Below are 576716 nucleotides of genomic sequence, written 5' to 3'. Positions count from 1 at the left end.
TACCTTCTCTCTGTGATTATCTAATTTAATAGATTGATAGATGTAGATGTAAATGTTCATATGTATAAAATAAATATAAAAATGTATAAAAAGCAAACTCCACACACATATATTTACATACACATACATATATATGTATGTTTGTGTATATATGCATACATATACATACATATCTTGTTGGTACAGAATTGTATGTCATTTCTCCCCCGCCCCCTCCCCCCCATTAGATTGTGAATTCCTTAAAAGCACGGACTTTTTTTTTTTTGTCCTTCCTTTGTATCATCAAGACTTAGCACAGTGCCTGGCATATAATAGATGCTTAATAAGTGTCTGTTGTTGACTTTTACCAGCAACTAGACAGGATAAAGTCCTAGTAGGGATTCAATCTAGTTCAACAAAGACAGTCATTAGAAAACAGAAGGGAGACACTGAATCCAAACACTGTTTTTGTAATAGCAGAAAAAGATTTGCCCTAACCTGTTGCTCCTGCTATGTAGGCAAGATTTTCATGAAGAGCTAAAAGTCAAAGGTAAGAAGGTTCAGATTCAAGGTTCTGCTTCCATCTAGCAGAGCCACTGAGAAATGAAAGGGGAATATAAAAGCAGGGCCAGGGAACTTGAAATGTGGGCAGGAAAATGGGTGCAGAGCCAGGAGACTGTCCTTCATTGGTGCAGCTCCAATATGTTTCCTTTCCATCACCTGGCAACAGACTTGGGTTTTGGAGGTGGCAGTTCATTTCATGACTGCAAGCTTCCTATCAGCTGCAGTTGCTGCTCTGAGAAGTCACATTTACAGGTGTTCATGTTTCCTGGTTCTGGGACTGAGATGTAACGCTTTTTTAAAATTTCAATTCATTTTTATTTATTTTTAGCTCTTTTCTTTTAAAATTTTTATTTTCCCTATTCTCTCCCTCCCTCCCACCCACTCCCCAACCAAGTAAACAATATGATATCAATTATACATATGAAATCATGCAAAATGAATTTCCACATTAGCCATATTTCAAAAAAATAATAAAAGTAGGCGAAATAAAGTAAGAAAATTATACTTCAATTTGCATTCAGAGTTTATCAGTTCTCTTTCTGGAAGTGGATAGCATTTTTTTTATCACTAGTCCTTTGGAATTGTCTTGGATCATTGTATTGATCAGAGTAGCCAAGTCTTTCACAATTAATCATCATTTCAATATTGCTGTTACTATGCACTATGATCTCCTGTCTCTCCTCATTTCACTTTGCATCGGTTCATGTAGGTCTTTCCATGTTTTTCTAAAGCCACCCTCCTCATCATTTTTCATAGCATAATAGTACTCTATCACCATCATGCCAAAACATGTTCAACCATTCCCAAATCAATTAGCATTCCATCAATTTCCAATTCTTTGCCACTAAAAAAAAGCTGCTATAAAAATTTTTGTACATATAGGTCCTTTTCCTTTTTCATTGATCTCTCTAGGATACAGATCTAGTATTGCTGGGTCAAAGGATATGCACACTTTGATAATCCTTCGGGCATAGTTCCACATTGTTCTCCAGGATAGTCAGACCAGTTCATTATTCCACCAGTAATTCATTAGTGTACTTATTTTCCTTTCACCCCCTCCAACATTTGTCATTTCTGTAGGTGTGAAGTAGCACCTCAGAGTTGATTTAATTTTCTTTTCTCTATTCAATAGTGATTTAGAACATTGTTTCATGCGTATAGATAGCTATGATTTCTTCTGGAAACTGCTTACTCACATTCTTTGACCTTTATAAATTGAGGAAGGGATCTTATTTTTATAAATTTGACTCAGTTTTATACTCAATATATATTTGAGAAATGAAAAAAATGTTTGATATTACTTTATTGTCTATAGTTCCTTTCTACATAATGTAGTTTCCCCCTGATTATCTTGCAATGCCTTTTTTTAAAAGTAAGGCAATTGGGGTTAAGTGACTTGCCCAGGGTCACACAGCTAGTAAGTATTAAGTGTCTGAGGCCAGATTTGAACTCAGGTATTCTTAACTCCAGGGCCAGTACTCTAACCACTGTACCACCTAGCTGCCTCTTTGCAATGCCTTTTATACACCAAAGGTATATCATCTGTCCAACTTTGAGGTTCCATAGTCACAAAGGTGGTAAGGATCAGAGGTAGGATTTGAGCCCAGGTGACTATAAAACCAATACTCTTTCTACTATGCCATGCCTTCATGGTACCCTTTGGACCAGGGCCAGAGGTAGGGGGTGGAATGGGAAGGAGAGATGGGAAGGGGCAGGATCTGTGCCATTTTTCTTGTTAATTATTTCCTATTTATCCTGCATATAATTTGCTTTGTATATATTTGTTTACATGTTGTCTCCTCCATTAGATTATAAGCTCCTTGAGGTCAAGGACTGTCTTTTGACTCTTTTTGTATCTTTAGTGCTTAGTCCAGTGCCTGGCACATAATAGACACATTTTTGGGGGCCGGGGCAATGAGGGTTAAGTGACTTGCCCAGGATGACACAGCTAGTAAGTGTCAAGTATCTGAGGCCAGATTTGAACTCAAGTCCTCCTTAATCCAGGGCCAGTGATCTATCCCCTGTAGACACTTAATAAATGTTTATTGATGCTCATAATAGTATTTAAAAGCAAATTTTGTTTGGACACGAGGGAAAACTCCCCCTCCCCAAGAATGCAGTATATAAGGAAATAAGCACCTCTGCCAAAGGGTTTCCATATGCAAAAGGTCCTCTTGGCTCTACCACAGCTCCCACAAAGGATACCAAACAAGTACCATCAACCCAGGAAGGCACCATCCCCCTCCCCAGGTGCCAAGGGAAATTTCTGTGGGTGGATAGGCAGCATTCTTCCTCAGTCCCTTTAGTCACATACACCAAAAATACAAGTAACCATAATGAAAATAGCTGTTGTTATTTATCCTTTGTTCTCAAAGAGGACCATGACATTGGGACATGATATCATGACTTGCAGTGAATTGGATTTAAGTGAGGGAGGGCTGTGCAAGGTCACCAACCTCACTCTTTCATCCAGAGCCAGCTGGGTCCAGTAGCAAGATATACAACAGGATGACTGGAGATGGCCCCGGATGTTTGAGGCAATTGGGATTAAGTGACTTAACCAGGTCACACAGATGGTAAGTGCCTGAGATGAGATTTGAACTTAGGTCCTTCCAACTTTAGGGCCAGTGCTCTATCTACTGAGCCACCTGGCACCCCCAAGGAAAAAAGCAGCTTACTTATATAGTAACAACATTTTAAAAAACACTTTTGTTCACATTAGCTAATCTGATCTAGGAACACCTGGTTTCAATTCTCTTCTCTGACATATTCTCAGTATATGACCTTGGGCAAATTACTTAATCTTTCAATGCTCTAGGAAATTCTCAAAGACTATGCAATCACAGAGAAGGTGCAGACCCACATTCTTAGAAGTTCTAGTCAGAGCTCCCTGAATCAATGAAATCACAGATCCAGTTTCTATCCCTATACTAACATGTCATTAAGGTTATTAGGACAATTATTATTACCATTTTACAGATGAGAAAACTGACCCCATGACCTCAGACACAGGCATATCAGAGAATAAATAGGGAAGGGTTCAGAAGATACTAGTGAGAACATAGCTGTTACTAAGCTTATGACAGTCATTTCCACCATGTCTTTGGGGAGCTTGGTGTCCAAGATCTCAGGCAATTTCTAGAATAGCCTGCTACACAAGACTTTTCCAAGGACTCTTCCAATAGAGGGGAACAAAAACACAAAGGGGAGGCTAGAGCGAGCGAGCGAGAGAGAGAGAGAGAGAGAGAGAGAGAGAGAGAGAGAGAGAGAGAGAGAGAGAGAGAGATTGTTTCTGTCAGGAGATGGAAAATTTGCTTCATCATAGTTCCTCTGGAGACATGATTGGCCAGTGCTTTTATCAGAGTTATTAAGTCTTTCAAAGGTTCTTTTTTCTTTTCTATGGTTTTATATTTATACAAATTTTTCTTCTGGTTCTGCTTACTTCATGCAACATCAATTCATACTACCTAAAATTCTCAGAAATCATCTCTTGTTATTTCTTGTGGCCCAATAGTATTCTATTACAATCATATACCACAATTTGGTCAATTATTCTCCAGTTGTCTGTTACTAGTCCTTTTAATTGCTCAAATAAATATATCTATCTAGGCTTCTCTGGATTCATTTGTTTGTATCTAAAAGTTCTTATTCACCTCTGATCTTTCCATCAGAATTAGTACAAAATCCTCTATTTCATCAAAGATCTGTCTTTTTCCCTGTAGGATTATACTCAATTTTGCTGGGTAAGTTATTCTTGGTAGAAATCTACATTTTTTGCCTTTGGGAGTATGATTCCTCTAAATCTCTGAACCTATAAAATTAGTAAAAGAGCTGATGGACAAAATTAAATATATATATATATCAGGTGACACAATTTTGAGGGCATTGAGGAAACATTTTTCAAATTGTCTGAACCAGGAGATACAATACCTAAGCTTGGAAGCAGAGGGGAATCACAGGAAGTAAGTTTTATTATGAAAAAAGACCTAACTATATTGACCAGACAAAATAGATCTATTTAAAATGCCTAATCTAGACCACTGGTGTACTTATAGTAGTTGACAACCTGAGCAGATCATTTTCTTTAACATCTACCTCCTTTATGTTGTTTTTCAGTCATCTTTTAGTCATGTCTGACTCTGTGACCCCATTTGGGGGTTTCTTGGTGAAGATGCTGGAGTAGTTTGCCATTTCCTTCTCCAGCTCATTTTACAGATGAAGAATTTGGCCAAGATCACACAGCCAATAAGTGTCTCAGGCCAGAATTAAATTCAGATCTTCCTAACTCCAGGTCTGACTTCTATCCACTGTGCTATCTAGCTGCCCATTCATTTATACCAGAAAATTATTTTGAGTGATAATCATGATGTGAAACAAATAATGGCAGATAAGAAATGCAAACAACAAAAATTTTATTTTATTGAACTTCTAATAATTATACCAGTAAACAAAAATAAATATTACTGTCCAAAGGGGAAAAGGTAATAGATTAATATTTTTCAATTATGTTAATGTATTTTTAAACTTATACCTACATGTTGTTCTCTTAGTAATACATAACACTATAGTTTCTGGTTTTGAGTTTTAAGTTTTAAGTTTGGAAAATCTGTCAATTACTTCATCAAAATCAAGCTTTTATTCATATTCATATTCAATAGATAATATAGCCATATTTATTTATCTCTCTTTGCTCATAGTTGGTCCAAGAATACTTTTTATTAATTTTCATTTCAAAAAGTTTCTTTCACATGAAGCAACATGTTTCAAGTTAGGAAAAGTCTTAAACATAAGGATAGGTTTGGCAGAAATTCATAAAAATTACATTTCACAAGCGAATTTTTATGAAATCAAAAACATCTGCAAAAGGTACAACTTTAGCAGTTGCAAAAAGCAACTATTCCATCATACCACTGATGTAATGTTTTATTTTCTTGATTTGTTCCTTGGTTTTAAAACAAGTTAACAATTTTTTAAAAAAATCCATTTCAACTTTAAGGCTATTCAAAGTCTGTAAAATAGTTCATTTATGAACTAAAATTTGCACTTACCAAACCAAAATATCACACCTCACAGTTCACAGTTTCACTGTTTTAAATTTTAAACCCAAATAAAAACGCCAAGTGATGACAGAGAAAGACAGAATCAAAGTCACTCTAGTTCTTTGTCTTTGCAATGACTGGGCTTCCAGTGATTATTCTGAATCTGCTGTTTAAATGCAGGAATATGTAGTGCCATCCAGGGTGGAGAGATGCACTGCCGTGCCCAAAGTAAGTTCAAGTGAATGTAAGCTGTAACAAACTTACTCTCCAAAGGAATTAGTGCAACCAGGTTGGCCAGTGTCATGGGCTGATTTCTAAGTGGGAGCCCTCCAAACTAACTTCGATGTAGAATACAATGTAAATTTTTTTTGGTGTGGGGGGGATGTTGGACAATGAGGGTTAAGTGACTTGCCCAGGGTCACACAGCTAGTAAGTGTAAAGTGTCTGAGGCTGGATTTGAACTCAGGTCCTCCTGAATCCAGGTCCAGTGCTTTATCCACTGTGCCACCCAACAGTCCCATACCATGTTAATTAAAAAAAATAATTCTCTAAGGACACCATCTTAGAACCCCATGGGAGTGTTAAAATTGTAACACACCCTGCATTTAGGCAGTCACTGTCACATGTGTGTATGTGTGTATATACATGTTTGTGTATATATGCAAACATATATACATATATGTATATATACATGATGTTCAGTTGTGTCCAACTCTTTGTGACCTGTGTATCATACTTCCCATGGGGTTTTCATGGCAAAGATACTGGAGTGATTTGCCATTTCCTTCTCCAGGGGATTAAGGCAAATAGAAATGTGACCTGCCCAGGGTCACACAGCTAGTAAATGTCTGAGGCTGGATTTAAACTCAGATCTTCCTGGTTTCATATGCAGTGCTCTATCCACTGAGCCACCTAGCTGCCACCTATATACGCACACATGTATGTATTTATGTTCACATAATACACATGTATACACAGGTACAAATATATATATTGAATGCAATACATTCACACAACTATACAATGTATTGTGTACATGTTGTACATGTGTGCATGTGTATATATGTGTTTATAAAGTTATGTGTATGTTCCTGTATTCATTCATTCATTCGTTTGTTTGCTTGTTTAACCTAAACAGATGCTACATCCAGATAAGGAACTGGGCTCAGTATTTCATAGAAGAAAGGAAGTCTTTTGCAGCACTTTTAATGAACACAAGTTTCTCCCCAAAACAAAGGCTCACCTTTTTAACATCAGTAGTCTTCCAACGATTCTATATGACAGCAAGTCACAGAAGAACACTGTCACAAAAGAATTAACGTTATGGCTTCCTCCAAAAGAAATGGGAAGATACAAAGTAGACTATAGTAAGCTGCAACTTGTTGACAAGAAAAAAATCATGAAGAAATAACATACCATGTCAGCTATGTGATGCAGTGGATAGAGTGTTGGGCATTCAGGTCAGGAAGACCTGTACAAATCCAATCTCAGAACAGTTACTAGCTGTGTGACCTTGGACAAATCATTTAACCCTATTTGCCTCTGTTTCCTTATCTTCAGAAATGGGGACAATAATAGCATCTACCTCCCAGGGCTTTGTGAGGATCAAATGAGATAATAATTGTAAAGTGCCTGGCCCATAGTAGGTGGGCTATTGTTATTATCAATCAACTTAGCACTTGCTATTAAACCAGGCACTGTGCTAGGTTCTGAGGATACAAAGAAAGGCAAAAACAATTCTTGCCTTCAGGGAGCTTACATTCTAGAGATTAGGGTTGGAAATGTTAACATACATGTTGCAGAGGACTCTAAGTATATAAGACGCAGCTTCATCAGAGAAATAATGATAATAATACATTTTAAAATTGAGTTTAATGTGAATGACAACTGTTCTCAACAATACAATGATCCAAGATAATCCCAAAGAACTCATGATGATGCATACTCTCCACCTCCAAAAAAAGAACTGGTATTGACTGAACACAGACTTAAGTAGGCTATCTTTCACTTTCTTTCATTTTTTTATTCAAGTTTTCTTATACAAAATGACTAATATGATAATGTTTTACACAATTAATTGCACATGTATTACCCATATCTGATTGCTTACCACCTCAGAGAGTAGGGAGGGGAGGGAGGGAAGGAGGGGAAAATTTGAAACTAAAAACTTCAAATAAAACTGTTTATTATATTTTTTAATTGAGTTTAAAATTTAAATATAACAACATTTAGTTTAAATTTTTTATAAACATACCTGTGATTGGTCAGAATTATCTCAGCCAAAGATGAATAACCAACGTAAAGCTATAGTTGGAGACTAAGAAATTAAGGGTAGAAGGTAATTCTACCATAATAGAAACATAGAATGTTAGAGCTAGAAGGAATCACAGAATCATGGAATTTGAGAACTGGAAGGACACTTAATAGCCATCTACTCCCAATCTATACATACAATCAAAGAAATCATAGAATATATGTGAAAAGTAGTCATCTAGTGTCTGCCAAAAGACCTCCAAGGAAATATAATCCACTACCTCTCAAGACAACTCAGTCCTCTCTCAGGCAGCTCTAATTTTTTTTTGGGGGGGGGGGCAATGAAGGTCAAGTGACTTGCCCAGGGTCACACAGCTAGTAAGTGTCAAGCGTCTGAGGTCATATTTGAACTCAGGTCCCTGCCTCCCTGCCCTCCCCCCAAGTACTTTCTCTTCTTTCTTCCCTTTCCAGCTCCCTTTCATGTATTGTCTTCTGTTAGATTGTAAGCTTCTGGAGGACAGGAATAATCTTTTTGCTTGTTTTTGTACCCTCAGCTCTTAGCACAATGGCTGGCACATAGTAAACATTTAATCAATGCTTACTGATTTACTAATTTTTAGGAAGATTTTCCTGATATTAGGTATGAATTAGCTGTTTTCGCACCTTCCAAACTTAGAAATCATCTTGTTCAACCCTCTCATTTTATAGCTGAATAACAATAACAATGATAATAACTAATACAGTGCTTTGAAATTCACGACATGCTTAATATAATATCTCAATTGATCCTCAAAACAACCCTGTGAAGTAGGTGCTACTATCCCCATTTTATACATAAGGGAGTCTTCCCCATTATATTATAAACTCCTTGAGAGCGAAGTATGTCTTTTGCTCTTCTTTTTTTATCTTCAGAGCTTAGTGCAATGTCTGACACATATTAGGTGCTTAATAAATGTTAGTTGACTGATTGGTCAAGTGATTTGTCCAGGGTCACAGCAGCTGGTAAGTATCTGAGTCAGGATTTGAACAAGATTCCTGACTCTGTGTCCAAACCCTAACCCCTAGGCTACCTAACTTACTAGCTGAAAAAAAACTAAAGCCCAGGAAGAGGATATGAAAGTTATCTAAAGCAACATGGTTAGTTACAGAGTTGGAATGAGATCCCAGGTCATTTGACAATCAACCCTCCACTACTCCACTTCAATATAAAATGGAAGGCAAATAAATGCAATGAGACATTTCCACGAATCTGGAGAAAGAAAAATATAGATATTGATAGCACCTCTAGAAGCAATCAAACGGTATTCCCTTTTCACTGGAGATCAATGCTGTCATTGAAATATACTCCAAAAAGGGAAACTATAAGGACAAGACTTCTATCAGAATCCTTTTCTTTCATTATTTTAAGAAAAAACAATTCTCCTGTTAATGTCTGAGCTTTGGTGAATGACAATTATGTGTCCCTACAGACTACCCCACCCCTGCACTCCCCACCTCCTTATTGCTATCCTTGTATAACCAACTCCTACCCATACTTCAAAACCAAGATCAATTCCCACTTCCTCTGTGAAGGAAGAACATTTCTGGACCATTCCAAATCACAGGGCCTTTGCTGTACTCTGTAGGCATGGCAATGAGTGTCTAGATAATTTCTTGGGATCTTAACTTCAGATATATATATATATATATATATATATATATATATATATATATATATATGGAGAGAGAGATACATACCTATACATATAATTCACATATACATATATATGAAATCACTAACATTTATATAGTACTGGCTATGTGCTAGACATATGCTAAGCACTTTATAATTATTATCTCATTTCATCCTCAGAACAACCCTGGGGAATAGGTGCTATCATTGTCCCCATTTTACATATGAGAAAACAGAGGCAAACAGTGGTTAAGTGACTTGCCCAGGGTCACGTAGCCAGTAAGTGTCTGAGGCTGCATTTGAACTCAGGTCTTCCTGACACCAGGCATAGTGTTCTATCCCTTGCATCTACCCAGGGGCCCAACATACAGGCATACACATATTCAAATGCATAGATATAGATATACACACATTAACATATAAATACACACATATATATGTTTTATGTGTAACTATAATTAATTTTGTATACACATATTCTTTTAAAACATCTTTTTAAAAAAACCTTTTTTTAGTATATATCTCCTTGGCTACCTTGTAAGCAACCAGAGGACAAAATCTATGCCTAATTTTTCTGTGTACCCTCTACAATATTTAAGTCAGTGGTAATGCTAAAAGTATAATATAGTATGTGCTCAACCAGTATTTAATGAATGCATGAATGAACAAATGTTAAGGACATGTGCTGCTGTGGGACCTGTGGCTGTGAGACAGTCCACAGTGACTCTGAGCCAAAACCAGAAAGACCAGAGGTTTTTCATAGGTGAGCATGTGGTTAGTTACTTTTGGGTCATGATGATGAATGGGGTTCTGTAGACTCATTCGTTTGTATGGTACCAAGGCCATGTTCATTTCTTTCTTTTTCCAACTCTTTCTAGATGCTGCCTGTGCTAAAAAAATTAAAATTTTTTTAAAAAGTAACTCTGAGGAGGCAGGTGACATCCATGTAGCACAGCATTAGGCACCTGGTGAGCAGTAAGTAAATGCTTGTTGCTTGAACATTCCCCCTACTTGGCAAAGAAAGAATTGCCTTCCCACCAACTGTGGTTAAACAAGTGTCTGCACACTGGTAAGCAAAGCCTTCTTGCTATTTTATGGAAATCGCATTCAAGAGAACGCCTTTACTAGCTGCTCCCCTAGAGTTTGGACTGTGAGGATGACTTTTTTTTTAAATACATAAAATCAGCTAAAATAATGTTTTAAAAAGTGAAGTTTCTAAAAGGATCAGCGGCTCCACAGGTTACTCAGGCTTTCTTCCCATCTGCTGTGACAGCAGGTGTGATTTCACAAGCCTACTCCTATCAATCATCCCTCTCCAACCTGTCTCTGGTGCCTGACAAGGTGTTTATGTGTATTACATGGAAACCATTGCTAGCTTGGGCAGGCCAAATAAGGCTGCCTTTGAGCAGGGTTTGGAAGGAAAGACCTCAAGGGAAAACCCAAACACTGTGCTCGTGGGGACAATTCACTCTGTAGGTGGCTCTCTCTCCTTCTAGTCTGTATTCTCCTAACAAAGACCACTGAGGATTATGTTTGGTGTGGCAGTTTCATTTCACATTAGCAATAAAAAGGGCTCCTTACCATGTTAACTCAATTTATTTTATTTTATTTTTTATTTTTTGCAGGGAAATGAAGGTTAAGTGACTTGCCCAGGGTCACACAACTAGAAAGTGTCAAGTGTCTGAGGTCAAATTTGAACTCAGGTCCCCCTGAATCCAGGGCTGGTGCTTTATCCACTGCGCCACCTAGCTGCCCTAACTCAAGTTGATTGTAATGAGAGGAGAACTGACCAGTGAGGGCCCCGTCTTCCAAAAGTGAGCAATATCAACCTATGTGGAGACTTCAGGAGCCTCCTTCTGAAAATGCTTCATGATGTATATCGAGGGTCCTACTTCCCACTTCCAAGCTTGTCCAAGCATTTCATGACCCTTTCCATTAAGATTATATTGTGGTAGGAGAAAAGGCTTTTAATTGTCTGCTGAGCCAGAAATGATTGTGCATAATGTGTAGCCCAGATGGGGACCTAAGGCAGCTTGTTGTAGAGAGCTACCCCTCTCCTTATCTGGAGGTCATAGCTTTCATCTGTTCCTGCTTTCTATATATATACAATCACCTCTGGCTCAGCAGCCAATTAAAAGCCTTTTCTCCCACCACAAAATAAGCTTACTGGAAAAAGTCACAGACTACTTGTGCAAGTTTGAAAGTAGGAAATAGGACCTTCAATATACATCATGAAGCATTTTAAGAAGGAGGCTCCTGAAGATTCCACATGGGTTAGTAACAAATAGAGCATAATGCGCATGCTCAAAGAATTGGTTACATGTTGGCCAATCTCCCAACTCTCTCCCCATCTTTAATGGAATTGCAGGGGCAGCTAGGTGATGCAGTGGATGGAGCACCGGCCCTGGAGTCAGGAGGACCTGAGTTCAAATCCGACCTCAGACACTTAACACTTACTAGCTGTGTGACCCTGGGCAAGTCACTTAACCCCAATTGCCTCACCAAAAAAAAATGTATTTAATGGAATTGCAGGTCGGGGTGAGGGCTTGAAGAAAAAGTATTAGATTCCCAGCCACAACACTAACCCTGATTCTATAATCTATGTATCAGAAAGATAGCTTAGGTAACGACTTTGTGTAGCAAGGAAAACATATTGCAACCTTTGATTTTTGTCTCTCATCTCCCAGTTCACATAGGCAAAGGGAGCAGTGTCATTTTTCACAGGTCCTTCCTTCAGGGAATGGCCCAATATTAATCTAAGGAAGACTCAACCTACTCCTTATACCTGACATTCTCCTGGATGATGGCGAGCCAAGAAGGTCTTCAGAGTCCATTTGTCCACCCCCCTAATTCTCCAAATGAGGAAATCGAGGCAAGGGAGCTTAAGTAATTTTCCCAAGATGTCACAGCTAATAAAACATTTGGGCAGGGGGGAAAGGGGGGGAGTTAGGTAGCATAGTGGATAAAGCATTGACCCTGGATTCAGGAGGACCTGAGTTCAAATCTAGTCTCAGACACTTGACACTTACTAGCTGTGTGACCCTGGGCAAGTCACTTAACCCCAATTGCCTCACCAAAAAAAAAAAAAAGCATCTAAGGCAAGATGTGAACCCAGGTCTTCTATCTCCACAGCCAGTACTCTTTTTTCACTACACTTGAGTTCAGGTCATATGACAATTGTGGATGTTTAACCTGGAGAAGAAAGCTGTCTTCAGTTACGTGAAGTAGACCACGTGGAAGAGAAGTTAGATTTGTTCTATTTTATCCCTGAGGGAAGTTGCAAAAAGGGAAATCTAGGCTTGATATATAGACAAAACTTCCAACAACTTAAGCTATACAAAAGTGGATTAGTCTATGGGGAGATCATGCATTCCTCTCCACTGGAGTTCCTCAAAGAAAAGGCTGGATGTCCACCTGTCATGTTTGTTGCAGAGGCATTCCTTTTTTTGAGTCTGCATCAGACTAGACGTGTACTGAGGTTCCTTCCAATTCTTAGATTCTGAGATATTGTAATTCTGCCTTAGAGGACAGGAGCAGAACAGCTTCTCCTGACCCAGGACAATGAGGGTTAAATGACTTACCCAGGGTCACACAGCTAGTAAGTGTCAAATGTCTGAGGCTAGATTTGAACTCAGATCCTCCTGACTCCCAGGGCCAGTGCTTTGTCCACTGTGCCATCTAGCTGTCTGAGAACAGCTTTAATTGGCTCTGGAACCCAAAACAGGTTCTCCCTGTCCATTCATATTCTTCCATATGTCCAATACTATTACCACATTAATTCTGACCCTTGATCACATCTCCCCTCTTTCTTAGGACATGTTAGAAACAAAGAAAATATAAATATGAAACTACTGGTCATAATGTACAATATATAAAATTTATTTCAAAATCAAGTGATACTATATGCAAATGTAAGCTACAAGATTAAAATAAAGACAATAAAGCATTAAAAGCATAGTTACCACCAATTAAAATCAGATATAGAGTTGAATACTATACTCTTTGACCACTAGTTTTGGTCAAATCCATATAACTGAACTAGGTGATTTTTCTGATCCCTTCTAGCTTTATGAATCTAAAAGAGTAAAACCATTATCTATCCCAGGGGGTTCTACTTTTGTTTGTTTCCTTATAATAGAGAGCTGAGTGGATTAAAAAATCTCTATGTGTGTGGGCTGTATGAATATTTTATTGATAAGAATGGTGCTATATATATAAGCTGTTGGCTATTTAAAAATATGGAATTTAAAAAGCAGTAATACAAAGCCAATCTTCAAATCAGCCTTCACAACTTTATTCATACAAAAGTGCATTCACTGTCATAGATCAATTTTGATCAATTCAGTAGAAATACTGATATTTAACACAACTATGGGGTACATCAGGGAATATCTCAATTCTGACTCCAGGTTTACACCCCAGATGGTGGATCTCAGCTTCATCTGCAGCAGTTTCAAGAAAAAAGAATGTATTTTCACAGATACAGGAGGAACCAAATATTCCACATTGTGGCTACATAGAAAATCCAGGTGGTTTGACCCCATTGGCTTACTAGTTCATGGATGCCGCTAGGTTAAAAGAGACAAATGGGAAAAAAAAGAATGTTGACAGGAATCTTGGGCAGGCATCACCTCTAAGTCAGGAAAGAGGCATTTGGTCAACAGACCACTTGTTGGATGCTAGAGATCAAATCCTTCACTGCCCACTACCCTCTTAAAGTGTTTTGTGGGGAGGAAGAAATCAGTAGATTAAGGAAAAGAGAGGAATGGGGAAAGGAGAAAAAATAAGATTAAAAAGTAAAAAAGGGAAAATGAAGGAGAAAAGAGTGGTATAGATAGACAAGACAGATGGGGACAGAGAGAGCAGAAAGAGGAAGAGAGAGAAATAGACAGAGAGAAAGAGAGAGAGACTGATGAAGTACTTAATATGTGCCAGTGACAATACTAAATTCTAGGGATATAAATACAAGCAAATAAGATAGTCCCTGAGCTCAAAAAACTGACATTCACTTGTGATGGAAGCTAATACATAAAAAGGAACAGGGAAAGGAGAGGGGGGAGAGAGGAAGAGTAAGGCTCCCCTTAAAGGGGGCAAGAATGCTAGTGAGGAGTTAGAGAAGCCCATAGAATGAGTTGAGCTGGAAGTGAAGTGAGCATGGCTGGGATTCCTCATAAATTGGGAGACCAGGCTGGAGACTCACCAATCCACAATGAGCCTTCAGGGTGGGAAAATTGCTGGCAGGGAAATGAATCTGTATTGAAATGAGCATGTCTGTTGCATGAACTGATGATGAGTGAGACGAGCAGAACCAGGAGAACATTGTACACAGTATCAACAACATTGTGTGTTGATCAACTGTGATAGAATCGATTCTCCTCAGCAATGCAATGGTCCAAGATAGTACCAAAGGACTCATGATGGAAAATGCTCTCCAAATCCAGAAAAAAAAAGCACTGTTGAATCTGGATACAGATCAAACCATACTATTTCTATTGTTTTTGTTGTTGTTGTTTTTCTTTTTTGAGGTTTTTCCTTTTTGCTCTGATTCTTCTCTCATTACATGACTAATGCAGAAATATATTTGATGTGATTGTACATATATAACCTATATCAGATTACTTGCTGTCTTGGGGAGGGGTTAGGGAGTGGAGGGATGGAGAAAAAAATTTTTTGTTTGTTTTTTGTTTTTATTTTTGTTTTTGTGGGGCAATGGGGGTTAAGTGACATGCCCAGGGTCACACAGCTAGTAAGTGTCAAGTGTCTGAGGCTGGATTTGAACTCAGGTACTCCTGAATCCAGGGCCAGTGCTCTATCCAATGCGCCACCTAGCTGCCCCGATGGAGAAAAATTTGAAACTAGAAATCTTATAAAAACAAATGTTGGGGCAGCGAGGTGGCACAGTGGATAGAGCACTGGCCCTGGATTCAGGAGGACCTGAGTTCAAATCCAGGCTCGGACACTTAACAATTACTAGCTGTGTGACCTTAGGCAAGTAATTTATCCCCAATTGCCTCACCAAAAAAAATGTTGAAAATTATCTCTAAATGTACCTGAAAAACAATAAAACATTTATATGGGGGGAAAAAGGTCAGATAAAAATTGCAGGCAGAGAAGTTGCTAGAGATGAGAACAAAATGGAAACCATGGCAACAAAAACAAATACAACACATGTCTATGTCACCAAGCACCTATCATTTTTCATCTTGGAAAATAGCTTCAAATGACTACTAGTTATAACATATGAGTCCATGACACATAAGACTGTTTGATCTCCAAAGTAAAACACCAGGTTTGTTTAAGAATTACTTCAGTTGTGAAATAAAACATTTACTTCATAGTAAACAAAATAAAACCTTAAAAAAGAAAAAAAAAGGAAAAAAAAAGAAATGAGCATGTCTGGGATCCTTCATGAAATGGTGGTCTGGGTTAGAGAGTCATAGGAGAGCAGACCTCAGAGGTATCTCCAGGGAGGGAAGACTGCTGATGAGAAGTTTGGAGAGGGAGTTGATCCATGAGTGGGAGGTCAGGCTAGTAAGTAAAAGAGTAAGAGAAAATGTTCTAGCTTTAGCCCTAATAAATCTAACTTCTTTTCTCTCTCCTGATCCTCCAATTACTTTGTCTTCTTGTCTTCTTTAGAAAAAACAGGTCAGGACGAGCCTGAGGAGGGACTAGAGCTGGGACTAGAGAGTATTGGGTTGATTGATTGAACCACTCTCTCCAGCCCTGCCTGGTGTTGGCTTCCACCCTTCTCACATATAAAAGTACTTGCCCAGAGTGTGCTACAAGCAGCTTGTACTGGTTGGAGAGAAAGGCCCATTATCAGGCCTTGATTTATTGTTTTGTTGATTGTCTAGACTTAAAAAAGTAATGGAGAAAATGTTAATAATGCAAATTAAACTTAAAAGTTTCCCTGCTTTGAGGAGAGTTGGTAGTTAAATATTTACCAGCACACTCCTGGGCACTATATAACAAATGAAACAGCAATCAGCTCTAGTTTGCAAGACCAAAAGGTTGCCTGCCAGGAGGGGAAGGTTAGAAAGCAGCAAACAACTCTGTCTTTTTGAGCCACAGCCTATATTTTTCATTGGGTGAGTTGCCTTGAGGGGTCTGGATTACAGCATGATGCACTGCAAACCTGAGCCTCTGACAAGACAGGAAGCCATATAATCAAGGATAATAATGATCATCACGTTTCCTGGACCACAATGTAGGAAACAGTGATTTTTGACAGAGGCTGAGGAAAAGATAACCTTGCTCTGTAGAGTACTATGAATTGGTCCAGACACACAGTCAGGTTAGTATAGGTTCTGCAGAGCTGTAAGAAGTCCATTTTGTCTGTGATGGTTACTGTTTGTTATTATAGTATTGGGGCCATGGATCCTGCTGAGCACAGAAGGGATTTTCAATAGCCAGTGTATCAAACAAAGGCAATAGATAAACAGCATATACTAACTGTGAATTTCATATTTGTTGGTGAGCTAAATCTTTAATTCACTTAAGGAGGGTAAAGTACATTATAAAAAGTAGTACAGAGGGCAGCTAGGTGGTGCAATGATTAAAGCACCAGCCTTGGATTCAGGAGGACCTGAGTTCAAATCCAGCCTCAGACACTTGACACTTAATAGCTGGGTGACCCTGGGCAAGTCACTTAACCCTCATTGCCCTGCAAACAAAATAAAATGAAATGAAATGAAAAAGTAGTACACTGATTAATTGCAAATTGAAATGTGATAATAGAATTTCATCCTAACAACCCTATAGGAAGAACTGGATCTGGCCAAGGACTACTGAGACAAGGACAGGACAGAAGAAAGGATTAGGTAATGCTTGCATATGTTTATGGTTAGTGTTTAATATCATATAGGTGTTTGCAAGTGGAGGACTAGTCAATGAGGGTCTTTTCCTTTGAAATGTACAATAATGCTCTGCCTACTCCCAATCTGCATGGTGACTTGGTGAGCCTGCTTTTATTTATTTATTGTTTGTTTGTTTGTTTTTTCTTTTAAAATTTTCTTTTATTATTTTCCAGTTACATGTTACATATAAGGATTGTTTTCAACATTTGTTTACACTGGATTTTTAGTTCCAAATTTTTCTTTTCTCCCCCCACCCTTTCCTCCTTCCTCCCCAAGATGGAAAGCAGTCTGATATAGGTTGTATATGTACAGTAACATCAAACATATTTCTACATTAGTCATCTTGTGAAAGAAGAATCAGAGCACAAAGGAAAAACTTTAAACAAGAAGGAAAAAAAACAGTTCAAAAGCAGAAACAGTATGATTCAATCTGCATTCATAATTCACAGTTCTTTTTTCTGGATGTTGAGAATATTTTCTATCACGAGTTCTTTGAAACTGTTTTGGATTGTTGCACTGCTGAGAAGAACCAAGTCTATCTCCATTGTTCATCACACAATGTTGCTGTTACTGTGTACAATGTTCTCCTGGTTCTGCTCCTCTCAATTAGCATTAGTTCATGTAAGTCCTTCCAGGTTTCTCTAAACTCCTCCTGGGTGAGCCTGCTTTTAGAAATGCATGGTGGGGCAGCTAGGCGGCACAACGGATAAAGCACTGGCCCTGGATTCAGGCGTATCAGAGTTCAAATCTGACCTTAGACATTTGACACTTAACTAGCTGTGACCCTGGGCAAATCACTTAATCCTCATTGCCCTGCAAAAAAGAAAAGAAAGGAAGGAAGGAAGAAAAAATAAAGAAAGAATTGCATGATAGAGGAGCCATTTTCCTATCTGATTTAGAGCATGTGTAGGTATCCTGACTGTTTCTTGTTGGGTTACTCAATTGTAACAAAAACCTTTATATTTGGGGGCTGATACCAAAACGAATATGCATATTAAGGGCTCAAAGGAATAGAAAAACTCTCTCTTCCCTGGCAGCTTTTGAGTGAGGAGGAAAAGGAAATGTTTTGGGCCTTAAAGTGGAAAGGGAACTTAGACCCTCTCTCTCATCCAGCTACCATGTAGCAAGAATTGATGTTGTTCTCTTGTCTTTGTTGTTTTTATTTTTTTTTCTACTTGTAGGTGACTTTGAATATCAGAGTCAGAATGGACCAAATTATAACCTTGTGAGCTTTTAGAGGTATGAAGAGTCACCAGATCTACAAACACTTGCATCTATAAAAGAGTCTACGGATAACCACAGTAGCCAAGCCTGGTGAGGAGAAAGTTCTGAAGAGTCACCTACTTGTCCCAGCCCAGCAGTGAAGCAACTCAGCAACTGAGACAAAATGTCCTATAAGGAAGGAAACATTTAGCTATGTCATGCCCAGAAGTGAATTTGGGGTGGGAAGATGTTTGATAGTCACCAGTTTAAGTTTGAGTCTTCTTTCTCAAAGGAGGAATTAAATATATAGAGAGGAATGTGAACCCTGCTTGGGTGAAGGGGATGGGTTTTAGTCCTTGTTATACCTTTTCTGTAAATATTCTTTTATAAAAACTAATTGATGTTAACTGTTCAATTAATATTGAGGAGCAACTATTTGGTGATTGACATTAGAAAGCTAATTGATATTTACCTTTTAAGTATTATTGGGGAAGTAATATTTGGTGATTGACATTAGACACACTAGATGGGGGTGCATAAGTAACTGGAAAATCATCCCCATTCGCTCAAGGTTACCCCTTGAACCTCAAGGAGAAATATAATCAGTCAAGTTCTGGACACCCAACTCATCCGTTTAAGTATGGGTCAAGAAAGCAAATCCCAGAGCCTATATGTTACACAAGGGTCAAGAAAACTGAATTGAACTTGCTATGCCTGTTCACTCCCTTAGTGATTGCACACCAAATGGTGAATGAAGTTGTTCCAAATGCTTACAACATAAAGCATTCAAATTATTCTGTGTCCCAGAGAACATTACTTCAAGAGACAAGAGCTATTATCTGGAAGTAATATGTCTCTGAAAATATAACTACACTGCTCTAGCATTTCAGACACCAATTGGAAGTGATCCAGTACAAAACTTCATTAGAGAGCTTCATAGGGTCCTAAGATTTAGAACCATCAAGGAATTTAGAAATCATCTGACCCAGCCTTCTCATTTTATTGATGAAACTGAGGCTTAAAAAGGTCAAGTGACTTTCTCAAGGTCACAGAGGAAGTTGCAGCAGAGGCAGTATTCAAACTGAAAGCCCTTTATGTCAAATCTAGTGCTTTTTCCACTACATTTTGTTCCTAAGGAAAAAAAACAAGGATGCTTTTCCCCTCCCTTGCTCTTGGTTTCTCACCACAGACTCAAGAGGTATAGACTTTCCTAGTGAAGTTTTGTTGACTGGCACATGAGACATTACCAGTGGTGCCATTGGAATTGGTTCCTGGATGGAACAGGGTAGAAAAACAATCTGTATTTCTCTTCTTTATTTCTGCCAAGGCATTTCTGTTCTGTACATATCCTGGACTTCTTCCCAGGGAGCAGATCTCTCAATATTCCATACTAGTCGTAAATAAGGTTCTCATTCCACTAAGAGAGGAAAACTTCCTTAGGGCAATTAGTGTGGATGGTTAAGAGCCAGGTAAGGTGAAAGAATTGATGATCTTCACCTAGAGAGAGAGAGAGAGAGAGAGAGAGAGAGAGAGAGAGAGAGAGAGAGAGAGAGAGGAGAGAGAGAGAGCACTTTCTTACTCACCTTCTTACTTAACCCACCCACATATCCACAATAGGAGTCAGTGTAGTCTACTATAGTCAGTCTGTACGGAAACTCAGAAAGCCTGAGTTTGAGGTTCTGCACTACCATTGCCTAATTATATCAGCCTGAGCAAGTTACTTATTTTCCCTTGGTTTTCCATCCATAAAATGAGAGGAACAGTCCTTAATCATCTCTAGCTTTCTAGTATGCCTTCAGAAGAATAGTATTGGAAAGTCATGGCAAAAACTATGATAATAAAAGCTAAAACCCCTAACCTAAAGAAAGGTACAATATGATTTCATCCTGAAGAGAACTCTTAGTTTCCTGCCAGCCATATTCAGGTGCATGGATAAGTTACCATCAGACACAATATAAAACAAAGAAAGATGACTGTTGTATAATCAGTGTTTAAACAATTTTATAAGGCCTATGATCGGAGGGAAGAGGCACCCTTTTCTCACTGAAGGGTATGAGCTCTGAGCTGATTTCACATCTTGGAAAAGCCTGATCCCTTACGAGTGGGATTATAAATTTTTTTCATATTTTCTGGTTCATTACATTTCTCCCCATACCTGAGTAGAACTCTGGGAAAATCTCTAAAGCAATGCTTACAAACAACTAATGTCTAGGGTATCCCACAAAGGGATTAACAGAGCCCTTTCTAGAAATCTATACAATGTACAAAATAGACCAGATATAGGCTAGTTGTTTACTTCTTCTACGACCAGAGAAATATTTAACACACAAAAGACTCATATGTTGCCATTGACAAATATTTAAAAGCTGATACAGTAGCCCATCACTTCTGTTTTACTTTCCTGTCTGGACTGCTAAACAGCTAATTCACTTTCATTTCTGATCTGTGCCTTTAGTCCAACTCATAAATCCCAATCTCCTCAAAAGTTAGGAATTTTTTGGGCTTTCTCACTCTCTCCATCTGCATTATCTCTTTGGAAATGATCATTTTCTCCTCTGAGGAATTGTGGGGCTCATCTCCTGCAGGCCAATGAACCAACTGGACCCAGGAATTCCTAACCTCTCAAACTCACCAAGTTGGCACCACAGATAGAAACACTCAGCCCTGGATTGCCTGTTCTTAAGGAAAGAATCACAAAGCAGAAGAGAAGAGGCATCCAGGGATTTGAGGATCGATTTCAGGCTCATCTACACAAACACATATTTGGGGCAGCTAGGTGGCGCAGTGGTAAAGCACCGGCCCTGGACTCAGGAGTACCTGAGTTCAAATCCAGCCTCAGACACTTGACACTTACTAGCTGTGTGACCCTGGGCAAGTCACTTAATCCCCATTGCCCCCCCCCAAAAAAACAAAAACAAACCAAACACATGTTTTTACTGATATGTGTGTCCAGTCACCATTGCTGTTAGGTTGGGAGAAAAGGAGGAGAGAGATCTATTCACTCACTGGAAGTCTGAGGGTGTCCCAAGGCCCGAGTAACATGCTTCAAAGAGAGAAAGAGATTGAGAGTAGAATTTTATTTTTTAAGTCTGCCGGATGGAAGGTTTCTTCTGACTTAGTTGCCAATCCTTGTTGTCACAGCCTATCCCTACTATCCTCCCACCATCCCAGGTTCCAAGGGACCAACCAGGAGCCTCTTGTCCCATACACCTTTCATCAAGGAGTCCAGAGCCCATGTGTCATTGGTGGTGGCCAAAGTACATGCTCATTCCCATCACTTCTTATTACAAAAAAGTGAAAATAAAAAATTGGGCCTGATGCTACACACACCACTTCATTCTTTTCACCCATCATCCTATAGTAACTCTGTTTTCACATATTAGAAATTTCATCTATCGCAAGGGACTTAATTCCCCTTTCTCCTCTCCCTAAGGAAGGGGGAGGGTGTCTTTCAGTTAGCATCAAGGCAGGCAATGATAGTCCTGGTGCATGTAAAAAAGCTCATTTTTGCCTGAATACTAATCTACTAAACTCTTTCTCAACTCCTCTTAACCTACTAACAGTATCTCTGGGGAATCTAAATAGTTCTCTCCCTTTGGACCATGCTCGTGCTGCCCCTTTACTAACCAGCAGAGGTCTCCATTATAGAGCCATTCCAGGACCACCTCCCCATCAGAATCTGTACTGTAGCTCAGAAATACATCTAATACTGGCTAAGGGGGGGGAAAGGAAAGACTCACTATCATCTCTAAAAAGAGAGAAAATGGATAACCTTGATTCCATTTTAATGGGCAATCAAGGAAAGGAACTCTTCAGTTCCAACACTAATTCTGAAATGGATTTTCTCTGTCATGATACGAAAGCTGTATCTCACCTTGACTATTTCTAAAGAAAGGCTGATAATACTACTCTTATATGTCACAGGGGATCTATAAGGATCAATTGGCAAATAGCCGTAAAGTTCTCTAAAAATGAACAGTGCTGCTAAATAAACATTAATATTTTCTCACATTATTAAGCTTATTTTATCTTTATTTCCAATTGTACTGTCTGTCTTGGTTTCCCATCTTAATTTTTATATATTTTTAACTTTCCTTCCTCAGGTGTTTTCCCTTTAACTTCCATTTTCATCTAATCCTTTTTTAAACCACTTAATTACCTTAATTTAACTTGGCTTCCTATAGTATCAATTCACCAATCTTGTCCTTCTAAGTCAATGTTACAGAACCTTACCCCAAAATTGGTAAAGCAAATTAAACTGCATAAAGAGGGAGTTATTAAAGAGAAAATAAAGTTGGAGTATAGAGAAAATCTGAATACAAAGAAATGAACAAAAATATTGTAGGGGAATAACTAACAAGGGGAAAAAAAGAAGAGAGGGAGGGAGAAAACAGCAAACCTGCTTCTGCCTTCTCTACCTCTTTTCAGCACCAAGGACAGAGACACAGATCAGTTGGCCCATTTGGTTTAGGGTCCCTCTCTAAGCCACCAGGGGAAACTCATGGATCTGAAAGCAGCTCTGAGATATGCAGTAAGGTCTGATGGGGAAGCTGGAGCAGCAGCACACTACTGATTTCACCTTAGAGACAAAAAAATGGGTGATTTTCCTTTCTTTTCACTTCTACAGTTTCAGTGTCCTAGGAAAGGCAAACTTTGGCATTTGGGAGCTCGTATTCCACTAGTGAATGGTTGCAGGCGCTGAGGTGTTAAACTCCATAGTCTACAGAAATCAGAAAGGATTTTCAGGGTAAGTAATTATTTCTTTTTGTTTCCTAAATTTGCACATGACGTTTTCCTGAAAGGCTGTATTACCGATTTGAGGTTTCTGTGGTTCTCTGAAAATATGCATCAAAACTACTTACATACTATTACTTAAAAACCTGAAATCTTGAGGAAAGATATCTTCCTTTTCTTTCCTAAGTGGTTTAGATGGCATAAATCTTTCCTTGTTCCTTTTTTCTTTTCCCTAAAATTGGATCCTCACAAGCTCTGAAAGTTATATTAATGTAGAATTAAAAGATGGAAAAGAGAAAGGTGTTATTATTCCAAGGATTTATGAGGGAATTGATTGTATTTCTCTTGAGTGTCTCATTTAATTATGAGAATCTGTTACTTTAGATTCCCTAATTCAGTGTCCCAGTAATCCAGGTTTGAGGGTTTAGAGAGAGAGAGAGACACTGTTTTCTCTGGTCTATTTAAAGTCAGGCTGTTTCCAATTCAAAATCAAATTATTCCCAGCAGAGATGTATAGTACTTGAGATGATGATTGTGTGTGTTTTCTTTAATGATGGCATATGATTTTGAGGGTTATTGTTGTTGTTTTTCTCATGTGTGGAACTGCCATTATTTACCGTAGCATATTGGATCAATGAAACTCATTGCAATTAAGCATTAGTTCCAGTTCATGCATTTGGCTTAATCGAATACCATCAAAAAGCACACATACAAATAATAGGGTAGCAATAGCAGTTACAGAAGAACATGGATTCTGACCACATTCTGGGTGCCTATCATTGGCCAAGATTTTGCTTCTATATCCCATAATCAAGAGGTCAGTAAGCAATCTCTGCCTTTGGTTCCCAGTAGAAAATTTTTGCCCCAGACTACACTAGTGGGGTTTTCTAAAGCAAAACAGATAGAGTGAATAGAAGAGAGAGATCCTAAATGTCATTTTTGCCTCTTTAAGTTAGAACATTTTCTAGGGTCAAAATGGATAGCATAGAGTGGGAGTTTTGAGCAGGGGAAGGGTAATATAAACTCTTCTAATTTACAGTACCTAGAAACCAAGTAATAATACAATAAGCAACACAAATGGGATCTACACAAGAGTAAACCAAAAATCAATTAGACCAAATGGGGCGGGGGGTGGGGGTGGGGAACAGCATTATGTACTCATACCTAGCATGGTACCTGACATGTTGTCAGTGCTCAACAAATATAGATAGATCAATTGATTGACTGATTGATTGTCCTAGATTCTCTGTTTCTGGATAATGCTGGAATGGCTGTTTCTCCAAGGATAGTAGAAGAGCATGCTTATTGAGGTTTAGTTGTAAAAACATTTCTGACCCTAGTAACCAGCTGGAATTGCTGCATCTGTTTTTGCTCTATACTGTATATGTAAATATAGGATGTATTTCTATTCACTTAGGAATTGCTGATTTTTAAAGCTGTTGTTCAGCCCTTTGAGAGCATACAGTGCCATAGAAATGCTAAACATTACTACTAATAACAACAATATAACGCCCACTGGCTCAGAAGAGTCGCACACCTGCATTGTAGACGTTCAGTCAGGTGATGGGTATAAGAGGCTTTTGAGAGACAAAGGTCATGGTTATTTTAAATTACCTCCTAAATCATATCTTTCCACATCATGACACTAGGCAGGACTATACTGGAAAAGCAGCAGGAGAAATCAGCAACCAGGATGAACATACATTGACAGAAGTAGCTGGCAAGAGGGGTCTGGAATTATGGAGAGAGGGAAGAGGGCAATATTTCAGACCAAGAGCCGGGTATCCATCTATTATGTTGTTCTGTGCTGGTGGGAGGGGAAGCTACCATGTGATTTATAAAAGAGTCAGCTATTTTCATGCTGGGGGAAGGGATTACTCTCTCATATAGACTTTATGCCCACTCATGAGCCTGTAATCCTTGGTTACCAAAGCCCATGTGGCGAATCCTTAAAGAAAGGTACCAAAGAATCATTGGATCCCAGACTTGGAGCTAGAAAGGACCTCAGAGGCAATTTAGTCCAACCCTCTAGTTTCAGAGATGAGGAAGCTGAAACCCAGAGAAGTTACATGATTTGTATAAGGTCACACAGGCAGTAAGTGACAGAGATGGGATTTGAACCTAGAACCTCTGACTCCAAATCCCTTGATCTTTCCACTATTCAATTTTCAATTTTAACAATGATGTTTCCTAACTAGCTAAACAGTGACCTAGATCTGGGGTAGGAAAGCCTGGTTTTCTCATCTGTAAAATACATGGGTTAGATTAGCTGATTTTGATGAAATTCCTTCCAGTTCTAAGGCTCTGTGGAATAAATGGAGCCCAATAGGCATTTTATAAATGGTGGTGAATGATACCTCATCAATCAGCATGGAGAGACATTGGCAACCTACTGAATCTTTTCTTGAGGTTGGGGAACAGGTCAGGAGAGTGAAGTTTCAATTGAGCTGAGTGTGGGAGGCTCCTGGTGCACCTGCTGTATTATCCTTGGTTATTGCTGCTGGGGCTCTGACTTTTTCAAGCACCTACCAACCCCACCTCCTCTTTTAAAATAGCTAACTATTCATGTTGCTATCTACAGACAGGCAAGAAAATGAAAATGAGATATGTGTGACCTTGAACAAGTCACTCCTCACCAATCCTCAATTTCCTAATTTACAAAATGAGAGGTTTAATGTTCTTTTTAGTTCCACAGTCTATGACGCTGTGACTCTAAAATCAGACACTTGGTAAAGGCCCACTTAAAAGCAAAACAAAGTATTGAGTGGGGTTCTATGGATTAAAATTTAAAATATGATTCAATCCAACAACACACTTAACAAGCACTTTCTATGTGTAAGGCAAGAGTCATGGATGTAGTAGATCACGCCATCCTCTGAGCCAGGAAGACCCGAGCTGGAGACCTGTCTTTGACACCTACTGGCTTTGGGACCTTGGGTCAGTCGCTTAACCTCTAAATGACTTAAGCAACATTTTAAGACTATAAATTGCAGAGCAAATGCCAACCTGCACAAGGGAATCATCAGTATAGGTGACTCCCAATAATGAAATTTCTTCTGCCTTTCTCCTTTCTACTCCTCTTCTCAGAGTTGTATAGAGGCACTGAGGTGTGAAGTAACTTGCCCACGGTCACACAGTCATTATGTGTCAGAAGAACACTAGCCCAGGTTTTCCTGACTCAGAAACTGTTCAAGACAAAACAAAAAATATATCTTGGTCTCAAAGAATTTACATTCCACAGGGATGGGGCATACAACATCTGCACAGGTAAGTATGATACAAGATAATCCAGTGAAGGGAGGGGCATGAACAACTAGCAGAATAGGACAGTAGAAATGTGGATAACTTTCTATTCCTAAAATTGGTGTTGTTTTTGTTGCTATTCAGTCATTCAATATTGTTTGACTCTCTGTGACCGTATTTGGGAGTTCTCTTGGCAAAAACATTCTTTCTTCAGATTTTTACAGATGAGGGAACTGAGGCAAATAGGGTTAAGTGATTTGCTCAGAGTCACACAGCTATTGTTTGAGGCTGGATTTGAGCTCAGGGCCTCCTCACTCCACGCACAGAGCTCTATCCATTGTGCCACCTCACTGCCCTTCCTAAAATTGACACCAAGTGCTAAAATTATCAACAATGCCATCCCAACCTGTTCAGTAGAGAAATACAACCATACTACTTCTCATGCAAAGTTTAAAATGTTTCTCATGCAGTTCCCAGTATACTCATGTATTTAGGTTCAGTTTGGGGAAGCAAGTTGTTCTGGTGAGAGTTTATTTCTCTAAATCTTGCAGACTCTGGTAGTTCATATGCATATCATGTCTTCTTTTTTTTTAATAAATGAAAATTTAAAGGAATCTTGGAGGCCAGAGCTTCTTAATCTTTTGTGTTTCGTGGAATTCTCTGGCAGTCTGGTGCAACCTATGGCCTCCTCAGAATGTTTCTAAGTGCATAAAGTAAGATACATAGTATTATGAAGAAAATCAATTATATTGAAATAGTCACTAAAATATATATATATATTTTTTTTTTAATTCACAGACTTACTGTTTAAGAACCTCTGATTTAACCCCTGAACTCTATTAGATTGTAAGCTCCTTGAGGGTAGGTACTGTCTTCCAGTTCTTTTTGTATTTCTGGTGCTTAGCACAGAGCCTGGCACATAGTAGGCAATTAATAAAACTTTATTGATTGATCAATTTAAGCCCCCCAAAGGAGGGAGAACCCTTTTTTTATTTACCCACCTGACCTTTGAAAGAACCTATATGGGAGACTCCTTGTGAGGAACTTTCTTTACCCACAGAGACCTGCCCCTTCTCGGCTAAGAGTGTTACTTGCAGAAGTCCTTTGAGGTTAAATGACTTTAACAGGATCTTACAGCCAGTATGTATGTGTCAGAATCAGGATTATTTCAGGGGAAACACAAGATTCTAAATCATTACCCCAGTTTTCCAGCTGATGGCCAGGCTACTAGAAGATGAATGTTTTCACCAAGCAAACTCTGCTCTTCATAGATCCCTACAGCCTCAGACACCCTGTCTGCCCAAATTCTTAGGGCTGGGTCCAAGGATTTTTGCATTCAATAGATTTAAATGAAACTTATTCCTTTACTCTGGTAGCCTCACACCTAGGTTCTCCAGGGTGCCTAACCTTTGGCACCATCCACATCTGACACCATTTCTCAGAGGGAAGAACCGTTGACTCCATGACTAAGGCGGGGGTCAGCTGAGATTCACTCAGCGGTAGCCAGACCCCCATTGTTCTTTCACAGAGGACTCTTAGAACTGTGGCTTAAAAGGATTTCTCCATTTGTATCACAGAAACATTTTGGAGTTACCCCAGAATTCCCTGTGCCACCATTCTCCTGTCATCATCCATCTGCTTATCTGTAGTAGCCGGTAAGGAGGTCCCAGTGGCATATCATGAAGAAGTTCTCTAATCCACTGTTATGAAAACTGAGAATTGGGAGTGATAATAATCCTCTGCAAAGGGGTCCCTCATCGGCACAGCACTCTCATTTGTTACTGGAGACAGTTTGGTTGGAAAGAATAATGGATGAGGAGACCTATATTCTAGTTCCATTTCTATAACTAACAAACTGTGTGGCATTGGTCATGTCATCCAATCTTATTGTGGGTCAATTTCTTTATCCATAAAATGGGGACAATAATAGGGTGCTCTACCTACTATGTAGGCTGATGGTGAAGATCATATACCCTGCATGTTGAGTGAGGAGACAGAGTAATTCATTGATGATGGCTCATCAATAATAATCTTGCTTTGCTGCTATCCATCCAGGGTCTTCCCTGACATTTGAATTTGGCTCATGTCTAGCTCTTTTCTTGTTGTTATTTAGTCATTTCAGTTGTGTCCGACTCTGCATGACCCATCTGGGGTTTTCTTGGTAGAAATACTGGCATGGTTTGCCATTTCTTTCTCTAGCTCATTTTACAGATGAGGAACTGAAACAAACAGGGTTAAGTGACTTGACCAGGTTCAAATAGCTAGTAAGTGTCTGAGGCCCAATTTGAACTCAGGTCTTCTTGAGTCTAGGCCTGGTGCTCTATCCACTGCAACATCTAGATGTCTATATTTTTCTTTAAAAACTCAAGACTAACAAGACATGAAACAGAGAATTAATTTATTACATACCACAAAGAATACAGAGGGGACATACCTGAGTCTATAGACATTCAAGAATACCTTCCCCTCCTTATGAGCCCCACTTTTTCACAGGGACCTTTGTAGTTGCTCCAGTCTTATAGTACTACCTTGGGATTGAGGCCTCCATAAACAGAGAAAACACACATACACACACACACACACACACACACACACAAATATAATTTTGGTAGCACTACAAAATTAACTCCCCTCCCTGAGACCTACATAATTCATATGACTCACAGTACCAGGAAAGGACAAGGTACAATTCTCCTCCTGATGGATGCGTCCCTATGCTTTGTTACTCCTTTGTTCCAGCTCCAACAGTTTGAAGCATGTGCTTGGCTTGATCTAAGAACATCTCATTTATTTCATTAATGCTGTTCTTCTGATACTAATTTATACTCTGAGAGAGACCAGATTAACAATTGAGGTTGAATACCGAAGTTTAGTAGCCATAAAGTCTAGGAACTTAGAGATACATAGTTGTGAAAATTAAACCAAAAAGCACAAAAGCAACTTTAGGAAATGTGTGTCTCAGATAGATAGATCAATAGATAGACGTAGATGTAGATATATAGATATAGATGTAGATGCAGATGTAGATACGTATGTATATATATATATGAGACAGTATTCAAACTTTTAAATTTTTCCACACTGCTTCTATTCCCCAAGACCACCAATGACAATATATATGTATATTATGAATGTGTATGTGTGTATGTATGGGTATCTGTATGTGCATATATATGCATATATATACAAACATATATACTTAATATATGCATACTTATTATACTGAAATGCCATATTAGTTCAAAATATAGACTTCCAAAAATAAAGATCTCCCCCCAAATACAGTATGCAACTCTAAAATGCACCTTTGAAAAGAAAAAGTAGATACATATGCTCTGAAAAATAACATCAAATATAGGTCACGATCAGATTTTATACAATTCAGATTTGGGGGAAGAGTATAGTCTATAAACAAATTAATATGGTATTAATTGTTTTGAATTGCTTAACCATCAGTTGCTCAGTTGGTGGATTCTCTCAGTACTTTGTTTCTTCTTTCTGCTCCATATTTACTTGTTAATAGTATCTTAGAGGGGAAACTGGGGAGAAGGAAAACTCAGATCTATGAATCTTTTAAAGTACTCTGGATTTTTTTATCATAAAAGTATTTTATTATTTTCTAGTTACATGTAGAGATAGTTTTCCACATTTGTTTTTATTAGATTTCTAGTTTCAAATTTTTCTCCCTCCTTCCCCTCCCTACCCCCTCCCCAAGACAGCAAGCAATCTGATATAGGTTATATATGTACAATCACATTAAACATATGTCTGCATTAGTCATGCTGTGAAAGAAGATTCAGAGCAAAAGGGGAAAACTTCAAAAAACAAAAACAAAAAATAGAAATAGTATGGTTCAATCTGCATCTAGATGTCACATTTCTTTTTTTTTCTGGTGGGCCAATGAGGGTTAAGTGACTTGCCCAGGGTCACACAGCTAGTAAATGTCAAGTGTCTTAGGCTGGATTTGAACTCAGGTCCTCCTGAATCCAGGGCCAGTGCTTTATCCACTGCACCATCTAGCTGCCCCCACATTTCTTTTTTTTCTGGATTTGGAGAGCATTTTCCATCATGAGTCCTTTGGAACTATCTTGGACCATTATATTGCTAAGAAGAGTCAAATCTATCACAGTTTGGTCATAAACTGTTTTCCTTTCCAAAGATCTGATAGGTATACTATTCCTTTCTCTCCTAATTTACCTATGGTATCACCTCTTATGTCTAAATCATGTATCCATTTTTACCTTATTTTAGTATAAGGTGTAAGATGTTAGTCTATGCCTAATTTCTGCCATACTATCTTCCAGTTTTCCCAGCAGTTTTTGTCAAATACTGAGTTCCTATCCCAGAAGCTGGAGTCCTTGGGTTTATCAAACACTACATTACTAGTGTCATTTACTAATGCGTTATCACAGTTGATCAACACACAATGTTGTTGATACTGTGTACAATGTTCTCCTGGTTCTGCTCATCTCACCCAGCATCAGTTCATGTAAGTCCTTCCAGGTTTCTCTGAAATCTGCCTGCTCATCGTTTCTTACAGCACAATAGTATTCCATTACATTCACATACCACAACTTGTTCAGCCACTCCCCAATTGATGGGCATCCCCTGAATTTCCAATTCCTTGCCACCACAAAAAGAGCAGCTATAAATATTTTTGTACATGTGGGTCCTTTTCCCTTTTTTATGATCTCTTTGGGGAAAAAAGACCTAATAGTGGTATTGCTGGGTCAAAGGGTATGCACAGCTTTATAGCCCTTTGGGCATAGTTCCAAACTGCTCTCCAGAATGGTTGGATCAGATCACAGCTCCACCAACAATGCATCAGTGTTCCAATTTTTCCACAACTTCTCCAACATTTATTATTTACCTTTTTTTGTCATATTAGGCAATCTGATAGGTGTGAAGTGGTACCTCAGAGTTGTTTTCATTTCCATTTCTCTAATCAGTAGTGATTTAGAGCATTTTTTCATATGGCAATAGATAGCTTTGATTTCTTCATCAGAAAACTGTTCATATCCTTTGACCATTTTTCAATTGGGGAACGACTTAGATTCTTATAAATTTGATTTAGTTCCTGATATATTTTTGAAATGAGGCCTTTATCAGAAATACTGGCTATAAAAATTGTTTCCCAGCTTTCTGTCTCCCTTCTAATTTTGCAAGCATTGCTAAAGTACTCAAGATTTTTAAAAAGTATATAAGGTGGAAATCAGAAACAATAAGCTGCAGTGTGTATTGGAGCCTTTTGATTTCTTTTAATATTTTATTCACTCCTTCTTACATTAAATTCATTTCCATATACACCTCTTCCTCCAAAATGAAAAATCAGGTGGCATAGCATTTGTACCTAATAGTGTATGCCAGTCCTATATCTATACTCCCCCATCTTTCCACCAAAAAGAAAGAGATGCTTCCTCCTCTGTTCTCCAGAGTAAAAATTGTCACTGCAGTTATTCAGCATTCAAACTTTTTAATTTTTCCACACTGTCTATATTCCCCAAGACCACCAATGACCAGGAGCAAACCAAAGAATAAGTTTCTTCAACTGCTATTAGAAATGTAAGCAACTAGAGATCAGAGACAGAGTAATGGGGGAAAAAATTGATCTGAAGTTAAAACCATCTGGCAGATGATATAGAGTTGGGCTTCAGTTTGTTTTTGTTGTGTTTTATTTTGCTTTTTAAAATGTAATTCACTATTGACATTCAGCTGTACTATTTTTAAATAGCTGTCAAAACTCTCGGTGGTCAGACAATACAATAATAAGCATCCCAAAGTTCTGGGCTTCATTTCTGTTTGACAAGTGAGATGGGTGTAAGCCATCATTACCCTCATAGAACCATGCTGTTTGGAGAAGTGGTCAAACTGTCCCCCTAACTAATAGCCTGAATCATGTCAAGTCCTCTGGACTTGTGCCTTTCTCAAAGATGGAAATATTCATATCCAGAAAATAATCAGGAAGACATTGTGTTTTTCCAAAAGTTCTTGGCAATGGTAGTACCATCACCAGGGCAGCAGCTACCCCTCTTGGAATAATGTGCAAATGATTATTATTAGCAACTTATTATTACATTCTAAAATACAGTGAGTACAAATAGTTGACAGGATGAAGTTGGAAGGATCAAAAAACAAAAACCAAAACCAACCAGTCCTAAATTTATTCCAAACCTGTGGTCCATTCTCAATTGTCCATCTTAACCCTTTCATTTCCCAAGTTGAGAGGCCTTCATTCTAATCAAATGTGGCATAAGAACCAGAGACAACATGCACAATGAGTACTGACAATTTAATCAAAACAGTAGTGAGAGGAGGTCTCTGGTTAATTGTAATGGGGTCCAACTTTGGCCCCAGAAAACAGATGATAAAACACATTTTTCTCCCTAGTAGAGAAGTGGGGGGCCTACAGATGTGAAATTGTGCTATGTTGTCAGATGTCATTACCATCTTGGTTAGTTTTGATTGTTTTTTTCTTGGCTACAAGAGAGGGATCATTGGGTAATAAGGTATATCTGAAAAGAAATATAATGTAAAACAAAAGCATCCATAAAACAATTTTGAAAAGTAAAAGCCATCAAGAATTTAGAAATAATAAAAATAAATGTTGTCCTGATACAGCACGTTAGGTAAGTCAACCCCCTAAAAATTCAGTGAGAACCTGTAGTATCAAGGACAATACTGATCATAAAGCAAAAGCATCACTTTCTTTTGCTAACATTTGAATTTAGAAGAACCTCAGATCCAGTCAAAGGGTTTTTTTTCTATCTGCAATTGAAGGAAATAATGAATCCTACCCATCTTTAAAGATCCTATCAAATGTCACTTCCTCTAGGATCCCTTTCTTTGTTGTTCTTCAGTGGTTTCAGTCATGCCCAACTCTTCATGACCCTATTTGGGGTTTTCTTGGCAAAGATACTGGAGTGGTTTGCCATTTCCTTCTCCAGCTCATTTTGCACATGAGGAAACTAAGGCAAACAGGGTTAAGTGACTTGCCCAGGGTCACATAGCTAGTAAGTGTCTGAGGCTGGATTTGAACTCAGGTCTTCTTGACTCTAGGTCCAGCACTCTATCTACTGTGCCACCTAGCTGATCTATGATCTCTACCTCCCAGCAAATACATACATACATACATACACACACATATAAAAAAAAACCCAACCAACCAGAAGTTATCTCTTCTACTTCCATAGTTCTTTTTTTATACCCTTCTCATGCCATGTATCATATTCTACCTTACATGATTAGTCTATTACCTGTCATTTATACTGGTAGATTTGGGATCCTCAAGAGTAGCAACTGAATCTCATATATTTTACCATACATCAAAGGAGCTAGCACTATGCTAGCAGTAAGTGCTCAGTCAATGCTTATTAAAATAAATTGGATTAGAGATCATAAAAAAGGGAAAAGGACCCACATGTACAAAAATATTTGTAGCTGTTCTTTTTGTGGTGGCAAAGAATTGGAAATTGGCGGGGGGGAGGGACACCCATCAACTGGGGAATGGCTGAACAAGTTGTGGTATATGAATGTAATGGAATACTATCATGATATAAGAAATGATGAGCAGGCAGGTTTCAGAAAAACCTGGAAAGACTTAAACTGATGCTGAGTGAAGTGAGCAGAACCAAGAGAACATTGTACACAGGAATAGCATTGTTGTGTGACAATCAAGTATGATAGATTTAGCTCTTCTTAGCAATATAATGATCCAAGACAATTTCAAAAGACTCATGATGGAAAATGCTCTTCACATCCAGAAAAAGAACTATGAAAAGGGAGGTCACCACAGTCTGATAGTCACAGCAATGACTTTTCCAGAAGGACAGTTGCCTCAGTCTGCCTGTAGGTATTAAGCACCCATAGACAAATGATGCCATCCAGGCTATGTCATTCACTGCAGTTGATCATCATGGCAACATACTGTATTTCACCTCTGGGGTCCCCCAGTATTTCCCAGCATCTTTGGAACTAATTTCTAGGCTGGAATCTCCAAGCTTACATCTTCTTATAAGGGATCCATGAGAGGATTTTTTTAAAGGAGGAGAAAAGAAAGAGTGACAAAGAAAAGAGGCACATAGGCATATGAAGACAGAGTTTAATCCCACCTGCAGCTATTTTAGCTACATCTAGGTGGTGCAATGGACAGAGTGCTAGAATTCAGTCAGAAATACCTGAGTTCAAATCCTGCCTCAAAAGCTAACTGACTGTATGATTCTGAGCAAATCACTTAACCTATCTGCCTCAATTTGCTCATCAGTAAAAATGGAGATAATATTATCACCTACCTCCTAAGGTTGTTATGGGAATCAGATGAGATAATATATGTAAAAGTACTTTGCAAACTTTAAAGAGCTATATAAATGCTAGCCATTATTAGAGAGAGAGAGAGAGAGAGAGAGAGAGAGAGAATACAAGATGTACTAAACTGATTAATGTTGTTTTTTTCCATCTTGTTCTAGGGAACACCATCAGGATAATGACTTCCCTTCTTACAATGGCTCTTCTCAGTCCACTCAACAGCTCTATCAACTCTACTTGCAGGAAGGAGAACACAACTGGACCAGGACTGCCCCACCGCCATGCCTACTATGCCCTCTCCTACTGTGCTCTCATTCTGGCCATTGTCTTTGGCAATGTCCTGGTCTGTCTGGCTGTGTTGAAAGAACGATCCCTGCAGACCACCACCAACTACCTGGTGGTGAGCCTGGCTGTGGCTGACCTGCTTGTGGCCACCTTAGTGATGCCCTGGGTGGTGTACCTGGAGGTGAGTGTACCTGCCTGCCACAGGGCCAGCCTGGGGAGTTTTGTTCATGTCTACTGCTGTTCAAAACTGTGTGCATAATTACATTCAGCCAACTAGTTTGCTTCCAAGGAGTTCAAAACATTCCACTTCACAATACACCCTAGTAAGTAAGGAGGACAGAGATAGTGTCATGCTCATTTTAATGAGGAAACTGAGGTTCCCTGAGATGCAGTGACTGTCTAATGTCACTCAGAAAAATCAGAAGCAGAGAATGAGGAATGATTCCATTCCCAAGTCCCCAGCATGATGACTAGACTGAAGAAATGCTGTCAGAGGTTTCACTAACCAAAGGTGTCCCAGGTTTGTGTGAATCATGCATGAGACCCATGACAGTCACTTCCTCAGCTGCCTTGTCAGTGGGAGAAATGAGAAAGAATGGGAAATGTACCTGCCTCAGCCCAATCACTTTCTAAGGGAGAAAGATGGCAGGAAACCAGAGAGACAGAGGTCAAGTAGAGAGAGGAGGAATTGGGGAACATTAGAGATGTGAGAAAGGAAGAACAAAGGAATGGGAAAGGGAAAGGGAAAAGAAGAAACAGACAAGAGAGGGTGAGAAGAGACCAGGAATTAATATGCAGCCTGACCAGGGCACTTCTCAGTGACTTGTTGTTTGTCCTTCATTCTCTGATCTCTTTTTTTTTGTGAGGCAACTGGGGTTAAGTGACTTGACCAGGGTCATACAGTTAGTAAGTGTTAAGTGTCTGAGGCTGGATTTGAACTCAGGTACTCCTGACTCCAGGGCCGGTGCTCTATCCACTGCACCACCTAGCTGCCTCTGTCCATTCTCAAAGAGGACCATGACATTGAGGTGATGTCATGACTTGCAGTGAATTGGATTTAATTGAGGGAGGGCTATGCAAGGTCACCAACCTAACTCTCTCCTCCAGAGCCATCTCCAGTTGTCCAGTGGCAATATATATATCAGGATGACTGGAGATAGCCCTGGATGCTTAAGGCAGTTGGGGTTAAATGACTTGCCCAGAGTCCCACAGCTAGTAAGTGTCTAGGGTCAGATTTAATCAGTGACTTAGTTTCTTCTGTATCAGTACTCTATAACTGGCCTAGGCAGAGCCTGACAGACCAAGATTTTAAAGGAACACAAGTTACTTAGGTTAACAGTGAGAGAGGCAGGAAGGTGGAAAAGGGTATAGCTCAAGAATAACTTCTTAACATGAAGCCTTTCTAGGTCTCCCTCCCCAACTTGCTTGTGTCTTCCCTTCTAAGGCTCCCTTCCCTCTAGTCTGTGTGTGTGTCCATAGGTATATATATATATATATATATATATATATATATATATATATATATATATGTTATCTTCCATTAGAATAGAAGGTCTTTGAGGGCAAGAACTGGTTTTGCTTTTTATTTTTGTGAGGTTAGGGTTAGGGATCAGAGTAAATCAGTCAAAACTCCTCATCCCCTTGTAAAGTGTAAGGATGTTAAACACTGAGAAGGAGGGGGAAGGGAGAGGAAGAGATGGGGAGAGAGGGGAAAAGAAATAGAGAGAGAGAAAGAGAGAGAGAGAGAGAGAGAGAGAGAGAGAGAGAGAGAGAGAGAGAGGTAGATTATTCCTATGTATATGGTAACAACACATTTCAACTGTTCATTTGTATTGTTTCAGTCATGCCCAATTCTCCATGATACTATTTGGGTTGGTTTGTTTTTGTTTTTGTTTTTTGGCAAAAATACTGGAGTAGTTTACCATTCCCTTTCCAAGATAATTTCATAGATGAGGAAACTAAGACAAATAGGGTTAAGTGACATGCTCAGGGTCACACAGTTAGTAAGTGCTCAAGACTGGATTTGAACTCATGAAGGTAGGTCTTCCTGATTCCAAGCCCAGTGTATCACCTATCCACTGCGCCACCTAGTAGCCCTAGGTGTGAACAATGCTTGCTAATCAATCAGTAAACATTTATTAAGCACCTGCTATGTGCCAGCCTTTGTGCCAAGCAATGGAAATACAAAAAATAGGCAAAAGACAGTCCCTGCCCTAAAGGAGTTTACAATCTAGTAGGGAAGTCAGTTAGGACTGCATGAGGAAGTCAGTTCAGATGGGGTGAAAGGCTTGGCCCTGAGGACCTTTATGAAAGCAAGAGCTAGTTCACAACCAAGAAGGGAGAGATTTCAGGGGTCTGGCACCTGAGATGAAGGAACAGGAACCTCAGGAGATGAGCCAGGATTGGCAGTCAGTAACAAGAAAAAGAGAAAGTAAGACTGAGCTCATGTGGAGGAGGGAGAGACAAAGGCGGGCCACCAGCATTATAGGCATCTCTGAGTAAAAGATACAGGTTGACACCACCCGCTTTGTACCCACATTATCAACCACTGAGGAAAGTTCCAAGAAAACTTCTCTTTCCCCAACTTCCCCAGCCAGTGTCTGAACGTTTCTGGTAACCTGAATTTTGCTTCAACCACAAAGGGCCCAGGGTTAGCTAGAGGTAAATGTAAATGTAAATGAAGGCAGAGAGCCAAACAGGGCTGCCTAAAGCTGTAGAAGGAAGAAGAGAACTGCGTGGACCTCTGGGGCGTTATATATGGCCTCGAGGCTTAAAATGGGCTAATTATTGTAATGGAGTGTTACATTTGTATTCCTAGCTCTCAGCACTTTGCCTGGCATGGAGTAATAGAGTAAGAACTTAATAAATACTTGTTGATTCCCTTGCATTTGTGGAGGGAGCCCCCAACTGGGGAGTTCCCTAAGCCCATGGAATCACAGGCACAGACCTCCTCCCCCACCCCAACCCCAATCACAAAATGGCGCAGGCACCAGGGAATATTTCTCGGTAGAAATATTTGTTTATTTTCTAAAGCATTTTCCCTTCAGTGTGTGAAATGAAATAAGTCCAAAGGTTATCAAGACAAAACATCCATTCTGTAACAGAGAAATAAGGGTGCAGTCACCCATTCAAGGAACAGATACTCTTCCTGGCAAAACATATAATTACTAGAGATATTTTTTTCCCCAAAAACCCCCCTAACATACTATTATTATTTCCTCTTGGCAGTTTGTGTCATTCTTATCAAGAAATGTCCAATGGAAGATCACAATGATGCTATGATTAAGAGAAATTAAGATTCATCAAATTAATATCTCAGCCGATATTAATAGTGAAGGTGACAGTTAATTATGTATGACATATCACAGGAGAGCAAAAGCCTCAAACATAAAGACTACCTTATGTTAGTACTAATATTAAAGAGTGGCTGAGAACTAAAATTAGGCGTTTGATCTCAAGGGGGCAAAGACAAAGGGAAGAAAAGGAAATGGAAAGAAATAGCAGAAAAGAAAATTAAATAGGCTGGACAAGAGTAGATCTTGTGGTTCCTGGAAGGTACTCATTTGCCTAAATTTAATTTCATTTTACCACATTATTTTCAGAAGATATGCATTCAGAGTAAAAGCCTGTTGGGGGATGGCTCTTTGGACCTTCTCAGAAATATATGTAGCAGGTGATCAGTTACACATTAATAGATTTAGAGCTGAGGGGCAGCTAGGTGGCGCAGTGGATAGAGCACCGGCCCTGGAGTCAGGAGTACCTGAGTTCAAATCCGGCCTCAGACACTTAACACTTACTAGCTGTGTGACCCTGGGCAAGTCACTTAACCCCACTTGCCTCACTAAAAAAAAAAAATAGATTTAGAGCTGGAACCTTGGAGATCATCTAGCTCCTTCATTTTATAGATGAGGTTCAGAGACGTTGAGTGATTTGTCCAAGGACACACAAGTGGTAAGTGACAAAGTCAGTATTTGAATCCAAGTCCTGTGGCTCTAAATCGATTATTTTTTTTTCCTGTTGTGCAATTTGAGGCCCCTACTCTTCATTGTCAATGTTCTATTTATTTCCTGAATCCAGCAATTGTGAGGCAGTATCACATAGTGGGCAGAGAGACAGCCTTAAAGTTGGGAGGACCTGGGTTCCAATCTGCCTCAAATACATAGTGGCTATGTGACCCAGAGCACATCACTTAACCTCTCTCTTAGTGCTTTGGGCCACTCTGGGAGACTAGAAATTATAGAAAAGTTACTCAATCTATTGCTTGAGGTTTCCTTACCAGGGAGTTCCCTATACCAATGAAATCTCAAGTCCAGACCCTCCCAATAAGAAGCTTGACTAAAAGCTGAAATTAGGTAAATATATTAAAATGTCTATATGAGATTAAAGGAGACTTGAGACTCTATAAATTAATCAAGATAAGTTAACAATTCCAACCATTCACATTCAACAAACTGTTTTTAGTTATCCTTGAAGATGGCAAACATCCCCAAGCAGGGGTTCTTAACCATTTTTTCTGTGATGGACCTTTGATGAACTCTATAGATCTTTTCTCAGAATAACTTTTTAATTCCTAATTAGAGAAAATGTTCAATTTCAGTTAGAAGTTACTGAAAATTAAAATGTAACTTTTGGGGCAGCTAGGTGGCGCAGTGGATAAAGCACTGGCCATGGAGTCAGGAGTACCTGAGTTCAAATCTGGCCTCAGACACTTAACACTTACTAGCTGTGCGACCCTGGGCCCCTGGACCCTGTGACCCCAATTGCCTCACTAAAAAAAAAAAAAAAGCAACTTTTTCTTATTCAAGTTCATAGACACTTAGCAACCTATCCATCATACCTTGAACCCCCCAAATTAAGGACTCCTATTCCCAAGGCTGAGTATGGTAGAAAGGTGGGCAGAAAAACCAGCTTCATCACAGAATGCATTTCATTCCCCTTGAAAGGAAATCAGGGTTTTGTTTCCTTGGGGGCAAGACATTTAGGCACACCCCTGGCTTCACCTCCTTCTGACTTTCTTTGGACTTCTGTTTATTGATGTTACAGCCTTCCATGAACCTCTCATAGGTTGCAAAGCCTTCACATATAGGGTTGAGGTTGGTCTGGGGACTACCCCACACTAAGAACCTATGGTTTCACTTTAGAACATATATTATATCTCCTTTCCTCTTCTTTCCATAGAGTATGAGCCCAAGCTTATAGATAATTGCTTCTTTTGAAAGAATGTGAAATGTATTATATTTTTTTAAAAAGAAAGTTTTCAGTTATAATCACTGACATGGTCTAGTGGAAGGAGTGGTAGTTGTGAAATTAGAAGCCCTATATATGAATCTTTCTCTGTCCCTATCTATGATCCTAGTATCATAGAGTTGTTGTTGAGTCATTTCAGTCATATTCTACTCTCTGTGACCCCATTGGGGGATTTTCTTGGCAAAGAAACTGGAGTGGTTTGCTATTTCCTTCTCCAGCTCATTTTACAAATGAGGAAACTGAGGCAAATAGGGTTAAGTGACTTGCCCAGGGTCACATAGCTAGTATCTGAGGCTGGATTTGAATGCACAAAGATGGGTCTTCCTGACTATTTCTGGCATTCTATACATTGTACCTGTGATAAAATAATGGGATTTGGCAGATACCCAGGGGCCCCCACCTGAAGATTGATTTGGAATTGATTGAATTGGGTGAGACAGAGACTGACTGAGAACTTACTTAAGATGATTAAATTGAGACCACACTTGGCTAGCCCTGAGTGTTCTCAGAGGCTGTGGACTATGACATCAACAGGAGACTACCCTCAACCAATCAGCTTGAAGGACCTCTCCTTTTGGGGAGGGAGACAGGAAGTAAGAAGGTGAGGCTTGTTCGCCGGATCTTCCTCTCTTTTCATCTAGGACTTCGGTGTGGTGGCAGAAAGGGAGGTTTTCTCTCTGGCTATCTCATATAGATCTAAGCTAGGGTTTTCCATTCTATAAAAGATCTGTTCTCACCCTCTATCTCTTCACTAACTTCTTCTTTTTTTTTAATTTAGTGAGGCAATTGGGGTTAAGTGACTTGCCCAGGGTCACACAGCTAGTAAATGTTAAGTGTCTGAGGCCGGATTTGAACTCTGGTATTCATGACTCCAGGGCCCGTGCTCTATCCACTGTGCCACCTAGCTGCCCCTCTTCACTAACTTCTTTATAACTTTTTTTTGTTTTGTTTTGTTTTTGTTTTTGTGGGGCAGTGGGGGTTAAGTGACTTGCTCAAGGTCACACAGCTAGTAAGTGTCAAGTGTCAAGTGTCTGAGGCCGGATTTGAACTCAGGAACTCCTGAATCCAGGGCCAGTGCTTTATCCACTGCGCCACCTAGCCGCCCCTCTTCACTAACTTCTAATACACTTTAATAAATACTTAAAAGCCTAAACTCTTGCTGTATTTATTAGTAATCTTAGCCAGTTCCCCCCCAAAACTGGGAAGGGGGGGCACGTAAGGACACACATTAGATTTTAAACATCACATACCATCACCAGAGTCACACAGTTAGTGTAGGTAGGACCTGATCCCAAATCTTCTTGATTCTAAGTCCAATGCACTGGTTACTGTATCATTCTTGGGCAAGTCATTTTCTGGGTCTTAGTTTCCTCAAGTGGTTTTCTGGTTTTTCTGCCCACCTTTCTACCCTACTCAGCCTTGGGAACAGTGGGTACAAGACACCGATGAATGGGTTTAAAGGGGCCCCTTAAACAAGTTCAAGGGAAAGTTACTCTTTAATTTTAAGTAACTTCTAAAATAGATTGTTTGAACTATATGATCTATAAGGTCTAAATCTATGATCCTGTGTTCCCATGATCCATTTTCTACATTACTTTTTATCCCCCAGAAGACTCTGAATACATTAGTGAACTATGCTTTCTCCATATGGAAAACATGTCATGTGCTCTTAAATGTTCAGCAGCTATCACTATGAATATCGAAGCAAATCTATGATGGATGAAGTACACTGTAGGTAGAAGTCTGATAACTGGTATGTGGACTCCTGGGTCTTTAGTTAAGGATATGTAATGTCTACCCTTATCACAGGGTCTGAGGCTGAGAAACCAGCATGGACTCATGCCAAAGTGCTGAGTTAGAAATCAAGAAGTTCTCAGCTCCACTATTAATGGAGGTGACTTTGACCCTCTCTCCTAGCCTTACTTTCCATGGTAGATTATACATCTTAATGAGATAGGAGAGAAGTTTGTAGAGTTCTTAGGAAAAGAGGATCACAGGCCACCAAAAACAGTGTTTCTGAGAGAACTGCAAAGTATTGCTATCATTTGTGCTCCCTGATAACGAAATTATTTAAATAATTGGCAAGAAGAAGCAACAAATCTCTGCAGAAAAGGAGACCAAATGGAATGATGACAATGAAGTAATGTTGATTGTGGAAATAGTCTAACCCAGATGTGACTGCACCCATAAGAAAAGTGCTCCTCTGGGCCAAAATAACCACAATAAGTTCAAAGATTTGTGAAATTTGCTTGGGAAGAAATATAGTTCAAAAAGGGTGTGTTTTCATTTAGAGATATCCATTTTCTCTCTTCCTTTTTACCCAAACTTCCTCACATGGAAGACTGGTTCATATTTTGCCAAATTAAGGGTAATATGGGCATCTTAGTTCTTTGGGGATTTTCCAGAAACCCATTTTATTTGCATTAAAATTATTTCAGAGTTCAGAGAAAGGCTAAGTAGAATCCTGTGGTCTAAAAATTCTTCAGCCCGGGGAATCTTAGGTGGTACAGTGGATAAAGCACTGGCCCTGGAGGACCTGAGTTCAAATCCAGCCTCAGGCACTTGACACTTACTAGCTGTGTAACCCTGGACAAGTCACTTAACCCTCGTTGCCCCAGAAAGAAAGAAAGAAAGAAAGAAGGAAGGAAGGAAGGAAGGAAGGAAGGAAGGAAGGAAGGAAGGAAGGAAGGAAGGAAGGAAGGAAGGAAGGAAGGAAGGAAGGAAGGAAAGAAAGAAAGAAAGAAAGAAAGAAAGAAAGAAAGAAAGAAAGAAAGAAAGAAAGAAAGAAAGAAAGAAAGGAAGAAAGAAAGAAAGAAAAGAAAAGAAAAGAAAAGACATGGAAAATGTCTGAGGATGAATACAAAAAAGTGTCAGGATTACTAAAGCTTAGAATGAGCTGAAGCTAGTATTTGATATTAATGTCAAAGGGGCGATTCTTAATGCTAAGGAAAAGAAAAAAATCAATAAAGGGACAGGGTCATTATTCATAGTAGATGGAATGATGATAATAATGAATGAAAGAAAGAAGATAGAAACACTCAACTCTTATTCTGTTCCTGTTTTCTATATCATAAAGGAGAATGATCATTGTAATGGTAAGGATAGAGCAAACATATTAAAAAGGAAAGTAACAGCTCAAGATAAATGGGGAGATGGTAAAAGAGCACTTACCTGCCCTCAATGAAGTTCAACTTGCTACTGGGCAAACTACATCTCAAGATGCTGAGTTAGTACATGTGATTACCATGATGTTGTGAGTGATCTTTGAAAAGAATGCATAGACTGGGAGAGGTGTTACAGAACTGAGGATAGAAAAATAGAAAAATGTCCCAATTTTTTTAAAAAAAGCAAACATGGGAGTCTTCAAACTTCAAAAGTTGATGAGCTTGACCTTGATCCCTGACAAAATTATACAATTCATTGTTAATGAAAGGATTATGCGTGATTAATAAAGGAAGTGGTGATTGCTAAGAGCACTTGTAGGTTCGACCAAAGCACAACATTTCAGATTAGCTTAATTTCCTTGTTTGAGAGGGTTATTAGATGGGTAGAACAAGGTATACACATTGTATACCTGGATTTCAGCAAGACACATGACAAAGTTTCTCATGGTATCCTTGTGCACAAGATAAAGATAGTTAGCTGGATTTGGAATAAGTTGGATGACCTGAGCTGAAAAGTGATTAGTGGATTAATGTCATCTCAGAAAGTGATCTTTAGTGGACTGTGCCAGATTTGGGGGCTACTATTTCAATGGATATTAATAGTGTGACATGATAGGGAAGAGGTAATAAAAGGAAGAGAGGAGAGAGAGAGAGAGAAGAAGAAGAAGAAGAAGAAGAAGAAGAAGAAGAAGAAGAAGAAGAAGAAGAAGAAGAAGAAGAAGAAGAAGAAGAAGAAGGAGGAGGAGGAGGAGGAGGAGGAGAAAAGGAGGAAGAGGAGGAGGAGAAGAACAAGAAGAACAAGAACAAGAAGAAACCCAAATACAATCTTGTGTTAACAGAAGCATAGGATCCAACACAAGGGAACTCATTGTGCATTCTGCCTTGGTCAGACTCCATCTGAAGTATTGTGTTCATTTCTGTGCATCTCAAGTTCAAAGGGACATTGACAAGCCAGAGTGTGTCCCAGAGGTAACCAGCAGGGTGAGGGGACAGGGGAGCTCTGTCATAAGCAGATCAACTAAACTAGGACTAGGAATATAACCCTAGAGAAGAAAAGACCTGGAGGCATATAACAGCTGCTTCAAGTAATTGAAGGACTTTCTCACAGAAGAGGGATTGTATGTGCTTATTTTTGCTTTGCCATGACCCAGAAGGAAGAACAAAGTATAATGGAGGGAAGCTGCAGAGGCAGGTATTTCGTTGAAAGAAGAAAACACTCCCTAACAATTTGAGCAGTCCAAAAGCAGAATGTGCTGCATTAAAGGTAGTGAGTTCCCCATCATTAGAAGTATGTATGCAGAGATTAGATGCTCTCTTGCCAGTTATGGTACAGATCAGCTTGTCCAATCCCCACATTCTATAGATGAGAAAACAGAGGCCCACAGACTTTTAAGTGGATTGTCACGAAGTTATAAGTACGTATAATACTTATTAATATATTTATATAGCACCTCCAAGGTTGCAAAATTCTTTACAAATATTGTCTTGTTTGATTCTTACAACAAACCTGTGAAGTAGCTTCTATTATTCTGTTTTATAGACAAGAAAACTGAGGTCATGAGTGGTTAAATGACTTGCCCATCTACTAAGCATCTAAGGCCAGATTTGAACTCAGATCTTCCAGACTCCAGGTCCTGTGCACTATCCATTGTACCACCAGCTGCCTTAACAGAAGTATGATTCAAACTCTGGTCTTCTGGGTACAAATCTTGTTCCCTTTTAACTGCACCAGACTGCTAGTTTGCGGGATACTACTTAAGACCTCTTTCCCAATAGTCTCTTATAAAAATGCAAATACTCCATGAAAGAGAAACATGCTAAATCTTTATTAATATCTAAGTACACTAATTTAATCAGATTACCTAGCAAATACCTAAGGGATTTGAATTCTTAAGGGACATAGGATACGTTTCATTTTGAAGAAGGGAAGGGAAGGGAAGGGAAGGGAAGAAGGAAGGAAAGAAGGAAGGAAAGAAGGAAGGAGGGAGGGGAAGGAAGGAAGGAAGGAAGGAAGGAAGGAAGGAAGGAAGGAAGGAAGGAAGGAAGGAAGGAAGGAAGGAAGGAAGGAAGGAAGGAAGGAAGGAAGGAAGGAAGGAAGGAAGGAAGGAAGGAAGGAAGGAAGGAAGGAAGGATTCCCTCCCTCCCTAGGAAAGGGAGGGAGGAAGGAAAGGAAGAAAGGAGGGAGAGAGGAGAAGGAAGAAGGTGAGGGCCCGAGCAGGGGATAATGTCCAATATACTTTGGGGAAGCATCCTGGAATGGGGGCAAGAGGGTCAACTAGAGAAAGCAGAGAAATACAGATAGAACGGCCTAAATAGACTTGCTGAGCTCACAATTTGACCTAGGGCTTTCCCTGTACTACAGTATCCAGCCGCTTCATCAAGATAAGCAGATTGCACAGGGGATTTCAACACGAGGCCTCCCACAGGCTACATCACCATGAGGGCTATACTTTGGAAGGCCGTTGCCTTGGGTGTCCCTTTAATTCAGTTGCAGCATTTTCTCAAGTGCACTCCTCTGTGCCACACCAAAGAATTCTGTCTCAAATTCTCTCTCCCAAGCTTTTAATTTCCTGCTTTACAGACTGCAGGCTGTTTGGGGCTCTTTCTCCAAGCACAAACATCCAATTTTGTTCCACTCTGTTAAGCTCCTTTTGTGATGCCTAATGCACTCATATTAAGACAGAAAGGGAGAGTAAGCAGCCAGGAGAACACTAAGAATGCTAAACTTAGAGGGGCTGGGAGTTCTGAAAAGGATGAGGCAAAGATTAGAAGGAATAGTCGATAGAGCACTGATACCTGATCAAGGCAGGACACCTGGGTTCAAATCCTCCTCAGTCACTCGCTAGTTGTATGACCGACCATTAAAGCTCAGTGCCTCCATTTCCTCAGCTGTAAAATACAGAAAACAGTAGCTGTATTTTCTGTCTCAGAGGGGATATTGTGGGGAAAAGTGCTTTAGAAACCTTAAAGTGCTTTAGAAATGAGAATGTTGGTCTGCTTGAAAGTGAAACAGAAACGTAGATGAGACAAAGCTGAACCGAGATGGGGGATAGAGCCGGAAAGAATGGAGTCAATCTGCCCCTAAGAAAATAATCAGGATCTGAGAGTAAGGAAGGGAAGGAAGGATTTGGAGAGCCAGAAAAGACACCTGGGGCTTGGTGATGATGCTGATAACAGAGGCAATAAACGTGCCCTCTTGCCTTAGATCTCCCAGGTTTGTTTACCTCTGCCTAAACCAAGAAAACAGCCCAGCTGGAGTAAAGGCAATTTAAAACCTCCCGTAAGATAAAGAAAATGGGAGCTCCTCACAATGGTCTTAAGAAACTGTGAATAAATATGTACTCAGAGAAGGTTAGAGCGAGAAAGGAATTTGGAGATAATCTAATTCTATGCCCCAATTTTGGAAATGAGGAAACCGAGACTTAAGAGAATTTAGGTGATTTGTCATTTGTTTTAAAACTACTGTCTGGTAAGATGAGAATACTGAATTTAGAGGCAAGGAGATGGGTTAGAATTCCAGCTCTTTCAATCACTCTTTGTGTCAACCTGGGCAAATCCCTTCTCTGGGTCTCAGTATCTTCATCTGTAAAGGGAGGACTAGAAGACTTATGAGGACCCTTCCAGCTCTAAATCTATAATCAATTTATTCTCCAGACTCCCCCCCCCACACACACACCCCCAAAGATTTAATGTGACATTTTTAAAATACAGAGAGGAATTTATGTGAGATGCTCCAATGGGAGGTCTGGGAGAACTGGCTCCCTCCTAGGAGTTCCAGCTCTGGACTCTTGCAGATCCAGATTTAGTCCTCAAAGAGTCTCACCTCTAAAGAGAAGAACAAGGGTCTTCTCACAGACTCTGGCTCATTATGCCCTCGTCTAACTGGAGGAAAAGCTCTTAAAGCGAGGTATGTCTAGGATATTCCCAAAAGGGATAAACAAGGTCCCCTCTAGAAAGGCACTTAATGTATAAAGTATATCAGCTATAGGACAGCTATTTATTTTCTGCGCCATTAAAGAAATGCACAAAACACAAAAGAGTCAGCAGCATTCGTCGGCAAGGACTCAAAAGATGACGAAGCAGCCCATCATGCGTCATACTCTGGGTAGAAGGAAGAAGTTGATGTTTAACACATTACAACATGCTATACCTCTGTGGATCTGCAATGCCTAAATAATCCATTTAACAAGAAACATATGTATCATCCTTCTATCAGTTTGATTTTCTCCTCTGAGAAATAATTGTCATAGCATAAAGTACTTCTTGCTCATGTTCATCATCTAAGAATCTCAGACTTCTCCACCTCATGGAATCCTCCAAGACTAATGACATCTTTCTCAAAATTGCTGTTCTGTCAACCACGCCCAGGGAAAGAAATGCAGATCAGAAGATGAAGCTATGGACTTGAAACCCAGTTTTAGGCTCACCAAGGCAAGTATGCACACTTGCAGCCATGTTTAAGCAGGCACCATTGCTGCTGGGAAGAGGAGAAATAGCCCCTCCCCTCCTCAATGGAGGTCTAATGAAGATACTTGAAGAGTCTTGACATCCTTGATAAATGGAAAGAGGGGAAAAAAGTGGTGATAGAATTGTTTCTCCTTTTCTCTTCAAGTAGGTAGCTCTTCCTGTCTCACTGGCCAAGTCTCTTTGGGCATAGCCACTCTCTCACTGCCACAGGGGACCAAGGGACCAACCAGGATTTGCTTTGTTATCTCAAAGTCCTTCATCACTAAACCAGAGTGCATCAGAAAGGTTCTTCATCCCTATTACCTTTAAACTAGAAGCTATGGAATGCCAAGAGAGACACCACAGGGATGGATTTGTAGACAGAAACCCTGAACTTGAATATCATTGTCCTATTTAACTAATTTGTGACCTTGGCCAACCTGGCTCTCTGGTCATGAACTTTCCAGAGCATTAAGATGAAGGGAAATGGGCTAAATAATAATCCCTAAGGCCTCTTCTACTTCTCAGTCCTATGAATTGATTCTACCTCCTGGAGATCTCCAGGAATAGAAAAAATACTTCTCAATTTTAGATCATTTAGGCTCATCCTTCCTGAAGCTTTTGGCTAAGAGAGCCAACCCCCCTTCAGCTGTGTGTATTGTAGACCAAAAATTTACTTCTGGGTCCCCGAAGATATTAATCTGCTTCTGCCTTCTGTATAGCCAAAGGGAGTTAGTTACTCATTAGCAAGTGAGAATAACACCTGAATAATACCACCTGGCTATGTTTGTCTATGCTTCCAAAGTGAGTTGTTCATTAGCGTTTTTTGAGACACTCCTGAACGTACCTCAAAGAGACTTATACCAATCAAATTTGCTGTTTCCTTTAACACAATTCTAAGAGTCATGGATTCATAAAGACATCATTTCTCTAATACAATCATAATAATTGCTCATATTTACAAAGCTTTGAATTTTATAAAATTATTTCCTCACAACTACCCTCCTGTAAGAATGGCTAGGTGGCACAGTACATAGAGCGCCAGGCCTGAAATCAGGAAGACTCATCTTCTTAAGTTCAAATCTGGCCTCAGACATTTTCTGGCTGTGTGATCCTGGGGAAGTCACTTAACCCTATTTGCCTCAGTTTCCTCATCTGTCAAATAAGATGGAGAAGAAAATGACAAACCACTCCAGTATCTTTGCCAAGAAACCCCTGAAAGGGATCATGAAGAGTCAAACACAACTGAAACGACTGAACAATAACAACAAACTCTGTAGGATTGGTATGTGGTTCTAACAGGGAGCAGGGGTACCAATATTTCAAGTGCCAAGAGGCACTATTCTTCTGGTGAGTGAGGAAGATCCCTTCCCACTCAAAAATACTCCCCCAACTTTTGAACAGTTTAGATTATTAACATTAAAAATTTCTCTTTAAAATGCAAATACCCCCAGAGAAGACTAAACTAAACATACTTCCATGTCAATTACTTTAATCAAATTGTTTTTCTTTCACTGCCTACTCATAGTTCCTAAGAGAATGAGCATTTCTGAGTAGGGTAAACTGTGCCAGGACAGCCAGAGAATAAGAGATGAAGGCTCTGGAAATCTGACATGGAGTAGGGGTCAGGAGCAGAGAGCAAGGGAAGGCTGGCAAAGGAGGATGGAAAAGCCTCAAAGACAAACTCCACCCACCAGCCTAGTGGAGGAGAGTCCTTGACCTAGGTTCTAATCCTGACTCTGAACTCATACTACCTGTGTCACCTTGGGCACTGCTTTGAGCCTCAGTTTCCTCATCTGTAAAAATGGAAATGATAAAACCTATAGCCACTGCCTACCTCACAGGGTTGCTATGAAGATCAAATGAGATCCTGTTTGTGAAGTGCTTTGCAAACATTAAATCTCTGCATAAATATCAGTGATGATCATTATTATTATTCTGTTGCCATTTTATCTGCCTGGTGGCCACCACTGATACCACTTAAAATAATTTCCCATGTTTGGTGTCTTTGCCATAAATTGTAATCCCCACATTTAAAAATGGTCAGTGAAAGCACATCTCTTTCCCCAATATGGAAATTATAGTTTCTCCCCACCCCCCACCAGCTCCCCTCCTGGAACACCTGTTATCTCTGTCATATACTTCCCCCCTACTTCCCTTGCTTTTTCTCAATCTTCTTTCTTTGTCACATACTTCTGAGCTGTGTCATCCCCAAGCAAATTAAGAAATGGACTTTTAATCTTCTCCATACAGTTTGCTCTCATTTCAAGTAAATTCAACATGCAAGATCTTGAGCTTATAGAACCAATAAAGTAAAGAACAAGTTTTTTAAATTTAGAACAAATTCATTATACATTATCAGGAGTTTCAAAGTTAGAGTAGTTCCAAGACATGGCATATGAGACAGTGACATCTACTGGTCAAGTGCAATACTGTATTTCATTTTTATCAGCACAGAGTAAAACAAAAAGAAATTCCTACACGGTGATAGGTGAGGGAGAAGGGAAGTGGATAATGGCCAAAGGGAGGGATCTTTCAATGAAGAAAATGCTACAAAGGAAAAATGCAGCTAAATGGAAACTGATTTTCTTTGTGTGACTGATGGATAAGATCAACCTCAAAGTGTGGTATAGCAGTAATAATAGAGTCAAAAGATGAGAGTTCAAATCCTGCCTCAGATGATCCCCACCTTTCGCCCATGTCATTTAACCGCTGATCATCTAACCTCCCTAGGACTGCAGTTTCTTCATCTGTACGATGAGACGATAGGACTAGATGGCACCCAAGATCTCTTTTAGTGCTCTGATCAATACTTCAGGGTTAGAACTCATAGCTACACTAGGAACTTGTTGGTTGATGTCTAGAATTATCTTTGCTTTTCCTCCTACCTCAATTCTCCTGGGGAAATATTCCACAACTTCCTAACTCAATTGTCAACTCTCCAGGTCAATTCTTTTGTATCCTCACTTCAACACTGATCACTCTCTCCCAAGCCACGCAGTGGGTCAGTCCTGTAACTTAGAGGTTAGAAATCATGAAATCCAACCCCTCGTTATGCAAATGCAGAAGCTGAGATAGAGGGTTTTCCTTCCATAATAATGCTAACTCCTGTTTACATAAATGTTTTAAGGGTTGTAAAGTGTTTTTGTTCACAGGTCTTTTAGGTAGGTGATATGTAATTATTCCCATTTTACAGAGTAAAGAACTGAGTCTCTGAGAGATTGAGTGATTTGTCCACGATCATTCAGCATCTTGAACAGTATTTAAACATGGATCTGAACACATATTTCTACCCAAGGGGCAGCACAGTGAAGTGACTTAGCACAGTGCCTGGCACATAGTGGGACTTCATAAATGTTTATTGACCAACTGGATATAGCGTTGGACTTGGAGAAAGGAAGACTTGGGTTTGAATCCTGTCTCAGACATTTACTAGCTGTGTGGCCTTGAGAAAGTCACTTGAACCCATTGGGCTTCAGTTTCCTCATCTCTAAAATAAGAGTGTTGGACTCTATGATAAGATCCCTTACAGCTCCCAATCTATGATCCCATGATCTGTGACTTATGATTCTGTGATTTAATGACCCTTTGTCCAAAGTCCTAGCCACTACACCAAGCTGCTCTAAGTTCTAAGAATGCTTGTTGAATGAATGAATGAGTGTACGTAGTCCTGAGCATTCCTTTTCCTTCACCTTAACCTTTTCTTCTCCCTAAAAAAAAAAAAAATCAGTTCAACAGTAGAGTAAGTCTTTTCACAGAAAAATAATTCCAACTCAATTTGATTCAATAAACATGTATTAAGAGTGAAGCATTGGGGGTGGCTAGGTGGCGCAGTGGATAAAACACCGGCCCTGGATTCAGGAGTTCCTGAGTTCAAATCTGGCCTCAGACACTTGACACTTACTAGCTATGTGACCCTGGGCAAGTCACTTAACCCCAATTGCCCCACCAAAAAAAAAAAAAAAAAAGAGTGAAGCATTGGGGATAAAAAGGCAAAGCCAAAATGTTCCCTGCCCTCAAGGAGTTTAAATTCTGTTTTCGTGATAGAGACCATGGGGGAATTCAAATCAAGTCAACAGGCACCAGTAAAACATCTACTATTAATCAATTAACAAGCATTTATTGAGCACTTACTAGGTACCAGGCACTGTGCTCAGCTAAGGATACCAGTTCTTGCTTTCCCAGGAACTCTTCCTTTTAAATATTCCCCTGAGTGCTGGAGGAATTGGATTAGATAACCTCTAAGGGAGGTCCCTTCCAACTCTAGGATTCTCTAATTCTCTGGTAACAGGAGCTCACAGCTGCAGCTAATGACTAATGAGAATGAAAAGGGAGAGGGGGGAGAGTCGCAGACCACTCACTGAGGGCAAGTCTCCCCAAAGTGGTGTAGCTGGCTATCCAGGGCATGAGAACCAAAGAACCAAAGAATATGACTTAAGGGTAAACTATAAGAGAAACTCCCCTGCCCAGATTTTTGGGTTTATCTAAATGCAGTACAGAGAAAATAAATAACCAAACGTCAGTGGAGGAATGCAAATTCAATTGCTTAAATTCTTGCCATTTTAATAAGGGTTATGAGGGGCCATCTGACAGGGATGGGAACACTTGTATAAATAGATGAAGTCCATCTCCTCCTCAGTAGGTCCATGGGAATTCAATCCCGTGACCTAGAGAGGTGAAGGAGTTGTATTCATTACCAATTCCCTGAACCAGCCAGTCTCCCAGGCTGCTTTTAGAGAAGCTGTATGGAAGCCCCAAAGACCGGCCTGGGTTCAAATCCTACATCTGAACACTCATTATGTGACTCTGGGTAAGCCACTCAAGGCCTTTTTGAGTCTCTGGTTTCACATTTATAAAATGAGGGATTTGGACTAGGCAACCATTAAGATTCTTTCTAGCTACGATCCTCTGATCCCAGCCATTTGGCATTTAGAACCGTAGGTGTACTGTGCAGGGGAATGGCTACCAACTCATGAGGCAATTGTGTTGGATTAGTCTTCATGATACAGCTTTAAAATCACAAGCTAGAGATAGTTACAGTGAGAACTGAAATCACATATTGGATGTAATCCTAATCTCATTCCCCAGGCCCATAGAGCACATACTATTTTATGGTTATAAACTCATTGAGAGCCTCATTAAAAACCTACTTACTTACCAGGATATATGTTGTACATTGGACTTACTCCCAACTTCTGTCCCAAATAGCCCTGGTTTCATTTCCTATTTTTTGTATCTCCAGGGATACAATGTCAGAGAATTTGTATTGAAAAGAAACCTTATAAATATAAGCTTTGGCTTATCATGTAGTAAGCATTTAATAATTAAAAAAAAAACTTGTGGGATTGTACTAGATTAGAAGGCTTTGCCACATACAGAGTCCTGACATGTTCTACTGGGTCTCATGGGAAATCTAGCTTATTTCACTAGATTGTTGCTCTCTAACTGGAAGTAAGCACTGACGTCCTTTGTTGCTGATGCCTAGGTGACTGGAGGAGTATGGAATTTCAGCCGAATTTGCTGTGACATTTTTGTCACCTTGGATGTCATGATGTGTACTGCCAGCATTTTAAACCTCTGTGCCATAAGCATCGACAGGTAGGACTGGGGATCCCCTTGGTATAGAAAAGGGACCCTGAAATGAGGGGAAGGAAGCTCAGTGGGGAGAGCTGGGGGGAAACTGATCTAGAGCTTTTGCCTTACTAGTAGTAGGCATCCTCTGGCACTGGTGCCACTGAGTAGCACCCAAGGCCATAATTGTTTCACTGAGCCCCTCTCTGTTTTGTATATCTCTTTCTTTTTGTGACTACTCTCTTCCTCCTCCTCCTTCTCTTCCTTCTCCTTCTCTTCCTTCTCCTTTTTCTTCTCCTTCTTTTTCTCCTTCCTCCTCCTCTGCTTCTTCCTCCTTCTCTTCCCCTTCTTTTTTCTTCTCTCCTCTCTCTGTCTCTTTCCCTCTCTCCATCCCTGTCTCTATCTCTGTGTTTCTTTCTCCCTCCCATTCTTTTTGTCCCTGTCTCTGTGCTCCTCCTCCTCCTCCTAGTTCTCTCTGCTCTCTTCTGTCTTGTTATTGTACTAAAATGGGCAGAGTATATCATTCTCCACATGTTCTGTGTGCTAGTTGTTCCTACTGCTTCTACTCCGGTTTCTCTTCTCTTCTCTCTCTCTTTCTGTGTGTGTGTGTGTGTGTGTGTGTGTGTGTGTGTGTGTGTGTGTCTCCCTCCCTGTCTCTTCTCCTACTCGTTTTCATTTTTTTTCCTCCTGCACGTGCCCTAGTCTCATGAGTCCCATTCCTTTTCCCTGTCCCCCTCCCTTTGCCCAACACACCCACTGTGTAGCTCTAATGGTAGTTCTCAAAACCCTGGCATTATCCTGGAGCCAACTCTGCATCATGGCTATAGCCAGAGTGAGATAGACACTGCTTAGATGACAGTTCTCTACAGAAGGGCTATAAAAAAAGGAAAGAAAGCAGACACAGTCCTGAGATGAAGAAGAGTTCTGTCCCTTGGAGAGAGGTTTCCAGAGGCAGAGAAAAAGGTACAAAATGAGTCCTGTCAGTTCGTCTACTCCCAACCCTTTCTTCACCAATTCCCCATACCTACTTCTGATGTGGGATGGAATTTAGGGTCAAATTAATAGTGAGTCATCCCAAAAGAATTACAAGACTCAGTGACTCAGTTTACCAAGTTTTATTGCAGTACTGTGATGACCACAGGGATAGAACCAGAATATCGGAAAGGTATCTCTTGAATAGTGAAAGGAAAGACAGTTATATTTACAGTATGGATAAATTGATTATCAGTTTCATTATAATAATCTCCACCTTGGGGAGGTACAAGGGAGGGCTTGTCCTTCTTATTATAATATTCTCCACCTAGGTGTGTTTCAAGGGAGGGCTTATCCTAATTAGGAGTTCCTGGGGTCCTAAACCAACCTCTGAGGTGGGTACCTTTTTCAGTGGAGGTGTGTTTTTGGAGTTTACACGTCATAAGGTAAATCTGGGGACAAATCTGGCCTTTTCTGCGCATGTCTCTTTCTGATTCCCATGGCTAGTTTCAAAATATAATCATTTTTCACTCGAATTTCTATAGGTTGTCTTTTTCCTTTATTGTTATTTTGACCTGACCCGTTCTGGCCTGTTATGAATGTTGATCACTATGGGTACGAGAACCTAACATAAGTTATCCATTAACTGGGATCTGGCTCCCTTTTAGAGCTAATATCTGTATTAGAGCTTGAGTTTGGGGTTTTTCTATTAACCCTTTTATGCCTCCTACATCACTTCTCCCTTCTTCACTGAGGACACTGCCAGCCTAGAACTCTGAAATGAAGGGCTTGGATTAGGTGGCCTCTAAGGTCCCTTCTAGCCTTAGAGCCATGATCTCTTTAACTTTCATAGATGCAGAGTTGGGAGGGACCTAGTAGACCACCCAGTCTAACACTCTCATTTTACTGTTGTGGAAACTGAAGCCCAGGGAGGGAGTCACTTGCCTAAGGTCACCCAGGTAGTAAGTGACAGGTCCCCGTAAAGCATGCAGCAACCTCCCACAATGCCCTACGTTAGGACTGATTCAATGGGCTGTGCATGTATGTGTCAGAAAGGGCTGGCAATTTTCAGTGTAAGGAAAAATAAAAAAGGCCTTCGGGGAGCTGTGGAAAGAATGCAGCTGAATTCATTCAACAGGGATTTCTCTCCCCACCCCAACCTCTAAAATGGCACCCATCACACATGCAAACCTTGAAAGTCTTTGACAAAAGGCACAAAAGAGACCAGATGAGTCACAGGCCCCTGGAATTTTTACTTTGCATCTAAATAGCACATTATATTTGCAGAGGGCTTTCCAGTCTTTGGGGGGTGGGGAGGTTTCTCTCCCAACAACTCTATGAGGTAAGTTCATGGAACTAAAGATTTATTAAGTCCCCTGTTTGACAAAGCAAAACTTAGTGAAAGAAAAGCAGCTCATTCTGTGCTCAGGGGGTTCATTAAATCCAAACCGTGAGTGGAAAGCAGGCCCTTTCCTAGTTGGCAAGAATGAATTTGATTTTAACTGGCTCTGTACTTCCTGCTTCATATGCTGCTCCAGACCTTCTGTCTACCTCGGTTACCCACTCTCCAGATATTCAGGTAGTGGAATCCCACAGGGATGTTGAGATCAGGGGTACTATTTGGGAGATTAAGAAGGAAGCCAGGAAAAGGCCCATAAGTATGAATAGAGTATAGGTGAGCTGTGCCCACATATGCCCACACTCCCTGGGGAAAGCCTTACCAATGACCCCTTGCCCTCAGGGGAAGATCCCATGGTGATACTCTATATCTATGACCACCTCCAAGGGAAGAAGCGACTACAATGCTCACCCCACAGTGTGGACCACAACTGCTCTATACATTTATTTACCTATAGCAAGGGATACATTATTAGGATACTCTAGTGAGAATTTTGCCACTGGCCACAAAGTTCTACTCTTATGCTTCATCATGGTGGGACTCAAAGTAGACATGAATTCCTCAAGGTAACAGCAGTGGATTGCAAACTCTCACAGGTTCTACCATGCTGGAAAGACCTGAATATAATTCAGGAAATAGACTGTGTCTGCTTTTATAGGATCAGCCTAGCTAATAACTCTGTCATGAGTAGACTATCCACTCGGTAATGAATTATTTGGTCACGGTAACCCCATTGCCACAGACCACGTTCCCTGGATGATCCATCTTCTTGAGGTAGAGTGGACCTAGGGAAGACAATGGTTTGCTGGAAGTCGTGGCTACATATCTCCAATGCCTCAACCACTCATGCTGCTGCTGCCACCCATATCCTGATGGATAGATAGATGGCATACTGGGACTTGGAGTCAGATAGACCTGCATTCAAATCTTGCCTCAGATATTTATTAGCTGTCTGACCTACGGCAATTCACTTAACCCCTCTCAGGCTCTTCTCCCTCATCTGCAAATCGGAGATGATAATAATAAAGGCTACTTCATAAGGTTGTTGTAAGGATAAAATGACATCAAGTATAAAGTATGTTGCAAGTGTTGAAAACGTTGGAGCATTATGTAAATGTTGTTATTATTATTATTATTATTATAGCCACCCTATTCCCTAAGCTGGACATTGAGGCCAGACATAGTGGTATCCATATATGATCCCTGCTCTGAGGAAGGTTCTGAGGTTGGTGGATGGCCTCAGCACAGGAATTCTTACCTGCGGTAGGTTAAACTGATGGGGTATCCACACATCAATATGGTAGCATCCCAGAGGAAGGTGCCACTAGGCTGCTGGCCTAGGAGGAAAACTGAACAGCTCCTGTGTGGATCAACAATGGAATCAGACCACAAGTGGACACTATACTTCTGGCCTGAGGAGACATAGGGAGAATCAGCTTTAAAAAAAAAAAAAAAGATGTTGACATTGAGCTGGTAGCAGGGATGATAACATTTACATATGCATGTGTGCACTTGCATATACACACACACACAGAACCGTTCTCCCACCCCAAACTAGGCTTTTAGCACACTGTTAATCAGATCGAAATGAGGCCTATGACCATTTTTTCACATTAACACAAATCAGTCCCAGTACCTTGCTTCAACTTGCAGAAAAAGTTTCTAAACCTAGTGAGAAATTTTACCCTTTAAATAAGCCTCTGCAGCAGGATAATTGGAACTATCCTGGTCCTAGCAGTACTAATCCTATGGTTGGGGAGAATATGGATGTGTATAAAAACATAAACTACAGATCTCTCCTGTCTAGAGCCCACTGCACAGTGGGCCATGCTTAGGGCAGCACTGTATCAGTCAGTCAGCAAGCATTTATAAGTACCTACTATGTGCCAAGCACTAAGCTAAGTGCTGGATATACAAATGCAGAAAATAGGCCTATCAAAGATCTCACAGTCTAATGGGGAAGAAAACAGACAAACCACTATGTATAAACAAGATTATATACAGGATAATTGGATATCATCTCTGAGGCATGGGGGCAGAGGGGGAGAGAAAGAGGTCAGGAAAGGCTTCTGGTGAAAGGTGAAATTTTAAGTAGACTTTAAAGGAAACCAAGGAAGTCAGGGAAGCCAAGAGACAGAGATAGGAGGGAGGGAATTCCAGGCATGAGCGAGAGCCAGTGAAAATGACCGGAATCTGAAGATGGATTGTCTTGTTTGAGTAACAGCAAGGATGCCAGAGCCACTAGGTCATATAGTACGGGAGTGAGTGGGGTGTAAGAAGACTGTAAAGGTAGGGGAGGGACAAGTTATAAAGGACTTCTAATGCCATAAGATTTATATTTGATAATGGAGGTGACAAGGGACCAATGGAGTATTGAATAGGAGAATGCACTTTAGAAAGCTCAGTTTGAGTAGGGAGGGACTCGAGGAAGAGAGACCAACTAGAAAGCCATTTATTGCAACAATCCTTGAGAGAGGTGATGAATGCCTGAACCAGGGTGCTGTCAGTAAAATGATCCTGGGATAAGGAGAATAGACAATAGACTGTGCTTTTGGTCAGAGCCAGAATGCTCAGAGGCCCCTAGGTCTCTTTCCTTTGTCCCTTTCATTTATAGTCAAAAGTGTCCTACTTAGCAGGTGATCTTGACTTTGGCCTGTGATTATTATCTCAAGAGGAGGCAAGGTTTGAAAAGTAGGCTACAGGAACAGGTTGGGTGTCAGAAGCTCCTCTTGGCCTGAGACCTTATAGCCAGGTAAGACTCTTCCCAAAAGATGGATGGCCTCAGTTTTTCTTATATAGAGACTATGCTGACCCTACCTCCCCACTGGACAGAATTAAGTCCCAGGGTCTGTACTGAACTTCTCAACCTGGGCAGAGGTGGTAAAATTCTTGTAGCATTATGGTGCCCTCCAATGGCCAATTCTGGAATAGACACTGCATACTCACAAGGTTTCCAGGAAGAAAAATCTTAGACGGTCTCTCTTTTCATTCTTTCTTAATATTTAACCATGATAAATTTGTTGCCCGCTCACCTGATCCAATCACAACAAGAATCTTCAGCACATGCAAGTATTGGGACAGAGCCAGATTTGGACCAAGGGGATCTGAGTTCAAATCCTTATTTGGCTATTTAATACCTGTGTAACCTTGGACGAGTCACTAAGCCCATGTGGGCCTCATTTTCCTCCTCTGTAAAAAAAAAAAAAAATGTAAAAGGTGGTATCATACCAAATAACGTCTAAGGTCGTTTGAAGCTCTAAATCCACGATGCTATTAAGCTTCCCCTTACAATCAAGGATGCAGCCACCAAAGGAGCTATCTACGACAGATGTGACTTCACCAAAGGCTAGAAAGCAGCAGAGCCTGAGTTTGATCTCAGTCTCTCCAACTCCAGATTCAAAGCTCTTTGATTATCCCGACATGCCAAGAGCCAAAAGTGTCAGAAATTAAGTGCATGCTGAGAGACAGGAGAGGGGGCATTATTTCTGCACCAGAGATTCAGGAAGAAGCATCATGCAACCAACATTTGAGATAGTTTAGTCCCCCCCTCGAGGTCAACAGGAGGAAACCAACAGATTTGTTTCTTCCCCAAAGCAGTGCCCTCCCCCTCCTCCAATGTTTGCTCCCATGCTCCTCCTCTGTGCCATGGTAAACATTGCTATCCCATGGGGAAGGGCTCAAGGGAGGGTGCCAAGATGATACTAGTGGCTGGCATCTCTTCATGTTTCCTTGGGCAGCTGCCATTATCCTAAAGCAACTGAACTTAATCGTGTGTGTGTGTGTGTGTGTGTGTGTGTGTGTATGTGAGTGTGAGAGAAAGAGAGAGAGAGAGAGAGAGAGAGAGAGAGAGAGAGAGAGAGAGAGAGAGAGAGAGAGAGAGAGAGATGCACCCCTTTGACAGTTTTGGTGAAACCTGAAGACTCCTTTTCAGAGTCTTGCTTTAAAATGATTGTAGGAAATGCTAAATTTCAGTTAGTTGTTAGTGAAAATAAAAACATAGTTGTTGTTGGTTTTTTTACTGTCCAAGAACATGGACATCCCTGAAATCCAGCCATAAACCCCAGGTAAATCTCTGGACTAGAACCTGTGTCAAGGGTCAGTATCAGGGATAGCAAAACTATGACCCCCTCACAGATATGCTTCTGTAGTGACATTGGGGCCCACAGGTAATATCAGAATCCTACAGAATCAAAGCTGTTCTCTACCTTAACCCAGGAGACGTTTGGCCATTTTAAGTGTGTTTTACCTTAACTTAGCTTAATGAAACCCCTTTTCTCTTGCTTTTGAGGGAAGGACCAATTCCACCACAACTCTGGAGCTGGGACTTTGGCCTTCCGATGTCTTCTTTTTCATTTTAGCACTTGCAGCTTCATGCCTTGCCTGAAAATGAGATTTGCACGGGCACTGATGCTCTTAGGAAGGACTTGCACCTCAGAAAGCACTGGATCCAATGAGTGAGAAGCTAGAAGCCCAAGTCAATACTGCCTCCCTCCCTTTGTTCCAGAGCCTGGTCCAATCTGAATCCCAGCTGCAGGGCCGCGATTGTGCACAGGCAGACCTCAGGCAGAGGTGCTTCATCTGGGTCATGCTACCAGTGCCTCTACAGCAGTGTTCCTCAAAGTGTGGTCTGTGGACATCTGGGGGTCCCCAGACCCTTTCAGGGGATCTGCAAAGTCAGTATTTTTTCATAATACAGTTATCCCTTCCATATTGTGGTTTTGATACAATGAAGGTTGGCATAAGAAATTAAATGGAAACTTTTGAGGAATTTTGCAGAAGCTTCAGATGATGCCCAAAGACCAGGAGATAAAACAGAAAAAAGTTTAGAAACTCAGAAATGCATAAAATATATGTGTAGTATTGTATAATATAAACATATTTTATCTTTTAATATAATAATTCAGACTTCTTCTTTGGTACTAAGGGAGGGGCAAAAACTTTTACACAGATTTTCTAGATTGTGGGGGCACTGTACCCCTAACCTTCACAATGTGAAAGGGATAACTGTATTAAGAAGACAGTATTTGTCTATTAAAATAGTCCTCCTTTTCCAAAGGCATGATTTTCTTCATACACTTCAACTAAAGCAACATTTCACAAGAGATTAAGTTAAGAAGCAAATGTGGAAAGTTCATCTCTCTTTAATACCAGACATTAAAGAGAATTTCAAAAATATGTAAAACAAATGCCACTTTTTTTCATTACTTTTTATTGTGTAAAATATAGTTATTTTTCTTAAAATATGTTGTTCATGTTAATACATAAAGATGTTTATTATTAAGTGAATTAATAAATAAATATTACAATTCATCAGTTTTAATTTCTAATCTAGTAAATATCAATAGATATAACCCACACAAGCAAAAACATTTTGGAGTCCTTAGTAATTTTTAAGAGTATAAAGGGGTCCTGAAACCAAAAAGTTTGAGAACTGTTGCTCTAGAGAATATGAGGACTCTAAAAAAACCCAGGCTACACTATTTGAACTTGCTGTATAATCAAGATTTATATTCCTGAGTCTTGGCCAGAGCTAAAAGGATCTTCTTACAGGGAAAGAGGCATGCACATAAATAGACTCTTCAGCCTGTGCTTTGGCCTATATAGATAAGGGGGGGGGGAGCTGCTAAAGAAATGGGAGAGCCAAGAAATGTCTTGAGAGGAACCTGAGGCAATTCAATCAACCAATATGTTGCTAAGTATTTATTGGTTGCCATAAACTATTCTTATTTACTGTATGTTCGTATACACAGATAGATAGATATAAATATAGATCATATAGGTAGATATAGATATAGGTATAGATATAGATATAGATAGATACACATCTATGTGGTATGGTATCAGATGACCTCCCACCTCTCATGATGACAGCCTGTACAATCTTGGATAAGTCACTTAATATTCTTGGACCTCAATTTCCTTAAAATGAGAGGATGGAACAGATTGCCTCCAACATCCCTTCCAGTTCTAAGTCCATTATGATTCTATGTCTGTGTGTGTCATTAGTTACATATGCATTAGTATTAGTTATATATGCATATGTATTAGTTATGGATATAGTTGTATAATATATATATGTTATTTGTAGATTAGACTTATAATAAATATGTAATAACATATGTATGTGTGTATATATATATATTAGAGTCAGCTAGATGACAAAGTAGAGAGAGAACTGGGCCTGGATTCAGGAAAACCTGAATTCAAATTCTACCTCAGACACTTTCTAGTTACTTCTCAGTTTTCTCAACTGTAAAATGGGAATAATAATAATATCTATTTCACAGTTTTGTTTTGAGCATCAAATGAGATAATATTTGTAAAGCACTGAGCAAAGTAATACCTGGATTAGTGTAGGTGGCTATATAAAGAATTAGTCTTTCTCTCCTCCTCTTAACTGTATGTTTGCTTAAGGGGAAAGTGGGAAGGGAATGGGTTTATGATTAAATTGAATTGAATTCTTCATCTTCCTCGAAACAGAGAGAAACAAACTACTAGGGAGAGTCATTGATTATTTATTGGCTCCAGAGTATGTCTGTGATAAAGAGACAGACGGGGAGAGTGAGAGAGAAAGGGAGACAGAGATAGAAAGATGGAGAGAAAATGAGAGCAAATACCATCAAAACTAGTCTAACATCCAAGGGAGGAATCTTTGAAGGCCAGAGAGGGAAGGACCTTTCTTGTGCAAGGAACCGATCAGAAAAGGTCAATACTTCCAGACATCCATGACCAGCAAGGATAGTCCCAAAGCTCATGGGAAAGGTTGAGAGGAAGCTGGGCAAAGAGGTCATGGAAGGCAACAATTTTCTTTTGCTTCTTGTATCCTCAGCACTTAACACACTTCCTGGCACATATTAGATGCATAATAAATGTTTATTGTATTATATTATATTGCCACTGTCCTAAGCTTCCTACCCAGGGTCAAATAAAGAAAATCAGATTCTAGGAGGAATGAGATACCTAATCTACCTTTTGAATTGAAACCATAAGCTAGAAAATTCAATTTGATTTAGCATTAAACAGACAGAATTGAGCCAGGTGGTTCTATAGAAAAAACATAAAAGAAGGGGGTCAACCGGAAAAGAAAAAAAAAAGAACTAAGAGAAATGAAAGCCTAATTCTCCATATCTTTGCCTGTAGGAACAGGAGTCATTGTTAAGGCATCTATAATTTTGTGACCTTTCTCTTCATTTTAAATTTTAATCTCATAGGCCACCTAGTCCAATAGTTTCATTTTGCAGATGAGGAAGATGTAGGGAGGTTAAGTGAATTGATTTGTCCAAGGACACACAGCTAGTAAGTATCAGAGTCTAGATTTGAACACAGGTCCTCTGACTTCAAACCCATTGCTTTACTATGATGCTAAAATCTACATCTTTTATAAAGCAGTGGCCCTGGATTCAGGAGGACCTGAGTTCAAATCTGACCCCAGACACTTGACACTTACTAGCTATATGACTCTGGGCAAGTCACTTAACCCTCATTTCCCTGCCCCCCCCCAAAAAAACTATATCTGTTTCTATAGGCAGAACTGATGGAGGAAACCCAAAAAGAAGAAGAGGAATAGCAGCAAATACGGGACACTAGTGTGCCAAGTCTTGGGTTTACAGAGAGGAATGAACACTAGGTGCCTCTTGTACATAAGATACTGCTAGGTCCATGAGTGATATGAAGTGTGAGGCTTGGTCCACACCCTCAAGTAGCTTAGCTTCCTGTTGGAGAAATAAGACTCAAATAATGGTTCAGTACAATAAGATTGTTGTTGTTCATCCTTCATTTTCTCTTTTTTTTTTCTTTTTTTTTTTTGGTGAGGCAATTGGGGTGAAGTGACTTGCCCAGGGTCACACAGCCAGTAAGGCAGGGCAAAAGTTAAGAGAACCGGCCATGGCCCAGGATGCAGTGGATGACCATGTCATTCTCTATGCCTGACCAAGCTCTAAGCGCTCCACGGCACCTTCTTTTAGCCACCCTTAGGGCCCTTGGAACAAACTGTTCTCATCCACCCATTCCAGCAGGCAGAGTCTTCACATGCTTGGGGAAGACATTCCCCTAATTCAATGACAGGTTTAAGGCCTGTTGGTTACTTCAACATGGTTTAGCCTGTCTGCCAAGATGGCTTACTGGGCTGTGGCTGCTATGCATGCTACAGCGTCTTGGAGCCACGATGAGAGATGAGTGACAGGTGGACACCAAAGGTGGATGAGCAACCCTGAAGCCTTCACACCAAAGGTGCTAGTCCTTCCTGCACATCCCATACAAGCCATATATAATAAGGTAAAGCACACCACAAGGCAGTACATGATTAAGTGACAAAATGATAAAGACAAGTGCTATGAGTTCAGAGGCAGAAAGTACAATCCGCTTCCCAGAGGAGAGAAGTAAAAACACAGTGTTAGGGGCAGCTAGATGGCGCAGTGGATAAAGCACCGGCCCTGGATTCAGGAGTACCTGAGTTCAAATCTGGCCTCAGACACTTGATACTTGCTAGCTGTGTGACCCTGGGCAAGTCACTTAACCCCCATTGCCCTGCAAAACAACAACAACAACAACAACAAAACACAGTGTTAGAAAAATACAAGGAATAGTGAAAGTAGCATTCACAGAAATTAGAGACAGGAATACAGCTGGGGGTTGGGGCATAGGGAATGACATGATTGGCTTTAAAACTTTCAAGTTTGAAATGATAGTAGAACTTCCAAACAGATTATATCCAATAGACAATTAGACATATAAATAATTGTCTATAAAGAGACTATATTGGGGGCAGCTAGATGGTACAGTGGATAAAGCACTGGCCCTGGATTCAGGAGGACCTGAGTTCAAACCCGACCTCAGACACTTGACACTTACTAGCTGTGTGATCCTGGACAAGTCACTTAACCCTCATAGCCCCACAAAACAAAACAAAAAACAAATAAAGAGACTGTATTTCAGCTGAATCAAAGCATATCAAATGTTGTGGTTAGAAAATGCCCATCATATTTCCATAGGAAAATAGGATCATAGATTGTTAGAGTGGGAAGAGACCTTAGAAACTCTCTAGATCAATCCCTTCACAAAAGCTCCTTTGGATTTCTCTATAATATCCAAAACTAAAATTAGAATTTGATTAGTATTTGAATATTTGCTATGGGCACAATATTGGAAGAACGAAATATCTTTCACTCAGTCAACAAACATTTATGAAAGGTTTTATAAATGCCAGGCTCTTTGCTAAATGCTGTAGATATAAAGAAATGGGGAGAAACATTCTCCACCTCTCAAGAGGCTCACATTCTATTGGCATCCCTTTCTCTGTCAGAGTACATCTGAAATGGAAATAGGATCCACAGCTCACTACCATGTATACCCACTGTTGTCAAAAATGAGGGTATGACATTCCTCAGTTGGGCTAGGGGTGGAAGAAACAGCTAATCAGACTAAGGGAATTCAAGTTGGTGAGCATATATTAAATGCCAACTGTGTGCCAGACATAGTGTTAAGTATGCAAAGTGTTATGGAAACAAAGAAAGGCAAAAACAGGTTCCCTGCCCTCAAAGAATTTAAAATCCAAAGAGAGGAACAACACGCAAGCAACTATGTACAAACAAGATAGAAACAGGGTAGATTGTAAGCAATCTCAGAGGGGGTGAGGGATGGAGCAAAGAAGTTCTCCAGCACTCTAGTGGTTAGATTAACAGTTTCTCTTTTATTATTTAATGTTCTTTGTCCTATGCAATGTATCCTCACACTTCCCTGTGTTTCTTTGCTGTCGCTTAATCGCCTTTTTCCCTCTAACTTTCTCAAAATCACTTCTTCTGCCTCTGTTGACCATCTTCCTCTAATTATTCTCCTTACTCTCTTGTCTCTTTCATCTTTGTTCCCATTCTGAGCCTTGTCTTTGGGGAAACAGTCATGAGGAAGAGGAAAATGGCTAGTTCATCTTGAAGGCAGAACTAGGGGCAATGGGGATGGGGGAGTAAAAAGGAGGGGAGGGGGGGCAGCTAGATGGCGCAGTGGATAGAGCACCAGCCCTGGATTCAGGAGGACCTGAGTTCAAATCTGGCCTCAGACACTTAACACTTACTAGCTGTGTGACCCTGGGCAAGTCACTTAACCCCAATTGCCTCACTAAAAAAATTTTAAAAAAATTTTAAAAAGGAGGGGAGGAAGCTACGGGAAGCCAACAGGCTTGAGGTAAGGAAACACTTCCTCCCATTGAGAGCTGTCCAAAAATGGAATGTGCTGCCTTCATGGGTTTCCTCTCCCTGGAGGCCTCAAAGCAAAAGTTAGGGGGAGGGCACTTTTCTGTTACGTTTGGAGGAGAATTCTTGTCCAGGTATGGATTGGATGCCAAGGTCCCTTCCAACTCTACGAGTCTGTGGTTCTGCAATGGTCTGTTCTTCCCCCAGTCTCTGGAGTTGATTCCTTTTTCAGGTACACAGCTGTGGTCATGCCAGTCCGTTACCAGTACAGCTCTGGCCAGAGCTCCTGCCGGCGGGTCTCTTTCATGATCACCGTGGTGTGGGTGCTGGCATTCGCCGTCTCTTGTCCTCTTCTCTTTGGCCTCAACACAACAGGTAACGATAAGTCAGCTTTCAGAGCTTCTGAGATTCTAATTGCACAAAAAGTCATGGTGGTACTGCTTTACAATAAAGGCTTTCCATATATAAAGGTATAGCTCTAAACAAAGCATGTATAAATGTGTCTATATACATGTGCTTTGGTGCCAAAAAAAGGAATAATAGGCTGGGGCAGTCAACAAATTCTGCCTCTTACTGACAATGTGACCTCGAGCAATGCACTTAATTTGTTTTGTTTTGTTTTAGTGAGGCAATTAGGGTTAAGTGACTTGCCCAGGGTCACACAGCTAGTAAGTGTTAAATGTCTGAGGCCGAATTTGAACTCAGGTACTCCTGACTCCAGGGTCGGTGCTCTATCCACTGCGCCACCTAGCTGCCCCACACTTAATTTGAACCTTAGTTTCTAGGGTGTGTTCAAGCCAGCTCAAACTGATTGTTAAATCTTCAGTGTCATTTACACCTTGGAAATCAGCAAAGGCTACAAATGATTTATTAATCATCTTTATTATCCAGACTTATAAAAGTGATCGAGAAGATCCTAATAATGCAGGTTAAATTTAGAAGTGGGTCTTGTATACATTTTTTGGGTGGGGAGAGCTGGTTGTTACACACTTAGCATACCCCTATTCAGTTTTCTCATCAGTAAATGGAGACAATAATACTTGTACTCCTTACCTCACAGGGAAGTTTTGAGGAAAGCATTTTGTAAATAATAATAACAATAATAATAGCTAGATTTATATAGTGCTTTAAAGTTTATTTGCACATGTTTTCTCATTTTGATTCTCACAATAGTGCTTTTATTTAAAAATAGTTATTTTTCCCTATTTTACAAATAAGGAAATTGAGGCTGAAGATATTAAATTACTTACTTGGGGTCAGGTAAAATTTGAGCTCAGCCCTTCCTGATCCCAAATCTATCACTTTATCTACTGCAACAATCCTAAAGCATTATATAAATGCAAAGTTACAAATAGATGACTTATGCTATGATTGACATTAATTGTTACTCAAATTTGAAGAAGTTTCTGGTCTCTGGTTCAACTAACCAATCAATAAGCAGTTATTACATTTTCCACTCTGTTTCCAAGAACTTTGCCATTAGAAGAAGATGTCGTATTCAACAAAAATCTAGCAGAACCTCTAGAAATTTCTAGAAATCATGGAAGGGGAGAAGTGGGAGAAACACTGCCCCATTTAGTTCCTGACTCACAGAATGTTTAAAACATAAACATCATAGATTAACACAGATTTAGAACTGAAAGGGGCCGTAGACATTGGAACTCTCCTTTTACAGATGGGGAAACTAAAGCCTAGAACCAGTGAAATGACTTGTCTAAGGTCAAATAGCTAGTAGGATACAGAGCTGAAATGCAAACTTCTTTCAGTTTTCATTTGTTAGATGAATTGTATACATTAAAGCTAAGTTACAAATGGATAGTAATTAGCAAGACAAAGTTGGTTTTGTTGGGAAAATGGAGAATTTCCAATAAACTTACAAAGAATTGTATCACGAAAGTAAAAATCCTCAGTGATATCATTTTTTAGGTTTCAATAGCTACAATCAACTCCTTGGGGCTGAGCAATGTGTGGATTTTGGATGTGATCACCTGTCAGTCAATATGCATTTTTTTAAGCACCTATTCTGTGCCTGGCACTGTGCTAAGCAATGGAGATAGAAATGTAAAAGAGGCTCTTGCTTTCAAGCAGCTCATAGTTTTATGGGGGAGACAACATGAAAACAACTATGTACAAGCAAGCTATAAAGAGAATCTATTAGAGATAATCATCAGAGGGAAGGCACTAGCATTAAGAGGGATTGGAAAAGTAGATAGAGCACTGGCCCTGGATTCAGGAGGACCTGAGTTCAAATCCGACCTCAGACGCTTGACACTTACTAGCTGTGTGACCCTGGGCAAGTCACTTAACCCTCATTGCCCCGCAAAAAAAAGAAAGAGGGATTGGAAAAGAGGTGGGATTTGAATTGGGATTTGAAGTCAGTAGACCAAGATGAGAAGAGAGAATTCCAGGCATGGGGGACATCCAGGGAAACTTCACAAATTTTTCCCTTGAACATCTAAGATGAAAAGCAGATGAATCCTCCTTAGGGAAATCCTGCTTTGTTATACTAATTGTGATGGTGTCTCTTCTAAGGTGATGATCTTCTCTCCCCAAAAGCCCTTGGTTAAAAGGGAGGAATTCAGCTGTGAGAAAGCAGGAATGGGTGTCTTCCTGACTTCCTCTCTCTGCCTAAGAAAAAACAGGGGGACATGGAGGGAAAAGGATAAATTTGAGAGTCAGGGGGAATTGGGAAGTGGGCTTTTGAGAAAGGGGAGATGAGAGGAAGAAGACATTTCATTTTAGAGAGATAGGAATTTCTCCTCTTTTGGGTGTGTTTGCTGGGGGAGGGGGAAGGTATCTCCCCGGTCTTTCTCCATTTATTTGTATATTTATCTGTCTCTCCCCCATCTGTATGTCTTTCTCTCTCTCTCTCTGTATATATATATATATAATATGTGTGTATGTTTATGTATATAAATACACAACACACAATATAATATGTGTGTATGCTTATGTATATAAATACACAACACACAATATAATATATGTGTGTATGTTAGATATATTATATATATATATATATATAATATGCATGATTTTTGCATGTCATCTCCATTAGAATGTGAGCCCCTTGAAAGCAGGTAGGATGTTTTTGCCTTTCTTTATATCCCTAGAACTAGCACAGTATGGAGCATATGGTAAGTGCTTAATAATTACCTTTTTTTTTTTGGTGAGGCAATTGAGGTTAAGTGACTTGCCCAGGGTCACACACCTAGTAAGTGTTGAGTATCTGAGGCTAGATTTGAACTCAGGTCCTCCTGAATCCAGGGCCAGTGCTTATGCACTGCACCACCTAGCTGCCCCATTAATAATTACATATTAATTGATTGATTGATGCATACTATTTCACTCAGAAAAGCAGAGCCTCAGACAATTTCATCCAAGTTAACAGGGTGACAAATTGTCCTAAATTTTGGGATCCACCGTATCCCAGAAAAAGAAAATGAAATTACTCATAGACCTGAGAGAGGTATAGATTGGGGAAAACACCAAGTTAAGAAACCTCCCCTCAATCAACAAGCATTTATTAAATGCCTACTAAGTGCCAGGCTCTGGGATAAACTCTAAGGATACAAAGAAATGCAAAAACAGTCTCTGGTCTCAAGGAACTCATAGCCCTCAGCCCCTTCTTCCCACCTGTCTTCCCAACAGTAGGTAGGAAGAGGAAAAAGTCCCTCCTGTGATACAGGCTTTTAGTCCACTAAGATGCACACACAGATAGGTGAGAAAGCTGAGTCAGGTTACTGTAGTTTTTAGAAGAGATCTTTCTGGCCTTGGGCTGTGTATGCAGCATCTCCCCTAATCTGTACTGTTTCCTTTCTCATCTGCCCTTGACCTCATCCTGGAAAAAAATAATCCCTAGAAAGAAACATGCCCTACAAATTTTCAGGCACAAAAATCCACATGGCTGCAATTGGTTGTGAGAGGGTCAGGTTATGTATGTCTTTAAGTGAGAAAGCCAGTTTAAACTGGTGTAGTGGAACTGTTGTTGTTGTTGTTGTTATAGCAGTAATAATAATATTATTGTTATTACCTAAGTGTATATAATCTTTTAAGGTTTACTCAGGACTTTCCTCACCAAAATGACATTCAACAAGCATTTCTTAATCAACCATTATGTGCAAGGCACTGCTAGGCACTGGAAATACAAAGACAAAATTTGAAAAGCCCCTAAGCTCAGGGCATTTACATCTTACTGGGGAGATGCCACATGTGTGCAAATATGTAAATATAGGGTAATTTGAGGAAGGAGAAAGCCCTAACAATTAGGGAGACTGGGGAAAGGTTTCCAATAGCAGGTGGCTCTATTATCCCCAATTTACAGAAGAGGAAGATGAGGCACAGAGAGGCTCAGCAACTTGCCGATGGTCATTCAGCTAATTAGTGTCAGATACTAGAGGCAGGGAACTGGCTTACAGAATAAAATTTTGATTTTCCCTTTATATAGTCCTGCAATGACAATGACTCCCCATGGAAAGTCTCATTTTCCTAGTGTTCCCACAAATGGAGTCACTTGAGCCCTTGCCCTCAATCAAATTAGTTCTGCCCCAGATTAGAATCCAGTGTCTTATGTCATCATCCTTACTGATAACAATATTAATAGAGATGTAGTAGTAGTAGGCCTCCACCAGTCAAGGATGACCATGGATCAGTGCCTTGAAGAGCCACAGGCCACAGTGTGGCTGTGCAGTCCGATATGGGAGCCTCAGCTCCTGAGTGACTTATAACCAGTGACTGCCGCATCCCATGTTGTATCTACCCCATGAGGAGTAGCTGGAGTGTCCTCTCCAGGGCGCTGGCCTGGGCCGGATCAAAATGGAAAACAAGCTGTTGCCCATGCAGCAGGTTTTCCCTCTCCGTGACATTGGTGGATCCAAAGGAGAGGCAGAGCCAGTACAGTTTGGCACCAGTGCCGCTGCAGGAGTTGCCGGAGGGATGTGATGTCCAACATCCAACTGCCTAAGGGACTCCAACCCCTGATTTTTCCTCAGGGTTAACTCCTAAAGCCTTTTCCATATATGAGTATGGCCACAAGGCAGTGGAGGTTTAAAATCAGGGTTCCTTCCCCTAGGTGGGTTGCCTGACAAGGCTAACGAGCCCCACCTGCCCGAAGTGACTGGTTTTAAGGCGCCAGTGACTAATAAATATAATAATAATAATAACAGTTAACATTTATATGGTAACTACCATATACCAGGCATTGTACCAAGTACTTTGTACAAATAATCTTATTTGATTCTCACAATAACCCTATGAGGTAGGTGCTATTATTACCCCAATTTTAGAGAGGAAGAAAGTGAGGCAAACAGAGGTTAACTTGACTTGCCCAGGGTCACACAGCTAGTGAGCATCTTAGGCCAGATATGATCCTGCATTGATCTTGTACCTCAATTGCTTTGTCCCTTATAGCTAAGTCAATCAATCAATCAGCCAGTTAACAAGTATTTTATTAAGCATATACTTTTTTGCCAGGCACTGTGCTGTGCTGGAGATACACAAAAAAGAACAATCCCTTGCCCATGAGGAATGTACATTCTAATAAGAAAGATAACATTGTAATAATACACATATGTATGTATTACAGTGTTACCTTTTGCGATGTTGTATATATAGAAATATACAGAGTAGATGGGAGGAAGTTTCCACAGACTGGAGGGATGGGGATGCTTCTGAAGAAGATGGCACTTGAGCTTAGTCTTGACAGGATGATAGGAGGTAGAAGTGAGGAGAGAGAGCATTCCAGTTATGGAGAACAGCCAGTACGAAAGCATGGAGACAGGAGATGGAGTGTTTTGTGTGGGGAGCAGCAAATAGACCAGCAGAACTAGACTGGAGAATTTGTAGAAGGGAGTGATATGATATATAAGAAGACTGAACAGAGAGGAAGGGGCCAGATTGTGAAGAAGCTTAAATACCCAACAGAAGACTCAGAAGCCATACTCTTTCATCACTATTATTAGAGGGATCTCAAAACTCCTTGCAGACCACATCAGTCAGTCAGTCAGTCAGTAAACATTTATAAAACACCTACTATGTGCCAGGCTTGGTGCCAAAAGTGGGGATACAAAAAAAGGTAAAAGATAGTCCCTGCCTTCAAGGAGCTCACAGTCTAATAGGGGAGACAACATGCCAACAATTAGGTACAAAAGAGAGCTATACAAGATAAATTGGAGATAATCAGCAAAGAGAAATAACTAGAATTAAGAGGGAGTCAGAAAAGGTTTCCTATGGAAGTTGGGGTTTTAAATGGGACTTTAAGGAAGGCAGAGAAGCCAGAAACAGAGCTTAAGAGAGAGAACCTTCCAAGCATGAGGGGACAGCCAGAGGTAAATGCCCTGAGTTGCTGAGTTGGGATACGGAAGGACCAACAGGATTTGGCTTCTCTGGTGAGCATCCCAGAAGTCCATGAAGAATCCTTGTCATGCTTGGCCAAATCATTCAGGGATTTTAATAGGATTGGTTTAAATGGAAAACAATTGGACTGAAGCACATGAGTCCCCAACTTGGATTTGCTCTTGGCTTTGTGATTCGCATCTCTGCCCACACAGAAGCTTCCTGTGCAGAGCTGCCTGCTCAGCCTGGTCAGGATAAGCAGAGACACATCCACACAGTAGCCACTTCAGAGACTCTCACCGAGTGTGACTCACCTTGTCCTTAAGCCAGACAGGGTTGTAGAGGGAGGCACTGCTGACAAAGCAGATGTCAGGTCAGTAAGCAGGTCAGGTGATAGGTAATAGAGGGAAGACTGCTCCTCTCCTCATTGGGAGTGTTGTTTCCTCCAGGGTCACTTTACCTGGTGGCAGACATAATAGAAGTGTGTCACGTGGGGAACTTAATCATCTTGCCGAATCCTAAGCAGGGGACTTTGCTTAGATGGGGAGAAAAGGGACCGAAAATTGAGCTCTTCTTTGACAGAATATCTTATATTTAACGAGGGGTTTTCATAACAGCCATTGGAGGTAGAACATGACCCAGCTGAGGTCAGAGCCAGGATTCAAACAGATTTCTTAGAGTGGCCTCGTAGAAAGAGAATACTGAATTTGAAAGACTCAGCTTGGACTCAGAGGGCCAGAGTCTGAATTCTAGAGATGTCATTTACTATCCTTATGACCTTGGGCAAATCATTTAATCATTTGGGGCTTCAATTTTCCCACCTGTAAAATGGAGGGATTTGTATTAATCACCAATTTGTAGTTCCTTGAATATGATGCTTTATCTCTCATCTCCAGATCTTTGCCCTGGCTGACCCTCATGTCCCCTTTACCTCTGCTTATTAGTGTCTCTGACTTCCTTAAGACTTATCTCTTGAGAGGGAAGCCTTTCTGAGCCCCATCCTCACCGCCCCCCCCCCATGTACTAATACCTTCCAGTTGTGGTATGTTGGAGCTGAGAGCTGATTGTTAAATTTTCAGTGTGAGCCTTAACACCTCAGAAATCTACAAACACTACAAATCAGGAACTGATTTATTGTTTTATTGATTGTCTAGACTTACCAAAGTAATGGAGAAGATGTTAATAATACAGATTAAATGTTAAAGTGGTACGTACATTTTCCACCAAGAGAGATGGTTATTAAACATTTACCAACACACTCCTGCCTTCCTATCTCAGAGTGTCTTCCTTCTATTCTGCATATATCTTGTATCTACTTGATTGTGTTATTTCCCCCATTAGAATGTAAGTTCTTGGAGGGCAGAGACTGTCTTTTTGCCTTTCTTTGTATCCCTAGGATTAGAAGTGTACCTGGTATATAGTACATGCCTAATAAATGCCTTTTTTCTAATTAGTGCCTTTTGATGATTAATGAGGGCAACTAGGTGGTGCAGTGGATAGAGTGCCAAGCTGGAACCGCAAATGGGATCGCAAAGAGTTGGAAACAACTAAAAATAATGGAACAACAACAAAACTGCAGTCTTTAAAATATGCAGTAGTTTTTGTTGCTTTGTTCAGTAATAGTGTTATGTCTAAAAAATACATACCTTAAGTAAAAAAACACTTTATTCCTAAAAAATGCTAACCATCATCTGAGCCTTCAGCTAGTCTTAATCTTTTTGCTGGTATAGAGGTTCTTGCATTGATGTTGATGGCTGCTGACTGATCAGGGTGGTGGTTGCTGAAGACTGGGGTGGCTGTGACAATTTCTTAAAATAAAATAATGAGATTGGCCGAATATATTGACTCTTCCTTTCACTTGAACAATTAGAGGCCATAGTAGAGTTATTCATTGACCTAATTTCAATATTACTGTGTCTCAAGGAGTAAGGGGGAGACCCGAGGAGAGGGAGATAGATGTGGAACAGGCCCTCAGTGGAGCAATCAGATCACATACATTTATCAATTAAGTTCACCTCCTTCTATGGGTACAGTTCATGGCAACCCAAAACAATTATAATAGTAATGTCAAAGATCATTGATCACAGATCACCATAACATATAATAATAATGAAAAAGTTTAAAATATTGTGAGAATTATCAAAATGTGACACAGAGATACTGTGTGAGCACATACTGTTGGGAAAATGGTGCCAGCAGACTTTCTTGTCTCTGGGTTGCCACAAATCTCCAGTTTGTAAAAACAAAACAAAGGCAAAGTACAATAAAACAAGGTATGCCTGTATCCCAAGGATCTGCTAGTGTAGGGTGGAGTTAGGTCCTTCTACCTGGTCTGCAAAAGGTAAAAGGAGATCATGTGCTACCAGATATCAAGTGCAATTTATAATCAGGGTCAAATATGGTACCACCACCATTCTCTACCCCTACCTAGTAAAAAATAGGGCAGAACGCTGAGATAAAGGGCAATCCCATATGTTCATGGAATGTGGGTATCCTTGCCATAAATGTCTTGATTATAGGGGAAAGTAGTGTATAATTGGAGGCTAAGAGGGGGCTAAGCAAACATTGTGGCCAGAAGAAACAGACGTATTTGAGGGGTAGATTGATGTGATGGCCCCAAGAACAGGAGAGTAAGTGGAGTTCTACAGGATGGAGACAAAAAGATGAGGTCCCACTACCATTCATTTTCTTTTTCTACTCTACCAGTGCCCTTGGCCAACTGCTGTCACCCAGAATGGTGTCAACCCATTCTACCCTTTGGTCCATTCTGTGAATCGCGCCAAAACTATGTCCAATGATGAGACTCCACTTCCCTGAAATCTCTCACTATGAACAGAAGCCTGCCCCCTTTGCTAACCATCATTCAGATCCAGATGGCGGGGCTGCTAGGTGGCACAGTGGATAGAGCACCGGCCCTGGATTCAAGAGGACCTGAGTTCAAATCCGACCTCAGACATTTAACACTTAATAGCTGTGTGACCTTGGGCAAGTCACTTAACCCCCCATTGCCCCACAAAATTAAAAACAAAAAACAAAAAAACCCAGATCCAGATGGACAGATGCCTGTTGGGACTTGTAGTCTCTGCCACTCCCAACTCTACTTATGGCTTTGACCATTCCCCTATCAATAATGACATCCCCACTAGGGTCTGCAAATGGTTCTCCCTTTTTTCCTTTCTCTCTCCTCACAGGGGATCCCAGTGTCTGTTCCATCTCCAACCCAGACTTTGTCCTCTACTCCTCAGTGGTTTCCTTCTACCTGCCCTTTGTGGTGACTCTCCTTGTCTATGCTCGGATCTATGTGGTGCTGAGACGAAGGAGGAAGAAAAGGATTCTCACTCGGCAGAACAGTCAATGCATCAGTATCAAACCTGGCTACCCCCCACAAGTAAGAACCTTATTGGATCCCAGAAAAGCCATAGGGGTGTTAAGGGCTAAAATTCTAGCTAGTCTGTCTAAAATATCTAATGAGTGGTCGCCAATAAATTATAAGCTTTAGCAAGAGTTAGACTTTTAAGCATTTATTAAGGAGAATAAGAATTTGGTAAAGAGAGAGAGAAAGTCCTAGATTCCTATCTATTAAAGGGAGAGCACATTTCTAGCTCCGCTCTCCACCAGAGTCCAAAGGCAAGAGCGTGAGACCGAGTGCCAGTCTCTTCCTTCCTCCTCCCACTAGCCCGTGTCACTTCCTGACGCCAAAGAAAAGACTCCTGGTCTTGCCCTCAAAGACCTTCGCTTCATGGGCGGAACTCTTCTACAGTAAGTCTCCAGCAGGTGGCGTCATTCCAATCGTTACAGTTGGAACCACCTGACCCTATAAACCTGCCTGTCTTAGTGGTGCATCAGTCAGCATTCTGACCTGCCGTCTTGCAAACCCAAGTCTAGATCCTATCCTCTCATCTAATAGGTGATAACTGCACTTCAGAAGCAGAACAGGCATTCCCCTCCGAAGAGCAGAAGAAATCACTAGAATCCAATGATAGATCTAGTGAACCTACCTTAGTGGGCATCATATTAGGCAAGGACTGGCTGTTCCACTTTTCCCTCACTGAGGAATGGAAATCAGGAAGAGATACTAGCTTTGGAATAAAAGGACCTGAGTGCAAGTCTCAGTTCTGCCCTTTACCCAATGCATGTCCATTAATAAATCACTTCACCTAAAACTGCTTCCCATTTTACAGAAGAACTCATGTTACCTGTTTCACAGAGATGTTGTAAGGAAAATATTTTGTAACTCTTATGGAAGATTTCTTATTTTTATTGTAAGAAATAATTTGCTGGCACAAATAGGATTCAATCTCAGGGCACCTTTTAAAAGTTGCTGGGGCTGGTGGCAAATTCTCTCCTGGTAAAACCCGCCACTATTGGGGGCAGCTAGATGGCACAGTGGATAAAGCACCAGCCCTGGATTCAGGAAGACCTGAATTCAAATCCAGCCTCAGACACTTGACACTTACTAGCTGTGTGACCCTGGGCAAGTCACTTAACCCTCACTGCCCTGCAAACAAACAAAAAAACAAAAAAAAACCTCTGCCACTGTAAGAAGCTAGTGTCTACTGGATGAGAAAGAGTGCTAAATGTGCTGGGAAAAGGTTGCTTCTGGGCTCTGAAAAGGAAATATCTTTACCTTAAGGGTATACTTCTAATTGCTCCTGAAATTAGGCAGAGAGGAATTGTTACTACACAACTATAGACAACTAGGCAATACTGTGGATAAAAAGCTGGACCCGGAGTCAGGAAGACCTGAGTTTAAATCCATCCTCAGCCACTTACTAGCTGTGTGACCCTGAGCAAGTCACTTAAATTCTGTTTAGGGGCAGCTAAGTGGTAGAGTGGATAAAGCACTGGCCCTAGATTTAGGAGGACCTGAGTTCAAATTTGACCTCAGACACTAGACAGTAGCTGTATGACCCTGAGCAAGTCACTTAACCCTCATTGCCTCACCCCCCCCAAAAAAAAAATTCTGTTTGCCTTAGTTTCCTCATCTATATGTGGATAGGATTTTTAAAAATAGGTTTCAATTTTTACTAACCTCAAGCTGAAATTTAGCATTTCCTTCCATTATGAATGTAGGCAGTCAACATTATTCTGGGAAGGGGAACCATGGGCATCACCAGAACTGCCAGAAGAACCCACAACATACAAAAAGTTAAGATCCCCTTGCCCTAGGTCAGGAGAGGGCACGGCACATTTGTTCATGGTGTTCTGTGTAGCACTCACACTCAGATCTGGATTGGTAACAGCTTAGACAATTGATCCTCTTTGGGATCAATGGGAAAAAACACCAGATTTGGAATCAGACCTGGGTTTGAATCTTGACTTTGCCTCTTGTTACCAATAGAAGCTTGGGCAAATCACTTCATCTTTCCAGGGCTCAATTTTCTCATGTAGTTTTTAGTCTGGTGGTTGGATTACATAGTCTCTCAAATCTTCTCCAGTTCTACATCCTTTTATCCTAATGCCCATGGTGTAAAAGTTCCTGTGCTAGATTCTCTGGTGTATAATGGGATAGCAGACATCATCTGGCCTGGAAGATGGCATCCCTCCCTGCCCCTTTTCTGCCCTGTTCCAATGAGCTTTATACTGGTATAGATAGAGGGATGCAAGGAGTGGCCACCGGGCTATTTGCCGGGTAGTCAGTCTGGGATTTAAAGAGCAAGGCTAGCCACCTGTGTTCTGCATACACGTGTGTGTGCACACACCTCTCCCCCCTCACACACACACACTGAACATTGCAGGATTCCTTTGTTGTGTCCATGGCCTCCTGGTTTCTTTCTTTCTCTCTGTTGCATATTTATTTGTGGTTTTTAGCACCAGTTTAAGGTGTAATTCTGTGTTTTTGAAGAGAAAACAGCCGGCTAGGGAGTCTCTTTGGGGCTGTCTGCCTTATTTTGTTATTTAATGTCGGATGTGGAGAAAAATGAATGTGTTTTCCCACTCCCCTATCCCTGTGTTGATAGTAAGTTGTTAGAAACTGCAGAGATTAAACATAGAGCCTTATAAGGGGAAAAAAATACAATCTAATTAAGGAGGTAAGACACAGTACGTTAAGGAGAAAAGCTCTTTTTTAGAAGTCATAAGACTTCCACAAATTCTAGTTCTGGTTTTGTCACTAACTCATTGTATGACTTAGAGAAAGGCTTCTCATTTCTTTAGACCTTACTTTCCTTAGCTGTAAAGAGATCTCTAAGACAATAGTGTCAAACTCAAATTGAGGGGGGCAGCTAGGTGGCGCAGTGGATAGAGCACCGGTCCTGGAGTCAGGAGGACCTGAGTTCAAATCCGACCTCGGACACTTAACACTTATTAGCTGTGTGACCCTGGGCAAGTCACTTAACCCCAATTGCCTCACTAAAAAAAATAATAATAATAAAATAAAAAAAAAAACAACCTCAAATTGAAAGGAAATCCTGCAGGCTGATACTTATTTAGACAAACCACAAATTGATATTATCCATGTTGTACTGTAGTTTTTTTAATTGATTTTGGTGCTTCCCCATTGACTGTTGAATTATCAACCAACAAGCCCTTTAACAACAGCTAGGTGCCAAGTACTGTGCTAGGTACTGGGGATAGAAATACAAAAGTGAGGTAGTGCCTGGCCTCAAAAAGGTTACATTCTATTATCTAGGGGGATACAACATGTTCCAGATTTAAAATACACTGATTAATGGGGTTGTTATTGACTGGGAGAATCAGAAAAGGCTTCTTGAAAAAAGTGGGACTTAAGCTGAATTCTGAGGAGAGCTATGGATTCCAAGAGGTGGAGATGAAAAGAAAGAGCATTCTTGGGATAGGAGATACCCTGTATAAAGGGGACGGAAGCAGAAAAGAAAATGGCACCCATACAGAACAACAAAAAGGCTGGTTTGGGTAGCATATGTAAGGGTGATGCGTAAACATCCTAGAAAGGTAGCCAGCCTGGATCCAGGTTGTGCAGGGCTTTAAATACCCAACAGAGAGATGTAGATTTTATTCAAAAGGCAGTGGGGTTGGGGAGGGGTCACTGAAGCTTCTGGGATAGTGGAATGAAATGGTCAGACCAGCAATTAAAAAATATTCATTTAATGGTGATGGGGTAGGGTGGGGAAGTGGAGAGTAGATGTGGGGATTTAGACTAGAAGGAAACAGACCAATGAGGAAATGACAGCATTAGTCTAGGCAAGAAAAGAGCTCAGGAGAGATAATAGGAAGACATGTAGATATGGCAGGATATATACATACATAAACACATACACACACATATATACACATGTGTGTATTGTGTGTGTGTGTGTATATACAGTGTGTTACCTGTATAGAGATGCATAAAAAGAGGGGAGGAGAAGTGAACAAGCATTTATTAAGTACCTACTATGTGGCATTATCTCATTTGATCCTTACAACAGTCCTGGGAGATAAATGCTATTATTATCCCCAGTTGAGGAAACTGAGTCAAATTGCCTAGAGGCACATAGCTAGTAAATGTCTAAGGCACAATTTTGAATTCAAGTCTTCCTGACTTCAAGCCCAGAGTTCTATTCCCCTGTGCCACCTGCCTGCCTGAGTCAAGAGAGTTAGGGCTAGGGAGAGTGTAAAAAAGGTGGCACAGTAGATAGAGTGCTGGACCTAGAGTCAAGAAGACCTGAGTTCAATTCTGACCTCAGACACTTACTAGCTTGGTGACCCTGGGCAAGTCACTTAACTCTGTTTGCCTCACTTTCCTCCTCTGTAAAATGAGCTGGAAAAGGAAATGGCAAACCACTCCAGCATCTTTGCCAAGAAAACCCCAAATGGGGTCATGAAGAGTCAGGTATGACTAAAATGACTGAAAAACAACAAAAAAGCATTAGAATTGAAGGGTTGGGAAAGGCTTCCTGTAGAGGATGAGATTTTGATGGGACTTACAGGAAGCCAGGAAAGCTAATAGGCAGAGATGGAGAAAAGAAAGCATTTGAAGCATTGGAGACACCAAAGAAAATGCCAAGAACAGAGAGACAAGTGTCAAAAGGACAATCCTAGATGAAGTCACGCTGAGCTTGGTTAAATGGTGCAGTAGAGGACTGGGCCTGGAGTCAGAAAGGTGTTGTTGTCATTTCAGTAGCATTCAATTCTTCATGACCCCATCTAGGGTTTTCTTGGCAAAATAATGGAGCGGTTTGCCATTTCCTTCTCCGATTCATTTTACAGATGAGGAAACTGAGGCAAGCAGGGTTAAGTGACATACCGAAGGTCACCCAGCTAGTAAGTGTCTGAGGCCAGATTTGAACTCAGGAAGATGAGTCTTCCTGACTGCAGACCCAGCACTCTCTATTGCACAGTACCATCTAGCTGCCAGGAATCAGGCCTGAGCTCAAATCCAGCCTCAGACACTTACTAGCTGGGTGACCCTCGGTGAGTCACTTAACCTCTGTCTGCCGCTATATCCTCAACTGTAAGATGGCACCTAGTTCCCGAGGTTGTTCAGATCAAATGAGATACTGTAAAGCACTTGTCAGAGTGCCTGGCACACTTAATAAATGCTTGTTTCCTTCCTTCCCGATGGAACTATCCTCAAATATCACAGACAGTTTTTTAACAAATACAAATACTCAGTACTTACATGAAAAGATGCACAATTCACCAATAATCAAAAAATTACAAATCAAAACAACTGTGACAACCTTACACCCACCAGAATGGTAACAATAGTAAAGAATAATAAAAATCAAATGTTATCAAAGCTGTGGTGGGGAAACACACTCTAATACATTTTTGATTGAACCATAGTCTAGTGCAAACATTGTAGATAACAACGTGGCAATATTCATTAAGAGTAACCAAACTAATCACACCTTTTGGTCCAAGGATTCCATTGCTAGAATTCCTTTTTTTCCCTAAAAACATCCTAAAAAGAAAAAAAAAGTACCTGTCTGTACAAGAATATTTATAACTGTTCTACTTGCAATGGGAAAAAATACAACCAACCTATATGTCCATCAACTGGTGACTAGATGAATAAATTACAGTATGATAATATAACAGAATATTCCAGTGTCATAAAAAGTGATAAATATAGATAGATATAGATATATGTTTCTATAAAGATACATACAGAGAGAGCTATATAGATACATATGTGTGTATCCATTTATAGATACATATGTTTGTGTTTATGTATATGAATCTTATAAGGAAACAACCATAACAAGGGTAAAGCAAGTGAGGCATTTCTCTCAGGTGTATAAAATGAAATGTGCAGAAAGGTGTAAAAAATACGTATCCACAATGCCAAGGATGTGAGTGCCATGCCAATAAGATATGAGAACAGTTTAATATTCTTCCCTAGAGCTCTAATTCAGCTAGTTTTAATGCTGCAAGGAAATGGGGAAGGAGCTCTGTGCAGTGGCAACAAATAATATCTATCAACTAGAACTGTGTATACATTGAGTAGTTGGTCATTGTCCTTAACTCTCCTCTGCCATCTTGGCTCCACCCACTTGTTGTCAAAATAGACTTGGGGGGGGCAGGGCAATGAAGGTTAAGTGACTTGCCCAGGGTCACACAGCTAGTTAGTAAGTGTCAAGTGTCTGAGGTCAAATTTGAACTCAGGTCCTCCTGACTCCAGGGCTGGTGCTTTATCTACTGTGCCACCTAGCTGCCCCATTGTCCTTCGCTCTCAAAGAGGACTGGAATGACATCACTGTGGTAGGGTCAAGTTATAGGGTGTCCAGCTATGGTTGGGCAAAAAAAAAAATCCATTTGAGCATTTGGAGTGAGATGTCTTTAAATCTGTGCCTCTCCCATTTCTTTTGAGCTACTATGTTTCCTCTTTGCTCACAGAGCACAGAGCCTTCTTGGATGCAGGCACATTATACTCGGTGCTCCTATGCCAGGGTCTCCCATGTCTCACAACTGATCCCAAAGTTCTTGTGAAGGAGTTTGAGAGTGTCCTTGTATCACTTCTTCTGGCTTCCATGTGAGTGCTTCCCTTGTGTGAGTTCTCTGTAAAATAGTCTTTTAGGCAAATGAACTTTTGATATTCGAACAATGTGGCCAGTCCCTAGGAGTTGCACTCTCTGCGGTAGAGTTTGGATGCTTGGCAGTTCAGCTCAAGAAAAGACCTCAGTATCTGGTGCTTTGCCTTGCCAGGTGATCTTCAGAATCTTCCTAAGACAATTCAAATGGAAGCGATTCCATTTGCTGGCATGGCTCTGATAGACTGTCCAGGTTTCACAGGCATACAACAATGAGGTCAGCAGGACAGCTCTACTTTAGACCTTCAGTTTGGTAGGCAGTCTGAAATCTTTTCTCTCCCACACTTTCAGAAAATGAAAGCGGGGAAGGGGACAGAGAAGGAAGAGGAGGAGGCAGAAGAGAAGGGAGTGAACAGGAGGGGACAAGAGGGAAAAGAAAAGTGTACCAGAACTACGGGCAGAAAAGGATGCAGCAGAAATAGGGGTTTTGTTCCTTGGTCGGTTTTGTTTTTGTTTTTTTAATTCACTGGGTTCTACTTTGCTAATTAAAAAAAAAGAGAAAATTTGTAAAAGGATTCATTTGGGTATTTGTTAGGCAGTACCTATCCTGTCAAAATAAAATATGTCGATAAGTTTCTTTTTTTAATTGCTTATCACAATGCAAATGCCTGAGGGATTCCTCTGAAGATGGGGAAGAGGTTATCTCCAAGTCCAGCCCCCTCCATTATCTCAAAAGAGAAGGAAAAAAAAAAACCTAGATAAAGTAAAACAACAAACATCTGGCCCTAGAGTCAGGAGGACCTGAGTTCAAATCTAGCCTCAGGCACTTAATACTTACTAGCTGTGTGACTCTGGGCGAGTCACTTAACCCCAACTGCCTCACCAAAAACCAACAACAACAACAAACAACAAAGAATGGATGGAGATGGGGAGAGGGATTATAGGCCTTCCAGGATGCATTCCCCACTTGACCTAGGAAAGAAAAAAGAGGGGAATATTGTTTTTTCTCTCTCATATTTCCTGAAGTTGAAAAGCATTTCAAGACAGGACCTTGGCAGGGGAACAGGGGGAAAGAGGAAGAGAGTTCCACTGGTGGAAAGGGGTTGCACTGAGGGCTTTGTAGCATGTGACCCCTAGGTATGCTTCAGGGACCTCAAAACAGGTTCCTTCCAGGAAGAATGAGCCCGTTAGGAGACTCTTTAAACAAAGGATGAGCTTCTTAGGCTGAGCCTCACCACCACCACCACCACCACCCCACCCAGGAGGATGTTATGTCTTTATGGACTTCCAGTTCAAGGATAAGAAGACTGAGATCTAGAGAGAAGATATGGTTGATTTCAGGATGTGCAGGTAAAATGAAAACTGTTCCTTTTGAAAAAGGTGATCTAGGTAATGAATTGAAGACCTTGGACTGAGTCCAGATGCTGTAATTTTTTTTTTAATGACAGAAGACTAAGAATTTCCCCAATGTAATGAGCATTCACCTTATTCAAGTTAATTCTATGTCACTCCCACGCTGTACAGCTAGCAGGAACTTATTTTATACCTGATTTTCTCTTCTTTCTCTACCCCATACTAGTCTATCTTTCTACGGCGGCATGCAATTCGGCATTTCTCAATGAGGTCCAGATTTTCTTCATCAGAAACTGCGGGGAAAACAGTAAGTAGGCCATTCTTTGAACATAAGAGAAAGATGTTTCCTTGAAATCATTCATTGAAAGATGAATCAACAGAGACAACTTTGTTTGACAACCCCTCTGATAACTAATTTCAGGAGATGGATGAAACAGGGAGATGTCTGCTTTCCAAAGGGGAAAGATGAGAAGGGAAGGAAGGAAATAAGCATTCACACAGCGCCTATAATACCCTAAGAGCTTTCTACAAATATATCATCTCATTTCATCCTCACACTAATACTGGGTTGTAGGTGCTATTATTATCCCCATTTTACAGTTGAGGAAATTGAGGCAAACATAAGCTAAATGACCTGCCCAGGATCACCCAGCTGGATTTGAATTCAGGTCTTCCTAATTCCAGACTCAGTCCTCCATCCTGTGCCACCAGCTGTCTGTAGGTATTTGCCACCATAGTAGAAAATGTCTAGGATGATGGAGAGTTCTTTATCTATTGTAATAACTTTGAAATATTTCCCCTAGGAGCATGATTTATGCCTATAACCATTCCATATACTTATCCTAGGGTAACTAGGCGCCCTCTCCTATACCTACACTTCTATACAAAGACATACATCTTATATATATATATGTGTGTGTGTGTGTGTGTGTGTGTGTATATACATATACACATACTCATACACATATACATGCACCTACACATGCATATGTATACATACACATACATATACATATACTAGCTCTGAAATCCTTTCTGATTTTTTTTGTACTGTAGTAGGAAACATCAAATTATTATATTTTAATATCCCTTAGATGAGTTTTGGGGGTGAAGGACTGGGTCAGAATGGGGCTGTGAGAGTGAGGTCATCCATAAATGTTAGAAAAAATGGAACTAGAAGCCAAGATTGTCTGAGGGGAACAGAAAGACAGAGCAAGAGAACAGGGAAACATTCTCCTCAGGTACAATTTAAAGTTAATTAATTCTGAAAGAGAAGACAAATTTGCAGCTTTGTGACTGAAGTATTCTATTTATTCACTGAACCACAGAATAGCATAAAACCATCTCACAGGCTCCTGAGAACCTCACTCTCCCAAAGAAACATCGCACCACCACTGAAACATAAAGTGCTCTAAGGGGACCTGGGCTCCAAGAGAAGCAAGGGTTTTCTGTCTCCTCCAACTTCCACAACCAAGACTGGTTCATTATAAATGGAGCTTTGAAACTCTAGCAATGGTGAAGGGCTGAACCTTTGAGTCTTTGTCATATCTGTGTCTAGCTAATTAACTGCTTTTCACAAGGGTCTGAGCAGCAAGTAGACCTGTCAAAGATAGGAAGCTATCCAAGGCAGATAACTCAGGAATTCCTCATCCAGATCAATTCTGAGGAGAGAGAATTGGGAAGGAGAAACAAAAAAAGATAGTGATACTGGCAGGATTCTCTCAAGGGTCAAGGCTGGTGCTAATAACTGCAGTGAAAACTCAGTTATACCATGCTTATGTGGGTGACAGACTTGGTGTGTCACATAGAGTAGCTGTGGTTTTTCCTTATGCCAGTCTTAGAGATTATGATGACGTGGCAGAGATGGCTGAAGGAATCAAGTAAAAAAAGATCCTGCAGGAAGGGGAACTCTCGGGTTACTTTGTGCCCTTACTGAAACCATCCTAAGTTTGTACTTCGTGCTTGCTGTGCACTCTCTCTCTTACAAAAGAGGAAAGAACTGAAAGAGAGGTAGGTTGAAATCTGGCAGATACAGTGTCACTGTGCTTAGGCCTTTAGCATGATGATTAGAGTTGTATTCCCCAGCTGATATGGTTGGACTGATTTTTTTTTTTTGCAGGGCAATGAGGGTTAAGTGACTTGCCCAGGGTCACACCGCGCTAGTAAGTGTCGAGTGTCTGAGGCCAGATTTGAACTCAGATTCTCCTGAATCCAGGGCCAGTGCTTTATCCACTGCACCACATAGCTGCCCCCTGGACTGATTTTTGAAAAGACCATCCCCTTTGCCCCCAAATCCTGCCAGGTCATCTACGGTTTCAAGGAGATAATGGAAGCATTTTCTTATTCAGACAATAAGGGGTGAGGAAGGGCATCAAAAGGAATTTTTCCTCTTCTCTGAAGTTTATTAGTTAGAAATCTCATCCTTAAACATGAAGAAGAAAATGCATTAGAACCCTCTCAAAAATTCCTCCAACACCTAGGAGTACTGTGGAACCCCATATTTCAATATTTCAAGGGATTCATGATTTCATTGATATGGGTACACATTCCAGTGGGACACAATGCAACCCATCATCTCATTCTGAGACTCTCGTCCATATCCTGCTACAGCAGGATGTACAACACAGAAACTCCACTTAACTTACTGGGGGCTTTCTTTCAGATCTCCTGACATTGTGTAGATTCCAAAAGAACACATGGGATTTCTCTCAATTATCTCTTGATTTTGCTACGTGATTGATCCTTCAGTTTTTCCCCCAAAATGCCATAATCTCTGGCGATGTTTCCAAGGTCCTTTCTGGCAGCATGCATGTAAATCACTAGAATTGGGCAGTAGTCATTTATTTCAGCAAGTCTTGGAAAGTTCTCTCTGATGTATTGGATACATCCTTCAAGAAGACAACAGATCTTTTCATTATTGCTATCAGGTTGACAAATAGCTGCCCCAGTAACGCTTAGCAAAGAGTTACCAACCACCACTAATGATAACAGCAGACATATACATATACATATACATATACATATACATATATATATATATATATATATATATATATACACACACATATATACATACATACACACACATATATGTATGGTGGTCTACAGGTTGTTTTTCACATATTATTTCATCTGACCTACTATTATTTTCTTCTTTATTATAACTCTTCTCTTCTTCGGATTTGCATTTACCACCACCTGTGGAATTATTTTATAATTTCTGGGAGGAAAAGCAGATGTCTCCTTCTCAGAGCATTCAGTTCTCTCCTCTTGAGGAAGAACCTTAAATTTGTTGGGGGCGGGGTTTAGCTCCCAGTGTACAGTGGTCCCTCTTCCCTTCATCCTTTGTGTGACGTGCTTTTATTCTGCAAAGCCTTAAAAGTGGTCTGAGTTCCCCTCCGCCTCTTTAAATCCGTTTCTATTTTTTTCTCACCATGAAGCACCTATTCTGGATTTTTTGGTTTATTTGTTCTTACTAACATTTAATTGTCTCTGGTAACCTGGAGTGTGAAAGGGCATTGCTTGATCCTTTTCACTTCTCTTCTAGGAGAGAGACAGGCCTGAACTTTGTTTTGGGGTTTTTTTTAATTGTTTTTACTCTCAACTTAAACACTAAATCAAACGAGCATTTCCATGTACACATTAGAGCAGAAAAAGAGGGCTGCCCATGAAACTGAATTTCTGTGATACACAGCTTGCTTTTCTTTTAAAAATATGTAATCTATTCAATATGTGACTTTCAAAGCTGTTCTGCTTGTCTGGTTCTGTTCTAGGCTTCTTCCCATTCTCTTCTATGCGTTGTTTTAAAAAAAAATGTCATGATGACCCTCTTTTCTTTTTCCTACCTTTTTAGTGACCCCATCCATGGCCTTTTCTCCCTGCCATCTCTGTCCCTCCTTGAAAAAAATTCATTCACAGGGCAGCTGGGTGGCACAGTGGATAAAGCAGCGGCACTGGATTCAGGAAAACCTGAGTTCAAATCTGGCCTCAGACACTTGACACTTACTAGCTGTGTGACCCTGGGAAAGTCACTTAACCTTCATTGCCCCTCAAAAAAAGAAAAGAAAAGAAAAGAAAAAATTAATTCATTAGCCTTGTAACAAATATGTATAAAATTTGTGAGTAACATATAAGATATGTATGTCCACATGGGTTATCTAAATGTATAAATGTGTAATTCACAGGTGGCATAGATTGGAATCTGGCCATCCCTCTCCAAGAGAGATTACAATTTTTTCTTTGAAGGAAGGAAGAAAAGGGCTATAGCTAAGTATTTATTCTTCTCCAAGAGAGGTGTCAGACTAGACATATCTATCTCAAATACTGCTGATCTGAGAGTATGAATCTGATTCGGTACAAAAGCATTTCCCTGGTCACTCTGAAGGGGAAAGGTTGCTCTCAGCTTACATTTACCTAATCTAGCTCATTCCTTTCATACGCTGGATACACAAAAGACCATCAGAAATAGCAAAGGGTATTGAACTCATTTATCCAAGCATACAGCAAACAGAAATCAGCCAAGTTATACAGATTAAAATATACCAGAAAATATATAGGAATGAATGAGCTCTTAAGATGGGAGTGATATGAGATCTCAGCTCAAATAATGAGAATTCTTTCTCCCAAGCCTCTTGGGAAACAAGCTGGAAATCAGGAGCATGTTGAGGAACCCTCTTCTCTTGAATGACTACAGCTTCTAAGGTCTGTCTTTCTCTCCTCTCTGAAGAGTCCCTTGTGCAGATGTCTCTTCTGAAGGAGCTCAGGCACTACGTGTGTCTCTTCAGAACTGGCACCAACTCTTCCCCTTACTGGAATACATAGCATCACCACAGCATTTTCTCCACCAGATAGAAATCAAGCCTCCTTCTGCAAATACAGCAGCACACAAAATGCCCCAGCCTTGGTCGGAAGCCTAGTTACAGATGCACAGTGAAGCACAACAAATTCCCACACTGTGGGACTGCATTTGAACATAGATGCTGGGCAGAAACAGAAATGTAAACATCACACCCTCAATACAATCACTGCAAAGTGAGATCCTTAGTCCTTTTCTTTCAGACTGCTTGTAGATTATTATAATTCACCTTGTTCATACCTTGGTAGCTTTTCCTCATCTCCTAGCAACTTAACTGGTTTTTCTTGAGCATCAGAGGGCAGAACTAACAGTTAGAATCATCTAAAAGTAAAAATGAGACTCTTGACTTCCACTCACTGGATGATCCCTTATGAGTGATAGCATGGAAAGGAATCTTTTTCAGGAAAATGTTTGAATATGTGATCTTTAAAATCTCTTCCAACTTTGGTATTCAACCATCTTATGATTTTATGGGATGGAAAGGTTGGAACTTCACATATTGGGGAGGGGCAGTTATCCCAGGGTACAAGACAGGGGTATTCAGACCCTTCAGACTTCTCATGTATGTAGGCTTTTTTCTTTTTTTGGTGGGGCAATGAGGGTTAAGTGACTTGCCCAGGGTCACACAGCTAGTAAGTGTCAAGTGTCTGAGGCCGGATTTGAACTCAGGTCCTACTAAATCCAGGGCCAGTGTTTTATCCACTGTGCCACCTAGCTGCCCCAGACTTCTTATAAGGTTCACCAGGACTTTCCAATTCTGAAGGTGCTGGCAACATTAATTATTGAGAAGGTTCTCAGTAACAAAGCTTTTTTGTTTCCCAGTTGTGACTAGAAGACAGTGGTGAGTCTTCAATGCCTTTATAATCCTATGGCCTCTTTTCCAGGCCTTTCCAGTCCCTAGGCTCTTCCCACGATAATTTTCACACTGAGATGATTTCTTCTTCCCTATTTGTACAATGTAACAGAAAAGCATTGGACTTGGAGGCAAGAAGATTTGAGTTCAAATCCTACCTCAGACATTGACTAGCTTTATAACTCTGGGTAAGTCATTCTACCCAGGTTTCAGTTTCTTTATTTGTAAAACGGTGATAATAATAGCACAGGGTTGTTGGAAAGCTCCAATGAGGTAACATATATAAAGTGTTTTCTAAACCTTAATAGGCTATATAAGTGTGAATTATTATTATTTTCATCATCATTATTATTTCAACATCCTCGTGCATATTATTTATGCATTCGATTGTTGATTTTCCTTCCTTGCAGGAGCCGACTGAAGAAAAAGAATACCCTCCTGGTTGTCAAGATTCCCTTTTATCCCATCTTCAGGCCACCTCTCCAGGAAGGGCCCACTCATCTGAGAAACTGCTGGCAGCATTGGAATTGAAACGCTACTATAGCTTCTGCCAGGATTCTCCTTTGCCCAAGCCAGGACACCCAGAAGAGGAAGGAGAGTTGAAAGGGGATGGGAGGACTCTGGGAGGGCTCAGCCCCACCATGGCTCCCAAACTGGGTCTAGAGGTTCGGAAACTCAGCAACGGCAGAATGATGACTTCACTGAGGCTTTCCCAGCAGGCCCGCAGTGTTCCACTTCGAGAAAAGAAAGCAACCCAGATGCTGGCTATCGTTTTAGGTGAGTTGTATGGGAATTTGCCAGAAGGTAGAAAATCCTGCATCATAAAGATATAGATGCTGGGTACTACCTAGGGTGAACGAAAACTATCCTCACTTCAGTTATTCACTACCAGGCCAAAAAGCACTGAATCTGGACTGACAGGATGTGAATTCAAGTCCTGATTCTTCCAATATTTCCTGTGTGGCTTTATCCTCCTAACCACTTATCCTATGAATGTCAGTTTCCTTACCTTTTTTTTTTTTTGTAAATGGAGGATAATACTTGTACTACCCATCTCCCAGTCATTTGATTCAAATAAAATAAGGCATGCTTTGCAAACAACAAAGTTATATTCAAGTGAAATGATGAGAATAACTCAATGAATATACCTTTTAAAAATCTGTAAACCGGGGCAGCTAGGTGGCGCAGTGGATAGAGCACCGGCCCTGGAGTCAGGAGGACCTGAGTTCAAATCCGGCCTCAGACACTTAACACTTACTAGCTGTGTGACCCTGGGCAAGTCACTTAACCCCAATTGCCTCACTTAAAAAAAAATTCAAAAAAAATTTGTAAACCACTTTATATATTTATATTCTATAAATTTTAAAGACTTTATATATTCATTTGAATGGATTAATGGAGGCAGTGTGGTACAGTAGAAAGAACCCTGGCTCTTTGGGTTCAAATCCTGCCTCTGACACCTACTACCCATGTGACAATGAGAGAGTCACTTAACTTTCCTGGGCCTCAGTTTTTCTCATCTGTACAATGAGAGGACTTGATATGATGGCATTTAAGGTCTCTTACAGCAATAGATCTATGTATCTATGGGAATGATGATGCTTCAGAGAGATGCTAAGAATCATTAAAGAGATACCTAGAACCAAAAAGTTGGGGAGGAATGGAAAACTGAAAAGATTCAAGGGTTTCGGTCTCCTATACCAGTTTGATATATGTTGAGGCAAAGTGTGAAATGAAACCTCTAACTTGTTTGCTTCCCCCATTTGAAATCTAGGGGCTTTCATCATCTGCTGGCTGCCTTTCTTCTTGACCCACATCCTCAATACTCACTGCCAGGCCTGCCATGTGCCCCCAGAGCTCTACAGTGCCACCACGTGGCTGGGTTATGTGAACAGCGCCCTCAACCCTGTGATCTACACCACCTTCAACGTAGAGTTCCGCAGGGCTTTCCTTAAAATCCTGTCCTGCTAAAGGCGGAAGAGAAGAGTGGCCACCTTCACTGACTTCCCCTGGCCTCTCCAGGAGATGGGGGAGGGAGAAGCCTTTAGCTACATTCTAGGCTTCCATCAGCCAGGTTATTTGACATCCTTGTATCATAATTGGTCTTCCCAACTTCAGTAGTTCACATCTTCAATCCATCCTTCACAGAAAAGCCCAAGTAATCTTAACTTGATACTGATTACATGACTCCCATATTCAAATCTTCAGATCTCCCCATTGCTTATGGAATAAAACAATTTGGCTCCAGACTGCCTTTCCAGTCTTATCTGACATTATTCTGCTTCACATGTTGTAAGTGTTAGTCAAATGGGACTACTTGTCATCCCTTCTTCTTATCTTGCTCTAGTCTAGCCCCATTTCCTTGCCCATACCTTCCCTGTATTTCTGGGATGGACTACTCTCTTTCCCATCTCTGCCTGTTAAAATATTTCTCTTCCTTGGAGACACAACTCAAATGGTATTTCCTACATGAACTTTTGTCAGATCTCCCTTTCCTCAAATTTTCTCAAAGCACTTTGGTCTAGTTCTCTTCATTGCTCTTACCACATTGTACAATGTATTATATTTATTGGTCTATATGTCAGATAGTCTTGTAATCTTGTAATGAGATAATATATTTATAAAGCACTTAGCACAGCACCTAACACATAGTAGGTCTTAATAAATACTTGTACCTTTCCCTTCCCCCCCCATTATATTATAAACTCCCTGAAGCTAGGGATTCTTGTCCTATCATATTTATAGGTCTATATATCTGATATTCTTCTAATGTCTTCATAAATTGTAAATTCCCTGAAACTTAAGATTCCTATCCTATTTGCTTAAGTGTTTGCCATTCCCCTCCCATGAGGTTGTAATTCTCCATTAGATTGTAAAATCCCTGAAGCTAGGGATTGTGTTGTTGTTTCTCATTTCTGAATCTTCAGAGCTTGGCACAGAGTAAGTGTTTAATAAATGTTTGTCAAATTGAAGATTTGGGGTCTCTAAAAAATGGCAGGACGTAGCAAATCACGTAAATTGCTCCATAAAAGACGAACTGCCCCATGTTTCCAGGTGAAATCTAAGGACACCTAAGCTATTTTTTTTTAATGACTAGAGAGGACACGAGAGTGATAAACAATAATTCTCAAAGAAGAGGCTTATGTCAAACGCTAAACAAAAAGCAGTCTGAGGCATAACTGGACAGAGAGTGAACAGATGTCATTATTCAAATTGAACCATCTCTCCTTGAAACCTCAGCCAGGTCAATGTTAGACAATATATTCAGCACTAACTCCTTGGAGGAAATTTTCTTTACTCATCACTTAGTAATAAAAATAGGGAAGCCTTCCTGTCCAAGAACATATGATCCCCATAGGAGAGTGACAGCATGAATAATGGTCACTTTACGGACACAGAGACCCAGGAAACCATAGATTTAGACTTGCATGGAACCCTATACACTATGTAGTTCAACTTTTTCATTATACAAATGAGAAAACAGACCCTGGGAAGTTAAATGGGTTGTCCAAGGTCACAGAAGTAGTAAGTGATGGAGGCAAAATTTGTACCCAGGTTTTCTGACTCCAAAACCAGTGATTTTTATATTCTACCACAAGAGAACTCATGTTTCTCCAGGGAAGCAAGAGCTACCATAGCATTTAACTCTAAATCTATGACCTGGATAACTCCAATACCATAGCTGACACCTACTGATGTCCAACCATGCCAACCCTCCTAAGGGAGTAAAGCAGTTTGGGGGCTGCCCTGTTGGTAGCTTACTCCCTTAACCATTAGGGCAGACAAGTGTCACTAAGTGCCAACGAGATGAATGTTACACAATGTACTCTGCACTAACACCTTGGTGAGAATTTTTCCTCATTCATCACTTGGGTGGCTACTAGCCCCAGTGACACTTAAATGTCAACTGGTGCCCAAGCTTTTCCCTAACCCAAGTCTATGTATGTAGTTCTCTAAATATAAATATGGGAAGGCTAGGTGGCATAATGGATAGAGTGCTAGACCTGCAGTCAGGAAGACTCATCTTCAAATCCAGCCTCAGACACTTACCTAGCAATGTGACCCTAGGCAAGTCAATTAACCCTGTTTGCCTCAGTTCCTCATCTGTAAAATGAGCTAGAAAAGGAAATGTGAACCACTCCAGTATCTTCACCAAGAAAACCCCAAGTAGGATCACAAAGAGTAGAACACAACTAAAATGCCCAAACGACAACAACAAAATATAAAGATAAAACAGTGATAGTACATAGTTGGCTCATATAACTTTATTAAAGCTATAAGTAAGCATGGCCCATCCATGGCCCATCAAAAGCAAGTGATCTCGTGACCCATATATGGATTATGTGCCATCCCCAGGAGAGGAAAACTGGCTGCCAATAGACCTCCAGAATTCCCATGTTCTACTGGACAATTTAGCAGAGGGTCTCCTTTTCTAGGTCAAGATGAACTATCGCTGGGCTATCTCTTCATCCAGTTCTTATAGAATCCCCAAAGGGCCTGGTTTTTACTTCTCAAGGTTCCCCAGAAGAATGCCAGATGTAAGGAGGAAGAAGAACAGCAGTGTGCTGGTAAATGTTTAACAACCAACTGTCCAAAAAAGCATGCAGGACATTCTTTAAAGTCTATTCTGCATTATTAATATTTTCTCTAATACTTTAAAAAGTCTAAACAAGCAACAATATAACAAATCAATGCCTGATTTGTAGCATTTGTTGATTCCTAAGGTATAAATGCTTCCATTGAAAATTTAACAATCAAAAATCTTTTTTTTTAAAGAAAATTTAACAATCAGCTTAAGCTGGCATGAGATAGCTCCAACACTTCCTAGAGAGGAAGGATTTGAAGGCTTGCCCAAAGTTGCCCATGGCCTTTCATTGGCAACTGAGAAAGAACTCAACATATATAGATTAGCCAGCCAGACAGATAATAGATAGAAAGAGTGAGTGAGTGAGTGAGCGAGCGAGCAATGATTATATGTTAGGTATTGTGTTAAGTGCTGAGAATATAAAAATAAGCCAAAAAAAGACAGCGCCTACCCATGAGAAGCTTACATTGTAATAGGGAAGACAACACATAAAGGGGATCTGCAAAGTGGGGTGGGATGGGGTGGAAAGAGAAGGATACTTATATGGGAGCAAGGCTGCTGGTGAGAAAGTGGAAAAGTATGGAGGGTCAGGAATGGAGCAGGGAGAGAAGAAAGCATGGATGGCCTAATCATTTGATGAAATGGTGATTCCAACCAAAGATTCACCAATATGAGGAGAGGGATCAGAAACAAAGATATCGGGGCAGTTAGGTGGCACAGTGGATAGAGCACCAGTCCTGGATTCAGGAGGACCTGAGTTCAAATCTGGCCTCAGACACTTAACACTTGCTAGCTGTGTGACCCTGGGCAAGTCACTTAACCCCAATTGCCTCACCAAAAAAAAAAAAAAGAAAAGAAACAAAGGTAGGATAAGAAGAAACCTGGACTTGAGGTCAGGTTAACATGGCTTCAAATCCTGCCTCTGATATTTCCTATTTGTGTGTCCCTGGGCAAGTCATTTGATGTTTTAGTGCCCCAGGCAACCCTCTAAAAATAGAAGTTGATCAAGTGTTGTTTGTCTACATTGCTAGAAGGAATTTTCCTACTGGGAGTCCCTTGCATCAATGAAATCATGGGTACAGACCCTTTCCTCCTCAAAAAAAAAAAAAGCAGCATCTTACTCACAGGGATGTGAGGTTCAAATGAGAAAATATATGTAAAGTGCTCTGAAAACTTTAAAAGGCCACATGAGTATCAGTTATTAGTATATGTCCTCCAGCTTTCCAAGTCAGCTGACTTCAGTGACAGATTTTCTTACTTCTTGAGGTCTTTTTTGGATTATTCAAGGTAGCCTCCCAAGGTAGAAGGGTCCATTTTCTCATGGATCTCCATTCCCTCATAGAACACAGTACCCTGCATGGGTTGTCTCTTCACAAGGATCTTATTCTTCATTGAGTCACTGTTTCCATTCTCTTCTTTGGGGTCTATTCCATCCCATTCCCATGCATCTTGTACTCTAGAGTTTGCCCAAAAGAGATTTCTCGGAGAGCTGTACAGTTTTCCCAGAGCTCCTTGTTTTCAGCCTTGACAGTGGTCCCCAAGACCTGATAACTTTCCTTACTGTTTTAGAGTTATCATATAGAAGGTCTTTGTGCCATTTTAAAACTTGTAATTCTTGAATTCTAATAACTCGGAACACATTAGAATCAATCTGTAGCTGTCCCTTCAAACAACATTTTAAGGGCGTTTTCTCCTTGCCATTTATTTTCTTGCCTACTGTAGTCATTTTGTGTCTGCAACAGTATTTGAAATAAAAATGCATTTTGTCGAATTGTGTAATGCAATTGTGTCAGATTTTAATAAATTTGCTTTTAAATGGCATCTGTAAATTGTTTCTATCTGGCCTTTAGGCCTTCAACTGAGCTTAACAAGCATTTATTAAGTACCAACTTTGGGCAATGTAGGCCCCAGGGTTATAAAGATGAAAACAATGCCATCCCTTCTTTCAATCTGATGGCATTTAATATGAACACAAACAAATCTGATACCAGTAGTATGTAATGGGACAAAAGAAAGCCTTAACATACTCTAAGAAAATTTGAGGACAGACAGTTTTGGAGGGAGAGGATTAAGGAAAGGTAAATAGAGGTAATGTCACTTAGAACTGTGACTAGGTAGGTATTCCTGTGTTAAAAAACAAACAAACAAACCAAAAAACAACCAGTTTAAGGACTGAGGGATTCAATACCAAGGACAGTTCAATGTTGTACTGGGAGAAAAGGTAGCCTATTCCCATGGAGAACTTGCACATTGATTAGGTAGAAGGTGTTCCCTGGAAAAGTTACCCTTGCAATGGAACCTTGGGAGTGCTAGTCCTGAAGGTGGTGGCCCTAGGGGTTACAGAGTGGCACAGGCTGCAGAAGATGGCAAGGCTGGGTACAGTGAAGGCAAATGATACAAGAATGAAGTGCCCTGCTAAATGTCATTGCCCTAGGCTAAAAGCTTCATTAACTCCATAATAGTTATGGCTCTGGGAGGAACTGATCTGGGTCTTTAATGGAAAGTATCTCAAATAATTGTGAGTATGGAGTAAGTATATGTCAAAAATGAGAAACCTTCTGTGGAACGTATGAGGATGTAAAAAGATAGGATAAGACTGGGAACAGCTAGCATTGTAGTCTAGTTTGACAGGAATATAGAATGTGTAATAAGCTGGAAAAGTAGGCTACAATCATATCATGAGAGGTTTTAAACACCAGGCTACAGGATTTATTTTATTCTATTGGCAAAAGGGAGTATCTTCAGTGGATTTTGAGCAGGGAAGTAACAAGACCTTATCTGTGTATTAGGAAAATTATTTTGGATGTTGTTTAGGATGATCCAGAGAGCAGAAAGCCTAGAGACAGGGAGACCAGTTAGGAGTCCATTATGATAGTTTAAGGACAGGCAATAAGGATATAAACCAAGGTAATATCAGTGAGAGTAGAGATGAGCGAAGGGATTTAGAGAAATTATAGAGGTAGAAGAGTCAATACTTGGCAACTATTGTATGTTGAAGATGAAAGAGAGAGAAACCAAGTATAACTCTAATGACTCTAAGGGACTAAAAGGATAATGGTGCCATGAACAAATATAAGGAAATTCAAAGAAGGGGCTGGTTTGGGGGAGGAGAAGGAAGGAAAAGTGCATGACTCCAGAATCACAAAATTGGAAAAGTGGAAAGGCCTCAGTAGTCATCTAGTCCAACTCATGCCCAAAAGGAAACTTTTAAAATAATATACTTGGTGTGGACAAACAGCCTCTGCCTGAAGACTTGCAAGGAAAGAAAACTCACCACTATTCAAGGTAGCCCATTATGCTTTTGGACAACTCTTATAGGAATATTAGGAAGATTTTTCTCACACCATTTTGGACATGCAGAGTTTAAAACACCAAAGGGAAATCCAGGTGGGAATATCAAACAGAATAAAACCACATAAATCATCAGCATTCATGTCTATTGTCAATAAAACTCAACAGGAAGAGATAGAGAAATCCCATTGAAAATAGCTACTATAATCCCCAATCAAACACCAAATTGGAAATCCTAAAAATTAAAGGTGAGTAACCACTGAATTCATAAATACAACTAGGAGTTGGTTTTATGAGAAAAAGACAATGAAATAGATAAACCATTGGTTAAAATGATTTAAAAAGAGAGAGCAAAGCAAAATATTGTATCAAGAATGAAAACAGTGAATATAAAAAAAAGAAAAAAGAAAAGGGTGAATATACCACCAATTAAAATGAAATTAAAGCAATTACTAGTAATTTAACATTTCAAGTGACGTAGAGGAATATTTACAAAAATATAAACTACGTAGATTAACAGCAGAGGAAAGAGAATATCTAAATAAATCTATTTTAGGAAAAAATATTAAACAGGCCATAAATAAGCTTGCTTTTTTAAAAAAATCATCAGGACCAGATGGATTTACAAGTGAATTTTACCAAACATTTAAAAATCAACTAATTCTAATATTTTTTTTTAGTGAGGCAATTGGGGTTAAGTGACTTGCCCAGGGTCACACAGCTAGTAAGTGTCAAGTGTCTGAGGCCAGATTTGAACTCAGATACTCCTGACTCCAGGGCCGGTGCTCTATCCACTGCGCCATCTAGCTGCCCCAACTAATTCTAATATTAAAACAAATTATTTTAATAGGCGAAAGTGTCCTACTAAACTCTATTTTAAAACAAATATGGTACTGAAACCAGGAAGAGCCAAAACAGAGAAAGAAAATTATAGACAAATTTCACTAATGAATATGGATGCAGAAATCCTAAATAAAATACTAACTGGGAGACTACAACAATATATTGCAAAGATTATACATTGTGACCAAGTGGGATTTATTCCAGGAATGCAGGGATGATTTAACATGAGGAAAACTATTAACATAATTGATTGTGTCAATAACAAAAGTAACAATCATATGATTATATCAATAGATGCAGAAAAAACTTTTGAGAAAACACAACACTCATTCCCATTAAAAAAACAAACTTGAAAGCATAGGTATAAATGAATTTTTCCTTAAAATGATAAAAAAAAAATCTACCTAAAAACTTCAGCAAGCATTATTTGTAATGGGCATGAGCTAGAAGTCTTCCCAATAAGACCAGGAGTGAAACAAGGATGCCCATTATCACCAATATTATTCAACAGCAATACTAGAAGAAAAAATTTAAGAAATCAGAACAGGTAATTGGATAATAAAACTTTCTCTTTTTGCTTATCTTTTTGATTATATACTTGGAAAATCCTAAAGATTCAACTAAAAAGCCAGTTGGAACAATAATTTTAGAAAAGTAGATGGATATAAAATAAACCCACATAAATTATCAATATTTATATGTGTCACCAACAAAACCCTGCAAAATCATAAAATACCAATACTAGGCAATAATTATCAAAAGTATCTGGTACTGTCTAAGAAATAGAAAGGTAGATCAGTGGAATGAAGTAGACATGCAACACACATTAATAAATGATTATAGTAACCTTGTGTTTGACAAATTTAAAGATTTAAGCTCTGTGGATAAGAATTAGCTATTTGGTGAAAATTGTTGGGAAAACTGGAAAGCAGTCTGTCAGAAACTGAGTAGAGACCAGTATCTTACACCATTTACCAAGCTCAAAATGGATACATGACCTAGATATAAAAGAAGATATTATAAGTAAATTAGAAGAACATGAAACATATCTATCAAACTTATGAAGAGGAGGGAGAATAAGCAAGAAATAGGGGGCATTTTGAGATGTAAAATGTATAATTTTGATTACATTAAATTAAAAAGGTTTGTATAAATAAAATAATGTAGCCAAGATTAGAAGGAAAGCAGAAAATGGGGTGGGGAGGATTTTATAGACAGTTTCTCAGGTAAAGGTCTTGCATCTCAAATATATGAAGAACTCTGTCAAATTTATAAGAATGTGAGTCATTCCCCAACTGGTAAATGGTCAAAGGATATGAGCAGGCAGTTTTAGGAAGAAGAAATCAAAACTATATATACTCAAATGAAAAAATGTTCTAAATAATTATCCATTTGAAAAATGCAAATAAAAACATTTTTGAGATAATATTTCATACCTATCAGATTGGCTAAAATTATAGAAGGAGGAAATGACAAATGTTGGAGAGGATGTGAAAAAATTGGGACAGCAATGTCCCAATTTGGTGGAACTGTGAACTGATCCAACTACCTTAGAGAACAATCTGGAATTATTATGCTCCAAGAGTTATAAAACTGTGCATACCCTTTGACCTAGCAATATCACTATTAGATCTGTTTCCCAAGATGATCAGGGGAAAAGGAAAAGAACCTATATGTTCTAAAATGCTTTTAGCAGCTTTCTTTGTGATGGCAAAGAACTGGGAATTGAGGGAATGCCCATCAATTGGGGAATGTCTAAACAAGTTGTGGTACATGATTGTGATGGAATATTACTGTGCTATAAGAAATGAGCAGGTTGATTTTAGAAAACCATGGAAAGATTTGCATGACATAAAGAAGAGTGAAATAAGCAGAACCAAGAGAACATTACACAGTAGAAATAGCAGTAATATTGAAGAATAACTGTGGATGACAAAACTATTCTGAGTATTACAAATACTCAAATCTTCTACAAAGGACCTATGAAGGAAAATGCTATACACCTCCAGATAAAGAACTAATAAATAGAAGTATGCATAGTATGGTTTTACACGCGCACACACACACACACACACACACACACACACACACACACACACACACATACACCTCTGTCAGATGGTGCCTTCTCTCGCACAGGTTGGGGAGAGGAGGGAGACAGTTCAGAACTTAAATATAACAAAAAAATTAAATTTTAAAAATTATTCTGAAAAAAGTACCAAATTTACAAAATATTTGGAAAACTATCTACCAAGACACACCCAGTAATTATAAGAATGCAACTACAAGATACTCTTTATAGAAAGACAGACCTAAATATGGAGAAAAATTAATTCCTTATAGGTAGGTCATGTTAATGTAATAAAAATGAAAATGCTAGCTAAATTAATTTAAATATTTGGGGCCATGCCAATCAAATTATCAAGGGATTCTTTTATAGAGCTAGAAAAATAATAGCAAAAATCATCTGAAGGAATAAAAGAATCTGAAGGGAAATAATGAAAATAATGGAGCTCACAGCCCTTCCACCTCTACCCATTCTGTGTGATTCTTATCTATATGCTCCCATAAGGTCACCACAGAGGATTCACTTGATGCACCAGGTGCCTTCCTCTAGCTCCTTTTGACATTATACAAATATAGTAGGCTTCCACCAGTCGAGGACGACCATGGATCGGCACCTTGAAGAGCCACAGGCCACAGTGTGCCTGTGCAGTCCAATACAGGAGCCGCAGCTCCTGCCGCAACGAGGACATCGGAAAATTGCACTCTCTGTTGCCCATCAGTTCCTGCGTCTCATTCGTTTTTCTTCCTTCCGAGCTTGAAGGCCCATCTCAGCTGCACACAAGCTGCTCCTGAGTACTGAACTCCATCGCGTGGTCCTTGGCCATCTCCTCCCAGCTGCTGATGTCTATTCCCAGAGCCCTCAAGTCTCACTTACATACATCTCTGTAGGGAAGCTGGGGGCATCCAGCAGGCCTTTGGCCTGAGGCTAACTCACCATAGAGTAGGTCTTTAGGAATGCGCCCATCTTGCATGTGGTGCACATGACCAAGCCAGCGCAGCCATCTTTGTTTCAGTAGCTTGTAGATGCTCGGAAGTTGCACGCGTTGGAACACTTCTGTGTATCCAATACAGATACAAATATAAGAGATTATTTTAATGACCAACACTATGTACCCTTCCCTGGGCAGCTACTACTGCCTCCCATCCCTGTATTTCTTCCTCACCCAAGAAATGTCTTCCAATTTAAAATAATCCTTCCTAGTGACACAGCTAGGTGTTGCAGTGGAGAGTTGAGCCGCTAGTCAGAAAGACCTGCATTCAAATCCAGATTCAGATTTGCTAGCTGTGTGACCCTGGGCACATCACTTAACCTGTCTGTCTTAGTTTCCTCAACTGTAAAATGGAGATAATAATAGCTCCTACCTCTCAGAGTTGTTATTAGGATCAAACAAGATATTTGTAAGGTGCTTAGCACAGTGCCTGGCACCTAGAAAAACAGTAAATAATTGTTTGCCTCCCTCCCTCCTTCCTTCCTTCGTTTCTCTTCTTCTTTCCTCCTTCCCTCCTTCCTTTTTCTTCTTTCCTTCCTTCCTTCCCAGTGAAACAATACAAAACAATCAGAAAAAGTAACAGATTTCAGATCAAAGATTTAGAGTCACTTGGATTCAAATCTTAACTCTATCACTTATTACAAAGGCAAATCACTCAACCTCTCCGAGCCTTACCCCTTTGCCTGTAAATTGAGGGAGTTGACCTGGATAGTCTCTGAAGTACCTTCCAGCTCTAAATCCTGCGATCTCTACCAGTACTTCCCCCTTACTCTCTAAAACAAATACTAATTCCTGAGACCCTCAACACTGTCTGGTGTTTAAGAGACCTGCTCCTAGGATCGCCACTTTGAACATACATTACAATACCTCCTCTCCCTATGGCAGCTTGCCAGAGATGTTGTCCTAGATTATGTCCTGGGTATAAAGCTGCTCTGGGAATTTTAGGAAGCCTCATGATTCCCCACATCATAAGGATGAAATGTGAATGGATAGTAGACAGTGTTTACTTCTGGACTCTTTAAAAAAGTTTTGCAAAGAAGTCCTACCATCCATGTGACCATTCTCAGAAATGCTATGCACTTTTTTATGGGGAAAAGGCAAAAACAAGGAGCTCCTTTCTTGGTACTCAAGGGATTTTTGAATAGTAGCAGTATGCATGATATCAATTGTATCAAAAGGTTATCCAGTGCATGACTAAAAAAGCTCCTGATATATCTGACCTGTCTTCTGTTTGGGACATATACTCCCCAAGGCATTCTCTCTCCTCCTAAAATTTCACCAAGTTGCAGAAATTCAAACCAGATGTGTTCCTTGTCTTTCCATCCCAGGAGGAAGGATGGGTTGAATGGATTTAGAGTTGAGATTGATTTACACTTGTAACTTTATAGGATTTTTGCATCAGGAATCTTAGAAGGCTTAAGGCAGAGAAATGTGTTCTCCTGAATACTTGGCATTAGCACTGAACAAAAAGTCAGGGATGTGAATAGATGGATGTATGGATGTATGCATGCATGGATGAATGGATGGATGGATGGATGGATGGATGGATGGATGGATGGATGGATGGATGGATGGATGGGATGAATTCAAAACTGATTCTTCCTGGAGTCTCTGACTCCCAATCCTGCACACTGATTACTAGATATAGGCTGACAACAGAAAATGAAAAAAGCTTAATTTGAATCAACATACAGAGAGCACAGAGGGGGTGACAGGCAATTAACCTGATTCCTCCTTCCTGCTGATGCTCTCCCCATCATTTCGGGAAGGGAATGAGTTACCATGGCTACCTCCTACCACAGTGTTGTAGTGAGAATAATGCTACCATCAGTTAAACACTGGTAGAGCCCACTGGAAGAGGCATAACTAGGAAATTTTGTGTAAGATACTAATGGCTCTTGTATCCATTTTCCCCACTCCTTTCTTTGACACTAACCCCAAATCACAGATCTAAAACATGGGGAAATGTCCCTCAACCCCATCCAACTCAAGACTACTAAGAAAGTGATAAACTATAGTCATTCAATAATAAATATAGAGCCCCCATTGGACAGAGATGGTATAGTAGAGGGATGTGGGAATTAGAAGACATGGTACTTGTCCTTCAGGAGGAATATGACCACAGTGAGGGTCAGGGGAAAAAAGAAAGAAAGAAGGAAGGAAGGAAGGAAACAAAATTAAGTTCCTACTGTGTATCAAGCACTTTGATAAGTGCTTTACAAATATGGTCTCATTTGATTGTCACAACAACCCTGGGAGGTAAAGTACTATTATTATCACTCCAATGTACAACTGAGAAAATGGAGGCAAACAGAGGTAAGGTGATTTGCCCAATGTCACACAGCTAGTAAGTGTATGAAGCTGGATTTGAACTCAAGTCTTCTTCACTCTAGGCTCAGCACTCTCTATCCACTTTACTACCTGGCTGAGCCCAGAATGATTCTTCACCTAGCATTGCCCCTTTGGCAGCTATACTTCTCATATCTCTCTAATCACACCACTGCCCACCCTGAACCTAACTTGTTGGAAACTTTCTTCTTTCTCTTTCTTTGTCTGGGAGAGCTACACTGGGCAGATATGTAAAAATATTCATAGCAGCATTTTTTTGTTGTAGCAAAGAAATGGAAACAGAGTGGGTCCTTATCAATCAGGGAATGACTGACCAAATGATGGAATATGAATGCAATGGAATATTGGTATGGCATAAGAAATGACAAAAGGAGAAACCTGAGAAAATTTGTATGAATTGATTTAGAGTGAAGTGAGCAAAACTAGGAGAACAATTCATATACTAACTACAACATTACAACTTTAAGACTTAAGAATTCTGACTAATACAATGACTAATCTTGACTCCAGAAGACTGATAAACTTCATTCCCATCTTTTGGCAGAAAAGAGGTGTGTGGTATATACATATTTCATATATATCTAACTGTGAATTTTTTTTCTTGGTTATATTTATTTTAAGAGAAGAAGGGCTTTTTTCAGGAGGAAAGTTGTGGAGAGTAGTAGAAGTAGTAATAGTGATACAAAAGAAAAGAAAAAAGAGCATATATGAATATTTTTAAATATACTAAAATTTTTAAATACACAGAAGAGAGCAGAAAGAAGTTCAGAAGTGGACAAAGATAAGCTTGTCATTGTTGGTACTGCCATGTTAAAGTTAATGAATGCACTAAAACAGACTGTACCTGTACCTGATAGATTGATGGTTTCACATACAATTCTCACCTTTTGGGTTTTGTTCATAGAAATGCTCACATGTTTGTTTATAACAATCAAGTTTATAATCACACACAAAAGAATTAAGTGACCTGAGGCCACCAAAGTAATTAGAAGCCTTCCTTCTCTCTTCTCAATTATCTTGGGTTTCAATTCCCCTCTATGTTTGTTCCACCCCTTTCCATTTGAAGGCCATCCTCTGTCTTGTAGAAAATGGAAGAAAATGGGAATTTACCTGGGAAAGCTATTTGGAATGAGGCACTGATCCTGACCCTGACCCTAGACTCTTTTTTTTTGTTTTTGGTGAGGCAATTGGGGTTGTGACTTGCCTAGGGTCACACAGCTAGTAAGTGTTAAGTGTCTGGGGCCGGATTTGAACTCAGGTCCTCCTGACTTCAGGGCCCGTGCTCTATCCACTGTTCCACCTAGCTGCCCCTGAAGTGATAGAGTCAGGAATGGGAACTCTTATCCTATGACACCATCCTGCCTTCTTCTTCTTTTTTTTTTTTTTTGGTGAGGCAATTGGGGTTAAGTGACTTGTCCAGGGTCACACAGCCAGTAAGTGTTAAGTGTCTGAGGCCGGATTTGAACTCAGGTCCTCCTGACTCCAGGGCCGGTACTCTATCCACTACACCACCTAGCTGCCCCCCCCCAGACTCTTTTTAAGAGCATATATATATAAATGTCGATTTAGATGTGAATGTGAAAATATTGGGAGTGTTTGTATTTTAACAATGGCCAAAACCTTAAGCTAACTCTCTATTGGTAGAACTCTGGACCTTCTCCAACATGGCTCCTGCCCAACCATTCCTTGAGAAACTATATTCATTGAAATATCTAAAGGGCTTTGCACAGCCAAGAATTCTGGGAGTCCAAGGAGAAGTTTCAGACAGTATCTTTTGAAGTTTTGAAAGACTCTAATGGTACTCTATTATTAAAATAGTAAGGGAAACACCTTAATATGGGATCACCTGTCAATAATTTGATTAACCAAACTCAGCTGCCCTGGAAAGACAATGAGAGAAAGGAGCACTCTCCTAAACTCTGAGAACCCAGCAGGAAGTACTGACATGAATGGGAAGTGAACCTTTGGGATATTGAGGAAGAGACAAGGCAAATGATAATGACTCCACCATAAACTTGCTTGGAATTGAAGCTTACATGGTACAAGAAAGAGTTCCTACAGATTCCCAGAAGTCGCTTGAAGGCTTGGAATTATACAGACCATATTCCAAATTTATGGGAAAATGGTAATTTGATTTTTGTTGTTGTTGCAAACCCCATATATGCCTAAAAGTAGAATGCTGATTCCATGAGACAAATAATTGAGTGACATCTTTTTTGGGTTTTTGTTGTTGTTGTTGTTGTTGTTTTGTGGGGCAATTAGGGTTAAATGACTTTCCCAGGGTCACACAGCTAGTAAGTTTCAAGTGTCTGAGGCTGGATTTGAACTCAGGTCCTCCTGAATCCAGGGCCGGTGTTTTATCCACTACACCACCTAGCTGCCCCAGTTTTTTTGTTTTTGTTTTTTAAATGATTTGGGGGGGGGTTGTGTTTTGTTTTTGTTTTTTTGTGGGGTAATGAGGGTTAAGTGACTTGTCCGGGTCCCATCAGCTAGTAAGTGTCAAGTGTCTGAGGTCGGATTTGAAGTCAGGTCCTTCTGAATCCAGGGCTGGTTCTTTTATCCACTGTGCCACCTAGTTGCCCCTAGGTGCAAGCTCCATATGCTAGAGAAGAGCAGAATTGCCATACTATATAACCTCAGAGGTTATCTTGTCCAACCACTTTATTTTACAGATAAGCAAACTAAGGTTCAGGGGAGCTAAATGACTTGCCAAGGGTCACATGGTCACCATCAGAGGCAGGATCTGAATCCGAATCCTCTGACTCCAGAATCAGTGCTCTTTCCACTATACTTTCTTTTAGGAGGATTTCAATGAAGCTATGGATGAGAGCAGCAACTAGCAACACAAGCTGAAGCAAATCAAGTTTTCTCTTTCTGAACTCATGTATTGATCCCAGGATGAGTATTCATTGCTTGCTATTGGTTGCCTTTAATATTTTAATCCAATTTGCATTTCACTATACCTGTGCCCTAGGGTTGTTAAAGAAGGGGGAAAAAAGCATAATTTTGAAAGCCAGAAGATGAAGAATAAATAATAGCTAAGAAAAATAACATCTATATATTCATAAAGCAAATCTCATAATGCTGACACTAAAAGGATATTAATAGGGGTAACTATTTGGACATCTGTGGGCCTCCTGCTGAGAGGAGAAAAGCACTGCTTTGGGAATCAGAAAATCTGTATGTGAATCCTGGTTTCCATTACTAATTACCTGTGTGACTTTGGAGAAGTAATTTTATCCCTCTTGGCTTTAGTTTCCTCATCTGTAAAGTAAGGGTATCAAAGGACATGATCTCTAAGACCTCTTACAACTCTAGATCCTAAGATCCTAAGAAGCAAAACCTATTTTTTCTCACATCTACATAAGGCACTTTAGACAGGGTTCCCTAACTTAGCAATGCAATGAACTTAAGGCAAAATAAGGGTTAGACACTAAGATGCTGTTCCTCTATTTTAGTGAAATAGGAAGCTTGTGCTCTTGTGAAACAAGACAAGTCATAGCAAAGATGACAATTTGGTCAACAACATTTACTAAGGACCTACTATGTGAAAATTTAGGCACTAAAGACAAAAAGACAAAACTTAATACTTCCTGTTCTCAAGAGTGCTTTCTATTCTGGGCACACAACATATAAATACTTATTTAAGGAGGGTGCTAACAACAGGAGGGAATCAGGGAAGACTTTGTGGAGAAAGTATCCCTGGATCTGAACCTCAAAAGATTCTGAGAAGAGAGAAGAGGAAGAATGTTACTTGGAGAACACCCACGCTGAGGAATGGGAAACAGATAATGATTCAGGTGATGGATGGAGTAGATAGGTAGGAGACCAAGTAAAGAGCAGTGTCATAGAAGAGTATGGAGAAGAGGCAATAAGGATGTACATAAGTAAATAGAGGATAAATATAAAGAAAATAAACACAAAATAGTTAACTATGAGGGAGTTTGAGAGGGAAAGCTCCAGCTCTTGAGGAATCAGGAAATGCTTCGTGTAGAGGGTGGTACTTGAAGGAAGAGAGAGTTTCTATGAGCCAGAGGGAAGAAGAGAATACAACCTAGACATGGAGGACTTGGATTGTCCTGTGTGTGAGAAGTTGTACCACAGAATGTGAGGGAGGAGCATTGTTCAATGAGACTGAAAAGACAGGTTGTGAAGGACTTCAAAAGCTAAAGACAAGAGTTTATATATGATCCTGTAGGTAATAGTGAACAACTAGAGCTGACTAAGTAAAGGAGTGAATGACACGGCCACATCTTCCCTGGAGGAAGATCACTCTAGCAGCAGTGTGGAGGGTAGACTAAAGAGAAGACACACTTGAGGCAGAGACCAAATCAGAGGCTGTTCAAATAATGTAGAATACAGGTGAAGAGGATTAGAACTAAGATGTTAACTGTGTGAGTAGAGAGAAGACAACAGAAACCAGAGATATGGAGGTGGCAATATTTGGCAACTGATTCTGTAAAGGACTAAGAGAGACTGAGAAGTACAGGATAACATCAAGGTTACAAATCTGAGAGAATGGGAGTACTTTTAACAGAAATAGGGAAGTTTAGAAGAGGGCTGGTTATTTGTTGGAGAAAGATAATTAGTTTTGTTTTAAAGCCCTGGTGTATCCAGTTAGAAATATCCAGTAGGAAATTGGTGATGTGGCATTATCAGTCAATGAGCCTATATTAAAACTTACTATGTGCCAGGCAATGTGTCTGTTATTCTTTGAGGTGGATTTCATTAATCTTACTGCAAAAATCTTCAATATCCTTTCTTTTTAGAAATTATTATGGTACTTTGAAACAAGATAGCCACAAATTTCATTCAAAAAAACCATAATAGCCACAAATAACATTTTAAGTAGTTGTGGTAACATTTAATTGTGACCATACCAAGATTAAAAGCAAAGAGTTCCTGCTAAGACAAATACTTTCAAAATCATAGTTACATCATGTGAATAATTTTTTACAACTTGTGTTTTGTTTTAATAATTTTTTCTTTTTCATTCTGAACTTGGCAAACACCAAATAAAATGAATCTGTCCATATAGTATAAAGAAGAGGACTGTACATGAAACTAGGGGGTCTCTGTTAGGCAGTTTGCTTTTCTTTTAAAGGTATAATGAATTCAACAGGTAACTTTCAAGGCTCGCCTATTTGTCTATGATTCTTGTTGTTGCTATGATCAGTCACGCTGATAGTTTTCCTAATATCGAACCAGCCCTGCATTACTGGTATAAATCCAACCTGATCATAGTGTAATCTTTGTAATAGATTGCTGTAATGTCCTTCCTAGTTTTTTATTTTAAAATTTTGTGTCAATATCCATTTAGAAAATTGGTCAATAGTTTTCTTTCTCTGTTTTTGCTCTCCCTGGTTTAGGTATCAGCACCTAAATATTTGTGTCATTAAAGGATTTTGGTACAACTCCTTTTTTACCTTTCCCTCCCAAAGTTTACATAACATTGTAAACAATTGTTCTTTCAGTGTTTGGTATAATTTTCTTCTAAATCCATCTGGTCCTGCCTAGATTTTTTTAGGGAGCTTTTTTATGGCCTGTTCAATTTATTTTTCTAAGATAGGGTTATTTAAATATTATATTTCCTTTTCTGTTAATCTGGGCAATTTCTATTTTTGTAAATATTCATCCATTTCATTTAGACTGTCAGTTTTATTGGCATAGAGTTGAGCAAAATAACTCCTAATATTTACTTTGATTTCATCTTCACTGGTTGTGCATTCACCTTTTTCATTTTTGCTACTTGTCTGGGATTCTTTCTGGCCTTCCTCCTGTTCTTTTCTGAGCATTTTCTTTTAAAAGATGCTTCAATGACCTTCCAAGAGTTTCTTTTTACAAACAAGGAAATGGAATTTTTAAAAGGTTATCTTTTTTTTTTATGGAAACATTTATAGACTAGTGGCAGTTTGTTAAAAGAAAACAAAGAATAAACTATATATTGAACTTCTGGAATGCTTAGAACACAGAGGGAAATATAGCTCATCTGCATCATTACAAGCACACCCAGATCGACGTATGAGTTCTTGTTGGGCTAAACTGGGAAGCAGGCAAAACTTATCTTTACTACTCCCCCTTCCAACTTACCCAGTTTTACCAAAGACCTCCCACCCACTCTGTCCCTCAGTGTCTCCTACTTCAATTTGTCTGCACAGAGGCCCCCATTAGAACCTACCCTTTCTGTTCTTTTTTTCTCTTCTGACCTTAAATACAAATGAAAAGAACATTTCCATGTTCAGCTAAACAAAGAAAATGTTTTCTATATGAAACCATGACTGTACTTCATAACACTTACTTTATAAAATAATTCTACCAGTTACTTTCAAAACTGTCCTGTTTATCTGTGCTTCCTTTTTAACTTCTGTTCTCTTCTATACATTATTTTTAAATGTTATAATGGTCTGGTTTGCCCTTGTCAAGTAGTCAGGGGAAAGTCTGACCTTCTTCCCTTTTAACAGTATTTACCCTTCCCCTTATTCTCTTAGGACTTCAGCTTTTTCTTAGGGTATTATTGAGTACAATGAATTAATGTCCCCTCTGAATTTCATATTTGTATTTTAAAGGAGCCTTTAAGACATAAGGTCTTAGCCCAAATGATATTTTCTTCCTCTGATGTTTCCTTCCTTCCACTACAGCTGAAGATGACAACCCCACTGATGTCCTCTCAATCCTACAATCCTTGTCCATATCCTCCCATAGATCCTCAATAGGAAGTCTAAAGAAATGAATTTTTGATGATGGGAAGTTCAGGTCAGTGGGGAGGTCTTTTAAAGTCAGTATTATGTGAGCAGCTAGGTGGCACAGTGGTTAAAGCACCGACCCTGGATTTAGGAGAACCTGAGTTCAAATCCAGCCTCAGACACTTGACACTTACTCACTGTGTGACCCTGGGCAAGTCCCTTAATCCTCATTGCCCTGCAAAAACCAAACAAGCAAACAAATAAATGGATGAATGAGTAAATAAATAAATAGATGGATAGATAGATAAATAGATAAATGAATGAACAAATGAATGAATGAATAGATGATAGATAGATAGACATAGAGCCAGTATTATGTATAACCAATATCTGATAACTTACTGCCTCATGGAGGACAGGAAGGGGCAAGGATTGGGAGGAAAAGAGGGATAGAATTTGGAATTAAAAACTTTAAATTTAAATGTTTATTATTTTTTTTAAAAGAGTAATAAATAGAACAGAAATCAAACTTCAAAAAAAATAGTCAGTATTAACTTTTGGCCACTCATCTCATGCCACAAAGGCACCTTTAACCACCAGGTGGTATTAAGAAACACTGACTCAAACCTGTTTATAAAAATATATGCTCCTGGGAGGTCGCACCCTCACCTTGGTGTTTGTATATGCCCCACTGGGCAGAATACTAAGTAAGTGCTCTGCTCACTGTGGTTCGCAGAGGCTTCCAACGATCTTTCACTCCATGCCCCAACCCCATACATACACAGAACATTATTGTTTCATTGTCAAGGGATGTGACAACTTGTGTACTTAACCAGTCAGAAATCAGCTTTTAAGCCCTCTCTCCCTGTCAAAACCAACCTTCTCCCTGACATTATTGTTTTCTGTGACCCCAAATCTTCATAACTTTGGCACAATGAAGTTGATGCTCTACAGAAGCATAAAATGTGTTTGAGTATTGTATAGTTAGTTGTCTTTATCCTTAGTATAAAAGTAATAAGCAACTAAACAGTACAGGATTTTTTAAAACACAGACTAAAATATCCAACAAGTGACTTTAAGGTGATACCTCCTCCACCCTTTACGTCCCACCAGAAGGTATAGAAGTTTCTTTGGGAACTCAAGAATTCTAGGAAATGCAGTTTGATTTTGATTAGTTTCCCATCACTGCATGCTCTGCAAGCAGGACAATGAGTGCCCTTTTGATGTTTGACCCTTGCTTTCAGCAGAGCTAAAGATTTGGAAACTCTGGAAGATGAAGGAATTAAGGACTCAGGGTCTAGGGTGGAGCTTCAGAATTGGTAAAGCCCATTCGATTTTTATAGGGTTGGTTTTTTTGTTGTTGTTGTTGTTTGTTTGTTTGTTTGAATCTGGTAAGATTAGGACCAGGCACTGGGGGGAATGATTAGGAAGTCTGGACCAGGTATAGAAGTTAAGGTTTAGGGAGTGGGGTTAATTGGTCAAATAGTTGATATTAAAATGGAGAGGGGACAGTGGTATGATGGTAAAGGATGAACAATCACTTCTGCAAGGAAAAAAAATGTACTGAGGAATCATTTTTATGTTTAATCTGAATTTTTAACATTTTCCCCATCATTTTTTAAGTCTATACAACCAACAAGATAATAAATCAAGCCTTGATTTGTAGCCTTTGCCAATTTTTGCCCTTATTCTTCCTGTCATAGGGTGGGAAGGCTACTTACACTCTCTTCATTCCAAAGACTTCTCTTCCCCATAGTAAAACATCTCATGTTCCTCTAATCAACTCTCATATGGCATGATCTGTTACCATCTTGGTTTCTTTCCACTGGATTCCAATACATATAATGGAATAACTGGAATTCTAACACACCAAATCATGTTAAAATCTTTTCTGGTTTTGAAAAAAAAAAAAGGTATCTCCCTAAAACATCACTAAATACATCTGTGAATACAAAACTCTAGCTTCATGACTTTGGGTAAATTACTTAATCCCTCTAGTCCTCAGTTTCCTCATTGTGAAATGAAGATAATAGTAGCACCAACTTCTCAGGATTATTATGATCATCAAAGGAGATAATACATATAAAGTTCTTTGCCAACATAAAGCACTATATAAATGCTAGCTATTATTACCATTATCGTTGTAAAAATTAAGTGTCTAGATGGTGGAATTATTTTGTTTTCTCTCCTTATATCCCTTAGAGTTTTTGTTCTTGTATCCTAGAGTATCTTGCACATAGTAGGCACTTAAACAATTAATTGGATTGAATGCTAAGGAAGAGCTGTGAGCCAGACAAACTGTCTTCTTACATCAAAATAGTCTCCATCAGAGGTTGGAAGAGAGAAGGATGGATTAATCACACTCTCACTTGGTTAGGTAGACCAAAAAGAGGTCAGGGGTGACTGCAGAAAAGGAGAGACAGAAGGAGAGTGAATATTTAGTGGAGACAGATGATTTCTGTGGAGAGAAGAGAGAAATGAGAAAGCCAGAACCTGCAAGGCTTTGGGGAATTAAGAAGGGAGGGGATTGGGATAAAGGGCACAAATTCTTCAGTAAAATGAATTATTTTGTGGTAGTAGATAGTGGTCCAATTTCTGAGTAGTGAGAAATTATGGGGGGCGGGGTTGACTTTGGTATCAGGAAGAATAATTACTTCATTTAGATGAGGTTGTAGGGCTTGAGTTATAATTCAATTTTAGGAGAAAAGAGATGTAACTGTAAAATAACTGTTAGGGTAAAAAGGGGAGGATGAAGCAGTCAGTTCACTTCATTTCAACAAACATCTTTTAAGCACCTACCAAGTGCCTATAGAGCATTCACTAGGGCATGGCAGAGATACCAAGCCTGGATAGGACTTGAGTTTTAACTATATCCTTTGAGAAACTTACAAATTATTAATGGATGGAAAAGAGACATTTCCTTTTTTTTTTTTAAGAATAAAGGAAGAGGAAAAATAGTTGACTCCCCTTTTGTTCCCATCCTGCTCTCCAGTAGGATTCCAAAATTCTACACTATTCATCTTAGAGTCATATGACAGTCAGGAATGTGGGAGGGATTGGGTCATAGACAAGGGAGTGGAAAAAGATCAGAGAAGAAACAAATTTTTTTAAAGGGAGACCAAGAAATGATTGTCTGTATTTATGGTTACTCTGAGGTCACTTCAGGAGAGAAATCAGGAACCCAAGGAGTAGCAGAAGTATGGTGTGCATCTGACAGGAACACTTAGAACACTAAGAGGAGAAATCCATAACAATGAAAATGTTAGTATCCTCCTAGGGAATTTTAATGCCTATTTTAATGTGGTCTTCTAAGAGGCTGCTTATTTTAAGCAATTTTCTGAATATTTTCCTTGAGAAATAAGCCAGAGAAAATAGCTTTCTATTCTGCTCCCAAACAAAATGAGACTCATTTGTTATATCCCCTCATAAGATATGCCTGTAATCCTTCTTTATTATAACCAATTACTTTCAAATTCTAAAGGTGATAGTTCAGCATGAAAATTTATACAATACTAAAATCATTACCTTTTAATTAAGAAAAATTAAAGAAAATAAAAACATAAATTAAAATTCCTGTCACAATTTCCTAAGGTTATAACCTTTAAATAGCAAGCCTGCAGCAGAATGGTGGGGAATGCTCTATCATATCAAATATCTGGCAAAGTTTTGGAGGACTTTTATTTATTTTTTGCTTGTTTTTAGATTAAAAAAAAAAAACCTTCTGCATTTAACAGACACCAAATAAAATGAACATTTCTCTAAACATAAAATAGAGGATTGTACATTAAAGCACAAATCTCTATTATGTTCAGCTTGCTTTTCTTTTTAAATATACTTGACCCTAGCCTCAATATGTGCCTTTCAAAGCCTCCCTGCCTGTCTGTGATTCTTTCTGGCCTTTTTTCTATTCTTTTATGAACATTTTTTTATGGGGGCAGGTAGATGTTACAGTGGACATAGCACCAGCCCCAGGGTAAGAAGGACCTGAGTTCAAATCAGGCTTCAGATACTTACTAGCTGTGTGACCCTGGGCAAGTTATTTATCCCTGATTGCCTCCAAAAAATGCTTAAATTACCTGCTTTTCTTCCATTTAATTTTCCTTTTTGCTTATTCAGTTTCTATCCTTTCTTTCCTTCCCACCACCATTACTACACTGGGGGAAAATGAACAAGAAAACCCTCATAACAAGGAAACAAAAGAAATTCCCACTTTTGCCCATGCTGGAAAATGTATGTATTATTTTGTAAGTTGAGTCCATCCACCTTTCTGTCAAGAAGTGAGCAGCCTACTTTATTACTGGTCCTCTAGAACCTGGTTGGTCATCCCATTGATCAGAGTTCTTAAGTCTTTTCAAGTTGTTTTCCTGTACTATGTTGTTATTTTTGTGTAAGTTGCTCTCCTAGTTCTGTTCACTTCATTCTGTATCAGTTCACACAAATCTTTGCAGGTTTCTTAAATATAATTTTGGGGGATTTTGTTGTTTTTTATTAGAATAAATCAATAACTATTTTGCTCTCCAAATAAAATTTTTTTAAGATTTTTTTTTAAATGAAAGGCTGTCTTCTCAATTTTAAGTTTTTCTTATTTCTGTCAGAGTAACAGTAGGGGTAAGAAACAGAATTTCTGTCATTATGAAGCCAAGAAAACAGTGTAGACATTCTTGTCAGGAGGTGGGATAGAGAACTTATTGAGGGATTTCTGGGCCTGAATAGGCACTAAAAGGTTCTGGGGTCAGCAAGAGGAAAAAGGATCTGGTGTTATTTTGTGGTACAACTCCATTTTAACTAAAATCATGGCAAAAGTTCTTTGGAATTAAGAAAAACTGAAAAGAATTAAAGTGTAATAAATATGAAAAATATGGCAGAACTAAGCATTAATATCCTTACACATCAATTACATTCAAAAAACATTTAATAAGAACCTACTCAGTGCTGAACACAGTGGTAAGTGTTGGGAATGCAAAATAAGAAAAGGACAGTCCCTGCCCTCAAGGAATTTACAATCTAATGGGGGGAGATAGCACACAAAAGGAGGCAGGAAGGTGGTGGGGGGAGGGGGAAGGACATCAGGGGTTACTTGGCAGAGAGGCATTTTTGTGCTGTGGAGCTAAAACCAAGAAGAGGACCAGATGAAAAGTGAACTGATCTCAAAGTCCACTTTCTGTCTTCTGTAAAGGAAAACACTGGGAGGAGTTTAGTATGCCCCCTTCCAAGCAGAGGGAGGAAAAGGCTGAAGGAGGTACTATCAATCAAGGCTTGAGTTAGCAGCATGGTTGTTGCTTGTCCCTCCTTCTTGAAGAGCACCATGACATTGGCACTGATTTGGATTTAAGTGAGGGAGGGCTGTGCAAGTTCATCAACCTCATTCTCTCCTCCAGAGCCATCTGGGCCCAGACCAGGATGACTGGAGATGGCCCAATATTTAATTGGGGTTAAGTGACTTGCCCAGGGTCACAAGCTAGTAAGTCTCTGGGATGACATTTGAATTCAGGTCTTCCCAACTTCAGGGCCAGTGCACTATCCACTGAGCCACCTAGCTGCCCTAGCAAACATGGTGGTGTTTAGAAGGGATGAGCTTATCCTGGGAGGGGCATCTTATTCATGGATTCCACACCAGGCAGAGCCACAGATGCAAAATGGAGTGTCAAGGGCACTGCTACTCTATTATGTTCAGTTCTTAGGCTGGGATGAAATGAAGCCCTTGTAGGTCATTGAACAGTTAACAAAATGAGGTTCACTTACCCCTAACAGAGCAAGGAGATGTAACCAGGATACACTAGTACCTAGCTTCTAAAGATGCAGGGCGCCTCCTTGTCTCCACATGGAAACAAGGTGTTGAGCAAGGAAGGATGTGAGATCCAGCAAGTCTAACCCCCATATGGATGTGATCTTTTATGCCCTTAAGGGACCAGGAAGTCATATTCACACTACCAGAAGACGAGGGAAGCTGTGTGAAGGGAGGCACAATTTGAGTCTTGCCACACCCCTAATCCAATCAAGTCCTGGCTTTGTTGGTTTTCAGAGAAAATCTAGCCTAACTCCTGTTGGGTGTAGGGATGGGCCAAGAAGGAAAACCCATTTACATATTGGTCTTAGCACATCCAACCAGCAGTAGAAACCCAAATGAAGGGAAGAAAAGAAACACCTCCAATTCTAGGCAAAAAAAAAAAAAAAGTAACTCCAGGAACAATTGGCAGTAGGGGCAACTTCCTAGCCCTCCCCTTTCTTCTCTCTCACTCTTGTTTCTGTCCAGGCTGAGTTAGGACTTCTCCATCATGTCCCAGAAACCTCTTCATCTTCTGCTCCTGGACCCCACCTCTGATTGGAGAAGGGAGTCCAGGACGACCTTCTCTTCATTTCCCATCATAAGATCATAGGGCCATAGATTTAGAGTTGGAAGGAAGGGATCTAAGAGATCATCTAATCCATTCACACCTCTCATCTTCAGAGGCAGAAACTGAGGCCCAAGGAAGTTAACTGACTCGTCCAAGGGCAAACAATTGGTAAGCAGCAGAAGCAGGGTTAAAATTCAGTGTTGTTTGTTTTTTCCCTAATCTTCCTTGGATCTTAATTTTTTAAAAGATGTTGTTGATTTTTAGTGAAAGCCTTTTGAAAACTAGTTGTTAGCTCTAAAAAATGTAGGATATTGGGATGAAAATACAGCTATTCCTAAGTATAAATGAACTGAACCAATGGAACATCACCTGAAAGGGTTATAATAATGATTATACATATAGATATAGATATAGATATGGATATAGATATAGATATAGATATACACACATACATATATAGTTTCTAAGCACTTTGCATAACATTACCTTATTTGATCCATATAACATTAAATATGAGGTACTTTGGGGGGGGGGGTTGTTGTTGTTTAGTTAGTTCAGTTGTGTCTGATCTTCATGACCTCATTTTGGGTTTCTTAACAAAGATACTGGAGTCATTGTTTTTGTTGTTGTTGTTGTTTTCTTCAGCTCATTTTACAGATGAGGAAACAGAGGTAAACAGGGTTAAGTGACTTGCCCAGGTTCACACAGCTAGTCAGTGTCTGAAGCCAGATTTGAACTCAGGAAGATGAGTCTTCCTAACTTCAGACTTGGCACTCTATCTACCGTGCCACCTAGCTGATCCACTTACAGGTCTTACCCCATTTTATAGAGAAGAAAACCGAGGCTGAGAGAGATAGTGAATTGTCCATGATCACATAGGTCGTATCCAAGGTGGAATTCAAGCTCTGACTCTGTTCCTTTTTCCACCATACCACATTGCCTCCAAGTCTTAGGATGGATCTTAGGAGGTTGAAGGAGTCTTTGAAATCATCTAGTGGAACATTATCATTTTATAGATGATGAAAGCAGCCTCAAGAAGCCAAATAACTTGTCCAAAGTCACACAGGTGGTAAGTAGTAGAACTGGAATGCAAGTTCAAGTTTTCTGCTTCCAAACCTGCTGTTCTTCCCCGCCCACCCCCCCAACTACACTGTCAAATACTTGGCTGGTAACTGATTGATTAGTGTGGTGCCTGACACAGAGTAATACTTAATCAATGTTTATTGATTTATTGATAGTACAATACACCTTTAGTTCCTCTTCTCTTCCTCCCAAATTCCCAGCGTGATTATTGACTATGCCTGGGCAGCAAATTTTGGGGAATGAGAAATCCAGGAAGGAGCAGACACTACAGGATCAACCATTCTCCAGGAGTATCTTCTTTTCTACTTGCCATCTTGCAAATGGGGAAGAAAGAGGCAATTTTGGAAGATGCCATGTAACTAGTGGACCACTTATCTCCAGATTCACATAAGTCATCAATCAACCAATCAACATTTATTAAGCAACTGTGTGACTTCAGGTCAAGTTGCTTGAAGTTAATGACTCTCTGCAATGGGAGATTGCATTTGACATTTCATTCTTCATTTAAGGCCCAATTAGATATTTTTTTATTTCAATGTTCTTTTTTTTTTTCCAGGGCAATGGGGGTTAAGTGACTTGCCCAGGGTCACACAGCTAGTAAGTGTCAAGTGTCCGAGGCCGGATTTGAACTCAGGTACTCCTGAATCCAGGGCTGGTGCTTTATCCACTGCACCACCTAGCTGCCCTCAATGTTCTTTTTTATTGGATTCTGTTAGCACTATGACTAATTATGGAGATAAGTTCATTTAGAAGTTTCTAGTTTCACGATGAGTGAGGGAAAACCAACCAGATAAAGTGTTGTTCATCCTCTGTTTTCAAAGAGGACCAATGACATCAAGGATGATGTCCTGACGTGCATGAATTGGATTTAAGTGAGGCAGAGTTGTACAAAGTAGTCAGACTCTCTCCCAGAGTCATAGAAATCCAGTGGCAAGATAAAAGTCAAGACAACTGGCAATGGCTCAGGTTGCCTTGATGACCTTGGTGTCTTCAATGTCTGGCCAAGCTCCATAGTGCCTGTTTCAGTCACCTTCATGGCCACTAGAACAAATGATTCTCATCCACCCTTTCTGCCGTGAGAAGTCTTCATGCTTGGGTAGACATTCCCCTAATCCATTCCCTCAACCTGGTTTAGCCCATCTGCAAAGATAGTTTACCTACGTGTGGCTGGTACACATGCCACAGATTCTTTGAGCCACAGGTGAGATTTGGGTGAAGGTGGAAAACAAGGTGGATGAGCAGCCGTGACAAGGGCTCAGCAAACCCTCACACCAGATATGCTAGTCCTCCCTGAACACCCCCTACCAGATAAAGTGAATTATCATCCAAAATACATTCACAATTTGGAATCTAATACAGGAAGACTTCCCCAACCCCTCAATTCTTAGAGACTTCCTTCTGTCAGTTATTTCCTATTAATCCTTGCTTGGCATATATTGTTTACATGTTGGCTCCTCCGTTAGACTGTACGCTCCTGGAAAGCAGGGACTATCTTTTGCCTCTTTTTGTATCCTCAGTGCTTAGTATAGTGTCTGGTATATAGTAGGCGCTTAATAAATGTTTATTTATTGATTACTATGGAAGGAGGGAACAAGAAAAGCTAAGAGCCATCTTTATCTTTTTTGCACATAGCATATACTTGTTCTGTGTAAGGGCAAAGTAAAGCTTTTGTCAAATGCTAAACATTAAGTGTGCCTCATTTCATTCCAATATCAAACCTGAATCAAGAGGATACTGTCAAAAGAGCCAGTAAGGATCAGTAAAAAGACCAATTTGACCATATCATAGAGAAAAAGAAGGGGAATAATGAATAAGCAGGCTTTATAAACAGATTAGAGCAAGGTTTGAAGGGCTTTAAGTGTCAAACAGAATATATATTTATCTGATGTTAGGAGTGGAGTTTACTAAGTAGGGGTGATGGAGAGGGAAGTGAGTGAAGAGAAAGGGACAAACGTGAGAGATGTGCAGGAAGAAATGACAGGATTTGGTCAGTGAGTGAACACGCAGGGGATGTAAAAGTGAAGACTCAGGGATGACATCAAGGTTGTAAGCCTAGGTAATACTCTTTAAAAACAGGAAAGTCTGGAAGAGAAGTGAATTTGGGGGAAAAGATGAGTTCTGTTTGGAACATTCTGAGTTTGAGATACCTATTGGGATATTCACTTTAAAATGTTCCATATTAAAAATTATTTTAAAATAAAATAAAATGTTCCATAAGCAATTGGTGACGTGGGATTAGAGTTCAGAGAGAAGTTCAGGCTAAACACACAAAATACATAAACAACATTAACAGTATCTTCTTCTTTTTTTTTTTTGTGGGGCAATAAGGGTTAAGTGACTTGCCCAGGGTCACACAGCTAGTAAGTGTCAAGTGTCTGAGACTGGATTTGAACTCAGGTCCTCCTGAATCCAGGGCCAGTGCTTTATCCACTGTGCCACCAAGCTGCCCCCAATAGTATCTTCTTAATATACATGACTACTCTCACTCCTTAAGGTATTTTATACCTATTGATTAAGGCATACCCACTGAGAACTTGATTCAAGTATTAATCTCTTCCCCACTAATCAAATTTATTTCTTTGTGTTAGGATTTCTAGTTTGTCTGGCTTATTTCAGAGAGAAAGAGAGAGAGAGATAGAAAGAAAGAGAGAGAGAGAATGAGAATGAGAATGTGTATGTTTGTGTGTAAAACCAGATAGAGGAATAACTTACTACCAGAAAGATGATGGATTCAGGGTAGAGATTGATACATATTTTTGGATACTGTATATAGTTTTACAAGGGTTATCTTCTTTGTTTTTTTCAGTGGGGGAGTAAAGTGAGAGAAAGAAAATATATTTTTGTTAATTAAAAAATTAATTTAAAAAAAGAAATAAAATAATTTACATGAGAGATGTCCTCCCACTAATCTCAATGAGATGTAGAACAAATTTGCCCCCTTGTGTTAGAATGTCTGGTTTGCCTTATTTCTTACACTCAGAATGTTTGTGTTTGAATATTTTGTGTGAATAAAAACCATATATTGTATATATGTATATGTAGGTGTATATATATGTGTATGTAGATGTATTCAGTCATTTTTCAGTCATATCCAACTTTTTATGACCCCATTTGGGCTTTTCTTGGTGAAGACACTGTAGTGGTTTGCCATTTTCTTCTCCAGCTCATTTTACAGAGGAGGAACTGAGGCAAACAGGGGTAAGTGACCTGCCCAGGGTCATACAACTAGTGTCTGAGGCTGGATTTTAACTCATATATATATATATATATATATATATATATATATATATATATATATATATATATATATATATACACATATATATGTGCATATATGTATAAATATGTGTGTATGTTTATATACAGAGAGAGACAACTTCTTACCAGAAAGGTGACATTCAGGATAGATAGATAGATAGATAGATAGGTTAGATAGATAGGCAGGCAAGCAGGTATAGACATAGACATAGATATATTTAAATATGGCCAATGGTGGAATTTGTTTTGCCCACTATATGGTTTTTTTACAAGGGTTTTTGACTTTGTGTTTTCAATGGAAAAAGGTAAAAGAGAAGAAAAAAGATTTGTATAAATTTAAATAATTTTAAAAAGAAAGTAAAGAATTAACATGAGTAATCTTGAACAGAAAGCATTTTTTCCACCCATTTCCTAAAACTGTTTCCTCCTGCACCCCGTGCCCTGAGATGCTGAGAGATGGCATGTCCTTGTTCTGTGGCTAGGAGATTAGCGTAGCAGGTAAGATATCAGGATAGCATTCACAGCAGCAGCATTGAGAGCACTGAATTTCTTGGCACAGGAACCAAATGATTATCCAACCCTGGTCCATGCTCTCACCAATGTCAGTGAGATTTGAATAGGATCATGGAAACTCCAGCTCTAGAGATAGTTGTTTCTTAGAAACTGGAGACTTGGGACTCTCGGCTCAGTTTTCTCTCCATCTCACCTTTCTGTCATTCTCCATTTCTCCCTGACCCTCTGTTTTCTTCCTTCTCTTGTGGCTCCGGGATCAGTCATCACCCAGGATCTGGTGATTTCTCACAACTTTGAACAGGGTACACACATACCGGCCCCTTCAGCAGGAAGGGGCTAATCTCCCCTCATGCTGGGTCCTTATTTTCTGTTCCACAGAATTTATTGTGTAGTTTTTAGCTGGGCTAAGAAGGAATGTAGTATAGTGTGGTCTATGAGCTCCAGTAAAATGGAAGTTCCTTGAGGATAAGGACTGTTTTTAATTTTGATCTTTTTATCCCAAGCACCAAGTAAGCACTTAAAAGCTGGCTAAATTCAATCTGGTGAGAGGCTGGGGGAGGAGGAGGGGAATACCAATGAACTTGGAATTAGGCAACATGGGTCCTATCCCAGTCCTTGGTACTAACCTTGGAAATGACAACCTCTCAGTCCTCCTCAGTTTCCTCATCTGTAAAAATCAGAAAAATAGCAAAAATGACCTCTACAATCCTTTCCAGCTTAACATCCTATATTTTGTGTCCTTAAAGAATCTTTTCTTTGACAAGGAGAGAAGTTAAAGCTAAAATTTCCACCTTCCTCCAATTTGAATGTCTTCTTGCTTTTCATTTATATTTAAATGCATCAGAACACTTTGGAGTTTGGCCAAAACATAATTACTATCTCAGGACAGTTCCTCATTCTTCTCTGTATAGCAATGCAAACTGCAGACAGGAAGGGGATCAAGGAAAATCCCATCAGCAGGACTCACTCACCAAATAGCGATGTACTCAGGAACTGGGAAGGAGGAAGGGAATATAGCTGACAAACTATTTATTGTGACCAAATTACATACATTACCTCATTTGAACCTCTTATCAGCCCTATAAGATGCCTACTATGGATCCGATCATTCCTATTTTAGATATTAGGAAACTGAGGCATAGAACAATTGATCACCCCGTGACTATATACAGGATGTGGCATTCAAATTCAAAGCTCTCCTGACCCCAAGTCGGGCCATCTTTCCAAGACGGCAACCAGGAGAGGTCAAAGAAGAGAAGAAAGGGAGAAGGCACAATGGATTTCTGTAGAAGACATACTTGGTTTAGCACAGAGACTTTTACCCTCTTGATTTTTTCTGCTTCTGCCTACCGATGGGCTTTGTTAGAGAGCAGGTGTGCTTGGTAACAATAGGTGAGTGATTTATTTTTACATTCAGTACTTTCAGTAACTGAATTGAGCGATGTGATAAGCTGCAGGTGGAGGGGTGGAAGAACAGGAAGTGAGGTATAGGCCCCTGTTCTTTTACAATACAAAGAACCTACAGTGGAAGAATAAACTGACCATCACTGTCCCTTCATGCTGTAAAAAGCTACAGTCAGGATTCCTTGCCTGAAGGAACTTGCCATCCAAGATGAAATCAACACACTTGGAAAAATGAGCAAATAATGTGAGAAAGTGCATAATTACTTCATGAAAATTATAGGTATTTACTGTAGATATTCTTTCCATCAGTACAGGTATCCCCACCTTCTCATCCTGTGACATTCTGGTGAGATTCTCCCATAGATCCTCCATAGAGGCTCTACCAACCATGCTGGAAGCCTTTCTCTAGGACTTTCTACATTTTGTGGGTATCAGTGCAGCCCTTGGGTTGTCTATTTATCACCAACTCTGGATACATGGTAGACTCACCTGTTCTGATCATATATTTGCCCAGTGATATCCTCTTTACCCACTCCCTACACAAAAGCCATCACTGGATATATAAAGCATTCCCAAAAGTCTTGGTGCAAATCTAAGCTGGTTAGGGTTGAAATTAAATAAATTAATAAGCTTTAATAAGCTTCGACTAGGGGGCAGCTAGGTGGCACAGTGGATAGAGCACTGGCCCTGGAGTCAGGAGTACCTGAGTTCAAATCCAGCCTCAGACACTTAACACTTACTAGCTGTGTGACCCTGGGGAAGTCACTTAACCCCAATTGCCTCACTAAAAAAAAAAAAAAAAAAAAGCTTCGACTACACTGAGATTTTTGGGACATGCTGTAAACTGCAACCAGCCATGAGCCACTGTGTGCTCATGCACCCCCTCCCTCAAAAATATTCACTACTTGTAATGGAGGTTGTCCTGTCTAGGGTTCAAATGGAAGCTCTGAGTGAGTATAGTGTTTTAAAGGACTGATTAGGGAAACAATCCATCAACAAGTATCTCTTCAGTACTGTGTGCCCGGCATTTTGCTAAGCTCTGGGGATAGAGAGAAAAAGCAAAATCAGTCTCTTTGACTTACATTCTAACAGGAGGGATAACTACATACATCAGAAAACACAAGATAAACATGACAGAAGGTAACTTTAGAAGGCATGACATTATCAGCTGTGGCCAGTAAGGGGACAAGGCCCTCCCAAGCCTTCTGTGCCCACTTCTTCTTGGACACATGGTCACACATCAGGCAATCTACTCTGTATTTAGCTACCTTATCTCTATACATCTTCATTCACCATGTTGCAAGGAAAAGATAGGGCTTTAAGACAGAAGAATTCACCAAGAAATTTGAAGCTAATTCCTGTGCAGTTATACCAATGCTTTTGAAAAGTATAGTCACCCTGATGATCACTTAGCAATGTGAGTTTTGACCTTCCTGGCCTCCTGCCCTATGCACCACTGTTAGTTTTAATAAGCCTGCATTCCCATGGCTAAAAGCGAGACTAATCAAAATGTAAAAAGCAGCTTGTTCCTAATCAGGAAGAAGCAGACTCATCATTTAATTTGGTGGCTTTCTCAGCCAGTTCCAAGCTGCTTTTTGTGGAAAAGAATTCCTGGACTAATAACTCCTTGGTCTTGCCAGTCATGAATGTTCCCTAATCTTTGCTCACACCACATAAAAGTAAAGAGACGGGAGGAAAATGTTCTACCAAAATATTTTATTTTTTCAAAACCAAAAATGACACCCACACAAACACACATTCACCCCCAAAGGAAGCCCCTTTAAGAAAGAGACTCTCATGATCATAGCTTTAACAAAGCTCTGGCTGCAATATCAATGCAATTCAACAAATATGTATTATGTGCCTTTTTGCACAGCTCTGTGCAAAAAGCTGGGAAAATAAAGATAAAAATGAAAAATGAGGCCAACTCAAAGACAGAAGGAAAGGTATATATAAGCATACTTATGGCAGCAAAGGAGAATGGTTTAAATTAATCATGGCATGTAAATATTATGGCACCACAAGAAACATTTTAAAAATGAAGAATTCAGAGAAACTTGGGAAGACTTTTATGAAGTAATGCAGAAGTGGGCAGAACCAGGAAAACAATTTATACAGTCTTCCTCCAAAAACCCTGAAAGGCCTCAGAACTCTGATCAACCCAGTGATCAGTCAGAGAGATGGTAGACAGTAGGTATAGAATGAGCATATGTCTCCACACAGTCAGTGTGTTGATCTGTTTTGCTTAACTGAATTTTATGACAAGTGAGTTCCTTAAACCAGGCTCCTCATGACAAGGTTGATATAAATGACCGCTGAGGATATCGGTCATAGGGATGAAGGACGGCATGCTGAATTCCACAAGGAGGCCGGTTTGGTTGGAAAGCAGAGTATATAAAATAAGGTAGAAAAAGGGTAGGTTGGAGTTGATTGTGAAAGGCTTTAAATGCTAGACTGAGGGATTTGTATTTTATTCTAGAGAAAAAAGGGAGCCAATGAGGACTGTTGAGCAGAGGCATGATAAGGTCAAAATTGCCCTCTAGAAAAATTGTTTTAGCTGCTATGCAGGAAACGGATTGGTAAGTAGAGAGCCTGGAAGCAGGCAAACCCCTCAGAAAGCTATTATAATAGTCCAGGTCAGAGGTCATGGCAGCCTGAACAAGGGTGGTGATGATTGTGTAAGTAGAGAAAAGAGGACAGGTGGGAGAGATGCTGCAGAAGTAGAATTGACAAAACTTGGCAACTGAACAGATAAGGCAGGTGAGGCAAGGACAAATTCTAAGGCTGCAAATCTGAGTAACTGGAAATATGGTAGTGAACTTAATAGAAATTAGAAAGCTCAGAAGTATAGTTTTAGGAAGAAAGTGAATTTCATTTTTGGATGTGTCTTTGAAACCCCTACAGAGCATCTAAATGGCATGTCCGGCAAGGAGTTGCCAATGTGGAATTAAGAGTTCAGAGAGGAAATGTTGTTGTTGTTTAGTTGCTTAGTTTTGTCTGACTCTTCATGACCCCATTTAGGGTTTTCTTGAAAAAAATACTCCAGTGGTTTGCCATTTCCTTTTCCAACTCATTTTATAGATGAGGAAACTGAGGCAAACACAGTTAAATGACTTGCCCAGGGTCACACAGCTAGTAAGTATCTGAGACCGGATTTGAATTCAAGTTATCCAAATCCCAGGCCTGGTGCTCTATCCACTGTGCCACCTAGATACCCAAATAAGAAATTAGGGCTGGAAATGCAAATATGGTAGTCAATCATGTAATATAAGTGAATCTATAAGAGCAGAAGAGATCACCAACAAAGAGAGAGAAGAGGGACAAAGACAGAGTCTTTGAGACACCCCAGATTAGAAGACTGGAAATATATGATAAACTAGCAAAGGATTCTGCAAACAGGGAAACAACCAGGTATCAACAACAAAAGTGAAGGCAACTTGTTATTAACATCAGATGGAATAACATATAAAAAACAAACTGAAAACGGTACAATGCTATGCAAATCTATGGTAGGAAAATAAGATGGAAGGGAAATATACAACTAGTAATTATAACTTTGAATGTGAATGGGATGAATTCAGCCATAAAATGGAAAAAGACAGCAGAATGGATAAAAAAACATAATCTGACAATATGTTGTTTACAAGAAAGACATTTAAAAATGAGACACACACATGGAGTAAAAATAAAGGGCTGGAGTAGAATTTATTTTGCTTCAGCCAATGTTAAAAAAAAAGCAGAAGTAGCAATCATGATCTCAAACACAGTTAAAGCTAAAATATAATTAATTTTAAAAGATAACCAGAAAAACTACATTATGTTCAAAGGTACCATACATAATGAAGTAATATCAGTACTAAACAAAAATACACAAAATGCTGATACCTAAATCAGGAAAAGCAAAAACATAAAGAAAATTACAGATCAATTTCACTAATCTATTGACATAAAAATCCTAAATAAACACTATCTAGGAGACTACACCAACATATCGCAAAGATTATACATTTTGACCAAGTGGCACTTATACCAGCAATTCAGGACTTGTTCAATGTAATGAAATATTATATCAATAACAAAATCAACAACAATTATATGATGTCAATAGATGCAGAAGAAAACTTTTGACAAAATACAATACTTATTCCTATAAAAAAGATACTTGAAAGGACAGGTATAAATGGATTTTTCCTTAAGATGATAAGTATCTACCTAAAACCATCAGCAGGCATTATCTGTAACAAGAATAAACTCGAATACAACCCAATAAGATCAGGAGTGAAACAAGGATGCCCATTATAACCACTATTATTCAATACTGTATGAGAAATGCTAGCAATAGCAATAAGAGTGGGAAAAAAGAAATCAGAATGGATGAGGAAATAATACTATCTCTTTTTACAGAAGATATGGTGATATACTTGGAACATCCTAGAGATGCAACTAAAAATTAGTTGAAATAATTTCAGTAAAGGAGTGTGATATAAAATAAATTCATATAAATCATCAGCATTTCTACATATTACCAACAAAGTCCTGCAAGAAGAGAAAGTAAGATATATTTCATTTAAAATAACCATAAACAACATAAAATACCTCGGAGTATACTTGATAAGACAAACCTAGGAATCAAATGAACATAATATAAAACATGTTTATACAAATAAAGTCAGATTAAATAACTGGAGAGAGAGTAATTGGGTCATGGATAGACAGAGCCAATATAATAAAAATGACAATTCTATGTAAACAAATTTATGTATTCAGTGCCATTCAAACTAAACTACCAAAAATTATTTTATTGAGCTAGAAAATATAATAACAAAATTCATCTGGAAGAACAAAAGAGCAAGAATATCAAAGGAATCAACACAAAAACAAATAAATAAATAAAGGAAGGAAGGAAGGTTTAGCAGTTCCAGATCTTCTATGATAGTAATTATCAAAACTTTCTACTGGCCAAGAAATAGAATGGTTGATCAGTGGACTACAGTAGGTATACAATACATAGCAGTAAAAAACTATAACAATCTCATGTTTGATAAAGATCTAAGCTTTTGAGATAAGAACTCATTATTTGCTAAAAATTGCTGGGAAAACTGGAAAGAAGTCTGGCAGAAACTAGGTATTGAAAATTATCTTACACCATTTACCAAGATAAGGGAGATATCATAAGTAAATTAGAGGAGCATGAAATGTATTACCTATCAGATTTATGAATAAGAGAAGAAATTATGAATAAAGGAGAGAGAATACTGTGGGATACAAAATAGATAATTTTGATTACATTAAATTAAAAAGGAGTTGTACAAAGAAAACCATACAGCCAAGATTAGAAGGATAGCAAAAAGTTGGAAAAAATGTTTTAAAGTGAGTTCCTCAGATAAAGGCTTCATATCTCGCAAATTTATAAAGAACTGAGTCAATTATAAGAATAAGAGCCATTGATCAATTGATAAATGGCCAAAGGATATGAACAGGCAGTTTTTGGAAGAAGAAATCAAGGTTATATAGTCATATGAAAAAAAAATACTCTCAATCATTGTTGATTAGAGAAATGCAAATGAAATGAGATACCACCTCACCTATCAGATTGGTTAAAATGACAGAAGAGGAAAATGACAAATGCTGGAGGGAATATGGAAAAACTAAGACATTAATACACTTTTGGTGAAACTGTGAACAGATCCAACCATTTTGGAGAGAAATCTGGAATTATGTCCAGAGTTATAAAACGGTGCACCCTTTGATCTAGCAATACCACTACTAGGTCTGTTTCCCAAGGTAATGAAGAAAAAAGGAAAAGAACCTATATGTTCTAAAATATTTATAGCAGCTTTATTTGTGGCAACAAAGAATTGGAAACTGAGGGGATGTCAATCAATTGGGGAATGGCTGAATAAGTTACGGTATATGATTATGATGGAATAGTACTGTGTTGTAAGAAATGACAAGCAGGTTGGTTTTATAAAAACATGTAAAGACTTGCAGGAAATAATGAAAAATGAAGTGAGCAGAACCAAGAGAATGCTATATATAGTAACAGCAATATTATCTGAGGAATAACTGAATGACTGAATTATTCTGAATATGATCATTCACATCAACTATGAAGGACTTATGAGGGAAGATGTTCACCTCCATATATATATAAAATGTGTGTGTGTGTATGTATGGGTATATATGTGTATACACACACACACACATACATACATATAGCTATATCAAATGTTGGCCTTCTCTAATGTAGGGTAGGGAAGGACAGAAGGAGACAACATGAAATTTAGAATGTAACCAAAATAATAATAAGGCTGATGACAAACATTAAAAAAAGAAAAGAAAAAGGAAAGCCCTTTACAAATCTTAAAACATTTTTAAAATGTTAAACATTTCTATTATTATTGGTCCCAAAGTCCAGCAATCAAAGCTGGGTCTGTTATCTATAACGAGTTTCTTCATTTGTTCCACTGAGACACAAGTTTGGTGTTGTCTTCTATTTCCTGGGTCTCAGGATGTTTGCCTGCAGATGAACTCCTTCAGCTCTCCCAGTTTATCCTTTCTCAGAGCTTCTCTGATAGCATGGAAAAAGCCAAAATAGTGCTGAAAATTGTGCATCATGAGGAGAACCCCAGCTAGCAGTTCATTAGTCACCAGGAGGTGGTGGACATAAGCCCGACTATGATTCTTACAGCAATAACAGGAACAGCCCCCAACAAGAGGACCAAAATCATCATAGTACCTGAGAAAGAAAGTAGTGACAAGATTTCAGTAGGGGAAAAAACCCACAAATCACAAATCACAATCACAGATGAAACTGATGAAACTGAAATCCAAAGCAGGTGTTGCCAAGTAAACTCTAATAATATTTGAGACACTTGTTGTCTCAAATAAATATACACACAAAACACACTACAGGCTCTCTTATGATATTATTTGTTGTTATTAATGATATTGTTTTATAATAATAAAACAACAAAATTAAAGATACTCTAATGATATTTAAAAGTATTATTGTTGTTGATAATGTGTCATGATCAATGTTATTGATCATAGCAAAATACCATTAAAGATCTTCTTTAATGATGTTATTGTTATCAATAATGCTATTATTGATATTATTAATAACATTGCTATTAATGATAATAAAATAACATTAAAGAGGATCTTTAATGTCATTGTTAATGTTATTGATAATGTTATTATTAGTAATGATGTTATTGATAATATTGTTATCCTCAGTAATGTTGTTGATAACAATAAAAACAACATGATTAAAGATGATCTTTAATGATGTTATTATTGTTTGTTGTTATTAATAATGATGAGGCAGCTGGGTGGCACAGTAGATAGAGTGATAGTCCTGGAGTCAAGAAGACCCATATTTGGGGGCAGCTAGGGGGTGCAGTGGATAAAGCACCAGTCTTGAATTCAGGAGGACCTGAGTTCAATTCCAGCCTCAGACACTTGACACTTATTAGCTGTGTGACCCTGGGCAAGTCACTTAACCCTCACTGCCGAAGGAGGAGGAGGAGGAGGAGAAGAAGGAGGAGAAGGAGGAGAAGGAGAAGAAGAAGAAGGAGAAGGAGGAGAAGGAGAAGGAGAAGGAGAAGGAGAAGGAGAAGGAGAAGGAGAAGAAGGAGAAGAAGACCCATATTCAAATCTGGCCTTAGACACTTACTGTGTGACCCTGGGCAAGTCATCTAACCCAATTTGCCTCAGTTTCCCCATCTGTAAAATGACCTATAGAAGAAAATGGCAAACTACTCCAGTATCTCTGCCAAGAAACCCTAAATGGGGTCAAAAAGAGTTGGACATGACTGAAACAAATGAACAAAAAAAATTAATAGTGATGCTATTTATAATATTGTATTATTATTAATAATGCTATAATTGATAATAAAATAACATAAAGATGTTCTTTGATGACATTATTATTATTATTAATGATGTTATGGATAATGTTATGTTAATAATAATATCAACAATAATGCATTATTAATAAAATTGTTGTTGATCATAACCATAAAATATCATCGAGGAGCCAGTAGTGTGCCTTGTATGTATGTATGATGATGATGGTGATGAAAATAATAATAACAATAGCTAGCATTTACATACTGCTTTAAGATTTGCACAGCAAAGGGGCAGCTAGGTGGCACAGTGGATAAAGCACCTGCCCTGGATTCAGGAGTACCTGAGTTCAAATCCAGCCTCAGACACTTGACACTTACTAGCTGTGTGACCCTGGGCAAATCACTTAACCCTCACTGCCCTTCAAAAACAAAAAAGATTTGCATAGCATTTTATATATCTCATTTAATTCTCACTATAATCCTGTGCCTCTATAAAGTATATCCTAAGAAGTCTTCTTAGCTTCTTATTTGTCAGAGTTAAAACATATGATTCAAGATTCACACAACTAAGAGGACTTCAGACAATTTACAGGTTAAAACACACTTGAAAAATAAAATATATTAAGGTAAAACAAAGACCATTTAAGGCTGGGGTTCTAAACCTTGACTCTATAAACTCACTTTTTGATTTTAATGTTTTAGTAACTAAATTTCAATATAACTGGTTTCCTTTGTAATCTTACATACTTTATTTTGCGCATCTAAAAATGTTTATTCTGAGAAGGGGTCCATAAGGGTCTGTAACACAAAATAAATATTAAGACCCCTGATCTAAGGAAATAGGCACTTGATGTGGACAGATTACCACAACTGGGCAATAAATTTGACCCTGAAATTTACGGCAACTTTTCTAAAGCAAAAAGGGAAAGATCTGCGGTTACATAATATGTTCTTTCTGAAATGAAAACATATACAAATGAATCAAAGAAACATGCGCAAACAAAATTTTTAGTTAGAATTAATTCAGAAAAATGGTTGACACCTAAAGAGGTGACATTAGTTCTAAAAACATTTTTAAAAACTGGAACAAAAAGCATACACTGAAAAGGAAATCTCAACTATCAACAACAAAAGATCACTCACTTTTTTTCTTTCAGATTTATTACAAAAGATGTTTCTGGAATGCGTTTGGTTTTTGTAACTTTCTCTATATGATCCCCGTTTTCTCCTTCTTCCTTTGTCCCATTTTGTTGTAACACTATGGGATAAAACAGTAACAAAAGATCAGCGATGACAGTGCAGGGAATATTTGTGTGCTCCAGTATCTTGCCACCCTTTCTTTGGTTATTCCTCAAGACAAAGGTCTTAAGGTCAGCATTTAAAACCAATTAAGCAGGGACAGCTAGGTGGCACAGTGGATAAAGCACCAGCTCTGGATTCAGGCAGACCTGAGTTCAAATCCGACCTCAAACACTTGACACTAGCTGTGTGACCCTGGGCAAGTCACTTAACCCTCATTGTCCCACCCCCCAAAAATCAATTAAACTTTAATTATAATTTTTTTAACACTCAGCATCCTACTAACATCTATATGCTTATATACATCTACATATATTCAAAGAGAAAAACAGGAACAAAAGTAATAATATACATGAATCATTAACCTTCCATTATTTGCTTTAAAAGTGTGTGTATATTAACCTTAACAAGGTAGTGACAAAATTTTCTATTTACTGTTTATCCAGGTCTTTGTTACTGTTGTTTTTATTAATACACAGTTGTTGGTTTGGCTGTTGGTTCTACTTTCTTCATTTTATATCTTTTTTTTTTTTAATGAATCTTCCCATATTTAAAATAAATATAGGGGGCAGCTAGGTGGCGCAGTGGATAAAGCACCAGCCCTGGATTCAGGAGGACCTGAGTTCAAATCCAGCCTCAAACACTTGACACTTACTAGCTGTGTGACCCTAGGCAAGTTACTTTACCTTCATTGCCCCACAAAAACAAACAAACAAACAAACAAACAAATAAAATAAAATAAATATAATACAATAAACATTTATTAGGCATTCACTATGTGCCAGGCACTGTGCTAAGTGCTAGGAATGCAAAGAAAGGTTACAAAATCCCAGCTCTCATGAAGTTTATAATCTAATGGGAAAAGACAGCACACAAAAGGAAGCTGAAAAGGGATGGGTTGGGAAGGGATGATGGTAGAGACCAAACCAAGCAGTGCACTTGGTGGGAAATGAGGAGATAGCTGGGCTTCTCAGCCCTCTTTAAAGGGAGGTTTTGGGAGGGGCTCTTTGCTCTGTCCTCTAAACCTCCAATTGGAGGGACTTAGACAACTGAGGGTATCGATGAGGTATGAGTTCCAAAGATGAAGCAATGAGGTTCCTGGTGATGAACTTTTTTGGGGGGGGTTGGAAGGATGGTAAAGTCGGGGAGAGGATGATGATAGCAGTGCAGCTGCAGTATTACTATCGGTCACTTTATGGTATTTTTTAAAAGCCATTTCCCAACTGCAGGACACTGCTTGTTTCCAATTTTGCTTTTTGGCTAACATGAATAGTGCTGCTAGGAAAATGTTTATACTCATAGGTCTTCTGGTCAATAACATTGTTGAGGTTGATGTGAAGTGGTGAAGATCACTGTGTGAGAGGGAACAAACAGATCTGTAGTTTTTCCTCAATAATTCCATAGCACTTTCCAAAATGACCATCCTATTTCACAGTCCCATTAGCAATGCAGTTGTCTGTCTATTTTTCAATAGCTTCCAGATGAATACTTCAACAGTGCCAGTGCTCAATATTATCATTTTAAATTTTGTGTAGCTTGGGATCTCAGATTTTTTTCTTAATGTATGCTTTGATTTATAACGTTTCCACTAGGAAAGGCAGCTCTAAGCAGAGTGGACAGAAACAGCTCTGGGTTCAATTCCCATCTCAGACACTTACTGGTTGTGTCATGTTGGCAAGTCACTTAATCTCTTGTATACCAGGCCACTCTCTAGACTCTAAATTGAAGGGATCTGAATCAATCTCTGATCTGGATCAATAGAACCCTTCCTCAATGGGAGTTTTCTAGACCAAAGAATTCATAGGTCTAATCCAATGTTTTGTTTTAATTAAGATTTTAACACTGACCATTAATGCAAACAACTAACCTAGCAATGTGAATGCTTTTTCATGTGCTTATTGAGAACATATGCTTCTTTGCAGAAAGGATTGTTCTTTTCCTTTGAATACTTATCTATTAGGGAATTGGTCTTACTCAGAAATGTGTAAATGTTCTTCACAGATTTTGGATGCAAGCCTTAAAAATGTATCTTGCGGGGCAGCTAGGTGGTGCAGTGGATAGAGCACCAGCCCTGGAGTCAGGAGGACCTGAGTTCAAATCTGGCCTCAGACATTTAACACTTACTAGCTGTGTGACCCTGAGCAAGTCACTTAACCCCAGTTGCCTCACTTAAAAAAAAAAATGTATCTTGCGAGGAATCTTCCCTTGTTTCTCTGCTTCTTATTCAGATGGCTTGTTTTTGATTGTATAAAAATTTCTTTTTGTATACTCAAATATGTGTATTTTGTCCTTTGTAACTTCTCTATTCAATGAACAGTGAAGCATTTTTCACTTCTCTACAACTGCAAGAGACATCATTTCATTATTCTCTCATTTAAAAACCTTTAAATATTTAGATAGTAGATTCATTTAGACATTATTGTGATACTGAGTTTGAGTGTGGGTCTGAAGTTTGGACTCAACCCATTTTTCACAAAATTGCTATACAATATTCCCAATAAGTTTTACTGAATAATGATTTCCTTCCCCAGTATTGTGTAATTTTAGATTTATTGAATGCTAACCTGCCCTATTCATCAAGTTCAGTTATCTAATTTGTTCTACAGATCTTTTTTTTTTCTACAGATCTTTTTTAAAAAAAAACTATTAAGCCCTAGATAATTTTGATAATTACTGCTTCATTGTACAATTTAAGATCTGGCAGAGAAAGTCCACTTTCCTTTTAATTGTTTTATAACTTTCTTAGTTAGCAATGAACTTTTCCCCCCATCTAATTCCACAAAGAATTGCACTGGAATTTGGATTAGTATTGAATTCAATCTACATTTAATTTGAGTAGTATTACCTTTTTTTATTATAATAGCTCAACCCACTCACATAGCACTGTATCTCTACAATTATTTAATTTTCCTTCTATTTCTGTAAAGAAATGTTATTATTTTTTAATATGAAGATAATAATAAAGATTATTCTAAGGTAGTTTAAAAGTTATTTTATAGAGCTCTTCTATATATGTGTCTATGTATGTCTTGGTAGGTCACTGTTTTAAGCAGAACCTTAGGAAGTCCACTATTACATTCCACTATTTTCCAGTGCTAAGTAGCAGGGCAAAGCACTTCCTGACTCCTGGTCCTGGAGTCAGGAAGACCAGGTTCAAGTACTATCCTGGACCCCTACTTGCTTTTCCAGCTTTATTAACAAATTACTCTCCTCCACATACCCATAGCACAGCCAAACTAGCCTTCTTGCTGTCCTCCATTCATGCCTCCCATCTTTTGTGACATTACTCTTACCACCCACCATGCTTGGAACACTCTCCTCCTTATCTCTAACTCTTGAAACTCCTAGTTTCCTTCAAAATCCACATGTCAAACACCACCTTCTGCATGAAGCCTTTCTTTTTTTTTTTTTTAATTTTTTTTCTTTTCAGTGAGGCAATTGGGGTTAAGTGACTTGCCCAGGGTCACACAGCTGGTAAGTGTTAAGTGTCTGAGGCCGGATTTGAATTCAGGTCCTCCTGACTCCAAAGCCCGTGCTCTATCCACGGTGCCACCTAGCTGCCCCCATGAAGCCTTTCTTAACCCCCAAGCTACTAATGACTTCCCTCCCCAACCCCTTTACCTTCAATCTGCTTTATATGTTTCTTTGTGTGTGTGCGCACTTGTGCATGCACATACATGCACATCCCACATTCAATGTCTTTTTTGTTCCAATGTGAAGTTCCTTGAGAGCAGAGAGTGTTTTGTTTTTGTCTCCCAGTATTAACACACGGCATACAGTAGGCACTTAATAAATGCATACAGACTGATAATCAACTGATTATGCAGTATTCCTGTAGCTCCACTTTCAAGAATGACTGGTGACCATGCATGCACACACATACGTACACAAAGAGTTTGCTGTAGAAATACACTAAATTCAATAACATCTGAAACATTGTGCTCGGTCTGAATACTACATTTTAGGAGGAACAAGGAGGAATGAAAAGGATTATGTTCAGAGAAGAGTGACCAGGATTATGAGGGGTCTGGACACCATATCATATAATAAGCAGGTCAGAAAGACTCCTCTTCAAGAGTTCAAATCTTGCCTCAGACACTTAGTAGCTATGGACAAGTCCCTTAACCCCATTTGCCTCGGTTTCCTCATCTTTGAAATGAGCGGAAGAAGGAAATGGCAAACCACTCCAATATCTTTGCTAAGAAAACCCTAAATGGGGTCCCAAAGAGTAGGACATAACTTAAGTAACTGAACACTATTGGGAGGGGGGGTTCAAATTACCCACTATGACTACTTTTCTGATTTTTTTTTAACAATTTAAGTTAGTTTTTCCTATAAATATTGTTGTCATTCTGGTAGCAATTAAATATTGATAGTCTTTCATTTTTTGATGTTACCTTTGGGAATTTAAATGAGTTCACTAGTTTTTTTTTCTTCTATTTACATGGTGTTCCAAAGTGTGCTGGTAGTTTTAAACTTTACTAACTTAAACTCACACACACACACATACACACACATATATACACATGTGTACACCTATGTATATTTCTCTATTATATTATTTTTGACTAAGAAATATGACATATCTTATTTCATTAGAACTAACCCTATAGGGGCAGCTAGGTGGTGCAGTGAATAAAGCACCAGCCCTGGATTCAGGAGGACCAGAGTTCAAACCCAGCCTCAGACACATGACACTTACTAGCTATGTGACCCTGGGCAAGTCACTCTTAACCCCAATTGCCTCACCAAAAAACAAAATTTAAAATTAAAAACAAAAAACCAAAAACCAAACTAACCCTATCCCAGTGCTAGCCTAAGGAAAACAGTAAACATAATCCCTAAATATTTAAAGTCTTTTTTTTAATCAAAATGAACTAAATGGAAATGAATGATTCTAGGAGACAACAAGAAATCCCTAAATCAAAATTTCCAGGTATATCACTGTCAAAATCCGGAACTTCCAGAAAAAAGAAAAAAAAATCTTGGGCAATCCTGATTGTGAGTCTTCAGTATTTGAATGCTGTCTTTCTAGCTACTTGTGGTATTTTTTTTTTGGTCTGGAAGTTCTGGATTTCTTTCAGGAGGTGATTTTAATATAGCTGGGCAATTTTGTTTAATGATTTCTTGAAATATAATATCCAGGTTCTTTTTTACTTTTTTTAGTCATAGAATTCAGATAACCTTATGATTCCTAAGTTATCTCTCCTTGAACTGTTTTCCAAGTCAGTTTTTTTTTTTAATATGTCTTACATTCTCCTCCATTTTCTTATCCTTTTGATGTTGTCTTAAGAATCCTTGTTGTCTTCTAGAATCATTAATTTCCATTTAGTTCATTTTGATTTTTAGGAAGTTGGTTACTCAAAGTTTTATATCATTTCTGTTACGCTGCCAATCCTTTTTATAATCCTCTTCTCCACAGCTCTCATTTCTTTGATAACCTTTTAAAAACTCTTGTATCATTTCTTTGAATAATTCTAATTGTCCCGGTGTTTTGATTATAGGTATCTCTTTTTCTTTTTAAAAATTTTTTGGGGCAGCTAGGTGGCACAGTGGATAGAGCACTGGCCCTGGATTCAGGAGGACCTGAGTTCAAATCTGGCCTCAGACACTTGACACTTACTAGCTGTGTGACCCTGGGCAAGTCACTTAACCCCAATTGCCTCACCCCCCCCCCAAATTTTAACCTTAGAGCTCCTCCTCAGTCCCTCAGGATTTCAAATGTCAGGTAAGGCCTACAGTGTTTCACTTTCATCCCTAAAGGAATCTGGATAATATTTACTGTTTGTCTTAAGGGTGAGCTGTCTATTAATCAGATTAATTGTTGAGCAGAGCTGATCTCCACTGTTTCTTCTACTTAGTGATCTTAGTCCAGAACAGCCTCACCAACCCTCCCCCCCACCCCCACTACACAGAGGCAGTTTCTAAAAGTGGAAAAATTAATGTTTTCACAGAAACTATTAGAGTATTCTAACTGTAATAGTAGAACCTTGAGAATGGAAAAGGATCCATAATTTAAAAAGAACCAGGGCATGCAAAGAGAAAAGGATTCTCAAAGAAAAAATGAATTAACTTTTATCAAAGAGTTCAAAGGTTCCCTTTCCCTTGTTTGTAATTATGGTCACTCGGTTCAGAATGTTTCTTTTCTAAGATGTGAATAGAATGTTTAATGTTTAAAAATTCTGCTCACTGTAAAAATGGTCTTAGGCTTCAAGATTCACTATCTCAGAAGACAATTCTTTGTGAGTTATTGTGGTCAAAACAATCCATCTGAAATGGTCCTTCGTATGATGAACCTCTCCAAACTTAGCAAGGCCAACAGTCCTTGGACAACAGATAGACAGACAGTTCCATCAGAGTCCATATTAAAACCTTTCAAGCTGGTAGGGATAGTCAAACCTTCAATTCTTCTGGGATACCTTTCCACAAACCCATTGTCACCTCTGCCCCACAATGAGGCATAAGGATAGGAATCCAGGGGGGAGAAAATTATTTCACGGTACTAATACTATGGATATTAATACCAGATAGTACTAATATAATAGGCAAAATGAAGTAATTTATTCTGTGAACAGTGTTTGCTAATACACCGGTGCTTAAAGAAACAGCACGAAAGAGATAGAACAAGACTGATTTCAAATAACATTCAGGATGTTCTTCTTTTGTTAATCAAGGCATCTCTACAAGGCCTCAATATAATGGGGAAGTGTCCCTGGATCTCAAAAATTATTATGCCAGCAGACCATAAGCTCCGGAAGATTCTACATTGTTGGAAAAGTTGTTAACTAAAGAAGGAATGGAAGCATCATAACACCACCTCATTACCCCTTTAGGTTAACTTTATAAAACAGAATTGGGACAGTCTGAAGTCATTGGTCTAACCTGAATGAGAAACCCTTATCAAGTCTTTTACTCTCAATTCCCAAAGTCCTGTAGTGACATCATTTTACATCATCCTTAAGAAAGATCTATCCCAGAGGTTCTTGAATTTCTTAGTGCCTATGCCCAAAGGGCTATAAAACTGTTCATACACTTTGATCTAGCAATATTACTGCTAGGTTTATATCCCAAAGACATCCCCCCAAAAGAGAAAAAAACCTATTTGTACAAAAATATTTATAGCAACTTTTGTTGTTGTTGTTTTTTTTTTTGTGGGGCAATGGGGATTAAGTGACTTGCCCAGGGTCACACAGCTAGTAAGTGTGAAGTGTCTGAGGCCGGATTTGAACTCAGGTCCTCCTAAATCCAGGGCCAGTGCTTTATCCACTGTGCCACCTAGCTGCCCCTATAGCAACTTTTTGTGGTGGCTAAGAATTGGAGATCAAAGGAATGCCCATCAGTTGGGGAAGGGCTAACAAACTGGTATATGATTGTGATGGAATATTATTGTGCTCTAAGAAATGACAAGAAGGATGATTTCAGAAAGACCTGGAAAGACATATATGAACTGATATGTAGTGAAGTGAGCAGAACCAGGAGAATGTTGTACACAGTGACAGAAAAACTGTTCGATAAAGAACTGTGAATGCTGTAACTATTCTCAGCAATACAATGATCCAAGATAATCCCAAAGGACTAATGATGAAGCATACTATCCACTTCCAAAAAAAGAACTGATATTGACTAAACACAGACTGAAGCATGCTATTTTTCACTTTCAGTTTTTTCTTTTATTCAAGTTTTCTTATAAAAAATGACTAATATGGTAATGTTTTACATAGATAACCTATATCTGATTGCTAACCACTTGAGGGAGGGGGGGAGGGGAAGGAGGGCTAGACTTTGGAACTCAAAACTTTAAATAAAAATGTTTCTTAAAATTTTTTTTTAAATAAATTTTTTTTAAAAAACCACCTTCTTAGTGACATGGGTCTTTTGATCATCTGGTGAAGCCTGGGTACCCTTTCTTAGAATAATGTTCTTAAATGCACAAAATAAAAACCCCAGGATTACAAAAGGAGACCAACTATAGTGAAATATGGTTATCCAAATGTCTCTTTATTTCTCACCAGGCTATATTCTAGACCATGCCACAGAAATCTCTCCATCCTGGAAGACCAGTTCTGCTCTGGAATTCACACATCAGAAGTATCCTTGGTCCCTATGACCCCAACCTCTGATGGGCTGCCTCTTCTTAGAACCTCCATTTAAAAAAGGTAACCTGACCATCCTTCTCTTCATTTCTCACCAGATCCCATGCCCATTTTAGCTTCTTCTCAGCACTTAGCACTTGTCCTGGCACACAGTAAGTGCTTAATAAATGGTTTTTGACTGACTGATCAAAGTATTTAAAAAAAAAAAAGTTCACAGACGCCAGGCCAGGAGAAGTCACCCTGCTCTAGACTGATGAAAGCACTTCAGTATTCACTATTTAGAGGTTCTGGGTCACTGAAGCAGATATGATTCTACTTAACTGCACTATCATTTAAACACTGTTAAGGGCTAAAATTCTAGCTAGTCTGTCTAAAATATCCAATGAATGGTCGCCAATAAATTATAAGCTTTAGCAAGAGTTAGACTTTTAAGCATTTATTAAGGAGAATAAGAATTTGGTAAAGAGAGAGAAAAAGGCCTAGATTCCTATCTATTAAAGGAAGAGCACATTTCTAGCTCCGCTCTCCACCAGAGTCCAGAGGAAAGAGAGCAAGATAGAGCGCTAGTCCCTTCCTTCTTCCTCCCACTACCCAACGTCACTTCCTGATGCCAAAGAAAAGACTCCTGGTCTTGCCCTCAAAGACCTTCGCTTCATGGGTGGAACTCTTCTACAGTAAGTCTCCAGCAGGTGGCGTCATTCCAATCGTTACAACACAAAACTAACTCTCCACCATATCTGATTAAAGCAAAGCCAAAGCAAACCAAGGCAACAAAAACATTTCATGGGGTACTTGGCCAACTCATCTTGTGGTATCCATAATATGTATTTGCAAAAAAAAACCTTTTGATGACTCTGGTTCCCAATATCAAGCAAGTTACAAAAGAGAGAAATGCTTGCCAAAAAGTGTTTGCCACTGTCATGAAGTGTTTTAGAAACAGTCCAAATAGAACAGGAATTTCCTATGGATGATATCCTCCAGATACTCCTTGTACAAGTAATACCATGCTGATTGTATCAAGCCTTGGAACGCTGCAGATTCCTCTAAACTCGATCTATGGTCACTCAAAAGAATTCAACCTATGGAGGTGAGTCATCAGTATATATACATCTTGAACAGATTTGGGAGATGGACAAGCCCTGAGCCTTAAAATGAATAATCAGACAAGAACAAGCTGCACTGTTTGGCTTTGGGAAACTGCCTGCTGGTCTTAACAACCCAGCCCCGCTCCCTGAAAAAAAGGCACATCCTTTTAGTACCAATTTCTTTCAGTGATGCTGTGTCACTGTCAGTCAAAGAATACCACAGTGTTCAAAACTGTGGATTATGCAAAGAGCAATGGAGAGATCATAGCATGAGGAGGCTCCAGCCCCTGACCAATAAAGGATTGCCTTCTATAAGCAAGGGAAAAGTGATCAGGGAAACATCTGAGGAGAAAAGAAGTTGGGCTATTTACACAACAAGGTATAACTGACAGATGGACCTGAGTATCTATACAATGGCAAGAAAATTAGAGCAGGGCTTCCTAAACTTTTTCCACTCGTGACCCAAGAAATTTTTACATGATCCTAGGTATATAGGTATATAAAATAGACATACATACCTTTTACTGTTGCCAAATTTTTTGCAACCCCCACATTCAGTTATACAACCCCATATGGGGTTGTATTATGTGTGGGGTTGCAACCCACAGTTTAAGAAGCTGTGAACTAGAGAAAGGCCCTTACAGCCTAACTGGTGGACCCTCTTTGAGGATGTATGGGAGGACAAAGGTAAATGTTGCTCTGGATAAATCCAGCCATGTGGGTAGCTGCGATTTACACAACTGGAAGAAGTGCCCACATCAAGGAAATTAGAGGCTCATTAGACCAAACTGTCAAATACTGAAATAATTAAGCCAAGAATCAATAAGAGGAGAAGGGGACACCACAGGCTGTGAACTTAACTGCAAAGTTCCTATGATGTATCTGCAGCATCTTTAAGAGACTCACCTGTATCTTCAGGGTTAGGCTGGTAATCAAAGCTGAAAGACAGAGCACAGCCCCGTTCTGTCACTTGGTAAGGGAAAAAACTCTCAAATAGGTCCACACCTGCCTCAATACACTCCAGGACTTCATCTGGCTGGCCAATACCACAGATAAGCCTGCAAAGCAAAACACAAAAACAATGACTCAAGAGCAATGTAAGAAACAAAAGCACTCAACTGAAATGTCTTTTTTCAGAACCAATAATGATGATGGTGGTGGTAGTAGTGGTGATGATAATAATGATAACTAATAATTATATAGTACTTTAAAGTTTGTAAAGCATTTATATCTCCTATGATCCCCCAACCACTCCTATTAAGCAGAGGTGTGATTTGTATCCCCATTTTTCAATGAAGACACTGAGGTGGAGAAATGTACAATGACTTGCCCACGGTCATGCACAGGTAGTAAATGGCATGATTTGAACTCTGGTTTTCTTGATTCTAAGAAGTCTTAGTATTATTGTGTGCCATCCACTATGCCATCTAACTGTCCATGTACATTAGGTTTGATACCACTGAAAATACCTAGAAAAGAGCTGATCATTCATTGTGGTAAATGAATAGCAAAAATGGGAAAACCCTACACAGTACAGAAGCTTGGGGTGAACTTTTCATCTCTTCTATCTGTCCAAAGCACTACAGATGTGTGCCTTTCCTGCTGACTAAATCACAACACATATCCTGACTTCTTAGCCTGTAATGTTTAGTGCACTGGTGCAGGAACAAAATTTTATCAACTGTATTTCAGGTGTACTCAGCTGATGGGTTGAAAACTCATAAATCTGCAAAATCGATTCTAGCAATCAGAACCACAGCGCTGCTTTGGGAACTAAGAATCCAATTGGCTTTATTTTCCCTGCACCATAACTTCTGTCTGCAAACTGATCAGCAACAGTGAGTGCCTTGATGATTCATAAAGTGCCCTCACATGGTTAATGATCTGTCAGTAAAACTAATCAAAAGGATGAGAAAGATGTGTGCTGGTTGCCATTTTTACAGTTTGTTGTTGTGTTGATTTTTTAGTTTTTGGTTTTTTTTTAACACTATGCTCAGCTACCTTTTTCATGTCTTGTCAGGGGAAAGATTACAAGATTCCCTAGTTTTTGATCCAAGTTCAGGAAAAGGCTGATTGTTTAACATTCTATCAGAACACAAAGACACAACTTGTTTTTTTTCTCTGACTGCAATTTCTTTCAAGTGACATAATGGATATTTGATGCAACAAATCCAAAAATCCAAACAAGACTCAAGACTTGCAGCACATGCTGCCTTCCCCATATTGAGAGACAGCATATAAATGGAAACAAAGAACAAAGCATTCCATCTCAAAATTGCACAAGGTTTTAAAAACCAGAACATGACCACATCAGCTAAATTTTAACCAGATTTCCTGTGGACTGAACCTTTGTCAAATATATAGACCCATCCATCATAACAATTCATCAGGTCTTTGGAACCAGAAAAACAGAAGCAAATGAAGTATGCAGTCGGAGACTAGATCAATGAAAAGCACACGGGATGACAAGTGAAAAATCATGGCTCAAACAGCACCATTCAGCAGTTCAAGAATCATTACCTAGGAATCTTACAGATGATCTGTGTTCACCAGTCCCTAACAATAGCCCTTGTCATCTGTAAAAATAAAGGGGCCAATTTCTCTAATCAGTTAGGTCCTTTTGTTTTAATAAACGACAAAGTTGAATATTTGCTTAAATTTTCAGACAGCTAAGTGGTTCTTAACTAATTCTATTCCCATGACTCAACCAGTTCTTCAAAGAAATCTCTTTATGGGCCATCAACTTAACTCTGAACTCTATATAACTGAATCTATGCCAATGACTCTTTTGGCATGGTGTTAGGAAGAAAAGAAATATAAGAAGTGGGAAAAAGGTAAAGAAAAGAAGAATCAAGTATATTTCCCACCCATTTTCCCATTTGGTGCTCTCTGGCCTCAAATTATCTCATATTTACTTATCTAGGCAATTCTGCGTTGCCTAGTAGAAGGCAAACTCAATGGAGGCAGGAACTGCTTCTGTTTCCATCATGAAGGCCCAGCACCTAGAACAATGCTTGGACATCACAATGGCTTTTTAAATGTCTAAGTTGAATTAAACTGATTCATTAGATTGCAATGAAGCTCAAATGTGAAAGCAGTTCAAAATAAATATGATACAATACATACATACAGTAATATATTTGGCAATCTAGAACATATGTGTTTTGGGGGAAAGGACTATTAAAAATTTACATTATGTTTTTTGAAGTTTAAAAAAATATTATTTATTTTAAACATTCTTTTCTTTTGAAAATTTTAGTTCCAAATTCTTCCCTTCCCTCCCTCCCTCACCCACCCACTGAGAAAGCAAGCAATATGATATCAATTATACATGGAAATCATGCAAAACATATTTCCATATTAGCTATATTTTTTTAAAAAGCAAGAGAAATAAAGGAAAATGGGAAAAGCATACTTCAAATTGCACTCAGAGTTTACCAGTTCTCTTTCTGAGGGTAGAAAGCATTTTTTCATCATGAATCCTTTGGACTTCTCTTGAATCACTGTATTGATTAGGTATTCAAGTCTTTCACAGTTATCTTCATTACACCATTGCGCACCATTGTGCACAGTGATCTCCCAGTGCGTCAAACTTTACTTTGCATCAGTTCACTTAGGTCTTGCCATGTTTTTTTCTGAAACCACTCTCCTCGATATTTGTTATAGCATATAGTACTCCATCACAATCATATGCCACAACTGGTTCAGCCATTCCCCAATTGATGAACATCCTTTCAATTTCCAATTCTTTGCCACCACAAAAGAGGTGCTATAAATATTTTTGTATATATAAGTCCTTTTCCTTTTTCTTTGATCTCTTTGGGATACAGACCTAGTAGAGGTATTGCTGGGTCAAAGGGCAGGCAGTTTTATAGCCCTTTGGGCATAGCTCCAAACCAGATTGATTGGACCAGTTCACTACTCTACCAATAATTCATTAGTGTTGTGGTAAAAAGTTTTTTAACAGTCAGTTAGTGAATACGGAAAGACGCCAGTTTTTTAAAGGACCACCCTTTCGGGGAGGAGACCGACGGCCGTGTATGGGTTACGCACGTCAGTCCGGCTGCTAAGCACTCCACTTCTGGGGTGTGAGCTTAAAAGGCAAGGAGAGAACGGAAGTGGGATCTCTGAACTGCTCTCCTGGTCCGATGACTGGCGCGACACACAGATAGACACGGACTGGAGTTGGACACAGCCCAGCTGGCTGTTAGCAGCACGTGCTTGACTCGGTATCTCTCTCTCTCTCTCTCCCCAAAGGTGGCCTTGGGGTTTTGGTGAGTTTTATACGGAATATAGACTAAGCTTAGACTTAAGATTATTTGTTTGTATTTCTATTTTCCTATCCCTCTAATCAACATCACCTGGTAACTACCACACACTAAAAGCTCTAACTAGAGACCATAAGTTTCTTCCATTTACTAGTCTGTGAGATAAATGTAAGGGAAAGGTTAAAGAGGGGAGGTTAATGCTCAGTATCCAATTTTAAATCTCACAGTGTCCCTTTTTTTCCATCCTTCCTTCCAGCATTTGTCATTTTTGATAGGAGTGAGCTGGCACCTCAGGGTTGTTTTAATTTGCATTTCTCTAATCAACAGTGATCTGAGCATTTTTTCATATGGCTACAGAAGAGTTTGACCATTTATCAATTGGGGGATGCCTCTTATTTTTATAAATTTGACTCAGTGCTATGCTCAGCATATATTTGAGAAATGAGGACTTTATCAGAGAAACTTGATGTATTACTTCATTGTTTATAGTACCTTTTAGCATAATATAGTTTTCCCTGATTTCTCTTGGAATTAGGTCTATTTTTGCTTTTGCTTTGTCCTTTTTAACTTCAGTTGAAGCATATTAGATTCTGCTCCAGCTCCGTATTTTTAACTTTGTGTGTGTCTTTCTGTTTTAAGTGTCTCTTATAAATGACATATTGTTAGATTACGGTTTCTAAACCATTCTGCTATCTGCTTCAACTTTATGGGTGAAGTCATCCCATTCACACTCATAGATATGATTACTAACTGTAACTCCATCCCATTTTCTTCTGTTCCTTCTCTCTTTTTGTTCTTTCCCTCCTCAAAGGTCTATTTTGCTTCTAATCACTGTCTGACTTAATCTACCCTACCTTTTATTATCACCCCCCTCATCTCTTATCCCCTTCCCCTCCTATTTTCCTATTAGACAAGTTAGATTTCTATACACAACTGAGTGTGTGTATATATATTCTTCTCTCTTTTAACCAATTCTGATGAGTGAGGTTCAAGCATTGCCTGCCACCTCCCTCTTCCTTGAGACCAATTTTATATGAGAAAATTTTCCCCATTCTACTTCTCCCTTTCCCTTTCTCCCAGTGCATTCATCTTTTTCCTCCCTTCTTTTTTTTTTTTTTGAGATCATTCCAACATAATCAACTCACATCCATGACCCCAGTCTTTGTAAACTCTTTTTAACTGCCCTAGTAAGGATAAAGTTCTTAGGAGTTACCTGTATCATCTTCCCAAATAGAAATATAAACATTTTAACTTTAAGTCCTTTATTGATTACTTTCATATCTACCTCTTTATGCTTTGCTGGAGTATTTGATATGAATATCAACTTTTCTAATCAGCTCTAATCATTTCACAAGGAATGCTTAAAATTCTTCTGTTTCATTGAATATCCATTTTTTTCTCCTAAAGGATTATACTGTTTGCTGGGTAGTTTTTGTTTTGTTTTTTGGTTGTAAAACTAACTTCTTTGCCTTCCAGAATATCAGCTCCTTTCATGTGGAAGCCAGTAAATCTTGTGTGATCCTGACTGTGGCTCCATAATATTTGAATTTTTTCTTTCTGGCTTCTTGAAATATTTTTTCTTTGACCTAGAAACTCTGGAATTTGGCTATAATATTCCTAGGAATGTTCATTTTGGTATCTCAGAAGGTGATTAGTAGATACTTTTTATTTTTATTTTATCCGTTGGATAAAAAATATTGGGACAGTTTTCCTTGATAATTTCTTGAAATATGATGTCTAGGCTCCTTCTTTCATGATGGGTTTATGGTAGTCCAAAAATTCTTAAATTATCCCTCCTTGATCTTTTTTCTAGTTGTTTGTTTTTTGTTTTTTTAGTGAGGCAATTGGGGTTAAGTGACTTGCCCAGGGTCACACAGCTAGTAAGTGATAAGTGTCTGAGGCCGGATTTGAACTCAGGTACTCCTGACTACAGGGCCGGTGCTCTATCCACTGCGCCACCTAGCTGCCCCATCTAGTTGTTTTTCTGATGAGATATTTCATGTTTTCTATTTTTTCTCATTCTTTTGAGTTTGCTTTTTGTTTCTTGATGTCTCACAAAGTCATTAGCTGCCATTTGCTCAATTCTAATTTTTAAAGAATTATTTTTCTTCAGGGAGATTTCATACTTCATCATATCCCAACTCCTCTTCTTCCTTCTGCTCCACTTTTTCCATCTGGCCAATTGTGCTAATTAAGGAGTTCTTTTCTTCGGTGAATTTTTGTACCTGCTTTTCCATTTGGCCTATTCTACTTTTTAAGAAATTCTTTCTTCAGTGAATTTTTGTGCCTCTTTTATCAAGCTATTAATTTTTTTCATAATTTTTCTTGTATCACTCTCATTTCTTTTCCCAATTTTTCCTCTACCACTTATCTCTTTCTTTAACTCTTCCAAGAATTCTTGTTGAGGTTGGGTCCAATTAGCATTTTTCTTTGAGGCTTTGTTTGCAGATGTTTTCACATTATTGTTTTCTTCTGAGCTTATGTCTTTCCTGCAACTGTAGTAGCTTTTTATGGTCTTCTTGTTGTTGTTTGCTCATTTTTCTAGCCTATTTCTTGACTCTGAACTTTATCTTAAGTTGGGCTCTGCTCACCTGGGGATGGGGAGGCACTGTCCCAAGCTTCAGACTTTTTCATGCTGCTATTTTCAGAGCTAGTTCTGGAGGTTTGTAAGTTTTTAGTGCTTCCATGGTGATGTGATCCTGGGAGATAGATGGTCACTGCTCTCCAGGTCTGTGTTCTTATCTAGGAAGGGTCTCTGGTCCTTCCTGCAGCTGCAAGCACTCTGCCTTAGAACTGAGACCATGGTCCCTGTTCCCTTGTGACCAACCACTAGCACTCCACTCTGTTTTGAAACTGTACCCCAGAATTGTGTATGAGCAATAGGCTGCCAATCAGTGCCAGCTGTACCCAGTGCCAGCAAATGGTCCCTTGTAATCTTTTTTTTTTTTTTAAGTGAGGCAATTGGGGTTAAGTGACTTGCCCAGGGTCACGCAGCTAGTAAGTGTTAAGTGTCTGAGGCCGGATTTGAACTCAGGTACTCCTGACTCCAGGGCCAGTGCTTTATCCACTGTGCCACCTAGCTGCCCCCTTGTAATCTCTTTTCAACCAGGTGTCTGACCCCCTTACTGTCTCTGGACCGAGAGCTTCCAAAGCTGCTCCTGCCACTGCTGCCACTGTCATGGCCACTGTGGTATTCTCTCTGATGTGCCCACCCAAATGTTACAAAGCTCTCCTGCTGACCTCCAAAATTTTCTTAGTCTGGGAAAGATATCTCACCCTGATCTTTTTGTTGGCTCTTCCACTCCAAAATTCAATTTGAGGTGTTATTTTAAGGTTATTTGGAGGGGAATGTTGAAAGAGTTCATCTGGGTTGCTGTCTCTAACCTGTCATCTTGGCTTCCCATACATTGTGATTTTATATTATCATAATTCACATTATGAGGGTTGAAGACCCATGATGCCAGAAATCATCACATAAATCTATCTGCATTCTGTATAAGACTTCATCACAATGACTAGTCTGGATTCCAGATTTTGCCTCCAACAGCCAAGTGAGCCAAAAAGGGAAGAAAACACAACACCCAAGTAACAAGCCTTTTGGCTAGGCCCAGTGATACATAATATGCAAATATATATATATCTGCTCCATCCCATTCCCAACCTGACCCTTAACTTAATACTAGCCTCGGTTTGTCCTCTGGAAGTTCAGCTGTGACAGATGACATCAGCTTCAATCTTGTCTCCTTTGTCATGGCATCTCCATGAAAACCATCCAGGAGGAAGCCACCCACAGGCCGTTTTGCTGTCTCCCTTGCTGACCTCAGCCTTTCCTCTAGTACATCACCACCTTCAATGACTCCAATCATCACACAACTCCGAAGAACCTAAGTTGAGAAAGGAGGGTTGGAGCAATAGAAGGTCATAGAGAAAAAGAAAGAATGAACAACAGATAACACATACATGCCCCTCCGTTTCTGCTGAGATATCAATATTCAACCTTAGACCCTGGAGGGAATAGAGAGGCATTTAAGCTTCTATTCTGGCTTGGTTAAAAGTTATTAAAAACCAGCCTAAAGATTTAGGAGTTGATTAATAGCTGTGATGCCTAATCTATAGAGGTCCAAAACATTTACACTGGCCTGCTCACTGAATGTGCCTGGTACTCCCCATAGATAAATGTCACGGATAGGGATGAGGGATAGGCCAAGGAACAGATCTAGGATGATGTATGGAAGGAAAAACATGGATAACTGGGGACTAGGGTCAGGGATACAGGAAAAAAGGCCTGAAGCTATGTTCATCCTGACATCCATATCTTTGGTCCTATTCATCTCTCCACCTGAAAGGCCCTCCTTCCTTCCTTCTGCACTGTCTGAATTCATCATCCAACAGAAACATGATCTAGATCTCATTTCACAGATGAAGAAACTGAGGCCAAGAAGAGTTAAGTAGACTTGCCCAAGGTCACACAGCTAGCAAGGGGAAGAGTTAGAATTTCAATGGAGTTTTTCTCACTTCCAAATGCAGTGTTTTCCCACTATACTGCCCTACAAGTATTTGTTGATTTATTAGCTGATTATGCAGACTGGAGGTAGCCTTACCTCTAAGAATGATTGCTGATAATTTGCTGTAGAAGTAGTCAATGATTACAAAGTAGCCAATCTCCTGTGGGGTCTTTTTTTTTTTTTTTCCCATAAGGGGCAATATAAGTTTAATGCCTAAACTCTTCCACACAAGGAGTTGGTAAGCAACTCAACCCCCTCACCCCAGAGGGGTTCTAAGTCTGGATTTAGCCTTACCTCAGACTGTTCCTGGATCTTTAGACACTCATCAAGGAAATCCAGGGACCGATCCACAGACTTCCTGGCTCTTTTAGCAGAGAAGACTTCCCCACACAAAGCCTCCCCATCTGACAGGCACTGAAACCAGTCTGGCTGAAGGGCCTGCTGAATTGTCATGAACTTGGCTGCAGTCATTTCTAGGCGTCCTCCAACTCCCCACACAGACACAGACTGTCAGGAAGAAAGCACAGAGACATCACTGAGCACAGCTGACGGCTAAAAAGCAAATGCCATAAGCACAAATCTCATTATGTTATAAAGTAATACTGAACTCAAATCTCCTTCATGTTTGAGATGGAACTGACAATACAATCTCCTGAATGGATGGGGTACAAGAGCTGCCTCCTATACTTTTACTTCCTTCTCAAATTAGAAACTGGTGACCTAGCAGATAGAACACTGCACCTGGAGTCAAGAAGGCCTGAGTTCAAATCCAGACTCAGGCACTTACTAGCTGTGTGACCTTGGGCGAGTCACTTCACCACTGTCTGCCTCAGTTTCCTCAACTAAAAATTGGGATGCTAATAGCACCTATATCCCTGGGTTGCTGTGAGGATCAGAGGAGATAATAATTGTAAGAGCACTTAACACAGTGCCTGGCACATAGTAGGCACTTAATAATGTTTGCTTATTTCCCTTTCTTTGCAACCAGAAAAAGAGAAAAGTTGGTTAAGTTAAGTAGAACAAAGAAGACATAAGAGATACACAAATAGCCCAAGGGACATACTACTACCTCCAAGATAATAATAGGAATTACTATAGCACATTGGGTGCATTCCATAGGCAGGATTTACAGCAAAACACATACAAAAATAGGACAAGGATCAACAAGAACAAGGTGAGGAATTTATGATTTACATTGGTGGAAGAGGGAGCAACGAAATCCTAGATCCATCAAACAAACAAAAAAAATGCTTTGGTTTTAGTTAATCTTAGGTAATATTAAATACAACATGCTTTTAGAAGATGCTATTCACTTAACCCCCATTGCCTCACTAAAAAAAAAAAAAAAGAAGATGCTATTATCAGCACTGAGAATGTGTGGCTATAAGAAAAGTCAATTTGTTTTCAATATGACTAACGTGGAAATATGTTCAACATGATTGTACTGTATAACCTATATCAGATTGCTTGCTGTGATGGGGAGAGGGGAAGGGAGAGGGAGAAAAATTTGGAATACAAAATATTTCAAAAATGAATGTCGAAGGGGCAGCTAGGTGGCACAGTGAATAAAGCGCCAGCCCTGGATTCAGGAGGTCCTGAGTTCAAATCTGGCCTCAAACACTTGACACTTACTAGCTATGTGACCCTGGGCAAGTCACTGAACCTTCAATGCCCCATTTATAAAAAACAAAAAACAAGGAGCAGCTAGGTGGTGTAGTGGATAGAGCACCAGCCCTGGATTCAGGAGGACCTGAGTTCAAATCTAGTCTCAGACACTTGACACTTACTAGCTGTGTGACCCTGGGCAAGTCACTTAATCCCAATTGCCTCAACAAAATAAAAAACAAACAAACAAACAAACAAACAAAAATGAATTCTGAAAACTATCTTTACATGTAATTGGAAAAAATAAAATAAATACTATTTTTAAAAAGTCAATGTGTTTTTATATGGAACACTTCACTACATTGCCAATGTAAGGCTCCATTTCAAAAGGTGACAACTCCTTTGTCTGAAATACTTTTCATATTTCCACAATGGCCGAGAGACACCAAATACAAAAAATGCAATTCTATGTATGGTTGTATGAGGCATAATCCACTTTTGGGGTGGGGGGCAATGGGGGTTAAGTGACTTGCCCAGGGTCACACAGCTAGTAAGCATAATCCACTTTTTTACTGACTATTTTTGAGATTATTAAATCCATAGACAAGTAACTGTGTAAGTTCAAGAAAAAAAAGAGAGATTTCTCTGGAGCAGCTAACCTTACACTTGGCCACCTCAAAGAATCTTCCAGTTGCCACAGAAGCCAGTTTCCCAGCTACCCAGATAAAGCCGCCTTTCACAGGCAGATTTTGTGTGCCCATTCGATAGATCTCCCATGAAGGATTTATTGGGAAAACATGGACAAAAAAAGCACAGGATGAAAAGGGTATGGGGGGGGGGGGGGTTATCACCACTGGAGAGAGGAAAAATCAAAGATTATATAGTCTTTATCAAGAAAAGATTTCGGGCAGCTAGGTGGCGCAGTGGATAATGCACTGGTCCTGGATTCAGGAGGACCTGAATTCAAATCTGGCCTCAGACACTTAACACTTACTAGCTGTGTGTGTGACCCTGGGCAAGTCACTTAACCCTCATTGCCCCACAAAAAAAAAAAAAAAGAAAAAAGAAAAAAAAGAAAAGATTTCTTACAATGCAAAAGTTTAAGATGTATTCATGACCCAAAGTCAAGGAACTTCAACCAATCCTATTCTCTTCACCCAATACACATATAGCATTACCATATCATACTATAAACTACCCTATCTTACTATATTAATAGTAATAAAGCAGGGGGCTCTAAAAGGTAGAAGAGAGAGATCAGAGCTTCTCAAAATCTAATCCTTTATTGATTTTTTTGGGGGGACATCTAATCCTTTCGTATCTAAGGACTAGAATAGTCTAGATTTCCTTATGGAAAGCAGGAACCACAGAGCCCTTATGAGAACATACCTTATTAGTTACATAGCCAGCTGGGCAGGGATTGACGGGATCATGGAGGGAACAATAGAATATTGATTCTGGCATTCCTGTCCAAAAAAAAAAAAAGAAAGAAAGATTTTAGGTCAATGATTTTACCATGTTGCAAAAAAAAAGTATTTTCTACTAATGTATGATGCAAGGTAAAGGAGAAAAAGAAAGAATTCACATGTGGAAATAATCTCATCAATTAGAAATAAATCTCAATGTGGTGAAATTCAGGCACACACCTAGAATTTTCAATTAAATAATCTGCAAGTGTTTATTAGCCCCTGTGGACCAGGCACTGTAGTAAGTTCTAGGGATATAATGAATGAAACAATCCCTTCTTCAAGGAGTTTACATTCTAACACTGGAGACAACAAATAAATATTTAAAAATAATACAAATAAGTACAAAGTAGTTAGATACAAGGAAGATTGAAAGAGGGGGAGTGGCAGTTGAGGGGGACAGGAAAGGCTTCATGTAGAAGGTGGTGTCTGAGCTGAATCTTAAAAGAACTTAAAACTAATTGTTTAATTAATTAGAAAGATGTCACAATTTTATTAACTAATGAAGAAATAACAAAACATGCATGTTAATTATAAATGAACCCAGGATGAAAATGAGTAAGAAAAATTATCTAGTAACTGGAAGGTGGTTCACCCCACCTAGGCTACACATGTAATTTAATATATAGGTACACTCATTTCTTCAAGGAAAAAAGGATTCATAGGGATCCTTGTAATCTTTCCATTACAGCAGGGCTTCTTACAATAGGGTCTGTGATCTTAGTGGGTTTTTTGTTTATTTGTTTTACTATTTTGATAAGTAGTATTTCTTTTTCTTTTTTTTTTAGTTTTTTTGTTTATATCATAAAAGTATTTTATTATTTTCTAGTTACATGTAAAGATAGTTTTTAACATTTGTTTTCATAAGATTTTTAGTTCCAAACTCCCTCCCCTCCCCCCTTCCCCCTCCCCAAGACAGAAAGAAATCTGATATAGGTTGTATATGTACAATCACATTAAACATATTTCTGCATTGATAACTAGTATTTCAATAAAATTTGTTTCTTCTGTAATCCTATGTATTTTTTTTGGATATGTTTTTTTTTTTTTAACGAATTTAAAAACATCCTTCTGAGAAGTTCATGGACTTCCATCATACTGCCAAAGGGGTACAGCACACACAAAAAGTTAAGAATCCTTGAGTTAGAGGGATAAAACAGTTTTAGGTCACCAAACCTTATGATATTCCTATTTTAAGATACTTTAAATAATCTAAAATTAGGGTGAAAAATTTTCTAAGGTAGCCAATAAAACTTGAGCAAAATTGTTTCGACAAAACATTAAAAGAAGTTTTACAGTTTTCCCATCTTCCTTTCAATGCTGAGTCATTAAAGTCAACTCTAGACATCTCGTTTTCGATGACTTATTAACTTTATTGACATAAATAAGATCTTTGTTGACTCTAAACTGAGAGGAGCTGGATGAGAAGGCCCTTTAAGCCAGAGTATTTCATTACTTTCCTGAGAAAGGCAGGAATCAACAATCTCGTATCTGGTCAGTGATTTTAAGCTCCAACTGTGCATCAGCTTGAAAGGTTATATTTGTCGATTCCCAGCATTGAGTTTCAGGAGAGAAGCAGGCAGGTGAAAGTAGATGCTCAGCCTTTTAGCTCCACCTGAGTCAGGTCTTCATAGTGTAGCTTCACTATTTTGTTTGCAATGATTTTCCCAGAAATTGGAAACACCCATGTTCAAATATAAGGACAAAAAAAAAAAAGCCCAAACTTAGAGCAGAACACAGAGGAAAAATGCTATAAAGAACATTTGACTTGAGAGTAAGGAAACTCAACTATGTCTCTGCATTAAAGATCTGTGCAAATCTGACCTGCATCTATAAAGTGAAAGGGTTGTACTAGATAACCACTAAGGTCCCTTTTAACTAGAAACTCCTCTAGTTTCTGGATTATCCAGACTACTATTTTCCTACAGTCACATGACTAGATCTGAGAGAGGAGTATATATATACATATGCATTTCCCTTTACCACTAAGCAAACTTCTGGGCCTCCTTCCTATTCTTTCATTTAGTTACATGTTTAAGGAAAACAAACTCATTTTAAAATTAGCCTAAGCAAAATGTAAGTAGGAAGAAATCTCTCTCACACACACATACATACACAAATGTGTACAGTGTCTTCAAAAGTCAGATATATTATTTTTTGCTTTATTAATGGTTTTAGATTATCCTTACCATTCCTCCTTTCCTTATGCATGAATAATTAGGAAAAGAAACATTAGCAAAAGACTCTAGAAAGTAACCTTCCATTCTGTGCTTATATGTAAATTATACAAATGTGGAATCTTCAAAAGTCTGTTTCAAAAGTGTTACTGTATCTTTAAAAGGAAATGGAATCTTGGAGTGACAGCTTAACCGTCAGTCTAAAAGGAGTCTGTGAAGAGACTGAGAGCTGATCTGTCATTTTGGAGAGACTATTTCTAAGATGGCTAAAGAGAAGACATAGAGAAAAAAAGACTAAGATAACTTATTTCTAGAAAGAACCGAATTTAACCCTTATCTCGCAAAGGAACGGGGAGAATTTTTGAGAAAAGACTCCAATTTGTACACTGAGAAAACTGAATGGTAGGACTATGTTGACAGAATTCAGGAGGAGAAAACAGCGGAAATGATGATTAAAGGTGACTTTGGCTGTGATCTTTCTCACATTTGATATACTGTATGTGATTATTTAAGTCTTTATGTTATTGTTTTTAACACAGTTAATAAGCAATAATATAAATATTTAAATAATTACCTATAATTTATCACTAACTTTGATATTTACCGAAACCTAAGAAATTAAAGGTTTGATATAGAGGGATAAGCAAATGCTTATGGGGAAAGAGGTTTCTCCAGTTTACTAAGTATTGCTCACTTAATAAATTTTAATAAAAATTACTTATTTAATTTGTTGTTGTTCAGCTGGTTTCGGTTGTATCCAACTCTCTGTGTCCCCATCTGGGGTTTTCTTGGCAAAGATACTGGAGTGGTTTGCCCTTTCTGTCTCATTTTACAGATGAGGAAACTGAAGTAAACCGGGTTAAGTGACTTGTATAAGGTCACATAGCTAGTAAGTGTCTGAGGCAAGATTGGAACTCGGGAAGATAAGTCTTCCTGACTTCAAGCCCAGCACTTTATAAACTATGTCACCTAACTGCCCTATTTAAAAAACATTACTTATTAAACGACTAAACAACAACTTCTTAAACTGGGGACTTAAAACTAATTGTTTAATTAATTAGAAAGATAATATAATTTTATTAACTACTTAAGAAATAACAGAACATGCATGTTGATTAACTATGAACCCAGAATGAGAATAAATAAGAAAAATGATCTGATAGCAGGGAGGTGGATCACTTGACTTAAGCTACACAGGGGAAGTGTCAACTCTAAAATTCTGCCATTCTGCCACATTTTTTTCAACTTGACTTTTAATAAAACAAAAAAAGAAAGAAAAAATAATTGTTCTGAGAATGCGGAAAATTAGAAGGAAAAGCCTGAAGCTAAGAAATTCACATTTTAAGTGTTCTCTTTTTTGAAGACAGTTGCAGAATACAGCAGTTTGATGGTCTCATGTATTAAAAATGACAAAAATTGGTGTTGGTTCATAAGTTGGGTTGGGATTCAAAAACACCATACTGTACAAAGTCTTTCACTGAAATACAAGGCCTATCAGTTGCCAATAAGTTCTCAGTCCAAGAAGAAACCTGACTGAACAATAAACAGCAACACATGAGTGTTTGTACCTCAAACACCTTTCACATAAGTGGTCCCTTGCTGTCACAGCAGAGATCTTTAATGCAAGGAGAGACCTATAGAAGGTAAGCTAGGACAATAATTGTCCCCTTTATGGTTTTTTCTGGAAGGAAGAGGACATATTCACAACTAGAAATCTCGATAAGTACAAAATTTCTGCAATGGAGGAAAAAAGATTTAAGATACCACAACACATTTGGAAATGAATAGTTGCCCCTGTATTACCAAACTCTAAAATTAGGATATCAACAAGACACACACTAACTATACAATTTTTACCTATAAATTTTCCAATTCCTTGCTTATATTCCTCCAAGACTTCATAATGTTCTGCCCTGTGACCAAAAGAAAAACACAGGTGACATAATTGCTAGAGAAAAATCAGCTCAAGTTCTTGATGAGGCAGAGAAGGCATGCTTAAACACCAACATAAACACAAAATTACGTTACAGCAAAACTGGTCTTTCAACAACAAAATTCAGCACCACTTAAAGCCTTAGTTTTGCTATAGCCAGAGAAATAAAACCTCTGAAACAACACGTTCAATGAAGACCTGAGTAATGGGAAAAGACGCTTTGATTTAGGACAGTTGGGTTTCCTTCTCTCTCTTCTCTCACCCTTAAAAAAATCATAGTTATTTCATAGAAGATTAGAGAATTATTTGATCATTCATCAAGTACTTTAATGAGTATAAAAGTGCTAGGATGAAAACGACACAGAACCGGTTGAAAACCATAGGTGAGACACAGAGGATCTATGACATAATTTTCAGTTTCATGACAAATAATTGGCAGAAAAGAACTTCAAGCAGTGAGTGCTGGCAGCTACTCTGCTGGTTTTCAACTTCCCTAGGGCACCATCTCTGAGCTATGGTTTGAAGCATCTCAAAAACTAGTCAGGGACCTGGCATTTGGAGGCTGGCTCTTCAGCTCTCTACTGGGCCAGCATGTACAGGAACAGAGAGCACAATATAGCTTAGGCCTTGGCCCTTATTATCTTTCTCTTGGTGCTACAGACCTATCCTAAAACAAGAATCTAGAATGGGGTCAATACGGAAGAGTCAGATTTAGTTCCTATGACTTAAACTTGGTACTAGTGGAGTTTTCCCTGACCCAGGAACAGTGGAATATGACCTTATAGCATGTCAAGGGACTTTGGATAAGCTCCAAATTGGCCTGTGCTTGCTGGCCTGGGAAGAGGTCTATTGCTTGCCTTGGGCTTAGAATTCTTCCTCACTCTTACCTTGAATCATCAAGGAATAAGGCTGTTGCATCTTGTTAGATCACTTTTAATATCTTGAAACTACTTTTGTACTCCAGAGGCAAAAATGTTATAACATTTTAATTAGTGTTAATATTCGGTGCCTTTCTATTTGCCTATAGGCTAAAATGCAAACTCCCTGGCCCAGTACTTAAAACTCTTCCCAATTTGGCTCTAGCCTACCTTTCCAGAGATCTCATATCACCATAATGCTCAGCATAGTGCCTGGCACACAGTAAGTGCTATATAAATGTTAGCTACTATTTTTATAATTGTTGTTGTCATTATTATGCGTATCATATATGTAATATTACCTATATTGTGTATAGTAGGATGTGTCATTCTAATATCTTTTATATTATAATATATTGCATATATTGATTTGTATACAATATTATATTATTATAATATATATAATAATGATAACATTTATATCATGCCTAATATTTGCCAGGCACTGTACTAAATGCTTTACAAATATCATCTCACTGGATCCTCACAACAAACCCTGAGGGTAGGTACTCTCTCCATTTTACAGATGAGAAAACCAAGGCAATCAGAGGTTCAGTGATTTGGCCCATGGTCACATGGCTGTGGGAGGATGCATGTGAGCCTCAGTCTTCCTGACTCCAGGCACAGCACTCTATCCACCGTGCCACCTAACTGTCATCCTTTCCACTACGTTCTAGCCCAGTGGTGTCAAACTCAAACAGAAGTGGATTCCAGTGGCAGCCTACTTACTTAAACAATCCCAAATTGATATTATCTGTATAATATATTGGCACTGGTGGATAGAGCACCTGCCCTGGAGTCAGGAAGACCTCACTTCAAATTTGTCCTCAGACACTCACTAGCTGTGTGACTCTGGGCAAGTCACTTCTTAATTCTGTTTGCCTCAGTTTCCTCATCTGTAAAAGGAGTTGGAGAAGGAAATGGCAAATCCCTCCAGTATCCTTGCCAAGAAAACACCAAATGGGGTCACAAAGAGTTGGACACAACTGAAACTACTGAACAACAAACTGTATATTTATTTTGTTAAACCTTTCCCAATTATACTGGTTGAACTAGGGGAATTTTCCCATCACCTCAGTTCTAGCCGACTCTCACTCATACCTATACTTTGTACTCTATCTCCCACCTCTTACCTTGGCACAGGTTGCCCATTACTTCTAGAATACATTCCCTCCAAATTTCTACCCTTCAGGATCTTTACCTATCAAAGTTCAATTTTGGTGCCACATCCTCTGCAAAGTTTTTCCAAATCTTTAATTATTAGTGCTCTTTCTTCAACTCATATACGTAATATGCCAGATTTAGAGGTAAGAAGACCTAGGTTTGAGTCCTGTCTCCAATGTTCCCCAGCTGTGTAAGCCTCAGCAAGTCACTTAAATTCTCTGAGACTGAGTTTTCTCGTTTGTAAAATGAGGCCAATAATAGCACCTAATAATAATCACAGGGCAGTTGTGAAGATCAAATAAAACAGTATCTGTAAATAACTTCTGCAAACCTTAAAGCACTATATAAATAGGGGCTATTATTATCATGTCATCTATAGGACAGATCCCTCTAATAGAAGGTAATCTCTTTGATCTCTCTGCAGCATTTAACATTGTTGAGTCCTCCCTCCTCCTAGACATCCTCTCCTTCTTGGGTTTTCATGATTGTAGCACCTCTTTTTTCTTGTCCCACATGTCCTACATATAACGACAGGGGTTGTCGCATACCCAGCACCTAGCTCAGATCACACAGAGCAGACCCTTCATAAATGTCTGCTGCACTGAAACAAATCTCATGTGTACATGTCTGCATAAAATATACCAAACAGCCTGCAATGATTACTCTAAGCTTGTTGTTTATAATAACAGATGCAATGAGGACCAATATTTACAGTGATGCCAGGGTGAGATGAGTCATGACGGGAACGCCGCTGATGACCTGCAATGTCTCATGAGTCAGGTGTGGAGCTGACCCTGTTCTGGTGTACAGCAAGCAACCCGGAAACTCCATGGTGTGGCCCCCTTTCTTTCCAAGGTTATTTAATGTTCCAAGGCGACAGCCCTGAACCACCCTGGAGAGACTCAATTTCATCTTGAAGTTATTCTCTGATTCCTGATAGGGGGGAAAAAGAAAAAAAAAAAGACACTTGTTAAAAGAAATTCTATGACAAATGAAAGCCAAACATTTTGCAATCAATATACACCATATTACCACTGGTTCTAGGTGTTAATACTTTTATACCCATCCTCCTTCAACTAGGTGACATAAAGCAGTGGACTTGGAATCAGGAAAAACTGAGTTTGAATCCTAACCCAGACACAATGCAAGAACCCTGGACAAAGGTTCTATCAACCTCAATTTCTGCATCTGTAAAAAGAGGAAGAATAATAGTACTTCCCTCACAGAGTCATTGTAAGGAAGAAATGAGATGCTGTATGTCAATCACTTTGCAAACCCTCAAGACTGAATGCGATGATGGAAAATGCTCTCCAAATACAGAAAAAAAAAAAAAACCCCCAAAAAACCTGTTGAATCTGGATGCAGATCAAACCATACTATTTCTATTGTTTTTGTTGTTATTGTTTTTCTTTTTTGAGGTTTTTCCTTTTTGCTCTGATTCTTCTCTCATTACATGACTAATGCACAAATATGTTTAATGTGATTGTATATATATAACCTATATCAGATTATTTGCTGTCTTGGTGTGATGAAATAATGAGATTTAGCAGATACTCAAAGACCCACCTGGAGATTAATCTAGACTGATTGAATCAAGTGAGAGTGATTAACTGCTGATTAGCCTACTTCAAGTTAACTGGATTGTAATCACACCTTGAGAACACCTTCAGAACCAATGGATTTGGATGATGCCAACCAATCAGCTTGAAGCAGTGTGTAAGGACCGCCTCTGTTCCAGACCTATAAAAAGCTTCCACAATGAGTTTGCTGGAGAGAGTTCCTGATTAAAGCAGGCTCGTGGAGGACGACTTTAGGAAGAACCCAAGCAGGCTGGAACTCTAGGCTAGGTAGGACTTTTTTTTTTCTGAACTCCTTGTGAATACCTCTATGCTTTAATAAATGTTTAATGCCCAAGGACTGGTGCTAAAGCTTCTAATTTAAGGCGACCACAATTTAGATTTTAAACATCACATTGGGGAGGGGGGAGGGAGAGGAGGGATGGAGAAAAATTTGAAACTAAAAATCTTATGAAAACAAATGTTGAAAATTCTCTCTAAATGTAACTGGAAAATAATAAAATATATGGGAAAAAAAAGACTGAATGTGAGTTCTTATCATTAGAAGAAACTAGAAAGGAATTGGACTTAAAATGTCTTCCCTCAAGGTCACAATGAACTCAATGGCAAATCCAGAACTCAAGTCCACGGTCTCTGAGTTTTCAGACCTTCCTTAAATCACATAATGACTACACTGGCATTTCTTGGTACAAATTAATATAAAACAAACAAAAAAGTAGGAAATTTTTGAAAAATCACGTGCATCTATTGAAATATTCTTAGGATAACACAAAATCTCTGAAAACTAATAGCTAATGGGAAAAGGAGGTAGTGTTCCTGTTGTTTGACAACACTGTTAAGAGGTCAATTTTTTTTCTTCCATTGGTAATTCAAGTTCACATTCAGGACTTCAAGGGGATAGTTTCCATCTTCTACTAGTAAATTCCAGTGATTCCCAACATAGTTCAGTCATTTATTTGCTATGTTTCTGGCCTATACTAGCTTGTAGGTCAAGAGTAGAAACAAACCATATTCCTATTTTAACCAGTTCCTCCAGTGTCAAATGAGATACAATTTTAAATGTAGCATGAGATTTTCTACAAAGGTATGGTAAATTATTTCCACATGTAGTCAGTTCTTCAAATAATCCCTGATGTTATGGATTTAAGTACCACATTCTTTGCAGTTTTTTCCAACAAAATCCTCATCTATAAAATGAAGAGAATGGACCAGATTACTCTGATGGTCCCTTCTAGTTCAAAAACTTTTACTTCTGATTCTATAAAATCTTAAGTTTAATAATGTTCACCTTGTTAGTGGAGAAACTAACTCAGAAAATTGGGAGGCCCCAACTGAGTCCCTTTTTTTCTTTTAATTCTCACAAAGAAAATTCCCCAGGAAAGTGAACCTTATTCCCTTAAAGGATTAAGAGCATTTACATTTAAATATAATGCCCAATATGCTCTTTGAAATTTTAAAAATTAAGCTTTCTCTTTTTGGCTCAATAAGAGAATTTATGTAGGTCATTCTGTGTAATCAATATGCACAGTATAAAGTAACTGAGAATGCAAGACGCCTGTTCACTTTCTTCCAACTGAAACTAGAAGCCTCGTTTCAAGTCACCAAAGAGAAGCAGCCATAAATATTAGAGCCAATGAAATATACAGAAATGGGGAAGAGTTAGGTATGTTATTGCTTAATTAATAATAGCAACTATAAAATAAAAGTAAATTAAAATTGAAACTTCATTAAAATTAAAATCAGTTAAGATAAAGCAAGGATGTTTATGCCCCCTAAAAGTTGTAAATACATATATATAAAATCAAAGAAAAAAAATATGATGTTCTGATGAAACATACACTATATTACATGAGGCAAGACAGAAGAATCAGTCAGCTCCTTTTGGGCAGAAGTTATTTTTTGGTTTTGTCTTCAGATCTTTAGCATTCAGGACAGTCCCTTGCATATATCAAGTGATTAATAAATGCTTACTGAATTGAACAAAAATGCTCGAATTTTTCTAACAACACATTGTCACAGTATGCTTTCTTAGAGGATTTTAAAAAAATTAATTGGCCTAGTACAGTCAATTATTAATCACAAGTAATAAAAATTGTGCTCACAAAGGTCTGAGCCCATTTGTGGCAAAACCTGTGGCAAGACCTGTGCTCTAGAATACTAAAAGGTAGCAAGAAGGGGGAAGTGCTATTTGGACCTAGATTCTGGTCAATCACAATCATTGACAGAGATGTCGGCAAAATACTCGACCAAAGCTTTTTTTGTTACCCTCATGGGTAAGATGGCAAGTTGTGGACTAGGGGACAAGTGGATTCAGAATTGGAAAATCAGAACAAAAGAAGAATCATCAATAGCTCTACATCAACTTGAAGGAAGGTTGCCAGTGGAGTGTCCTAAGGAACCTGTCCTTGATCCTGTGTGATCTGATATTTTTATGTAGCATAAGATGACCTCTGAAGGTGCCTTCCAGTTCAATATCTCTGATCTCTGAATCTAAAAAGAATTAAGCTTAATACTATCTACCTTGTTAGTGGAGAAACTAACTTAGAAAATTGGGATACCCCAACTCCCAGTCCTTTTTTTTTCTTTTTAATTCTCACAAAAGAAAACTCCCCAGGAAAGTGAACCTGGACAAAAAGAATACATGTAATACTTATCATAATTGCATATGACATGCAATTGAATATGTCAGATAACAGAATTTGAATCATAAAAAATTTTGGCTAGATTAATGGGTTGAACCTAATATGATGAAATTTAATAGAGAGAAATTTCTTAGTATAGGAAAATGTTTCTTTACTTTAGGAATTTCCCCAAATGAGGTTTCACTGAAGTTTTCAGGAAACAATGACAACAGCAAAAATAATAATGTTGGCTTCATTTATCACTTAGTCTCATTTCTAGAGGTAGAAATTCATTCTTTAGTAGCACCTCATGTTTTGCATAACTGTGCTAATGTGATATGATTTTCTGTACTTCTGTATTTTTTTTTTCTTTTTAGGTGGGTGGAAGGAGGTAGGAGGGAGAAAAAAATGAATGTTTGATAATTGAAAGATTTTTTTTCAGTTAGTACTTCAGACCACAAAGTAGATCAGCGCACTCAAAATAATGAAAAAAAGGTACCTCGAACAGCCCATTCTCAGTCATATTTGAGAATGGAAGGCTATGTTTTGCATGACTTCACATGTATAATGGGTATTGTATTGCTAGCCTTCTCAATGGGTGGGAGAAGGGCCCGAGGGAGGGAGAGAATCTGGAACTGAACATAAAAAAGTAAATAAGAGAATGGAAGGATACTCTGAGAATCAACATATTGTTGGTAACAACTTTTAGACAATCTAGGTCAGAGTCAAAAAGCCCTTTTTCCCTTATGGCAGAGTGTAAAAATGCTGCCTCGTCTTGTAAAATAGTTGTAAAGCAATTTTAACATTGCTTAACCTAAATACACATATTTTATCTTTTACTTCAGACTATGAGCTGCTGTAATAGGAGATGCCTGTTCTTAATGAAATTCATATAAAAATAATAAGAAGGACCAGCCCAGGGGATTGCTAGTACATTTCAAAAAATAAATGTAGGTTATTAGGGAGAAAAGGGGGCAGGCAATAAGAAAGTAACTGAACATGTTCCAAAGGTATCCTTTCACATTCTAATGGTGTTTACTTATATTATTTTCTTGCAGTACACCTCAACTACTCAATTAAATGAAAAAGATGATTTTCCAGAATTCAATGTCAATTCACTTAAACACCTCTGTTTCTTGGAGGAACACATTACAATGGGAAACAGTCCTTGGTAATAAGAAGATATTGTATAAAGAAACTGAACAGAAAAATAGATTGTGCATTTTATATAGAGAGATGCTGGGGTCAATGTCTCAGAAGCAGAGACTGAACTGCTTAGAAAAAAAAAGTGAATTTGACTAGACTTCACTTATTATATAAGTATCTGATTTTTCTTGCTGGCAAGGCAAAACCATTTTGACCAAAGTGCAAAAAAGTAAATGTGCAAATGGTAGGGCAATTAAAAAAAGTAGTCAGAAATATGAAAGTGTTCTAAGAAACCAAGTACAGGTATTGGGACTCCTGATACATTATTTCTTGATGCATATTTTAGTGACATAACAAAAATCCTCAAAGTTTAGTGGAAATTCTTATTTTGTAAACAAATATCACAGTGCCTTTCAAAACATCAAGTGTATGTCTGGAAAGGATTTACAAAAGCCCCCAAAATAACATGCATCCATATAGCATTTTTTTTTGTTATAACATGACCTTTTTTAAAAACAAAATTGATCGGGGCAGCTAGGTGGTACAGTGGATAAAGCACTGGCCTTGGATTCAGGACGACCTGAGTTCAAATCCAACCTCAGACACTTGACACGTACCAGCTGTGTGACCTTGAGCAAGTCATTTAACCCTCATTGCCCCACAAAAATGGGGGAAAAAAATTGATTTTGCAAATATTTTGAAACTGCATTCAAGGAACAAGCTTAAGTAACAGAGAACCATCCTCTAGAGGGGTCACTTAGAGGACTGAGCACTGGGCCTAAAATCAGGAAGACCTGAATTCAAATGTGACCTCAGATACTTATCTGTTTGACACAATCTGTTTGCCTTAGTTTCATCAACTGTAAAATGAGGAATGTAATAACAGCTAACTCATAGGGTTGTTATGAGACTCCAATGAAAGAATAACATGTGCGGGGCAGCTAGGTGGCACAGTGGATAGAGCACCAGCCCTGAAGTCAGGAGGACCTAAGTTCAAATGCAGCCTCAGACACTTGACAAGTTAACTAGCTGTGTGACCCTGGGCAAGTCACTTAACCCCAACTGACTCACCAAAACAACAACAAAAAGAAAAACAAAAAAAAAGAAAGAATAATATGTGCAAAGCATAGGGCCTGGCATATAACAGGTGTTTAATAAATGCTTCTTCCCTTACCCCTTTCCACCAAAGAAATATTCATTTGGCCCAGTACTATTAATCATAAAATGAGAGCCAGAGAGGCCCTAAAAATCATCTAAACTAACCCCTTCACTATATTAAGTACTAGAAAAGAATTAAAAGATCCTACTCTCAAGTAATTTATGAAATCCAGTGCAATCATGAGAAATAGGAAACATATCCAAATTTGTATACTGTAAAGGAGAAAATCAGACAAAGTGTTGTAGGAAATACAAAGAAAGATTTTTGGGGAGTTTTGTCATAGAGATGGAAAGGGTGAAGACAAACAGTCTGGGAAGGTTTCATGGAGAAGGTACCCATGAAGCTAAGTCTTGAAGGATTTCAAGGCAGAAGTGAGAACAAAGCATATTCTAGGAATGAAGGACAGCCTGTATGAATAAATACAGATAATGGAGAAGAGAACACAATATATGAAGGAGAACAATGTAAAATAAAATTGAAGAAACTAGCGCTAGATTGTAAAAGACTAAGTTAAGGGATTGTCTTATTTGCAATAAGAAATTACTAAGGGGACAGCTAGGTGGCTCAGTGGATAAAACACTGGCCTTGAATTCAGGAGAACCTGAGTTCAAATCCGGCCTCAGACACCTGACACTTACTAGCTATGTGACCCTGGGCAAGTCACTTAACCCTCACTGCCCTGCAAAAAAAAAAAAAAAAGAAATTACTAAAGGTTTCTGAGTAAAATTGTTACTTGTTCAGATTTGTGAAGAATATACTGGAGACTGGGAGAAAGAAGGAGGTTATTACAATAGTCCAAGTAAGTAATGCTAAGGGCCTTGCTGAAGGTGGTGGCATTTTAAGTGGAGAGTAGAGAACAAATCAAAGAGATACTATCCAAGCAAAATTGACAAGATTGGGCAAACCAACCAGATACAAGGCACTAGGGAAGAGGAAATAATAAAGGCAAATTATAGCCAAAAGATGATGAAATCAGTTTTGGACACGTTTAGTTTGGGGAGGCCAGCTGGACACTGAGGTGGAAGACTGGTATCCAGCCAGTTTAAGGAAATTGGACTGGTGCTAGATATAGAAATTTCACAGAAGTATGCAATCTACGCATTGGCAGGAAGCTTAGAAACCACCTAGTCCAATCCATCTAGTCTTAGTGCTTCTCTTGTGGATAATGCTCCAGTTTTGCAATGCCCTTCCTAAAATGTGGTAGGAAGAATGAAATACAATATTACCAACACAGTCCCACAAGGGCAGAAAATACAAAAAGGACATTATCTCCCTTGTCCTAAACATACTCACTTTTTATGGCTGCCATGTTACATTGTCGCCTCACACTGAACTCAAGTCCAACTAAAACCTTCAGATTCTTTTAATTATTTTTTTTTTAGGCAATGAGGGTTAAGTGACTTGCCCAGGGTCACACAGCTAGTAAGTGTCTTAGGCCACATTTAAACTCAGGTCCTTCTAACTCCAGGCCCAGTGCTCTATCCACTGCACACCACCAAGCTGTCTTAACCTGCATATTTTTTAAAGACAAATTGCTATCTAGCCATACTTAACCATCTTTTACTTGTGAAGTTGACTTTTTGAACTCAAGTTCAAACTTGAACTCAAGTATGAAACTTCACATTTATCCCTATTAAATTTCATATATTAGAGTCAGCTCAGTATTCTTGTCCATCAAGATTTTTGGAATCCTTACTTTGTTATCCAATGTATTAGCTATCCCTATTTTGTGTCATCTGCAAATGTGATAAGCACATCCAAGTCATTGATAAAAATGCTAAACAGCACACATCCTTGGAGTTGACCTCAAATTATTAATGACTATGTTTTGGGTTTGGCCATTCAAACAGTAGCAAATTAACCTAACTATACTAATCTCAAGCCAGCAGATCTCTCTCTTTTGTCCACAAGAACAGCATAAAAAACTTGATGAAATGTTCTGGGAAACCTAGGTAAATACACACACACATACTTACATATATATTCTCCTCATTAATTAATCTAATATAGCCTCCTGGTTTTAGAGGTGAGGAAATTGAGGCCCAGTTGTTATCAGAATTCAAAGTCATGGGGCAGCTAGGTGGCACAGTGGTTAGAGCACCAGCCCTGGATTCAGGAGGACCTGAGTTCAAATCCGGCCTCAGACACTTAACACTTACTAGCTGTGTGACCCTGGGCAAGTCACTTAACCCCAAATGCCTCACCAAAAATATAAACAAATAAAAAACAAATACATCATAAAGAAAAAATAACTTTGAAAGGTTTTAGAATTCTGATCAATGCAATGATAAACCATGATTCCAGAAAACTAAAGATAAAGCACATTCTCTATCTCTTGCTAGAAAGATGGACTTAAAATACAGAATGAGACCTATTTTGGGGGGATGTGGCCAATATGGAAATTTATTATATACGACTATGTATAATTGTTATTAGGGTCTTCTGTATCAGTGTTTTTAATTGTTCGATGGGGGAAATAGGAGGGAGAGGAAAAAATGCTTGTTAATTGGCAAAAATAATAAATTTATATTTGGAAGAATAAAAAAATCATGGAGAAAAGGGGAGGTGCTACAAAACCAGAGAAGGGCAAATGTCCTGATTTTTTAAAAACTGGAAATGAATAGAGATTGCAAACATTAGGCTAGGTAGCCTGTAAGGTTTCTTCCACCTCTAGAACTATGATCTCTCCTAGGTTGACTTCCTTTGTATGATTCTAGTCCATAGGAGCTTTTCTCTGGCAGTTGATGGTACAAGGGATAATGCTTTGGGCCTGGAATCAGGAAAACCTGAGTTCAAATTCAGACTCAGACACTTACCAGGTGTGTGACCCTGGCCAAGTCATTTAACCTACTTCCTCAACTGTAAAATGGAGATGATAATAGCACCTTCCTTTGTAGGGTTGTTATAATCAGCTTAACACAGTGCCTGGCACACAGCAGCATAATATGAACACTTCTTTCTTCCCTTCCCTAAACACCCTGAGATCTGCTTTCTCCAAATCTAGGGTATATCAGAAAAAGTCTAGCTTTCCTTCTCTCTCTCTCTAATTACAAAGTGAACATTTTCAGGTGGAATAGTCACTTCTCTCTATGGAAAGTAAAAGTGAAATGGATATAGCCAAGGACAAGGCCTTGAGAGACACCACAACTATTGGACAGGAAGTGAAGGAAATGAACAAGGATAGGTCAGGGTCAGATAAATAGTTAGAATTCAGGAAAGATAACTCAGAAAGAGAGGAGTAGTCAAATTCTGTGGAAAAGTCAGGAAAGAATATTGAAGAGGACAGTTTCAGTTCCTTAGTGAGAATTGAAATGTCAGAATGAAGGGTTAAGGAGACAATGGTTGGTAAAGAATTGGCAGTAGTAACTGCAGACATCTGCTCCTACAAGTTTAACAGAGAAAGAGAAATACAAGATTATATAGCTAGAGGGGGTGGTCAATAGGTTTCTTATGGACAATGTGATCCAAGCACATCGCTGAAGAGTAGAAACTTTTTAAAAATGGTAACAATTAAGGAGAAAAACCAGGAAATAATGAATTTTGCTAAGAGTTGGGAAGTAATGAAGTAGACAAACTACTGTTTGATGATTTCGGTTTTTGCTGTAATGTTAATAAATCCATCACTAAGAACACTAAATAAATAAATCATTAAAACATATTATGACAACAGAAATAAAATTTTTCAGAAAACATACAGCACTTTGTCTTATTCAGCAACAAGAATCATATTCTCCTTACTTACTGATCAACTGACAATAGTGATTTTTTTAAAGTATTCTTTGCTGTTCTTTTTTTAAGAACATAATTAAAATGTATGTTCAGGAGGCAGCTAGGTGGCACAGTGAATAGAGCACTGGCCCTGGAGTCAGGAGGACCTGAGTTCAAATCCAGCCTCAGATACTTAACACTTACTAGCTGTGTGACCCTGGCCAAGTCACTTGACCCCAATTGCCTCACTAAAAAATAAATAAATAAATAAAGTGTATGTTCATTGAAAATGAAACACATGAAGACATCAAGAAATTAAATGTATTCCTCAAAATGGAACTTGGCAAAGATTTCTAATATACTTCAATCCTCCTAATAATAATAGCTTATTTATAAAGCACTTTTTTAAAACTAACTCTGCCTCCCCATTTTTTAAACTCTGCCCTTCTAATTTACATTGCTGACTAGATTACCACTAGTGAAAAGAGATAAAATGACAACATTCGGGGTAGCACCAAAAAGAAAACTTGAAAAGTATAAGAAGTCATTGTTTATCATGTACATATTATTAAAATGTCCATGCCAATTTTCATCTATGTGGATGAAAAAAATACAGATTAAATATTATTACATGTATTATTTATTATTAAAAATCACTAGGAATTTAAAGGCAAGTTGATTCCATGTCTGATTCTATGGACATGTATCAGGGCTGTCTGGATATTCCAGTGCATGTGCCAGAATTGTCCCATATTTACATAGTGACATGGTGGGGGATGGAGGGATGCTATATTTACATTGTTAAGTGGAGGTCTCTGGTCTACTCAGCTTCCACTCACAACAGATAAACTACATTCTCAATTCCTTACCAAGGAGGTACTTCCATAAAGGCCCCAGCATCGGGTGTAACCTCCTACTTAATCCAGGGTCACACTGTCAACATACCTCTTCTACATGAGTTCCAAATTCTCTCAATGACATTCTTCTTATCCTACCCCTGACTTTCCTTTCCTTTCCCTCCCTCCCTCCCTCCCCCCCTCCCTTCCTTCCTTCCTTCCTTCCTTTCTTTTTATTGAGGCAATTGGGGTTAAGTGACTTGCCCAGGGTTACACAGCTAGTAAGTGTTAAGTGTCTGAGGCCGGATTTGAACCCAGGTACTCCTGACTCCAGGGCCAGTGCTCTATCCACTGCACCACCTAGCTGCCCCGGACTTTACTTTTCAGCGAAGCCAGGGCCCTAGGAGCAATCTGTCTCCAAACCCCAGACAATGCCATCAGGATGAAAGGCACACAATGAAACACCCCTCCCCAGCCCTTGATACAATAAACTATACTGGGCTGGATCTGGAAACACCACTGAGGGTGGCTCAGATGGGGGGATCGGGGGAGGGGTAGAAAGAGGCAAAAATCTGGAATCGGAAACTGGGGGGGGGGTCAAATCCCAGGCTCTAGCAATGCCCTGAAATTCACTCACCCGTAGGTTTCCTCATCTGCAAAACTACTACATTGATTGTACACTGTGCAATCGTGACTGTAGCCATGTGCAATTCTACAATGTAGCTCAACGATCGTCGCTAAAATCCCCAAAATCCCCACCAGCGCAGCTCTGAAGCCAAGCTCTCAGGGACGAACACTGCCCGTCGCCCCCCCCCCCCCCCCCGCCCCAGGACAAGAAGGTCTATCTACTGAGTGGCCAGTCACCTGCTCATAGAAACACCGTGGGGCTGGGAAAGATGACCTGAGCAGAGGTCTAGAAAGAAGAAAGCCGTATAAGGGCACAAAAGAGGGGCGGCCATAGCTCCTGCAGCACTGGCACCGAGAGAGCCCGACGGGAGTATGCCCAAACCAAACCGGGAAAAGTTCTCCCTTTTTGAAGCTACCAAACCCCTCTCCCGCCAGTCCCCACGTTTACCGACTCGCTCACACGTGTTCCGGGTCGCAGGACACTTGCTCATAGCCCCACCTCCGAGTCCAGCCAATTGGAATGAAATTCGTCATCATCCTGCGCGACGGAAGGTCAACGCAAGTTCCCGGTCCAGGGAGCCGAGTAGAGAATAATGAAAACAGAGCTTTGGACGTTGCTATAGGCAACAGTGCGGACGCGTTCTCCTTGTGCGCAGAACCTCCCGGGAATTGTGGTTCAGCCGCGCTTGAGAAGCCGCCTTCTTGCTTAAGAGAAGGACTACATTTCCCAGTGTGCATCGGAGCAGCTTCGTTTGAAAACTCACGCAGCCGCTGCAGATGCGGGTACAGACCGCATCCCCAAACTGAGGTTTTAGAAATAAATTTTCCTGTGGGGACCAGGCAGAAAGATGCCGGTAGGAACCCGGGAATTGGCTTCTTCGGGGAAAAGGACAGACCTTTATCGCTGGAAACGGTTCACCAAAAAGCCGAATCCCAAGGTGATTGCAAAAGACAACCCTGGGGTCTCGGGGGCCCGATTCAAGGTGGAGGTTGACCCTAGAACTGGCAGTTCCCCGAACCAACCCCCCGCCCGGCCCCCACTCCCTGGCCCACCTTCAGCTCCAGCCCCAGGCCTACACCCATGCCTGGATCATCTCCCTCCTATGATCACTGCCTCCGTCCCCCCCCCCCCCCCGCCCCCAACCCCGCTCCGACTTTCTTTCAGCCCCTACTAAAATCCCACCTCCTCCAGGAAGCTTTCCGCAACCCCTTTTCATTCCCATGCTTTCCCTCTCTTTACTATCGCCCATTTATCCTGTATATAGCTTGCTTTATCTACAGTTGCATGTGGTTTCCCCCATTAGATTGTAAACTCTTTGAGGGCATGGGAGGCGCTTAATAAATGTTTATTGAAATGAATTGAAGATGGCACAAGGGCCAAAGGGGACCCAGCTGTGACAGCCCCAGAGTCAGCCTCACCCAGGCTTGAAACAGTTTCCCTCCCGTCCCCAAGACCAGGAGCTCAGGCTCCTCAGTGTTCTTTCGTGGCATGAAAAAGCTTGTTCCAAAAGTCTTGCTCCATTCTGAGAACCCTTCACAATTGCCCTTCCAGAAAATGGGCATATAAAGGAGACTTGCTGTTACAGACTCCAGCCTCAACATGGCCCGTTTTTTTTTGTTTTTTTTTCTTTTATACATGTTTCATAGGGGTCTGGTTTTTTTTTTTAATTTTAATATTTCGTTAAATATTTCCCAATTATATGTAAAAGGAGTCATGTTTTTTTAATGAAGTATCAGAATAGTTGTTTTCAAGAAAATTCTCTACCTTCCAACTCATCTTTACGATTTTCTTCTCCCTAATAAGGAGACCACTTCCTGGTGCATCTCAGTGTTCTTGGGAGAAATTCCCAGCTTACTAGAGTTTAGAGGTAGACAGGACCATAGAAATTATCTAGTCCATCTTCTTATTTTACAAATGAGGTGGCTGGGGTCCAGAAGTGTGAACCGACTTGTTCTTTTATTCCCAGCTGATCCTGACTTTTCAAACATTGGGAAACCATCAAAGGGAAATGATCTTTTTAATAATGCTTACTCAACTTTTGTTTATGGTATTGACATAAAATGAATATCCTAACCCATTTCCATGAATTACCTAAAACATGTTAAGGAATTCTAAGTCAATAAAGCAGATGACACTTTATTGACATTTGATTCAAACATTGAACCAAGTCAACAAATTAAGCAATACTAAATCATATAGTACTTTTACATCTAATAGTTCATTTGATTCTCCGAATGTGCACAGAAAGATGAAAAATGTTAATATCATCTACATCTTAGATCAAGAGACAAAAATGCACAGTTAGAATGCTATGTACAAAACCACCTATTATCAATGCATTTTTTTAACCCACCAGACTTTGAGCAATTATAAAAGCAGCAAGTCAAAGTAAAAAGAAAGTGAGTCTTAACATTCAACTTGAGAACCCATATAATAATTTCTCCAACTTTTTTCAACGAAAGTCATAATGTTTTGTTTTGGTTTTTTGCAGGGCAATGAGGGTTAAGTGACTTGCCCAGGGCCACACAGCTAGTGTCAAGTGTCTGAGGCTGAATTTGAACTCAGGTCCTCCTGAATCCAGGGCCAGAGCCTTATCCACTGCACCACCTAGCTGCCCCCAAGTCATAATGTTTTAATATTAATCTCTAAGACATCTAGCCATGTTGTAGTACACAGACAATAATTCTTATATATTATTAAATCACCCATCTGGACAATGCAGTGGGCATGTTAATAATATTTTAAAGGATCAGGGTAAAATGCCCTTCTGCTAGTTTAAAGTATTTCCCCAAGAATTAGAAAATGAATATTTAAACATGGAAGAGGAAGGTATAAAAAAGGAGTCAGTTCTCACTGGGTTACAAGAATAGCCTGTCTATGTGCAAAGGCAAATAGAAGCCTTTGCTTTGCACAGTGTAAGATGAGGACCATACTAGTCTTTCTTGACCTGATATGAGCTCAGTCTGCAATAGGACACAGGCACGGAAACATTGATTAAAGAGTAAATAGTTTGGGGAAAAGCTTCTAAGTCTCCAGGATGGGTTTCGATCTAGCTCATTGCTTTCTCCATAGAGAATGAAAAGATAGTTGAAGAACAAGAATACCTTGCAATGTAATTTGATTGTAATAAGATTATCTATTTCTTTGAATATAGTGAAACATTATTGAGTAGTACAGCTGCATTACTTGGTATTTTTCAGATGCTTTGAAGGTAAAATATTATATAATTGAAAAAAGTCCTACTCTTTTTCATATTCATGTGTCAATGATATTGCTTGCTTAAGTAGTCTCATCTTATTAACTTACCAATCCACCTTTATCACAAGCAAAACCAATGCTTCTTTTTGTTAACCATGAGACATGATTCTACATTTCTCACAATGGTGAAGGGAGTTATAAAGGAAAGGGCTTGTTCTGGCAGCGTCAGTTGTAGTTTCAGCTTAATGGATGCTCAACTTTAGTTGCTTGATGTCTGCCTTAGTTTTCTTTTTCTTGCAAAAAGAAAACAAAAACTCAATTGGTCCAGTTCTCCACTCTTAGTTCTCAGGAAACAAAATACAGACGAGCACAAAGAAGTTACTTTTGTTCAGCATCTTGAAGTCCAGTGTAGCAGTATTGAAATGAGAAAACTGATCTTTCTGTTTGCTATCCCAGCAAATTCTATCCTTTAGATTTTGTGTACTACTGTTTGCAGCCTTTAATTTGATTCTCTGGGGAGACCAGATTTATTCTTCATTGTTATTGATAATAGCTTTCTTTCTTTCTTTCTTTCTTCCTTTCTTCCTTTCTTCCTTCCTTTCTTTCTTTCTTTCTTTCTTTCTTTCTTTCTTTCTTTCTTTCTTTCTTTCTTTCTTTCTTTCTTTCTTTCTTTCAATTAGTGAGGCAATGAGGGTTAAGTGACTTGCCCAGGGTCACACATCTAGTAAGTATTAAGTGTCTGAGGCCAGATTTGAACTCAGGTACTCCTGACTCCAGGGCTGGTGCTCTATCCACTGCGCCACCTAGCTGCCCCCTGATACAGCTTTCTACTTCCCTCAATCCCACATTTGGTATGGCAGAATCAAGAATTGGAAGAGACTGAAGATAACAAACAGATGAAATTTTATTGTTTGCTTTTTTTTTTTTAGAGGCAATTAGGGGTTAAGTGACTTGCCCAGGGTCACACAACCAGTAAGTGTTAAGTGTCTAAAGCTGGCTTTGAACTCAGGTCCTCCTGAATCCAGGGCTGGTGCTTTATCCACTGCGCCACCTAGCTGCCCCAACAGATGAAATTTTAAAAGAGAATGTCATTCTAAAGTGAAGTTTCCTCATAATATTTGTATATCATCTTTCAATCAACAAACATTGTTTAAATGCCCACCTACTACATACCAGGCTACAGTACTAGGTGCTAGAAGGCCCAAATTAATTTCTAACCTCAATCCATTACTTGCTGTTATTATAAAAATAATCTTTTATTGATCTTTTTGATGCTCTATGATTTGGGGAAGAAAACGATGGAGCTTTTACAATACTCACTTTGGGAGGATAATTTTAAATTGTAAAGTGAATTTAAAATGACATCCGTATATTAATGTTCTGAATATATTATTTGCAGCATGGTTTTGACTCTGAGAATTTGGAGTACTGGACAAAGGTAAGGACTTTTCAGAATTGGGATTGAAAAAGAAATAAGATAAGTTCAAGGTAGAGTTCCACTAGTGAGTCCCTAGGTTACATGTTATTCTTATTCCTTAGTGTCTAGATATGATGACTTATGTTGCCTCTTTAGTAAAGTATGCTTTCTTATTATTCTCTGTCTTCTAATGAAAGATGTGAGGTAGGCACTTCCAGTTAGAATGGTAACATAGCTTCCTACATATACCTCAGCAAATATCGTTAAAGAGTACTAGACAAAGCAATGATCAGGGAAACTGAAGAAAAACAGCAGTTATCACCTTTATGCTGTCCAGGAATGGACAACATGATGGGTACTGGCAGAGAGGTTGCTCTAGGGAAGCCAGTTTGAGCACTAGTAAAAGATCTGAAACCTGCAAGCACTATGAATGATGACACCTTGGATGGGGTTGGGGAGGGGGGAATCTGAGTGAGGAAAAGGCAAATGAAAGCCATTGTGAGTTCTGGTAACCTTCCTTACACTCTATATTTATCTTGTATGTACTTATTTATTTACGTGTTGTCTCCCTCATTCATATGTAAGCTCCTTTAAGGACCTTCTTAATCATTTTTCCTATTTTTGTTATCTCTAGCTCTTAGTGCAGGGCTTGGCACACAATGTTAATAAATGCTTGTTAATTGACTGAAACCAGGAGAATCTTAGTCCTGTCCTGTCAGAGCAGAGTCAGCCCTAATAGGTAATTGCACAGGAAAACAATACTCAGGTTTGCTCTCTTCAGAGCACCAAGAACCACAGTAGAAGACAAGACCAACTAAGTACCCAGGACAAGTTGGGGGTAAGGGGGCTTGCAGAGGCTTTGAACGAGCACAATATCCATCTGACTAGGGCCTGTCAGGTCCACAGTATGGGATAGAAGCAGCTCCTGATTGAGAGTGTGCAAGGAGAAGGAGCTAGATAGACAACATCTACAGTGGACCACCAGGAGACTGAGACAGAAGCTAGAGACCGAGGCAGAGTCTGATGTATAGTACCAGCCACTCCATTCAGGATGGTATCAACAGTGGTATCCAAACTACAGAAGGGATAAGATCAAAAAGGTACCAACTAACTCATCCAGAATTTGAGAGGGGGCACATCCAGAGCTTGGCACAAAGTCCCTATTTGGGAATTACTGTTAGAAATATGAATAAACAGAAGATAACCCCAAACATAATGAAGGAATAGTGTTAAGAGAAGCCCAAGAGGTAAACCCAGAAGAAGAGAATAACTTGGGGGCAGCTAGGTGGCACAGTGGATAAAGCACCGGCCCTGGATTCAGGAGGACCTGAGTTCAAATTTGGCCTCAGACATTTGACACTAGCTGTGTGACTCTGGGCAAGTCACTTAACCCTCATTGCCCTGCCCCTCCCCGCACAAAAAGAGAGAATAACTCTACAGAAAGTATAACTAAAGCTGCAGAGAAAAAATGGCCACAAGAACTATAAAAGTAACTAGAAAAAAATGAAAAATTAAGTTAGGATTGAAATAAGAGCTCTGGAGGCGGGGGAAATAGAAAGAAAATATACAGCTTAGAATAATTTAAAAGGTGGAAAAGTAACCCATATGTTAGACAGCCTGAAAAATAATGAGGCAGCAAGAAATATTAAAACAAAATCAAAAGATTGAAAAAAATAGTAGAAAATATGCCATATATCTGCTATCAAAAACTACTGATGTGGAAAATAGAGATCATTTAGTAATCATCAAACTCCCTGAGAACAATGACCAAACAAAAAATCTGGACATTATATTTCAAGAAATCACAACTGGCCAGATCTTTCTAGAGGGCAAAATGAAAAAAGTCTGCTAATTGTTTCTGGAAAGAAACCCTAAATTGAAAATACCCAAGAAGTTCAGAGCCAGAGCCCAGAGCTTCCATGATCCAAAAAAAAAAAATGTAATGCAAGCAGCAACTGCATTCAGGGACAGAAAATAATGGAATGATATAGATTCCTAAAAACACAAAAAAGATAAAGGCTTAAACCAAGAATAACTTACCCTAAAAAACTGAGCATAAAATGTTCCTTAGTGGAATAGAGGACTTCCAAGCATTCCTGATTAAAATATCAACAATTAGTAGAAACTTTGAAATGCAAGAGAGAGACAGAGACTGACTGACTGACTTATAAAGGCAAATATGAATAGTTGGAAGGAATTAAGGAATGAAGACGTTTTCATTTAGTAGGGAGAGAAGAAACAATACTCCCTTCAGTATCCCACTTTTTCCAAGAAATTAAGAAAGACTATCACAAGATCTAGGTGTGGTTCGTTTTGTTAGTTTTAAGAGAAGAAAGCAATATAGTAGAGAACAGATGAAAAGGGAGGACAAGCTTACTATTTCTCCTAACTGATGTCCATGAGAAGTGCAAGCTGATGTGTAGGAAAGGATGTGGAGAGAGCATGCCATGAATCTTACTCTTATCATAGAAACAATATGTTTTTGTCAAAAAGAAAATGGTAGGGGCAGCTAGGTGGTGCAGTGGATAAAGCACTGGCCCTGGCTTCAGGAGGACCTGAGTTCAAATCCGGCCTCAGACACTTGACAAGTACTAGCTGTGTGACCCTGGGCAAGTCACTTAACCCCAATTGCCTCACAAAAACAAACAAAAAAAGAAAGAAAATGGTAACAATAGGACAAAAGCATACCAAAACTTTTGGGATGAAGGAAGACAAAATAGTCATTAGAGGAAAATTTATGTTTCTAAACCCTTAAATCAACAAAAGATAGACCAGATTAATGAGATAAGAATGGAACTTTAAAGCACTAGAAAGAAAAACAAATAAAAAATTGAAATTCTAAAAATCAAAAAAGATATAATCAAAATTGAAATGAAAAAAATTGAAGGACAAATTGCCAGTACAAAAAAAAAAATAGGAGAATTCAATACAAATAACAAAGAAATTAAATAATTTTGCCCAGTTACATGCCCACAAAACCAAAAACTTAAGTGGAATGGTTAGATAATTTTAAAAGTATAAAATACCCAGATTAACAGAACAAGAAATAGAAAACTTAACCCCATCTCAAAAAACAACAACAAATTGAACCAGCCATAAAAACTTTCAAAGAAAAAAATTTCAGAACCAGACTCTAAAGTGAGCTTTATTAAACATTCAAAGACCAGTCAACTCCAATATTACACAAATTGTTTGCAAAAATAGGGATAGGTGAGATCCTTCCAAACTCCTCCTATCAGATAAATATACCCCTGATACCTAAATCATTGAAAAATAAAGCAGGGTGGGGCAGCTAGGTGGCGCAGTAGATAGAACACCGGCCCTGTGTGACCCTGGGCAAGTCACTTAACCCCAATTGCCTCACCAAAAAATAAAATAAAATAAAAATAAAGCAGGAAAAGAAAATTATAGACCAATATCACTAATGACTATTGATGCAGAAATATATTGAATAAAATAGTAGCAAAGAGGCTACAACTACATATTTTAAATTATACATTATAACCTTGTTATATTTATAGCAGAAATATTGGGTTGGTTTAATTTTAGGAAAACTATACACATAATAAGTCATATTAATAACAAAATACAAATTTTAAAAGCTTCTAGAAAAATACACCATCACTTAATGTTAAAAAGTAGTGGAATAAATGGCCTTTTCAGTATGATAAATAGTATCTAAAACCAAGAACTGGTATTATCTAGAAATAATAGAAGGATCTTTCCAATAAGATCAGGAGTAAAGCAAAGATGTCCCTTGTCAACACTATTATTTGATAGTTCTTGAAATAGTTCTAGGATATCTGAAATATAGTGAAGTTGTAAGTCCTCTAGGGCAGGGCTTCTTAAACTTTTTCCACTTACATCCCCTTTTTGCCTGAGAAATTTTTTTTATTTTTGGCAGGGCAATGGGGGTTAAGTGACTTGCCCAGGGTCACACAGCTAGTAAGTGTCAAGTGTCTGAGGCCGGATTTGAACTCAGGAACTCCCGAATCCAGGGCCGGTGCTTTATCCACTGCGCCACCTAGCCGCCCCCTTGAGAAATTTTTTATGATCCCATGTATAGATTGTATATAATTGAAATAGTTTCACATTATATGAAAAAAAGGTCTACAAATCAAACATTTGCTGGCAAATTTTTTGTGATCCCCACATTTAGTTACGAGACCCCATATGGGATCATGATGCACAGTTTAAGAAGCTTTGATTTTTAGGGCATAGTTTCACTTCAGATACTTTTCACATGGAAAGGGGAAGCATTATTGTCTGAACAAGGAATAGAGAGGACCACAGAGATAAAATGAATGATTTTGATTGTATAGATTTTGAAGTGTTTTGTACAAAAAAAAAAAGAAAAAAAACCCAATGCCTTTATAGGGAAACAGTTGGGGGCAGGGGGAATCTCTTCAGCAGATATTTCTGATAAAGTTCCTACATCTAAACCTTTGTTGGGAACTTGAAATTCAGAACGAGACCTGTATTTTTGGACCTGGTCAGTGTGTGGCTTTTTTTGGCTTGATGATGATCATAAGGGTGGGCTTTGGGTCAGGGGGCAGTTACCAAGAATAAAATGGTAGCAATAACAATTACAACAACAAAAAAAGGAAAATGGGAAGGAAGAAAGGAAAGAAACAATAAAACATTTTTATGAAGGAAATCACTAAAACATTTTTAAACAATTTTTTCATATGAGGCTAATGATTTCATAGGCATTCCTCTTTTTCTGTTCATCTTTGTATATAGAAACACTAATGTTTTTCAAGTTCATGACAATAAAATATTTTTTTAAAGTTGAAAATTAGAATGAACTGAAAGTAGCCTTAAGTAGCAAATATCCTAAGTAGTCAGAAGAGAAGTTTTTGAGTCAGATTATGTTGTAGCTTAAAGTTTTCATGGATCTTCAAAGGAATCTCCCTAAATGTTTTATTGGCATCTTAACATCCACAATTCAATTATGCCCTATGTTTTGTTTTTTAAATTGCCCATTTTCCTGGGATTTTTTTCCTTTTCTTTAAATTTAAAGGAATTTACTACATATTATTGTCACCACCAGCTAGAACTTAGCAACTGATTTGTAAAGTTTTAACCAGTATCATAATTGAGGCTACTGAGGCTACCTTCAAAATCAATTCCAAGATGGTTCTCCTCTAAGGTATCTACTACCATACTCATGCTTCTCCAGGTAATAAGTTAATTAAGTTGAGGTTAGTGGCAGACTACAGTAGTGGCTAGTGGTACCTTCACAAAATTTGTCATCTAGTGGGAGAGACGTGATATTAAACTCAGCACTGTGATCTAATGTTAATGTCCCTTCCAATGATGCATGGATTAGAGACCATTTCTATTTGACTTTGACATGACTGCTTTATTTCACCTCTTTGTATTTCCTTATTTGTTATTTTGTTATGTTATATCTTTGTTATATTTCCTCCTGAGCAATACTAATTTCTAGTTGTTTGAAGACTGTCATATTTCATGACTAGTAGCAAGCAACCTTACTAGAGTATTTGTATTCTTAAAATAGGCCTTTGTTCCTAGGAGAAATTTGTTGAATTTCATCTAGCAAAGTTATCTGCTATTTTATATTTCAACGCATATTGAGTGATTTTGATGTATGAATGGAGAACACCTTGTTGGAAAAAAGCCTTTCAAGGCATTGTTTTTCTCCTACATATCAAATGCTTTCTTGTAATCTGACAGTAAGCACAGTGGAACCTATTCTCCATATTTTGTAGTCAGTTGTGTGATGATAAAGATGTGGTTTACTGTGAAATATCATGTGTAAAAGCCTACCCGTTCTTTACTAATACCTTCATCAAGGAGGTACTCAATGCACATGCACATGATTTTCATAGAAATTTTATGTAGAAGAAAGAATCAGTAATTGTTAATATTTTCTTGGTTATTATTTTTTGATATTAATAAGGACCAAGGTTTTCCCCCCCCCCATAACTTTGGTATCATCTTATTCAGCTACCTTGTGAATCAGTTATGAGGTGCCCTCATAAATGTATTACCTCTCCTTTATGTGCACTTAGTATAATCTAGCTGTGTTTTGTGTCTATTGTCTCTTTATCTCTTTTAACATTTCCCCTTTTATAAACACACCTGGGACCATGATGCTAGAGTCCGAGTGTGGTGAATTCTCACATCCTTGATAGTAAAAAGAGTTTGCAGAAACCATTTTTCTTTTCTTTGTTGTCTTCCTGTTTTCATCCTTAATTGTCCATAAGACAGCTTCTCTTAGTTGTCTCTCACCAAGCTTTCCGTAAAATGGTTTTATTCTTCACTCTCCTCACAGTTTTGAGTTAATACTACTCATAATCTTCCATCATTCTTCTCTGTTTGATTTTACAAATTAACTTATGTTCTAAACCAGTGCTATCTTTGGGTGCCATATCTGTACACTTGGTAAGTAAATTGTATTTTTACTAGGGCACTTGTCATGCTTTTGTGGTGGTCTTGTCATGACAACTGATTTAAATTGGTTAATCTTTTTGAAATTATTGTAGCCTGTTTCTATGTAATTTCTTCTGTCTTTATCCCATTTTATCTAGCATGATAACTTCTTTAGATAAAAAAAAGTATAAAAATGTGAAAAAGATATAGTGTAGGGGCAGCTAGGTGGCACAGTGGATAAAGCACCAGCCCTGGATTCAGGAGGACCTGAGTTCAAATCCAGCCTCAAACACTTGACACTAAGCTGTGTGACCTCAGGCAAGTCACTTAACCCTCATTGCCCTGCCCCCCCAAAAGAAATATATATATATATATATATATATATATATATATATACACATGTATGTGTGTGTATATATATATATAGTGTGTGTGCAATTAAAGACATGTCACTCGGTTAATAAACATTTATTGAGGACCTGCTGTGTGCCAGGAACTGTTCTAAGGACTGGAAATACAAAGAAGGGCAAAAAAGATGGTTCCTGCTCTCAAGGAGCTCGCAGTCTAATGGGGAAGACGACATGCAAATGAATACATACATACAGACAAACTATAGGCAGGATACATTGGAAATAGCAGCAGAAGGAAGGCACTGGCATTAAGGGAGATCAGAAAAGGCTGCCTGGAGAAATTGAGATTTTAGTTGGAGGAAGCCAGGGAATCCATGAGGCAGAAATGAGAAGGGAGAATATTTCAGGCACGAGGGACGGCCAGTGTAAATGTCCAGAGTCAGGAAATGGAGTATCTTGTTAAAGGAATACAGAGGAGGCCAGCGTCACCAGATCTCAGAGTATGTGTCTAGGGATGGGGCAGGATCAAGGACTTTGAATGTCATTATATTTGATCCTGCAGGTAATCACTGAAAACCATCAGAGTTTGTTGAATGTTGGGGTGGCATGTGATACCTTTTGAATTATACCTCAGATACTTACTAGCTATGTGACCCTGAGAAAGTCACTTTACCCTGTTTGCCTCAGTTTCCTGAGCTGGAGAAGGAAATGACAAACCACTCCAGTATCTTTGCCAAGAAAACCCCAAATGGGGTCACAGAGTCAGATTTAGACTGAAAATGATGGAGCAGCTATGTGATGCAGTAGATAGAGCACTGGACTTGGAATAAGAAAGACTCATTTTGGGGGCAGCTAGGTGGCGCAGTGGATAGAGCACCGGCCCTGGAATCAGGAGTACCTGAGTTCAAATCCGGCTTCAGACACTTAGCACTTACTCGCTGTGTGACCTTGGGCAAGTCACTTAACCCCAATTGCCTCACTAAAAAAAAAAAAAGAAAAAGAAAGACTCATCTTCCTGAGTTCCAGTCTGGCCTCAGACACTTACTAGCTGTGTGCCCCTGGGCAAGTCACTTCACCCTGTTTGCCTCAGTTACCTCATCTGTAAAATGAGCTGGAGAAGGAAATGGCAAACCACTCTGGTATCTTTGCTCCCAAAAAACAAAAAAAGGGTCATGAAGAGTTGGACATGACTGAAACAACTCAACAACAGTATGACATACTTTTTTTTTTTTTTTTAGTGAGGCAATGGGGGTTAAGTGACTTGCCCAGGGTTATACAGCTAGTAAGTGTCAAGTGTCTGAGGCCGGATTTGAACTCAGGTACTCCTGAATCCAGGGCCGGTGCTCTATCCACTGCGCCACCTAGCCGCCCCCTATGACATACTTTTGATATAGGAAGACCACTTTGACAGCTGAGCAGAGTTGGACCAGTTAAGAGAGACCTGAGTCAGGGAGACCAGCCAGAGGGCTATTACAGTAGTCCACACATGAGGTGATGAGGGTCTGTCCCAAGGTGATGACAGTGTCAAAAGAAAGAAGGGGGCATGTGAGAGATATTACAAAGGTAAAATTGACATGCCTTGAACTAATCGTATATGGGGGATGAGAGAGAGCAGTCAAGGATGATGCCTGGGTCATGATCCCAAGGCTATAAACATAATTATAATACCCTCTAGATGTATTACAGAATATTTGTGAGAGGCATCAAGTGCTAACTTTGTACTTCCTCTGAATGAAACCTCGAAAGCTAAGTCCTTTTGTTTTCTTGAAGTATAATGGGAAGAGGGAAATGTAAACTATGAATTTGTCCACCTGCCTCATTCTAGAATGACAGATTCCTAGGATTCCTAGGTCGCATATCCAGAGGCCATTTTCTCTAACCCCCTTATTTTTATATTTGGGGAAATTAAAACCTAGTCAAATAAAGTGACTAGCTCAAAATGGCAGGTTGTACAACTCCTCTGACACCAGAATTAGTGTCATCAAGCATATCCGTTTAGTGGAAAGAGCACTAACCAAGGAAGAAAGATGCCTTGATGTACATGCCAGTTCTGCCTAAGTTTCTTCATTTGTAAAATGAGGATAGTAAACTCTGAGGTCACTTCAAGCTCTAAAATGATATATGTTAATGTATGTTGGTTGCTATTCACAAGTAGCTACCCAGATTATAATTCTCTTTTTTCCCTCCTAAGGAAATATTTCTATGTAAATCTTAATGTTAAGGAATTGTTAGCAGTATTTAAGTCCAGGTTTCATTAGTTCTACTGATAGTACTTAAGTGAGCACTACCACAATTTTTAAAAATCTCACTATACATAGATATTGGACAAAATTAGGTGAAATATCAGAATTTGTTTATAATGTTTTCCAAAAATTACCGAAGTTTCTCCCCCCCCCCCAGGGTAATCCTTTAAACTCCAGGAGTTTAAATTTTCATAAACTAGAAATTCTCAGAAACTAAATGTGAAAGTATTTTAGCCATCAGTGGAGAATCAGATTCTTATATAGAATAGGAATTCGATGATACTTACTGAAATATTTGATATCTTAATTTTTTTTTAAATTTTCATTTGAAGAAAGTCAAGAAGGCCTCAGAATTTGCAGTCTCTGAAGTATTTTCTCCAAGAAATACAAATGTTCCCAGAAGACCATCGGGCAAAATCATAGATTTAGAAACAGCAGAGCAACTTGCGGACCATGATGAAGCTCATGAAGAAGGTGAGACATCAAAGGCATTAAGGCTACTTTGGGGCTACATTGAAAAGGCCTAATTCATTGACCCATTTAAAAGTTTATAATGGGGGCAGCTAGGTAGCACAGTGGATAAAGCACTGGCCCTGGATTCCGAAGGACCTGAGTTCAAATCCAGCCTTAGGCACTTGACACTTACTAGCTATGTGACCCTGGGCAAGTCACTTAACCCTCATTGCTCTACCCCACCCCCAAAAAAGTTTATAATGGAAGCTTTTATTTCTTTTGTACTTAATTTTGATTTGTTAGATTCTCTTATTTATCTAAGCTTTCTCTAAGCTAATTAAAGGATGATACAACATAAGTTCATTATACTGTATGGATTTTGAATTTTGACAGGTCAGTTTACATACCTTAAAAATAAAACTAAATTCTGATACAACAGAACTAACCTCTAAGTGTTATAGCATGCTAATTCTAAAACATAGGTTTTGGCATCAACACTTACCCTAATTACTAGTGCTATAAGACTAATCCTTAGTACTATAAAGGAGTTTCTGTAAAAGAAGTGTAAAGCCAAGATTGCATGTTTTCGAAAACTAAATTCCCTTTTGGACTTCTTTATTTTCATCAGGGTCACCATGTCTCAGAACATTGGAGCTATTCTTGATCCCTCCCCTATACACAGGAAAGTTTCCCAATTCTGTCCTTTTCCAATTCCACCACCCTAGTCCAGGACCCAGTCATCTCATACATGGACTGGAAATATTCTAACTGAGCACCCTGCTCTCAGGCTATCTCTAATGCAGCCTATAGGAAAAAATCCAAAGGCTTTGGGGCAGCTAGGTGGCACAGTAGATAAAGCACTGGCCCTGGATTCAGGAGGACCTGAGTTCAAATCCGACCTCAGACACTTGACACCAGCTGTGTGACCCTGGGCAAGTCACTTAACCCCCATTGCCCTGCAAAAAAAAACAAAAAACAAAAAACAAAAACAAAACAAACAAAAATAACTTCATTAAAAAAAAAATCCAAAGGCTTTAACCTGCCGTGTACATCCCTTCCCAATCTGTTCCCTACCTAATTTTCTAACTTTATCTTGTGAAAGTCCCTTATAGGAACTCCTTCTTTCCATCCAAACTAATGGGCATTCTCATTATCTTTTAAAAATGACCTGTTGATGGGATGGCTAGGTGGCACAGTGGATAAAGCACTGGCCCTGGATTCAGGAGTACCTGAGTTCAAATCCAGCCTCAGACACTTGACACTTACCAGCTGTGTGACCCTGGGCAAGTCACTTAACCCCCATTGCCCTGCAAAACAAAAAAACAAAAATGACCTGTTGGGGCAGCTAGGTGGCACAGTGGATAAAACACTGGCCCTGAATTCAGGAGGAGTTCAAATCCAGCCTCAGACACTTGACACTTACTAGCTGTGTGACCCTGGACAAGTCATTTAACTCTCATTGCCCCGCAAAAAAAGAAAAAGAAAAAGAAAGAAAAAAAATGACCTGTTTATATTCCTGCCATTATACATGCTGTTTCACTGTCTTCTTAGTTTATCTAAATTGTAATGTTCCTTCATAGTCTGGCTTTAAGTACCACCTTCTCCATTGTCAGTGAGCCTCTTGTTCCTGAGGAGTCTTGGATCTTTGACCTTTCTCACTTGTGCATTTTAGCAGAATGTATCCAACAACTTATTCTCAAACAGAACCTTCTTTGAAAACAAGAGTGAAAACATATTAAACATAGAATAAACTATAGATAGATAGATGATAGATGGATGGACAGATGATGATGATGATGATAGATAGATAGATAGATAGATAGATAGATAGATAGATAGATAGATAGATAGAGGGCAGCTAGGTGGTACAGTGGATAGAGCATCAGCCTTGAATTCAAGAGGACCTGAGTTCAAATCTGGCATCAGACACTTGACACTTACTAGCTGTGTGATCCTGGGCAAGTCACTTAACCCTCATTGCCCCGCAAAAAAAAATAAAAGAATATGCACAGGACTTCTGAGCCCATCTGAAAACATACTTTCAAGAAGAGAAAGAGAACAAGTGCTCTCTGAACCCTTTCCAGATTGGGGAGGGAGGGGTGTGTCTAAAATGAACACATACTCCTTTACTCCTGTTTTATATATTTTTCCAAACTGAAATAAGCACTAATGTCGCTGGTACTCCCTACTTTCCCATCATAGGAATAGATGAACAGCATTCTTTGTGTTATCCTACCTCTTTCTGCTCCATCTTGGCTCTGCATACATTTGGCTCAACTTAGCCAGCTACACAAAATATCGTGATTGAGCAGTTGGAGATGAGAGAGGGACTTTCTTTTTTGGTTTCCTGTCAGATGCTTATCTGGGAACCACAGGCTGACCTTGCATAGCTTATCTAGGTCTAGTTCCTGTTAAAGTTTTGTCTTGGATTTAATTTAGATCCAGAACTGTCTATGCAGCATATTATCTTATTGCTACTGAAAAGGATTTAACAGTCAGGGCTGTGGTTAATCAGATAGGAGTTGCCACTCCTTAAGGATAAAAAACATGAAGTCTTAGAAAAATCCTGCTACCACCCTCCCGAATCCCCTTCTCTGGTTCTTCCTTCTGCTCTTGTCAGCCTGAGGCCAATTCGCTAGGCAGATGAACTACTAAGGACTGTGATCCTTCATTGTGTCTTTCCTGAAGATTTAAGGAATCAGCATGTCAGTTCAGGGGCAGCTGGGTGGTACAGTGGACAGAGCACTCATCCTGGAATCAAGAGGACCTGAGTTCAAATCCAGCCTCAGATTCTTACTAGCTGTATGACCCTGGGCAAGTCAATTAACCCCAATTATCTCCAAAAAAAAAAAAAAAGGAAACATGTCAGTGAAGACCTTCTCTGACTCCCTCTCCAGACAATTGGACTCCCTCCTGTGAACTCTTGGCGCACTTGCTTTACCGTTCACTTAGCAGTTATCATATGGCATCTTATATTTTTCTTTACTTTGCAGTTGCTTGCATTCCACTGGCATAGCACAGCCTTTTAGAATTGTTCTGAGAGGCTATCCCAGCAGTTTTCTATCTTATTGGAATTCAATAAGCATTTATTAAGTGCTCAGTATCTGCCAGGGATTGTATTAGGTATTGGAGATCAAAATAATTCCTGTCCTCAAAGAGCCTATAGATCAGTAAATGCAAAATACATACACAATAAAGTATTTTAATCTGAATGAATGTATGAAAAAAAACACCTTTTAAGTGCATCCTATGTTCAAGGCACTGAAGTGAGCACTGGAGATACAAAAGAAAGATAGAACATTCATCTAGGAGGTGGCTCATGAGCTGAGCCTTGAAGAGAGAGAGTGTTTGCAAGATGTAGAGGTGAAGAGGGAGAACTTCCAGGACTATAGACAGCCTATTCAGAAGCCAGACATGGAATACTGTGTATGGGGCATAGCAAGGAAGCCAGTTTGGCTGCAACATAGAGTGAGGAGCTGGGAACAATAGGGATGAATAATGGGAAACTTTTCCATCGGGAAAGATTGGTTGGAGCCAGATTATCATAGACTTTAAATGCCAAACAGGGGAGTTTGTACTTTATCCTAAAAAGACAGAAAGGAGCCATTGAAGTTTATTGAACAAGAGGAGTGAATGGAGCCAAATCTGTGCTTTAAGAATATCAATTTGGTGGCGCTGTAGATTGGAGAAGGGAAAACGGGAGAGATTGGAGGCAATGAGTCCAATTAGGAAGTCATTATGATAATCCAGGCCAGAGGTTTTAAGGACCCAAACTAGTGTGGTTGCCATATAAAGGGGATGAATGTGAAAGCTATATTGGAAGTAGAATTAATAAACCTCAGCACCGGATTGTATTGGGGGTTGAAGGAGAAGAGTAGAGTCAAGAATGACTGACTCCAAGTTTGCAAACCTAGGTGGCTGGAAGGATGGTGGTACTTTTTTTTTTCAGGGCAATGAGGGTTAAGTGACTTGCCCAGGGTCACACAGCTAGTAAGTGTCAAGTGTCTGAGGCCGGATTTGAACTCAGGTACTCCTGAATCCAGGGCCGGTGCTTTATCCACTGCGCCACCTAGCCGCCCCCTAGGATGGTGGTACTTTTGACAGAAATAGGGAATTAGGAAGAGGAGAGAGTTTTAAGGGAGAGATAATGAGTTCTGTTTTGGATGTGCTGAGTTTAAGATGCCTATGGGACATCCAAATGGGAATGTTCAGTTGGCAGTTGGTGATGAAAGACTGGAGCTCAGGAAAGAGACGAAAGATGAATATGTAGATTTGGAAATCTATCTGCACAGAGATGATAATTAAAGCCATGGAAGATGATGATGTCACTGAGAGTGTATAGAGAGGAAAAGAGAGCCCAAACCTCCTCCCCTTTTAAAAATTGCTATCACTCAGAAAGCCCTAATTCCATATGCTATATGAATGGCCCTAATGTAGTCACGTAGGTATTATCTCCTTACTCTCCCTCTTTGCTCCAGTTTCAGGAGAGGTGTCCCTTCTTCTTGCTGGTGTCAGCCCATCAGGGTGTGCCTTGTTCCCATTCTCTATAGACTCCAAGTCTTAGCTCTTTCTAGTACAACATACTCTCTGCCAAGTACCATTGCCTCCATTTTACACAAAAGGAAACTGCCTCAGAGATGTTAGGTGACTCATCTAAAGTAATATCGAAAGAGCATCCTGACACACACTCCCACGTAGGAAGTAGGACATGGGTGAAAATTCTTCAAAGGTGGCCAAGAAGCAGTGGTCAGATGGGTAAAAAGAGGACTACAACCGCGTGCTGTTGCGAAAATCCAGAGTAAAGAGAGCATCTAAGAAGGAGGGGTAGTAGGGGCAGCTAGGTGGCACAGTGGACAGAGCACCGGCCCTGGAGTCAGGAGGACCTGAGTTCAAATATTTCCTCAGACACTTAACACTTACTGGCTGTGTGACCCTGGGCAGGTCACTTAACCCCAATTGCCTCACCAAAAAAAAAAAAAAAAGAAGGAGGGGTAGTCAACAGTGTCACACACTGCAGAGAGGTCAAGAAGAAGGAGATCTATGAAAAAGGATACTGGATCTGAGAGGGCACTGCTAACCTTGGACAGCAATTGTTTTTAGTAGAAGAGTGGCATCAAAAGCAAGGGCTTGAGTGGGAGAAGGGAAGGGAGGTGAGGAAGTATAGGCAACAAGTGTAGATAGCTTCTCCCAGGAATTTGGCAATGAAAAGGAGAGAGGACAATAGCTTGAGGTTCAAGTGAAGGTTTTTTAAAGATGAGGAAAGTCTGGGGTATGGTTATAGGCAACAAAGGAAGAAGCAGTAGATAAAGAGAGAGGGGAGATGAGAAAGAGATAAGGGATATTTCACATTCCAGGCAGCCCTCCACTAGGAAACCAGGGCATACCTAGTTTGGATGTCTTACCATCTGCTCTGCTGTGACCCCTCTTCTCTCCAAAGAGAGGCAATGGGGGTTAAGTGACTTGCCCAGGGTCACACAGCTAGTAAGTGTCAAGTGTCTGAGGCCGGATTTGAACTCAGGTACTCCTGAATCCAGGGCCAGTGCTTCATCCACTGCGCCACCTTGCCGCCCCCCCAGGAGGTAGGCCAGTCATGTAATAAGAGTGGGAGAGAACTCGTGGAGAGCCTCCATGTTTTATTGTTATTCCTACAATGCCAAGAGATCTAGAGGAAGACCCCCCAGCACATTGGATTGACTCCCTGTGGTGGATTTATAGGAGCACATAGATGAATTGAAGGAGCACACACTTCAGTGGTCTCACAGATAACATTAAAATATCAATATAACCTTCTTAATAATAGTCTATATTGGGGGGGCGGCAAGGTGGTGCAGTGGATGAAGCACTGGCCCTGGATTCAGGAGTACCTGAGTTCAAATCCGGCCTCAGACACTTGACACTTACTAGCTGTGTGACCCTGGGCAAGTCACTTAACCCCCATTGCCCCCACACACACACAAAAAAATTAGTCTATATTTATATAGTACTTTGTGGTTACAAACCTTGTGATGGAGGTAGCTTCAATAATTATTTGTAGATCTTAGGTGCACAAGGTTTATGACCCTATGAGATAGATATTTGTGGCAAAACCAACAAATATTTAACAAGCCTTCTCCCCTTTTAAAAATTCTTCTCATTCAGGGGAAGTTAGGTGACTCACCTACAGTAATAAAGTCAGTGACATGACCAGGATTTGAACACAAGTTTCCTGATTCTAAGTCCAATGAGATTCTAAGTGGTGTAATTATAGTTGCTGTTCCCCCAGCACAACTATGCTGACTCTCCTATCCTGTATCCTCAATTTCATTAGAAGCCCTTTGGGATGGACTGTTTCTCATGCCTGTTTATATCTTCATTGTCTATCGTAGCATTTTTTTCACAGTAGGTATATGATAGATATATATATTTGTATGTGTATATATGGAAAATAATTTCAGTTTTTTATTACCTACCATCAACTATATATGTGGATACATGCACACGTATATAGTTAATGGTAATAAAAAATTGATACCCACATCTGAAAAATTATAGTTAAAAATTTAGGGAGGTATTTAGATGACTAAAAACATAATATAAATGGAAATTGATATAGAGCTATATCCCAAAGAAATTAAAGAAGAAAAGGACCCATCTGTATAGAAATATTGATAGCAGCACTTTTTGTCATAGCAAAAAATTGGAAACTAAAGGGTGCCCATCGATTGGGAAATGGTTGGTTGTTGCGCTTTATTCTTGAAGAGGGCCAAAATGACATCACTATGTTATAGTCAAGTTACAGTGTGTCCTACTGTGGCTTGGAACCAAGTTCTACCACAGGTCAGGCACAAATAGTCCATGTGAACATTTGGGATGTATTCTCTAAATTTGCACATCTTGCATTTCTTTTGAGACATATAGTATATGAATTGAATGGAATATTATTGTATTGTAAGAAATGGCAAAAGGGACATATTCAGAAAAGCCTGGAAAGACTTGTATGAATTGATGAAGAATGAAGTGAGCAGAACCAAGAGAGCAATGTATGCAATAGCAACATTATGAAGAAAAACAAATTTGAAAGACTTAAGAACTCTAATCAATGCAATAACGGATAATAACTACAGAGGCATAAGCTACTCAGGCCTGACAGAGAGGTGAAGAGCCCAAGGAGCAAATTGAGACATATATTTTCAGATATAGCCAATGAGTGGATTTGTTTTCCTTGACTATGCTTATTTGTTGAAAGAGGGGTTTTTTTTCCTTCCTTCTTAAATTGAGAGAGGAATATGGGAGTGAAAAGGGCAACAGAAGTAATACCAAAAGAAAAAAAAAGGGTCATTGAAAGATTTTTTTTTTTAAATACACAGCACAGTAGGTTCAGGAGACATGGACAAGCAGGACAATCTTGAAACTAAAGTTTCAATTACCATTTTGAAATTATTGGATACATTTTTAAAAATGTATACTGTACATAAAAGTTTTGTTGTTTCATATAATAATAATAATAGCTAACATTTATATAGTGCTTCGTAGGTGACGGGTGTTGGACTAGATGGTTTACAATTAGTATTATATTTGATCCTCACAAAGACCCTGGGATGTAATGGCTATTATTATCCCCATTTACAGACACTATTGTGATCTCTATTTTATAGATGAGGGAACTGAAGCAGAGGTTAAGTGACTTGCCCAGGAAGTAACTGAGATCAGATTTGAATTCAGGTCTTCAATCCTTTTTCTCTTCTGTTTGATCTAGAAATGCTCAAGTTTGTTGATGTTAAGTCCAAATAAGCCAAAAAAAATTTTTTTTTAATGTAAATGGTTTGCTATCCTTCTCTAACATAACTTCTAATACTAACAAGAAAGTATTTTTTGTTTTCTTATTAGCCCAGAAACTGCTTAATGACTGGATGAACTCAAAACTTAAAATGGAATTAACAAGTGATAAGGAAGATGATGGGGATGCTGTGCCCGATGTTACTTCTTCACCAGGAGAGAATGGTGCTGCTGATCTTATGAAGTATGAAAAATTTGATGGTGAGAACACACCTGCAAAGTCCTAAGCTTTAAGCTCTAAAATGAGTTCTCTGAATAATCTCTGAATTATTTGAGATTTTTTTGAAGTACAATTTGCCATCCTACTTAGTTTTCTTTCTAGTTTTAACAGTCATATTTATCCTGGTTCTATTTAAATTCCTTGTGCTATGAACTGAACACATTAATGTTCTTTGTGAGACAAAAGATCATATTTTTTCAGTTCCAACTATAATTAAAATTATATTGTTAAAAAAATCTCCTTTTAGTCATAATAATTAAAGTTATTCTGTAAACTATCTTCTCATGTTTTATTAATCATTGCTTATAATAATTCCTTTTTTTTAAAAAATGCAGGGCAGTGAGGGTTAAGTAACTTGCCCAGGGTCACACAGCTAGTGTCAAGTGTTTGAGATCAGATTTGAACTCAGGTCCTCCTGAATTCAGGGCCAATGCTTTATCCACTGATCCACCCAGCTGCCACCCCCCCCCCCAATAATTCTTAAAGGAAAGTCTTTTTCCCTCTTTTCCATAAGAAGAGAGTGATGCTGAGCATGTCAAATGAATCATTACCAAACAGCATTTAATTGCTGGTTTTAGTGCCATGCTAGGTATCATAAAAAACAAGTTAAAGGATTAGACTGACTATTGAGTATCTCCCTCAAAGATCTTTTTTTTTTTCCTTTCAGCGAGTGATGATGATGACCACTGCTGGGCATTCCCTGTGGTATAGTACTGCACTACAGAGTTTAAAAGAACCCCCTGACCCACAATCCTATGAGATGCAGGTCTAAGGCCTAGACTTTATAGGGGCCAGAGAACCTTAGAGTTCATCTGGACCAAACTTTTTTTCTTATTTGGGAGTACTTTTTACAATATAATATCCCTAACGAGTAATCTTCCAGGTACTGATTGAATAAATCCAGTGATGACAAAACTCATTGCTTTTCAGAGCAACTGGTGGGGCAGCTAGATGGTGCAGTGGATAGAGCACTGGCCCTGGACCAGGAGTACCTGAGTTCAAATCTGGCCTCAGACACTTAACACTTACTAGCTGTGTGACCCTGGGCAAGTCACTTAACCCCAGTTGCCTCACTAAAAAAAACAAAACAAAACAAAAAAAACAACAGAGCAACTGGTTCCATTGTTAAATATCTGTAAAAGGCAAAAAGTTCCACCCAAATGCATATTGACCCAAAAGCTGCCTTCTTATAAGTTCTACCCATTCGTTTCTAGTTCAAACCTCTAAAGCAAATCAGAATATCTTTCCCATCATAGCCATTCAGGCATTTAAAAGCACTCACCAAATACCTCCTAAATCTTCTCTTCTCCAGGCTAAGTGTTCCCACTTGTTCTTGGTTTCTGAACACATTGTGATCTCCTTCTTCTCAGTACCTTCCAGTTTGTAGTTCATCTTAAACCATGGCATCTTGTGTTGGAAGCGGCACTCCAGGTGTAGTTCAGAGAGTACAGTGAGACCAGGAGTTCCCTTGATTTCAGTGCCATGCTTCTCTTAATGTGCAGCTCAAGATTGAGAGAGACATATGCACAAATGTATCTCTATATCTATATATACACAGCTGAGTCATATTATTAGATTAAGCTCCTGAGCAAAGATCTTGGGTCTTTTTAGAAGAAACTGTTGTCAGGATGGTTTTCCTCCTCTTCTTGTGTGACTGATTCTTGAACATAAGTATGAGAGTTACATTTAGGCCTCTGCCAAATTTTTCTGTTAATTCCATCCTCTTATTCTAACTTGGAGATATCTTTTAAAATCATAATTCTGTCATCAGATGTATATTAGCTATCCCTTCAGCTACCAACTGAAAATTTAAGAAGGATGCCTTTTTTCCTTCAAAGATATCACTATTTAAAATATTTTAAATGGGGGCAGCCAGGTGGCGCAGTGGATAAAGCACCAGCCCTGGATTCAGGAGGGCCTGAGTTCAAATTTGGTCTCAGACACTTGACCTGTACTAGCTGTGTAACCCTGGGCAAGTCACTTAACCCCCATTGTCCTGCCAAAAAAAAAAAAATTTAAATGACTCCAAACTTCCTTTCAAGCTTAACATTGATCCATTACTTAATCACCGGTTTCTTGGGCATGGTAGTCCAATGAACTAACTCTGAAGCCATCTGATGACTACACTGTCATCCAGCCTGCATTCCTTTGGTTTGCCCATAAGGATGTGCTTGTCAGGTTACCTGCTTCATTCATGAGATGGCTTCTACTCCAAGTAAGCCCGCAGGGGACAGAGACTCTAAACCACTTTAGAAATTCTCTTTGGAATCTGCTTTGATTTATAGACTCCAGAACCACTCAAAGATAGTTGGAACTTTCAGGGTGTATAGGACTATGCCATATGATGTACCCCCTCCACCACCTGCCAAAGGTCACCCCGGACAAAAGAAAATCACACCAAAACAAACAAAAGTCCCGGTTCTTGTTACCCATAGGGGACTGTAGCAGACACTAAGTCTACTACTATGATCTCTCACACTCAGGGAGGCAACAAACAAACCAAGAGTCCAGATGCAAAACTAGAAGCCAATATTAGAAAAAAAATGATGGTCCCCAGGGTTAAAAGGAATGGAGATTTCAAGAAAGATTAGAACAACTTGTTGCCATTAGTAAGTGCAATTTCTCATGAATAAAGATTAATCTATTTCATTGTAGTTGTAGGTAACAAAACATGAACTGTACTAAAAACTTACAGGTATGCATTTATTTTTTTACTAGGAACTATATTTGTATATGTAGATAAATAAAGGATTTGGTCAGTGCTTATTATGGCCAGGCACTACACTTAAGTGCTAGGGTTGAAGATCTTGTATTGACAAAAAAAAAAAACCCAAGGTGGTCCCTATTCTTTTTTTTTTTTTTTTTGCAGGGCAATGGGGGTTAAATGACTTGCCCAGGGTCACACAGCTAGTAAGTGTCAAGTGTCTGAGGTCGGATTTGAACTCAGGAACTCCTGAATCCAGGGCCGGTGTTTTATCCACTGCGCCACCTAGCTGCCCCCGGTCCCTATTCTTAAAGAGCCTACATTCTAAAAAAAAAAAAAAGAGCCTACATTCTAATAGGAGAAGCAAAGCATAGAGGAAAACTGGAAAGTGATGAAGGAGGAAGGAGGAAAGTGTCTTTGTGAGGCAAGGCTGTTGGTGAGGAGGTGGTGTAACCTGGAAAGTGAGTTGAACCATCTGTGAAGTGAGCTTGTCTGGGGCCCCTTGAGAAGTGATGCTCTTGGCCAGGATTCACTCATCAGGAGAACAGGCCTCAGGGCAGAGGCATGCTGAGATGATCAAGGATGCTGGGAGGAACTGGAGCTATCCAGTGAGTTGAGCTGGGAGTAAAGAATGTCAGAATTATCACATCTCTGTGTTTCTTTCAGATTTGTGTGGTCATTTGGAAGAGGAAGAGGAAAGTTCCACCGTTAAACAGTTTTTAGACCATCTTCTCCATAAAGATATAGTGAATTCTGGGATATTGGAAGATCTTGGAATGAAAGAAAACCAAGAAAAGAAAAAGCAGAAGGATCCCCGTCTTACCATGGAGATGAGACATAAGCAGGTGGGAGGGAAAAAAACAACAAAATTGAAATGGATAACAGGAAATGTTCTTTGTGTAACACATTTAATAAGCTTCAATAAAGATTTAGACTTTGTTATGAATAAGGGAACCATCTGTGATTGTGTTAGAATGAAAGCCAAATTAAGAACTAAGGAGAAGGATGGGCTGAAGGCAGGGAGTAGTTCAACCCCAACAGTATAAGAATAACAGAAAGAAAGAACAAATGATCCTGATTTCTCTGAGAGGTGGGAAAACAGACTGGATAGACGGATTCATTTAGGCGGTTAGAATTAACTTGGATGTGTGGTATTTCTTATTATAAATATACATTCTAGGCTTTTATTTCAAGTGATCTTTGGGTTATGATGGTTATCCCAGAAAACCACAAAGACTCTTATGAGTCTTTTCTAAGTCTACTCAATTTAATAGTTGTGTGATTCTTATTTGAAAAGGTAGGAAGTTCACATTACACTCTAAGCGTATTCAGTCATGGTCAATGAAAATGAACCCAAGACCTCCTCTCCTCAAACAGCAGTTATCACAAGTACTTTGCTCACGTGGTCTTCCATGTCTGGAATGATAAGGCATCTCTCTTCTCTTCTCCTCCCCTCTACTACCAAGGCAATTTAAAATGACTAAAGTAGGTTTACCTGAATTCAGACCAGCTTTAGTATTGTCCTTGCAAGGATTAAGTTAGCCCACTAATCCCACCCACCCCACCCCAATTACTTACCTGTTATCTGTTGCCTGAATTTTCTTTAGCTAAAAATAATTTCTCATTCTACAGTTAGTGTCCAAAGGCTTAAGAGTGCCAAAACCTGGCAGTTAATAAATTGGTATGTATTAGAGTTTGGATGAGATGACCTCTCAGGTCCTTTACAACAGTAGTGCCAAAACTGAATAGAAACAGATTAGAAAACCACAAATTAATATGGTATAGTATATTGTATTTTTATATCTTTTGTTTCTCCATTTACATTTTAATCTGGTTGAGCTGCTGGAGGTGGGTTTAACACTTCTGCTTAAGGACATTGAGATTCTGTGATTCTGTGGGAAGAATGCATTTGAGTCAATTAGTAGATAATATCAGACCCCTCCTACTTTTGTTGTGGGTAACAAAGCATGAAATGGGCTAGGTGTCAGAAGAAACTGAGGACTTTGCAGTTTTGTCTAAAGGAAGTCTGTTTTGTCTTTCTTTGTACCTGGAGGGAGCTATACACTAAGTACTTCCATAATCATAAAAGGATAGTAAGATAAATCACTTTGCAAACCTTAAAGCACTACGTAAATGTTAGCTGTTATTTGTTAGTATTGTTGTTGCTATAATAGCTAGCTTTCATATAGTTAATAACAGTTGGCTTATATACAACTTTAAGATTTCCAAAGTACTTTACATCAGTCATTTATCTGATCTTCACATCCTTCATGACTGCCAGTTCATTCCCATGCTTCTATGGGTTCAGCTAGGGTCAATTCTTATAGATTGGTAAGCTCTTAGAATTGGAAGGGACCATAAAGATCATCTAGCTCCATGCCTTCATTTTATAGATGAGAGAAACAAGGAATCAGAAAGGGAATTAATAACAACAATAATAACCACAGCTAACATTGATTTAGCACTTTAAGGTTTACAAAGCACTATTACATATGTTCTCTCATTTGAACCACACAGTGACCCTGGGAGGCAGGTGCTATTATTCCCCTATTTTATAGGTGGAGAAATAGAGACTGAAAGGGGTTAAGTGATTTCTCCAGGTACTGATCGAGCAACAGAGACAGAATTCCAAAACCAGGTCTCCTGACTCCAAGTTCAGTATTCATTCCATTGGACTAGAAAGATATCCATAATCACCCTGGTCTTTTATTCTTCTGAAGGACAATAACACTTGCAGCATACCACTCTTAGGAAAGTTATATATTGTTGCCTTTTGTCCTGTGTTTCAGTTCAATGTAAAAAGCATTTATTATTTATTATTAGCATTTATTAGGCACCTACTAGATGCTAGGGCTAAAAAGAAGACAAAAACAATCTCTAGCTCCAAATTTGCATTGCACTGGGGCTTGCCACATGTAAACCAAAGTCTGTACCTGATCATTTGAAGAGGGAGCAAGCACTAGCAAATGAGATCAGAAAAGTCTTTCCTTACAACATGGCACATGGGCTGAACCTTGAAAGAAGCTAGGGGCTCTAAGAGATGAAAGGGGGGTGCATTGTAGACATGGGAGACAATGTGTACAAATGGTCAGGGGTAAGAGGACCAAATTTGGAGAATTGCAAATAGGCAATTTGGCTGGAGCATAGAATGTGTGAAGGCCTGATGTGTAATAAGCGTGGAAATGTAGACTGAAGCCACGTTATGAAGGACTTAAAAATGATGTTCAAAGCAAAGCTGAGAAGTTTGGTTTTTATCACAGAGGCAAGAGACAAGGTTCTTGAGTAAGAGAGGAACATGGTCAGGCTTGAGCACTATTGAAATTATTTTGGCATCCGTGGAAGATGGAGTGGAGAGGAGAAACCACAAACAGGAGGACCGATTAGAAATTGATTGTAGCAATTGAGAGGATGCCCATAAATTGGGGAATGGATGAACAAGTTATGGCATATGAATGTAATGCAATACTATTGTGCTATAAGAAATGATAAGCAGGATGCTCTCAGAAAAACCTGGGAAGACTTACATGACCTGATGAAAAGTGAAGTGAGTAGAACCAAGAAAACATTCTATACAGTAACAACAATATTGTATGATGATCAACTGGGAATGGCATAGCTATTCTCATCTATACAAAAATCCAAGACAATTCCAAAATATTCATGATGGAAAATGCTATCACATCCAAAGAAAGAACTGATGGAGTCTGAATGCAGATCAAAGCATACTATTCTCACTTTTTTCATGTTCTTTTCCCTTTTTTTCCTGTTTCTTCTTTTACAACATGACTAATGTGGAAATATGTTTTACATTATTGCACATGTATAAACTATAAAAGATTGCCATCTTGGAGAAGGAGGGAAAGAGGGAGAAAAATTTGGAATTCAAAATCTCTCAAAAATGATTGCTGAAAATTGTCTTTACATGTAAATTGGAAAAAGTAAAATACTATCAAAATGCCAAAAAAAAAAAAAAAGGAGTTGATTGTAGTCCAGGTGAGAGATGATGAAGTCCTGAACTTAATCTTATTTTTCTTCTTCAAAATCTTTGGAAAGAAGTGATAGGCCTAGAAAATAGAAGGAAAAATGCAATAGTTAGGAGTTATATGAGTGGAAAGAAAAGTACAGAAGCAAAAAAAAAAAGTCATTTAGTTGGAATCAACAAGGATTGGCAACTGATTGGTTATAGGAATGGGAAAGAAGAAGGAAGAATCAAGGATAATGAAGGTTGTGAACTAAATGACAACAATGCACTCAATAGCATGAGGAAAGTTTAGAAGACAGGTGGATTTAGGAGGGAAGTCAGAATTCAAATACTCCCTCAGATATTTACTAGCTGTGTGACACTGGACAAATCACTTAGCCTCTAAGCTTCTGTTTTCCTCTTCTACAGAAGGGAAATTAATAATAATAATAATAATAACAGCACCTTCCTCACAGTTGTTAGGGGGATCAAATAAAAAAACCTGTAAAGTACTTTGCAAACTTCAAAACACTTTATAATGTTAGCTATTGTCATTATTATAATAAATGTCATTTTGGACATGTTGAGTTTGAGATTCATATTAGATATTGTACTATATTATAGTTTTTATCTTTGTCTTATTGGCCTTTCTAAATCATAAACCACCTGACAGTAACATGTCTTAAAATTATTATTTTTCTTTGTGTTCCCAAGAGTCCTTAGTGAGCATTGTGCCTTACATGCAAAGGGTACTTAATATGTCAGTCATTAAACCTTTATTAAGTGCCTACTATGTGCCAGGCACTGTGCTAAGTGTCGGGGATACCAAAAATGCATATTTTGGGTGATGAATTAAAATTCCCTCTTTCCCCCTCAAATATTTTACTGTGAAAATGAAAGAGGGGATGCCAGGGAGAGAGAATTGTGCAAGCATGAATTGCCCAGCTGGACGAACCTTCAAAGTATTGCTGCCCATAGCATGATTTCCATTGTGTCTTCTTGTAACTAACAGCAGCAGAAGCAGCAGCAATTCCCTTCAGAGCTTCTGAAAGTTTGATAAGAGCAGCTAAAGATTATTAACAAACTCTCCCATTTCATTTCTGGGAACAGGACTTAATTAAACACAGTCCACAGATCTTCTATTGCTTTTACTGAGCCTTGGAGGTTTAAGACTGTTGCTTCTGCCAAAAGGGAAATGATGCAGCAGAAGTGGGATGGGAATCTTATTTTTCTTCTTCATAATCTTGGAAAGGAAGAGATAGACCCAGAAAGTAGAGGAAATGCATTAAGAGGGAATAGGTTTATACTTTTATCAGTTAGCACTAATCATATGTTTGAACTAAGGGCCAGTTATTTCGTTACTGTTATTAGAGCCTGTGAATAATGAAATAAAATGTGCTGGAAATATGAATTTCATGCCTTTGGCTTCTTAGTAACACCCAGATTCAGAGGCATCTTCACAAAATGACAGCATGTATAATATAACTACTTAGAATTGTAAAGAGAACATAGAACACAATTTAAACTAACGAACGCATATCTTTTATAATGTAATATAGCTACGAACTGGAATCTTGTTATAAATGCTTGTCAAGGAAGAAGGTAGGGGGAGAGAGAGAGAGAGAGAGAGAGAGAGAGAGAGAGAGAGAGAGAGAGAGAGAGGCATTCCTCAAAATATTTGGAAAGGATCTATATATCTAATGAAAATATCAAAAATATGAATTCCAAATGCTTCTCTCTCTCTCCCCCAAATATTTTGAGGTCCCTCTATAAAACTCCCTGATGTCTCAAGTGGAAAGAGTATTGGACTAATTCAGAAGTTATGAGATTTCAGATGAAGCTGCCTCAGACCCTAATAAACAAAATCCTTCTTCCATTCTCCAAGTGTTCTCTCTCTAGAATACCACTGTTAACTTTTCCAGTGGCATCTTAAGCCAGAATTTATCGAATTCAATACGTTGTTTATTAGTCCCACATTTTTTCCATTTACATGTCATAATCCCTACTCTGTCGTACCTGTCTTTCTTTTTTTTTGTTTTGTTTTGTTTTGTTTTTGCAGGGTAATGAGGGTTAAGTGACTTGCCCAGGGTCACACAGCTAGTTAAGTGTCAAGTGTCTGAGGCTGGATTTGAACTCAGGTCCTCCTGAATCCAAGGCCAGTGCTTTATCCACTGCGCCACCTAGCTGCCCTTTGTTTTTTTTGTTTGTTTGTTTCGTACCTGTCTTTCAAAGGGTAAATGAAGGGTTGTCCCTGTTCACTTCCACTTGTCTAAAATGACCCTAAAATATGCCTCACCAAATGCTTCCACTCCCGTTACATTCTTCCCTTCCAGGTAAAGGAAAACCGCTTAAGACGACAGAAGGAATTAGAGCGTCAGAGGGCGGCGAAAGCCCTAAAAAAATCCGCCTTCTTGGAAGCTCAGTATCTAGTACAAGAAGAGAAGAAAAGAAAGGCTCTGAAGGTCAAGAAAGAGGAAGAAGAAATTCAAAAGGAGATGGTAAAGTTGCGGAAACAAATGGTTGAAAGAAGGCGCACCATTCAGGAAGCATGGAAAATGTAAGATCTTAGTGGTGGGAAAGTCTGGAATTGGTCTCAGTTTAAGCTTTTCCTTTTACAGTTAATTGCTCTAACGCTTTGGGCATCTTAGTTTCTAATATCCAGTGAAATGCTTCATCCTGGTGTGGTGGTGATCCAGATTACTTGAGGCTACAGTGTACAAAATCTTGGCAGGTCTCATGGAAAGATTTGAGTATGGGTCAAGTAAACAAGGCCTTGTGTTTTTATTATCAGAGTCCCAGCATAGCTCTTAGCAGATTTTTTTTTTTTTGGTGGGGCAGTGAGGGTTAAGTAACTTGCCCAGGGTCACACAGCTGGTAAGTGTCAAGTGTCTGAGGCTGGATTTGAACTCGGGTCTTCCTGAATCCAGGGCCAGTGTTTTATCCACTGTGCCACCTAGCTGCCCCCTCTTACCAGTATTTTCATCACTAGTCAATGAATTTTTTCAGCCCTAGTCATGTGTGAAGACTACCTACTAAGGTCTGGAAGGGTTGGGATCTGCTTTGATGGCGGGATCACTCATGTATCACACTTATGAAATTACAGATCCTTGAGGTATCAGAATAAGTACGAATGTGGAGCATTCATTGTTCTCTTCCAATCATTGAAGATCTCTAGTATACAAAGAAGACAAATCAAGAATTTTTGTAAGAGTTAAGTAGAATTCATTATCCAAGCACTGACTAGTTATATAACCTTGGGCGGAAGACACTTGGCCTCTCTGTTTCTTTTTCTTCATCCGTGATATGTTGGGATTGGATTTGATGATCTCTAATATACCTTTTTAAAAGTTGCTGATCTCCAAAAGGGAAAGAGTACCAAACTGGGAGTCAGACTTCAGTTCCCTGTTGTGTGATAGTGGGAAAGTCACTTCACCTGTGTTAACCTCAGTTTTCCTATCTACAAAATGGGAGTAATAATACTGGGGGTTTTTTTGGCGAGGCAATCAGGGTTAAATGACTTGCCCAGGGTGACACACCTAGTGTTAAGTGTCTGAGGCCTGATTTGAACTCAGTTTCTCCTGACTCCAGGGCTGGTACTTTCTTAGTTACCATACAGTGTCCTTGTGAGTAGAGTGCTTTGTAAATTGTAAAGGCCTAGAATTATGAGCTATTATTAATGTTCCATGATCCTTCATGAAAAATGAGTACAATATGAGAGAGGTGATACATTTTGTCAAAACATCTAGACTAGCTAAAGGAATTGCAAATGCTTCAGACCAGTGTGATAGAAGTACAGAAATCTGGGAAGTAGAGTTAAAAAAAAAAAACAGTTTAATCATCTTTTCTATCCTAATTAGCCTTTGTGGTATCATTGTGGTCAGTTAATTTTTTATCTGCTCTAGCCTATCCAGCATAATAACTTAGGTGGACTTAGAGGAAGTTACTGCTAAGTTATTAGTTGTGTAAGGTCTAAAATTCTAGCTGGGATGTCTAAAATCTAATGAGTGGTCACCTTAAATTAGAAAAGTATAGCACCAATCTTTGGGCATTGAGTATTTATCAAAGTATATTAGGGGTTAGTAAAAAGAAACAAGTGGATAAAGAATGAGATTTGCCTGCTCTCCCTATCCTGCCTCTACCTGCCACCAAGCCGCCATCCAGAAACAAAAATGCCTTGCTCCCCTGAGGCTTCTTCTAGAAGCCTCCTATGAAACAGGCAACAGGGCCGTCCACACACACAACTCCAAGCTAATTGTCTGGTAACACTGATTGACAGGACCCACGGGTGGCAGGCATCACTTCCAGATGCCAAAGTCACATGGTTTCTTTTCAGGCCAGAGCTCACAATGTCCCTCCCAGCAGGGGGTGTCATTCCAATTCTCACAGTCCCCCCTGTGCTTTATTGTTTCCTCACTTGAAGCAATAATTTTATGGATGCCTATGACTAACAAAGTAAAGGGAATGAAAAGAGAGAAAAAGAAATTGAGTGACACATTGACAAAGGCTAAAGGGGACACTCCCCTATTAGCAGGTGGACATTACAAACAGAAAAACTAAAGAGGGCACTACCCTTTAATAAGTGGACATTATAAACAGTGTATACAATGTGGAAAAGGAAAACAGGAAAATGTCCATTTAAGTCTTTGGAAGTCTTTTCTCAAATGATTCTTGGGATGTCCCCTGGGTGTAGTTGTGGGATGGAAGTCTTTCAGGTGTTTCAGATGCTGGTAATCAGCTGGGAAAATTTCCTACAAAATTGAGCTTAACACAACTTTAAATAGCTTTGCCAATAAACAAATCAAACAATGAAAGTTCTAAAAAAAAAACCTTGTCTAAGGAAATTCAGACTCTTAGTTGTTACACATGAAACATAATAAAAACAAAAAATTGACACATTCTCTAAAACTTAATATTACTACACTCCTCTAAAACTTAATATTACTACACTCCCCCCTGTGGAGGATAAATTGAGAAGACAATTGTGATATTAATTTAGAAAATAATTTTTCATCTTTGTTTCATCACTTTTTGTATCATCTGCCTAATTATCCTCATGCCATTATAAGAAATTTTAAAATCTAATATAATTAATAGCAAATGTCAAGGCCAAATCCAACATTGTATTTATCATGACACCTGAGATAATTATGGGGGTTACCATAAAAGAACAGAGAAATAACTGAGTCAGGCTTAATCAGATGCATGGGATTGAGATGTCCATGGCATCAGACATATAGGAGGGGGAATTGAAGTCAGGTGTCAAATGAGATGGTATAACCCAGCTACCTGGTGCCATGTGGAGGAAAATTAAACCAAGAAAATCCAACTTCAATGTTTGCCAATAGCCGTTTTCTCAGCCTTTCCCAAAGCAGTGTGGTACCTGGACTTCAAGCATGTGTCCCTTCATGTGACAGTTCAATGCCTGCTCTTGTATGTATCCCTCATGTGATTGGCTGACATCTTGGCCAACTGGCATATAATAACTCAGAATGAAGGCAATTAATGTCAAAATGATAAGTTCCCATAATCCATGTTTCATATGGATTTAAAAATTGAGGATAATAATGATCGCAAGAAATGTGAATGTACCTTGACTAAGAATATAATATACAATTATGCAATAATTCCAATAATAACCTCTTTTTACTAAGTATACAATTACTTTTGTGAAAAATCAGAACATATTTAATACAAGTTAAAACACAACACAATCTTAAAAGAATAAGAAGCTCTACAAAAATAAGCCCATACTATTGAGTTCACAATGTAGTTGCAATAGCATAATAAAGAAACCCTTATGTAGTATTTGAACTGACTTTTTTAATTCAATTTTTTTAAAGTCTAAAACATTTTTTGCAATATCTAAAATCCCCAAATCACATATTGTTATATTATACAATATGTCCCTATTTATGGCAATAATAAATTTGATTCCATGAATATGAAAAAACTTTTGCAAATGTTCCCCTTTTTTTATACTTATTAAAAATAATACTTCTAGAATTAATTTACACTTGCCATGGCAACCAATTTGCCAGGGAAATGCTTTATGGAATTTGATCAAATAATCAATTAAAAAAACAAACAATTTAGAATATGGGAAAACAGTACTCCCAGAGTTAACATTATAATATGAAATCAAAACCATCTTGCTTTGGTTCAAAATTGGAGAGATAGGTGAATAAAACAAAATACACATGGAAGAATAAGAGACAATGAAATTCTATGGTCTACATGGGCTGGTACCAGTTTTATATAGGAGCAATGTATCCATGAGTCCTTCTCTCAGATGTTGATGGCTGTCAGAGTTGTTAGCAATACTTGGAAAGGACCTTCCTAAGCTGGCTGGGTCCCACTAGTCTGCTGAAAAATTTAAGATATACACTGTCTCCTGGTTTCAAATCATGTAAGGAGAAATCCAAGGGGCCAGCCTATACTGCTGCTCCTGCCTCGTGGAGTTCATGTAGTCTGGCTTGTAATTCCTGTATATAGGAAGCAACAGAGGTATCTCCCCCCACCAATGATGTATATACTGGGGAAAAAGTTTTAGCTTGGATAGGGGGATGGCCAAAAAGCATCTCATAAGGTGATATATGTGGTTCTCCTCTTGGCCTGCTGCACAAATAGAACAGTGCCAAGGATAGAATATCAGGCCACTTCAAATGAGTTTCAGTGCACAATTTGCCAATCATGCTCTTAAGCTCTTTATTCATACATTCCACCTGGCCTGAGCTTTGTGGGTGGTAGGGTATATGGAATTTCAGAGTGACTCCCAAGAAAGAGTAAATTTGGGATAAAACAGAATCAGTTAAATGTGTGCCTTTGTCAGAATCAATGTGGACCGGTGGGCCAAAGCAAGGGACTATTTCTTTAAGGAGGGTTTTGGCAACAAAGGCAGCTGTGGCTCAAGAACATGGAAAAGCTTCTACCCACCAAGTGAGTTGATCAACTATAACAAGACAAAACTTGTAACTTCCTGCCTTAGGCATTGTGATATAATCAATTTGTAGATGCTCAAAAAGTGTATATACTAGAGGCTGTCCTCCATAAGCTTTAGCCCAGAAGGCATGTTGAATATAAGTCTGACAAACTGAACAAGAGGCACAAACCCCAGAGGCCACATTAGTGACTCCAGGGGCAATCCAAACCCTTTTTACTGAGTCCACAATTCCTTGTGTGCCAAAATGGCCTTTTCTGTGAATAGATAGACATACCTGACGATAGAAGCTCCGGGGGAGAAGTGCCTTCCCCTCCAGAGTCACCCATACCCCACTGACTTCTTTAGCCTTGAATTTCTTTTTCCACTTCTCTACTTCAGACTTATCATAAGTAAGAGAAATAGAAACATCATCAGAAGAAGAAAGATTAAATACATGTTCAGAGGCTTCCAAAGCAGCAAGCTTAGCAGCAGTATCAGCTTGTTCCTTCCCTTTTCCAGTCCCCTTCACTTTTTCCAGTATGAGCAGGACACTGAACAATAGCTAAGGCAGATGGGAGTTTTAAGGCTGATAGGAGATCTTTAATAAATTCTCCATTAGCAATAGCTTTTCCAGCAGAGGTTAAAAATCCCCTTTGCATCCAAAGCATGCCTATAGCATGGCACACACTAAATGCATATCTGGAATCAGTGTAAAGAGTAGCACTTTTTCCTCTGGCTAGAGAACAGGCTTGTATAAGAGCCACAAGTTCAGCAGCCTGTGCACTAAGATGTGAAGGCAGAGAAACTGCCCAGATAGTATCATAATCAGAAACTACAGCAGCCCCAGTATAACAGGTACCCTCACGCATAAACAAGGAGCCATCAGTATAGAAAATAAAATCGGGGGCAGCTAGGTGGCTCGGTGGATAGAGCAATGGCCTTGGATTCAGGAGGACCTGAGTTCAAATCTGGCCTCAGACACTTGACATTTACTAGCTGTGTGACCCTGGGCAAGTCACTTAACCCCAATTGCCTCACAAAAATAAAAGAAAAAAAAGAAAAAAGAAAATAAAATCAGGGTTCTCTATGGGTGTGTCAAAAAGATAATCATGAGGTTTCTCAGCTATGTCAACTAGGGAGGTGCAGTCATGCAATGGCTCCCCTGAGAGTGGCAGGTCAGGGAGCAGTGTTGCTGGGTTAAGGACTGTGTAATGCTTTGAAGTGATTCTTTCATTTCCTAGTAGGGTTACTACACATCTAGTGAGTCTTTGATCTGAAAAAGCCTGTGTCCTATGACGTAGTAAGAGAGCCTCAACTTCATGAGGGCACTGCATGATTAGAGGGTTACCTAAGACTAGATCAGAGGCTTTTTCTACCAAAAGGGCTGTAGCCGCCACTGCCCTAAGGCAAGGTGGCACCCCAGCAACTACAGAATCAAGTTGGCTGGAATAATAAGCTTTTGGGTGCTGGACAGGTCCTAATTTTTGAGTCAGGATCTCAGGAGCCACTCCCTTCTGTTCATGTACAAAAAGAGTAAAAGACTTACTGTAGTCTGGGAGTCCTAGTGCAGATGCTGATAACAAGGAAGATGCTGGGAATCCAGCTGTAAAGGTTCTGGTACAGAATTTCTTGTTAGAGATGTAAGAGGCTTAGTAATTTCACCAAAAGAGGGTATCCATTGTCTGCAATATCCAGCTGCTCCCAGAATGGTCCTTAGCTGCTTCTTAGTAGAGGGAGCAGAGAGTTGTTGAATAGTCTGGACACACTTAGGAGAGATGGATCAAGTGCCAGAAGCCAAAACAAAACCCAAATATTCCACCTGAGGTAGACACCATTGTACTTTAGACTTAGAGACCTTATGGCCTCGTTTGTGCAACTCTAATAACAGGTGTCGGCTGTCTTCCTGGCAAATCTCAGCATTAGGTGCAGCCAGGAGTAAATCATCTACATATTGGACTAAGGTAGAACCTTTAAAGGTTAATTACGGAGGCTAAATCCTGATGCAAAATTTGAGAGAATAGTGTGAGACTGTCAACAAACCCCTGTGGGAGTCTGGTCCAAGTCTACTGTCTATTCTTCCAGGTAAAAGCAAACAAATATTGGGAGTCCCAATGTACTGGTATAGAAAAGAAAGCAGAGCAGAGATCTACCACTGTGAAGTATGTTACTTCACATGGGATTGAGGAAATAATAATAGCAGGGTTTGGTAATATCGGATGTCTAAGTATAACATAGGAATTAATTACTCACAGATCTTGTACAAAACAGTAAACAGGCTTGCCATCTGGCCCAGGCTTGGGCTTTTTAACTGGCAAAATAGGGCTATTGCATGGGGAATGATGGCATGGGACAATTATGCCTTGGTTTGTCAAAGCCTCAATTATAGGAGAAATTCCCTCAATGGCTTCTTTAGATAAGGGATATTGTGGAATGGATGGTGCTGGGCCACCTTTGGTCTTAATGATAACAGGCACAGCACATTTAAGGAGACCTACATCAGTAGAGGAGGAAGCCCATAGGGACTCAGGAATATCAGAAGGGATTTCAAATGTATTCTCCACTGTTTCTTGAGTGTCTGAGATCAAAATTGGCAGTAAGTGGACAGTATCCTCTGGCACTTCCAGGGAAATGCCACCATCTGGAGAACAAGATATGGTTGCTCTAAGTTTACAAAAGAGGTCATGGCCTAATAGGTTTGCAGGAGAGTCAGGCATAAGTAGGAATGAATTATTTTACTGCTAATGGGCTCAGATTCACTATGCAAGGGGTTAATTTTGCAATGGATCGGGCTTTTCCTGAAACACCCACCACATTTAGGTGGTACATTCAGGGTCAGGTTTGCTCACTAGGACTGATCTTGAGGTTCCTGTATCTAATAAACAATCATAATAAGTATCTCCAACCCCAAGGGTTACATGGGGTTCATTACTTTGGGGAGGGGAATGGACTGGCACAAGAAGGCTAAACGTTTCAGGGTCTGGAAAGGTAAAATCTTTAGATTCCACTGTCCTTCACCCCCCCCCATACACCATCAATCTTCTGTATCTCTCTCATCTGTACACATTTGAGAGAACCTGTGACTGTTTTCATTCTGCTCACCTATATCTCTCTGAAAGGGTCTGTTTTGCCTCTGTCTGTCTGTACCCCCCTGAAAAGATCTATCTCTATTTTGGTTCTGCCTCTCCGTATTCCTCTGAGAGAAACTATATCTGTTTTAATTTTGATCTCTTTTCATAATTCTACAAAATCATATGAAGTGTCCTTGTTTATGGCTGTAATGGCAAAATTTAGGGGTTTGATAGTGATACTGGGGTTGATAGTGATTTCTGACTGCCCAGCCCCGCTGCCTCGTCATTTCCTGTACTGGAGCTAAAATGCCTTGTCTGTTCCTTTCCTTCCTCTCATTTCCTTCATAAATATATGTTGCTATTTCTTTAAGTCTGTCAGGACTCAAACTATTCCAGCCTGGACACTGCCTTTCAAAATATTTCCGAATTTCTAGTAAGGACTGATGTATAAAATAAGAACAGATAACATGGGCATCTCTAGCATCTAATGGGTCTAGTCTAGCATATTGACTGGCATACTTACACAACCTGTCATAGAATCTATTAGGTCTTTCATCAGGTCCCTGAACTGTATCTATAAATTTTTGCCAGTTATCAGTCTTTCTAGCATAGGATTCCATTGTTTTCAACAATGTTTCCCTTGCATCCTTCAACATATCAAAATGCCCAGGGATGTTGGGGTCCCAGTCAGGGTCTTCCACGGGCCACCTAATATCAACTTTTCCTATTGTTGCTTCCAGGGTGTTTGCTGCAGTTATTATATCAGCTCTTTCCCCTAGGGATAATATCATTTCCATGACATCATTAACATCATTCCAAGTGGGCTGATATCCTCTGAAAATTTCCCTAAACTGGCTGATAACTGCTGTGGGATCCTCATCAAATTTAGGAATTTCTCATTTCCATAAACTTAAATATTTGGGGCCAAAGGGTATATATCGCTTAAGCTTTACTACAACACCCCTTTTATCTTGGGTGGGGGTCTCTTGAAGGGGAAGGATTTTTATCCTCTCTGTCTCCTCTACACATGAATTTTCTCTTTTTTCCTTTTTTATTTCCTTGGTTGATTTTTCAGCCTGAGAGACAGGCTTGCATTCAAGTTCAGGCTCAGAGTCCCTCTCTTTTTCTCCCTTTTTGGTCAATTCCTTACTTGCTATATTCTAGAGGTTCCAATAAGTTAATTTTTTTTTTTATTTTTAGTGAGACAATTGGGGTTAAGTGACTTGCCCAGGGTCACACAGCTAGTAAGTGTGAAGTGTGTGAGGCCGGATTTGAACTCAGGTACTCCTGACTCCAGGGCTGGTGCTCTATCCACTGTGCCACCTAGCTGCCCCTAAGTTAAATCTTTAGGGGACTCAAAGTGAAGGGTCATTTGTAGAGTTTTCAGTGTTAAGTCATCAAAAGATCCATTCTCTAACCATTTGTTTTCCAGTAATCTAGAATATTTTTTATGCCACATAAAACACAGTTTGATAAGCCTTGCTTTTGTCATGCCTGGCTGAATCAGGAGTTTATAAGAGTCCCATGCTACGATTATTTTCTCAAGAGGGGACCCCTGTATGATATAATATATGCATTATCATCAGTCCCCCTCCTGTAATTCAAAAATTTCCTCACTATAACACAAAGAAAAGCAAGAATAAAAACAAAAATAGGAATATAACATTTGAATTCATAAGGACCAAGCATAAACACAAGGTCAATCTTGGCCTGTGTTATTAACCACAAAAGGAAGCTTACAAGGCTAAAATTTAGAAGGCATTTATTTATTTATTCATTCATTCATTCATTCATTCATTCATTCATTTTTATTTATTTAGCTGTCTTTCTATCTATCTATTTATTTATTTTGCAGGACAATGAAGGTTAAGTGACTTGACCAGGGTCACACAGCTAGTAAGTGTCAAGTGTCTCAGGCCCGACTTGAACTCAGGTCCTCCTGAATCCAGGGCCGGTGCTTTATCCACTGTGCCACCTAGCTGCCCCTAGAAGGCTTTTTTGATTCATTGAAAATAGTAGGCTAAAATTAGAAAACGGGTACTTAAGAGGTAAAGTATATTCTTAGAGGCTAATTTTTGGGGGGGCGGGGCAATGGGGGTTAAGTGACTTGTCCAGGGTCACACAGCTAGTAAGTGTCAAGTGTCTGAGGCTGGATTTGAACTCCTGAATCCAGGGCCAGCGCTTTAACCACTGCGCCATCTAGCTGCCCCTTAGAGGCTAATTTAAAACTTAAAGAGACAGCACAGGGGAAATAGGGAAAAATCCTTACCCAACTGGAAAATCAGAAGATCACAGGATTCAGCATTCTCCTAACTGGCTCGCCAAACTGTAAGGCCTAAAATTCTAGCTGTGATGTCTAAAATCTAGTGAGTGGTTGTCTTAAATTAGAAAAGTATGGCACCAATCTTTGGGCATTAAGTATTTATTAAAGTATATTAGGGGTTAGTAAAAAAGAAACACATAGATAAAGAATGAGATTTGCCTGCTCTCCCTATCCTGCCTCTACCTGCCACCAAGCCGCCATCCAGAAACAAAAAGGCCTCACTCCCCTGCGGCTTCTCCCAGAAGCCTCCTGTGAAACAGGAAATAGGGCCATCCACACACACAACTCCAAGCCAATTGGCTGGTAACATTCATTGACACGACCCACGGGCAACAGACATCACTTCCAGATGTCAAAGTCACATGGTTTCTTTTCAGGCCAGATCTCACAATGTCCCTCCCAGCAGAGGGTATCATTCCAATTCTCACAGTTGTTTGTATATGTAAGTATATTCTCCATACTCACCAGGTTTTTTTGATATAAAGTTAGGTTCAGCATAATAATTTTTAAAAAATAAAATAGCTTATACATTAGACTTGCTCTTCTCTCAGACTCCATGGCATCTCCTAGATTATTTTCCTTTGTGTCTGGTTCTATCTGAGCTTCAAAAAATATTTACTGGTTGCTGATTTCTATTTAATATCCTCAATCCAGATATTTAAATTAGATTATAGCTCTGAAAGAAGTTGTGCTGGACCTAAAATAAATCATGAATTGAATAATAAATATGACCCATGGGACCAGAACCATATGATACACATTCCTGTATGAGATAGCATTAATTTCCATGGCATTAGTAAGGGTGAGAAGAGCTGTCAAAGCTGTTGCAGATCACGGGCTTCTGTTTTTAACCTGTTTGCAACCTGCTTTCTGTCTAATTCATAGAGTGTTATAAGAGTTAATGAGATAATGTCTCTAAAGCACTCCAGTTTCCCTGAAAGAAGAGTTTCATTTATAGGATCTGAGATTTGTGGAACTGCAGTGGGCCCTTAAAGATTACCCAGAGACTAGGCCAGTTAACCAGAGGCAAAGTGACTTGCTCAAGGTCACAGGTCAAAATCAACATTAGAAGAAAGGCTAAAGGGGGCAGCTAGATGGCGCAGTGGTTAAAGCACCGGCCCTGGATTCAGAAGTACCTGAGTTCAAATCCAGCCTCAGACACCTAACACTTACTAGCTGTGTGACCCTGGGCAAGTCACTTAACCCCCATTGCCCCACAAAAAAAAAAAAAAAAAAGAAAGAAAGAAAGGCTAAAGGTGAGAAGACCCTGCAAACAACTTCAACACTTAAACTGACCTATTCACATAAACAATTGATTCCAAAATGATGGGAAAGGACAAAGATAATCACTTTGATTATTGCCATTTTTAATAAAAGTTTAATCAATGTAAAACAATTCCCACAAGGACACCAAAAGAGCCCATAGGCTACATTGTTGTTGTTCAGTCTTTCAGCCACATCCTATTCTTTGTGATCCAATATGGGTTTTTGGGAGAGTATTTGGCAGAGATGCAGCAGTGGTATGTCATTTCTTCCAGCTCATTTTACAGATGAGGAAACTGAGGCAAATAGGGTTAAATGAGTTGCCCAGAATCACACAGCTAGTGAGTGTCTGAAGTCACATTTGAATTCAGGTCTTCCTGACACCAGGTCTGGCTCTCTATCTACTGCATCACCTAGCTGCCCTAAGCTACATTAGCCAGCAAAACTGTTATCCTTTCCTGTTGGAGAGAGATAGCACCAAGAACAATACTGAATTAAAAGAATCCAGAGTGGAGAAAGACAAAAGAATATAAGCCAAATCACTTCATAAAACAGTGAATCCAATGGGATAAAAACAAAGGAAGAAAGAGATTGGCATGAGAACTGAGCCAAGTCATCCATCTCTTAGCTGCCAAATCTAATAGCATTTTCTCAGTCTTCTTAACCTCTTCAGCTTTGGATCACTTTGGATCACCTTTTTTTCCCCCCAAATACTGTCTTTTCTGTAGGTTTTTGTGACCCTGCTCTTTGCTGGTTCTCCTCCAGTCTGTCTGTCTGCTCCTTTGCTTGGTTCCATCCAGATCACTCACCTAAAGCTCTCTCCTGAGCTCTCTTCTCTTCTGTCTTCTCTCCAGCCTCTACCATCTCCCTTGGTGAGCCTATCTATCAGCTCTCTTCGGTTCAGTTACCTATACAAGTGCTTACCAGAGCTTTATGTTCAGCCCTAATATCTCTCCTGAACACTAGGCTCACATCACCAACTGCCTTTTGGAAATCTCAAAACAGATATTCTGCAAGCAACTCAAACATATTGAAAAACAGAGCTCATCGTCATTTTCCCCAAACCCTCCCCTCTTCTCAACTTACCTTTTACTGTCAAGAGCACCACCATACTCCCAGCCATACAAGTTTTCCACCTCAATATCATCCTCAATCTTCATTTATCCTCAACCCATATATCCAAACTGTCACCAAGGCATGTCATTTCTACCGTAACATATCTCACATATGTCTGTAGAATGGGGATAATAATAGAACTACTTCCCAGGGTTGTTGTGAAGATCCACTGAGGTAATAGTTATGAAGCACTTATCTTTATATGAGGTGTCCCCAAAGTATTATTGTACTTTTTTTCTTTCTTTTGTTTTGTTTTGTTTGTTGGTGGGGCAATGAGGGTTAAGTGACTTGCCCAGGGTCACACAGCTAATGTCAAGTGTCTGAGGCTGGATTTGAACTCAGGTTTTCCTGAATCCAGGGCCAGTGTTTTATCCACTGTGCCACCTATCTGCCTCATTATGAAGCACTTATCATTGTACCTGGCACACAGTAGGGACTATGTAAATGTTAGCTATCAATAATAATATTATGATGATCCCCTTTTCTCCAGTCTGAAAAAACTATAGCTCAGGCTATTTATCTGCCTCATCTGTAACTTTCTGTAGCTAGCTCATAAGTCCCTTCATGGTCACCATCTGAAAGCTTTCTATAGCTCAAATTAGCTGACTTGGCATCTGAAAGCTGCTAGCTTTCTGCCTATCTGTAGGCTATTAACTGCTTAAGCCAGTCTGTAAGGGGGGGGGGGTTTAAAAAATCCCCCAGGTTTGTTAAGTCCTGTATAGGAACCCAATCTGCAAGGGCCTGCCCCCTTCTCAACTGCTTCTCCCAAATGAACAAGAAACAAGATTAAAAAGCCTCCTTTGAATTTAACAACAAAAACAGGGTTTATTTATAAGAATAAGCTTAGAGATAAGAATACAGGAAAGTAAGATATATGACCTGAAACCTCAGCCAACGAACTCTGCTGCTTCCTATCTCCCTGTGCATCTTTCGCCTGCCACCTTAAAATCTCAGTCGATCCCTCCTTTCCTTGTACTGACCGACCCTCCTCTTTACTACCTCCTTCTTCTCACTACTCCCACTGCTTTTTTTTTCTTTTTTTTTTTTAGTGAGGCAATTGGGGTTAAGTGACTTGCCTAAGGTCATAGCTAGTAAGTGTTAAGTGTCTGAGTCCGGATTTGAACTCAGGTCCTCCTGACTCCAGGGCTAGTGCTCTATCCACTGCGCTACCTAGCTGCCCCTCCTGCTGCTTTTTAAAAAACCCTTCTCTCTCAAAAGAACCTTGGGCTGGCCGTGCCCACGAACCCCAAGCTAATTCGCTGGCACCCCCAGGGACCGTGACTAAGGCCGGCTGGTGCACAGAGCTTCCGTGCTGGGCACGCCCAGAGCCAGGGGAGGGACCCAGGGTGTGCTGGGGTTTTCTGTGCTTATCCCCACTGGGCAGAGGAAGCCCTGCATATCCCAGCTGAGCAGGGCATGGCACACATCTTGCATGCCTTTGAGGGGGGGGAGGGGGGCAGGGAGCTGTGGGAAATGCCCCTGAGGCTGAGGTCTCCAAATCAATTCTTTTTTTTTTTAATTAATAAAGTATTTTATTTTTTTTCCGTTACATGTAAAGATAGTTCTCAACCTTTGTTTATACAAGCTTTACAATTTCAGATTTTCTCCCTCCCTCCCCTCCCTCCCCCCTCCCCTAGACAGCAGGTAATCTGATTATATATATACTCACACACATAATAACATTAATCCTATTTCTACATTAGTCATGTTATAAGAGAAAAAAATCAGAGCAATGATGGAAGACCTCAAAATAGAAAAAAAACAACAGCATCAAAAACAAAAGAAATAGTATGGTTCATTTAGCATCTATACTCCGCAGTTCTTTTTTTTTTCCTGGATTTGGAGATCCTCTTCCATCACGAGTTCCCTGGAACTCTTCTGTGCCATTGCATTGGTGAGAAGAATATCACAGTAGATCAACACTCAATGTTGATGTTACTGTGTACAATGTTCTTCTGGTTCTGCTCATCTCACTCATCATCAGCTCACGAAAGACCCTCCAAGTTTCTCTGAACTCCTCCTGCTTGTCGTCGTTTCCTATAGCACAATAGTATTCCATTGTATACATATACCACAACTTGTCCAGCCATTCCCCAATTGATGGGCCCCCCCTCAACTTCCAATTCTTTGCCACCACGTAAAGAGCAGCTATAAATATTTTTGTACATGTGGGTCCCTTTCCCCTTTCCATGATCTCTTTGGGAAAAAGCCCCAAAAGTGGTATTGCTAGGTCAAAGGGTATGCACAGCTTTATCACCCTTTGGGCATAATTCCAAATTGCTCTCCAGAATGGTTGGATAAGTTCACAGCTCCACCAACAATGGATTAGTGTTCCAATTGTCCCACAGCTTCTCCAACATTTATTATTTTCCTTTTTTGTCATTTTATCCAAATCAATTCTTACAAGTCACATAGCCTTGGGGGCAGCTAGGTGGCAGTGGATAAAGCACTGGCCTTGGATTCAGAAGTACCCAATTACTAGCTGTGTGACCCTGGGCAAGTCACTTAACCCCAATTGCCTCACTAAAAAAAAAAAATTAAATAAATAAATAAATAAAAAGAAGTACCCGGGTTCAAATCCAGCCTCAGACACTTGACACTTACTAGCTGTGTGACCCTGGGCAAGTCACTTAACCCCTATTGCCCTGCAAAAAAACCAAAATAACACAAAAAAACCCAAGTCACATAGCCTGCTCTGGTGCAGGCCCTCATCACCCTAGAGCTGGGACTATTGCAATAATAGCCTCATGGTTGGTCTCCCTTTCTTAAGTCCTTCTCCATTCTAGTCCATCTTCCACTCAGCTGCCAAAGTGGTCACAGATCTGATCAGGTCATTCCCCCTACTCAGCAAATTTCACTGGCTCCCTACTATCTCCAGGATGAAATATAAAATCCTCTGTTTGTCTTTTAAAGGCCTTTCCCAACCTGGTGCCTTCCTTCCTTTCTGGTCTTCTTACACTTGACTTCCCACCACATACTCTGTGATCCAGCAGTGTTGGCTTTTTTTATATTTTTTGCATGTGGCACTCAATCTCCTGGCTCCATGCATTTTCACATGCTATCCGCCATGCCTGAAATGCTGTCTCTCCTCTGCCTCCTAGCTTCAAGACACAGCTCAAATCCTATCTGCAAGGGGGCAGTTATGTGGCGCAGTGGATAAAGCACCAGTCCTAGATTCATGAGGACCTGAGTTCAAATTCAACCCTCAGACACTTGACACTTATTAGCTGTGTGACTCTGGGCAAGTCACTTAACCCTCACTGCCCTGCCAAAAAAAAACCAACAACAACAAAAAATCCTTTCTGCGAGAAGCCTTTCCCTAATTCGCTCCCCCTTATGCTAGCGACTTCCATCTGAGAATACCTTACATTTACGCTGTGTATAGATACACACTCTCACATATATGTACATACATACACACAGAGACATATGAAGAAGTAGAAATGGCATTGTAGAAGACAAAGTTGGGAAGAGCAGCTGGACCAGACCAAGAGTACACTGGGAAAATGCAAATTGAGGCTACCTAATCTTAGAAGCATCAAGAGGTTATTTCATAAGATCTCAGCAAGAAAATTCCAAAAGAAGGGGAAAAATCATAAATAATGTTTATACCCTCAAAAGGCAACCCAGACAACATCAGTGACCCATATCCCTGTTATTTCTATAAGATCTGAGACTGATTTACAGGCACATCAAAAGTCTCTTCCATGGAAATATGAGAAGGAAACAGACGGCCTTTCAAAAATGATAAAGCTCTCCTTCAACAAGTAGAAAATACGGCTAATGTTTAAATTATTCATAGTTCCTTGATAAATATAACCACAGCAACAACTGATAGATTATTCTCTAATTATTCATGTCAAATGAGACATAAGGCAATGCATAGTCAACAAAGGTGTTCACTTCTATCTAGCACAGAGGATGTCTTGTGCAGCATTCAGATGAAAAGGGGATTCCCAATGGTGAGGTTTTTCTGGTGCATCATTTGTAGAATATATGCTAATTGCATCAAGCCCCATAACATTGCAGGGTCTCCTCAATGAGATCTATGAATACTCAAACAGAGATCAGCCTAATATGCTATATGGGAAAAACTAAATGGATGAATAAATTACTATCAATAGGTAGGTAGATAGATAGATAAATAGACAGATGATAGATAGATGATAGATAATCGACAGACAGACAGACAGACATAGATAGATAGATAGATAGATAGATAGATAGATAGATAGATAGATAGATAGATAGATAGATAGATTAATCGATCTTAAGCATGCACTAAGACTTTTGGGTTACCCTGCACTGCAGATAGACACTGAGTTGAACCCAGAATTAAACTGAAGGAAGACAGAGGGCTGCCTTACATTTGGGAAATTACATAGGGCTTTTAATGATCCCAAACTTCTTCCCATTACAAATACTAGACATTTTTAACACAAACGTTTTCCTTGTAATGCCATAAGATGGCAGATCTTAAAATATGCCAATACTATGGGTCTTAAAGTTGCCAGTGATCCAAAGGACCATGGGGAGAGGCTCATAACAAACAGATACGTTGCAGCATATCCCCAGTCATAACCTTCACAGAAGTCATGGCATAAGGAATATTTTATTTAAAAAATAATGTTTATTGATATCTTTTTTCCCCACATTTCCTAATTCTGCCCTCCCCTCCACTTCCCTCCCTATCATTAAAGGAATTATGAAAAGGAGATGGAGCCACGCTGTGGCCAGAGCCAAGGCTACCTGTTCACGGGTAGCACTGGTAGCCACAAAATATAAAAAGGTGTAGAGGAAGGCTTCCCTCATTGGGCAAGTCCTCTGTGTGGGATCTATGGAAGAATATGGACAAGAATCACAAAGGAGGAGAAGGCATGGACGGGCTGTAATCTGTCCCAAAGGAGGGAGTGTCCATACTTATGATATCATAGATCCACTGAAGTTTTTATTATATTTTTTATAGCAGGAATTTAAAGGCACATAGGTGCACAGTGGATAGAGCAAAGGACCTAGAGTCAGGAAGACCTGAGTTCAAATCCAGCCATAGATACTTACTGTAACCTGTGCAACCCTGGGCAAGTCTCTTAACCTTTCGGTTCCTCAGTTTCCTCATCTATAATATGAAGCCAGTAATAGCATCTACCTCCCAGAGTTGTCGTGAGGATAAAATGAAATATTTGTAAAGCACTTTGCAAATCTTAAAACAGCATAATATTTTTTTAATTATTTGGTTAGGGACCAGAATTTATAGCTAATCAATCAATCTTATCTCCCCTGTCCACTATTCTATAATCTCCATTTACAAACTAATGAGTTAAAGTATATACTTTGTCCCATACACATGTATGTGTATATATATGTGTGTGTGTGCATACCCTCTCTCATCCATAAATACTACAAAAGTTATACCCATGCACACACACAGCACTTACTCATATATTTGTGCCTCCCATCACAAACACACCTAAATAGAATGATGCCATCATAAATTTATAACTAAAAGGGACCTTAAGGGGTCATCTAACCCAATACCCTCATTACATGCCCACCAAAATAACCCCTTTCCCCTTCTAAGTGAAAAATGCAGATAATTAGAGATGTTGAAAAGTAAAGATGATTGTGGGGGACTTTCGGGGGTTGGAGGGGGGGGGATCCTTGTTCCTGGTAAATAGGAGAGCCGGTGATAATGGTTAGGCAGGAAGGATGTAAAAGAATAATTTGAGAGGGCATAGGTAGGAGGAATGAGTAGGCAGCAAATCAACCACAGCATGCTAGTCACTTCTTGAGATTGCCTAGGAGGCTTTTCTGAATTCCTATTAAGATCTAATTTTTCTTTTTGTGTAGTTCAGTAGCTTGGCTGTTTCAGAGCATTCCTGGATTCTATCTTTTCCTCACTTATTAACACCTTGCTTTCTTTCTATTATTTCTCTCTACCTGATAACCTTGCAAAATTCCTTTGATAAATATTTTATTCCCTCCTTACCGAGGAAATCTATTCTTCTTGCTGAAAGCTATAGAGCTTATTTTAGAGTAAAAATAAATATGTAGTGATTTATTTTAAACACTTGATGGCCAGTATCTATCAATGAAAGACTCACATCAATAATTTAATACATTAGATTTAAGTGACGTTTTATACTTTTCAAAACACTTGTATATCTATGATACTAACTGATCATCACAACAAACCTGGGAAGTAGGTAAGGTGGGTATTATCCTAATCTCATCAATGAGAGAGCTGAGCTGAAATGACCTGCCCAAGATAACTCAGTCAGTGAAGGAGTCGGATCTAAAAACCTTCATTTATCTTATTGCAAGGTTCAGTGATGTTTCCACTACATGATGCTATAATAATCCTCAGTTAATGGTGTTGGTTATTGTTGTTTTTTCATTTCCAGTGAGAAGAAGAAGCAAGAAGAGAAATCTCAGAAACTTCTAGAAAAAGTCACCTTCCAAAACGCTCAAGTTTTACTGAATGAAGAAAAAGTAGCAAAGGAAAAAAAGAAAAAACAGCAGGAGCTATTAGTCAGGATTAACACTGAAAACCATCAGGTGAGCAGACTCCTTAATAAACATGCTAAAAGGGGCAGCTACATGGCACAGTGGATAGAGCACTGGCCCTGGAGTCAGGAGTACCTGAGTTCAAGACACTTAACACTTACTAGCTGTGTGACCCTGGGCAAGTCACTTAACCCCAATTGCCTCACTAAAAAAATAAATAAATAAACAAACATGCTAAAATGTAAAGGAAAGTTTGTGCTTTTGGGGTTAATAGCAAGTTCCAGAAGAATGGGATGATGTGAAGGATGTGGAAGTTGCTAGCTCATGTTGCTAGAGTTTAGAAGAGTCAGGAAAATGAGGGAGCTGATAAGTGTGGGGACAGACTCATCATAGTGTCATAGCTTTAGAGCCAGAGAGGACCTCAGAGGCCATCTTGTCCAACCCCTTCCCTTTACAGATGATGACACTGAAGGGCAGGGAGGTTAAGGCAAAAGCCCATCAACTAAGGAATAGCTGAAAAGACTACTGTATATTAATGTAATGGAATATTGTTATATATTAAGAAATGATGAATTTGAAGAATTCAGAAAAACATGGAAAGATACGCTAACATAGAGCAAAATAAGCAGAACCAAAAGAACAGCATAATGACTACAATAATGTAAATGAAAAGATCAGTCAGTCAGTAAGCAAGCATTTATCAAGAGCCACTGTATGCCAGGCCCATGATGCAAAGAAAGGCAAAAAACATGGTCCCTGCTCTCAAAGAGCTAGCATTCCAATGGAGAAAATAATATGCAAATAAATATGTACATAAGGATATATAATAAGAAACACAGTCATTTTACATCTGGAAATTTGTAACCACTGGCCAAGGATTCCAAAATACCTTCCTTGTGGTTTTGCCTACTTTATTTTTCTTTCCTTAGCAGAATCAAGCTCTGCTATAAATGGTGGCAGATATCAATGGAGATGAGGAAATTAGCTCACTCTGTTTCAGAGACTTTATAAAAACAAATATGTCTACAAAATGAGTGGCTGATCCATAAGAGACAACTGTTGTGTAAAGCAGCCACTTGGTGTATGTATGTTTTGAAAGGAAGTATGATCATAAGATTTAAGAGCTAAAAGGAGACTTCAGCATCATCTAGTCTAACCCTTCATTCCGAACTAGGATATGAACTCAGGTCTTTTTTTTTTTCTGATAAAAGTTTTTTTTTTTTTTTTTTTTGCAGTTACATGTAAAGATAGTTCTCAACCTTTGTTTATACAAGTTTTCCAATTTCAGATTTTTCTCCCTCCCTCCCCTCCCTCCCCCCCCCAGACAACAGGTAATCTGATATAGGTTTATTTATATATATATATATATATATATATATATATATATATATACATATATATATATACACAACACACACATACATATATACATATATATATAACACATTAAACATATTTCTGCATTAGTCATGTTATAAGAGAAGAATCAGAGCAATGAGGAAAAACCTCAAAATAGAAAAACAACAGCACCAAAAACAAAAGAACTAGTATGGTTCATTCAACATCTATACTCCACAGTTCTTTTTTTTTTTTCCTGGATTTGGAGATTCCTTCCATCATGAGTCCCCTGGAACTCTTCTGTACCATTGCATTGGTGAGAAGAATCTAATCCATCACAGTAGATCAACACACAATGTTGATGATACTGTGTACAGTGTTCTTCTGGTTCTGCTCATCTCACTCATCATCAGTTCATGCAAGTCCTTCCAGGTTTCTCTGAACTCCTCCTGCTCATTGTTTCTTACAGCACAATAGTATTCCATTACATTCATATACCACAACTTGTTCAGCCATTCCCCAATTGATGGGCAACCCCTCAATTTCCAATTCCTTGCCACCACAAAAAGAGCAGCTATAAATATTTTTGTACATGTGGGTCCTTTTCCCTTTTTTAATGATCTCTTTGGGGAAAAGACCCCAAAGTGGTATTGCTGGGTCAAAGAGTATGATGCACAGCTTTATCGCCCTTTAGGCATAATTCCAGATTGCTCTCCAGAATGGCTGGATTTGATTCTAAATCCCAGGTTCTTTCTATGTCCATATACTCTCTCTACCACAATGCTGCCTCTACAATTTGCAGGGAATCTAGTTTGGTTCAAATTCCTTTATGTCCATAGGCTCTTAGGTCACATAGTCATAGATTTAGAACGGGAAAGTATCTTGGAGGTCACCGAGTTCAACCCCTCAGTTAACAGATGAAGAACCTGAGGCCTAGAGACATTTAATGACCTGTCTAGGGTCATAGAGCTAGACAACATCTGAGGCAGGATTGGAATCCAAGTTCCTGTGACTCCAAGTGCAGCTCTCTATCCCCTCCAACATGCTTCTGTTCCCAAGAATGGCCTAGAACTTCCCAGCATAGTTCTCAAATATTCATATATCCCTCAACTAGATTACTCTCATTCTCACAACAGTCCCGAGTCAAAAGCTGATGCTCTGGAGCAGCTGCCAGGATGATTAGGACACCTGTGTTAATTTTGCTTCAGCTTATACCTTTAGAATGACCTTGGACACCCCCAGTCCTAGAGCATAGGTGGTAGATTATAGATTTACAACAGCCTTGATTTTAGTATGGTTAGATGCCAGACATCATACATACTAGGTACTAAATACTATACAAAATGCCCAGACAGCTTGCAGGTAGGATGGCCAAAAATTATCATCAACTCAAGTAAACTGGCTTTCTAACTTAAATCCAAAAACCAATAGCATTTTCAGGAAGACTTAAAAGAAGGGGGCAGCTAGGTGGCACAGTGGATAGAGCACCGGCCCTGGAGTCAGAAGTACCTGAGTTCAAATTTGGCCTCAGACACTTAACACTTACTAGCTGTGTGACCCTGGGCAAGTCACTTAACCCCAATTGCCTCACTTAAAAAAAAAAAAAGACTTAAAAGAAGTTGTTTCTAGGAGGCACTGGGGCTACAGATCTGTAGTTTTATTTATTTATTTTTACAAATTTGTTTATGGCCTAGACTTCTTTCTTTCCATTGGTCCCCAAACAGTCTCTCATCTGGGCCAGGTTGTTAAATGCGACTCTCTCTCTCTGAGGGAGACAATGCAAGATATCTTATTGAAACACAGATCCAGGTGCAATACTATTTATGCATCTCTCCCACACACTTATTTGTAAAGATTTTTTTTTCATTAGAAATGTCTGTTAAGAAGCATTCTACTTTGAGCCTATCTCATCTTTCTTTGATCATGCAGTGAAATCTCCCTGGGAGATCCAGAAATCCACATAGAAGTGCCATTGCTAATTAGCAAAACAACAAGGGACTGTGGATGAAAAGTCTTAAGCTATTCAAAATGTGGCCTTCTTAATTCTCACCCAGCTCCGGAATGGGGCTTTTATGTTTTCTTAAAAATTTCTAAAAGCCTGTGATCCTACTTCTGAAATCTGAAGAGAATAATGAAAGATAGGGGAGCCATTTACAGAAGTCAAGGGGGCCTGTTTTACTTTTTTTTTTTTTTTGTCAGGGGTAAGGCAATAATTGCCCCCAAAGCATCATTGTTAATGTTGTATAGAGCTTACCTAATGGACATTGAGCTGAACCTTGGGAACACAAGGGCATGCTGAAAGAAAACCTGGATTGTTTTTCTTTCTGGTGAGACCATGATAACCATAGTTATATTCTCCCTCCCTCATGCATATGGCAGATTTCATTCCCAAAGATTTCAGTTACCAGAGTCAGCTTCCTACCATTGAAACAAGATCATTTCTGAGCAAGAACTTGACAGTAATCCTCTAGTGAGTGATATTATCTCACGCTTAGCAAGAAAATGCAGGAAATGCTCCTTTGCAAATCAAACTGCAGAAGAATGTCAAATAGACCGTGTGGCAGAGGCCAGAGCCTCTGTAGCTGTAGGGATTTCCTATAGTTAACATATATTAGGAGATTTCGAATGGTATTGTAGAACCTCTTGTTCTTAGGCAAATATCAAGTTTCTTATTGTTATTAGGAGTGTTCTTTGTCTCTTTATTTCTATATATTCTCACTCACTGACAATCTTTGGCTACACTTGATAGAAAAGAAAGAGAGAGAGAGAGAGAGCGCTTCCCTAGAATCGGTGCTGAGCTCCAGCTTAGTAAACATTAGTCTCCTGGATATGTGAGTTACTTTGCTTCAGAATATCATGTGGGCTTTTATGATCACACGTCCCCAGATATTTTTCTCCTTGTCATCGGCTTCTGAAATTGTCCTGATGAGATTCTGCATTTCAAAAATGATCACAAATAGAATCTGTTCTCTAAAACTTTACAGAAAAGAATAGTATTCCTCTTCTTCCTACAAATCAGATCCCTCCCCCTTGGCTCAAATCTCACCAAGCAACTACAACAAAAAAGTTAAATTCCCCCCAATAGGTATTGGGCAGATGCCATATTAGCCTCTGTGATAGCATCATCTGACCATGCTAGTCAGGCTGGCGTGTGATGTCACTGTGGTTCCTCATACACATGATTCTCAAGGACCACACAGATATTCAGATAAATCTCCTGGAGGGCAGGGCCTGCTTCACCTTTGTGTTTGTATCCCTAGAACCTAGCACAGTTCCTGGCACAAAATAAGTTCTGTGTTGTTTGATTGATGCGTGATTTACTTTGTGTAGAAAGCTCTTGGTGAGGAAACTTCCTCTGTCTGATGCTGGTCGGCCACTTTTCTGCAGTTTTAGAGAGTTTACCAGGGCCGTGAGGAGCTAAATAACTTTGGGGGTTTTTTTGTTGTTGTTTTGTTTTTTTAAGTGAGGCAATTGGGGTTAAGTGACTTGCCCAGAGTCACACAGCTAGTAAGTGTTAAGTGTCTGAGGCCGGATTTGAACTCAGGTACTCCTGACTCCAGGGCTGGTGCTCTATCCACTGCGCCACCTAGCTGCCCCACTAAATGACTTTGCCTCAAAAAGATGACATTCTACTAGGACTGAGGGGAATACAACATATACATGTAAATGTAGACACAAACTATATAGGAGGTAATTATGAGGGAAAGGCTTTAAGCTGGATTCATGCAGGCAGGCTTCATGCAGAAGATGATGCTTGAGTTGGGTAATAAAGGAGACTAGTGATTCTAAGTGGTGGAAGTAAGGGGGAGGAGTGATTGTAGGCATGGGGGCAACCAGGACAAAAGCATAGAGATGGAAAACGATGTCATATGTGAGGAGTTGTAAAAGCTCTCTGTCTATACTATACTATACTATACTATACTATACTATACTATACTATACTATACTATACTATACTATACTATACTATACTATACAATATATAATATGGCTGGAAAGGTACCTTAGGGCCAAGGTGGGGATGGTTTCTAAATTGCCCCCAAAAAAAGGAGTTTGGGATTTATTTGTAGAGATCCTATGAAGCCTGTGGAATTTGTTGAGTAATAGAGCGTCAGTCAGAACTGTCCTTTAGGAAAATTACTTGAGCCGCTTTGAGGATAGACTGGAGTGGGACAGGGAGACCAGTTGGGAGACTCTGGCAACAGTCCAAGTGAGAGGTTATAAGGGTTCAGAGTAGGGTGTATATCTATAGGCTGTGTGAGTTGAAGAGAAGGGAACAGATACAAGTGATGTTGGGCAGTTAGAAACAAAAAGATTTGGCAAATGATTCCATATGTAGGGTGAGGGAAAGTGAGGAATCGCGGATGACTTGGAGATGGCGAATCTAAGTGACAGGGAAGATGACCGCTATAGGAATAAGGAAATTTGGAAGAGGAGTGAGGTAATGAATTCTATTTTGGACACCGAAGAGTTTGAGATGCCCAGAGGGCATCTAATTTGAAATATCCGGTAGATTGGTGGTGAAGTGTGAAATTGGAGCTCAAGGGCAGGATTAGGATTGGATATGTAGATCTCTGAGTCATCTGCATGGAGTTGTTAGTTAGACCCACTGGCATTGATGAAGTTGCCAAAGAAGAGTGTGGAGAGAGGGTCCAGGCCAGATCCTTGGATAACACCCAGTTAGTGGGCAGAACGATCCAGCAAAAAATAAGTAATCAGACAGGTAGAATGACCAAGTGAGAGCAGAGTCACAAAGGCCCAAAGAGGAAAGAGATGCCAAGACTGTGATCACCAGCGTCAAATGTAGCAGAAACATCGAGAAGAAAGAGAATTGAGAAAAGGCCATTCAGTTTGGGAACTGATACCACTGGTCACTTTGGAGAACTCAGTTTCAGCTACAGTGGAGTCTAAAGCTATATTGCAAAAGGTTGAGAAGTTTTGTTTTGTTTTGGTTTTTTTGTGGGGCAATGGGGGTTAAGTGACTTGCCCAGGGTCACACAGCTAGTAAGTGTCAAGTGTCTGAGGCCGGATTTGAACTCAGGTACTCCTGAATCCAGGGCCGGTGCTTTATCCACTGTGCCACCTAGCTGCCCCATAAAAGGTTGAGAAGTAAAGATGAGAGAAATGTTGGTCAGCTGCCAGCTTTTTCTAGGATTTTTGTTGAGAAAGGAAGGATAGGTATAACATGATAGCCAGAAAGGGCACCTTAAGGATAGGGAAGATATGTGCATATTTATAGGCATTAGGGAAGGTCCAGACTACAAAAAAAAAAAAGAAAGAAAAAGGAAAAGGAAAAAAAGGCCTTAACCAACCTTATAAGACCACCAGTTGCACCACAGATAGTTCTGTTTGGCAAAAATACATTGTAAACTTGTTGACATTTTTGTCCTCTTTACAATTCATTGTTTATCTTTCCATGACTGAGAATTTTGATGCAATTACTACTGAGCTTTGAGACAAAAGGGAAATAGCTGAGGAATTCTGATGAGTTCCCCACTTCATTAATCAGACGAAGCATCTCTAGTGACAGGGTTAGAATTACCACACAGATTAGATGGTAAATTGCTGTTCTATTTCACGTCAATCATTTCCAGTGACAGCAGTGTGATTACACTTCAGGAAAGAGCTTCTCTTGCCAACAAAATGAGGACAACTCCAGTGCATGTAATACATTTAGCAGGGTAAGCTGTCATATGTTCTCTTGAGTGGAATCTCTGAAAGACCAAATGATGTCTCATGGAAGATCTCAAAAGGGGGGGAAACATCCCACTTAGAAATCATTCTCCATCTGAACAGTCCTCTTTTCCCTGTTTCTTTTCTTCCTTTTAAATACTGTGGTCATAAACTTAGAAACATTTCTTCCCACAAGTTTGCCTGCTCTTTATTCACGCATATCAAACCATAATCATTTGCACAGCTGTGATGTTACAGAGATGAGGGCTGCTGGGAATTTTTTTTTTTTTAAGCTTGTTTAAAAGCCAAGAGAATCAAAGAACTGAGTGAAAGAGCAGACATAACTAACTCTGTGGTGTTTTACAAATGAGGTTTTTGGTCTTTGCTCTTGGGTCACGCAGGGCTCACCGTAGCGAAGGAGAGCCCTTGTTCCAAAAAAAGACACAAGGTAGGTACCTAAGTGAGTCAAGGCAAACAAACATACAGCATAAAGCATCGTCTACTGCAAATTCTGGAAAGGAAGCCGAAGGAAGAAAAACAAATAGGAAAGTGTCTCATAAGCTAATCTTTGGGGGAAGAACAAGAAAGTGGCTGTGAGAGTCTGTCAGTTCCTCTCCCTTTCCTCTTTTCTCACTAGAACATAGGATTAAGGGAGGGAGCCCTTTCTAATTCCTTCCATTTTCTTTTCTTCTTAAGGCATATAAATTCAGCCTGAAAAAATATTTATTCAAAAACAATTTAATGGCTTTAGGAAATCAAGAAAATACTTTTGTTTTATTTTTGGCAAATTTTGCTTACAGAAAAATAATAAGAAACCACAACAATAATAACAATAATAATTGGCTTATATTCTAGAAACCTGAGTTCAGATCTAGTTCCTATACTTACCATGGACAAATTATATAACCTAGTTGAGCCTCAGTTTCCTCATCCGTAAAATGAGGATAATACTTGTGCAACACTGATCACCCTGGCCCCCTGCAGCCTGAAAGCCATTTAGGTGGGATTTCCCCCAGGTTGGAGCTCCCCCAGGGTTCTCTAGTACCTTTAAGGGGTTGGGAGTATACTCTATACAAATGGTTCTAGTCCCTGCTGATGATATTCCCTCAGTTATAGGAGGTGGTGTCCTGTATCCCAGTTCCATCTCACCACTAACAGATTAGCTTTTACACAGAAACATTTACGTCAAAAAGCATAATCACAAATACACAAACTTATTCCCCCCCTACCACAGGGGAGGCATAATCCCCTTCCCCTAATGCTTCCTCAGTCTCTAAAGAAAGGATGGTACTTAGATTCATAGCTTAGCTTGTTTCCTGTAGAGCATAGTCCCAGTTCCAAGTCCAAAACCCACCTTGGACTCAAGTCCAGGCACCCGAGATTCTCAGAGGATTTTTGCTGGGTTGACTGACTGCACCATTCTGCCTGCAATTCTGGCTCCAAGGTCATTGTCATGAATCAAACTCCCCAGTCCCTTGAGGATCACCTCTAGTGCCTAAAATGGAGAAGGATAAGCCACACAGAACAAAAGTAAATGGCTCTAGACCCATTTCTCAGAGCTGGGGTGAAAGAAGGAGACCAGGGGAAGGAAGTCCTTCCCTTCTCACCAGTTCAATTCATATTGCCCACACTGTGAACGCAGCAGGAAGGAGAAGTCCAAACGAGGGACTAAAAAGGACGGGAACTAGCTTGGTTTCACTCAGTTTAAAGATGCAAGCAGCCAATCAAAGGAGGCTACCCCCACATGGTAGGTCACCATGTTAGGCAAACAGCATGTTCAGACAAGCCCAACTTAGACTTGTAGTAACTTACCCAAACTTCCCCAAATCACAAAGTCACAGAATATGAGTACTCACAATTTCTGAGTCCAAATTGCAGACTCTTTTTGCTATATCACACTAGGTTATAGTATTTATACGGCTTTATAATTCATAAAGCTTTTCCCCCACAGCCCCATAAGTACATTATTATCTTTTTTTTGCAGAAGAATAAACTGAGGTTCACCGTGGTTAAGCGATTTATTCAAGATCACATGGCTAGTATATGGAAAAGCCAAGACCAGAACTTAGGCTGTCCAATTCTAAATCTCTCCACGTTATAAATATAGTAATAGGAATCTTAAACCTTAAAGCTGGTTCATAAGGAAAATAGTTTATGAGAGGTACTTTTTAGTGCCCCTGAGAACATTCCATAAGCAGCTGTCTACCTCTCCATCTCAGTGAGAATGAAAAATTACAGTGTAATTCATGAGAGAAACTATCTTAATTGTAGGATGTTATAATATATGATTGTTCTTTCTCCGCCTTCTAGCAAGGAGGTGTTCCCTGAAAATGATTAGGAAAAAAAGTCTAGAGAGAAAATTGAATGGGTACAGATCGAGTGTTGTATGTTTGTGTATGTATATATACATACATATATAATATATGTGTGTATACACATACGGATTTTTAAAAAATTCTCCTTAACCCTGAAATGTAGTTGTTTTCTCAATGTTTTTAACACAGTGCCTACAAAAGTATTTCTCTGCCTGGAAGAAGGTGCTTTTTGAACACAAATTTAAGATGAAGAAAGCTGAGGCCCTAGCAGATTGGAAATGTCAGATGAAGTTCCTACAATCCTGGAGGGACTACACAAGAATTCATAAGTTGGCACGGGAGACTCAAGCCATGGAGGCTGCTATTAAGGAACAAGTCAGGTACGAACATTCTGACTTTTTCTGGAAAATCATATATTTTGAAATGGAAGGGCCCTCTAAGGCCTTCTCATCCAGTCTCCTTATTTTACAAATGAAGACCAAAAACCCATAGAGGTACAGTGACTTCACCAAAATCACCAAGGTAGTAAATGGCAGTCAGGATTAGAACCCAGTTCTTCCTAACTCCTGGTGTGGTGGGCAGGTTCATCAGTTCAATTTCACAAACATTTCTGAAAACCCTTCCCATTGTGGTAGGTGCTGGGTTACAAAGGCAAAAATGGAAAATGGTCTCTTCCTTCAGGTACCTTGCCCTTTATAGGGAGAATGCCTGATGAATACAAATTAAGAAGAAAATCATCTTAAGCAAGGCTATAGTGGGCACTAGTCACTAGGGATTTCAGAGAAAGCTTCCCATAGGTGGCACTTCATTTGACCACTGAAGGAAAAAAAGGATTCTGAAAGGTGGAATTGAGGAGGAAATGCCTTTTCAGGTGTTGTGAGAGTTAACAATGAAAGCCTTCCAAAAGCAGGAATTGCCTCAAGCACCCACTACTAGTGGAGATTGAGAGACTCTAGAGTATTGGCATACTCTAGAGAATATTTGTGTTTAGATGATCTCCCTACCATCTCTACATTTCCATGATCCTGAACCTGGCATTTAAAGCTTTTCACAATCTGGCTCCCTCCCATCTTTTTGGCCCTATTTCCCTCTATTCACCTTTGGAAGTTCTACTTGGAAAGAAGACTCTACTACTTACTCTTCCCTTATTTTGTCATGTCCTCACCTGACTCCATGAAGCTACAAAATGAGAAGAAAGGTTTTATGAGGGATGTAGGGTTGGAAACCTCCAAGGATGGTGTAGGATTTCATTAGGTGGAGGTGGGGAGATCATTTCAAAATGGCAGACGGGAGGGAATGGCAAGAGCACAGAAATAGAAAAGAGCAAAGGGTTCTATTGAGGCCCCTATTATTTGCAAGAACTCCCTCCTTCTTTTCCTTCAAGGACCTGTTCAGGTACCATGTCCTCCATGGATCCTTCCTTGACCCTGCCCACCACCAGGCTAAGAGTGATCCTTCCTTCCTTGAATGCCAACATGACCTCTCCATTTAATCATTCTAAGTTGTATCATTATCATCATTATCATTGTCACCTTCCCCCATGGTGATTGTAAATTTGTATTGTAAACTCTTAGAAGCACATACTCTCTTCTTTTAAATCTCTGTATACCTAATATTCATGTCCTTGAATAGTAACTTAAACTTAGAGACACTTTTTAAGTGAATTGAATCAAACTTTTTGTTCTAAGAGTATTCATGGCAATGAGACTGGTGAAGTAAAACTTTCTATTTTTAACAAAAAGGCTATGGCAAGCAGTGCTCAAACAAACAAATACTAGTACAACCAAACAATTAGAATTGTCCCTTGAAGCTGGTGATAATATTCTATTTGGGGATCCCCTAGGACCTCTATTAAAATGTTTCAGATTGCCCTCTCCCATCCTAGTATGGTGGCCAATCATAGCCATAATTATGAAAAAACAAAACTTGTCTTTAATATTATTCATCATCTCTTTGCATAGCCTACTTTCCCAATTTAGTGGTCCTGGGTCTTTGTGGTCATTTCTCCCTCATTTACTATTTCACCAACCCCTGACCCCAGATGGATGCTCTCGACTTCTAAACTTGGACCACTCCTTCATTTATGATCAGTGTTCCCAACCTTCCCTACTGCTCCCATCAAAGTTAACCTGTCTTGAGTCCTTTATGGTTTGGTGCTCTGCTAACATAATAATTGTGGTTGATGTGTTGCCCCCTCCCCAGTAACATATTTGCAGTTTAATAACGTTTTTCTGGAGATAGTGCCTTAATGAAGGTTAAAGCATGGAATTTCAGATATTGACAGCCTAAGGAAAATGTTTGGGGTCAAGTAGGACTTTTGGCATCCTTCAAATCCTATCATTCACTCATTCATTTGCTCAACAAATATCAGTTAAGCATCTACTGCATGCAAGGCATTATGTTAGGCTCTCAGGAAGAAAGAGAAAGGAGAAGAAAATACTTTCCTGTCCTTCAGGAACTCGTGATCTACTTGATTACAAGTATACAAGGCCTTATGGTATATGTAGCCTCCCAACCTCAAGTCTCTCCCCTCTCCTGTCCTGTCCTCTGGGTGGTTTCTGATTTCCTCTAGGTAGCTCCCTCCGGCCTCTAGGAACAAATACAGACTCCTCTGCTCAACATTTAAATCCCTTCACAACCCAGTTCCAACCTACTTATCTAGGTTTATTATAGATTATTCCCCTTCATCCACTTCAGACTATTTCCCATCTTTGCACTTTTATCCCAACTGTCCCCCATGCTTCTCATACAACCCATGCTCATAGGAAGGCCTAGTTTCCTTAAAAGCTTAGCCCAAGAGTTACCTGCTATGAGAGCCTTATCTGGATTCTTCTAGCTACTGAGGCCTTCTCCAGAGTCTCTTGTAATTATTCATTTAATATATGCTCATATATACATGCAGTGTCTCCTCTCCTACAATGTAAGTTTTCTGAGGGAAAGGACTATTTCATTCTTGTCTCTGCATCCTCAGCTCCTGGAACATTGCCTGGCACATAATACTTGATTGATTGATCAGTACCATATGAAACAGGGCAGCTAGGTGGTGTGGTTCATAGAGTTCCAGGCTTGAGGTCAGGAAGACTCATCTCCCTAGCTAGGTTCAAATCCAGCCTCAGACACTTAATAGCTGTGTGACCCTAGACAAGTCACTCAACCCTGTTTGCCTCAGTTTCCTCATCTGTAAAGTGAGCTGGAGAAGGAAAAACCACAAATGGGGTCATGAAGAGTCAGACACAACTGAAAAATGCCTGAACAACATGTCCAACCATATGAATAATAGAAGTTAAAGGAATTATAGGAGGATAGAGGAAAGGGAATCATTTCATCAGTGAAAGACTTCCTGAGGGAGGTGGGCTTGGAGAAAGACCTTCCAGAATGAGGTAGGAGTTCATTAGGTGGAAATGGCAAAATCATTTAAAATTGGTGTGTGGGGGGGGGGGTGGAGTAACAAAAGCAAAAATACAGAAGCAGAAAAAGAGGAAGGGATTTGGGGGGCGGGGTAGACAAAGATAGGCCAGTCAGGCTAGAGCCCAGGGCTTACACAGGGAAGAAATGATGCCAGAAAGGTTGGTTACCATACAATGTCAAGCTTTGAAATTTAGATTTTATCCCACATACAGCTGAGTGCTATTGAAAGAATTTGCGGCAGGAAGGCCATATAAATGTTATGGGGGAAAATGGCGTATGGGTTGGGTTAGGGATTGGGGTTCTTAGGAATGCCTCTTTAAAGAATTACACCCTCTTGCACACAAAAGCAGTTAGAATAAGATGGTAGTTTGTTTAGGGGCAAGGGAAGGGAAGGGAAGGGAAACCACGAAAGAAATCCTTGGACTTCTCATGGGGAGATAGGTATGGAACAAAGCATGTGGCTGTGAGGTACCAATCTCCTTGAGCAGGAGAACGGCAGGTACTTTTATAGGGGACTGATGGAGGTGTGACCATCTGCCTGTGGAAAGTTCCTTTAGTGAGGGAGGACCATCCCCCACTGGTGGTGGCTAGAGGAATTGGGTGAGGGGTGGCTACGGATCTCTCAAGCCATCTCTCTCTTCAGGACACAAAGGCCACAGCCACACCCTAATTTATCTCCCCAGGGGTAAGGGAGATCAGAATGATGGGTGGAGGTCCTGAAGCTAGCTCGGTCGGATTTGGTTCCACTTATCTCTCTAGGTGTATTTGTCCTCTGGTTTAGTTTCTCCAGGAGAAGATTCCTCAATGTGCCCCAGAGAACCTCTGGGGTGCTCTGTGCCCTCAACATAACCAAAGTGCTACTTTAGGACAATTACTGTGGAGCAGAGTAGAGGAGAGCCTGCCAGGAGAAAAAGACTGGAAGCAGGAAAAATAGTAAGGAGGCTCTTATAATGGTTCGGGTATGAGGTAGAGTGGTAAATATCTAGATATCAGGAGTGGCTGTGAGAATGCAAGAGATGGGCTGGGGGCAGCTAGGTGGCGCAGTGAATAGAGCACCGGCCCTGGAGTCAGGAGGACCTGAGTTCAAATCCGGCCTCAGACACTTAACACTTACTAGCTGTGTGACCCTGGGCAAGTCACCTAACCCCAAATTGCCTCACTAAAAAAAAAAAAGAGAGAGAGATGGGCTGGATCTGAGCCACATTGTGAAGGAATAATCTATAGAGCTTGGTGGTTTCTTGGATGTGGGGAGCCTGGAAGTGGAAAGAAGGGAAGATGACTCAAGGTGCCAAGAAAGACTTCACATAGAAGGTGGCACTTGAGCTATGTATTGAGGGAAGATTCCAAGAGGTGGCCATGAGGAGGGACTGAGAAGATGGAGAGCAGCTGCTCACGGAGGGATAAAGGGCCAGCCTGTGCCAATACATGGAGGTGTTCCTGTGGTCAGCAGGACAGTTTGGCTAGAATTCAGAGTGCTGAGTGGGAGTGATGCGATGTCAGTCTGTGGAGATGTCAGGGCCCCCATTGTAAAGAAAAAGCAGTTTGTATTTTTTTCCTAGAGACAAAAGGGAGCTACTAAAATGACTTGAGCAGACCAGCACTTAAGAATGTCACTATGATCTCTGTGTGGAAGATGGCTTGGAGAGGCAAGAGACTGGAAACAGAGAGACTTAGGGAGCTACTGAGAGGGTAAACGGAATCAAATACTAGAGAAAAGTGGAGGGAAATGAAGACTGAGAAAAACCTTTAAAGTAGGTGATTAGAACATTGTTGACTTTTGAAAGACAAGCCTTAGTAGAGCAAGGGGGGAAATGGGGAGGGGGGAGAAGGCAGATTGTAGGGGATGACTGAAGGGGTAGCTAGGTAGCCTACTAGATAGAGGGCTGGGCTTTGGTTAGGAAGACTCATCTTCCTAAATTCAAATCTAGCCTCAGAAACAGGTGATGTTCAGAATGTCACATAACCCGATTTGCCTCAGTTTCCTCTAAAATGAGCTGGAAAAAGAAATGACAAACCACTCCAGTATCTTTGCCAAGAAAACCCCAAATTGGGGGGGGGGGGCATCTAGGCGGCGCAGTAGATAGAGCACTGGCCCTGGATTCAGGAGGACCTGAGTTCAAATCGGGCCTCAAACACTTGACACTTACTAACTGTGTGACCCTGGGCAAGTCACTTAACCCTCATTGTCCCACAAAAAAAAAACCACAACAACAAATGGGGATCACAAAGAGTTGGACATGATTTAAATGACTGAACAACAAAAGGGGATGAGAGTAAGGAAGGAAGCAGAAACATCAGGTATAGACCCCTCCGTTGAGAATATTGACTGCAAAAGTAATACAAAGCTGCTGCAGGCTTGAGTGGAGGGTTCATTTTTTTTTTTCTTTTTAAGATAGAAAAGATCTATGCCTGTTTTGGAGGCTGAAGGGTAAAAATCTAGCGGGGAGAGAGAGATGGAAGATGCTGGAGAGAGTGAAGATAATTATGGGGAATAAGGCCCATAGTAGCTGCCTAGACATAAGGGCCAATTTGCCTAGACAAAAGGGAACAACAGGAAGCCAGGTCTCCCAGATGCTCATTATTTCCACCTGCTGGCTTCCTTTATTAGAGAGAAAAACAAATCAGCAGCACAGGCTTTATTTTTTAACTAGTTTTTAATAAATTCTAGTAAATGGTTGTAGGCTAGTTGAATGAATGAATTAATGAGGTGGTTTTTAATCGACATTTGCCCTTAAAAGATTTTTATTTTTTAATCAGTGAGCTCAAATGACCTTCAGTCTCAGTTCACTATTTTTTGTTGCCTATTTTTGGATGAGAACCAGGTGTTATCTTGGGAACATTTGGATTCTGCCAATCAGAAGATATTGATCATCTTCTATGTGTAAAGTCTTGTGCTCACTGCTGTGGAGGGCACTGGAAGTTTAAGACAAGCTGCCTCCCCTTGAGGAGTTTACAATCTGGTAGCAGAGATAAGACCAGAACACAAGAAAAGTTAACTAACAATAGGAGGCTTGATGTGCTAAGTGCCAAAAGAGAGGCAGAGACAGAAAAGAGCTGGGGGAGTTCAGAGCTGGAGGGCTAATTATGGATTGTAATGGTACTGCAATTTTTTGTGAGTCTTGAACTAGGCCCTGAAAGATAGGTAAAATTTGCATAGATATTCTTATCCAGAGTACCGGAGAGGGAAGGGCACCAGCCAACGCATGGAGCTAAAGTTTGAAGTCAGAAATGGACAAGATGAGTTTGGGGGACAGTGAGGAAACCGGTCTGACTGGAGAGAAGCTTAAAAGTTGCTTTTGTTCTTGTATCCCTGTCCCTAGCTGGGTGACCTTGCACATGATAGGCACTTGAACAAATGTCAAGTTGAATCTAAAGGTAGGTTGGGTTTGAATTGTTACTGAAACCATTTATAGTCATAGACATACATCACTTATTCCTTCCACAAATATTTATTGGGAACCTACTATGTGTAAAATGCTGTGCTCTACTCTCTATTTCGGCATTTCCATTTGGATACCTACAGCTTTCTTTGATCTCCAGTCATTTAGACCCCTACAAATGGATGTGCATGTCTTATAATTCCACGGTGAGTCCACAGTTACATACAGGAGGCAGGAAAAGCATGGTTTCTATATCTAGATATGCTTTAAAACATTAATCTTTAAAAATACTGAATCTTAATACTTGACACTTTCTCATTATGGATTACCTGTGTATTATTGTATTTCCATCAGTTTTCATAAGCTTATCTATTACCTCCAAATCTATTTGTTCAAAGTCTAGTGGTTAGTATTTACTGTTCTGTTATGTAAACAGACCTGCCTTCAGATTTCCGTCAGGCATTACATCAAATCATTATCCTTGCCCTTTTTGCCCAAGGTCACACAGCTAGTAAGTGTCAAGTGTCTGAGGCCAAATTTGAATTCAGGTCCTCTTGAATCCAGGGCCAGTGCTTTACCCACTGTGCCACTTAGTTGCCCCCAAGACCATTCCTTTATTTTTGTTTGTTTTTGTGAGGCAGTTGGGGTTAAGTGACTTGCCCAGGGTCACACAGCTAGTAAGTGTTAAGTGTCTGAGGCCAGACCTGAACTCAGGTACTCCTGACTCCCAGGCCCGTGCTCTATCCACTGTGCCACCAAGCTGCCCCTAGACCATTCCTTTTTAGACCACTGGCTTTGAAAAAATTGTTTCTACAGCAGTCTTTTCCCATGTGGCTAACCAGGAGGGCTGTTGCTTTGCAGATGGGAAATGTTAAGTTGAGAAGGCATTCCACAGAGCCTAGAAATGGTTAGGGAATGGGACATAGCTTTATTCTGGGTTTCCAGCCTCCATATTTCTTCTTCTACCTAAGGGACAAATATGGATAGATTTAGATGTCCCAATACCATAGATAACCATCACTAAATGAGCTACAATCCCTTTTAGTGAGTGGACCTTCTACTCATTTCCCTTGCTGTTTAATTTAGTCTTTTTTTATTTACAGAAATATTTTTTGCTTTTCATACAGTCTACATGATCTCTTTTCTGATGGCCAAGATTGCTTTCTGCAATTCCTACTGTAAAAATATGAAATTAACACATCAGGTGAATTTCACACTCCCCCTTCCCAAGCCAGATTGATGTAAATTAAATTTCACATTAATCAGGCAGAGAAACTTACAGCTACTATACTGTGGAAATTGATGATTTTCCCTCACTAGGGTAAGATAAGTGATCTTTGTGACACTCTGTATTTATAATGCTTCTCTCCACAAAAGCCCTACTCTGATGCCTCACTGTGGCCTGGGGGTAGTAGGCTTGAATTCTTGAAGGCTTTGGGAGCAGAACATAAGCTCTAGGAAATTCTACCTTTCAGGAAAGCTTTGAGTGCAATCCTGACAACAGACTGCCTACTGCGTGGAGACCATCCTGAGTCCAGAGTGGCTCATCACCATTAGGCTGGCCACTGAGTGATGAATTATTTGGTCATGGCAACCCACGAAACAAAAAAATCTAAATTTCCCTTTAGCCCTACGCAGCCCCCTTCTGTTTTTACAATCATGGTGGCAGTGTAGGGTGCAGAAGATGATACAAATTACACAATTTTTAGCCCTCCTATAAACATTAACTATTAGCAATCTAAATGTGATATCCTTGTCCAATGGCTCAATATATTTCTGAAGGAACTGAATCATATAAAAGTGACAGTATCATGCACATAACTATCAACCAATACTGATTGACAGTATCACTATATATGAAACCAGAAGTCATACAGAAGGTGCTGCTAAATGGAAGGATGTTTTGTAGATGCCCCTTGGAGAGTCAGATGACAGAGTTGGTGGAATTGGTTTAATCATGCTCCCAAAGGCAATAAGGTATCGCTTTGTGGAATTATAAGGCACTATATTACTTTATAGTGTTGATGATGAGCCTGTGTTTGAAAATGACCATAAAAATAATTGTAACTTATTCATCAACATCTGTTGCCAAGGATGAAGAGGGAAAGAAAGTCTATGGAGAACCTGACAGTACTCTCCAAAGTAGTTCAGCACACACACACTGATGAACAGTCATTGATTTCACTGTGAAAGGGAACATAGAGAGGGTCAGCTAGGTGGCTCAGTGGATAAAGCACCAGCCCTGGATTCAGGAGGACCTGAGTTCAAATCCAGCCTCAGACACTTGACACTTACTAGCTGTGTTAATTTGGGCAAGTCACTTAACCCTCAATGCCCCACCAAAAAAGGGGGGGAACATAGAGAGGAAGGTAAAAAATACATTGGAAAATAGGGTTCAACATTAAGAAAAGAAAAAGAAGTCAAGGGCTAGTAGACTCCTCAGAAGTCTCACATAGGTATATCATAAATACTGTCTTCTAGAAGGAGTTAGAAGGCTCTGGGCAGGCTGAGCTCCAGATATCATCACTAAAAAACCCAAAACTGACTCTATCTTAACAGACAACAAATTATTGGTTATAGATGGGGAAGCTATTTTCAAATCAGTTGTCTGTGTGCAGTCATACCCCTGACTGGTTAAAGCATAGTCAAGAGCAATAAATACCAAACTCAAGGAAAAGGTAAAAGTAAGAAGATTCTGAAGGCAGTGAAGGTAGTTCCAACCTTTCCTATTCAAACAAGAGACTGGCACTGAGAAATGAGTAAAATAAAGGACACTGGGAAGGATTATCATCATTTTCTATAGAAGTTTAACTCATAAAAGCAAATCATCCATCACAAGGATGCCAGAGAAGCCAGAAACCACTTCAGCAGGTAAATACTTGATCTCCTTACCAAATTGGGAGCCAAGAAAGCCAAGTATGGTACCAGTGTAAAATATAAACTTATTTTCAAAATGTTATGGAAGAGAGATGGCAGAAGATTATAAACACTCTCTACTCATCAGATAGTGAATCATTATTACAAAAGGCAGTGGAGGTGTAGCTAGGTGGCGCAGTGGATAATCAGGCACTGTCCCTGGATTCAGGAGGACCTGAGTTCAAATCTGGCCTCAGACACTTGACACTTACTAGCTGTGTGACTCTGGGCAAGTCACTTAACCCTTATTACCCTGCAAAAAAAAAAAAAAATTTTTTAAAGAAAAAAAAGGCAATGGAGGGGCAGCCAGATGGCACAGTGGATAAGGTACTGTCCCTGGATTCAGGAGGACCTGAATTCAGGTCTGGCCTTAGACACTTGACACTTACAAGCTATGTGACCCTGGGCAGGTCACTCAACCCTCATTGCCCCACAAAAAAAAGGGCAGCGTTGGGGCAAATGAGTCTCTAGAAGGCTTGGCAAGACTTTCTCCAATGGATAAATTTCAGTCAAAGGATAATCTGAATGAAAAGTCCTCAAAAGAGGAATTTCAAACTTAACAATGATATTAAAGATTGCTCCAAATCACTAGTGAGATAAATGCAAATCAAAACAACTCTGAGGTTTGACTGCACAGGAAGCAAATTGGCAAAGATGAATACTCAGTGTTAGAGGGGTTGTGGAAATAACAGATTCATTAATACACTGTTGGCAGAGCTGTGAATTCTAGAAAGCAATTTGTAATTTTGCTAAGAGAGTGATTAAAATGTCTTTATGCTTTGACCCAGAGATCCCATGTATTTATATACACCAAGGAGGTCAAAGATAAAAAGAAAGGTCCTGTATACATCAAAATAATTATATGTAATACCACTTTTTGTAGTAGCAAAGAAACTATAAACAAAGGATATGATGAATGACTAAATTGTGATACATGATCATAATGGAATCTTACTGTGCTTTAAGAAACAATGAAGACTATAGAGAAACACGAGAAGTGTTGAATTAATGCAAAGTAAAGTGAGCAAAACCAAGAAAACCATAAATACAACTACAACATTACAAACGGAAAAAAGAAAAAATAAAAGTAAATATTTTGTAATAATTATAATAGTAAGGTAGCTAGGTGGTGCATTGAATAGAGTACTGGGCCTGAAGTCAAGATTTATCTTCATGAGTTCATATCTGGCCTAAGACACTTACTAGCTGTATGACCCTGGGCAAGTCACTTAATTAACCCTGTTCACTTCAGTTTTCTCATCTGTGAAATGAGCTGGAGAAGGACATGGCAAACCCTTCCAGTATCTTTGCCAAGAAAACCCCAAATGGGGTCATGGAGAGTTGGACACAACTGAAATGTCTGAACAATAACAATTGTAATGTCCAAACTTGGTGCCAAAGAAGTAATATGTTTGTGGGGTTTTGTTTGTTTTTTTTTAGTGAGGCAATTGGGGTTAAATGACTTGCCCAGGGTCACACAGCTGGTAAGTGTTAAGTGTCTGAGGCCAGATTTGAACTCAGGTACTCCTGAATCCAGGGCCGGTGCTCTATCCACTGAGCCACCTAGCTGCCCCAAAGAAGTAATATGAAAATGCAACTCTTTCCTTTCTTTGCTAAAGTGGGGGACTGTGGCTATAGAACACTGTATATATGATGTTAGATCTAGTTGGTTTGTTAGTTTTGATGAATTACTTCCCTCTTTATTCTTTGTTATAAGAACTGTTTCTTAGGAAGAGAGGAAGGATATAGTGTGAAATGAAGCTAATGTAAAAATTAAAGATATTCAAAATGTCTTTTATAATAACCCAACTAAGCCAGATCATCCTAAATGCATTTACAGATGAAACTTGGAATAGAACAAGAAATATACAGAAATCGGAAAACATCTCTCATTGTTTTTACAGTGACTTATCTTTATCATTCATGACAATGAAACCACATTTTGTGATTATAACACCCCATTTTGAGGATGTGGAAACCTAACAGAAAGAAGACTGGAAAAACAGCCGGATCAGACACACAGAAGAGAGCCATGTTGCAGGCAGTATAATTTTAAAAGTACCAAGGGTGGGGCAGCTAGGTGGCATAGTGAATAAAGCACTGGTCCTGGATTTAGGAGGACCTGAGTTCAGGTTTGGCCTCAGACACTTGACACTTAACTAGCTGTGTGATCCTAGGCAAGTTACTTAACCCTCATTTCTCCTCAAAAAAGGGGAGGAAAAGTACCAAGGGATCGATTTTTAAGATGTTTAAAGGATTCAAATAACTGCTAACCCATATGCTTACTTTCTCATCTCTGTAAAATCTTTATAAGAATGAGCTACAAATATATTGAAGGTATCCTTCATGAAAATGTAAGAAGGAACTGAACAGGCTGTAGCAAACACATTTCTACCAAAGATGTCTTCATGATCCCACAGCTGAAAGATTGAGAGCATACAAGATTCCAAAATGCTTTAATTTTTAAAATGTTAATTTTTAAAATTCAGTTTGGTAAAGAAAAGAATTCAACCTAAAAGGCTGTTCTCCCAACAAAATACCTTTCATGTCAAGATCATGTAGGATTCTTTGATAAAAGTCTCCAGCCACAGAGATAATTTTGTTCAGTGTTTCTCTTACTGTTGATATCAAGTAAGTCATTGAACAGGGCAATGTATGCTGACTCTTTAGTCATCATTCTCATTGAGAATATCCACAGTACAGTCCAAATGAAAAGGTTTCCTTAGATAGGCAGTGAAATCCTCCAGGTGTTTTTGTTTGTGAATGAAATCATGTTGATTGCATTGAGTCTGAATACTCACAGACCTTTTCAATAAAATTCATGAGCTTTTTCAAAAGAGAATGGCCTAGGGGGGAGCTTGGTGATGCAGTGGATGAAGCACCAGCCCTGAGTTCAAATTAGGCCTCGGACACTTGACACTAGCTGTGTGACCCTGGGCAAGTCACTTAACCTTCATTGCCCCACCAAAAAAGAGAGAGAGAATGGCCTAACTGTCCACATAGGTAAAAACACACAAATGGATAAGAATGCCAGTTGCCAAGATATGCAGTTGGATGGGCAGTCCATTAAATTGGTTTATCAGTATTTCTTGGAAGAGCAATGTAAAAAGAAAATTGCCTGGACCCAGAATTGAATAAGAAGAGGAGAGCAAGGTAGGGTTGCCTTTGGAAAACTTCACAGAGCTTTCTTTTTTTCAACAAACAAGCATTGACCCTCTCTCCTCCCCACTTCTCCTCCCTCATTGGAAAAACAAAACAAAATCTCTGCAACACATGCACAGTCAAACAGAACAAATTCTCACATTGACTAAGTCCATACATTCATATCCCACTCACAAATCTAGTCCATTACCTTTCTGTCAGGAAGTGGTCAGCATTCTAAATCTTAGATCTTTAATTGTAGTTGACCTTAACTGTGTTGATCAGAGATCTTACATGTTTTCAAAATTGGTCATTTTTATACTGTTATGATAAGTTATCCTGGTTCTTGCTTCCTTCGCTCTAAATCAGTTCAAAGTATGGTTTGAGTGACTTCTGTTTCCCCTACCCCTTCCCCATTTTTATAGACTTCTGCTTATACCCCAAATTAAGTGAAATGTTTTTCCCATTACTCCCCCCCTTTTTTTTTGTGGGGCAATGGAGGTTAAATGACTTGCCCAGGGTCACACAGCTAGTAAGTGTCAAGTGTCTGAGGCTGGATTTGAACTCAGGAACTCCTGAATCCAGGACCGGTGCTTTATCCACTGCGCCACCTAGCTGCCCCACCCTTTTCTTCCCTAAGGTATCCTTTCCTTCTGCTTTCCTTTCTTCTTTTGAATTAATAAAAAGATAAGAAAAACCATTAACCCCTCCCCCCATCTTATTTGACTACCTCTCTGACCCCTGCTATCATTATGGCTGTACTGATAAATGTTTAACAAGTGGCTTCCTGAGGGGCAAGGGGAGAAGTATACATGACCGAGTTTAAGTTTAATCTGCATTAATAACATTTTCTCTATCACCCTTCTTAGCCTAGGCAGTCAATAAGCAAATAAACCAAGCTCTGATTTGTAAGCATTTGCAAATTTTCAAGGTTACACTATTTACAATGAAAATTTCACAATCCCTTGAAACCCTGCTTGAGCTGCCTCCAGCATACCACTTTCTCTACCCTTTCCCATTAGAATGCAAACATTTCATCCTTCTAAAGTCTTTTTCAATTGCTTAGTTACATTTAGCTTCTTTATGCTTCTCTTTACTCACATGTTTGTATTTCATATTTTCTACTCAGCTCTAGCCTCTTTATCAGGAATACTTCTGTGGAAGTTATTCTTGGTTGCAAACCTCTATCTTTTGCCTTTTAGACTATTGTATGCCATGCTTTTCCCTCCTTAATAGTGGTAGCTGCTAAATCATATGTGATCTCAACTGTCTTCTTGGTACCTGGATTCGTTTTTCCTGAGTGCTTGCAGTATTTTTTCTTTGACCTAGAAGCCCTAGGTTTTGACTGTGACATTCCTGAGTGTTTCCATTTTAGAGTTTCTTTCTGGAGATAGATGATCAGTGGATTCTTTCTAGTTTCATTTGGCCCCTCTGGCTCTAAAAGTTCTGAGTAAGTTTCCTTAATGATTTCTTGAAGTATGATGTCCAGTCCCTTTTTTTGGTTGTAGCTTTCAGGTAGTCCAGTCCAGTGATTCTTAAATTATTTCTCTTTAATCTCTTTTCCAGGTCCATTGGTTTTTTTTATATGGTATAGCTTACATTTTCTTTTATTTTTCAGTCTTTTTACTTTGTTTTAACATCTCTTGTTTCATGGAATCACTGAGTTCAATTTACTTCATTCTAATTTTCAGAGAATCTGTTACTCAGGTAAGGTTTTATCCCTCTTATGCTAGATTGTTAATTCTTTTTCCATGCATCTCCTCTGTAGTTCTCATTTCTTTCTTTCTTTCTTTTTTTTTTTTATTGGTGAGGCAATTGGGGTTACGTGACTTGCCCAGGGTCACACAGCTAGTAACTGTTAAGTGCCTGAAGCTGGATTTGAACTCAGGTCCTCCTGACTCCAGGGCTGGTGCTCTATCCACTGTGCCACCAAGCTGCCCCTCATTTCTTTTTTAATCCTTTACTTTGTCACTCTCATTCATAAGATCATTTTTAAACTCTTAAATCATTTCTTCTAGGAATTCTAATTGAACTTGTGGACAAACTGTGTTTTTCTTTGAGGCTTTTCTTGTAGGTGTTTGGAGTTAATCTCTACTTCTGCATTTGGGTCTTGGGCATCTCTGCCCTCATAGTAACTCTTTATCTTTTTCTCATTTGGTCATTCTTCTGATGTCTTTCTTTGGGCAACATTGGTGTTTCTGGACTACCTGGGAGCTCTGAGGGCTGACTCTGAGATCTTGCCCTCTCTGGCAAACCCCATGCTGCTAGCCTAGGGAGAAGCAAGTCTGAGTCCTAGATCAGTTCTGGAAATCTCCACACTGCTAGCTTATGTGTGTCCAGTGTGCTTTGGGATATTTTAATTATTTGCCTAGTTGGAGGGAGGGAGCTGCTCTGGGTGCTGAGTTTATGTTCCAATACCCTCTGGGAGATCCCATCGCTTCTGGCTTAAGATGACGGTTGATTCCCTGATCAGCTCTGACATCTTTGTACTTCTGGATACCTCCAAACTCTGGGCACTGAATCCACAGTTCTAGCCTACTCCTATTCCATAGTTCTTGTCCTGGTCACTTGCCTGTAGGTCAAACTTGTGATCTTGGTCTGAAAAGATGGATCACCCCTTTGATTTGATTGCTTCTCCTTTGATTTCTTTATCAATATCCAGTCTAGCATTCATCTTGGTTCATTATTACTGTAGCTGTTGGGGGAGCTAGGCTGTACTATTTTCCCTTTCTCTTCCATATTGGCTGGTCTTCAAGCCTTCACAGTGCTTTTAATGATCCCAAGCTGTTATTTGACACACAATCCCAAATTTTTTAACCACCATATTCTTTTCCTGTATATCAATAAGATGCAGAATACTAGAATCTCAAAATAATCAAAACCATAGATTTCCCAGAGGAAAATAGTGAATTGTATGGTAAATGTAAGGATATAGCATGGTATTAATGACACTGGCTTTTAAGAAATGGCATCACAGATTTTTTTTTTTAACTAAACCAGTGATTTCATCAGCATAAGAGTTCTTGGGGTAGAACTCCCTCTACCAAAGCAGATTGGCACCTCCTCTGCAACTTATTGTTCTAGAGAGCTGTCTGGGGCAGTGAGAAGTTGTCAGTCAATAAACAGACATTAAGCACCAACAGTTCAGGTTCTTTGCTAAGGGATGAGGATTCAAAGAAAAAAGACACTACCTGTTCTCTACCAGCTCACGGTATAATGAGAAAGACAACATGTAAACAACTATTTACAAACAGGCCATACACAGGATAAATTGGGAATAATTATAAGAGAGGAGATATTAGAATTAAATGGGATTGGGAAAGGGTTCCTGTAGAAAGTGGGATTTCAGTTGGGACTTGAAAGAAGCCAGGGGAGCCTGGAGATGGCGATGAGGAGAGAGAGTATGCCATATGTGGGGGACGACCAGGGGAGATGTCCAAAATGGGAATTCTGTGTCTTGCTTGACAACTAGCAAGGAAGCCAGTGTTATTGGATCATAGAGTACATGGGAGGAAGTAAGGTATAAGAAGACTGGAAAGGGGGCAGCTAGGTGGCACAGTGGATAAAGCACCAGCCTTGGATTCCAGGAGGACTTGAGTTCAAATCCAGCCTCAGACACTTGACACTTAACTAGCTGTGTGACCCTGGGCAAGTCACTTAACTCTCATTGCCCTGAAAAAACAACAACAACAACAACAAAGACTGGAAAGGTAGGATGGGCCAGGTTATGAAGGACTTTGAACACCAGAGAGAGAATTTTCTATTTGATACTGAGGGTGTTAAGGAGCCACTGGAATTTGTTGAGTGGCAGATGAAGGGTTGCCACATGGTCAGACTTGCAGTCTAGGGAGTTCACTTTGATGCTTCAGTGGGGGATGGACGGGAATGGGGAGAGACTTGTGACAAGGAGATCAACTAGCATGCTATTGCTGAGAGTTGTATCAGAGGAAAAAAGGAGTGTATGCAAGAGTTATATTGAAAGTAAAATCAACAGGCTTTGGCAACAGATTGGATATGGGGGTTAAGGGAGAATGAGAAGTCAATGATGACACCTAGGTCATGAACTTCGGGGACTGGGAAGGTGGTGGCATCCTCAACAATAACAGGGAATTTAGGAAGACGGTAGGGCTTGGGGGGAAAGATAATGAGTTCAGTTTTGGACAGATGGAGTTCAAGATGACTATGGAGCATCCATCCAATTGACAGTTGGAGTTGGGAGTCTGAAAGTCAACAGAGAGGTTAGGGCTTGATAAATAGATTTGAGAACCATCATCATGGAGATGATAATAGAATTCATTGAAGCTGATGAAATCACTAAGTGAAATAGTACAGAAAGAGAAGAGAAGAGGACCCAATATAGAGCTCTGTGGAATATGCCATTGGTGGATGTGACCTGGATGAAGATCCAACAAAGGAGACTGAGAAGGAAAAGTCAGATAAGTAGAAGAAGAACCAGGAGAGTATTGTCACAAAAAAACCTACTGAGAAGAGAGTATCAAGGAGAAGGGGGTGATTGACAACGCCAAAGGCTGGGGGGAGGTATAAAAGAATGAGAACTAAGAAAAGACAGGCAGTTTTGGCAATTAACATCTTTAGAGAAAACAGTTTTGGTTTAACAATAAAATCAGAAGCCAAACTGTATAGAGTTAAGAAGAGAGTGAGAAGAAAGAAAATGGAGGCCCCTATTGCAGACAGCCTTTGCAAGGAGTTTAGCTGCCAAAGGGAGGAGAGATAAGCAGTAATAACTGGTGAGGAAGAGTCGATCAAGTGAGGATTTTTTTAGGGATAGGGGAGAAACGTGTATGTTCATAAGCAATAGTAGACAGGGAGAGATTGAAGATAAGTGAGAGAGTGGGGGTGACAGACGGTGCAGTTTGCAGAAGAAGATGGGAAGAGGATTACTTGTGCAGGTAGACGCATTTGCCTTGGCAAGAAAAAGGACCAAGTCTTCCTGTGAGACAGAGAGAAAGAAGGAGATAGGGGCAGATGGCTATCTGGGTGATGTGAGATCAGAAGATAGGGAGGATGGAGGATGGCCTAAATTTTTTTCAAGAAAATATGAGGCAAGATTCCCTGAGAGGACAGAGGGAGGGAGAGACAAAGGGTAGAACTGAAGAGAGATGAAAAGGTTTGGAAGAATCACAGTGGTGAATGGAATGGTGGGTTAATTAGAGAGGTATAGGATTGTGTTGGATCCCAGGGAAAGCTCAGGGGAGAAAGTTCCCCCATAAGCCAAGATAAAAGAGATACTGAAGAATGATGCCAGAATATCCAGTATTGCAAATAATAAAGATTTATAATAAGCATGAGTAGCAGACGTCCATGATAGCAGGCAGACAACAAATGGATCTTTCCTGATCCCCCGTGCTATCCCACCTGAAGGGGGCTCCTCTTAAAGGGAGGGGCAAACAAAGCATGCAGGAGAGAGGCCAGGTGTATACATACACTTCCCCGGGAAACTATTGATAAGAAAGTCCCCAATACTGTCAAGGACAGGCTAATGATATAAGTATGCCTGAAAGATGCACATGCACACATACGTCCCCTTATGTAACAGGGTGAATAGGAGGTCAGATTTCCTTGTGTGACCTGGCCATAGAGCTAAAGCCATGGTACTCCACGGATTGCCTTCCAGCAATGAGGGCCCATTTGAGGTTATGGAACATAATGTGTAGTGGACCAGTCAGCATGCTTTTGTGATTTTATTCAGCTTAGTTCAACAACACATATATAGAGATAGGCAACATCAGTCGTGGAAGTCAACCAAGGCTGAGGCTTGACAGGGCAAGAAAAGGAAAGTATAAAGTTGAGCTGGTTCCCCCAGGTCAAGATGTACTCTTTTTTGTGTGTGTGTGAGGCAATTGGGGTTAAGTGACTTGCCCAGGATCACACAGCTAGTAAGCATCAAGTGTCTGAGGCCAAGTCCTCCTGAATCCAGGGTCAGTGCTCTATCCACTGCACCACCTAGCTGCCCCCCAGGAGTCAAGATGTAGAAGAGAGTAGAGCATAGCCGGTGTAGGGGTGATGGCCTGGGAAAGAACTGAGGGGTTGAAGGATTGAGGGTCACAGTGTGGATGAAGAACAGGGTTTGGGGTAGCCAGGCAGATGGAGTGAAGGAATGATGATAGATTGTGTTCAGACAAGGGAATTTCAGAGTTCAAGAACACCAAGGTGTTGCATTTGTGGATGATTGCAAAATCAAGGGCATAAAACCATGTGTCTGAAAGTAGGTTATGGGAAGTGAATAAGCTGAAGAAAGGTGATACTAGGGTGCTTGAGGGGGAGTATGTAGATATATTGAAGTCTCTTCATTTGAAGTCAGGAGTTATAAGGAGAGAAAAACTGTGAGCCAGGAGTTAAATTCATTGAGGAAAGAAGGGGAGTGGCCTGGAGATCTGTAGACAGACAGCTACCAGGATTTTCGCTGGGTGAAAGATATGGATTAGCTCTCTATTGACTCGAATCAAATGCTATTTAATCTTTATTTCATCCTTTAAAAATTTTTTGCATAAATTTTATGGTAAAAAGAATTATTGGTATAGCAGTATATATGACTTATGTACATATTTAATTTTGCATATGCATAAGTATGCAGTATTAAAATATACCAGGCCTGGAGTTAGGAAGACTTATTTATCTTCCTGAGATCAAATTTGGCCTCAGACACTTACTATACCTGTGTGACTCTGGGCAATTCACTTCTTAATTGTGTTTGCCTCAATTTCCTCATATGTAAAATGACCTGAAGAAGGAAATGGCAAACAGACCACTCCAGTATCTTTGCCAAGAAAATCCCAAATGAGGTCACAAAGAATTTGCCACAACTGAAAAACAACTGAACAGCAACAAATTTAAATATGGAGTTTTCTCAAAAATGCCGTAATGATAGGGGTGCATGAGCAAAACGTTTGGAGACCACTTGGTCCACTGTATTGTATAGGGCTGTTCTATTAGACTCTACTTAGCTTTAGAAACACTTTATCTGGCAAAGCTCAAGGAAACTGTAATGTAATATAACAAGTGTTTATTAAGTGTAACTCTATTGGAGGCAGCTAGGTGGCACAGTGGATAAAGCACCGGCCCTGGTTTCAGGAGGACCTGAGTTCAAATCCGGCTTCAGACACTTACACTTACTAGCTGTGTAACCCTGGGCAAGTCACTTAACCCTCATGGCCTGGCCAAAAAAAAAAAAAAAAGTGTAACTATCCTAGAAAATGGAAGATATAAAATTTATGTAAGAAATGGTCCTGGTCCCTAAGGAGTTTTGTTACCAATTAGAAGACTCAGGGAAGGCTTCATAAAGGAGTTGGGCTTTGTAGGAATTCAATAAACAAAGAGAAAGCCTTATTCCAAGGAAAACAAGTAAACTGAACAAATGTGCCAAGCTGTGAAGGGACAGAGATCTATTTTCTTTGTCAAGCTTTGGCCAAATTACTCTTGTCCTTTATTATTATTTGTTTTAAAAGTATATTTATAATAAGTAGTCAGTATAATTGGTTTTCATTTTCTCTAAGCATTTGTACTCAATTTTCTTACTATATCTGAACATCTCTTTCCTTATTTTTTAAAAATATTAGAAGAGAAATTGACCATAGAACTCTACCTATTCCTATCCCCAAAAGGCCATAACTAAGATAGGGCAATTAGAGCTTTGCTTAAGGATTTTGAAATGTAGAGGGTGCTGACAGCATCTGTACTCTTTCATCAGACAGAAATAACTGAGTTTAGCACCTAACTAGTGAAAATAATTGGCAAAATAAGAAGTTGGCATATGGTATACTTCCTGCCCCTGCTGCTACACCAAAGGCCAGTAGTCTTGCCTTACACTATTCCCTTCCCTTCATTGAACTCCCATTAGCCTGTTGATGACCCAGATTTCTGGCTCTGCCATAAACACCATTATGGGGTCTGTATGCTAGGCTGCTTCTTTCTTTCCAGCCTTGTGGTAAAGACAGCTCTCTCCACCCAGCACCCACCTCCACTCTTGAATTTACCTTCAAAAGTTGATTTGAGTATGCTTTTTATCCTGCTTCCTTAGGGTATATTTTGGAGGGCACTAAAATTTCAGTTTACTATTCTGCCTACCCCTCTTCTATTACAAGTTATTCCACAGTAATCACAAACTACTTTTAAATATGTTTTTATGACTTGTTCCAATAAAACAATCCTCCTTTTCACAGAGTTAATACCTTAATGGCCATATACATCCAGCAAGAAAATTAAGCTGAGGGAATATATAAGATGATCCGGGATAGCACAGTCTGAAAGAAGGGGTTGTGACTAGGATGGACATGTGCTTCATATGATCCCTTTATGAATAAAAACTGACTTTTGGTACCTTTATGCTTTATTATCTAGAAAACAACAATTGGCGACAGAGTTCAACCGGAGGAGAATTCTAAGACACTACTTTACACAATGGCAACACTTGTATAGACAAGAAACTGGAAGGAAACAGCTAGAATTGAAAAAAGAAGAAACTCGGAAGAAAATGGATGAGTTGCTAAAGGCAGCATCCCTGGGGAAACTTAGTTCAAATGGATCTGATGACATAAAAAATGGGGAGAAAAGGAAGTCCCAAAATTCATCTACAAAAAAAGAAGAGGTATTTTTTTTGCTTATTTATTCTATTTTTTTGTATATAAATTCTGCCTTTATGTGGAAGGTATGGTACATGGAAATACAGGTCAGTTACCAAAGGAAATCCTTTCGACATTTAACAAAAGATTCCATATTGCTTTGCCTAGTTCTCTTAAAAATGAAAGCAGTCTTGTTTAAGATATTAAAATTGTTTAAGGTAGTTTAATTCACTGAAAACATTGTTAAAATGTTAATTTCTTAGACTGAAACATTTCCAAAAAACTAAAACCAAGAAAATTTCATCAAGAAAAATACAATGTTGTTAAAAAAAAAATAAGGCAAATAGGGGGCAGGTAGGTGGAGCAGTGGAGAAAGCACCGGCCCTGGATTCAGGAGTACCTGAGTTCAAATCCGACCTCAGACACTTGACAATTACTAGCTGGGCAAGTCACTTAACCCCCATTGCCCCGCAAAAACAAACAAAAAACCAAACAAACAAAAATAAGGCAAATGAAAATAAAAGGTTACAGTATTCTTCATAGGTAACCAAAGAAACCATAATATTCTTCCAGATGAAGAATATAACTCACACCAGTGAGAATGTGGAATCTTTAGATGTCCATTAATTATGTAATTATAGGAACTGATTTACTAAGAACACTTAAGTATACTAGGAATATTGTGCATTGAAAATTTTCAAAATTATCAGTTGGATGACGGGCGATTTACTCTAATTAAGCCAGATTGCTTGGCCTTGTATTATTAAGAACAATCTGTACCATTATGTGTGTGTGCTTTTTAAAAAATTCTTAGCTTTACAACAAAAAACTCACCGTAATCCAAAAGAAATCTTGTGGCTGTACTTCAGACTTTTACTCAATCTTGCTGAGTTAATAATATATCATTACCACATAGTTTAAAAGAACCCTAAAACACAAGCTCAGCTTATTGCTAAATTATGTGAACAGGTGTCACTATTGCTAAGAATAACTGTCCTCTGACATTTCTGAAATGAAAAGTTACATGGGATGGTCTGAATCACATGGTAAACGTCCACACAGCACATCTTTTTAACTCATTTGGGTCTTTAGAAAAGACCTCATCAAAAGCATTTTTGAGAACGATGCATGGCACCGTTCTAGCAGCAGAATGAGTTAGAAACTCACTTGGAACCTAATTCGGAACCTAAGGCAGTTGACTTGTCTCCTGCCTCTCCCACTAGTGCAGATGGCTGACACAAAAGCTGGTCAGACCTTGGACTATGTGGAATCAAAGCATTTCAGAAGGACAGCTTTAATTACAAGATTATTTTGGCAGGAGATAAGTTCACCAGGGAGATTTTCTTTCCTTCCCTTCCAGCCTCTTCCTGGAACTAAATCTGGAAGCCCTAAGCTTTTGAGTGAGATAATGTGTGTAAAGGTGTTTGACACACATAAAACACCGTGAAAGCATACTATTAAATACCATGGTTATATAATAGACATGCCGAGTTAGCCACCTCTGGCTGGAAAATGGATGATTCAAGAGAATGGGGAGGTGGTGCCATAGAGTGAAAAAGAATTCTAGATTTGGGGTTAGAGGAGCTGGGTTTAAATTTTGGCTTGGTTGCACATGTATAACCTATAACTGTTCACCACCTCAGGGAGGGAGGGAATGAGAGAGGGATAGAATTTGTAACTCAAAACTTTAAATAAATATAAAATAAATTTTGGCTTGGTCACTGGCCACCTCTGTGACCTTGGGCAAGACACTCAACCTGTCTGGGCCTCATTTTCTCAGTTTATAGAATGAAGGCCTTACACATAAACTACCTCTAAGGTTCCTTCCATTTCTCAATCCGAAATCTTAAGTCTGCAGACCCCAGTGGCCCCAAGCTTTACACACACATTTTATTCCTGAGGACTCTCACTCCAAGTCACTTAACCCCAATTGGAGAGAGAGAGAGAGAGAGAGAGAGAGAGAGAGAGAGAGAGAGAGAGAGAGAGAGAGAGAGAGAGAGAGAGAGAGAGAGAGGAGTGAGAGAGAGAGTTTTGGAGAGGTAGCCACCATCATATCCCCTGTTTCTCCTGCCTGGTCTCTCCAGCCTTCTGTGGGAAAGGGAAAAGCACCATTCCATCTTACCAGTCACCCATTGTAGAGGTATGAGGAAAGGGTACCATTCCATCAAATTTTTAGCTTGGGTTCCTGATTTGACGAAGGAGATCATCACCATCCCTTCTGTTCCAAGTTCTTGCTTTCTCACCTGAACTGCCCAAGACTCTGAAAGTTTTCCACCCTTACTTTGAAAATCTCTCTAAATTTTTCATTTATTAGCAAACTCCCAAACCCTCCATATGCCAGTGATTCTGAACCCCTACAGGTCATCATCCAAACCACATTCCCCATCCCCCACTGTCCAATTCTTGTGTGTGTGTGTGTGTGTGTGTGTGTGTGTGTGTGTGGCAATTGGGGTTAAGTGACTTGCCCAGGGTCATACAGCTAGTGTTAAGTGTCTGAGGCCAGATTTGAACTCAGGTCCTCCTGAATCCAGGGCCAGTGCTCTATCCACTGTGCCACCTAGCTGCCCCCACTGTCCAATTCTTAATTCCCATTTGCCTGCAATAATTCAACATATGAATTATGATCTATCTTTTAAAGCATAACTCAAATATCCCTTCTATGAAGGTTTCCCTCTTCTCCTGGGTCAATAATAGCCTTCCCCTCTAGCCCAACATAGCTGTTTGTTTTGTAATTCCCTAATGTATTTATGTTATACAGGTATTAGGTAATAATTATCTGTATTATTCTTATTGTTCTTATTTCCCCCTCCTAGACTGCAAGGTCCTTAAAGGTAGGGACAGTGTTTTAGCTAAGCATTTTAATTCTACAACACACATAAGAGGTATTTAGCAAATGTGTGCTGAATGAATGAATGTTAGAACCAAAAAGCAAAGTGATATTTGATTTCCTATGTGTTAGCTTTAAAATATTATAGAGGAAAAACCATTAAATTACCAATTTACTGCCAAATATCAGTAACTATGCTACATCTTCAGACTTGGCACGATGATGACAACGAGATAATGGGCATATTAAACCTCTGGGACTTTGTATCTGGAGTTAACCCCTCTCATTCCCTTGTGTCCTGTAGAAATATTTTTGATGACTAGCCTAATTTGGGGACTGAAGCTGACTGGAGGACTAATCTGGGGACTGTTGACTATTTGGCTATCTGACTTCATTAATTGAATGTGGGCCATCTACAAAGTTCCACCACACTGCTCCCAAACTGATAGACTAAAGATTAAGAAGCCTCTAACTAAATAATCAAAGCAGAGTTTATTTATGAGATACTATTTCAAATTAGGAATACAGGGAAATAAAGTGTACAACCTGACTGCTTTCCTGTGGTCTCTTTCGCACTACAATAAGGGCCTTAGCCACCTCCAGCCTCAGGGCACGATACACTTTCCCTGGTCAGCTATTTTTTTCTAACTCCTCTTAATCTTTACTTTCTCCAACCTGTACCCTATGCTGACCTGCTTCTGTACTCTCCGCTGCCTCCTGGTCAGGCTGTCTTCTGCTCCGTCCTCTAGTCCGTCTCCCTGCTCCTTCCTTAGTCCATCCCCCCCTAGTCAGCTTCCCTTGCTCTAGTCAGCCTTCCTCTCCTTAATCTTGTCTCTCTATCTAGTCTGTCCTCACTCCTTCTTTTTCTAGTCCGTCTCCCTCTAGTCTCCTTCCTTGCTCTAGTCAGCCGATTCTCTCCTACTCTCACTCCCAGGTCTATATATACACCTTTTCTTCTCTCCACTCAAATCTTGGGGCTTCCTTCGCCCCCACAGACCAAGCTAATCCTCCAGCCAGGGCTGCGGCTGATGGTGGGGGCGGGGTGCGCTCCAAGTTTCACGTGCCTCAGCACCGGCTATCCAGGATCTGCTCAGGTCAGAGGGAGCTGGGGGCTTTTTTTCCCCCCCAGCTGTCTGACCTAGCGTCTCGTACAGCCCACGGGGCTTTTTCTCCTCAGCTGAAGCTGAGGAGGAGGGGGAGAGACGCTGAGGGCCTAAGGCTTTCTAATCTCAGCCTAAAGGTAGGGCCCCCAAATCAAAATAAATTTCCACAGTCCCATGCCAAAACAAATAATTACAAGTGTCGGTTTTGAATGAAAATGTCCTCTTTCATATGTCAAGGTGACATTATAACTGACCTGGGGACGGATTTGCACTGATTTATCCACATTCTCCAGTATCCCTTTTGTTATTTTTAACTACAAAACTGTTATTTTAGCTGTGGCCTGCCCAGGATTAGGGAGATAGAGAAAGCTGACTGGGGTCAGTGGTACAACATGGGACCTGGTGGAATGGAGTTCAAGGCACACACATGCTCTGTGGCTCCTGAACAAAGCCTACTGGCTGAAATGTATCATTTCATTAGCATCAAATGAACTGTAATGAGTTCTTCCCTTTCAGGTGCCTGGAGTGACGTTTTCCCAGGAGAAGCCTTCTGAGAGTGATGGTTGCATCACCAGTCCTTCTTTATGCAAAAATCCCAAGTCTGTCTTCCAACTCCCCATGCAGCAAGCCCCTCAGAGCTCCCCAGAGCTTCCTCTGTCCAAGACCCCAAGCTGTGAGTCCTTGCATCAGGTTTGCAGCCGCCAGCAATTCAAAACTCCCAGCCAGAAGCCTGTGCCCCCTTACATGGGCCATTTCCACAACCGCTACATCTTCCAGCAACAAGTGATTGAAGAGCAAAAGAAGAAACTCCAGGAACAGCAAAAAATGATCCTTGAGCTGCAGGAAAACCAGAGGCTAAGGGAGGCCAGAGAAGAGGCGGAGCAGGCTACAGCAGTGACTGCAGCACTCACACGGCTCATGTCAAACCCCAGAGAGGAGAAGTTGAAGAAGGGGCGCCAGGTCATTTCCAAGTATGTCAGACAACCAGGGTGTGACCTAATCTGGCCACTCAAATTTTGACATTTGTGATGTTTCTTTATGCAAAATCTCCTCTTTCTTTGGAGCTTTCAGAAGAAACAGATGCCCCCATCTTCTCCCAGAACCTCAGAATTCGTGCTCCCGTCTCTGTTTTTTTTTTTTTAACCTTTCTCCCTCTTTCTTCTTTCCTCCCTTCTTCTTGGACTGGCATCCACTTTGAGAAGCCCCGTTAGACCAAATAACATAAGGATATTCCAAGTGGGCACAAGTGTATAGTTTACAAAGGTGTCTCTTGGTAATGAATCTGTTCTCTGGTTAGCTTCCATGACATGCCTATTTATGATGGATTTTCTCAGTTAATATTCTGTGAAAGAGAAAACTCATAACTTGCTCTAATTGTTTCTATTTATGTTTAAAGAACTAAAAAAAAAAACAGACTATATTCTAAATGGTATACATTACCTGCCTCAGCCTGAGGACTGAAATCCAGAAACTAGTCTCTAATAACTGTACAGATTTCTTATCCATTTGAACTATATGGTGACACCAAAGTCACTCTAACAATCACTGAAGACTGGAGGCCTGTACATTTATTCAGATTTGTATTTATACTTGAGACATTTAGAAGATGGTGATGCCCAGGGGGTGGCTAGGTGGCGCAGTGGATAAAGCACTGGCCCTGGATTCAGGAGTTCCTGAGTTCAAATCTGGCCTCAGACACTTGACACTTACTGACTGTGTGACCCTGAGCAAGTCACTTAACCCCCATTGCCCCGCAAAAAACCAAAACAAAACAAAGAAGATGGTGATGCCCAGAGTTCTGAAGTATCAGGTGGGAAATGAGAACTCTGGATAACCTCAGCATCAACACCCCTTATTACATCCGTTTCCAGAATGGGCCTCAAAATAGTTGTGTCACTCTTTAGCATGAAGTTTAACTGAAGTTTACCAAATGCTTTGGGATCATCAGCCAAAGGGTTTTAGAAGGGCTAATGATTCAATCTGAATGTGTGTTTTTTCTTTGCAGTTCACCCAGCCCATCCTCTGGTTTTGACAGCCCTAAGACAGATTCTCAGAGCTCCCCTTATGCATCCAGAAAGAAGTCAAAGCAGTTGACAACGCCTCACCCCATTCTAAAAGGCAGGATTCTTTTTTTTTATTATTATTATTGTCATAGAACATATTGACCTAGAATGCTGCTAACTTTCAGGACTTTTCTTGGCTTTTTCAAGTTGACTTATAATTATTGTGATATATTGCTCTCTCGACTCCATATTCTTTGCTCTGTATCACATCACACAAGTCTTCCCATGTTTTACTAAATTCTCTGTATTCATTTTAGCTGCTCTCTCCCTGACTGCTCCCTAACTACCCTCTTAGAAGAGCCCACGGGCCGAGGTCTAAGACTTCAAGAGGCATGATGGTAGATTGGGAAGAGCATTCACTGCATGTGGGGTTAGAGGTCTTGAGTGGGCATTCCAGCTCTGCTCCTGTACTAACTGTGTGACCTTCAGCAAGTATCTTAACCCATCTAGTGTCAGTTTCCTCATCCGTAAAATGATAGGATTGAACTATAGATGGCCCTTAAGGTTGCTTCCAACTCTAGATCTATGAGAATTTAATTTTAACTTGCCTGGCTCTCTTGCTCCCTTCCACCACACTGAAGGCCCTTAAGATCTCAAACCTTCTTCTCCATGGGGAAGGGACAGAGGTCAGGATCTTTAAGATGGAAAGGGACAGTTCTGTAAGATGACACAAAGCTGAGAATCATATTGTAGAAAAACTTCTATACCTGTCATCAAAACACCTGGATTTGACAAGCCTCACCTCTTTCACTTATTAGCTGTGTGATTCTCCACAGGTCACTTAACCTCTCCCCAAAGTTCAGAAGTTTGTAGGCTCTCTCTCATCAGATTAGCTCTAATAACCCTTGATCCCCTGAGAAATCACTGCTGAATTTGATATATCATTTTTTTGGCCAAAAACTACATTTCTATAATAAGTTTATGACTGTGCAAAAATGGAACATTTATTTGTTTATTCATTCATTCATCTACTTACTTATTTATTTAATTATTCTGCAGGCCAGTGAGGATTAAGTGACTTGCCCTAGGTCACACAGCTAGTAAGTGTCACATGTCTGAGGTTGGATTTGAACTCAGGTCCTCCTGAATCCAGGGCTGGTGCTTTATCCAAAAATGATACATTTATACAAATGAGATGTAAGAAACAGATTAACTGAAACAGGACCCCTGGTCTGATGCAAAGCAAGAAGGCCATTTATTCTCAACCTTGCAAGGACGGGTAAATACCTTCTTTGGGTACTGCAGTTTGTTCCAGTGAAGTCCCCTTCTTTTTATCCTAGATCTAACGCAGGGACCCTCCCCCATCTGGGTTCACACTCTTCACTGACACTTCTAAACATATAGACCACCTCCCCCAGATGTGGTGCCACTGCTGCCCCCACCCCATGGGACAGCCAGACCCTGAGAATTTACAATCCTTTGTTCTCTAACTTTAGAAAGCCCCTGTTGACTCAGCAGGGAAAAGGAAGGAATGGTGGAGATGGGGGAGAAGGCCCCAGGACTTGAATAATGTATCCTGCCAACTGAGGCAGATACACCATTTCTATCAGTCCCTTCTCTTTTTATTTCTTCATTTGTGTCTCTCCTCATCCGTTGTTCTCCTCCCATGCCAAGTAAATCTTATCCTCCATTTCTTTCATCTCCTGATCTAGACTTTGTTTAATCCCTCATTGAAGGATCATCATTTGATACCCTTCTTTAACTCTTTTCCGTACGGTTACTACCTGAATTCCCTCCACCACTCTAATAATTAAGTGAATAAAGCAGGGAACTAGGTGGCATATGACTAATAGAGCTGCCAGGGCACATAGGAGAAAGAACCCCAATTGCTTCTACCAGCTTCCATTCAGCCATGAAAACCATCCACCCTCAAATCAAGAATTCCATTTCTGAACAGGGACATGAGCCACCTTCCTAATTTCTGTGGCTATAGCTTTAACTGCTTCATACAACTGAATACCTAATCCTGTCCCAGAGGTATCTTTCAGGAGGAAAATTGGGGTCTAATTATCCCAATATACCATATACTTGTCCAATTCTTGGGAAGACATGTGTAAGCAGTTCTTGGTCACAAATCCAATAGTGTCCTCTCAAGACTGATTTTGTGGGGCAGCTAGGTGGTGCAGTGGATAAAGCACCGGCCCTGGATTCAGGAAGACCTGAGTTCAAATCCAGCCTCAGACACTTCATACTTATTAGCTGTGTGACTCTGGGCAAGTTACTTAACCCCAATTGCCTCACACACACACAAAAAAAGGACTGGTTTAGTTCCTTGAGAAATTCTATCTTCATCATATTTTTTTTGTAACAACCCCCAGATATAACACAAAGAACCAATGTCAATAACTACCAAGATTATAACAATAATCATGGCTAATAGCATTAGCTAATATAAAGTCTCTTTGTAATTTTGGTGATGTGCTCCCAGTGTCCATTCAATTAGCAATTTCATCTTGGATCTCAGATGTCCCATGTAGTTATCTGGTCTCTGTAAGTCTTTTTTCCTGAGGGCAGTCTAGAAGATGTCTTGTCTCCAGAGCACCTTCTAGCAACTCCTCAGATGTCCCTATTAAAACCTCTTACAAAACAAATTTTAATAGCAAATACAACTGTTTCCCAACTCTTTTCTAAGGAAAGAATAATCTCTAACTGACCCCTTCTGGGCCAGAGCATCCCCAACTGGACTCAGGCCCACCAGGCTACCACTACATTTCCCCACCCCTTCTTCCAATAGCTAAGGGAAAAGAGGGCAAAGATCTCTTCTTCTGTAACTGCTTCATGCTGAATATGGTTGTAGAGTTGGCCCTAGGTCTTAGTGAAAGGAACAGAAATCTTTGCAGGCCTGGTCCAGAAGGTGAAGAGGTATATAGGCTGGAATTGCTACCATAAGGTTGAAAGCCTTGAGCCTAGATAAAACAAATTATCGAGAGGTTAAAGAGACAAAGGCCAAAAATTAAAAGGACAAGAACTGGTATTACTGTAGGGAAAACGGGGCAAACCAAGAGAGAGAATCCAGGAACCCCAGGATCCTGCATCAGGAGTGAAAAGCTGTTCACAAATGTCCTTTATCCAGTGAGAGATGTCATGAATGCCCCATGCTGCTCAAAGATTTATCTAAGTCTGTATCTGACAGACATTATTAACAACAGACCAAAGGGTTACCACTACCTTGATACATGCAAGCCATATAACCTAAATGTTTCAAAATGCCACAGAAGGCAGAACCCTTAAATCTTTCCAAATTACATATATATCCATTTCCCCTTATTTCTCCAAAAGTTTTCACTCAATTGTTTAAGATCTAATCCTCACATAAAACTTAGGTTACAGAATACCTTTGTAAGAAGATGACCAAAAATGGACTTACATAAAAGTTCCCAAGTTAACTTCAATTCTAATAAAAGACTTAGGATGACACTTGAGCAATTAATTTCAAAACAGTGCATGTCAAATAAGTTGTCCATAATAAACCATGTTTGTATTACAGGACATGATCCACAGACAGATGTTATTTCCACATTACATAATAAACTTATTGTTGACCTTTCCATAGGTGTAACAAAACATTCTATAAGTTACCCTCCCTCTACTTTTCTTTTTTTTTTTAATTTTAATTTATTATTTTTTTTAGTGAGGCAATTGGGGTTAAGTGACTTGCCCAGGGTCACACAGCTAGTAAGTGTCAAGGGCCTGAGGCCAGATTTGAACTCAGGTACTCCTCACTCCAGGGCCAGTGTTCTATCCACTGTGCCACCTAGCTGCCCCTCTACTTTTCTTGAAACAAACTCGAGATGTTTTTGGTTCAGTTTTGAAATGTATAACTAATAACAGACAGATGATCCCTACCCTTACCCAAACCCTTACCCCATTTTTCCCCATAACACTTGTACTTAAATAGGTTTTTTATCCCTAAGTTAGCACTACACAAATGAATCTGCCTTGAGATGCTCAATAACAAGCAATGGTTGAAATGAGTGTAAACAATCCCAAATTGCATACTGGGAACAAACTAGAAAATGTCCCACACAATAGCACATAGTAAAACAGATTTAGGTATTAAACATAGGATACTGCCCTCAGAATTCCCCTAAACAATGGGAACATCTTTAAAGTGACAACTAGTTTGCATGTGTTTCTACACATGTTCTAATTCCAATTAATTAACAACATGAGTAAACTCAGATTCCCCATTAAGGTGATATAAGATAGCTCATAAGTTACTATTGTCCACTAACATGTCATACATGACAAGTTCAAGCACCAATTTAACTATTGCTTAATACCAATAAATTCAGATCAAAACAGCAAGTTTTTCCTCATAGCTTACTAGTTATTTAGAGGATCTGGTTAGAACTTAAAGCCTGGGGCAGCTAGGTGGCAGTGAATAGAGCACCGGCTCTGGAGTCAGGAGTACCTGAGTTCAAATCTGGCCTCAGACACTTAACACTTACAAGCTGTGTGACCCTGGGCAAGTCACTTAACCCTAATTGCCTCACTAAAAAAAAAAAAAGTTAAAAAAAAAAAGAACTTAAAGCCTTAATATACAGCTGAGAATATTCTTACTATGCCCACTTCACAGAAATTCATAACCCAAAAGAATTTAGAGAATCCAAATCTGATAATATCTCTAATACAATGAACTATTAAACTGTTGGGCACTTTTCCTTTACATATTACAAATCACCTTGAGGTAACCAGCTTAAAACTATACAAATAGAGCATCACAGGAATATATTTCACTTAGAATTAAATCAGAATTAATTCAATTACACCTGAATTTGTTTCCTGAATATCATATAGAACCTCATTAATAATTTCATTTTAGTATTAATTTACCCCATAACCACTTAATCTAACCACTTCCTATTTTCCTGTTTTTTTTTAAACTGTTCCACTACAAAAGAGTTGTTTAAAGTCGCAGTATATAGTTTGTGTGATTCCCAAAGTTTCTTACATAGATAGCCCAGTCAAATCCAATTACCCTTCTTGATTCCCTGATAACACAAACTTTTCTTTTGCTGGTTTGAATTAATATTTTAATGCCACATTCAATCCTCTAATCAGTCTGCAAGACAATGCCAGAGCAGCAAGGTTCCTCCTGCCCCTCCCCCACTTCCTTAACCTAGCCAGGTTTTGGGGTAGCTTTATCAAACAAACAAAACTTTTCCTTCTAGATTCCAAGCACAAACTTAGACACACATAACTTCTTTTTAGCCCTTTTTTAAAAACTTAATTTAGACTGGTTAAAGGCATTCCAATAGGCCAATTTACTTTATTATTTTTAGTCAATTCTAATAATTTTTAAACAACCTTTGTGAACATCAAAAGCATATTTCCTGGGGGCAGCCAGGTGGTGCAGTGGATAAAGCACCAGCCCTGGATTCAGGAGTACCTGAGTTCAAATCCGGCTTCAGACACTTACACTTACTAGCTGTGTGACCCTGGGCAAGTCACTTAACCCCCATTGCCCCGCCCCCCCCCAAAAGCATATTTCCTAACCACTTGCAATGCAACAGATCTCAAAGAGGGCTCCACTAAATTAGATATGCCCCAACCTTTTACCCTGAGACATTCCTAGCCCCTAGAAATAGTTTGATGGTCATCCTGTATTTCAAAGCCAAAAACTGGACTTAGGCAGTGTGGTTCAATGATTAGAGACTAAAAAAATATATTTTTCCTTGAAACTTTTACACATTACAAATAATTCCTGATTTTAAGCTACTCCACTACAAAAAGATTTTAAGACAAATCAGTTGGCTCTCTCCTCCTCCACAGCAGAAACTGCCATGGGGGGAAGGAGCTTTTCTTTCTTTTTTCTAATTCCCAACTATTTACTCTCATATTCCTGTTCACACTGTCAATGCAAACAGGGCACACCTTTCTTTTACCAATCATAAATACTTGGTGGGGTTTTTTGTTTGTTTGTGGGGTTTTTTTGGTGAGGCAATTGGGGTTAAGTGACTTGCCCAAGGTCACACAGCTAGTTAAGTGTCAAGTGTCTGAGAGTGGATTTGAACTCAGGTCTCTAGCTGCCCCTCAATCATAAATACTTGATTAAAACAATAAGTCTTAATCACAGTACTTCAGACCATGTTAGTCAGCAAACAGCTCCTATCCATTCGTTCCTCCTTCTTACTTAAAACAAAATCAAACTTCCTCATACTTTCTCAACATGCTTGAAAATAGCAAAGTGGCAGTTTAGCCAATATTTCACCAAAAACCCTATATATTTTTTAAAGAAAGACCCAGGGGATTCTCTTCATTAATCTGCCTATTAAAAAAAATCAGGTGTTCCCTAAGAACTCCTTGAACAAACTTGAAATTAATGAATCATACTTACCCCTTCTCTTGTGGTCTGCAGCTCAGTGCTAACCCAGGCTCCATTCAAATTCTGAGTAATTTACAATCCTGCTATCTTCCCCCTTGAATTTCAGTGACTCCTCTTTTAGTCTCCAAAGAAGGCTGATGGGGTTTCATCTTTATCCTGTTGGACCTCGAAAGCTTTTGAGCCTTTTGAGCCTTTGGGGTTGCCTTCTTTATTCCCTCCAGAATCATTCTCCTAAACTCTAGCATATGGCCCCTATCTTCCTGATCTTTATTATCCCACCTGGGGTCCTGATTAGGGAATTTCTTTAAAAAATTAAAAAAATTTTTTTTTGGCTTGTACTACCCCTGGCCCAGGAGGGTTGTCATCCTCCCATTGTTTTATGGCAGCCCTCCTTATCATTCCTCTTTCCTCTCCCGAAAATAAGATATTCATAATAGACATTAGCTCAGACGAAGTATATATTTTTGGTTTAAGAAACTGATCTAATTGTTCTGCTAACCCCACCGGGTCTTCCACCCGTGACCTCATCTCTTTCTTAAAGGATCTCACTTCTGAGCTGGAAAGTGGGGCATTAACGAAACCGATTTCTCCCCTGCCTAGGGAAACTTCTCTAAGAAGGAATAATTCCTGTTGGGGGACCTCTTTTCCTATGCCCTTGGAGTAAGAGGAGGGCTCAGGTTTCTCTGTGACTCCCTTCCCTGGAAGGGGGAAATTTTGAATATCCTTCTGGCATTGTTCTAACTCCTTCAAGAAGTTTAGCATGGGGGCCTTGGGCTTCTCCCAGATCTTCCCTAGTAATTCCCAGAACATAAGGAGGGGGAAGAGCTGAAAGGGTGTTCCTTGCCTTCACTTTCTCCCTCATTCCCGACTGCTTGGGAAGCCTTAAGGGGAAGCATTATTACTGGTCTCCCCTTTAACCAGCAAAGGGCATAATCTAGTTCCTCTTGACTGAATGGTTTCTTGCTGTTCATATAGATATTAAAGTTCTGGCACAACCAGTCCTCTTCTGATCCATGTCTGGGCCAGAAGTCCACGGAAGGACTGGTAAGGCTTTCCCTTGTCCATATAAAACAGCAATACCTTATCATTTCCTTTTTACTCTTTTTCTGGAGGAATTTTATCCTATTCTCCTAATTTTTTTCCAGGTACCTTAGATCCTTGACCCCCCTCCTACTGGTACCTTTCAATATACTCTTGCTTTGTCCCTCTCCCGACCGTAATCTTCGAGGATTATCAGAACTGCGAATTGGGACTCCTACTCACTTCACACTCAAAGTGTGTCTCACATTCACACAACAGACAACCAGTCTTTTCCTGTAGAACTCTCTGGAGCGACAAAGCATTCTTACCCGTTCTGCTTGCTCCCATTGGCCAGGTCAGTTAGCTAGCTCTTTTCCCCTGACTCCACATCCTACCCCTGTCTCCAAGTAGGACCCCTGGAACAACAAGGCCTTATTTTGTGTCCCAGTGATGACACGTTTCAGACCTTGATCTATGCATAGATTTTTCTGCTCCCCTGGCTGAGTCAGTTAGCTAGCTTTCCCCCACATTCTGTGTTTTGCATCAGATCCCATTCAAGTCTCCAGCTGGTGATGCTGGTCAGAGGGGAAGCCACCAGGGCCCACGGGCCACCAAACACTAGTGGGGCACGCCTCCGGTCGTCACTGGTGGAAACTCCTCTTACCTGACCACCTCCAAATCCCGGATGGACCCCAATTGTAAGAAACAGATAAACTGAAACAGGACCCCCAGTCTGATGCAAAGCAAGAAGGCCATTTATTCTCTACCTTGCAAGGACAGGCAAATACCCTCTTTGGGTACTGCAGTTTGTTCCAGTGAAGTCTCCTTTTTATCCTAGATCTAATGCAAGGTCCCTCCCCGATCTGGGTTCACATTCTTCACTGACACTTCTAAACATATAGACCACCTCCCCCAGATGTGCCACTGCTGCCCCTACCCCATGGGACAGCCAGACCCTGAGAATTTACAATCCTTTGTTCTCTAACTTTAGAAAACCTCTGTTGACTCAGCAGGGAAAAGGAAGGAATGGTGGAGATGGGGGAGAAGGCCCCAGGACTTGAATAATGTATCCTGCCAACTGAGGCAGACACACCATTTCTATCATGAGATTACCCTCAGTACCTATACAGATAAATTGATCAAGATTGGCATCACACCGGAATCAACCTATCAATCAGGTTATTAGAATTATCTAAATTAGAGCCTTACTGGATTTTATATTCTGCAAAATTCTGGGGCTTCAGATGGGCATTATGTGATTATGTTGTTCTTGGGCTGATCACTTGGTGGCTCAGTGGCCAGGCCTGGAATCAGGAAGACCAGAGTTCAAATCTGGCCTCAGACACTTACTGTGTGACCCTGGGCAAGTCACTTAACCCTCTTTGACTCAGTTTCCTCATCTGTAATATGGGCTGGAGAAGGAAATGACAAACTACTCCAGTATCTTTGCCAAGAAAACCCCAAGTGGGGTCATGAAGAATCAGACATGACTGAAATGACCAAAGAAGGTTCATATAGGATTTTATACTCTGCAAAATCCTAGGGCTTCAGATGGGCATTCTGTGACTATGTAGTGATTGGGCAACTGATTTTTAAACATCATTGCAGAGTGAAAGCTATAACAGGGCCGTCTTTCCAATGTGATTCCTTGACTTCCTGCCACTCTCTGCCCATTTTACTCTGAGTAATTAGGAAGCATCTGGTTGAGCACTTTGGGAATATGGAAACTCTCACTATGGATTTTTTAAAAAGTATTGTTTCAAGAGTTAGCATCTTTTTAGTATTCTGGGACCAGAGCAGCTCTTTAATAGTAGCCCTCTATTTTTAGCTCAAGATAGAAGGAAGAGAGAGCACATTATTAGAGACTTAATGCTTTTTAATGGTTCACTTTTGCCAAGTCATGTATTTGCTTACTCAAAAAAAAGTTATTCTTTCCCTCAGTCTGCAGCAACATCCCCATCCCTTCTTTAGAAAAATAGGTACTCAGTCTGCATTTATTTCTCTGTGTCTATACCAATGTGTTATTGGCCTGTAACTCTTCACACCATGTAGTAAAGATTTGAATTTTTGATCACCCTTAAAGGCAGAACCAGAAATATTCTGTGTACCAGATGAGGGGTTTTTGTTGTTGTTTTTTTTTTTTTTTGCTTATTTTTAACTGGTACTGGGATTTATTCCACCAAACTTATGGCAGAACCTCATTTCTAATACTCTTCTGTTGGTGGCACGGCCAAAAAAAACTGACATCTGCTATCAACTGGCAGAGGTGAAGAGTATCTGGAACTCCCCCCTCTCACCATGAAAGCCTAATTGATGACAGATTTCTGTTAGCAGAGCATCTTACACGTTTTACTTTTTTGGCTAGATATTTAGTAGACTGGCAAGAAGATGAGACCAACAGTCAACATCTCTCAGATGCCAGTTTTCTAAATGTCTGGTACAGTTCCATTCCCTGAACCCATCTGGGTAATCTGAAATGGAAAGTTGGATTAAAATATAATTGCCATGACCCTAGAGTTTATGCTCTTTAATATGTATGTATGTATGTATGTAGGATCTCATCAGACAAGTTCTTGTAACCCTTAATCCTTCCAGAAATCACTGATAAATTAGATATATCAATTTTTGCTCTACACATGGGCATAGTCACTAAAATTATATACATATTGAGAACAATTAGCAAACTAGTTGAGGAATGAGGTGAGATATAGGTTTCTAATTATTTCTATGTGCTATGGTAATTTTGTTTAATTGTTTAATCCCTCTTGATCAGAGGTATTACCACCTGAAAAGATCAGGCCTAGTGTGAGAAAGTCAGGAAAAGGCAAAGGCATATGTGAAAACACAAATAGACTTTATTTATGAAGGACCTTATAATCAAGTTGCAGACTCATACTTAAAACATTAATGAAATTTAAACATAAAAACAATACATTTTTCTAATTGTTCTTCCCTAGCACAGAGGTATATAGAAATGTATATGAATGTATGTTTGTAATACATGTACATATATATTATCTATACACATATTTAACACCTAAGAAATCTCAATAGAGAAATATCTCTTATACCATAAAGTAGAGGCCTTTATTTTGCATTATCCTTTAGGTATAAAGTATTGAAATTCTTTGTTACTATTTTCCAGCCATGGAGGAGAGAGCTGTTCAGCGGAGTGAACGTAAGAAAGTCTTAGCAGAGATCAAGAAAAAACAAGAGGAAGAGAAACTGGTAATTAAAATGGAACACCGCTTGAGAAAAGGAAAGAAGTTTATAGAGGTTTTTTATGAAAAACAGCTTTATTTGCTTATTAAGCTTTTTGGGACAATAATATTTAGGCTTACTTTGGAAATAAAACCTTGCTTAGACAAGGTGACAACACACTGGCCAAGTAGAAAAGACGATTAATTTCACTAGTTTTGTTAATAGTAAAATGTACTTTGGGTAGGTAAAAGAATTGTTATGAAATTTGAGGAATATAATTTATAAGATTGCATTAGTTAGCATGTTATAGATAAGAATACCAAGGTTAAGAACCCCTGATATAAGGGATTTCCTTTACCACAATCCTGGTAAAAGTGTGATTAGTAGTCATATCTTGGTCCTGTGAGCCAAGGAAGGACTGTAATAAGAAAGCCTAAGTGTGTGCCAAGAAAAAAGAAAAGAACAAGAATTACAGACAAGTTTCTTGGTGAAATGAAATAGTAATGATAGGCTGACAAATTTAGAATTAGTAATGACTACACATCATTGAAAACCACAGTCTCCAAAAAATTAAAGTTGTCAGTCACCAGAAGGGCAATGGACAGGGGTATGAAGGGCGTGAATAGGTGATAGCACATCATGAAGAACTGTGGAATTGAAGAGCTGTAGAGGACATCATCAGAGGAATAAGTAACCAAAAAGGATCATTTACTGAGAGCCAAAAGAATAACAGAGAGAGATGATGCATGTACAGTTGGCCTCCATGCAGTATTAATGATCTATGGCCCCCAGCACTATAGATGGACACCTTGTTGAAGATTTGTGATGGAAGAATTGCCTTATGAATGACACAATAGACCTGGCTTAAATAAAAGAAAACATTTTTTACACAGTATATAAGTCAGATTCGGAAACTCACAGGTGAAAGTCGGTTTTAAAAGTGTATAGTTAATGACCAAAAATTAATTGTACATCCATGTTCACTTTCACATATCAAGAGCACAAATTGATCCTTTCTGAAATAAATCCACTCCCATCATGACATTAAACATATCACTTTTTTGCTCCCTTTGTATCAAGTAGGTCTCTTAGGTCTCTACTGGTTCTAAATCTTATTAAAATTCTGTTAAGTATGGGCCTTTCTCAGAGATGTTTGATATCTTTGTGGGGAGGAAGCAGGGAAAGGAGTTTTCCAGTCTAATAAATCCAGTTTCTCTGAAAAGGTCACAGGTGAAAAATCAGGGAATCTGGTTCCTTCTATATATTTTCCCCTTAAATAGGCTCAATTGAAGGCTCAAGAGGAGGCACGTCAGAGAAAAGAAGCAGAAGAAAAGGAGATCCAACTTGAAAAGAGGCGAGAAGAAAAGAGACTGAAGAACATGGTGAGTAGATCATATCCATCAATCAGTAAGTATTTATTGAGGACTCCTATGTCCTCATTTTTTTTTTAATTTTTTTTTTTGGCAGGGCAATGAGGGTTAAGTGACTTGCTCAGGGTCACACAGCTAGTTAAGTGTCAAGTGTCTGAGGCTGGATTTGAACTCAGGTCCTCCTGAATCCAAGGCCAGTGCTTTATCCACTGCGCCACCTAGCTGCCCCTATGTCCTCATTTAACCAATATAACATATAAGCAGTGAGAAACTTCAAAGAAGAACAGGAATAAAAGATGTCATCAAGGAAACATATGATAGGAAAAGAAGAGGGCAGTTTCTGTGGCAAGAGTGAGGGTTAGGGGGCAGCTAGGTGGCGCAGTGGATAAAGCACCAGCCCTGAATTCAGGAGGACCTGAGTTCAAATCTGGCCTCAGACACTTGACACTTACTGGCTGTGTGACCCTGGGCAAGTCACTTAACCCTCATTGCCCCCCCCAAAAGAGTGAGGGTTAACAGGCACATATCCAGAGTACTCCGCTGCTACTCTCAAAATGTTGGGAGGAAATGTGGAAGGCCTTAAGCAAGGAAAAGTGCTTAAAGAAATGTGTGACCAAAAAAAGGAAGGAAGGAAGGAAGAAAGAGCTCTTCACATAGCAACAGTGAAGGCATAAACCATAGAGAGCCTACAACCTCCACTGGTTTCCACACAATGTCAAAAAATATAGGGGAAGGCTGCCAGCACCTGAGGGGAGCCCCTGTGGCAGATTTTTGGGGGGACGTGAACAAGAGTAAAACAGGCTGGGCAGGCATGATTGGATTACCATTTGAATCAGTGGAGTGACCACAGCATCAATGAAATCAAGCCACTGAAGTATCAGGAGTACATTTTGTATTTGCTTACTTGTATACATGTTGTAACCCCAACACCCACCACCCCTCCAGCGTAGTATAAGCTGCTTGAGAACAGAGACTTCATTTTTGTCTTTATATTTGTGGTGCCTAGCAACAATGCCCTGGAACACAGTAGCCACTTAATAAATAGCTGAATTAAATTGGATTGGGAAGTCCATATTATTATTCTTATAGAGAAGTATCAGTTCTATAGAGATTTTTTTAAATCAGACTTGTTGTAGCTGATATATTTCCTGCAAATCTTTTTTTTCAAAGCCTGGGTTTTTGTGTGTGTTTTTTTGAAATTTAGCCTTTTGTCTAGCTCTTTTTTACAGATATCACTTTAAATGAAACCAACCCAACTTTAACCTTTTTTCCCTTTCTTATTCTGTTTTATTTTTCTCAATTACATGTAAAATAAATTTTTCATATTCATTTTTAAAAATTTTAAGTTCCAAATTCACTATTTCCCTCGTTTCTCTCCTCCTTGAGAAGGCAAGCAAGTTGATATAGATAACATATGTGAAGTCCTGCAAAACATATTTCCATATTAGCTATGTTGCAAAAGAAAAACAGACCAAAAAAAAGAAAAAGAAAAATTAAATGTAAAAAGTATGCTTTATCTACATTCAGACATTTTTTCTCTGGAGGTGCATAGCATTTTTCATCATAAATCCTTCAGAATTGTCTTAGATTATTGTATAGCTCAGAATAGCTAAGTCACTCAGTTGATCATGGTACAACATTGCTGTTACTGTGTACAATGTTCTCCTGGTTCTATTTATCTCATTTTGTATTATATAAATCTTCCCAGGTTTTTCTGAAACCATCTTATTGTCATTTCTTATATCACAATAGTATTCCATCACAATCTTATACCACAATTTATTCAGCCATTTCCCAATTGATGGACATCCCCCTCAATTTCCAATTCTTTGCCACCACAAAAAGAGCTGCTATAAATATTTTTGTACATGTAGGTTCTTTTCCATTTTCTTCTGTCTTTTTGGGATACAGCCCTAGTAGTGGTATTGCTAGGTTAAAGAATATGAACAGTTTTAAAGCCCTTTGAGCATAGTTCCAAATTGCTCCCAATAATGATTAGATCAGTTCACAACTCCACCAACAGTACATTAGTGTCCCAATTTTTCCACATCTCCTCCAACATTTGTCATTTTCCTTTTCTGTCATATTAGCCAATCAGATAGGTGTGAAGTGGTACTTCAGAGTTATTTTAATTTGCATTTCTCTAATCAATAATGATTTAGAGCATTTTTCATATGATGATAATAAATAGCTTTTTTTCTTCTTCTAAAAACTGTGTGTTAATATCCTTTGATCATTTATTATGTGGGAAATTACTCATTTTTATAAATTTGACTCAGTTCTCTAAATATTTGAGAAATGAGGTCTTTATCAAAGAAACTTGCTATAAAAACTTTTTCCCCCTAGTTTCCTGCTTTCCTCCTTCTCCTCCTTCTCCTCCTCCTTTTGTGAGGTAATTGGAGTTAAGTAACTTGCCCAAGGTCACACAGCTAGCATGTGTCAAGTGTCTGAGGCTAGATTTGAACTCAGGTCCTCCTGAACCCAGGGCTGGTACTTTATCCACTGCACCACCTAGCTGCCCCTCCTGCTTTCCTTCTAATCTTGGCTGCTCTGGTTTTGTTTGTGCAAAAACTTTTAAATTTAATGTAATCAGAATTATCCATTTTATATCCCGTACTGCTGTCTCTTGGTTGATCATAAATTATTCCTTTATCCATAGACCTAACAGGTAAAATTTTCCACTCTCTCCTAATTTACTTATGATATCATCCTTTATGTCTAAATCATGTACCCATTTTGACCTTACCTTAGTATTGGTGTGAGATGTTGGTCTGTACCTAGTTTCTCCCAAATTATTTTCCAGTTTTGCTAGCAATTTTTGTCACATAGTGAGTTCTTGTCCCAAAATCATGGATCTTTGGGTTTATCAAATTATCAATTATTACTGTGTATTGTGCACCTAAACTATTCCACTGAACCACCACTCTATTTTTTAGCTAATACCAGTTTGTTTTCATGATCACTACTTTTTAGTAGCTTGAGATCTGGTACTGGCCACCTTCTTTCACATTTTTTTCATTGATTTCCTTGATATTCTTGACCTTCTGTTCTTCCAGTTGAATTCTGTTATTGTTTTTTCTAGTTCTATAAAATAATTTTGGTAGTTTGATATAGCACTGAATAAGTAAACTAATTTAGTTTAGTTTAAAATTGTCATTTTCATTATATTGGCTCAGCCTACCCATGAGTAATGAAATATTTCTCCAATTGTCTACATCTGATTGTGTAAAAAGTGTTTTGTAATTGTATTCTTATAGTTCCTGGGTTTGTCTTGGCAGGTAGACTTCTATATTGTCTACATTTATTTTAAGTGAAATTTCTCTTTCTATATTTTCCTGCTGGACTTTGTTGGTAATATATAGAATACTAATGATTTATGTGGGTTTATTTTATATCCTGCATCTTTTGCTGAACCAACTTTAACTTTATAATGATAAGACATTAAATACCTTGCTACTGAATCTGTTGTAGAGAAACTTCCTTTGATTAATGGATTATTGATAGATGAAGTGGTTGCAAAGCAAACGGGTTTTATCACATTGCTCCTGGCCCAGTGCTTCTGTTTTCCCAAACACCACTATGGCACAACAAAATTTCATGCCCCAGATTAATTAATTCTTTGTAATTTTTCCCCAAAAAAATATTAGGGTCTGTCAAAGATAAATATGCAAAAAAAGTCTTCATTTGCTTATGATGTTTGCTGAATAATTGAGGCCAGAGAAAAGCCTATATAGCTTTTTGGCCAAACTGATTTATGTTCTGTGAATATTACTTAGATATACCACCTTAGTGCAGAAAACCTTTTTACCTTCCTATAGTGGCACAATATTGCTTCCTGCTGGAACATATGAAGTTCATTTTGACAGATCAGAATCAGTTGTAATTTGGGAGATATCAAGTGAACAAATTCAGGTTTTAGTGCCTAAATGCAGAAAAAATATTATTTTTTCTATAATCCCTGATGACTTTTAGAATGAAATGAATGTTATAAAGAGGAAGAAAGAGCCTCAAAATGCTTCTGTCCTGCCCAGGTGAAAATCATTGTCCTTGGCTACTTTTCTAGTTCAAGCCTTCATCCTCTTGTGCCCCACACAGCTGCTGTATCTGCTCAAGAGTCAGCCTCTGTTGTTAATCTTCATCCTAGAACTCTTCTGTCATGCTCTCTCCATCTCCTGGTGACAGAAGGTGACAGAAGGTCATCCTTAATCCCTGTCTCCAGTGCCGGATGCTCTTTCTCTTGTGGCGTCCCCAGAAGGAGGAGTCAGCATACTCTTTACTCCACTTGGCCATCTCTAGATCTTCCCTTTTGCTTTCTGTCACCCAGCAACTTCTCATTTGCAGTTCACACCATCTTTCTATGTAATGTTCAGATCAGGGCAGGTAATCCCTGTTGCTGCCTCCAGGCCACCTTTCTTTTTCAAAGAGTTCAATACCTTAGGGCACAGTCTTGCTCTCTACACCAACACGTCGCCTAAAACATCCTGACCTTCATATACTTGTTTGGTTGCAGTTTTATGAACTGCATCTGGGATGTGCCAGAGGCAACTCAAAGGGTTCTGCTAGTTAAACTTTCAGTGTGAGCATTTATGCCTCAGAAATCAGCAAATACTATAGATCATTCTTAGATTTATTGTTTTGTTGATTATCTAGATTTAAGATAGTGATGGAAAATGTTAATAATGGAGATTAAACTTACAAGTATGTTGGTCACACTTTGGGGTGTGGGGAGAAAACCACTTGTTAAACATTTGCCAGCACTCTCCCCCTACATTTTTGGGGGGGGGGCAGGGCAATGAGGGTTAAGTGACTTGCCCAGGGTTACACAGCTAGTTAAGTCAAGTGTCTGAGGCTGGATTTGAACTCAGGTCCTCCTGAATACAAGACCAGCGATTTATCCACTGCGACACCTAGCTGCCCCCCCCCTACATCTTAACTCCACCTCAGCCACCCACAAGAAAAATTACACTTGATCTCACCATTAGCCATAACTCATAATTCTAGGATTTTAAACTATAAAGATATTCCTCTCTATTCTGTTTTCCTGTCCTTCTGTCTTTCTCCCTACCTTGTTTATTCTTCTTCTCACTGTGACCTCTGCTCCCTCCATCCCCCCCTGTTCTTCCAGTCTGTCACCTCTGCTTTGGTCTCATTTTCTTTCCTCACTTTCTCATAATGCTGTCTCTTAGTTCTCATACCTGTTTGAATACTTCCTCTTAAATCTCCTTTGCTGGTTCATCATTCAACTCTATCCCCTCAAACATAAGTATACCAGAAAACTCTGTTTTGGACCCTCTTCTCTTTCCATCTTGTCTCCCTTGAAGAGGTCATCCAGTTTTATGGATTAGATGACCCCCAGATCTTATATATCCAGCCCTAATCTCATTTCTGAACTCTAGTACCCCATCACCTTCACCATCCACATGCTAGACATGATTATCTGGATATCCAAGGGCATTCCAAACTCAACCTGTGTAAACCAGAGCTACTTATCTCCCCCTTCCCTACTAAACTCACCTTGTCTCCAAACTTACCTATTTATTTTAAGGGCATTGCAATCATCTCAATAACCCCGGTTTGTAACCTCAGAATCATCTCTGCCACTTCTCTTCTCCTCACCCTCTGTCTCCAGCCAGGTGCTCCGTTCTAGGGATTCGCCTTTTGCGACATCTCTCACATTTGCCCACCTCCTCCCCATTCACACAGCCATTTCTCCTCATTCATAACCTCATCATTCCTTATCTTGATTACTGTGACCGCCTCTGAACTGTTCTCTCCCCTCTTCCTAAAGCACAGATCAGACCATTCAGCCTCCCAGTTCAGAAGCATTGAGGAGCTTGACCACAAGACCTCTAGGATAAAATGCAAACTCCTCCACTGGGCACTTCAGGGCCACTACAACCTGGCACCATCCATCCCACCTTTGAACCTTATTCCATGTTATTCCTCTTCATGTACTTTATACTCTAATCCAGCTGTGCTACTGGCTTCTCAGACTTATCGTTCCGCCTTTCACTCCCATGCATTTACACACGTCATCTCCCATGTTTGCAATAGATTCCCTCATCTCTGAGTTTGAGAATCCTTGTCTTCCTCCAAGTCTCAGCTGCAATGCCACCTCTTATGTGAATTTTCCCCTGATTCTCCTAACACACACACACCTTCCCGTATTTCTCCTTCCAAATACTTTTTCTTTACAAATGTGTGTGTGTGTGTGTGTGTGTGCGCACCTGTGTGTAAAATAAAATAGTCCTTGAAGGACTATTTTTGTCCTTGATACTCAGCATTTAATCTAGTATCTCGTTCACAGTAATAAAGCTTTGTTGAATTAAATTGGAAACATAAACCAAGGAGCAAAATAAAATGGCATTTCTTCTTAACCTTTAGCTAATCAGAAAATTTAATTGACCTTCAGGTAATGATAAAACATAGTCAGAACATCCCATTCTCCAAGCAATCCAGCTAAGTAAAGTTTTGGGCTAAAATGCTGTCAGCTTTTCTGTCATATACACCATATAAATAAATATACAGCATTGTTACAGCTGCTAACCTTCTCTCACGGGATTCTAGTCAACAGCTTGCACCAGATGGACAGGTTAAAAGCCTCAAGTCATAATTAATTAAACTCTGAGACTTAAAATCCACATCAGTGATGATTCTTTTGGTAGATTTTACTTTCATACCAGGAATCTACATAGAATTTTTCACACACCTTTCCCACCCTAACCTCCGCCCCCCCCCCCGCGGCCCCCCCCCCCCAAATCATTAGGTACAAGTACTTCTGTGTACCATACTTACTTCAGAAACCTTTCTATATAGAATGACATATTTAAATATAGGTAGCTAGGTGGTACAATAGATGGTGTTCTGGTCTTCCTGAGTTCAGGAATCCTGACTCAGTCACTAATTAGCTTTGAACCGGGGCAAGTCACTTAAATTCTGTCTGCCTGAGTTTCCTCACCTGTAAATTGAGTGTAATAATAACACCTGCTTCCCAGGCAGGGGTGTGCCAGAGCCATCTCCCACCAGTTAGCAAGCTGATTATTACATATTCAGTGTGAGCATTTACACCTCAGAGATCAGCAAACACTACAAATTAGGGCTTGATTTATTGTTTTGTTGACTGTCTAGACCCAAGAAGGTGACAGAGAAAACGTTAATAATGCATATTAAAATTAAAAGTGTGTCAAGGGTATATTTCCCTTCCCCCTGCCAAAACCAGTTCAACATTTACCAGCACACCCCTGCTCCCAGGGTTGTTGTGAGAGTGAAATTATATAATGTATTTAAAGCATCTGGCAAACTTTTAAAGTGCTATGTCGGTGCGAGCTATTTTTTATTACTACTGCTACTACTATTATTATTATTGTTCTTACTTATTATGCCTAACAAGTGATGCCTCCTGTCAGAGTCTGAGTCCTGTCTGGGCTCAGTTTATTTCATCTTAGAGCCTCACAGAATGCAGATACACACACACCCACCCCTCCCCCCCACTGTTTTCAGAGCTTGGCCGGAGTGGTTCTGATGGGAGACCGGGCTGACCAGGGCTTTTTGTTCTCCTGTCCCCTATAGGGAGCCATGCTCCTCGTGTTCCTTTTATCGCTCCGATGCAGAGGAGAGGACTTAGGAGCATCCCAAGCTACCAGCCCTCTCTAACTAAAGGCCAAGTGTGAGAAGCAAGATAGTGGGAACCAGAATTCCCCCGATTGTGGCTCTTCTGCCACGGGGTCATCACCACCATGGAGGCTTTTGTCTTTGTCCTCACTGGCACCATATGGGGGGCCTCCCAGGGGCTCAGGACACCGGCTGGCTCGTGTCATTCACTGTGGACACTTTTTGTCTTTAAGATTTTTTTAGAGGCTGTTTTCAGCAAGGAAAAATAGAAAGGAAGGGCTGGTGTCTCGGCAGGGCCTGGTGGTGGCATTTGATTGTGTGCCTGTGGGCCCTTTACCAGGAATGATCAGACACTGCGCTTGCTGCGCGTTATTCAGAGCATCCCCATGGGCCCGGGCAGGCCTGCTGTGCCCCATGCCCTGCATGCATGTGTGTGTGAGTGTGTGTGTGTGTGTGTGTGAGTGTGTGTGTGTGCGTGCACGCACGCACATGTGCATGCTCCCTCTCCCCCCAGGAGCACAAGGTCTGTGCCTCTGCTCAGGAGAGGTCGGGGCCTATGCAAATGCTCACCCTGCCCCCGCAGCCTTCCTGTTCCTGGCTCTGAGGAAGCCACTGCAGGGTGAGAGGGCATGTGCTGAGGGGCAGAGGGCAGAGAGGGAAGGAGGCCTTTCCATCCAGAGCTGCCCAGCCTGCCTCCCAGGTGACTGGGGACCCCTCCCCACCATCCCTGGTGTGGCCAGACAGGTCAAGGGTGGACCCTCTTCCTTTTCAAGGCCGGGAGTGGGTGGGCTCACCACCGGGCCACGCTGCTCGATGGGAATGAAATAAAGTCAGGGGTCTGCTGGGGGCCAGCCCCCTAGCCCCAACCAGCCACACTAAAGCCTTGGGGGTCCTTTCTTTCCCCAGAGAAAGCTAGAGAAGCAGAAGAGGGTGGAGAGGAACCAGCAGCTCCAGGCCAAGGCCAAGGACCATTACGAGCAGGCCCTGCTGCGGAGGAAGGGCCTGGAGCCCTGGAAGAGACTCCTGAGTCAAAGCAAGCATAACATGGAGGTGAGAGGACCCCTCCCCCGCACAGCACCCAGCCCAGCCCACCCTCTGCCCCCACAACCTGCAGCCTGAGAGAAGCTTCCTAACACCCCCCAAAGCTCCCATCCAAGACAGGGGTCCTCACAGGAGCTGGGAACTTGGATGGGGAAAAACAATAGATCAATAGATAGTCAGATAGATAGATAGATGTCAGACAGGTGATACAGATAGAAAGTCAGACAGATAGGTGAGATAGATAGATGATAGGTAGATAGAAAGATGATAGGTAGATAGATAAATAGATGATAGAAAGAGAGAAGTCAGACAGATAGGTGATAGAGACAGATAGATAGATGATAGAAAGAAAGAAAGAAAGAGAAGTCAGATAGGTGATAGAGACAGACAGGCAGGCAGGCAGGCAGGCAGGCAGGCAGATAGATAGATAGATAGATAGATAGATAGATAGATAGATAGATAGATAGATAGATAGATAGATAGATAGATGTCAGGTGATACAGATAGGCAGATAGAAAGTCAGATAGATAGATAAATAGATGATAGAAAGAAAGAGAGAAGTTAGATAGGTGATAGAGACAGACAGACAGATAGATGTCAGACAGGCGATACAGACAGAGATAGATTAGATAGATTGATGGAGGTGATAGAGACAGATAGATAATTGGTAGGCAAATAGATGATACATAAAGCCAATAGATATACCCACAGATAGTTAGACAAATGATAGATTTCTAGAGACAGATAGGTAGATAGATATAGGCAGATACATGATAGAAACAGATAGATACAGATAGAGACAGAAAGATACAGACAAATTGATACAAATACATAAATGATAGAAAGAGATAGATGAAAGATATAGATTATGTGAGGTTTGTATATGTAATTTTATATGTATACATGTGTGTATATGTGCATATATATGTGTGTGTGTATAAAAATAATTTTCCCCCTCACCTCAGTTCCTATCCATGACACATACAAAAGCATTAAGGACTGCTTAATCTAGAATCTCTTTCTACACAGATCCATGTAAACTCTCGATCAGAAGAACTTATCCTTTTTTTGTGTCATGGACTCCTTTGGCAGTCTGGTGAAGCATATGGAGCCCTTCTTAGAATAATATTTTTAAAATTCAGAATTGAAGAAAATGCTAAATTTCTTTAGGTTAGTGAAAATAAAGATATATCTGTGTGTATGAGCATGTGCTATACACAAATGAAGATATAACTGTGTGTATAGATTTATGACATGTTTTATGTATCTGCATACAGCTATAACTTTATTGATATATTTATGTATCTTTATTTGATATATACATATTTATTTGTTAACCTCTAAATGAAATTTATATATAAATATAGTTTTATTTTTACCAACCTCTAACTGAAATTCATATATATGTACATACACATATATACATGTATAGACAGATAATCTGTGTATATATAAGGACATCTTTTTGTGTATATATATTTGCATTATAGAGAATTTCAGTTATATATATATACACACGCACATATTACATACACACAGAGATATATCTTTATTTTCACTAACCACTTACTGAGATTTAGCATTTCCTTCTATTATGAATTTCTTTTAAAAAATATTATTCTGAGGGCTCCATATGCTTCACCAGACTGCGAAAGGAGATCATGACGCAAAAAAGGATACGTTCTCCTGATCGAGAGTATCTTTTTTGCAAGGTAAAGAAAAGACATAATAGACACACATGAGCTCATCTAAAATACAGGCTGCTGGCAGTCTTCTGATTCTGGTATTGAGTTATAGTAGAGCAACATGACATTCAAGTAAAAAAATCAAAATTGATTTTAAAAATTAATTGTGTTGGGGCAGCTAGGTAGCGCAGTGGATAGAGCACCAGCCCTGGATTCAGGAGGACCTGAGTTCAAATCCAACCTCAGACACTTAACACTTACTAGCTGTGTGACCCTGGGCAAGTCACTTAACCCCAATTGCCTCACCAAAAAAAAAAGAAAGGAAGGAAGGAAGGAAGGAAGAAAGAAAGAGTTTTAAAAAGAGCTAAAAAAAATTATATAAAAAAATTAATTGTGTGGATAGAGCACCGGCTCTGGATTCAGGAGGACCTAAGTTCAAATCCGGTTTCAGACACTTGACACTTACTAGCTGTGTGACCCTGGGCAAGTCACTTAATCCTCATTGCCCTGCCCAAAAAAAAAAAAAGAAAGACTGAGGCAGTTGGCAGTGTAAGACTAGAGGTCAGCTGAAAGGTAAATTTGAGAATCATGGGCATAGAGATAATTGAATCCATGGGAACTGATGAGATCAGCAAAAGAAATAGTATAGAGAAAGAGGCCTAGGATAGAATCCTGTTGGGATACTCTACATTAGCAGGCTTGAACTGGATGAAGATCCAGCAATGGAAAGACTTTAGGAGGTGATGTCAGATAAACAGAAGAACCAGGAGAGATTAATGTCACAAGAGAAGAGAGGATCAAGGAGAGGGGGGTGATTGAGAGTGTCAAAGACTGCATAGAGGTCAAAAAGGATGAGAACTGAGAAAAGTCCACTGGCTTTGGCACTGAAGAGATCACTGGTAACTTTGAAGACAGCAGTTTTGGTTGAGTGATGAGGTCAGAAGTCAGAGATTAATAAGAGAGTAGAGGAAGTAGAGGTACCTATTGTAGGTGGCCTACTTGAGGAGTTTTACCACAAAAGAGAGGAGAAATCTGGGATAATGGCTAGCTGGGCTGGACATGTTTGCAAGTGTGTGGTGCAGTAGATAGATAGTAAGTATACTGGACTTGGCATCAGTAAGACCTGAGTTCAAATGCTGCCTAGACACTTACTGGGCAAATTAATTAAATTCTGTTTGCTTCAGTTTCCTTATCTGTAAAATTGGGGTGATAATAATAGCACCTGCCTTCCTGGGTTTTGTGAGGATCAGATGAGATAATAATTGTAATATGTTTTGCAAACCTTAATGTGCTATACAGCTGCTGGCTACGATATCGAAGGTGATGATGATGATAGTTTTGTCATATGGTGTGAGATCCAGCACTGGGAGCACCAGTCTTTCCCACTTTTTTCCATTACTTTGAGATTTTTGACCTTTTATTTCTCCAGGGGGATTTTGTTATTATTCTTCCTAGTTCTGTAAAGTAACTTGGTAGTTTGATTGGTGTAGCATTGGATCTCTAAACTAAATTAGGTACTGTTGCCATTTTTATTACACTGGCATAACCCAACCATGAGCAATTAATATTTTTCCAATTATTTAAATCTTTCTTTTTTCTGTAAAGAAGGTATTGTTATATTTGTAGAATTATGCTGTATACCTTGAAAGATATTTAATATATTCAGAAGTTATCATGAATAGAATTTCCATTTCCTTCTCTTTCTAGTGGATTTTATTATATTTAATGTGCAGAAAAGCTGGCTATCATTGACTTTTGTGGGGGGAGGCAATGAGGGTTAAGTGACTTGCCCAGACTCACACAGCTAGTAAGTGTCAAGTGTCTGAGGCTGGATTTGAACTCAGGTCCTCCTGAATCCAGGGCTGGTGCTTTATCCACTGTGCCACCTAGCTGCCCCCGTAATTCTTTTTTAAATAGTATTTTATTTTATTTTTCTCCAATTACATGTAAAGATCGTTTTTAACATTCATTTTTGTAAGATTTTAAGTTTCAAATTTTTCTCCCTCTCTCCCTTCCCCCGCCCCAAGCCAGCAAGCAATTTAATATAGGTTATATATTACAATCATGTTAAACATATTTCACATTAGTCATGTTGTGAGAGAAGAATCAGAACAAAAGGGAAAAAACACAAGGAGGAAGAAACAACAACAAAAGTGAAAATAGTATGCTTCAATCTGCATTCAGACTCCACAGTTCTTTTTCTGGATACAGAGAGCATTTTCCATCATGAGTCTTTTGGCACTGTCTTTGATCATTGTATTGCTGAGAAGAGCTAAGTCGTCTATCATGTTGTTGTTACTGTGTACATTGTTCTTTTGGTTCTGCTCACTTCACCCATTTCACAGTTCATGTCATGATGTAATTCTTAACTGCTTGAAAAATCGGGCCAAGGAAGCTCTTTGATTACCACATGAATTAATCTTAAAATTAATCTCACTAGCATCTCTATATACACAATGGAGTTGTGGAGGGTTTTGCAAAGACAGTATATGTTTATAAAAACAACTTCCTTTTCTTTTTTCCCAAAATTGTCCAGGTGGCAGAAAGTCATTATTGCTCCACAATTCAGAGGAAATACCTACTGACCTGGTTCCATTATAACCAAGAAAGCCTGGCTGAGAAGAAGGCCCAGGCAGATAAACTTTACTCCCAGATATTACTTAAGAGAGCCTTTAGGAACTGGTTAGAGGTAAGGCCTAAAGGAAAAGGGACTTGACGTACATCGGATGGCTTGATGGCTGTTTAATGAAATGAAAAGCAAATAGAATCTAGATTGTCTCTAGTTCAACATGTTCTTCTGGGAATTTTTCAAAGACAGAACTGATCCAGACGATTCAGGCAGACAACATCCAGTCCAAATATTACTTTTATATAACCAACTTGAGCATAATATTCTTTTTGCATAAAAAAATGGAAATCCTTCCAACTAACTAAAGTTGCCTTAAAAGTCTTATCAGTTTAGGCCTCATTCTTAAGATCATTTCTGTTTCTCATTCCACATTTCTGAAAACATCCTTTTAGTAATCTGTTCCTGTTATCTTTGTATGTAGCTGTTCTATCATTCTGGCTTCTAAGGCTTTATGTGTTCTCCTACCCTCTAGACTTCCTTAGCTTTTGTTCCTAGGACACCAACTCTTATTTTCTCTGATTCTTTATCTGTTGCATTTAGTTTCCTCACTACTATTCCTAGCACCTCTCTCTAGTACAAGGATTGCATTGGTAGAGAGAGTTCCCTCATGCAAGACTTCCCTATACTGGTGGTCCTCAAACTTTTCAGTCTCAGGATCCCTATATACTCTTTTTTTTTTTTTCGGGGCAATGGGGGTTAAGTGACTTGCCCAGGGTCACACAGCCAGTAAGTGTCAAGTGTCTGAGGCCGGATTTGAACTCAGGAACTCCTGAATCCAGGGCCGGTGCTCTATCCACTGTGCCACCTAGCCGCCCCTTCCCTATATACTCTTTTTCTTTTCTTTTTTTTTTTTTAGTGAGGCAATTGGGGTTAAGTGACTTGCCCAGGGTCACACAGCTAGTAAGTGTGTTAAGTGTCTGAGACCGGATTTGAACTCAGGTACTCCTGACTCCAGGGCCGGTGCTCTATCCACTGTGCCACCTAGCTGCCCCCTCTATATACTCTTAAATTGTTAAGGCCTCTCCCCCCCCACACACAGGGAGTTTTTGTATATGTGGTTTAGTGTTGACATTTACCGTGTTAGAGGTAATTAGATGGTGCAGTGGAAAGAGTGGCAGGCCTGGAGTCACGAAGTCTCCTTGTTCTGGAGTTCAAAGCTGGTGTCAGATACTTCCTGTGTGACCCTGGGCAAGTCACTTAACCCTGTTTGCCTCAGTTTCCCCATCTGTCAAATAAGCTGGAGAAGGAAATGGCAAACCACTCCAGTATCTTTGCCAAGAAAAATCCAAATGGGGACATGAAGGGTTGGACATGACTGAAAATGACTGAACAGCAGTTTACCACAGTAAAAATTCAAATGTCTTAGTATTGTTATAAAAACAATCTTAACCTTGTGACCCTCTGAGTCCCCAGACCATTCTTTGAGAACTACTATCCTGTACAGATGAAGGGTTGACATCTTCTCTCAGATCTATAGTTGTAGAGAGTTGCCTAAAACAAGAGGTTAGGTCACGTTTCTCAATGCTATTCTTCTCTCCTCTCTCCAGTACAAGGATTCTCTAACTATTGCAGAAGAAAAAGCAAAAAAACTTAGTGCTGTATTTCTTCAGAAGAACATTTTTATGTCGTGGCTCAACATGGTCCATGAAGAGAAGATTGCTGCTCAGAAAAAGCTTCAGATCGCTATCAAGCACAGTGACAGGTAAGCCTGTCCAGCATTCCAGAACTAGCCAATAACCTTGCACCTTGCTGTACAGGTTGGAATGTGTGCCATTGATTGGGAGAGCCGAAGGAGGAAATAGAGAAGCAGGGAGAGTAGGTGTTAGGAGACTTGAATGTTTTGGGCCCATTTGTCATTATATTACTATTTATTATAAAGAAACACTTTTATTCTACATCATCAGATAATGAGAGGAAATGTGGCACAGTGGATCAACAGCTGGCCTTGGAGCCAGAAAGACCCAAGCTCAGGGGGAAGCTAGGCGGCACAATGGATAAAGCACTGACCCTAGATTCAGGAATACCTGTGTTCAAATCCAATCTCAGACACTTGACACTTACTAGCTGTGTGACCCTGGGCAAGTCACTTAAACCCTGCCAAAACAAAAACAAAAACAGAAAGACCCAAGCTTAAGCCCTGCCTGTTAATACCTCGTGGCTTTGTGACCCTGGACAAGCCACCTAACCTCCTAGTGCTCTCCATCAATCAGTAAACATTTATTAAGCACCTGCTATGTTCCAGGTAGAGAAAGCACCAACCTGCATTGGTAAAGGGAGTTTCCTTACCTTGGAGTTCCTTATACCAATGAAATCACAGGTCCTGTCCCTATCCCATCATGGAGGAAGTGAATTCTTTAGAACTGAAACCTACTCTTTTAAGTGTCAGAACTTTTCTTTGAACCATCTTTGATGAAAATCTTTTTATTTTTGTTTTTTATTTAAGCAAGGCAATGAGTGACTTGTCTAGGGTCACACAGCTAGTAAATGTCAAGTGTCTGAGGCCGGATTTGAACTCAGGCCCTCCTGAATCCAGGGCCAGTGCTTTATCCAGAAAATCTTTTTTTAAATGGAGTAAATTTGAAATGGAATAAATTTCCTGGCCTTCTGTTATACAGAAAATTCTGAACATAATTTTAACTTTCCTAGATAGCTTAGGATCATCATTATCAACATTAATTATATGACTGTCCTTTAACACCTGTTTCTGGACAAAAGCTCACCTATCAGAGCCAGGGAGCCCCAGGCTAAGTCCAGCATGGCTTTGGGGGGGTGGGGGAAGGAAGAAATGAAGATGATGGCTGAAGTGCAGGCAGCATGAGGAGGGGGATAGCCTCTTCACCTTTGTAGTTTCTAATCTGCTTTGGGCTGGGAAACCAAGTAACCAGCTATAGCTCAAGAAAGACTAAAATGGACTTAAAAAAAAAAAATAGACTTTTGGACGCCTGTGTCAGCTGTTCAGAAACCTTTTTTTTTTTTTTTGGGTTGGGGGAGAGCTCCCTTCTAGATGAGATTACCGGATAAATGTTCTCTGAGATTTTCTCTATAGTGATCACATGGTTCTGTGTAATTTTAGATTCTAAATGTGGATTCTAATCTGTTCCCTCAGTTTTGGGGGAAACTGACTAAAATCACTGCTAAAACGAGTTTAGGTTTTTAAGGGTTTATTGGAAAATAGAAAGAAAAAGATTGAGAACAGAATTCCAACAGCCTGGCATTCCTTTCTTTCCTCAAATTTCCTGTGAAGTCCTCTGCCGCCACCACCACCAAGTCAGGAACCCAAAAAACACAAGAGCTCTCCGCGCAGGCTCCCTCTCCTCCTTCCTGTCTCCTCCCAGAAAATAGGAGGCTCCTCAAGTTGATTGGCTGGTAGCCTTGATAGACAGCACCCATGAGCAAACATCATTTCCTGACGCCAAAGAAAAGCCACAATGCCTCTGAGGCATTTTCCTCATGGCGGAGCTTTCCCACAGCAAGTCTCCAGTAGGTGGCATCATTCCAATTATTACAGTTCATTATAGCACACTTTGTCTAAACACCATGGGACCATTTTTCTGGGAAAAATGTTTGCCCACACCAGATTGGAGAGTTGATGGAAAGTATCCCTTTCATACATCACCAAAGTCTCCATCTCTCCTTACACTCCCAACTCCATCATACCAGAGTGAAAAATGCCCTGGATTAGGATTTAGGAAGCCTAGACTATAGTCCTGTGGCTTTGGTTGGGAAGACCCTTAATCTTTCTCTTTCACTTCCCTCTCACCTGTCAAATGATGGGGTTGGTTGCTATAATCTCCAACATTTTGTGATTCTTTCTCGGGGGTCCCATCCACACTCCTGTGCACCGTCACAACTAGGGGATACTGCAGCGTAGCACTCTTAGTGTTTCAGAGCTGCCTTCTAGGTCTTCAGCATATGGTGGGGATGGGTTCATCAGGGACATCCATTTGGTCTTCAGGGGGAGCAGTGTGAAGGCACTAACTCAGGGTGGTCTACTAGCATGGGCAGGCAGCGTGTACTTTCAGAAGTTGTGTCATTTGCAATGGCACATCTTTAATACTTGTGTAGGTTTATTACACTTAAAAGAGGATTTTAAATTAACAAAATAATAATATTGACATTCTGTGGTGCTTCGTTGCTCTATTCTATAGAAACAGTTGACAACCTTAATCCCCCCAGTCTCATTTCAATAGAACAATATGGAATAGTACCACATATTGGATGTACTAAGAATTGAGGGGAAAGCCTTGTCCATGGGCTTGGTCTTTAATTTGCAAGATTGTGCGGAAAAACAGTTTGATAACACTATGGAGTTGCATGTTATTTAATCTATATCTCTTCCAGATCATTCTATAAGTCTTCTATTTTTACATGCTGGAACGAAAGGCCAGTAGAATGTTTCTCTCCCATGATATCAACACCATTATTTTGAAGTTCTGTAATCGGAACTCGGGCTCCAGTCCAACTCTGTTCAGCTGTACTGATTCCACATTAACTTGGCTAGTAAAATAAAACATAGAAATTAACATAGGGTAATTTTTATAACACTGCTTTTCTAACCAAAAACACATTATCTAATACAAATAAATATATTTTACTTAATGTAAGAAACAGTTTTAGGCATTTCGGAGGGAATAAAAGACATCTAAGACATGGTCCAAACCCTTCAGGAGCTCAAAGTTTCATTAGAGAAGGAGATGTATAGTACAACTGTACACATGTACAGGTATATAGCAGTCCACAGCTAAATGTCAGATGAGTATTATCAAGAGTAAGTGCAGGGTGTGACGGACTAGATTCTTCTCACCAATGCAATGGCACAGAAGAGTTCCAGGGAACTCATGATAGAAGAGGATCTCCAAATCCAAGAAAAAAAAAAAAAAAGAACTGCGGAGTATAGATGCTGAATGAACCATACTATTTCTTTTGGTTTTGGTGCTGTTGTTTTTTTCTATTTTGAGGTTTTTCATCATTGCTGATTTTTTTCTCTTATAACAGGACTAATGCAGAAATAGGATTAATGTTATTATGTGTATATATATATGTGTGTGTGTGTGTATATATGTATATATGTATATATATGTATATGTATATAGATATATAGATATAACCTATATCAGATTACCTGCTGTCTAGGGGAGGGGGAAGGGAGGGGAGGGAGGGAGAAAAATCTGAAATTGTAAAGCTTGTATAAACAAAAGTTGAGAACTATCTTTACATGTAACGGAAAAAATAAAATACCTTATATGGGGAAAAAAAAAAAAAAAGAGTAAGTGCAGGGGCAGCTAGGTGGTGCAGTGGATAAAACACCGGCCCTGGAGTCAGGAGGACCTGAGTTCAAATCTGGCCTCAGACACTTAACACTTACTAGCTGTGTGACCCTGGGCAAGTCACTTAACCCCAATTGCCTCACTAAAAAAAAAAAAAAAAGAGTAAGTGCATCATGGGTTCAGAGAAGGAAAAAATCACTTCCATCTAAAGTAGTCAAGGTAGGCTTAATGGAGATGCTATTAAAGAATGAGTAGAATTCCCATAAGTAGAGAGAAGAAAGGAGGGTTTATTCCTGGCAGGGGGAAATAGTGTCAACACATATATGTGAAGGCGGCCAAGCACTGAGCTTGTTTGAGGCTCAGTGAGGATGCTCCTTTGCTGGAATGAAGGAATTATATGGGGGAGCAATGCAAGATAAGGTGGGGAAAGAGCATCTTGTGGAAGATCTTATAAATGCCCACGAAGGAGGTTTGGACTTTATCCTATAACCATTAGGCAACCAGGAAAAGTTTGGAGGAGTTTATCAGGTGGTGGTAGTGAGTAGGAGGTGTTCAGGGGGACCACTTTAAGTTATTGCAACAATCTGGATGGAAAATGCAAAGAGGTTATATAGCAGTGTTTTCTCTGGCAGAAACAGAGGAGAGATATAAAAGATTTGACAGTGAATATGGCAGGATTAGGGAGATGGAATCAGAAATTCTGACTGAGATTAAATGTTTAATTAAATGATTACTTGGGGGCAGCTAGGTGGCGCAGTGGATAAAGCACTGGCCTTGGATTCAGGAGGACCTGAGTTCAAATCCAGCCTCAGACACTTGACACTTAACTAGCTGTGTGACCCTGGGCAAGTCACTTAACCCTCATTGCCCTGCAAAAACAAAACCAAAAACAAATGATTACTTAAATCATGGTACCATTAACAGAAACAAAGAAGTCAGGAAGGTAAGCATTTTGAGGAGAAGATGCATTCAGTTTTGTACCTGACCCAGAGTAGGAACTATGTACACAGGCCTCATCCTCTGTCCTAGATTTTAAGCTCCTAGAGGTAGGAGACCGTCATTTAAAATTTTTATATCCCTAGTACCTTCCATATTTGTTCTTTTGGATTGGTGCTGTGATTTCATTAGCTAAGAAATATCCTTGAGGGAAGCTCCCTTTACCAGAGCACTTGCTCTTGCTCAACAATTTATACCAAGAGACTTAGAGAATTGCTTGGTCAGTAAAATTGGGGGTCAGTAAAAAAAAAAAAAACAACCAAAACCTTTACTAAGCACCAGGCACAGTGCTAAGCAGATAGCATTACAAAAATAGGCAAAAGACCTTTAATGCAGGAGACAACAAGTGAATGATTACTGCTATGTAGTGTGGTCTGAGCTTTGGTGCTTTCTGATAGGTTCCCTTCTTTCATCATTTCCCATTTCTCTAGAGACTCTTGACCTTTTGTTCTTCCAGAAGAATTTTCTATTTTTTTTAACTAGTTCTATAAAGTAATCCTTTGATAGTGTGATTGGTGTGACACCAAACCTGTAAGCTAATTTAAGAAGTATTGTCATTCTTATTATATAGGCACGGATCAAACATGAAGTTTCTAACTCTACAATTATTTAGGTCCTTACTTCTACAAAGTGTTTTGTATTTATACTCATGTAATTCTTCTCTATCTTGATAGCGGAACTCCTTGATACTTTGCAGTATACAGGATCCAGCTGTTTTGAATGGAATTTATTTTTGATCTTTTGGATAGATTTTGTAGGAAATAGGAAAAAAAGGTCAATTATTTTATGGGTTTATTTTATATCCTGCTATTTAAGTTACTGTTTCAATGAATTCTCAATTGATTCTTCAATGAATTCTCTAGCGTTCTCTAAGTAAACCATCCATCTTTTTTTTTTTTGTCCATGGCTATTTCCTCGAATTTTATTTTTCTTGTCTTATTGCTATAGTTAGCATTTGTAGAACTCTGTCAAATAATAATGGTGACAGTAGATAATTCTCACTTGACCCCTTATCTTATTGGAAAGGCCTCTGATGTTTCTCCCCTTCAGATAATGCCAGCTCTTGGTTTTAGATAATTATTTACAATATTAATAAAAGGTACATTCATTCCTGTGCCCTTTAATTTTCTTTTAACAAAAATTGGTATTATACTGTTGGGGAAAAATGGCTTTGCAATATGTAAAATGTCATCTATTTCTTCCTCCATAAAACCATCCCTGATGTTCCTTCCACCTTAATCACCACCATCACCCCCCAACCAAGATAGAAGCAATGGCTATTTCTTTTTTTTTATTTTTTATTTTTTGTGAGGCAATGGGGGTTAAGTGACTTGCCCAGGGTCACACAGCTAGTAAGTGTGTGTTAAGTGGCTGAGGCCGGATTTGAACTCAGGTACTCCTGACTCCAGGGCCGGTGCTCTATCCACTGCACCACCTAGCTGCCCCAGCAATGGCTACTTCTACAAATCTCAGAGCATTTTGTCTACGCATCTTCTATATGCAGAATATCAGACCTGAGAAATCATATAGTCCAAAGCACTTCATCTGACATAAGAGAAATGAAATGGAAACTTGAAACCAGGTTATCCCATTCTAATCTGTCAGTCATTTCCCTATAATAGATGGGAAGTCCTCCTGAGGGCAGGAGCAAGGATATCATTCATCTTTGTATCCTGACAACCCAGTCCAGGGTCTTGTCCGTGCATATATGGTAAATGCTTGAGAGGTGAATTCAACAAATGTTGATTCATGTGTGATGAAATGAAAATGAATACATGTTTACTTTGTAGTCGTGGTAGAAATGCCTGTGGCAGACCTGGAATGTAGACCTTGAGAGTGTGCTAATATAATGGAAATGACAATACCACCTAAATTTAACTTTCAGATTTAGTGCCATGCCAGATGATGAGAGGGTTACTTTATACACTAGACAACATAACATCATTCATCTGGAGAAATAAAAAGTCAGGAATCACAAGGGAAATAATGAAAAAAGGGAAGAGAGGATCTAGCAATACCAGATCTCAGCCTATACACAAAAGAAGGGAATAAACATTTATATGGTGCCTATTATGTGCCAGGCACTGTGCTAAGAGCTTTGCAAATATTCTCTCATTTGATTATCACAATCTTGCAAGGTAGGTGCTGTTTATTCTCCCCATTTTACAGTTGAGGAAACTGAGGCAGACAGAGTTTATGTGACTTGCCCAGTCATGCCTTCCTCTCCCTGTATCTGAGAGTTAGATTTGAACTCAGGTCTTCCAGACTTAACTACTGCCCCACCTAACTGCTTACCAAGGAGCAGTCATCAAAACTATTAAAAAACCAAAAAGTTGATCAATGGAACAAAGTAAGTACAGAAGACCCGGAAGGAATAGTATATAGTAGGATAATATTCAATAAACCCAAAGGGTAAAAGACTCACTAATCAACAAAAATGCTAGGAAAACTGGAAAGCAGTCTGGCAGAAATTAGGTTTAGATCATCATCTCATATACAGTAAGCTCCAAATGGATACATTACCTAAGTCTAAAAGGTCTTATCACAAACAAATGTGAAAAAGGAGATATAACCTTTCACAACTATGGATAGGGGAAAATTCTTCAGCAAACAAGGGATAAAGATTATCATAAGAGAGAAAAATGGATAATTTTGATTATATAAATTGAAATTTTTGTGCAGTCAATGCAATTAGAATTAAAAAAAAAAAAAGACAACTAGTTGGGGGCAGCTAAGTGGTGCAGTGGATAAAGCACCGGCCCTGGACTCAGGAGGACCCGAGTTCAAATCCAGCCTCAGACACTTGACACTAACTAGCTGTGTGACCCTGGGCAAGTCACTTAACCCTCATTGCCCTGCAAAACCAAAACAAAACAAACAAAAAAACCACTCTGTACACTATCAAAAAAAAAAAAAGACAACTAGTTAATTGGAGAAAATGATGGGAGAATTGTAAAGATTTTGGTGTCAAGAGGTATTGTAAATGAATATAAGGTCTTAAGGGGACTGACTTTTCATTTCCTTTTTACACATTCCATAAAGTCTTTTAAATGAGTAATGTCTCAGTTAACAAAGTAACCATGTCCTACCATAGCACATCTTCATCAGAGGCCTCTTTATTAAAGATAGAATTAATTTAGGAGATATGGTAGGTCTTCAGGGGTATCATTCAAATTCCCTGTACCCCTGTCTGTGAAAAATGAAACATTGTGATAATGGAATATAGCAGAGGTATCCTAAAAGCCTATATGATAGAAATGCTTATTCTCATGGAAAGTGTTTATTCTCATCTGCAAAGTGAGATAGTTCACACTTCCATATTTCCAGATCAGAGAGTTGTCTGTTATTTTTTTCTCTTTGGAAAAAGAGAAAGAGACAGCAAGATTGCTGAATTGACTTCCTTGCTTGAGATTAGATTTTAGAATCCCAGTTGTCTGCCAGCTCCCCCAATAGAACCCATTGATAACTGTGATTGCATATCAAAGATTTCTTGCTCCTTGGGTCTTAGGGAACAATCCTCTTCTGCAGTACCCATTGCCAGAGGCTGCTATAAGACAGAAGCAAAGAACTTTTATGATCTTACTTAGAGCTAAGCAGAATCCAGGGCTGACCTTATCGAGCACTTTGTTTTGTAGTCTTTTTTTGCCCACATGTACTATTTTGAGCCATGTTTGCCTGTGTTGTTGTTTTCTGCCCCATCAGGCTACAAGCTTCAAGAGGGGCGAAACAGTGTTTTGCCTAAACTCCGTACCTTCCACACCCCAAAGGGCAGTGCCTTGCACAAAGCAGGTACTACATAATTGGAAGGGGATGTTCTATCTAAGGAGTTCGTTATAAAAGAGTCTCACTCACAGAGGTGGTGGTGTATTTTTAAAGTTTGCAAAGCACTCCTTCACTACAAATAGAAAATAACCTTTTCCTTTGTATTTTTCTTTCTGTTTCTTAAAGGAGAATTCTTTCAACCGTGTTTCAGACATGGAAAAAACTTCCAAAACTTATGAAAGAGGAAAAATTAAAGGAAGAAAGGAGGGAGGAACTCCGCAAGAAAGTAGCTGAAATCCTTCCAGACTTCAGAACTGTGAGCTCCTTGTGAAGATGAACTGAAGCAGGAACATTAGGCTCAGTCATCTTAAGGATGAACAACTTCTCAGTGCCAGGGAAAAAACATCAATAAGTGTGGGGCCTTTGGGAGAATTATCATTGGCCCCTAAGGCCTGTTTAGATGTTATTACTTAATTTGTTTGCCAGAAATTATTTGGAACAAAGGACAACTTGGAAACATTCTGGGATCTTAAATTTTCCTCCTTGATTTCTGCTACATTGCTAATCAAAGGAGCTTGCCAGAAACTTTACCACAAAGGGGGGGGGGGTCACTCCATAGCAACAGAATTTCATAATCTCTAGGTCATATAAATTCACTTCCCATGATCACTTGGAACCATTCTTTACACGCAGACTGCCTAATTTTATAACGTCAGTCTGAGCACATGGGGGAGAAAAGTGAGCCTTGCTAATCTGACAAAGTATGTTGTAATACAACCCTACCTATAAATAAAGTATTTCTGGAATGGTAATACTGAGTACTGTCTTGAAAGGTTGACAATTACACTTATAGCGGGTAAGATCAAAAGAGGGGGGAATAATACTTGCCCACATCCTTTAAGGATGCCTGATAGCAGGCGATCATGGCATACATCAAAAGGTGTTCTTCGTAGCAGGGGAAAAATAGTTTCCACCAAGGGTTCTCTCTCTTTTTCCCTCATAGTGAAAAAGGAAGCAACTTGGTAAGAGTACTTAATACTCTGAAGACTGATGACAGAGTAATAGAATCACTCTAATTTAAATGTCCTATCTTTCCTTCTCACATAACGCCTTCCGTCCTTAGCTGGCTTCCAGAGGCTGGATGACCACTTAATGGAGATGTAAAGATTTTTGTTGTAGGCAGGATTGGGGCTAGATTACCTTTAAGATCTCTCCCCTAGGGGCAGCTAGGTGGTGCAGTGGATAGAGCATCAGCCCTACATTCAGGAGGACCTGAGTTCAGTTACTAGCTGTGTGACCCTGGGCAAGTCACTTAACCCCAAGTGCTTCACCAAAAAAAAAAAAAAAAGATCTCTCCCCTAGCTATAAAACAGAAATGCCTCTCCTATGTAGCTGGCCAAATGCTAACTCTTGAATTAAAAAAAAAATTAAATGAAGAGCCATTGTACCTAGAGGTACATTTGATTTTGCTTCTACTATCCCCGCATCCTCTAGATCAGGGTTCTTAACCTGGGGTTCTAGATTTCAAATGGGTCCATAAACCTGGATAAAAAAAAATCTTTTTCACTAACCTCTCCCTGAAATTTAGCATTTTCTTTTATCTGAAAAATAAAAATTCATGACATTTTCAAAGGTTTCACCAGATTACACAAAGAAAGGTGTGACCAAGGAAACCAGGTGGTGGCACATTGGATAGCTCCGGAGTCAGGAAGACCCGAGTTCAAAAATGGCTTCAGGGGTAGCTAGGTGGCACAGTGGATAGAGCACCGGCCCTGGATTCAGGAGTACCTGAGTTCAAATCCCGCCTGAGACGCTTAACACTTACTAGCTGTGTGACCCTGGGCAAGTCACTTAACCCCAATTGCCTCACTATAAAAATTAAAACAAACAAACAAAACAAACAAAACTGGCTTCAGACACTTACTAGCTATGTGGCCTGAGGCGAGTCACCTAACCTTTGTTTGCCTGTTTCCTCAACTTTGTAAAATAGGGGTGATTTTGGCACATGCCTCCCAGAGTTGCTTTGAGGATAAAATGAGAGAAAATTTGTAAAGCTCTCTGTAAACCTAGAAGTATTATATAAATGCTAGATATCACAGTTATTGTGTACAAAAGCTTGGAGATGGGCAAAGGAAGTATTCATTTTTCCCAAAGTGATTTGCCCTGGCCACCTGGAAAATAAGTGTCAGGGCAGGGATTCAAATGCAGGTCTGGCAGAGGGCTAAACAACATAAGGCACAAATTTATGGATGTTTTTTTCCCCTCATCTCAATCATCACCTGGATGGTCGCTGGTCCTTATTAAGGGGGTGAAATCTATTTTGCTCAGGCTTACTTGCCAATTTATTGAACCTGACAAAAGGACCTTGGGAAAGAACTTCAGTGCTGCAGAAAAGCAAGATAAGGTGGGGCGGGGCTTCAGAAACCTAATTTTTACTGGGAAGACAGGTGGTGGATAGTTTAGATTCCAGAGAGAATATTGGTAATATCCACATACTGGTAATAGCTTTGGAATGGGAGGTTGAGTGTGGTACAATGGAGAGAGTGCTGAAATGGAACTCCCTTGGCCTCAGTTTCCTCATATGTAAAATGAAGGGAGGAGATCACCACTAAGGTTAAGTCCTTTCCAGCTCTAGAGCTTTAGGCCTATGATCTATTGATACAGCATTATATCCATTTTCTTTTTTTTCTTTTTCTTTTTTTTTTTTTAAGTGAGGCAATTGGGGTTAAGTGACTTGCCCAGGGTCACACAGCTAGTAAGTGTTAAGTGTCTGAGGCCGGATTTGAACTCAGGTACTCCTGACTCCAGGGCCGGTGCTCTATCCACTGCGCCACCTAGCTGCCCCATTTTCTTAAGAGTATAATGGCACAAAACACACACAGAAGAAAAAAATTCGAAATAGTTATAATAGGCTTTTAAAATACAAATCACAAATACAGCTCTTTTCCTTTTAAGAAAACTTTATTTCCAACTTAAAACAATTTGGTCACGACACAATTTTTTGGTCACGACACATTATTTTACATAAATGGCAGTTATTTTGAAATCTTCATTTAAAGGCTCTGTATCTGAGGTGATAAAATCATATCAATACAATATTTAAAAAAAAAACAAAACAAAAACAGTGCAAATTGTACAAAGAACACAGCTTCCACCGCATGAGTGAGCAAGGCTTAATTCTCCATATGTTCACCTCTGTCAGGGCTGCTGGGCCCTGCTGTTAAAATGGAAAATTCCTGGCCTTCCTTCAGTCTGAAATCAGCAATCAGAACAAGGAAGAGCCACATCAACTACAACAGTCCATCATCCAGTTTACTAGATCACAACTGATGGTATTTGCAAGCTATATGATATTACATCTTTCAGTGGCTTCAAAGGATGATCAGAGGTGTTTTTCTTTGAAGACCATATAGTTTTTCTGGACACAATAGGCTCTATCTCTGGTTGTAAAGCTTTTTTTTTTCTTTACAACATGAAATGGTTATAGGTGAAAGGTACCATGGTACAGGTTTAGGATATGCAAGGCGGGGGGGGGGGGGGGGGGGGGGCTTGCACAGAGTAGGCGCTTAATAAATGCTTGTTAGACTACAAAAAACATTTTGCACAATATGTCTCAAGCCTGACTTGTAGGCACCACCCCTGAAAGAGAGCTACCTCCATTAACCATTTAGTCCTTGGCTTCTTGTGGATACTACAGCAGGGTTTAGCAGTGCTGGGCACATTGTGAGTGTTTAAAAAATGTCTGTTGACTAAATACTGCTAAAACTCACAGTAGCCACTAAAATGTGGATAGTTGTCCATTAGGAACAGGGATGCAATTGTGCTAACTATCCATTAGGAACAAAGATGAATCCAGCAGTTCATTTCACATCAGTCACAGCAAACATCTACAATATAGGAGTGCATTTCATTCAGCAATAAGCTAGGCATGGCTATCTTCCTTTCTTCCTACTCCCTTTGTGGTTGGTTTGGTTTTTTTTAAACTAAAATGGCACACTTGTCACCTGCTTCTACTCTACAGGGATAGGTATTATACAGAAATACATAAAAAGGCAAATTGGATTTCAAACAGTAACCTGAAGTGAAAGGCTTTTTATCATCCATTGCTTGTCTTGTGAAATTACCCAGTTCTCTGATTCTAAAAAGTAGTAACTTATGGCTAAAAGTGAATTAAGACCATATAAACCTATTTTATTTGTCTAGACTCAAGAAGCCTGGAAACCTCACAGAAGAAGAAGAAAAACATCCTATTAGAAAATGTACTTCTAGATCACGTTTTCTGCTCTTAATAGTTGCACACACACGCACACACAAAATGTGAACTCCCGGACTCCCCAGAGGGGTCTATTAGCAGATCACTGGCTTTACATTATCTGGCGTTAGAAGACCCCTTCCCTCTCCACCCCTCCCCACTCCCAGTGGAATTTTCTCCCCTGCTAGCAATGTTAATGTCCTTGGGACTACTGAAGAAAAAGACACTTAGTTGTTTTTTGTTTTGTTTTGTTTTTTTTGCAGTTGGTCCAAGGGACCATAATCAGCTCGGACTGAGAAAGCACCACTGTTACATACAGTATGGCAGGAAAAATCAAATGGCATTCATGAAGTTCACCAAATTATTGGGGATGGGATCCAGATTTATAAAACATTGAATTTTCTACCAAAAAAAAAATACAAATACACAGTGAAGGAAACACAACCGGCATAGCTAAAGACAAAATAACCCAACAAGTATACCCATGGTTATACTTTCCCATCAAGGGCACCCAGAAAACTGAAATTATGTTGGAAATAGTGCATATTAAAGTAGGCCCTTAATAAAGCACAAAGTGCTTTCTGTGTATCACATTTCCTCTATTTAATCGGGCATTACTCTCTTCTAAAATTTACTAAATTCTTCCTTTGACTCTCTCCAGTGGAGTCCATTTTCCCCTCCTAGGACGGCAGCATGACTAAATGAGACTTGTAAGGGCACATTTAGATGCCATTAGTTTTCCTTAAGAGTAAAAGAAGGAAGGAAGGAATTTATTATGCTTCATACCTATTGCTTATAACCACTGGATCATGAAAATACCACTGGTTGTGGGTCTGGACCAAAGTAAGACAATGTGACTTCTTTGACCACATGGGAGGTCCAAGGCCAGGATGGCTCAGTCTATAGTGCCCTGGAGTAAGTGGATTTCCCCCCTAGGACTTACACAATGCGATCTTGATAAGATCCAAAGCTCATTTTTGTACCCTGTGATCTTCTTTTTGGTGAGGCAATTGGGGTTAAGTGACTTGCCCAGGGTCACATAGCTAGTAAGCGTTAAGTGTCTGAGGCTGGATTTGAACTCGGGTCCTCCTGAATCCAGGGCTGGTGCTCTATCCACTGCGCAACCTAGCTGCCCCGCTGTGATCTCAATTTCTGGAATTCACCATAGAGCATCATGGTGGTGAGAGGCAGTGTTGTATAGTAGAAAGGGCACTGCATGTTGAAAGATGTCGTCTCAAATCCTAGCTCCATCACAGACTTGTTCCAGTTTCAGCTGAGGGCTGAAGACAAGTCATAACCTCAAAGAGTCCCAGTAGCCTCATCTATAAAATGGGGTTACACAACTACTTGGCTCACAGGGTTACTGAGAAGAATATACTTAGGAAACTGCTATAAAAGAACTTCTCATCTAAACCCAGCACAGAAAATTCCTTATATACAGCTCCAGATCAAAAAGGGGCCCTTAGATGTGAAGGCCCTGATCTACAAATTAATGTAAATACTATCATTATTGGACATCCTCCTGAATGGCTGATTAATTGGGATATACTGTCAACATGCTGGTATTTTACCCATTCTAACTCAACCTCTCATTTTGATATTTTTTGCTTCTCTTGGAAATTGCTGAGCCAAAACTCCCAAAGGCTCTAACACCAATAAATGATGATGTAATGGGAGAGGGGGATATACCACACATAGACTTCTTGAATGCCAATAAGAGCGACATCAAGAACCAGTTTTTTCTCAAGTGGAAGCTGGAAGGTTGCTCAGTTATAACCAAGGAGTTGCAACCATATTTTTAAATATTTGGATGCTGGTTATCCAGTCCTGTGGATCGATGCATAACTCTTGAATCAAACCTGCCTTTGGCTATTTTGCAGTTCATTTTCACCTTCACAAGAGTATGATGAGAGTAATAAGGATGAGGGAAAACTCGCCCATTATTCTGCTTGTAGTGAATAGTTCCAATAAGATAACTAGTAAAAAATAAAATAAAATAAAATTTGTGGCCTAAAGTAAGGTCCTACACAATATACCTGGCATTCAAGAGAAGTGGTAAATAACAAAATTCATTTTTCTTTATAAAAAAAAATCTCACAGACAAAATAAATGGCCTCAAATCTTACAAGTTTCTAAGATGTATAAAATATCTTTTTTCTCCCTGGCACACTTGACCAAGGAAGAGACTACGTACTGGGGAATTACAGCTCTAGCTAAGTTCCCCAATGTTCCCTTCCTGTACTTATCCCAACGGGATTCCTGTTTTACCACTGTTAAATAAACAACTACAGTCAGTTGCCACAGGAAGCAATTTCTCACTGGGAGTCAAGTTACAGGCCTGTGTGAAATCTGGTGGCTCTAATGAGCTAAAAACTGTCAGCTAACATGGAGAGACCAGGGATAGAAATAGTTGTAGATGAAAGTTATAGGAAGTACTGACATTTCTGAATTATATACAGTTTATGGAAATATAATAAAAACTCTCTAAAGTAACATTCATAGAAAGACTAAAAATGGCAGTATTTTCCCTTCACTGGCTGTAAACAAAGTCAACTTTAAGGAGTTACTGGTTATCTTTGGGCTTACAAAAGGTTGTATCCATTTTCCTGAAGGTGTTATCCCCTCCCCCAAATTGAATCATCATCTTATTTCTACATCCTATTGCTAAGACTGAATAATCCCCCTGTGCAGAAATGCTATTTCTTTGAACCATCTTAATTTTCTGAAGTGCAAGTAAGAACATACAATTTAGTGGCATTTTGGGGAACAACCAGGAAAAAGGAGTAATTCATTAATTAGAGGAAATAGTATATACCCTGTTTTCTTCTCTAGAAACTGAGAAGATATGAAAATGGTAAATGGAAAACAGCATGTAAGTGGAATGGGAAGATACCAACTAACTTCCCAGAAGGAGAGCTCATGCTGGAAAGACAGCCGGAGTATTGAAACATGGGTTCTGCAACGTAGTGCTAGAAACTGTTAACCTTTTAAATACTTATATGGAAAAAAAATTAAGCCCTTGGTATTAATCACCCCCACAAGGGAGAAGCAAGTGCTTCTCCTCTTGTAGAAATCATACTCTTATGCTAACACCTTACCAGGTGAACCATGGAAAAGCTGAATTCTTATTGTGTTATTTATATTAACCAGATAAAGCCTTAGCTAGAAAAATACACACACTCACTCACTCTCTCTCTCTCTCTCTCTCTCTCTCTCTCACACACACACACACACACACACACACACACACACACACACACACACACACACACACGGTTTTGCATCTAGACTTAAAAATTACTGCTATAAACGTTAACTGGTAACAATCATCTTTATAATTATATTTGATTGTCCTTCCTTCACGATTAGATGAGGTCCCTGGTTTGTCTAAGTTTCTACCCTGCTTCTTAAATGCCTAATACTTTATAAAAGTGACAATTACCATATAATTATCCCTGGAAAACTGTGCTATCTGGAATACCAGGAGATAAATTTACAATCACTTTCCACCCAGAAAAGTGAAAACAGTGGTCACTTCTTAACTTCATTGTCTCTATGCAAATAAATACTCATGGTATAATCATTATATGCAAAGCATTCTCCACCTACCCTTCATTTGGGATTTTTCAAATCCATCACCCCGGATTGTGAAGCAGTTTTCATTTTATTAGGTGAAAAATTACTTCTCTTGTCAGTCTGTATGTACTCCTCAGTCTCTATTTTTTTCCAACTCCTGGTGATGGAGAATTCATTAGGGAGGTGTTCAAATATGAATGGCTCTACTTTCACTATCTGAATATAAAAAAATCTCTAAATTGTGAGGTCAAGAAGATATTTTAACTTCTTTCTGTTACAGTCTCAAAAACCTGAGCGTGGCCTTGTAGTGCCTTTTAAGAAATTGGTGTTAGAATGAGAAGCCTGCAAAGGACACCAAAGGGTTAACTGGAAGTACGATCCCAGAGGCACCATCCCCTCCCGAGATCAGCACAGAAGGCATTTCAGACAATGTCCTCGGCAGGGGGGTGGAGTGTGCGTGTGCCCAGGGTAGAAAACTGATGCCAGTTCCGTAGGAAGCCTCGATTATACTGGCCCGGGTCCACAATCAGCCCACATAGGAGCCGGCGCCCAGTCTTCTCTCGAAGGGCCTGCTGAACCTCCCTCTCAGTCACATTGTAACTGATGTTTATCAGTTGGATCAGGAAAATATAGGCCATGCCTGCTGTGATGATCACAGAGTACCATACGCAGGTAAAGGAGAGAGCCGAGCTGGTCAGAAGAAAAAGAAGAACATTGAGCACTGTTGTTTTCCACAAATTATGATAATCCTTACCATTCTAATACAGTGGATTTGGTATTTGGTATTCTTCACTGGGGAAGTTAAGCAAGAAACATTTTGATAACCCCCTTTCATAGAGAAGAAAGCTAAAACACCTACTGGCTAGAATGCCCTCCCTCCACATTTCCCCCTCCAGGTATCCCTGGCTAAGTCCCAGCTAAAATTTCATCTTCTACACTTTCTATCTTTCCCTGGCCCCCTTAAAGCTAGTTGTCTTCCCTCTGGGATTATCTCCAATGTATCATAAACCCATATTTTGTTTGTTCATAATTGTTTGCATGCTCTCTCTCCCATTAGACTCTGAGTTCCTTGGAGGCAACAAGTACTATTTATTGTCTTTTTTTTTGGAGGGGGGTGGGTCAATGAGGGTTAAGTGACTTGCCCAAGGTCACATAGCTAGTATATGTCAAGTGTTTGAGGCAGGATTTGAACTCAGGTTCTCCTGAATCCAGGGCTGGTGCTTTAATCTACTGTGCCACGTAGCTGCCCCCTATTTGTTGTCTTCTGCCATAATTTGCAACACCAGTGATTATCAAAAGGCCCAGCACATTACAGGTGCTTAATAAATGCTTGGTGACTTAACTGTGGCACTGCTGTATACTCAAGTACAGTCTGGAAAGGAAACCTGGGAATAAATCCATTCTGCCAATAACATTAATTAAATGTCTATTTTCTTATTTCTGTTTAGTATAACACTAATGAATATCCATAGGTAAGACAGAGAAGCCCTATATTCAACTATAAGACACGCAAGAACTTTGAAAGGACTGCTCTTTCCAACATTTTTTTTTTTGGTGAGGCAGTTGGGGTTAAGTGACTTGCCCAGGGTCACACAGCTAGTAAGTGTCAAGGGTCTAAGGCCAGATTTGAACTCAGGCTGAATCCAAGGCCAGTGCTCTTTCCACTGCACCACCTAGCTGCCTCTTTCCAACATTTTTATCGTGATTTGTTTGGAGACAGGGATGGCCCGCTGACCAAATTTGTGGACATCCTATGGTTATGAGGAATGCCTCATATGATGAATGACAGAATCAAGATCCAAAGTCTAAAATAATAGACTAAAATAATGGGCCACATCTAATATGATGAAATTTAAATCACGATAAATGTTAAGTCATAAAGTTGAGTTTAAAAAAGCAAACAACTGTACTAATATGGGATAGCAGAGATGGAGCTAGGTAAGATCTGTACTGAAAGATCAATATGAATCGATAGCATAACCTCAAAATGTGGTCCTCTTTGTTGTTCTTGTTGAGTCATTTCAGTCACGTCCAACTCTTCATGACCCTATTTGGGGTTTTCTTGGCAAAGATATTGGAGTGGTTTGCCATTTCCTTCTCTAGCTCATTTTTTACAGATGAAGAAACTGAGGCAAACAGGGGTAAGTGACTTGCTCAGGGTCTCACAGATAGTATGTGTCTAAGTCTGGATTTGAACTCATTGAAAACAAGCCTTCTGGATTCCAAGCCCAGTTCTCTGTCCACTGTGCCACCCAGCTACCCTGTATTCCAATTAGGATTCATTAATAGAATGAAGGTGTATAGAACAAGGATAATTAGTTGGATCAGTCAAAGGGTTTAGAAAAGGAAAGACCTGGGGACACCATAACCATCTTGAAATTTTTGTACTGTTTTTGTACTGAAAAGGGACTGGGCTTGTTTTACTTGTTCCTTTAAGGCAGAATGGGGGAAGAGAGGGGAATAAGTAGAAACAAAAGGGATTTACTTTGGTTAAGTATTAAATAAAAAAACCTTAAGAATGAGAGATATCCAAAAAGGGAATGGACTACCTTAGGAAAACCTAAGTTCCCAATAACTGGAGGTCTTCCAACACAGTCTGGATAACAACTGGTCAAGGAAGGTACATTTGCCCACATATGAGTTGGAAAGCTAACCTCAGATCAAATCCCTGCTAACTGAAGAGGCTGTGGTGGTGGTTGTTTTTATTTCCAAATATGAGCACCCTAAAAAGAATGAAGTAATCACATGGACAAGAGAAGAAGGAGGTTTGATCTCTACATGATTCAGTCTCTTCAGGAGTACTGCTAGTAGGGATTCATGCAGACACCATCTATTGAAGAGTTAAAAATAAGTTCATGTACAATCATGGAATAGTAGAACTAAAAACACCCAGAGAGATCCCTCTTGTCCATTTTCTCATTTTACAGAGGAGGGAGTTCAAGTGAGCTGTCCAAGGCAGAAATGGGACTAGAACCCAGATTTTCTGATTCAAAGTCACTGCCTCTTTTTTTTTTTTTTGCAAGCAATCAGGGTTAAGTGACTTTCCAAATTTGAACTCAGGTCCTCCTGACTTCAGAGCTGTGCTCTACCAAGTGCACCACCTAGCTGCTCCTTGCCTCTTCTGACAATACTGTAGTCCTCTTCTTCCCCTACAATGCTTCACTACATAGGTTACCATTAGCTACAAAAATAGCAAAGCTCAGCAACCTCCACTAATCTGGGCCAGATTCTACAAAATTCAAGTTACTAGGGACACACAGACATTTACTTGAACCATCATCACTTTGGTGTAACTTGATACCCACGTTGCTGGATAATTACACACACCAAAAAAAAAAAAAGTAGGTAAGAACTTTATCCAAACTATGAACTGGGGGCAGATTGCTTGTAATAAATCTAGTTCCCAAACCTTTTTCATTATGTGATCCCCTTGAAGATGACCAAATTTGTCATGCAGCATACCAAATAACGGCTTCACCAGAGTACTGTGCTGATGTGGTAGGAGAAGGAACAAAGAAAATTAAGACCAATAATGATTTTGGGAGGAGAGGAGGAAGGAAAAGGGGATGATGTCAGGAAGCCACTGAACACACCTCAAAAATGCCTCAAGAAGGTGCGGTGTAGAACACAAAGAAAGTGGGTAGGAGCAGCCCCTAGCAGTCTGTGTAGGGAAAGAGCCAAATCCAAAGATCTGAGAGTACCTCAGCTTGCCATGACATTTAATCAAGTCCTCACTAAACACTGGGATTGGAAAAGATGGACTTCATTATCACAAGAAATGTCAGGAGAGCAAAGGGAAGAAGGAAAAGCCACGGAGGCTATTAATCAATCAACGAGCATTTATTAAGGGCCTTCTGCATGCCAACCTCTGTACCAGGAGATGCAAGAGAAAGGCAACAATCTTCCCTCTCAAGAAATGTATATTCTATCAAGGGAAATGACATGTAGGCATAAGAAAATACAAAATAGTCATTGCCTCATAGGATTGTTGTGAGGATCTCACACATACACACACACACACACATACACATATGTACACATAAATGTATATACACACATTATGTATGTGTGTATACATATGGATGTATATATATGAGAGAAGAGAGAGGAAGAGAGGGACAGAAAGAGAAGGGAGGAAAGGGAGAGAAGAATGAGAGGGAGAAAGACAGAAACTGTGAAAAACTTTTAGAGCAGTGTATCCATTATTATTATTACCGTTCCTAGTCATTCCACATGTCAGATGACCAAATCAGATGGCTTTCTGACTGAATGAAAGAGATGCTAACTCCAAAGGCATTCTTATGTCTCCATAAAGGACAAAACCCATTCCCCCTTCCCACAGCCGTCGAACACATTTCTTACCTGTAGTTTGCATAAACTCCTGGGCAGTAGAAAAGAGCTGTGAAGACGCTCCTGTCTCTACAGATGGTGTCCAAGGCCAAGGTGATCCCATACACAGAGGTGAGTAAGAAGAGTGACAGTGCAAGGATGAATGCTTGATGATTGGATTCTCCAACACAGCTATTTATCCTCAAAAGAGGTAGGGGGGAAAAACATATTTTTAAAAAACTATACAGACAACCTATTTATCACAAACAAGCAAGGCAGATTGTATAACCTAAGGGGACCATCTGGGTCGCAAGGGCAAAACTTGCCAGAAATAAGGATGTCAACATCACAGACTAACAAAAATACTTAGAGACTTGGGAATATGGCTCCCAAACCTGTCTATTAATTTTAACATTATTAACATCATAAGGAAGGGAAAATAAATATCACTTTAATGAAAATGTGCAAACACTAAATTAAGAGGTGCTTTTAACACCAGTAAAAGAAAGAAATATAACAGATCCAGAAAGGTTCAGAAACAAAGACAAGGACAGAAAATGGGACTTGAAACTCAGAAATAAGCAAACTACACAATCTGAGAAGGATACTCTTGAAAAATATTTAGATGTCATTTATGGTAAAGCCTATTTGTGCTGGTCACTTTTGTCCATTTGTAAATAGGAAACTCAAGAATGAAAAAAAGTTTCTTTCAATGTATATGCAGGGCATATGTCCATCTGCAAATGGGCACTTGTCCAAAATAGACTATGTATATAATTACATCTATTTTGTGCATATATGAACACCTGCTATACATTGCTATATCTGTATGTAATCAATGAGAGAGTAGGCCATAAAATATAAGCATCAACAGAGAAAAACCTGAAAACTCTTTGGGGGAAAACATGCTCCCTGAAAGTAAGGACACACCTGAAGGTAAATGCCAGAAACACAAGAGCTTTTGCTCCTTTTACATATCCCCCATTGCAACCCTGGAAGAAAGAAACACAGCTACTTCTCAGACCCGACCTCATGCAGATTCCCCTGAGTGATTAATTGATCGATTAATCAATCAACTAACACTTATTAAGTGCCAATTATGTGCCAGACACCATGCTATACAATGGAGAGATAAAATAACCAAAATAAAACTGCCCTATTTCCAATGGAGAACAACCTATTCGGGTGACTTCTAGAATTAGTAAGTAATAATTCATTTATGCTGACAGTCTTATTTCTTTCCTATTTCCTTTTTTTTTTTTTGGCATATGTAAGTTTATTTCGCAATGGAGAATAAAAACCAACACCAATAAAATATTCAGGTTTAATTCATTCTTTCATACAAAGTATCACCTTTTAAGCAGTCTGATGGTAAGCAAGTAGTGCCTGTAACATTCATAGAGCTAGATTTATATGTTTGCCTTTTAGCATTCATATGTATCCAGAAAAGGCAGCAAATCTGTCCTCCAAAGGTTGCTCAAGAAGCATCAATCATTTATAAAAGACTGAAAAGTTGCACGTGCCTTCCTTCTTGTTTAATAAGTGGTGACTTATGTAGTACAAAAGGGGACCATTTCTCCAAATCAGTGTTAAATCTAAAGAGCTTTAGCTGGAAGCTATCAGATACTGTTGAAATCAGCATGGAGCAGCCAAAGTGATTAAGGAAGCTTGGGGTGAAGAAAATGGACAGTAAAGTGTTTTAATGCACAGTTGATATTAAAAGGCCCTATTAAAATGCAAAAAAAGAGAAGAGAGGGAGAGAGAGGAAGAGAGAAGTGAGAAGAGAAGAGAAGAGAAGAGGAGAGGAGAGGAGAGGAGAGGAGAGGAGAGGAGAGGAGAGGAGAGGAGAGGAGAGGAGAGGAGAGGAGAGGAGAGGAGAGGAGAGGAGAGGAGAGAGAGAGAGAGAGAGAGAGAGAGAGAGAGAGAGAGAGAGAGAGAGAAAGAAGGGAAGCTACCTTGGGCTACATACTGAGAAGACATCACACTCCATCTTGAAAGTGGATTTACCTGTGGGTTTCCTCAGAAAGCTGCTGACAAATTGGGGGCAGGTTCAGGGAGAGTCACTAAAACAATGATCAGAGGAATGAGAGGACTGACTTAAGGAGAATGACTGAAGAGCTAAATCTGTACAACTCAGTGATGACTAAGTGGGAGCATGATAACAGTCTACAAATATCTGAGAGGTGTAAAAGGCAGGAAGCTAAAGACTAAGGAAGGGAGAGAACAAATGTGGTTCACGTCTTACAACCCATTTTAGTTTAAAGCAGGGGTTCTTAACCCTTTTTTGTTCCATAGACCCCTTTGGTAATCTGATGAATGAGCCCATGGACCCCTACTCAGAATAATGTTTTTAAATGCATAAAATAAAACATAGGATTAAGAACAGAAACCAATGGCAGTGCTATAAAAACAGGTTTTTTAAGTTCATAAACCCTAGGTTAAAGCTTAATTTAACTTTAATTAAATTAATTTAATCTTAATTCAATTTCATGAGGTTTAATTTAAAGCCTCCTTCCAAGCTCCCAGAACTTACCAGATGCAATGATGATCCATTCTCCTCACACACACTCCACATATCCGACAATGCCACGCCCGGGCTGGCCTCACCAACTGGCACTTGGCACACCAGTCTTCCTTCACCTTGTTGGGATTCTCAACCAATGTCCTCGAATAGCTCTTCGGGTCATCCTTTACTATTCTATTGTTGACACTGCCCAGTGACTCTCCAGGAAAGCTTTTTACTTTCTCCTGTGCTTTTCTGTTTGATAAATCAACTGGGTTGTTGCTTGGAAGGCTGCCATTTTGTATTGGACTTTTGAGGTAGCCAGGATTCTTCTTGGCTTGACGAAGGGCTATGAGTATCAGAAATAATCCACAAGTGAGAGTAACCAGCTGCCCATGTCCCACCCGTCCTTTGGGGGCCACTTCTTTAAGGAACACATAGTACATGTAAGCCAAGGAGAACAGCCCCAAGCTCAGAAAAAACAGGGTCCGGTCTTTCCTCCTGTGAGTGAGGTAGTAATACCCCAGTGCCAGGGCAGGAAGGGAAGTCAAGATGATAACGCCCAACAGAAGATGCCAAGAAGCTACATGGAGAAAAATTGGCAGAAGAATAAGTGGTGGAATAATGCTAATGTTGACCTTTTTGGCCCCCCTAAGCCAGGGAATTCGGAATCGATCCGAGATTGTGTCCATGATCCTCTCAAAAGTCTCTGGGTGCAAGGATTTACATGTAATCCACCTGTTAGGGAAAAAAGCACATGTGTCCTCTCAAAAGAAAACAAAAACAAAACACAAAAAAACCCTGAAAACCAAGTCAACAAGCATTTATTAAGCACCTACTATGACAGTCAATAAACACTCATTAAGTACCTACTACATGCCAGGCACTGAGTTAAGCTCTGGAGATACAAAAAAGGCAAAAAAGATGATCCCTGCTCTGGAAAAACTCTCAGTCTATAAAGGAGAAGACCATATGCAAACAACCAACTATAAACAAGCTACAGACAGGATAAATTGGAGATGATCAAGAGAGAATAAAGGGGGATTGGGGAAGTCTTCTTGTAAAGGGTGGGATTTTCACTGGGGCTTGAAGGAAGCTGAGGAAGGCAGGAGGTACGGAAGAATTCCAAGCATGTGAGAGTCAGGAGAGGGAGTATCGTGTCAAAGGAACAACAAGGATGGCAGAAAACTGGGGGAAAGATGAGGAAGGTGTGAGAAGACTAGCAACTACAACTAACCTACGTCACAACACTCAAAACAGTTTTTTAGTTCTGGTAGCATTTATTTGTGATGAAGGGAAAGTGTTAGCAAAACCAATTTAAAAAAAGCCATTTTCCAATTAACAAATGGAAACAACTATTTAGTGAGCATTTGCTATGTATAAAGTACACAAGTAGGTAACACAAGGGACCTACAATCATGTACTGGGTGATCCAAAAGTCTTAAAGTAGGTTTTTTTGTTTGTTTTTTGCAGGGCAATGAGGGTTAAGTGACTTGCCCAGGGTCACACAGCTAGTAAGTGGCAAGTGTCTGAGGCCAGATTTGAACTCAGGTCCTCCTGAATCCAGGGCCGGTGCTTTATCCATTGTGCCACCTAGCTGCCCCCTTAAAGTAGTTTTAAAGCATTAAGGCCTAGACAGACAAGAAAAGCTAAATAATAATTCCTACTACTATTTATTAAGCACCTACTGAATTAGAGGCAATGAGTAAGGTATTAGGGATACATGAAAAAAAAAATAGTGCCCTTACAGGAGGGACCTGGAGGTAACAGGGAATCAGTTGGAGCTGACTGATAAGGGGTCATATCTGAGCTTAAGGGAAATTACTTTCGGCAGTTAATTTGTAGGATAAATTGAAGCAGGAAAAGAATAGAGACAGGGAAACTAATTAGAAAGCTGTTGCAATAATCTAGGTGAGTGATAATGGGTGGCCTGAACGAAGGTAGTAGCTATGTGAGTGGAGAGAAGGGGTCTAATGTGAGAGATGATGGGGAAGTAGAAATAACAAGATTTGGCAATGGACTAGATATCTGGGGTAAGAGAAAGTGAGTCGTCCAGGATAATGCATAGTTGTTGAGAAACAGAGATACAAAGACAGGCAGAAAGAGACAGACAGACAGAGGGAAGAGGGCCGGAGGCCTAGGTCAGTCTTGGGTATCATCCACAGTTAAAGGGCATGATCTAGATGATAAGTCAACAAAGATGACTGAGAAGGAGTAGGGGGTCAAGACTGACTAGGGAGGGAAGTGGAGTGAAAGCAGAGGTAATGACTTTTTGTAAATACTGAGTTTCAGAAGAACTAAAGGTCTTGATGAAAGTGGAGAGTCAAGGCATAGGGAGAGAGAAAACGATAGGATATTTTGGTCACATAAATAAGAAAGGTCAGTTTTTAATTAGGGAAGTAAAATACTTTTGAATAATGGTGAGGTCCAGATGTGTGACCAACCCCTATGTGTGGCTGATATGGGGTAAAGGCTTTGGGGAATTCAAGGTATCTGGAGAAGCCTCAAGATGGAAGCTGAAGTTTCTAGGCATAAGGCTAGTTGGAGAGGAAAGGAAGATGGTGAGCCAGGTGCCCAAACAGGCCCAAATTAGAGTGGCTTCCAAATGAGTGAAGAGGGTAGATTTGAGACATGTGGTGGGGATAGAATCAATGTTACTTGTCAACTATGCCAAGCCAAGATGTGCGGAAATGAGGGAAGAAGAGACATTCAATGATGACTTGGAGGTTGCAAACCTTGGCGACTGGGAGAATGGTGGAGCCTGTGACAGAAGTAAGGACATTGGTGGGAATAGTCTATTTAGGGGGAAAGATAATGGGCTGTTTTGGACACATTGAGTTTGAGATGCCTATGGATTATCAACGCAGGGAAGATAGACAGGGAGTCAAAGATGTGGGACTGGAGCTAAAGAGAGGTAGCAGATGGATAGAAAGGACCCTATAGGATGGACATCTAGGAAGTAGAGTTGGGGGGAGGATGGGAGAGACCTGAGAGGCCATCTAGTCTATCTTCCTCTATTTTGCAGATGAGGACACTGAAGCCCAGATGGCTTAAGTGACTCATCCACAGTCACACTGGTAGTAAGTTAAAAAAAGTGAGATTTGAACCCAGGTCCTCTGACTCTAGATCCAGATCCAATGTCCTTTGATGGTAACCTAGCCAACAATGTATACAACTACAACACCATTTTAAGTTTTGTGAAGCACTTTACAAATATCTCTTTTGATCCTCACAACCACCCTAGTAGGTAGGTGCTCCTATTACTTCCATTTTACAGATGAGAAAATTGAGGCAGCGGTTAAGTGACTTGGCCAGGGTCACATAGCTGATAAGTGTCAGGGGCTAGGATTTGAACCCAGGTCTTCCTGACTCCAGGTAAAGCACTCTATTCACTGCACTACCTAGCTGTGAAAATGGTCAATCACCATATCAATGATTTTTATGGAATTGCCTGGCTTTGTTAAAGAGAAAACTTCAATTGTGGTGTAAACACGAAAGCTATCAAAGAACTGATTTGCAAATGACATAAAATCAACCTCACAATTATGAGATGCAGGAGTCTGTCTAGCCTGTTCATCTGAAAACAAGCTGATGGTTTCAGTGGATTGTGAGCTCAGCAGGAGACAACAGCTTTCATAAAGCAGACCCCAAGAAGCCAGTACCATTTGAGAATACACCGAGGAACATCATTTCCAGGAGCAAAGAGGTGCTCATCCTGCTGTACTCTGACCCATTCTGAACTCCACATTTTAAGGGGGACCTCAACTGGCTGGAGGAGAATGTGTAGGACAAGGGAGCCAGGATGGTGAAGGGTTCTGAGGTCAGGACATATGAGAACCAGGGACATTCATGTGGCCTGGGGCTTACTGTCAAGTTTTTGAAGGAATGTAAACAGCTGAGGGTCAGGAGAAGGAAATGGCCAACCGATGCTGTGTTTTTTCCAAGAAATGCTCAAATGGGGTGAAGGGTCAGACAGGACTAAACAACAACAGAAGAGGGATGACTTGTTTTACTTTGTCATAGCGAGAAGAACCGAGAACAATAGGTAGAAACAGCAAAGTATCCTAATATGGGGTAAAAACTTCCTAACAATTAATTGACCAAAAGTGAAAGGGGCTGCCCCAGCAGGAAGTGGGTCCCTCCTCTCAAAACCTCAGGTCTTCAAACAAATGCTGGGTAACCACTCCTCAGTATGTACTTGATCAGAGTCTTACTGAAATATGAGTTGAAGTAAATGGCTATTTTCCTCGGTAAAATTCTATTTTGTAATTACCAAAGAGACTTCGAAACTATTGAGAAGCCCTGAAGACCCTAACCCCAAGAAGCTGACTCAGAAGTCTCCCTCTCCTAGGCCAAACCCAGCATGCCACCATCGCTGGCTTAGCCCTTGGAGCAATAAAAGGCACATCAAAAGGCAGTACATAAATAATTGCTAAATGAATAATGCAGATGGTAAGTACCACAACTGTTCAGGGGAAGGAGAGACCACAATAGGCTGGAGCTATCAGAGAAGGTAGGATTTGAGGTGGACCTTATAATTATAGAACTTTAGCACTGGAAGGACCTTGGAAATCATCTAGTCTCCTAGATCAGCTCCTCATTTACAGATGAAGAAACTGAGACCCAGAAAAAGGAAGGAACTTATCCAAGGTTATACAGTGGGTTAGCATCAAAGTCTGTCTTTTCTCCTGACTCCTACTCCTACTCCATCATGCCTCAATCAGAGGCAGCTAGGTGATACAGTGAATAGAGAACTGGACCTGAAGTCAGGAAAACTCAAATGCAAATCTGACCTTAGACAGTAGCTGAGTGACCCTGGGAAAGCCACTTAACTGCTATCTGTCTCAGTTTCCTGGTCTGTAAAATGGGCTGTCATAAGGATTAAATGAGATAATATTTGTAAAGCATTTTGCAAATCTAAAATCATCACATAAGTGCTAATTATTTATCTATTTATTTATTTATTTATTTGTGCTTTTGTAGGAAAGGGTAAGATTTATTAAGCACTTACTGTGTTCTAAGCACTGGAGATACAAAAATAAAATTAAACTGTCTCTGTCATCAAGAAACTTACAATATTGGCATCTTTTGCTTTTTTTTTTTCCCATCAGTGTCATTTTAGGATATGCTCCCTTCTTCTTGCCCCCAACGCTGAACCCTCCCTTGCACCTTGCAACAAAGATTAAGGGGGAAAGGAGGAAACTGGCTTTTTGGGGGGGGGGTGAGGCAATTGGGGTTAAGTGATTTGCACAGGGTCACACAGCTAGTGACAGCTAGTGTTAAGTGTCTGAGGCTGGATTTGAACTCAGGTACTCCTGAATCCAGGGCTGGTGCTTTATCCACTGCACCATCTAGCTGCCCCGAAACTGGCTTTTATTAAGCATCAATAGATGCATTGTAGTAAGTGCCCTACAAATATTATCTCATTTGATCTTTATAACCACTCGAGGTTGCTAAGTGCTTTTCCCACATTTTACAGGGGAGAAAACTGAGGCAGCTAGAGGTCAAGTGACTTGCTTAGGGTCACATAGCTAAAAAAACCTCAGAGGCCACCAAACTCAGTCAGGTATTCCTGACTCTAAACCCAGTGCGCTATCCACTGAGCCACCTAGCTTTCATAAGATAAAAGATACAATTAACCTAACACTGATAGAATGATTTGATCTGACAGAGCAAGAAATATCTAGTCCAGTCATTCTGGAGAACAATTCAAAACTACATTCAAAAGGTTACAGAACTGTGCAATACCACTACTACTAGGTCTGTTTCCCAAAGAGATCAAAGAAAAGGGAAAAGGACCTATTTTTGCAAAAATATTTAAAGCAGCTCTTTTTGTGGGGGGAAAGAATTGAAAATTGAGGGGATGTCCATTAATTGAGGAATGGCTGAACAAGTTGAGGTATGTGATTGTGATGGAATACAGGTCTATAAGAAATTATGAGGGGGATGGTTTTAGAAAAACCTGGTAAGACTTATATGAACTGATGCAAGGTGAAGTGAAAAGAACCAGAAGAACATTGTACACAGTAACAACAATACTGTATGATTGAAATCAACTGGGAAAAACTTAGCTATTCTGATCAAAACAATCATTCAAGACAATTCCAAGGACTCATGATGAAAAATGCTATCCATCTTCAGAGAGAGAACTGATGAACTCTGAGTGCAGAGTGAAGTATAATTTTTTTCATTTTATTTTTCTTGTGTTTTTTTTAAAGCAACCAGCTAATAAGGAAATATGTTCTGCATGACTTCACATGTATAATTGTTATGTCGCTTGCCTTTGCAATGGGTGTGGGAGAGAAGGAAGGGAGGGACAGAATTTGGAACTCAAAAGTTTAAAATAATGAATATTAAAAATAAATTTCAATTTAAAAAATAAATAAATACTCTGGCCCCATTGTTCCTTACCTTTCTGATGAAAAGAGGACCACTAACAGTTTTAGGGAATAATAATAATAAATTTTTAAGAAGATATATCTGGAGGTGGTATGTAAAGATAAATTAGAGGAAAATAAGGTGGACATACCAATTAGGAAGGTATTTGCAATTTAGGTATGAAGTTTTGTGGGGCCTGCCAAAAGGAACAGAACAGAATGGATAGAGGTAATGCCTTAAAGAAGGAAGAACCAACACAACATAATGAGTGATCAGATAGAGAGGGAGACAGAAGGAAGAGGAAGCCAAAGATGGCTCTAAAGTGTTGATAATTATAATATTCATAAAAAGTAGGAAAAAGAAAAGGGGAATTGCTGATAGAAAGTAGGGCAGGGGGCAGCTAGGTGGCCCAGTGGATAAAGCACCAGCCCTGGATTCAGAAGGACCTGAGTTCAAATGCGGCCTGAGACACTTGACACTTACTAGCTGTGTGACCCTGAGCAAGTCACTTAATCTTCATTGCCCCGAAAAAACCCCAAAACCAAAAAACAAAAAAAGAAAGTAAGTTAGATTGAGGGAGGCAGTAGTCAGAAGCATAAAAAGTAGGGAAGTTAGGAAGGGAGAATCAGTTTGCAGACAAAAACGAATATGCTTTTAGACATCAAGTCTAGGATATCTAAATGAAAATTTAGATTAGGCAGCTAGAATTGTAGAACTAAAGCTCAAGAGAGTCAGATACACCAATCTGGGAGTTCTCAATATAACTGCAGAAAGAAAAGATATCTCCAAGACAGAAGGAGAGAAGAAAGAACAATGAATATTTCTTAAACACCAAGTGCAGAGTGAGAGGTAGTGCGACTTCATTGATGAGAGGCAGCCTAGGTGTTGGAATTTCCTGGCTTCAAGGCCATCTTCTGACATATATTGGTTGGGTGGCTCCAGGGTGCATGACCTAGGCAGGTCATCCAGCTCCAAGTTTCAGAAGAGTCTCTAGTCTGCACTGGTAAAAGGAATTTTTTCACCAGGGTGATCTCCCCTACAGAGATGAAATCACTGGGGGAAGGGGATAATGTCACAAGGCAGAACAAAGCTCGGGACTAGGAAAGATGTCTAAAAAAGCATGAGTCCCTGTTGTCAAAGAGCTTTCAGTCAAGTGCAAGTCAATATTCAGGTAGAAAAGCTAAAAAAAAAAAAAAAAACCTTGGTCAAGTACCTGCAAATTTGACCTTTCCACTATTGGACAAGCATTGTCTAACCTAAGTAGGGCAAAAGAACAACGAAGCTTACTAATTACTTACATTATTTAATACAGATTCTGAACCATCAACTACCCAGAACCTATCTTAAACCACCTCTCAAAAAGAGCCTTTAAAAAAATTGTTGGTTTCTTTCAAGCTTGTTTCATTGTAATTACTATATCAATCAACAAGTATTTATTAAATAGCAACTGTATGCAAGGTAAATTAAGTACAGAGAATACAAATACAGTGAAAGAAACAATTCCTACTCACAAGTAGCTTATATTGTAATACTTGATTATACATATTTATTATAAGAAATCTGCTGTGGATTTTTTTCCTTTTCTTTAATGGGGTAGAAGGGTAGAGAGAATAGATTTCTGTAAACGGTTTTTAATAGGCTAAATTAATAGTTTAATTTTTAAAATAGATCATTTTATACATATAAAGATACACACATATAAACACACAGATACATACACACACATATTTACAGAGAGAGAGAGTAAACATAAAGAGAATATCAAAAAATATACAGGGTAGCTAATGATAAAGTCTTTTGAAAAGGAAGGCACTAGCAATTGGGAAAATAAGGAAAGGGTTCATGTGCCCACACTGTATCTTGAAGGGAGAGAGAGCCTTATGACACATAGGTGAAGACAGAAGGCATCTCAGGATGGGAAAGAGCAAAGAGATGGCACATGATGAGGGGAACTGAAAGGAGGCTGGTTTGATTAGATTGAGAATCTCATTCAATGAAGCTACAAAGAGAAGGATAAGTTGGGGCAAAGTTGTGAAGGGCATTAAAAGCTAAAAGAGAAGTGGATATTTGATCCTAGAAGCAACAGGGAGTGACTGAAGTGGACTAAAGAGTGGTATAATCGATTGTGAGCTTCAGGAAAACCACTTCACCAGAGCAGTGTATAGGGCAGGCCACAAAGGAGTAAGAATTGAGACAGAGATCAATTAAGAGACCATTACAATAACCTAGAGAAGAGGTGATAAGGGCCTGAACTGAGGCTGTAGCTGTCTGAGTGCAGTAAAAGACGAGAGTGGGTTGAGCTTAAAGGGCTGTCCAAAATGGCTACATAAATGCACCAACTATATCTAGGAACTACAGCTATTTCACTTTTTTTTCTAAAATCATCTGGTTCTAACAATTCAGCAATTTGCAGCTACACGACTTCTTCACCTCAAAAGAGTTATATAAGGAAAAAATAAGTTTCCAACATCCCTACTCTTCTCACCTTATGTCTCCCACATGGGAGCAATTTTAAGACATTCATAATTATGTGAAGAGTGGATCTAACCCATATTATTACTGCTGGGTACAAAAAGCTCTTTCTAAATGGTTTTTAATGGTTACCTTTTTTAAATAGTTCATTCCATCTTGGGGACTAGAGCACAAAAAATTGAAAGCAATACAATATTATAACCCACTGTAATGTTGCGTGCTTACCCCAACATCATCCAGCCCACTTGAGGAGGAGGAAGGGAACAAGCATTTATTAAGCACCTCCTTTCATTTGATTCTCCAACAGGGTAGGTGCTATTATCATCTTTTTTTAAGCAGCAATTATTAAGTGCTTACTATGTGCCAGGCACTGTCCTGAGTGCCTTAGAATTATTATCTCATGCTCACAACAACCCTGGGAGGTAGGCGAGTTCAAATCTGGCCTCAGACACTTGACACTAATTAGCTGTGTGACCCTGGGCAAGTTACTTAACCCTTACTGCCCCCCTCCAAAGTATATGCATGTTGTATATCTGCAGCCCCCATCATTTTTTTAATGGAAAGAAATATCTGCTCTCCCTCCCACCACCATCACCCCATTGAAGAAAAAAAATTTCTTCTAACAAATATGCAGTCAAGCAAAACAAATTTCCCCCAATGACAGTATATACACTAACAAAAATTAGTGTGTATCTCACTCTGAATTCATTACCTTCCTGGAATGAAAGCATGTTTCATCACTGGTCCCTTGGAATCGTGTTTTGAAATTGAAAATGATGTATGCAGAGTGCAGGGTTCTCTGTGACAGCTATATATGCATCATATAAGTAACTTCTTTAATAAAGAAAACTGAGAGCAGCTACCAAAAAGTGAGTTTCTTGGGATGGATGTGTGAGCATAAAAATCTCCATAAAGGACCAAGTCAGATCTCTCAAACCTGAACCAAGAGATGAAACTTATTTACATTTTGTTCATGCATTCATTTTGCCACAGCCTATTTACCATCCTCATCCCTATCAAAATGAACAGAGCACTAGACATGGAGCCAGAAAGATCCGAGTTAAAATTCAGTCTGGGACAATTACTAGCTGTGTGACTCTGGGAAAGTCACTTAACCTGTCTCAGTTTCATCATCTGTCAAATGGGTCTAATAATAGCACCTACCTCTCAAGGGTCAGTGTCAAGATCAAATGAGATAATATTTATTAAGTGTTTTATAAACCTTATATAACTAGCTATTAATCTTATCTAGTCAGAAGTTTATTCATTAATGTAATGAGTTAATTTACTTCTACAAACCCATTATTTGACATAAGGAGCTAAGAAAACTCTCAGATGTCTAAAAAGTGGTTCAAGGGCAAATTCTAGGGGTCTGGATGGCTAAATATTAAAGGTTTGGTAGGAACCTGGAGAGGCAGCACTGTGTAGTGAATAGAGTTGGCCTCTGAATTAGAAAGACTTGGGTTGGGGCAGCTAGGTGGTGCAGTGGATAAACACTGGCCCTGGATTCAGGAGTACCTGAGTTCAAATTTGGCCTCAGACACTTGACACTTACTAGCTGTGTGACCCTGGGCAAGTCACTTAACCCTCATTGTCCCACTAAAAAAAAAAAGAAAGAAAGACTTGGGTTTGGGGCAGCTAGGTGGTGAAGTGAATAGAGCATTGGCCCTGGAGTCAGGCAGACCTGAGTTCAAATCTGGCCTTAGACACCTGACACTAGCTGTATGACCCTGGGCAAGTCACTTAACCCCAATTGAATCACCCCTCCAAAAAACAAAAACAAAAACAAAAAAATCCCCAAATGTCAGAAAGACTTGGGTTCATATGTGGCTTTGTGTCTCTGGGCAGGTTATTTAACCCCTCAGTGCCCCAAGATTGTTGGTTGCAGAAGACTCAATGATCTGAATTGGTGGAGAGAGTAGCCTTTCCAGGAATGAAGGCCTAGGTTTACAGGAGAAAAAAACATCGACTCTTACCTTTCACAACCTTCATCGAGATCCTGACAATCACAAAAACTAGCAACCAGATGGTTCTTTTCCCCATTTCGATCTATGTATTCACAGCAGCAAAGGGGTTCCAACTCAGGCTCTTCCGTTTTCTTTTTCTTTACAGTTTTCCTATTCACCTTCGGTGCCATGACCAGCCCCTGTCAGCATGAGGGGAAGAGCCCTCTAAGAGGAAAGAGTACAATTGAGTACACCTTCTAGTCAAAACAATCACTACCCTAGGTCTCTCTGGTTACTTCTAGAGATCTCAGTCGTCAGCACCTAAACACACTCCAAAAAAAACAACGGAGAGGGGAGGGAGGGAAACCACTTTCTCCAGGATTTATGGTGAGAGAGGGGGGCAGTCAGGCCTTTACTATTCATCTGTTGCCTCCAGCGCCTCCCCCTCCCTCCTGTGCAGGGATGCTTATTGTTCCCATGGCGACAGTGGACCACGCTCTCAGAAGCCAGCACAGGGAGGAGGAAGCCTAGAGCCACAGACAACAGAAGCCCCAACACACCTGACAGCCAGGAAAGGTAAGGGGGTGGGCGGGGCGAGAAGGGCGTGACGGCCTCGGCCGGGAAACCCCGCGGAGAAAACTCACGTTTTTCAAGAATTGTTAGGAGAGGGGAGGGCTGTTAGAATAAGGGGAAGGGGTGATCACCTTGCCCACACACAGCTCGAGCCCGGAGGGGGCGTAATTGAAAGGCACCTTCCAGGATGGCAGGTTCTCCGGGTGCCAGGGGAAAATGGTAACGACTGCTATTCCTAGAGAGAGGCTTATAGAGGGCTTTATGCACTTTTATCGAATTTGATCCTCACGCCATCCCGGGGGAAGGGGTGCAATGACCATTCCCATTTTACAGAGGATAAGACTGAGGTTCAGAAAAGAGGGCGGTGACTTGCCCAAGGTCATCCATTCTGCCAGCTGCCAGACACCAGAATTCGAACCTCCGTCTCCCTTTCCAAGTCCCGCAGGTCCAGTGCGCGTGGGCGTAGGGGTACCGGGGGTAGAAGTGTGGGGGTGCAGCCTAGGATCAGCCCTCCCCCACCAACCTTGGCTCTCCTGGCGGCGGCCCCGCCCCGATCCGCCCTTGACCTTGGGCACCGAGTTATAGTTACCTTCCTGGAGAGAACCAGGGCGAGGAGGTGGCAGCGCGGGTTCCCGCAGGCTTCCCCCGGTCCGGACCCGCGGAGGCTGCAGCTCGGGCGCCAGTGTCCCAATGCCCCGCCGCCGCCGCCGCTCACCTGGCAGCCACAGGCGGCCCCCGCCCCGGCCCAGGCTCAGGTTCAGGTGCAGCCTCAAACTCTAGCGCAGCCCTCAGGTGGTGGTGGCGGCGGCGGCGGGGGCGGCTCCGACGTTGGCCCGGGACTTTGCAGCCGCCTCCTACTCCAACAGCCCGGCCCGAGCCGGCGCCCCCGCCCCCGCAGTCTCCTCGGCAGCCCTCGGAGCTTCCGGGTGCCCCGCCCCCTGACGTCGGGAATTCCCCCCCTCCTCCTCTTCTTCCTCCTCCCCCTCCTTTCCCCGCCTTGCGGAAGCCCACGTGCGAGGCTTCCCCCGACCCCTCCCCGTCCAGCTGGGGCCGAAGGGGCTTTCCTGCCGTCGAGCCTCAGCAGGTGGGATCAGGGACCCGGAGGGAAGGAAGAGAGCAGCCGGGGGCCGGAGCGAGGGCTGAGAGGAGGGGAGCGCAGCCAGGGGCACCCCCTGGCACAGGACTTTAGGAAGTCCGCAGAATGCCTTGAAGCTGTTCAAGGTGAAGGGAAGAACAGAACCCCAACTTCCTCCGGCACGAAGTGTTTCCGATTTTGGAGGAAAGGAAATCCCGTTAAAGAGCCGGGCAGCCTTGTGTCATAAACGCCAGGTCAGATCCACGGATCCCCAAAGATCAATGCCCCGCCAGAGGCTCCTAGACGACAGGGACCGTCTTTTACGTCATTGTATTCCCAGCGCTGGCACGTAGTAGGCGCTTTAATAGATGTTTAGTGATTGACCCTAGGGACTCCTGAGACCCACATGGGTACCTCTTCTGATTTCAGTCATAAAATGTTTAGAGATGCATCCTTACCTACCTACCTACGACAAACGTTCATTCCCTAAGTGCACATAGTTTTTGAGCGAATGGTCAATACCTTATCTTTGGAGGACGGGAGAAAAAAAAAACCACCATAATTTGCACACGCGCACGCACAAAAAGGGATCGTGTTCCAATTCCCGGTGAAATTCCCTAAGTTTTCTATGATGATTAGGCTGCCAGACCGGCCTACAAAAGCCTATTTAATGATTAATGTACCTAAAATGCTGCACTAAAGTGCCTTACGTGTGTGATGCTTCTGTATGAAAATGAGCTCGTGCTCGTAAGCCAGGAACGCATCTACCCGGTACTGTGTATGATCAAGAGGATAAGCTCCCCGCTCTTCCCCTTCTCTTGCCAGACGGTGGGGCCGGGGGCTCCCCGGGTCTAACCCACTGGGGGTATTTATCCTAGCCTGTGGCAGGGCTGGTGTTCATGGAGGTGGGGGTGGTAAAGCGCTCCAGGAAGTCAACAGATGAAAACTCCCCGACACCTACCCGGGCCACAGGCTCCTCCTCACCACTTTTACCTTCTCCGAACCCTTCCCACCCCCACTCCCATCCCCACCCCCAGCCTCTTTCTCTTTTCACAGAGAAGGGCTGCTTCTGCCTTCAGCTTTTCTACTTCCTTGGCCCACAGTAGTCAACAGAAGCAAGCATCGTTAGGTATTTTTGAGAGGGTTTTTATGATGAAAGGTTCATTTCGGTGCATCTCACCACCTTTCTTTTTTCACTTAGACCCTATATTTTTTAAAATGCAAAAGTGGACCCAAAAAGTAATAATAATGCTTTTTGGCATAAACATTGGAAAGTAAAAATCGTACACATTTTCTCATCCGTAAAATAAAAAGCTTCCATTTCTGTCATGCTGTAGTTCAAAAATGCATTAGGAGAAATTTGATGAGGGAGGTATGATCACTCCTGTCTCCAGAGCATGAGGGAAGGTTTCCTGAGATGGCACTTTATAACTGTGTCCCATTTGTAACAACTCATCCTCTTCTTTCTTCTTTATATTAACGGCGCCATTTTCCAAGTCAGCCAGGTTTGGAATTCCAGCCATCTTGGATGCTGACCCCGCTAAAACACACTAGGTCTGACCCCTCCTCCCACCACCACCCTAGTTTAACCCCTAGGACTTCATTCCTACATTCTTTCAGGAGCCTGCTAATAAGACTTTGAAAACTGGCTGTGGTGGGACAGAAGAGGGCTGGGGGGGGGGGGGGGCTCCCCGGGTGGGAAGAAGGAATTTAACCCACTTACTCTGCCTTCCCTTTGTCATGCAGTCCTCTCCTGGCCCTAGACCAGAATTGAGAGTGGGGAATGGATCTCAGGCTGCTAGAAGAAATATTTCGAACCCCACCTGCATCCATTTAAACTGAATCTTTCCCAAAGGAGATTGCCTTAAGTTAATTTTAATTATGCAATATTTTTAAGGAGCTACATTCAGTAAATGAAAAAACTGATCAAGGCCCTAAAGAGCAGAGAATTCAAACAATTAGAACTTTCTAACCACTGCCAGATGTAGTGACTGTATTGGGTATTCTTGCTTCACTGGTTATCTTTGTTACATAGGAGGATTCAATCTGCTGGGGGGGTTTCCCTCAGAAATGACTGTGATATACTAACAAAAGGATGATAAAATGCCTTTTAAAAACTTCCATGTGATACTGAATGAATATTGGTAAGAACTTTGAAAACTGACCATTAGTGTAATCCAGATCTATGGTTTGATTGGGGGGGGGGACAGCTTTTATGGATTTTTTTTCTTTTAAACAGGAGGCAAAAAATAAAGGACAAGAGATAACATTCAAGAATTTTAAGTGTTTTATTGATACTCAGTTTACACAACAAGTTCAAATTTTCTTAGAAATTTCATAACTTGTACATAAACATTTGTCTGAATTTATAAAGGAACTTAGTTTGATCATTTGCTTTGAGGTATATTGTAAGGACAATCCCTATGGTTTAAGAAGCACCAGAGACAGTGTTTAGTTTGTTATTTATCCTCCTTGTGCCCATAACAAACATCACCAAGCACTGAGTTCTCATTTTAAAATTCAGCAACTGCTGTTTATAGGCTCACCTGCACCCCCTCTGGGAACTCCTCACTACAGGTCCTCTGACACTACTTGTAGAGAGGGAAGGAAGACATACTACAACCATAATTTTCCCTACAGTCAGTATTTCTCTTCTTTCCTGGCCTCTTAAGGAAAGGCTGTAATAATCCCATGGGGTTTCTGTGACTGAAAATCAGGAAAGCTTTAACTCAAACCTACAGCTCATCAACTGGAATATGAATTTACAAAAGAAAATTCTTATCCAGTGTTTTTCTAGCATTCCAGGGCAAAAACCCAGAGCTCCTCTGCCCCCAGGGCTTTCTATTTCAATACAGTAACTCCTGAAAAAACTCTTGGTTTTTATTCTGTTCACAAGGATAGCACACTTGTATAAGAATGTGTACATACATTGAGACAGAAGGTATAAATGAAGAAGCAAAGATCTGTCTAGCTTGTATCTTATCTGCTAAAACAAAGTATCTACATGCACAAAAAGACAACCTATATGGTCACTGAAAAGTAATGCCATTAACAATCAGTTGGCTCACTTCCACCAAGTTGGGCTGCTCTGCTAAAAATGAACTAAGAACTTAGCTTTATTTTTCCCCATCCATCAATAAATGCCTAGATTTCAACAGCAGAGTGTTCTAGCTTTTAAGACACGGAACAGGAATCTTCAGTTTGTTTTCTGTTAATCTACTTTCTTACTCAGTCTGCCATTATTCACATAAAGAGCCATGGTCTTGTCACCCGACAGCCATTTTTACAAAAAAACAAATATTCCTTTATAGAGTTAGTAGCCACATCAAATGAACTGACCGGATCATTGGAAAAGTTACTACTCAGGCTCAAACCCAAAAGGATTTAACTACTGAACTTCCACATTCAATGATGAAAGAATTATAAAAAAATGTTTATGGTAAATAAACTTAGAAATGACTCACAAAAAAGGATCTATACTTTTCCTTTAACACAAAGAATAAGGAGGTTTTTCCTTATGTTGCTTTCATGAGACAGGCAACCTCTCTGATGAAAAAACACATTACTTGACATGAGCTTTTCAGTTGGTGACAACATTTGAATTTAACCTAAAAACTCAACCCTTAAAGTAATGGGCCACAATTCAAAGTGCTTTGCATTTTTTATATAAACCACAGAAATCCAATGGTACAGTAGTTCTATCTGTTTATCCTAGAAATTCACAGCTTAGAAATATGTGCAAGGAACAAAAGGATATGTTCTCAATGTCATAGGTGACCATAATTATTAAATAAATACTCAAAATATCCTTTTCATTGGAAATACAAGAAATCAAAGAGGGGTGAACCTACTACAGATGTTGCTGTGACAAACGAAAGCCTCCTTCTCTGGATTGTTTCCAAATCTCTTCATTTGTTGTTTCAGTCCATGGGAGTTGTAGACCCTGAGATTGTTAGCTCTTAACAGCAACACCAGTCTTGTTCTTATTCAGGAGATCAAAGGTTCTCTGGAGCATAATGAGGGAGTTCTTCAGCTGTAAAGATAGGATTCCGCAAGATAGAAATAAAATGTATTTTCAGAGATCAGATTTCACTTTTAAAAATTTGGCCATATTGAGTGCCAAATGATAATTTTTATATCTCAGATAATTATGTAAATATATATATATATATATATATTATTGGGCAATATTTACATGTTACTCAAGCCCCCAAATTAGATTATAATGTTGGAATATTTATATCAGACATTAAACATCCACTTTTAATCTGTCTTCCATGATCATAATTTGTGCCAAGGTGACTGCTATAATAAAACCATGTCCCTTTTGCTGGGCCACAGTGGACCTCTTGCTGTTGTCTCCTGCTGACTCTACTCCTTCCAAATGCTTATATTCCATTTATCAAATAAAGCAAGAGGATAATTTTCCTAAATGATTTCTAAAATCAGGTCAGTTACAAGGGTTTCCTCACTGTCTTCCAAATAAGTCATTCTTATAACCACCTCTGAACTGTTGGGTTTTTTTCCCAACTATTTTTCCCATCTAGTGGACCTTAACCTATCCAAATTCAAGGTCCACCTATTTTTTGAAAACTTACCTAACCATTCCAACCCACATTGAATTCTCTCCCTCCTCTGAACTCTCCCATAAAACTTAACTCCATCATTCAATTTGGCATTACATTTATGCTTTATATTTATTCTGTTAAATGTTCCTGTTGTATATGTCTTGTCTCCACAACAAAATTTTAAGCTCCTTGAAGGCAGAACTGTGATTTCTATATCAATTCTCCCTCTCCCTGCCCAACTGCTTAACAAATAACTGGAATCAACTGAAATCTTTTCTTCTTTAGACTGTCTAAGAAAGCATAAGTCTTCATAATTAAAGGGCCTATCCACATGGCTAAATTTGTGTGTGTGTGTGTGTGTGTGTGTGTGTGTGTGTGTGTGTGTGTGTGTCAATTGGGGGGTAAGTGACTGCCCTGGGTCACACAGCTAGTAAGTGTTAAGTGTCTGAGACTGGATTTGAACTCAGGTCCTCCTGAATCCAGGGCCAGTGCTCTATCCACTGCGCCACCTAGCTGCCCCCCACATGGCTAAATTTTTAAGTTTTAAATTATTAAACAGATTTGTGCAAAAACTTTGATAACATTAAATATTCAGAATCTTTTAACTTTTCTTCCACGTGAAAGCTAACACTTAAACCTGTGACCCAAGGAGCTTTACAATAAAGTCCCTACTGCTTGTCTTCTACTCTATCCATCATCAGCCCATCCCTTTACTCTCATTTCTTTGCATCTTCACCTCCATTCTGATTTTCATCCAATGGACCTAACTTGGGATGGTGATCTATCTGCCTATTACTTAAAGGGTACCTTGAAACTTAGTTAAATTTATTCTGTATTAGTAATTTTTAAAAATTAAAATTCAGCAAATATTTATTTTTTCAAACATATATTTGCATCATCACAATGTATTTGGTTTTAATCTTCATTAAAATTCATTTTTAAACTAGTAAAAAAAATTATATGAGCTACTTAATAATAAGAACAAGAGCTAATTCATGCTAAGACAGACAGGAGTACTGTAGACTCCCCTACCTGTTCAAGCATGGTTATAGAGTCTCTAAGAACTCCCTTCAATCGATGGGACTGATCTTTGTTCTTCTGAATATTTTCTCCTCTTGATACCACATCAGAGGCTGAACTAAAAGAACAATACCATTTTTGAAATGAGTGCAATTATCGGCTGATCTTTTATTTCCAAAATTCTTTAGTGCAACACTTGGGCATTTGCAAAAAATGGCTTGTCAACAAATAATAGTTAGCAGACCAAGTGTTATTATATTTAAAAGAAGAAATAAAATTTTCCTCTACTTAAAAGTAACAATCTGACAAGAACCAACTAAAGAAGAAATCAGTAACGAGACTTACTTACTTCACAGATTTTTCTTCCTGGACGTGGAGATGGTAAAATGACTGAGCTGCATGCTCTATCTTTGACAGCTTGAGAAAGAGGGTCACATTCAACAAGACTAGCAACAGCAAACTAGGCACAAAGCAAGTTAAACATGGTAAATCCAGACTCTTACCCAATCCTTATGTAACAACAACAGTAACAGCTAGCACATATGTTATCAAGTTTGCAAAGCATTTATATGCATTATTTGATCCTCACATCAACTTGGTGAAATGACACCATTTTACAGTTGAGAAAACTATCTTAGATTAAGTGACTTTTCAAGGGTCAAATGGCTAAGTAACTGGATTTGAATTCAGGTCTTCCTGACCCCCAAGTCCTGACACTACCCACTGCACCAGCTAGCAGCCAAACTGACTTGGTCATTTTGTAATGCTAGTATAATTACATGAATAAAATAACCTTAAAGATAAATCTTCAAAAACAGCATCCCAGTTATTATAAAGAGGGTATGATGGAGAGGCATGTGTGGTTGTGGGATCTGGCTTGGAGATCTGTTGAGTAAATTTTTAAGTTTTAGACATGATCATAAGGCTGGGACCCAGATCATAAGCAATTTAATTGGATGATTATACTTCAAACACAAATCAAGGAAGAACTAGTTTCAAGTAGGTAGTCAAGATACAATCACTTTAGGATAGGAATAATGCTTCAGTATCCCTGTGAAAAGCAAGATTTAAGTAAAAAAATTAAAACATCCATAACATTTTTGTCCAAGCTGCATGATCCCAAATATATATTCATGGTATCATCATATCTAAAATTTCATATGCTAAAACAAACTCATAATGTTGGTTTCCATAACAACATTTCAAATGAATGTTAACCTCATTCAAAATACATACAAAATACATTTAGTATTATATCTTTCTAAAAGCTAAATTTTCCCCCAGTATAATGTTGTCTCCTCCTCCTTACATTTGTAGTAACATTTGTAGTATACTCTTTAGCCAAAAAAAGATCTAGAATAAGGCTAGCTAGCAACAAGCATTTGGGCTGAAATATAAAACAAAAAGATTCAACAAGTCACAGATGTATTTATTATTCAAAATCATGAAAGTGAACTCAATATAGTCAATTCTTGTTAACTCAGGAATCCAAACTGCAAAAAAAAGCCATGTGGTACCCTGGGAAAAGCACTGAATTTGGAGGCAGAAGACATGAGTTCAAATCCCAATCTTATTATTATTTAACACTGGACAACTAACAACCTCTCTGGGCCTCAGTTTCTAAATCTGTAAAATAAGAAATTTAGACTAGCCAAACCTGACATTATGATTTATGAACTCTACTTTTATGAAAACAGATAAATGACATATCTTCATAGATATATTAAAAGAAACAACTTCCAGAGTACATCATTGGGTCAGGAAAGATTTATTAGTTGCCTACACCTAATTTCTCTTTGGCTAATTTCCTCATCTCCTAGATCTGACATTCTATGATAGCACACTTATAGTCTAATGAGATGATCTTAAATTAACAGTGGTGAATCTGAGATACTATAAAATCCTGTGGTTTTTCGAACCATCCAACATTTTCTGTTCAACTATGTTAAGTCTATTTTACTATATTCTAATTCTTTAAAAAAAATTCACTTCATGGTACTTATAACTTAGTTCTACTGCTATTTAATCAAAAAGACCATTATTCTCCAATCATTCTGTATATATAAGAATAAACTATAAGTAAATTTAGGGATACATTTAACCTGATTCCTTGGCTCTAGATAGGTTTTTATTAATTCCAACTATACTGATCCACTCTTTTTCTAAGGATTTTTAATAAAGCAAGTTTCCACAACTGAGTCATTCATTTTGTTATTTAACAACTCTGCTATAAGGAAATTGTGGGTTGTGAGTTTTAAAAAATATATCCTAAAACTAATTTTCATGCAACTTAATTCCATTTTCTTTGAGTCTTTGATTAAAATGGCGAATAGGGTATTACTAACTTCTATATAACACTTAAACATAGTATAAGCATATCCGATAGTAACTCTTACCTTTTCTTTGTCTTTCTTTCTTCACCAAACCTACATTTTAATCCTTTATTTGTAATATTATCATCTAACCCTTTCCAAAGGACTTTTCAATGGTGGAATTCCTACAACTGGCCTCAGTTTTCTCAAGAGAGTGGATAATACCAGGTCTTTTCACAAGTCTGTATGCCACATTAGGGCTGATAAATCAAAGTGGCAAGTGAAATAAGTTTTGATTGTTATCTAAGTGATAATTAATTTCATTTAGACAAAGGTATCCATCCTATAAATACTGACTTCATCTGGACCAGATGGCAGAATACTTAACTCCAGACTATGTTATATGCACACACACAAGCACATCTAAGATGCTTTGACAGCATGTTTATTTTCTCTTAGCCTATGCTAAAAAAACAAAAAATTTATGGACAAAAATGTTGCCTACCTCAGACTCATAATGCTTCTTACAAATGAAGCCATAGAAATTGTTAAATAGAATCTGATTGAGTATATTCTTGTGGAATGCCTTGATCTAGCCTGACTGCCTAGGCAACAGTGTGAAAAGGTATAAATGGGATTATCACTAATCCACCAGCCTATATGTACAAAACTGCCTTAAAGCACAGGGAGCTTCTTATTACTGTCTCTAAGTTAATGCTTGCTGCATTACCACCTGGTTTCTAAAACACAGCATTTCCTGCAATGTCTAAAAACTGAGTTAAAATTAATGGTAGAGGCAGGAGTGATGGAAGTCAGGTGGTTTCATTTTGTAGCTATAACCTCCCAAACCAGTTGTAAGTCTTCTCCTGAAAGGACCTCCATTCAGGAACATACTTCACAAACCATCTAATGTGTGGCCAAGCAATCCATACTTACAAGACACTCATCACCACAACAATGGCAATGTTACGGTTTTCAGTTTCTCTTCTCCTTCCTACAGATCATAGGAAAGACCACGTTAGAAAAGCTCAGCATTGATTCTGTAAGTTTACTCTCTTATAACCTACAAAATATATTTAAATGATCAATTAACAAAAGTACACATGTTCTACCCTTAGGTACCACTAAGATGACAAATGTTTCATCCTTGTGTGATGTTATTTGACGTTTGTTAATTTGTTAACAAATTTGTTATTTGATACAAGAGCTTTCCACAGAGGCAACAGGTCACCAGTGCCTACATATTAAGGTGCCCTGGAGATTCTAAGGCCTGAATTTTACTCCCCTCCTTTACCCTTCATGCATCCTCCACCTGCAGCAATGTGATGACAGAATTTCCAAATGCCTTAAGAAGATTCATTCCTTTGGCTCTAGTCTTTTTGTCTTCTGTTAAAATGCAAATAACCCCTAAGAGTAGTAAGATTAGATGACTGCCAAACTCATTCAAGCTACAAGTAGGTTTTCAAATGGGAAGAGGTTTCTCCCCCACCCCACCCCCACCCCCATCCCCATCCCCTAGCAAGGATGGGACAATACCAAGAAGAGGAAAAAGTGCAAACAGGGAAAGCTAACTTCTACTGCCCGACCAGCCCTCATCTTGTTTTGTTTGTTTTGGTTTTGGTTTTTGGAGGCAATCAGAGCTAAGTGACTTGCCCAGGGTCACACAGCTAGGGTCTGAGGTCACATTTGAACTCAGGTCCTCCTGAATCCAGGGCTGGTGCTCTATCTACCTGGCCACCTATTTGCCCCCCATATCTTTTTGATATGAATAACAATATAAACCCCCCCCTACAGATAAGGGTTAAATTGCACTTAATTATACAGGAACTATTTATAAGGAACTACAAGAGTTTTGTTAGCATTATCTAATAAATGGATGCTTGCAAAATACCACAAAAAACATTTTTAATAAATGGAGAAGTTAAAGAGCAAAGATGCTGGATGACTTTTTGAAGGTCAGAGAACAACAGGGAAGGTAGAACCTGCACTTACCACTCAGTCTCCTTTTCTCCCTCTCACACTCAAGAGGTTCCTTTTGCCTCTTATAACAAAGCCTAAGATTTCTGACCAGGGAATACCTACCTTTAATGTCTCCCTTGGAGTCCAGACCTATGGTCCCTGGGGGGCGTGAAGAAGAGTGTTTAGGAAGCATTTCTGCCATATTTCGATTACATGTTCGTCTTCTTCTCCGTAAGCCACTGGGTTTTCCAGGATCTTCAAGGGACTGCTTTAGCAAAGATTCCTCCACTAACAGATCTGATTCTGCAAATGGGGCAAAAGAGCCTAAGCTTTCTTCTTTTTATGAGCAGATGGAAGTTTACAGGACAAACGTATGACTCAAGAGAAGGGACTTGGAAAGCAATGGAAACGCCTTTCTTAGTCTATAACACAGAGCACAATAAGTAACATAGGACAACTTCCTTGAACTTTTCCTTGTGTTCAAACCCATCTAATGGATTGTCCTTCCTTTAAACAAAAAGTTTTAGAGTACAATGACCCCACAATGATCCTCATCACTCTAGCAAGAATAACCTGTATCAATAAATAATGGGGATCATTAGTGCATATTCAACATATTGCTATATTAAATATTAAGGTAGCTATAAGCCAGTCATGGAAATAACAGGCTGTCCACTTCTCCTAAGTGAAGAGAAAATTTTCTCAAATGAGTATTGGCACCTGATTAGATTACAAATGTTCTGCTACCCAGCTATTGAGACAAGGACTCAGTATTTAACAAAAACTGTTCAGAAAACTCTGAGGTAATAGGTAATCTGGCAGAAACTAAGTCTCACACTGTATACCAAGAGAAGTATGTGATTTAGACATAAAGGGTGACATCATAATCAAATTAGAGGAGCATGTTTGTCAGAACTATGAATAGGGGAAGAATTCATTACTAAACAAGAGATAAGGAGGTTCATAAGAGGTAAAATGGATAATTTTAAACCAATGCAGCTAAAATTAGGGAAAAAGTAAGAAACTTGGAAAAAAATCTTTGCAGCAAATTTCTCTGAAAAAGGTCTAACTTCTAGGATATGTAAGGAACTGGGTCAAATGTATAAGATTAAGAGCCATTCCCCACCTGGTATCTCTCACCTCTGAGCATTCACACAGGCAATCCACATTTCTGAATGCATTGCTTCTGTATCTCTAATATTCCGAATCCTCCTTCCTTAAAGACTCAATTCATAAGCCATGCCCTCCATTATGGTTCCCTAATTCCCTCAACTAAAAAATGTTCTCTATGACCTTAAATTGTGTTAGTGTCTGGCTCTCTCCTTTGCTCTTATCACACCCTACCTTATGTATTTATATTTCTTCCCCCTCACTCCAGTATAATGTAAGCTCTTTGAAGGTAGGTGCTATGTTGGTTTTTATCTAACACGTAATACAGTGCTTTGCTTAATAAGTGCTTATCGAATTGTCAAAAGGTTAAGTGAACCTAAATAATATTCATCAGAAATTAAACTCTTAAATAATCCTGAATTGAGAGACCATCAATTTTTCATGATTAAATGAATCATCTCCCAATAGATTTGAAGGAGGACTTAAAGCACATAAACATCACACATGAATCAGTCCTCTCCAGACAACCTGCTGAATTAGATTCCATCAACATCCTCATGTTCAATGTACAATGTTAGTGATTGGCTCAACAGAACCCAGAGAGGATCTTAGGGACCTCAGGTATATGGGGCACCAGGGATAGGGACAGCATTCCAATGGGAGCCATTCCCACTAAATCTTAAATTCAACCCTGAAAACCACACCTCATTGAGAAAATCTGTCAATAGTAATATAAACAATACTATTTTCAGAAACTAAGTAAATCAAATGATGTACAAACCAAGTTGTTTGAAATAGTCTTCCAATGAGCTCCAAGAGTTCTTTTCAATTAAAGTCTTTACAAGGCCCCACGGTTGTTTTCTATATTTCAATTCTGAAGAAACTCTTACAGGGAATAAAGGAATAAAAGATAATTAAATGAATGGTAGGGAGGGTTATGAGAATGTATAAATAATAACTATTAACAAATAAGAATAACAAAAAAGCAACTGTCCAGGATTAACATTATATTATAAATGTACATAAATATGTATTTGAAGAGAACCACTCTGTGAGATTAAGAAAACCCAGTGAAGAAGAATAGTTATACCTTCAAAAACATGCAGTATTGTTCCTTCACCAATTTTCTTTTTCTAGTTACACTGCTTCCTCAATCTCTCTAACCCTTTTTATAAGCTAAAAATCAACACATTGAAACAAAACAAAACAAAAAATCAAATACACATTTCTCAGAAGCTTTTAAAGGACACTTAATGGAAATAAATTAGTTGAAAATAGATTCAGTAATTGGGCTTGACAGGGCAAAGCACATGAAGGCCTACTCCTCTGTGTCTAATGCTCTAATATTTTTCACTTTCCTCCTGCTGTGGCTTACCGTAGCCTGCACTGCTGCTTTGAAGAACGAGTGATGAAGTATCTGTTCAAAGTGTAGAAATAATCATGGTAGGGAACATCATGTGTCAGAACTTCTGAGTCTACTAAGTAAAATCGTGCTTCTTGACTTTCTTTATATAGCGTCTGTCAAAATAAAGCAAAAGAAAATTAGTGGACATTTTCTATGTACCTATACATCTTGTAGTACTATTCACTCTAGAGCTAACACTCATACATAACCCCTCAATTCTAATAATCATTTGTGAAATGATGGTGAAGATCTCCACATTAGCTTCTGAGAAAGATACTCATAGTACAAAGATTGAAAAAGACATTTTTCAGGTCTCACGAATCACAGAAGATGTATGATATGACCCATTTTCAGAGAAATGCAATAGGGCAATGACTCTTTACAAATAGTCAGGAAAGCCTTACTCAAACTCATCTCCAAACAGGATGATTCATTTCAATAAAATGAGACCAATCCAAATAACTTGCCCTGTCTTCTTGTGAAACCTTTTATTGTGTTTCATAATATAACTGTTGCAGTATAGTATGGTAGACAGGGAACTAACTGTGAAATCAGGAAGAGCAGGTTTCAAAGCCTGCATCTCACTTCACATTAACTGTGTGACTATGAGCATGTCCCTTAAACTCCTGGAGCTCAGTTTCCTCAATTGTAAAGTATACCATAATACTAATAGTATCTACCTCACACATAACATTTTTTACAAACATCATAGTGCTAAGTTTGAATTGTAATCATCTTTCACATAGGTAACTGTTTTATTATCTCAAATGTTGCAATTTGACAGGGAAAAAATTCAGTCAATTTAAGAAAGCCGCCCTACTTTCAAAATTTAATCCTTTGTTTGGTGACTGAAATAAAGAAGAAAAAAAATACTTTCCCCTAAGCAGGCCTCAAACTGTCAAGCTTAGGTTTCGAAAACTCCAGTTCAGGAGAAAAACTGTTTGATAGGCTCTCTTAGTCTGAACCACACCTCTTCTTATTCACTGCCTTATTCACTGACCAGTGCCCTCTTCCCCGAGTCCCATAGTTAACTATGAGGAAAAAAAAGAAAAAAGAATAATGAGCTTATTCAAAAGATGCATGTCATGCACAGACTTTTCCCACTGACTTCCCAATGCATATATCACATTCTAACTTGTATTATAGTTATTTGCGCATATTTTATACCCTGAGACTAGATCGTAAAACTTTGAGGGCAAAAGCCATATTGTTTTTCATTGTATCCTCAATGCCTAGCACATAGTAGTCACTTAATAAAAAAAATTGTTGGAAAATAAAACCACTGACAGGATAGCAGGAATTAATTTGAAATTGGAAAGGTCTCTTTTATTTGCAGATGAATACACACGTTGTACAATTAATCCTGCACAGACAGTTCAAAGTATCCTAGTACCACTGGGAAAGACCTGCTTCACTTGTTGGTCACAGAGAAAGAACATTTAATTTAAAGGACACAAACCTAATTTTGAAAAGCCAACTCCTTTCACCCTTGTTATTGCAGGTATTTGGCTACCTGGCTCCTGGAAAGCACCCTCCATGCCACTTTTGACACCCTCTTGAGTTGGCAACTGTAGCAGCTGCTGCTATTTCAGAAGGTGGTGGTTGGAATGGGTAACCTTTAAGGCTCCTTTCAACTCTAAGATTCTATGATCCTAAAAAGACAGCTTAGAGGCAGTGAGGTGGTTCAGTGGATGGAGACCAGGCCTGGAGTCAGAAAAAGGAGTTCAAAGTTAGCGTCACTCACTTCCTAGCTGTGTGACTCCAGTCAAGTCACTCAAACTCTTCTGCCTTAGTTTTCTCATCTGTGAAATGGGGATAATAGTACCTCGCAGGATTGTGGGGCACTCAGGTGGCCCAGAGGATAGGATAGAGTGCTGGGTCTGAAGTCAGGAAGACTCATTTTCCTGAGTTTAAAGCTGGCCTCAGACACTTACTAGCTGTGTGATACTAGGCAAGTCACTTAACTCTGTTTACCTTAGTTTCCTCATCTGTACAATGAACTGGAGAGAGAAGAGGCAAACCACTCCAGTATCCCCCAGATGGGTTCATGAAGAGTCAGACACGACTGAAACAACTGAACAACAACAATCCAGGATTGTTGTATCAAATGAGATAAGATTTGTAAAGTGCTTTGGAAATCTTAGAGTTATATAAATGCTATTGTTATTAGCAGTAGTAGTAGCATTATTATCATTATGATCATCATCTGTTGGGGTCTCTAAATTATGCCTGATATGTTCTGGAATTATAAAAATTAACTGAATTTACAATTATCTGAGGATTCTGTATAATTTAAATACAACACAGATTGCAGTTGTCTAATTTTTAAAGTACAGTTGAATCCTGGAACTCTATAAATTAAACACTCAATCTTAACCAACAGGCAACTGTTAAATTTCTACTTGGTTGCCTTTTGTTTTTACATGACAGTTTTTCTTAAGACCACCTCCCCATCACAACTGGAAAAAAAAAGATTTAAGGAAAACCACTGATGGCAACAGCAGCAACAGCAAATATGCCATTCAAAGGGCATTGTGAATTCTTAGAGCTAAATGGTCCCAAAGGTTGATGATTTACCATAGATGTTCACAACACAATATCTAATCACTTCTCCATACCCACAATTCTCTTAAAATATTGAATAATCAGCCAAACTATACCTGCTTTTCAGTGGCTGAAGTGAACTTTCCAGTAAGTGGATTGTTGAGAACTATAGTGTATGTCATAGTTCTTAGTTGATCACCACCTGTTTCAATATTCCAAGGGGTAGATACTACATCTAAACACAGAAAACATGTATAATTAGATAAATTCAGGAGTATGTATTATGAAACTTCCAAATCAAATCAAAATTGTTTTACAACTTAAAAATATAATTCTAATGGCTGTTTCTAACTTTATGCTTTAAAAGTTTAGCATTTAACAAATGTAAAGTTGTCTGAGACAGAGTAGGCGCACTTCATAGATGTTTACTGACTGGCTGGCTTTCTTTAAAAACAAAAAGTTTTCAACTATTTTGGAAAGTAGTTTGGACTTATGCTCAAAGAGCATACCTTTTGACCCAACAACACCACTATAAGGTCTGTTTCCAAATGTGATCAGGGAAAATGGAAAAGAACCTAAATGTTCTAAAATATTTATAGCAGCTCTCTATGATGGCAAAGAACTGGAAAGTGAGGAGATACCCAGGAACTTATGAAGGAAAATGCTCTCAACTCTTCTCACTCAAACCACACATCCCATCATCTGCCAAGTCCCATTGCTCCTGATTTGCCTTCTGGTGCTGGGCAGAATATATCTAATCCCACTTCCACATGACAATCCTTCAAATATTTGAAGATAATCATCTTATCTCCAGGGCAACTAGGTGGCACAGTGGATAGAAAACCAGATCTGGAGTCAGGAAGACGCATCTTCCTGGGTTCAAATCTGGTCTCAAACACTTGCTAGCTTTGTGACCCTGGGCAAGTCACTTAACCCTATTTGCCTCAGTTTCCTCATCTGTAAAATGAGTTGGAGAAAGAAATGTCAAAACACTCCAGTATTTCTGGCAAGAAAACCCCAAATAGGTTCATGAAGAGTTGGACACAACTTAAAAACAACTGAGCAACAACAAAACTATTAAGTAGCCCACATCTCTGTGCTATCTACAAGCATAACAGTGTTTAAAGCCCTGACCTATGCAGCTAATTATTTTATACAAAAAGGAAATGGAGTTAATCTGGCATGACTTAATCTTGACAAATCCATGCTGGTTTTCAGAATACATTGCTTCCCCTTGTAAATATTCACAAACCATGCTTTGATAATTATCTCTAGTTTTCAGGCCCATTCTCTTCCCACTCTAGAAAACCAGAATAACAGTTGGCCTTTCATAGTCCGGTGGCACCTCCCATTTCCTCTTTGATTTTAATCAACATCTGCCACGTCATTCAGAGCTATCAGATGAAGCTCGCTCATGGTCATCGACTTGTACTCATTAAGGGCACTGAGATATTCTCTTATTATCTATCTCCTTACTGATCTTGGCTCTTGACTTCCTGCTACAAATTTGTATTCTATCATTCGAAGTTTAAAAAAAAACAAACATTTTCCTTGGGAGCTAAAACAGAAATAAAATCAGAGTTGGGTAATTCACTATTTTCCTCATTATCTGATATCATCTTCCCAATCTATCCTGATCAAGAGTCTCATCCTTCCTTTGGTTTCCTTTTTGCCCTAAGTTTAAAAACAAACAAACTTTTTTATTCTCCTTAGTTTGGCATTCATCACTAGCCTCAGCTCATTCTAGGCTACTCTTGGGTACTGTAGTACAGTATGATATAATTCTTTTGTAGTAACCACCCCTGAATCTTCCATACGTCACAAAAATCAGAAATGGTGAATGAACTCCCTCTATAGTCCCATGGTCTTTTTTAGGGCAACTCATCTTTTTTCCTCCTGATCAGAATCATTCTCATCCTCACCAAAATATAATTCTTGAGAATATCCTATCGCTACTTTCATCAAATTATTCCTTCAGAATACTGGATCACTGGATCCTAACTATCCTTTCTGTAAACCCTCTGAAATATGCTCTCTATATTTCACAATGCCCAGTTTTCTTCTCTTTCTCCATCAAGTGGTAATCAAGTAGTAAACTAGCATTGTTTTAGAAAATCAAAAACAATAATATATACATTCTCCTAGAAATGGGTATTCCAGTTGAGAATGGGTAACTAATGGCAAAACTCACAGAAGAATGGGCTGAAATCATCTTCTAACCAAGAACAGCTTGGAAGGTCAGAAGGAGGGAGCTGCTGTGCTGATACAGGAGTCGGGCCCAACCCCACAGTCACCCTGACACAGATCCAGTCTCAGGAAGTCCTCACCAGAGAAGCAGACCCCCAGAGCCTCTGAATCAGCTGAAGCACCAGTGTTGTCTGGAACTAAGCTCACAGTCTGGTGAGAGGGCTGAGCCCTGGGCAGGGGGGAGACTACAGGGGTCTATGCTGGTGCTAAGGCAGAACTTGGATTCTACACCCCTGCTGAGAAGCAGGAGGTAGGCTTGAGTAGAAGTGGGGGGGGGGGAGGGGGGGGGCAAGGGCACAGGCCCGTTGGAGCTAACAACCACAGCACACAAAGCTGGTTGATTGGCAAGTTGGTCTGGGGTCATCTAGGACCAGGAAACAGGCCGGGTGAGGGAAGAACCTGATTCTCCTTAAATCATACCACCTGGGACTTCTTAAGCTTGGGATACTGCAGCCTGGAAACAGTGCCCCACTTTAAGGAGCTAAAAGTCTAGTAAAAGAAAGGAAAGATGAGCCGACAGAGAAAGGTGAGGACCATAGAAAGTTTCTTCAGTAACAAGGAAGACCGAGGGGCACCCTCAGAGGAAGATGTCAACATCAGGGCCCCTATATCTAAAGCTTCCAAGAAAAATACGAATTGGTCTCAGGCCATAGAGGTGCTCAAAAAGGACTTTGAAGATAAAATTAGAGAGGTAGAGGAAAAAATGGAAAGAGAAATGAGGGTGATGCAGGAAAGACATGAGAAAAAAGTCAACAGCTTGAAAAGTCAAATGGAAAAGGAGGTACAAAAGCTCTCTGATGAAAATAACTGCCTAAGAATTAGGATTGAACAAATGGAAGCCAGTGACTTTATGAGAAACCAAGACACAATAAAGCAAATCCAAATGAATAAAAAAATAGAGGGCAATGTGAAATGTCTTCTGGGAAAAACTGCCGACCTGGAAAATAGGTCCAGGAGAGATAATTTGAAAATTATTGGTCTACCTGAAAACCATGATCAAGGAAAGAGCTTAGACACCATCTTCCAAGATATTCTCAGGGAAAATTGCCCTGAAATTCTAGAAGAAGAAGCTAAAATAGATATTGAAAGAGAATGGGTAACTAATAAAACTGGGGGGGGAGATGGGGGAAGAAGTCAGAACATTTTTAGAAATTTGGGTGTTTTTTTTTTCATTGTGATCTAGATTCATAATTCCTTCTGTGCAGGGAATTCCTGTTATGGAAACTCCCTCCACCTGACTGCTAGGACACTGAGAGGCTAAATATTGAAGCAGAGGAAGAAAGTATAGTGTTGTGGAAAAATCAGGACAGTCAGGTTCTAGTTTCAGCTCTGCTTCTGACTGGCTAGGTAACCAATGACAAGTAACTTAACCTCATAAGCCCTTGTTTTCTTGTCTATGGAATCAGAATATTGATACTGTCATGGGGTGCAGAGCACCCCAGAAGTTCTCTGGGGCACACCAAGGAATCTTCTCCTAGAGAAACTAAACCAGAGGATAACACCTAGAGAGATAAGCTGAACCAAATCGGACTGAGCTAGCTTGGGATTCCTACCCTTCATTCTGGTCTCCCTTACCCTGGGGAGATAAATTTGGGTGTGGCTTCGGCCTTTGTGTTCTGAAGAGGGAACCACAGCCACCCCTCACCCAGTTCCCCCAGCTACCACCAGTGGGGGATGGTCCTCTCTCACTAAAGGAACTTTTCATGGGCAGATGGTCCACCCCCATCAGTCCTCTATAAAAGTACCTTCCAGTCTCCTGTTCGAGGAGATTTGGTACTTCTGAGCCATGTGCTTTATGCCAAATCTCCCCATGAAAAGTCCAAGGATTTCTTTCATGGTTTCCCTCCCCCCCCCACCCTTCCCTTCCCTTGCTCCTAAATAAACTATCACCATTTTCTAACTAAGTTTTGTGTGCAAGAGGGTGTAATTCTTTAAAGAGGAATTCCCAAGAACTCCAATCCCTAACCCAACCCCTACCCCATTTCCCACCATATCAATACTTTCATTACTTACTGTACAGAGCTATTACAAGGAAAGCAGTTTGTAAACTATAAGCTATATATAAATATGAGCTCCATTTTTATTACCTCTAAGGGTCCTTTCAAACTGAATGTTGTTTGATTTTATTATTTTAATAAAAACAAACTATACACCTTCAATTATTCCATTTTTCTTAAGCTAGAGGAAAATAATGGACAAAATATGCATTAAATTAATATCTATCTATCCTTTGTTAGGATAACTATAAAATTCAATTAGTAGCAGTGAAAAAAAAACCTCTTGGCTACTCTGTACTGAATGATGAAATGAGAAAAATACACTAAGTAGAGCAGATCAACTGAATATCCTCTTTAAAGTCATTACAATTTTTTGGGGGGATGAAACTCATAAATGATGGAGTAAGAGCTACTATCTCATTAAATGGAATAGAATGACATCTTCACCAAGGACCTGTGATTTCAGAAAAATGAATCATTTAGCTTCTTTAAATTCCAGTCTTTCCCCTTATTGGTTCCATTAATCATATAATCATATGTTTACTAAGTGCTTTTAAAATCACAGTATAATTTCAGTATAATAGTTCATGGCCTTACAATGCTGCCTCTTGGAAACCCCCCCCCCCAAGGGCAATAGGGGTTAAGTGACTTGCCCAGGGTCACACAGCTAGTAAGTGTCAAGTGTCTGAGGCCAGATTTGAACTCAGGTATTCCTGAATCCAGGGCCGGTGCTTTATCCACTGTGCCACCTAGCTGCCCCCTCTTGAACCTTTTAACGGTATAGGAAACAATGACACATAATCAGAGAGATCCTTACAAATAAGTTATATGTTATAGTTAACTTTCTAATGGGACCCTATTGAACTGCATGAGTTAAATGATCCCCAAAGTGGCTGCTTTACTCCAGTGGAATGATTTATAAGTGGAATGTGAATGATCAAACAATTAGTCTATTTGTGAATTTAATGGAAGTGATTAAATAACAATTTAGCTGTTATCTAATCCTTAAAACCAAAGCAAGTCCAATTGTGTTTCTTTCCCTCTGAATGAATTAATAACTTTCATACTAGTATGATTCTAGTTCAACTTACTAAACTTAACAATGAAATTCCCTGAAACTTACTATTAAGTAAGGACAAATGAACAAACCTATTATATTCCTGGAATTGGCGAATCTCTGCATGAAGCGTGAACTGGTGAAAAGCAATTCAAACATTCTATCAGCACTGATATGAAAAACACGGTTTAGAAAAAGTCTTCCATTAAGGTCTCTCTCAGGAATATTTTCTTCAACTGTGGGGAAAAAAAACACAAAAGAAAGAGAAGAGACTGAGGAAAAGCAAATTCAAGTTTTGTTTGCACAATAAAAGTCTAATAGATATCAGATGGTTAAATATTTACTATTTAGTATGATGGTCAGTACATGTCAGTATACCAGAAAAATCCTGTATTGTTAAACTTGGTAAAGTCCATATTTTCAATTAATTAAATCCAATTAAATTGTTATGGGAATATTAAGCTTGGCTGATATCAAACTCCCAATAATCCATTACTCTAAAAGGCCCTTAGATGAATTTTCCAGGGTATCTATCCAAAGCTGGCAACTACAGTGATTCAAGACTACAGGGAATATTCTTGTCTCATATTGTTTTCTAATTATTTTCCCATGAGTTTTTCTTATCTCCCTATATACAAAGGATCTCAGCTAAACCACTCAGACTCACCATATATTGTATATTCATCAATTCTCATCCCAAAAGCATTTGTTCACACTATTTTGCAGGGCTAGAATGCTTTCCTAGGCATTTCTGATTATTTAATTATGCTTCCTCTCCCTTTTCTAGGCCTATTTTACTTCTCCATAAGACCTTCCTTCAAATCTAGAAATAGAATAGGTGCTCAGTTAATATTAATATGGTCCCAACATATGATATTTAAAGCTCATGATACAAAGAAACTGGTATCTAATATTTAGTGACAACTGCACAACTTGGTGACTTTGCCCAAACAAAGGAGACCGGATGATCAGGACAAGAACTTAACGAGCATTAAGGAATTGGAGACAAGAGAGCAAAAGAGCCAAAAGTTAAATATTAAACAAAACACTAATATCTCTCCCAAACACATATCTCTTTGTTGAATAGAAAACATAAACAACAAAACTTAATTTTTATTACGTGAAAGCTTTGCTTTGCAGCACTGCTGAGTGAAAGGAGACTATAGGGAGCGTAAATCGGGAAGCTAACAAGTGGGAAAATTCAAGAACCAGTAACTATGTAGATATAGCCACAAAGAAATCCTTCTGGCAGATGTTTCAGTCAATCCAATCCATTCCATTCTAGGACATTTATTATAATCCTATGTTGTAAGATACTATGTTTGTATCTGGAGATACAAAAACAAAAACTAAGATTCCTGCCTTCAAGGAGCTTACTATGGAGATACATATGACCAATGATCAATAAACACAAAGTTTTTGCAAATTTCTTTTTAAAAAACATTTCAATTTTTATGGATAGCTTTTGTAATGACATCACTTAGATTTTCAAATATATTCCTCTCCCTTATCCTGTGAGTTCTCCCCTAAAAAAATACACAAACAAATAAATAAAAGGGGGGCGGAGGGGAAAGACAGTACAACAAAACTAACACATCAGTGTCACCTGGCACTAATGCAATGCCCTGAATCTACGGTGAGTGCCCAAGCTCTCCAGTGAAGGAAAGGAGGTGCCATTCTCTCATCTGGCCTTCCTAAGGCAAGCTTAGTCATTACAATTACACAGCATTCAGGACTGTTTTGTTCTTGTTCTTTCCAGTCACTATGTTGTGGTCATTATCTATGCTGTTTTCCTGGTTCTTCTTACTTCAGTCAGTTAGACAGCAAACATGTAATAAGTACCTACTCTGTGTTCTAAGCAACAGATACACAAAGAAAGCTAAAAAAACAGGTCCTGCTGTTCTCAAGGAGGTCACAGCCTAATGGGGGACAAAACATACAAATATCCAAGATAAATATCGGTATAAACTGTAAATAATCAAGAGATGGGAGGCATTGGCATTAAATGAAATCAGAAAACTTTCTTATCAGAGGTGGGATTTTAGTTGGGCCTTGAAGGAAGCCAGAGAGGCCAGGAGATGCAGATGAGGATGGAAAGAATTTCGGGAGCTCTCTGTGGAAGTCTTCCCCGTTCTTCTCTAAATTCTTCATATTCATCATTTCTTATGGTTCATGTACACACAATTTCTGTTTTATTCATCCTCCAGGCAGTGAACAACTACTTTGCTTCTAGTTCTTTGCTAACAGACACATACACACACACACACACACACACACACACACACACACAAAATGCTTCTATAAATATTTTGATGATGACAGGATCTTTCCTTCTGGCTTGAATCAATATCTCAATCTCTCAACCTCTCTCTCTCTCTCTCTCTCTCTCTCTCTCTCTCTCTCTCTCTCTCTCTCTCTCTCTCTCTCTCGCCCAGGGTCACACAGCTAGTAAGTGTCAAGTGTCTGAGCCTGGATTTGAACTCAGGTCCTCTTGAATCCAGGGCCGATGCTTTTATCCACTGTGCCACCTACCTGCCCTCTTGAATCTCTTTAAGGTATATGTCTAACAGGGATTTCTGGGTTAAAACATATGAAGTCATTTTCTTACTGTAATTCCAAATTGTTTTCCAGAATGAATGGACCAACTCACAGCTCCACCAACAGTGAATTAGTCACCTGTCTTTCTACAGCCCTTCCAACACTAATCACACAAAGTAACTTCAAGAGGAGGACAACATTAACCACTTGAGGAATCAAGAAAGGAATTCTCTAGGATTTGGAAAATAATGGAAGTTGTTTAATAATGCTAAAGATGTTGATGTCAAGAACTTTCCTTTCCAGGTCCGTCAGTTACTTTGGCTGGTAGGGAGGCAGGAGAGGCAGCTGGCAGGTTTTATCTCTGAAAGGATTGTTTGCCTTCTTGGGTGCTAGTTTGGGGGTAGGTTGGAAGGCCAGTGGTATGAGGTGGGAGTGGAAGCGCTGCTACACTCAGGGTTCTTGGGTTTGCATGCCCGATGGTGACACTTGGTTGGTAGGTAGTGTAGGCAAGGATAGGGATGCTCCCCTGGACGATGGTTGTGGTTGATGGAAGCAAAACTTGTGGCTTGTGGGGAGAGGTGGCACTGCTGTTTCTCAGGCTCTTGGGCTTATCTGCTTGTTTATTACAGTTGGTATTACCATAATGATCTAAGAGACTTCTTATTCTCATAGATGGAGTTATAAAGAGCTCAAAAGAGAGATTCTAAGGCTTCAAAAAAACCCCTTTGTGCACTCTAGGTCATTAAAGATAGGAATATATGATTATGCATCTTTCAAGTCTGTTGAACATACTCAGTCCCAATTTGGAGTCCTTAGACAAGTGCATATGGCAATTATAAAAATCTATACTAGAGGGTAGCAGCTTTAGGTAGGGGCAAGTAATTACCATAAGTCCAAAGGGTAAGCCTAGTTCAGTTTCTGAGTACCGTTTAACTCTGAGTGAATACCCAGGAAGTAGATCTGAATGAAATTTATGGGTCAGTATCAAAGGGTTCCAGGGCAGCTAGATGGTGCAGTGGATAGAGCACCGGTTCTGGAGTTAGGAGGACCTGAGTTCAAATCCAGCCTCAGACACTTAACACTTACCAGCTGTTGTGACCCTAGGCAAGTCACTTAACTTCAATTGCTTCACCAAAAACAAACAAAAACAAAGGGCTTAAACCAAAAAGAAGGAGATATGTAAGAGTACAGAAAAGGGAGGTTGGGAAGAGCATCCCAAGTACTGCATAGGTAAATAGATACAATTAATCAGTCAGTCAATAAACATTAAGTGCTTACTATGTGACAGGCACTAGAAAGCAGCTGAACAGGACTTTATTTACTACTGATGAGTTTTCTTTTCTGTTGCGATCTTACATATCCCCACCTATCAAATCTAGTGGATTGCTGTCACAATTATCCTGCCTTACAAAACAAACAAACAAAAAAAGGGGGCAGTGGATTAAGCACCGGCCCTGGATTCAGGAGGACCTGAGTTCAAATCCGACCTCAGACACTTGACACTTACTAGCTGTGTGACTCTGGGCAAGTCACTTAACCCCCATTGCCCTGCCAAAAAAAAAAAACCCCAATCCCCCCAAAAACAAACAATTATCCTGCCTTTCACTTCCTCCCTCCCCCTCAAATCTTCAGTCCAGATCTGCTGGTTCCTTCCTTGCTGCCTACAAACACATCCAAATCTTCACCCTTAAAAGCCCTGCCTTATGTTCTACATCACAGGATCATAATTCTAAAGGTAGAAGGGTTGTCACATACCCTTTTAGTCTACCTCTCTCACTTTATAGATGAAACTGAGGCCCAGAGAGAACTGACACTCACCCAACGCCATGGAGGTAGCATCATCTCTCCTCTTCTCAATCTCCTTGAAAAAATTATTTATAGTCAATGTCTCTATTTCTCTTGCTTTCTTAAAAGTAATTTTTATTTTCTATTAATGTATCTAAAAACATGAACATTTCAAAATATAAAAAGTAGAATGTATGTGAAACCATCTACTTCCATTATGTATATCTTAAAAATACAGATTAAATCCCAGTACAATGCTTTGAACATAGTAGGTACTTAATGACCACTTATTAACTGACAGAACAAAACTTTTTGATTGATGGATTAAATTTAATGAGCTACTAACAATAGTATGCTGTGTCTCCTTCTAAAAATGCCCTTCTGTTCTCTTCAGTGTATTTTTAGGAGTTCCATTGATGCTTTTCTCTTTTTCCTTTTTTTGGGGGATATCATTACCACTACTAACCAACCACTCCCTATCCCCTGAAAACTGAGGTCCTTTCTGTAAAATATAACTATAATGAAGCAAAACAAATCAACATATCTGAAAACGAGTTTCTCATTTTGCATCTCTCACCCATCACCTCTCTGTCAAGAGGAGGGAGGCACCCTGCATCATCGGTTCTCTGAAGTCAATATTAGTCATTGCATTTATCAGAAATCCCAAGTTTTTTCAAAATTGTTTTCCTTTCCATTGTAGTACTCATTCTACAAATTGTTTCCCTGGTTCTTTTGTTGTTGTTGTTGTTGTTGTTTTGTTTTGTTTGGTGAGGCAACTGGGGTTAAGTGACTTGCCCAGGGTCACACAGCTAGTAAGTTGTCAAGTGTCTGAGGCCGGATTTGAACTCAGGTCCTTCTGACTCCAGGGCTAGTGCTCTATCCACTGTGCCACCTAGCTGCCCCTCCCTGGTTCTTTATACTTAATCCTGCATTAGGCTCATATAAGTCCTTTCAGGTTTCTATTAATCCATTAGATTCATTATTTCTTACGGCATAACAATATTTCATTCCCATTCATATAGGAAGGAAAGAAGATAAGCATTTATTAAGCTCTTATTACATGTCAAGCACTGTGCTAAATGCTTACAAATATTCTCATTAGATCCTCACAACAACCTTGGGAAGCAGGTGCTACTATTACTCAATTTTACAGTTGAAATAACTGAGGTTGACTTGCCCAAGATCCCATAGTAGACCAAGGTCTGAGGCCAAATTTGAATCTAGGCCATACTGATTCTACTCTTTTTGTTTGTTTGTTTGTGTGGGTTCTTTTGTTTTGTTTTGTTTTGGTTTTGTGGTGCAATGTGGGTTAAGTGACTTGCCCAGGATCACATAGCTAGTGTCAAATGTTTGAGGTCAGATTTGAACTCAGGTCCTCCTGAATCCAGGGCTGGTACTTTATCCACTGCACCACCTAGCTGCCCCCTGAATATTTCTACTGAAGGTGCCCCTGATTCTACTTTTAATGCTCTATTCACTGTGCCTTTTAGCTGCCCCTATACTATAATTTATCCATTCTCTAATTGATGGGCAGCCACCGTGCTTACAGTTCTTTACTACAGTAAAAAATGCTGTTATAAATATTTGTGTACATATATACATACATGTGCCCTTTCTTCTTTTACTTCTTTGGTATTGCTAAGTGAAAGGATATGGACAATCCAGTGATTTTCTAGGTATAGTTTCAAGTTACTTTCCAAAATATATGCTCAGTGGTGGCATTTCTGCCTATTAAGCATTTTTGTTGTTGTTGTTGTTGTTGTTGTTTTTGCAGGGTAATGAGGATTAAGTGACTTGCTCAGGGTCACATAGCTAGTAAGTGCCAAGTATCTGAGGCTGAATTTGAACTCAGGTCTTCCTGAACCCAGGGCTGTTGCTTTATTCACTGTGCCACCTATCTGCCCCCCAGTAAGCATTTTTAATGGATGTTCCATAAGCTTCTAAACTCAAAATGTCCCAAACAGAATTCATTATCTTCTTTCTCCCAAGAAACCTTCCAAATTTCCCTATTTCTATAAAGGACACCGCTGTCCTTTAAGTTACCATGTTTGCAAATTTTGTGTCATTTAAACTTGATTCCTGACTTTTCCTCAACCCACATATCCAAATCACTTGCCATATTTTGTTGATTCCTCATCCATGTCTCTAGTATCTGTCCTCTTCTCTCTATTCACATAGCCACCACCTACTAGTTCATGCCCTTAACGCCTCTTGCCTAGACTACTGCAATAGCTTCTGAACTGTTCTCCCTGATTCATCTCTTTCCACTTCAATCCACTGTCCCACACAACTGCCAAACTGATTTTTCTAGTTAGGTCATCAATGACACTAGTCCATAGTTGTGGTACAATTAGGAATGCCAACCCAGAATGAGGAAGACATTAGGTTAATGAGGTATAGTACACACCCTCAAAGGACCAGTCCTACCAACTTTCATATAAGGTCAAAGAGGGAAGGGTGAGGGGAGGTAGGTTTTTAGACCTGATAGAACCCTAGCTCTGCAAATCTAGCCCACAAGACAATGCTTGTCCCATGGTATGAACTTAACAAATGTTTTTTGATTGTTTTCTAGGTGTAGAATGACAAGAGTTGACAGGTGTATCATAGGAAATAGAGCAAAATACTACTTCCTAATTTCTGGGATTTAGAGGAAATTACTTTTTGCATTGCCTTCATTTACAATTAACCATCAAAAGGAAAATGAGTAATCTACATTTGTATACTTTTTGACAAAGAAGTTAGGTAAAGCCCCACCCCCCCAAATGATACAATCGAGGTATCATTGATAAAAACTAGTTGGCTAGGGGGGCGGCTAGGTGGCACAGTGGATAAAGCACCAGCCCTGGATTCAGGAGTACCTGAGTTCAAATCTGGCCTCAGACACTTAACACTTACCAGCTGTGTGACCCTGGGCAAGTCATTTAACCCCCATTGCCCCGCAAAAAACAACAACAACAACAAAAACTAGTTGGCTTCCTGCTAACCAAATCCTACCTCCAGGCATGAATATTCCATATCTACTTTCTGGGAACAGCATGTACTGACCTCTAACATATATCACTCCAGATGCCTTTACTATTCTTTATAAAGCATGGGGACTTTACAGTCTAGCCATCAGGATGTGGGTGCTATACAATGAAAAGATGGACTTTGAAGAGCAATGTGATAAAGGATAATCAGAAATAGGAGATCAACTGTGATTTGCAGATAGGTAGGTAGACCATAAGCCAAAATATTTCCTCACTAATTCTGAACTTCCCAAGTAAGATTCATAATTGCTTAAGAGGTAAAAATAATAATGGGTAGCCTCTATTCTTCATTTATATCCATGGCATTTTTAAGTAATGAGAGGAAGAATCTCCCACAAGTTGAGTGGGGCCTCCATGGCAAATTTATGCGAAGTCATAGGTCAGAGATGGGCAGACATGACTGAGTTGGGTTTTGTACTGTAGGAAGGAATCTCTACATTCGGACCTAACGGAGTTTTAATTGAAAAAAACTGTGAATTATAGAAAAAATTAATAAAATTATTTACATGTTATAATCTAAATGTTATCTCCCCAAATAATTTCTTTTTAAAAATCCTACTGAATAATTTTAATGTAAATTTAAAATTTAAGTCATAATAAATAAATATAATTATTCTAAGATCATATTGAAAACCTCTTGGATCTAAGATCAAAAATCAGAAATTTTAGTAATGTGGAAATTTATTTTGATTTAGGCTGAGATTAGAAAGCCTTAGGCCCTCAGGGTCTCTCCACCTCCTCCTCAGCTTCAGCTGAGCGGAAAAAGGGGGGGGGGGGGGCGCGGCTATACAAGACCCCAGGTCAGACAGCTGGGGAAAAAAAGCCCCCAGCTCCCTCCGACCTGAGGGGAGCTATCTGAAAGATAGTCTGTGCTGAGGCACGTGAAGTGGGAGTGCCCCCCCCTCCCACAACCAGCCACAGCTCTGGCTTGCGGATTAGCTTGGTCTGTGGGGGGCAAAGGAAGCCCGGAGATTTGAGTGGAGAGAAGAAAAGGTATATATAGACCTGGAAGTTAGAGGAGGGGGGCTGACTAGAGGAGGACAGACTAGATAGAGAGACAAGATTGGAGAGGTGGGGCTGACTAGGAGGAGGGGGACAAGGAAGGAGGAGAGTTCGGTTTAGAAAAGAAGAGACCGGGCTGACAAGGTTACAGGCCTTAATACAAACCAGGGAAAGTGTAACGTGCCCTGAGGCCGGAGGCGGCTAAGGCCCTTATTGAATTCAAGAAGTTTGAAGAGCAGCAGGTGGGAAAGAGACACAGTGGAAAGAGACCACAGGAAAGCAGTCAGGTTGTACATTTTATTTTCCTGTATTCCCAAATTCAAATAGTATCTCATAAATAAACTCTGATTTGATTATTTAGTTAAGAGGCTTCTTAATATTTTGCTTATCAATTTGGGAGTGGAGCAGTGTGGTGGAACTTTATAAATGGTCCACATTAAATTAACGAAGTCAGATAGCCAAATAGTCAACAGTCCCCAGATTAGTCCTCCAGTCAGATTAGCCCTCAAAATTGGCCCTAGTTAACAAAATATTTCCACATTTTAATGGTGACCCACAAAGGGACTTACGGCCCAATTATAATTTTTCTAAATTTATCATTTTTCATATAATCATAATTTTTCATAAATCCAATTATATATAATTTTCCAGGTTAGTTATAGTTATTAATAATTAATTTTTGGTACAGTAACACTGTTCCTACATCTGATGGGATTATAAAAGCAGCAGCACATTTAGGCTGTCATGTTCAACAGGTACGTTTAAGAATTGGCCAAACAGAACATATTTAGTTGGTTCAATATTTCAGTTTAGAATTTTTTAAAGCCATCAAGCTGAGCTGAATGACAGGAGAGTTGGCTCAGATTATATATAAAAGTTCCTTCCAATCCCTTGGTCCCTAAGAGTTAGAACTAGTTCAGAGAAAATGGTGATCTCAGGAAATCATAAGCCAATGGGATTTGGACAAGAAGCTAATTTGGCATCAAGGAATAAGGGAAAAAAAGGTATAACTTGTTTCCAAGTACTAAGAGGAAATGAAATTCAAATTTAAAAAGCTCTGAGGGTTCACCTAACACCCTGCAACTGGCAAAGATGATGAAAACAAGAACAGTTGATGGTAGAGAGACTATGGGAAGATGGTCAATTTACTACTACTGGGCATATGCTCCCAGAGAGGCAAAGAGAGGAAATGAGGTCCCATATATACCATAATTTTTATGGCAGCACTTTTTGTAGTAGCACAGAATTGGAAATAATGGCCTTTCTGCTCCTCACACATGACACTACCTGTCCTGCCTCTACTCCATTGCACTAGTCATCCTCTATACTTGGAATGTACTCCATCTTGACCTGTCTCATCATTTCTCTCTTTAAGATGCAGCTCAAGTACTATCTTCTACATGAAGTCTCTCATCATCTCCCCACCTATGACAGCCTTCCCTCCCCAACTACGTTGTACATATTTGTATTTATTAACTTGATATTGTATATGTTTTTATTTCTACTTACCTCTCTCAATCAAAAAGTTCCTTATAGTAAATGTTATTTCATTCTTTGTACTTATACCTCCAGTACTTAGGATAGTACCTGGCACACAGTAGGCTCTTTATTTATTTATTTATTTTTTGGGGGCAGGGCAATGAGGGTTAAGTGACTTGCCCAGGGTCACACAGCTAGTAAGTGTCAAGTGTCCAAAGCCGGATTTGAACTCAGGTACTCCTGAATCCAGGGCCAGTGCTTTATCCACTGTGCCACCTAACTGCCCCCTACAGTAGGCTCTTTATTAAACATGTTGACTGAATGGCTAAAAAAACCCCACTATTCTATATGAATGCAATGGAATATTACTGTGAAGTAAGAAATGTGAGGTAGCATGGCATAGTGGACACAAAGTTAGTTTCAGAATCAAAAGGGACTGCTTTAAGTCCCACCTTTTATATACAAGTATGTATGTATGTGTGTGTATACATATATCTGTTTATATATACATTTGCACATATACATGCACACACAAACAGAGCACAGTGTGATCCTGAGCAAATCGCTTAATTTCTCAGTGCTCTTGGTAACTCTCTAAGACTACTAGTTGCAAAAGAGTCGTCCATCTGTACTGGTAAAGGGAATTACCGCAATAGCCCTACTTTTGTCAATCAAAAATATGATGAATTCAGAGAAACATAGGGAGATTTGTATAAACTGATCCAAAGTGAAATAAGTAGAACAAAAGAATGTACAAAATGACTATCATCAATGTAGAGAAATGATCATAAAAGGATATTAAATTCTGAGTAATTGATAAACAAATGAAGGTCTTAGAAAACATAATGAAACACCTCTCTTCTTTTTTTTTTTGGTGAGGCAATTGGGGTTAAGTGACTTGCCCAGGGTCACACAGCTAGTAAGTGTCAAGTGTCTGAGGCTGGATTTGAACTCAGGTCCTCCTGAATCCAGGGCTGGTGCTCTATCCACTGCCCCACCTAGCTACCCCAACACCTCTCTTCTTAAGGCATAGAGGCAGGAGATTACTAGGACATAATGTTGTGTGCACTGTGAGATGCAGTTCCTGTAATCAGATGTTTTTTGCTTAATTTTTCTTTGTGATAAAGGAGATTTCAATCTGAATTGTGAGAAGGTGGTTTCTCCTTTGGCATACAAAGACAAAAAGTATCACTAAAACTAAAAAAAAAAGAACTATAAAGGCAAGAGGATAAGGAACCTCCCATCCCACCCAAAAGGATATAAAGAACAGGTTTCTGTGCATTCTTCTAAGGCTGTCCAGCAGAGATTATGATACTTCAAATTTAATTGTTCGAATTGTAGTGGTCATCACTGGCTTTGGTGTCAGGACAGGGGCTACTAATTCTTCATAAATTAAGAAATGCTCAACTTGATAACAACAACAATAACAAGTGCTTTAAGGTTTGTAAAGCACCTAACATATATTATTTCATTAGATCCTAACAACAATACTATGTAAGTGCTACTATTCTCTTCATTTTACAGATGAGGAAATTCATGTTGAGTTAGATTAAATGACTTCCCAAGGGGTCATAAAGTTATAAAGTGTCTGAATCAGGATTTGAACCCAGGTCTTCCTGACTCCAAATCAAGTGGTAAGAGTGCCGAAGGGTCCTTCCTGATGCTCTCCGCTGTCTTATTCACCATCACCTTGCTCTCTCTCTAAGGAGTGCAAACAGATGTTCATCACAACAGCCTACTGAAGCCAATTCTTGCTCATGCAGTTCTTTACATAGCATAACTTCTGACTTTAGATCCTTTTGTCAGAATTCTGCAGCATATGAAAGAAATTGATTTGTGTTTAGAAATACAAAAATAGGGGCAGCTAGGTGGCGCAGTGGATAGAGCACGGGTCCTGAAGTCAGGAGTATCTGAGTTCAAATCTGGCCTCAGAGACTTGACACTTACTAGTTGTGTGACCCTGGGCAAGTAATTTAACCCCAACTGACTCACTAAAAAAAACCCAAACAAACAAACAAGAAATAAACTAAAATATGAAGGCAAAGAGAATCCTAGTCTCAATCTGGGAAAATCTAGTTTTAATCTGGGAAAAACTTCAGCTTTCAGCAGTTTATGAAAATGATAAACAACAACAACAAAGCATTAGATGAAGCTGAAATAGAAAAGGTAGTGGGAGCCAAGAAGATGAGACCAAAAGAACAAAGTCTTAGGAGCTAAAAGTTCTTTTCAGTGAATTTGGCTTTTTTCTTCAACTCCTTTTCTTAAAGTAATGCTTCTCCTTAAAGAACGCTATGTCTTATGACATATAAAGAACACTAAGTCAAGAAATATAGTAACTATCTTACTGTAGTGTAAAATGTATTTTTCTTATCTCAAGTTTTTTGCTTCTCATAAACTGGCAAAAACCAAGAGATTTTAAGATGCCTTAAAGTTTGCCAGCTTGTAGCTCCATTTATAAGACAAATTTTGAACATTTAAAAGTAAATTCAATTAATACTTTTTTTTTTGTGGGGCAATGAGGGATAAGTGACTTGCCCAGGATCACACAGCTAGTAAGTGTCAAGTGTCTGAATCTGGATTTGAACTCAGGTTCTCCTGAATCCAGGGACACTGCTTTATCTACTACACCACCTAGCTGCCCCCCAATTAATACATTTCTAATTACTATCTGAATAAACTATCTTAAATTACATATGGCAGAGATCAATAATTTTATGAGCAAATTAAGTTATCAAAGCATGTTTCTGTGCCTAAACCAGAAGTGATATTAATTGATCTATAAGGTACACATGAAAATCATCTCATCTTGTATAATTTTATAATTGTACAATAATTACATAATTTCCTCTAAAATTTCCATCTTTTTCTGGGTAAATTATTTTCCCTCATGGGTTCTAAATTTCTGAATATTGGATCTTTTCTATTCATCTCTACCAGATGCTTTTTAAAGGGCTAGTGCTTCATCACTATATCACAGGTGATAAAAGTTAATACTGTTGGAACAAGAAGAAAAAAAATAAGCTCCAATAAGTAAACTATTTTTCAGATAGACATTCATCTGCTTTACCTTCTAAAAGATATTTCAGTAGAGCTTGCACTTGTCACTATAATTCCAGTCTGAAAAGAAATGTTTCTTCTATACAGACACATTTAATTTGAAATAAATAAATTGATTTTGGGGGTAGTCAAATTTCCCCAAATGATTAGAAATCATTGGACTTATTTTCATTTATTTGGGGGACTTTGAAATCAGATTCTTAAAGGCAAAACAAAAGTTCTCTGTTCAAATTTAAAGAAAGATATACAATAGAAGACTGTATAACACGGATCCATTTTTCATACAATTATTTCAATAAAATTTCATACTATGATTTCCAATACTTAAGTAAGAAATATGTTCTCTTCTAGATTTAATGATTAGATAAGACTATATTATGACTGATTTACAGAGAAGTGGCCATGTTACTCTGCAATTAAGAAGGGAAGACAATGACTTTGCTATATAAGTTTAAAGGAAGGCAACAAGGCTCCTTAGGAATTTCATGGTGTTTCTGCTTTAAAACCTCCCATCCAATTTTTTTTTTTTTTGGTGAAGAAATTGGGGTTGACTTGCCTAGGGTCACACAGCTAGTAAGTGTAAAGTGTCTAAGGCCAGATTTGAACTCAGGTCCTCCTGAATCCAGGGCCAGTGCTCTATCCACTGTACCACCTAGCTGCTCCCTCCCATCCAATTATTATCATTGTTAGTGTTGTTACAATATAGTAAACCAATAAATAGAAAAACTTTGCTCACCCATGTGCCTGGATGCTCATTTATTTCTACTTTTCTTCTAAAGAAGTGGGCAGATAAGACCTGAAAGTGGCAGTGCCAGACATAGAGCCAGGAAACTTTCTTATGGAAACGAAGCCCACATTTAGCTACCTGCTAAATATGCCTTCGGACATATAGGCCCATTCCCTGCCTTCCTGATTCCAAATTGGTAACCAAATGACCCTTACTTCTGACTCCAATCGTGCTGCTAACCCAATGCTCCATTTCATCTGCTGATTTTAGCTTTTGCTTTTACATCCTGGCATGGCTTTGGACAGCATTCCTGAAGCCAGTTTGTCAAGTCTCACACCCTAAGCTCTGCCTCTGATGGCAGATATTCCCCAGCAACAGCTCATAATACAGAGGAGGGAAAAGCAGACAATCCTGGCAATCAGTTGCCCATGAGAGAGGAACAAAGCCAGGGCCAGCAGAGAAGACATATTTATGTTCTTTAAAATTGGGCCAACTCTTTTCTTGCACATTTGGGCTTTTATCAGATTTGCCAACTCCCTGATTTACCAGAAGACTTACAAATTTTCCCCAGATGCTTTAAACTGCAGGAAAAGGTCATTCCTCTCCCAGTAACTGATCAGGTGGCACCAGGCAGGGAGAGACACCACCTCCAGCCCACTATAGATTGACCAGAGGTCCAATCACTTGCTCTATAGATTAGCAGCACTGTTTGAACAGGCAATCCCTTAGTACACAAAATACAAAGCGCCTAACAGTTTATTAACAGCTGGAATCTCTATCTCTTTCAGAAAAAAACAGAGATCATCTATAACAAGGCCCTTCTTTCACCTGGGTAGGTACCAAACTTTTGCTGATTTAAGGAAGATGGGGGTTTGTTCATAGGTGATACCCGGGTTCAGATTTTTCAGGGTCCTTCCCGCTAAGGCTGAAGCAGGGGATAAGGATTTGGTCGGGGGGAAACAAACAGTGGAGAAGAGAGAAAACAAACTTCTCTCATTTAAAAAAAAAATTCACTCAGGCTATCCCTTGGTCCTGTTCCTTTTATACAATGGTTGGTTAAAAGTATAGTTATTAAGATTTAAAAAAAAAAAAAAGAACCTACTTTGGCCAGTGATATGACCACCCACCTTATTTCATCTACATACTTAATCTCATTCTAAGTCTCCTGGAGCTAGACTATGTCCATAATGGACAAATTTGCCTTGTATCTGTCACTTTATCATAACTATAACATCTCCCCATCAATGGAAACAGTTAACACAGGATCTGGAGTAGAAGGGACCTGAGAATTCATCTAGTCCAATCCTCTCTTTTTACAGATAAGGCAACTAAGACCCAGGGACATAAAATGAGCTGCCCAAGGCCACATGGGAATTACATGAAAAAGGTGGGATTTTAACTCAGACCTTTTCAATCCAGAAAGAATGCTAGTCCTATTATGTCATGCTGATGGACAGATATCAATTTTATTTTCTTAATACTTTATTTCTGTTGTTGTTGTTTTTGTTTTTTTGGGCGGGGCAATGAGGGTTAAGTGACTTGCCCAGGGTCACACAGCTACTAAGTGTCAAGTGTCTGAGGCTGGATTTGAACTCAGGTCCTCCTGAATCCAGGGCTGGTGCTTTATCCACTGAACCACCTAGCTATCCCCTTTCTTAATATTTTATAAGGGAAAGGTCTGTGAAGTGACCTTAGGAAGCAAGAAAAAAGTAATCAATCAGTGGCTATGCAAGAAAGCCATTTGACTGCTGTTCTTTCTTAAATTCTGCATCTCTGCGAAACAGATGATAGTTTTCTTTTTCCCAATATGTCAGGTTACTATCCACTTAGACAAGCCTGAATCATTAGGATACTTCTTAATAATCAATTACTCTTGCAAAGACAAGGCCTAGGAAATAAAATTTAAAAATCCTTTATTTTGTTGTCACTTACCTATTTGGCCACTGGGTGCCACAGTAGATCTACTTGGAGTCATAACTTGAGTTTTGGCATTGTACTAGTATAAATAACTAATTCGTGTCCTCCTGCATAATGACTCATAAATGAAAGAGATGCCTATGAGGATTCTAACTATCAATGTGATATCATACTTTTAAAATAATTTTTACCAATAAACCAATTTAATCATTTCCTCTTTGCAGAATAATTCAGTATTGTTTTTTCATCAAAAATTCTATGACTGATCTTCATTGTCTTACATTTTTATTTCTATTCTTTGTGCATGAACTTGGTATTTATTAAAATGAAGGAATGAAGGATGATTTCAGATCTACACAACTAGTCAATCGAAATAAAACAAAGTCGACCACAGGAATGACAAGTGCAACAACACCCTCCCAATTCCTGTGGCTCAAATATGTTGCTATACCCCACCTTTATTTACTAATACTAAAAGCACTTTTTTAAAAAAAGAGATAACTTCACATTTGGAAAGGGAACATTGAATGAATACAGCAAATTCCCATTTATCTAGGATGGGAATTCTGTCTCAGAATGGCTAATATTCTTTTTTTTTTTTTTTTTAGTGAGGCAATTGGGGTTAAGAGACTTGCCCAGGGTCACACAGCTGGTTAAATATTAAGTGTCTGAGACTGGATTTGAACTCAGGTACTCCTGACTCCAGGGCCAGTGCTCTATCCACTTCGCCATCTAGCTGCCCCTTTAGCTAATATTCTAATTAAGTAAGGGGGGGTCTTCTAAAATATGAATCAACAATTTTCAAAGAATTAACATGTAATAAAATGCATGTGGCCCTGAAACTATGATGAAGAACATTTTTTAGTTTAAAGACAATTTGAAATCTTGAAGTGTCTCAAGGCCAAGGATCACAAAGTAATAGATTTAGAACCAAAGGGAACCTTAGAACTCATGAAGAACCCCCCTCACTTTAGAAATAATAGACCGGGGCAGCTCGATGGTGCAGTGGATAGAGCACCAGCCCTGGAGTCAGGAGTACCTGAGTTCAAATCTGGCCTCAGACACTTACTAGCTGTGTGACCCTGGGCAAGTCACTTAACCCCAATTGCCTCACTTAAAAAAAATTAATAAAGAAATAATAGACCAAGGCATAGAAAGGTTGAGTGACTTGCCCAGGATCACACAGCCAGGAAGTAAGTATCTGAACTTGACTCCAAGTCTAGGATTTTACTACTTCACTATATAGGAAGAGGCATCAAAGACTGGGTTGAATCTGTGTTGACCCTGCATATTCTGGAATCCAATTTAAAAAATATACAAATTACCATTTGTACTGATGCCTTCTGTTTCTCCATCATATTCATTTCTGAAGAAATCTCTCTCTCCTACTCTTTCCCTCATCATTATTTTTTTCTTCCTCCTTAAACTCTCTTCTAGTTACTATACCTCTGGTTAATAATGTCAGCTCCTTGAAGACAGTGTGGGTTTATTGTTGTTGGGTGGTGTGGTTTTTTGTTTTGTTTTTTTTTTTTGGGGGGGGGGGGGCAGAATTTGCATCCCCAAGAGGCAGTGGAGCCTAATGGATAGGGAGCTAGCTTCAAACCTTGGACAAATCTCTTACTTTCTTGGTGTTTTAAGCATCAGAAATAGGGTCAGCCTGAAATAATAGAGAGAGTCCCCTTGTCCAGTGATGACATCTCAAGCCTAGTTTCTGTCTCCTACTCTTTACATTCCTATACATAAGGGTATGAGAGGGGACCTGTAACTTCACCAATATAGAGATCTACTAGGCAAAGAAAGTCCCTCTACCAAGGCAGGTCAACATTTTCTCTACAGATTAATCTTAGACAGTCGCCTAGAAATGAACACTGAGAAGCAGCATGGCATGGTAGATAGAGACTAAGCCTTGGAGCCAGAAAGACCTAGGTTCAGGGTGTGCACATAGTAGGTATTTAACCTACTTATTTGCTTTGCCCATAGAAGGCATTTAATAAATATTTGCTGATTTACTCACCCACTGATACTTTCCAGACTGTCCTAAAGCTTTAAATTGGAAAAGTTGAGAGAGGTTTTGAAATTCATGGGTAAATATTTCTCAAACTATCCCATAACCCCATCGAGGTACTAGGAAAATAACTTGAGGATAGCTCCCCCCATTCCTACAATCATAATTTGAAATGTATACTCCTGTTTTCCTGAGTACATATAAGAAGGAAGAAATAATGAAAATGAAAAGGAGTTAGAATTAGAATGACAGTGAACTCTCCTCACAAAAAAACCATCATTTTCTGCTATCATTGTCCTTTATGGTTGATTCTTTACAGGCCTAGCTTTAGACCTTCTATCTTTTCGATCTGCAGGTACCCACAGCAAAGCTTACTATTCAAAGGTGTGGATGAAATTTTATTTAAATTTAAAATATTTCTTACCTTCATCAACAGAATCTGAAGTGCTGCTTTTATCTAGAGAAAGGTATTCATTCTTGTTCAGGTCCAGGGCTGTGGGTGGAGGCCTATTTAGTTTCCTTTCTGGAATCAGTAAAGGGCTCTTCTTGTCCTCTTGGGGACTTAGGGAATCTTCTTTCCGTAATCCCTAAAAGAAGAAGTGAACAACTAAATGTTAAAAACAAACACATATAAGAAATCGTTTACTTTCCACATTAAAGTCTCTTAACATAAGAGTTCTAAACATGGTTACTTTTCATTAGAGGGGGAAAATGTAATAGCCTATGTAAAGTGTGATGATCACTGTCTAATATTATCAATTATCAATGCACAAAAAATGAAGTCAACTAATATGCAACATGTATGCTTAAATGGGAGCAAATATATGAATATATAAAGGATTAACTTATCTCTTTTAAAGTGTTATTCATGAAAACACTGCACAACCACTGATGTTGAATTCCCTGAGCAAAAGGTACTGAATTTGCAGGTGAAAAAACTGAGTTTGACTGCCATCTCTTCCACAGGTGTGACCTTGGGCAAGTCATTTAACCTTTATGCAACTCAATTTCCTCATCCATAAAATGAGGGTATTGAAAGGGATAAACTCTAAGATCCCTTCCAGCTCTTGATCTACACTCCAAGGCTATTCATATTAGAATGAAATGGTTTCTAATGCATGTTGACAATGCAATGGAGAGAGAACTAGATCTAGGCCTGTGATTTCAATGGTGGAGGGCAACCCCACCCGAAGGAAGCAATGCCCTCGACAAATGCAGACCTGCACCTGACAGTCTAAGAGAGTGGCCAGGGGCAGTGAGAAGTTCAGTACCTTGTTGACCAGGGTCACAGAGTCAGCAGATGTCAGAGGTCCTCCTGATTTCAAGGTCAGTTCTCTATCAACTATGTCATGCTACCATTCAGAGATAGAAATAGGGAAGGCATATTTACAAAAGGGTTTCAATACACTTGAATACTTGTTAAGGAAGATCCTAAGTTCTTAATAAGTACTATACACTAAGCAGACATCTTAGAGTCTAAAAATAAAAGATTTGTTGGACTATTCCTGTTATTTGCAATATAATAGTAATTTTCTGGTTGTTTGGCAACTAATAATTACTCCTAACAATTTGCTGGGGATGTTTTAGAAGAAATTCTTGTCCTAGTATCAATCAATCAATAAACATTTATTAAGCGCCTACTATGTACCAGACACCAAGCTCAATGCTGGTATGGGTTGGGCTAGATAAACAGAGTTGCTTTCTAGCTTGTAGATTCTGTGATCAGTCATTTTGTCAGAACAGAAGTACATTCCCAGTGTGGGAATGCTCTCCAACAACACAGATTGCAACACCATGATAGTAAGATCATGATTTATATTACTACTAAAAATGAAAATTTATATGATGCTTTAAGGCTTACAAAACACAACATTTTTATCTCATTTGATCTGGAAAACACTCTAGAGTCATCCAGTTCAACCCCGTTATTTTATGTGTGAGAAAACTGGGACCCATAAAAGTTAAGTGACTTGCCCAAGGGCATGCAGACAGAAAATGGCCAATCAGGATTTAATCCATGTCCTGTGACATCAAACCCAGCTCTCTTTTCACTTCACTATCCTACCTACAATTTAGCACATGAATCCTGGGGAGTTGTCTGAGACACATAGTAGTTAAGTGACTTGCTCAGGAAGTCACGCAGCTAATAAGGGTGAGAAGCAGGATCTGAAAATAGGTCTTCTCAATTCTCACCCAGAATTCTATCCACTACACCACAGGACTCCTACTGGGAATGTTACTAAGAAATGAATAGTAATGATAAAATATGACAAAGGGTAATTTTCTTAAGAACTTAGGATATTTATAAAAACTGGCTCATGAATCTTCATAAATGATATCCATAAATCATTCTCACATTACAAATGATATTAAGGAATTTTAAAACTTAGTAGTTACTCAACATATCAATGACAGAGCTAGGAACAATAATTACTATTTCTAGACAAATCATATGTAGAATCATGAATGTTAAGAGTTGAGAGGAACCTAAATTCTCTATCTAAACCAAGCCCTTTTTTTAGGAAGAGGAAAATGACATCCCAAAAGGTTAAGTGACCTATTTAGGTCACACAGCTGCAGACACAGGGACAGCCCCTCAAATGTCCTGACTCCTAAGCAGGTGTGCTAGGTGGGAGGGCAGCTCCAGCACTGAGAGAACAGCCTACAGTGGGGAGTCATGCACAGTAAGAATAGAAAGGTATAAGTGGTTCCAGAAAACTGGAGGGCTTTGAGAGTTAAGCACCTAGGGTTCCTCCTTCTCCAGGTGGTGAGGCCTTCATGGGAAGCTGCATTCAAGGCCACATTTGTGCCCACCATTAATCTATCTCTCCAGACAACTGTGCCACCTTGCCTGCATGGTGTGTGTCTCCCCCCCCCCCATTAGAAGGGAGCAAAAAAAAGTGCTCTGTGAAGTTTTGATGATAAATGAAATAATTCCTACCCTCAAGGAGCATACATTCAATGGAGGAAACAACATGTACATATATAATAAGCATACACAAAAAACATACAAACTGAATTCAAGGGGCAGCTAGGTGGCGCAGTGGATAGAGCACCAGCCCTGGAATCAGGAGTACCTGAATTCAAATCCAGCCTCAGACACTTAACACTTACTAGCTGTGTGACCTTGGGCAAGTCACTTAACCCCAACTGCCTCACTAAAAAAATTTTTTTTAAAAAGCAAAAAAAAAAAAAAAGAATTCAAAGTGGTTTTGGGAGGGAGTGCCCAGCAGCTGGGGGGAATTAGCAAAGGCTTCATCTAGAAGAAGGTGCTGCTCAAGTTGAGTCCTGAGACAGAGGCCTCTAAGAGGTAGAGATGAAGAAGGGCTGCATACTCACCATTTTGGGTGTACTTCCATTAAGTGACTCTGCCTCTGGAACCCTACTAATGGGTTCACGAGTAAAACTGATCGATCTGGATAATTTTTCATCTCTTTCTCCAGATTCATCAAAGCTGCTTCTTCCTGGACTTCTGTAAGAAAATATAAACATTAGCAATGGAAAGATTGGAGAAGAGAAGAGACAAAAGAGAGAGGGAGAGGTAAGATGGAGTGCCATACTTTAATTCACGAAGATCTGGGTTCAAATCCCACCTCTGACACACCCTACCTCTGTGACCTTGGGCAAATGACTTAGAATCTCTAGACTCAAGATTCCTCATCTACAAAACGAGAACATTGGATTAAATGGCTCTGAGGCATCTTCTAGCTAGCCCTATATCTGATGAATAGTTAGTCTGAGAAGAGTGGGACACTTGTGAGGCACCCACCAATCTGGAGCTTGTGAATTTCAGGGATAAAAGGTTTAAGTCCTTGATGACAAGGCCACTAATCCAGGTGGTGTGTAGGGGAAGAATAAAGTGCAACAGAGCTGAAGGCGCTGCCTTGATATAAAGGACCACATTGGAGGCATCTCATCAATCAGAACAGCTGATTTTTAAAAAATTGGTTCTTAGAAAGTATGACTTGTATGGAAATCTTTTTCCATTGAAATAAATGTCTTCTTAATAATCTTTCCCCACCTTAGCCTCCATCACACTACTCTCTCCTGGTTCTCCTTCTATTTGTGAGACTGCTCCTTCCCTTTCTCCTTCACTGGTCCACTGTCTCCCTGCCATCATCAAGTGTAGATATTCCCCAAAGCTCTGATCTTACCACTCTTCTCATCCTCTTTTTTCTCTTTCCCTCCCCCATCCCTTGCCTATCTTTCCCAGTATCACTCTGCCAGCATCAATTACTACCTCTATACAGATGATCTTCAACTGAGGCTGGATTTGAATTCAGGTCCTGTAGCCAGTCCCATTTTCCCCATAAGCTACAATCCCATATTTCATAAAATCATAGGTTTAACGCTAGAAATGACCTCAGAAGTCCTCTATCTAATCCTTCTTATTTTAGTAGTGAGGAAATTGAGAACAGGTGACTTACCCAAGATCCCACAACTAATGAGCACAAATGAACAAGCATTTATGACATGTCTGCTATGTTCTAGTCACTGCACTAAGTAGTAAGAATATAAAATACAAAAGTAAGACCATCCCAGTCCTCAAGGACCTTATATTCTGTTAGGGAGATAGAACACCTTCTCAGATAGTTCACAGGTTGGTTGGTTGTTGTCCTTCATGCTTGAAGACTAAAATGACATCACTATGTTGAGGTCAAGGTACAGTGTATCCAGCTGTGGCTGAACAGAGCAATATGAGCTCAGAAGGCTCTAGCAAAGCTTGGGCAAAAATAGTCCATATGAACATCTGGAGTGTAGATATCTCTAAATTTGCACACCTCATGTTTCTTTTGAGCTACTGCAGTTCTGCTTTGCTGATAGAGCACAGTGCCTTCTATGGTGCCTCGCGAAGAGATCCTGTGGCAGGATCTCCCACATTTCACAATCAATTCCAAAGTTCTTCAGAGACAGACTCTGAAGAACTGTCTGAAGTCCATAGGTAAATCAACACAGAAGATATATGAAGTACAAAGTAAGAGGGGGTGGGAGGGGAGAACTAACAACTGGGAAAGGTCTCAAAGTAAGTGGCACTTGAATCTACCTTCTTCTCATGTTTGTCTTAACACTCATACACTAGATTTCAGCCTCACTGAGCCTTGAAGTAAACAAGAGATTTTAAGGGTTAGAGAGGAAGGAGGGAGAACATGCCCATAATCAGACAGTAACTGTGCTATGGCTCAGGGTCCTGAGCTGGAATGTTTGCTATAGGCAACAGCAGGCGGCCAGGTTGGCTGGACCCTAAAGTGTTTGATGGGAAGTAAGAGCAGCCTGGAAAAGAAGCCCAGAACCAGGCTGCAGGAGGCTTTAGGAGCCAAATAGAGTAGTTTGTACTTGATCTTAATAAAGGCAACAAAAAGCCACGGAAGCTTCTGGAGCAGAACACATAGATTAAAGGAGCAGAAAACCAGAACTGAACCGCAGCACTCACTGCCCTTGATTCCTGATTCTTACTGGACATTTCTACCTCTGGGTCTCGTCATCCCCTCATGTTCAACATGTGCCAATCTTAACTTGTCACTTTGCCCAAATAAGCTGCCTTTTGTTCTGACTTCCCTATATTCATCCTCCTAATGACCTGAGCTCACAATCCCAAAGTCAATCTGTGACTTTTCCTTTCCCCTCATTTTCCACCATCCTTCACACCCAACTGGCTGCCAGATGTAAATTCTACTTTATCAATACCTCTCCCATCTGTCTGTCCCCTCCATTCATCCTATGAGCACTTTAGTTCAGGGACTCATCTCTCTCTGGAAACATTAACAGCCATGTACCTCCCTGGTCCCCCTGCCTACAGACTCAGCCTTTTTTTTTTTTTGGATGAAGCAGTTAGGGTTAAGTGACTTGCCCAGGGTCACACAGCTATTAAGTGTCAAGGGTCTGAGGCTGGCTTTGAACTCGGGTCCTCCTGAATCCAGGGCCAGTGCTCTATCCACTTCGCCACCTAGCTGCCCCTCTGACAGCACTTTGTAATGTATCTTCCCAGTGCACAAGACTGACCTGTGAACACATCACTCCCCTGCTCCGGTGGCTCCCTACTGCCTGTGAGAATCTACAGGACAAAATAGAAACTCCTCAGGTATGTAGGGCCTCCTCTAGTCTGAGATCAACTTGTGTTCCCAGTCTTGTTTCAACCTTCATACACTAGGCTTCAGCCTAGCAATGACCAGCTGTGCCCTGCTGCACTCTCCCACCTCCTGGCATCCACAAAGGGCATCCTACAAACCTGAAGTGCATTTCATAGTCTTCTCTCACTGCTGAAATCCGTCTCTTCTTGTAAAGCCTAGGCCCAGGTGTCATCATCCCCCTCGCAAAGCCTTCCTTCCTCTCCCCAACAGAAAGTGATTCCCCCTCCTTACATTTTCTTTCGGCACCATGGCTGGATCTCTCCCTCGCCCACATCAAATTCTAAGTTGTATCGTTTATGTGCATTTATTATCCCCTGAATGAAATGTCATTTCCTTGAGGAAATCTGCTCTGCTGCCCTTGTTTATTTGCCCAGTGTCTGAGCAGCACCTTGCCTTGTACACAGCAAGCATATGATAAATGTCTGGTACAGAATACATCATTCCTCTGAGAGGTTTCTCTAAAACTTAGAGAAACGATATAAAATCACCCAAACAAATAAATGGATATTACGCTTAATGATTTGCTTTAAACCCACGTTTGGCAAATTACATGATAGAAAGTGGAACTGTACACTGATGAGCCACAGAGGAGTATTTTAAGTTCCTATTCACGACCTCAACCAGGTGAGAATGGCTGCCATTAGTGCCCCCTAAAGAGAGGAGTCCTTATCACCTCAGGACAAAGTCACAGAGCCCATGCTCCCTTTCTTCATCATCACCATCCTACAGAGACAAATGTGGGCAGGGTTCTGAATGCCCATGATACTTGGGGCTTGAATAGGATGACCTCCCTCCATAGGGAAAAGATAACAAAGGAACATACAGAGAGGTCAGAGGCACACAGTTCAGACATCAGCCAAGTATGAAATAAGCACCACTACCAGCTCTGAGCCCACTCTGGTCAAAGACTTTGAGCTCTAAGTGTCCCTGGAGCTCTTGCTCTGCTCAACGCTGGGCTAACTTCTGTTGCCAAACTCCATTGGGATAAAGAAATAAAGAATACGACTTGTAAAAATAAAAATTGGATCTGTGATGTCCTCATTGTAAAGAAATCTTAGGGGCAAGCTTCCTGGACATATACTATACTTAGCAGGGGAAAAGTATGTGAAATTGGTTTACAATGTATGTGTGTGGGTGTGTGTGCGTGTGTATATATGCATGTGTGTGTATTTTTGTGTGTGTGCATGTATGTGTATGCATATTATATACATGTGTGTATATATACATATATATCACAATAGTAAAACAGGAAGGAATTATTAGAAAATATTAGTAAAGTTTCTGACACATATTTTGATAAGAGCTTCCAGGTTGCCTACATATCAGATGCTTTAGCCACCCCCTGGAAAGTTCAGGAAAGACAGGATCTGGTACTTCCAAGCACTCAAACATGAACCATGTTTAGTGCATATTTCCCCATTTCCGAGGCGAGTCATGTTTTCTCAGAGACTCTTTCCCCACCACAAGGCCTAAGTATGTATGAATCGCTGTGTCACCATGGCCACAAGACAGTGGCAAGGCCCCTCTAGGAACAGGATGGTCACCTAGGAATTGGTGATCAGGGCATCGTGGTAGACTAACTTTGGCCCTAAAAATACCCATTTGTCCATTTTCAAAGAATACTCATCTCTGCCAAAGGGCCAGAATAATCTAAACAACAATCATAGTATTGATCAATACGAAGAGCGTAAGATTTGCTCTAACCTGAGAAAATGACTTTGTCTTGAAAAAAAAGTCCTTCAGAATATTTCAAAGAAACATATCTCCATTACTTGAAAGTAATAAAATGACTGATAGGATTGGGAAGAAGCAGGTTCACCATGGCTTATATAATGTTCCAAGCACAAAGCTTTGTACCCTAAGAAAATATATTGTTATTGAAGTAAACATATAGAAAGAAAAATCTGTAGAACATTTACTATTGGCAGGTAAATGTTCCTGAAGCTGCCTCACGTGTATCTTAAACCTACTTTTTGAGCTTCATGAATTAGTAAGCTAAGCATCAAAAAGGCCAAAATGCATCAGACCCATGGTCCATACAATCCAATATCCTGTGAAACCAGGTGACTTTACATGTTAGTGTATAACCACAAAGGTTCACATGAAAGGAATCTACCTCTAGATAGCACTAGTGACCCTTAATAGACATTTATCATCCTCCACAAGTTTATCAAGCCCCTTCTGGAGTATGTATTTTAAATATTGATTCATCCAAAAAACAATAGTTGGGCACCTACTAAGTACATGGAACTATGCTGGATGCTGAGAAGAATACAAATGTGAATGAGGCAAAGTGCCTGCCAACAAGGAGCTTATATGACAGTATGGAAAACAAAACATGCATGAAAGCAAACATAAGACAAAGCAGAATGTAAAAATAACATAAGAAAAATACATAACGAAGCACTGAGAGAGTGGTGCAAAAAAAAGAGATAAGGGAACAAGCTTCTCAGAGGAGGTGACATTTGAGCTAGGCTAATGTTGTTGTTCAGTCACTTCAGGTCGTGACCCTATTTGGGGTTTTCTTGGCAAAGATACTGGAGTGGTTTGCTATTTCCTTCTCTGGCTCATTTTACATGAGGAAACTTAAGGCAAACAGGACTAAGTGACTTGCCCAGGTTCACACAGCTAGTAAGTGTCTGGGGCTGGATTTAAACTCACAAGTCTTCCTGACTCCAGGTCCAGTGGTCTATCTGCTGCACTGACTACCTGCTTCCAATATGCACTAAGTTATCACTCTATCAGGTAACAAGCTCTATAAATGTACTATTTACTATAGTTTTTGTGTTGGTTAAAGCTACATATTTCAAGCTCATAAGGGTGACTATCTGCTGTAACACTCAGTGACTGGATAAATAAATCTATGTTCACCTAAACCATATCCTCTATGATTTTATAAAATTTTAGCACCTTCTCCCCTTAGCTCAAGTATCTACAGGAGCTAGAGATTAAATAGTACTCAGTTTATTTGTAGGAAACTAATGCTACTTCCTACTGGTGACTGGGTGGGGGAGAAGCTTTTCCACAAAGTTGGTGAAAGCTCAAGTCTGATGGAGGTCCCTTTCATCCTCCTCTATGTCATTATTTCTCTCTTGATTTTCCATATCCACCACTGCATACACACAACATGGTTTTTGCTTTTTGTTGCCAATATTGTTCTTGATGATACCCAGCATTTTGCTGGCCTTTTAGCTTGTCTAAACAGGCCAGGCCAACATTTCTAAGGAACAGTTTATTTTGACTTCCAGATTCTTTTACTGGATTGAAAGTGACAGAGCAAAGCTCATCATTCTATCACTATAGTTTAAATTACTTTTCCTTAACTATATTACTTTACACTTGTCCACATTGAAGCCCATTTGCCATTTTTATGCCCCACCCCCCACTGGGTTTTGTGAGCTCTACCTTCCATTTCTCCTTGTTTTAATCTTTTGCTATTTGTAAATCTTAATGTCATTTGCAAAGTTGGGAGATTTCACTATGTATTTTCTGTTCTAGATCATTAACTATTTACTAAAACCAGGTCTTGAATTGATGATTGATTAACATAGGTATATCTTCATTTTTTTTACATTTTAATTTGCATAAAATTAAATATATTCTCACCCAATCTTCCACCTCCAATTTCTGCACAGGAATATATGCTAAATTATCACACATTCTGAACTGGTGAAATTCAAATTAATCAGGTTTAGCTGTAATATGTAAAGCCCTGTAGGCATTTTAAAATGTTAAGTACCTTGGCTGCTCATTATCCTCAGGTGACAATGACAAGTTTTCCATCTCTTCAGCATTCAGACCGAGCTCAGTGCCATAGCTCTGCTGGACCAAGTGCCAGAATTCCTGTTTGGTCAAGCTCTGAAACAACAGCAAAATTACCCTGTACATTGAAACTCAAAATAGGACACTGCATTATAACTACTAAAAATAATTTCCTCTAACAATATGAACTTACATTACCATTTGTTTTTTAACTTAAACTTACTGACACATTTTGTTTTGGCACAACAGACACTTTATCAAAAAACACCCAAATGAATCTGTTTACAAAGTACATTCCCCTAAAAAAGAGTTTCTTTCATTAACAGAAAGGTTCCTTTACTTGACAACATGTGCTTATTATTATTATTATTATTATTTTATTTTATTTTTTTAGTGAGGCAATTGGGGTTAAGTGATTTGCCCAGGGTCACACAGCTAGTAAGTGTCAAGTGTCTGAGGCCGGATTTGAACTCAGGTCCTCCTGACTCCAGGGCCGGTGCTCTATCCACTGCGCCACCGAGCTGCCCCATAACATGTGCTTATTATTACATTCATGAATTACATTCAATTTCTATCCTTCAAGATCTTTTCCTTTACTATCAATAAATAACTGAAATGTCGAGACAGGCCAGTGGCCTGAGGTTATCAAGTACAGCAGATTAAGAAACTACGACAGGGGACAGCTAGGTGGCGCAGTGGATAAAGCACCAGCCCTGGATTCAGGAGTACCTGAGTTCAAACTCGGCTTCAGACAGTTGACACTTACTAGCTGTATGACCCTGGGTGAGTCACTTAACCCCCATTGCAGAAAGAAAGAAAGAAACAAACAAACAAACAAACTACGACAATACACAACAAAACACAATATTATGCCTCCACTTATGTAGCACTTTACGGGCCACAAAGTGCTCCTACATTCATAATCTCCTTTGAGAAGAAAAGCCTTCATAGAACCTTTAGAGTGACAGATGGGATGGTCTGAATTCTAGAAATACTGACAGACTTTCAGACATCACTTCAGATGTTACATTTTGGTTGATAGTCTTGTTTACAACTGTTAAGAAAAGCTTAGGTCAGGGGTAGGCAATCCAAGGCACCTGATATCATTATTGGCAAGGCTCTGTCATTCACTCATTCATTCAAAAGATATCTGCTGAGCATTCATGTACACAGCACTGTGGGGGATACAATGAAGCATTTAGCTCCTCTTGGAAAAGAGATGTAGAGTCAGAGGGAACCTTCAAGATCTTCCCAACGTCACAAGGGAAATAAAATGAAGAGCAGGGATTCTAACATCAAACCTCTTATTTTTACATCAGTGTTTTCCATTGCACTATGCAGCCTTTTAACTTCAAAGAGTTTTCCATCTCATGAGGGATAAAAGACTTAAACATGCAAAAAATCAAATACCATAAAACAGACAGATTAGGCACCAAATGAGGTGGACAGACTAAGTGAAAATATCCCCATGGGCCAGAGAGTGGCTAGAGGAAGTTTGTGGAAGAAATGGGATTGGAGTAGGGTCCTAAAAAATGGGTCAGTTTGAGAAGGGGAAAATGACAGAGATCTTTCCAAGAAGGGAAGGGGAAAAAAAGGAATAAGAGAGAACAATGCTAGCAAAGACAGTAAGAAAAGAATGAAATGGGAATTGATGCAGAATAAATAGTAGGAGATGAAATTGCAGCAGATTCTAAAGGGCTTTAAATCCTGTGAATACCATTCCCTAGAATGTGCTTCTTTCTTCCTCCATTATTTTCCCTCTGTTCTTTCTTTTTATTGTCACTTTCTGCCTTGATCCAGCTTAGGCCCATCAGTGGCACCCCAGGTACTCAGACATTCAGGACAAAGCATCTGCTGACCCTGGCCTGGTCTAGATCAAGTATTTTACTGATTATCCTACAAAAGATGAAACTTTCATTTTTTCCAAATTAACCCAAACTTCTATCTTATACCTAAAATCAAGCACATGTGTTTGCAAATCCTCTAACCCATTAGAACTATTTGTGGAGGGGCGGCTAGGTGGCACAGTGGATAGAGCACCGGCCCTGGATTCAGGAGTTCCTGAGTTCAAATCCGGCCTCAGACACTTGACACTTACTAGCTGTGTGACCCTGGGCAAGTCACTTAACCCCATTGCCCCATAGAAAACAACAACAACAACAACAACAAAAAGAACTATTTGTGGAATTTGACACTTACTTACTAGCTTCACACTCCAATACTTACATTATATAAGACTATAGCTCTTATTTATAAAGTAAGCTGACTCCCCCCAGAGACATTTTTCTTGAAACATTATCACAATTAAAATAGTCAAAAGGGCTGTTGACAATATAAAAATGAGCTTTATTGCCATATGGTTCAAGAAAGCTAGCTTATGACAGCACTTTCTGAGATGTCAGGCTTCCAAATCAAACAAAGACAGGTGTAAGCAAGTGAACAAAATGATAAATAAAAATAATACATACAAATTAGAAATACTCATTAAAATAGTGAAATGGAATTTTGACTAGAAATAGAATACTCATACTAAAAGTATTATTTCATAGAAACAATAATGGAAACTTAAAAATTCTATTTCTACCAACATGCTACCAGAAGATGAATGCTTGGCTGTGGAGTTTTTGTATAAATATCTTATATGTCTTTTTCTTAAGCCAACAGAATGTGCATAAGCCGTGTTTATTTCTAGCTAAAGGAAAGTACACTGGATCTGGAGGCTGAGGAGCACAGGGTTTAGAGCAGGAGTTCTTAATGTGGGGTTCATGTCTTTTATTTCATGCTTTGAAAAACATAATTTTGAAAAGAGGTCCATCCATAGGTTTCCCTAGACTACCAAAGGGATACATGACACAAATAAACAATTAGATTAGATTTACATTTAGGTTTAGATTGTAACATGACACAATTTAAAAAAAAAATTTTAATTATGTTTAGATCTGGAGTAGGCCTTAGAAATCATCCAGTCCAAATTTTATAGACCATGAAAAATGGTCTCTCCCAACACTCCCAAGTTCATACAGGTAGTAAGTAGTGAATTCAAAACCAAAGCCTCTGATGACAAATCCAATGTTCCTTCATATAATTAAATGAGTCCAATCTGCATTTTCAAATTTGGACTCAGGTTCAAATCCTGGACCTGCCACTGGCTGGTAGTTATATGATTTCAGAAAAATCACTAACATTTATAGGCCTCAATTTCTTCCTCTGTTAAAAAAAATAGGGGTTGATTTAGACTGATCCTTACAAGCTTTGGATCTTCAGATTCCTTTAACTCAAAATGTCCTGTTCCAGTGAAAATGCAAACTTTTCTATGTAGTTGTCCAGAAGTCACATAAAACCTAGTTATTTACAATCCAGCTCCAAATTCAAAATTCAATTACATTACCAGCATGAATTTCCTAAATATTTAAACAGACAGTAACGGAAGGGATATTTTTTATCTAGAATATGCATAACATCAGAAAAAAAATTCACATTTATAATGAAAATAAAGAATCTACCTTTAAGCAAAGGACAGTCTCAATGTTTCACCCAAAGGGTTGTTTAACGATGAAGCACGAAGTTATCAGATAAGTTTCAAAAGTCAGAAGATCAATTTTCGGCCTAGGACGCTTTGTATTCCAAATGTCACAAAACACTTCAATTATCGCACCGGATTCCAAATATTTGATGACACGTACAAATTTGCCATTTTCAATCTTCTTATTTTGTCCTGAGATGCTTTTCTTTATAAAAGTTCTAATGTGGCTTAAAGCTTATTTATTTCCAACTTCCTGGACTGTAGCATCAGCTTTCTCCTCAAGCTGCCTGGTATACTGAATTGGAAGTTATACCTCACACAACTGGTTCCTAAGCCACTCCTACTAGAAGAGGAACAGGTAAACAGGTTGTGTTTTTTTTTTAAAGACACAGTTCCTATTTTCTTTGGTTGAATTAAACTACTAGTTTACACAGGTACAAATACCTTGCTTTCAATTCATGTCCAATATCTTTTTCTAACATGATTTTAAATTAATTTTTAGAATTAAGAAATATTATGAAGATTCAATTTTCAATCTTCTGGAGTGTACTGTGTAAATCATAGCTCTCCTCCCCAACATTTCCATTCAAAAATGAAAACATCCAGATGAAAACATCCAACTATTTCCCAAAATATATTATGTTACCTACCACTATGTACAACTTCCGCACTAAGTGAGGTTGCCATCAAAATTCTATATGAATCCCTTTACTCCTGCTCTCAGTGTACATATCTCAGCCTTGAGTAACTGCAAATGGAATGTCAGGAGATAGCAAGAAAAACGGGCCATACAGGGCAGCAGTTTAAGTACTTGATAATGATTAAAAAAATAAAAAAGTAATAACATATCCTATTAGTCAGGAATTCTGTGCCTTGCAAAAATGGGACAGGTTCTTTCTGTTTTGACAAGTCTCATATATTTTATAATTTGAGGCAACACAGAATAGTAGAGGGCTTCACTCAGCTTCAAATCCTGCCCTTGGACACATACCACTTGTGTGAGCAGGGATAACTAACATAACCTTTCAGTAGGCCAGGAAATTTGCCTTTTATTTTGGAAGCAACTGGGGTTTACGTGACTTGCCCAGGGTCATACAGCTAGTAAGTGTCTGAGGCTCTGGATTTAAATTCAGGCCCTCCTGACACCAGGGCCAGTATTCCATCTGTTGCTAGCCCACAACTTACTAAAATGACAAGTTAGACAATTTGAAGATGTGTACCCAATGATGAGAATTTCCACATGAGGAATTCCCAAGACCAGTAAATTCACAAGTATATGCATACACACAATTACAATCTTCATTCATTTTTACTTTATTTAAAACCTTCATTTTACTTTTTTTTTTTAAAAAAGTGGACCCACAAATGGTAACCACAGAGATTCTCTTCTGACACTTTCACTTATTAACTATAACTCATACACTGATTTTATTTGGTTTGGTTTTCTTTTTAAAAAAGGGGGGGCAGGGATGGTAGAATGTAATCTGGTTCATGGTTTGGTTTTTTTGGGTTGTTTTTTTTTTTTTGGTGAGGCAACTGGGGTTAAGTGACTTGCCCAGGGTCACACAGTTAGTAAGTAAGTGTCAAGTGTCTGAGGCCGGATTTGAACTCAGGTCCTCCTGAATCCAGGGCCAGTGCTTTATCCACTGTGCCACCTAGCTGCCCCGGTTCATGTTTTAAAATTAGTATGTCAATGTAAAAGTAAAAAGATGAGGGGCAGCTAGGTGGCACAGTGGATAAAGCACTGGCCCTGGATTCAGGAGGACCTGAGTTCAAATCCGGCCTCAGACACTTGACACTTACTTACTAGCTGTGTGACCCTGGGCAAGTCACTTAACCCCAGTTGCCTCACCAAAAAAAAAAGGTAATAAGATGTATAGACAAACAACTGTGCTTTATCTAATACTGTTCAAATCCCACCTTAATGAAATCAATTGAATATGTATTTTTTCACTTTTGGTAGAATTAATATCTTATTAGAAATCACTTTCTCACTTTAAAGGAGGTAGAAAAGAGAGTCCAGTCCTTTTGTAGTAAATTGGCTCTATCTAGAAATGATAGGAAGCCAGTAGATTAAGTGACTAGCCCAAGGTCACACAGGTAGTAGGTGTCTAAGGCTTGTATCTGAACTCATGATGATTAGTCTTCTTGATTCCAGGTCCAGCACTCTGTCCACTTCACCACCTCACTGACTTATCAACATAATAGACTATATTAATAATAACAACAAAAATCATGATTATATCAATAGATGCAGAAAAACCTTTTGATAAAATACAACCTCTATTCCTTCTAAACATAAGAAAATACAGGAGTAAACAGATGTTTCCTTAATATGATAAGTGGTATCTATCAAAAACCAAGGACCAGCATTATATGTAATGAGTATAAACTAGAAGCCTTTTCAGAGAGGTATCCTGATAAATGTTTACTAACTGGCTCTCCAAAAAGTAGGATCCTTTAAGTCTAATCTCCATTATTAACATTTTCTCCATCACTTTCTTAAGTCTAACCAATCAACAAAACAATAAATCAAATCTTGCTTTGTACTGATTGCTGATTTCTGAGGCATTTACACTGAATGCTCACACTGGAAATTTAACCATTGGAGGTGGTTCCAATGCACCTCTGGGCCTTTCCAGTAAGATCACAAGTAAAGCAAGGGTTTCCATTATTACCACCACCATTTGATATAGTGCTAGAAATGCTAATAGCAATTAGTCAAGGAAAAAGGATTATGGTAACAGTCATAGTAAGGAAACAAAATTATCTTTTTCTTTCTTTTTGTTTTTGTGGGGCAATGAGGGTTAAGTGACTTGCCCAGGGTCACACAGCTAGTGTCAAGTGTCTGAGACTGGATTTGAACTCAGGTCCTCCTGAATTCAGGGCCAATGCTTTATCCACTGTACCACCTAGCTGTCCCCACAAAATTATCTTTTTTATAGATGATATAATTTACTTAGAGAACTGTACACAATCAACTAAGAAATTAGTTGAAATGATAATGCCAGCAAAGTTGTGGGATAACATAAATATCACCAGCATTTCTATGTGTTAGCAACAAAACCCAAGGGGAAGAGATACAAAAAGAAATGTCATTTAAAATAATTACAGAATGTATAAAATACTTGGGAGTCTACCTGCCAAGACACACACAGAATTAGATGAATACAACTATAAAACATTCTTTATGAAATAAATCTAAGCCATATGAAAAAGTGCTATGAATCACTAATAATCAAGAGAAATGCAAATTAAAGCAACCCTGAGATTCCACCTCATATACATAAACTGGCAAAGTTGACCAAAAAAGGGGAAATTATAAACATTGGAGGGGCTCTGGGAAAATGGTATATTAATGCACTATTAGTGGTACTGTGAACTGGTCCAGCCACTCTAGAAAGCAATTCAGAACTATGCCTCGAGGGTAGTTAAGTGGCTCAGAGGATAAAGCACTGGTCCTGGATTCAGGAGGACCTGAGTTCAAATCCAGCCTCAGACACTTGACACTTACTAGCTGTGTGACCTTGGGCAAATCACTTAACCCTCATTGCCCTGGAAAAAAAAAAAAAGAACTATGTCTCAACATTTACAAAACTATGCGTATCCTTTCTATACCTAGAATGGTCTCCTTTCTTATCTCCACTTTCTGGCTTCCCCAGGCTTCCTTCCAGTGCCAGCTAAAATCCCACATTCCACAGAAAACTTTTCTCCATCCCCCTTAATTCTCATGCCTTTCCTCCATACATTTCCAATTTATTCTATACTAGCTAGCTTGTTTCAGAGGAGTTTGCATGTTGTCCCCCTCATTAGACTGGGAGCTAATTAATGCCTCTCTTTGCATCCCCAGTGTTTTATCGCAGTACTTGGCACATAGGAGATGCTTAATAAATGTTTCCTGACTAAATGAATGACTACCACTATGAACGCTATGCCCCAAAGAGATCAAAGAAAGAAGAAAAGAACCTATTTGGGGGGCAGCTAGATGGCACAGTGGATAGATCACTGGCCCTGGATTCAGGAGGACCTGAGTTCAAATCTGGCCTCAGACACTTGACCCTTACTAGCTGTGTGACCCTAGGCAAATCACTTAACCCTCATTGCCCCTCCAAAAACAAAAAGAAAAACAACCAAAACACAAAAACAAAAAACTAAGTTGCTCAAAATTGATTTTAAAAATTAACTGTTGGGGCAGCTAGATGGCACAGTGGATAGAGCACTGGCCCTGGAGTCAGGAGTACCTGAGTTCAAATCCGGCCTCAGACACTTAACACTTACTAGCTGTGTGACCCCAGGCAAGTCACTTAACCCCAACTGCCTCACTAAAAAAACAAACAAACAAAAAAAATTAACTGTGTTGGGGCAGCTAGGGTAGCGCAGTAGATAGAGCACTGGCCCTGGATTCAGGAGGACCTGAGTTCAAATCTGACTTCAGACACTTGACACTTACTAGCTGTATGACCCTGGGCAAGTCACTTAACCCTCATTGCCCCACAAAAACAAAAACAAAAAAAAAGAAAAGAAAAGAACCCATTTGTATAAAAATATTTATAGCAGCTATTTTGTGGTAACAAAGAAGAGGAAACTGAAGAAGTACCCATCAACCAGGGAATGGCCAATCAAAAATGACATATCAGTGTAATGTTATTATGCTATTGTGCTACAAGAATATTATTGTACTTCAAGAAATGAGGAAGATTTCAGAGAAACCTAGGAAGACTTGTATGAACTGATGGGAGCAAATTGAGCAGAAGAAGGAGAACAATTTATACAATAATAATATTATAAAGACAAATGACACAATTCCACGAACAATGCATTAGTGTTCCAATTTTCCCACATCTTCTCCAACATTTATCATTTTCCTTTTTTGCCATATTAGCCAATCTGATACGTGTGAAGTAGTACCTCAAAATTGTTTTAATTCACATTTAATTCACATTTCTCTAATCAACAGTGATTTAGAATATTTTTTTCACATAATTATAGATAGCTTTAATTCTAGGGCATCCATATTGAAATTCACAAAAAGTAGTCAATGATGCAGGAATGAAGGTCAGGGAAAAGAGAGGTTGCATATATCTAACCTCTACATATACATACTCATGAACATATACCTATGTATATGTGTGTGGAGAGAAGTATTTATACACATTTATTTTTGTTGTTCAGTCAATATCGGTTATGTCCAACTCTTTGTGACCCCATTTGGGGCTTTCTTGGCAAAGATATTAGAGTGGTTTGCTATATTCTTCTCCAGTTCATTTTACAGATCAGGAAACTGAGACAAACAAGGTTAAGTGACTTAACTAGGGTCACACAGCTAGTAAGTGTCTGAGGCCAGATCTTAATTCACAAAGATGAGTCTATCTGATGCCAGGTCCAGCGCTCTATCCACTGTACCACCTAGCTGTCCATTTATACATATATGTATGTATATCTTTGAGAAAATTGCATAGAGATGATAGTTAAAACCATGGGAACAAATGACATACTGAAGAAGAGAGCCTAATATAGAATCCTGTAAGTCACCCACAGTTAGGGACTTATATCTGTATGAGAAGCAAGCAAAAGAGGCCAAGAAGGTCATACAGGTAGGAGGAAACTAGAAGAAAGAAGTATCACAAAACCCCAGAGAGAATAGATTATTCAGAAGAAGAGCATGTTCAACAATATCAAATGCATCAGAGAAGTCAAGAAGGATGAGCACTGAGAAGAGATCATCAGATCTGGCAATTATGAAATCATTCATAACTTTGAAGAGATGGGTATCAGTTATATGATGATGTCAGAGGCCAAACTGCAAAGGATGGAGGAGTGAGAGAAAAAGAAACGGAGACAGCAGAATAGCTTTTTCTTAGGGTTCAGATGATAAAGGGAGGACAAATATAGAACAAAACTTGAGGGGATGGTTGTTTAAAAATGGGGGAAGAACAGAGTATGTTTGAAGGCAACAGGCCAGAAACCAGTAGACAGGGAGAGGCTGAAGTTTAGACAGAGAGATCATTTAAGAGGACAATCTCCTGGAGAAGATGGGATGGGATGGAATCGAAAGCACGGAATACAAAGGGAATGAAGCATATTGGTTAAATGAATTGTCTGATGATTTTTCATCAGGAAACCTTGAAGGTCTCCTATTTCATTGAATGCCCACCTTTTCCTCTGAAAGAGAATGATCAGTTTTGCTGGGTAGTTGATTCTTGGTTGCAATCCAAGCTCCTTTGCCTTCTAGAATATCATATTCCAAGATTTGCGATCCTTTAATGTTGAAGCTGCTGAATCCTGTACAATCCTGACTGTGGCTCCATGATATTTAAATTTCTTCTTTCTGGCTGCTTGCACTATTTTCTCCCTCACCTGATAATTCTGGAATTTGGCTACAATATTCCTTGGAGTTTTCCTTTTGGGGTCTCTTTCACGAGGTGATCAGTGGATTCTTTCAATGATGATTTTATCCTCTGATTCTACAATATCAGGGTACTTCTCCTTGATAATTTCCTGGAATATGGTGTCTAGACTCTTTTTCTGATCATGGCTTTCAGGTAGTCCAATAATTTTCAAATTATCTCTCCTGGATCTATTTTCCAAGTCAGCTGTCTTTCCAATGAGGTATTTCACATTTTCTTCTATTTTTTCATTTTTTTAATTCTATTTGACTGATTCCTGGTGGCTCATGGAGTCATTAGCTTCCATCTGTCCAATTTGAATTTTTAAGGCATTGTTTTCCTCAGTAAGCTTTTGTACCTTCTTTTCCACTTGGTCAAATGAATTTTAAGGAATTGCTTTCTTTAGTTAATCTTTGTGCTTCCTTTTCCAAGCTGTTGATTCTTTTTTCATAATTTTCTTGTGTTGCTTTCATTTCTCTCCCCATTTTTTCTTCTCTCTCAATTGATTTTTTTTTTTTGCAGGGCAGTGAGGGTTAAGTGACTTGCCCAGGGTCACACAGCTAGTAAGTGTCAAGTGTCTGAGGCCGGATTTGAACTCAGGTCCTTCTGAATCCATGGCCGGTGCTTTATCCACTGCACCACCTAGCTGCCCCCTCAATTGATTTTAAAAATCCTTTTTGAGCTCTTCCGAGAAGGCTTTTTGGTCTTGAGACCAATTCATCTTCCCTCTTGAGGCTTCACATGTAGGTAATTTGATAGTATTGTCCTCATCTGAGTTTGTGTTTTGCTCTTCCCTGTCGACACAGAAGCTCTCAATGATAAGAGCCCTTTTCTGTTTCTTGTTCATATTGCAGCTTATTTTTTAAAGTTGAAGTCTTCTCCTGGGGCACAAGGGTCATTGTTTCAAGCTTCTTGTGCTGGGGGATAGGGGTTGTGTCACTTGCTTTCTACTCTGAGGCCTCTGTGGCTTGTGGATTCCTCACCGCCCTGGGCTTGCTCCCTGTGCTTGCTCCAGGTGCTGGGATGGCCTGGCCCAGTCACACCTGTCCTGTGGGTGGCTCTTCAGCTGGCAGCCTGCCCTCTCAGCTGGTGTTGACAGATCTCTCAACTGGCTCACTGCACCACCAGCTTCCTGAGCCAGCATCAAGGGGCCTCAGTTGCCCCGCTGTGACTAAGAGCTTCCTGCTGACTTGCCCATGTTAAGGGCTAAAATTCTAGCTAAACTGTCTAAAATATCTAATGAGTGGTCGCCAATAAATTATAAGCTTTAGCAAGAGTTAGACTTTTAAGCATTTATTAAGGAGAATAAGAATTTGGTAAAGAGAGAGAGAAAGGCCTAGATTTCTATCTATTAAAGGGAGAGCACATTTTTAGCTCCCTTCTCCACCAGAGTCCAGAGGAAAGAGCCCCCCGTCTGAGCGCCAGTCTCTTCCTTCCTCCTCCCACTAGCCCGCGTCACTTCCTGACTCCTGGTCTTGCCCTCAAAGACCTTCGCTTCATGGGCAGAATTCTTCTATAGTAAGTCTCCAGCAGGTGGCGTCATTCCAATCATTACAGTCCCCCCTGTTGTTCCTCAAGAAACAAAATGTTTCCTTGACGGAACAGTAAAAACAATATAATAACTATTGCTAACTAATAATATGTGAACAACAATATAGAAAAGGAAGAGAGGAAAGTTTTGTCCAGAGGGGCGATTTTTTGTCCTCATGAACCGACGCTTTGACATTAGTCTTGCAAAGGGAGGGCCTCTGCAGAGAATACATGTTACAGATGGTGTATATTATAACAGAAAGAGAAAAAAACAACAAAAACAACAAATCAAAACTGTTCATTTAAAGTCTCTGAAAGTCTTTTCTCAGGTGTCCTCTAGGTGTAGTCGTGGAATGGAAGTCTTTTCAGGGGTTGATGTGTGGATGCTGGTAATCAGCCAGGAAAATTTCCTACAAAATTGAGCTTAACACTACTTTAAAATAGCTTTGTCAATAATCAAATCAAACAATGAAAGTTCTCAAAAACATTTCTAAGGGAATTCAGAATCTTAGTTGTTACACATGAAACATATAATAAAACAAAAATTGAACCATTCTTTAAAATTATAATATTACTATAGTCCCCCCCTTATGGAGGGTAATTGAGAAGACAATTGCTGCGATATTAATTTTTAAAAATAATTTTTATCTTTGTTTCATCACTTTTTGCATCATCTGCCTAATTATCCTCATGCCATTATGAGAAATTAGAAAATCTAATATAATTGGTAACAGGTGTCAAGGCCAAATTCAACACTGTTATTTATCATGACACCTGAGATAATTATGGGGGTTACCATAAAAGAACAGAGAAATGATGGGATATGAGCATTCCCACACTTGAGCAATATGTACTGTCCATGCAGTATGCCAGGCTTAAAATAGGTGGATGGAATATATGTCCATGCCACCGAACATATTGGAGGAAACTGAGTCAGACTTAATCAGATGCATGGGATTGAGATGTCCATGGCATCAGGCATATAGGAGGGAGCATAGAAGCCAGGTGTAGAAGTGAGATGGGTGGGATGAATACTTCCAGCTATCTGTACAATATTGTGGGGAAAAGAGAATAAAATATTAAACCAAGAGAATCCAACCTCAACATTTGTCAAAAGCCGTTCCCTCGGCCATACCTTGACTTCATGCATGTCTCCCCTCATGTGACAGTTCAGTGTCTGCTCTTGCATGTATTCCTCTTGTGATTGGATGGCATCTTGGCCAACTGGCATCTGATAACTCAGAATAAAGGCAATTAATGTCTTAAATGATAAGTTCCCATAATCCAAGTCTCATATGGATTTAAAAATTGAGGATAATAAATGATTGCAAAAAATGTGAATACATCTTGACTCAGAACACAATATATAATTATGCAACAATTTCAAATAATACCCCTTTTTTTTACTTAGTATACAATTACTTTTGTGAAAAATCAGAACATATTTGAATACAAGTTAAAGCACAACACAATCTCAAAGACAACTTTTACAAATGTTCCTCTCTTTTTTTTTTTTTTGGAATATGCTTATCAAAAATAATACTTCTAGAATCAATTTACACTTGCCATGGCAAACAATTTGCCAGGGAAATGCTTTAAAGAGTTTGATCAAATAATCAGTTGAGAAAAAATAGCAAAAACAAATAACTCAGAATATGGGAGCACAATACTCCTAGAATTAACATTGTATTATGAAATCAAAACCATGTTTCAAAATTAGATAGATGAATGAATAGAAGAAAATACATGTGGAATAATAAAAGACAATGAAATTCAAACTAGGGAAATCTAAATGAGCATGAACTTAATATTAATAAGAGTATTATAAAATATAAACTTGATCACATGACTATAAAAAGCTTTTACAAATATTCTCCTTGTTTTAAAAACTAAGTATAAGACACAATCTCAAAAGCATGAAAATCTCTATGAAAATAAACCCATACCATTAATTTCAAAATGCATATATAATAGCATAGAAATCCTATGTAACCTCTGAACTGATACTATCACTCTGAGTGAATTCAGAACACTTTTGATTCTGATATCTAAAATCCCCAACACTCATATCAATACCTTGCCCCTTACTTCTACATTTCTGTACAATATATACCCTTCCATGGCAAAAGAAGCAGAGTCTTGAACTATGTTGATGATTGTCATTCTTATACAGCTTAAATTTTTCTTCTTTAACCCCTCTATATTGTCTGTCAGTCTTTTCACCATACAAATGCTTTATGATATTACTAATTAAAGACAAAAGCAGGTTAGCAAAATTATGAACAAAACGAGCATATCTGGAATTTAAAGGGCTTTCTAAGGTTGTCTCAGAAGCACAGCCAGGCTGGGGAAGGGCTGAGCCTGAAGCTGCAAATGTAGTTAGAGAAAGTTGAGCATGAGCATTAGATCTCTGGACTTCCCAGGCCCGGGAAGCAATGGGTTTGGCCATGGGAGGAGTAGAGGGTGGGGTCTGGAGAGGAGGGGAGGGACCAGAGCAATTTGAATCAGACTTGATTTTGAACTCAGGCCTGGATTCCTCTTCCCCCACTTTGCCTCCAGGTGCTAGGGGATTAAAAGCTTCTAGAGGGTGGGTCATTGCCTCCAGGCATGCAAAATTAGAGCAACAATTACTGTTAGAACTGGGAAAAGCTGCAGGAATCTCTTCAGGTTTCTCTGAAAAAGCATGGTTGGGAGAGGGGGAGATATTTCTTTGTGGGAGTACACTGCTGGCTCTTCTAACAAAAATAAAAAGAAAAATAGAAAATCCACAAAAACAAAGCATTAACATGATCTTATCTCCCATTTGTCTGGTTAAACAGACTAAAATCAAAAATAGGATAATTAGGGAGTTTAAAAGGTCCATTTGAAAAAATTTAAAGGGAAAACACCAGGCAATTCAGCAGTACTTAAGATTTAAAGGGTTAGGGTAGGGAAAATTTCTTACCCAACCGGAAGATCAGAAGTGAGGTTCAGCTTTCCTCTTCGTGGTCAGCCATCTGTTAAGGGCTAAAATTCTAGCTAAACTGTCTAAAATATCTAATGAGTGGTCGCCATCTGTTAAGGGCTAAAATTCTAGCTAAACTGTCTAAAATATCTAATGAGTGGTCGCCAATAAATTATAAGCTTTAGCAAGAGTTAGACTTTTAAGCATTTATTAAGGAGAATAAGAATTTGGTAAAGAGAGAGAGAAAGGCCTAGATTTCTATCTATTAAAGGGAGAGCACATTTTTAGCTCCCTTCTCCACCAGAGTCCAGAGGAAAGAGCCCCCCGTCTGAGCGCCAGTCTCTTCCTTCCTCCTCCCACTAGCCCGCGTCACTTCCTGACTCCTGGTCTTGCCCTCAAAGACCTTCGCTTCATGGGCAGAATTCTTCTACAGTAAGTCTCCAGCAGGTGGCGTCATTCCAATCGTTACACCCAGACCCTCTCCGTGCAGCGCTGTGCTGGGCTGCACTGTGTTCCCCTTTTGCCCGAGTGAGACCAACCTTTCCTGAAGTCTTCTAAATTATCTCAGGTTGGAAGAGTGTATATCTCTCTGTCTTTTTGTAGGTTCTGTAGTTTCAGAATCTGTTTAGAGGCTTGATTTAATGTTCTTTTTGAGGGAACCAAAGGAGAGCTCAGACAACTTGCTGGCTTCTCTCCACCATCTTGGCTCCGCCTCCTTCTGGTGATTTTTTTCTCATTCTTTATCTTTCAACACTCATTGAAAATGATTCTAAAGTGTATAGTATACATGTTTTAGAAAATAGAATACACTGAGTATGATTTAATCTTTCTTTGATGACTAAGGATCTTGTAGTGCCTCAGGAACATTCTAAACATCAATTCTCATTATGCATTTTATACCATAAATATAACAACGATAAGAAATGATATATTAATGTTTTAATAAATCTACCACATATACTAGAAGTTGATTTAAAAAAAATAATAAATCCTATAAACAGTTTTTGTCATATTAAAAATGTAAATACATGGTAATTCAATAATTTCTTATCCTACCCTTTTCTATTCAGAATGATCTCAGGCATAAAGGTAAATATTGAGGCAAACTGAAATTTCATTAACAGTAATCCATCCATATTCATTGGAATAATATTCAGAACTTACATTCTATATAAATATTAGAATGAAATTGCTGATCTATAGCATTGATAATTCAGTGTTCCAGAGTGCTATAATTAAGTTTATTGCATTTTACTGAGTTTGTTTGAAGACTTCCCAACTTTTGGGGGTCAGGTCACTATATAAATCAGACAAATCTCTTCAATTCTAACACTCTCCAATTAAAAAGCAGAAGGTTGGTAATCACCATTCACCTGAAATCTTACCTTGTCTAGTAATACATTCTGCCACAATCTAAAGATACTGAGGTAACTTCTATCTCTGGCACCAAAGGACGTAAAGAAAAACTGCATGGAAAATAATAAGACAATTTCAGTATCATAGAAAACAAAAGGAAGGTATCTGTTACAAAAACATATTGGGACTTCCTTTGATCTAAGGATATTGTTGGGACAGCTAGGTGGCGCAGTGGATAGAGCACCGGCCCTGGAGTCAGGAGGACCTGAGTTCAAATCCAGCCTCAGACACTTAACACTTACTAGCTGTGTGACCCTGGGCAAGTCACTTAACCCCAATTGCCTCACCACCCCCCCCAAAAATTAAAAATTAAGGATATTGTTACTAGAGCTTATCACTATTCACTGTATACTTTATTTATATGCCTTATTGTATTAAAAGTAAAGAGTATGCATATAAAGGCTGTGGACATCTTTTCAAATAGCTAATTTGGTAGGTTTTCTTAAGTATGATTCTTATTATAAATATGATTTTATTCATGTTTTATTAAGAAAGGAATAGATACATACTTTATGTTTATCCTCATTTTAATAAAAACACTAAATGAAGAAGTGGGGAAAACTTCCAATATTTTTCTGTTTTATATCTGTCTCATAGGCCTAATAGGACAACAGAATAAAACAAAAACAACAAAAAATGTATTTTCAGAGGAAACTATTTAGAGAGCAAAATTAACCATATGATTTCTTATACACCTATCCTCAAACACCTAATACTTCTACCACTTATGAATGTGAACCTTACATAGCAACCTGAAGCTGGACTTTCATCTTTAGTGATGTAAAACAAAAGTGGCATTTCACTTACTTGGGACATATTCTAATGTGTCCTTGCTTCTAGTAATAACTTCTTTCTTTGAATTCAATAAATATTTGCAAAGCAATATTTTTAATAGGCTACAGTTTTAAAAAGTGACAGATGGCAGCACTAGAAATAGAATACTTCATTTATATATAAAATGGGCAGCATAAATCCCTTTTAAATCACATGATCAATGGCCTCATTTATCATTACAGGGAACTCATATTGAAGAGTAAGAAGATTCCGTTTTTCTTCCCTGTTCAATTCTTAGTTTATTGAATGAAATGAGCAATAACTACTCATTATTTACCTGGGGCCAATCAATTGAGCAGGAGGCAGCAGTTCAGACACGTAGGGCAGTGTGACCATGGGTATAGTCACATTAAGGGAGGAGGTAACTCTTCCTCTAGGGAATCTGGCCCATGCCTCTGAAAGAATTGGGGGGAAAAAGGTGTTCCCAGGAAAGGCATATCACTTTGAAGGGACTCTGGATATGGTCATCTCTACACCAACATATCTCCAAGATGTCTCTGTCCTACACCCAGTTGCCTCACTCTAGTTATGGCTCTATCAAAATAATAAGACTATGGTTTTGTAAAATAATTTTACTCAAAATTCTCAAAGAGTTATTCTCAAATGAAGTCAGAATCCTATTCTAACATTATTCACATGCTTTATCCCTATTTAAATGGGTTGGAAATAATATGGGTTGGGGCAGTTAGGTGGCGCAGTGGATAAAGTACTGGCCCTGGATTCAGGAGGACCTGAGTTCAAAGCCAGCCTCAGACACTTAACACTTATTAGCTGTGTGACCCTGGGCAAGTCACTTAACCCCAACTGCCTCACCAAAAAAAAAAAGAAAGAAAAGAAATAATATGGGTTATATAATATAGTAAGTAATGGTAATATATTGACACTACCTTTTTTTCTTAGCACAGGTACCTTTGCCTTGTTTTCTTTTCTTTTTTTTTGTTTTGTTTTGTTTTTTTGGTTGTTTTTGTTTTTGCTTTTGTTTTTGGAGGGGCAATGAGGGTTAAGTGATTTGCCCAGGGTCACACAGCTAGTAAGTGTTAAATGTCTGAGGCTGGATTTGAACTCAGGTCCTCCTGAATCCAGGGCCAGTGCTTTATCCACTGTACCATTTAGCTGCCCCCTGTTTTCTAACAATAATTTAAAAACTATATTATAGGTAGATTAGATAGATCACTAAAACTTGTGAGTCCATCTAAACTCTCCTGTCTAGCCTCCTAATAGTACTTCAAATTCTTTCTTTAATAGTTTTTATGCTCCAGCCTAAATATACTGCTAACTGCCATCACTTCCTCAAGGAAACCCCTATCCCCATTGAATTTAATTCAACCAATATTGGTTGAGTACCTAATCTGTGCTAGACATGAGGACACAAAACCAAAAACCAAATAGTCCCTGCTCTCAAGATGCCTATGAAGAAAGGGAAGGATGGGAAGAAGGGAAAACTGGAGGAAAGTGTGATCACTAACATGTTGGGGGAATCAGTGAAGGTTTCCTAGATGAAAGAATAACAGAGAATTGAAGAAAAGGATGTTGAGAGAGAGATGTGGGAGAATGAATTCAAGATATGGATTTCCTCCCCCAGAGTCCTGCTTCCCTCCTTGAAAAGCAAGAAACATTAATAAATAATACTCCCCTTCCAAAGGAAAAGAGGAAACATTAACTGATAACAAATTTCGTCCCATCTACTACCTCATTTAAAAAAATGATTGACTGGGGGCAGCTAGGTGGCACAGTGGATAGAGCACCGGCCCTGGATTTAGGAGTACCTGAGTTCAAATCCGGCCTCAGACACTTGACACATACTCGCTGTGTGACCCTGGGCAAGTCACTTAACCCCCATTGCCCCGCAAAAAAAAAAAAAATTGACTTTCGTGGAACTAGTCTCAGTCAAGCAACTTCTAATAGCACACTCATCCATTTGGTTAAACAATTACCTCCTTCCATTGGAAAAAGGTTGAGGATGAATTGGTCCTGAGTTGTATAAACAGATTTGATTGTAAAGCCCAGGAAAGGTAGTCAACCTTTCCTCAATGGTAGAGTAGCAAAAAATAAAATAATTTACTAATTCAAGATTCCTTCCTAAAGATGAAGTTAACTAGCATAAAAGGAGTTTGGATCGTTTAACCCATGGTGTTCTCTCTCAAGGAGCTTTCTTGAACTTGGTCTCCAGCTTATTACTTTTTTAGATATACCACCCTCACCTGGCTCCCTAGGGTCAGTCCTGGCAGCAAACCTAGCAAACAAGAAGGAGCAGAACTTAGGCCATAGAATCAAACTCCCATAGTCTTTGTTGAATAATGGCAAAAAGTTCAGATGAATAAAGACCACGACTTAAAAATAATTACAATAATACAATACAATGGTGTTACATCATCCTGTCTGCCATTCAATATTCTATGCACTAGGGTTTATCATAGAAACAAAGATTTAGAGCTAGAAGGAAAACCATCTAGTCTAATCACTTCATTCTACTTGGAGATTATCTAGTCTAACTACTTCGTTTTGCAAATAAATAAACAAAGGCCCACTAAATTTCATTAACTTGCCCAACAGATAGTTGAATTTTTTTTTTTTTATGAGGCAATTGGGGTTAAGTGACTTGCCTAGGGTCACACAGCTAGTAATTGTTAAGCGTCTGAGGCTGGATTTGAACTCAGATACTTCTGAATCCAGGGACACTGCTTTATCCACTGCGCCACCTAGCTGCCCCTTGCCCAACAGATAGTAAGGAAAAGATCTAGGATTAGAATTTGCATTTACTAGTCCCAAACTGGGATGCTTTCCTTTACCTTATCCCACAGTCACAGAATCACAAATTCTAAGAGCTAGAAGCGAACTCAGAGACTGTCTAGTCCATCTTGTACCTGAAAGAATTACTCTGTATTGAAACTTGGCCTCAGTGGGCCTCAGTTTAAATTCTGAATCTTTCCTTTCCCATCTATGGAATCTTGGGCAAATCACTGAAAGGAATGGAAAAGCTTACCTAATTAGGCACTTGCTAAGCACTACGCTGAGCTCTGAAAATAAAGACCAACTCTACATTCAAGGCACTCACATTCTAAAGTGTAGGGGAGATCATGAATAAAGGAGAGCTGGAAAAGTCAGGTAGTTTTTCGGCTGAGCAAGTCGCATGGCAGAAGGCAAGGCCTAGAGGATCTTAGAGGTCAATGGCAGGGTTGAAGGTTCAGAGTAGAGGGAGGCTCTGGTCATCTCCAGGAGAGGTATAAATTTGGAAATGAGCATCCAACTGACAATAAGTGATTCTTGCCTGGGCAGATGGGGCGATGGGGATGGGGCTCCCTAGCATGGAATCCGTGTAGATAAGTGAGTCCCAGTCATCTGGACCTCAGTTTCCTTATGATGAAAGAGTCATACTAGATGAGACTCTTAAAATCTCTATGACTGGTATGTTCCTTTGAAAATCCAAAGCAAATGGTTTATTGTTCTTAACTTATGAAAGAGTAAGAAAAAAGACCACAAAAGTATGAGAAGAGACTAGACCTATGATTTCATTAGTATGGGGGATTTCCATGAAAGAAACTCCCTCTAGCAATGCCTATCAGCCCCTGCTCTGCAACTTCTGGTCTTAGCGAATTGCCTGGATCACTGAAATTTTTTTTTTTTAATGTGGGGCAATGGGGGTTAAAGTGACTTGCCCAGGGTCACACAGCTAGTAAGTGTCAAGTGTCTGAGGCCTGATTTGAACTCAAGGTCCTCCTGACTCCAGGGCCAGTGCTCTATCCACTGCTCTACCTAGCTGCCCTAGATCACTGAGATTTGAAGTGACTTACCCTAGGTCACGCACAGACAGGCTGTTTCAGTGTTTAAACCTGGGTCTTGTTGCCTCTGAGGCTGATTCTCCATTTGCTATGCTAGGCTGCCTCTCTAAAGTATACGGCCAATAACATGAACATCCCAGCAAATACTTACTTTCAGACTGTAAGATGCTACTTCCTAAGTGCTATCTATGCCAGGATGACCTGGATCCAAGACCCATGTCTAGAACATCCTGGCTACGTGACCCTCAGAAAGTCACTCATCTCCCCAAGCCCCCCAAACAGCTGTGCATCTGTACTGGCACACCAAGTTTCCTTACCAGAAGGTCCTCACACCAATTAAGCCACAAGTCTGAGCCAAGCTCTGTTTCCAATAGCATACAATTCTCTTAACTGTCAACATTAACTAGCAACTATTTAATTAAACTCTAAGCCTAAGTTCAGAGAAATTAATATCAGTAGTTGGTTTATAAATTAATAAATAACACTGTCAAGGAGGGGAGAAGAGGGGAGAATGAATACAAGAATTTGCATAGGTTTCTGAACCTTTTCACTCTCTGTAATGATCTGAATGGCATTTGGAATAAGTCGAGCCGTCTTCTCCTTGGTCATAAAGGTTATATCCTTCAAAGCAATGGAAATCTAAACACACAAAAAAATTTAGGACATTAAAATGTATTGCAAGACAAAATACATATGGTAAAATTTTAGTTTAACATTAATCTAATGGTCAATATTTAAGCAAAATAAACTTACAAAGCACTAATAAACAAATAATGTTGTCTGAGAGAAAGTCAACAATTAAGCATATCTCCCCCTAACCAGCTCGCTATTTCTGACATCAAAAAACATATAAAAAAGACATGTGGATGTTCATATCCTGAAATAATATATAAAGATGCAAACCGATAGTAGTCTATCACATAAGACATCTTTTTGGCATTGCCATCAGGAAAAATGCACTAAGCTTATTTCAGCTGGAAATCTATTATCAGATCTTAACTAAGTATGCAAATTGAGCTGAAATATATCAAGTTAAAAAAAAGAAAATGTTAAACATAATAGCTAGTCTAACTGCATGCATGCTTGTATATACAAATAAACATTTCTACAGGCCAAATGTATCTTTACATTCCAAAATACTTTATAATCTAAAGTATATTATAGAGATTTTTCAACATTCTGTATATTTCTATAGATTGCATCTCTTATTTCCTGTGAATAGTCTACCTCCAAAATAATGTTGGTATTAACTAAAAAAAAATCTTTAAACATAGAAACTATGACACTGAAATGCTTATGTTAGTGTTACATTTCTGATGTGGTACAAAGCCCCCTTTAATAATATTTTCCAGTTGAAAGTTACAAAAATTAGGCTTAATCCTCAAAATTGGTCCATAAAATCTATCTTGATTGCATCAAGATAGGTCTTGTAAACTGAGAAACAAACAGGAAAAAAAAATGAGAAAATATGAACTAGGCCAAATAACTGCTAAGTGAATCAACACTGGGTGAAGAGTCAATTCCAGATGGTGGCTATCAGTGATCAGTGTTGACTTCTGTAGATGTGTCTAAACATAGGGAAATAAAATAAGACTCTCCTCTATCCAATATAGCTTATTCTACCCTAAACACATTTGATGTAAAAAATTCTATTAGCCCTTCATTTTCAGTTGATAGGAATCTATAAAACTCTATTGTTTTTTGCTGTGACTTTGGAATGAAATAAAGAATCAAAGGGATGAAATGTTTTTCGGGAAAACCTCCTCAAACTTAAGACAAGCAATAAGAGGCCTGGCACAGGTTTAAATAATAATATTTAACATGAGCAAATATTGTACCACCTAGGTAACCAACAAACTTCCTATTTGCTATTTGAAATTATGATACCAAAGAGGTTTCTCAGATAATTGTTTTAACACATTGAAATCAAAATATGTCTTACTGTGGTTTCCCATCTAAAGATGTTGCTATGGAAACAGAGCCAGTTTTCTGAAAGGTACAGGCGTCCCTGAAGCAGAATGTCCTTCTGAAGAGCACAGGCATAATCTGAACACACAAAGACAGGAAAGGAGTTGATCCAAAAATCCAGCAGCAACTTGAAAAAAAAAAAATCTCTAATTTCAAAGCTGTAGAGAAAATCATCAGAGTTAAACCTCCACCTTTGCACTTATAGGTGAAGAATCAGGGGTGAATACCAATAAACAGCTGACACACCCAACAAGAATTTTATCATGCCTCCCACAGAGATAAAAACAAATCAATGATTTCAAAAGAATATTTGTATTTTATTTTAAGATCTAAGAGTTTTCTTTTTTTTCCCCTCTATATGAGAATGAATTAATTCCTGCATTATCTATGGTGACAGGATAATGGGTTAATAATCTTATTTTAACTACTGAATTTTGAAGTGTAAAAAAGATGTGTTTTTAAAAAACAGCTGTACAAATCCAAAAGTACTAGAAATAAAAAATCAAATTATATTACATTTCTGAGTGAATATTCTGAAATCTGTATGTAATCAAGCAAAGTCTCTATATTACAAAGAAAAAATAATTAATTATTCACATTGATTTTGACAGTAGAATAGATTGCAAGGGGAATGCCTCTCAAATCCTCAAGCAAAAATAGTCCTATGAAATAATGAAGCAGACAGGTTACTCACTTAGCATGCATAACTACCTTTCTATGATGAATCAGATTGGTGGCCACAATGAAGCTTCCTGAAATTTTAATCCAAAACACTGAAACTTTTCATTAATTTGTCTTACATTATTCAGAATTCCCAAAGTATTTAAACAACATGATTTTGGTTGACAATCTTTTCAGACAGGCTGGTCAATGTTTTTTAAATGGCTACAGCCAAAGTATCCTATATCAGATATTGGATAGTAAGTCAATATTAACAAATATTTTTTGAGTGCTTACTGTATGAAGGGTATTTATCCAAGCATACAAATCAATATTTACCTTAATGTCCCATTATTTTGTTTTAAAGAAAGATTAAATACCTTTCTCTTATTCATGCTAGCAAATGGTTCACTTTCAATTCTTACACACTTGCCTCAAAAGACAACTATATAAAAAGATAAGCAGAACATTTAAGAATCAGAGAGATCCCACCTGACAAGTCACTTTAATAACAGAATGCCTAATGAAATAATTATTTCTACATTTCTCTATGAAATTAATGTCAATATCATTAAATTCATCAAAGAAGCACTAAAAAGGGCTGTATATCAAATAAATGGCTGATTTATACATTTCACAGTTTTAAAAGCTTTTCATAATAAGCATTTATAGGCTATCTATCAAATAAATGGCTAAGTTCTACACATTTCACAGTTTTAAAAGTATTTCATTTTATAATAAGCATTTATAAAAGTCAAAATTAGAAATATTAGAAGTTACTAAAGGAACTGTTTACTGGATGCAATAGATTACAATCCAATATCCTTTGCTACTGAATGGTCAGTTTCCAACATGATTATTGACAGATTTTTTAAAAAGCTGTTTTAATTAATCAATCAACAAGAATTTATCACAGGTCTATTCAGAGCACTACGCTACATTAAGGGAACACAAATACAAACATTACACAGTCTCATAGATTTAGAGCTGAAAAGGTCCCTAGAGATCAACTAGTCCAACACCCTCCTTTTATATAAGAGGAACTGGGGCCCAGAGATGTTAAATGGCTTGCCCAAACTCACCAAGTAAGTAGCAGGGAATGGATTTGAACCTAAGACTGCTGTCTCCCAAGTATTCATTTCTCTGTACCACACTGTCTCACAGAAGTAAAATAAAGGGTACGTACACAAAATAAGCACAGTAATTAGGAGAGACACCTGCAACTAGGGAGGGATGTGTGTGTGTGTGTGTGTGTGTGTGTAAATCAGAAAAGGCCTTTTTGTTTGGTTGGTTTTTGGTGTTTTTTTGTTTTTGTTTTTGCAGGGCAGTGAGGGTTAAGTGACTTGCCCAGGGTCACACAGCTAGTAAATGTCAAGTGTCCGAGGCTGGATTTGAACTCAGGTCCTCCTGAATCCAGGGCCAGTACTTTATCCACTGGGCCACCTAGCTGCCCCCAGGAAAGGCCTTTTGAAAGATATGACACTGAGTTAAGTCTTGAAGAAGGCAAAAGTTTCCAAGAGGGAGAAGTGAAAAGGGAGAGAGCATTCTAGGAAGAGGGAATTTTCCTATGAAAAGGTTAAGAGTTATCCTTTCACAAAAACTATTCTGATTTGTTACATAATCTCAATTGGGCCCTGGGTGAAGACATGGTAACAAGAGAGCCAACAGCAGCCACCTTGCCTCCAGGTGCCATCCCTGTTCTCCCTGTAGCTGAAAGTTCTTGGACCACCGTTCGCGGTTACTTCTTTTCTTACCTCTCATGAGATTTTGGCTTCCTTTCCCTCTAGGACTGAGGAAGATACTGTCTTTTCCAGGTGCAGAGACCTGTGGCAATGATGGCTTTATATTTTTCTTTTTTTCTGTTGTTTTTGTTGTTTGTTTTTGCGGGGCAATGGGGGTTAAGTGACTTGCCCAGGGTCACACAGCTAGTATCAAGCATCTGAGGTCAGATTTGAACTCAGGTACTCCTGAATCCAGGGTCAGTGCTTTATCCATTGTGCCACCTAGCTGCCCCTGCTTTATATTTTTCAAAAGACACTGATCTTCCATTTTCCCACTACATATATGTGGATATGGATTTTTTTTCTTTTACTTTGCACCCACTAGATATGTGAAGGGACAAATTAAATATGCTATATATTTATGTGTTATATAAGTTGTTTAATGAACAACTTAAGTGTACCGATCTGAGTTGTGATTATCAAGTAATGACACTGTTTATAAAAAAAAATACCAAAATGTATTATACAAATGGTATAATGGATAGAGTGCTAGATTTGAAATAAGGAAGAACTGTGTTAGAATCCTACCTCAAGCACTTAATGAGCTGAGTGACCATGAGCAAGTTCCTTAACATCTCTAAGTCATTGGGTTATTATGAAGATCAAATGAAATGATGTATGTGAAACAATTTGCAAACCTTAAAGCACCATGTGCATGTATCTCAGCTATCATCAGCATAACTAAGGTAGTAATCACTTTGGAAAACTTATTCTAATGAAATTAGTATCCTTGCATAAAATATTTTTTGTTTTCTCTTTTAAAATGTCTTCAGATACAGCCTGGAAGCCTCAAATTTTAGAAGTATCATAACTTTTTAACCCTACCGTGTTTTAATAAAAATAGCACTATTCAGCTTGATGATGCACTGTATTCCCCAGACAGCTCTAAAAGGCTTCTGGTTATTTTAAAAAAATCAAACTCATCCATATAAGATGATGATTTGCCATCACTCAGTCATTCCACATATTTAAAAGAATATGCTTCTAGCTCTGAAGACAATTCCACAAGAGGTGCTCCAGAAGTGTTTTAAGTAATTGCAACATCAGTAGAATGAATATCTACTCTCCCAATGTGACTAACTCAAATAACAATACTGATTTTGCATGCCTGAGTTTTGCAGTCTCACAAGTTTGATACATCACACAATATAAGTTGATATTTATATACCCCTTTAAGTGAGTATAGGTACTATAAGTGGTCTGTATAGATTTTCTCACTTTATCTTTACCAAAGCCCCACATGTAGCTATACATATTTAATGTTACAAGCATCTATTATGTGTACACATTACAGGGTCGATACAAGACACGGTCTGTGCCCTCATAGAGCGTACAGCCCAATCGGTGAGCAAGGACAAACACAAACAACAACTGTCTTGCTCTCTAGGCTCCTTCCCCTCAGCCTGCCCAGGGTCCCTGGAGGGGGAGCTTTCTCTATTCTCTCAGTTAGTACTTCTTTGTTTACTCAAAGGGCCTCTCAAGAACAGTAATTGCTACTACTAATAGCATTTCTCTCCAAACCTGGAGCACACTCCCACACAAACAGACACAGAGTCCAGTGGGGGAGGTATGGAGAGAACACACCTGGTCAAGGCAACCCAAAACTCCCAACTGGAACAGCAGGGCCTTTCTCCCTCCAGTCCTCACTATGTTCCCTGTGGAGTGGGAAAAAGTGGGCTCAGAAGAGGAGCCCTTCCAGGCTGGGCAGGTCGCTGTGCTGCATGGCCTCTCTGTCAGTCTACGGGACTCTGGGTTCATCACCAGGAGGTCACAGGGTTTTACCCCACTCAGACTCCGCCATGGCACATTTTATTATTCTCTTTAAAGCTAAGCTGGCAACTCGTAAGGCCTAGAATTGGCCAAAGTGAATTCTCTTTGATTCCCGTAGGGCCTGAGGTTGGCCACAACCAGGCAGGAGATAGAAGAGGTCTGGCCTTTCCTGTTTGACAGCTCTTTCTGAATAAAAGGTGGCTTCCCTCAGTGAGGGTCTCCAACTTTACTTATGATGATGCCCCCTGATTTCTGCTGTTTTCTGTAGCACAGAGGGCTAGGAACAAAGCCATGAAGCTATCTGTGCCCAGGAGCAAGTTTGTTGTCTGGCTGACCATTTCTTATTCTACTGAACTATTCTCCCCCTCAGACTCTTTCTAAGGTGTGGGATACTTCCTTTGCATTTCTACAGCTCTGTCTTTGCAACTCCAGGCCTTCAACCCCATCAACAACTAAACAGGATGTGCCCTGACAATAAGATACAAAAAAAAAAAAAAAAAGAAAAGAAAAGAAAAGAAAAATAAAGGGGGGCAAGGGGGGGGGCGGTGCGCAAGCTAGGTAGCTCAGTGGATAAAGTACCAGCCCTGGATTCAGGAAGACCTGAGTGCAAATCCAGCCTCAGATACGTGACACTTACTAGCTGTGTGACCCTGGGCAAGTCACTTGACCCTCATCGCCCTGCAAAAAAGACAAAAAGACACATGATCAGTTCATAAAAGAAGTGAAATAAACAGCTGGTGAAGAAGATATTAGAATATGGGGCTTGGATTTCTGGACCAGAGTATAAGAAACAGAAATGATGGGATCTTGGCCAGGATTAGAAACTGCTCAGAGGTCAAACTGAAAAGACTGGATGCCCAGTATTTCACAGGGGACAACATCCAGGAAGATAGACAGTGAACATAACGATACCCTCAAAGTCTGAGAAATAAACAAAGGGTTAAATATGGCCTTATCATGGGACCCATGACAAGACTATGGCAATGAGAGGATACAATTCATTTTTTTAAAACACAGATTCATTGAAGTCGTAGAGCAAAAAAGTATATAAAAATATATTTTTGCATGGAACTCTAGCAACCACAACAGGGAAAAGTATGGTTGAGAACATGTAGATGAAGATCAATAGAGGGAGAAACAGAAGAAATATTATGGCATGAGCGTGTTAACACTATGTCAGGGGGCAGCTAGGTGGCGCAGTGGATAAAGCACTGGCCTTGGATTCAGGAGTACCTGAGTTCAAATCCGGCCTCAGACACTTGACACTTACTAGCTGTGTGACCCTGGGCAAGTCACTTAACTCCCATTGCCCCGCAAAAAAACCCACCAAAAAACAACAACAACAAAAACTATGTCAGAAGGAAGAAAATTATAAATTCCAGAAGGAGATCCTCCACAAGGCTCTGTAAGTATATCTATTCTATACAATACTTTTTAAATCAATGATTGGATGAAATAACAAATGGGATGCTTATCAGATTTTCAGATGACATAAATAACATGTAAAGTCCATTTGAGTTAAAAAAAAAAAGAGTTGTACAAGATAAGTGCAGTATGTCTACACAATATACCATGTGGGGGAAAAGTCTAAGGGTTTTAGTGCCTTGGAAGCTCAATTTGAGTCAACAGTGTGATAACCAAAAATATTAATGTAATCTTAAATCATATCAACAGAAACACAGAATCCATAGCAAGGAAGATGACAAGTCAGTCATGATGAATGCTGCCTTGTTCGACACATTTTATAAAGGACATTGACAAGTTGAAACCCAAGCAGAAAGCAATAATCAAGATGGTCAAGGGACTTTAAACGATGCTATATGAAGCAGAAGAAACTTGGAATGTTCAATGAGAGAAAGAAGACTTAAGTAGACATGATAACCACTTATAAGAATTTAAAGTGGGCAAGTCACTTAACCCTCATTGCCCCATAAAAACAAACAAACAAACAAAAAACAAAACAAAAAAAAAGAATTTAAAGTGCAGTTATGTTGAAAAGGGATTAGACCCCCCAAAAGAACTAGGAAAAATATCTGGACATTCTAGAAAGTTAAATTGTGGCTAGATAAAGGGGAAAAATTCCAAAACTGGAAAAGAATGCCTTCTGAGAAGGAAAGTTTTTTTTTAATTTAAAAAAATTTTTTAAAAGATAAATAAACCATTTTTCTAGAATGTTATAAAATGGATTCCTACTTAGGTATAGGATAATCTAAGCGATATTGGAGGTCACTTCCAACTCAATAAGTATGAATTTATAAGAGATGGCAACAAAATGAGGTTTTATGTGAGGTCTAAGAGAGGGAAGATCATGAATGACTAGAAAATATTAAGGAAAAGCTCCACCGAAGAGGAGGCATTTGAGTTAGTACTTTAAAGGATGAGTTAGAGTTTAAAAAGAGATACGGGGATGGGGGTGGGCAAAGAAGAGCATTCCAAACATAAGGAATAGCACAGGCTGAGATGGGATAATGCAGAAGGAGCTACATCAGACATCATGATAGAATTCTTATTAAGGTACAGGTCAGACAACATCATCACCACCACCACCACCACGTCAGGCACTGTGCTAAGTGTTTTACAATGACTATTTCATTAGATCCTCACAATAACCCTAGGAGGTAGGTACTATTATTATTCCCATTTTACAGAAGAGAAAATAGAAGCAAACACAGATTAAATGAGTTGCTCTGATTCACACAGCTACTAAATGTCTGAGGCTAGATTGGAACTTAAGTTCTTGTAACTCCAGGCCCAACACTCTATGTACTGTGCCACATAGCTATACCCAAATGCCTTCAAATGGCCTCTGAGGTTTCTTTCAACTCTGTGATTCTGTATAATTCTTCTATAACCTCTAAAATCATAAGCATTCAATCAACACCTTTTGGCTGATTGGAAATCTCTTTTATGAAATAATGCTTCAGTCAAATGTGGCAGCAATGTGCTGCAAATTGGACCATGGTGGGAATACTCTTGAGGCAAGACCAATTATGAGACTTCTTATAATAATTTAAGCAAGAAGTAATGAGGGCCTTAACTAAGGTGGCAGCTATGTGTGGACTGGAAGTAGATTCTTACTAATAAATATGTACTTGCTATCATATTCATACTACTTACAAAATTTTTATTCTATCCAAAGTCTTCAACAGTTTTAAGTATATTGAATTAAGATGATAAAATAATTAAGATACCATGGTGAAACTAAGCCCTAGAAAAATGGAAAGGATAGACCAAGTTTCACTGTAGAGTTTCTTTTTTTTTTCTTTCTTTTTTTTTTTTTTTAGTGAGGCAATTGGGGTTAAGTGACTTGCCCAGGGTCACACAGCTAGTAAGTGTTAAGTGTCTGAGGCCGCATTTGAACTCAGGTACTCCTGACTCCAGGGCCGGTGCTCTATCCACTGCGCCACCTAGCCGCCCAGTAGAGTTTCTTATAGAAATAAATAGAAAACAACCATTGGCTAAAACAGGCAAAAATGAAACTCATGTGTATCATGGAGTTATAAAGAATGTACATTAAGGTTATACCAAACAATACATTTTATAGGAAAAAACATACTCAAACCAAACATTCTTTTTTTGTTTGTTTGTTTTTTGGGGGGGTTTTTTTGGTAGGGCAATGGGGCTTAAGTGACTTGCCCAAGGTCACACAGCTAGTAAGTGTCTAGTGTCTGAGGCCGGATTTGAACTCAGGAACCCCTGAATCCAGGGCTTTATCCACTGTGCCACCTAGCCGCCCCCTAAACCGAACATTCTTAACTAGGGGATTAAAGCTACTTTGCTTTAAAACATATATTTGCAAAGCAATATTAATGAGATTCATTTTTAGAAAATGTTTTGAAATCACTCTGCAGGAGTATCCAATCAAGACTTCAGAACCCTGATGAGATATGCTCCCTGGAAGAAAAATGATGGACTAAAGACACAAAATGAAGCAAAGATTTTCAGACATGGGCAATATATTCATTTGTTTTGCCTGACCACACCCATTTCTTATAGGGAGGGTTTCTATAGGGGGATATGGGAATATGAATTACTAAGAAATGACAAATATCCCATTTCCCTCACTCCCCCCCCCCAAAAAAAGAATATCAATAAAAGTTAAGGGTGTTACTACCTTGTTTAAGTTTAAACATTTAAAATAAACTGTAATAGACATTCATGGTTTCATATATAATTTTTTCCCATTTATAGAGGGGAAGGTTTGAATTTGCTAGAAAGTTAGTAAAAAAGAAATTTTTTTAAGAAATCACTAGGGGCGGCTAGGTGGCACAGTGGATAAAGCACAGGCCCTGGATTCAGGAGTACCTGAGTTCAAATCTGGCCTCAGACACTTGATGCTTACTAGCTGTGTGACCCTGGGCAAGTCACTTAACCCCCATTGCCCCCCCCCCAAAAAAGACATCACTGCTAGCACATATGATACTTAGGAGTCCTCTCCTATGGAAAAAGAAACTGTATGTTGGATATCAAGTTTGAATTCTTTTCCAAAACAATGTGAAATGAGTAAGAGAGTAAAATCACAACTGAGTATTTTTCTCTTGAAGAGCTTCTTAATTAATATTTAACGTTTTTTAAAAATTCACAAAATGCTTCAAACCACATTCTTATACAGATTAAGGGTGTCTCAAACTATTAGGATTCTACTTATTTTGAAAAATTTTTGTGGTCTAGCAAAAAGCTAAAATTTTCTATTTATATTTTTATTTGTCAGTTCTGTTTTACCAACATTAGTAAAGATACAATTTTTCAGGAACTTTCCCCCTTCTTACCAAGTACTTACCAACTACTAGCCTTTCTGATTCAGGAAGATGGGTGAATTGTCTTTTGAATTCTTCATTTCTATATTTGTACGTAGAACTTGAAATCTGAAAACAGTAAAAAGGTTAAATTAATTTCACCTTTATGCATTTCATCATTATTAGTGACTATAGAGCACTAACTTCACATTGTAATATAATAAATAAGAAAATCAAGAAAAGATTTTATAAATATGAGTTATTAGTCACACAATTCTTATTCTGTTATCAGAAGACCTGGCATCAAATGCTACCTCTGATGCTTACCAGTTTAGTGACCTAGTACAAGTCACTTAACCTACATGGGCCTCAGTTTCTTTAGCTTTAAAATCAGTTTAGACTAGATGGTGTCAAAAGTCTCATCCAGATCTAAATCTATGATTCTTCCAGCTTATTATCAGATGATCCACTATATTTCTAATGCTTTTAAATGACAATTTGATTATTCCAAATGATGAAAGAAAAACTCAAAACACTGGTCCAATTCTGAATTTAAATAATGACAATCATATTGCAAAGAAAGGGGACTTTAGAGTAGAACCAGGAACAATTTATAGGGGGGCTACCATATTGTAAAGGAAAACAATTTTGAAAGACTTAATAACATATGTACTTTATATATGAGAGGAATGCCATGAGATGCAAAATGTGAGAATTTGGGCAGCTAGGTGGCGCAGTGGATAGAGCACCGGCCCTGGAGTCAGGAGTACCTGAGTTCAAATGCGGCCTCAGACACTTAACACTTACTAGCTGTGTGACCCTGGGCAAGTCACTTAACCCCAATTGCCTCACTAAAAAAAAAAAAATGTGTGTGTGAATTTGTTTTGCTTGACTATACTTATTTTTTTTTTTTTTAGTGAGGCAATTGGGGTTAAGTGACTTGTCCAGGGTCACACAGCTAGTAAGTGTTAAGTGTCTGAGGCCGCATTTGAACTCAGGTACTCCTGACTCCAGGGCCGGTGCTCTATCCACTGCGCCACCTAGCTGCCCCATAGGCAACTTTTTGATGAAGAAATCAAAACAATTTATAGTCATGAAAAAATGCTTTAAATCACTATTGATTAGAGAAATGCAAATTAAAACACCTTTGAGATATCTTACACCTAGCAGATTGGCCAAAATGATAGAAGGGGAAAGAGACAAATGTTGGAGGGGATGGGGGAAAATTGGGATACTAATTCACTGTTGGTGGAACTGTATCCACCCATTCCGGAGGGCAATCTGGAATTATGCCCAAAGAGTTATAAAACTGTATATACCCTTTAACTCAGCAACACCACCATTAGATCTGCTTCCCAAAATGGTAAGGGAAAAAGGGACAAGGACCTACATGTATAAAAGTATTTATAGCAGTTCTTTCTGTGGTGGCAAAAAAATTGGAAATTGAAGGGATGCCCATCAATTGGGGAAGGGCTGTACAAGTAGGGGTATATAAATGTAATAGAATACTCTTGTGCAATAAGAAATGATAAACAGGCAGATTTCAGAAAAACCTGGGAAGATTTAAAAAGTTGATGCAAAGTGAATTGAGAAGAACCAGGAGAACACTGTACATAGTAACAGCAACATTGTGCAATGATCAAATATGAATGACTTAGCTCTTCTCAGCAATATAATGATCCAAGATAATTCCAAAGAATGCATGATGGGGGCAGGTAGGTGGCACAGTGGATAGAGCACCAGCCCTGGATTCAGGAGGACCTGAGTTCAAATCTGGCCTCAGACACTTGACACTTACTAGCTGTGTGATCCTGGGCAAGTCACTTAATCCCAATTGCGTCACCCAAAACAAAAAAAAGCCAAAAAACAAAAAAAAAAAAAAAAAAAAAGAAGAATGCATGATGAAAACTGCCAACCACATCCAGAGAAAGAACTGGTGAAGTCTGAATGCAAACTGAAGCATACTATTTTTACTTTACTTTTTTCATGGTTTTTTCCTTTTGGTTTGCTTCTTCTTTTACAACATGACTAACATGAAAATATGTTTTCAAGGGATTGCACATATATAACCTATATCAAATTGTTGATCGTTTTAGGAGTAGGAAAGGAAAGAGAAACATTTGGAACTCAAAAAAATTTTTAGTTCAATGCTAAAAACTGTCTCTACATGTAATTGGAAAAAACAAAAAAAAACTATTAAAAATACAATGACTATATCAAAATAGTACCAAAAAACTAAGTGTACAAGTTTAAAAGAGAGAATAAGGTGGGGCAGCTACGTGGCACAGTGGATAAAGCACTGGCCCTGGACTCAGGAGGACCTGAGTTCAAATCTGACCTCAGACACTTGACACTTACTAGATGTGTGACCCTGAACAAGTCACTTAACCCTCATTGCCCCGCAAAAAGAGAGAGACAGAGACAGAGACTGAATAAGAAGACCCAAAATGAGTCAGTTGTTATTTTATTGAATTTTATGTTATCTTTTTTGTGTTCAGATCATATTATTTTACTAGGAGTTCATTCCTCATTTGGTATTGACTGAAATTTTCATCAAGATCACTATATAAAATAATTTGTATCTTAAAAAATGTCCATCAAAAATGGCTAAAATAGGGGCAGCTAGGTGGCGTAGTGGATAGAGCACCGGCCCTGGAGTCAGGAGTACCTGAGTTCAAATCCGACCTCAGACACTTATCATTTACTGGCAAGTCACTTAACCCCACCTGCCTCGCTTAAAAAAAAATGGCTAAGATAACAAGTTTTTAATTCCTGAAGGAACAAATCTTAACCATTTCCCAACTATGCTTCATTAATGAGGCATTATCATAAAAGCATTTTTTAAAAAAGATTTTCAGTATGATAAAAGTTTAACTATTAGTTAAATGATTCATTTGGGGAAAGTGTGGCTCATTTTGTGCCAGCAGGTTTTAACCTAGCAAAAATTGTTCATTTCCCTCTTTTCTTCCTATATTATCTAGAAGGGGGAAAAAGTCCTTCCATTTTATCTTTCATTAAGTAATCTGTCATTAAAGAACTCTAGAATTGATACACTTTGCTACTTAAGAGACTGCTTAATGTGTAAGGCTTAATTAGCATAGTTTTCCAGCCATAACCAGCTTTGCTCTCAAGAAATGGATTATTATAATCTAAGAACAAATTCTCTGATAAAACTGACAGGCATAGATATCTTACCCTAAATAAATAAACATACTGAATTGAAGACAGGCTGGGTTAGAGTACCTCAAGGTCACAAAAAATAAAGGTTTTACTATTCATGTTATTACTATAGAAGTCCGTCTCTTACATTGCTCTGTGTACACACTCATGATTATTAGGAATATTTTTACTGTTTATTTTTATCTATAAACAGTAGATAACTGTACTAAGTTCAGTCAATGGTTAATCTTTTCCTTACAGAAAGCAGAATAGCCTTGCTATATATTTCCACTAGGAATGTGCAAGGAAGGACATTTCTTTACATATAAAGTTCATCAACCTACAGTTATGAATATATGCCAACTGGACCAAAGATCTCAGGAAAAGAACAGATAGAAGCTTGGGGGGAGGGGTGGGAGAGACAAACTAAAAGGTTTAGAATACAAACCAACAACATGTATGTTCTAAAGACCCAACTAATGGGGGCAGCTAGGTGGTGCAGTGGATAAAGCATCAGCCCTGGATTCAGGAGTTCCTGAGTTCAAATCCGGCCTCAGACACTTGACACTAACTAGCTGTGTGACCTTGGGCAAGTCATTTAACCCCCATTGCCCTGCAAAAAATAAATAAATAAATAAAATTTAAAACTAAAACTAAAACTAAAACTAAAGACCTAACTAAACTGTAGGTTTCTTAGTTCAGTGGATTGCCTTACATATCCCTACATTCTGGGAAATAAGTGAGATATAATAAATATCTGTATGATTAGCTAAGAAAATGGAACAAGACCCTTGTATCTTGATTTTCTTTTTTTGTTTGTGTTTTATTTTATTTTCACATTATAAACATTTACAGATTACCACCATTCCCTAAGAGGGCTCCTGTAACAAAGTAAAACAATTAAAAATTTTAATACAGCAACTTTTTCTGAAAGTACATGCAACATTCCAAGTCTATAGTACCAAATCTATTTTTCTCCCTCCCACTGTGGGGGAAAAAAGAAAAACACATTTCTTGTAATATACATATAGCCAAGCAAAACAAATTCCCTCTTTAGCTACATAAAATACATGTATGGGGACAGCTAGGTGGTGCAGTGGATAAAGCATCAGTCCTGGATTCAGGAGGACCTGAGTTCAAATCCAACCTCAGACACTTGACACTTACTAGCTGTGTGACCCTGGGCAAGTCACTTAACCCCAATTGCCTTACCAAAAACAAACCAAAAAAAAAAAAAAAAAAGGACAATGTCCAGAATTAAGTCCAAATGAAAAAAGAATTCAGATCTGATCAAGGGTTCTTAACCTTTGGCCATCTGGTGAAATTTATGGGCCCCTTCTCAAGATGATGGGGTTTTTTTAAGTAACACATTTTTTTTTTAAAAAGCACATATGACTATAAAGGAAACCAATAATATTGAAATAAACTTCACAAGATGTTTTTTCAAAAAAATTCACACAGGAGGATCTGAGTTCAAATCCACCCTCAAACTCTTGACACTTACTAGCTATGTGACCCTGGGCAAGTCACTTAACCCTCATTGCCCCACCAAAAAAAAAAAAAATTCACAGACTCCAGGCTAAGAATCTCTGATCTAAATAAGTTACATCCTCTGTGTTTCTATTTTAAAAACTGTACTAGGCTGTGTTGAGCCTGAAAATACTGCAGAACTTTCTAAATGGGTTTTACAATAACTCAGAAAGGTAATCTACAAAAGAAAAAAACAAGTGGATCAAGAATGCTTATTGTTCATACTATGATATGCAGTTGGAATAGATAGCTCATCGATCTCTCTGTCCATCAGTGGACATCTTGGATAGACAATGCAGATAGATAATGAATTGGGCCCACAACTGAAGATGAGCAAGAGAGCAGGCTAGATTGCATTTGGGAAATTGTACAGCACTTTCAATGATTCCAAGCTTCTTCTTGAAACAAAATCCCATATTTTTAACATCAATATCATTCTCAAGATGCCATATGGCTATAAATCATGGAATACAGCAATCACCAAAGAATCAAAGTTGCAGATCACCCAAAGAACAAAGAGAGATGCATGGTGAACATAGTATGTAGAATAGTATTAATAATGAATTGTGGGGGCAGCTAGGTGGCGCAGTGGATAGAGCACCGGCCCTAGATTCAGGAGGACCCGAGTTCAAATCTGGTCTCAGACACTTTACACACTTACTAGCTGTGTGACCCTGGGCAAGTCACTTAACCCCAATTGCCACACCAAAAAAAAAAAAAGAATAATGAATTGTGCATATATGGTCATATAAAAGATATCAAAAAGGCATATAACTAGAAAAGAAGGTATTAGTCATCTAATGAGCACAGAGGCTGCTCTGGCACCCACATACTGTGCAGGAACTTTAAAAAGGGGTCCAGCACACTAACTGGACCCCCTGTGAAGGGTTAATGGAAGGACATGGACAATAGTTGCCTCAGATAAAAGCAGCGGGTTGATTGCAATTTACATTTTGGCAGCAATATCTGTAGGAGAGGCATAAGTCAGGCCTTTCCTGGTCAACTCCATTGCTAGTGTCTTACCTCTGAGATTAGCTTCCATTCATAATACTTATGTACATGAACATACATATATTTATATCATTTACATGTACAACCTTTCATTTTGTCTCTCCCATGAGAACGTGGCCCTCCTTTGAGAATAAGCACCATGTTTTTCCTTTTCTTTCCTTCTCCCAGTCTTTAGCATAGTCCCTGGCACATAGTAAGTACTTAATAAAACCTCATTGACCAACTGACCTGCAGAGCCTTTCACTGAAGCATGAGAGAACAAACCTGTCTTTGATATATGATATAAGGAAACACAGCACAGGAGATAATGAATAATAGGCACTCCTCCTTCCAGACCACACTGTCTAGGGCAATATTGAAAACACTTCAGTGAACAATTTTTAAGGACCCTCAAGCACTGTAGGTATCTCCATTTAACATTGATATGTTAATTATAGCTCATAATTATTTATCCATTAGAGCAGCTCCCTCAAGACATGCCACTGGGAAGCACTTGGGGAGCCCATTTTGATTTATATGCCAGATATATATGGGAAGGAGGTAAAGCTTAATTTCTTTAAGATGATTTTATAATTGAGACTTATCACCATTTTAATTGTCCTCTTTCCTCCCTCTCCCATTTATTTAGGAAGATTTGATGGTGGGAGACAGATGAATAAATATTTAATTCAATTCGATAAACATTTATTAAAGATTTACTACGTTTTAAGAATTTCTAGGTGCTAGGGCTACAAAGCTGAAAACCCAGAGCGAGTCAAGGAGCCTACAGCCATGGAGACAGCTTTTTCTGCTGGCCAAAATACAACACCAAAGCCACAGTGATTGACTAGATGGACAGATATTATATACAGAAAATTAGGCATGGGGCAGCTAGGTGGCGCAGTGAATAGAGCACCGGCCCTGGAATCAGGAGTACCTGAGTTCGAATCCAGCCTCAGACACCTAACACTTACTAGCTGTACGAACCTGGGCAAGTCACTTAACCCCAATTGCCTCACTAAAAGAAAATTAGGCTAGAATTTCAATCAGGACAGTGTAGGACTATGATTTTGCCTGGTATTAGATTCTGTTATAGCTAAAATTTACTTTTATGCCATCCTGATGCCAGGGATGATTTCAGGAGTTTCTAACCCTAAGTCAAATGGCTGTCTGGGGAATGAATCAAATTCAGCCACAGCCATACACAATTAAAGAAAACAAATCCTGATCTTAGCCTAAGGTCATGCTGCCTGGCTTTTTTTGTTTCAACAGCTCCTTGGTTAGGTATGGTAGCTCATAGCCTCAGTTATGACCAAAGCGTTGTAAACCTATCCTTATCAGAGAGGCTTTGAAGGTTTTTTAGTCCTGTACCATAATATACTAGAACCAAGATGGTAGCAGAAAGTTCAGTGACCATGAGACCAGTGGAGGTGCCCCACATCAACCAATGGTTATAATGAAATAGATGTCCAGGAATGGAGAATACATGCCTAACAGCTGAGACCAGCACAATGATATCACTAGAGACCATTAGTAGCATAAGAAGTGTGTATTGCCCTGGTGAGGTATGTGACTGGTCACATAGGTTCTCTATGTATGTTACTTATGCATGACTCCAATCCACGTTATCTTTATATGTTGTTGGATCCATTAACTTAAAAACCAATACTTACAAAGTGTTTACTATGTGCCAGGCACTCTGCTAAGCACTTTACAATTATTATCTCATTTGATCCTCACTGTCACCTTAAAGGGCAGGTGCTATCTTTATCCCCATTTTGCAGATTAGGAAACCGAGGCAAACACAGGTTAAATGTCTTGCCATGGGTTACATAGTAAGTAAGTATCTAAGGCCAGATATGAACTGTGGTCTTCCTGACTCCAGGCCTGGTGCCCTATCCACTGCACTACCTAATTGCCCCATTAGATTATAACTGCCATGATTTTATGGTTCCTGGTTTCCATGACTTTTCTTATGATATGTATAAAGATAAATATGCATCTTAGAATATTGTAGAAAAATGTTATCCTTGCTTTGAGAAATGCAAATGAATTGCTATTGCTTGCTAGAGAATACATATCTGAATACATATACGTACATAGGGTTATTAATGACTGAGGTCTTTCTCCATGTTAATTTCATGGTGTTTTGGGATGTTTTCCTCCCTTATAGAATCTCAGTTAACCTTCAGGAGTTGTTGTGTTTGTCCTTCATTCTTGAAGAGGACCAACATTCACAAGTAGAATCACAAGCAAAAAAAGTTGTAGGCATCTCCATCAGAGTCTTCTGATACTCACTTAAGTGACCACGGCTATCTTCCTAGGACTTACCAGGGCATTTTCAGAGAGAAATTCATGGGAAAACTCATGTCCATATTAAATGGCTACTGTCTTCTACGCTTACGTAATTTTCATTTGCTCGTTTTCTTTTGCTTTTACCCCTGAAAACAGCTGAAAAGCTATCCCTGCTGTTTCCCCAATTATAACTTCACAGATGAGTGTCTACCTAGGACCAAATGGCTGGGATCACAGATGATATCCTTCAGAACACCCTTGTTAATTGCTCTTGAGTAAACTGGGAAACATTACAATTACATATTCTTCTCTCCTCCTACCAAGGACTGTATTCAGAGATCCCAAAGCACATTTCTGAAAGCTATGGAAAGAGAAAATAGCTTGCTTCTCACAAAAAACAATCCTAGAACTCCCAAATAGCATCTCTAATACATTCTAGAGATAGGACTTCTCCTTTTAAAAAAAGAAAGAAAAAAGGAAAGCCATCATTAGAGGGGCTGCCACACCTCTGTACCAGTCTGGAAGCCTGCAAGACCCACCTTTTTTTCCCGGTCTGTAAAGAACACCTCCTCAAAATAAAGAGCTTTCAGATTATACAAGTTTACATATATAAGTTCATATATGGATGGGTTTTCTTTTTCTTTCCTTGTGAAGACACTGAGTTACTACACCATCACTCAGCCTTTGCTACCAAAAGTAGAACTGAAATGGGTGGGAGAAACTAATGAAATCTCCTTGTTTTAAAACTCAGAATGGGGCAGTTAGGTGGTACAGTGGCTAAAGCACAGGCACTGGAGTCAGGAGGACCTGAGTTCAAATCCAGCCTCAGACACTTGACACTTACTAGCTGTGTGACCCTAAGCAAGTCACTTAACGCCAATTGCCTCACAAAAAAAACCCAAAAAAACTCAGAAAGGGCAATCATTCAAATTGCTGCAGTAACTGGTCCTAATTCAATACATGCCTTCAGCTGGTAGTCTAGTTATATGTGAAAGAACGTATATGAGGAGAATCTTGTTGTTTTATTTGAGAGGAAAATTCATTAAGATCTTTTCTTTGATCTAACGTGTCCTTTGGTTGCCTAGTAAAAGCACATATATGGTAGGTAGGAGTGGACAGGGCTTGAGAATGCCAAAGAGTACTTCAAACCTAAATTAGCTTTTCTGGAGAAAGTGGGGAAGGTATGTGCCCCCAGGGACGATAAAGATAATCAGAGGGATATGACATGTAGGAAAATAAGTATAATACAAAGCAGAATGTGAAAGGGGCAAAAGGGAGATTCATGCAAGTACCCTAAGAAAATTTGGAGAGAAAGAAATCCTATCTCATCCTTAAGTATCAACTCCTTAAGGGCAAAGAGCATCACAGACAATGGCATGGGCTAGGAATCAAGAGATCTGCCTTATCTGAAGCCCTGCCATTAAGCCCCTGTGTGACCTGAAACAAATCTAAATCTCTTTGTATTCCAACATGCTTCTCTGTAAATTGGAGGTAAAGTTAAATACCTTAAAGTTAAAGGTACAAGCAAATGTATTATAATGGTGATGCAATAGCACAATGCCTGAAACAGGCCACATAAATAGAAGATTCTGGAAAAGATATTTTGTTAATAAAGACACACAAGAAAGTCACAATTTAAGGGTGAAAATCCTAACCAATCATCCATAAATGCCATGAATGGAAAAATGAAGTTTTGTTGCACATATTTTCTCATCTCCCCCAAAAAATAAAAGTAAAATTCACTATAAATAAAGAATTCATTTGAGTATTGAAACAATACATTGAGAAATATCTTTTTATGAAAAAGCTATTTCTTATGGATTTTGTATATATTTGAATAATACAAAGAAATATGTCAGCAGCCAAATAGATCAGGGTTTCATGAAGATAAACTATACCATCAGTTCTATGAATTGTCCTTTAAGTGCATGTGATACTTATGTTTTTAAAACATTTTTTAAAATTACAATAGTGTACGTATGTCATAAGCGTTGACTTATGTTTATATCTAGTAATAAAGTAGAACATATTAAAGTGGTCTAATACTAATCAACATCAGAACTAGGTTACTAAGCTCACTAGATAATCAATAAAGTAGCTATGTCCTATAGTATTATATGTGATATACTATAGTACTGTAGTACTATAAATATAAACAGAAAGCAATATATGTATATCCTTTCTATATGCTTTATCTCTAAAACATCTGTACTTTAGGATTCTTCACACATTTGCGTGTCATCCTTGTGCAGGGGCCATGCTAATCTCTATATCATTCCAAACTTAGTATATATGCTGCCAAAGGAACACTAGTTTAGGATTCTTAATAGTTCTCTCAGACTATTCAAGGCAGATTTTTGAAATTCAATGACTCAATGGATTTGCAAACAACTATTATGTGCAACTACTGGGGAAAGAAGGATACAAAGATGTATTTAAAATACATAATCACTACTCTATAAGACTATGCTAAAGTCTTCTGCTTCCTTTCTGTGGAAGCCTGGGTTATAAAACAATATGGTTTTGACAAACACAGTAGTAAATGACCACAGTAATCTAGTGTTTTGATAAACCCCAAGACCCAAAAGTTTTGGAGACAAAAACTCACTATTTCACAAAAACTTCTAGGAAAACTGGAAAACAGCATGGCAGAAAGTAGGTATGGACCAACATCTTACACCACATACCAAGATATGGTCAAAATGGGTACATGTCTTAAACATAAAGGAAGATACCGTAAGCAAATTAGGAGAGAATGGGATAGTTTATCTGTCAGATCTATGCATAAGGGAAGAATTTATGGCCAAACAAGACAGGGAGAGCATTACAAGATATAAAATGGATAAATCTGATTATATTAAATTTAAAATTTTCACACAAACCAAGAAGAAGAAGAGGAAGAAGAGGAGGAAGAGGAGGAGGAAGAGGAAGAGGAAGAAGAAGAGGAAGAGGAAGAAGAGGAAGAAGAAGAAGAAGAAGAAGAAGAAGAAGAAGAAGAAGAAGAAGAAAGTAACCTAGTTCACAGTAATAAGAAATAGCTATCTGGGGTCTTTCATTCTAAATAATACTAATCATATATGAATGCTATATAAGTTAAATAAATTACTAAACTGCCTCTTATTTAAACTGCACTCTACATTTAAGTGACTCAGAAGGCAAACAACCAGTTCTACAATTACTAAGTGTTTTCTGAGACAGGTTATTCCAAAAGACATGTGGAAAGGCAACAAGTGCTAATTATTATTAAAATCATTTACTAAGAACCCATTTGGATATAGTCTCATTTATACGACTTATCAAATGGTAAAGTCCAATGAAAAGGCACTGGGTTAGAGGCTGAAATACCTGACTTCTAGGCCTCCATCTGCCATATACCATTCTTATGGCTAATCTCTGAGATTGAATTTCATCATCTAGAAAAAGGGAACACTACCTGCCTTTCCTTTTTCCCTGAAAGATCTGCCTCAGTGCTAAACTCAAAGGATCCCTAAGGCCTGATACAATGGAGCATATTCATGGTCAATTGTCTACTAGAGACTTTATTTATGTTTGTTTGTTTTGCATGTATAATTTTTCACTATATATTTTAAAATTTTTATTGTATTTTCAGTTCTGAATTCTCTCTCTTTCCTTCCCTACACTCAGCTATTGATTGAGAAGGAAGAAAAATAAAATTTATTACAAATTATTTATAGTCATGCAAAACAAATCCCTGCATTAGTCATGTCCAAGAAAAAAAAAGAAAGAAAATACATTTGAATCTTCATTCTGAATCTATCAGTTCTCTATCTGGAGGTGAACAGCATGTTTCACCATGAGGCCTTTGGAATGTGGCTGGTCACTGTGTTGTTCAGAGTTCCTAAATCTTTCAAAGCTGATTATATTCATAGTACTGGAATTACTGTATAAATTGTTTACCTGATTCTGCTCACTTTACTTTGCTTCAGTTCATAAAAGTCTTCCCAGATTTTTCTGAAACCATCTAACCCCTTCATCACTTCTTATAGCACAATAGTATCCTATCACATTTATGCACCGTAACTTGTTCAACAATTCCCCAACTGATAGGCATTCCCTCAGTTTCCAATTCTCTGCCACCAATTAAAAAAAAAAGCTGCTATAAATATTTTTGTACATATGGGTCCTTTATTTCTTTCTTCAAACTCTTTGGGGTACAGACCTAGGACCAGTGTCACTGGGCCAAAGGGTATGCACAACATAATAGCTATTTGGACATAGCCCAGCCCAGACAATTTTCATCCCATAAAGCTGGGATTCTTAGTGATTTTTTTTTAAGTGAGGCAATTGGGGTTAAGTGACTTGCCCAGGGTCACACAGCTAGTAAGTGTTAAGTGTCTGAAGTTGGATTTGAACTTAGGTCCTTTTGAATCCAGGGCCAGTGCTTTATCCATCCACTGCACCACCTAGCTGCCCTTGTACTATGATTTTTTAAAATTCACATGTGAGAAATTGAAAAGTATTATATGAGTAACTAATAGTAATTATTTAATTATAGTTAAAGCATTTATTAAATGCTTACTATGTGCCAGGCATCATAATAACTTGTCAATTAATTTAATAATAATTATCATCAGGAAAAATACAGTACTGCCCAAGAAGGGAAGTAACTCAAGGCTATCACAGCTTGATAAACACATCCCCTTGAGAAATATACATTCTCTTGCTCTCTCTCATTCTATATCCTTGCCCAGCAACCTACGTAGTATCACCAAATTTCCCAGGGGCATTTACTTACTGGGAAGAAAACAGACTTACAGGCTAACTTATTCACCCATATACTCATTAATTCATTCCCTCACTCAACAAATATTTATTGAATGTTACAATGTGTGAGGTATTGTGCTAGGAAAGATAGGGAATTTAAAAAGCATCCAAGATTCATATGCTGGGAGCTTACAAATTAGCAGGAAAAAAAACACAAGCACTCAAATAATAATGATAATTAAACAATGTGGCAAATACCGCATCAATGACACAAAAAATAAGGGGTACCAAAGTTGGAAGGTCAAAGAATTCACTTTCGGCTAGGGCAATTAGAGAAGGCTTTATGGAAGAGGGAACATTGAACTGGGCCATGAATGATAGGAAGATTTACATAGAGATCAGAGAAATACAGCATCTTAAAAGGTTGTTGGAGATTACATAATTGAGCCCCTACCCATAATTTCTCCATATAACATCATATAATTCTCATGATAGGAAATTCACTATCAAACAATGCAACCCATGGTATTTTTCAATAACACTATTAGGAAGTTACTCATTAGGCTGAAATGAAATATGTCTCCCCTTAACTTCTATGATTGGTTCTAGATGAGGTTAGGGAGCAATAAAGTGACACGTAAATAATAGAGGAACCCCATTTTTTCCAGAAAGAAAATGCTTTGAAAACTAAAATAATTGTTTAGCTAATTCAGATATATTTTAAAAATCTACTTAGAAGAACCAGAACCTTGTGGGTCTGTTTCAACAAAAGAAATTAAAATGCTACAGAAATAACTTGAAGATGAATGGAATCACAAAGATTAGAGCAAACCAAATAAGTGCAACAGATACCCAGGTGAAATAGGAAAGCTACAATCAAGAAAAATGTGTGATAATGGCTACCTTTCTTCATCCTCTATGCTATCTGTATTATGAGCACCTGAGAAAAATTTAGAATCAATAAAAATAATTTCTTTCAGAGTTTTTGGTAATGCCATCATATAAAATTGTTTATTTTCGCCAAATCACTTTAATCTGACACTGCCCCAAATGAGTATAAATTTGGGGGCGTTAAAAATACTTAGTTTTGATAGAGTGGGACCTCCCTCAATCTCCAGAAAATCTTATAACTATTATGTTTTGAGTATCTTGATAATATTTTTGGTAAAGATTGAACATTCTCTATAACGTGCCTATCATATTAACAGTATTAATCTCTGTACTACATATAAAATCACTGATGTATGTTTTTTCATACATCACTACCTTAACCTTTTAAAAGCCCCCTTCAAATAAACCTTATCTTTTTCCCTTCTTGGGCCTACTATTGTCAATCTAGACCTTACAGTTTATCAGTCAAATATTCGAGTTAGACTAACTCCAAAAGTAAATATGTTAAGAAAATTATAAGAAAAAGTAAAAGAAAAGAAAAAGAGCTTATTTTTAAAACAACTTCCTTAAAAGCAATGTGCGGCAGTGGATAGAGCGCTAGGCTTCCAGTAAGAAACACCTAGGTTCAAGCGCTGTCTTAGACACATAGTAGCTGTGACAATGAGCAATCCTCTTCATAAGATCCTACATTCAGAGATGGAAAGGACCTTGAAAATTATCTAGCCCAATTCCCTCAATCTATGTGTAGTACAAAATATAGTTCACCCAGATACTGACTAAGGAAGCATTTAAACCCAAGTCCTCAGACTAAAAATCCAGCAGTTTTTCCATCATGTGAACGCTCTAAGCTCTTAGTTTTCAGGCAATCTGGGGTCTTATTTGCTGTTTTAAAACTGGTTACAATCTGATCCATTGTTGACAGAAGGAATTTTCACATCATAACTTTCCTACAGACAAATCCTCATAAGAATCATTTGGGAAATGAAAAAATTAGGGAAAAGATATTTATGTAGCTGGTTATTTATGTATTTATGTAGCTGGTACTAGACTTGGAATTAGAAAGACCTGAATTTGAATCCTGTCTCAGACACTTACAACCTGTGTGACTTTTGGGCATGTCAGTTAACCCTAATTTCCTTATAATGACAGAAAAGGAGTACCTCTCAGGTACTTTTCAGCTCTAAATCTATGATCCTATGAAAGGAAAAGCATAGGCTAGATTACCTGCATAATCCAATATTTTAAATTCCTCGTACTTACCTACTGAAGTCATCTAATTAATAAATACAAACATGTATTTATAACTTGCTTATTAAAATAAGTATATTTGTTCTTGAAGAAAATATCCAAAATATATAATTTTGTTGATTTCATTTAAATAAAGCAATTTAAATAGCTATTTTGATCACTAATTTGTTTTAATCAGCCCTATAATTTTACCAGAATAGGGAGTTCCTGGTGAGGAACTTCCTCTGCCAATTAAGACTAGGAATTATTCTATAACATACAGTCTAAAAGAGTTACCTAAGACAGTAAGAGGTTAAATGACGTGCTGTTAAGGGCTAAAATTCTAGCTAAACTGTCTAAAATATCTAATGAGTGGTCGCCAATAAATTATAAGCTTTAGCAAGAGTTAGACTTTTAAGCATTTATTAAGGAGAATAAGAGTTTGGTAAAGAGAGAAGAAAAGGCCTAGATTCCTATCTATTAAAGGGAGAGCACATTTCTAGCTCCCTTCTCTACCAGCGTCCTCAGGAAAGAGAGGGAGACTGAGCGCCAGTCTCTTCCTTCCTCCTCCCACTAGCCCGCGTCACTTCCTGACACCAAAGAAAAGACTCCTGGTCTTGCCCTCAAAGACCTTCGCTTCATGGGTGGAACTCTTCTACAGTAAGTCTCCAGCAGGTGGCGTCATTCCAATCGTTACAGTGCCCAGGAAGTCACTTAAGGTAGAATCCTATATGAACTATGAACTGAGACACTTTTGAGATTCAGCACCCACAGAAACCAACATCAGAGGGGAGAGAGTCAGAAAGTAAGCAATAGCAAAAAAATTGGAGGAAAAAAACCTGACATCATAAAAAATATTGGGGAAGGTGGGTGGCATAGTGAATATAGCACCAAGCCTGGAATCAGGAAGACTCATGTTCAAATCTGGCCTCAGACACTTACTATCTGTGTGACCTTGGGCAAATCACTTAACCCTATTTACCTCAATTTCTTCATCTGTAAAATGAGCTGGAGAAGGAAATGGCCAATCACTCCAATATCTTTGACAAAAAAACAACAACCAAAAACCACCCAAATGGGGTCACAAAGACTCAGATACAACTGAACAACTAATACATTGTTGGAAGAGCTGCAAATTTATCCAAACATTCTCTAAAGCAATTTGGAATTATGCTAAAAGTGAGTAAAATACTCTTTTTAAGAAAATAAAACATATATCAGGAGGAAGAAAACTGAAAGCCTTTGTACATAAGCAAATAAATCAATGGGGAAAACAGTAACAGCAGAAGGAAATGTGGCCTCAAGATGTAGTAAACTAGTTCAGGTACCCACAAATAAATACTATAAAACAAAGGAAATTATTCAACACCCTGATGAGTCAGAGGACTATAGATTATGGAGAGCATGGAATACATGTTGTTCCTGAATGGTTTAAAAGATAAATAAGAATAGTGAGAATGGAATTTATGGCCTGTACAGGAGAAATAATTGGCAGAAGAAAAAAAATGAAATATATGATGGCAAGTTTCACTAAAGAAACAAAAGAGAGATTGATTGGGAATGGAAATACACAAAAGTAAAATACAATTTAGAAGAAGAGAAGCAAAAAGCAATAAAATAATAAAGAAAAGAAAAAGAAAACGCTCTTTATTCAAGCAAAGGCATTTTAATCTCAAAGACAAGTTACTTAGAGATAACCTAAGGCTTATAGGTCTTCCAGAAAACAACAAAACAAAAAACCTTAAAATCACAATGCAAGAAATAATTCAAGAAAACTGAAAGAATCCAATAGATTTAATAGATTGCCTGCAGAAAATAAAATAAAACCAAGAATGCAAACTCCAAGACAAATAGTTAAATTTATCAATTCATTTCAGAAACAATAAATTCTACAGGTGATCACAAAAAAGACCTTCAAGTACCAACTTAAGGAAACCTTAATAAGAAGACTATTCTGAACCTACTAGAAAATGCAGGAGAGAATGGAATGATGTGTTCGGGAGAGCAAAGGAACCCAGGACAGAGCCCAGGGTGACCTATAATGCAAATGTGAGCTTAACCATAAATAATAAAGACAGAGGAAAGTAGTAAAGAAGCGTTCAAAACATTCTTAGGAAGAAAGCCAGATATGAAGAGAGTATATGCTTCTTGAATATGCCAGCCAACAGAAATGAAAGAGGGGTCAAAAAATGCAGCAGAGAATAGCAAAAGCAACACAGTGATAGCAGAGACCAGTGCTCAACTTCTTTCTGACTGTACATAAGAAAGAAGGAAGAGAGGTAAAGGAAGACATGAGATGGAGGTAATGGTGGACAGGCAGGGCTGGGGCATTATTAACCAAACCTCACAGCATTCTCTCTACAAGTGAATCAATGTTTTTTTATAGGACTAAATGACAAAAAACGAGAGACTGGAGGGGAAGACGAAGGTTGATAGGAGAGTGTGACAGCATTCTCTCTACAAGTGAATCAATGTTTTTTTATAGGACTAAATGACAAAAAACGAGAGACTGGAGGGGAAGATGAAGGTTGATAGGAGAGTGTGATGTCACCTAGTCAAGCAGAAGTCTGGCCAGAGGGGAAAGTGACTTCTATAGTTCTCAGCTGTGGGAAGGACTGAAAAGGGTGAAACCTTATTTTGGTAGTGGGAGGAAGTTCTACTGATGAATGATCCTATTAAGCAGAGATAGATGTTATATGAAGGGAGATGAAGAGCTTGCACTGGCTATTATCTGTGAGAAGACCAATCATCTTGTGTCAGAAAGGGAATAATTAGAGCTCCTGGGGGCAACTGGCACCGAAGGAGTAGGGGGCATGGACCCAGGGAGATTTTAAGGCAAATGACAAAGAAAGGTGGCAGGAAAGGGTAAAGATCACTGTGGGCTGCACAATTGGAGACACTGGAGGCGTGGGGATGGGGGGGGCGGTGAAGGGGCCTACCATGGGGCAGTGTCCTCTCTGTCACCTATAAGAATTGGCATTTTGGGGGCAGCTAGGTGGCGCAGTGGATAGAGCACCAGCCCTGGAGTCACCCTGGGCTCTGACCTGAGGAGGACCTGAGTTCAAATCCGACCTCAGGCACTTAACACTTACTAGCTGTGTGACCCTGGGCAAGTCACTTAACCCCAATTGCCTCACTAAAAAAAAACACACACACACACACACACACAAAGAAGAGAACAAGAGGAACTTCAGAAGGAAACAGACAGGGCAATATTAAAAGCAAAATAAAATGTAGACTTTTTAAAGTAAGCAATATGAAATGGAGATTCATAGTTTCATCTTGAATCCTCTTTTTATGTTCAGCAGCATATATAGAAATACTCTTTTTTTAGTGTTTAAGTTCAGAATTTTAAATTTTATTTAAAAAAATTTTTTTTAATCTTCTAAGCCTCTATTGTTACTGAATACAGAATACTCAACAGTGAGCTAAGGGTCTTTACTGTACTCTTTTGTCAGATGAGAGAGAGAGAGAATGAATTGTCAGACTATATTGAATATCATGTTTAGTTCTGGGCACTACAACTTAAGAAAGAAATTAACCAGCTTTAAGTGCTTAGATGAGGGGGGCCTAGCAAGAGGGCTCCTAACCAAGTCATAGGAGAGCCACTTGAAAGAACCAGGGATACAATATAAACCTGGAAAAGACTTAAGGGAGACTTCTCCAGAGATATGAAGTGGGTTTAGTTTTTTTTAAATATCTGCAGGGTTTATCACACAGAAGCTACACTGAACTTGTTCTACTTAGTCCTCTACAACAGAACTAAAACCAATAGGAAACAGATTTTTAACTAATGTTCCTGAGTTCAAATTTGGCCTCAGACACTTACCAGCTATGTGACCCTGGGCAAATCCCTTAATTCATTTGCCTCAGTCTCCTCATCTCTAAAATGAGCTGGAGAATCAGACATGACTGAAAACAACTGAACAACAATAACAGCAAGAGTTAAGTGGTACCAAGGAGTTAATCACTGGCAATAAACACGAGGGAGAATACATCCTAATGTAGACTTGTGCCACAGCATTAGAAGAAGCCACCCCATGACCTCTCAGGGATACCCTACGACGCTGAGGGGAAAGTAAAGCTTATTTTACTCTAGAGTGAAACCAGAGAGTAATCACTACATATAAAATTTTTAAATTACCCCAGACAGTGAAGCAGGGTAGGGAAATAGTGAGAGATTCAAGCTCAGAGTCAGCAAGAACTAGGTTCCAGTTCTGCCTCTAATACACTGAGGCTGTGACCTTGAGCAAGTCACTTAATCTCTAAAGTCCTCAGTCAACCTTCCAGGACTTTAAGTTGCACAGCTGATTCAGCTCTCCATTGGTAGTGTTTCCCCAGCAGGAATTTCCAACACCAATGAAAATACAGGTATGGTCCCCAAAAAATCCTAGACAAAGAAGAGTTAAAGGTGCTGGTTCTTCCTTTCAATAGGTTTATGAAGTGCCACTGCTGATAGCTTTCCAGAAGTCCTCATTGGTCTTTTAGAAAGTAAGCTTCTCAATATGAAGGGATGATATCTGTAAAGCATTTCTGTTTTGTTCTTTGCTTTTCGGTTTGTTTGTTTTTTCAACTTGCAATAAATACATTTTTAAAAGGAAAAAAGAAAACAGAGAGAGAGAGAGAGAAAAAAAAAAAAGGTGGGTCATTGCCAGACTATTTGAGCACATGGTTGCCTCCCTTGTAACTTCAGTTTTTTCATTTGGAAAATGAATCCAAAAAAGATTGAAATACTTGAATCATGAACGCCAACCTAGAAAGACAATGTGAAGCAAGTACACATACCATTTAAATTTCAACACAAAAAATTTTAAAAATTAGTTTCTAAAAAAAGAAAGAAAAGGAAGTAAGCTTCTAAAATCATTATGAATTGAGTATTTCCCTTTACTTCATTTCTCTGGTATCTTTACTACCTTTGTAAACACAAAAGTCTCCAACTAATATAAACAATATTCTATATTTGATTTAAAAGTCACTAATAAGAAAAATTACAGTGGAAATGAAAGCTGTCCCCATGACAGTCTAATTTGTATAGCTCATTATTTAAACCACAGAGGAACTAGTGAAAGACTGTCAATGTTGGAACAAGTTTTTCCTCTTCAATTTGGTTGGTATTGTTAAGGTAGCCAAATTTATAAAACAGGACTCACTGTACGACAACCTGGAAAGTTTCCTGTTGTTTCTTATGAAATCAAAAGCTCAGCTGCAATCTGGGTGGCCTTTATTACCTCATCAGACTGGAGCACCTGCTGGAAATTTCAGCTCTCACTAAGGGAGATACCAGCACCATTTAGCTACAAAATTATGGTAATTAAGGCACGTGTTTCTAAGGTGTTCTTATTTTTTTTTTTGGTTAGGTCTGTTTTACTTATGCTTAAATAAGTATAGTGTCACACAACAGTCTTTGTGAAATGCCACAGGGCACATGTATAGCACAAAATAAACCCAATGTTTCAAACAGAAAAGGCATTCTAAGGTATTTTCTTTCTTTTTTTTATCATAAATGTGTTTTATTATTTTTTTCTAGTCACATGTAAAGATAGTTTTCAACATTAGTTTTCATAAGATTTCTAGTTTCAGGGCAGACTGGGGGAGAGAGCAGTAAAAAGCAAAATACTTTTGAGGAAGATAAAGATGTTCTGCATAACTGCACAAGTATGACATATTGAATTGCTTGATTTCATAGGGAGGGTTGAGGAGAGAGGGAGGAAGAAAATTTGGAACATAGAATTAGCTCAAAGACCTTAAACTCATCAGAGTTGGCTCATGGAGGGAATAACATTCACACCCAGTTGGGAGGAGTAATCTATTTAACCCTACAGGAAAGTATGAGGGGAAGAGGATAAGGAAGGAAGGGTGAAAAGAAAGGGAGTGCAGAGTAGGGGAGGGGACAGTCAGAAGTAAAACACTTTTGAGGAGGAATAGTTTAAAAGAAGATAGAAAATAGAGTAAATATCATGGGAAGGGAATAGGAGGGAGGGAAATAGTTATAATGATTGAATATAATGGCAAAATGTATGGTACCTACTTTGCTGGGCTAATGTGAAGAAAATTCTTTGTCAAGTTTAAGGTACTTTATTTAGGTTATGATGAACAGGATACTATCAGAAAAACCTGGAAAGACCTACATGAACTGAAGCAGAGTGAAATGTACTGTATACAAAATAACAGCAATAGTGTAAGATGATCTGCTGGGAAGCATGTGCTTATTTTCAGCAAGGCAATGATCCCAATATAACCCTGAAGGACTTATGAAAATGGCAACCCATCTACAGAGAAAGAAGTGATAGTATCTGAAAATAGATGGAAACACTTTTTTTTTTTTTTTGGTGAGGCAATTGGGGTTGAGTGACTTGCCCAGGGTCACACAGCTGGTGGGTGTTGGGTGTCTGGGGCTGGATTTAAGCTTGGGTGCTCCTGGTTCTGGGCCGGTGCTCTGTCCACTGCACCACCTAGCTGCCCCTGGAAACACATTTTAAAAAATTTTTTTTTCCTCTTTGAAAATTCCTCAATCTAAAGTTTTGGGGGTTTTTTGACTGTTTTCTCTCACAACCCAGCTAATGTGGGAATGTTTTCCATGACTACTCATGTATAACTTAGTTTGAAATGCTTGAGTTCTAGTGGGTGGGGGGTGGGAATGGAGGAGGAAGAGAAGTTGGAACACAAATTTTTTACAAATTGATGTTAAAATTTGTTTTTACATATATTTTGGAAAATAAAATTCTATTCAATTAAAAAAAAAGAAATTAGGATTAGAAGAACCCAGGACCAACAGTTGACAAGGATTAAATCAAATTAAATTAAAAATGGGCTATTTTCAATGAAAACATCTTAGTGCAGCATTTAGTTTTAGTTTAAAAAATAAACTTAAAATATGCTTTTTACTTTATAGCAGAAAAAAAAAAGATTTCTAGTTTCAAATTTTTCTCCCTCCCTCCCTTCCCTCCCTCCTCTCCAAGACAGCAAGCAATCTGATATAGGTTATACATGTACAATTACACTAAACACATTTCCACATTAGCCATGCTGTGAAAGAAGAATCAGAGCAAAAGGGGAAAAACCTCAAAAAAGGAAAACAAAAAAAAAGTAGAAATAGTATAGTTCAATCTGCATCTAGATTCCACAGTTCTTTTTTTTTCTTTCTTTTTTTTTTCTTTCTGGATTTGGAGAGCATCTTCCATCATGAATCCTTTGGAACTATCTTGGACCACTGTATTGCTGAGAAGAGTCAAGTCTACCACAGTTGATCAACACACAATGTTGATACTGTGTACAATGGTCTCCTGGTTCTGCTCGTCTCACTCAGCATTAGTTCATGTGAGTCCTCCCAGATTTCTCTGAAATCTGCTTGCTCATCATTTCACCACAATGATTTTTTTTTAAAACTTTGTGTTCTAAATTTTCTTCCTCCCTCCCTCCTCCTTCCTATGGAATCAAGCAATTCAATGTAAGTCATACATGTGCAGTTAAGCCAAGCATCTTCACATTAGTCAAGTTGTGAAAGAAAATAGAATAACTTTAGAAAGAGAACAAATAAAATTATACTTTAATCTGTATTCAAATACCATCAGTTCTTCCTCTGTTGATGGTTTGCATTTTTCATACATCCTTCTGATATCATCCTGCTCATCATTTTTTTCAGTTACTTACTAACTGCATTACCCTCCATCCTATTCCCTCCCCTTGATATTTACTCCATTTTCTATCTTCTTTCACCCTATCCCTCCTCAAAAGTGTTTTGCTTTTTACTGCCCCCTGCCACAATCTGCCCTCCCTTCCTTCACCTCTCCCCCCTTTTCCCCTTCCCCTCCCACTTTCCCTCAGGGCAAAATATATTACTATACCCACTTGAGTGTTTATGTTATTCCTCTTTGACCCAATTCTGATCAAAGTAAGGCTCACTCACTCCCACTCCTTCCCCATTTTCCCCTCCACTCCATCAGCTTTTTCTTGTTTCTTTTATGTGAGCTTTTTTACACCCCTCCACCTCTCCCTTTCCCTTTCTTCCAGTACATTTATCTTACCCCTTAACTTTATTTTAAAGATGTCATCATGGGTCTGCTAGGTGATACAATGGACAAAGCACCAGCCCTGGGCCCAGGAGGCCCCAAGCCCAAATCTAGCCCCAGATATAAGCCACCTCACCCTGCCTGCCCCACAAAAAACAAGGACAAATGCTTTACAGATACCATCCCTTCATATTCAATTCACACCTGTGCCCTCTGTCTATGTATATTCATTCCTTTCAGCTGCCCTAATACTTAGAAAGTTCTTATGAGTTGGAAATATTATCTTCTCACGTAAAAATGTAAACAGTTTAACCTTTTAATGTCCCTCATGATTTCTTTTTCTTGTTTCTCTTTTTATGCTTCCCTAGGGTCTTGTATTTGAAAATCAAATTTTCTATTCAGTTCTGGTCTTTTCATCACAAATGCCTGAAAGTCCTCTTTTTCATTGAAATCCCATTTTTCACCTGAAACATTATACCCAGTTTTGCTGGGTAGGTTATTTTAGGTTGTAGTCCTGGTTCCTTTGCCCTCTGGAATATCATATTTCATGCCCTACAGTCCTTTACTGTAGAAGCTGCTAAATCTTGTGTTATCCTGACTGTTGCTCCACAGTATTTGAATTCCTTTTTTTCTAGCTGCTTGTAATATTTTCTCCTTGACCTGGGATCTCTGGAATGTGGCTATAATATTCCTGGAAGTTTTCCTTTTGGGATCTCTTTCAGGAGGTGATTGCTGAATTCTTTCGATTTCTATTTTACCCTCTGCTTCTAGAATATCAGGACAATTTTCCCTTGTAATTTCTTGGAAGATGATGTTTAGGCTCTTATTTTGGTCATGGTTTTCAGGTAGTCCAATGATTTTCAAATTACCTCTCCTGGATCTATTTTCCAGATCAGCTGTTTTTCCAAGGAGATACTTCATATTGCCCTCTATTTTTTCATTCAATTGGATTTGCTTTACTGTGTCTTGGTTTCTCATAAAGTCACTAGCTTCCATTTGTTCAATCCTAATTCTTAGGCAAGTTTTTTCTTCAGAGTTTTTCTATCTCCTTTCCCATTTGGCTTTTCAAGCTGTTGACTTTTTTCTCATGACTCTCCTGCATCGCTCTCATTTCTCTTTCCAATCTTTCCTCCCTCTCTCTAAATCTTCCTTCTATCTCTCCTACTTTCTCTTCAAAGTCCCTTTTGAGCGCTTCCAAGGCCTGAGACCAGTTCATATTTTTCTTGGAAGCTTTGGATGTTGGAGCTTTGATTTTGTTATTATCTTCTTCTGAGGGTGTATTCTGGTCTGCCCTTTCCCACAAGAAGCCATCTATTGTCCACTGTTTTCTTTGCTGACTCATCTCAACCTGGAAGCACATGTCTGATTGGAATCTGATTCTCTGTGGTCGGAAGCTTAGCGTTCCTGTGCCCCTCCCCCACTGGGCCACCACCAATCAATTTGGTCCACTGGTCCAGAACCAGGGCACTTTGCCCCAACTCCAGCAGAGACTATAGCCACTTCACCCCAGCCAACCGCCGAACCCCCTCACCAGTCCGTGAGCTGAGCCTCAGAAGAGGCCGCTGGCATTGAAGACTAGATAGGTCCAGGCTGCACACTGAGCTCCTCTTTTACCCCAATCAGCAGGCAATATCAATTGCCATTTTTGGCTGGAAAATAGTCTCACTCTGTTCTTATGTTAGGCTGCTTTGGTGTTTTGGGGTTTTTTTTATGGCATTATTTGGGAGTAAGTAGAAGAGTTTATTAGGAGCTTGCAGGAGTCACAGACTCTCTTCTGCTATCTTGGCTCCTCCCCAAATTCCCATTCTAAGATATTCTCAAAGAAAATTTCAATTACTTTAACAATGAGTCTCAAGTGAAAAAAAAAATCACTAAAATTTTCCTTCATGAACTTTCCTATCAATGATAGTACTTTGTCACCTTATTCTTTAAGTGTTTTCTTTTAAATGTCAACTTTTTTTTTACTCAAATCCTTGGCATCTTATACAGTACCACAAAATATATAAGAAGATGAGATAAAGATAAATGTCAATCAGCATTTATTGGAGCATACAGCATAGCACATCATAAGTTAGGTGATGTGGTTAAAGTCCCTTAACTTCCTAAAACCTATGAACTATATACATAACACATGTTCATCTGTTTCCTAGGTCATCACATCCAAAGGATTCATTTACTAATGAATAATCTAGTGATGAGTCTCTCTACTTAACCAGGTTTACCAATAAATAGTGGACAAAGTCTGTGGCTAAGTCCCTATTAAAGCCTTTCCAACTTGGTGTGCAGCTCTGCTGACATAATCTTTTTTTTTTTTTGCTCGGGGCAATGGGGGTTAAGTGACCTGCCCAGGGTCACACAGCTGGTAAGTGTCAAGTGTCTGAGGCTGGATTTGAACTCAGGTCCTCCTGACTCTAGGGCCTGTGCTTTAGCCACTGCGCCACCTAGTCGCCCCTGACATAATCTTTTAAGAATTCGAGACCATATCCATGTTTATGAAAGAATCTGAGGAATCAGAGCTTTTACTTAGCAAAACTACTTTGCCACTGTGTTAAACAAAGTGTACCTGGTAGAATGTCAGGCTTGCTGCATGAAATACATGTTTGTTTCACATGACTTTGAAGCATTCTTCTAACACCAAGTTCTAAACATGTTGCTTATTTTTCCCATGAATCACCATGACCAAATTTCATTTCCAAGTGGCCAATCTTCTGGTGCTTCATCTCTCTATACTGAAGAAGGGTGATCCTAAGGTAGTACATTAGTACAGATTATGGTAAGGTCCTTATTATAAAAGCCTTTCCTGTTTAGTAGAACCTGCTGGAGCCTGCAAGGACTTTAAGAAGATAAGGTCTGGCTAAACAAGTTGTGGTATATGAATGTAATGGAATATTATTGCGCTATAAGAAATGAGAAGCAGATGGATTTCAGGAAAACCTAGAAAGACTGACATGAATTGATGCTGAGTGAAATGAGCAGAACCAAGAGAACATTGTACACAGTATCAACAATGTTGTGTGATGATCAACTGTGATGTACTTAACTCTTCTCAGGAATGCGATGATCCAAGACAATGCCAAAAGGTAGAAAATGCTCTCAACATTCAGAAAAAGAACTAAGGAGTCTGAATGCAGATTGAAGCATACTATTTTCACTTTTGTTGTTGCTTTTTTGGTCGTTGTTTATTCTTTCTTGCAGTTTTTTTCCTTTTGTTCTGATTCTTCTCACAACATGACTGAAGTGGAAATATGTTTAACATGATTGTAATGTATAACCTGTATCAAATTGCTTGCTATCCTTGGGAGCGGGGAGGGAAGGGAAGGTGGGAGAAAAATCTGGAACTTAAAAAAATATCTTTATATGTAAATGGAAAAATAATTAAAATAAATTAATTTTTTTAAAAAAGAAGGTAAGGTCATCTCCACAGCAAAATGAGACACTAGAGTAGAACTTCTGTGGAGGGATAGGGCTTTGTGGTAATTTATTCTGTAATGAAGTTAAATATTTACAGTAGCATAAACTGACAATAAATTCTACATTTTGACTTATGGTGGAAAATGCTCTCCACATTCAGAAAAAGAACTATGGAGTCAGAATGCAGACTGAAGCATACTATTTTCACTTTTGTTGTTGCTTTTTTGTTCTTGTTCTTGTTTGTTCTTTCTTTCTTTCTTTTTTTTTTTTTGGCGGGACAATGGGGATTAAGTGACTTGCCCAGGGTCACACAGCTAGTAAGTGTCAAGTGTCTGAGGCCGGATTTGAACTCAGGTACTCCTGAATCCAGGGCCAGTGCTTTATCTACTGTACCACCTAGCTGCCCCCTTGTTTGTTCTTTCTTGCCTTTTTTTTCCTTTAGTTCTGATTAATGTGGAAATATGTTTAACATGATAGTAATATATAACCTACATAAAATTGCTTGCTGGCTTTGGGAGGGGGGAAGGAAAAGGGAAGAGATGGTGGGAGGAAAAATTGGAACTCAAAAATATTTTTACAGGTAATTGAGAAAAAATAAAAATTAAAAATAAATTGGAAAAATAAAAAAAATAAATAAATTCTGCATTTTCTTTCTTTTTTTTTTTTCTTTCTGGTGAGGCAATTGGGATTAAGTGACTTGCCCAGGGTCACACAGCTAGTAAGTGTTAAGTGTCTGAGGCCAGATTTGAACTCAGGTCCTCCTGAATCCAGGGCCGATACTCTATCCACTGTGCCATCTAGCTGCCCCAATTCTGCATTTTTCTTAAAAATTTATATAGTGACTTTTGGAATATAGCTCCAAACTGCTTTCCAGAATGGTTAAACCAATTCATAGCTTTGTCAGCAGGTCGTTATGTGTCTACTCTTCCACAGCCCCCTCCAGCAAGTGTCATTTTCCTTTTTTTCTATCATCTTTGTCACTGGATATGAGGTGAAACTTCAGAGTTGTTTTCATTGCCTTTCTATTATTACTGGTGATTTGAAGCATTTCCATGTGTTTATTCATAGTATTTGCAGTTCTTTAGGATACCTTCCTATTCTAAATCTAAAAAACATCTGTCAAGTAAATGGTATGATCCTAGTAACTTAAACATTTTCTGCCAATCTGTATTTTCAGGTATTGATAATGAATGCTTTGCCAAAATATGTATTATACCATTATTCAGGTAGCTTACCTCCAGATGAAGCTATTTATAACATCTTTGTAAACAGCTGCTTGCTTGCAATATCTGACTCTTTAAGAATGATAATTATACAATCCTTTGTGATGCTGGTGTTACAGCTACAGGACTGTGGCATAGAGAAAAACAGCTACCCAACCTACATCCAGTATTTCTCCTGTCCAATCCATCTTCCACATGGCTGCCAAACTGATATTCTCAAAACACAGATCCACCCATGTCGCTCCCCTCCTCAAGAATTTTCAGGGGTTCTCTCTCTCCTTGAAGATAAAATACAATTCCTCTGGAATTTAAAGCCCTTCAGGATCTAGTTTCAGCCTGTATTTCCAGGTTAATTACACATCATTTTCCCATGGAAGCATATTAAATACTTCTTTTAAGTTCAAGTGAAATATTAAATAATATTTTCTCCAGCCTAAATGCTTTCCAGACTATTCCTTTTAGCAAACTGAGTAGAACAAAAATCTAAGGCCTTTCTTAGGGAAATGGAATTAATGGTTTTACTATTACCTATATGGATCATTGCCTCTTCCCCACCTCCACCAGAAGGCATAGGCACCACCACAATTCCCTTACCCATAAAACGAGAAATGTTCTTTTTTCCATTCAATGTTAAGATATTGATCACAGGAATCCCTTTCAGTCACTGACAAGGAAAAGTGACTATTGTTTTGGAATGTTAAACTCAAACTTTATTTTAAAATATTCTGACTTCTTCCAAATTCAAGACTCCTAAAATTATTCTAGAGAGACATGCTGGGGGCAGCTAGGTGGTGCAGTGGATAGAGCACTGGCCCTGGAGTCAGGAGGACCTGAGTTCAAATCCAGCCTCAGACACTTGACACTTACTAGCTGTGTAACCTTAGGCAAGTCACTTAACCCTCATTGTCCTGTCCCCCCTCCCCAAAAGAGTGACTAAGAGAGACTGCTGGAGGGCATTAGGGAATTATGCCAGTTTGGACCTCTCTCTCTCAGCTAGAAATAGTTTAGATATTAGATTAATGTTAAAAATAAAATTGTTTCCAACAGATTTACACCTAAAACAACGAGTACAGATTTTTTTTTTTTTCCCTTTCCAAATCCTAGTTTACCTTAATTGCTCAGCAAAAGTGCCACCTTCTCTCAGAGGTCTTTCTTGATCCACTCAATAGAAACCAGACCTGACCCCTATTCCTGTGACTATAACTTATCTTTGAATTTTTTGAGATCAGAGGCTGTTCTCATTTTTGCATTTTATATCCTCAGTGACTGGCATACAACTAAGTGTTTTATAAATTCTTGTTGCTTGACTGATTTTCATCCTGATCCTCTATACATGAAGAAATTTTTTTCATGTTTGCAAGATGATTCTAGCAACTTGCATATTTATAAGGCTATGATTACTTTATTATAATACAATAATAACACGTAATTGAAATGCTTCTCAATATTAGAATATACCACATTGTAGAGCCTACTTTTCTTTCTGAACACTGTCCTTCTTACACAATCAATGCTCAAGTCAAATTCTATTACTTGAAATTCCTCATCCAGAAGACTCTACCTCTGGGCCTTTGTGCAGTCCATCCCAATTCCTGAACGTGCTCCTTCCTCCCCTCTGCCTTTGTTGTTGTTCAGTCAGTTCTGTCTGTCTCTTCATGACCCAATTTGAGGCTTTCTTGGCAAAGATATGGGAGTGGTTTGCCACTGCCTTCTCCGGCTCATTTTTTACAGATGAGGAAACTGAGGCAAAAAGACATAGCAGACTTGCCCAGGGTCACACAGCTAGTGTCTTCAAGGCCAGATTAGAACTCAAGATGAGTCTTCCTGATTTAAGGTCCAGTATTGCATCCACTGCACCACCTAGCTGCCCTTTGACACATAGTACGAACTTACTAAATACATGTTGAGACTCCCAGTTAAGAAGGCAAAAAATCCAGCAAATACCTAAAAGGTCACCAGATGGAACACTGACCAAGAAGACTAACGACACTAATAAACTCCTCAAGTCTTCCGAGACAAGAAGATGGCTACAAGTCTTCAGGAACTTGGAGAGGGGACAAGCAAAGGGGGCAGGGCTGGGCTCTGGCTTCTTGGTTTCAGCAGCAGGAATTAGAGTCAGTCCCAGTAGGGTCGATGCTGGAAGACAAGCCCATAACAAGCAGAGGACTTCCACGAGCCCTGAAGGCAATATCCTCTCAGTGCCACACAGGGAGACAGAGCCCAGGAAGTGGGGGAAGAAGGGAAGGAGAGCTCTTCAAAAGGCCTGAAAACAGCACTCCTCTTGGAGTTACAGCAGGAGATGGGGCCAGTGATTGTCCCTGAATAGCCCAAGCTGAGTGACCTTCCACTTGGGGAATTATGCATGAAGGAAAAAGAGACTAGGCTGAGCCTCTCCTAGCCCTTAGACTGTGATTCTCTGATCCACACTACTTAATTTATCCATTGCTGTAGATGGGGTTAAGTGCCTTGCCCAGGGTCACACAGCTAGTAAGTGTCAAGTGTCTGAGGCCAAATTTGAACTCAGGTCCTCCTGACTACAGAGCCAGTGCTCTATTCACTGTGCTACCTAGCTGCCCCCAACTGGTCATTTTTAAACCTAAAAAGGAACAGAATTAAAAAGTACAAAGCTCCAGTTAATATTCCAGAACCTCTACATTATGGAAGTAAGTGACAATTTTCCTAGATCTTTTCTAAAGGCTTTCTTAATTGGTTAATTCTCTAAGGTCTTTTTCTGGATATGTTATTTCAAATAATTTTACATCTCTCTGTGATCACCTTTTCCCACTATCATAATTATTCTTCTGATGTTGTTACAACTTTCTGGACCCAACTGTTTTTGGGTAAAATTTGAATTTTTTTCTTTCACTAGTCTTCCTTCTTTAGTCAAGTATCAAAGAAGTTTTACAGAGGAAGATTTATGGCATATCAATAATTAGACAAACCATTCATGTGGAATTTTATCAAATATCTCTGCTACTTTTAAACTTTAATTTCTTTTCTGGCAAACCTTTTTAATGGTTTCAATCTAAATTGGCGGGTGAAGTAAAATGTTTATTCAGAGTGCAATCAGGGGCAGCTAGGGTGGCACAGTGGATAATGCACTGGCCCTGGATTCAGGAGGACCTGAGTTCAAATCCGGCCTCAGACACTTGACACTTAATAGCTGTGTGACCTTGGGCAAGTCACTATAACCTCATTTCCCTGCAAAAAACAAAACAAAGTGCAATCAGATAAAAAATGCTTTAAAACCAAAAGTCATGAATTAAATAAACTTTTAATCAGAAATGCGCTGGCTTTTTGTATATGAACCCAAAGAAAATATGAAAATGCCTTCATGTTTATATTAAAAGACAATACAATGAATATATAAAACTTTTTATCTTAAATTGCCAACTTACCTTATAAACTCACTAATGAATCCTCCTGAGTTTTTATTTTTTAAAATTTGGCAAGACCAACATTAATTAATCCTCATGATATCCTTGTAAAGGAGGCTAGTGGCAAGTATTATCACCACTATTTAAAAGTGAAAGAGCTTACATACAAAGAAAGTAAGCAGCCAGATAAGACAATAAAGCAATGAGAAGCATAGAACCAGAATTTCTAGGTCTATAGAAAATCCAGATCCAAAATATTTTATCTAGAAATATTCACTGTTTAATTTTTTTTGTATAGAGAGAAGACTCATGTTCCAATGGCAAGTTAGCTATTTCATTTTAAACATCTTTTAACAGAAAACTTCAGAAAATATAAAGTTTATCTTCAACTTCTTTTAGAAATTATGTAATTTTCCTCTTTCTCTTCCTCTTCCAAATAAAGATGTAAGATTTAATAATTTTCAGTTTGTGTATGTTTATTTCACTGATGAGGTTGTCAAACACGCTGACCCAGAAAGCAAGTAAGGAAGCAATCCTGAGTCCCTACTTTAAGTCAATTTTAGCTAGCCAATTCAAAAGGTATAAAGTATTCTTCACTCCTTAAATGGAACTTTCAACTAATTAGCTGTTAAAGCCAAGAAAATAACAAATATGCTATTGAAATAAAAACATCAAAATAATGTGACTGATGCTACTTACGTCCTAAAGGTATACAAAATGCAGCATTATGTACCTCTAGCTGATACTCTTACCTCTGGTCAAAAAAAAAATGCTGAAATATAACATCTTCTAAACACGAGGGCAGAAATCTCAAAGGCTTTTTCTACTCCCAGTAGTTGCTAACTCTCTATCACTAAGAGAAGTGAGCACTAAACAAATATATGCTGCAGATCTGTTTATTGTCTTTCCATCTCCCGTGAGACTTTAGTCACCTGAATAAACCATTATTTTAACAGGGGAAGAGAGGTACTGTTGCTTTGCTTTGCCTTAAAAGAAAAAAAAAGTTGGGTGTTTTTATTAACCAAATTTAAGAGGAAGAAGAGGAGTGGATGGCTTCTTAATTCCCTTCTAGCTCTACATCTATGACCCATGATTATTAACAGAAATAAAACAGAATAATCATAAACTTTTTACTGAATTTTTTTTGGGGGGGGGGAGGGGGGCAGGGCAATGAAGGTTGAGTGACTTGGCCCAGGGGTCACAACAGCTAGTAAGTGTAAGTGTCTGAGGCCAGATTTGAACTCAGGTCCTCCTGAATCCACAACCGTGCATTATCCACTGCATCACCTAGCTGCAAGGGAGTATTTCCTTTCTTTTAAAATCTTGGGTCTTGGATGGGCTGCTAGGTGGTGCAGTGGATAAGCACCCCACCCTGGATTCAGGAAGACCTGAGTTCAAACCAACCTCAGACACTTGACACTTACTAGCTGAGTGACTCTGGCAAGTCACTTAACCCTCACTGCCTGGCCAAAAAAAAAAAAAAAAGAAATACCCTTTAATTATATGAGTAAAATTTAAAAGAGAGAAACTTAAAAGAGAATATATTTCCTAACTTTATGTAACTCACTAATGCTGAAATTCAAAATCCAAACCTGCTTATCTCACTTTCAACAAGAGGAATCATACTGTTAAATAAAATTAATCCTAACCAATTGCCAAACGAGTTAACTTTGTCATTAATAAGCATTTGAATAAGCCCAGGATCTAAAAGAAGTATACATTTAAAGGTGAAGGAACCTCATAGGTTATTCAATCTGACTGATTTTTAAATAAGCTTCCATAAACCTCTGGCACAAGCTTCAGGCATATGTACTTTAAGTTGTCATAATTTTTGCTTAAGGAGCTCCAAATAATAGAATCACCTAATTTTTTTTAGCTTGAAGAGACTGTAGAGCTCATCTAATCCAACCCTGTTATTTTACAGACTAGAAAGAAACTGAGTGACTTGGCCAAGGTCAAAAACCTAACAAACCTGTGGTAGTACTAGAATGGAAACCTGGTTCTTCTGAGAAGTACCTCAAACTCAATATATCCCAGACCAAGTTTTTTATCTTTCCCCCTTGTTCTGTCTCATCACCATTCACCTAGTCCCTCTGATTAGAAGCACTGGGCTTATCTTTGATTCTTTCTTTTTCCCTCCACATATCTGTTAAGGGCTAAAATTCTAGCTAAACTGTCTAAACTATTTAATGAGTGGTCGCCAATAAATTATAAGCTTTAGCAAGAGTTAGGCTTTTAAGCATTTATTAAGGAGAATAAGAATTTGGTAAAGAAAAAGAAAGGCCTAGATTCCTATCTATTAAAGGGAGAGCACATTTCTAGCTCCTGCTCTCCGCCAGAGTCCAAAGAGGGAAAGCGCCTCCGTCTCCCTCCTTCCTCCTCCCACTAGTCCGCGTCACTTCCTGATACCAAAGACTCCTTGTCTTGCCCTCAAAGACCGTCGCTTCATGGGCAGAACTCTTCTACAGTTAGTATCCAGCAGGTGGCGTTATTCCAATCGTTACATATCTAATCTTGAAGATGACCAGGGTGGAAAGGGGGGAAGGGGTAAGCAGAATCTGACAGAAGGGAGGGTAGAATGGGAAAGGGTACAAGTCAAAAGCAAAACACTTTTGAGGACAGACAGGGTGAATGGAGAGAGAGTAGGATAAACAGGGGGGGAAAGAGGATGGAAGGAAATAACACAGTAATCATAACTGAAAACAAATTAACAGCATTTCTCTGATAAATGGCCTCATTCTCAAATATATAGAGAAATCAAGTCAAATTTATAAAAATAAGAGCCACTCCCCAAATGATAAATGGTTAAAGGGATATGATCATGCAGTTTTCAGACAAAGTAATCAAAGCAATCTATAGTCATATAAAAAATGCTCTAAATTACTATTGATTAGAGAAATGCAAATTAAAACAATTCTGAGGTACCACTCCATACCTATCAGACTGACTATATGACAGAAAAGGGAAATGACAAATTTTGGGAGGGGATGTGGGAAAACCGAGACAACCCATGCACTGCTAGTAGAATATGAACTGATTCAACCATCTGGAAAGTAATTTGGAACTATGCCCAAAACCACTCATTTGGCCCCGCAATTCAGGACCACTGCTAGTGTATGTACCAAAAAGATAGAAAACAAAAGGGGAAAGTGCCTGTATGTACAAAAATATTTATAACAGCTCTTTTTGTGGCAAAGAATTAGAAATTGAGGTCATGTCCAGCAACTGGGAAATGACTGAACAAATTGTGGTGATGGGAATACTATTGTACTATAAGAAATGATAAACAGGAAGCTCTCAGAAAAACCTGGAAGACTCACATGGCTGATACAAAGTGACATGAACAAAAACCAGGAGGACACTGTACACAGTAATAGCAATATTGTACAATGATGAACAGTGAAAAGACTTAGCTATTCTCAGCAACAGAAGGATACCAAAACAGTTCTGAAGGACTTAAGATGAAAAATGCTATCCACTGGCAGAGAAAAAACTGATGGCTTCTGAATGATGATCAAAGCATACTTTTTAAACTTTATTTTTCTTGGGGGGTTTTTTTGGGCTGTGTTTTCTTTCACAAAATGATTAATATGGAAATATGTTATTGCATGACTGCACAGTATAACCTATATCGAATTGCTTGCCTTCTCAAGGGTTGGGGAAGGAAAGGAGAGAATTTGGAACTCAAAATTAAAAAAAAAAATGAATGTTAGGGGCAGCTAGGTGGGCGCAGTGGCACCAGCCCTGGAGTCAGGAGTACCCTGAGTTCAAATCCAGCCTCAGACACTTAACACTTATTAGCTGTGTGACCCTGGGCAAGTCACTTAACCCCAACTGCCTCACTAAAAAAAAAAAACACCAACTTTTAAAAAGTTAAAAACTTTTTACATGTAATTGGGAAAAACCCCAAAGTATTAAAGACTCAAAAGACCAAAAAACACCCTCAACATTCCCAACCCATACCTAATACCTTATCAAGTCCCGACAAATCCATCTCTGTAACATCTCTCATATGTATCTCCTTCACTTTATCCCAATTGTGACCACCCTTTATTGCTTTCCTTATTACTTACTACTCACTGTTATAAAAGCTCTTCATATGCTGTCCTGCCTTCATGCTCTGTCCCCTCTAGGGGGCTGCCAGAGTAATCTTTCAGGCACAGACCTTGTCATGTCAAACTCTTTTGCTCCAAAAGATCTCTACTAGTTCCCTACTGCCTACCATGTAAAGTTCAAACTCTTCAATCTGGCATTCAAGGCCCTCAACAATCTGATACCATCCAACTTTCCCAACCTCATCACACAGTGCTTCTTGCTTCCATGTACCTTGCTCCGGTTTGGATAGCCTGGCTGATTAGCCTAACAGGAGCTTTACAACTCAGATTGTGTGCTTCACACTTCACTGACTATATTCACTCTGCTTCCTATGCATAGAATGTCCTCCTTGTTTCCCTGTTGAATTCCTATCCCAGATCAAATTCAGGTTGCAGTACTTTTTATGTTATGTCTGCTTTTTATTGTTTGGCATATGTTTTCCATTCTCGTTCCTATTATTGTTCCTTTCTTTTTTTTTTTTTTTTTTTTGCCAGGCAATGAGGGTTAAGTGACTTGCCCAGAGTCACACAGCTAGGAAAGTGTCAAGTGTCTGAGGCCAGATTTGAACTCAGGTCCTTCTGAATTCAGGGCTGGTGCTTTATCCACTGTGCCAGCTAGCTGCTCCCCACTGTGCTACCTAGCTGCCCCTATTGTTCCTTTCTCCAGCAGTTTCTCCTTTCCTCTCCCAATATTACCTTGCTTTCCTTCTGCCACAGGGTAAGAAATCAAATAGCGAGGGGGCAGCTAGGTGGCGCAGTGGATAGAGCACTGGCCCTGGATTCAGGAGGACCTGAGTTCAAATCCGGCCTCAGACACTTGACACTTACTAGCTGTATAACCTTGGGCAAGTCACTTTACCCTCATTGCCCTGCCCCCCCCAAAAAGTAAGGAAATCAAATAGCCAAACTTGTAAGAAATATATTTAAATAAGAGAAAATGGATTCTATGTGGCTTTCCTATGAATAAAGAACATGAAAATCAATGCATGTACTTGTAATATCTACTTTAACTGAAGTTATCTCCAAGTTCCTATCTGCATACCACATCAGGCTACTGAATGAGCAACCTTTGTACAAGTAGAGTGTTTCTTTCCAGCATGGTGCAGTATTGAAAGACTTTGTAGTCAAGAGATCACAACTTTAATTCTAGCTCCAACATTTCCTAGTTGTGTGACCTGGGGCACGTCATTTAAACTCCTTTGAGCCTCAGTTTCCTCTTCAATAAACTAAGGATGATCATACATTCACTACCTGCTCCCAAGGTTATAGCAAGGAAAGTGCTCTGTCAACTACAAAGTGCAAAAATAAATGTGAATTTTTTCAAAGCAAAACAGTAACAATAAATACAAAAATAGAGCAAAATACTGCTACTCCAAGGACAGGCAATCACTACTTCAGTAACTGAAGAAATTATTACAACTGAGTAGCACCTGAGGAAACTACTGGTAAGATTAAATGATTATCCAGCATAGAAAATGCTTTCTTTTTCTTTTTTCTCCCTCTTTTTTTCTCAACAAGTTAGCACACATTTATGAAGTGCCTAACACTTAAAATACAATCATCTTGATGGATTAACAATGTAGAAATTCCCCAAATAGCTGGTGGTCTAATATTGGAAAGCACCCGACCACTACTGAAGGAGAAATAGAATCTAACTGTACAGTAAAGCAGATGAACCCATATTTGTCCTTTAATAAGAGACACCTGAAGTCTTGTGTAAATGGCTACCTCGACCCTAGTTTTCTCTTCAAGGGCTTTTTCACAATTGCAAAAGTATTTAGTCGCTCCCCTTGAACAGGGAATGCTTCCTTATTATGATAATAATTTCTCCCTTGAATGATCAATCCCACTTTCTCTCCCTCTCCCGTGAAATGCTTTACTTTTCTATCCTAAGATGTTGCTGAATGCTGTCTGTATTCTAAGCGAGTCTGAAAAGTTATAAAAACCCAATCTGTACCCTGTACTCACTATTATCAGCGAGAGCAGTCTTCCTGAGCATGCTAATACATTTCTGTGCTTTCATTTGGTCTCCTATCTTTGACTCACAGTTATCAAACTCCCGATAACTGGTCTGCCTCTCCCAAGAGTGAGGCTCCATTTCCCTCACTCGAGCGAATTCCCCAACATGACAATGTTCCAGGCATTTGCTTCCTCCTTTCTATTTTTTTCTTCTCACTTGTTCCTATCAGCAGCATCCATGGACATTGCTTAGCCCTGCTGGCAGCCCTTGGAACTCAGGGTATTGTCATTGCACATTTAAAAGACAGGCTGTAATAGTGTAATGATGATCAACTGTGAAAGACTTAGCTACTTTAATCAATACAAGGATCCAAGACAACTCCAAAGGACTCACAAAGAAAAAAAAAATCGATGTGCATCCAGAGAGAGAATTGATGAAGATGAACTCTCAGTGCAGACTGAAGCATACTTTTTTCACTTAAATTTTCATGCTTTTTTTGCACTATGACTAATATGGAAATGTTTTGTATGACTTCAGATGAATAATTAGTATCCTATTGCCTGCCTTTTCAATTGGGGAGGGGCTAGAGTAGAGAGAATTGGAAACTCAAATTTTTTTAAATGAATGATAAATATAATTATAAAAAATTGAAATAAAATACAAGCTGTAAAAACAACATCAACAATTCCGAAGATAGGAGAGACAAAACAGTAATAGTTTTTCTAAAAACAAACAGAAAAACTATAATGAAAAAAGATAGCTGAGATGACTTTAAGATTGGTGACTATTTTACATAATTATTATATAATTAAAAGTGTTACCTAGGAATTGGGAGCCTCCTGGGAGATGAGGAGTTAAGTTCAAGGTCATTTAAAGGCTGAACATCATAACAAATATTCAATAAACTGAAGCATAAATTGGTGCATAGATATGTACCAATCTTTACTTCCTAGTCCTATTGATATGATGACTTTGCACTTCCTTAGTCTTTCCAAATTATAAAATAAATTCTGACTAGCTCTAACTCAATTCAACATTTATTAAGTGACTACAATGTACCAGGTGCATCTCTATGAAGTAGATATAAAACCAAAAATGAACATAGAAATTAATTCTGACTATTCACCAGAAGGGCAAACACAGAAGCTGAAGCTTGAATACTTTGGCCAAATGATGATAAGTATAAAGAATTAATTGTTATTTGAGGCTTTTATGATCCCATCTTTTGACTAGAATTTTTTAAAAAAAGAAGACAGGACTCATTTGGAAAAGACTCTGATGCTGGGAAAGATTGAAGGCAGAAGGAGAGAAGAACAGCAGAGGATGAGAGGGAGAGATAGTGTCATGGAAGCAACAAACATAAGCTTGAACAGACTCAGGGAAGTAGTGGAGGACAAAAGGTCTGGTGTGCTTTGGTCCCTGGAGTCATGGAGAGTTAGACACAACTGGACTGAACAACAACATTACCTTTATGCTTTAACACAAAAAAGTGTTTGCTTCACAATGATATATAATCTGTATTTGTATAATTTGCATTAAAAATGTGTTGAGGGGCAGCTAGGTGGCACAGTGGATAAAGCACTGGCCCTGGATTCAGGAGGACCTGAGTTCAAATATGACCTCAGACACTTAACACTTACCAGCTGTGTGACTCTGGGCAGGTCACTTAACCCTAATTACCTCACCAAAAAAAGTAAAAAAAAAAAGTGTTGAAACAGGTTTCTTATCTACTATTTCATAACCACCAAAAATCCTGGTAGGGGAGAGTAATGCCTCTATTATAACAATAAGTAACAAAAGGAACAGCAACCACATTTTGTTCCTGCAGACAGAATCTAACGGGGAGGATTTCAGTACACCTGAACAACAAGCAGTATTCTCATTTTACCATCCAGAAAGAAGCCAGAGGCACTTCCAGGTTACACCATGCAAACAGAACCTGAAACGCCAACTCTGAAACTCTCTTTTATAGTTGTTAAAAGCTAAAATTAAATACAGTTACTCATTCTTAGGAAATCCCTTTTAAAATCAAAGGAATCATGTAAAATAAGTTTCTTCCTAATACCACAGAAAAATATAGTATAGATATAAATTTCATTTCTGGTACATGCAGAAAATGACAACATATCAAGATTACTGCACTGTGTGGTATAAGGTTTCCCAGGGAGGAAATTTAAGCAGATGATTTCCAGTTAACATCAAGGTAGACAACAGCACAGTCTAGTGGTCAAAGAATAGTAATAAAGATTATTGCTCTGAGAACTGCCAAAGTGACCACAGATGAGATATTCAGTTATGCTGAAACCTAGTTATAAAATTAAGTCTGGGTATCTACAAAGAAATGTTACATAAGATTCTAAAGATAAAAAATTATGAACAAATAATAGCAAGATGGGGGAAAAACTGCTGAGTTACCCAAAAGCTCCAGTCAGTACTCCAAGGATTGTGTAAATTAGGCCCCTGTTTTTTAACTGGCGATACGCTATTTTCTTCTACAACAGGGCTGAGTTTTTCTTCCACATCTTCCAATAATTCACTGATGAAGCCAGTATCTTCTTCCTGTACCGCCTGTCAACAAGAATCAGAAAATAAGCCTACTTAACAGGACATGTCAAAAGTAAAGAGAAAAATGAACAGTTCTTTCATGTTCAAAATTTATAAACCAACTCCAAAGAACAAATTGTTTTTAGAAGCACACCATCACACTGCTAATGTAGGAATCTGTTTTGCTTGACTGCACATTTTTGTTACAAGGATTTGTTTTTCTTTTTTTCTTTTCAGTTGGTTGTGGGAGGGAGGTGGGAAGAAGAGAAGATAAATTTTAGTTAATTTTTAAAAAATAAAATTTAATTTAAAAAGAATACCATTGGGGCGGCTAGGTGGCACAGTGGATAGAGCACCGGCCCTGGAGTCAGGAGTACCTGAGTTCAAATCCGGCCTCAGACACTTAACACTTACTAGCTGTGTGACCCTGGGCAAGTCACTTAACCCCAATTGCCTCACAAAAAAAAAAAACAAAACAAAAGAAAACCATCTCTATTCTTAAGAATTAAAAGGAAATTGGGGCACCTAGGTGGCACAGTGGATAAAGCACTGGCCCTGGATTCAGGAGGACCCGAGTTCAAATCCAGCCTCAGACACTTAACAATTACTAGCTGTGTGACCCTCAGCAAGTCACTTAACACCAATTGCCTCACCAAAAAAAAAAAGAATTAAAAGTGGAGCAGCTAGGTGTTACAGTGGATAAAGCACTGGCCCTGGATTCAGGAGGACCTGAGTTCAAATCTGGCCTCAGACACTTGACACTTACTAGCTATGTGACCCTGGGCAAGTCACTTTAACCCTCATTGTCCAGCAAAAAACCAAAAACAAACAAAAAAAAGTGATATCATTGTTCTACTTAGATGGTTCTACTTACCCATGATGATAAAACATAAGATTTATGTGTGTGTGTGGTTTTTTTTTTTTGTGAGGCAATTGGGGTTAAGTGACTTGCCCAGGGTCACACAGCTAGTAAGTGTTAAGTGTCTGAGGCCAGATTTGAACTCAGGTACTCCTGAATCCAGGGCCCGTGCTCTATCCACTGTGCCACCTAGCTGCCCCAAAACATAAGATTTAAAACATCAGAATCCAAAACCAACAAAGGCACTACCAAAACCAAATGAAAATAGAGTGGTTTATTGAAGAATTAGTTTTCTTTTTTTTTTCAAGATTGAGAGCAGAAGTCATTTATAGTCCTAGGTAGTTCTGCAATGTTAAGGAATTTACCCAAGGGCACACAGTCAGTATGAATCAGATGTAGGTCCTGAACAGAGGTCTTCTGGCTTCAAACCTACCTCTCTATATTTTCCAATCAGTTCTATTTATCTTGGATAGGAGATCTTTATCAGAGAAATCTACTGCAAGACTTTTCCTATTTCACTGTTTCCCCAGAGTGGGATGTAGTGGACTTCAGTCAATTCAGACTCTGAGGCTGGGGTCTGGAACCTAACACCCCAGTCCCTGTTATTGTTAGACCATTCTGTCCATATTCCATCCCATTGCTAAAACACCCCCCCCACCCCAGTTCTTTGGCCAAACAGGGTGTTGTCCTGAGAGACACATATTTTGTCTTACTAAACATGGTGTCTGTCTCCTTTTAGTGCAAACCCACACTGGTACCACCCCTCCCTTCTTGCATTCCAAAGCCCCTAGCTCCCGGTACCATAACCATCTGCCCCCTCCTTACACAGGTGAAGTGGTTTCACCCTTTCCCCCTCCCCTTTCCCCAGCTCTCAGACCTAGCTGAACATGCCTCCATACCCTAACAGTGAGCTCATCATGTGGAACAGGTGGGACAGGATTGGATGTTAGATTGTGAGCCCAGCTAGTGCACAAGGGGACTGCCCCCTCAAATTTCTATAAAAACCCAACTCATGAGCTCATTGGGGTGCTCCTCATTCCTTGTATGGGGTCGCCCATTCTCATAAGCATGAAATAAATCTGTCTCTGCTTGACTCGGTGGTCTTCTCGAATTATTTGAGTAAACTGAGGCAATTGTCCCATACACCCACTATTTTTAATTACACAAAAACATTTCAATTTTGTGAAATCAAAATTGTTCATTTTATCTTGCCATACTTTTGTTATCCTTTGGTCAAGATCTCTGCTGTGATCCAAAAGAGATAATACAGAAAGGTATCGCCTTTCCCGTTCTTCTGACTTATTTATGACATGATCCTTTAGATCCAGGTCAAGTATCCATTTGGAGCTTACTGTGGTGTAATGCATGAGATTTTAATCTAAATCTAATTTCTGTCAGAATACTTTCCAGTTTGCCCAGTGCTTTTTGTCAAAGAGCGAGTCCTTACCCATGTAGTTGGTATGCTCAGGTTTATCAAACACTATGCTACTGTGTTCATTAGCTTCAGGATCTTATATGGCTAATCTACTCTACCAACCAACTTTGCTATTTTTAAACAGTATCAAGTAGTTTTAATAATTATTGCTTCATAGTTTAGGATTTGGTAGGGGTATCCTTCCTTTCTATTTGTATTAATCATTTCCCTTGAGTTTCAAAACCTTTTGTTCTTTCAAATGAAGTATATTATTTTTTTCTAGTTATGTAAAACAACCTTTTGCTAGTATGATTAGTATGTAATTGAATTTGTAAATGAATTTAGGTAATGTTGTTGGCACAGTAAAACTACAAACAACTACTCTCCAATTATCTAAGTCTGACTTTATTTCTGTAAAGATTGTTTTGTAGTTGTATTCTTCTAACTCCTGTGTATCTTGGAAGGTGGAGTCCTGAACATCTTATATATTTTATAATTATTTTTAATAGAATTTTTTCTATTTATTCCTGCTGAGACGCTTGGGGTTATATTTTTTGTTTGTTTGGGGTGTTTTGTAAATACATATTAAGGATAGTAAAATCTGCAGCTTCATTTTATATTCCACTACTTGGCTAAAGTTATTGTTTCAATCAATTTTAGTTGAGTTGCAAGGGTACTCTTAAATAAACCATATCATTTGCAAAAGTGATATTTTTGTTTCCTATTTGCTTGTGTTCATCTCCCCAATTTCTTTTTCTTGTCCTGTTAATCCCGGACAAGAACCAGTAAACAAAATGATTTAAGATTAGAACAAGAGAGAGGGGACAGTTGAAGGAGTAACTTACTAGAGAAGAGAGGAGGGTGTGGGATCAAGGGTACATTAATGTCGGATTCCTTATGTGTAAAATAAGGAGGTTGGACTACATGACCTTCCCACTCTAAATCCATGATCCTAGGATCCTAGAGTCATTATGTACACTCATGGCCTCCAACTCAACTCCTCATCTCCCATTCACTTTATAATCTGCATTCCAATCCCATCTCCCTATTAAAATGGCTCTCTCTAGGTTACCAATGATGTTTTAACTACTGAATTCGATGTCATTTTATGAGTCATCATTCTACCTGACCTCATTATAAATAAATCAGAGGCGTAAGGAAGAAAATACCTTTCACAATTATGGATGGGGTAAAAAAATCACAACCAAACAAGGGATAGAGAGGATGAGAAAAGATAAAACAGACAATTTTGATTATATAAAGCTTAAAAGGTTTTACACAAAACCAATATAGTCAAAATTTTAAAAGAAAGTTAACTGAGAAAAAAATTGTGCAGAATGTTGTTTTGATAAAGGCTTCATCCAAAATATATGCAGAACTGGTTCAAATTTATAAGAACAAGAGCCATTACCTAATAGATAAATGGTCAAAAGATAATATCAGGCAGTTTTCTAAGTAAGAAATCTAAGCATGTTTAAAAATGCTCTGAATCACAAATAGAAAAACAGAACAATTCTAAAGTTCCACCTGACACTAATTAGATGGACAAAAAAGAGAAAAACAATTATTAAGAAAGGCTAAGGTAAAAGAAGGTGCACTAATATGCTGCTGGCAGAACTATAAATTGGCATTTTGGGACTATAGCCAAAAAGTCATCAAACTGTGTAAACCCTTAAACTTAGAAATGAATGAAAGAAATGAATGAATAAATGAATGAATGGGGAAAAAAGCATTTATCAAGTGCTTAATATGTGCGAAGCACTATGTTATCTAAACACTGTGGATAGCAATAGAAAATCAAATAGTTCCTGCTCTCAAGGAGCATTCACATTCTAATGGTGGAGAAGGTTTCAGCTCTAAGTCAGATGGAAAGGTCAAAGCAATGGTAATGGCTATTGTTTAATGTCATTTCCACTGATAAAATATCAGTTCCTGATGTTAAAGCATTTTACAGTACCAAGGACTTTGATGACAAGAATTTTCTGGCTCTTTAATTGATGTAGTAGATATATAACAACTAGACAGTGAGATCAAAGAATAGATCCATATATGCAAAAATTATTTACAGCAGATTTCTTTGTTATAGCAAAGAGCTAGAAGCCAAGAATTGTGCCCATTTAACTGGGAAATGACTGAACAAATTATGGTAGATGAATGTATTGAAATATTATTGCTTAATAAGAAAAGATGAAAGGAGCTGCAATGAGCAGGAGAGGTGAGAACAGCCTTTTGTGGGGTTAGGCTTAGGAATCAAGTACATCGTCTAGTCATAGCAGGGGGAGGTGAAAGCAGCAATGGTGAAGAAGACCACTGAGATATTGGGCATATAAATCAGGCACCTTTGACAATGAAGGTTCGTTAGTGACTGGGGGGGGAAAGGATGAAACTTGAAGAAAGCTTTGACTTCAAAAGATGTTTCACTGCTTGAAAAAATTCTAAATTCTGGAATGAGTATGGAATCTAGTTTTCAGTTTGGATGGATTCTTCTCATTTATGAAGCTGGTATTGCTAATGTGGAGTGAGTGAGTATCTTCTTGGACAGAAAGGCTTTGGTAATGACCAATATAATATTCTGATGGTTGCATGTTCTTTACATGATTTAGAGGGTCAGATTTTAAAGAAAGTACAACCACTGCTATCGGGAAATGCTAACCCAAATGTTACTTGCAGAAAATGTATGACTCCAATCAGATTTGCAGCTTTAGAAGGCCATCCCTTAGGCTGTTGCTCATGGAGCAAAAATAAATACCCAACATGCAAATAGTTATCTACCTTTAATGTGGGCAGCACAACAGGGTCATAAAAGTATAGTTTTGAAAGTTGCTTGAACTAGGAGCTAATAAAACAATACAAACCAAAGATGAAAAGAAAGTGAGAAAGATTGCTAAAGGGAATAAACATTTAGAGCTCTTCACTTTACTTTCTTTGTGAATCCATGGCAAAGAATGCTCCAAAGAAATATGCAGACTTTTGACAATGGATGGTGATACAGGGAAAGACCTTAAATGTAATTCCTATATAGCTTTTGGTCATCTGGAAGCATTTTTAAAGGATTTGATCATATGAAAGAATTACTAAAGGAAAGAATCATAACCTTATTAGAAAGGAAGACTTTTCTGAGAATGAAATTACTAATATTAGAGACCAACAAAAAACTCTGGATTCTGATAAAGAATTACAGGTAGAGGACATAAAATTTAGAGAGCTGACTGAAGTGATAAACTCAGAAATCAGAGGTGATAAGTTCCTCAATTTTCTGCTGAAATTAAACAATGTAATATTTAACTACAGCAGCACAGAACATAATCAACCAGTTAACAGTAAATTCTTATCAGACAGTACTAGAATGGGGATCTCCCAAAGCCTGATATCTGTAAAATTTGGTTTGTAATGTTGAAAATCTATGTGGGGGCAGCTAGGTGGCATAGTGGATAGAGCACCGGCCCTGGAGTTAGGAAGACCTGAGTTCAAATCCTACCTCAGACATTTGACACTTACTAGCTGTGTGACCCTGGGCAAGTTACTTAACCTCAATTGCCTCACCGAAAAAAAAGAAAATCTATGTGAAAAAGTCTGTAAACTAAAAGACTAACTCAGAAGTTGCAAAATGACCAGAAAAATTATCTCTGTCACATACCACCTATAGAAACATTTTCTATCTGGAAGAGTGTATTTTTGAAGAGAACATTTACCATATGTGGATTTGAGTTTCTCTTCTTCAACTGTAAGCTAACTTTCCAGAAAAGCTGATGTTAATTCTTGTTTTAAGCAATGTGTACAGTGAAATCTTTGGAAGAGAACTGAAAAGTACCATTTGTTGGGTTTTATACTCCCAAACACTTTGTAGAAACATTTTTAAAACAAGGTTGCATGTTTCTTTACAGATTTTTTTCCTGTCAGATTTATAAATCTCATTTGTTCATTTTGATCAAGACATAGATAACAGGTAATTCTGTGATTCTTTAATTCAGTTGAATATCTTATATGATTATTGATCATCTTCAAATAAGGTTTTACCTAGTCTTTAAAAAAAATGATGCCAGGGATGGTTTCAGAGAAACTTCGGAAGACTTTATGAACTGACAGCACAGGGGGCAGCTGGGTGGCGCAGTGGATAAAGTACTGGCCCTGCATTCAGGAGGACCTGAGTTGAAATCCAACCTCAGACACTTGACACTTCCTAGCTGTGTGAGCTGGGGCAAATCATTTAACCCTCATTGTCTACCCCCTCCCCCCCCCCAAAATAAACTGAAGGCAAAGTAAAGTGCGAACAGAATAATTTATACAATAACAAAGGCAAATATACACCTCTGAAAGGTTTATGAACTCTGATCAATGCAATGATCAACCACGATTCCAGAGGACTGATGATGAGACCTGCTACACACCTCCTAATAGAGAAATGATGAACTCAAGTTACAGGATGAGATATATGTTTCTGGATACAGCCAGTGTCAAAATTTTTCTAGTTTGATACATGTTTGTTACAAAGGAAAAAAAAAATTCACCTTCCTGGCTTCCCTGAAGTCCCAGCTAAAATTTAAAATCCTACCTTCTATAAGCCTGCCTCTCCTGATCCTTCTTACTTAATTCTATTGTCTTTCCTGTTTCCTCATATTTATCTCCTATATAGTTTATAAATAGTTGTTTGCATGTTGTCTCCAGACCCAGTTAGACTGTGACCTCGTTAAAAGCAGGGATTGTCTCTTTACATTGCTAGGCATTGCACAATGGCAGACATATAACTGGCACTGAAAAAAATGTTTACTGACTGATTGACTCAATCCTGATTTTTGTTGACATCATGGCAACCTTTGATACTGTTAATCATCTCCTGGATACTCTCTGCTTCTATTTGTCCAACCCATTCCTCAGTGTCCTTTGCTAGATTTTTATCCAGGTCATAATCATTAACTGTGGGTGCTCTTTCAGGCTCTGTATTGAGCTTTCTTCCCTTTTCCCTCGATTACTGTCCTACTTGGTGAACTCACCAACTACCATGGACTCAATTATCATCTCTATGCAATTGATTCCCAGATTGATCTATCTAGCCATAATCTTTCTCTTCAGCTCCAGACCTGTATTACCAACTGCCTTTTGAACAACTTGAAATGCATGTACATTTAGGTCTCATGTTCAAAAAACAATTCATGATCTTCCCTCCAAAACCCTCCTCTCTTCTCAACTTTCATATTACTATTAAGGGCATCATTATCCTATCACTTATCCATGCTCCCAACCTTGGCTATCATCTTCAACTGTTCTCTCTCCCTCACACCACAAACCAAATCTGTTGTCAAATTTTATCATTTCTACCCTCACAATATCTCTCCTACACATCCCCTTCTCTCCAATCAAACCTTCATTACTTGAACTATGGTAGTGGCTTTCTAATTTGAGTACGTACCTTGAATCTCTCCCCACTCCAATTTATCTTGGAAGTAAACACAAATCGTATACCACTTTTGCAAGAAGACAAGGAGGGGCAGCTAGGTGGTGCAGTGGATAGAGCACCGGCCCTGGAGTCAGAAGGACCTGAGTTCAAATGCGGCCTCAGACACAACACTAGCTGTGTGACCATGGGCAAGTCACTTAACCCCAACTGGCTCACCAAAAAAAAAAAAGAAGACAAGGTAAGTTACAAGATGATAATTAATGTGGATGTTAGGTTCAAGGGATGCTTTTTTCAAGATCAGGGAGACAGGCAGGTAGGAAGAAAGATGCTAGTTAGGGAGAGCCTGAAGATTTACAAAGTTCTCAGCTGAGAGGATGAGGCTTAGGGATATTATGGTGGGTTGAGAAGAGGTTTGGAATAGTTACTGTGAAGAGTAGGATAGAGAATATATCAGGGAAGAGTAAAAGGACCACTTGGGAGCAGTGAGGGCTCAATTGAGATTAGATAACATAAATTTGTAGTAGACGCAATCAGAACAATTTTGTGACTTCCTCCAGCCTCTGTTCATTAGCATATGACTTGTTTGTTTTTTGTCCTTGTTCTAGAAGAGGACCAAGACATCAGGGTGATGTCAGAACTTGCAGTGAATTGGATTTAAGTGAGGGAGGGCTGTGCAAGGTCACCAACCTCACTCTCTCTTCCAGAGCCATCTGGGCCCAGTGGCAAGATATGTATCAGGACAACTAAGGCAGCTAGGTGGCATTGTGGATAGAACACTGGCCCTAAAGTTAGGAGGACCTGAATATCACCTCAGATACTTAGTTGCCATGTGAACCTGGGCAAGTCACTTAACCGCAATTGCCTTAAAAACATCTGGGGCCGTCTCCAGCATATTACCAGAAGCAAAAGAAGGTTGGGTTTTGGCAAAATGGGGTCACTAATAAGACAAGGGGGAAATGGATTCAAGAGTAGAAAATAATGCTGTAAAGCTGAACTGGTTCACTACGGGGTCGAGAATAGGAAAGGAAGAAGAGTATAGTCCGTACATTATTAAACGGAAAGAGATTGGAAGTCAAGATGAGGCTTAGGTCTAGAATCATAGGGTTAGAAGGGACCTTAGAGATTATTTAGTCCAATCCCTTCATTTTAAAGATGAGGAAACTAAATAAAGTACAGAGAAGTTAAGTGATTTACTCATGAAAGGCCACACAAGGCATTAAGAAGCTGAGTCAGGGGAGCTAGGATAAAGCACCTGCCCTGGATTCAGGAGGACCTGAGTTCAAATCCAGCTTCAGGCACTTAACACTTACTAGCTGTGTGACCCTGGGCAAGTCACTTAACCCTCATTGCCCCACCAAAAAAAAAAAAAAGAAGCTGAGTCAGGATTCAAACTAAAGTCCCATGACTTTTCCCACTGTACATACATATACATATATACATATACACATACATATATACACATAAAACAATACAAGGTAATATACAGTAATTGTCAAATGAGTCACCCAAAGAGAAGGTGGTAGAGTTCAAAAGAAGGAGAAGCTGAGTTTTCAAAGGTTGAGCATTTGGCAAAGACTTTGTGAAGGTGAAACTTGGTCTAGAACTTTATGGCTAGGTAAGGCAGAGAAGCAGAACAAAGTCAAGGTATAGATAGGAAAAGGCAAAACATGTTCAAGAATAATGAATGTTCCAGTTTGTTTAGAACAGAAGATTCATGTGAGGGAATAGGTAGCATGGATCACAGATGTAAGGCTAACTGCACCTCAGTGGTAACGTACTCCAATTCCCTCATTTTATAGATAAGAAAACAGGACTGGAGATTTTAAAACGACTCACCTGGAATATTATTGTGCAATAAGAAATGACAAGCAGGATGATTTCAGAAAGGACTGGAAAGAACTATATAAATTGATGTATAATGAAGTGAGCAGAACCAAGAGAACATTGTGCACAGTGACAGCAATATTGTTTGATGAAGAACTGTGAGTGACTTAACTGTTCTCAGCAATACAATGATCCAAGAAAATCCCAAAGAACTCATGATGAAGCATACTATCCATCTCCAAAGAAAGAACTGATGTTGATTGAACATAGACTAGTACACAGACTAGAACACATGCTATTTTTCATTTTCTTTGACACATTGAATTTAAGGTTTACTGGGGGGGGGGGGGGTATAGCAGAGTTTCTAAGATTTACTTATAGCTATTTTGAAGACAAATATATGCACTCTCCTCCTACTTTACAGTCCAGTCAAACTGACCTCCTGGCTGCTGCCCAGAAACAACACTGCATTTCCTATCACCCTGATTTGTCCCACAGTCAGTGAGTGCACTCCCTCCTCACCACCAGCATGAAAAATCCTTGGCTTCCTTCAAGGCTCAATTCAAGGGCCACTTTCCATATGGGGGGGAGGGGAGGGCTACATTGATCCCACAAGTTGCTAGTTCTCCCCCACCAAAAAAACCCCCACCCAAACCTCTTCTTATTTATTTTGTATGCATATTTGATTTGGGGTTTAGGAAGCAAGGAGGAATTAAGAGACTAGATAACAGGACGACTAGATAACAGGATAGACACACCAAAAGAAGGGGAGATAAAATTCAATGGCAAGAAAGTCCATTAGGTGTGGCTACTACCTGGGGGGCACCAGGGGAGAGCGATAACTCCTGAAGTCAGAACCACCATTCCTAAACAATAATCCTCCAGGACTCTCAGGAATCTTTCTCCACCCCACCCCCAAAAGGAACTTTCCATTGTCAGGTGGTCACTCCACCTATCCTCTAGATAAAAGCCTCGTTCTTCCTTCTTTTCTAGGAGAAAGAGGTCAGTAAGGCATCTCCTCCCCTTGAGGCGAAGAAGTTTTCCACTTCCCTCATAGTCACTTTCTCTAGCGCCCCAAGAAAAGATTTTTAATCCTAATTGGACTGTGTTCAAGGAATATCTAAGGATCCCCCCTCCTCCCCCCCCCCACCCCTCCCACACACACACAGCTATTCCCCAGTGACATATTTTTATTGGGATGAAGTATGAAGTAGGTAGAGAGAACACCAGTTTCAGAAACAAGAAGACCTGGTTTCAAGACCCACCCTTGACATACTAGCTGTGTAACCCCAGGCAAGTCTCAGCGCTACAAGACAAAGCTTTCTCAAACTTTTTCCACTCAAGACCCCTTTTTACCCAAGAAATTTTAAACGACTCCAGGTATATAGGTATATAAAATAGGTATACATAACCTTTTACTGTTGCCAAATTTATCGCAACCCCAACATTCAGTTATGCAACCCAACTTTTAAGTTTTGCTCCAGGAAGCTCTCTGAAGACTTTTTTTTGGTCAATCAAAAAGCATTCATTAATGGGGCAGCTAGGTGGCACAGTGGTGATAAAGCACCAGGCTTGGATTCAGGAGGACTTGGGTTCAAATCCAGCCTCAGACACTTGACACTTACTAGCTGTATGACCCTGGGCAAGTCACTTAAACCTCACTGCCCTGGCGGGGGGGGGGGGGGGGGGGAGTATTTATTAAACTTTATGGGCCAGTTATTGTGCTGAGCAATGGGGATATAAAGAAAGAATAGATAAAGAAAAAAATAGAAATAATCTCTGCTCTCAAAGAATTTACAAGAGAGAGAAAGAGACACAGAGAGAGAATATGAACAAAGAAGATACATATAGAATAATGGTAAGAGGGCAGCTAGGTGGTACAGTGGATAGAGCACCCACCCTTGTGAGAAAATGGGTAGCTGTCTCCTCTCAATGAGGATATAACAGTCAATCATACCCCTCCTGACCTGATTGTAGGACAAAGGTCTCAGATCTCCTCCTCCCCCTCAGGCTAACAAAATCACGTGGTTCAAGGAGCCCTGTTCTCAATAAGGTCTGCTCGGAGTTGTATCCATATAAAGAATAAGGTCCACTCCTGAATTATGCCCATATAAGGAAGAGGGATGTGAATACTGCCTTCCAATTAGATAGTTTTTGCCTATAGATTATAACCCTTGAGTAATCAGACCAATGATGAAAAAGGGGAGGGTCCATTTGTGTTAGAGAGTAGGGTATAAAACAGGGTCTTCAAGCCTACTTTCTTTGCACCTAGCTGCACACTAGGGTGTCTCCTCATGAGAAGGAAATAAAAGAGCCTTTGTCACAATCAATGCTGAGTTCCTGAGGATTATTGAGAAGAGGATTGATTTTTCCCTCACATCCTGAATTTAAGAAGACCTGAGTTCAAATACGGCCTCAGACACTTGATACTTACTAGCTGTGTGACCCTGGGCAAGTCACTTAACCCTCACTGCCCACCACCCCAAACACACAAAAAGTCTAGAGTAACGGGAAGGTAACCTTTGAAGGCAGCAGGGGCTGGGGCAGGAGGAGAGCCAGGAAAGGCTGCCTTCAGAAGATGGCATTTGAACCAAATCTTCAAGGCCAGGAGGGACAGCCACATTAATGCCCAACCCATCCTTGGTAATATGGGACAGCCCCCTCATGACCACCTCAATTTTCTCCATTGCCTTTTGGGTCACCCACAATTTCATTTCTGGCATGGTCTGTGATTCCCAGCAAAAAGCTTCTTCTGAAGACGTTTAAGTTGCTTTAAAAGTCCGGATATGCATCCTAGAGAGTCTTTTATATCAATGAAATCACAGGATTAGAACCTAGACCTCCACAAGGTGTCCCAAAAGTCTTGGTGCATTTTAAAAAAGTTATTAAAAGACTTTTGAGGGGCAGCTAGGTGGCGAGGTGGGTAAAGCACCAGCCCTGTATTCAGGAAGACCTGAGTTCAAATCTGACCTAGTCACTTAATCCTCATTGGCCCACCAAAAAAAAAAAAAGACTTGGAAAAAAAAAGACTTTTGGGATACCCTGCAACTATTTAACTGCTTCTCCACAACAGAATTTAAGGGACTGTTTCTTGGGCAGCATCTTGGCACACAGTAGGCACTTAAACACTTTTTGGATTCTAATGCTCCCCACCAACCTGGCACAGTATTTGGCACATGGCTGGCACTTAAATTCTTTTTGGATTCTCTTTTGTTTTTTACCTGTCCCCCAGCTTAGCACAGGACTTGGCACATAGTAGGCACTTAATAAATGCTTTTTCTATTTTTTGTATTGCCCTCCAGACCCCACCCCTAGACTAGCACTGTTGTTGTTCAGCATCTGACTTTTTGTGACCCGATTTGGGATAGAGACACTAGAATGGTTTGCCATTTCCTTCTCCAGTTCATTTACAGATGAGGAAACTGAGGCAAACCGGGTTAAGTGACTTGCCCAGGGTCACACAGCTATTAAGTGTTTGAGGCCACATTTGAACTCAGATCTTCCTAACTTCTAGTTACACTTAATACAGTAGGCACTTTAACAAGATGCTTTTTCTAAATTTTTTTTTACCCACCCCACACAGTACTTGGCACAGAGTAGAAACTTAGATGTTTTATCGATTCAATTTTGGGGTTTTTTAGCAACTGGCACCGTACTTGTTACATAGAAGGCACTTAGATGCTTTTTGAATTAAATCTACTAGCAGTGCTTCAGGATTAAAACTCTTTTCCCCCAGCCCAAGTCAGTGTATGGGTGCAAGAGTCACATCTGGGTCAAAGTTGGGTAGGCCAACAAACATGGGAAGGCAGGAGCCTTCTGAGGCACGGAAGGAGGAGGAAGGCTGTCGGATCCTTGGAAATCACTTTCCACTTCTTCAAAATGAAAACTTTGGAAACAGAAGGGGGAGGGAGGGGGGAGACGGGCGCGGAGTCGGTGGATCACAAAATGAAAAAATAAAATAAAAGAAGGGCAAAGGGGACACCCATAGCAACGGGGAATTTACCAATGCTTAATGAAATGCGCCCCCACCCCCGGCCAGGTCCACGCCTCCGGCTCCCCAGATCGCTCTTACCTGGTGGGCTGTCAAAGCGCCCTCCATCTCTGCCCTCCTCCTGTCAGGGCGGTACTGCGCAGGCGCAGCTGCCCTCGGTCTCAACCCACCACCACTACCACCCTCCCTACCCCCAAAGCACTCACACCACGCAAAACACCCCGGTGACCTTCCAACTGGGGAAGAGGGGCGGGGGGGAAAATGAGCCGAGCATGTGCGCAGGCGCAGCTCTACCGCTTCCCCTACCCCTTTCCCTTTCCTTCTGCGGGTCCTCTCTAGCCGGGACCTCCCTCACCAGGTCCCCCGCTAGCCCGCCCCTCGCTCGGAGCACGTGGGCGCCCGCGCTCCCCCTGGCGGCGGTTGGGGAGCAGAGTCTGGCGCCAAGTGCAAAGTAACGGGAATAATTTCGGAGGCCCCTGGTCGACTGCAGATCCCCGCCTTACCCCTTATGAGGATCAATCCCCCTCCTCCCAAGTACGAACAGTCAGGGTTAGGCTCGGCTCCTCGCCACAGTCCCCAGGTCATTCCCTCTGCTGTACAGCTGCTCAACGGGTACCCCTCGTGGGGACTAGTTTTGCTCGACTGTGCACGCTTTGTTACAAGGATTGGGGAATTTTTTTCATCCACTCAGAAGAGAAAATAAATGCTTGCTCACGGGGGGGGGGGGGGGGGGAATTCATTCATTGACTATGCATATTTGTCACAAGGATTTTTTTTTTAACCCTCAAGTAGGTAGAAGGGGAAATTAATGTTTGGGGGCGGGGCGGGGTGGGGGGGTGGGGGGGACCGGACAAAGAATTCCTTGACTCTGTATCTTTGTTACAAGGATTTTGCTTCTTTTTCCTCCAGTGGGAAGAAGAGGAAAGAAATGTACATTGGAGGAGAGGATGGAAGGGAGAGAGAGCCCAGGAGTCAAGATGGAGGGGAATTCAAATGAGAGGCTTTAATAGTTTTAAACTGCACTAAGACTTTTGGAACACTCTATAGGAGACAAATGTGATAGGGATGATCAGATTAAAAAAAAATAGCAGTGGCTGAAATCATGAGGGGACTGAGGATTGTGAGATGATAATTATTAATAATCAATTTTTTGGGTAACCCAGAGTCCACTTTATCAGTTCTTTCTCTGTCCCACTCCCCTTCAGAAAGTCCAGTCTCCTTGAGAAACTTCTTCAAATCTCATCTAGGACAAACCCTAAAGAACAAAAGGAATGGAGATAGATTCTTTTGTTTTAGACTGCTAAAGGATTGATGAGATTAAACCCACCTAGATTATGGGAGTTTGCCTCCAGAGAGGTGGGGGGAGGGGGATGTTTTGTTTTGTTTTTTAGTGAGGCAATTGGGGTTAAGTGACTTGCCCAGGGTCACACAGCTAGTAAGTGTTAAGTGTCTGAGGCCGCATTTGAACTCAGGTACTTCTGACTCCAGGGCCGGTGCTCTATCCACTGTGCCATCTAGCTGCACGAGGTTTTTTTTTTTAACATTCTTTTCCCTGACTTCCCCCCTAGAGTTCATTTTAAAGTCGACCACCTTGGAGTCAAGTCAATCAATAGAGTTGAATGATGCAAACAATTAGCTTTGATGTAATAATGACCCCGATTAGCTTTGATCAATGTATAATGACACAACTCTATCAAAAGAGGATAAAACCGGGGCAGCTAGGTGGCACAATGGATAGAGCACTAGCCCTGGAGTCAGGAGTACCTGAGTTCAAATCCTGCCTCAGACACTTAACACTTACTAGCTGTGTGACCCTGGGCAAGTCACTTAACCCCAATTGCCTCACTGAAAAAAAAAAAAAGAGGATTAAAAACCCTTGAAAAAAAGGCATAAAGGGGTGGCTAAGGCATGTTCTGAGTCTCTCTTCTTTCTCTGGGACCACATGCTCTCTTTCTGGGAGACTACATGATTCTTTTGGGGCTTTTCCCCTGCTTGAGCAAACTGTCAGGCTGAAGTTCTCTCCCTGCTTTCTCTACCACATAGCCTGGGACCATGAGAAGTTAGGGAGACACATGACCAATCCTTTAGTGGTATAATATTGATAAATTAATAATACGCTTGCCCAAAACTGGTGTCTATAGTAATTATTTTCAATGCAACAGGATAAAGCCATAGAATTGAAGATCCATACATATAGTAATAGCTAGCAGTAGTATATAGCACTTTAAGGTTTACTTTACATATGTTATCTCATTTGATCCTCCCAACAACCCTCATATTATTATCCCCATTTTATGAATGAGGAAACTGAGGCTATGAGCAACTTGCCCAGGGTCACACAGCTAGTGTCTGAAGACAGAATTATGAGCTCAGATAATAACAATAATTAACATATAGATAGTGCTTACTATGTGCCAGGTTTTATGCTAAATTGCAATACAAATATCTCATTTGATCCTCAGAATAACCCTGGGAGATAGTGCTATTATTGCCCTCATTTTACAGTTCCTGTTTAAAGACTATCTAGCAGAAGTTGTATGACTTACATTTCAGGACTGTTTGTAGAGAACACTTTTGTGCAGGTTCGGCTCATAACCCCTTCCAACTGTGAGATTTCATAATTCAGTTCCTTTTTTTTTTCATGATTCATTTCTTAAGTAGAGCTTTCAGGTCTTGCACTGAGTTAGAAATCTCCTTACTCTGTCCTGCATTTCTCACTTTAAAAAGTTTTTCAGGGGCAGCTAGGTGGCCCAGTGGATAGAGCACCGGCCCTGGAGTCAGGAGGACCTGAGTTCAAATCCGGCCTTAGACACTTAACACTTACTAGCTGTGTGACCCTGGGCAAGTCACTTAATCCCAATTGCCTCACTAAAAAAAAAGAAGTTTTTTACTTTAAAAGTCATAAAAATGCCAATTCTGTCTTATTTTGTCTTTGTAAAATATAGGAAAATCTTTGTCTCACATTGTGTTTGTGTTGTTTGCAGATTCTGTTTCCTTGAAAATTTTTCTTAAAAGGGAAAATGCAGCCAGAAAGAAAAAACTGCTAAAAAACTGCAAAGAGTTTAGAACACTGAGAAAGATTAATAAACTTTTATACATGAAGCAATTGCCCCAGTAAATAGGACTAACCCCCACTTTAGGCTTTCTGTGGAAGATTAGGTTATAAGAAAAGAGAGAAAGGGGCAGCTGGGTGGTGCAGTGGATGGAGCGCCGGCCCTGGATTCAGGAGGACCTGAGTTCAGGTTCAGCCTCAGATGCTTGACACTCGTTAGCTGTGTGACCCTGGGCAGGTCACTTGACCCCAACTGCCTCACCAAAAACAACAACAACAACAACAAAACCCACCAAAAAAAAGCAAAAGAGAAAAGAAAAGAGAGAAAGAAAAAAACCTAAAAGATATTTTTTCTTGTCATTTTAGCCTTAGTCACATTGGAATTACAGAAATTAAGTCAGATAATCAAAGTAGCAGAACTGCTAAAACATCTTAGCAGAATTTGGAGGTTTGGAGATTTATCATTTTAAGATTTAAGATGGGGGAGGGGGTGCAACTAGGTGGCACAGTGGATAAAGCACTGGCCCTGGATTCAGGAGTACCTGAGTTCAAATCCAGCCTCAAACACTTGACACTTACTAACTGTGTGACCCTGGGCAAGTCACTTAACCCCCATTGCCCCCCCCCCAAAAAAAAAGCTTTAAGGGAGTGAACTCCTGGAATTTTGGGTAATTCCAGGAACTCACTCCCTTCTGAAATATCTTAGTGAGTTTTGGGGTACCATTCTGTAGAATTTGTTTTAAGAAAAAATAAGAATTAATTTCTATAAAATTCTATAAAAAGTAAATGGCACTTAAGTAATCCCCCTCTTCCCCCCCACCCCAAAGACTGATAGTCTCATTGTTTTAGGGCAGTGATGGCAGTCGGTGAGTTTGGAAGTAATACCAGAATGAAGATAAAAAATTTGGTATCCCAGTATTTGCTGTATATCTAAAGCCCAGAATATGGTTAGTTTTAATTTATAAGTAAAGGATAAATGAAATGTTAACTGTTAGGGAAACATAGGTAAAGATTTTTTTTTTTTTAGTGAGGCAATTGGGGTTAAGTGACTTGCCCAGGGTCACACAGCTAGTAAGTGTTAAGTGTCTGAGGCTGGACTTGAACTCAGGTACTCTTGACTCCAGGGTCGGTGCTCTATCCACCTAGCTGCCCCTACAGGTAAAGATTTTCAAGGCCTAAGTCGTGGTTAGTGAAATTTTGCTATTTGAGATAAAAATTCCTGGGGCTGTAATTTACTATTGTTTTGTATTTTGATTACATGGATCATTATTTGAACTGTCATGAAGCCAATAGTAGAACTGCTAACAGTGGACGTCTGTGCTGGGAAAAGTTTTGGGGGTGGCCTTGGCATGCCCTAAGCTAGAATCTTCTTGCCTCTATTTCCCCATTGTGCTATTTCCTGTCTGAAAAGGAAATTTCCCCATATGGTTAATCATGAGCCTTGTTTTTGATACCCTGTGACTACATGATTGATTGTCAGATATGACTCATCCTGGAATCAATCAGAACTAAGGGAGTTTTCCCCGTTATAATATATGACACTGTTATAACTATGTCCCTCCTTTTCCTTTTATAGCAAATTTCTATAATCAAGAAGTTGTTTGCACACAATACTAAATCTACTACGTAATATATTGATACTGGAAAATCTCTTAGTTACTATAATAGGATACAAGTATGAACATCTTACAATTTTAACCTGTATTTGTGGTCAAATTATAATAGAGATGGATGATATCGTCCTAAAAAGAGGAATGACTAGACAAAGATGCAATGTAAAAGCTTTCTAATTAAATGGAATAATAAATTTTGAAAAAGCAACAGGATTAGATTGTTTTCTTTAAGAAGGATATACAGGGGGGCAGCTAGGGGGCACAGTGGATAGAGCACCGGCCCTGGATTCAGGAGGACCTGAGTTCAAATCTGACCTCAGACACTTGACACTTACTAGCTGTGTGACCCTGGGCAAGTCACTTAACCCCAATTGCCTCACCAAAAAAAACCCCAAAACATACACACACACACAAAGGATATACATGTACATGACTGGCTTCCAAATTTACCTATCATGGACATTCAGGTTTTGAGTATGTTTTGGTAATAAGTTCTCAAAATTAGATAAAGGATTTTACACATAAAACTGTATTGATAACAGTAAAGAAAGTGAAATGATTTTCCCATTCTTAAAGAATCTGATCATTTTAAAAAGCAGAAAAGTTCATTTTAGGATTAGACCTTCATAATTTAAAAAAAAAGATTCTTCTGTCAAGTACAGGATTTAGATAAGAATAGAAAGAGCAAATGGCAATATGAACTGAAATACTCTGAAGTTTCAAGTTTGGAGAACCAAATTTAAGTGATTGTCCTAAATTGTGTCAAGGCTTGTTACTAGCAGAATTATCTAGGAACTTCTATATTTGGAACCAGTGAAGCAGAGCCTCGCCTTAGAGCTGTACTAAGAATGAAGTCTATTGTACAAGAGAAGATATCTAATGACAGAGGATTACATGGGACATCTGGGACTCAAAATGTGCTGATTAAATGGACATTGAGAATGGGTTACTAGAATGCAAGGAGATTTGATGTTAGTTAATATTGGTGATAATTATTGTATTGCTTTGGTCTTTTGTTTCATGATGTTTGTGTTTGAGTTTTCTTGGTTACGTTGGTGACATGTGAATCTCCTTTCTCAAAACTAGTTCCTTGTGAGCCTTCCAGGTAGTTTGATCTGTAACCTGACATTAATGTAACCTGACTTAATGTGATTATGATTATGAAATTATTAAAAAACCTTATAGATTTGGCTTATAGATAAATGATCCATGGAGGGAATGGGTTGCCCACTTCCCTATAAAGCAAAAAAGGAAAATTGAATGAATTGAGGGGATTAAGACAGAAGAAATTGAGTGAACTACATTGAGTGACTCAATCCTGGAGTTAGCTTAGTGTCTATTCAATTATGGGTCTAGTCCAACTTCTGTCTTATGAGAAAACTTTGTTCAACTAGGAGAAAACCTTGTTGCATTGTTTGAACATAGCCCTGCATGACTAGGAAATTGGACCATCTCTATGTGCTGTTTAGAGACTCAACCAAGGACCTAAGTTATGCCGACCAGAAACTCACTCAGATCCAAAAACTGATGCAAGGAGTTTTCTCACAATTGTATACCTCAAGAAATCCATATGTCTTATCTGAAAACTGGTCCCATACTGATCAATTGACTATTGTTTCCACGTTACAGAGATCTGGGGAGTCGGATACCTCCTTTTCTGAATTCAGGGAACTGTACCTGTTCACTTTTCCCTATCAGGTCCTTCTGACAACTCCCACAGCTGCCAAATTTGTATCATCCAAAGAAAGCTCCAGTCCTCAAGTGGACCACCAAACCTGGTGAGGGTCTCAAGGACCACTTCAAGCAAGTTCTGAAACAGATGACACCTTGAAGAGATTACTCTCCAAAGATTCCAGATGTAGGCTGAGTATATGGCCTGTCTGACTACCAGACAGTCACTTTGGGTTTTCTTTTGTTCCTGATGCTTATTTGTTTGCCTTGTGTTTTGTCATTTCACTCATCTGTTTTTGTGGACCTTGTTGATTCTGTTAAGAATTCTTTTTTTTCTTCCTTTCTGCCTTCTCCATTGCTAAGGGAAGGGAGGGAACCCAATACTCCTCAAGAGTCTGCTTCAAGTCCTAGCAAAAACTGGCAACCTCACACCTTGTTAGATCTGTGCAAGGGGAAACCACACAGGGTAGCTATAGATCATGCCTCCTTGGTCAGCAGTGGGCTCTGCAGCCACCTTGACCAAAAGTGGGGAATGTGGAAGTATCAATGAGATTAATGTTTATTTTCTATGAGTTACCTTCTCAGGCAACTACACTGCAAACAGAGTAAACCTATTTGCTAAAAGGGGCCAATCAGAACCCTAGAGTGAGCCAAAGTCTTAATCACTCCCAGATGCCTTTGCTGGTATTTGCTGATTGATCTCCCTGAGCTGTGCCCCCCCCCAAAAAAAAAAAACTGGCCCAAACCAAACTTGTGGCCAACTGTTCCTGCTTCTGTGTCCCACCCGTTCCTGGGAAAGACTGTCCATTCTTTTCCCCAACCCCTCCCCTACCCTCCCCTTTGTGGTTTTCAAGCATAAATCTCCCCTACTGTGGACTCTCCTGTACTTTGTACTAGTGTGCCTTGGCACCAGTGTCTGATTTTCTTCCTAATAAAACTTCTGCTTTCAACTCAGCTGGACTTCTCTGCATTTTGAGGGAGAGTCTTCACCCAGTTGAATATGTGTGTATGTGTAGTCATATATACTTTTTTTTTTTTTAGTGAGGCAATTGGGGTTAAGTGACTTGCCCAGGGTCACACAGCTAGTAAGTGTTAAGTGTCTGAGGCCGGACTTGAACTCAGGTAGTCCTGACTCCAGGGCCAGTGCTCTATCCACTGCGCCATCTAGCTGCCCCATATATACTTTCTTCTATTCCTGAATGTTCTATTCTGTTCTATGAATGAATGTAATTTTCTATTGTTTAATTTAGTGCCAGACACTTTTTATTAAAAGAAAGGGATGACATGTCAGGAGTAGAATGTACCTAACAAGGAAAGGTAAGAATATTTGTAACATGGCTCAAAGTTGAGGAGGTTTGTTGCTGACCACATATACAAAATAAAGACTTGGAACAAAAGATTGAGGTAGAAAGAGATGAGGTGGCTCCAGGGTTTTTGGGTTTTGTTTCCCCTTTCTTCCCCCCATTCCTTTGCATGAGAGTTCCAAATCATCTTCAGATTGAGGGAAAATTGAGGACCCTGAAATCCCCATAGCTCTTTTGGGGATTTTTTTGGTCTCTCATGAAATGGCTGTTGGAGCAGATTTCCCATAAGGGAACTGAGTAGCATATTCAAGTACTTTTTCACTCTGTTAGAGGCTTTGACAAACAGGTATGCCTTATGGTGAAAAGGAATGCTTCAAAGACAAATGCCAGTGGCTGCTAATTATCTGGCTGGCTGTTCTGGGTTCTAAAAGAAATCAGTGCCAGGAAATGAAGACTTCTTCTGAAGAGAAAAAGTGGCCATAGCCAATGCTCTGATAACTGACATATTTCCCCCTTCTTACGGATAGAAAAGCAGTTGGAGGTTTTCCCATGATACTCTGTATTTGAGGGGCCCATTTTCCTAAAAATCTCAATGTTAAGTATCTGGGTTCAAAGTTAAAAGGAAGATGGTGAAATCCACTCTTCCTCTTAACTGAAGATTCCAGTGGAAGTGTGCTGTTCTCTTCTGGCTCTCCTCCTACCCATCTGACTGCTTTTCCATCTCTCTTGCTGGATCACCATCTGTAACATTCCCCCTCATTTTAAGTGTACCCTAAAGCTCTCCTCTTGATCCTCTTCTCTTTTCTCTGTATACTTGTCACTTGGTGACTCTTTTTTTCCAATTTAAAAATTATTTTATTATTTTCCAGTTACATGTAAAGATAGTTTTCAACATTTGTTTTTCTAAGATTTTGAGTTCCAATTTTTTTCTCTCTCCCCCCCTCCCATCCCCCTCCCCAAAACAGAAAGCAATCTGATATAAGTTATATATGTATAATCACATTAAACATATTTCTGCATTAGTCAAGTTGTGAAAGAAGAATAAGAACCAAAGGGAAAAACCTCAAAAAAGAAAAAAAAGTAGAGTTTGGCTCAATCTGCATTCAGATTACACAGTTCTTTTTTTCTGAAGGTGGAAAGCATTTTCTATCATGAGTCCTTTGGAATTGTCTTGTATCATTGTATTGCTGAGAAGAGCTAAGTCTATCACAGCTGATCATTACACAATGTTGCTGTTACTGTGTACAATGTTCTCCTGGTTCTGCTCATTTCACTCAGCATCAATCCACTTAAATCTTTCCAGGTTTTTCTGAAATGTGCCTACTCATCATTTCTTGTTTGTTTGTTTTGCAGGGCAATGAGAGTTTAGTGACTTGCCCAGGGTCACACAGCTAGTAAGTGTCAAGTGTCTGAGGTTGGATTTGAACTCAGGTCCTCCTAAATCCAGGGCCACTGCTTTATCCACTGCGCCACCTAACTGCCCCATGTTCATCATTTCTTAAAGCACAATAGTATTCCATTACATTCATACACCACAACTTGTTCAGCCATTCCCCAGTTTGATAGGCATCCCCTTGATTTCCAATTCTTTGCCACCACAAAGAGAGCTGCTATAAATATTTTTGTACATGTGGGTCCTTTTCTCTTTTTAATTGTGGTAAAAATTATTTCTGGTAAAGATATAGAGAATCCAGCTTATTGGAAGTTTTAGCTGAATCATTTGAGAGATTGCACACCCTACTAAAGTGGCTTTTGAAGGACCTCCTTTTTTGTGGAGGAGAATGAGAGGAACTGCCGATACGCGGACTTAAAAGTGAGGGCAGGAACAGAAGTTGGGGTTCTCTGGCTGTTAAACTTAGCTGTGGCAGCTTGTGAGGGGGAGAGGATTTCATAAACACATGGTTGGTGTTCGGCTTTGGGTATGCTGGTTCTCAGCCTGGTGGGCAGTTTGGAATTTGGTGAGTTTTATAAAGGAAAATAGATTAAGTTTAGATCTAAGGTCATTCATCTGTATTTCTACTTCCCTGTTTCCCTAATTGGTATCACCTTTTGCTGTCTAATTAATTCCCAAGTGCAATAAAAACTAATCCCTCACAGATCAAAGCTCAGAGACTTCTTTTTCTTAGTGGTCTGGGAGATATATATATATATATATATATATATATATATATGGGAAAAGTTAAAAGGGGGAGTTTAATGTTCCACATATCCAATTTTGAATCTCACATTATGATCTTTTTGGGATACAGACCTAGTAGTGGTATTACTGGATCAAAGGGTATGCACAGCCCCATAGCCCTTTGGGCATGGCTCCAAATTGCTCTCCAGAATGGTTGGGTCAGTCTACAACTCCACCAACAATGTATTAATGTTTCAATTTCTCCAATATTTATTATTTTCCCTTTTTGTCATATTAGTGTGAGAATTGGAATAACACCCCCTGCTGGGAAAGATATTTCAGGAAAGCTCCACCATGAGGAGAAAGCATGTGATTTAGAAACCATGTGACTTTAGCATCCAGAATTTCCAGAATTTAGAAGTTACAGCTATAGAACGACCTGTGGGACCTGTCAATCAGAGCTACCAGCCAGTTAGTTTGAAGCTATGTGTGTGTAGACAGCACTGTTTTCGGTTTCTCAAGTGGCTTCTGGGGGAAACTGAGGAGCAAGGGGGCCTTTCAGGTGGAGACTTCAGCAGGGGAGCTAGAGACAGGCAGGATAGGGATAGCAAGCAAATTTCATACTTGATCCATGTGTTCCTCTTTACTTACCCCTAATATACTTTAATAAATACTTAATGCCCAAAGATTGGTGCTATACTTTTTCTAATTTAAGGCAACCACTCTTTAGATTTTAGACATCATAGCTAGAATTTTAGCCCCTTACATTAGCCAATCTGATAGGTGTGAGGTGGTACCTCAGAGTTGTTTTAATTTGCATTTCTCTATTCAGTAGTGATTTAGAGCATTTTTTCATATCACAATAGATAGCTTTGATTTCTTCATCTGAAAACTGCCTGTTCATATCCTTTGATTTACTTGATCAGTCTTTTGTGCAGATAGCTCCCAGATATACCTATCTGTCCTAGTATTTCTCCTGAGCTCCGGTCCTCAATCACCAACTGCCATAGACATTTCAAACTGTATCCTGAAGATTTTTCAAACATAATGTCCCCCCCAAAATTCATTATCTTTTCCCCAAAACCTACCTCTCTTCTTGAATATTTCTTTTTCTTTTTTTTAAATTTAATTTTATTATTATTTATTTTTTTTAATTTTAGTGAGGCAGTTGGGGTTAAGTGACTTGCCCAGGGTCACACAACTAATAAGTGTTAAGTGTCTGAGGCTGGATTTGAACTCAGGTACTCCTGACTCCAGGGCTGGTGCTCTATCCACTGCGCCACCTAGCTGCCCCCTGAATATTTCTACTGAAGGTGCCACCATTCTTCTAGTCTCCTAGGTTTACAACTTCAGCATTACAATTAGATCCTCATATTCCTACATATACAACTGGTTGCCAAATTTTGCCATTTCTCGCTCCCCAACATCTCTCCCATTCATCATTTTCTCACTATTCATATCATTGCCACCTCATTTCAGGCATTTCTACCCCAATTCATTCTCCAAACAGCTTACAAAATGACTTTCCTTAAATAGTCTTAGAAATAGTAAATAGTGGAGCCAAGATGGTGGAGTGAAACCAGGAAGCTACCTGAGCTCTACCAAATTTTCCTCAGAAACAACATTAAATTAAGCCTCTCAACAGATTCTGGAGCTGTAAAACCTGCAAAAAGATAATCTACCAGCTGGGGTGTCTGCTACCCACCAGGCCCCACTAGGCCAGGCTACTCCAGTGCAGTGAGCAATTTGCAAACAGCTGAGGTCTCAGAGCAGAAAGCCAGTGACTGGGACCCTGGTCCCCAGCAAAAGAAGTTTGGGACAGTGTACACTGTACCCCAGGGACAGAACTCAACTTTAAAAGGCACAAAAGAGGCTAAAATATGAATAAGAAACAAAAAAGAACTCTCACCATAAAAAATTATTATGGCAACAGGGAGGATCAAAACATAAACTCAGAAGGACAACAATATCAAAATGCCTACATGTGAAGCCTTAAAGGGGAAGAGGAATTGGTCTTGAGACCAAAAAGTCCTCTTGGAAGGGCTCAAAAAGGATTTTATGAACCAAATAAGAGAGGTAGAAGAAAAATTAGGAAAATAAATGAGAGTTATACAAGAGAGAGTCAATAGCTTGGGAAAAGAAGGACACATTGACTAAGAAAAACAACTCATTAAAAAATGCAATTGGTCAAATGGAAAAGGAGATGCAAAAGTTGACAAGAGAGAATAATTCCTTAAGAATCAGAATTAGACAGATGGAAGCTAATGACTCAGTAAGACAACAGGAAGAATTAAAGCAGAATCAAAAGAATATAAAAGTACAAGAAAATATAAAATACATCTTCAGAAAAACAACAGACCTAGAAAATAGATCCAGTAGGTATAATCTAAGAATAATTGGACCACCTGAGGACCATGATCCAAAAAAGAACCTAGAAAGCATATTTCATGACATTATGAAGGAGAACGGCCCCAATGTCTAAGAACCAGAGGAAAAAAATAGTCATTGAAAGAATCCACCAATCACCTCCTGAAAGACTCTCAAAAGGAAAACTCCAAGGAATATTGTAGTCCAGAATTATCAAGTAAAGGAGAAAATACTGCAAACAGCCAGAAGGAAACAATATAAATATCAAAGAACAACAATCAGGATTACACAGAATCTGGCAGCTTTAACATTAAAGGATTGGAGGGCTTGAAATATGATATTCCAGAAGGCAAAGGAACTGGGTTTATAACTATTATGGGGGAAATTGGTGGGGATTTGGGGTAGGGGTTCTTTGGAATTCCTCTTTAAAGAATTACACCTCCCCCACAAACAAACAGATAAACTAAAGAATTACACCATCTTGCACACAAATCCAATTAGAATAAAATAATATTTTATTTAGGTGCTAGGTAAAGATAAGAGAGAAATCCTTGGACTTCTTCTCATGGAGCATGGCTTTTACAGCAGGAGACAAGCAGATACTTTTATAGAGGACCCATTGTGGTCTGATGGGATGATCATCTGACTGTGGAAAGTTCCTTTATTGGGTGATGGGTTGGAAGCAGTCTGGTGAAGGGCTGTTGTTCTGTCCCCTCCACCACTTTGGCAGCAGCCACGCCAGATAAGATTATCTCCTCAAGGGGTGGGGGAGACTGGAATGAAGGGTGGTGGTTCTGGAGTTATCTCAGTCCAGATCTGGTACCACTTATCTTTTTAGGTGTGTCTGTCCTTGGGTTTAGTTTCTCAAGGAGAAAGTTTCTTGATTTCCCCCAGAAAACTTCTTGATGTGGGATGGAATTTAGGGTCAAATGGATCCTCCTACATCATTCTGAGGCACCCTAGGCCCATAATAATAATAATACCTTTTCCTCAGCAGTACATGGCACTACACAAAAATTGACCATGTATTAGGGCATAAAAACCTTACAGTCAAATGCAGAAAGGCAGAAATAGTAAATGCATCCTTTTTCAGATCATGATGCAATAAAAATTATGTGTAATAAAGAGTCATGGAAAGATAGATCAAAAATTAATTGGAAGGAGGCAGCTAGGTGGTGCAGAGGATAGAGCATTGGCCCTGAAGTCAGGAGTACCTGAGTTCAAATCCGGCCTCAGACACTTAACACTTGCTAGCTGTGTGACCCTGGGCAAGTCACTTAACCCCAACTGCCTCACTTAAAAAAAAAAAAAGCCACATTAAAAAAAAAAAAACCACCAAAAAACCAAAAACATTTTTCCTATTATCAGTCCTTTCATAGGGTGTCAGGAGGCAAGCAGTTTGCCCATCTTTCAACCACTACAGAAACTGGCAGAAAGTGGCTAATGCCTGGGCTTTTTTACATCTGTTATCTCTTCTTTCTCTTTCATCTTCAATTACTTTTCTCATTCCATTGGTTTATTTTGTTTTTTGTTTTTTTTAGTGAGGCAGTTGGGGTTAAGTGACTTGCCCAGGGTCACACAGCTAGTAAGTATTCCATTGGTTTCTTGCTCTCTGACTAAAACATTTTCAAACTTCCCATTACTTTAGACAAAAACAAAAACAAAAACAAAAACAAAAGTTTTCTATTTGCTCTACTATCCACTTTATTCTTTTGTTCCTTCCCTTTGTTTTCCTTTGCTCCCAAAACTGACTTCGTAGTTAATCAGTTTAATATTACAAGTGAAGACTTGACTTTCTTGCTCCCTTGTGCTACCTCTGTTTTTGCCTTTCTAAAACCTAACCCTATATTCTTCCTACCACATGCCTCTTCTGCTCCTACTCAAGGGCTCCTGTCCATGGGAAGTCATAAAATTATGCTGACCGGGTACACTACATATTTTTGTTATGTAAACTCAACTGGGCCTTCATTTTAGCAAGGTAATGTTTTCATTCTTCCTTAACTGATTCTCTAACTCACTCCTCAGAGTAGCTATTCCAGACCTTCTCTTCTTTTCTCAAGCTTCCTAACATACCCTTCACCCACATTCTCAGCAAAAGACTTTATACCTTCTACTTTACCAAGCCTATTCAAAACTCATTCCCTCTTCTCCCATATTCTTTATCTCAAAATTCTGTGACATCATCCTAGATTATCTCCTTTTACTCAAGTGTGATGAAAAATTGACTTTTCTTGTCACCATGGCCAACTTCTCTACTTATAACCTTGGATTTAATCCCCTTTCATTTCCATGGAAAATTGCCCCCACGATCATGCTATTTTCCTTCATCTCTTTTAAATCTTTAATCTCTATCTATTGGCTTATTACCAGATACCTAAAACATACCCAGATCTCCTTTATCTTTGAAAACCCTCTCCAGATTCTACTATTGTCCTGTATCTCTGCTTTCTTTCCCCATCAAAGTCCTAGAAAAAGCTGTCTACATACATTGCTCCCACTTTATCTCCTCTCCCTCTCTTTTCAACCCTTTGAAAAGTTCTCTTCAAAGTTATCAATGATCTCTTAACTGCCAAATCAAATGGTCTATTTCAGGCTTCCTCTTCCTTTACCTATCTGCTATATTTGACACTGTTGCCTACTCTCTGCTCCTGTATGCTCTCTCCTCTCTGGAATTTTGTGACATTGCTGTTGTGGTTCTCCTACCTGTCTGACCACTCCTCGATCTCTTGTTGGATAATCATCTATAGTTTGACCTCTAATTATGGGAAGACCCCAAAAGTTCTGTCCTGGATTCCCTTCTCTCTCTCTCTCTCTCACACACACACACACACACACACACAATGACATCAGTTAACTTGGGTTCAATGATCATTTCCAAGAAGCTATATCCAGCCCTAATTTCTCTCCTGAACTCTATTATTGGATTACCAACTGCTTATTAGACATTCTATACAGGACATCCTTTAGGAATATGAAACTCAACCATGTCCAAATAAGATTATGTTCTTTGTCCTAGAAGTGCAGTGGGAAAAGTATTGGCCTGGGGATTCAGGAGGCCTGAGCTCTAGTTGTGACTCTTCTCCTTACTCAGATCCAAAGCTGCCCTTAGGAAAGTCATGGACACACTCTGGCCCTCATTTTCTTTATCTGTAAAATAAAATTATTTAAGTAAATGGTCTTTCCCTAGACTAGATGATATTCCCTTCCAACTCTCATTTTTTATCATCTATAATTTTAACCTCTGCATAGGCATTCTCAAACACCATATGTCCCAAACTGAACTCATCATATTACCTCAAAAAATGTTCTTCCTGATCCTTATTTCTGTTAATGACCCCACCATCCTCCTAGTATCCAAGATTCAAAGTCTTGTTCGATTCTTCCATCTCTCTAACAACCAATCTAATTAATTTGTTGAGCCCTATATATTCTACCTCAGCAATGTTTCTGACATTCATCCCCTCCTTTCCACTCCTACTATATCCAGTTCTCCCACCCAGAAGGGGAAAGCTGCCAGAATAATCTTCCTAAATGCCAGTTATAAATCCCTCAGAATAACCCCACTTGGTATATGAATGTAATAGAAAAGTGGTAAGAATCAAAATGATAACAAATAAGAGAAGCATGGGAAAACTTTTATGACATACAAGTGAAATAAGAAGAACCAGGAGAACAGTAGATACGATGACTACAACAATGTAAATGTAAAGAATACCCCCAAGATGAGAGTGAATGCTGTCAAATTAAAGTCCATTCTGCTATAACTCAGAAATATGTGTTCCAAGGGGGGCAGCTAGGTGGCACAAGTGGATAAAGCATCAGCCCTGGATTCAGGAGGATCCGAGTTCAAATCAGGCCTCAGACACTTGACACTTATTAGTTGTGTGACCCTGGGCAAGTCACTTTACTCTCATTGCCCCACAAAACCAAACCAAACCAAACAAAAACAACAACAACAAAAAAATGTGTTCCAACATGATTGATATATTAGGCAATTATCAATACATCATCTGAGGGGATTTTGAGCATAACACTAATTTTGAATTTGCTTCTTCATGATTCTGCCTTGGAGAAACATCAAGAGAACTCAGAAAAATGATGCCACTGCATAATAACTTATAAGCTGTAGCCATCAGGGCTCTGTCAAGGTAAAGGACCATATTTGTTGAACATCTTTTGGTGTAGTAGCAGCTGTGAGTGGAGGAGGGCTGGCCTGAACCACCCATACTCCAATTCCCAACTGTATCCCCATCCCCTCTTGCCATGGCCTCTGGCCCAAAGACCCTGGAGTTATGGCCTTACCAAACTCACAGCCTGGGTAGCAAGGTGGGCATCAGCTGGAGGCCAAGACCATGGCTATGGCCACTACTTATTATAGTATTTATATATTTCTTAACCATTTGATATGTATAAAACTTTGCTACCATTTTTATTAGGTTCCTATTTTTTTAATGTGTCACTGAAAAAATTTTTGAGTGTTCTATCCCTAACCCCATTTTCCCCATAAACTCTGTGTTTTTTCTTGCATGATTTTGCACAGTACAATGCTTTTTGGGAAAGCATATGTTATATTATAGCAGAACTGACTGTACAGTGACAAAGCCTGGCTCCAATGAAAAGATGAGAAAATAGACCTCCCTCCCCTCTTTCCAGAGGTGGGGGACCATGGGTGTGGAATCCTGAAAATACTATCAGACTCAGTTGATATATTGATCAATTTTGCTGAGCTGCTAAAAAATCAATAAATAGCAAATAAAAGTTTATTAGGTACATACTACAAGCAAGGCACTGTGCTAAGTGCTAAGGATACAAATACAAAAAAGAAATAAAGTTCCTGCCTTCAAAAAGCTTACAATCTAATGAAGAAAGATAACACACAAAAAGAAGCTGAGAAGCAGGAGGGGAGGTGTCCCCAACATTAAATCAGAGAAGTCTCAGAGTAGAGCGTCCGGGTGAGAAATGATATGTTCTGAGCTGAGCTCACTCCTTTGATGGAAGTTTTGGTGTTCTTGGCTCTACCTGTCAATCAGAGGCACAGAGAGTAGTGATAACCAAGCCTGATGGGATCTTGCAGAATGATTAAGTTTGACCAGTAATGAGCTTCTGGGGCATGGTGAACTCAGACATGTCCCACAGTCATGCAGCCATATGAGAAATGAAATGTTCTGTGCTGACCTCCCTCCTTCAATAGAGGCTAATTACAGCTCTGACCATTTCACTCTCCTACTCAATAAGTCATAGTGGCTGGCTCCCTATTGCCACTTGGATCTAATATAAACTCCTCTCTATGACATTTAAAGCCATCTAAAATCTGGTTCCAGTCTACCTTTTCAGCTTCATTAAACATTACCTCCTTTCCTATTCTCTATGATCTAGCTAAAATGATTTTTTCTTTTTCCTCACATATACTCCATCTCCTATCTATGTGACTTTGCTTAGAAAGCCTTTCCTTCTTTACCTTTGTCTCCCAGAATCCATACAGTATTTTCTTTAAGATTCCAGTACTTAAACATAATCCTCTACATGAAGTTTTTCCTGATCACCTCAACTACTAATGCCCTCCCTTCTTAATTACCTTATATTTATTTTGATTTTATTCTGTGTATACTTATATAAATGTGTTTTGTTAGCTGAGAACAAAATCCAGAACTGAAATTAATTTAGAAAGAAGTCTGTTAATTTGTCCAGCAGAGAGGACAAAGGGGTGAAAAAAGGGTAGCCCACTCTTTCCTGAATATCTGTAAGTTACACATTATATAGAATTCAAAGGAACATGGAAACAATAGATGATTGACCAACATAAAGACAGTTTCCAGATAAAATGGGTAGATGTTTGAAATGTATAACAGAAGATAACTCCTTACATTCCTTCAATAAATCTTCATATCTAACTCGGTTTCTGGTCAGCATAACCTAGGTCTTGAGTTAAGTATTAAACACATCTGGTCCCTAAGTAACAGGTCTGGTTTCTCGGCCATGTTAGGTTCTACAATTGGAATACAGTTTTCACACAATTTTCATCTTTTGGGGGCTTAAAGCCCAAATTTCTTATATTAGTAGAAGCACAATTATAGAAACAGATAGCTAGGTTTTAAGTTTAAAATAACCTGAGTGAATGGAAACAACTCCTTCACTGCCCATCTTTCATACTTAGTTCGATCTTGTAAAAGCTGAATAAACTTGGTTAAGCAGTCATAATCTCATTTATCCCCTAAGGAAAATAACCTAAACAAACTCTATAGGTAAACTAGTCAGGTTATAGATTAAATACATTTAATCAATTTATTTCATCTTGAGTCTTAGCTGTCCCATATAGCCATTTGATACTTTGAAACATTTTTCACTTAGAAATTCAAAACTTAGGACAATATCAAATTATAGCCCCAACAGATTTTTTTCTTGGACCAATAATCACAACTTAGATTTAGGTATAACTATTATTATAATGTTGTTGCAATTGTTGTTCAGTCATTTTCAGTCATGTCCAGCTCTTCATGACCCCATTTGGGGTTTTCTTGGCAAAGTCACTGGAGTGGTTTGCCATTTCCTTCCCTAACTCATTTTACAGATGAGGAAACTGAGGCAAATAGTGTTAAGGGACTTGCCCATGGTCACACAGCCAGTAAATGTCTGAGGCCAGATTTGAACCTAGGAAGAGGAATCTTTCTGATTCCAAGCCCAGAGCTCTATCCACTATATCACTGGACTACCTTGTTGCAATAATAGTTAACTATAAACACATACAAACTGACACAGGCTTAGAATGAAATGGGCTTGGTCATTCCCCAATTGAGAAATGATCAAAGGACATGAACAGGCAGTTTTCAGATGAAGAAATCAAAGCTATCTATTGCCATATAAAAAAATGCTCTAAATCACTATTAATTAGAGAAATGCAAATTAAAACAACTCTGAGGTACCACTTCACACCTATCAGATTGGCTAATATGACAAAAAAGGAAATTAATAAATGTTGGAGAACCTGTGGAGAAATTGAAACACTAATACATTGTTGGTGGAGTTGTGAACTGATCCAACCATTCTGGAGAGCAATTTGTAACTATGCCCAAAGGGCTATGAGGCTGTGCATATTATTGGGTCCAGCTCTACTAGGTCCACATCCCCAAGAGATCATAAAAAAGGGAAAAGGGTGCACATTTAAAAATATTTATAGCAGCTCTCTTTGTGGTAGCAAAGACTTGGAAATCAAGGGGATGCCCATCAACTGGGGAATGACTTAACAAGTTGTGGTATATGAATGTAATGGAATACTATTGTGCTTTAAGAAATGATGAGCAGGCAGATTTCAGAAAAACCTGGAAAGACTTAAGTGGACTGATGCTGAGTGAAGTGAGCAGAAACAGGAGAACATTGTACATAGTAACAGCAACATTGTGTGATGATTGGGGCAGCTAGATGGCGCAGTGGATAGAGCACCGGCCCTGGAGTCAGGAGTACCTGAGTTCAAATCCGGCTTCAGACACTTAACACTTACTAGCTGTGTGACCCTGGGCAAGTCACTTAGCCCCAATTGCCTCACTAAAAAAAACAAAAAAACAAAAAAAACCCAAAAAACAAAAACATTGTGTGATGATCAACTGTGATAGATTTAGCTCTTCTCTGCAATACAATGATCCAAGGCAACGCCAAAGGACTCATGATGGAAAATGTTCTCCACATCCAGAAAAAAAGAATTGTAGATTCTGAATGCAGATTGAACCATGCTGTTTCTACATTTTTTTGAGGTTTTTCCGTTTGTTTCTGATTATTCTTTCTCAACATGACTAATGCAGAAATAAGTTTAATGTGATTGTATAAATATAACCCATATCAGATTGCTTTCTGTCTTGGGAAGGGAAGGGAGGGAGGGGAAAAATTTGGAACTCAAAATCTTATAAAAACAAATATTGAAAACTATCTTTACATGTAACTGGAAAATAATAAAATACTTTTATGATTAAAAAAAAAAAAGAATGACATGGGCTTGGAATCAATTGGAGGGGACTGGACTCAAAGATGACCAGACAGGTCAGGACAGACATACCAAGTAAGTAAGGGGAGATAAAGGTTTAGAGCAGGAATGCTGGCTGGGTGTGTCTACAAACCTGGCTGGAAGTCAGGGGACAGAGATAACCCCAAAGGTCAGGACCATAATTTAAAAAAAAATTCCCCTCAACTCTCAGGAATATGACAAACATCCAAACTTTCCCACCTCACCCCAAAAAGGAACTTTCCAATTTTCAAGTAGTCTCTCCCTGCCCCGGCCCCCGCCTGCCTGCTCCCCCCCCCCCGCCTCCCCCCCATCCTCTATAAATAACAAGCCTTGCCGAAGTTTTGGGGGGTTTTTGACTGGTTTCTCTCACAACCTTCCTGCTGTCTTTTGAGGAAATTCTTTCCAACTTTTTTCTCCTTGAGAAGCTACCTCTACTTCTCTCTCAGTCACCTTTCCTAGCGCCAAATTAAAAAAACCCAACCTACTTTAATTCTAATTGGACTGTGTTTGAGAGTGTAATTCTTTATTGAGAAATACCTAAGAACCACCATCTCTCACCTGTGACACAAACCTTATATGCTTTCTTGTTTAAATCCATCTTGGAGTAGACAGCAGTCATTAGAAATTAAGAAAATAATCACATTAAGTGATTATAACATACTGTGTATATATGTATTATACACATGCATGTATATATGTGTACATATGCATATGTATGTGTGTACATGTGATGGTTCATGCAACACATGATACATGATACGTGATAGTCCATGTAATCTATCTCCTTTCTTCTTCTTCTCTTTCTCTCTGTGTCTCTCTCTGTCTCTGTCTCTCTCTGTCCTTGTCTCTCTCTCTCTCTCTGCCTTCTTCCCTCCTTTTTCTTTCTCCTTCTTTCCCTCTTCCTAAAACTTTATCTCACACTGAGAGTCTGAAGTGGAAATAAATCCCTGCTTACTGGGACAGAATTTAGCATCAGATTACAGAAAGCTGGGAGAACTGCTTCACATATGAAACTTCATTAATCTTCCCCAGTATTCCAAACTCTCTGACTGTATTTTTTTTTTACAGCAGCCTTTATGGCTGGCTGCATTTTCCCCTTAGAAATCTTCCAAAGTAGCAGAATCTACAAATAACTCTAGACACAACATAAAGATTTTCCTGAGAAACTGGTAGGGCAAGTAGAAAGGGGAAAAAGAGAGGTTCCCTACTGTTGGGGTATGAGCATTGGCTCAACCCTGGAGAACAGTTCATTTGACTAATACAGGTATGAACTTCCCAAATTACTCTAGGGTCATCCTTAGTGAATGAGTGTAGGACTAATTAATGTTAGGACACTGGTTCATCAGGGTGGCTTAATCAACTAAACAGATCAAGGATTCCCTTCCTTCGGGTCATGTGGTTCAATTGATGGCCCTTGTGTTTGCTGCCACCAGTATAGTGCACAGACCCAGTATTTGGCTTATTTTCTTTTTTCTTTTTGTTTTTTTTTTTTTAGTGAGGCAATTGGGGTTAAGTGACTTGCCCAGGGTCACACAGCTAGTAAGTATTAAGTGTCTGAGGCCGGATTTGAACTCAGGTACTCCTGAATCCAGGGCCGGTGCTCTATCTACTGCATCATCTAGATGCCCCTGGCTTATTTTCTAAGAGAGAGTAGAAGTACAAAAAGTGGAAAAGAAGGAGAGAGAGAGAAAAGAAAAAGATCTGCTGGAGGGCTGGCCCAATTAACAAGTGATGGATCTACCTCCACAGAACTCCAGTGTGATGGTCCAAGAGAACTACTTATTTGCCCATAAGGGTGGCTATGCTAGTTCTAAACTTCCCTGGGTAACTGGTAACTGCCCAGGTCAAGACCTTTTTGGACAAGAGGAGTCCAGAGGCCTAGCCTGGGGCCAGGGGCAGCTCCATTATGCTCCACCTGAACCATGAGGGTACTCATCCAGTTCTTACTTTATCGAATGATCTCATCTAAGCCAAAGTCCACCTCTAAGATCAACCATCAGAGATTCCACTTCTGACACCAATTGTTAGCTGAGAACAAAAACTACAATCAACATGATTTAGAAAGACATTTATTAAGTAGTCCAGCAGAGGAGGAAGCTGAAAAAGAGGTGGCCTATCCTCCTCAGTGTCTGTAAGTTACACATTGTATAGGATTCAGACAAAGGAACAAGGAAACAGTATATGATTAGATAGCACAGAGGCAGTTTCCCATAAGACATGTGGGTTGCTTGAGTTGTATGATGGAAGAAAACCGCTTACATTCCTTCAATCAATCTTCAGATCTAACTGGGTTTCTGGTCAGCATAACTTAGGTCCTGAGTTAAGCATTAAACAAACTTGGTCTCTAAGTAACAGGTCTGGTTTTTCAACCATGCAGGGCTCAGTTCAAATGCAGTAAAGTTTTCCCACAGTTTTCTCTCCTGATAAAATGTAAGTTGCTTGAGGGCAGGGACTGTTTAATTTCTGTTTTTGTATCTTCAGTGCCTAGTGCAATGCCTGGTTCATAGTAGGCACTTTATAAATACTTGTTGATTAATTGACAATGTGTAGTATGCAGCAAAATAAATTCTTTTTTTTTTTTTTTAAGTGAGGCAATTGGGGTTAAGTGACTTGCCCAGGGTCACACAGCTAGTTAAGTGTTAAGTGTCTGAGGCCAGATTTGAACTCAGGTACTCCTGACTCCAGGGCCAGTGCTCTATCCACTGAGCCACCTAGCTGCCCCAGCAAAATAAATTCTTAAATATACATCTTTCTATAAATGTATATGTTAAGAGTTGAGTTTGCAGTTTTCAAAGGAGAAAAATAATAGGTTGAAAGACAAAATATAATTGAATTAATACACAAAATAAAGAGCTATTTTAAAAGTATTTTATTATTTTCCAGTTACATATAAGGATAGTTTTCAACATTTCTTTTCATAGGATTTTTAGTTCCGAATTTTTCTCCCACCCTCCCTTCCCTCCCTCCTCCCCAAGACGGATAGGTTATATATGTACAATCACATTAAACATATTTCTGCATCTGGTGAAAGAAGAATCAGAGTACAAGGGAAAAACCTCAGAAAAGAAGGAAAAAAACCAGCCCCAAAGTAGAAACAGTATGGTTCAATCTGCATGCATAATCCACAGTTCTTTTTTTCTGGATGTTGAGAACATTTTCTATCATGAGTTCTTTGAAATTGTTTTGGATCCCTGCACTGCTGAGAAGAGCCAAATCTATCACCATTGTTCATCACATAATGTTGCTGTTACTGTGTACAATGTTCTCCTGGTTCTGCTCCTCTCAGTCAGCATCAGTTCATGTAAGTCCTTCCAGGTTTTTCTGAACTCCTCCTGCTCATCGTTTCTTATAGCACAATAGTATTCCATTACATTCATATACTACAACTTGTTTAGCCATTCCCCTATTGATGGGCATCCCCTCGATTTCCAATTCTTTGCCACCACAAAGAGAGCTGCTATAAATATTTTTGTACATGTGGGTCCTTTTCCCTTTTCTATGGTCTCTTTGGGATACAGACCTAGCAGTGGTATCACTGGGTCAAAGGATATGAACAGTCCCATAGCCCTTTGTGCATTGTTCCAAATTGAAGAGCTGTTTTTTTAAAAGACCTGTAATGAACTAAAAAGGAGATATAGGAGAACCAATTGAAAAAAAATTAAATAGAAAATAACTATGAATGGTGAGGAATTTTAAAAATCAGTAATATCATATACAGTTTTATAACAACAAAACTGGGAATATAAAAAAGTGTGAATACATATAAAGTACCCAAATTGACATAATAAAAATAGGTAATGTAAGTAAAGATATTTCAGAAAAAAAATGAACAGGCTATCAATGAATCACTACATTAAAAAAAAAATAAAGCATATTTAAGACCATATGTATTCAGGAATGAATTCTATATAAGTTAAAAGAAAAATAATCTTTATTCTATGTAAAGTTTTCAAAAATAGAGAAAGATGCCATTTGACCCAATTCTTTCTATAAAGTATTGTTAGAGAGAAAAATTAATATTACCTCTGATCTCTACTGTATTTCTTTTATAATGTAATTAGTATTTATATTGCATTGATTTTTAGACTTGTCAGTATCTGCCTTAAAGTGCTGTCCATCTGAATGGGCTTAGAGGCATGGTTGAAAGGGAGTGGTCATAGCTTTCAACTCATCTACTTGGTTCCCCGCCCCCCCCCAATTTCTTTGCTAAACAGTTTTACCTGGCTTGCTTTGTTTACCTGTAAACAAAAAAACCCAGAATAGGCTGGGCCCATCTCCAAGAGACAATTCTTTTCCAGTCAAAATTAGGGGTGATTTGCCCTCTCCAAGGGGACAATTCTGATTGGGGTGGTTCTGATGTTCTAGCCAAGATCACTAGAGTCAATTGAGGGTCATAAAGCAATGAACATTTCTTAATTGTCAGAGAAGGGTGTGAGCAGCCATCCCTGAAGGTGAACTCACTTTCCACAGCTAATCATAAAACTTACCAACTATTTTCACCTTCATTCCTTTCAGGTTTCAATAAATATGTTTTTTTTCCATCCCATAGGGTCCCTGAGTGACCCACTTCAATAATAGCCACAATAAAGCTATGCTAAGGGTTTAAAGCACCAGCCCTGGATTCAGGAGGACCTGAGTTCAAATATGACCCCAGACACTTGAAACTTACTAGCTGTGTAACCCTGGGCATATCACTTAACTTACCTCATTGGCCAACCAAAAGAGAGAGAGAGAGAGAGAGCTATGTTAATAAACTGTTATCTTGCCCAGAAAACTTGCCTCAGTGTCATTTTACTGGTCACAGTATATATAGTCCTAATACCCAAGTCATGCATGGAAAGATAAAACAGAAGAAAAAATAATAGATCAATATCTTTAATGAAATAATACACTTCATATTGATGCAAAAATATTTTTGAATATAATACAGCAATATGTAAAATTGTTCATAATGATCAAGCTGAATTTATACAAGATGGTTTAATATTGGGGAAACAATTAGCATAATAAATTATAATAACATAACGGAGAATAGGTGGATTGTGGCCCAGTCCAGGAAGCATATGATATAGTCTCTGCTTGCTGGAAATCTGTGAGGATACATAGAGAACTTGCTTCTTCTTTCTGGAAGCTCATGAAAACTTGAAATAGAGAAGCCCAGCTCTCCACTTCAGAACATAAGAAGGTACTCTGTGACTGTTGCCCATCTGCTTACTCAGTGAAGAAAAGCCTTTTCATCAACTGGGTACAGCAATCTCTATAACCCTGCAGGAAAATAAGAGGGGAAGGGGATAAAGAGAGAGGGGCAAAAGAAGGAAGGGCAGAGTTGGGGAGGGGACAGACAGAAGCAAATCCCTTTTGAAGAGTGATAGGATGAAAGAAGATGGATAATAGAATTAATATCATGGGGAAGGGAATAGGATGGAAGGGAAACAGTTAACAATAGTAATCATGAAAAAGAGAAAAGGGGGAAAATTGTACAAAAAACATTTATAGCAACTCTTGGTGGAGGCTAAGAATTGAGAATCAAGGGAATGTCCATCAATTGAGGAATGATGGAAAAAGCTATGTTATATGATTGTAGTGGAATGGACTTGTGCTATAGGAAATGACAAACAGGATGATCCCCGAAAAACCTTGAAAGACTAATGAACATCGATGTATGGTGAAGTGAGCAGAGCTGAGAGGACATTGTGCATAGTGACAGCAGTATTGTTCAATGAGTAATTGTGAATGACTTAACTACTCTCAGCAGTACAATGATCAGGACAATCCCAAGGAACTAATGAGGAAGCATACTATGCACTGCTATAGAAAGAACTGATAAAAAGAACACTTGTGGATTGTACATATATAACCTGATTGCGATCTTGTGGAGGGGGGAGGAAAGGGAGGGAGGGAGAAAAATTTGGAACTATAAATCTTATGAAAATGAATGTTGAAAACTACCCTTACATGTAAATGGAAAATAAAATAAATGTTTGTTGAGAAATTTAAAAAAAAAAAAGAAAAGTCTTTTCATCTGTTGCTGAGCCAGAACTGGGTGTGAGTACAAAAGGCTAGCAAGCAAAACTCAGGTCTCTCTTTCCTTTATTTTTTTGGCAGGGCAATGAGGGCTAAGTGACTTACCCAGGGTCACACAGCTAGTAAGTATCAAGTGTCTAGGTCGGATTTGAACTCAGGTCCTCCTGATTCCAGGGCTGGCGCTCTATCCACTGCACCACCTAGCTGCCCCTTTTTTCCTGATAGTGACTGAACAAGGATTTCTGTAAGCCTCCTAGTGTGGGGGAGAAAGCTAGGATTAGCAGTCTACACACCCCCGACCTTGGCCAACACTAGAATACATGGTCCTGCGTTGCTTCTGGCCTGTTATGACTGTTCTTTCCTGCTCATAGGTGGAGGAGTATGGCCTAAGCTAAAGTGGGGCTTTGAAAGGTTGGAAAAGCCACCAGAGGTGCAGGAACTGGTGCCTATGTGCTAGAGTTTGCCAGCAGCTGAGCCTGGGCCACCAGCAACAGCAATGAGGAGCAACCTGCTTTTTAAAAAAGTTTATTATTTTAGTTTTTTTCAACTAACAAGCATTTTAAAAATTAACCTGTTGGGGCAACTAAGTGGCGCAGTGGATAAAGCACCAGCCCTGGATTCAGGAGGACCTGAGTTCAAATCCAGCCTCAGACACTTGACACTTAACGAGCTGTGTGACCCTGGGCAAGTCACTTAAACCTCATTGTCCCCCCCCCCCAATTAAGCTGTTACTCCTCCCCCCCCCACACCCATCCATTGAGAAAATAAAAAAACAAACCTGAAAAATAAATCCCTCAATACATAGCTGCATGGTTCAGCAAAACAAAATCCAACATAGCAATGTCCAAAAATGCACTTCTCTTTCTGTTTTTTGAGCCCATTGTCTCTCTGTTGGGAGGTGAGTTATGTGTTTTATCTTCATTCTTTTGAACTTGTAATTTATCATTGCCTTAATCAGAGATGATCTCTGAGCAAAAAGTCTTTTAAAATTTTTTTTTCTCTATAATTTTCATATAATATGTAAAGACAGATGGTGCAGTGGATAGAGTATAAGACTTCAGTTAGGAAGACTTAAATTTGAATCCTGCCTCAGATACTCCTCTTATCTCTGTGACCTCTGCCTACCTCAGTTCCCTCATCTGTAAAATGAGGATAATGGTAGCACCTACCTCACAGGATTGTTGTGAGACTTAAAAGAGTTAACATGTAAAGAAACACTTTGTAGACCTTAAAGCACAATATAAATGCTCTCTATTGTTAAATTGTTCTCTTAGTTGTATTTGATCATTTCTTATGGCACAGTAATATCTTTTTTTTTTTTTTTTGGTGGGGCAATGGGGGTTAAGTGACTTGCCCAGAGTCACACAGCTAGTAAGTGTCAAGTGTCTGAGGCCAAATTTGAACTCAGGTACTCCTGAATCCAGGGCAGGTGCTTTATCCACTGCACCACCTAGCTGCCCCCAGTAATATCCTATTACATTCACATACCACAATTTGTTTAGCCATTCCCAAAAAGGAGGAAGAAAAGTAAGGAAAGCCCCCTTAGTTTCAATTTAGGGCTACTACGAAAAGAGTTCCTATATTTTTGTACATATAGTTCCTTTTCCTCTTTCTTTTATTTCTTTGGGCTGTAGGCCTAAGAAGTGATATTGCTGGGTCAAATGGTATACTCAACTTAGTAACTTTCTGGGCACAGATCCATATTAATTTCCAGAGTGGCTGGACCAATTCACAGCTCCAACAACAGTGCACTAGTGTATATATTTTCTCATAGCCCCTCCAATATTTGTCATTTTCATTTTTTGTCACCTTTGCCAGTAGGTATGACTGCTTTAATTTACATTTAATTTAACTTTAATTCTCTAAGTTGCTTTAATTTACATTTCTGTAATTAACAGTGATTTAGATAATTTTTTCATACAATTATTAATAGCTTACCTTTCTTGCTTTGTAAACATCTTTTGGTCATTTATCTACTGTGGAATTGCTTTTAGTCTTATAAACTTGAGTAAGTTCTTTATATATCTTGGATAGGAGACCTTTGGCAGCATAATCTGTTGCAAAGATTTCTTTCCTAGTTACCCATTTCCCTTATAACTTTTATATTAGCTTTTTTTTTTTTTTGGTGAGGCAATTGGGGTTAAGTGACTTGCCCAGGGTCACACAGCTAGTAAGTGTTAAGTATCTGAGGCCGGATTTGAACTCAGGTACTCCTGACTCCAGGGCCAGTGCTCTATCCACTGCGCCACCTAGCTGCCCCCCCTTTTTTTATATTAGCTTTTAAAAAAACTTTAAACTTTATATAATCAAAAATTTTCCACCTTGTCATATGTGATCCTCACTATCACTTCTTTAGCCATGAACTCTTTCCTACTTCCAAAAAGTAATGTCTTTATTGCTCCAATAATTGTTTAAAGGTGGAAACTTTTATGTTAGATCATGTACCCATTTGAAAAACAATCTGCTTGACCCAGCCCAGCTTTGTATCAACCTGAGACACCACTCCCTGCAAGCCAAGGAGAAACATCTTCCATGGGCTATGCCACATTCAGAAATAAATTTGATAAGGTGAATGCTTTGTAGTAATCACTTTATATTTGAGCCCACTCTTGTCCAAAAAGATATTTTTATATTCTGATTCTTGCTTTACCTTTTCAGTAAATATCTAATTACAAAGGCTAATTGTTGTTAATTAGATAATTGATATTGAAGAAAAATAAAGGGGCAGCTAGGTGGCGAAGTGGATGGAGCACCAGCCCTGGAGTCAGGAGTACCTGAGTTCAAATCTGACCTCAGACACATAACACTTACTAGCTGTGTGACCCTGGGTAAGTCACTTAACCCCAATTGCCTCACTTAAAAAAGAAAAAGAAAAAGAAACTGGTTTAATTGATAGTTAAGTTATTGTCCTAGTGTGAATGACATTTAGGAAATATTAATTGGGCAGATAGGTGGCACAATGGATAGAGCACCAGGCACAGTCAGGAAGAACTGAGTTTAAATGTGGCCTCAGACACTTACTGGCTGTGTGACCCTGAACAAGTCACTTAATCTGGTTTGTTGCAGTTTCCTCATCTGTAAAATGTACTGGAGAAGGAAATCAAAAACCACTCCAGCATCTTTGCCAAGAAAATCCCAACTGAAAAATGACTGAACAAAACTGGCACTGACAAATGATATTGGGGCAGTGATTACTGGCAAATGATATTGGGGAAAACACAACTGAATGAGGGTATTGATATTAGAAGAATATTTTAAAAATACCATTACCCCTCAGTAAAGCAGTCATACCAACTGGCAAAGGTGACAAAAAATGAAAATGAAAATGAAATGAAAATCCTAGAACACTGAGGGAAAATATAGCCAGTTCACTTTGGGAACCTAATTTTCCAGTGTTGGAATTGGGATAAGGATCCTGAATGTTTTTATATTTTTAAAATTTATTTATTTTTTTAGTGAGGCAGTTGGGGTTAAGTGACTTGCCCAGGGTCACACAGCTAGTAAGTGTTAAGTGTCTGAGGCCGGATTTGAACTCAGGTACTCCTGATTCCAGGACCGGTGCTCTATCCTGAATGTTTTTAAAGGCTACTTTAATAAGAATTAACTGCATGACTATATTCATAGATACAAAAGCTTTTGAAAATATCAATTCTTTTTTTCTTCTTTTTTTTTTTTTAATGAGGCAATTGGGGTTAAGTGACTTGCCCAGGGTCACACAGCTAGTAAGTGTTAAGTGTCTGAGGCCAGATTTGAACTCAGGTCCTCCTGACTCCAGGGCCAGTGCTCTATCCACTGTGCCACCTAACAGCCCTGATTCATTTTTTAAAATATTAAAAAATATGAGAATAGAAAGATTTTTACTTGTCACAACAGAATGCATTTAATATGAATTCAAGAATCAGTATTATATGTAATGGGGAGATCTTAGAACCTTTCTTACTAAGTGTAGGGGTTAAGCAAGGCTGCCCTCTCACTATTATTTGAACAGAAATGTTAGCTAGAGGACTAAGATTGATTCTTGTGGACTGGAACTGTGATTTCATTGACAAACAATTTCTGATGAGGAAACTCTCTCTAACAATGCAGGTTGACACTTGCTTTGCAATTTATAGTCTTAGAAACTTGCCTAGGGTGCTCAGTCACTAAATGTTAAAGGTGCCACTTGAACCCAGGTCTTCCTAACTTGATGGCTGGACCTCTCTTCACTTTGTGATGTTGCTTTCAGGACTAAGAAAAGTTTAAAAGAATAAACATTGATAAGAAGTTAAAATATCTATTTGTGGATGACATGTTGGTTTGCTAAAAAAGCCAAGGGAGTAAATGAAAAAATGAAATGAAATGTGACGATGACTTCCTGGACCACCCACTCATATGACCAATATTGCCTGCTTCTCTGTGTCCCTTTCTAAACTTCCTTCTATTCTCTTCTGAGTGTGTTTTTACTATTTCATTGACACTTTTTTCTTTCTCCCTTATCTTTTATCACTATCATTATTTATCTACTTCTCCTTACCCCCAACTATTCTGTTTTTGAGAGGTTACCTATTAGTGATGGACTTGATAGAGAATTACTATCAAATTGAATACATTTTAGAAAATATGCTACTTTGTAAAACTTTTTTTCATAAAGTTGTTGCAAGTTTTGATAGTAATAGAAGTAAGGAGTAAGAGACATTTCTAAGTCTGAGGAAGATTTCATGACGAACCAGTTTTTGGATTTCACTGAATGATTCTGCCTCTTTGTGGTGTTAGCAGGCAATATCATGAAGTCATGAGACTTATGTAAAAACCAGGTTTGTTACAAGAGAAATAAACATGCATGTGGAATCCAAAGAGTTCCCAGTCCTTACAGTAGTTATAATAGCAGAACAAAGGGAAGAAGGGATACCAGGAAGGGGCATGACTTGGGAAGGGGATCAGTGCAGCAAAGATGGGAAAAAAGACAAGATCACTCCCCATGTGGAGGAGCAAGGTGATGGCAAATGCTGTATTCTTTTTTATTTCTTTTGTTTTATATCTATTTTTATTTTTCCAACAGGATTGTAAACACCTTGAGGACAAGAATTACACATGTACATACACACAAAATAGAAACATGCGTACACATGTCCAAAAGCTGCATTCTTTTCCCTTGGGAATTACTAGAATATAAAGATAGGAGGGTCCCCTTAACTGCAGAAGACCCCAGCTGCACAAGAATTTTCCCAGCCTGGAACAGACTGGCTGGCACTGGCCTTGCTTCCCAAGGACACACAAGGATCCCAGCTTTGGGTGCAACAACAAGTTGTATCAGTTCAGGAGGAGTTTCATCCTTGACACATTCAGGGCCTCCTGCATGCTCTGGGTCCAGTGTTTCTGGAAAATATGGCAACTCAAAAAGACAAGTTCAGGAGACCCCTTAACAGGGGTTAGGATCATAGGGCTCTGAAAAACAGTCACATTTTAATTTTTGAAAGTTTAGAAAAACCCTAGGTATAATGTAATTAGTTCCAAAGGCTCTTCTCAACTTTACCTTCTTCAGAATTTTGAATACATTCCAAACTGGTCTTCTAAAAATTAGACCATAAAGATAATTGAAAACCAGTGGTGGAGAGGAACAGGAGACAATCCAGTTCAGGAGTCAGTTCAGTTCCAAAACAGATCTACTTGCAGGATCTGAAAGGTTCTGACCTAACTTTCTCAGGTAACCAGAGGATCATTAGCACCACCCTAAAATATAATATGAGGACTGGGCAGTAAAAGTGCTAAAGTCTCTTGTTGCTAAATAAACTAATAAAGTATATTTGGAAGCCATATATCTGGGCAGGTAGAGCTCTGGCTCTGGAATCAGGAAGACATGAGTCCAAATCTGGCCTCAGATACTTACTGGCTTTGTGACCCAAGCAAGTCACTGTTTACCTCAGTTTCCTCATCTGTAAAATTAGCCAGAGAAGGAAATGACAAAGCACTGCAGTGTCTTTGCCAAGAAAACCCTAAATGGGATCATGACGAGTCAGACATGACTAAAAGGACTGAACAACAACAAATCTGTTTCATTGAGAGAGTTGTGATAATGTGTAATGGAAGTATCTTTTAGAAACTTAAGCATGTGTAGACACTCTTTAACAGGTTATGATCAGGGCAGCTAAGTGGCGAAGTGGATAGAGCACTGGCCCTGGAGTCAGGAGGACCTGAGTTCAAATCCGACCTCAGACACTTGACACTTACTAGCTGTGTGACCTTGGGCAAGTCACTTAACCCCAATTGCCTCACCAAAACCAAAATAAAAAAAAAACAAACAAAAAAACCAGGTTATGATCTTGTGAGTTGGACCAAACTGGCCTCTAACCTGTAGATGGCCAGAGCCGAACAGAATGGGCTAGAGACAGGAGAGTCTAGAATCAAATAGAAGTTTAATTTCAAGGTGAAGGAAACAGCTTGCAAGCTAAGTCCTCCTTTCTAAGAAGCAAAGCTCACTTGCTTATGACAGGCATAGGGTTTGTGAAAAACACAAACAGCTGGACCATAACACAGGCAGTCTTGGGTTTTGAGTAAACAGTCTCCAAGTCATTAGGATCACTGAGCCTTGTGGCTGCTCAGCAGGGTGCAGAACCAGGATTAACATGGCCAGGAGCAGCAGCAGAGCACCTGATTCAGTTCATTTGGCAGGTACAAGAGTGGGGGATTGTTAAGCATGTCAGGGGATCGATCTGATTGATCACTTTGGTTCAGCTTCCAAGACAGGCTACCCTGGAAAGTAGGGAAGTTCCAACAAGTCTAAATGTTGAGTATTATCATTATGCATATCATACCAATGAACATAGATATAGATATAGTTTTGATTATTTATATATTCGCCTCCACTTCTACTATCTGCTAACCACATAATTAGGAAAAGCCTCTTACATAGGCTGCAGTTGTGAAAAAGGAACTAGGGACACCTTCAAAAAAGCCTTAATTAGCCTTGGTCAATTCATTTTGTCAGCTGTTGCTCCAGCTTGATGTTTCTCTTCACTGACTGGTGAGAGGCATTGCTCTAAGGGAAAGGGTCATGTTCCTTCCTCATGTGAAAATGTGTCTCTTCAGTTCTTTGACTACCTCAGAATTTGTTCTTTTCCATTTTAGGTGAAGTAAATTAATCTGGAAGCTTTGACCTTGAGTCTTGAAAGGTCGGGAAGGTAACCTACTCATCATCCATGACATGAGGAGCAATGACGAGTGGTAGCAGGATTGGGTCACAGCTGGACATGAACTTGGTGGCACCAATGAGCTAAATTGAGCCCACTCTCCCCAGAAATTGAGGTGGGATAGGGGAGAGAATACCCCTGAGGTGTTGGGGAGGAAACGTTTGTACATTTGTTATCTCTACAGCTTTGAAGTAAATATCCCTTTTAAAAAAAGATAATTGATGTTAAATAATTAAGTGGAACTGGGCTGCTAACAGTGGGGGTGGGGGTAGGAGAAACAAACATTAGGGGCTTCAGTCAATTGCAGGAGAAGAGAAAAACCCCAAACCCTTGAAGGTACCCTTAGAATCCCGAGGGAGTGACATAATCGGCCTGACTCTGAGAGAGTTAACAAGAATATACTCAGCACACCAAGAGAATGTGTTGACAACCTTCATAAGTAATTTCGTACTAGGTAAAACATATCTTATAGAATGACTGCTTTCCTATACTTTCTTCCTGCCCAAGGTTCTTTGTTTAGGAAATTCCACTGGCAAATGATTAGGATAGTGTCAATAGTTACTTAGGGGGTCTGATGTCAGGAAGTTCTTTGCATCCAGAAGAGTACATGCAATCTAAAAACAATCCTTTGAGGTAGTAAGAAAAACATAATATTAAGGCACAGATGGCATTAGGCAATTACTTTATACTAAAATGATCCAGACTTTCTACAAATGAGTAATTTTAGGGGAAATATACACCAAAGTAGAGAAACTAAAATAAAATCAAAGACAACATAATTTGCACTTGCTTCAACTAGAGATTGGATTGAAAAGGAGTTCAGCTGAGCATTGTTGCCCTAGGATTGGATTGAAAAGGAGTTCAGCTGAGCATTGTTGATGTGTTGCAGTGGGGCAGATGTTTTTCTTTTCTTTTTCTTGAATTTATTTAGTATTTTCTTTTCCCCCAATTACATGTAAAAACAATTTTAAACAATCGTTTTTAAAACTTTGACTTCCAAATTCTCTCCCTTCCTCCCCCCACCCTGAGAAGGCAAGCAATTCGATATAGGATGTACATGGGTAGTCATGAAAAACATTTCCTTATTAGTCATGTTGTAAAAGAAAACATAGACAAGAAAAACCTGAAGAAAAAGAAAGGTTTTTTAAAAAGTATGCTTCAGTTTGTATTCAGACACCATTTTTCCTCTAAGTCCTTCAGAGTTCTCTTGGATCATTGTATTGCAGAGAAGAGCTAAGTCACTCACAGCTGACTGATCATCTTACAATATTGCTGTTACTTTGTGCACAGTACATTTCACTTTGCATCAGCTCATGCAAGTGGCAGATGTTTTTCTAAGAAGCAATTAGTTCCAGTCATACTCATATTTGTTCAATTTAATGCTGACAATATTTTTAGTAGGTAGGAATGAAGGTCAAAATTCATTTTTGGACAAGGTAGGCTAAGGCTAAAGGGACAAAATTCAATGAATTCAAGGAATATTTATGAAGTAATGCCTATATGTACAAAGGACATTGTACTGAGTTCTGTTTTTTTATGTACTGAATTATATAATTGGTTTATATATATATATATATTAAAGTATTTTATTATTTTCCAGTTACATATAAGGATAGTTTTCGACATTTGTTTTCACAGGATTTTTAGTTACAATTTTTTTTCCTCTGACCCTCCCTTCCCTCCCTCCTCCCCAAGATGGAAAGTAGTCTGATATAGGTTATATATGTACAATCACATTAAACATATTTCTGCATCTGGTGAAAGAAGAATCAGAGTACAAGGGAAAAACCTCAGAAAAGAAGGGAAAAAACCAGCCCCAAAGTAGAAACAGTATGGTTCAATCTGCATGCATAATCCACAGTTCTTTTTTTCTGGATGTTGAGAACATTTTCTATCATGAGTTCTTTGAAATTGTTTTGGATCCCTGCACTGCTGAGAAGAGCCAAATCTATCACCATTGCTCATCACACAATGTTGCTGTTACTGTGTACAATGTTCTCCTGGTTCTGTTCCTCTCAGTCAGCATCAGTTCATGTAAATCCTTCCAGGTTTCTCTGAACTCCTCCTGCTCATCATTTCTTACAGCACAATAGTTTTCCATTACATTCATATACCACAACTTATTTAGCCATTCCCCTATTGATGGGCATTCCCTCAATTTCCAATTCTTTGCCACTTGGTTTATATATTATGACAGTGTTTCACTTGACAGGTAATGGAGAGGAAGGATATAACATTTTTTGGGGGTCTGTAACAGAACTCTCTTCTGGAACTACAATAGGACTTCACAGAAGAATTAGATAAATTAGTCAATGCTAAAACCTGGATTCAGACACTTACTTGCTATGTGACCCAGGCAAGTCACTTAACCCCTATTTGGCTCAGTTCATCATCTGTACAATGGGGACACATTGGAGAAGGAAATAACTAGAAAATCTAGAGTTGGACAGGCCTGAACAACAACTAGTGCATTAGGCCTTTTTATTTGGTGTGTAAGGAAAAGCCCCAAAAGGAAGGTCATGTGGCTCATTAACTGGTGATACCCCAGAAAGCTGTAGGCAAAGACAAAGGAAGGGTACTAGGACATCCCTCTGATCCTTCTTTGGAACAAGTGATCTGTCCTCTAATTATTTCCCTGCCTTCTGCCTGCTATCCCTTCCATTCTGCCCTACTTCTTCTCAGGCTCAGTTCAGGCACTTCCCTCTACCAGGAAATTTTCTACCATGTTCTCTTTCACTCCTGAAATTATCTATATAGGCCTTTTTAAAAAATCTCCCAAGGAGAATGTAAATGCAGAAACAATTTTTGTCTTTTTATTGTGAATGCCTTACTCATAACAGGCACTCACGGTAGGCAATTAAAAATGCTTCATGAGTTGAATTGAATTGTATGCAATAAAAGAGATACAAAGGTAATTAAGACAATACCTACCCTTTTAAGGATGTATGTGAAATATGTGTGAGAGGTACAGGTATTGAGGAAACTCAGAAGAGCAAATTCTTTGAAGTAGGGAATACCTATACTTGTCCTTGAAGGATGGGCAGGATTTCAACAGGCAGCAATTGAGGGCTCAGGGGAATTTTGGGGGAAAGTACAATCAAGTCATAGGACACTGTGGGAGCAAGGGTAGAAAGGGGACAAATAGTGAAGAATTGATTTTGAAGAATTGATGTTAAGGGAAATCATGTGAGATATTGGTATGAATTTTTTTTGGGAATGACTCTCAGATGTTCTATTAAGTTAAAGGGGGTTGTGATTGAATCATTGTGAGATTTTAACACTGTGTAATTTTCTCACATTGATGAAATTACAAAACCTTGAAGTATTGAAATAAGTTTTTATGTCAGCTTCTTCTGTGAGGAAAACAACTCCTGCTCAATAATTCTCTGGAACTCAGTCATGGTGATGTGTCAAAGGCTCATTTATTGTCATTATCTCGAGAATGGGCAACCCAGTGTGCAGCTGGTGGGTGCCAAGAATGGGGGCTCGCAGGCCCCATTTTAAACCGTAGTCCCTAGGAATGGACCCTCCCCTTTTTCATCACTTGTCTGATTACTCAAGGGTTACAATCTCTGAGCAAAAACTAGCTAGTCAGAATGCAGTATTCCTAACCCTAATTTCCATAATTATTCTTTGGGTTCTTAGCCAATGGGGGAGGTGACACAGAGGCATTTCTTCAATCTTCTTTATATGGACACAGCCCAGGAGAGGACCTAATTGAGAACAGCTCAGGGCTCCTTGAACCATGTGATCTTGTTTGTTGGAAGGGAAGGAAGGCATCTAAGACCTTTTTCCTCAAACAGGTCCAGAGGAATGTAATTTGAATGGTGACTATTATATTCTTATTGAGAGGAGACCATCCCCCATTTCCTCACATCTTCTAAGCCATAATGTTGGTTTTGTTTTTGTTTTTTTTTGCAGGGCAATGAGGGTTAAGTGACTTGCCATAATGTTTTTAGAAATCATGCTGGCCTTCTTTGGTTTATTCACTCTTCTTAGTGATTTTTAAATATTCTTTTTGAGGATTTCTGTTAGTTTTGTTGCTTTTTTCAATTATTTCCATTGCACCCTTTTTCTGATTTTTCTCTCAACTATCTTCCTTGAATCTCTTTTACTGGTTTTCCAGTGACTATCACTATCTTTAGTCTCACACATCAGATTGCTAACATCTCTCATGTTCAAATCTGGTACAGGTAAGTACAACTGAGATTTTAAGTTACTAGTCAGTTTGAGTCATAAAGCCTCACTATTAACAAACTGTATCATATATTATATTCATATTTTTAACATCAGAGAAAATAATGAATGAATTTGGGATATAGTATTTCATGGTGTTATGACTCAGTGAAACTTTTATTCCAATCTAGATCATTGCCTACTTTTAAAAAGATCAATTTCCATATGTAACAAAGACACAAAAGTCATTAGTTACTAAAGATGCAAAGTTCTATTCTGTAAGGGGCTAAAATTCTAGCTATACTGTCTAAAATATCTAATGAGTGGTCGCCAGTAAATTATAAGCTTTATCAAGAGTTTAGACTTTTAAGCATTTATTAAGGAGAACAAGAATTTGGTGAAGAGAAAAAGAAAGGTAAAAATCTAACTATTTCTAAGAGACCCCATCATCCGACCTGCCATAGCAAGGTCAAGAACCAAAGGACCAACACTTCTTCCTTCCTTCCAGAAGCTGCCTGTGAAACTGGGAACATCCTGTACACACACACACACACACACACACACACAGCTTCAAGCTAATCAGCTGGTAGCTTTGATAGACAGTACCCACGAGCAAACGTCACTTCCTGATGCCAAGGAAAAGCCCCATGGCTTGCCTTCAGATGCCTTCTCCTCATGGCAGAGCTTTCCTACAGTAACTCTCCAGCAGGTGGTGTCATCCCAATTGTTACAATACAAAGACCTTAGAGCAAGATAAATACATGATTTGAAATAGAGTAAGGAAAAGTCATCAAAGAGAACATGGCACAGTAGAACAGAAAATACCAGTCCCTCCAAATTTCCCCCACAAACAAGATAAAACATTGCCTCAATGGGGCAGCTAGGTGGCGCAGTGGATAGAGCACCGGCCCTGGAGTCAGGAGTACCTGAGTTCAAATGCGGCCTCAGGCACTTAACACTAACTAGCTGTGTGACCCTGGGCAAGTCACTTAACCCCAATTGCCTCACTAAAACAAAAAAACAAAAAACCAAAAAAAAAACATTGCCTCAAAGTGAATCTAGAACTGCAGAAATAATAATAAGTCAAAATAAAGCAAGTGTCCTCCTAAGACAACTTGAGAAAACCCTAGGAAAGACCAGACCTCTAAGAGCAGTGGTTTGGCCCAACTGAAGTGTAAACACCTCCAGGTAGCCTCAGCTAAATCAACAAACAACAAGCCCTAGGGGAGTTGGATTCGGGAGCATCCTCTGCTTCAGGAGCTTTTACCTCACTGCCAGTGTGGGGGTCTGATAGTGAGCTCAGACCTGGTGAGTGTGGGAGTAGAGGGGCAGGGATACTTCTGGCTGTAGACACTTGCAGCTGAATCCCTGGTTTTGGCTCCAAGGCAGAGGGATGAGCTGAAGTTTGCACTCACAGGAGGGACTGCAAAGAGCAAGAGTATTTGTAGTGACAGCCTGGCTAGGGGCCCTTGCCATGGCTCAGGGGCAAAGAGGAGTGCCTGAGGTCAGACCCCAGACAGTACTTAATTTTTTTTTTTTGTGAGGCAATTGGGGTTAAATGACTTGCCCAGGGTCACACAGCTAAAAGTGTCAAAGGTCTGAGGTCAGATTTGAACTCAGGTCTTCCTGAATCCAGGGCCGGGGCTCTATCCACTGCTCCACCTAGCTCCCCAGACAGTACTTAGAAAACAACAGTATGAAAAGTTTGAGGCCTGAGGCATCACCCCTGCTCTGCCCTCTCCCCAAACCCTCCCACACACCTCAGGACTAGAAGCTGATTATAGTAATGTCACTAAAAAAAAAATAATGAGTAAGCAAAGAAGAAAGAACCCAACCAAAGATATCTACTATGGGGATAGAGAAAATATGGGCTCATACTCAGAAGACAGTGAAGTTAAAAAAGCCACTCCTACTTTAAAGAAAAATGTCAAGTGGTCACAAGTCCAAAAAGAGTTCTTAAAAGAGTTTAAAAAGGACTTTAGGGGCAGCTAGGTGGCACAGTGGATAAAGCACCGGCCCTGGATTCAGGAGTACCTGAGTTCAAATCTGGCCTCAGACACTTGACACCTACTAGCTGTGTGACCTTGGGCAAGTCACTTAACCCCCACTGCCCCGCAAAACCAAACCAAAAAAAAAAAAAAAGGACTTTAAAGGTCAAATAAGAGAGATTGAGGAAAAATTCAGAAAAAAAAGCTCAATCTAAGAAAATCAAGAAAAAATATGAAAAAAAAAAGTCAACCAAGTGAAAAAAGAGATCCAAAAACTTAAGGAAGAAATTAACTTCTTAAAAATTAGAATTGGGCAAGGGAAAGTTAATGACATTATAAGCCACCAAGGAATAATGATTGTTGTCTTTCATTCTCAAAGAGGTTCAAAATAACATTATTATGCTGGAGTTAAGGTACAGTGTGTCCTACTGTGGCTAATCAGACCAATATGAGCTTAACACATTCTACCACAGGTTGGGTACAAATGGTCCATATGAACATTTGGAGTAGAAATGTCTCTAAATGTGTGCATCTCATGTTTCCTTTGACCTACTGCAATTCTCCTTAGCTCATAGATCACTGTGCCTTCTTTGATGTGGGCAAACCATGCTGGGCGATCCTTTGCCAGCATCCCCCATGTCACACAACTGATCCCAAAGTTCTTCAAAGAGACCTCAAGAGTGTCCTTGTATTGCTTTTTCTCATCACCATGTGAGTGCCTGCCTTGCATGAGATCTCTATAAAGTTTGAATGCTTGTCAGGTTAGCTGAAGAAGGGACTTTAGTGTCTAGTACCTTTTTTTTGGTCTAGTACCTTATCCTGCTGGGTGATTGTGAGAAAAATCACTTCAAATAACTTCTGGAACTCAGCGTTGGTGATGTGTTAAAAGCTCATTTATTGTCATTCTCACAAGAATGGGCCACACTTTGTGGAGTGAACACCAAAATGGAGGCTTAAAGGCCTTTTAATGGCTCCTCTCCTTTTTCACTATTATTCTGATTACTCAAGGGTTACAATCTATGCGCCCCAAACTAGCTAATCAGTCAAAGGGGAGGAAATACAGTTCATGACAACTCTTCAATTCCTCCCTTATATGGACACAGTTTAGGAGCATATCTAATTGCAACCAGCTTAGGTTTTCCCTGAATCATGTGATTTTGTTTTGCCAGAGGTGGGGTGGGGGGGAGGAGAAGCAGACCTTTTTCCTCAAATAGGTCTGGATTGAGAGGAGACCAATCCCCATTTCCTCACAGTGATCTTCAGAATATTCCTAAAACAATTCAAAAGGAAGCGATTCAGTTTCCTGACATAATGCTGGTAGACTGACTGTCCAGGATTCACAGGCATACAACAATAAGATCAGCACAACAGCTCTGTCGACTTTGTTTGGTAAGCAGTCTAATACTTTTTTTTTTTTTTGGGGTGAGGAAGTTGGGGTTGACTTGCCCAGGGTCACACAGCTAGTAAGTGTTAAGTGTCTGAGGCCAGATTTGAACTTAGGTCCTCCTGAATCCAGGGCCGGTGTTCTATCCACTGAGCCACCTTGCTGCACCTAATACTTCTTTCCACACTTTCCCTCAGAGCTTCCTAAACACTGAACTAGCTCTGGCAATGCATGCATCAACTTCCTCATCTACGTACTATGTACTATGTACCCTGGAAAATATACTGCCAAGGTAAGTGAATTTATCCACAGTATTCACAATTTCTTCATCTGCTATATAATTGATGGTTCCATGTATGAATGGTGTGGTTCTGGCTGGTGGAAACCTGTGCTTTCTTGGTGTTAATCATTAGGCCAAAATTAGCACAAGCAGCAGAGAATCGATCCATGTTCTGTTGAACCTCAGCTTCAGAAGTTGCATGGAGTGCACAATTATCTGTGAACAAAAAGTCATGTACCAACTCTCTCTCCATTTTAGTCTTGGCTTGTAGCCTTTTCAAGTTCAATAATTCGCCATCAGAGCAGAAGCTGACCTTGAAGCCATGTTCATCCTCATTGAAGGTGTCTGACAACATTGCTGAAAACATGCTAAAAAGCATGGGAGCAAGCACACAGCTTTCCTTCGCTCCAGTGGTGACTGAAACATTGTCCATTATCCAGAACCTAGGCAAAGCATGCTATCATGAAACTGATGTGCAATACTGATGAACTCCAGGCAACCAAATTTTGACATAATTTTCCATAAGTTCTTATGACTGACAGTATCAAAGGCCTTGGTCAGATCAGTGAACATTTCTCCTGAAGTAGTTGGGCAGCAGACACCATATCAACTATTTCTCAGTCCTTTCTGAGGCCATACTAACTCTCAGGTAGTGGACCATCTTCCAGGTGAAGGATCAGCCTATTAAAGAAGACTCTGGCAAGAATCTTGCCCGCAATGTCTAAGAGAGAGACCTCTCTGTGATTGTCACAGGACAATCTTTGACACTCTGGGCTTTTTTACTTAGCCAGTATAAGCATCAGTTTTAGTTCTTCTTTAAAAAATTTTTTTAGTTTATCTTATTTTTTAAAATTGAAATTTATCTTTTTTTTCAATGAACATTTTGTTTTCTATCCCCCTTCCAGTAAGAAAAAAAGAAAAACAAAAATGCACAATCAAAACAAATGCCTGCATTAGCCACATCCAAAAATACATCTGATGCACTTAGAGTGCATAGATTTCTATTTCAGGAAGTGGGCAGCATACTTCATCATCAATCCTCTGGAATCATGGTTGGTCATTACTTTGATCAGTGTTCTTAAGTCAAATATTTTACAATGGTGTTGCAGCTGTTGTAGAAATTGTTCCTAGTTCTGCTTACTACACTTTGCAGTAGTTCATCATACAAGTATTCTCTGAAACCTTTTAATACTTATAGTAATTATAAAAGTGCTCCATTACCTTCATGCCACAATTTATTAAGCCATTCTCCAATCGATGGGCACCCCCTTAATTTCTAATTCTTTGCTATTATAAATTACTTTGTATATATGGAACCTCTTCCTCTATGATCTCCAACCTTGTAGTGGTGTCCCTTTTCCCACATCCCCTCCAAAAATTGTCAATTTCTTTTTTTTGTCATTGTTTTCAATCTGATGGATGTAAAGGGTAACCTTAGAATTGCTTTAATTTGCATTTCTGTAATAATTCACGACTTGGAACAATTTTTTCCCCACGTAGCTGTTCATAGTGCGGATTTCCTTTGGAAACTGCCGGTTTGCATCCCTTCTACTTTTATCAGACAAGGAATTTTCTTGATTTCCAATTTTTTTTTTAAGCTAAGGAAGGAGAAAAAGACAGAATTGAAGAACTATTGGGCTTGGAATTAAGAGGCTTAATAATTAAAGCACTATGGGGCTTGCAAAGTGATTTATAAATATTTCATTTTATCCTCTGGGAGGTGGGTAATGTTATTCTCATTTGACAGATGAGGAAATCGAGGCAGACAGAGGTCAAAGTGACTTTCCCAGAGTCCTAGAGCTAGAAAGCATCTGAAGCTACATTTGAACTGATCTCCTTGACTTCAGGTCCAGCACTTTGTCCACAATGCCTGCTATCTGCCTAAATCTACCTTGATCTAGTTTCTAGTTCTAACTCTGAAGTCTTAGGTAAACAACTAAACATTTTAGGTCCTCTGGGTGTAGAGTTTGTAAAATGAAGGTGCCGGGCTATGTGATCTGTAATACCTCTCCTAGCTCTAAGGGTGCCTGATTTTAGAGGTGTCCTTTCCCTTACAAGTAAATTAAACCAGGGGCAGCTAGGTGGTGCAGTGGATAAAGCACTGGCCTTGGATTCAGGAGTACCTGAGTTCAAATCCAGCCTCAGACACTTGACACTTACTAGCTGTGTGACCCTGGGCAAGTCACTTAACCCTCATTGCCCCTCCAAAAAAAACCAACCACAAAAAACAAGTAAATTAAATCCCACAGCAGCTGGCTTCTTTTTACTTACTTCTTTGTTAAAAAAAAAAAAGTTTATCCTTTCTTGAGATTCACTATTGATCCTTCTGATTTGATATTTCATTTGTTAGAAATGGCTTTTCAGTTATTTAGTAACTTTTCAAGTTCCTCAGAAATTGTTGCAGAAATAGTTTTCTGTGTTTTTAAGTCACAGAAGCACTTCATACCCTAAGCTATTTTGTAATTTTATTTTGGGGAACTGGATGCTTCCTTTTGGCAGGTTTAGATTAAGCTGCTCTCATACTGTGGCAATACATTACCTAATGTCTTTAAGTCACTTTAAAAGCGCTAAGAGACCAAGTTCAAGGTCTTTTATAGAGACTATTCCTTCCTGTGTTATTTTTATTTAATGTTTATTCTCTAGACATATTTGGGCTCTTCTTCCAAGAAGTGTTTGGTAATTGGAAGGATATTAACAAAATACTGTTTTAAAAAACATTCATGTAATTTGCAATGCTTCCTTACTACTTATAAGTAAGTTAAATTATTTACAAGTAAACTAATTTATAAGGCTTTACTTTTTCCTTGTCTCATAGACCTCCTCTTGAATTTAAGTGTAGTTTTAGAGATTGTTTAGATGTTCCTCATTAAGACAGAACATTGAGAATAGCAAATGCTAAGACTTGGGAGGGTCTAGGTGCTATTCTTTTTTTTTTTCAGGGCAATGGGGGTTAAGTGGGTGCTAGTCTTTAAAACCAAAGGAACAAGGGGCAGCTAGCTAGGTTGTACAGTGGATAAAGCACCAGCCTTGGATTCAGGAGGACCTGAATTCAAATCTGGTCTCAGACACTTGACACTTACTAGCTGTGTGACCCTGGGCAAGTCACTTAACCCCCACTGTCCCACAAATCCCCCCCAAAACCAAAAAACCCCGACAAAAACAAAACACCCAAAGGAACAAAAAACCCCCACAAAAAAACGGGGGGTGGGGGGTGGAGAAGGAAGGGAAGGAGCTATCTGGGGACTCTATGGATCATTATTCAAATAGTTAGCCAAAAGTAGCAAGTTGTGTTCTCATTTCCTTACCACAAAAGATTAAAAGACTTCACCCATAAGCTAATTCCCAAAGTATTAGAAATTGACCACACATCTAAACATTTTGTATAATATTATTTTAGTAGATTTGGCCACAAAAGGAGGAAAACCCAGGATTACTTTAAATCCACTTTTTATTCTCTCATAGATGAACAATTGTACACAACTCGTAACATAAAGTGAAATCTCAAGGAGAAAACAGGCAATATTTTTGCCTCATTCCTGAGGGGGGGGAAATTTTTTAATGGGCACAATGTGAGATTTAACACTGGAAAAAATACAAATTAAACTGGTTGAACTGGCTCCACCTGGGCCAGGTACAGCACAATAAATATAGAACTGCATCATCTTTTTTTAAAAGATTGTTCTAAGTTTACCACACCCCCATTAAAGAAATAAGATCAGTCCCCTAATCTGAAATTCTACGACACATGGTACAGTGGTGAAGGGGCACCAGAGATGAAGGAAAATGGTTTCGATGACAACTCAAACTCATACATCAACATTCTTAAAAGGAGATGCATACACTGGACGTTCAGGTAACAGTAAAATCTTGGTCACTCTTCACTGGCACAATCTCAGTTTGCCTATTGGTTTATGGTAGAATAAGGAAGAATTTTTGATGTGTGGAAAATCTTTTAAAATTTCTGTTGGTCTTAGGGCCAATGGGTAGGGGGCCACATTGCAAGCATACTGATTAAACAGCACCCTGAGGTCTACAGGCCAACAATAATCCAAGGCATAATTTCTCTTATCTGGCAGTATGTTGAAAAGGTTTCAAAAAAGTTTCATTGGGAAGAACAGCTTTCTTGAGCAACAGGCCACCACAAGAATATGCAATCTATAATGGATAAACAAAACTAGAAAAATAACTTCAAATGATTGCACCTACCCTTAATAGGCCAATAAAAAGATATTGTCTGAAAATAAAACAATCTATCGTGGCATAAAATAAATAAGTTACTTTATCTGGGCTCTTTAGAACTATTTGACATAGCTAAAGTGCTCCTTTCAAAGAACTCTCCCCCTTTTCTTCTAAAATCTATTAATTCTGAAGCACTGATACCAGAACTTTTGGCAAGTGATAGTTAAATGGGAAACTGCCACTCTCAGGGAAGCTCTGTAGTTTTCCTTCCTCGTGTACCCTACAACAAGCACGTTTTAAAAATGTACATTAAGAGACAGGATGAAGCCACCTCCTTTTTCAGATGACCCTTAGTTTCTCTGTAGAGTGGAATGTTACCACTGTCACCAATACCTTTAGGGATTAGTAACAAACACAAGAATTTACTACTCCCATCAGCCCTACAAAATGGAGGGGAACCTTTGAAGTCATGTTGCGATGGCTACATACAAACAGACAATCTGGGGAATTTCTTGTGCCAGTAATGGGAAAAACCAGAGCCAACATCACCAACCACAAGAAGGAAAATGCTCTTGAACAGGTATTTTTCACAAACTGGCCAACAGGATACTTTTTTTAAACATGCACACAATGTGGTGGACAGGTAATCATTTCAAAGAAAACGTGATTCGTGGGGCCAGGGTAGCATTTTTATAGTCAAACTTTTCCTTAACGGTCCCAAGTAGCCACCGAGCCACCATTCTCTGCATCTTGAAGCTCATATGTACTCTACCAAATTTGGAAAAGCTTAGGTGTCTAAAATGGTTGTCAAGGAAAGAAAGAGAGCAAGGTGGTACGTGTCCCTACCGATCATTTGAAGCACACTTTTCAAATAAATCCAACATCAGTGCACTACAACAATTCTTGATGCAACATATTTACTTATGGAAACAGAGCATGCTTTCAAAGTATGATGTTCATGTTCAGCTAGCAACCTGGCTCCTCCCTATCCCCCTTTTTGGTACCGATTCAAATATTGTGCTGAGCCCCATAACTGCCTTTCAATGCACTCACTATTTCAGGCACAATCGGAGAAACAGAGTAATTCTCCACAATTTTCTACAAATATTCCTGATTTTTTATTAGTAGAAGCAACCCATAATTGGAACAATATTAATCAATCTCATTACTTAAAAAAAGAAACCACTTATTTTCTGCATAGTAAGCAGCTAGCAGAATGCTAAGCTTCAAATACGCTCACCATAGAGAACAATGGATCATTCCATGTACTGACTCCATGTCAAAAGACACAGGGGCAAGGCTGTTTAAGCCAAAACAAATGCTTTAAAAAAAAGTACCTGTGTTACTCCTGTCTGTAACTTGGGGAAAGGGGGAGAGTCATCAAGTCATCCTCTATCTGAGTTACTGTTAGTGTAGCCATTCCCACTCTGTACCAGAGATAGTCACAGTCATTATATACGACACTTCAGACAAAGAATCAGGGAGGCCCATCAAACACTGAAACCAAGGAATGTTTGTTTTATGTAAGACCCACCAAATATGAACAAGAAAATGAATAATTAGTCACACACTCACACACACACACTCACACACACACACACACACACACACACATACTGGTCTCAATGATGCACAATGAGGAAGCAAAGGGGAAGGGATATAGAATTTAAAGAGATAAGAACACGTGAGCTGGTCGAGGGAGAGGAGAAGAAAAGAAATCACAGTTCTAGTCTTCCAGACTTCGGAATGCATTCTGCATATCTTCAAGAAGTTGAGCATAGTCAGCCTTGATCTTGGCTTCACCATCTTTTACTGGATCCTGAAAACAAGCATGAATTTAAACAACCTTGGAAGATCTCTTAAGTTACAAGTATTTACTAAATCTTTGAATAAAGTCAGAGAATCATATAATTATCATCTGTGGTGACCTTTTTGGCTGACTGTGAGATACTTAAAACACCTTTATTTTTGTCTTGGCTTCTGATTACATGCATAAAAGTATGATGTCTTAGTCTCAAAACTACTGGAAAGTATCAATAATTACAGGAGGAGGGAATACTGGGTGCCAATGTGTATGCATCAAAAAAGTGATAATGAATTTAAAGATGGGACAATTTATCACTGGGGCTGTAAAACAGAATCTCTCTAACAAGGACTGTAATCTAGAACCATACAATAGGAGTTAAAAAAGGATTTTAAAATGTAGTTTACTGTCATATACTAAAATTTAAACTCTTTAACTTGGCATTCAAGGTTCCCCATATTCTGACAGCACTCTTTCTTTCTAGATTTCCCTTTATATACTCTATGCTCTGGCCAAACCAGACTAATCAGAGTATCCCCAAACAGATCTTGCAATTTTTTGTCTCTTTACCATTGCCCCATTGAATGACTAGACTATCCATCATCCCTCAAACTCCAATTCCAACATCCTGTCTTCTATGACACCCATCTAATCTCCACTCCCTGCTTCCTATCCTCCCTCCAGTTGGTGGGGTCACCCCCTTCAGGCCTCATGTATCACCCCTCTCTCTCTCCATTAAACCAAGATTTCCTGAACACCTACTATGAGTGAGTCACTAAGTGAGACACAAGATGAATAAGGTATTGCACTTATCCGCTAAGAGTTTATGGTCTGGAGGAGATAAGATACTCCTATAGCATTTTGCATCTCTTACACATATATTACATATTATTTTATATTACTGTTATTTTTGTACAACTCTGTAGACAACAAGCACTGAACAGCTGATGCTAGTCAACCACTATCATTCAAACATGCAACCGTCAAACATGCCACTTATGGTTTCTTAAGGTGATTTACAATGGAAATAATTATGAATTATATTTTATTTCTATATTTAATACAATCTACATATCATTATATTTCATGATTATTTTTTATTATAAACTATTTTATTATGAACTTTAAAAATCAATGTTGAATAGTTTATAATACATACAACTCCAAAAAATCCCTATCCATTATTACCCAGTATACCCAACATGCCACCCACTTCAGCTACTGGCCTCCTGTGGCAGCGTAACCTCCCAGCCTTTACCCTTATGCTCCAGTCCTCAGGGAAATTATACTTTATCTGTGACCAAGGCATCTACCCCAGCAATTAGACAGGTAAAATCCTGTTTCCTATACTCTTCCCCACCCCCACCCCCACCCTTCAGTAAGGCAAATACCTGATAAACTTTAAAGTGCTATATAAATGTGAGTTATTCTTATTAGAAATAATTATGGAGATAAAGTACATAAGATCAATGAACTGACCAAAGAATTTTAAAAGATCTTATATAGGAAATCTTACTAGTACTTTACATGTTATCTCTTTCATTTATTTATGCAAGGCTTAGAGGAATCTTATATAATCAAAGATAATGCCCTTAATTTAGCAATTGTAACAGCAGAAAATGGAGTAGACACCATCTAATAGGGTTATATCATATTGGAAAGCATGCCTACAGTCTTGTAGAATTGGCAGAACCTAGGGCAAATGGAATTAGATGGTTAAGAAATTTAAACCCCAAGATATTGGGCTTAAAGTTAGTTCAGTATAAAACTTAAAACTAATTCTACTGGGGTTTTTGTTGTTGATTAATTTGGACCTGTGATTTCATCAGTGCTGAGAGATCTGGGTGTGGAACCCCTTTCTACAAAGGTAGATCAGTAATTTAGCTGTATTTCAGCTTTAGAGAGTTGCCTGGGGCACAGAGAGCATAAGTGACATAATGTGCCTGTGGTCACAAAAGTACTAAGTATGTACAGGATATAGGACTTGAATCCAAGTCTTTGTCAACCTACTCTTTTTCTTGCCTCTCAAATCTATTCTTAGTTTCCTAGTAATTAAGGCAAAAAGGGAAGCACATTATTAAATTTGTACAAACATATATTTTAAATTTGATAATTGGAATTTCAACTGCTGCATAATTTTTAGACCTGGTCTACCGTTTCCAGAACCTGGGTTGTATGGATATGGGATAATTCACATGTCTTAGTCACAGTATTTAGAATTCAAAAAAAGAAATTTCCTAGTAAAGGATACTGGGAAAACTCTTAAGAATGCCATATAACATACCTTGAATTTCATGGAGGACAGTTTATAGAGAATATCTCCCATCTGTTCTCGGATAATGGACCATGTGATTTTATTATCACTCTGGGCAGTTGTTTCAATAGCTCTGCGTGCCATATCATAAAACGCGATCATATTGGAGAGCATGCCTACAGTCTTGTAGAATGGGCAGAACCTAGGGCAAATGGAATAACATGATTGAGAAATTAAAATCCCAAGATATTGGGCTTAAAGTTAGTTCAGTATGAAACTTAATCCAAAAGGTATCAGAAAGGTAGTTTCATCACTTAAATCTACAGAATAGTAAACACTGTACATTCTTAAACATCAAGATGTTGGAAAATGAGGTGAAGTAGAAAAAAAAGGAGGGACTTTTGACCAATACTTTTTCATGGCAAAAAACTCAGATGAATCAATTTCCTTTGTCTATTACCATATGTATGTTTCACAGCCAGAGTAAAACAGAAGGAGAGATGGAAGATTACTGCTAAAATTTAATTACTCTCTGAAGGCTTGTTCTGGTGCTCTGCAGTTTAAGAAGTAACTCAAATGATAATAAAGACTCCCTTGAGACGGCTGGACAAGGCTTAATGAATAACAAACAAGCAGCCCAGGCTTTTAAAAATAATATGAACTTCCTATAGCCTGGTATGGACAAGCTGCTTCAAAAAGGCAACTTGTAATGTGATATAAATATATGGCTGACAGAAACTTTATGGAGTAAAAAATACACAGGATAAGAAGGCCACATCTATGGGCTGTGATCTATATAGGTGAAGGCACTACATATTCATATCATCAACCTATTCTGACATTTATGGGTCACATATTCAAGCACACCATACATAGAGGTCACTGTGACATGGATTTTCTAATGTTTCTGTGGCTGAAATGATATATAAAAATCCTTCCTTGCCCAGGAACTTTTCTATGGCTATGCTCAGTTATCTTTAGTTTTATACTTGATTGTAACTAATGAATCAGGGAAGACAAATTTAAGGACTTTAGCTCTTAGAATAAGAAAAGAAAGGTCATGGTAAGCCAAAAATGCAGCAGAGATAATGACAGATGAAAACTAGAGGTAAGTTTGTGTGTGTGTGTGTGTGTCCATGAATGTATTTGGTAAAGAAGAAGAATGAGAAACAGGACTTTTGGGGAAGAGATAAGCCACAAAAAAAGGATAGCTAGCTACAAGTAGAGAAGGTGAAAATAAAGACCTTTAATTATAAAAAGGCAGGGAGGTAGTAAACTATGGCAAAGAAAAGTCTTTGGGGGAGGTAACAATAAATGATTCTAAAATTATCTGATACAGTGAAGTATCTCTTCAAAGACTATTCCCTGAGCAGTTAGGGTCCTGAGAGTCATAGCTGGATAAATGTTAGCTAAAACAGGAGGAAGGTATTCTTTCTAACTCTTCCTATGATGACATTTATTACCACTGGTCGCTCATTAACTGATGAACAGAAAGGCTCTTACTGTACTAAAACAACAACAAATGAATAAAAACCACCATGGCTTACCTGTCATAAGGAGTATATCCATTTTGCTGCAGGAAGTCATCTTTGATAAGTTTTGCTACCTCCAGGGTAATTTTATCTGTTTCTGCTAAAGAAGCCTATAAAATACAAGATTGACAAAATTTTAAATTATAGAACTGTGAATAAATATATCATTTTAGCTGGGTCTTCACAGCTGTTAATACGATAACATGTATAGTTAAGCACTCAATGAATGCTTTGAGATTGTGTTCAAAAGACCCTTTAGTACTGCTATATGCTTCTCTCATCTTGGCATTCTTATTTATTGAGTAAACGCACTGTTTGAACCTGAAATTTTTGATCTATCATAGATTTATGCAAATAAGAGTTCCAAATTATGGTTTGTCTGAAAGTAGTGATAACAACAATAGTAGATTCCAATGAAGATTAAAAAAAAGGGGGGGGGCAGCTAGGTGGTGCAGTGGATAGAGCACTGGCCCTGGAGTCAGGAGGACCTGAATTCAAATCTGGCCTCGGACACCTAACATTTACTAGCTATGTGACCCTGGGCAAGTCACTTAATCCCAATTACCTCACCAAAAAAAAAAAAAGTGCCGATCTACTTTAAACATAGGCAATATTACACAGAAAACAAAGTCCTAGTGGAAGGGAATTCTTCAATTTTCTAATGAAATATTTCATATACAGTATTTCATTATTCTTAAAAGCTAACATGTTAGCCTACTGAAGATTAATAAATGAAGTACTTCTCTTAATTGCTTATTCCAAAGAACTCTCTTGAAAGCTCTTGTCTGTTGCTGTTTCTATATATTTATGACAGACCACTTGAATTTTCCTATCAACCTCACTTTATTTTTTCAATAAAAATTTACTAATATAGCAGGTACATAATTTTCTAAGAACAGTTTTGGTTTATTTTTATTCTGAACAAAAACCAAATAAAACAAGCATTTCCATATACAAAACAGAAGACTGTACATGAAATCATAATTTCTATTGTGTACAGCTGGCTTTTCCATTCAAATAAATCCAACATATAATTTTCAAAGCTGCTCTGCTTTGTCTGCTCTGGTCTTCCTTTGGTTTTCTTTTGTGTACTTAAAAAAAAAAAAAGGATTCAATGACCTTCTTTTCTTTTGGGCAGTCTTCTTGCTGGCACCTCTCCCTTTCACTTCTCCTTCCCCACAAGCAGAAAAAAACACATATCATGTCAACATGACATTAATGACTAGACTGTAAAGAACAGGTGCTACTTGTATTTGTTTCACACCTAGTCATCCCACTTTGAAGAACAGTCAGAATTCAATAATTATATGCTGAATTAATAAGTGAACTGGTATATGGAAATCTATAGCAGGTGAATGATGAATGAGCTCACATATATAAAGTCCCACCTATCCCAACATCACTGCCAAAAATCTCGCCCACTTTCTAAACGTAGATGTAAACAACACACCTTGCCCACAAGCTGTACGATCTCTGCCAGATCCTCTTCTTCCTGCAGGATCTCCTTAGCCTTGGTCCTCAGAGGAACAAACTCTGTAAAATGCTTGTCATAGTACTCATCCAAGGCACGCATATACTTGCTGTAGCTGATCAGCCAGTTTACTGAAGGGAAGTGCTTACGCTGAGCTAGTTTCTTATCTAAGCCCCAGAACACCTGTCCAAAAGAACAAACTGTGTTTAAACCATTTAAAAAAAGATATCAAAATCAACTTATTCATATATATTAAATCCCACCCTAGATTAAAGGTTCCATCATGAATTGCAAATCATACAGTATGATTACATTTGTATAACACCATCACTTTTCTGTCTGAAAACATTCAATACAGTCCAATCATATTTAGGCAAAAATAAAAGCCCATCCTGCAAGAGGAGTCAATTTTCCAAAGAAGAATGTTTGTAAACATTTTACATATATTCATAAAATACAGATATAAAGACCATTAGGTAGCAGATACAAATTTTACAACAAATATTTTATGTGAGAACAGTAATGTTCCTGCCTAACTTTTGCCTACTCTTCACAACAGACTCATGGAATAAGGGACAAAAGAGGCCCTCCATTGGTCCAAATGCAGAAAGGCTCTATGTATTATACGACACACTGCCTCTCGTGTGTCCAAATTTAATCCTGAATATTAGTGATGTTCAATATAAGGAATGCTTCTGAAAAGCATTTAGTGTAAATCTGGTTATTCACTAACATTCCTTCTTTTATAGCTGAATTTGAATAAGAGCTCAAAGAAATTGTTCAAGTGTTGATTCTATCAAAAAAGAGCTTACCTGGACAATACCAAGAGTGGCAGATGTGACAGGATCAGAGAAATCACCACCAGGGGGAGAAACACTAAGGAGAAAAACCAAAGAGAATAAGAGTTATTACAAACACCCATGAGGAAGGATTCACACATACTTGGAGGCAGCAACATGGAAACACTGTGAGAAATGACTACTAGGATTCTATCTTAAGGATGTCATTAAAAGGAAAAACAAATTACATTATCAAAATATTCATAATAGTTTTATTTCTGGAAAAAGTAGTAACTGTTCATACGTCCAATGATTGGGGAAAGGATACCAAGATATGCAGGATAACCACTGTCTGCAAAAATCAGGGAAGAGGGTCAGTTTTCTTAAAAATGGAAACACACGAACTAAAATACTTGATTAGATTAAAGAGTAATATGCCCGTATCAAAGTAGGGGAATACTATTGTACCATTAAAATGACAACTATGAAGACTAATAAAGACATACAGAAAGACAGGTTGAGTAATAGAAAGAAAACAACAGACTACAACCATATAAAAGTAAATGTTAGAAAATATGATAAAATATCATGTATAGAGCAATTAAGATTTCATGGTAATTATTTTGATAAGACTACACACACACACACACACACACACACACACACACACACACACACACACACACACACACACACACTTCCCTTTGGTAAATGGTAAATTGGTTCTATATATGATTGCATGTTCTATTTTTACTGAGATACATAAGTATGTATACATGCATACATATACACATATTTACATACAAATGTATGTATGCACACACACACACACACAGACACACAGACACACACACACGTGTATTTTTGTTGTTGTTGTTTTTTTGTGAGGCAATTGGGATTAAGTGATTTGCCCAGGGTCACACAGCTCATAAGTGTTAAGTGTCTGAGACCAGGTTTGAACTCAGGTCCTCCTGAGTCCAGGGCTGGTGCTCTATCCACTGCACCACCCAGCTGCCCCGTACACATGTGTATTTTTTGAAGAGAAAAAATTACCTAAGTAAGACAAAGATATAGGTCAAAGGTTGGTGAATCCAATATATCGTTTGTAAAGATAACAATAGGGGCAGCTGGGTGGTGCAGTGGACAGAACGCCGGTCCTGGATTCAGGAGGACCTGAGTTCAAATCTGGCCTCAGACCCTTGACACTTACTAGCTGTGTGACCCTGGGCAAGTCACTTAACCCCAATTGCCTCACCCCCCCCCCCAAAGTCAAATTGAAAAGATAAAAATAATCACATTTCGTGTTTATTTCCCTATGGGTATCCAGGAAAACATATATCACCAGGTCAAAACAAAATGAAACAAACATTGAATGGGACAAGACTGACTATTTTAAACAAAACCAAGATCTGACAAATTTAGTATATTTTTCTCTCAGCAATTAGTGGTATGATATGTACATGTTCATTCACATAACAGTTCCAAAAGTCACAAGTTAGTAACAAACATCATGGCATTTTAATGTAACGATTATTTAAAAAACAAAAAAAGTCCTTTCATCTGAAACACAGATTTTGTACACTTACGCTCCTACAATGCTGACGCTGCCTTCTCTTTCTGGGTTTCCAAGACATTTTACTCGGCCAGCTCGCTCATAAAAAGAGGCCAAACGGGCACCAAGATATGCAGGATAACCACTGTCTGCAAAAATCAGGAAAGAGGGTCAGTTTTCTTAAAAATGGAAACACACAAACTAAAATACTTGGATTAGATTAAAGAGTGATATGAGGACGACTCACCAGCAGGCATTTCAGCTAAGCGACCGGAAATTTCTCTAAGGGCTTCTGCCCATCGAGATGTAGAATCAGCCATCATACTGACATTGTAGCCCATGTCACGGAAATATTCAGACAGAGTAATTCCTGGATTTGAGGAATGAAGGGGGAAAAGTTATAAAGCTAATCAAGTGCCACCAAAGTCCTTTTAATTCAGAAGAGCACCAATTTTTTAAAGCAACAAATACAGAACATTCTTTATAGTAACTCAATGAGAGCCTGAAATGATTTTTATTTAGGAAGGAAGGAAACAAGCATTTCTTAAGTATCTATGATGTGTCAGGCACTATTGTTGCTAACAAATATTATCTTGTTTGATCACCACAACAACCTTGTGAGGGAGGTGCTATTATTACCCTTATTGACAGTTGAGGAAACTGAGGTAGACAGAGGTTAAGTGAGTTGCCCAAGGTCATACAGCTAGTAAGTGTCTGACGCCACATTTGAATTTAGGTCTTCCTGACTAGAGGCCTATTGCTCTACTCCCTGCACCATGAAGCTCAAAAGACTGCCTAATTGCCAACCTTTTTCCCCCTCTTGATGAGAAACACATTAACTGTTAAAAATCACACAGCCTCATTCATTGAAGTAATTCTACTATGTCATAATTGCTCTTTTTACATATACTCAAATGCTTGGATGAGATTACAAACTAATGGAAAGAGAAGTGAGCTAAGAGTCAACAGATGCTGGCTTTGTCACATATTATCTGCATGACCCTGGGCAAATCAACTTTTCTGAGTTTTAGTTTTCCCATCTGTGAAACAGAGATCATTAAAAAGATCATCTTATAACTGTATAGCTTTTAAAACAGATGGGAGTGTTTTCACAGATATTATCTCATTGGACCTTCAAAACCATCCTGTATCCTAACCAGAGCAAAGAGAATCCATACTTCATATATGAGGGACCCCTCCAGTTGGGGCCACACAGATAGTGATTTTCAGAGCCAGGTCCTTGAAAAATAATCCAATGATCCTTCTGTTACCACAATGAGTATGCTAATAAATGTAATACTTCCAGAGACAGGTAAGTGACTGGGCCTACAGTCATGAAGACCTGAGTTCAAATCCAACTTGAGACGCTTACAACCTGAGTGACCTTGGACAAGTCACTTAACCTCTGTCTACCTCAGTTTCCTCAACTATAAAATGGGGATAGTAATAGCACCTACCTGTCAGGGTTGTTATGAGGATTAAACAAGATAATATTTATAAAACACTTTGTGCCTGGCACATAGCAGATGCTATATAAATCCTTTCTTCTTTCCTGCCAGCAGTATCTTATAGGAGATAAGTTTATATTAAATGATAATTTAAATTGAATATAATTTAAATCCACTATTCCTTCATATCATCTGAGAGACTACCTTTCCAGGGGAAAGGTCTCAGTGTGTCAGTTTACACACTAAAATTTTGTATTGTGTGGGAGGTTGTCCTTGGGTAACCACATTTTTTTGTTTGTTTGTTTGTTTTTGCAGGGCAATGGGGGTTAGGTGACTTGCCCAGGGTCACACAGCTAGTAAGTGTCAAGGGTAACCACATTTTTTAATGCCCAGATTGTGCTTGGTCCTAATTTATATATTTATATAGGTTGTACTGTATAACAATTTAAATCTTGCTCAGTAGTTTAATTCTTGCATTTTATATTTCCTTATAAACATTTTTTAAAAAAATTAAAGCCTTCAGGAATTCCTATGTTGAAACAGAAGGTGGAAAAATGAAGTATAATTCTGAGCAATAATAGCTCACATTTATAGCATGCTTTGGAGCTGATAAAGTGATTTCCCCCTTAAAAACCTGCAAAATAAAGGAATTGGAAATTGAGGGGTTGCCCATCAAGTGGGGAATGGCTGAACAAGTTATGGTATATGAATGTAATGGAATTATATTGTGCTGTAAGAAACGATGAGCAGGAAGAGTTCAGAGAAACCTGGAAGGACTTGCATGAACTGATGATGAGTGAGATGAGCAGAACCAGAAGAACATTAAACACAGTATCATCAACATTATGTGTTGATCAACTGTGATAGACTAGATTCTTCTCACCAATAAAATGGTATAAGAAAGTTCCAAAGGACTCATGATGGAAAAATCCTTTCTTCTTTCCTGACAGCAGTATCTTATTGGAGATAAGTTTATATTAAAATATCCAGAAAAAATCTAGACAAAAAAAAATAACTGTGGAATATGAATGCTGATCGAACCATATTATTTCTTTTGTTTTTGGTGCTGTTGTTTTTCCTTTTTGCTCTGATTCTTCTCCTATAACATGACTAATGCAGAAATATGTTTAATGTTATTGTATATATATAACCTATATCAGATTACCTGCTGTCTTGGGGAAGGGGGGAGGGAGGGAGAAAAATTTGAAATTGGAAATCTTATAAAAACAAATGTTGAAAACTATCTCTACATGTAACTGAAAAATACTAAACTCATCTGACTTTGAACTTAGCCAATCTCTCCATTATACCCTATAGCTTATTCAGCTTAAAGAAAAAAACATCTTTTTTGCATGCTTTCAAATGACTTATTTTGGGGGCAGCTAGGTGGTGCAGTGGATAGAGCACTGGCTCTGGAGTCAGGAGGACCTGAGTTCAAATCTGGTCTCAGACACTTAACCCTTACTAGTTGTGTGACCCTGGGCAAGTCACTTAACCCCAATTGCCTCACTAAAAACAAAAACAAAACCAAATGACTTATTTTAAAAATGGTAAAATATAGGTACCTAGTAACAAGGAAATATATATTTTGGAAAAGTCACCTGCTGGCACCGTGTTAAATCACCAAGGGTCCTCTAAGGAAGTTAGGGCAGGACCACTCAAAATGTTCAATACTATGTGCTAAATAAACAGCAAAGTTTCTATAAAAACTAGTCAGTAGGCCATATGTTCATATTTTCTCCTATACCATAGTATAAAATTTTAAGAAAGTTAATATATAAGGTAGCTAAATTTCAAAGATTTTTTTTTAATACGAGGTAACCAAAGCTCATCAAATTTTATTTTGTTTCACTTCCAAATTAAACAGAAAGGATATGCAATAAAATAATGAATTACTTATTTATCAGAAATTATTTCAATATCTAAAACTGGGTATCACAGCTGACAAATGTTAATAAAAATTTTTCCAAAATACTAAATTATATTTATTAGTCTAGAAAAACTTATATAAAAGTAAAAATACAATTCTGATGTTTTCACAAAGGCTATTAGAACAAGTACCAAAAAAGATTCCAGTTAAAAAATTAAAAATACATTAACATTCTTTCTAATAGAATGTATACCAAATTGGATACTTTCAGGAAAAACAAAACAAAACAAAAAACACAACCACAAATATTTTGTGGGAGGTTTCAACATAACACTCAAAAAGAAAAAGTGCTAGTCTGTTATTTATATATCTTCTAAATGTTCACTACATTAATATTATTTGGATATTTTGATAGCTTTCTAGAATAGCAAATATGCTTTTTGGTTACTAAATGTATTGTCCAAAAACTTGCCTTAAGTATATTAACTTAAGAAATCCTGCTTTTATTGAATGATACAGTCCCCTTCCCCCCAAAAAGTAATTATCAACTTGCTGAGAACCATTACATTTGACTTTGATGACATGTCACCAACACTGTGTGTAACATGTATATGCCCATAAGCCAAAAATGTTAGTAAGCAGAACCAGGTACAGGTGAAAATGTGAAAGGCTAAATTTCTTAGATTAAAAAAAAAACAAGGGGCAGCTAGGTGGCACAGTAGATAGAGCACCGACCCTGGAATCAGGAGTACCTGGGTTCAAATCTGGCCTCAGACACTTAACACTTATTAGCTGTGTGACCCTGGCCAAGTCACTTAACCCCAATTGCCTCACTAAAACAAAACAAACAAAACAAAAAAACCAACCCAACAACACATGCTAATAGTTTAGATATAGAGGGATGTAAAAAAATCAAAAAGAGAAGCAAGGTTAAGACTGAGCACTAAAAAAAAAAAAAAAGAAAGAAAAAGATTGAGCACTACATCTTTTGAGAACAGATGAAGAATATATTATTGGACTCACCAGTGTAAATAGAAGCTTCTCTAGCAGCGACAGGCATGTTGGAGGTGTTAGCCACCAAAGCTGTTCTCTTCATTATAGACTCCACCTTCCCATCAACTTCCATTGTTAACTACAAAGAGAGAATCTGTTTAGAGTTCTCCTAATTTCTAAGTCAGATTGAGTCACTCATTGAAACAGATTTTATTTCAGAAAATTTCATACATTCATTCATTCATTGTGAGGACTTGATTTTGAATCCCAGCTCTCCCAATGGATGAATTTGGAGCAAAGTCGCTTATAATTTTCTGAGCCCTGATCCCCCAATCTCTGTAAAATGAGAGGGCTGGACCAGATATTGTAATCACTAATGTTAATGTCCCTTTATAGCTCTGGATCTTGTTCTCTACTCTGCTCCTACCTGGGTGACCATGGGCAAGTCACTCTCTCTCTCTAGGCCCCTGCTTCCTCTTCTATCAAAGTTGGAGGCTAAACTGTGATTTCAAAGTTTCTTTCCTGCTGCTCTAAACTTGTTATTTTTCACAACAAAGTATCATCTATTAAATACCATACTGGGGCACCACATGCTGTACTATGAGCTGTATTCTTGTCACCAGGAAGCTAATGTACCTTTCAAATTGTCCAATAATGACAGCAGGCAGTGGTTTATTGACCTTGTAGGATATCACTGGGCAGCACACCAGCATGTCAAGAATGGTGTTGGGTATAAGGCAGGACTGCCATCAATGTAGCACAAGGTACTTTAACCCTTGGAAATCTAAAAGGACCTAGTACTGACAGTATCATCTCAGTACCAGGATGAAGAATACCGGTGGCTCCTAAACACTCTTCTGTTCCAACAGAAATAACTCTTTGGGGGTATTTTTGCTTCCTTAAATCTCATAATGACTTGTGGAGACTTAACACTTTAGCTCTTTCACTCACCTCGGCTTCAGTTTTAATAAACTCCTCCCCAAACCTTCCTTTACAGAGGGCTCAGAACTTTCACAGTAACTCTCCATTTCCCATCAGCACCTCTGCTTGGTCTGAGTCCACTGAAAATCCCTTCCCCCATTCCTCCTTCTTAGCTTCCTTGTGTGTTTTGCTTCTCCCATTCTACTGTAAACTCTTCAAGGGCAGAGACTATGTTGCTTTTTCTTTCTTATTTTTATCCCCAGCATTTAGCACAATGCCTGGCATACAGTATGTACTTACTAAATGTTTATTCAATTGAATTGGAGATTACACACCATATATTCACCCTTATAAACATCCTATACCCACCTCATCACAGCATGGCCATATTAATAGCCTACTTGCACGAGTGCTGTGAAAATGCAATTGCCTTCCTCACTTAATTAAAAAAAACCCCAGTATTATTTACCTGAAAATACATCTACTAGGTTTCATATATTAAAGAACACTCAATATAAAGTTTACAAGTAAAAAATGTGTACTTGTCTTCCTTTATCTTTTTTTCTAGGAACTGAAAATCATCACAAATTCCAGTGTTTTTTTGCTGTAAATAATTTGAAAAAACAAAACAAAACAAAAAACCCATTCTTTCCCTTGAACTTATTTCCTAAGTGGAAGTTTTTCACTTTGCTGAAAGCTAAGAGGTCTTTTCTAGTCATTGGGGGTCTCAGCTGCTACAGTGTTCCATTAATTACAATGACCACTCCACCCATTATTGGGGTTTCTCCCAAACATTGTGTGATGCTCTGCCTTGTGGATACTAACCTCTGGGAAGTCTCTGAGTACTTCAGACATTTCATTTCCTCTTTCTCCACAACCCACATAGATGATCACATCACTGTTTGAATACTTGGATAAAGACTGTGATATCACAGTTTTTCCACAGCCAAAAGCACCAGGGATAGCGGTAGTTCCTCCTTGTACACATCTGGACAAAGAAAATGTTTTCTAGATTATTCATTTTCTAGTGAAGGAAGAAAACCATGTACTGCAATATAGCACTTCTATTTCTAAGAAAATAAAAGTACCTAGATAATGGAGAAAATTTTTTCCTTTTTTGCTGTGTGTGTTTTTTAAAGTTATATTTATAGAAGAAATCACTTTTATTATATAGGTCGCAGGAACTTTAAAAAGAGGACTGCAGTGCTTTTTATAGATAATGATTTTTTCCCCAGGAAATTTTACAAAATACTCTGGAATCTAAAAAAATAGAATTTATTTGAATATGGGGCCTGGTAGAAAAAGTTCTACTACATGGAAATGTGACTTGGGTTTGAATCCCACTTGTGACATTACTAGCTTTAAGGCCAAGAACAAAGCATTTTTTACCTTTCTCAGTCTCAGTTTCCCAATCTATAAAAGGGGCATCATCACCATCACCATCACTATCACCATGATCTACCTTCCCAGGTACATGTGAGGACCACATGAAAATACATGTACCATATTTAGAAAACTTAAAAACTGCTACCCAAGAGTCTGCTCTTGTTCATAATGGCATGTGGATAACCCATGGCAAGATTAGCAGAAACAGTCCCAACTAGGACAGCTCAGCACTAGCAAACACAGAGTGTGCTTACGGGAAAAGGGCATCAAGTACTCGCTGGCCAGTTAACAGAGGGTGATTGGCAGGCAGCTTCTCAGTGACAGGACGGACTTGACGGACAGGCCACACTTGGACCATGGTGAACTTCTCTTTTACTCCCTCAAATTCAAGTTCCAAGACAACATCCTATAAGAGGACACCAAAATTTGCTATCAAATTGAATGTTTCTTATTCAAACTATAACAAAATGATAAATTATAATATTTAATCTAAGTATCTGATATACTTCAATAAGAAAGCCATAATCAATTTGAATAATATTAAACTATAAATTTCTAAAAAAGTTTAATCCCTCTTATATACCATTCATTTAGTTAAGTATATAAATATAAACAGAAGAGAAGGGGGATCAAGGTCTGTTGGATTCCTACAGGAGTAGAGCTTCAAGAAGACGGAATTTAAGAGGGAAAAATGAACTCCAGATATTTCTCCTGTCTCTTAGTCAAGTCAAATAAAAATATACTTTGTAGTCCTTATTCCCAAGACCAACCCTGTTAAAAAGCCCCAATTAAAATAAAAATTACGAGAATTCTTCTCAAAGTTAAGTTTCACTTAATTAAAGTGAGTATTAGTTGAAGTTAAATGTTACTTAGGGAACTGAAAAAACAACACAACATAGGGATAAGAATTACATTGTCCAAAACATCTGAAAGATACTTACTGAGGTATCATAGTTGCCAGGTGGGGCAATGTACGTCACTGTACCTCGGTTACGGGGTGGCAGCATAAGTTTGTGTTTGATGAGGGAGTTCTCATTTACTAATCCATAAATATCGCCACCAGTGATATGACTGCCAACCTAGAGAACACATAGTTATTTTGTTAATTTTAAAACAAATGCCAATTGGTTCACTTCCACTGGAATAATCTTGGACTTCTGCCCGATTTCTAAGTACATTACTGCTACCATTTCAGCAAATATGGTTGCTCTAAAAAACATGGAAAAATTCAAATATGTTTTGTGATCTATTTGGGATTGCACTGTAATCAAACATAATCTCCTTGTGTTATTTCCTTCATTCCAACCTCTTCCCCCTTCTAGTTCTAAACCTATGATCTTCTTTGCAGAAACATTATAAGATCTTGGTCATTGAGCCACAACATACCCGAAGGTTTTTATAAGGCGTAAATTCCCATTTGATATCTCTGCTAAGAGCAGATACGTTGACTCCTCTGGGAATGTAAATGCTTTGAGTCTGATGGCTGATGTCCGACAAAGGTCTCTGAATGCCATCAAAAATGGCTCCCATTATGCCAGGACCTAGCTCCACAGAGAGGGGTTTGCCAGTCCGGAGTACTGGATCACCAACAGATACACCAGCTGGAAACACTAAGCTAAGGAAAAACTTGATATGAAAATTTTAACAGAAAGAAAGCCACTACAGTCACAATACATGTTCATGTGTGTACACATTGTGTCTATACATATTATGAAATGCTTAAATACCATATTACTGCAGAAATAAATCTATGAATGATGGACAGAGACTTGAAAATTTAGTTTTAGTGTCTAAAGTCAAGTCCACTTCTTAGTATGAAGTTCAAAATTCACAAACTAAAGTTATACTTAAGAATCTTATGAACTGGGAAGTGATTTATATGAGGAAAGAGATGAAAATTCAGAAACTGACTGAAAACTGATAACAAAATTCACATACTTTACAACTCCTAGTTTCATAGCTTTTTCCTATGGTACATTTTCTTTTCTTTTTTTTTTTTTTAGTGAGGCAATTGGGGTTAAGTGACTTGCCCAGGGTCACACAGCTATTAAGTGTTAAGTGTCTGAGGCCGGATTTGAACTCAGGTACTCCTGACTCCAAGGCCGGTGCTCTATCCACTGCGCCACCTAGCTGCCCCTGGTACATTTTCTTAATCAACATACTTTGAGCTATAGTTTCCTAAAATTCCTAAACATTTATTAAATGTCTACTAGAAGCCTAGTGCTATGCACTAGGGCTATACAGATAAAACAAACAAACAAACAAAAAGTAGGCCTTGTTCTCAAGGAACTTCTAACTACAGAGATACAACATGTAAACAGATAAACATATACATGATCATCTAAAGAGTAAGGGAGCAAAGATAAAGGGGTTCACAAGAGGCTTCCTATGGGAGGTAGCACACAAGCTGGACCTTGAAGGAATCTTTTTTTTTTGTTTTGTTTGGTGAGGCAATTGGGGTTAAGTGACTTGCCCAGGGTCACACAGCCAGTAGAGGGAATCCTTTTTTATTTTTTATTTTTTTTTTTTGGTGAGGCAATTTGGGTTAAGTGACTTGCCTGGGGTCACACAGCTAGTAAGTGTCACGTGTCTGAGGCTGCATTTGAACTCAGGTCCTCCTAAATACAGGGCCGGTGCTCTATCCACTGCACCACCTAGCTACCCCAGGAATCATTTTTAAAGATAGGAAATGTTGTGGCTGCTAATAAATTTCTTATAAGCCCACCATATTTAGCAATTAAATGGATCATTGGAAAACTTGAGGAGAATAGTTTCTACAAAGTTGTATGGCTAGAAGCCAGACTGTAAGGGGCCATGGAATCAGTGGGTAGTGAGGAAATGGATACATCTAATCTCATTATGGAGTCAAAAGATGCAAAGAAGTTGAGCCAAATTTTCACATGAACAAGGTACAGCAGGAAGTAGTATAGGATGAAGGAGGCTTTTCCAAAGGGGGCTAAAATTGGGAGGACCTTCTTCCCCAAAGTTGCTATGAATGCTGTTCTGACAACTTGCTGCATGGTCCTTTGGAAGTGTGGGAACAATTGTCTTGAAGGATTCTGGAGAAGAAGCTACACATGCTGATGGGGTACTGTCCTGTGTGATGAACCCTATTTCCACAAGACTGCTCCCCTCCCAATAGACTTTTTATGCTGTCACTGCTTCCCACAAGCCTCTGTAGTGCTGCCCTCCAAACTGCTCTTTGCTCCATTATCTTCTATGCTATGCTCTCTGCAACAGAGTATGCTCCAGGTGAAATTTTAGTTAGTGATGATTAAAGCAACAAGAAACATAATTTTATGGTGAATCTGACCTAAAGTGCTCATGAGGCACATAAGCAAACAAACCACCATTTATATACCAACATCCTTGCAGAAGATGAAGAAATTGAGAAATATGATGAAGAATTTGACACGATCCTTCAATTAGGTCAACATATATCTTGATATGCAATTTAGCACTATATAAAAGCATTGCTAAACAAATATTGTACAAGTCCATGTAGCCTTATAAAAGAATAATGAAAAAATTTGAAGTCTTCTATACAGTTAAATATAGGAATCTGAAATAATTTATCAAGCCTTTATTTTTTCCTTTTTTTAAGTTTAAAAATGGCAAACATATTATATTTAAAAGCAAAAATTTTGGTTCTCAAAAGGTTACAGTAAATATTCCCCTAAGCTACAGTTGTCATGCAATGTTTCAGCTACTAAATTAATGACAATGAAATCACAAGAATTCTCCCAAAGAAACAAATATTACTACATATTGCTGCCATTCATTTACATGGCTATTTGACGGTTTTATTTAACAATGTCACCATACTACATCTATGCTTAGTACACAACTTAAAACAACATTTTTTCATTTTAAGAAATAGGCAGTTTCTTACAAATCTTTCTGAAGATAATAAGTTCCTAATTTCTAGTAGCTTTACTCTTTTCTAGTAGCTGTTCTCCATTTTGCTACACGTCAGAGGAGGGTCTTATGTGTGTGTATGTGTATGATTTTTAAATAATGCTTCTGATTTTGTAAATTAAAATCTAAAAACCACATTTGCTGCTTCTGCCTTTGCCATAACATTTTTTCTGTTAACAAGAAGGATACAGGTTTCTTCATACACCTGGATAGTGGCCATCTCACCTTCCAACCGAATAATCTCTCCCACCAGTTCACTATGGCCCACTCTTACCAGTTCATACATAGCTGCACCAGACATGTTACAGGCAGTGACCACTGTAATAAAAGAACAACTATCATGTACTTTAATTTAAAATGAAAATATCTGAAGAGCACTTGATAGCTATAATTAAAACCAAAGCTTAACAAAATATAATTTTATTCTTTGTTTAAAGAAGTGAAGCAACAACTGTGGACCAAGGAACATTTATAACTAGACACAAAAACTCACTTTCAGGGGCATGAGGAAAATGACAAATATATTTGCTTAAAAGATCCTTTAGATAATGTATATGAAGGTACTTTGAAAAGTAAAAAAGTAAATGATAGTGATTATACAAGTATAATTAGTATTATTATAGTAAACATTTGGCAATGGTTGGGGAAAAGGGTATTCTATGTAATGGAGATGAATTATATGTAGGGATTACCAATTTTCAGAGAATTAAAATATGATTAAAAACAGAAACTGAAGTTGTTCTACAGAGCTCTAGTTGGTAGGATGCTAGACCATCCAATTACCAACATTTGATATGAAATAGGTCCTTCTGATTAAAGCAGCACCTCATCATAATGGTTCTATAAATACCTGGGCAAAGTTAGAATTTACTATTTGTTTTTTTTTTTTTTTAGTGAGGCAATTGGGGTTAAGTGACTTGCCGAGGGTCACACAGCTAGTAATTGTTAAGTGTCTGAGGCTGGATTTGAACTCAGGTACTCCTGACTCCAGGGTCGGTGCTCTATCCACTGCGCCACCTAGCTAACCCAGAATTTACTATTTAAGATTCATAAGCAAGACAATACCACCAAGTAAAGTGAACTGACAAGTGAGTTGTTGTTGCTTTTTTTCTTTTTCTTTTTTGGGGGATTGGGGGGGAGGTTGGAGGAAGGGAGAGAGACCTACTTTTTTCAGATCTAAACTGAAGTAAGCTTGCTTAGTAAGTATTAGGCCTACTGGTGCATTTGGTTAAAACTGGAATTAAGCTAAAGCCTAGGTTTAAACACTAGCATTTTAATTAACTGTTAGGGTAGAACACTGTCAGTTGTAAAGACAGTCACAGATGCTGGTAATTAGTCTAAACAGCAAGTGAAAAATAAAAAATTAAATGTCAGCCTCTGTTAACCTGGACACTAATACTCTCATTCCAGCAAACAACATAGATCTTTTTTTTTTTTAGTCTGAACCAAAGACAAAAATTTTGATATAAAGATAAAAAATAGAGGACTGCATGTGAATACAAGAACCTGTTAGATAGTTTATTTTTAAGTGTATATTAAATTAGGGAAGTAGTAATAAAACTGCCATTTGTTTGTATCTCTTTCTGAACTTTGTTTTCCTGTGATTTATCCTTTTTGGTATCTCTATTTCTATTCATTAACTCATCTCACCAATACAATCTGCCCTTCTTCAACAATAAGTATTATCAAACAAAACTAAGCAACACATCGATCACACCTGAAATGTGTGTGAGAGAAATATTTTATAGAAGCAAAGCTATTCATAGGAAGTTTCCGGGGATGGATATAATAATATAAAAAAATTTAAATCCATACAACAAAAACAAATTTAAGTAACCTTAAGAAAGAACGTGAAAAAATTTAAAGTCAATGTTTCACCTGGTTAGCAAACAAGGGAAAAGGAAGAGAGGCTAACTTTCCCAGTTTAGCTCAAACAATGCCTATTATATACATGGTATTTTACCTAATAACTTCTATTTTCAAATCAAGCTAGAAATGACAAGTTAGAGCCCGAAGGAACCTTCGAGGTCATTTGGTAGAATCCCCTTATTATATAAAAGAGTAAACTGAAGCCCAGGAAAGTTAAATGACTTGCCCAAAATTATGGAGGTAGTAACCAAGTGTCAGAAATAGGGTTTGAATCTGGGTCCTCTAACTATAAAGCCAGTGCTCTTCTTTCCACTGTGTCCACTCAACTATCTCAATTAGTTATTTTTGCTCCGTGCTTTAGAGTTCAAAGGCATTTCTTTTTGACAAAGAAAACACAAACAAAATATGAAATGAATAGCTGTTTTCTTTCAATTGTCTGTTATCACTGTGCCATCCACCTCCTCCTTTCCAGTAGTCTTCACTCCACAATCCAGCTGGACTGGCCTGCTTGGTTGTCCCTCAAACACTATACTCTATCTTCTCCCAATCCCCACCCAAGATGCTGGTGCCATCAATTCACAGGGGGAAGGGGTTGCTTATTCCATTTATGGAATATTTGTTATATTATTTTCCATTTTTTCCAAGTTATTTGATCATCTTCTGAGATCTGTAGGCTAAACTAAGCCTTCTTTTACTTTCTTTAAAGCATCTATAAGAACAAGTGGATATTATGTTTCTGGTGCTGCTTTATCATGTGGAGGATGGCATCTTTTGCTTCATTTTGTAATTTATATAATTTAGAAATTTTATCAGAGTTCTTTTCGATTTTCTTTCTAATAAGTTGCTTTTAGAAATTTTGTTTCTTTGGTGACTTTTTTTTTTTTTTTGCAGGGCAATGAGGGTTAAGTGACTTGCCCAGGGTCACACAGCTAGTAAGTATCAAAACTCAGGTCCTCCTGAATCCAGGGCCAGTGCTTTATCCATTGCACCAGCTAGCTGCCCCCTTTGGTGACATTTCTTTAACCTTTTTAGGGTGAGCTGAGAGGGTTTAGAGGAACTAGATGCATAAGACTGAGCTAAACAGAGAGTATAAGGGAAAGCATTCCAGGAGCAAGGACAAGTATTGTGTTTGTATAAGGAAGACTATGAGGAACTTGGTCTCACTGGAGAAGTATAATGGAACCAATTTAAAACCTTGTTTAAATTTGTTAAAATTTCTTATTTCCTATAAGGGACAGTTAGTTGAATTAAGGCTATTCTGAAAGGCCCTTGACAACATAGGTTTTTTCTCTTTAGCACAAAGAATGTATCAGGGATTCAAAATTAGGTTTGTTGAACTAAACAGGCTGAAATACTAACATAGAGGATCTTTTGAGCATGAGAGCTGGAAGGAAGTGGAGCATAATTAACCCATGTCCCTCTGTGGCTTGATCTGGAAATCTAGAAATGGAAACTAAAACCTGCCTTTTAATTAGTTAAACCAGACCAGGCCTGGGAAATATATTGCCTGTGGCAGCGATAGTGACACCACAATCCAGAGACAATCTGATGACAAACAAACAAGCCTAAAGGTTGAAGACAGGCTGTTAGAGAAGGTTTTGTACTGCAAGTGAAGAAATATAATATATAGGTAAAATATGTAATTAACAAGGCATTTGACAATTTCTCATTACAACTTTGTGGAGAAGTGAGTTGCATAACTCTACAGTGAGGCAGATTTGTGTTAAATACATTAGGGGAAACACAAAGTCCTATAGTTTGGTACATTGACTTTATAGTGGCTCATGGGATCATGGGGAATGGGGATTTTGGCTGATTAAACTCAGTATAACAGAACAATATGATTCACCTCCTCCAAACCTAATCACGCAGCCTCAGAACCTTGGGGGCAGTTAGGTGGCACAGTGAACAGACTTTCCTGGAGTCAGGAAGGCCCAAGTTCAAATCCAGCTTCAGATTCTTGAAACCCTTGGGGAAGTCACTCTACTCTTTGGCTCAATTTCCTCATCTATAAAATGAGGATAATAATAGCACCTACCTTCCAACTGTGAGGATCAAATGAGATAATATATTTAATGTACTTAGCTTGGATCTGGAAGGGAAGGTAATACTGTAGCTAACACCCTGCTCCCCACCAATCTCCATCTTGGAACTTCCAAAAAGAAGAGAGCATCTCTACCACACATCAGAGATGGGACTTTTCCTATTCAAAATGGAAAGCTAGGAAGTCAACTTTGGAAGGAGCTGCCAAATAATCACTCCAATATGGATGAAGAGAAAATAGAGGACCAAAAGAACCCTCTTCCATCTAGTTGTGAGAGGTCAATGTTCTAAGTATTGTTTTATTCTTTATTATCTGTATTCCTAGCACCTAGTACAGCACCTAACCTACAGGAAGTGCCTAATAAATGCTTGTTGATTGACTGGCCATGTAAGTCTTGTGAACAGGCTTCTTCCTTCATCTTTCTCTACTGCCCATGGCTTACCACATAATCTGAGAAGCATGTGTCACCAAATGGAGGAAATAAAATAGGTAGAAGAAAACCTATTCAATTTCTTTATTTCAAAACTTCATAATCTCATAGAACCCTAATTCCATTGTTATGGTAAGTGACCCTCATTTTAATAGCTGAATAATTTTGAAGGTTCAAATTTCTATTAAGCATCTATTACATGTAAAATTTTGTGAGGAAAAAAGTGGGTTCTATCCACAAGACTTAAATGAAAGAATAAACAGCTAAGAGACTTAAAGAACAGTTCAAAACACTACAAGGTCATGTATGTATATAGCAGTGATTACTGCCATCAAAATCGAAAGGAAAGAGTGATCACTGAAGGCCAAGGTGGTGAGGGGAAGACTGACAAAGTAAAGCTGTGCACTGGTTCTGGAAAGACAGCCAGGACTTAGGGAGAGAGGATGTCAAATACGTCTACCTGTGAGTGGTGATAAAGCGGTCCAGGCATTTACAGAGGAACAAACTTTCACCACTGAAATGAAGCAGCAGCACTTACCAGGTCCTGAGACTCCATATACGTAGCCAAATTCACTTTCCTGATCTTCATCACGAATTTTGGGTAGTTGGGAGAAATCCATCTTGTTAATTTACCTATATAGAACAAAACAAACAAATAAATAGGATTAGGGTTGAAAGGCTCTGAGACACCACCCAGTTAAACTCACAGATGGGGAAACTAAGGTTCAGAGCAATGAAGTCACTTTGCTCAAGACTACCTACCAGAGAAAGAACAGACCGAAGATTTGAACCCAGGTCCCCTAACCCCAAATCTTTCCACCAGAACATGGTTGTATCCTATAATTAATACTTAACTTCAGATTTCCTTTCTCTGTTATAACTTTCTTTCAAATACAAGGACAAAATAAGGCTCTTAAAACAGCTACAAGCTGTATTTCCTGACACAAACATTTTCTAATTAGAGACATTTGTGTGAGTTTGGTTTTATTGTTTGCATCATGGCAATTTCTCAGTCACTCCCTACCTGATGCTAACCTCATCAAACCTCTTTCAGACTCAGTTTCCTCATCTGTAAAATAGAGATAGCAATAGAATGCATCTACCTCACAGGGCTGTTGTGAGAATCAAATGAGAGGAAAAAATATATATACATATATAAAAATACTATATAAATGCTAGATTTCTGATGCTACATTGAGGAGACTTCCTAGTAAAAAGGAAAAAATAAGACTAATTAAGCAAAACATGTTCTATTCAATTCTAACTTTCCACACCCATAATTTCCTACTTCTCTATCATGAAGAATGTGTATTTCATTCTCCCTTCTCTAGGGTCATAGTCACTTATTACAATTAATTTGATTTCAATCGCCTTTCAGTGTTGTTTTTACTAACTAACATTACTTATGATTCTCTTTGCTTCTTTGTATGACATTCTCCCCTTGTTTCTCTGATTTCTTCATAGCCATTTCTCATGATGAAAAAGAAACATATTCCATTCTACATGATAAATTTATTCAGGCAATCCTCAATTAATGAGTAGCTAACTTTGTTGCCAAATTTTTGCCTTTTCAAAGTATTGTTATGAATATTTTGTTTTACAAGGGATTCTTTCTGTCATCAAATATACTTAAATAACCACATCTAATGTTAACAATAACTTTAGTAATGGCTACCATAGCATTTTCTTTTTGGGGGGCAGGGGGGTGGCAGGGCAATGAGGGTTAAGTGACTTGCTCAGGATCACACAGCTAGTAAGTGTCAGGTGTCTGAGGTCAGATTTGAACTCAGGTCCTCCTGAATCCAGGGCTGGATTTTATCCACCGTGCCACCTAGCTGCCCCAACCATAGCATTTCTTAACAAGTTCATTATCACCAGGGGAAGTATTAAATGAAAACTCCTAACCTGAAATTCATCTAAAATATATACTTATAGGGATAGAGGCTAGACTTGTGATTTCACCAAGCAAAATTCTTGGGTGAGGCAACCCCCTCTACTAAAGCAAGTCAGCATCTTCTCTACAACCAGCTGCCTCTTGCACTGAGAAGTTAAATGATCTGCCCAAGGTCACAGAGCTAGTCTATATGTCAGAAGAGGGACTTGAACCAGGTCTTCTTGAATCTATTCACTGTAGCATGGTTGCCTCTAAAATAAAAATACTTCATTACATTTTGCCAGTTTCTGCCTAGTGGCCTTTTGTTATTTGTACAGCATCTTACTCAATGTCACAGACCTTGAAGTACATCACACAGCCCCTATATTCAAGAAAGAACGTTAGAGACCTAGGGTAACCTCCTTATTTTATACATGAGAAAATTGTAATTTAGAGAATCAAAGATTTTAGAGGTCAGGAAAAGCTTTACGGATGTGTGGAGTGTGACCAGTGTAGTAAGGCTCTGAAAGAAGAGAAAAATTTCATCCAGTTGAGAGCAATCTATTCCAGGTAGGACAACTTATGGGACTGGTATATGCAAATACAGAGAGGCCAGAGAAGGCAGGATGAAACCTGGAAAATGTTAACCAAAACCCTAACTTAGAATGTTCAAACAAGTTTATAGCTCTTTTTCCAGTGGAAAGAATTGGAAACTGAAAAGATCCCCATCAATTTAGGAATGGCTCAACAAATTATGGAATATAAATGTGATGGAATACTACTGTGTTCCAAGCAATGATGAAGAGAATGATTTCAAAGAAACTTGGGAAGACTTAAATGAACTGACTCAGAGGGAAGTAAGCAGAACAAGGAAAGCAGTTTGTACAATGACAACAAATAGCTTTGAAAGACTTAAGAATTCTGACTGATGCAGTGACCAACCAGAGACTTCATGATAAAGCAACATTTGAGCTACCTCTTGATAGAGAGTTGAAGGACTAAGTGAAGAATGAGACATATATAAATATATATATATTTAGATCAATAGGGGAAAAACAGTTCCTGTCACAAATATGTATCATCAAGCAAAACTAATTTCCAGATCAGTCATACAAGTATTTGTGGAAATTTCTTTTGTCTGACTTTCTTAGTTAGGAGTTTGGTATGCTTAGAACTAATCCCTGTTTAATTTGTCTGTCCCTCTTATTCTCCTTTCTCCTTTTTCTTATCCTCATTCCCTGTTTAGTAAAATGCATTTCTGTACCCAACAGTGTATGTGTCTGTGTGTATTCTTCCCTCCTCTGACCAGTTCAGATGAGAGTGAGGTTCACTTGCCAGTTGAACCATTCCCCATATCCCCTTTCTTCTTGTTCCACTGAAGTCATTTGGATCAGTTATTTTTTTCTGAGTTAATCACTCCATTTCATCTATACACAGGGATGTCATATAATCTGACCTTGTTAATACCCACCGATGTTCCACCTCCACAACATATAACTAAAATTCCTTTTGGCCATAATCTTCTGTCCTTCTAGTCTCCCCTGCCTCACTGGTTTCTTTCTTCTTTTTTTTTTTTTTTGGGTGAGGCAACTGGGGTTAAGTGACTTGCCCAGGGTCACACAGCTAGTGTCAAGCATCTGAGGCCACATTTGAACTCAAGTCCTCCTGATTCCGGGGCCACTGCTCTATCCACAGCGCCACCTAGCTGCCCCTACCCTGCCTCACTGTTAAACCTACTTTCTGTCCTTCAACAAGCAGTCACTCTGTCCCTCCCTTGCTTTCTCAAGTCATCACCCCTGGACTGACTTCATTTTCCTCCCTTCAAAATCTCTTAATTTAGCTAAACCATTTATTTCAGCTTGATGCTGTCCTTCAACCCTTGACCCTCTTGTCTCATTGTTCTATCCCTTTCCAAATTCCAATGTTAAATTTAAATTTAGTCTCACTCTGTGCCTTCTCCCCTCCTGTTAGCATGTCCCTGGAAGATGTTACATACCTCATTCTCTCCTTTGCTCTGGTCTCAAAAAGATACAGTGGCAGATCTCCTTGCCCACACCAATTCCTCTAGTTGTAACCCTGATCCCATTTTTTAACATCTCCTCATGATGAACCTGTCTCTTTGGGAATAGGATCTCCCTTCCCTTCCCTCCCCCTACTCCTCCACTGGTTCCTTTTCCTATTTTCTACCACCATGCCCATATCTCCTTACCAAACTCCTAAAAAACTTTAACTTGATCTTATGAGCCTTTCAAGCTACAGTCTAGTATCAAACTCCTTTAAAAAGCCATCTAAACTTGCTACTACCTCTACCTTCTCACTCATAGCATTCACTTTTCAACTTCTTGCAATGTGGCTTCTGTCCCTCTCATTCAAACGAAATCTCTCTGAAATCACCAATTATCTTTATTAATAGATCTAATGGCAGTTTCTCAGTCCTCATGTTCATATATTCTCCCCCCCATTGCTGACCAACCCCTCCACCTTGCATATTCAGCATACAATTCTGCGGTGGTTCTCCTCCTCTCTGACTCAAATAATAACCAGGCTAGCATTTTTATAGCCCCTATTATGGTGCCAAGCACTATGCGAATCACTTCACAAATATTATCTCATTTGATCCTCACAAAAACCCTGGGATTTCTTCTATCATCTATGCTATTATTATCATCCCTATTTTACCATTGAGGAAACTGAGGCAGAGTGAGGTTAAATGATTTGCCCACAAGTCAAGCATCTCATACCAGATTTCAATTCAGGTTTTTCTGATTTCAGGTCCAGCACTCTCTATCTACTATCTAGCTATCTATTCCAATCTCCTTTGCAGGTTCTTTATCCACATTCCAAAAGTATTGTGTATACCCCAGGGCTCCATTCTGGGTTGTCTTCTCTTTACTACAGATGATCAGATCAGATCTCATAGGTTTAACTATGATCCTTATTCAAATGAGTAAATGTAGCAACCCCTCCCCCCACTCCCCAGCACTTATGTCTCTTTTAGTCTTTATTGTCACAATTCAAACTACCAACCAGTTATCTCCACCTGGCTGTTCCACATACATTTCAAAATGATCATGTCCCAAAGAAAACTCATTATTATCTTTCCCCCTAAATGAACTTCTCCTAATTGCCCCTATTCTATTCAAGAAATGACTATTTTTCCAGTCACCTAGGTTCAAAAAGAACTCTTTCCCTTCAGTCTTTCCCACTCTATTTACAACTCAAACACCCTATTTCAGGATCTGGATATCTTTTCTGCTTGGACTATTTTGAGAGGTCCAAATTAGATTTTTGTACTTCCAGTCTCTTTCTTTTTCAATCCACCTTGCACACAATTGCCAAATTTACATTTCCCACCAGGTGTACTGCTTAGTTTTGTCCCTACCATTTTCATCTTATCCCTCTCCCTCAATACTCCATCTCTTGTCTGTGTCATCACAGAGACTGTCTTCATGCCTCCAATGATCTCCTTTCTCATCCCCAGTTCTTGGAACCCCTTGTTCCCTTCAATGGCCAGCTCAAATACCACTTCCTTCAAAAGGCTTTTCTTCCCCATTCCCAAGTCTTTTTTTGTGGGGCAATGGGGCTTAAGTGACTTGCCTAGGGTCACACAGCTAGCAAGTATCAAGTGTCTGAGGCCTAATTTGAACTCAGGTCCTCCTGAGTCCAGGGCCAGTTCTTTCTCCACTGTTCCACCCAGCTGCCCCCTTAACTAAAATTATTAACAAGTAACCCAATTAACTTATTTGCTTTCATCTTCTGTTTAACCCTTTAGACTCTCAGGGGAGTAGTTTACTGGCTAAAATGCTTTATTTTAGTAGCCATCCAATTTGTGGTCTTATTTCCTTCTTTACATCCAATAATGTGGCCCGCCAATTAGTTGGGAAGTTGGGGTGGAGAAAAGAGAGACAGAGATCACGATAAAGAAACAAGTTATTTCCTTTCCCTTATTTCCAGGTTTTGCTATATAGCTGTGGCCTTCAAGGAATAAATTCCTAATCTCATGATATTTCTCCATAAACCTCTCAATCACAGAGATGGGAAAAGGAACCATTGCATTCAAGCAATCTCCTTTGCTTCTTTTCTCAATGGTTGCTGCTTAACTCTGTGAATTTATTTAGATGTGCTAATTCGCAAAGCAATCCAGAAGTTTATCTATGCAGAGGTTCCTTTAGCTTCAGGGTTCAACCTATTCAGTGACAATGTGGGACCTCAAAAACCAAACAAGCAAGTCCCAAACCACTGCTGCTGTTCTGGCGAAACCAGATGATGACATAACAAAAGAAAACAGAAAGATTAATTCAGGATTCATGTGTTGATTCATGTGTTGCTAAAACACCAATGCAGGGCTTCAAAATAGTCAACAACATTGGAAAACCTATAGGATATGATGTACTGTTGTATGCTATGGTCCATAAGAAAATATACACAGGAATGATTTCGAAGTAGCTCACTCAAATCTATTCTGAATCAATTTATTCAATATTATCAAGTATTTAATAAATGCTTATTATGTGCCAAAAGGGAAGGAGGAAAGTGACATTCCCTGTTCTCAAGGACAGATTGTTTTAGGGTGGGGAGGAGGGAAAAAAGATCACATTTACATAACAAGCATACAAAATAAATGACAGGTATTTTTAGCAAGGACAGGGAACAGAGAAAGGTACTAGCAGCTACAGTGGCCTCAGACACTTCGGTCTGCCTCAGTTTCCTCAACTGTAAAATAATAGCCAACTACCTTCCAGGGTTGTCATGAGGATCAAATGGGATAATATTTGTAAAGCACTTAGTATAGTCCCCAGCACTTATATATGTATGGTATTTAATAACTTCTACTTGATGCACAGGTACTAGAGGCTTTCAGTTGCCTCTTTAAAATCTTTGCTCATACAAGTAGCAAAATGCAGTATAATGCATAACTGCAGTGATAGAGAAACCAACTTATAATCGTAAAAGAAATGATTCCTACATTGTTTAGGAGAAAAAAATGATTTCGGTCTTAAAAAACAAAATCCAACAAATCAACCTAGATTCCACTTAGTCACAAATGACTATTATTCTCCCATTTGGAAAAAGCTGTAAAAAGCCTGTAGCAGATGGGAAATTTCAGCAGTACAACCCTGAGGATCACCTGATCTAATGAGTGAGTCACCCTCACAAAAACGGATAAAAACTCTTAAATGACAAATCACAAAGCCAGAGACCCACTTTATTTCCATTTTATGTTTATTCCAGGATTTGTTAACACTAGCTCAGGGGCATCAAACTCAAATAGAAGGGCCCTTAAGGCCACACAGTGAGTCATAAAACTACAAATTAACATTATCTGTGTTATATTGTATCTATTGATTTTGCTAAAACATTTCCAAATTATACTTTTTTTAAAAAAGTGAGGCAGTTGGTGTTAAGTGACTTGCCCAGGGTCACACAGCTAGTTAAGTGTTAAGTGTCTGAGGGAGGATTTGAACTCAGGTACTCCTGACTCCAGGGCTGGTGCTCTATCCACTGTGCCATCTAGCTGCCCCTTCCAAATTATACTTTAATCTAGTTTGGGAGTTTTGTGGATTGCAATTTGATTTGTGGAACAGACCCTTTCTAGATACTAGATACATCCTCCATCACCTGCAAATTCTCTGATGATATGGGCTGTAGGACAAAAGGATCTCTGGCATGGTATAATGAAAAGATCCCATTGGATTTGGAATTACCAAAGGATAAAGACACAACCAATCTGCTTACCAGAAGACCTCCAGCCCATTGGGAAATGCTGAGATGGCTACTCAGTGTGCCCGGGTTAAATGTAGGATGTGGGAAGAGCTGTCTGGAAGTCTCCAATCAGAGAAGGGGAGGGACCCTGGGGGTGCTGACCAGGTGTGAGTTTCAGAGTTGAAATCTTGCAGGAAGACACAATGATGAAGTCAGGAGATTGGCGGTAGGAGAAACGAAAGGGAAAGCGCAATCCTAGGGAAAGAATGCCGGATTTGACCTTGGAGGATGGGGCTCAAATCTGACCTCAGTCACTTACTACCTAAGAAACTGTCAGGTGGAATAGGGGTTTGACTTTGAGAATGGAGAAGTTGCATGGAATCAAATTTAGGTTTCTTTTTTTTGGGTGGGTGGGGGTGCAAGGCAGAGGGAAAGGACAAAACAAAGAAAAAAAACCCAGGCCAACTAACCACTTAAGTTAGCCTCAGAGAGCCTAGAAGAGATTTAAATAGCACTAATCTGTGGTGACCAATTGGAATAGTTTTGTGGTTTTCTAAATTCAATTAAATTCAACAAGTATTTGTGAGGCACACAACATGTGTCAGACACTCACTGTGTTAGGTACTTGAGGTATAAAATAAAAAAAACCAAAACAAACAATTCAGTCCCACAAGTAGCAGATATACTATCAGGTGTGTGGAATACAACATACACACAGAGATATAACTACAAAATATAGACACAATAAATGTAAAGTATGTGTTAGAAAGGTGATCTGCCAAGGATCACTTAATGATTAAAAACTGGGTACAGAGAAATTCAAATTGACTGATACCGAGGCTTAGGTTTTAGTGGGTTGTAGGGGCCATGTTAAGACTGTATTTCATTTTGTAGTGTCTGATTTGGGGCTCTATAACTACTCCCTTTCCCCCTCAGCAATAACCTGTCCTCTTTTAGGAGGCGGTGCTTGAGGGAACCAGGGCCTCCACAAGCATTCAGGACCACCTGTATTAAAGCCTGGAGTCAAATCTAGAATGACTACAGTCTGTGAGGGACAGTGGTAAGTAGAAAGACAGGAAGGAGCCAGATTGTAAAGGGCTTTAAATGCCAAAAAGATCCAGGGTTGGGGATTAGCAAAGTCTTAACGAGGTCATTTATGTCACTAAAGATAACATGGACAAAGAGAATGCCTCAAACGAACAATTCAACAAACTACCAAAACAATAGGAATCCTCCCACTGAATAAAACTATTATCTAGTACATCTCAAGGGATGGGACAGACAAATCCCTCTGATTCCCTTTATAACTAGTGTATGGTTTCTCACCGTTCAAATACCATGGAAGCAGCACAGTGTAACAAATTATGCAGTAAGAGTGAGGAAAGGCCCGGATTAAAATTTTAACCCCTTATATTTAAAAGCCAAATCAAATTTTTGAGTCAAACTCAAATAGAAATGGATCTCTGAAGGTGGCATGTTGACTCAGAAAACCATAAATTAACAATATCTAAGTTGTATTAGATTTTATTTTCATTTTGTTAATTTCATTAACCGTTTCCCAATTACATTTCAATCTGGTACAGGCAACACTTGGGAGTTCTGTGGATCTCGAGTTTTAGGCCTCCAGATCAAAGGATCCTTAAAATCCCTTCTGATGCTAAATCTATGATCCTATTAAGGCAACAGTTAAAGAAAAACAGGATGTAGCATGAGTACCTCATGACCAGATAAAGAAATTACAAGTCATTCAGATGGTGAATTTCCAAACTCTTAACTTCCTTTTCCAATAACTATAAGCATTCAGTCTAGAGGAATATGTGAGTGATTGATTTTAAGGATATACTCCTTCTCCCTCCACATATATGTGTTTAGTGATTTAAAATATAATCATGGGCATACTTCAGTTAAAGTTGAATATCAGAAAAATTACCTGAGGGGAACAGAAACACTGAAAATAAGTGAACAATAATGGTAGTTTATCACAAACAGCTCAAAATGCTTTCTAGATATTTAAGATTCTTGGGAGGTAAAGAAGCACAAGGATGGGCTTATGTTAAAAAGGTGATCTGCCAAGGTTCACTTAATGATTAAAAACTGGGTACAGAGAAATTCCAAATGATTGAGTCCCAAGGCCTAGGTCCTAGTGGGTCATAGGGACCATGTTAAGACTGTGCTTGCTGTATTTCATTTTGTAGTATCTGACTTGTGGTCTCTATAACTTCCCTTCTTATGTGTTTAAGGCTCTAATTTGGCTTTTTAGAATTCTGTAACTGCAAGTGCTGTCTTTCAACCTGAGGAGTAAGAATGATTCAACATTTTTTTGCTGTGGAATATATGCATACATACATTTATACATAAATATACTGATATGGTCTTATTCCCTTGTTGGAATCTGTCTATTAAAAGTTTATTAAAAAAAAAAAGTTTATTAACTCTCTCCTACAGAACCTGAATAGTTTGCTTGTATTACCATTTCACAAACAGAATACCAAGGTGGGAAGAGAGGAGAAACCATAGTCCCCCTAGATCCCAAAGCTTGAGACAATAACCTAAAGCCAGTCTTCAGGCATTTCCCAGATAGACAATGGTGTTAAAATCAAGGCATGCTGACTTAGAAAACCACTAATTAACATTATCTACATAGTACTGGATTTTAAAAACTTTTGTTTAAACATTTATCAAATATATTTTAAGATGGATCAGGCCACAATCCACTCAATTATAGTGAGTATTCCCTAATTTGTAGGCTATTTGGATTGTTTATCATACTATCCTAACCCCTGCCCCATCATTGAGGTTTTTAAAAAAATTTATATACAGTCTTTCGTTACTACGACAAACATTTATTAAGCAACTAATGTGTTAAATTACAGATTATGTTACCTGGCTCATATAAAGGCTATTCTCTATAAGTAATTGAATTCAGCAAGTATTTATTAAGTTCCTATTACGTGCCAGGAACCACATCAGGGGATACAAATTTAAAAAAAAAAAAGGGAAAAAAGGAAAAAACAATTTCCTAAGCTAAGGAGCCTGACATTTTAACAAATTCTGACAGTATATACTGACTTTTATTTTTGAGGATTAATCATCTAAAAAGCTGACTTATAGCAATGCTGACATTTACTCTTAACCAAATGCTACGCAGGGATTATAGTTTAACTTTCTACAGATACCAACACTTAAGCAACTGTATCTGTATTGCCTGTCCTAAATATAGGAAGGGGATTGGGGGTGGGGTGGACCTGTGATTTCAGTGGCAAAGTAAATTCCTAGATGAAGAAACTTCCTCTACCAATACTGGACTGTGCGATTTACAGTCCTCGGGGTGTCTATCATCTGGGGCACTGCATGCTTAAGGCATTTGCACAGGGTTCTGCAAACCATCTGTGTCAGAAGATGGTTTGATTTTAGATTTTTCCTGGCTTTTAGGCTGTCTCTTTATGGCACACAGTTCCAAATATCTGTACTGAGATATGAACTCAAAGGACTGATCACCCAACTCCTCTTCATAGTCTCTTCTTGAATGCCTACTGGCATTTTCCATACATTTTTCTTTGGGGATTGCGGAATAATCAAAGAGGAGACTGGATTGTATTTGTGAAACTGTGCAGTTGATCTTTAAGGATCCTAGCAGCAAAATAAACACATATATGTATATATGTAATTATGTAAAATGCAAATGATGTTATATTGCTGTGAGTCTCAGAACATTCAATGGTAGCTCAAAGTGGGCTGCAGCATGTTTCCAGGGATGACCACTAGAGCAGCCAGTGAGATATTATGGAGGAAATGTACCAATGAAAATGGAGGTGTGCCAGTCACATGAAGAGAAGGAAGGTTCCTATGAAGGGGTAAGCTGGCCCAAGGCATAGATGGAGCAGGTCAAGCCTTTCACATTACAATCAGCAGTGAGGCTGGGCTGTTTCTGCTGCATTTCTAGCCTGGTAAAAAGACCCAATCTCTCCCTTTACCTCCTAAAAAAAGAAAAAGAAAAAAAGTTTTCCAGGCAAAAAAAGGTTTTGTTTCTTAAGGTAGCCTGCTTTAATGGGGGGGGGGGGGGGCGCGCAATGGGGTTAAGTGACTTGCCCAGGGTCACACAGCTAGTAAGTATCAAGTGTCTGAGGCCGGATTTGAACTCAGGTACTCCTGACTCCAGGGCCAGTGCTTTATCCACTGCGCCACCTAGCTGCCCCTGCTTTAATTTTTACAAAAAAGTTAAAGAGAGAGAGAAAAAAGTATAATGTTGAACAGATCAGTACTTATCACAATAGGTTATAATACATTTATAGAAAGAAAACAACCTTTTCAATCTAAAAAAAATGCCAAAAATTTAGGCCTCTCTACAAAAATGTAGTTCTCAAGTAGGGAAAGAGAAATGAGTCAGGAAACTCAAGGGTTAACACTTCAGAGAGGCATAGTTAATATTTTTTAAGAAGAAATGTCTTGATTAATGCGGAAATATGTTTAACATGACTGTAATGTATAACCTATATCAGATTGCTTGTTGGCTTTGGGAGGGGGGAGGGAAGGGAGGGTGGAAGAAAAATTTAGAACTCAAAATCTTATAAAAGTGAATGTTAAAACTATCTTTACATGTAATTGGGGAAAAAAAATAAAGGTTTGGGAAGAAAAGACAAAATATTTTTCATTGCAAAAGGATATTTAGCAAGGAAACTAATTAAAGTACAATACAAAAAAGGATTGTCAAAAAAATCCCTGTATATCTCAATGAAAGTAGAAACTATTCAGTCTTAAAATCTTTTGCTACAGATTTAATCAACTGAAGAATATTAATTGCCACCACAATCTGTTAACAAGACCATTATATCAGAATGACTTAGTTTACTGAGTTCCCATAGGGTACACAGTAAACAGCAATCTACAAGAAGTTATTTTGCAAGGCTTTTTAAAAAAGCATGAAATCATTAAATAATTGTTGATTTCCCTTTCTTCTAAATATATTTTTATTTGAAGCTATACTTAATTTGAGGGAAACACACCTATAATCCAGTTTTAAAAGTTTATAGAAATTTTACTGACCTAAACCCTCACATTTCCTTCTGTGAATCCTGTCATATGATTAGGAGTCAGGTGACCCAAGACAAACTTGTGCAACTGTTTCTATACCTCAAGGGCAGAAGCTATTTCTCAAAGACTTACCAGTATTACCAACTTAATTTATTTCAATTTCTTCTGCCATTTTAAATGTTAATATTCTACTAATCTAAGATTATATTTACATGTACAAAACAAAGTAGAGAATCCACATAATTATGTGGATGATTTTTTTAAAAACCCAGCATGCTTGAAATAACCAAATAACTGTAAAAATTTAAACTGTGGCCATTCAGTGTCTATTTTATAAGTTTGAGCAGCTTGAGAGGGCCTGAGACCTCTACAAGGCGCAGTGGACAGGCTGACCCTGAAGTCTGAGAGAAAGATTTGAGTTTAAGTCTTGCTTCAAATATATTATCTGATCAACAAGTATTTATTACTAATCTACTATGAGCCAGACATTGTGGCTATGTATGATAAATGAAACAATACTTACTTGTCAAAAGCTTATAAGCTAGAGGTGAAACTGACCAAGGTGGGGTATTATCACAACTTCCCAGGCATATGATTTTCTAAGTCAAGTCACAGAAGAATTCCCTATGATGCTGAAAGAAAACCCACATAATTTATACATTTACTATTTTTAACTTTAACAGAAATTGTAATTGGCATTTGTTGAATGTAAAATTTCATCCTATCAGGAATCCTCTGTGTGGAAACTCTTGGCTCACAAGGAGTGGTAGTTCTCATATCTTAAAGTCTGGCCTCATGAAGTTTGGGGTGCCAGGAGATGTAGATATGGAGCTTGGTTTTTTTTTTGGGGGGGGGGTTGAGGCAATTGGGGTTAAGTGACTTGCCCAGGGTCACACAGCTAGTAAGTATTAGATGTTTGAGGCCGGATTTGAACTCAGGTCCTCCTGACTCCAGGGCCAGTGCTTTATCCACTGCACCACCTAGCTGCCCCTGGAGCTTGTTAAAGGCATCAGGGCTGGAAACAAACTTAGGAGTCAATTCCATTAACATAAGATTTGAAACTCATAGAGCTTACCGAAAATTTTGAAATATGGTAAATATCATTGCACAGAGAGAACTTGTCAGAGAATAAATTAGCTAGCACTAGGACAAAGAAAAGAGGTTTTCAGAAAACCTAATCCAACTCCTCATTTTTCACCTGAGGAAAATGAAATCCAGTGAGGGAGTATCAGAGGCAGAATCCACACTCGAACTCCTAACACCCAATCCAAAGCTCTTTCTACTATTCATATTGGCATTAAATTCCCTCGGAATTCACAGTACATCAGGAGATTGCTATAGAGGTTTACTTTGATTTAGGCACTCACTATTCTCATGAAGAAGGTAGACATTGAAGGCTGAGATAATAATACAATTAGGTGGATTCAGAACTGATTGGTTTGTCTCAGTTGTTCTTAATGCTTCAAGGTCACCTCTATTCAAAGTTTCCAGTAGAATGTTGCAGTATCTAAACTGGTTAACATACTTATCAACACCCAAAGAGAGAGACACAGGGTGGCTGTCGCTCAACAAATTTGCAGATGAACACGAAGCTAGAGACAAATAACACCCAGGAAGACAAACTCAGGATCCAAAAGGACCTAGGTAGCTTAGAATATTGCTGATTCTAATAAAATCAAATTTGACACGAATAATGTAAAGTCTTACTCAAAAAATCAATTTCACAAGAACAGGATGGGTGAGGCATGGTTAGACAATGGCATGTCTGAAAAAGATCTGAGGGGTTTTAATGGACCACAAATTGAATGAGCAGTGTGATGTCACAGCCAAAAATGATAACTGTTCATGTATTTATTGGAAAAAATAGCCTGCCTGGTCATACATAGGAAGTACTGTATTCAGTTCTGTGCAACACAGCTTAAGGAGGACAATAATGAGCTGTAGTGAATATATGTAGAGGAGAGCAGCCATGATAGGTGGAGGGAAGGCATGTAGAGAGAATCGGGTTGTGTACCTTGGACTAGAATCAAGGGAGGAGGGGGCATGTTAACCCAAACATTTGAAGAGCTGTCACATAGAAGGGGGGATTTGATTCATGCTGTCTATACTGGGTAGAACTAAAAGTAATGGGGGGGAAGTTGTAAAAGGGCAAATGTCAACTTAATATCAAGGAAAACTTCACAATTAGAGTTAAATGCTGTTATCAGATGGTAGGGCAGTATTCTCCCCAGCAGGGTGGGGAAGTACATAGAATGCTGGGCCTGGAATCAGGCAGATTCAGATTCAAATCATGCCTCAGACACTTATTAGCCAGGTGACCTTGGACTAAGTCACTTAAACTCTTCAGGGCTTCAGTTTCCTCATCAGTAAAATGGGAATTAAAATAGTACCTACCTCCCAGGGTAGAGGCAAGGATCAAATGATCCTATGTCTAAGTAAAGGGCTTTCTAAATCTTAAGGCAACATAAATGCTACCTACTATTATAAAGATGATTAATCTTTGGAATCTTCCTCAGGGCTTTAAATGGGAATAGCACATAACAGTCACTTAGCAAAAGCCTGTTGAATGAACACTGCCTGTGCTATTCTTTTAGAAATATGAAGCAGCAAAAGATCAGTTAGAACTGGAAGGGACCTTGGAGATAATCTAGTCCAGGGCTAATTTAACTTGGGGTCCAAGAACTTAAAAAACATTGTTAATAATTATACTTCAATTAAAAATCCTAAGTATTTCATGCATTCAAAAACAGTTTTCTGAGAAAGGGTTCCCACAGGCTTCACCAGACTGCTTGGACACAAGAAAGCTTAAGAATCTTTGCTCTAGGGGCAGCTAAGTGGCACAGTGGATAAAGCACCGGCCCTGGATTCAGGAGTACCTGAGTTCAAATCCGGCCCCTGATACTTGACACTTACTAGCTGTGTGACCCTGGGCAAGTCACTTAACCCCCACTGCCCGTCAAAAAAAAAAAAAAAGAATCTTTGCTCTAGTCTAACCCCTACACTTCCCAGCAAAGACAATTGAGGCCCAGGGAGATGGAATCACTTGCCCCCCATCATGGGAAGTTGTATTGCAATTTATCTGTTTCCCCAATCAGACTGTAAATTCAATGACTGTGCCTCATAATACTAACAGCATTTATATAGTACCTACAATGTGTCTGGCTCTCTGCTAAGTGCTTATAAATATCTCATTTGATACTCACAACAACCCCGGAAGGTGGGTGCTATTATTCTCATTTTACAGCTGACAAAACGAAACTGAGGCAGACAGCACTTAAACAACTGGACCAAGGTCACACAATCAGTGTCTGAAGCCATGTTTGAACTGGGCCCAGGACTCTATCTTCTGGGCCACCTTCCTGCCTAATAACACTTTGTATCTACAGTGTACTGCACAGTCCATCCCACTCTGCCAAGCCAGTGAAAACTGGGAAGACACATCTGATGGGGGCAACTACTTGGCCTAATTAGCTACCTTTTCAGCACTTGACTTATCTCTCCACCTAGAAAGGAAGCTCCATGAGGGGCAGCTAGATGGTGCAGTAGACAGAGCACTGGTGCTGAAGTTGGGAGAACCTGAGTTCAAATGTGACCTTAGATACTTTACTAGCTGTGTGACCCTGAGCAAGTCACTTAACCCCAAATACCTTAAACATCTAGGGTCATCAGCAGTCGTTCTGATAACATATCTTGCCGCTGGATCCAGATGGCTCCAGAGGAGAAAGTGAGGCTAGTGACTTTGCACAGACAGCCCTTCTTAACTTAAATTCAGTTCACTGCGAGTTATGACATCTGTCATGTCCTCTTTGAGAATTAAGGACAAACGACAACAAGAAGTTCCATGAAGAAAAGAAAGGCTTCCTTATTCCACTCACCTCTTTAACTCCTAACATGGTGGTCCAGTGTTACAGAACTCGGGAAAGAGTTACTGATTTGACACTCCAAAGAGGAACTCTTTAATTAAATGAGATGCATCGGTAGGGAGAGGGACTGGAACTTCTTTAGAATAGGGAATCCAATCCAAAGAGGAAATTCCCTCTCCCAAAGAAGGTCCACACCTTCCCTATAACTTGGAGTCTCTGACAGGGACGTGTCTTCGGTACTGAGAAATGTCCAGGGCAAGTTATGGGCTTGTTATGTACGAAGCAGCTCTCCTATACCTAGCTGCCTCTCAAGATTTACATTATGTAAATTACATCACTTCTTGAAAAATAAATAGGTTTGAAATATAACAGTATCCAACATTCTCCATTAATCTGTATTCTCATCAATGGGCTGATTATTTCTCTTTTGTTGATGGGAAAATTGGAGATAAAAGAGGCTGAGATACCCAAGTTGAAGAGCTAATTAGTGACAGAAGAAGCCTTGGAGGCTACTGAATCTAAGCCCCAGAATTCGTAGATAAGGAGATAAACTGACAGAATTTGGTGAATTCTGAGGTCACATAGCTGGTGAGGATCTGAAAGGGGAGTCAAACAGGAGTCTGTCCTCTCTATCCTGAGGCAAAGATGGTGCCTATCTATCCACTGTGACCTCCCCCAACCTCAGGTACCCGAGTTTCTTCCCATGTAAAAATTCAGTTAAATTAGATCATCTTCAAGGTTCTTTTTTAACTTGGAAATTTGTTGATTTTCTAAGTGCAATAGCAGTTAAGGGGAGGCCACTGTAGCCAAAATGCTACCTTACCTGGGGAAATGAGGGAAAAATTGGAGTTAGAATGAAGAGAATTGGAAAGACAGAGGGAAAGAAGACATTTTTTTTTTTAAAAGGAAGACATTTGAGGGGCAGCTAGGTGGCACAGTAGATAGAGCACTGGCCCTGGAGTCAGGAGTACCTGAGTTCAAATCCAGCCTCAGACACTTAACACTTACTAGCTGTGTGACCCTAGGCAAGTCACTTAACCTCAATTGCCTCACCCCCCCCCCCCAAAAAGGGAAGACATTTGAGACACAAAGAATTGTGAAAGCAATAGTTCAGGGGTACAGCCTGGGCATGGGATAAGTGAAGGAACCGGGGAAAAAGTTACATATAGGAAAATATCAGAAAGTAGCACTAGATCAGTTGAATCATACTTCATTTGAACATAATTTTCAAAGCTGTGTCAATGAATGGTGGATTTTATTGCTGTTAAATACATACTATACTCTGCTTCTGTGCCTGGAAATCTTGAACACACTTGTGTATACACACACACACACACACATGTATGTATGTCTTGGGCATATCACAGAATCCAATATACAGCTGGGCAGAACGTTAAAGGTGTCAAACTTGCTGGGGCAAAACGTAATTGAGAAATGTTAAAATAAATAACAGAGATTTGCCTAAGGTCATTTGCCCAGATCCAGGGACTCCAAACCTATACCCCTCTTCTCCCCAGTCCCCTACAGAGAACTGGAGTATTCTTCTCAGCTTGATTCTTTTTTTGTTGTTTTGTTTTTTGCAGGGCAATGGGGGTTAAGTGACTTGCCCAGGGTCACATAGCTAGTAAGTGTCAAGTGTCTGAGGCTGGATTTGAACTCAGGTACTCCTGAATCCAGAGCCAGTGCTTTATCCACTGCACCATCTAGCCGCCCCCTCAGCTTGATTCTTAAACCTCAGTTCCCTTAAAGGCTCAGCTCAGGTGCCAATTCTTACACAAGGTCTTTTCTGAGGTTCCCCAGTTGGCAGGATCCCCCCATTACAATATATAATTTTACCATCTGTAAACTCCTTGGGAGCAGGTTGTTCCTTTAATTTTTGCCCACTATAGTTAAGTGCTTAATAAATATTTTTTGAAAGGTACCACACTAAAGAGAACAATATCAAAAAAAATATTTTTATTATAATAAATTATTAATACTTTTCTCAGGAGTACAGTGACACACAAGCATGTGACAATTCAGTTTAAACTAACATTTGATCTAATTCAACAATTTTCCAAGCATCCCCCTCCCCCAACCCAAACCCATATAGACTAATTCTTTTTTCAGGAAATGGAAAAATCTACGGATTCAAGTAGTTCATTTTTTTATGTGTCTACCTCATATGGTGATTGTGAGGATGAAAATAAGAAGATTTAAAAACACTATTAAGATGGTAAATTTCTTGAGGAAAGGGGCCTAGTTTAATCTTTCTTATTGTGTAACAGTGCTTAGAATATGTCATGTCTTTTTTATTCCAAAAATTAAAGACCCACTTTTGTAAATGCCCAGCTAGCATTTATCAAAGTTATCCCAGTTACCCAGAAGACTAATGTTTTACATTAATATTCCTCAGGATTTTTGTTTTGTTTTTGCTTTAGCTTCTTTGCTTGATATATATATAAAAATAAAGGGGGGGATTCATCCATCCATACCCCCTCCCCCATCTTCCCCACCTCCCCTTCCCCCAGTGGTTTAATTCCAAATTTCTCCATGACCCAGTGTTCAAAGCAAAGATAAAGCAATTGGAAGTTGAAGGCCATGACTTCCCTTGGAAACCATGCCAATTTTTCATCTTCAGAGCACACTCAAATATACATCAGTACAGAGGTCTCACTACTTCTAAGTAGTAATAACCAATATTAATGCAGCACTTTAAAGTTTGCAAAGTGCTTTATACCCATTATTTAATTTGATCCCCAAATGTAGTAGTTTCCACTTTACAGAAGAGATGAGGCTCACAGAGGTTAAAGTGAATTGTCTAAGGTAACACATGACTGGGGCTCAAATTCAGGTCTCTTGACTTTAAAGTCCCCATGTGTTCTTTCCACTGCTTATCAATCCTATTTCCCCTAAACAAATGGCTTGATATATTTTTTTTTTTAGTGAGGCAATTGGGGTTAAGTGACTTGCCCAGGGTCACACAGCTAGTAAGTGTTAAGTGTCTGAGGCCGGATTTGAACTCCGGTACTCCTGACTCCAGGGCTGGTGCTCTATCCACTGTGCCACCTAGCTGCCCCCATGGCTTGATATTTTGAAATTTTCTACTGAGGTTATGGTTATTATTGTTTGCATAATATGTATAAAATATTTTTTAAAATTTTCTGATTAATTTTCCTGCCTTGTCTCAAACAGTAGCATAGAGTGCATTGTAGCATAGATTTCTGCAGTGTTTTTACTAAGCTCACTCAATAGCCAAATCAACCATATTTTGACAGTATTCTTAATATCAAATAGCAAAACACCCAGAAAGCAGTTATAATAGCTCTGACCTGGCATATTTTAGAATTTTTTTCTAAAATACTTTCAGGTTCAAGCTTATATAGTTGTGGGCTAATAGCTGTAATACATTCTTTGGTGATTTATCCTCCAATTATATATGCAATTGTTTTAGTTAGCTACTCTACACTTTCTGTACCTATTATAAAAAGTATATCACACATTCATGATTATCATTATTGTTAGAAATTGCCAAATTGGATTCTCTTATACAATTAATTAAAAAATTTTTTTTTTTTTAGTGAGGCAATTGGGGTTAAATGACTTGCCCAGGGTCACACAGCTAGTAAGTGTTAAGTGTCTGAGGCCGGATTTGAACTCAGGTACTCCTGACTCCAGGGCCGGTGCTCCATCCACTGTGCCATCTAGCTGCCCCTTACAATTAATTTTACAGAAACATTGTGAAGACTTATGAAACTGCATATGGAAAGTATTTTGAATTCTAATTAGGAAAAGTATGTTGTTTAGTCTAGGGTATTGTTCCATCTCAGTTAATTTATCACAAAGAAAAACACAGGTTCTAGTTCAAAAGTTCCACACCCATAATGCCAATTGTTTTACAAAGCAAGCTACTTATTACAAGGTAAAAAAGGTAGAAGGCTCAGGTTAACATTTCTAGAAAATCAAGTTAAACCACATATCCCAAAGATACAGTCAGCACAGCTACACCTTACATAAGAAATCTTTAGTACTTGTTAATGTTAATTTTAATATTTGGTTGTTCACCTCATGTGCATTAAACAAAAAAATTTTTCCCCCCTGACTTAGTATGTGACTTTGGGCAAGTCATAATTCCTCGGGGCCTAAATTATTTCATCTGTAAATTGAGGAGGGAGAAAATAAGTTACTTTCTAACTCTAAATCACAAAGGGTCAGAGACCACTGACTCACTAAACAACAAAAACCTCTAAATCCAGAGCCTAACAATAATAATGAATTAACACAATATAAAACTGGTTCACAGAAAACTGCAAAATTGGATCACAACTGGGACACACAGAATTTCACTGGAAGAGAGATTTTGTGTGAGTGTGCATGTATGCACTTATCTAAATATTTCCCCTAGTAAAACTCTTATCAGCTGGAATGTACCTTTTGTTCAGAAATACAAAACCCTACGTAGCCATGTATCATGGGGTTTAGGTATCCATATCCTCAGGGGTTCAGGGATCATATCCTCAGGTCACATAAATTCTGGTCAATAAAAATAGAAGTATGGCTGGGTGTGGTGGTGTACAGCCCTAAGGCTGGTGGATCTCTTTAACTCAGTATTTCTCAGATACAAGAGGCTAATCATGCTGATTAGGAATCTGCCATAAATTCAGTATTACAGTGCTGAGCCCCTTAGAAGGGGTTCAGCACCAGGTTGCTTATAGGGTTGAATGCATCCAGGTTGGAAAAGGATCAGTTCAAAACTTCTGATCAGTGACAGTGGGATTGTGCCTATGAGTGCCCTAACATTTTCAGTCTGGTTGACATGATTCAGTCTTCAAAAACAAATAAAATAAAATTTCAAAACAAAACAAAACCCTAAATAGTTCTGTGAAGCATACTGGCAGTATGCTTTCACGCGCTAGGGCAATCACCAAATAATACCAGTCCCTCTTGGATGGGCTATGTGGTACAAGATTTCCAAAAACAAATTAATGATGCATTAATAATATACTTTCCTGTAAAGGATTTTCAAATTGTCAAATCAATTATAAAAGGGAAGAAATAGAAGTGAATAAACTCTGTTAATAGTCAACTAGTTAACAAACTTTCCTGCTCCTAATATTTCAGTTTAATTCAATTAAACATTTATTAAATACCTACTAAGTATAAGACAATTCTCTGATATTCTACATTGCAGAACAGCTGCTTATCTCCATTGGTAGAGGAGGGAATTTCTTCACCACAAGTTCCTTATACCAATGAAATCACAAATTCAGATTAAAAAAAAAATTCAAGGCCTTGTGTTAGGTCTTGGAGATACAAAGAAAAAACCTCACGGCCCCTTTTCTTCAAGGAGTTCACTTTCTACTGGTGGAAGGGAAAGACGAGAGGGAAAAGGTGGTCCCCAAGTTGTCTCCTAGGAAGATAAGGATTCTGAGGCGGAGATGACAGGGTTTATTCCATGCATAGGGAAGGGCTTGTGAGCATGAATGTACAATATGATGACTTTTCCAATTTCCTAAATTCAGTACAACTTGAGGGTGGTGCAGAAATCCAATGGAAGGATTATTCACACTTCTTTACTGCCATGTTTCTTACATTAAAATCTTTTCCTTATTACTCTGTTGCAATTAAAATCAACAAAACAAACACTATATAATCCTAATGACATCAGCCAGATTGAAATGCCTTTCCTGGTAAATATTGCTTTTGTCTCACCCAGTCTGGACTGCCTCAGACCTTTCAGAAACCATAGTTATTTGGTGGAGATTCAACTGGGCAATGAAGTAACTAACTCTTCCCTAGATATGAAGTGGTTTTTGTCCTCTATTTAGAGGTCAGAGGAGACTCTCTAATTGGTTGGTTATAACACTTGCACATACCAGAAGAGCTCTTTTCATACCTGTGGGAAGTTTGGTTATATGTCATCAATCTGAAAGGGAGTTTGCCATAAGAGATGGAGGAATGATATTAATTAAGAGTGAAGAACACCTGTGTTCAAGTCTCTTAATGCTGACACTTAACTGGTGATGTGGACATAGTTAAGTCATTTAATCTTTTGGAGTTCCAGACAACTCTAAGACTCCATCCATACTGGCTTCACTTGGTGATCTCAGTTCCTATAGATTTAACTACCATTTCTATTTATCCAGACCTACCTTTTCTCCACTGACCTCAATTGAGTCTAGAGTCTCCAACTGCCTTTCAGATATCTTGAACTGAATGTCCAGCAGATATCTTAAAATAAACATGTCTAAAACGGAATTCATCATTTTCCCCCAAACACTCCCTTCATTCTCACTTCCTTATTACTGTCAGGCAATCCTATTCTCCTGGTCCCCTAGAGGCTCACAACCTACTGACTCATCTCTCTCTTGCCACTCCTCATACCCAAGCTGCTGCCAAGGCCTGTTAATTTCACTTTTGCAACATCCCTCCAATACCCCCACACCTCCAACTCTCCTCTGACTAGCACCAATCTACCACAGGACTTCATCTCCTAACATCTCAGACCTGGAAAACTGCAATAACAGCCTGCTGATGGATCTGTCCATCATATTTTTCCTTAATCCACTCTATTCTTCAGTTGCCAAGTGCAAATTGACAGTGTCACTGCCATACTCAATAAACCCCAGTGGCTCCCAATCACCTCAAGGATCAACTACAAAAGTCTGTGTTTGGCATTCAAAGCCCTTTATAACCTAGCCTCTCCCCTACCATTCCAGTCTTTAGACCTCATCACGAACAGAGTCTCCTTGCTGTTCCTCAAACAAGAAGACTCAATTCCCATCCATTTTCTCTGGCTTTTCCAAATACCTGGAATGCTTGCCCACATCTCAGCCTCCTGGCTTCCTTAAAGTCCCAATTAAAACCCCACTTTCTCTAAGAAGACTTTCCCTGACCCTCTTAATTTGAGTACCTAGCCTCTGTAAATTATATTCTATTTATCCTGTATAGAGCTTGTTTGTATATATTTGCTTGTTTTCTCCTCCATTAGATGGTGAGCCCCTGGAGGGCAGGGGCTGTCTTTTGCCTCTCTTTGTATCCCCAGTGTTTAGCATGGTGCCTGGAAGACAGTAGGTACTTAATAAATGCTTACTGACTGAGAGTTGCCCACCTATGTTGGAGGAAATGTCCTCTCCAGAAGTTCCCCACATGGGTGAAATTACAGTCTGATCTCACAATGTGTTAGGCACACAATCTGAATACAAAGAATTGAAAACTTGGTGAGAGGGAGGAAGAGAGGGGATCAGGTCAGACCTTTCAAGTTCCTTGTGGAACCTGATTATTCAACATGGCAAATTTTTTCTTCTTTTGGATTTAATAAAACCATATTTACCCAAGCCAAAGTTATTCTATATATTTTTTTTGTTTTCTTGCACATGTGTTCTTAAATTACATTTAAATGATAGACAACTACTGATATACCACATCACAGTTATATTAAGAAAAATGAATCGTGTCCTGGATTTAAAATCAAATTAGTATTTTTCATAGTAGAGCTTATGTTAGGGAGGGGGGGGGTAATTCAAGGTACAGTCTAAGTTTGCTATATATATAATGGACATAGTTTATCCCCAAACTAAAACATACCCACCTCTAAGACAAGACTGTTTGGGGAATAACACATATTCCAAATGAAGTAGCAGTACCTTCAGCAGTACAAAATCCCTAGTCATTCAGGAATGACGGTTGCTTCTGTTTTGTAAATAAAAAGCTTCGAATTTTTGTAGCTTTACAAAATACCAACCCTGACAACCTAACAAGGTCACCTGGAGTTTTACAACTAGGAAATCCAAAAGAAAGGTGACTGAGGTTATATACAAATTACTAAAAAAACAACATAAGCTTCCCATTCCTTTATTATTATTTGCTAATGGTTAGAAACAGCTCCTAAAGGTCTGGATCAATGTGTGTGTGTGTTGGGGGGGCGGTAGGGTGGAGGGAGGAGGGAGAAAAAGAACCTGTAAAAATGTCTAGGAACTAAAAACAAAAACAAAAAAACCCCCAACACCACCACACCTGAAAGACCCAAGATAGGAAATAATAGGTGAATACCTAAAATTAAGGTACGCTACTGTTTGATAAACGTTTGGTTTTTTTACTCCAATCCTTGCCCAGAAAATTAGTATTGCCTTCCTTTTCTGATCCGAGATAAATCAATGGTAATTCACTTCCCCATGGGTTAACAAGGGCCTCCTACAGACCAAGATGCTGCAATACCATGTTCTTCAACTCCTCCCCATCCCATCTGGACTGACGCATCACTACCTCCTATTTAAGGATGCAGTTTAACGTATATGTATGTAACGTATGTTATATGTACATATACATAGACATACGTATATACGTATGCGGATATGTATATAAATTCTATTCTTGTTTTTAAGGCAGGGAAAAAAGGTTTGCATTTCAAATGACTCGACATTCTGCCCTTCCCCTTGTTCCTAATAACTTGAAAATACCTAAATACTCTTCCTCGACTTTTAGATACGGGGTTAAAGGCCCAGCAACACCCTCCAAGGCGATCATGGGCTGACCCCTCCCAGCCGCTCCCAGAGCCAGGTGACTCCCCCAGAGACGGGAGGGAGACCCCCTCCCCCAGCCTCAGAGCTGCACCCCGCAGGTCAGGGGGCAGAGCCAGCCCTACTCTCCCAAGGGTCTGCCGGTTCCCAGCGAAGAGCCATAACGGCCGGCAGCGCTCGCCTCCGCCCCCGGGGAGAGCGCGATACCGTGACCGGCCCCAGCAGGGCTGCGGCGGCCACCGGAGGAGGACTCGTTGCGCGGCTGAGGGATGATAAGCCCCTCTCCTGTGCGGAGCAGCATCTCGCTCCGGGGCTGACCCGACCAAGGTCGCGCTCGATCCGTCCGCCCGCCCTCCTTTCGCCCGGTACTCACCTACTACGGCGCGAGCTGCCAAAGACTGTGTGCGAGCGACCGGGTAAAGGAAGCCCTTCAGCTCTGTCACTGCGGATCTCCGCGACTCCAGCAGCAGAAGCAGCAGCAGGGGCGGAGCCTCGAGAATCATATGATTCCCCCCTAAACCCCACCTTCTCTCCTCCCAACCCTCCTCCCCAAGGCGCAATGCATCTCGGGAACTTCTCTTTTAATTGGGATGGTCTTAGAAACTCACTTTCTTGCTATTTGGGTCCCCTGTTAATTGTTTTTAGTCGTCCAGAAAGATATACTTCGTAAGGAACGGAAAATAACCTCTCTCCATTTATAGAATGTGAGCAAGATCAGGGGACAGGGTCAAAGGGTATTGCCAAGGAAATGACGTTGTTGTTCGATGAACGGAAATGGCGATGGGGATTCCATCCCCTGGGTTCTGGTTTTCAGAACCCCGGGGCTTAGGGGGTGCACAGACCACGTGACCGACAAGGCTCGGGTTGGGGGCAGGCAAGGTATCAGAATATAATGTTTTTATAAACCTTTTTTTTAAAAAAAGAGCCTCATAATTTAGAATTGACTATAACCATATAATGGAAGAACAGAGGCTAATACGTAATTTGGAGCGACATTAAAGTTCGAAGGTCACCCTAGAAGGAGGCGGAATAACCCAAATGCCCGGGAAAAGCAGGGGTGGGCTAGATCGATCCAGTCTCTTGAGAGAGCGGAAAGAAAAGGTAGAGGGAGGGACGGAGAGATCCGGATTCTACCGCTCCCTGCACGGCGGGCTAGTCCAACGAAAGCCGTCAGAGGGGGTAGGAGGCAAGGAGAGATGACTGCAGATGGTACAATCCAGGAGGCGGACGGTTTCCTAAGGGATCTGGGCTGGGGCGGGGAGAAGAAGGCGAGCGAGCGAGAGGAGGCGGGAGCAGCAAGGCTGCGTGCGCGCCGGCGCGCGCGCGGAGGGGGCGGGGTGAAAGGTCACGGCGGCGCGGCGGCGGGTCTTGGCTGGCTGGCGGGCAGGCGGGCTGGAGTGCTGCGAGCGGCCCCGTGTGCACATGTGGAGGAGCGGCGGCAGCCCCAGCCCCAGGGCAGCGGCCTGAGACGCCCCCGAAGGCCGCGGCGATCCCTAGCGAATCGTGCCCGGCCTCCAGCCCCGAGGAGGTGGCGGCGACGGCTGAGGAGGCGGAGGCCGGTGTGTGGAGTAGGGTCGCTCCCGGGCTCGGGGCGCGGCGGCGGCGACGGCGGCGGCGGGATCGGCGGTAAAGACGGCCACGGCAGGCGGGGAAGATGAAAGGGTGAGGCAGGGGCGCCTGGGCTGCCCTCCGGGGGGACGGCGGCAGCGGCGGCCAGGAGAAGGAGGAGGAGGAGGGTGGCGAGTGCGAGACGTGCCTCTCTCTGTCTCCGAGCCGAGGGAGGCAGCCTCGATGGCGGGGAATGAGGGAGCTCGGCCTGGCCCCGGCGGCCAGAAGAGCCCCGGGCGCGGGGCGAGGGGATACTAGAGGCCGAGGCGAGGAGCGGGGCCGGGGCCTGGGCCTGGGACGGGGCTGGGCCTCGGGGGTGCGCTGTTGGGGCGCCCCGGAAGGAGGGGGTCGCAGGCTGCTGCTTTCTGGCCGAGGGAGCGAGCTAGCCGCGGCCGCTTCCTCGTCGTCTCGGCACGGGCCCGGGCCGGCCGGCGTCGTCGCCCCGCGTGTGCCCCAACACCAAGCAGCCGAGAGGCAGTTGTGGGCAATGGCCCACCCGGCAAAGAACTTGGGCAGGAAGGGGAGCTCGTGGTTTGACCGGAGATTCGGGTGTCAGAGGCGGCGGCGGGGGGAGGAGAGCCCAGGAGGCCGGGGAGTGAGTGCCAAGTGCTTGAGGAAGTGGAGCGGGCGCTTCAGTAGGTGGAGCTCTTACCTCTCGCTGGGTGACCACCTACCTAACGCGGGGCCGGGGGCGCCCGCTTTGTCTGGGCACGAACCAAAGTTCGAACTCGGTAGTTTTCATGCGTCTGGCTGGGATGGCTCCAGGAGTTGCAGTTGGACAAAATGTTTCTCCTTTTGTCCTGATGAAAATGTTGCTGGGGTCAATTTAAAAAAAAAAAAGGCAAACCCCCCCCCCCCCCATCCCCAAGCAACAAAAAAGAAAATCCCAGAATACTTATATCGTAAGCTCATTCTAGAAGAGGTTGATTTTTTAAAATGTTGAATGAAGTCCTTCCTCGGAAGTAAAATCCAAAAATAGACTTTAGTAAAATGAAAGAAAGTTTGTGCTCATTTTTCGGGAGTTTAAAGGTTGTGGACCTGTGGTTTGGGGATTATAATCTAAACAGGTCTGGATCTATGGTTAAAACGAAGTACTAATCCCCATCCCCCCACCCGCTTTTTTTAAAGTAACCTAAGCAGAGTGGTCAGAATTCAGTCAGGATAAGGTGCTAACCTTTTAACATTGTTAAAATTGACCTACAGGGGATATCATAAGGTTCAGTGATTTAATTTAGCCTCAGTCTTGCTACACTTCCTTTTTCTTTTAAAAAATTATAACTCTGAAATTACTTATGATGGTGATTTGTTGATTTCTAATCGACTTCTTATAACCAAGTTAAAAAACATTTTGTCTTTAGGCAGAAGTTTTTCTTAGGGTCTTCTACAACTTCTGCCTCTACCTCCTACCGTTGTCCTTATTATCAGCCTAAGATTAAATGAGAAAAGATAGGTGTAAAGCTTTTTTCAAACTTTAAAGCTGTTATGATTAATCGGGCAACTACATTTTGATAAGAGTTAACTTAACAGCACGTTTATTGGTGCCCATGAAAATTTAACTAAAGGACACGATGGTGAGATGCCATTATTAATATCTTTTATCCCAAGAGGTGTTTTTTTTATCTGAAACCACTAATTAGCATAAAAAGTATGGGAAAAGTAGTGAACTTGTATTTTCTTTGGCACCTGAATTTCATTTAAGTAGTTCATTGAGTGACATAGGAACTATGCATGTTCCTCAGTCTTGTTTTGATAATTATCCTAGCATCATAAATTTCGATCTGGAACAGATCTTGAAGGCTTTCTAGTCCAGCTTTCTAATTTTTAAGATGAATAAATCTAGAGAGATTGTGACTTGCAGAACTAGAATTGGAACTCTTGACTCCAAATCCCTTCACTCTTTCTATTTCCTGTCTCTCCATTTAGGATCATAGATTCATATCTGGAAAGGGGCCTTAAAAACCACCTAACTTTTTGTATGTCATGGACTCCTTTGGCAGTTTAGTAACATTCAGAATAATGTTTGTTGCCTACACATGATTGACAGGAACCCCAAATTTCAGTTAGAGGTTAGTAAAAATAAAGATACGATTTTTTTTAACCCATCAAAGTTCACAGACCCTCTGAAATTGATCCATTCACTTGTGGACCCCACAATCTAATCTAATTAGATTACTGCAGCTATGGTTCCTGGTTGATTTGTATATGTGTATGAGTCTCTTTCCCATTCTCATATGAACTCTGTTAAGTTTCAGTTTTGTAGTTGTATGTCCAAACCTAGCACATTACCTACCTGGTAGATAGTATGAACTTAATAAATGCTTATTGATTTATGGATTCAATTCAACAAGTGTTTGTTAAGCCCCTGCAGTACCAGATAGGATGATGGGAATAGGGAATACAGAAACAAGAGTGAAATAGTTCCTGTTCTCAAGGAGTTAACCTTTATTGGGGAGGAGCATGCATACATCCAGGTAAGTGCAAAGTAATTGAGTACTAACAGGATAGCCTTCTTGTAAAAGACTTTGGTTCTCGAAGAGGACCATCACAGACGTCATGGTTTGCAGTGAATTGAATTTAAGTGAGGGAGGGCTGTGCAAGGTCACCAACCTAACTCTCCTCCAGAGCCATTTGGGTCCAGTGACAAGATATATATTAGAACAACTGGAGATGGCCCTGGATGTTTAAGACAATTGGAATTAAGTGATTTGCCCCACACATCTAGTGTCTAAGGTGAAATTTGAACAGGGGTTCTCCCAAATAAGGGGCAGTTGTCAGTGTAAAGAACTAATTGTTATTTGAGGTTTTTATGACTCCATCTTTTGGCTAGAATTTAAAAAACCTGGCCCAGCTCAGGCGCATTGCCTCGGCAAACGGAAACAGCACGGTGCTTCACCCAGTGGTTGCAGCTGGTGCTGGCACCTCACCTCATCACCATTCACCAACACCTACATGGACCTGGCAAAATTATAATGACTGGAAGCCCAGTGAGGGCAGTCATGTGACTTGTCAGTCAGGGCTGCCAGCCAATTGGCTTGGGGCTGTGTGTGTGGTCAGCCTGGGGTCTGCTGGGAAGAAGAAGGGAGGAGATTCAAAATAACAATTAATTCTTTACATTAGTTAGCTGCCCTTTGTATAAGATATAACTTGGACTAAGGCCCATGGAAGTTGTGGCTTTCCCAAAATCCCACAAGTGGTGACACAGGTGGGATTTGAACCAAAGTCTTTTGACCTTAAATTCAGTGTCAGAAAGTGATCTTTCAATTATACCCTGCTGCATCTTGGGAATTTTTTCTACAACTTTACATAGAGTAAGACTTTATTCTAGATAACTGATTTATCTGATCTTAAACAAAAGTGTGTCTGGAAAGTTCCCATTAAATAAGTACATGGGAGAAGTGCTTCAAGATTCTTTAGATTTTCATATGTGAAGAGTTGTGCTGACAAATACATACACTGTATACACTTTCTAATACCTTCCTTTCTCTTCACTTTCACCTAAGGCCTTTCTTAGCAGTCCATCACCCAATCCCAGCTCAGCAGAAATGCTGAATACTGCCTGCTCAGTTGTGTTGCAAACCTGCTGTTTTGTTATTCAGCTGTGTCCTGACTCTGTGACCCCATATGGAATTTTCTTGACAAGGAAACTGGAGTGGTTTGCCAATTTCTTTTTCAGTGGATTGAGGCAGACAGGTTAAGTGACTTGCCCAGGGACACATGGTGAATGTCTAAGGCCTGACTTGAACTCAGGTACTCCTGCCTGTAGGACCAGCATTCTATTCACTATACCAGCCAGCTGCCTCAAACCTGCTATGCCCGATAGAAAAATAGTTTGTACATAAAGCTCTTACTCATTTTAGGTCAGATCTTTCCTAGTTTATTATTTCACTTCTGGGACTCTCAAACCTGATCATAGCTGTGTATCAGTGTTAACTGTATTCATGAAGCAAGAGTAAATAACATCTGCATAGCTCATCCTCACCAGGTATTGCTCATGTGGTTTCAGTAATGTTTGTGAAGAAATACCCATAATCCTAGAAAAGGGAATGGAAATGATACGTTTGTTGGAAAGGGATGTGTAACTCAGCCAGACTAACCTCATATGCTATACCTAACCTAATGACTTGCTAAGCAGGGTTTTATTTTTGTTTTTGTAAATCCTAAAAAGATGTTTTGTTCTGGATACAGTAAGAGAAATAAGTGTCTTTCTAGTATACTGTGTTTGCATATTTGTTTGTGCCTAACCATCTGCCTATACTGTCTGAGACTAAAATAAGAAAAAAATTATATTCTCACCCCAACACACTTAATTTCTTCTGAAACAACCTTAATGCTGTCAGAGTCTTTTCCAGGCAGAACATATTTTGTTTTTACTAGAGCAAAAAGGGTTAAATTAAAGAAGTAGGATTTGGTGGGAAAGAGAACACGTGAATGAATATTCTTCTATCCTCTTCACTATGTTTCTCACTCTTTCCTTCCTTCATCTTTGGGGGCAGACTTGAGAAGTGGACTTGACTGAATTTGCACTATGACTTTTCAGGTTACTGACTTGAAAAGTGAAATAAAATTATAATCTCCCATCATGTTCTTGTGCTTCAGTATCTATTTTACAAAACAAACATTTGCTAAGGGGAGAAAGGCTAAATTGAGAGTTTGCTTGATATTGGTAAATGGTAATGAAAAATCTTAGATTTAATGGCAAACTTCTTGGAACATAGTTGCCATTTTCTAACCCTACCCCAAGCAAGATGGACAGAAATGCAGCTTGCTATATACGTATCCCCACCTCCACATTGCTGTTTTTAACCCTTGCCAAGTAAAGTGAAAACAACCTTGAGATCCTGGGGAAACTTTATGAAATATACTATTTAATTCAGTGCAGACAATAATTCCTAAATATATAGTGACTTAAATGTAATCTTCATATATCAAAATCCTGTTTCAAACTGAAGTTCAACAAAGTGTTTTGTCAAATAGGTATTTTTCCTCTAGCTCCTCAGGAAACACTGAAGTAAATATTCTAGAAAGGGATAAACAGAAAGGACAGTGGTTTTCATCCCTAATGGCTTTTTCTCCTTGTTTACTGAGTGGAGAGAATAAATTCTTCAATATTTAGCACTCATCTAACTAAGATGTATTAGTCTGGTAGCTATATTTATTTTCCCTTACACATACTTAAGACTCCTTTTCTGTCTGTTTCTAGTGTTCATAAATAGAATGTATACACAGCTATTGTAGTTTCTTTTCCTTTCCTACTCAGCGTATGGGCTCAATGTTTTTTTTTTTTTTTTTAGTGAGGCAATTGGGGTTAAGTGACTTGCCCAGGGTCACATGGCTAGTAAGTGTTAAGTGTCTGAGGCCGGATCTGAACTCAGGTCCTCCTGACTCCAGGGCCGGTAAATAGTATATTTCATATCCACTGCGCCACCTAGCTGCCCTCAATGTTTTTTTACTACAGTGGGCTCTTGACTCCAACTGGATCATTATCAGGAAATTTTAAATTTGAGAGTGGTCGGGTAGGCAGGTGATATAGGTACTGAGTAGTGTACCAACATTTCTTCTGTCACTTATTACAATTTATTGAAACCTAAGGATAGTATTATATATCATGAGTTTTAAAACTTATGGGAAAAATTTATTAAAAGCAAGTTAAAGGAGAGATTCACACATTATTATGTTAAACAACATGAGAATAATTTTCATGCAGACTGTTGTATGAAAACTGGACAGATAAAGAAAATTTACATTGTTAGCAAAAGCTAAGTAAATGTTTTAGTCATTTATACTCATCACTGTTCAAATGCAGAGAGATAATTTTCATGGCTCATTTAGCTTTAACTTTTGATATGTCCATAGTTGGTGGAGAAGAGCAAAGGCACAGTCCATTCAGTTTATTACAAAGTGAATATAAAGAAATATAATTTCTTGGATAATTCTAACAAAATTTAGTTGTTCGGGTCTTCCCTCCCCCCCCCTTTACAATTGTATTTTATTTTTTCCAGTTACATGTAAAGATAGTTTTTGACATTCATTTTTTGGTAAGATTTTGAGTTCCAAATTTTTCTCCCACTTCCTGCCCTCTCCAGGACAACTAGCAGTCTGATACAGGTTAGACGTGTACAGTCATGTTAAACATAATTCCACATTAGTCATGTTGTGAAAGAAGAATCAGAACAAAAGGGGAATACCACAAGAAAGAAAAAAAAGTAAAAATAAAATGCTTCAATCTGCATTCAGACTCCATCAATCTTTCTCTGGGTTTAGATAGCATCTTCCATCATGAGTCTTTTGGAATTATCTTGGATCATTATATTACTGAGAAGAGCTAAATCTGTCAGGGTTGATCATTGCACAATGTTGCTGTTACTGTGTACAGTGTTCTGGTTCTGCTCAGTTCACTCAGCGTTGGTTCATATATGTCCAGGTTTTTCTGTTATCTGCCTGTTCATTCCAATACATTCCTTTACCACAATTGGTTCAGCCATCCCCATAATTTACAATTCTTTGCCACCACAAAATGTTGCTTGGGTTTTTAAATCTTATTTTAGTGACATCCACGAAGGAAAAGATAACAAAACTGTAGGCTTCATTACTACTAAATTTAAGGATTGAATTGTAAGAATTTGGGGTGGAAAAGACCTTAGAAAAGGTATAGGTCAGGCCTTTCATTTTATAGATGAGACTAGTGTAGGGAAAGTGACTTTTTATTTTTTATTGGAATAGTATGAGGAAGTGATAATAAATGCTTGCACAAATTGGGGGGGGCGGGTATTTCAATTACTTCTATTCCTTTGGCAAAATTGGGGAGGCTACTTTTCTTTGCCAAATTTTGCTCATGAGGGAGAAATTATAAGTGCTGAGCATTGAACAAGATAGTCTTACATGGTTTATGCCATTGCCACCATGATTATGGTGTTTCTGCTGCCCTGAAGACATGACAGTCTAAAAGTCTCTCAGGAGACAGTGTTCAGCACTACTGAAATCAGGTCAAAATAGTTTAGGTGACTGAATCAGATTCAAGGTAATCTAGAGAGATGGGAAAAGAAAGGTAAACATTATAAGGGGGGGGGGTGGTTAGGGTATATAAGCATCACTAGCTTGGATCATACTTTAGAGCCTACAAATGTTACAATCTTAATGTTATATGATGTTCCAATTTATAAAACAGCCTATTTCCTGGACAACGTACACCATTCTTGAATTTTATTCATGGGATCATAGAGTTAGAAGAGACCTCAGAGGCCTAGCTCTCTGGTCCAGTCTCCTCATTTTATAGATGAGGCAACTGAAGCCCAGAAGTGACTTCCCCAAGGCTACACAGGTAAGTCAGAGGCAGGCATATCAGTATATAAAAGAGGTATACGTAACCTTTTACTTTTCTTTTTTTTTTTCTTTTCTTTTTGGTGAGGCAATTGGGGTTAAGTGACTTGCCCAGGGTCACACAGCTAGTAGGTGTTAAGTGTCTGAGACTGGGTTTGAATTCAGGTCCTCCTGATTCCAGGGCTGGTGCTGTGTGTTCTATACACTGCGCCACCTAGCTGCCCCATACCTTTTACTTTTGCAAAATTTTTCATGGCCCCCAAATTCAGTTATATGATCCATAGTTTAAGAATCTAGATCTAGGCCAAGTCAGAGATTCTAGTCTGGAGGAAAAGAGATCTCTCCTTAGACCTAGGTGGCTTTTGATATCATTAATCTTCTAATCTGTGTCTTCTCAGACTTTACATACTATTCTATTTGGATCATCCTAGGCACTTATATTTTTACTTATACTGTGTTTTTGTCTTATTAGATTATAAACTTCTTGAGGGCAGGCTATCTTATTTCATTGTTGTATCCTTAGCACCTATCACAGTGCACTGTACATCATATATGTACCTAATAAGTATACAATGCTTTGAATTTGGGTCAGGGCATTTATTATTCTTTTTAGTTATAAGCATTTAACATACCATAAATACATAAGAATATATTTTTATAATAACCTAAACATTCCAGTATTTAAACCCTAAATGAAGAAATGTACAGATTATCATCCTTTCTCAGATTAGTAGAAACAGCCAGGGAATGTGAAATCAGATCAGGCAGGACAAATACTTTATTTTTCCACCTGCCAGTGAGTGAAAAAGGAAAGAGGAGGAGGTTGGGAAACTATTATCCAGTTAAATAGAGTAGTATGTTGACTCTGTTAATAAGGAAAGGATATTAAGCCTCTACTATAAAAATTTTAAATTTACTTCTAGTCTTGTAGGAAAAGACATTTGAATACAAAAAAGAAAGGTGTGTTTGTTGAATGGCGTTTCTCAGGTAGAAATGTAGTCAACTGCAGTGTACATTCGAGAAAAGTCTCACATGTAAGACATTTTAAAGCTTCAGAACCATTCCTTTGACTGTTACTCTTAATTCTTACAGGGGTTGAAAAATTTTCCACTGAGTTCAGTTTAGAACTAAAATTTGTTAGAAAAATTATTTCTGTTTGGTACATTACTAGTGTCAAAAAAACCAACTAATGATTAAAATTACTTTTTTATAAATCTAAGTGTTTTCATAATCGTAATTGAATTTAAATAAAGTTGTGTTGTTTTCATATGGTGTTTTAGTCTGTCTTTCATTTCAGGTTCACTAGGTGGACTACAACGAACTAAGTATCTACAGTATTATATGTGCAAGACATAACAAAACATTCTTTATAAAGAATGTACTTCGAGTTTAATCTTTTTTGGACTCGATATTTATACATCAATATTTGCAGTGAAGGGTAATGTGGTTCAGCATTTACCAAGAAGTAAAGATATCTTATTGTAAAGTGTAACACTCATTTGTAATCCTCAGTCAGGAGCTCTTAAGATCCTTGCAGATCCTCTTTCCTAAATGAGCAATCTATTGCGCTTCAAAACCTTTAATTTCTGAATTATATAATAGATTCCATGGGGCATATAATGTAGTCATGTAGTCCAGAGGTGTCAAACTCTTGGCCTTGGGCCACCATAACCACCAAGTGCTATGGGAACCAGATTAAAATGTAAAAATTTAACAAAATAAATAAAAATGCAACACAGCATAGATGTTAATTTGTGGTTTTCTAAGTCTAATGTTCAGTGGATCCTTTTGGGGGAGGTGGCAGACCACACCTACATAGCTCAATTGTTTTTTGTTTTTGTTTTAAATTAGACCTGTGATTTATTGATTTAAGAAACACCTATAATGTGGATTGGCAGTTCTGATACTTTACAATCTTAGATTGCCTGGACACAGAGAATTTAAGTGACTTGTCCAGAGACAGGCTGCCAGTATGTGTCCAAAGCAAAGACGTAATACATACCTGACTCTCCACTACACAGCACTGCCTTTTCTTTTTAAATACTTTTTTTGGGGGCGGGACAATGGGGGTTAAGTGACTTGCCCAGGGTCACAGCTAGTAAGTGTCAAGTGTCTGAGGTTAGATTTGAACTCAGGTCCTCCTGAATCCAGAGCCAGTGCTTCATCCACTGTGTTACCTAGTTGCCCCCTCCTTTTTTTCTTAATGATAACAGATTTGGTTTCCAACCAAATAACTCCAAGATAGTTATCACTGTGAAACAAAAAACAGAATCTCCTAATGTTTGTCTTTCAGCTTTGACCAAGTTGCCTGTGTGTCACAATCCCTAGCATTTTGGGAAATGTGGGCAGATGGTCTTTGTCCCTATTCCCTTTATGGATGGGTACCTTTTTATCTTTTAATTTATCTGGCAGCTTTTCCCAGTTCTAATAATTCCAAGTTAAGTCAACAAACATTTATTAGGAGTCCTCATATGCCTTTTCTAGGTCCTCATCATCTTGTCTGAAGATTATTGCATTTTGGCTAGCCTTTCTTTAGTCACTTCTCTTAATTACCTTTTTCTTTAGAAATCAAGGGTTTGATTTAAAATTTTTCATTTGAAACTAGTGATAGTTCTGAGCCTTTCCCAGCCTCCTATGTTGTATGCTTTTCCCCCTAATGAATTCTGGTGGGTTTGATAAGGTGTATCCCAAGGTTAGCTTCACTACTGATTGCCCTGGGCTTAGTAAGCACTAAAACAATATCACTTAACTGGTTTTCATCTCTGCTGATAATTTGCATACCTAATTATGCCTCTCCTGGGGTTCTGACCCTAGATTCCAAAGTTGCTTCTGTAGAGGTGGCAAACATGCAGCCAGGGGCAGCGTTCTGCCCACAGCTCTCAAATGTAGCCTGAACCTATCTGATTTTAATGTTAGTGTATGAAAAAGAAATAGATAAATGTGTAATTTCTTTTCTAAGCCAGTATGCACCACATAGAGATCCTAGTGTACAGGTTAGTGGCACTCATTTCTATTTGAGTTTGATACTGCTTGTCTACTAGTACTTCCTAATCCTGATTCCTGTCCCTTCTCCCCAGCTCTTTTCAATCCACTGCTATTACTCACTCTGCCTCTAATTTTTGTGTCATCTTAAGCCAGTTACTTAACCTTGGGACTTAGTTTCCTTATGTAATAACAATAACAATAATAAGTGACATTTATATACATTTATATTCTGGTCCTTGTAACAACACAGATAGACTGCAAATGGTGAAACTTAGGCCAAGGTTAAATGACTTGCCTAAGGTCTGAGAGCTAAGCCAAAACTTGAGCCCAGTTTATCCTCTTTTTTATTATTCGGTGCTCTTTTCATCATAACAAAGATGCCCACCAAATAAAGGATTATCCTTTGAATAATAAAGTTTCATTCTGTCATTTTCGCTTTCAGGGCTCTCTATATCATGGTTTTCTTATGCTTATCCACCTATAAGTTTCAATGTGCATCCTTCAACTCTGTTCAGAATGGTTTTCTCCAGCTGGAAAATCAGGTTTAGCATGCTGAGGATATGGCTAGTATTGTGCTTAGTTTATTACCTTGGAGTGGTGTGTGCAAGGAGACCTGCCAATTTGAGGAGCATATCTAGGACAATGTGACTGAAAAGTATGTATGAGGCCTTAAGAGTGGCATTAGTTGGAAAGGATTCACCATAAGGCACAAAAGTTTGGAGAAAGGTTCAAGGGTGGGGAAGAAACTACATAAGCAATTGGGTTATTAGTGAAAATATAACTATGGTAGGATACAGATGGAAAGATTAATATAGGTTTGACCTATCAGCCTTAACTTCCAGGATAAAGTTTTAATTTTGTCTTTGTGGCAAAATACATTTTATTAAGTATTATTTTCCAAATCATAGATTTAGAGGTGCAAGGGAATTTAGAGATTCATTATCTCATAGAATTCATGGGAAGCTGAAAATAAAAATATGTTGAGTTTTTAATAAATTTTTTAAAAATTTCTTTTTCATCAACAAGCCTCCCCCCATCTCATTTCTTTGCCCATTGGGGGAAAACAGTAAGAAACTTTGTTTTAAAATTCCAACGTTGACCGTGTTCAAGAATATATCTTATGTTACATATTGAGACCCTATCTTTACTGTCATGAGTTGGGTAGTTATATCGTCATTGCTTTTCTGGAATTATGGTTGGTCATTGCATTCCTCTGAATTCTTTCAAAGTTTTTAGTTTTTACAGTTTTGTAACTGTATAAATTATTCTCCTGGTTCTGATAATTTCCCTATCAGTTCATGCAAATCTCCAGTTTTCTCAAAAACAATCATTTTAGGGCCCAGCTAGGTGGTGCAGTGGATAAAGCGCCGGCCCTGAATTCAGGAGGACCTGAGTTCAAATCTGGCCTCAGACACTTGACACTTACTAGCTGTGTGACCTCGGGCAAGTCACTTAACCTTCATTCCTCCCCCCCCCCCCCCAAAAAAAAAACCGGAAAGAAAAAAAATCTTAATTTCTTATAGCACTGTATAATTCCATTATGTTCGTAATACTGTAATTTGTTTGACTCTTCCCCAGTTGACGGATCCCTCTTACTTTGTAGTTCTGTGCTACTACAGAAAAAGAGCTTCTGTAAATATTTTTGGAGATGTGATTTCCTTTTTATTTGCTCTCTTTGAGATATGTGCCTAGTAGTGGTATCAGTGGGTCAGAAGGTTTAATTTTTATGGAATATCAGCATTTTATGATCTTTTAAATTATTGCTGCCTAAAGACCTTGAATAAATATATTTTCCCAGTTATGAGTATAATTGAGATTACAAGGTTCTTCACTTGGGTTCTATACTATTTTTATTGAAAGAATTAATCAGCACCCTCTACCTAGTACTTTTTTTGAGAGTTACCTGAGGCTGATAAACTGCTTTTTAGGCACAGAAATGGCCATACTATAAGACAGTTAGGTTTTCTAATAAGACAGATCCCATTGTCTTTTTTCCAGTACTTAGACAAATTAAAAGATTGAATCTTCTCATACCAACTCTTGACCTCCTTCAATTTCTGCAAAATATTAGCTCTTATCCACTGCCAAATTAAACTTCTTCCTTGTGTTGTATGAAAAGAAGCTTAATATGTAAATTAAGTTTTTATTGACTTTGGTTTTATATGCTATATTATAGTTCTTTTTATTTTGACTATTTCTTGAAATAAGAGACCCATTAGGTTAGAAATGCCTTAAACATCTTTATTGTAATTTATTTTCCCCATACTTAGGAATAATGTAAGAATTTCATTGCTTTTTTAGTTATCAGATTTCCAGTGCTAATTGAGTTGGCTGTGGTCATTTAATTCACCACCTGAGGTTGCCGTCTAATATTTTACTGTTTCAGAGAATCTTAAATTTGAAGATTCTGATGACTTTAAAAGTAGTTAACTGGAGGCGAAGTGGATAAAGCACCAGCCCTGGATTCAGGAGGACCTGAGTTCAAATCTGGCCTCAGACATTTGACACTTACTAGCTGTGTGACCCTGGGCAAGTCACTTAACCCCCATTGCTCCACCGCCCCCAAAGTAGTTAACTTGAGTGCTTAAGAAAAATCTAGTTTGCAGATTATAAGAAGTCATTTGTTAGGGAGCTTTTGTGTCCTTTTCTGTGTCTGCTCTTGTGTATAATATACTTCTTGATACCTGAATCAGAATCCATCTTATTTCTATCCTGTATGCTAATTTTTATTTTCCTCTAGTATCAGAGACAAATCACCATTATTGCCCTCTTTGCTGTCATTCTTTCGATATAATTTAGTTTTTTCTGTTCCATAGACGGTTAGAGTTAAGGGGGTGGGGGGCAGGTTCTGACACAGCTTTCCACCCCCAATCTACCATTATACTAAGGAAACTGAGATAAAGAGAAGTTATAACATGTAGAAGGTAACAGTAATTTATGCATCTTAATTAGAACCAAAGTCTCTTGGTTCTTGATTGAATGTAGTTGGACACTGCATAATACTGTATACAGAAATTTTTCATCAGGAAAGAAACCAAATGGAAGAATATTATGAATAGAGCAAATGGAAGAGAACTTACTAAAAGTAACTGTTAGCAAATGAATTAAAGTCTTAATTTAACCATAAACAGCATACCTTAAAACCCTATTCTTTTTTCCTGTGTAAAGTTTGTATCACATTCCTATCTCATTCCTTAGTTGTCAGTGTGTTGAAACACTTTAAAATACCTGAAGCATATTCTGAGATTTAAAAGGTCAAGGAGCATTGCAGTTACTTATATATAAAATTTACGAACACATGATTCTCTATAAAAAGGCCTGTTATATTTCATAAATCCAAGAAATAAATGCCTTTCTTTTAGAGAGTTGGAGACAATATTAAAGAAAGAAAAAATACCTTATCAGAAAATGGGGCAAATGGAGTGGTATCTCCATGTAGAAATAATTCTTGCCCCATTACGGTGTGCAGGTGTGTTGATCTTTTTAGTTACTGAACAGGCTATTTATATAGTGAATTTTGTCAGCTTCCTGGTGTGTAGGGCAAGAATGCCTCCTGTCTTCCTAACTTTGTACATTTACTCCTCTCAAGTGATTATAAGATCCCATTTAGGACTCTGCAGTATTCCATGAAAATTGGAAAAGGAGCATTACATTGATTAGTGGGTATTATTTTTCTCTTTTGATGAAGTACATATCATTTCCCCCAAACATCTGTTATCCTGTGCTCTTTTAGAAATATGGACAATTGATCCCCTTCACTATTATCTTCTACAGCACAAAGCTCTCTGTATATGAGATATAGTCCGGCTGTTCTTTCTGTCTGGTTTTCTTGAGTGCTATTTGTCCTTCCTTGTAGATAGGCACAAGAGCTCTGGGAGTCACAGTATACCCAGATCACTGGTCCTGCTTCCACCCCAACCATCACAGTCATTCATCTGGGGAGTCAGCACTGATGGAGAAGGTGCCAGTCGTCTCCACCCACTGACGCTCATGAGACAGGCAAGCCAGCCTCAATGAAGCTGTAAGGCACCTTGAAAGAGACTGGAGTCAGCAAGTGTTAGGCAAGTCAGGTCACCACAACCACCTCCGCTGCTGTCTCCTGGGAGCCTGATGGAAACAGCAAAGAATCCCAAACCCAAGAGACTGGGAATACCAATCCTTCTAGTTCAGCCATCATCCTGGGAAACAACCTCTGGGGAGATGCAGCCTGGCAACTGTTCCTGTAGGTGCTCTAGTCATAGCTATAAAGACTTGAAAAAGAAAGTTTTTGTCATCACAGTTCTTTGAACCATTTAATGGTTCAACATCAGAAACTGATGTTATTTTATCAGTGGAAATGACATTAAAGAAGAGGCATTACTATTTGCTTTGTGGTTGTGCCCTAAGATTGGTGGGATCTTTCCGTCTGACTTGCTGCTTAAACCTTCCATCTGTGTTGTCTCCCTCATTAGAATGTGAGTTCCTTGAGAGTAGAGACTAGTCATCTTATTTTTCTTTTTGTATTCCCAGCATTTAGCTTCGTGCTTTACTCTTATTTATGATGCTTTATTTATTGATAGCATTTTAGGGACTCTGGTGTTAAAATCTATATATATGGTAGTTGGAAGGAAGTTACTGACATTTTTCTGTTTTCCTTCCACTTTCATTCTTCTTCTTTGGATGAGGCAATTAGGGTTAAATGACTTGTCCAGGGTCTCACAGCTAGTAAGTGTCAAGTGTCTGAGGCCAGATTTGAACTCAGGTCCTCCTGACTCCAGGACTGGTGCTCTATCCACTGCACCACCTAGCTGCCCCCAGATTTTGTGATTCTTTGTTTTGTTTTTGTGGGACATTGAGGGTTAAGTGACTTGCCCAGGGTCACACAGCTAGTAAGTGTCAAGTATCTGAGGTAAGATTAGAACTCAGGTCCTCCTGAATCCAGGGCTGGTGCTTTATCCACTGTGCTGCCTAGCTGCCCCCAGCCTCATTCTTTACTATCTTACTGATCTTAGTTATGCTCTAATCAAACTTTCTACAAATTTGCTTTTCCTTTTGAGTGATATTATTTTAAGATATTGTTATTCATAATCTTCCACTATTATCTTCTAAAGCTTTTTTTTTTTTTTGTGGGGCAATGGGGGTTAAGTACTTGCCCAGGGTCACACAGCTTGTAAGTGCCACGTGTCTGAGGATGGATTTGAACTCAGGTATTCCTGAATCCAGGGCCAGTGCTTTATCCACTACGCCATCTAGCTGACCCCACTATTATCTTCTATGAGATTCTGCAAAAAGGGCTTAAATTCTAAGCCAGTGTTGTCCCTAGCTTTCAGATTTTTATGCTTGTCAAGAATCAAGTGTTTTGCTATCAGGAAGTTTCTAGACTCTTTTGGTCTCCTCACCAGAGTTGCTGATTTGTATCAGTTAAACGTTTTTAGGAAATGGTAACAGTCTTTGTCATTGTATCTTCTTTTATCCATTTTCCATTTTTCTCCACTGGTAGCGTATTTAAAATGCTTCAATTAATATGCCATTATCTGTTGGGTCTTTTTCTTTTTCTTTTAGTTTGGTGTTGTTTAACCTTGATTTTAAGAAATTAATGGTGTATGTGTGTATATATACATACAAACAGCTAATTTTCTAAGTGACTCTTACATTAGTAGCTAGTCGCTTCTGTCATGAGATAGTGTCAGTTTTTATTTTTTACATTGTTATTTGTGGCTCATTTTGTTGAATCTCTCCTGACTCTTCTCAAAGAATGAAAGTACTCGGTTTGTCTAGGTATGAGGTTTCTTTTGGGTTTGTTTTCTTCTTAAGCTACATCTTTTTTTTTTTTTTCTGTTCTTCCCTATGCCCACCTTTAGCATTTAAGTTTTGGAGAATTAAAGTATTTGTGGATTTTTGTTTGAAGTATCTTCATGAATTACTTTTAGAATTTCCTTACCTCTTCCATCTCTGAAACAAATGCTTGGTCATAAACTAGAATTATCCTCACGATGGTGTGGTCTTTTTACCAATGAACATCATGAGTATTATTTCAATATGAGGTGACAAAGTATCTCATGAAATAATGACGTTTCTTATTGCCTTTGAAAGCACATTAAAACCTAGTCCAACTGACTTATATGTTTCTCCATGGAAAATCAAGCAAACTTTCAATTTATCTGCAGCTTCTTTTTCTTGTAGCACAATGACACAGTTGATGCAGCTCCTCACTGCTCAAAATCTCAGGTTTATAGTACCAACAATTAATGTAATGTTTATAGATGGTCAAAACCCTAATTCTTAAACACCCCCTGTTCCTTTTCTTTAACTGACCCAGTTACTGGAGAATTGGCTAAGGAGTGACCCCAGGACCAATGGCCATTTTATACTTTTTAATGTTTGTTGTTAGGGTTGTCATGGCCAACGAATTCATTCTTTAGTGACCTGCCTTGTGTTGATAAACCTCTCTGTTCAACACTAGGCTGCTCCTCGAAAAGGAGATCACCATCTATTATTGCTCAGACTGTACAAAACCTTGCTGGTGTGGTGGAGCCCGACAGAGCTTGTACTTGGCCTCAGTCACCTCTGTCCTGTGAGCTGTCCGAGTAGGACTGTGTGAAGCATCACAGCTACACCTATGCTAAGTAAATAACTTTGGGGAAATGGTGGCCTGAATCCAACAGACTCTTCCTGGGGGTCAGATTTCTGACTAGATAATACTCCTGTTCCTAATTCCAGCAGAACAAAAAGAGAAGAGGGGCAGTGGGAGGCAACCCACAATTCTGATCTTTCTCATTCACTTGTCACTAGGGATTGTGCCATTTTCAACCCTTTACAGTAAATTGAAATACAGTTTGGTAATCCCAATCGAGAAATTTAGGTATTTTTATTTCTGTATTGTCAGTATTCTAAAGAGTTACTTCTTTGCGTTTTCATAAAAGTCTTCAAAGAAAAAGATTATGTAAAGTCATTTTAAAGACACATTTACTGGTATAATCTATAATGCTTTATGCATTAATTTGGATTCTTAGCAATTCTGAGTTAGCTTAGCCAGTGAAATTTTTTGGATGCTTATTGCCAGATAATGCTTTAAAAAAATAATTTTCAAATGTCAGTTACCTTTTGAGTTGTGCCTTTAATGTAGCATGATCTGTTTGCTAAGGTATATTTACAAGGTGATGATACTGCTCTGCTATATTTAAATACCCACAGGCTTAAATTTGAGCCAAGTGATCAGTTACAGAAGTATCTATTTCAATCAGACCTCACTCTCAGGGAACTATATTTGAAGTTGGATTTTGCTGATGAGATTCTGTGTAATAAGCACGTCTAAACAACCTCTGGTGTTCTAATGATGAGAAAGCTTTATACTATCTACTTTCTACAAACATCTATTCTATAACACTTAAAGATTGTCCTGTCTTCAGGGTTACTTTGTCCTTTCTGCTCAGTTTTCTGGTTAGCCTCTCATGATGTTTTTATTCACTCTACCTGTCAAGAAGTTCTAAAACAAAAATATTCTTGCTGAAATGGAGAATAGCTAGTCTGTTTTTTCTCTATAATATTTCATCTATTTAGAGACTGGTTAGGTATGTAGTGGCCAGCCTAACAAATGGACTATGAATTTTTCTTATTTCTTTTCTTTTCTTTTTTGGTGTTTGTTTTTTTTGTAGGCAATGGGGGTTAAGTGACTTGCCCAGGGTCACACAGCTAGTAAGTGTCAAGTGTCTGAGGCCGGATTTGAACTCAGGTCCTCCTGACTCCAGGGCTGGTGCTTTAACCACCCTTATTTCTTTTGATTCGTAACGGTGGTAAGAAAGCCATGGGCACAAAGCAGTGCATTTTTTTTTTTTCTTAGAAGAGATCTAGGTTGGGGGCAGCTAGGTGGCACAGTGGATAAAGCGCACCAGCACTAGATTCAGGAGGACCTGAGTTCAAATCCAACCTCAAACACCTGACACACTAGCTGTGTGACCGTGGATGAGTCACTTAACCCTCATTGCTCTGCCCCCCCCTCCCCCCAATAAAAACCAAAAACAAAGACAAGGCAACAAACAAACAAAAAAGAAGAGAACATAGGTTCAGATGCTAGCTTAGCTTTGTGACCATGAGCAAGTCATGTAACCTCTTTGAAGGCGTTAACTCCTGTAAAATACTTGAAACATACCTCACAGGTATAAGGTATAAGGCTATATTGTAAGTCTTGAAAAAAATATTTGTAAATACAATAGTGAATAGTGAGCTGGGGAGAGAATAGTCATTTAATGGGTCAATGTCATCTCAAAAGAGAAGGTATCTCTTTTGGAGTGCTTCCCAGGGAGGGCTCTGTCGCTTTTAAAATTATTATCATTATTATTTTTTTAAGTGAGGCAATTGGGGTTAAGTGACTTGCCCAGGGTCACACAGCTAGTACATGTTAAGTGTCTGAGGCTGGATTTGAACTCAGGTACTCCTGACTCCAGGGCCGGTGCTTTATCCACTGCGCCACCTAGCTGCCCCATGGGAATTTTTATTTTTCTGAATGAGGAGAGAGTTTCTTCCTCTTTACCTCTTCCTGAGCAACCATTTTCTGACCAGATTTGCCTTTTGTGGAAAGTTATGGGGGAAAGGTAGAAAAGATGAGTACAATAGGATTTTGTTGCAGTGTGTTCGTGTTATTGGTATGAGGCAACATTTTGTTGTGATATGTCTGTACATAACAAAGTCTTTCACAAGCTCTAGCAGGATCTCCGACACTGGAAAAGCTTTGAGTATAGTTCTAGCAATAGTTTTTGCTTCTAGAAAACCGTTATAGTGAAGTATGGAAAGACTTAGTACCACTTGGTTGACCTGGACCCTCAAAAAAAAAATACAAAATGTCATATTGTATGCAACTATTGTCTGCTTCTGCAATGATGATGGATTGAATGAATTAATATATAACTAACTAGCTTTGAATATTGGACTTATTAAGATTAACTAAAAGTCAGGAAATTAATCATAATGAGAAGTTAATGCCATGATCATTTGTTATTTTGAGATGCTTCCTTTTCTCTGGTCTTCTGGAATTGCTACTTCAAGAAAAGTCCCCACCCCACCCTACCCCACCCTGCTTTATCCTTAGCCAGTGTTCAAAAACTATAACTATATTCAAGTAAAAGGAATTTGTTTGGGGATAAGGTGGTCAGAGTGAGGAGTAGAGAAAACAAACCGGTTTAAAGTTTGACAACAATTTTAAGAGAAATGTGAAGAGTTGGACATGACTAAAACCACTGAACAACAACAAAAATCGGTATTTCAGCAATATTCCTTCCCAACAGCCTGTCATTTTTTTTTTTGACCACAGTCACTGTCAAAGATTATCTACTAAACTGTAGAGGGGTTCTGATCTACGCTATTAGGAGAACCTGTTGTTGCACATAGATAAAATATTAAAATACCCCTTCCTGATTTTAACTTGTATTAACTTGATACCTGAAAAGTTGCAGTTTTATTCTTTGATTTCTGCCTTTTGTTGTCAGTTGTGTTAATTATTTTGTTCATTACTTTTCGATGGATTGTTCTGTTATAGTGGCAAGTTTGTGAAGTAAATGAATATTTTGTTGTTTTGTCTTCGATTTAAAATTAGGCTGAAAAAAAATGTTTCACTGAATACAAAATATTACCAGGCTGTCATTGTTAACTACTTGTGCCCCGGACAATATTTATCTTGTTATAATAGCAATGACATAGTTCTACTTTTCCTCTAGAGCCTTTATTACTTACCATGACTACTTGCAAACAATTTATTTTGGTGGTGATGTTTTAAATAATTGCACGTGTGTAACCTATATTTGATTGCTTACCACCTCAGGGAGGAGGGGAGAAAAGGAAGGGGATCGAATTTGGAGCTCAGCTTTAAATAAAAATGCTTACTTTAAAAAAAGTTTATGTTGAGTCTTTTCTCAGGGAGGAAAATAGGAATGAAAGTTCATTATTCATGTAGAAGTTGGTCGCTTTTGGCATGGTATTAAAGTGGTAACCAGTAATTGTCATTTGTGGGGGTATTGAGCACATTTTGGTTTGTTCCAGTAGCCGGATCGAGCTGGGAGACGTGACACCACACAACATTAAGCAGTTGAAGAGGTTAAACCAGGTCATCTTTCCAGTCAGCTACAATGACAAGTTCTACAAGGATGTGCTGGAGGTTGGCGAACTAGCAAAACTTGGTATGTAACTTATGTTTTATTGATATTTTTGACATCGAAATCTTAGAATTGTGCACTTTTGTACAAATAGATTCCATTGTGATTTAGTTTAACAAAGATGGACTTTGATAACAGAGGCAGCATGGTTTAGTAGATAAGGAGAACTTTAGAGTCAGGAAGACTTGGCTTCCAATCTGCTCTGATGATACCAGCTGTCATCATGGGTATGTCTCTTACCCACACAGGAATTCCCTATAGTGATATGAAATTGTAGTTTCTAACCAAGAAGACCAAAGAACTACTGATAGGGGAAGGGGACTGATTAATATTTACTTAGCTTTGTCTGTTGAGCCTCACACCTTTGTTCTTTTATCCTTTCATGCAGCTTATTTCAATGATATTGCAGTGGGTGCAGTATGCTGTAGGGTGGATCATTCACAGAATCAGAAGAGACTTTACATCATGACACTAGGATGTCTGGCACCTTATCGAAGGCTAGGAATAGGTAATTTTTTTTTTTCATTCTCCTGAAAGAAACTTAAACATATTGCCTTCTTTTCCTGACACATCTTGGTATGGGGGTGGGATGCTATTTGTAAAGCAATTTTTTTCTCCCCCTTTGGACAAATGTTCAAAGAGAATACAGGTCTGATAGGTCAGAGCGAGACATAATTAGTATTGTTAATATATAACTTTAAGGCATAATGCTTTGTCTTATTTTTAATTCACATTCAGAGGATCTCATTTGAAATTGTAGCTTAATCAGTCAGCTGATTGTGCATTTCATTTAGTCCTGAATGGAAATTTTGCTTTTGGTGAATTGACTGTGATATACCAAACACAAGTTGGTCTTATGTTACTTTCTCCTTTATTTTTTCTGATAGTTCTTCATTAGGGGAGAGACCTATAGAAAGTTGTAATCCTAGTTTTTTAATGCACTTAGTCCCCGTGGTTGCAAATCTAAGTTCTTGAAACGTACATTTCTGTGGCATTTTTCTTAATAAATGTAGGTGTCTATCTTACCAATTTCATTAGAAGGTATTAGAAAAATTGGGGAACTATAACTGATCTCTTGAATTCTTATGGGTAATACTATTCAGGGTTTGGGGGATTGTTAGCTAAAAATCTGATTGGTTTTTGAGGGAGTTGACACATTTAAGAGGAAAGTTAAGACTGGAACTCAAACCTGTGAGCTTTCAAAATCTATTTGGGATAAAATTAGTCTTACTTCCAGTTTCCCAAAGTGAGGCTATTTAATGTGCATCAGGGTAGGTTACAAGGGTTGAAATTGTGATTTTGTTTCAATAAATAGATTTTAAAATGTATTTCACTTATTTATAGGAACTAAAATGTTGAATCATGTCTTAAACATCTGTGAAAAAGATGGCACTTTTGACAACATCTATCTGTAAGTAAATTATTTACATGTCCTCCTTTAAAGAACTACCATGTTGGAAATGATAGTTTACTATTTATGTAATGATTTTCATATCTTAAAAGTTCTTTTATGTGTATTATTTTTATTATTCCTGTTTACTAGATGAGGGAACTGAAACAATGAAAAAGCTCTTTATAGATTGCTAGAGTGGCAAACTTTGTTTCATTCAAGATTTTCACTGACCTTGAGGCATCAGTGATCAAAGATTTGAGGTTCAGCTGATAGGAGATATTTTGTTCTTACGAATTGTTTTAGAAACTCAAGACTGGATGAAACTACTTGTTAACATTAAAGAAAATCAAGAGTAGATGGAACTTGCCTAGAGACCTGTCAAAACCTGTTTCTGAAATAAGATTTTCCTTATTTCCAGCTTTTTCTTTTTTTTTTCTTTTTTTCTTTTTTTAATTGTGAAGCTATTTAATGTCATTCAGTAGGGGAAAGGGAATGGAAAAAGTTTTTTTTCCCCCCAAGAAATATATATTTACCAAAATAAGAATAAAGATTTAAGAGCTTGAAGATGCAGTTTACTTCTCTCCCCAGTTCCTAGTATTCTTGTTCTCATTAGTGAGGTTACAGCATCAGTTTTTATAGCCTTTGTGAACCAACTAGTTGTGCCCATTTCCATACCTGTACTCTTTTTGTTTTTTGTTTTAGTACTTTTGAAAAAATAATGCTATCATTTCCCAATACCCTTCCTTTGTAATGAAAGGGTTTTTTGGTCACTTTTAAGCTGTTCCTATCACCTTTATTTCAGAATGTATTCCTCTGCCTTCCCATATAAGCCATCTTGTGATTAAAAAAAAAATTAAGGGTAAATAGAAGATAAAATGAAAGGCAAAACTTAACTGAAATATTAGCCAAGTCTGATGGTATATGCCGTGTTTCACACTTAAAGGTCACAGCCTCTGCAAAGAGAGAGGGACACATTTTGTTTTTTCTTTGGCATTACATTGTTGTCATTATCTAAGCTATTTTCCTGGTTCTGCTTATGTCACTGCATCAGTTCATATAAATCTTCCCATAATTTTCTGAATTAATCATTATCTTTTCTTATAATTCAGTAATATTCCTATGCAGACCTGTAATCAGTTTGTTTAGGAATTCCTCTTTCAGTGGTATCTCTTTTGTTTCCAGTTGGTGCTACAAAAGGTATTGCTATGGTTTTGCTGTAAATTGTATCCTTTTTTCCCCCTATAACTCCAAAATGCTGTCCACAGTGGTTGGTCAGATTCATAACTCCACTATTACTTTGTTATAAATTGGTGTTGCTGTTGCAGTCAGTGTCAAGCTAGAATTCTAGGCTCTCTTAATCCAAAATTTCCTTACCAGTTCCCTGACCTTTGTAACTTCAGAACAGATTTTATTGTATCCCCTAACTTCAACAAGCCTATGAAGGTGTTAAGTGCAGATTCACCATCACTATCATAAAAAAATGTAAAGTTAAGCCTTACTAATGGTCTTTTATATATAAATACACACACACACACACACACACACCATTTTTACCTATTTGATTTTGGGGGCGGGGCAATTGGGGTTAAGTGACTTGCCTAGGGTCAAGTGTTAAGTGTCTGAGGTCGAATTTGAACCCGGGTCTTCCTGACTCCAGGGCCAGTGCTCTATCCACTGTGCCACCTAGCTGCCCCTACTACCTATTTGATTTTGAGACAGTTGTATAGACAGCTGTGGGCTGGCAGCTATTGCTGTTCACGGAATCTATTCTTCTGAGTGTTTTTCATGATATCCTTTTGTACTTTAGGCATGTCCAGATCAGCAATGAGTCAGCAATTGACTTCTACAGGAAATTTGGCTTTGAGATCATTGAGACGAAGAAAAACTATTACAAGAGGATAGAACCGGCGGATGCTCATGTGCTGCAGAAAAACCTCAAAGTTCCTTCTCTTGGCCAGAATGCAGACGTGCAAAAGACCGACAACTGAACAAATTACGAATGAACTTTCTTGCACTTGCTTGTCGCCAAATAAAAGAGAGGCCCTTTGATTTCTCTTCCCTCCCCCTTTTAGAAGCTTTTTTCCCCTCCTTAACCTTTTCTTCCTCTCCTTTGTTCCTTTCCCTCCAAAATTTTAATACTTCTTCCAAGGACTGTAAAATTAATCATGTTTGGGTTTTTTGTTTGTTTGGGGTTTGTTTGTTTGTTTTTTGTTTTTTGTGGTGTTTTTTTTTTTTGGTGAGGGTGGGGTGGGTAAAGAATGGAAGAGGTGTCTTATCTCTTTAGTTTTACAGTTGGAGGGGAATAGGTGGTCCTTAAAAAATTGGATGTCATAATTTCAGATTTACTTTTGAGTGATTTTTATGTCCTGCTTTCACATTGAAGGGCAGATATTAACAAATTGTTTGTGTATTTCTCTTTTCTCCTCCCCCACCCCCCCAAAAAATAGCAATATCTTGTCCTCTAATTCACAGACAAGTTTTGTGTGTTTGTGGTGTTTGGGATTAAAAAAAAAAAATCTGTGGGATACATAATCCCCATAAACATTGCCTTGCACTCCACCTTTCAACCCTTCTGAGATATTTCTCAGGAGTTTGGAGCATTGTTAACCCTGTAAGAAATATTAAGCTTGATCCTTTTTTTTAAAAAGCAAATATTTCCCCCTAATCCTTGAAAGGGGGTGAAAAGTGTTACGTCCTTTGGTCTCAGTATTTCTTGAGTTAAGCTTCTCTGCTTTTGCTGATGAGCGGACTGGTTGTCTTGCAGGCTTATAGTGGCATTAATTATTTCTGGTGTATGTGGGCTGCTGAGATGTTAATGAAGTTCTTACATCCCAGCTAGTATGTACTGTGTTCCTTAATCGACCTGAAAGGTTTGGTGTGACTTGCTTTCCTCCTGTTTTCTGCAAACACCCTGTCTGCTTCTGGAACCCTTAACAGCGGTCAGTTCCAGCCTTGTAATTGAGGAGAGACCCTTGTATAAGTCAGTCCTAAATTAACCTGGGTGCAGGTACTTGGGCTTTTAAGGGACTGCTCATCACTTTATTCAGAATATCTGAAGTGAGGCTTAGATGGGCTTATGCATAATGATCTGTGTGTTTGTCAGCTTTTATTCCCCTTTCTTAAAATTCAGCTGATGCAGACTCCTAAGCCTGTGGCCACTGGGATATGAGGTGCAGGGCAAAGAATGTGTGCAAATAATTGTTCTGAGAATTATATCACGGGGATCCTATGCTTATCCATAACCTACCAGGAAACATCCCAAATTTGCTTACACCATGTGCCTGCCTTGTTTTCGTTACAGGACATTAGGGAATGGAGGTGTTAAACGGGTTTCTACTCTTGAAAATTGTTCTCTCAGAAGGTGTTAAATAATGCAGATGTCACTGTGACTGCCTCTGCCCATTGAACTGGTTTAATGCCATATTTTATGGCATGTAAAAAGAGGGTATTGACTGGTTGACTAATACATTACTTTTGTGCTAACCAAGAGCTATAGGAAATAGGTCTATGAAAGTTAGAAATGCACATGATTTCATGCTTCCCTCTCATGATCCTACCCTTCATATATTTTAATTTTTAATTTTGAGTTGCCAATGTTGATGCCTAATAATGCAAATGTTATTTAGACTCTTGGAGATATAATACATAGGGTTTGAACTGTTTGTCCTTTGTTTTTAAGGATACAATCAAATTATATTTTTGTCCTTTTATGTAAAGTTTTTACACATTTGAAGAGGTGACAGATTCCACATGTCCTTTGTCACACATTTCGTAGCCATCTTACTTCTCAAGAGATACTGTATGAAATCATAACTTTCTTCATCTAGGATCATCTTGGGTGCCATAATTAAATGCTACCAAAAAGGGAGGTCCTTAATGAGTGTAGTGATTCTAGTTATTTTCCACACTGGATATATCTACAAATGAGTTCCTGATCCACATTCTACAGCAACTTAAAGCTAAGCTGTGCATAGAAGAGGCCCTAATTTTCATATGTAGATGAAATTCAGATTATGGTTAAGAAAACTGTGTTTGAGTTTAAAAAAACAAAACACAACACCCTTCAGATCGCAAAACTTAAGGTTTTTTGTAAGCTTCCAGAATTCAGTATAGGTTGTAATATGTATATGACTAATCTGAAATCACTTTACTTCCCATTTCTAAAACCACTTATAGTGAACCATCATTACTCCTGTGAATGTGTCCCTAAAAGTGGTTATTGAAAAACTATATCAAAGAGTAGCTGTTTCACTGTGAACCACAAGTACATATTATATAAAGGGAAAGAAAAAACCCAGTTTAATATATGGGTAACATCTGGTAGGGACACACAGTTGTGGTTTTCCCCCCTAACAATAATGGAAGGTTTAATCTGAAAGCTCTCATAATAGAAAGTTTTGAAGGAAAGTAAAGGGTAGTAATGGTCATGTGACTGGCATTGATGCCAAATTTGGTATCAAATTTGAGAGGAATATGAGAGAAAAGAAAGTGAAGAATGGTTCTTATGTGTTAGTGAGGTCAACAGGAGACTGAAATGCAGTGTCCAGTATGGAACAATTATTTGAGTATGTAGTAAAATTTCATTACCTCTGGTGTTTTAGGAAAGGAGGAATCCCATTAATTGGAATACTACAAGAGAAAACATCCATTAGTGCTTTAACAATTAAAACTTTATATAGGATCTTAATCAACAAAGTTTCCATGGGGAAGAGCATGCAAAGAAAATCTATGCAAATAATAACATTCATCTAGAGAGGTTGTTTGTAGGGAAAGTTCTCAAATTTTCCCAGCAGCTTGGTCACCAGTTAAAACAATGAAGAATATGTTGTCCATACACAGAAATACCAGGAAACTGTACTGTGGGGCAGTGGGAAAGAAAAGCTCCCTCATTTTTGGGGAGGGAATATCTTTTTAAAAATACTTAAGTGGCTGAGTTTACTTGGTGCAGTTAAGGATTAAACCTGTCAATTTTAACATGACATTGCTGTTACATCTGAAATAAACTTAAGTGATGTTTTGTTCTGGTAGTGCCCTGTGATGTCTGGTAAACTAAATTGAAAATATTTCACTATATTTGAAGGCTAATAGCTATGCCCATTGAGTGTTTTTTATAAACGGCTTCCTGACTTTCCTATTCCTTTAAAATTTCAACTAGAAAATTTAAAATGAACCACATTTGATTGTAAACTCCTAATTCAGATTAATTATAGTATTTATGTACATACTTATAAAAAAATTAAAGTTGGGTGAGAAGTGTACAAAAAACAAATGGAACCATCTAGAATATCATGTTTAGATAAACATTTGTTAAACACCCACCATGTGCAAGTACTGCTACATAATTTTGCATCAAAGACATTTTTGTTGGTTCCCTCTCCCTCTTCAGAGTTCAAACCACAAAATTTAGTTCAGAATAAATGTGCTCTGAGTTAGGCGTGTTTTACTACGTGTGGGTTTTCCCTCCTTTCAAAGGTGCCACTTTTAGAAGTGCACATACCATGTGCAGTTCCAGTGAAAGAAACATGATTTAAGCTCTAGCATGTTGCCTGTGGAGTTTACTTTAGTAAGTGTTTTGGCATTTTGAAGTGGCTCCTTACCTAGCAGTTCTCATTCTGCATTTGGACTGCAGATCTAACTGAATTCAAATTAATTAATGGCTTTGGATATAAGTAAATGCTTACCAATATTCAGGTTGGGAGAGAGTAGATGAAATTAATGCACTTTTGGATGTAAGTGAATATGTTTACAATTATTTAGGTTGGGAGAGAGAAGAGGGACTTAATGCACTTAATGATGTGTCATTGTGTGTAGAAGTGCAAACTTTAAGGATGATAAGCAAAAATATTGTGATTCATCTTTTTTAAAAAGTCAGTATATCCCTAGACAATGGACAGCTTCAATTTCACTCCAAACTTGATAAAGCTGGGCCTCTAGTTTAATAAAATCAACGGTCCCTCCTACCTACTGTTGGGGAGAATTTCTCATTCTCATAACTCAGTGTAGTATTGGAATCAGTCTAGTTGGAATTCTACCTCAGTTTTTTTTAATAGAAAACATCTGACAAGTTAATTGTTACTGTTTTTAAAATGTAGTTTGCAATATAATTTATTAAATGCCTGCTGTGATATACCTAGACACTGTATAAAGTGCTAGGATACAAAGGCAAAAGACAGACCTTGGTCTGAAGTAGCTAAGAAATGCTCATAAGAGATAATAAAACCAAAGTGATCCAGATAAGTCAACTTGCTGTCCTTGTTTTTAACCTTGGGAAGTACTTATTTTAAAGGGTCTAGGTCTTTTAAACACTATTAGGGAAAAAATTCTCCAGGTGATTTTTGGTACTTGTTTTGCAGAAATTTTGTGGAGTAACAAATTCTAATTTGGGAACTGCAAAACCGGTGAAAATTCACCTTATTCTGTGTTTATGATGCTAATTTTATTATTTAGTGATTGGTATTGGCCTCCTTCAATTGTTAGCTCCCCAATATTGTAAAAGCACTATATAAATTTGGGCCATTGTTTTGAATTTTTTCACTTCTCTCTGAGCTGGGAGGTAAATTGCCTCAGGACTGTTGTAGAATAGGTTCCCCCCCCCCCCCAGATGACTTAAAACACTCTCACCAATTTAGGTCCTTTCTTTGATAAGTGGGTAGAAAGTTTGTTTTTATTCACTAAAACAGTTTGGATTAGGTACTTAAATCCATATTGTTTACTGACTTCATTTCATAGATCTGGGCTTGAATAATAGCCTACATTTAATTTTAAACTTTCACTCTCAAGTTTGCAAGGCAAGATCTAAACTTAAATTTATTTTGCACCACAAGAAGGGAATGTTAAGATATCAGTCAGTGTCTTCCCAAACCCAGTTAGAAAATTTCCAGGTTCAGCTCTTAAAATTGCCATTTCTTAAATTTCCTAAGGAATGTGTATATAGCATTTGGCTTTCAAAAGGTAAATTTATGCTTCGTTCAGACCAGTGGTTTAAAAAAAAATCCATGTAAAATAATGAGGGTTGTGGTCATTAAATATTACTGAGTCTGCCAGAAAGATTTTCTATTGTTGGGGTTTGGTGGAGGTCCTGGAGGTAATTGGAATGGAGTGAGCTAGAAGGTACCTGAGATCATTCGAATTCTACAAGCACCATATTTTATGTGGTCCACAGAGGTGAGTGACTTGTCTGAGATCACATAGCCAGGAAGTCCAGTGCTTTTTCTATGCAAGTTTAGTCTTGATGAATTGTCATTTTTATG

At 39.1% G+C, this 576716-nt stretch overlaps 7 protein-coding genes, 1 long non-coding RNA gene and 1 other non-coding gene across 16 annotated transcripts; 4 read left to right on the top strand and 5 right to left on the bottom strand.

Annotated features, from left to right (window-relative positions):
* The first annotated feature begins 23044 nt into the window (after nt 1–23044).
* On the top strand, nt 23045–91976 carry DRD3 (dopamine receptor D3). The gene is made up of 9 exons (XM_043997315.1): nt 23045–23102; nt 23194–23313; nt 35006–35310; nt 53472–53584; nt 66345–66487; nt 75637–75833; nt 83960–84040; nt 89852–90218; nt 91216–91976. The coding sequence occupies exons 3-9, from the start codon at nt 35023–35025 to the stop codon at nt 91410–91412; spliced, it is 1386 nt and encodes a 461-aa protein (XP_043853250.1). The 5' UTR covers nt 23045–23102; nt 23194–23313; nt 35006–35022; the 3' UTR covers nt 91413–91976.
* Nucleotides 91977–128839: 36863 nt separating this feature from the next.
* On the bottom strand, nt 128840–171013 carry QTRT2 (queuine tRNA-ribosyltransferase accessory subunit 2). The gene is made up of 9 exons (XM_043996583.1): nt 170891–171013; nt 159919–160139; nt 157050–157105; nt 152939–153015; nt 150239–150451; nt 149124–149323; nt 142078–142229; nt 131838–131952; nt 128840–129580 (listed from the first exon to the last, which is right to left on the bottom strand). Exons 2-9 carry the CDS (start codon nt 160116–160118, stop codon nt 129349–129351), a joined length of 1245 nt encoding a protein of 414 aa, XP_043852518.1. The 5' UTR covers nt 160119–160139; nt 170891–171013; the 3' UTR covers nt 128840–129348.
* Nucleotides 171014–171632: 619 nt separating this feature from the next.
* CCDC191 (coiled-coil domain containing 191) lies at nt 171633–293269 on the top strand. Its single transcript, XM_043992872.1, has 17 exons — nt 171633–171818; nt 175479–175517; nt 184821–184962; nt 192808–192957; nt 196347–196525; nt 201975–202198; nt 220732–220885; nt 230350–230540; nt 251364–251610; nt 256031–256485; nt 257520–257632; nt 268071–268153; nt 269407–269508; nt 278014–278157; nt 282370–282522; nt 284010–284164; nt 292674–293269. Exons 1-17 carry the CDS (start codon nt 171729–171731, stop codon nt 292816–292818), a joined length of 2766 nt encoding a protein of 921 aa, XP_043848807.1. The 5' UTR covers nt 171633–171728; the 3' UTR covers nt 292819–293269.
* Nucleotides 286701–319388, bottom strand: ZDHHC23 (zinc finger DHHC-type palmitoyltransferase 23). 5 transcript variants are annotated; one of them, XR_006355581.1, is made up of 6 exons: nt 319106–319388; nt 317974–318168; nt 307178–307885; nt 304678–304845; nt 303725–303805; nt 300885–301005 (listed from the first exon to the last, which is right to left on the bottom strand). XR_006355581.1 is itself a non-coding variant. In XM_043992878.1 (5 exons), the coding sequence occupies exons 2-5, from the start codon at nt 318132–318134 to the stop codon at nt 286827–286829; spliced, it is 1170 nt and encodes a 389-aa protein (XP_043848813.1). In that variant the 5' UTR covers nt 318135–318168; nt 319106–319388; the 3' UTR covers nt 286701–286826. The 5 variants fall into 5 exon arrangements, 4 of the variants coding, with proteins under 4 accessions (XP_043848813.1, XP_043848810.1, XP_043848812.1 ...); XM_043992878.1 differs by lacking the exons at nt 300885–301005; nt 303725–303805 and adding an exon at nt 286701–286959; XM_043992875.1 differs by lacking the exon at nt 303725–303805 and having other exon boundaries at nt 299771–301005.
* Nucleotides 318401–364582, top strand: LOC122746841. Its single transcript, XR_006355582.1, has 5 exons — nt 318401–318519; nt 354216–354259; nt 354747–354814; nt 360793–360890; nt 363336–364582. It is a non-coding gene; the product is annotated as an uncharacterized LOC122746841 (long non-coding RNA).
* Nucleotides 321883–451628, bottom strand: GRAMD1C (GRAM domain containing 1C). Of its 2 annotated transcripts, XM_043992873.1 has the most exons (19): nt 451566–451628; nt 437873–438025; nt 398611–398695; nt 389594–389697; nt 388195–388290; nt 383008–383088; nt 367217–367335; nt 360689–360821; nt 358621–358701; nt 357774–357936; nt 339903–340046; nt 334626–334744; nt 331936–332078; nt 331342–331445; nt 329574–329753; nt 328428–328485; nt 325529–325639; nt 325192–325297; nt 321883–323624 (listed from the first exon to the last, which is right to left on the bottom strand). In XM_043992873.1, the coding sequence occupies exons 1-19, from the start codon at nt 451590–451592 to the stop codon at nt 323544–323546; spliced, it is 2088 nt and encodes a 695-aa protein (XP_043848808.1). In that variant the 5' UTR covers nt 451593–451628; the 3' UTR covers nt 321883–323543. The 2 variants fall into 2 exon arrangements, with proteins under 2 accessions (XP_043848808.1, XP_043848809.1); XM_043992874.1 differs by lacking the exon at nt 358621–358701.
* On the bottom strand, nt 408748–408850 carry LOC122752264. Its single transcript, XR_006356042.1, has one exon. It is a non-coding gene; the product is annotated as a U6 spliceosomal RNA (small nuclear RNA).
* A 44423-nt stretch (nt 451629–496051) lies between the features above and the next one.
* On the bottom strand, nt 496052–546566 carry ATP6V1A (ATPase H+ transporting V1 subunit A). 2 transcript variants are annotated; one of them, XM_043999178.1, is made up of 16 exons: nt 546413–546566; nt 534202–534310; nt 521610–521704; nt 516918–517046; nt 514197–514411; nt 513752–513889; nt 513065–513216; nt 512250–512412; nt 510534–510642; nt 506440–506562; nt 506227–506341; nt 504674–504737; nt 503841–504044; nt 502406–502500; nt 500889–501060; nt 496052–498619 (listed from the first exon to the last, which is right to left on the bottom strand). In XM_043999178.1, exons 3-16 carry the CDS (start codon nt 521689–521691, stop codon nt 498527–498529), a joined length of 1854 nt encoding a protein of 617 aa, XP_043855113.1. In that variant the 5' UTR covers nt 521692–521704; nt 534202–534310; nt 546413–546566; the 3' UTR covers nt 496052–498526. The 2 variants fall into 2 exon arrangements, with proteins under 2 accessions (XP_043855113.1, XP_043855112.1); XM_043999177.1 differs by lacking the exon at nt 534202–534310 and having other exon boundaries at nt 546413–546562.
* An 804-nt stretch (nt 546567–547370) lies between these two features.
* Nucleotides 547371–574493, top strand: NAA50 (N-alpha-acetyltransferase 50, NatE catalytic subunit). 2 transcript variants are annotated; one of them, XM_043999180.1, is made up of 5 exons: nt 547371–547701; nt 567964–568097; nt 568462–568581; nt 569418–569484; nt 571274–574493. In XM_043999180.1, the coding sequence occupies exons 1-5, from the start codon at nt 547694–547696 to the stop codon at nt 571452–571454; spliced, it is 510 nt and encodes a 169-aa protein (XP_043855115.1). In that variant the 5' UTR covers nt 547371–547693; the 3' UTR covers nt 571455–574493. The 2 variants fall into 2 exon arrangements, with proteins under 2 accessions (XP_043855115.1, XP_043855114.1); XM_043999179.1 differs by having other exon boundaries at nt 547372–547701; nt 567961–568097.
* Nucleotides 574494–576716: the final 2223 nt, after the last annotated feature.

This window comes from Dromiciops gliroides, chromosome 3 (assembly GCF_019393635.1).
Source record: "Dromiciops gliroides isolate mDroGli1 chromosome 3, mDroGli1.pri, whole genome shotgun sequence".
Classification (NCBI taxonomy): domain Eukaryota; kingdom Metazoa; phylum Chordata; class Mammalia; order Microbiotheria; family Microbiotheriidae; genus Dromiciops; species Dromiciops gliroides.
Note: the sequence above shows the minus strand (reverse complement) of the source record. Positions and strands in the feature narration are given on the sequence as shown.

Excerpts from the sequence above, each read along its gene's own strand:
- DRD3 (XM_043997315.1), top strand. The coding sequence starts at position 35,023 with ATGACTTCCCTTCTTACAATGGCTCTTCTCAGTCCACTCAACAGCTCT. Across the intron at positions 75,834-83,959 it reads AACCTGGCTACCCCCCACAA|TCTATCTTTCTACGGCGGCA; the intron begins GTAAGAACCTTA and ends ACCCCATACTAG. Across the intron at positions 84,041-89,851 it reads CAGAAACTGCGGGGAAAACA|GAGCCGACTGAAGAAAAAGA; the intron begins GTAAGTAGGCCA and ends CCTTCCTTGCAG.
- QTRT2 (XM_043996583.1), bottom strand. The coding sequence starts at position 160,118 with ATGAAATTGAGTCTCTCCAGGGTGGTTCAGGGCTGTCGCCTTGGAACA. Across the intron at positions 157,106-159,918 it reads CATCTCACCCTGGCATCACT|GGCAGAACATTATGAAGTCT; the intron begins GTAAATATTGGT and ends TTTTGGTCACAG. Across the intron at positions 129,581-131,837 it reads ATAAATCTGAAAGAAAAAAA|GTACTATGATGATTTTGGTC; the intron begins GTGAGTGATCTT and ends TTTCTTTCTCAG.
- ZDHHC23 (XM_043992875.1), bottom strand. The coding sequence starts at position 318,134 with ATGGCACCGAAGGTGAATAGGAAAACTGTAAAGAAAAAGAAAACGGAA. Across the intron at positions 307,886-317,973 it reads CTCGATGAAGGTTGTGAAAG|GTGGATTACATGTAAATCCT; the intron begins GTAAGAGTCGAT and ends TTTCCCTAACAG. Across the intron at positions 301,006-304,677 it reads GGAGTTTATGCAAACTACAG|CTCGGCTCTCTCCTTTACCT; the intron begins GTAAGAAATGTG and ends TCTTCTGACCAG.
- GRAMD1C (XM_043992873.1), bottom strand. The coding sequence starts at position 451,592 with ATGGAGGGCGCTTTGACAGCCCACCAG. Across the intron at positions 334,745-339,902 it reads CAATTCCAGGAATATAATAG|ATGTAGTATCTACCCCTTGG; the intron begins GTTTGTTCATTT and ends TTCTGTGTTTAG. Across the intron at positions 325,298-325,528 it reads CAGGAAGAAAAATCTGTGAA|TTCAGCCTCTGATGTGGTAT; the intron begins GTAAGTAAGTCT and ends TTGTTCTTTTAG.
- CCDC191 (XM_043992872.1), top strand. The coding sequence starts at position 171,729 with ATGCCGGTAGGAACCCGGGAATTGGCTTCTTCGGGGAAAAGGACAGAC. Across the intron at positions 192,958-196,346 it reads GAAGTATGAAAAATTTGATG|ATTTGTGTGGTCATTTGGAA; the intron begins GTGAGAACACAC and ends TGTTTCTTTCAG. Across the intron at positions 257,633-268,070 it reads GCCTCACCCCATTCTAAAAG|CCATGGAGGAGAGAGCTGTT; the intron begins GCAGGATTCTTT and ends ACTATTTTCCAG.
- ATP6V1A (XM_043999178.1), bottom strand. The coding sequence starts at position 521,691 with ATGGATTTCTCCCAACTACCCAAAATTCGTGATGAAGATCAGGAAAGT. Across the intron at positions 504,045-504,673 it reads CCACTCTTGGTATTGTCCAG|GTGTTCTGGGGCTTAGATAA; the intron begins GTAAGCTCTTTT and ends TCTTTTGGACAG. Across the intron at positions 498,620-500,888 it reads TGTCCTCCATGAAATTCAAG|GATCCAGTAAAAGATGGTGA; the intron begins GTATGTTATATG and ends GCTTGTTTTCAG.
- NAA50 (XM_043999179.1), top strand. Across the intron at positions 568,582-569,417 it reads TTATCGAAGGCTAGGAATAG|GAACTAAAATGTTGAATCAT; the intron begins GTAATTTTTTTT and ends ACTTATTTATAG. Across the intron at positions 569,485-571,273 it reads ACTTTTGACAACATCTATCT|GCATGTCCAGATCAGCAATG; the intron begins GTAAGTAAATTA and ends TTTGTACTTTAG.